Source organism: Lepidochelys kempii, chromosome 4, assembly GCF_965140285.1.
Source record: "Lepidochelys kempii isolate rLepKem1 chromosome 4, rLepKem1.hap1, whole genome shotgun sequence".
Classification (NCBI taxonomy): Eukaryota; Metazoa; Chordata; order Testudines; family Cheloniidae; genus Lepidochelys; species Lepidochelys kempii.
Genome location: NC_136383.1, coordinates 142,096,239 through 142,643,151, shown reverse-complemented (window position 1 = coordinate 142,643,151; position 546,913 = coordinate 142,096,239). Strand labels below are relative to the sequence as shown.

Below are 546,913 nucleotides of genomic sequence, written 5' to 3'. Positions count from 1 at the left end.
GGCTCCCTGCCTGCCGTGGCTCCGTGTAGCTCCCAGAAGCAGCTGCATGTCCCCCTTCCGGCTCTGATGCATAGGGGCAGCCAGGGGGCTCCACATGCTACCCCTGCTCCAAGCACCGTCTCTGCAGCTCCCAATGGCCAGGAACCGCAGCCAATGGGAGCTGCTGGGGTGGCACCTGCAGAAAGGACAGCACGCCAAGCCACCTGGCCGCGCCTCCTTGTAAGAGCTGGAGAGGGGACATGCCACTGCTTCTGGGAGCTGCTTGAGGTAAGTGCTGCCCGGAGCCTGCACCCCGACCCCCTCCTGCACCCCAACCTCCTGCCCTGATCCTCCTCCCACCCTCTGAAACCCTCGGTACCAACCTAGAGCACCCTCCTTCACCCCAAGCCCTTCAGCCCCACACCAGAGCTCACACACCCAGCCAGAGCTCTTACCCCCCTCACCCCGGACCCCAACCCCCTTCCCTGCCCCGAGTCCCCTCCTATAGTCTAACCCCCTTGGCTCCACCCCTAAGCCCAGAGCCCTCATTCCTGGCCTCACCCCAGAGCCCACACTCCCCGCCAGAGCCCTCAGCCTCTCCCATACCCCAACCCCCTGAGCCAGCCCGGTGAAAATGAGCAAGTGAGTGAGGTTGGGGAGAGCGAGTGACAGGAGGGGGGGGTGGAGTGAGCAAGTGTGGGGCCTCAGAGAAGGGGCAGGGCCTCAGAGGAAGGGCGGGTCACAGGTGTTCACTTTTGTGCAAGTAGAAAATTAGCAACCCTAATGCTATCAACAGCAGCTCAGTCTAGCTCTGACTCGCTTCACTAGACCCAGCTATGGTCCTAAACACAAGGGGAAGTAGGTGCGGTGCTACTCCAAAGGTCATGGACCCCTGGGGAGACAACTGCAGTCAGTTGTGGAGGCCGGGTGCTACCCTAACACAGGGAGGGAAGCATTAGAAACCCTTGATGTGCTAGGACAAAGTCTGAGTGCATCCAGGCTGCCCACAGTTGAGGCTTCTGAGAAAGCATCCAGCTCCTGGCTACTCATATGATGCTGTGACACGAGGAAAGTGGGTGGAGGAGCTGCCAGCTTCAAATCATTTCTGCTGCAGAAAGAAAAACATAAATCTCACTCTGTAAAACCTGGTGTTAGCCCTTCTTCCCCCTTACACTCCAAGACATGTTCCTCAAGTAAAGCAGCTGGCTACCTTCAGCATGACCCTAAGTTCCTTGGTGCAGGGTCGGCGTCTCCTTTCTCTCTGCAAAGCACCCAGACCACATGTTCAGAGAGAATCATGGCTGCTGGCCCCATGAACAACTGCACCAGTGGGCTGCTAACTTTTTTGGCATCTTTGGAACAGGTTATTTCTCCCCCAGACTGAGCAGAAATTAGTTGAAGTGGGAGGAGGCAGAAGCCACTTCCTACCATATTTTAATTTTAACTAGGGCTGAAGTAGCTTTAAATAGAAGACAGGAAACCAGACTACGTATATGCAACTCAGGACCGTGCTCCCAGGCTCAGAGTTTAGCAGAGTTCTCCTGCGTACAAAGACAGAAACAGCTCTTACAACCATACAAAGGGAAACCAATGCCTTCTCTAAATGAGCACTGAGACCTGATGGAAAAATCTGCAGAGCAACACTCCTGCCACTGATATAGAGTCATAGACTCCAAGGTCAGAAGGGATCATTACTATCATCTTCTGACCTCCTGTATAACAGGTCAGAGACCTGACCCAAAATAATGCCTAGAGCAGATCTTTAAGAAAAACAGCCAGTCTCAATGTAAAAATTGTTAAATGATGGAGAATCCACCTACACCCTTGGTAAATTGTTTCCATGGTTAAATACCCTTACTGTAAAATTACACCTCATTGCCAGGCTGAATTTGTCTAACTTCAACTTCCAGCCATTGGATTGCATTATACATTTCTCTGTTAGATAGAAGAGTCCATTACTAAATATTGTTCCCCATGTAAAAAGAAAAGGAGTACTTGTGGCACCTTAAAGACTAACCAATTTATTTGAGCATGAGCTTTCGTGAGCTACAGCTCCCTTCATCGGATGCATACTGTGGAAACTGCAGAAGACATTATATACACACAGAGACCATGAAACAATACCTCCTCCCACCCCACTCTCCTGCTGGTAATAGCTTATCTAAAGTGATCATCAAGTTGGGCCATTTCCAGCACAAATCCAGGTTTTCTCACCCTCCGCCCCCCCCCTCCCAAACTCACTCTCCTGCTGGTAATAGCAAAACAAATAACAAAATAGTGAGTTTGTGGGGGGGGGGGGGTGGAGGGTGAGAAAACCTGGATTTCTGCTGGAAATGGCCCAACTTGATGATCACTTTAGATAAGCTATTACCAGCAGGAGAGTGGGGTGGGAGGAGGTATTGTTTCATGGTCTCTGTGTATATAATGTCTTCTGCAGTTTCCACAGTATGCATCCGATGAAGTGAGCTGTAGCTCACGAAAGCTCATGCTCAAATAAATTGGTTAGTCTTTAAGGTGCCACAAGTACTCCTTTTCTTTTTGCGAATACAGACTAACACGGCTGTTACTCTGAACTCTGTTCCCCATGTAGATACTTCTAGACTGGGATCAAGTCATCTCTTAACTTTCTCTCTGTTAAGCTAAATAGATTGAGCTCCTTGAATTTTTCACTATAAGACAGGTGTTCTAATCCTTTAATCATTCTCATTGCTCTTCTCTGAACCCTCTCCAATTTATCAACAGCCTTCTTGAAATGTGGACAGCAGAACTGGATGCAATATTGCAGCAGTGGTCCCATCAGTGCTAAATACAGAGGTAAAATAACCTCTCTGTTCCTACTCTCTACTCCCATTTATGCATTCCAGGCTCACATTAGCTCTTTTGGCTACAGTGCCGCACTGGGAGGTTATGGTCAGCTGATTATCCACCATGACCCCAAATCTTTTTCAGAGTCACTGGTTCCCAGGAACGAATCCCCCATCCTGTATGTATGGCCTGCATTCTTTGTTTCTAGATGTACACATTTATATTTAGCCATATTAAAATACAGTGTTTGCTTGTGCACGGCTTACCAAGCGAGCCAGCTTGCTCTGTCCAGTGACCCATCCACTCCATTATTTACCACTCCCCCAAGCGTTGCATCATTCTCTCATAATGAAGATGGGACTTGGCCAAGGTACCGCAGGCCCCTGATGTAACAAAGAGTACAGGGAAAAGGGCCAGCTGTCCCTCCACTCAGCAGAGTCCAGGGGCTTCCCCCACTCCTTTCTCACCAGCCCACACCGTGCCCAGCTGCTGCACAGCTCCACAGGAGCACAGAGCAGAACCCAACTCATACTATTCTCCACCCCATCCCTTATGCAGCCAGTCAGCTTTCTTGGCATCAGCTGCCCATTGTGTTGAGGTCACACTGAGCTGCCCAGCGACGCTGGGTCCGTTTGCTGAGTGGATACTGTTAAATTGGGCCCTGAGAAGGCGCATGCCGAGTTCAGATTAAACCCTCCACTGTGTGTTACTTCGTATCAGTCAACCCTGAATCCCAGCAGTGCCTGCCAGTGTGCTGCCTCCCCCCCCCCCCCCCCGAGGTCAGTCCCTCAAATTCCTCACGGGCTCCTCTGGGCTCAGCTCCTCTCAATACCTTTGTGCCATCTGCAGATTCACACGTCCATTTTCCAGCTTGTTAATAAATATCTGAAACCCCAGTCTGCCCCCTGGGGCCCTGCTGTGACCCTTCGGCTCTGATGGAAACGGACCATCAATCCCTGCTCTGTTCTGAGCCTTCTGCTCCAGGGCAGAGCTTCGCCCTCACCCCACAGCGACTGGTCCCTCACCAGCCTCCTGTGAGAGGTTTTGTCAAGGGCCTTTTGACAGTCTAACTTACAATTTTATAATGCTATTTCATTATCATTTCAACTGCCTTCCCCTGCTGGAAGTCCAACAGCTCTAACTCCCAGGACCCTCCAGTACCTTCTGTGAAGATGGAGCCAATATTTTCTCCTCTCCAGTGCAGCTGTTGCTTTAATAAGACTGCACGGACTTGCACATGCAAATGAGCATGTATGTGCCACTCACAATGTTCCAGGACAAACCTGGCCTCTTTCCTTCGCCCAGAGGTACAGCACCCCTGGGAGCCTGACACAACATCTCTCCCCCCTCTAAGAACAGGCGTATGACACAGCATCCTGCCTCAAACATGCCACACGTACAGATTCTTCCATTTTAAAATTTAAGATTTTAATATCAAAATAAAATTTTTAGAAAAATATTTTTGGGATAGGGTGCCGGGGTGCACAGCCTGCTACCGCTGTGGGCCACAGAGACAGTCTGAAGGGAGCTGAGGAGCATTTCAGCAGCAAAAGGCCCCCGTGGAGACCCACATGCCCAGGAATCGCATGATCCCAGAGTCATCATGTCCAGATACCATGGTGATGGGTGCACTAGAGATAACAGCTCTGTCCTCCCCTGCCAAAATGTTACGTGGTAAAGGAGCCAATCCCAGCACATAGGTACCAGTCAAATGTTTCTCCCCATCACCGACCATAGCGTCCTCCAGGGAAAGTCTCCTGGGAATCTCCCAACCTCCTGCTTGGCACAGAAGGATGAGCGGCCACCAGCTAGCTCACAAGGCAGAGGGTGACAGGCCCCGGGCCCATCCTGCAGAGACCCAGAGAAGACAGCACCCTGCATGACTCCTGCCGGAGTCTGGGCCCCACGGCCCCTCAGAGGAAGGTGCACAGGAGGCTAGATCTCTCCCAGGTCTTCGTAGATGGGCATTAGAGCTTTCTCATCCACAGACAGTTCCTGCCCTGGCACCCGCAGGGGCTTCAGCACCTGGCTGTACAGCACCTCGTTGTTGTTGTTGTTGTTGTTCAAGCCAGATCTGACACCTGCTTTGTCGGGAGCCAGGTTCACGCGCCATTTGCTGGGCTCTGGGCTCCTCTCAGCGCCTTTGGGAATGAACACGGCTTGGGGCTTGGGGGCAGGGATGGGCTTGGGGCCCTTGGGCCCGGCTTTGTGCTGGAAGGCAGGTACCGAGTAGTCGTCAGTTCTGGGATTGTAGGGATACTCATACCCACCCTTGTCTTCGATGCCCTGCGTGCGCCAGGCCTCACCTGTGGGCCGCGCCTCATCATAGATGGAGGCGTTGGCAGGCACTGGGTGTGGGGCCCGCCCCTCAGGCTCATCATAGATGTGCTCCCTGCATCTCAGCAGCCTCTCAGCTTGGCTGTTCCCCCCTGGCTGCACCTGGTCATACAGGCCTGAGTACAGAGAGCCAGGTTTCCTGAGCTTTGCCTCCTCCTGGGCAGGGCCATGACCCATGGCCCCACCTCCAGGCTTGCTGTCGATGGGGTCTGAGTACAGCGGGTCCAGCCTGGCCCGGATGCCCTTCACTGCATCCATGGGCTCTGAATACAAGCTGGCTGGGTCCTCAGAAGGGGGCACAGCCCTGGGTACCTTGGGCAGTGGGGAGCGTGGGGGCGTGCTGGGGTGAGCAGGCTTGGGTGGCACCGGGGGCTCTGGGAGAGTGCGAGCCTTCAGCAGGGCTATGGTGTCCCTCTCCTCCGGAGCAGAACTGAGCTTCGCTGCCAGCCCAGCTTTGGGCACCATTGGGCCATCCCCCTCGGCAGGCAGCTCAAGGCACAGCGAGTCAGCCAGGGCGTTGCGGATCAGCACCACACCGGGGCAGTCCAAATCCAGGGAGTCGCAGCTCTGCCTGTTCTCCTCTACCTGGGCTTTCTGCTCCCGAATGGAGGCCTCCACTAACCGGAAGATCTCGTTCCCCTGCTTGGTCTCAAATGTGAAGTTCCCAGGGCCAGACTCACAGCGCCTGCCAGCTTCGAAGGAGAACATCACCTGCCGGGGAGAGGTAGAGGGTCAGTGTCCCACCCAGCCCCCAAGAGCCTCCCAGCAGCCCTAAGCCCATGCATGCTGCAGCCCAGGCTGCAGGCACTTAGGCGAAGGGTCAGAGCAGGGCAGATCTCTGGCGTACACAAGAACAGCTCTGTCATCCTCCCCCTGGACTCACATCCTATTCCTGAACCTCAGCCGAGGCTCTAGGGGCAGGTGAACTAGCGTTTGCCCTTCCTGGGGCTCAGTCATCATTCAGAAGAGAGAGCAAGGCACCAGTTCTACTCTCCACCCCATAGCTGCCAAGCCACCCCCGCCTCAAACCCATCTGCCAACTCACCCCTTCCCTGCTGCCCCTAAGAGAGACACCACAGCATGGAGGCACCATCAATCAGGCCCTGTGTAAATCACTTTCTCTCTTCCCCCGCCCCCTCTAAATTCATGGTAGCATCCCAGGGGTTTGAACTTCATGGGAGATGCATGGCCACCCACTGCCCCTAACTGCTGCAATTCTTCCAGCAGCAAGGAGGCAGAAGCAGGTATCCCAGGTCCCATCTCCCTGCTGAGGCCATGGCTGCTTGTGGGGGGGTTAATGAGCTGGTCCCATCCCAGAAAGGGGTGAGATGGCAGTCTGGTCCTACCCTGCGAAGTCAGGGAGGGCAGAAGGGTGGGTGTGTGTCTGTCTGTCTGGAGCCAGCTGCCCAGCCCAGCCAGGGGCAGGGTCTGGCTGGCTCCACACTGAGCTTCAGCCCAGCCTGCTGCTACTTCCTGTCTGTCCAGCTGGCAGGACAAGAGGGCTGTGCTGACAACGTACAACAATTAGCCAGCTCAAACCACAGCAGCGCCTGGCACACCCAGGGGAAACACTGCAGTGCCAACTGATGAGGAGCTGAGACCAGAGAGTCCTGCCCCAGCAGGGGACTGGAGTGAGAATGGGATCTATGGCTCCCACCCCAATCCTCTCATGAGGGGGCCCTGCCCCAGTACCTGCTTGTACTCCAAGCAGCAGATCCACACTTCCCAGCCAGCACTGCAGTGTCTCCCCTGTGTCTGCCAGGGGGCTCTATGGGGCGGGGCAGGGCAGGCCAGGCCAGGGCTCGTAACTGCTATGCATTATCAACCCTGTCCCTGTCTTATAACAGCCAGTGAGGAAGTGAACCCCCTGGGCAACCATATTAGCCCACTACCATAAACTTTCCAACAGTGCAGCAGCAGAAGTGGGTATCCCTGCTCCGTCTCCCTGCTGTTGGCAAAATTCCCGAACTGGCTAATCTCACAACTTTCCTGCAGTCTGTGAAATCGTGGTTCACACAGGGCCTTAGCCATGGGGTCTCCTGAGTGGACCCTGTGACACTGCACTCCATATTCTTCATAGTGATATTATGATATGATTATGGCATAATTCTGATGTATTTTATGCAAGATAGGTCATGTGAAATATTGAAAATGTTATGATTTACTGAATATGATTATCCTATTTGTATGGATGTATCATTTTTGTATCTGAAGTTAGGAATATTGTCTATGTATCTATTACAAATGTGTTTACACATGGGGAACACCCACTAGGCAAGACTGTCAATCTAGATGGCTGGCTGGGAAGGGCCCATTCAAGTTAATGAACAATTTGGGAGAACAATAGGCCTTAGAAGGACTTTATTTCCGGAGGGGGGGTGGGCGGGTTGGGGGGGAGAGGTATCTTCCTGAGGCTGCTACAAATGGCCTCCGAGCAATGGCTCCTGCGGCACTCCAGAGACATGTAACTAGGTCACCTGGTGCTGGACTCCATCTTGGAATACCAGTGTTTTTCCACTGACCAGGTGTGTGAACCAAGCTTTGAGACAAAGGGTTCCCACCATATGCAAAAGCTATTTAAGGCAGGGGAGTGACATCATCAGGGTTCTTCACTGACTCTCTGCCTAAAGAGACTCTTGGAAACACTGAGGAACAAAGACTTAACTGGGTGGAAGAAGTGCTGGACACAGGCTAAAGGAATTTTTAGCCTGTGAAAGGAACACTTGGAGTTTTTAATCTGTAAGCAAGTGCAACTGGCCCCTTAAGAATCTCTGTAGCCTGTCTGAATCATCACTTAGGGTCAGAATTTGTTACTCATATGCAATCTCTTTAGTATATTAAGCTTAGTTTGTGTGTTTTGTTTGTTCGCTAGGTAATCTGCTTTGATTTGTTTGCTATCCCTTATAATCACTTAAAATCTATCTTTTGTAGTTGTTAAACTTATTTTTGCTTTGTCTTCTAAAACCAGTGTCTGAGAGTCATAACCTGGGGCAGAAGCCTGTTCCATACCCTTCTCCACACTGAGGAAGGGGGCGGATTTCATGAGCTTACGCTGAACAGATCTCTGTGCAGCGCAAGACGGTATAATTTTGGGTTTACACTCTGGGGGGGGGGGAGTGCACTTGAGCAGCTGGGCAGTTCCTTGACTGAAGCCTCCCCAGGCAGAGCTGATTACAGCAGCTGGGTGTACCCCTATCTGTATGTGTGCTGAAGCCTGGGAGAAGGCTTAGCAGGCTGATCACAGTGGTACAGTGTAAAGGGAGCCCAGGCTGGTGGGTCAGGGGGGCTCAGTGGTACTCCAGTTCCAGATGGCACCCCATGGGGAACCCAGCACAGACCCCCACCCCCTCTCTGCGGCACCACTACGGTCTGGGCCAGCTCGGTGCATCCCCTAGCAAGCCAGCATGCCATGGGAGTGGCACCATTTCAGTACCACACCGAGAGCTGATCCCCTGCAAGACGAGAGGCATCTGCTGAATGAGGTTTTGCAGCTTGGAATCAGCCCGTTTCCCCCTGAGCACACTCATGTTATGCCGGTTCTGTCCCCCAGCCTTGCCCTCTGGCTCATGCCCAGCGTCTCCCAGGCCTGGAGGAGAAGCTGCTCAGATGCTTCCACACAGAGGCTCCACTCAGCAGAGACACAGTCTCCAGTTCGCTCTGGTTGTTCCAGTGGAAACAGCAGCAGCTCATATCAGCTACAGGCTGCAGCACAAGTTCTATCAGCAGCTTCTCTCAGGCAACCACTTCCTCCCCCACCCCGAGGACGCAGAGCCAGGAGCTGCGTGAAGTGTGGGGACAGCCGCACGATGGACCCAGACACACTACAGTCACCTGGGCCGGGGAGGGGAGGGCAGTGACCGTCACAGCACGGGCCCCAGGAGGCAGGAACACCCCCAGCGCAGCCAACCCTCAGCAAATGTTAACCAGGTCCCTTGGCCACTGCTGGCCCCTGCGCCTTCCTGCCAGGCTGCACATAGGGAGCCGCACCAGGTCAGGCCTTGGCACTGCAGCACGCCAGCCCTTTAGTGCCAGACGGCTTGTGGGCTGGGGAGCAGAACACCCTTTCGCTAAGGGAATGGTATTAAGCCAGACAGAGCCCAGGCACTCACCCCGGGTCCTGCCCCACCCACCTTGTCTCGGCCATATCTCCTGAGCAGCCTGTAAGGCCAGGTGTAGAGAGTTTCTTGTGTCCGGGGCTCCTTGAGGATCAAGCTGTCCTGCTCAGCTTTGAGCAGATAGGCCCCTTGCAGCGCACACCTTTCCGCCGCCTCCGTCCTCTGCACCGTCACCCAGAAATCGTTCACTGCCGAGAAAGCCAGTCACTCACAGGGACAGGGCAGGAGAGCCAGCACTCCTGACTCCCAAGGACAGGACAGGGAAATCAGGGACACTCCCAGGACCACAGACAGCACAGGGTGAAGACAGGAAATCCAAGGCCGGCCCCACTTTCCCCTGCACCAAGGGGAGAGTGGGAAAACTAAAATATGCACCGCCCCCAAGAGAGGAGGCCGGCGACACCTGGCCCCTGGGACGGGGGCAGGGAGGGAGGGAGGGGGGGAAGGGAGAGGCCAGCTAGGACAGAGCGGGGGGGAGGGGGCAGCAACACCCAGCCCCCGGGACAGAGATGGGAGCAGGCCAGCAACACACACGGGTCCCCCTATGAGGAGTGCAGCTCAGGGTGAAGCACTGCGGGGAGGAGGGAGGCATCCCAGCTCCAGATGCAGCCCAGTGGGACAGGTCCCGACACCTGCCTGAAGGATGAGACTATCCCAAAGGCCAGGGCAGCTTCATGCCAGGCAGGGAGGGCTGCAACCTCCCCCAGCAGGACCATGCTGGAAACAAACCCAGGATGACCCAGGAGGCAGCCAGCGCCACCAGAGAGGAGCCAAGTGCAGGGCAGACCCTACCGTCCTCCCGCGAGTAGTAAATCGAGTTCACCGCCATCTCCAGGGCTGGCGCCCCCCCATCACACTCCTTGCTGCTCCCAGCCCGGGCTCCATTTGTAGAGTTCCCCTGCAACGCAAAAGAGGCATCAGCACCCAGAACCATACTCCCAGCCGGCCCCCCTGCCCCCTACGGGCCGCCTCGCGGCCGGCCCCCTTACAGGCCACCTTGCAGCCACCTCACCCCCCCTTCCCCCCAAGAGCCACCGTCCGGCCTCCCCACAGTCCGCCTCACAGCCAGCCCCTCCCCACCCCACGTCACAGCCAGCCCCACTCCCACCCCACAGCCAGCTTCACCAGCCCTCCCTCCCCCACAAAGGGCTGCCTCGCAGCCAGCCCCCCATCCCTACCCCATACAGGCCACCTCGCAGCCATCGAACCCTCTGCCCCCATGGGCCGCCTCACAGCCAGCCCGCATCCGTACCCCACAGGCCGCCTTGCAGCCACTTCCTCCCCACGGGCCGCCTCACAGCCGGTCCCCCCTCATGGGCTGCCTCACTGCCAGCTTCTGCTCCCCACGGGTCGCCTCACAACCAGTCCCTCCTCCCCACCCCACGGATCGCCTCACAGACCCCCACCTTCGCCCACATGGGCCACCGCACAGCCGGCACCCCTGCCCCACATGGGCTGCCTCACAGCCAGCCCCCAACCCCCCAGACTGCCTCACAGCCAGCCCACTCTGCCCCCGCATCAGCTGCCTCCCACCCATGGTTCACCTCCCACCCATGGTTCACCTCCCACCCAGCCTCACTACTCCAGTCCCACCACATACTCAGCACCCCTGGTTCACCTCAAAGCTCCCCAGGCCGGCCCTGAGGAGGGGGTCAGGTCCCAACCCAAGCACAGGGGCTAGAGCTTTTCCATACACCCAGCCTCCCATCCCACGCAAGTCAGCAGCAAAGAGGAGGAATCTGGGCCAAGGCTAATTGGAAGCAGAGTGGGATGGAAGAGGCTGCTCCCTGCAGGGCTCTCGCAGAGACCCAGCCATGCAGCAGGACGTGGGGGAGGTTTGGGTATCATGTGTCACCCAGATCATGAGCCGAACATTAACAAAGACTTTTCCCCCGGCCACGTCCCAGCGCATCCCACAGTGCTGACAGCACCGACCGGGCCTCCATCGGGCTCAGGGGAGGGCACAGCAGCAACACTGCCCTGGTGGCACTAAAATGTGACCTCCTGGCTTTGGACGCAGTCATGTTGGATCTTGCCTGTACCTCTCTTCGGCTTCCGACACAGCCGCCCCGAGGGGCTTCCGAGCAGCCTGAGTGAACCAGCTGGTGGAGATGCTGTCCACTGTACTCGTGCCTGTCACCACTCTCCAGCAGAGCTCAGCACAACCATAGGCAACGGCTTCTCTTCCCCCAGGCCAAATGCAAGTGCAGGCTCCGGAGCAACGTGTTCAGGTGGTTTCTTGAGGGACTATATTCAGGGCAAGCTGAGCTCGCTCTCCGTGGCTCAGCACGAGGGACCCCATCACAAGTGTGAAATGGAAACTCCAAGCGGGCTCACAAACCACCCTGACGTTGCCCGGTTTCTGCCCACGCAGAGAGACATTCCCAGCACCACTGCAAACAGTCCCTGCCACTCACAGAGGGGAAGCAAGCATTTCTAGATTTAACAGATGGAGAACTGAAAGTGCAGGTCACATGCTAGTGGCAGAGCCCCACTTTGCCGGAGGGGCTCTTGTCAGGGGTTTGCACAGGGGCACGGCTGTGGGTGTCATCACACAAGCACCGAGAAACCCTGCGCACCATGGTGACAGGCACAGGGACTGCACTAAGGGGGTGGCTCGTTCCAGTGTTAACACTAACGCACAGTGACCAACTGTACAAGCCAGGCTTCGGACCTGTGCTGAACCCTACTGCTCCAGGCTGTGGCACACGGGATTAGACCGCCGAGCGTATGATATTCCGGGGAGCCAGGCTGCTGCAGTGTCTGCGGATCAATATCACTCCTAGGGCTTGATTCACAGGGATAAAGGCTAGATGGGTCCATTAGATCATCTCGTCTGACCTCCTGTGTATCACTGGCCATTACATGTCACCCAGTTACCCAGCCTTCTGCTGAGCCCAGTCACCTGCGCTTGGCTAATTCATCTTCCAGAAAGGCCTCCAGTCGGGATTTCAAAACATGCCTTGCAGACTTAAGGAGCTCAACCTGTTTAGCTTAAATCTCTCATGGTGAGGCATTTTCTCGAGCTCTCAAATACTTTTTGTGGCTTTTCTCTGTAACCTCTCCAATTTTTCAACCTTCTTTTTAATAATGGTTTCAGAGTAGCAGCCGTGTTAGTCTGTATTCGCAAAAAGAAAATGAGTACGAAAGCTTATGCTCAAATAAATTGGTTAGTCTCTAAGGTGCCACAAGTCCTCCTTTCTTGTTTTTGTTTTTTAATACTGGATGCTGTGTTCCCACACTGGCCTCTCCAGTGCTGTCTCCCTGCTCCCCTCCTTCACATACACAGATCCCATCAGCCGGTTGGCCACAGCAGTGCACTGGGAACTCATGTTCTGTGCTTGTTCACGCTGACTCCTAAACCCTTTTCAGAGAGGCTGCTTCCCAGGATGCAGTCCCCCAACCCAGAAGTGACTGTAAATCCCTGTGTGAGCAGAGTAAGGAGGTGAAGTAGCGCTGCTCTGTGATAATAAACACACACAATGTGATAAGCAGGCTACTGGAAGAGGACTGTGTTTAGTTACATGGGGCACTGTAAGCACAACTGGCAGTGAGGAAGAAGAATGGCGGCTCAGGATAATAGCCCTCACGTGAGAGAGAGTTCAAGGTACAATACGCGACCCATTAACTTCTAAGGTTTTTCCTCCGCCCTGCCCAACCTCAAAGCTGGTTTTGTCCACAAGGGCCAAAGCTGGGAACCCAGACAAACACAAAAGGGCTGCAGCAGGGTTTAAAAAGGGTGTCTCCCTCTCTGGGGGGCAAGGAGAGAAGGATGCTGGGGGGAACGAGAGGGAGATGGGGACGCCATGGGCTGTCTGGAGATCATAGGCCTGTCTAGCTCACCATTGCAAGATGGCCAGGATTTAGATAAGATACACACATGCAGATTGTTGTTTTAAAACCCCCTTTTTCTCTAATGTTCTGTTCCTAAGCAGGCTATCTGGTCTCGGTATTCACCACTGGTCACAGATCCCCGAAGGGAGAGTCGCAGGTGCTGCACCCAGCCAGACCTACTGAGTAAGCAGAATTAATAGACCAGGCCTTGGGCTGCAGTAGCATGCGTAGGAGAGGGAGACCTGCTGAATTTCACTCCAGGAGCAGTGACGGCACAAGGCCTGACATCTGAGGGCACGCCCTGAGAGACCACCCAGGGGACAGAGGAGCAGCTGCCAGCGTTCAGGGCACAGTTATGGCTGTCCAGGCAGCAGTGGAGAGGTTTGTTTTGCTGGCCTACAGGGAGGGGTCAGGACTACAGGAGTCACTTCAGCCTGGGGCCTTGGCTTCCATTTTTTCCAAGGGCAAGGCAGGGTGCCGTGGGGAGGCTGCTGTAAATGCCACGCTGCAGCCTTAGCTTGGCACTAGAGACTAGTTCTGGCTGCACCTTTGGGTTGCGAAGAGATTGAAGGGGGAGCAGAAAATGGAGCCTGCGGGAGCTCCAGGCACTGGGGGGCTGCACGGCAGAGCGTACAGAGGGGCATCCAGGTGGGCAGCTTGGCCCAAACCTCCATGGAATGGGCACCTCGCTAGCACTTCCCCACCATGCAGGCAGGATAGTCTATCCCAGCATGATGTTCCCTGGGACATGGGGCTCCCCAATGACCCACATCCCAAAACACTGCTGGCTCCCTCCCCAGCACAGCAAGGTCTCTGCCACTACCAGCCACTGAGGGTGGGGAGATCAGAGAGGAAACCTCCAGAGGTGCCTGAGTCTCCCCCAGCAGGCGCTCGCTGGACACCACCCACAACAGGATGCCATCCAGCACCCGTGCCACCAGGCTCACATGGCTGTGGCCAGAGGCAGCACAGGCCTGGTCCCCATGGACGTGGGGCAGAACACGTTGAGGGTCCCCTCTCCATGGGTTGGGGGTGTTCCCATCATGGCATACAGTCCTGATGGGTGGACAATGGGTGTGCTCCCAGAAAAGAGAGGTCTGAGTGGCAGGACCCCCCAAACACACAGATGGGAGCAGAGGGGAACAGGCCAGCCCCCCTCATCTGGCGGCACTCACCGAAAAGGCGATCTCACACAGCTTCTCCACCCACTCAGCGCTCTGCTCCTTCTCTGCAGCAAACAGGTAGCTTCTGTCGCTGGTCTCCAAGCGGAAAACAGCCGTGCTGTCCTTGGGACCGCTCTCTGGTACGGGCGCCACGCTAACACAGTCCGCCAGGCGGATGATCTTCTTGTCCAGCCGCTTGGTGCTGAGTTTCTCGGCTGGAGCTCCTGGGTCCTTGCAGTCAAAAAATTCCAGGCGGGCGACCCCGTGTTGGCTGGCTGGGTACAGCACAAACCAGTTCTTCTTCCATCTCTGCAAAGGCAGCACAGCAGGGTCAGTACAATGGCCTCTGCCCCCCACACCCAGCCCCAAAAGTCTGTGACCTGCCTGTATGGGGTAAGGACTCCCCCACTCTTGGTGTAGCTCTGACTGGGAGAGCAGCTCGCACTCAAGCCATGGGGAGATTCCAGCCTGACGCAGAACCTGAGGTCCGCGGGGAGCACAGCAGGCTTCGATCCCAAGACCCTCTGGGCTGCCAGGGACAGGGAGCCAGGGGCTGACCCGCACTCCTCCCGGCTGCCAGGAGCTGCAGGCACCAGCATTTCCCCAGTTCCACCGTCCCCAAAGTGACCAGCCACAGACCTGCATGGGGCGGGTGCCGGAGGCCTCAACTCTGTGGTGGCTTCTTCAGAGAGACCAGATAAGGGCCCAAGAGCCGGACCGGGGCAGTGGGGGAGGAGCAGGCGGGGCACTGAACTGGGGAGACTTGGGGGGGACTGTCCAAGCAGAGTTGAGCGAAGGGGGAATCTCTCTCCGCACATGGCAAGTGGCAGTGCTGAGGCCCGGGCCTGGACTGCGTGCGCTGGGTCAGCCAGGTCCAAGCCACAGGAACTATGGTTAGCACACGCAGCAGCTGAGGGCGGCCTGCGGAGGCTCAGCAGGAACTTGGCCTGCTGGATCCAGCTTCCCCCTCGCAGACCTGCCCACCCCACACACGCAGCCTGCTCAGCGACAAGGGCTATGCACGCGGCCTGCAGCGGGCTCCAATTCCAGCAGTGCCAGGTGTGCCCGGCCCGGAGAGCTCACCCCGTGGTGACACGCTCCCTGCCCGGTCCAGGCCCTCTGGGCACAGCAGCCTCCAGGAGGTTGGCAGAGTGGCACCAGCTGCACCGGCTCCAGGGTCTGGACCTTTGGGGATGGTCAGCATTTCCCCTCTCTCCAGAGGGCCACCCTGATCCGGACCCTTTCTAGCCTCTAACTGACTCACAGAGAAGGAGCTCCAGCTCCCCAACCAACCCCAAGCTGGGGCAGGGAGGAATACACCCCAGGCAACCACTGCCCTCAGCCCTCCCTGCACAGGAGCCCCCAGTCATGCCCCCATCCCCAGCCTGCAGATGGGGCAGGATCTCAGGGCTTCTTCGGCTCATTGTGTCACTGTACCCTGCCCCACAGCCCACGCTCCCTGCCCTCCTCCCTGCACTCCCAGCCCCCTCCTATCCCTGCTGCTGACTCTCAGGAAAGGAAGAGGAAGTATCTGTGTCCTCACTTGCTTCCTGCCAAACTTCCCCAAATCATCAGGCACCCAGCATGAGAACCGGGGGAGGGACAGGGGAGAATGAAACCCACACAAGCCGCCAGAGTCCCCCATCGGCACCATGAACGCATAGTCACAGCTTCAGACACCTAGCCTGGGGAGGGACAAGGGGTCACCTATCCCTCGGGGGCTGGGGCAGGTGCTGCATGGTCTTAGCACAGAGAGGTGTCCTGGACCAGGAAGCTAGTTATACCACAGGCTGCTGTCTCCTGTTGCCCCTCAGGCCCCATATTTCTGCATCCAGGGGCTAGCTTCTGCTGCCTCCAACAGACCCTGCCCCCCATAGGCTCTGCTCCAGCAAGTTGAGCCAACAGCCCCTATCACGGCCTCTGCAACAGATGGGGCGTCAGACAGGCAGAACATTCTTGGGGGGGGTCCCCCATTGGTACAACCTGCAACCCTTTGCTCCTATGGGGCCAGAGTTTATTGCCCTTCAAGAACAGGGCACAAAACCAACAGGATCTACTGACCCTTGCTCCTACATAGCCCACGGCTGATGATTTTAGAGACCTCTCATCTCCCCCCTTCGTCGCCTCTTTTCCAAGCTGAACAGTCCCAGGCTTCTTCATCTCTCCTCCTACGGAAGCTGCTCCATCCCCCTCATTATTTTTGTTGCCCTTCTCTCTACTTCTTCCAGTACCTTTTTTGAGATGGGGTGACCAGAACTAAATGCAATATTCAAGGTGTGGTAGTACCATGGCTTTATATAGTGCCATTATGATATTTTCTGTCTTATTAGTTATCCTTTTCCTAATGTTCCTAACATTGTTAGCTTTTTTGACTGCCGCGGCACATTGAGAGGATGTTTTCAGAGAACTATCCACAACGACTCCAAGATCTCTTTCTTAAGTAATAATAGCTAATTTAGATCCCCCCCCAAACTTGTTATGTATCATTGAAATGTTTTCCAAGGTGCATTACTTTGCATTTATCAACATTGAATTTCATCTGCCATTGTGTTGCCCAGTCACCCAGTTTTGTGAGATCCCTTTGTAGCTCTTCCCAGTCAGCTTTGGACTTAACTATTTTGAGTAGTTTTGCCACCTCGCTATTTACCCCTTTTTCCAGATCATTGACGAATATGTTGACTAGGACTGGTCCCAGTACAGACCCTGAGGGACACCACTATCTACCTCTCTCCATTCTGAAAACTGACCATTTATTCCTACCCTTTGTTTCCTATCTTTTAACGAGTTACTGATCCATAAGAGGACCATCCTTCTTATCCCAGGACTCTTTACTTTGGTTAAGAACCTTTGGTGAAGGACCTTGTCAGAGGCTTTCTGAGAGTCCAAGAACACTATATCCACTCTAAGGTGCCACAAGTACTCCTGTCCTTTTTGCGGATACAGATTAACACGTCTGCTACTCTGAAAACTATATCCACTGGATCATGCTCATCAACGTCCTTGTTGACTCCCTTAAGGAATTCTAATAGATTGGTGAGACCTGATTTCCCTTTACAAAAGCCATGTTGAATCTTCCCCAACATAATGTCATTATCTATACGTCCCATAATTCTGTTCTTCACTATAGTTTCAACCAATTTGCCTGATACTGAACCTTATAGGCCTGTAATTGCCGGGATCATATCTGGATCCTTTTTTAAAAATTGGTATTTCATTAGCTGTCTTCCAGAAGCTGATTTAATCAATAAGTTACACACCACAGTTAGTAGTTCTGCAATTTCACATTTGAGGTCTTGGATGATACCATCTGGTCCTGGTGACTTATTAGTAATTCATCAATTTGTTCTAAAACCTTCTCTAATGACACCTCAGTCTTGGACAGTTCCTCAGATTTGTCACCAAACAAGAATGGCTCAGGTGTGAAGATCTCCCCCACATCCTCTGCAGCAAAGACCAAAGCAAAGAATTCATTTAGCTTCTCCACAATGGCCTTGTCTCCGTTGTGTGCTCCCAACTTGATGATCACTTTAGATAAGCTATTACCAGCAGGAGAGTGGGGTGGGAGGAGGTATTGTTTCATGGTCTCTGTGTATATAATGTCTTCTGCAGTTTCCACGGTATGCATCCGATGAAGTGAGCTGTAGCTCACGAAAGCTTATGCTCAAATAAATTGGTTAGTCTCTAAGGTGCCACAAGTACTCCTTTTCTTTTTGCGAATACAGACTAACGCGGCTGTTACTCTGAAACTTGATCATTCAGTGGCCACAGTGACTGGATAGGCTTCCTGCTTCTGATGTACTTAAAAACAAAACTTTTTTTTTTAAATGTTAAGTCCACCACTAATTGCTGAGTGGTGCACAGGACAGGGGAAGGGCTTTCTTTATTCCTGACAACCCACAATCCCAGGAGCAATATAGAGAGGACACGGCAAACCAGCCACTCCAAGATCCCAGTGAGGGAATACCACTGCCATGAGTAGAGAGATGGGACAGGGACAGACATCACAGAGCGATCGCAGGACACTCAGCACCCTGGATAGATGGTCCAGCCGGGGCCTGCAGGCTAAGCTATGTAACTGGGTGATGGTCACTGACAACATAAGAACGGTCCTACTGCAGGGGTTGCCAAGCTGTGGCTCCGGAGCCACATGGGCTCTTCAGAAGTTAAAATGCGGCTCCTTGTACAGGCTCCGACTCCGGGGCTGGATCTACAGGCACCAGCTTTCCAGTGTGCCGGGGGGTGCTACTGCTCAACCCCTGGCTCTGCCACAGGCCCTGCCCCCACTCCACCCCTTCCCGCCCCCTCCCCTGAGCCTGCCGTGCCCTCGCTCCTCCCCCTACCCCCCAGAGACTCCTGCATGCCATGAAACAGCTGATCAGGAGGTGAGGGAAGGGAAGGATGGGGCAGGGCTGCCAGTGGGCAGGAGGGGCTGGCAGCGAGGGAGCTGATGGGGGGCTGCTGATGTATTACTGTGGCTCTTTGGCAACGTACATTGGTAAATTCTGGCTCCTTCACAGGCTCAAGTTGGCCACCCCTGCCCTATTGGGTCAGAGCAAAGGTCCATCTAGCCCAGTAACTTGTCTTCCGACAGTGGACAGTGCCAGGTGCCCCAGAGGGAATGAACAGAACAGGTAATCATCAAGTGATCCATCCCCTGTCACACATTCCCAGCTTCTGGCAAACAGAGGCTAGGGACACCATTCCTGCCCATCCTGGCCAATAGCCATTGATGGACCTATCCTCTATGAGTTTATCTAGTTCTTTTTTTAACCCTGTTATAGTCTTGGCCTTCACAACATCCTCTGGCAAGGAGTTCCACAGGGTGACTGTGAGTTGTGTGAAGAAATACTTCCTTTTATTTGTTTTAAACCTGCTGCCTATTAATTTCATTTGATGACCCCTAGTTCTTGTGTTATGAGAAGTAGTAAACAACACTTCCTTATGTACCTTCTCTATACCAGTCATGATTTTATAGACCTCAATCATATCTCCCCTTAGCTGTCTCTTTTCCAAGCTGAGAAATCCCAGTCTTATTAATCTCTCCTCATACAGAAGCTGTTCCATACCCCTAATCATTTTTGTTTCCCTTTTCTGAACCTTTTCCAGTTCCAATATATCTTTTTTGAAATGCAGCAACCACATCCGCACCCAGTATTCAAGATATGGGCATATCATGTTGCCTCTATATAAATCCATGGTATTTTCTCTCCTATTATCTCTCCCTTTCTTAATGATTCCCAACATTCGTTTCACTTTTTTGACCGCCGCTGCACATTGAGTGGATGATTTCAGAGAACTATCCACAGTGACTTCAAGGTCTCTTTCTTGAGTGGTAACAGCTAATTTAGACCCCATCATTGAATATGTATAGTTGGGATTATGTTTTCCAATGTGCATTACTTTGCATTTATCAACATTAAATTTCATCTGCCATTTTGTTGCCCAGTCGCCCAGTTTTGAGAGCTCCTTTTGTAGCTCTTCGCAGTCTGCCTGGGTCTTAACTATCTTTAGTAATTTGGTATCATCTGCAAATTTTGCCACCTCGCTATTACCCCCTTTTCCAGATCATTTATGAATATGTTGAATAGGACTAGTCCCAGAACAGACCCTTCGGAGACACAGCTATTTACCTCTCTCCATTCTGAAAACTGACCATTTATACCTACCCTTTGTTTCCTATCTTTTAATCAGTTACCAATCCATAAGAGCACCTTCCCTCTTATCCCATAGCAGCTTTCTTTGCTTAAGAGCCTTTGGTGAGGAGCCTTGTCAAAGGCTTTCTGAAAATCTAAGTACACTATGTCCACTGGACCCCCTTGGTCCACATGCTTGTTATACAAAGGCTTGTTATACTTTCTCTGCACCAGAGGGGAATGCTCTGGGGTGGCTGGGAAGTAGGAGGGCCAGCAGCCCCAGGAAGGGTGTGGGGCTGGAGTCACATGGGGGTGCTGAGGCAGGTGTCTGCCCCAGGGTGAGAGTGGGGGACACAGAGGCAGGTGTCTGGGGCCCAGCAGGTACCAAGGGTCCCCTGTCTCAGTGAGCGGAGACAGCACCAGAGCCATGGCCACCCCGCAGTGACCCGGGGGAAGGGGGAGTAACATCCTTTTCCCCCCTCTCTGGGGCAGCCCTCAAACTCCATCCCCAGGTCCCCCTACAGACACCCTAGCACCAGCAGGCCCTGCCCCTCCACAGGGGCCTGGCTGGGACAGGGCAGGGCTAGATCCCCGCCCAGCCCAGCCCCACAGAGGAACTGGAGCCCAGGGAGGCTGCTGCTGGGGGAGAGCCCCTCCGCCCCCCACCACTTCACCCCACAGAGCGGCAGCCCCGCACACGGTGCAGGGGTGAGAGCTGCAGGAGGCCCCTGAGCCCCCGGCCTCCGCTCCCAGCTCTGGAGGTGGCGGTTGAAGACAAGGGGGAGGGCTGCGGCAGGCGGGGTTCCCTAAGGCTTAGAGCCCGGGGGGGGGGCTCCTGGGCTCTATTCCCGGGGGGGGGGCTCTATTCCCGGGGGGGGGGCTCTATTCCCGGGGGGGGGGCTCTATTCCCGGGGGGGGGGGCTCTATTCCCGGGGGGGGGGGCTCTATTCCCGGGGGGGGCGCTCTATTCCCGGGGGGGGCGCTCTATTCCCGGGGGGGGCTCTATTCCCGGGGGGCACCCCAAACTTCCGGGCTCCACAGCCAGCCGCGGGAGGGGCGCCCGGGCCCCCCCGCGGGCGGAGGGTCGGACCCGCGCAGCCCGGCTGGAGCGACCCCCCCGCGGCGCCCCAGGCTCTGCCCCGAGCCCCGGATCCCAGCTCCCCGCCCAGCCCGGGCTGCCGACCTTAGCCCCGAACTTGTGGCCCTGCTGCACGTAGAGCCGCCCCTCCTTGGCCGCGGGGTCCATCGGGCGGCCCGGGCCCGGCTCGCTCCGGCCGCGGCTTCCTGCTGCACTGCGCGGCCTGCGGGGCCGCGGGGCCTGCGCCCGGCGGGGCGGGGCGGGGCCAGCCGCGGGGTGGGGCGGGGCCTGGGGCGGGGCGGGGCCGCGGGGTCTGCGCCCGGCGGGGCGGGGCCTGCCTCGGGGTGGGGCGGGGCCTGCCGCGGGGCGGGGCGGGGCCAGCCGGCGGGGCGGGGCGGGGCCTGCTGCGGGGCGGGGCGGGGCCTGCCTCGGGGCGGGGCCGCGGGGTCTGCGCCCGGCGGGGCGGGGCGGGGCCAGCCGCGGGGCGGGGCCGCGGGGTCTGCGCCCGGCGGGCCGGGGCGGGGCCAGCCGGCGGGGCGGGGCCTGCCTCGGGGCGGGGCGGGGCCAGCCGGCGGGGCGGGGCCTGCCTCGGGGCGGGGCGGGGCCAGCCGGCGGGGCGGGGCCGCGGGGTCTGCGCCCGGCGGGGCGGGGCCTGCCTCGGGGCGGGGCGGGGCCAGCCGGCGGGGCGGGGCGGGGCCTGCTGCGGGGCGGGGCCTGCCTCGGGGCGGGGGCCGCGGGGTCTGCGCCCGGCGGGGCGGGGCGGGGCCTGCCTCGGGGTGGGGCGGGGCCTGCCTCGGGGCGGGGCGGGGCGGGGCGGGGCCAGCCGGCGGGGCGGGGCCGCGGGGTCTGCGCCCGGCGGGGCGGGGCCTGCCTCGGGGCGGGGCGGGGCGGGGCCTGCCGCGGGGCGGGGCGGGGCGGGGCCAGCCGGCGGGGCCAGCCGGCGGGGCGGGGCCCCCAGCGGGGGGTGCTGCGACGGGCGGACCCTACAGCCAAGGCCGAGACAGCCCGGAGGCGCGGGGCGCGCTGTCCCGGTGAGCCCGCTGCCCATCCCCCTGGTATCTGAGCGCCTGCCGCATCCACAGCAAAGCCCCCAGCGGCCTGCGGGGGTCCCGCGCCGCTCCCGTTCCGGGCTCAGAGCTCGGCTGCGGGAAGGGGGTGATCGGTCGATGTTATTAAACTCACTTTTTAAAAAGTTGATTTTCCCCGGGAAGCAGCTGCAGACACGTGGACGGGGCGGGGCCTTTGGGGTGTCCATGCTCCCAGTGCCCTTGCTACTGTGCTGGGGCCTTTTCAAAAAGAAACTACGGGCCAGTCCGCTCGCCTGCACCTCTGGGCAGTCATGGAAAAGCCGCTGGGACCGTGCGTCCAGATTTGGCCGGGACTCTCCCTTTCTTCAGCCCTGGCCTGCCTGTCCCGACTTTTTTCGCAAAAATGGGCATTTGAGCAAACAGACAAATGGCCACTTTTGTAAAACATAAAAGGGGTGCGGTGCGGGAGGGCCCGCGGCGATGCCAGTCCCTTGGGGGCGGGGGGGAGCGGCAGGGCTCATGCGGGGGCAGGCAGGGTCCCAGCGACCCCCACCTCGGGTAGGAATTGTGCGGGGCGGCGCAGGCCAGCCCTGTCTGGTGTTCCCTTTTTCCCTCTCGGAAATAGGGGGACTTAGTGTGTGAAGAAGGAAAGGGGGCTGCAGAGTTAGCTTCCATAAAAGGATGTTGCTTGTAATTAAGTCTTGTCACTCAAGCTGGGTGCAGGTTTGGGGTCAGGTCGCTTTTGGCTGATGAAGCTGCCTGCCAGCTGTAATATTTTTGTAAGAGAGACAAGGTGAGGGAGGGAATATACTTTATTGGACCAACTTCTGCTGCGGAGAGAGACAAGTGTTCACGCTCTACACAGAGCTCTGATTCAGGGCTGTGGGGCTCCAAAGCTCCTCTCTCTCACTAGCAGAAGTTGGTCCAATAAAAGACATCACCTCCCCGACCTGGTCTCACTAATACCCTGGAGGGACACAGCTACTGTGCACATTTTTGTAGGGCATTTGACTTAGGTGTCAACAGGCCAGCTACCAACTAAGTGCCCCCATGAAGTCAGAGGTCATGCTGCAAGTGGCCTGCCTCAGTTTCCCCTCCTCAGTAACTCACAACAGGCTTTTACAAGTCCAATAACAACAGCCCTCCATGGGTTTTGGTTTATTAAATTACTAAACATTCCCAGGGCAGTTCTCAAGCCCAGCCATTTACCTCTGTCTCCCGTCACTCCCATCCTTTCCTGCCTATAGTCTCCCTCCCCAAGTGTCAGTACTGGGAGAGAAGCCCATGCCACTCGTCCACCAGCATTTCAGTTTGCCACTCCAAGCCCCACTTGTCTTTGGCTAGCTCATCTCGTTCTTGTAGGGCCTGTGCTTGTCCTCCTTCAAAGCACCAAGTTCCTGATGGTACCTCTCCTGCCAGGCAAGCAAAACACTAAGGTCTTCTCCTGTCAATACTGTGGTTAGCCCCTTTCCACAACCAGCAGGCCCGTCCCGCCAGTCCCTAGCCATGTTCACCCTTGGGGCATGCCCCTCCAGGGCCAGTTCTCCTTGTCTAAGTGTCCTTTTCTCACACCCCAATAGCAGTGTGCTCGCTAGCAGGAGAGGCTGCTGTGTCCATCAGGCTCTTGCCTGAGGGGCCGACATGCTTCCTCAAGCATGCAAGCAACTGCTCCTCCTTGAATTCACACCCGTTGGGCACAGCATTCCCTTTTCACACCTCCTCTTTTGCAAGGCCCTGGACCTCATTAGGACAAGTCTTTACAACATGTCCTGTCATCTGTTGTGTTCATTGAAATGGACTGTAGGGGCCCAAAAAGTCAACGGTGTTAATATGACCCCGTCACTGTCCAACATTAAACAAGTTCAGTGTTTGCCACGCAGAGGCCTCAGCCTGCTTAGTCCCAGGGCAAACGCCCCATTAAATATCCTTTGAATCTTTTATTACAGATACAGAAAAGGAAAAACAGTTAAAGCCTTTGAATTATAACTAAGGCTACGATTTTGTCATGGAGGTCATGAAAGTCATGGAATCCGTGACTTCCAAAGACCTCCGTGACTTCAGGCAGCTGGGAGCTGCAGGGTCCCGCCACCTCCTGTAGTGGCAGGGAGCGGTGAGGTACGGCCCCCAAGCTCTGAGCTGCCATGGGCAGCAGGGGTACTCCGCAGCTCACAGCTGCTGTGGGCAGGGGGAAATCCCCACAGCTCCCTGCCATGGACGCCTGAAGCTCACCACCACCACCATGGAAGGGGATCCTTGCAGCTCCCCTGCCCGTGGCAGCAGGGCGATCTCCACAGCTCCAAGCCTTGGGTGGAGGGGGACCCTGCAGCTCTGACTACCAGCCACATGTTGTGTGCCCCTTGTGGGGACGCTCAACCTGCCCCCATGCTCCTCTCCTTTTCCCTTTATATGTTCACAGTTCTTAACTCAGCAGCCCCCTTCTAGCATGCCCCACTGCTCGCCACTTAAGACACCTGGGGGGAACCTTCTATCTCCACACTGCCCTTGTACTGTCTGTTTCCCAAACCCACGCCACTGCTCCCACTGCCTGCTGGGCACCCTGCTCTTCCGTGTCCAGGCCTCCCACATCTTATACTGCAGGTGCTTCCTCCTCTGCTGGCACCAGTGATCTCCTGGCTGTCACTGCTGAGCACTGCGCTCCCTGCTGACGTTGCAGGGGCTGCAGAAGGAATGCTGGAACCCCTGCTACGGCTCAGCCAGTGGCCGGACCACAGCCTCCATTTCTCTTTCCCTTGATCATCACAACTCCCTCCTGGGTGGTAGAGGGATCTCTGCTCCTGCCAAATGCCACCTATCACCAGGCAGCTGCCTCCTGCACACTCCCTTCTGGCCAGAGGTCGCTCTGCAAGGGGCCTGCCTCAATGCACAAAAGGCTTGTACAAGCCAATAACAGCAGCCCTCCTTAGAGACTGGGTTATTAAAGTCACAGATATCCATCCATTTACCTCCTTGTCAGGTCACTCCCAGGCCTTTGCTGCCAAATATTGGATGGGTTCTGAGCTACACTGGCAGCTTTATAAACTCCAGTTCTTGTAGTCAGTGAATTAACGGTCGGCTCACTCTCCTGTCAGGTGTCTGCTGGAGCCCAGAGATACCGCCATCCCCAGCGGCCCTCAATGCAGACGTGCTCCCCTGCCTCCCTGAGGTCCACCCATCCCCATGTAGCCCCAAGCAGCAGCCCCCCCATTCCCATGGAGTGCTGAACTGTAATATACTGCAAAAAGAAAAGGAGTACTTATGGCACCTGTGACGGAGCAAGGCCAGATGGCTATAGAAAACTAGTGGGAGATAGATATATTAGCGCCAGGCTAAACAAATCCCTGGTACCAGGTTAAGTGAAATGGCAGCTGCTCCAGGTCAATTAAGACACCTGGGGCCAATTAAGAACTTTCAGAAGGCAGGGAGAAGGCCAGGTTGATTGGGACACCTGAAGCCAATCAGGGGCTGCCTGAAACTAGTTAAAAGCCTCCCAGTTAGTCAGGTGGGGGTGCATGTCAGGAGCTGTGGGAGGAAGTTGCGCTGTTGGAGAGGCTGAGCAGTACACACCATGTCAGGCACAAGGAAGGAGGCCCTGAGGTAAGGGTGAAGTGGAGCTTGAGGAAGTGAGGGTTGTTGTGGGGGAAGTAGCCCAGGGAATTGTACATTTCATGTTTCTAAAAGGTCACCTACCATAGCTGATACTATTAGGGTCCCTGGGCTGGAGCCTGGAGTAGAAGGTGGGCCCGGGCTCCCCCACCACCACCTTTGCCCCCTGATTAATCACTGAGACTGGGAGACAACAGAGACTGTGCAAGGAAGGATAACTTGTCCTCACCTCCCTTGCTGGCTTATGATGAAAATGGCTCAGTAGACTGTGACCCTTGTCTCTAGAGAGAGAAGGGTTACGTGGAGGGTCATAGTGAGCCTCTGAGGCTAGCGAAATCCGCCAGGAAACGTGGGACCCATGGAGGCAAAGACAGAGCTTTGTCACAACTGGTGTTAGCTGTGGGATTTCGTTCACAGCGTGGCGGAAGAAAGGTTTAAAAAAAAAGTGCACTGGGGTTTTGGAATTTTTTTTTTTGGTTTTTGTTTGTTTGCTTTGTACCACAATGGAGGAGGTGGTCAGAGCTCTGCTACAAGCCACAGCAGCCCAGCAGGAGGCCACCCAGGTTCAGGCAATGGCGCGACAGGAGTCTATGCGGCTACAGCAGGAAACCAATCAATTATTGATGAGCCAGGCGACCCAAGATCGTGCCCTCTTGAGAGAGGTGGCGGACCAGCTGAAGATCTTCACCACCCAGTCCCGGAGGTCTGACGGGACGCGAACCCTGAGGGCCACTGGTTGTCTGCCAAAGATGACGTCAGGAGATGACGTAGAGGCATATCTCCTCTCATTCAAAAGGACTGCTCAGCGTGAGGCGTGGCCCCAGGAGCAGTGGGCCAGCATTCTCGCCCCTTTTTTGTGTGCAGAGGCCCAGAAGGCCGACTTTGACTTGCCTGCCACGGATGCCACTGACTATACCCGTCTGAAGGCAGAGATCCTAGCACGATCAGGGGTAACGGCAGCGGTACGGGCCCAGAGGTTCCATGAGTGGAAATACCAGGAGAACAAACCCCCGAGGTCCCAGCTATTCGACCTCATACACCTCGCACAGAAGTGGTTACAGCCCAAGGTGTGCAGGCCGGAGGAGATTTTGGAGACCCTGGTCATCGACAATTACATGCGGGAACTGCCGCCAGATCTCCGCAAATGGGTAGGCCAGAATGATCCGTCCACATACGACGAGATGATCACACTGGTATAAAGACGGATGACAGCCAGGGAACTGACCCGACTACCCAAGGAAGGCCCCTTTCGAAGCAAGCACCTGACCCCAACCCTGGAAGACTGGGCAGCCAAACCCCGGGGAGTCCTAGGTGGAAGAAGTGGGGGGCGAAAACCAGCGGGGACCCCAGAAGGAAGGGATTGGCCTGAGTGGGGGGAACCCCAGGACTAAACCCCCTAACCCCCAGGATAGGGGAGTGATTAAAAGCAATTATAGATGTTATGCATGTGGGGAGTGGGGACACATAGCAGCACAGTGTCCCAGCACCGAGGAGCCTATGCAATGTAACTTGGGGGATTGGGAGGTCCCATGCTCCCTTATCCACTTCGCGGGGGTCGCATTAGCCCCGCATAATTACACCAGGCCAGTGAGGATAAATGGCGCAGAGACGACAGCGCTTGTGGACTCTGGGAGTGCTATCACCCTCATATCGGGTAAGCTGGTAAAAAAGTCAGCTGCTACAAGCCAAACGCGTAGCAGTGACATGCATGCCTGGGGCCATGAGCCATTACCCCACCATCCCAGTGGAGATAGAGGTTCAGGGAAACCCCATTGAGGTGACCGTGGGCTTAGTTCCTAAACTTCCATATCCTGTAGTCATTGGGAGGGACTATCCAGGGTTTGATAATTTACTCCCCCCGGAGAGGCTGGAGGGAGGTGGGGACCCTGAGGACAGCGACTCATCACTGCGGGAATGTCAACCCCCAGTGTTCACTGAGATTTCTCAGGATCTGTTCTCAGCCCCCCGAAAGACCCGGAAGACAAAAAAGAGAGGAAGGCTGCGAAGGCCTTGGGATCCTGCAGAGGTTCTTCTGGCCAGGAGTACATGAAGATGTCCAGCGATACTGCACCTCTTGTCCGGAGTGTCAGTTACATAGCCCTCACCCGCATTTGCGGGCTCCTTTGATACCTCTTCCAATAATAGAGGTTCCTTTTGAACGGATAGCCATGGATCTGGTAGGGTCCCTAGAGAAGACAGCTCGGAGCCACCAACATGTGCTTGTTGTACTGGACTATGCAACCCGGTACCCGGAAGCTGTTCCCCTGCGCAACACAGCTTCCAAGACAATAGCTAAGGAGCTAGTACAGATCTTTGCCCAGGTTGGGCTACCCAAGGAGATATTGACTGATCAAGGGACACCTTTCATGTCCAAGTTGATGAAAGATCTCTGTTCACTGCTCCATGTACAAGCCCTACGGACTTCTGTATACCACCCGCAAACAGATGGCCTTGTGGAAAGGTTCAATAGGACCTTCACGGCCATGATCAGGAAAGTGGTGAGCCGGGATGGGAAAGATTGGGATACCCTATTGCCTTACGTCATGTTCGCCGTCTGGGAGGTTCCGCAAGCCTCCACGGCTTTCTCTCCATTCGAACTACTATATGGGCGCCACCCTCGGGGCACATTGGATATAGCCAAAGAAGCCTGGGAAGAGGAGCCAAATCCCGGAAGGAACATAGTTGGGCATGTTTTACTGCAGATGAGAGATCAGACAGGCTGAGTTACGCCCATTGTACGGGAGCACTTGGAGAGAGCACAGGAGACCCAACGAACCCATTATAACCACCAAGCGAAGCTTCGACGGTTCCACCCAGGGGATCGGGTGATGATACTGGTGCCCACAGCAGAAAGTAAACTGTTGGCCCAGTGGCAGGGACCCTACGAAATAATCGAAGCCGTGGGAGAGCTGAACTATAAGGTGCGGCAGACAGGCAGCTGGAAATCGGAGCAAATTTACCACATCAATCTTCTAAAACCTTGGCACGATGGAGAGGCATGCTTAGTCATGCAGGAGACCCTTCCCCAGGAGGATAACTTACACGAGCGAGTGAGGATATCATCCGACTTGACGCCGATACAAAAGATCGAGGCAGCCGACATGATTAATCGCAACAGAGATGTGTTCTCTACAAAACGAGGGCGGACGACTGAGACCTATCACCATATCCGCATGATCCCTGGAGCCAAGGTAACATTGAGACCCTACCGAGTCCCAGCAGCCAAAGGGGAAGAAATCAAGGCCGAAGTAAAGAAAATGTTAGAATTAGGGGTTATTGAAGAATCTTACGGTCAGTGGGCCAGTCCCGTTGTTCTAGTGCCTAAACCTGACGGTACCACGAGACTTGGCAATGACTTTCGCCGACTGAATGAAACATCCCAGTTTGACGCATACCCCCTACCGCGCATCGACGGACTGGGTGACCGGCTGGGTCGTGCCCGATTCTTGACTACACTGGATCTGACCGAAGGGTACTGGCAGATTCCTCTGACCAAAGAAGCTAAAGAAAAGACAGCATTCTCCACCCCGGATGGGCTATTCCAGTACACCGTCCTCCCTTTTGGGCTCCATGGGGCCCAGCCACATCCCAGCGCCTCATGGATAAGCTGCTGCGCCCCCATACTAGTTATGCAGCTGCATACCTAGATGATGTCATCATCCATACGCCAGACTGGGGAACCCGCTTGGAGTCACTTGAGGCAGTACCGCGCACCTTAAGGCGGGCTGGCCCCACTGCTAATCCCGCCAAATGCGCCCTAGGGTGTAGCCAGACAGCCGCCCCCCCCCCCTCAGACCAGCATTGCTGGAAACACAGGAGGAAGCAGGAACAGGGCACTTAACATATATTCCAGCACAGCCTTTGAAGCTGTGAAAGCACAGGTGTGCTGCTACAATGTGCCTCTGGGAACAGATACAACAATTAAGCTCACAGCAAGCAGAGGCCCTGTGACAGACATGGCTCTTAGCCCCTACTAAATAGCGTGATGCACACACACCAACATCCTAGGTGGGAAAATATTTACCCTGATAAAAGAAATGTCCAGTAGTCGAAACTTATTGTTTCTCTCCCTTGCAAGTGTAAACTACTCTTGCGAAAGCTGGCGTCACCCTGACAGACCAGCCCCAATTTGGCATAAGAAAGGAGAAAGAGAATAAAGGAGTACAGAGGTATAAGTAGGGGACCTACAGCACCATGATTTTTGAGTGCTTTTCACTATCTATCTGCTGGTCAGATAAGTGACAGCCTCCCAAGGCTTCTGCAGCTAAGAGGGTCCCTACGCCTTGTCCCTTATTCGTCTTTCCGCGGAATTGAGTGACCGATCCTGGCTTGGCACCGCTGGAATCGAGAGATGCAAGGAGGGTAAGAAGCACCCACACCTGATCTCCTACCGTTAGTGTACACATATTTTGAAATAGAGCTCTATACTTTGTTTTCTTTCTTTGGGATTGTGGCTTCAGTTTTGTAATTTGTTTGTGTATGTAACATCTCTACATTTAAATAAGTAGGCACTAGCAATTTTGTAACCACATGATTAGAATCTAGCTTAATAAATTTTGGTAACCATTTGTGCATAAGCCTGACTTGTTTTCTCTGGTTTACTGTAAAGCAGCCAACACAATTAAAGAACCTCAGCCGTTTTGGCTCTAAAGCCTGGCCATTAGGTGAGAGTACTAAGAGCCTAGCGTTGAGTTGTGCCGCCTCCACGGGGCAAACTCTTGGGGCACCTGTCAGTCAATCCTGGCTGCCCGCTGCGAAGGAGCTCTGAGCTCTAGCAGTTAAAGTCACGGGTGTGGAGAGGCTCTTAGTGCTGCCATTGGGGCACCTGTCAGTCAGTATTGACTGCCCGCTGCGAAGGAGCTCTGAGCTCTAGCAGTTAAAGTCACGGGTGGTTAGGACCTTGGGGCATCCGTCAGCCTAGCCCGGGCTGCCCGCCGCGAAGGGACAGTGCGTCCTAGCGGTTAAAGTCATGGATGGTATAAACGGGCATAGCTGGCACCTCACCAAACATCCTTGGCCGTCGGCTAACAGAAATTGGCGTCACGAACAGGATTGTGATATAGGCTGCACTACAGTAACACAATGAAACCAGTCATGATAAACACCACAGAATTCCCTGAGCTAGAGAAAAGTTTGACCCAAGAGGGATGGGGAAATCCTCTGTGGAGCAAAGAACTGCTGGAGAAATATTGGGGAAAACCAGCAGAGATCTGGCAGCATTTCTGTAACTGGAGAACTGCCTGCAAGATGAAGAAAGGAAAAGGTGCTTGTATATGGCTGCTTACTAACATTTGGCAAGCTGCCTGTAAGGATTATCATAGTCTGGCAATAGAATTTAATAGGCTACAACAGGAAAGGGACACACTGCGCAAGGAATGCCAGAATTTAGATACCAGAGTAAGAACACTGAATAGGGATATGGAACATCTTCAGAAAAGATTACTTCCCTTAATTGAGAAAGAAGGGATAGAACGAAGGGAAAAGCTGGAGACTAAAACACGCAGTATCAACCGGGCTAAAGTTGAGACTGCTCTCTGGCTAGACCCTGAGGAATGGGATGGAGACATTTGGGATTCAGCAGATGAGTCCCCCTCCTCTGAGGAGGAAGGTCCCTCTGTAAAATTAAGACCAGCTATCACACATCACAAATCAGAAGAACATGAGGAAAATTTGAGTGGGGCAGAGCTGGATGAAGAAGGGGATGACAATTATCCATCCACCTCTTCAAAAACAAAGAAGGGAGGTAAAAAGGGAAAAGGGAGTAAAGCTCCAACACACTTTACCAAAATTACCACCCGCCAATATACTCCCATGGAGTTAAAAACAATCCCGGGAGATTTTGCTAAAAAGCCTGAGGAAGGTATAATAGAGTGGCTGGTCCGCCTCTGGGACACTGGGGGTGGATATATACGCCTGACAGCCCAAGAAACTGAGCGCCTTAACTTAGGTGCAGGAATATTCCTGGAACACTCAGAGGGGAACACCCCTAAAACACTTTGGTCTCTGGCTTGTCGATGGGCAAGAGGAATTTACCCAGCAGACTGAGATGAACCCACAGTAATGCATTGGACCAACATAGATGAAGTAAAAACAGCTCTATTAACTGTGGCTGTCATTAGCATGCTTGGCCAAAACCCTCAAGAGTTAGTCTATGAAAGCCCATGGGAGGGTCAGGTAGATGTAGATGATCTCAGACCCCTGCTTAAGGGAGTTCCGAGTAACCATAGGGCTATGGCACTGTCCCTTAGATCAGAAGCTGCAGCACATAACAGTACCTTTCGGGCACTGCTAAACCTTCTGGTGTCATACTTTAGAGAATTCGGAGACATCAGAGCACTGACAGGCAAAGCTAAGATGCGTTCCCTTCAGGGAAACAATAGGGCACCATCTAAAGGACATAAAAACAAGCGAGAGCCAACCCAGGAGGAAAAGGAGCTTAGAGCCAAGTTGTGGAGACAATGTCTGGCTTTAGGTTATCCCAGAGATGTGATAAACGGACTGCCCACAGAGCGGCTAAAATTATTCACCACCTTTAAAAGAGCTGACTGGGAGACAACTAATGCTACTCCCAGTGCACCTCTGCAGCTCTCTCCTCTTTCCCCACCTGCAGACACCCGGTATACTCCATTGCTGCAGCAACTGCAAGAGTTACCAGAGCAGGGAAACTAGCTTGCGGGGGTCAATCTCCTCTCCTAATAAACCAGCTTAAATCCAAAGAGGAGAAAACAACAGCAAAAGACCCCCGGATACATGTAACTGTAAATGACAAACACATTATTCCTTTCTTAATGGACACAGGGGCTCAAAGGTCCATGATTAAGCGAGAAAGCTTTCAGGGCTTGCCACCTACTGGCGGAAAGCAGGTACTTGTTACAGGGGTAAATGGCAGTACCATAACTTACCCATTAGTTAAGATAAAACTGGATATCCCCTTGCAACCCCACCATCAGCCCCGAAAATATGAGGTGATTTTGGGCAATGCCAACATACTGGGCATGGACGTGTTAAGAGGAAAGAAGGGAAGGATTAATGGGGAAAGATGGGCTTTTGGAGTCAGTTCTGTTCCTCATGCCACCCACCTGGAAGAGGAAAGCCCTCCCCACTATTCTGTAAACTTACTTAGCAGTGCGCCTGCTCTCCCGCCCTCAACAGTAACAAACACAACGCAGTATAATGTCCCAGCTGAGGCCATAAGCCCTGTTACTGACCTGATCAAAGATTTGGAACAGCGAGGAATGTTAATTCGTACCCACTCTCGCTTTAATTCTCCTGTGTGGCCCATCAAGAAACCAAATGGCAAATGGAGACTCACTATAGACTATAGGAAGCTAAACAGTAACACTGGACCATTAACTGCAGCAGTCCCTAGCATAACAGATATTGTAAACACCATACAAACCTGGGATAAACCCTGGCTAGCAGTATTAGATGTAAAGGACATGTTCTTCATGGTCCCTTTGCAACCAGCTGACCAGGAAAGATTTGCTTTTACTTGGAAAGGTGTACAATACACTTTTACCCGAATGCCACAAGGGTTTAAACACTCACCCACTATTTGCCATGGGGCACTGGCAAAGGTCCTAGATGACCTTATACTGCCACCCAATGTACAAACTGTGCAATACATTGATGACATCTTAATAGGTGGGAAAACCTCAGAAGAGGTACAGGAGGCTATGAATCAAATGAAAGGAGCACTAGAAGCCCTTAATTTAGAGCTACCAGCTGAGAAATGCCAAGGTCCCTCCCAAGAGATAAAATTCTTAGGTACTCTATGGATGGGAAGTAGGAGGTCTGTGCCTAATGACACTGTGCAAGAGCTAAATCAGGCACCCTCCCCTGAAAGTAAAGATCAATTGAGACAGATTTTGGGAACCCTGGGGTTTTGGAGAAAACATGTACCTGGCTTTGCCATTATAGCCAGACCATTGTACAATTTGTTAAAGAAAAGTGCTGCCTGGGAATGGGCTCCTGCCCATGAGGAAGCCCTCAGACAACTGATAGGGGAGATACACACCTATCAGGCTCTGGGTCCCATACATCCTGAAGCCCTATTCCATTTGTACCTAACTGTGGGAGCCACTGGAATGTCTTATGCTCTCTGGCAAGAAAGTGACACTGCTCCCAGACGACCAATTCAGTTTGGTTCCAAGTCATGGCAAGGGTCACAGGCTAACTACACGCCTTATGAGAAGGTGCTTCTGGCAGCTTATACAGCCTTGAGAGAAACTGAGGAATTAACTCAGGATAAGGACATCACAATTCACACTCCTCTTCCAATCATTAAACCTATATTGGAAGGGAAAGAGTTACCACCTGGTGTAGCACAAAAGATGACTATCCAAAGATGGGCACTTTACATACACCACAGGGTAGGGAGTGCAGACACTGCACAAAACCCCACTATGATTCAGGAATCCCTATGGAAAGTAGGAATGCCTGATGAATACCGCCTACCTCCACAGCAGTCTCCCATTAAGGATGCTGCCCCATTTGATCCTTCTAAGCCTGAGGGAGTATGGTTCACTGATGGCAGTGCCAGGCTGGTTAAAGGAAAATGGAAGGGAAAAGCTGCAGCAGTGCCTGCAGACACCTCTGCAGCACCCCTAACTGCTGGAATTGATGGGTCAGCACAACTTGCAGAATTGGCTGCAATTAAACTGGCCTGTGAAGCAGGAGCCACCGCAGTATATACGGACTCCTATGCAGTATGGGCAGGTGCCACTCAGTGGATCACTAACTGGAAAAATAACCACTGGGAAATAGGAGGTAAACCAGTCTGGGGACTGGAATACTGGAAGTGGTTATATCAGCATGCCCTGCAAGAACCCCTGGCTATAGGACATGTCTCAACTCATCAGAGGAATAATACCCCAGCTGTACAGTTAAACAATTTAGCCGATGCAGCTGCCCAGCTCTTTACCACACAAGTAGAATGGGAACGCTTATATTCATGGTTACATGATAATTTAGGACACACGGGAAGTGATGAGTTAGTGCGGCAAGCACATATCAGGGGGTGGCCTATCACCCACAGACAGGCTAGAGACCTGGTGCAAGCCTGCGCTATTTGTGCTGAGACTAGAAAACATATAGTAGAAGGACAAAGGTTTGCCAGGCTAAGAGATGGAAAAACACTATGGGCAACCTGGCAGGTCGACTATGTCGGACCACTGCCCACTACAAGGCAGAGGTGGAAATACATCTTGACTGGGGTAGAAATTGTTTCAGGGATTGGTTTTGCATATCCAACCCAATTGGCAACAGGGTTGTCCACAGTTATGGGACTAAACCGCTTAACAGCAATTGTCCCAATGCCTCAAGAAATCCAATCAGATAATGGTTCGCATTTTAAGAATAAACTTGTAAGGGAATGGACCCTTAACCATGGAGTCCAATGGACCTTCCACCTTCCATATCGACCTCAATCTAATGGCATTGTCGAGCGCTAGAATGGGTTGCTAAAGAATCTCTTGAAGCCTACTGATGGCACATGGGGAGACAGACTGGACGAAGTGGTGCAGAGATTAAACAACAGACAGACTCCTACAGGAAGTCCAATCAGCAGGGGATTCTTCCCTACAGGGAAAGCTATCTCCCCTGCCAGAACACCACTGCACAGTTCCAAGTATGCTCCCGGAGATACTGTTGTGATTAAACACCCAGCCCTGGGAACCTTTACCTGCGTTTTGCATGCCTATAAAGAGAAAGGTGTATGGAGTGCCTTAAATGCTGATAAAAGGCTAATAACCATTACAGAGGCTTGGATCGCATCCAAGACCGGCTGACCATGTGATTTATTGCAGGAATGGTCCCATGGTTCCGAGCAACCTGCCAGCTAACCTGTCAGCAAAATGGACCATGCAGCAGACCTGTTTGATCACTAGAGACTACTATGGACTGTTGATATATTTGCCTTTACTTATAATAGCAGGTGTAATTTTTGCTTTTGGTTTTAAAATAAGTTTTTTAGCTACAACACGACCCACCAGAGATATGTTCCTGCAAGCCCTCATGATCCTTCTGTTGGCTCCAGTCACCTTGGCAATACCAGAACATCCTCTTCGGGGAGCAATCCAAACCATCGCCTCAACTGCTGGTGCTACAAATTGCTGGATGTGCACCTTGCTGGATTCAACCAATGGACTGGGACTTGAATTGGTACCACTACATGCAGTGGCTGAGAATGGACAAACCTCATGGATGCAATGGTTCGCTCAACACTTGGGATTCTCCCTCTCCCCGTTTTTACATTCGGTTGTGAAAACTGTTTTAACCATTTTAATTATTGTAATTGTTTTTTGTGTAACTTTATGTATTATGAAGCGTTTGATTCAAACTGCTCTTTCCTCCACGCAAATCAGATACCTAGAGCTAAAAAGGGATCCTACCCAATTCCGCGAACCCTCATCCTCTAATTTGGTTGTTGGGTATTTCTAGATTTCCCCAAGGAGGGCAAGAGGTGCTGGCATCACCGCCACCTTGCAATCTGGGATGTAGTGTGGTGCATCAGGGGGTGGAATGTAGCCAGACAGCCCCCCCCCCCTCAGACCAGCATTGCTGGAAACATAGGAGGAAGCAGGAACAGGGCACTTAACATATATTCCAGCACAGTCTTTGAAGCTGTGAAAGCACAGGTGTGCTGCTACAATGTGCCTCTGGGAACAGATACAACAATTAAGCTCACAGCAGGCAGAGGCCCTGTGACAGACATGGCTCTTAGCCCCTACTAAATAGCGTGATGCACACACACCAACATCCTAGGTGGGAAAATATTTACCCTGATAAAAGAAATGTCCAGTAGTCGAAACTTATTGTTTCTCTCCCTTGCAAGTGTAAACTACTCTTGCGAAAGCTGGCGTCACCCTGACAGACCAGCCCCAATTTGGCATAAGAAAGGAGAAAGAGAATAAAGGAGTACAGAGGTATAAGTAGGGGACCTACAGCACCATGATTTTTGAGTGCTTTTCACTATCTATCTGCTGGTCAGATAAGTGACAGCCTCCCAAGGCTTCTGCAGCTAAGAGGGTCCCTACGTCTTGTCCCTTATTCGTCTTTCCACGGAATTGAGTGACCGATCCTGGCTTGGCACCGCTGGAATCGAGAGATGCAAGGAGGGTAAGAAGCACCCACACCTGATCTCCTACCGTTAGTGTACACATATTTTGAAATAGAGCTCTATACTTTGTTTTCTTTCTTTGGGATTGTGGCTTCAGTTTTGTAATTTGTTTGTGTATGTAACATCTCTACATTTAAATAAGTAGGCACTAGCAATTTTGTAACCACATGATTAGAATCTAGCTTAATAAATTTTGGTAACCATTTGTGCATAAGCCTGACTTGTTTTCTCTGGTTTACTGTAAAGCAGCCAACACAATTAAAGAACCTCAGCCGTTTTGGCTCTAAAGCCTGGCCATTAGGTGAGAGTACTAAGAGCCTAGCGTTGAGTTGTGCCGCCTCCACGGGGCAAACTCTTGGGGCACCTGTCAGTCAATCCTGGCTGCCCGCTGCGAAGGAGCTCTGAGCTCTAGCAGTTAAAGTCACGGGTGTGGAGAGGCTCTTAGTGCTGCCATTGGGGCACCTGTCAGTCAGTATTGACTGCCCGCTGCGAAGGAGCTCTGAGCTCTAGCAGTTAAAGTCACGGGTGGTTAGGACCTTGGGGCATCCGTCAGCCTAGCCCGGGCTGCCCGCCGCGAAGGGACAGTGCGTCCTAGCGGTTAAAGTCATGGATGGTATAAACGGGCATAGCTGGCACCTCACCAAACATCCTCGGCCGTCGGCTAACAGGGGGCTAGCAGAGGCTAGGTACCTGGGATATATTGTGGGAAGGGGCATAGTGAAGCCCCAAACAAATAAGCTAGAGGCAATTCAAAACTGGCCCCGGCTGACTCGAAAGAAGCAGGTCTGTGCGTTCCTAGGCGTGGTAGGCTACTACCGACAGTTTATTCCCCACTTTGCCACTAGGGCAAGTCCCCTAACGGACCTGGTGAAGGCCTGAGGTCCAGACATGGTAAAGTGGACTGACGCAGCAGAGGGGGCATTTACAGACCTTCGGACGGCCCTCTGTAATGACCCCGTACTCACAGCCCTGGACTTTAACAGGGAATTTATTTTACAAACAGACGCTTCCAAGGTGGGCGTGGGAGCAGTTCTGTCAGAAATGGTGGGATAAGAGGAACACCCGATCCTCTACCTAAGCAGAAAGCTTCTCCCAAGAGAACAGAAATATGCAGTAGTCGAGAGAGAATGCCTTGCTGTCAAATGGGCTATGGAGACACTGCGTTATTACCTCTTAGGCCGGCGATTTACTCTTGTGACGGACCATGCACCCCTCCAGCGGATGCAGCGGAATAAGGAAAAGAATGCAAGGGTCACCAGGTGGGTCTTATCCCTCCAACCATTCCAGTTCCGCATACGGCACAGGGCTGGATGCCACCATGGCAACGCTGATGATCTGTCACGAGCATACTGCCTGGCGTCCCAAGTTGCCCAACTCTATGGTGTTGAGCAGAGGGGGGAGATATGTGACAGGGCAAGGCCAGATGGCTATAGAAAACTAGTGGGAGATAGATATATTAGCTCCAGGCTAAACAAATCCCTGGTACCAGGTTAAGTGAAATGGCAGCTGCTCCAGGTCAATTAAGACACCTGGGGCCAATTAAGAACTTTCAGAAGGCAGGGAGAAGGCTAGGTTGATTGGGACACCTGAAGCCAATCAGGGGCTGCCTGAAACTAGTTAAAAGCCTCCCAGTTAGTCAGGTGGGGGTGCATGTCAGGAGCTGTGGGAGGAAGTTGCGCTGTTGGAGAGACTGAGCAGTACACACCATGTCAGGCACAAGGAAGAGGCCCTGAGGTAAGGGTGAAGTGGAGCTTGAGGAAGTGAGGGCAGCTGTGGGGGAAGTAGCCCAGGGAATTGTACATGTCATGTTTCTGAAAGGTCAGCTACCACAACTGATACTATTAGGGTCCCTGGGCTGGAGCCCAGAGTAGAAGGTGGGCCCAGACTCCCCCACTACCACCTTTTCCCCCTGATTAATCACTGAGACTAGGAGACCTCAGAGACTGTGCAAGGAAGGATAACTTCTCCACACCTCCCTTGCTGGCTTATGATGAAAATGCCTCAGTAGACTGTGACTCTTGTCTCTAGAGAAAGAAGGGTTACGTGGAGGGTCACAGTGAGCCTCTGAGGCTAGCGAAATCCGCCAGGAAATGCGGGACCCACGGAGGCAAGGACAGAGTTTTGTCACACACCTTAGAGACTAACAAATTTATTTGAGCATAAACTTTCGTGAGCTACAGCTCACTTCATCGGATGCTTATGCTCAAATAAATTTGTTAGTCTCTAAGGTGCCACAAGTACTCCTTTTCTTTTTGCGAATACAGACTAACACGGCTGCTACTCTGAAATCTGTAATATACTGTGCAGACACGAGGTGGCACTTTGTGTCAGAGACCTTGTTGGAGTGACCCCGAGCCCTACCTAACAGAGGTTACAGGGTCCCAGGAGGGACCCAGCTGGGATGCAGGGAGCCATGACCAGCCTATGGCTGCTACAGGGACATGGCATGGGCTGTAGGGATGGGAGCTCGGGATCTCTCAGTCTAAGGTAGTGTCTCATCCCCCAGTGTTACGAATTACACCTGGTAGGACACGCACACAACTGCTGCGAATTATACCTTGTAGGACACGCACACAAATGCTGCGAATTATACCTGATAGGACACACACACCAATGCTACGAATTACACCTGATAGGACACGCACAGTTCGAATCTAGGCTGAGGCACAGAAACAAAGTCCACAACTGCAGAGTTCCCAAAAGACACTAAGTTTATTACGCTCGAGCGTGGTGCCCCCCTGCTAGCCAGGGGGGGACCACGAATACAGATTATACAAAGGTTATATACTTTTTAGCAAAGCATGTTGCTCTCGTGCATTGGAAACCTTAGCCAATAAACAAACCCTTGTCTTATCTACCACCTATCCCTGCTTGGTGCATTCCTCGTGCTATACCAGTATGTTAATTACACAGCATGGTCCTAAAGCCATGCATCAGTAACTTTTATTATCAGAATGGGAGGCCTCACATCAAGGCCAAAAGACAGGGAGTTAGAGACTGACAAAAACCAGATACTGGGAGTCAAGGCAGGCTGGAGACAAAAAGGAGGATTTTCACAGGGATTCAGTATCTAAGGATCACTCCTCCTGGTGTATGATGTGCTGGCATTTAAACAATGGTGGGCCCCAAACCAAAATGGAGTCACATGTGCTAACTTTTCCTTAACACCCAGGAAAGGCTCCGTGCTGGGATGTGGCATGCGGCTCCCTCCCTCTCGCAGCTGGGCAGCTTGTGCAGGCAGGGTGACCGGATGTCCCAATTTTACAGGGACAGTCCTGATATTTGGGGCTTTTATATAGGCGCCTATTATCCCCCACCCCCTGTCCTGATTATTTACACTTGCCGTCTGGTCACCCTAGGTGCAGGTGCAGCACCCAGGGGCTCTGCAGAGCTGCTGCAAGCCTGAGAGTACTGGAAGAGCAGCTGGGCTGCCTCTGTGCAGGGTGGCAGGCAGGTGGCTCCCGCCTATGTGCTGGTGCATCTCTCTGGCCTGCTAGTGCAGGGCTGGTCTTGTAGCTGCAGGCGCAGCCCCGAGCCTCCTGCCCGTCACACCCAGGGCCCCAGGCAGTGGCCAAGGCACCAGTCTCAGCTAGACCCACACCCCTTGTGGGCAGCAGCACCTCCCCTCCACACCTCCATACAACCCCTCAGAGGGGAGCTCGCCCCTCCTGTGCCCCCTCACAAACACAACCCCCCAGAGGGGAGACAATAGCAAAAAGCAAGGGAAGGGAAAACCAAATGCAGACACAGATGGGGCTACCACCACCCCAGCCTCCACTGCACCCCTAGTCATCCATGGATTCTGGTGCCCAGCCTTGCACACCAGCCCCTGCTCACCCAGGACAGCGGCTGGCACCCGTCATAGAATCCTAGAATATCAGAGTTGGAAGGGACCTCAGGAGGTCATCTAGTCCAACCCCCTGCTCAAAAGCAGGACCAATCCCCAATTAAATCATCCCAGCAGATGGCGCACACATGCACACGCGTGCACACAAGCACTAATGCAGAGCTAGCACACGCATGCACACGCGTGCACACGGACACTATATGCAGAGCTAGCGCACGCATGCACACACGTGCACACGGGCACTATATGTAGAGCTAGCGCACGCATCCACACGCGTGCACATGGGCACTATATGCAGAGCTGGCACACGTGTTCACACGCGTGCACACGGGCACTAATGCAGAGCTGGCGCACGCATGCACAGGCGCACTAATGCAGAGCTGGCGCACGCATGCACACGCGTGCACACGGGCACTATATGCAGAGCTAGCGCACGCATGCACATGCGTGCACACAGGCACTATATGCAGAGCTGGCACACGCGTTCACACGCATGCACACGGGCACTATATGCAGAGCTGGCACACGCATGCACACGCGTGCACATGGGCATTATATGCAGAGCTGGCGCACGCATGCACACGCGTGCACACGGGCACTATATGCAGAACTGGAGCACACATGCACACGCGTGCACACGGGCACTATATGCAGAGCTAGCGCACGCATGCACACGCGTGCACACGGGCACTATATGCAGAGCTGGCGCACACATGCACACGCGTCCACACGGGCACTATATGCAGAACTGGAGCACACATGCACACGCGTGCACACGGGCACTATATGCAGAGCTAGCGCACGCATGCACACGCGTGCACACGGGCACTAATGCAGAGCTGGTGCACGCATGCACACGCGTGCACACGGGGACTATATGCAGAGCTGGCGCACCCATGCACATGCGTGCACACAGGCACTATATGCAGAGCTGGCGCACCCATGCACACGCGTGCACACAGGCACTATATGCAGAACTGGAGCACACATGCACACACGTGCACACGGGCACTAATGCAGAGCTGGTGCACGCATGCACACGCGTGCACACGGGCACTATATGCAGAACTGGAGCACACATGCACACGCGTGCACACGGGCACTAATGCAGAGCTGGTGCACGCATGCACACGCGTGCACACGGGGACTATATGCAGAGCTGGCGCACCCATGCACACGCGTGCACACAGGCACTATATGCAGAACTGGAGCACACATGCACACACGTGCACACGGGCACTATATGCAGAGCTGGCACACGCGTTCACACGCGTGCACACGGGCACTATATGCAGAGCTGGCGCAGACATGCACACGCGTGCACACAAGCACTAATGCAGAGCTAGCACACGCATGCACACGGGCACTATATGCAGAGCTAGCGCACGCATGCACACGCGTGCACACGGGCACTATATGCAGAGCTAGCGCACGCATCCACACGCGTGCACATGGGCACTATATGCAGAGCTGGCACACGTGTTCACACGCGTGCACACGGGCACTAATGCAGAGCTGGCGCACGCATGCACACGCACACTAATGCAGAGCTAGCACACGCATGCACACGCGTGCACACGGGCACTATATGCAGAGCTGGCACACACATGCACACGCGTGCACATGGGCACTATATGCAGAGCTGGCGCACGCATCCACACGCGTGCACACGGGCACTAATGCAGAGCTGGCACACACATCCACACGCGTGCACACGGGCACTATATGCAGAGCTGGCGCACGCATCCACACGCGTGCACACGGGCACTAATGCAGAGCTGGCACACACATCCACACGCGTGCACATGGGCACTATATGCAGAGCTGGCGCACGCATGCACACAAACACTATACACAGACCTTGCAGTGTTGCTATCCCCAGTCGTGTTCAAAAGGTCATTGCTTAGGCTGGAATTCTCCATGCGGGGTACCTGCCTGTTTTTAAGTTAAAAGTTTCAGCAAATGCAGTTCAGCCGCTCCAGATAACACAGTTAGGAGAATATGCTGTTTTGCTGATGTTAAAACACCCATAGTCCATTTAAGTGAAGTTCTAGCCTCCATGCTTTGGCTCAAGGCTTGATATTTGGCCAGGGGGTCTCCCTGATCTCAGGGATCTGCCTTTTGCCAGCCCCTCAACATCTGCTCAAGTTACAAGCATCTAAAAAGTCTCAGTCTTCTCACACTCAGTGCAGACTTGTTAGTGTTTGGCAGCTGAATATTTCTCTGTTGCTCTTCCTGATCTCAAGGGGCTCAAGTGGATATGTTGTTTAAACAACTGCAAACAAACAGTGACTATTAATGGAATGATGTCAGATTGGAGGGAGGTCTCAAGTGAGGCTCCAGAGAAATCCGTTCTGGGTCCGGTGTTATTTTACATTATAGCATGGGAGGTGATGGCACTGGTCAGGCCTCAGCTGGAGTACGGTGTCCAGTTTTGGTCACCAACGTATAGAAAGGATGAAGAGAAACTGGAAAGGATCCAGAGCAACAGAAACAATCAAAGGGATGGAATTGAAGTCGTATGAGCAAAGGCTGAAGGAACTGGATATTTTAGTTTGAAAAAGAGGAGATTAAGGGGGGACATGATAACAGTCTTCAAATACTTGAATGGCTGCCATAAAAAGATGGAGAAAAGTTGTTCTCTCTTGCCAGAGAGGGCAGGACAAGAGGTGACGGGTTCAAACTCCAGCCCAGCAGATTTAGATTAAATCTCAGGAAAAACTTCTTCACTGTAAGAGCAGCAGGACAGTGGAACAGACGCCTAGGGAGGTGGTGGGAGCTCCTTCACTGGAGGTTTTCAAAAGGAGGCTGGAGCCACCTATCTGGGATGGTTTAGACACAACAAATCCTGCATCTCGGCAGGGGGTTTGATTAGATGACCCCTGCTGTCCCTTCTAGCCCTATGGTTCTGTGAGGAAGAAGAAGGACAGGCTAGGCCCAGTACTCAAAGAGGAGGGAAAGACAATAGCAGAAAATGCAGCAATGGCTGAAGAGTTAAATGCCTTTTTTGTTTCAGTTTCCACCAAACAGGTTAGCAGTTATCATACAACTAACATAGTGAACATCAGTGTAAATGGGGTAGGACCTGAGGCTAAAATAGGAAAAGAACAAGTTAAGAATTACTGAAGGCAGGTCTACACTTAAAACACTGCATCGGTACAGCTGTTGCGCTTAAGTGAAGATGCGCCTATGCCGATGGGAGAGCTTCTGCCCTTAGCGTCATTAATCTATCTCCCAGAGAGGCGGTAGCTATGTCGATGGGAGAAGTGTGGATTTTTCACATCCCTGAGCAACATAGTTATCCCAGTACAGGTCTGTAGTGTAGACCTGGCAATAGAAAAGTTAGATGTCTTCAAGTTGGCAGGTACCGATGAACTACACCCTGGAATACTTAAGGAACTGGCTGAAGAGATCTCTGAGCCATTAGTGATTATCTCTAAGAACTCACAGACGACGGGAGAGAGCCCAGAGGCCTTGAAAGGGGCAAATATAGTGCCAATCTATAAAAAGGGGAATAAGGACAACCCAGGGAATTACAGATCAGTCAGCTCAACTTCGCTACCTGGAAAAGCCAGTAAAACAGAAGGTTTATTGGACGACAGGAACACAGTCCCAAACAGAGCTTGTAGGTACACACAGGACCCCTCAGTCAAGTCTTTCTGGGAGGCAGGGAGCTTAGACTCCAGCCTTGGGGTTCCCTGCTTTTCACCAGCCAGCCCAAACTGGAAACAAACCCCACTCCAGCCGTCTCTCTCCCCTTCCCCCCAGCTCCTCCTCTCGCCTTTGTCCAGTTTCCCGGGGAAAGGTGTCACCTGGCTTCAACCCCCCTCCTGGCTCAGGTTACAGGCTCAGGTATCCTTCCTCAAGTAAAGTCACTCCCTGCTATCCCATCCCCCGGTGCAGACAGTCCCAGTAAAACCAGACGACATTCCCAGGTCAATCTGCCCCTCTCCCTGCTGCCTCACACAGTTGTCTTACCTTTGTAATGTGATGGATGTGCCCTCTCTCTCCCAGCCACAACAGCTCCCGAACTGGGGCTGGGAAGGAGCGGGGTCTCTTCCTCTCTCCCCCGCCACAGCAGCCACACAGCTGGGGAGGAGGGGGATCTCTCCCCAGCAGCCACAGCCCTGGAGCTGGGGAAAGTCGCCTCTTTCTCTGGCCGCCACAGCCCTGCACGTCCCAAATTCTCCCCACCCCCTCTTCTCACCCCACTGCCCCTCCCACCTACCCTCCTATTTTCCCCAAGGCCACCACTCACCTTACATGTGCATCTTCTCCAGGGTCCAGGCACCTAATTAGTGGAGCCCCGCCTGCACGGCTCCACTAATTAGGTGGGTGGCCCTTTACTCTCTTGTGTGTGGTCGCCCAGACGCGCACCTCAGAGGGAACGATCCACAGACCACCATTCAGGTGGTCCACGGACCACAGTTTGAGAACCTCTGGTCTAGGTAATACTGAATCCTGTCTCAGAGCGGGGGACGAGACTAAATGACCTCTCAAGGTCCCTTCCAGTCCTACATTTCTATCTTGCATTAGGCCATTCAAAGTGAAGTGGGCAGCTGACACCTCCGCAGGCACAGAACAAAGGAGTGTTAGCGTGTTACAGATTGTGGTAATGAGCCATAAATGGTCTAGTTATTATATAGTCCTGCCTTGAGTGCAGGGGACTGGACTCGATGACCTGCTACGGTCCCATCCTCCCCTACATTTCTATGATTCTCTGAGATCTGGTGTCTTCATTGAGTCTGTGATTTTCAGTGTCTAGCAAAGTTATAAATTTAAGCTTAGGCTTATTTTTAGAAGGTGCTGTGCAGGAGTCCTTTGAGGACAAGGACTGAGTGGTCAAATAAGGAGTGATCATAAGAATGGCCTTGCTGGGTCTCACCAAGGGTCTATCCAGCCCAGTGTCCTGTCTTCCAATCGTGGCCAATGCCAGGTGCCCCAGAGGGAATGAACAGAACAGGGAATCACCAAGTGATCCATCCCCTATTGCCCATTCCCAGCTTCTGGCAAACAGGCTAGGGACACCCAGAGTATGGGGTTGCATCCCTGACCACCTTGGCTAATAGCCATTGATGGACCTATCCTCCATGAATTTATCGAGTTCTTTTTTGAACCCTGTTATAGTCTTGGCCTTCACTACATCCTCTGGCAAAGAGTTCCACAGGTTGACTGTGCATTGTGTGAAGAAATACTTCCTTTTGTTTGTTTTAAACCTGCTGCCATTAATTTCATTTGGTGACCCCTAGTGCTTGTGTTATGAGAAGGAGTAAATAACACTCCCTTATTAACTTTCTCCACACCAGTCATGGTTTTATAGACCTCAGTCATATCCCCCCCCTTAGTCATTTCTTTTCCGAGCTGAAAAATCCCAGTCTTATTAATCTCTTCTCATATGGAAGCTGTTCCATACCCCTAATCATTTGTGTTGCCCTTTTCTGAAGCTTTTCCAATTCCATATATGTTTTTAGAGATGGGGCAACCAGATCTGCACACAGTATTCAAGGTGTGGGCATACCATGGATTTATAGAGGCAACATGATATTTTCTGTCTTACTGTCTATCCCTTTCTTAATGATTTCCAACATTCTGTTTGTATTTTTGACTGCTGCTGCACATGGAGTGGATGTTTTCAGAGAAGTATCCATGACTAACAGCTAATTTAGACCCCATAATTTTGTATTTATAGTTGGGATTGTGTTCTCCAGTGTACATTAATATGTATTTATCAACATTCCATTTCATCTGCCATTTTGTTGCCCAGTCACCCAGTTTTGTGAGATCCCTTTGTAGTTCTTCGCAGTCAGCTTTGGACTTAACTATCTTGAGTAGTTTTGTATCATCTGCAAATTTTGCCACCTCACTGTTCACCCTTTTTCCAGGTCATTTATGAATATGTTGAACAGTACTGGTCCCATTACAGACCCCTGGGGGACACCACTATTTACCTCTCTCCATTCTGAAAACTGACAATTTATTTTTGTCCTTTGTTTCCAATTTTTTATCCAGTTACTGATCCATGAAAGGACCTTCCCTCTTATCCCATGATAGCTTACTTTGCTTAAGAGCCTATGGTGAGGGACCTTGTCAAAGGCTTTCTTGTCCACATGCTTGTTGATCCCCTCAAAGAATTCTAATAAGAACGGCCATACTGGGTCAGACCAAAGGTCCATCTAGCCCAGTCTCCTGTCTTCTGACAGTCACCAGTGCCAGGTGCCCCAGAGGGAATGAGCAGAACAGGTAATCATCCAGTGATCCATCCCCTGTTACTCATTCCCAGCTTCTGGCAAACAGAGGCTAGGGAGACCATCTCTGTCCATCCTGGCTAATAGCCATTAATGGACCTAACCTCCATGAACTTATCTAGTTCTTTTTTGAACCCTGTTATAGTCTTGGCCTTCACAACAGCCTCTGGCAAGTGGTGAGGCATGATTTCTCTTTACAAAAAACATGTTGACTCTTCGTCCTACAAATAGTGTTTATCTATGTGTCTGATAATTCTGTTCTTTACTATAATTTCAAGCAGTTTGCCTGGTATTGAAGTTAGGTTTAGCAGCCTATAATATTCAGGATCTCCTCTGGATTGCAGAGCCATTAGCCATTATCTTTGAAAACTCATGGCGATCGGGGGAGGTCCCGGACGACTGGAAAAAGGCTAATGTAGTGCCCATCATTAAAAAAGGGAAGAAGGAGGATCCTGGGAACTACAGGCCAGTCAGCCTCACCTCAGTCCCTGGAAAAATCATGGAGCAGGTCCTCAAGGAATCAATTCTGAAGCACTTGGAGGAGAGGAAAGTGATCAGGAACAGTCAGCATTGATTCACCAAGGGCAAGTCATGCCTGACTAATCTAATTGCCTTCTATGATAAGATAACTGCCTCTGTGGATGTTGGGAAAGCGGTGGACGTGTTGTTCCTTGACTTTAGCAAAGCTTTTGACATGGTCTCCCACAGTATTCTTGCCAGCAAGTTCAAGAAGTATGGATTGGATGAATGGACGATAAGGTGGATAGAAAGCTGGCTAGATTGTTGGGCTCCATGGGTAGTGATCAATGGCTCCATGTCTAGTTGGCAGCCGGTATCAAGTGGAGTGCCCCAAGGGTCAGTCCTCGGGCCAGTTTTGTTCAATATCTTCATAAATGATCTGGAGGATGGTGTGGATTGCACCCTTAGGAAGTTTGCAGATGATACTCAACTGGGAGGAGAGGTAGATACGCTGGAGGGTAGGGATAGGATACAGAGGGCCCTAGACAAATTAGAGGATTGGGGCAAAAGAAATCTGATGAGGTTCAACAAGGACAAGTGCGGAGTCCTGCATTTAGGACGGAAGAATCCCATGCACCGCTACAGACTAGGGACCGAATGGCTAGGCAGCAGTTCTGCAGAAAAGGACCTAGGGGTTACAGTGGACGAGAAGCTGGATATGCGTCAACAGTGTGCCCTTGTTGCCAAGAAGGCTAATGGCATTTTGGGCTTTATAAGTAGGGGCACTGCCAGCAGATCGAGGGACGTGATCGTTCCCCTCTATTCGGCATTGGTGAGGCCTCATCTGGAGTACTGTGTCCAGTTTTGAGCCCTCCACTATAAGAAGGATGTGAAAAAATTGGAAAGAGTCCAGCGGAGGGCAACAAAAATGATTAGGGGACAGGAACACATGACTTATGAGGAGAGGCTGAGGGAACTGGGATTGTTTAGTCTGCGGAAGAGAAGAATGAGCTGGAATTTGATAGCTGCTTTCAACTACCTGAAAGGGGGTTCCAAAGAGGATGGCTCTAGACTGTTCTCAGTGGTAGCAGATGACAGAACAAGGAGTAATGGTCTCAGGTTGCAGCGAGGGAGGTTTAGGTTGGATATGAGGAAAAAAATTTTCACTAGGAGGGTGGTGAAACACTGGAATGCGTTACCTAGGGAGGTGGTGGAATCTCCTTCCTTAGAAGTTTTTAAGGTCAGGCTTGACAAAACCCTGGCTGAGATGATTTAGTTGGGGATTGGTCCTGCTTTGAGCAGGGGGTTGGACTAGATGACCTCCAGAGGTCCCTTCCAACCCTGATATTTTTTGAGTCTATGTGTGTGCCTCAGTTTCCCTGTGTATTGCACCAATGCGTAGGTGGTAGGAATAAGGATGTGTGACTTTTGCTGAAACCCTCAGGGACAGGCGAGGCGGCTCCAGCTGCCTGCACATAAGTGATGGATGGTGCCCTTCATAACCTGAGACCCAGGAGGGGGATGCAACCAGGTGACACTTTACTTGGGGAAGTGAGACTCTCAGGGTTCCTTCCCCACTCTGAACTCTAGGTATAGATGTGGGGACCTGCATGAAAGACCCCCTAAGCTTATTCTTACCAGCTTAGGTTAAAAACTTCCCAAGATACAAACTTTGCCTTGGCCTTGAACAGTATGCTGCCACCACCAAGTGTTTTAAACAAAGACGAGGGAAAGAGCCCACTTGGAGACATCTTCCCCCAAAATATCCCCCCAAGCCCTACACCCCCTTTCCTGGGGAAGGCTTGAGAATAAGGCCTCACCAATTTGTACAGGTGAACACAGACCCAAACCCTTGGATCTTAAGAACAATGAAAAATCAATCAGGTTCTTAAAAGAATAATTTTAATTAAAGAAAAGGTAAAAGAATCACCTCTGTAAAATCAGGATGGAAAATACTTTACAGGGTATTCAGATTCCAAACACAGAGGATCCCCCTCTGGGCAAAACCTTGAAGTTACAAAAAACAGGAATAAACCTCCCTCTTAACATAGGGAAAATTTGCATAAAACAAAAGATAAACTAATCCGCCTTGCCTGGCTTACCTCTACGGGTTGCAATATTGGAGACTTGGATTAGGATGGGTTGGAGAAGATGGATTTCTGTCTGGCCTCTCTCAGTCCCAAGAGAGAACAAACATGTAAACAAAGAGCACAAACAAAAGCCTCCCCCTGCCACCCCAAGGTTTGAAAGTATCTTGTTCCCTTATTGGTCTTTTTGGTCAGGTGCCAGCCAGGTTAGCTGAGCTTCTTAACCCTTTACAGGTAACAGAATGTTGCTCTGGCCAGGAGGGATTTTATTGCACTGTACACAGAAAGGTGGCTACCCTTCCCTTTATTTATGACACGCCTCCCAAATCACAGATAGGGTGAAACACTGGCTGTGATTTCTTCCTGGAGCTCTAGGAGAAAACAGAGTTAATAAGACATATACACGTCTAAATATACTACCAACTGTATATAGACTAACAATATTTTTCACATCTCAAGGACGATTTTAACCAGTTGACTCTGGGAAACTTTCATGGGAGAGTGCATCAGCCATTTTGTTAGAAGCTCCCGAGATGTGTTGGATGTCAAAATCAAAATCTTGGAGAGGTAAACTCCACTGAATAAGTTTTTTGTTATTTCCCTTGGCAGTATGAAGCCAATATAGCGCAGCATGGTCGGTTTGCGGGTGGAAACGCCGTCCCCAAACATATGGGTGTAGCTTTTCCAGAGCGTAGTGTGACAGGGTCAGGCCAGATGGCTACAGGAGAGTGATAGAAGGCAGATATATTAGCCCCAGGCTAAGTAGGTCCCTTTTCCCTGGGTAAGGTAACAGGGAAGGTTCCAGAACAATCAGGAACTTTCTGGAGACAATTAAGACAGACAGGCTGATTAGAACTCCTGCAGCCAATCAAGAAGCTGCTAGAATCAATTAAGGCAGGCTAATCAGGGCACCTGGGTTTAAAAAGGAGCCCACTTCAGTTTGTGGTGCACATGTGAGGAGCTGGGAGCAAGAGGCACTAGGAGCTGCGAGTGAGAACATGGACTGTTGAGGGACTGAGGGGTACAAGCATTATCAGACACCAGAAGGAAGGTCCTATGGTGAGGATAAAGAAGGTGTTGGGAGGAGGCCATGGGGAAGTAGCCCAGGTAGTTGTAGCTGTCGCACAGCTGTTCCAGGAGGCACTCTAGACAGCTGCAATCCACAGGGCCCTGGGCTGGAACCCGGAGTAGAGGGCGGACCCGGGTTCCCCCCAAACCTCCCAACTCCTGGTCAGACACAGGAGGAGTTGACCTGGACTGTGGGTTCATGAAAACAGCCAAACTGAGGGCTGCCGTGAAGCTCCAAGGCGAGCAAATCCGCCAATAAGCGCAAGACCCACCAAGATAGAAGAGGAACTTTGTCACAGTAGACAATGGCGTAACATTCCTTTTCACTGATTGACCAGTGGCTTTCCCTCTCAGACAGCTTCTTGCTCAGGAACACGACAGGATGGAACTCTTGATTCGGTCCTTCCTGCATTAAGACTGCTCCCACACCACGCTCGGACGCATCTGTGGTTACTAGGAACGGTTTGTCAAAGTCTGGGGCCCTTAGCACAGGGTCAGACATGAGGGTCACTTTAAGCTGGTTAAAGGCCTTCTGATACTCTTCAGTCCACTGAACGGCATTTGGCTGTTTCTTTTTGGTTAGGTCTGTCAGTGGGGCGGCGATTTGGCTGTATTGCGGTACAAATCGCCTGTAATATTCGGCCAAGCCTAAGAAGGATTGAACCTGTTTCTTTGATTTTGGGACAGTCCACTTTTGGATAGCATCCACTTTGGCCTGTCGGGGGTTGATAGTTCCTTGACCCACCTGGTGTCCAGGGTAAGTCACTCTGTTGAGGCCTATTTGACACTTCTTAGCCTTAACAGTTAGCCCTGCCTCCCTTATGCGCTCGAAGACTTTTTGTAGATGTTCCAGGTGTTCTGCCCAGGAATCCGAAAATATGGCCACAGCATCAAGGTAGGCGACTGCATATTCTCCCAATCCTGCTAGGAGACCATCTACAAGTCTTTGGAAGGTGGCGGGTGCATTCCACAGCCCGAAAGGGAGCACATTAAATTCCTACAGCCTGACATGTGTGATGAAGGCTGACCTTTCCTTGGCGGATTCATCTAGCGGTACCTGCCAGTACCCCTTGGTTAAGTCCAAGGTAGAGATGAACTGGGCCCGTCCCAGTTTCTCCAATAGTTCATCTGTGCGTGGCATTGGATAGTTGTCTGGGCGAGTTACAGCATTTAGCTTACGGTAGTCCACGCAAAAGCGTATTTCCCCATCTGGTTTGGGAACTAGAACCACTGGAGATGCCCATGCACTGCCAGATGGGCGGATTACACCCATCTGTAACATATCCTGGATCTCCCGTTCTATAGCAGTTTTAGCTTGAGGAGACACCCGGTAAGGTTGGACCCTAATTGGGTGAGCATTCCCTGTGTCAATGGAGTGGTATGCCCGTTCAGTCAGTCCTGGGGTTGCTGAGAACATCGGCGCATAGCTAGTGCACAGCTCCTTGATCTGCTTGCGCTGCATACGCCCAAGGGTCATGGAGAGGTTCACCTCTTCCACACCACCAGCACATTTCCCTTCGTAGTAGACACCTTCAGGCCACTCAGCGTCGTCTCCTCCCTGGGCTGTAAACTGACAAACCTTTAATTCTCTGGAGTAAAAGGGCTTTAGAGAATTAATAGGGTACACTTTAGGCTTTTGGTTGAAGGTGAGGAATGCTATGAGATAATTAACAGCTCCCAGGCGCTCCTGGACCGTGAATGGCCCTTCCCACGATGCTTCCATTTTATGGGCCTGGAGCGCCTTTAAGACCATGACCTGGTCCCCTACTTTGAAGGAAAGCTCTCTGGCATGTTTATCATACCAGGCTTTTTGCTCTTTTTGAGCATCCTTTAGGTTTTCTTTAGCAAGGGCTAAAGAGGTTCAGAGGGTGGTTTGTAGGTTGGTTACAAAGTCCAGAATGTTAGTTCCTTGAGAAGGTGTAAACTCCTTCCATTGCTGCTTCACCAACTGTAATGGCCCCTTAACCTCGCGGCCATATATAAGTTCAAATGGTGAAAACCCTAAATTGGGATGTGGTACAGCTCTGTAGGCAAAGAGCAACTGCTGCAACACTAGGTCCCAATCATTGGAGTGCTCATTTATGAATTTACGTATCATGGCCCCCAAAGTTCCATTAAACTTCTCCACCAGGCCATTTGTTTGATGATGGTAAGGGGTGGCAACCAAGCGATTTACCCCATGAGCTTCCCAAAGGCTTTCCATAGTTCCTGCCAGGAAATTAGTTCCTGCATCTGTAAGGATGTCGGAGGGCCAACCTACCCTGGCAAAAATGTCTGTTAGTTCCTGGCACACACTTTTAGCCCTGGTGTTGCTTAGAGCCATCGGGTGGCAAAATCCATGAAAGTCAGTATGTACTGCTTTCGTCTGGGTGTCTTTTTCAGAAAAGGACCCAGAATATCCACAGCTACTCGCTGAAATGGAACTTCAATGATGGGGAGTGGCTGAAGAGGGGCTTTGACCTGGTCTTGGGGTTTTCCCACTCTTTGGCACACCTCACAAGATCAGACATAGGCAGAAACATTCTTGCCCATCCCTTCCAGTGGAATGACCTCCCCAAACGGTCTTTGGTCCTGTTCACCCCAGCATGGCCACTAGGATGATCGTGGGCTAAGCTCAAGAGCTTTCCCTGTACTTAGTTGGAACTACCAACTGTCTCTGAGGATGTCAGTTTTCCTGGTGCCCACCAGAAAGAGTTTCCTTGTATAAAAGTCCTCTTTCTACAACAAACCGGGATCAATTAGAAGAGCTGAGAGGCGGTGGGTTGCTCCGTGCTACCGTCCAAGCTCTCTGGAGGCATTCATCTGCTTCCTGTTCGGCCTGGAACTGTTCCCCTGATGCTGGAGACATCAGTTCCTCACTGGATGGTGGACCTGGGCTTGGTGCCTCTGGAAGCGATGCAGGTGATGGGGCTGTTTCCGTGGATGGTGAACCGCTCTCCGCGGGTGCACTGTGGGGTATTTCAGGCTCTGGCTGAGTCTCTTGTGCAGGATCATCTGCTGCTGCTGCCAGGGCGGGCTCGGTGGTGCCCTCTGGTGTAGGAGCTGTAGACGGGTTTGCAAGAGCTGGACTCAGGGCTGGCAGTGGTTCTGGTGCTGGTTGCTTCGCCAGTTCCGGTTTTGGGACTGGCTTTGGTGGGGGTCTCTGGGACTGGATCCACTACAGCCGTTGCAGTCGTTGGCAGGGGATCCAGTTCCACCACCTCCATCTGGGTCTCTGGTAACATAGACGGGGCCGTGGTGGAAGGCGCAGGAACAGGGATAGGTGTGGAAGCTGGCTTAGTCTGGCTGCGGGTGTCCATTCCCACCCTCTTGGCCAGCTTTACCTGGTTGGCCAAGTCTTCCCCCAGCAGCATGGGGATGGGATAATCATCATAGACTGCAAAAGTCCACGTTCCTGACCAGCCCTTGTACTGGACAGGCAACTTGACTGTAGGCAAATCAAAAGAGTTGGATTTGAAGGGTTGAATCATCACTTGGGCCTCTGGGTTGATTCAGTTTGGTCCACTAAGGATTGATGGATAGCTGACACCTGCGCTCCAGTGTCCCTCCACGCGGTGACCTTCTTCCCGTCCACACTCACAGTTTCCCTTTGCTCTGAGGGTACCTGGGAGGCATCGGGGCCTGAGGACCTTTGGTGTGACCCTGGTGCAATGTGCTGTAATCTGTTGGGGTTCTTGGGGCAGTTGCCCTTCACATGCCCCAGCTCATTACAGTTAAAACATCGCCCAGCTGACGGGTCACTGGGGCGAGGCAGGTTGCTGGAGAATGGTGTGGCGGGACGATAAAGTGTCTGGGGTTTTCCTTGGGATGTAGGTGGGGCCTTGGGTGGCCCCCAGTGATAAGATTTTGTTTCAGGTTGCCCCTTCTGATATTCGCCCCCACTGCTACTAGGTTTTTTTTTTTTCTGCCACCTCCACCCATTTGGCTCCAATCTCCCCCACCACGATTACAGTTTTGGGCTTCCCATCTAGGATGTACCTTTCTATTTCCTCAGGAACACCCTCTAAGAACTGCTCCATTTGCATTAGGAAGGGCAACTCTTCTGGAGATTTAACACTTGCTCCTGATATCCAGGCATCCCTATGTTTCACAATGTGGTAGACATGTCGGGTAAATGACATGTCTGGTTTCCAGCTTAGGGCTCTGAACCGCCGACAGGAATGCTTGGGTGTTAGCCCCATTCTGACTCTCGCCTGTGTTTTAAAAAGTTCATAACTGTTCATGTGTTCCTTAGGTATTTCAGCCGCCACCTCTGCTAAGGGTCCACTGAGCTGCGGCCTCAGCTCCACCATGTATTGGTCTGTAGAGATGCTGCACCCAAGGCAGGCCGTTTCTAAGTTTTCTAAGGAGGCCTCGGTATCATGATTTAGTTGGGGATTGGTCCTGCTTTGGGCAGGGGGTTGGACTAGATGACCTCCTGAGGTCCCTTCCAACCCTGATATTCTATGATTCTATGATCTTCGCCTGCCTTGTAGATGGGGAACTTTGTGGGATGGGAAGCGGTACCTGGAAAAGGATTGCTAGGGTTGGTCGGTATATTCTGCTGAGCCCTTGCCTTCTCCATCTCCAGTGCATGCTTCCTCTCTTTTTCTTTCTCCTCCATAGCTCTCTTGTGGGCAGCTTCCTCTGCCTCCACCCTGGCTTTTTCTGCCTCCATATCCAAGCGCCTTAAGGACATCTGTCTATCATGCTCTTTTTGTTTCTCTTCAGCTTCAAATCTGGCCAGCTCTAGTTTATTAGCTGCTTCACTGATAGTCATTTTCCTGCTTTCTTGTGCTTAACTCTAGCTATACCAGAGAGTTGGGGGTGGGGGGGGAAATGTGTGAATTTCTTTGCAGGAGGTTAACTACCCTGCCTTTAGGTAGAGAAAACTCCAGCTCAAAAAAGAAAAATCCCTTTGTAAAAAAACTAACACCTCTGTCTCCAGGCAAATAGACAGAAAACCCTCTAGCTGCTCTCAGCTTAAAAAAAAAAACCTCTTCAGGTCCGTGCTTTTGGTTCAAAATGATCCCACCGCTCTTGCACCATGTCAGGGTTCCTTCCCCACTCTGAACTCTACGGTACAAATGTGGGGACCTGCATGAAAGACCCCCTAAGCTTATTCTTACCAGCTTAGGTTAAAAACTTCCCTAAGGTATAAACTTTGCTTTGGCTTTGAACAGTATGCTGCCACCACCAAACGTTTTAAACAAAGAACAGGGAAAGAGCCCACTTGGAGACATCTTTCCCCAAAATATCCCCCCAAGCCCTACAGGCTTGATAATAATCCTCACCAATTTGTACAGGTGAACACAGACTCAAACCCTTGGATCTTAAGAACAATGAAAAATCAATCAGGTTCTTAAAAGAATAATTTTAATTAAAGAAAAGGTAAAAGAATCACCTCTGTAAAATCAGGATGGAAAATACTTTACAGGGTATTCATATTCCAAACACAGAGGATCCCCCTCTGGGCAAAACCTTAAAGTTACAGAAAACAGGAATAAACCTCCCTTTTAACACAGGGAAAATTCACATCAAACAAAAGATACACTAATCTGCCTTGCCTGGCTTACCTCTACGGGTTGCAATATTGGAGACTTGGATTAGGATGGGTTGGAGAAGATGGATTTCTGTCTGTCCTTTCTCAGTTCCAAGAGAGAACAAACATGTAAATAAAGAGCACAAATAAAAGCCTTCCCCCCCCCCCCCCAAGATTTGAAAGTATCTTGTTGCCTTATTGGTCTTTTGGGTCAGATGCCAGCCAGGTTAGCTGAGCTTCTTAACCCTTTACAGGTAACAGGATGTTGTCTCTGGCCAGCAGGGATTTTATAGCACTGTATACAGAAAAGTGGTTAGCCTTCCCTTTATTTATGACAGAGACAAAGACCAGGAGGAGGGGCAATGGCAAGTTGGAGGTCGGGTCGCTGGAAACTGGGCAGTCTCCTGTTTGGGACTCAGAGGGGGGAGTCCAGGGCATCCAGCCTAGGGTCCCCCCAAGGTGGACTTGGCTGAAAGTCACTGATTTCTGTGCTAACAAACTCTGTTCTACGCTGTATTCCTGTCAACTAATAAACCTTCTGTGTTACACACTGGCTGAGAGTCACGGCTGACTGCTGAGTTGGGGTGAAGGAACCTCTGGCTTCCCCAGAGGTCCCGTCCACCAAGGGGAAATGCACGGTGTGAATAGGGATGCTGAATGCTCCAAGGTCAGATCAGGAAGGCCATAGCCAAGAAGGCTTTTTGTCCTGGACAGTGTGCCCTAAGGGGAGCCATGCTACCCCAAAGTCCTGGCTGGCTTCATACAGAGCAGTTCCAGAGCATTGGACCTGTGACTCTGTCATAGAGGGAATGAACAGAACTGGGCAATTACTGAGTGATCCATCATCTGTCATCCATTGATTGGCTCATTTCACCTACGCAGTAGTTATTGGGGCATTTAGTGCACTGGATGAGGAACACCAAGTTCTAATAGGCATGTGTAGGACGGTAGCGAGGCGGTGTGGTTCCCCGCCGCCCCGGAGAGAGATGAGTCCCTCCAGACACCAGAGTGAGCGGAGCCAGGGAGATCTGAGCCCACCCCCCAGAGGGTCAGGTGTGGCTCCAGAAGTATAAAGGCCTGACCCCAGAGCTCACTAGGAGAGCAGCTGCTGGGGAGGCCAGATACCTCTGGCCTAGCTTGTGATTGGGAAACCCCAGCGGTAAATGTGAGGACGGACCTGACGTGCCCCGCGCCAGCTACCGGGAGGAGTTGCTGAGTCTACGCCTGGCCAGCTATCCTGAGGAACCCATGGTCATGGACTCTCACGAGGACACCATCCCAACCCAGGTACCCTACGAGGGGGAGTCCGGAAGTAGCCTGGGGGCAGCCGACCCTAGTCTGGCTGCAGCACTGCCAGAGCCCTTGTCAGTGTGTTGCGGCTGGGATCCCCACTGACCCAGCAGCGGGCCTTCTGCTGCTGCTACTAGGGCCATGGGCTGGGAGGGCCTGCGTCCCCCGTGCCTCTTCCAGGTGGCAGTCTCCCCCTCTCCCAGGCCCTTAGGAGCCAAGGACCTGGGCTTACTGAGCACCTGACTCACCATTGCTCCGCCCTGACCTAGGGCCTGGGCCTGCTGTGTTTATTTTGGCCTTCACAAATTCCCCACAAGATATCTTCCCCAAACTTAGTGAGGTGTTGTGTTTCCCCACCACCCCGGAGAGAGACAAGCCCCGGCTAGCCTCTCTGCAAGGACCCATAGATCTTGAAAGGTGTGGTGTGGGTGGATTGATCGTCCTAGCAGTGGAGATGTGTCTGCTGGTTTTGCATCTGTTGTTATGGCAGGTTCTGGTGCTGCTTTCCTGGTCCGTGGGGAGCTCGCTTCTGATGATCAGCTTGGTGAGGCTGGGGGGTTGTTTGATGGCCAGAAGAGGGGGTTTGGGAAAGATTTCTTGCAGGATGGGGTCCCCATTGAGTATGGGTTGTAACTGTGTTACTCCTATTTGAGATTGGTCCTGGGTCCCACAGCATCACTCTGGGAGCTCATGTTCAGCTGTTTATTTATCCACAGTGACCTCCAAGTCCTTTTCAGTCACTGCTTTGCAGGATAGAGTCCCCCATCCTGTCCCCCAATCTTGATCTGCAGCCCCCTGCTATCCCAGCCCTGGGATCCCTGCCCCAGCTCTGCTGGTGCCCCCAATCCTGACCTGCCACAGCCCCCCTGCTGTCCCAGCCCTGGGCTCTCCCTCCCCTCGCGTTCTAGTAATGAATCACAGGGCTGTGGCAACCTGCCAACATGTGCTAGGAATGGGCCCTGGCACCCTGGGAACATAGCCTCGTCTCTCTTCATTGCTTCTGTGACTGACCCTGTTGCAAGGAATGACAGTGAGTTTCATTGTTACTTACATAGCACCACAGAGCAGGGATTTTCAGAATGAAGAGAGACTGACTCCCTCACCCAGACAAACTGGTACAAACGTTAGAAAACCCCCGGGGGGAGAAGCATCTAAACTAGGGTGAGGGGACAGAGCTGGGGTGAGGGCAATGGGAGCCCTGTTGTTATCTGCCCTGCACTCTAGGGCACCCCACCTTTACCCTTCCATGGGTTAATTTAGGCATCCCCATCCTTTCCCAGTTCCTGGGGCTCAGAGCATAATCTTCTGCGGGGCCTTTTACCAGTGCAAGAGCCTTACCTGGTAATATCCTTAACTTCTAGTTATTAACCATCACCTAAACAGAATGCACACTCTAAGCAGACAATGCGTGCCATTCCCCTAAGGCAGACAAACTTTTCCTGCTGGCCAGGCAAGATCAGGTCAACCAGGGCTCCAGCTTCTGCACAATATAGTTGGAAGGATGTTGAGGTCTGGCAGCTCTGTTCTTTGGGCTGTGTCCTGGAATTGATTCCAAATAACTTCCTTTTGGACCCCAGTTTATATAGTGAAACTTGAGTCTTGCTTAGCTGTACTGTAACCAGTCATTGTAAACTAATGTCCTACAAAACTGTATTTTTCATCCATCCTAGCCCATTACAAAACACTACTTTGCCCAATCACACCCACCACCTTAGTTGATTTAATTATGTAACAGACAAACCAAGAACCAGAGAGACCATACAGACAAACCAGAGAGAAGTGGGGACCATAAAGGCAAAACAATAAGGAAGTAGGGATTTCACACTCACAGCTGTTGATATGTGGTTCCTTGCCAGACAGAATGGAAAACAAAATTTTCTTTAAAGGTCTTAAGCTCTGTTTCTTTGTCCGGTGACAGTGGGTGCTCTCAGGACAGGAGCGTCTCATAGATTCATAGATACTAAGGGTCAGAAGGGATCATTATGATCATCTAGTCTGACCTGCACAACGCAGGCCACAGAATTTCACCCACCCACTCCTGCGAAAAACCTCTCACCTATGTCTGAGCTATTGAAGTCCTCAAATTGTGGTTTAAAGACTTCAAGGAGCAGAGAATCCTCCAGCAAGTGACCCGTGCCCCATGCTACAGAGGAAGGCGAAAACCTCCAGGGCCTCTTCCAATCTGCCCTAGAGGAAAATTCCTTCCCGACCCCAAATATGGCGATCAGCTAAACCCTGAGCATATGGGCAAGATTCACCTGCCAGATACTACAGAAAATTCTTTCTGGGTAACTCAGATCCCACCCCATCTAACCTCCCGTCACAGGCCATTAGGCCTATTTACCATGAATATTTAATTACCAAAATCATGTTATCCCATCATACCATCTCCTCCATAAACTTATCGAGTTTAATCTTAAAGCCAGATAGATCTTTTGCCCCCACTGCTTCCCTTGGAAGGCTTGGTCCCTTGGTCCCAAAACTGATACTTGAGGAACTCCACTGGTAACCTCCCTCCAGCCTGACAGTTCACCTTTCAGTTGGACCCGCTGTAGTCTCCCCTTTAACCAATTCCTTATCCACCTTTCAATCTTCATATTGATCCCCTTCTTTTCCAATTTAACTAATAATTTCCCCATGTGGCACAGTATCAAATGCCTTACTGAAATCTAGGTAAATTAGATCCACTGCGTTTCCTTTGTCTAAAAAATCTGTTACTTTCTCAAAGAAGGAGATCAGGTTGGTTTGGCACAATCTACCTTTTGTAAAACCATGTTGTATTTTGTCCCATTTACCACTGACCTCAATGTCCTTAACTACTTTCTCCTTCAGAATTTTTTCCAAGACCTTGCACGCTACAGATGTCAAACTAACAGCCGTGTTAGTCTGTATTCGCAAAAAGAAAAGGAGTACTTGTGGCAGGAGTACTTAGAGACTAACCAATTTATTTGAGCATAAGCTTTTGTGAGCTACAGCTCACTTCATTGGATGCATAAGTGGAAAATACAGCGAGGAGATTTATATACACACAGACCATGGAAAAAATACACATTGTAAGGAGAGTGATCACTGGAGATGAGCTGTTACCAGCAGGAGAGTGGGGTGGGGGGAGAGAAAACCTTTTGTAGTGATAATCAAGGTGGGCCACTTCCAGCACATTTCCAGGAGTTAACAAGAACGTTTGAGGAATATAGGGGGAGGAGGAATAAACAAGGGGAAATAGTTTTACTTAGTATAATGACTCAACCACTCCCAGTCTCTATTCAAGCCTAAGTTAATTGTATCCAATTTGCAAATTAATTCCAATTCAGCAGTCTCTCGTTGGAGTCTGTTTTCGAAGTTTTTTTGTTGAAGGATACTCACTTTGAGATCAGAAATCGAGTGACCAGAGAGATTGAAGTGTTCTCCGACTGGTTTATGAATATTATAATTCTTGACATCTGATTTGTGTCCATTTATTCTTTTATGTAGAGACTGTCCAGTTTGACCAATGTACGTGGCAGAGGGGCATTGCTGGCACATGATGGCATATATCACATTTGTAGACGTGCAGGTGAACGAGCCTCTGATAGTGTGGCTGATGTGATTAGGCCCTATGATGGTGTCCCCTGAATAGATATGTTGGCACAGTTGGCAACGGGGTTTGTTGCAAGGATAGGTTCCTGGGTTAGTGGTTCTGTTGTGTGGTTGCTGGTGAGTATTTGCTTCAGGTTGGGGGGCTGTGATCATAGAAGATCATAGAAGATTAGGGTTGAAAGAGACCTCAGGAGGTCATCTAGTCCAACCCCCTGCTCAAAGCAGGACCAACACCAACTAAATGATTCCAGCCACGGCTTTGTCAAGCCAGGCCTTAAAAACCTCTAAGGATGGAGATTCCACCACCTCCCTAGGTAATCCATTCCAGTGCTTCACCACCCTCCTAGTGAAAAGTTTTTCCTAATATCCAACCTACACCTCCCCCACTGCAATTTGAGACCATTGCTCCTTGTTTTGTCATCTGCCACCACTGAGAACAGCCAGGCAAACTCCATCCTTTTTGGAACCCCGCTTCAGGTAGTTGAAGGCTGCTATCAAATCCCCCCTCACTCTTCTTTTCTGTAGACTAAACAAGCCCAGTTCCCTCAGCCTCTCCTCGTAAGTCATGGGCCCCAGCCCCCTGATCACTTTCATTGCCCTCCACTGGACTCTCTCCAATTTGTCCATAGAATCTCTCACACTGAAGACAATGCTTGTTGACAGTCCTATAATAAACTATAAAAAGATTTTATTAAGAAAAAAATGAGTTATTTACAAGATTAAAGTGGTAAACATGATGGGGTATACCAGGCTCAGAAGCTCCCTGCTGGAGACCTCAGGGTCCTACCACACCCCATTTCAGAAAGGGGCGGAGGAGTTGAGTCCTCCAAGCAGCCAAGAGAGGCTGCATGGGAAGCAGTCAATTGGAGAAAGGCTGCAAGAAGCAGCCAGTCAGGGTCCAGGAGGGCCATATAAAAGGAGCTGCAAAGCTAGAGAAAGATAGTTTTGGTTTTTTGTGTGCTGGAGTAACAGGAGTGCAGATGGTGCTCCTGGTTGGCCCAAGGGATCTGTAATACCATAGACAGGGACTGGGGGAGAAAGAAGGAGCTTTTGGCTGGCTGCTGGGAGTGAGTACAAGACTTCAACCCTACGGTAAGGGTGAAGCATATGTGAGTGAAGGTGCTGTGGCTTTGGGGAAGTGACCCAGGGAACTGTAGTAGCATTGGGAGTGGTCAAAAGGACACAGTAGCATGTGGCTGCTAGTCATAGGGTCCCTGGACTGGGACCTGGAGTACTGGGTGGGTCTGGGTCTCCCCCACTGGCTGCAGGTGGAGTGGATCCACTTCCTGAGAAAGGAGTTGAACCTAACCCTAGAGAGGGGAATGAAGATTCTGAAGAGGGTCAGCAATTTACTGAATATTGAACTAGGATATGTCTCTGTCTGTAGGCAAGGACTGGCTTGTCTCCCAAGATTTGTGAGAGTGTTGGTCATCCTTCAGGATAGGTTGTAGATCCTTGATAACACGTTGGGGGGGTTTTAGTTGGGGGCTGAAGGTGACAGATAGTGGCGTTCTGTTATTTTCTTTGTTGGGCCTGTCCTGTAGTAGGTGACTTCTGGGTACTCTTCTGGCTCTGTCAATCTGTTTCTTCACTTCAGCAGGTCGGTATTGTAGTTGTAAGAATGCTTGATAGAGATCTTGTAGGTGTTTGTCTCTGTCTGAGGGGTTGGAGCAAATGCGGTTGTATCGTAGAGCTTGGCTGTAGACAATGGACCATGTGGTGTGGTCTGGGTGAAAGCTGGAGGCGTGTAGGTTTCCGGTATAGGGTGGTGTTTATGTGACCATTGCTTATTAGCACTGTAGTGTCCAGGAAGTGGATCTCTTATGTGGACTGGTCCAGGCTACATAGTGTGCTTCTGCCAACATGCACGGCCTGAAATTGTGGAAAAGCAGCATCACTTGCCCCATAACCTCAGCTGTGCAGAACACAATGCCATCCACAGCCTCAGAAACAACTCTGACATCATAATCAAAAAGGCTGACAAAGGAGGTGCTGTTGTCGTCATGAATAGGTCGGAATATGAACAAGAGGCTGCTTGGCAGCTCTCCAACACCACTTTCTACAAGCCATTACGCTCTGATCCCACTGAAGGTTACCAAAGGAAACAACAGCATTTGCTCAAACTCCCTGGAAAAAGCACAAGAACAAATCTGCACAGACACACCCCTGGAACCCCGACCTGGGGTATTCTATCTGCTACCAAAGATCCATAAACCTGGAAATCCTGGGCGCCCCATCATCTCAGGCATTGGCACCCTGACAGCAGGATTGTCTGGCTATGTAGACTCCCTCCTCAGGCCCTACACTACCAGCACTCCCAGCTATCTTCGAGACACCACTGACTTCCTGAGGAAACTACAATCCATCGGTGATCTTCCTGATAACACCATCCTAGCCACTATGGATGTAGAAGCCCTCTACACCAACATTCCACACAAAGATGGACTACAAGCCATCAGGAACACTATCCCCGATAATGTCACGGCTAACCTGGTGGCTGAACTTTGTGACTTTGTCCTCACCCACAACTATTTCACATTTGGGGACAATGCATACCTTCAAATCAGTGGCACTGCTGTAGGTACCTGCATGGCCCACAGTATGCCAACATTTTTATGGCTGACTTAGGGGACGAGAGCTGAGGAAGTGTTGCTCTAACGCCCCTACTCTACTTGCACTACATTGATGACATCTTCATCATCTGGACCCATGGAAAAGAAGCCCTTGAGGAATTCCACCAAGATTTCAACAATTTTCATCCCACCATCAACCTCATCAACTATATAAATCTCCTCACTGTATTTTCCACTGAATGCATCGGATGAAGTGAGCTGTAGCTCACGAAAGCTCATGCTCAAATAAATTTGTTAGTCTCTAAAGTGCCACAAGTACTCCTTTTCTTTTAACAGGCCTGTAGTTACCTGGATCTCTTTTTTTTTTTTTTCTCTTTCTTAAAAATAGGAACTGTGTGCAATTCTCCAGTCATACAGTACAACCCCTGAGTTTACAGATTCATTAAAAATTCTTGCTAATGGGCTTGCAATTTCGGGTGTCAATTCCTTTAATATTCTTGGATGAAGATTATCTGGGCCCCCCAATTTAGTCCCATTAAGCTGTTTGAGTTTCGCTTCTACCTCAGATAGGGTAATATCTACCTCCATATCCTCATTCCCATTTGTCATGCTACCATTATCCCTAAAATCCTCTTTAGCCTTATTAAAGACTGAGGAAAAGTATTTGTTTGTTGTTTGATATTGGGCCATGCCTAGATTATCCTTGATCCCTGCCACTCCACCAAGAGATATTACATGGACCGTGAGGCTGTGATTTTCTGCATCTTAGCTCAGGCTGCTGCCCTGCTGTGGCTGCTGTTGCTTACTGTAGAAAAAGGCCCTCATCCTTAGACGGTGGCACTTGGGGGGCAGCTCTCAGTAGCAACCCTTCACCTAGCATAGTGAGGCCTGAGCCCTCCCCCCTCATCTGGGAGGGGCCCTTGTTACCTGATGCTCCTGGGGTGAGAGGGCCCGGGCAAGACGGGGGCGCTTCGACCCTACAGTGATGAGGGACAATCAAACTGCAGCAGAAGCTGAAGTGCAGAAGCCCCCAGACCCATCACAGGGGAATTCCATAGGCAGTGCCTGCCCGGGGTGGGGTCTGTGGGGCTCTTGCCCCCCCCCCAACACGCCCGGCCCCTGCCCAGGGTGGGGTCTGTGGGGCTGCTGCCCCCCCCCCAACACGCCCGGCCCCTGCCCGGGGTGGGGTCTGTGGGGCTGCTGCCCCCCCCCCCAACATGCCCGGCCCCTGCCCGGGGTGGGGTCTGTGGGGCTGCTGCCCCCCCCCCCAACACGCCCGGCCCCTGCCCGGGGTGGGGTCTGTGGGGCTGCTGCCCCCCCCCCAACATGCCCGGCCCCTGCCCGGGGTGGGGTCTGTGGGGCTGCTGCCCCCCCCCCAACACCCCCGCCCCCGCCCGGGGTCCGACCTGCGCCCTCCCGCTGCCGCCCGCTGGCGATGGGGTTTGACGCCGGCTCCCGCAGCGCCCAGAGGCCGCGGTGCGGGGCGGAGCGGGCGGGGCGCGGCCGGGCCGGTCCCTCCCGGGGGCCCCGCGCTGGCCGGCAGCCGCTCTCCGCAGGGCTCCGGGGGCGGAGAGAGGGGCCGAGCTGGCCCCACCCAGCAGCGAGCGCAGGCCCCGCGGAGCAGCCCCGCAGCCTTTCGCCCTCAGCGCCGGCCGGCCGGGACAGGGGCGCCAGGTAACCCCCCGCCGGGGGAGCGCAGCGCAGCGCAGCGGCCCGGGCTCCCCGTTAGCCAGTCGCTGCCGTCTCTGTGCTGGTGCCCATCGCCGCGGTGTCGGACCCCACAGCCCCCGGGCGGGCTGAGCCCCGGGCCGAGCTCTCGGGCGGGGAAGGGGAAGGGGAAGGGGGGGCCCTGCTGGGTTTGTTTCCCTCGGTCCTGAAGCTTGGCCCGTTTTACTGGAGAGGTTGCGGAGGGGGAGGGTTGTGTCCGGGGGTCGGTGGACAGTGTGGGGGGGTTGGGTTGTGTGTTGAGGGGGCTGTGGACTGCGTGTGTGCCGTTGTGTACTGGGTGAGGGCTGTGCGGCACACTTGTGCATTGTGTGTGGGGGGGCGCGGACAGAGTTGTGTAGCAGGGGAGTTGTGCGGCTGGGAGAGGGGCTGCGCAGCGGCGGGTGCGGGGGCTGCGGGCTGTGCGTTGCGGGGGATGTAGAAGGCTTGGGGCTCGGCAGTTAGGGTCACCGAGGGTGTGTGCGGGAGGAGAGCAGTGTACAGTGCGGTGTGGTTGTGTTGCTGGGCGCTGCGTGCTCTGCTGGGCTTGCTCAGGGTTTGCAGCACAACGGCTTGTTTGTTGAGTGTGGTGCAGTGTAGGGTTGTGTAGCTGTCCTGCCTTGGGCTGGCTGCTCGGGCTCCTGGCGGCCAGCGGCTTGTTTGCTGAGCTGTAATTTACAGCCCTCCGAAGGGGACGCGGAATTTCCACAGACGCTGGAATTTGCGGCAGCTCCTGGAGGAGCCTGTGTGGGGAGGGGAGGGTGGACCCAGGGCGGGCTCCTTTTATCCTCCGGGGGAGTCTGCCTCTGGGTGGGTTCAGACCTCCCCTGCAGCAGCGTTTAGTAAGGCGAGCGGTGGCTAGTGGGGCAGGGTCGTTGCCCCTGGGGAAGCCAAATGGAGCAGCCGGTGCCCCGGTGGCACTTGGCAGGGCTGTGCCCGGCGGCCGTCTGGGGCTGGCTGGCAGCAGCTCACTGTGGAGGTTGCAGACGGCTGCAGCTGTCCAAGTGGCTGCATGTTAGGTCTAGGTCACTTTCTGCAAACAGGCTGCCTGTTGCTGTTTTCTGAGCCCCAAGCGGACCCCAAAGAACCCGCCCCAGCCAGGCAAGGGCTGTGCTGGCATCCCCCACGCCAGCCGCGCCCTGGCCATCCCTCCTCCCTGGCTCTGGTACCCGTGGGGGCACTGGGGCCTGCAGGGGCAGAGGTACGCTGGCTGTACTGAACTCCCCAGCCTCTGGGGGCGGCAACAGCTTTGGGAAAGGAGCAGAAATCGGCAGCTTTAATGACTGGTGGCCTCCCATCCCCTGGCTGCCTCATCGCTGGGCTCTGCGCCTCCCAGTGAAAGGCAGAGCTCACAGCGCAGGCCGGGGTTGTGCTCCAGCCCCTCTGCTGAGCCAGGGGCCAGAGTGAGAGAGACTTTGTGCTGGGGAGGAGGTTACAGTACCAAGCAAGGAGGAATGGACTAGTGGGTTAGAGCAGCAGAGCTGGGAGCCAGGGTTCTATCCCCGGCTCTGAAACGGGAGTGGGGTCTAGTGGTGAGAGCAGCGGGGCTGGGAGCCAGGACTCCTGGGTTCTAGCCTCATGGCTGGGTGAGTCCTGCCTTGGAGCTGCAGCTGCCTCTGCCTATCCATCAGCGCTTGTGGGTCACAGTCTCCTCTGCCCTCCCCCTGCTTTTCCTTGGGGCTGAGCTCCATAGGGCTGCATGGTTGTTACCTAGTCACACCCGCTGCAGCCATTGCAGCGCAGGGAAGCGGTTCTCCTTGGAATGGGTCACAGGCTCCTGGGCTGGGATTGCTTTTGCCTGGGGCTGCAGCCAGCGCCTAGATGGGTATTCTTGCCCTGATCAGCAGGGTGCCCCAGTGCACCCAGCGAGGGAGATGCTGCAGGGAGTACTGGTGTGAGCAGGGCTGGAAAAGGGGCTGTGCCCCAGGCTCGGCCAGCATGTGTGAGTGAGGGGCTCTTGCAAGGGAGCTCAGGCACAGAGCTGAGCTTTGGAGCATAGTGGTCTCCTCTCCTGTGGCAGTGAGTTCCAGAAACCAGGGCAGGCTCCCAGGACGGTTCTGTCACCTGTTCTCACAAGCCCCTGGCTGTCCCCCATGCGGCAACCAGTTCGTTGTCCTGGTGATGTGGTTGTCATCATGGCCACAGGCATCTCTTGGGGACCCAGGTATCTTGGGGGCTTGGCAGCAGGCCAGAGGCCCAGAACCAGGCTCTGTATGCAGTGGGGAGCCCAGGCAGAGAGCAGGACCCTGGGGGACATGCTCCTGGAGCCCCGTGTGCTTGTTTCACCAGATGGAGCTTTCTCAGGCTAGGGGGCCTTGTGATTGGCTAAGAGATTTCTGAGCCTGGGGTCAGGCTGTGCCCCACAGGACAGGGCCCAGTTCTGCAGTAGCTAGAGGAGGGAGCATATGCTGCTCTGGCTGTTTAGCCACCAATAGCCGAGAGATGCCCAGAAAAGCCCAGGTCAGCTTTGTTTCCACAGTCTGGAGGGGACTGAATTAATCTTTCGGACAGGGTAAGGATCAGAAGTGAGGCAGTTTTACTATGAGTACCAGGCTAGACCCTGGCAGCCAGACATCCCTGTGTTAACGCCAGGGCAGCGGCTTGTGTCCTGTCCCATTCCAGGGCTGTGGGCTTGGCCCCGTCCCCAGCACAAGCTAGGGAGCCCCCAGAAATACCCTGTTTCCACAGGATTGCCTTGGCCGCACTTCCTCCCCTGCACTACCTCTGTGGTGCCAGGCCCCACTCCTCGTGTGCACACAGACTCGTGTCTGTAGTGGGCAGAACAGTGCCCCTGGCTCTGACTGGCACCGGGGTTACCAAAATCCGTGTCCCAGAGGCCCAGCTGCAGCACTGGGCGCTGTTCAGCTCCCCAGAGAGGAGGGAGGTGGAGGCTGAGATAGCACGGGTGCCCCCTGGCCCTGGCGTTACTCAGAGCACAGACATGGCTGTAGGTCACTCTTTCCCCCCAGTCAGCAGGAGAGACCAGAACTGTTTGAGCACCTGACCCAGCTGCAGCCCCTTTGCGGAGGCTGGGCTGTCTGGGGCCACAAGCCCATCGTGGACACGTGGAATGGAGAAGGGTGGCTGAGTTGAACCATAGGCAGGGCTTCTGCACAGGTAGGACTCTGCTGGGGCCTTTACGTGGCCCCCAGGTAGTGGGCAGCCTGGCCCCTGGAGAGGGACTGATGGAGCCCCTAAGGATTCTCCAGCTGTGGCTTTTTCTCTTAGCAGCCTTGCCCAAGCTGTATCTGGCCTGCGTGTCTGGGCTTGGGGCACTGGAGTTTGTCTTTGCCCATGGTAGGGCCGCAGCCCTTCCTGGTGCCACCTGGGAATGTCACCACCATTGGTTCCCCCAATGCATCTGGCTCCATCCCTGCCCCAGGCTCTGTATTAGCAAGGAGCGTTTCCTGGAAGCCAGGTCACCTGCCAGGCCCACAAGCTACATCACTGGCAGCACCAATGCCTCCAGACAGTCAGTGGGGACTTCCTTGCTTTCTGCTGTGTCATTTCAGGAGGGAGCTGTTGGGCTCTGGAATGTGAACTTGCAGACAAGGCCAAGTCACCCTTTAGCCTACCCTTGGATTGAGCTGCTTCAGGGTCTTGCTGCAGGGCTGGTTTGCCAGGCCTCACATTGTTCCTGGAGCTCTTCTCTCATCCCTTGCCTAATGGTCCACATCCCTTCTGGAGCGCACACTGACCACAGCAGAGGGTGGGCCAGGGACCAAGGGCCACAGGCTTGGTGCAGGGGAAGGAGGGCCACTTGGAGCATGGGGCGGGGTGGGTGTCCCAGCGGAGGGGAGGGAGAAAGGGAGACAAGCAACAGGAAGAGGAGGCAGGGTTCAGCCATGGCCTGGATGAGCAGGTGAGGGAGGGCAGAGCTCCAGGGGTGCTGTCAGCAGAGATGACAGAGCAGAGCAGGCCACGTCCTTGCTGAGCTCTGCAGAGCTTGGCCCCGGCTGCCCAGGGACACTCCCCAATGCTAGTGCTGGTGGAAGACTCCCTGAGCCCCGAGGTGAGGGGACAACCGCGGGGAGGGTCTGAGAAGGGGCCAGCATGGAGGTGGGCAGGTGTGGGAGGATTGCTGAGTCCCCATCCTTGCCCCCCTCTCCCGGATTCTGCAAGGCCTCTCATTCCTCTAGCTGGCAGTGTTAACTCCTTCCTGCCCCCGCTCCTGCGAGGAGGTGGCCTTGGCCCATTCATTGGCACTGTCAGTAAATTCCTGAGGTTTCCTGAGCAGTCACAGGGAGCTGGGCTCTCTCTTAACTGCCTCCCTGCTGTTTGCTTAAGGCCTGTCAGTCCTTCCGAGCCCTTTCCCCAAGGTCTCTGAGGCCCATTCATGCTGGGGAGGCAGGCACGTCTGGCTCGGTGCGGGGTGGATCAAATGTCCTGCTCTGGGTAGGGACCCCTCGCACACAACCCCAGTTAGAGGAAACCTTGTCTCTGGCCAGAGTGCGCAACCCAGGCTCCCGAGCCGCTGGAGTGGCCAGTCGGGATCACACGAGGCTCCTGTACGACAGCTCCTGTCACCAGCTGCTGCAGCCCTTGAGAGCCCCTCCTGAGCAGCCTGCCCCAGGCTGGAGGCTCCAGCTGACTGCGCTGGCCAGCTTGCGCCGTGGAGGGTTACAGCCTGGCTGAATTTTTGGTGCTCTCCAGTGTAACTCTGTGTGGCTCCATTGTCCCTGCAAATGTCTGAGCCTCGTGACTCCTGAAGAGACCTTGGCCTCAGTGATACTTTGTGGCAGTGAGTTCCACAGGCTAATTATATGTTGGGTGAAATATGTTTCCTTTGCATTGTGAATGTGCTGCCTGGCAGTGTCGGGGATGTCCCCTCATGAGGTGAGTAGCCCAGTGCTCCGCCCACCTCTCCACCTCAGCCAGCGTGTCGGACCCCTCTGCCCTGCCCCTCTCAGAAACACCCTCTTCTCCCCCGACCTTGACAGAACTTGGCTGAGTGCAGGGAGGAGCCTCCCACAGCCAGGGGGGCCCCGAGAAGAGGCATGAAACGCCCGTTCCATTCTCAGGTTATCTAACCCGCTGGTGCCAGAGTGCTGGCGCCCCTTCCTGGCATCCCCCGACCTCCCAGCCCTGCAGAATCCAGCCCCTGGCCACTGCTCAGGTCTTGCCTCTTCTCTCTCCTTGTGCCCTCCCTACCCTGGCGGACTCCCAGCAGAGCTCTCAGGGTGGCTGGGTTGTTTGGGCTGCTGCACGTGCCATGTGATGGGGGGCTGCCTGTTCTGCTGTGCCACATTGGGCTCCCCGCCCAATATCCTGGAGCCTACGGGAAGGGGCAGTGGGCTGGGACTCGGGAGTCCCGTGTGGCTGCTGTCCGGGTTTCTGTGCAGTGCCTTGCACTGAGCGAGGCCTCAGATCCTGCGCATGGGCAGTCGCGGCTCAGCCTGTCGTACCGATGAGGCACCAAGAGGCTGCACAAAGGCGCTTTTGGCAGAGCTGGAGCCAGGGTGCAGCTCTCAGCTGCTTGGCCACACTGCTTGGCTGCCTCTGCTCTAACCATGGGGCAATGCTACCCTCCCTGAGCCAGGATTAGAACCTGGGAGTCCTGCTCTGTAGCAGAGGTGTGTGACTGACTGGCAAAGTGTGTCATGTCCCCCTCTGTGGCTGCTCCCCTAGGGATCAATAGTTATTCCTCCACGTCATGTGACAGAGGCCTATCCTGGGGTCCTTAGGGTCTCAGGAGCAAATCCAGCAGGCCATCAGTGGGTGGGTGTAGGATGAGGGTGTTGTGAAAACTAGAATTTGTGTCTCTGGTTTTTCCTTGCTGGTTTGCTGAATTCACCTAGAGAGAAAACGTCCTTCAGACAGGGCGAGAGTTGCAGCCCGTTCCCCAGAGAGAGAAAACACCCCTTGAATGGTTTTATATTTTCTTCCAAATCATGGATAAAGATATTGAAAAGCATCAGGTCAAGAACAGATCCCTGTTAAGACCCCCACAGAAACACCCTCATTGGATGACTATTCTCCATTCACAGTTACATTTTTAGCTCTAGCAGTTAACCGGTTTATCCATTTACTATGGACTACAGTGATTTTGTGAAGTGCTGATCTTTTTATCAGAATGTCACGTGGGATAAAGTCAAATGCCTTCTAGAAGTCTGTCTATTATGACAACACATTTCTTTTATCAGTCCAATGTGGGATCTCATTAAAATCAATAACACGTTTGTTTGACAAGACCCATTTTCCATAAACCCCTGGTGACTGGCATTACGTGTGCTGCTATCTTCTAATTCTTGACTCGTTGCCTCCCATCTCAGCCTGTCCATGACTTTTATTCTGGACCAATGTCTGGCCATCTGGCCTGTAGTAACCCAGGTCATCCCATGTACCCCTTTAAAATACTGGCACACCATGAGCTCTGTTCCACAGAATTTCCCCTTGTTCCCAGCCAAGTTGAAAAATATCTAATGATTCAGAGAGCTCCTGGGCCAATGCTTTTCATACACTGCGGGTGCAAGTTATCCGGTTCTGCCAATGCAAAGCTGTTTATTTGTAGCAGCTGCTGTTTAACACACTCCCTTGTTACTGACGGACTGGAGAGCATTTCATTATCTCCAAGATGTGGAAACCTCACTTTGCTTCTTTCCAAACACAGAACTGAAACATCTGCTGTCTCTCCATCATGCTGGACTATGTTTCTGTTCCTGTCTCACTTCAGAGCTCTGCCCTTGCTCATGGGGGAAGAAGGAGGAGAGCTAGCTGTGAACAGGGGATGGCGTGGGGAAGAGAGGGAGAGTCCCAGGCTAGGGGGGTCCCAGTGGTTCCAACTGCTCCCTGCCCCAATCCGGGGTGCTGCAGTGGGTGCTTCAGCCCCTCCGAGTCCCACTCTTGTCTCCGTGAGTTTACATGGTGTTGAAACCCCGCCCCCCCCCAATATTTCCATTGTGTGTGAGCTAGTCCCTCTGCTCCCCTGTTTTTGTAGCCCCTTTGGCTGAGGTCTCATGCTGGAAGGTTTGAATGTTTGGGCCCAACATGCCCCAGACTCCCTGCCTTCCATTCTCGAAAGGGTCAATAAAACTCAAGTGCCCTCTGCTGAGAAAGAGAGAGAAAGGTCAATAAAACCCACTGCTCTGTGTCCCCTCTCCCTTTGGGCAGCTCAGACTGTGAGCTCTGCAGTACTGGGACTGTGCTGCCAAGGTCCCAGCTGCTGGGAAGTAGCCAGTCACAAAGCCCAGAACAGACTGAGTCCATTAATGGCTTTGGAGATCTGGACCAAGGGGGCTCTCTGGGGACGAGCACAGGCCTGATGTGTACAAAGCAGCCTAGCCGGTGATGCAGGGAATGTCAGTGCTCCAGGTGCGGGGGAGCAGTGCCCGGGTCTTCATTCAGCAGGAAGGGCTGGCATGTCTTGGCAAGCTGCAGGTGAATGATGGCGTTTTTAGTCCTGATCCTGCGGGGTCAGCGAGATGCAGTGATGATCTGACCTGGTGAAGGGGCAGATGCCTTCCATGGGGGCGGACTGCGACCTGGCCAGCTCTGCAAAGCCTTTTCCTGCTGCGTGCCCATAAACAATTTCCCAGCTGGGTTTGGTTCTGTTCTTGCAAACCCAATCTGGCCATTGAGGTTTTGGGAACCAGCCATGTCCCGTCTGATCAGAGTCTGCCATTCAGTGTGCCCTGTGCCCCTCATGCCTGCACTATGCTCAGAAACAACTGCCCAGTGCCAGGGACCCCTCTCCTCCCCTGTGCTGGGGCTCTGCATCCCCTATTCCCTCTCCCGCCCATTCCAGGGGCTCTCTGCCATCCCTAACTTTCCTCCTTTTTATTCAATTTCTCTCTAACACGGTACACTGCATTGGGGGGTGGGCAGAGCTGACTGGGTGGTGGTTATGCTGGGAGGTGTCGATGGTGCCATCAACTGGTTCCTTGATCTGCAGACAATTACACAGGTGGCTGAAGCTGCCAGCTCTGCTGATCACATGCCGGGGCTCTGTGTCCCCCCAATTTTCACCTTCTGGTTTTCCTACTTGTCATCAAAATCAATAGGATTCTTGTATTGATCAGATGCTGCCTTCTGAAGTTATTGTATAATATCCAAATGATGAAATGCCATCAAGTTGAATGTAAGGATAAACATTTTAAAATCAGCAGGCCTGGATAACTTGCACGCAAGAGTCCTAAAAGAATTGGCTGAGGTGATCTCTGACCAGGTGATGTTAATTTTTAATAAATTATGGAATACTGGGGAAATTCCAGGAGTCAGGAAAAGTGCTAATGTTGTGCAAATGTTCAGTAAAGGCAGACAGGATGACCCAAGAACTATAGGCTGGTTAGCCTGATATCAGTCCTGGGCAAAATAATGGAAAAGCAGATACAAGATTCAGTTAGATAATGAAAAATTAAAGAATAGGAATATAATTAATGCCACTCAGCCTAGTTTTGTGGGTCAAACAAACTTGATTCGTACAGGGGCCATAGTGGACAAGCAAAGCAATATGAGCTCCCGGTGCAATACTGTGGGTGAAAGGGCTAATGTGATGCTTGGATGTATGACAGGGGAGTCATGAGTAGGAGCACCAAGGTGAGTTTCCCTCTGTATATGGCAGTGGTGAGGCAGGTACTTGGAATATAGCTCCCATTCTGGTTCCCACCTTTTAAAAAGGATGTTGAAAAACTGGAGAGGGTGCAGAGAAGAGCTCAATCCACTCAGCTTAGCAAAAGGAAGATTGCAAGGTGACGTGAGTACAGGGTGTGAGGACTTGATGGGGAGAACATGCTGGGCACGGAAAGGACTGCTGAAGCCAGTGAAGAAAGGTGGAACGAGAACCATTGTCTGGAAGCTGAAGCCAGCAAAACTCCTCTTAGAAGTTAGGAAGATAGTTGTCAAGTGAGGGTGATTAATCGTTGGAACAAACTCCCAAGGGAAGTGATGGCGTCTCCATCTCACAGAGTCATTGGTTCATAGATAGCAAGGCCAGAAGGGTCCACTGTGGTCATCTGGTCTGTTCTCCTTCCTAGCACAGGACATGGGACTTCCCGAAATTAATTCCTGTTTGAACTAGAGCAGATCTTTTAAAAACCCCACCCAATGGAGATTTAAAATCTCCCAGGGATGGAGAATCCGCCACGACCCACAAGAAGTTCTTACAATCATTCATTACCTTCGCTGTTTTAAAAAAATTGTCTTATACAGAGATTGAGGTTTTCTAGCATCAACTTCCAGCGACTGGGCATTGTTACATCTTTGTTTGCTAGACTGAAGAGCCCTCTATTATCAAATTTCTGTTTCTCACGTAGGCATTTGTAGACTGATGAAGTCACCCTGAACCTTCTCTTTGTTGAGCTGAATAGATTGAGCTCCTTGAGTCTGTCACTATAAGGCAGGCTTTCCAATCCTTTAGTCATTGTTGTGGCTCTTCTCTGATGCCGCTCCAATTTGTCAACAGCCTTCTTCAATTGTGGGCACCAGAACTGGGCACAAGAGTCCAGCAGCGGCCGCCCCAGTGCCAGATACAGAGGGGGAAATCACTTCTCTTCTCCTACGTGATAGTCTCCTGTTTATGCATCCAAGGTGCCCTCAGTGCTGCCCACTGGGGCTCATACGCCCTGCCCTGGTGCTGCCCTAGGCAAGGATCCCTGCCCTCTCCATGGCTCTGCCACCCTGGCCCCTCCATGCCCCTTCCTCTGCTTCCTCAAGCATGTCAGGGCCCAAGTGGCAGGCAGGCACCCAGCTCAGTTTGACCTCAGCAACGTTCCTATTGATTAGTGGCTTGAAAGCAGAGAAAAGCAGGAAATAAAGGCCAGTTCCAAACCAGCTGCCCCACCTGGCCCTGGGTAGCTGGGCACTGACTGGCATGTATCCAGCAAGGAGAAGTGGCTTGGCCTGGCCTCGCAGCGTGGGCCCAGTGGGAGGCAGCTGCAGCAGCAGGTCAGGCTGCTGGGAGCGTCTCTCCACGGTGCTTGGAGGCACCAGCCCGCGGCATCATGGCTGAGATGGGGCGGATGGTCCCAGACAGAAGGTTGGGAACCCACCGGGGGCCTTGGCAGCAGCCTGGCACCATGTCCTCCCGGGCAGCCGGTGGCAGACTGGACAGTGTAGTGCGGCGAGTGGCACTCTGGGTCTGGGTGGGGCTCTGGGTCGGCTGTGAGGCTCGAGGGGATCGGGCACCTTGGATGAGGTCTCACGGGGTGGTGGGCAGGGTTGTGGCACCACTTACCTGCATTTAGGAATTTGTGGAGTTTCCTGGCAGACAGCGATGTTGGGGAACCCCATGGCGACCTGGCTGGCAGGAGGGGGAGCTGCCTTGGGGACGGGGCCTTTAGTGGCTGGTTCCCAGGGCAGGTACTGTGTCTCTCCATGTTCCCAGGGAGTGCCCAGCACGCTCGGTGGCCTGGTAGCTACCGGCGAGTGGGAGGAGGTGGTGCTGACCCGCCAGGAGGCTCTGCAGGGGCCGCGTCATTGAGGAAATTCTCCAGCCAAGTGTGGAGCTGCAGCTGGGACTGAGGCTGGGTGGCAGGTCTCAGGCTGTGGGGCACCGGGGTTGTTCGAAGCGCCCCCAGGGGGCAGTGCCAGAAGGAGGAGCCCCTGCCTCAGGGCGCACAGCCTATGGCCATATCTATGCTACAGATTATGTCGGAGTAACACTTGTCGCTTGGGGGGTGAATAACCACCGCCTCCCCACCCGCAGCCACATAAGTCCCATCGACAGAAGCGTCCGGATGCACAGTGCTGTGCGGGCAGGAGAGCGTCTCCTGCCGGCCGCCGTAGCTCCTGCGGCTCGCGGAGGTGGTTTTATGCCGACAGACGCGCGCTCTCCCGTCGCACAGAGGGTCTTCCCTGGGCAGCGCAGTGCTGTACGTCCAGGTGTGCCCTAAGGCCGGCCGGGACCGGCCCTACCCTAGGCGCTGCAGGGGGGCAGAAGGAGCTGCCTGGGGCCGGATTGTTTCTGTGACCCCATGTGGGGCCTGTCTGCTGAGGGGCAGAGTGGATGGGCGTGGGGAGGGCCCAGGGCCTGCTGCAGGGGTGAGAGGAGCCGGCATTATTGGCAGGGCGGGACGCTGGGTCCCAGTGTGGGCCAGGTGGACACTCATAGAGGACGTGACATTCAGCCACTCGGCAGGGTAAAGGGCAGCTGGCGACAGGCAGGGCGGGTGAGCGGCCATGGCAGGGCGGTGGGGGAGGTGGGAACCAGGGAAGGGACCTAGTGTGGGCCTGGGCAGGGCTGGCAGGGGCAGAGAGGAAGGGCAGGGGAACATCACCCAGACAACCTCCGCCCTGTGCTGGGCCTCCACCCACAGACGTAGTTCCTCCCACATGGGCTCCCTTCACCCCCACTGCAGGGCTCCTCCCCGCCTTCAGCCCACTGCCTGGGCTCCCCTTTACCCCGCTCCCCCCCAGCTGCGTGGGCAAGGGCACTTGGGTCTCTCTCCACTGACTCCTGGCATCAGAGTCTCTGCTGTTCCGTGGGGCTGTGCACCAGTCCACGAGCATGGGGGCCTATTTGACCCCATCCCCCCTTTTTTTTTCAGGCCCGTCTCAGCCATGAGAAGCAGCAGTGCCTGGGCATGGCAGGAGTTGCTGGCCCTGCTCTGCAGCGTCTGGCTCTGGGTGGGTGCTGCCCAGCGCACCGGGCCCACGCCCACAGCGCAGAGCCAGGGCCCCAAGCTGAAGTTCCGCCTGGCTGGGTACCCCCGCAAGCACAACGAGGGGCGCATCGAGGTCTTCTACAATGAGGAGTGGGGCACCATCTGCGACGATGACTTCACGCTGGCCAACGCCCACGTGCTATGCCGCCACCTTGGCTTCGTGGCCGCCACAGGCTGGGCCCACAGCGCCAAATACGGCAAAGGCGTTGGTGAGGGGCGTGGCTGGCATGGCCCAGACTGCCAGGGCCAGCGTGTGGGGGGGTGGGGAGGTTGCACGTGGTGGGGCTGTGTGTGCGCAGGGGGACTGTGTGTGTCACTGAGCTTATGGGGGAGTGTGTGTGCAGTGGGGCTGGTGTGTGTGCGATGGGGTTGTGTGCTGTGTCTGCGCAGTGGGGCTGTGTGTGTGTGTACAGTGTGGCTGGGGCTGTGTGTGTGCAGGCAGGCTGCACAGGTGCGTATGTGTGTATACGTCTATGTGCGTGCAGGAGGCTGTGTGTGTGCGGGGGGCTGTGCGTGTGCTGTGTCTGCGCAGTGGGGCTGTGTGTGTGTGTACAGTGTGGCTGGGGCTGTGTGTGTGCAGGCAGGCTGCACAGGTGCGTATGTGTGTATACGTCTATGTGCGTGCAGGAGGCTGTGTGTGTGCGGGGGGCTGTGCGTGTGCTGTGTCTGCGCAGTGGGGCTGTGTGTGTGTGTACAGTGTGGCTGGGGCTGTGTGTGTGCAGGCAGGCTGCACAGGTGCGTATGTGTGTATACGTCTATGTGCGTGCTGGGGGCTGGGTGTGAGTAGTGCAGTTGGATGTGCGTGCAGGGGGCTGTGTGTGCGGGGGGCTGTGCGTGTGCTGTGTCTGCACGCAGTGGGCTGGGGGCTGTGTGTGTGTGCAGGGGGCTGTGCTTGTGCAGTGAGGCTGTGTGTGTGCGGGGGGCTGTGCGTGTGCTGTGTGTGTGTGCAGTGGGGCTGGGTGCGTGTCTGCACGCTGGGGGCTGGGGGCTGGGGGCTTGTGCAGTGGGGCTGGGTGTGTGCAGGGGGCTGTGCGTGTGCAGGGGGCTGTGTGTGAGTAGTGCAGTTGGATGTGCGTGCAGGGGGCTGTGTGTGTGCAGGGGGCTGTGCGTGTGCTGTGTGTGTGCAGTGGGGCTGGGTGTGTGTCTGCACGCTGGGGGCTGGGGGCTGTGTGTGTGCAGTGGGGCTGGGTGTGCGGGGGGCTGGGTGTGAGTAGTGCAGTTGGATGTGCGTGCAGTGGGGCTGGGTGCGTGTCTGCACGCTGGGGGCTGGGGGCTGGGGGCTTGTGCAGTGGGGCTGGGTGTGTGCAGGGGGCTGTGCGTGTGCAGGGGGCTGTGTGTGCGGGGGGCTGTGCGTGTGCTGTGTCTGCACGCAGTGGGCTGGGGGCTGTGTGTGTGTGCAGGGGGCTGTGCTTGTGCTGTGTGTGTGTGCAGTGAGGCTGTGTGTGTGCGGGGGGCTGTGCGTGTGCTGTGTGTGTGTGCAGTGGGGCTGGGTGCGTGTCTGCACGCTGGGGGCTGGGGGCTGGGGGCTTGTGCAGTGGGGCTGGGTGTGTGCAGGGGGCTGTGCGTGTGCAGGGGGCTGTGTGTGAGTAGTGCAGTTGGATGTGCGTGCAGTGAGGCTGGGTGTGTGCGGGGGGCTGTGCGTGTGCTGTGTGTGTGCAGTGGGGCTGGGTGCGTGTCTGCACGCAGTGGGCTGGGGGCTGGGGGCTTGTGCAGTGGGGCTGGGTGTGTGTTGCTGTAGATTTGCACACACAGTGGTGGGGGGTGGTGCATGTGAAGTTTTTGCAGGTGGGGAAACCCCAGGCTGCAACCCCTATCCCTGGGAGCTCCCCAGGAAATCACCTTTTGGGGGGTGAGGTTCACATTTCTTCTGACTTCTTTTTGAGTTGCATTGCCCTGCCCCACACTGCCACATATGCCCCAAAGACACCCCCACACCTTATATACACCCCCTCCAGCCTGGCCCCGGCCCTGCCCATGACCCCTCCCTGGCCTGGTGCTTCTGCAGGGCGGGTCTGGCTGGACAACGTGAACTGCGGGGGCAGCGAGAAGAGCATCGTGGACTGCAGGTCACGAGGCTGGGGGAACAGTGATTGCAGCCACGAGGAGGACGCGGGTGTGATCTGCAAGGACGAGCGCATCCCGGGCTACGTGGACTCCAACATCATCGAGGTGAGTAGCTGCAGCCCTGGGGTCCGGGCCCCACGCGGTGGGGCTGCTACCACCTCCCTCCCTGGGTCCCACACACTGGGGCTGCCCTGCCCTGCCCTAGCTCTCGCTCCTGCCCAGGCTCCATCTCCTGGGTTCTCCTGAGCCTGGCGCGGTCTCTGCATCCCCGTCATTGGGGCTGGGCAGGCCGGGCAGGTTGGTGTGGGTAAGTTGGCGCGGGGCTGGAGCTGGGGCGGGGCAGGCTTGGAGGGCTGGGTAGGCTGGGTGAGCCGGGCAGGCTGGTGCCGGGAGGGCTGGGCATGCTGGTGCTAGACAGGTGGGGCAGGCTGGCGTGGGGCTAGGTGTGCCAGGCAGGCCGGTGCTGACCAGGCTGGCTCGGGGGTGGGATGGCTGGGCAGGCTGGTGCTGGACCAGGTGGGCTGGAGAAGCTGGCACTGGGCCGGGTGTTGGGACCTGTCCGGTGGAGCTCAGCACCCTGACCGGGCTCTCCCCTGCCAGGCCGAGCAGAACCAGGTGGAGGAGCTCAGGCTGCGGCCTGTGGTCTCTGGCGCCAGGAAGCGGCTGCCGGTGACAGAGGGCGTGGTGGAGGTGCGCTACAAGGAGGGCTGGGCACAGATCTGCGACGAGGGCTGGAACCACAAGAACAGCCGCGTGGTCTGCGGGATGATGGGCTTCCCAGCCGAGAAGAAGGTCAACAGAAACTTCTACAAGTGAGTGAGGGGGCTCGAGGAGAGCCACACCGATGGGGTGGGCCTGGCACTACCCGGTGGGACCTGCATGGGTGCCAAGGAGGGGTAGTCCTGTGGGGCTAGGGAGGGGAGCTGGGGCAGGGCCGTGGGGGGTGGGAGGCATGGCGGGGCAGCCCTCAGGGAGCTGGGGCAAGGCACGGGGAGCTGGGTAAGGCTTGGGGGCCCCATGGTGGGGCAGCCCTGGTGATGGCTGGGTCAGTGCCACCAACTCTCATGATTCTGTTGTGACTCTCACGATGTTTGGTGTTTTTCCTAAATCCCCAGCTGCTGGAGTCAGGTGACTGTGAGGGCGCTGTATACCGTGTGACTAAGCTGGTCAGTTGGGTGGGACGCGGAGGTGGAACCTGATGGCTCAGACACAGGACGAGGGCACGGACCCTGCATGGGCCTTGTTACAAATTCCCAGCCTTTGGGGCACCGACCCTGGGTCCGTGCCTGCATCCGGCGAGCCCTGGAGTGCTCCCATATTGCCAGCCACATCCAGCCTGGCCCAGCCCTTGTCCCCGGAAGTGTCTGCCCAGCCCTCGTGGTGCCTGGGTGGCCCGAGGTGCTCAGACCTGGCCGGGAGCCTGGGCAGAGAGAGGCTGGGTCTGGTCCAGGAGGCTGTAGGTACCCAGCCCTGCAGGGATCTAGCACCGTGGAGCTGAGCGCCGGTGGCCTTCCTCATGCCCTCCCAGGCCCCACGCTGGCCGACCGCCCCAGCCTGGCTCTGCCATGGCTCCCAGGGAGCTGCAAGCCTTGTGGGCTGTAGCCCTGGGCATCTGCCAGCCCCTCACCATCCTCTGACTGGCGGGTCACCATTTCCTTTCTACAGGCCATTAAAGCGAGCAACCAAGATAAAGAGCCGGAGCCCAGGGCTGGGTGCAAGGTAACAGGGTAGGGCCAGGTCCACATCCTGGGGCCGAGTCTCCCCAGCAGGTCTGGGGCTGCCGAGTCCCTCTGGATGGTAGAAGCTGCCCCTGCCTTGGCCAGTCTCTTCTGCCATCAGGGCTGGATTCTGGGCTGGGCCCTGGGAATCCAGCTGGAGCCATGAACTTCACCCTGGGACTCAAAGGCTGTCTTAGGCAGGCGGGCTGAGCCTCTCACTGCACAGCTCCTGCAGGGCCTTTGCATTTCAGTGGGTGAGGTTCATTTGGCCATGGATGGGATGTGAGGCCTGGTCGGGGTCTGACCCACCCCTGCATGGAGCTGGGGCTTCTGCTTGAGTTCTGCGTCCTCCAAGAGAAATGGCTCTTTCTCCAGGGCCTAGCATTGCATAGGGTCCTCACGCCAGCCCTTCAAAGGGCCGGGCAGGGAGGGGGCTGTGCCCAGGTGGGGTCTGATCTGGTCCCTGGACTGGGAGCGCCATGCCCACTACCGGCTGGCAGGGGCACCGTTCTCAGGGGGACACGCTGGGGATCCCTATATGGGTGCCATTGCCACAGAGATGGGACTGTTGGTCGTCACCCCCCCTCCCCCCAGCAGTGGGTTCAGTGGCCATCAAGGTCAGCCCAGGGCCCTGGAGCGGAGCTCTCTCTCCTGGAGGTGGACGGAAGGGCTGGTGGACATGGGCCATTTTCTGAAGAAAATGCCAGTGGGGCAGCTGAGCTGGCTGTGAGTCCCCCCGCTCCCCACCCGATTGTGCCCACACCGAAGCCATGGACCTGGCAGACTCGTCTGTGGCAGCAGGGCCTGGAGACTATAGTGGGAGCAGCCCAACATGGTAGCATTTAATTTCAGGAAGGGGGACTACACAAAAATGAGGAAGTTACTTAAACAGAAATTAAAAGTACGGCACCAACAGTGAAATCCCTGCAAGCTGCATGGAAACTTCCTAAAGACACCATAATAGAAGCTCAATTTAAACGTATACCCCAAATTAAAAAACATAGAGAACGAAAAAGTGCCACCGTGGCTAAACAACAAAGTAAAAAAAGCAGTCAGAGGCAAGAAGGCATCCTTTAAACAGTGGAAGTTAAATCCTAGTGAGGAAAATAGAAGGGAGCATAAACTCTGGCAAGTGAAGTATAAAAATACAAGTAGGAAGGCCAAAAAACAATTTGAAGAACAGCTACCCAGAGACTCCAAAAGTAATAGCAAAAAAACATGTAAGTTCATCAGAAGCAGGAAGCTGCCAAACAACCAGTGGGGCCACTGGACGATCGAGATGCTAAAAGAGCACTCAAAGACGATAAGGCCATTGTGGAGAAACTACATTAATTCTTTCCATTGGTCTTCACAGCTGAGGATGTGAGGGAGATTCCCAAACCTGAGCCATTCTTTTTAGGTCACAAATCTGAGGAACTGTCCCAGATTGAGGTGTCATTAGAGGAGGTTTTGGAACAAATTGATAAATTAAACAGAAATAAGTTGCCAGGACCAGATGGTCCAAGAATTTTGAAGGAACTCAAATGTGAAATTGCAGAACTACTAAGTGTTGTTTGTAACCTAACATTTAAATCAGCTTCTGTACCAAATGACTGGAGGACAGCTAATAGGACACCAATTTTTAAAAAGGGCTCCAGAGGTGACCCTGGCAACTACAGGCCAGTAAGCCTTGCTTCAGTACTGGGCAAATTGGTTGAAACTATCATAAAGAACAAAATTGTCAGACACACAGATGAACATAATTTATTGGGGAAGAGTTAACATGGTTTTTGTAAAGGGAAATCATGCCTCACCAATCTACTAGAATTCTTTGAGAACAAGCATGCGGACAAAGGAGATCCAGTGGATATAGTGTATTTAGATTTTTAGAAAGCCTTTGACAAGGTCCCTCACCAAAGATTCTTAAGCAAAATAAGCAGTCATGGAATAAGAGGGAAGGTTCTCTCATGGATTGGTAACTGGTTAAAAGATAGGAAACAATGGGTAGGAATAAATGGTCAGTTTTCAGAATGGAGAGAGGTAAATAGCGGTGTCCCCCAGGGATCTGTATTGGGCCCAGGCCTATTTAACATATTAATAAACAGTCTGGAAAAAGGGGTAAACAGTGAGGTGGCAAAATTTGCAGATGATACAAAACTCTCAAGATAGTTACGTCCCAGGCAGACTGCGAAGAGCTACAAAAGGATCTTTCAAAACTGGGTGACTGGGCAACAAAATGGCAGATGAAATATAATGTTGATAATTGCAAAGTGATGCCCATTGGAAAGCATAATCCCAACTATACATACACAATCATGGGGTCTAAATTAGCTGTTATCACTCAAGAAAGAGATCTTGGAGTTGTTGAGTGGATGATTTCAGAGAACTATCCACAATGTGCAGCAGCAGTCAAAAAAGTGAACAGAATGTTGGGAAACATCAAGAAAGGGATCGATAATAAGACAGAAAATATCATGTTGCCTCTCTATAAATCCATGGTATGCCCACATCTTGAATACTGCCTGCAGACATGGTCGCCCCATCTCAAAAAGGATATGTTGGAATTGGAAAAGGTTCAGAAAAGGGCAACAAAAATGATGGTATGGAACAGCTTCCATATGAGGAGAAATTAATAAGACTGGGACTTTTTATTTCGGAAAAGAGACAACTAAGGGGGACCATGATAGAGGGTGTGGAGAAAGTAGATAAGGAAGTGTTATTTACTCCTTCTCATAACAGAAGAACTAGGGGTCAGCAAATGAAATTAATAGGCAGCAGGTGTGAAACACACAAAAGGAAGTATTTCTTCACACAAGGCACAGTCACCTGTGGAACTTTTTCCCAGAGGATGTTGTGAAGGCCAAGACTATAACAGGGTTCAAAAAGAACTAGATAAGTTCATGGAGGACAGGTCCATCAATGGCTATCAGCTGGGAATGGGTGACAGGGGATAGATCACTTGTTGATTACCTGCTCTGTTCATTCCCTCTGGGGCACCTGGCATTGGCCACGGTTGGAAGACAGGACACTGGGCTGGATGGACCCTTGGTCTGACCCAGTCTGGCTGTTCTTATGCTGTACGCACACAGTGGCAGTCCCTGCCCTGAGATCTGGGTCTGGTCTGACCCTTCCCAGCACTGGCTGAGGGACAGAAGCCAAGGTTAGCAACTGCTCTGCGGCCAGAGCTACCCTGCATTGTTCCAGGTCAGAGCTCAGGTCCTGGAGACCCTGGGGGCAGTTGAGGGACCAGAGAGGAGCTGGGCACGCACTGAATTCTCTGTTGTTCTCCCCGCTAGAGAAGGGGACTGGGGAGTGCATGGGGCTGCCCAGGTCTCTGTGGGTTGGGCTGGTGGCTGTACTCCCTTTGGGGCCCTGCCCAGCCCGTTGGCATTGCCTGGAGGTATGAAGGAGCGGGGGCTTGAGACAAGTTCTCACCTGCCAGTGCTCCCGTATTGCAGGGGACCATCCTCAATCCGCTGCTTTTGGCCTCTTTCCATACCCGCCCTAGCTCCAGGTTGGCAGCAGAACCCTGCCAGTGATGAGGTGGAGCAGAGGGGGCCTAGAGGGGGAGGAGGATGGGGTGGAGTGCATGAGGGGATGGAGGTGTACCTAGGGGGAATGGATGCATGGTTACATAGGGGGAGGGGTGGGTGGCAGGGTGCATACAGGAATGGATGGAGAAATACATGTGGGGATGGCTGGCTGGGTGCACTGAGGGGGATACACTGGACAGGATAGAGGGGTAGCACAGGACAGACTGGAGACCAGGGTTTGGGGCAGTGTTTGCACGGGTGGTGACAGCGATGCTGCCTGTTACAGCTCTGTTTGGAGCAAGGGTGTTGAATTACGGCCAGCGCAGGAGCGAGCAGAGAGTCTGAATTCCAGCTTTCCTTCCCGACCCAGACACGCCGAGCACTTCAACTATGCTGGGGCAGGCTGATGCTGCATCAGGAGGAGTGGGGCTCCTGGCAGGGCTAGGCACAGTGCCTTGGGGGAGACAGCCTGTAAACTAACAGTTTACAGCCTGTAAACTAACTAGTGATCAATGGCTCCATGTCTAGTTGGCAGCCGGTATCAAGTGGAGTGCCCCAAGGGTCGGTCCTGGGGCCGGTTTTATTCAATATCTTCATAAATGATCTGGAAGATGGTGTGGATTGCACTCTCAGCAAATTTGCGGATGATACTAAACTGGGAGGAGTGGTAGATACGCTGGAGGGGAGGGATAGGATACAGAAGGACCTAGACCAATTGGAAGATTGGGCCAAAAGGAATCTGATGAGGTTCAATAAGGATAAGTGCAGGGTCCTGCACTTAGGACGGAAGAACCCAATGCACAGCTACAGACTAGGGACCGAATGGCTAGGCAGCAGTTCTGCAGAAAAGGACCTAGGGGTGACAGTGGACGAGAAGCTGGATATGAGTCAGCAGTGTGCCCTTGTTGCCAAGAAGGCCAATGGCATTTTGGGATGTATAAGTAGGGGCATAGCGAGCAGATCGAGGGACGTGATCGTTCCCCTCTATTCGACATTGGTGAGGCCTCATCTGGAGTACTGTGTCCAGTTTTGGGCCCCACACTTCAAGAAGGATGTGGATAAATTGGAGAGAGTCCAGCGAAGGGCAACAAAAATGATTAGGGGACTGGAACACATGAGTTATGAGGAGAGGCTGAGGGAGCTGGGATTGTTTAGCCTGCAGAAGAGAAGAATGAGGGGGGATTTGATAGCTGCTTTCAACTACCTGAAAGGGGGTTCCAAAGAGGATGGCTCTAGACTGTTCTCAATGGTAGCAGATGACAGAACGAGGAGTAATGGTCTCAAGTTGCAGTGGGGGAGGTTTAGATTGGATATTAGGAAAAACTTTTTCACTAAGAGGGTGGTGAAACACTGGAATGCGTTACCTAGGGAGGTGGTAGAATCTCCTTCCTTAGAGGTTTTTAAGGTCAGGCTTGACAAAGCCCTGGCTGGGATGATTTAACTGGGAATTGGTCCTGCTTTGAGCAGGGGGTTGGACTAGATGACCTTCTGGGGTCCCTTCCAACCCTGATATTCTATGATTCTATGATTCTAAACCTGCCTGGCCCCCTGCAGCTAGGTCCCCACCCAGGGCACCTGCCTGCCAGCCAGCCCCTGCCTGTCTGTGGCATTACACGGGAGAGGGTGAGGTTGTGAGCAGTGCAGGGCGCTCATCCCCAGGGGTCGCCTGGGTGGGGAGCATGCAGCATGCATGTCATGGCCATAGGGCACCGGCCGCCATGCATGCTGCATTCCAGGGAGCATGTGCTTGCCTGTGGGATGTGGTGGCTGGCGTGACACAGGACATGGCTGCGTCACGCCTGTCATGGGCCGTCAGGTGGGAAATGAAGTCACTCCAGTGGGTGACTGATTTCTGGCCATGAGGTGGGAGAAGCTATCGCTGGCAGCAGCTGCCCTCCTGCTGTGAGCCCTGCCTGAGGCCTGGTGGAATGGGTGGCCCCTGGGCCCTGTCCAGGTGGCTCTGGTGCCCACAGGTCTGGATCTGGCCAGGGCCCTGGAGGCAGCTGGGCAGCCCCGTTCCACCTGGCTGGCGTTGGCAGGCAGAGCCAGGGCAGGACGTTGGTTGCAGGCCTGGCCTCCGAACTCCTTGACTGTTGTTTTCTGTTTTCCAGGCTGGTCTCCAAAGCTCGCCCCAAACACAAGCACAGGGAGGACTTTGGGGGCCCCAAGAGGTAAATGGGTACCCAGCACCAAAGGGTCCCAGAGTCCAAAGGCCTGTGGCCTGCTCTGGGGTTCCCTGGTGAAGAAGGAGTGTGGGCCTCACTGGCTGGGGCCGTGGGGGGGCGTGCTGCAAGGGACTGGGCCATGGAGTGACAGTCTCTCTCTTCCCTGCTGATTGGCGTTAGGGTCATGGATGGTGAGAGTCTCTGAGCTGGGCTCGGCGCCTGGCACCCCACTGCCCCTCCTATGCCAGGCACTCACGCTCTGCTCTCTGCCTGGCAGGTTGTACCTGGAACGGCAGCAGCTCAGCTACCGGCTTCACTCGGTGGCCTGCACAGGGAACGAGGTACACATCTCCATGTGCCCCTTTGAATTCTACAAGGGCAACGCCACTGCGGCTTGCAAGGGCGGGATGCCTGCAGTGGTGAGCTGCAAACCAGGGCCCCTCTTCACCACGGGCAGTGCCCCGAAGAAGAAGAAGCAGGGGCAGCAGCAGGGCCAGGTAAGCGCTCTCCGTGGGTTCAGCATGGGGCACGCAGATTGTTTTGCTCCACCCACTGGGTATCAGGCAGTGATGCCAGCAGCTGGAATAGGGGGCACCCAGTGTCAGTCACTGGGCTGGGGCAGCCTATCTCCCAGGGCCTAGTGGGGGCAGCAGGAGCCCTAAGGTGCCCCTTGGTTCTGGGCCTGGCAGAGGGCAAGAGCGTTGGCTGTCCCGTGACATGTCTACCACGCTCTCGCAGCAGCGCGTCCGGCTGAAGGGCGGAGCCAAGGCCGGGGAAGGCCGGGTAGAGGTGCTGAAGAACAGCGAGTGGGGCACCGTCTGCGATGACCGCTGGAACCTGCTGACAGCCAGCGTGGTGTGCCGTGAGCTGGGGTTCGGCAGTGCCAAGGAGGCTCTGACAGGAGCACGCATGGGCCAAGGTGAGCTGGGTGGTGAGGGGAGAAGGTCTGGGGCAGCCCTGTGCATATGTGGGAGCATGTCAGAGCATGCCGGGGAGCCCATCAGGGCATGAATGTGGGCACGTCTGCCCTCTGGGCGCTTGTTTGAGCCCCTGAGCCTGTTGCTCTGCAGGGGAGAGAACCTGGCTCGAGGGGGCTCTCCCCGCATTGGGGTGAGCCTGGTGCTGAGCAGCTTCAGCTCTCAGTGAGCGCTCTGCAGTCTGGGTGCCCTCGCGCCCTGCCCCTGCCCTTTCTCTGCCAGCCTCTCCAAGGGGACTCCAGCCAGGCAAGCTGCAAGGGCTGGGAGAAATTCAGCCTCCAAGGGAGAGCCCAGCCCCTGCAAGGCCAGCGAAATGCCTGACGCCAGCCCCATAGGAACCGATCAGGTCTGAGGAGACCCCGATATGTGTCCAACAGGAGGGAGGGTTGGGGCGAGGAGTGCTCCTAGGACTAGGGTAGGTATGGGGATTTCCTGGGGCACTGTCTGCCTGCCTCCCCATCACCCTGGCCCCTCTGCTCCCTGGCAGGGATGGGTCCCATCCACATGAACGAGGTGCAGTGCACAGGCTCGGAGAAGTCGCTATGGAACTGCCCTTATAAGAACATCACGGCGGAGGACTGCAAGCACTCCGAGGATGCCGGGGTCCGCTGCAACATCCCCTACATGGGCTACGAGACCATGGTCAGCACCGCACCCTGTGCAGGGGGGCAGCCCCCAAGGGCTGTGGGGAGGGGCCTGGCTTAGAGGCTCACTGAGCGTGGGGAGCCCAGGATCTGCTGCTCTGCCAGAGCCCCAGGTCCCTGCCCATCTGCTAGCAGAGTGGGGGCCATCTCTCCTGGCAGGGCTCACAGGTCCCAGCCCTCTGCCAGCAGTTCCTCCCTCATGTTCCACGTCACACTGAGAGCTCCTGGGCATGGAGGGGGCAGGAAAGGTGGCCCTAACACCATTTGTATGCCACCTCCGAGACACAGGTAAAGTGGGCATTGCCGCCCCCCAACAAACAGGGTGCTCGTGCCGACTAGAGCCAGGCGTTACTGCAGTGGTGTGGAGCCATGGGACCCAAATGGGAACCCCGCACGTGCACAGCGCTGTCTGACTGCCCACAGGGAAACCCGGCATGGTAACGCTTTTCACGGGCAACCCACGAGACCCTGGGGTAGCCCCCTGCTCGGGGTGTGTGTGTGTCATGTGCCAGCTGGGGTAGCCCCCTGCTGTGGGGGGCCATGTGCCAGCTGGGGTAGCCCCTGCGAGGGGATGGGGGGCACATGCCAGCTAGGTTTTACCACCCAGAACATATGGCAGAGACCCCAGTGCTGCCATGGTTCTTGCTGGTCCCATCCTAGGTGCCAGCTGGTGAGGCTGAAGGGAGACGATACCCAGGCTGGGATGTGGGAGGACTGGTCATACGCTCACCGCTGGGCACTTTGTGGAGCAGTCGGGCATGGGAGGGGACCCTCAGCGCAGTCCCTGTTCCATTTCCTGTGCTCCCCAGTGGGTTGCTTCCCCATTCCATGGGTCCCAGTAGTGTCCTGGTGCCCCTGCCCCCAGGCGTCTCTCTCCCATGTGGGTTGGTGCTGGCCAGGGGCTGTGATGATGGGAGGTGTCTCACACGCCCAGGGTCTGTTCGATTCACAGCCTGCACTGGAGTTGTTTCTCTGCCCCTGGGCGTGGCACCCCGCAGTGCTACCCCAGGTCTGGGGAGGAGAGGAGCACCCGCCCACGGAGAGGGGAGTCCTGAGCCCCCGTCAGGATACTGCTGCTTTGCACTGCATGCTCCCTGCATGCTCATGGGGCCTGGGCACCGAGGAAGCTGGGGGCACACAGCTCCCCCCTCGGCACGCTCCCACCTTGTTCCCCTTGAACAAGGAGCTGCATGTGCTGCGGGTCTCTGCTGATTTCACTCCCCGTCTCCAGGCCCCCAGCACGAGCCTGGGCGAGGATGTCGGCGCCTGCCCGGCAGCTGGACAGGGCTGGAGTCACGTGGCGCGAGCTCTGCCCTGGTTCTGCCGCACTGGCCAGTGGTGGGTTGGGAGGGGCAGCTTGGGCACATGTGCCCCCTGGAGATGAAGTGACTGCAAATCAAAACAGCAGATGGGAGGGGCCGTCTGGGCTGCAGGGGGATCAGGGCTGGGGTGGCAGGATTGGCTCCCCAGGCCAGCTCTGCAAGGGCACTCCCTGGGCAGACAGGACCGGGTGCTGCCCGGGCTGCACCTGCTCTGAGATACAAGGTTCAGGCTGTAGGGGCTGCCCCACTGGCCCCTTCCCCAGCGCCAGTCCAGGCCCCAACCCCGTGGGAAGAGCCAGCTCGTGGCTGTGTGGGAGGCTGCTGAGGGATGTGGGGCATCTGTAGCTCTGCAAGTGGAGCCCTCAGGGACCCAGCTGGGCCCTGCCACCAGCCCCTCCCATGGCTCCCCGCTAACCAGGCCTTGTCACCTTCTCTCTGCAGATTCGCCTGAGCGGGGGCCGGAGCCGCTTCGAGGGGCGGGTTGAGCTGGCGCTGGGCACTGGGAGCAATGGGCGCCCCGCCTGGGGCCTGATCTGTGGCGATGGCTGGGGAACCCTGGAGGCCATGGTGGCTTGTCGCCAGCTGGGCCTGGGATTCGCTAACCATGGCTTACAAGTAGGTGTTAGTGCTGGCTTGGCTAACCGCGTCACGCAGGGCCCAGGACTCCTCCGTGGCAGGGCGAGGACAGCATGCTGGGTTCACAGGCTGGCTGGCTGTGGGGCGGGGCTGCATGCTCACGGCCCACAGGGCTTCTTCACAGATCCGCATAGTAGGAGGAAGGACCCCAACCGAGGGCCGCGTGGAGGTGAAGCGAGGCAGTAAGTGGGGAACGGTCTGCAGTGAGGGCTGGACCACCAAGGAAGCCATGGTGGCATGTCGCCAGCTCGGCCTGGGCTACTCCTTGCATGCAGTGACGGTAGGTGCTGAAGGGGCCCAGGCCTCAGGGCCAGTGCCCGCTCCACTGGGAGTGTGGGGAGCAGGGGTTGCCCACCGGGACCGGCTCAGGACTTGCTCGCAGGGCCCAGGCAGTGGGGGAAGGGATGCTTGGGGGCTTGGTCTCTGGGAGCTTCTGGAGGGGTTAAACTCACAGATGGCATTTGGGCCCGTGCCAAGCAGGCAGGAAGGTACGCACAGGTCCCACCGCGGGTGGGGAGGGGGAATGGCACGGACACGGCACACACAAGTGTGGGGTGGGAATGGGGCACGCCCGGGGCTCGGTGCCTGGCTTGCTGTGCAGAGGGGCAGGGGGCACACGGGTCTCTGACCAGCCCGGCGTCTCTCCCAGGAGACGTGGTACTGGGATGCCAGCAACGTGACGGAGATGGTGCTGAGCGGCGTGAGGTGCGCTGGCCACGAGATGGCGCTGAGCCACTGCCAGCACCACGGCAACAGCCTCAACTGCAAGAAGATGGGCACCCACTTCGCCGCCGGGGTCATCTGCTCCGAGAGTGAGCTGGAGCGGGGGGGCGGGAGCTCTCGTCACCCTGGCCCGGCTACTAGCAATCCCTCTGAGCCAGTGGTTGTGCCTCGCAATGCGTTATGTGGGCCGCAGGTTGAGAACCACAGTCCCCTGTGCCCAGCGTGGGGCCAGGAGTGGAGCCCTGAGCGTCGGCCGGGCAGCCAGAACCCAAATCCTGCTGCCATGCAGGGCTGGGCAGCAGCCGGCACCCCCAGCACCGGGCCAGGAGCGGAGCGCCCGGGGGGCCAGCAGCCAGGACCTGACAAGGGGGGCCAGGAGTGGAACCCAACGTAAAACCTGGGGCAAACCCCTAGTTCCAAGAGACCCTCCCCACAGCCTGCCCCCAGACCCACTCTCCCGCCCACTGGGGCACTCACCAGCCCCCTGCTGGTGCAGGTTGCAAGACCCTGTCTCCCCGTCAGCTAGCTCCATCCCCTGCCAGACCAGATCAGCAACTTTTGAACTTTGTTTAGCACAGCTGGGCGCTACCTGGTGGCATCCCCTTGTTGAGAACTGCTGCTCTGAGCCACCCTTTCAGCCCTGGCCCTGTGCTCTGATTGGCTGCTCTCAGGCCCCCTGCTTTGATTGGCTCAGACCTCATCATCATCCCTGCACTTAAACCAAATATGGCCTTGACCTCCTCTGTCCCCCCGCCCAGCACTGAGCAGGCCCCCCGTGTCCCCCAGAAAGGAGCAGGTGCCCCCGCATCCTCTGGCCCCCAGAACTGAGCGGGTCTCTTTCCCCCCAGCTGCCTCGGACCTGCTGCTGCATGCCCCGCTGGTCCAGGAGACGGCCTACATCGAGGACCGGCCCCTGCACATGCTGTACTGTGCGGCGGAGGAGAACTGCCTCTCCAGCACCGCCCGCAATGCCAACTGGCCCTACGGGCACCGCCGGCTGCTACGCTTCTCCTCCCAGATCCACAACCACGGCCGTGCCGACTTCCGCCCCAAGGCCGGGCGCCACTCCTGGGTCTGGCACGAATGCCATAGGTAAATGGGGGGCTCGCCATGGCACAGGCATGCAGGGGCATGGGCCAGGGCCAAGCTGGGAGGGAACCTCAATTGGGCCTATATGGGAACAATGAAGGCCAAGGTCCCAGGGGAGGCCGAGGTCCCAGGGGAGGCTGGGCCGGGACCAGGGGAGGCCGAGGGGGGAGGAGGCTGGGCAGAGCCTGAGGGAGGCCAGGGTGGTGTGGGGTGCTGCGCTCTGGGGAGTCAATGGGCCATGCTGGTGTCTTGCCCGTGGCTGCTAGCCAACTGCTCAGTCACTGCCTGTCTGCCACAGAGTGAGGTGCTGTGGGAGTGGCAGTCCTGGGGCTGGACCCCGCCATGCTCAGTCTCTGGGCCAGCCTGTGTGTCGGGGGTGGGGTTGGGGGGAGCCTTGCAGTTACTGAAGGAGGTGGAAGTGAGGGGTAGCACCTTGCCACCGCGTGACTCTTTGACCTAACATCGGCCCCAGGAAGTCCTGGCTCCAGGCCTTGAGGGGTAGCTGAGTGCCCAGGTCGTCCTGTCCAAGCCATGGCCAGTCTCCTCTTTGCTCCATGGAGTTCAGTCCCGCTCTGGGGGGTCTCCCAGCCTGGCAGGGGAGCTCTCGGGGGAAGGACCATGGGAGAAGGCTGGGGGTGGGGAGGAGGCTGGGCTTGGAGATGGGAGGGGGAACCCTGGGGGAGGCTGCTGTAGGGCAGGTTATGGGAGCCCTGAGGGAGGGGGATCTGTGGGCTCCAGCGGCACAGAACTCGCATGGAGACATAGTGGGGCTGTGAGCACTAACGTAGGGGGACCAGGGTCCCTGTGATCGCCCATTCTGGGGTCTTTTCCTTGCTCCCCTCTCGTTCTGCATGACAATGCAATTGCAGCAGGTGCTGGAGCGGGGCCAGGGCTCTGTGCAGGGCTGCATGGGAAAGTGCTTGGAGGTATGACTGGGGCCCCACTGGGGGTATGTGTCTGAGCAGCCTCCCAGTGCCTCTCTGGGACAGACAGATAGATACATGCCCTGCCTCCCCTCCCACTCCATGCCTCTCTCCGGGCTGCCCCTTCCCCAGGGCCACGTCCCCAGGATATTCCCAATATGCCGCCCTCATGCATATCTCTGGGCCGTTCTCCCTCCTCCACCCTCCCAGGCCTCCCCCTGGCTCGCACCCCACCCACTGTGTCTGTCTCTGGGCTCCCCCCTCCCCCCCGCTGCAGCACACCTCTGGGATCCCCCCGTCTCCGCCCCGCCCACTGTGGGTGCAGTGCCTTTGGTTTGTGTCTCTTTCCAGGCACTATCACAGCATGGACATCTTCACCCACTACGACCTCCTGACCCCCAACGGCAGCAAGGTGGCCGAGGGCCACAAGGCCAGCTTCTGCCTGGAGGACACAGAGTGCCAGGAAGGTGGGTGCAGCGTCTTGGCACTGCCAAGAGTCGTGCTGGAAGCGAGGGGAGAGCCCAGGGGTGGGGCTGTGTCTGCCCACTGATCTCTCCTTCCTCTGGGGCTGCCCCATGGGGAGCTGCTGCCTGTCTCGGGCTGGGCTCGCTGTGGGGCGGAGGGAGGGCCAGGGTTAGTGACCTCACCCCCGTTCCAGACGTGGCCAAGCGATATGAATGTGCTAACTTCGGAGAGCAGGGCATCACCGTGGGCTGCTGGGACCTGTACAGGCACGACATCGACTGCCAGTGGATCGACATCACCGATGTCCGGCCCGGCAACTACATCCTGCAGGTACGTGGGGCAGAGGCTGCTCCGCCCTCCCCATGTGTGTGTGGGCAGCTGCCGGGTACCTGGAGCCCCAGCTGCTGCCGGCTCTTCTCTGCCTCCCGCTTCCTAGCCCGTCAGAGCTTGCTTTCCAGAGCGTGTGTGAGTGGGGTGTGTGTGGTCGCGTGGAGTGGCTGTGTGCCTGAGTGGGATCGGGTGTGCACCTGGCGGGAGGGAAGGGGTGGCGTCTGGGCTGGGACGGGCCAGTCTCGGAGGGATGAGTTTATTGGTAGGTGCTGTCCTAGAGCTGAGGTTGCATTTAGTTTGTGGCACGATGGGGCCATGGGCTCTGCTCATGTGGCAGTGAGTTCCACAGTCCAGGGATGGCCTCCAGGACGGTTCTGTCTCCCACTCTCCCCACCTTGGGCTGCCAGGGTCAGTGTCCTGGTGATGTAGCAGTCAGAGAGGTGTTTCTCAGGGAGGGATCCCCAGGGCGTGGCTAGCAGCCCAGAGGCCTGGAGCTGGATTCTGTACTCAGGGGTGAGGCTGTTCAGAGCCGGGCCCTGTGGGGAATGTGGGCCCTGTGCTGCTGGGTGTGTACCAGATGGAGCTTTCTCAGGCCAGGAGCTTTGTGTATAGCTGGGCCAGCTGCTGAATGTGTGTGTGCGTGTGCGGGGGGAGGGACACACATCATAGGGAATTAGGATTTAAATTGCAGCTGCTTAATCACATATTTAAAATCCTGGCTAACGAAACCTCAGCATGGGGCAAGAACTGGGGCGGCTGCCGTTCTAGCCAGAGAGGGACACGGGTACATGGAGCCCTGGCCGGAGGGGACGGAGGAAGGGACACGGGTGTGGCGGCCAGGCAGTCCCTCAGCCCCAGGTTGGTGCCCTTGGCAGGTGGTGATTAACCCCAACTACGAGGTGGCCGAGAGCGACTTCACCAACAACGCCATGAAGTGCAACTGCAAATACGACGGACATCGCATCTGGGTGCACAACTGCCACATCGGTGCGGGGCCGCGCCAGAGCCCTGGGAGAAAGGGGGCAGCCTCACCCGGCACAACGGGGGGCAGGGCAGCAGAAAGCGGTGGGGGTGGTGCAGGCAGGCGGGGAGGCACCGGTGTTGGGCACCTCGGGTGATGTGGGGGGTAGGTTTGGGGGGAGGGGAGGTGACATTAGCGGCGGGTGCAGGGCAGGCTGGTGCTGAGGGCGGTGAGGGGTAGGTTTGGGAGAGTGGGAAGAGGGGGGTGTTGAGGGCATGGTGGTGGGATAGGTTTGGGGATGGTGGGGACTGGGGGGCCCACTGGCTGGGGGTATGGGGCAGGGAGATGGGTGGGAGGGGAGGTGGCACTGGGTGCAGGGCAGGCTGGTGCGGAGGGCAGCGTGGAGTAGGTTTTGGGGAGGTGGCATTAGCTACGGGGGCTGGGCAGCGCTGTGAAGTAGGTTTTGAGGGGGTGATGGGGACCGCGGGTGGCAGGGGGGCATTGGTGGCAGGGCAGCATTGGTGGCAGGGTAATGCTAGGGGCAGGGAGATGGGGAGGTGGGATTGGCTTTGGGGGCTGGGCTGGGGCAGGGGTCTGCTGGGGGTGTCTTCCCTCACTGGCGCCTACATCTCACCTCGTACTTCAGGTGACGCCTTCAGCGAAGAGGCCAACAAGCGGTTTGAACAGTATCCAGGACAGCTCAACAACCAGATTGTATAGTGACCCGCTGTCCCCTCCCACGCCCCCCGGAGACGGCCATCTCCCCCACCGCTCCCCCACATGCCGGGTGCTCCAAGGAGGAAGCAGTTTGTCCCGGGCTGGCAGAGTCACGTCCCCAGCTGGCTTGCGGGGCTTCGCGGTGCGAGAATCTGTGCCCAGCAGCAGCTGCTCCATGCCAGGTGCAGCCTCTGTCCCGGCCTGGCCGGGGAGTCCTCAGGTGTCTCTGAATCTCGGGCAGGATTTTCTTGGGCTGAGGTGGCCACCAAGTTCTTGTCTGGCTGTGCAGGGCCTGATAGGAGGTAGGCGCTGGGCACTGCACCCCATGGCACCCAGCCCTGCTCAGGGAGAACTGTGGACTTCTACCACCGGGCAGTATGGGGGCTTCCCCACCTCCTTGTGGGGCTGAGGTGCAGCATGACACCAAGCAGGGCAGGGTTAGAGCCGGGGCCAAATCTAGCAGCTTCCTCTCCCTGGGAGGGTTGGAGAAGTGTGTGGATGGCCACCTGGTGCCTCCAGCTCTTGCCCCCCATCCTCTCCTCCCACCGCTGCCATGCTCATCCTGCCCCTCCGCCCCACTGGCCTTGACCAGCACCCACAGCCCCAAGCCATTCTCCTGCCCGGCTGACACAGGAACCTCATGGAGGAGCAAGCAACGGCTCCAGGCACCTTACACAGCATCCCTAAGCCTATGCCACCTGCAGGGCTGGCCGGGTCTGGGCCCTGTCACGTCTTTCTCTGTACAGTAGCTTGTCTATGTACTTGAAGAGCTAAACCATGTCAGGCAGCCCTCGGCCCTGCTTCCCCGACTGTGGCAGGGATGCCCCCATTTCTTAGTTGTCATTTTATTTTCTATATAAAAGTGACGGTCTGTTTCCCTGCGTGCTACTGGCTGGTTTTTCCCGAGCTACAGGCAGGGGCTTCCTGCCTGGCCAAGGGGAGAGCCTGGCCTTGAGACAAACCAGGGCAGCATAGGCCTGCTGCTCATGCCCACAGCTCCCAGCAAGGGTAGGTGGCCGCATGGAGAACATGGGGATGGGGGCTCAGCTGCCGTGCACATGCCAGCCCCAGCCCCAGCAGTGAAGAGCAGAATGGCTTTGCCCTGTCCCTGTCAGGGACGCCTCAGGAGGGGGAGCCCAGTGCTCCCTGGGCCACAGGCTGGGCAGCTGCTCCTGCAAAGGGTGGGGTAGGGCTTGCTGCCCCACAGCCTGGGGGTGTGGGAATGCCACCCAATGAACCTGAGGCAAACCCCAGGAGGGCCAATGCCCTGAGGGCTTGAGCATGGCTGGAGCCACTGAAAGAGGCAGCTGCAGGGGACCTCTGCCTGCGAGCTGGGATGTGGGGGGTCAGCTGCTAGGAGATAAAGGAAGCCCAGGCTGGGGGGCAGAGCTGGGCCTGGCCCCAGGGAGTGGGGTTTGTTGGTGCAACAGGAGGGGCAGACCGCAGAGCTTGCGGGGGGTGGCGGAAGGAGAGAATGGGGTGCCTGGGGCCAAACTGCCCTGGACCAATGCCCAAAATGATTCCAACACAAGCCCCTGGCTCCAGCAGTTTGCCTGTGGCCCCACCAGACACGGCTTGGCAGCCCCAGAACTGCTGAACCCTCCCCCTGGACAAGGCGTGGCAGCAGGAGCAGCTGGGGCCTGGAGCCAGCCCTCTGCCCCCAAATGCATGGGGCTGTTGCTGGCTGGGCCCAGCCTGCAAGGAGGCGCTGGGGCCAGCTCACAGCTGTCAGTGGGCCCCTCATGCACCACTGAGGCAATGGCCCAGCCTGGCCTTGCTGCAGCAGGACTGCAGGCAGGCTGAGCCTCAGGGCCATGAGATGCAGGCGCATGGCAGCCCAGCACCTGGACCCCAAGGCACCAGAACTCACCTGGGCAGGGCATCTGGTGTGCATGGCCCAGCATCCTGCACCCAGGCCTAGGCACCCATGTCCCAAATGGGCATGATCAGGGCAGGAAGCCTGAGAAGTAGCAGCAGGTGCCACTGCAGAGGCCCAGGGCCGGCCCAGGGCCAGCAAGAATCAGAGGCAAGTTGGTTGGGCTAGGAGAGCAGGGCCCCGAGGTGGGTATCCCAGGTGCCACCACTGAAGCTGGACTGAGGAGGAAGCCAGGTCAGACTAGTGGAGATCACTCACACAGGAGAGGTGAGGGCAACATAAGCAACTGCATGGGGAGCTGCCTGGGCTGGGCGAAGGTGCTGGCTCCTGGCTTTGGAAAGAGCCCTGGCATGGCTGCTACCACAGCTCTTCCCCCCCCCCCCCCCCCGCAAGCAAGTGCCCCTCCTCCCTGGTTGGGGTTTGGTGTAGAACAAATTCCACAGGAGGGGCCAGGGCCAGGACTGGCTGTGAAAGGAGGCCTCTATGCTGGGCTGTTTTTCCTCAGTCTGGGAGCGAGCCGCCGTACTTCAGAGCTGCCTCCCCACCCAGTACTGAGCTCCTTTCATACGTTAAAGCAGCCACATGGCAGGGCAGCCCAGAGCCCCAGCCCAGCCATACAGCTGCTCTCCTGCTGGCAGCATTTCCCTGCCCTGGGCCCAGCTGGCTGCTCCCTGGCGCAGGAAATTCCAGGAACTGGGGAAGAGCATGGAGCTGCTGGTTCCCAGAACGCCACGCTGGGAGCTCCCTGCTGCAGGGCGCAGGGACAGGAACAAACAGCCCAGCCAGCAGCAGCAGGGCAGTGAGAGGCAAGCAGGTCCCTGCTCCCCAGCCAGTGCATGCAGGAGACCAAGGCAATCCTGTGGCTGTTGCTAGGTCAGGCAGGGAGTCTCAGCCGCACAGCTAAGGAGAGCACATCCAGGGGGCCTGCCCCAGCAGCCCCTGTGCCACCCTCCCTGAGCCCTGAGGGAAGCAGCAGCCTGGGAGTGAGTGGCGCAGGTCTCCCTTTGTGAGGAGCTGGGAGGGGAGCACTCCAGCCACCAGTGATCAGGCAGCTGGCCTTGAGGCTCCAAGGGACAGGTCTAGGCCCAAGGGAAGAGCTGGCCAGGACTGACACACACATCCCCTTCCTGGCAGAAGCCAGGGCTCAGTTCAGACCCGGTACTGCAGCCCCTCTCACCATGACCTGAGAGCAGCAGAGCCTGGAGACCCATGCAGCGACTGGAAGTGATCCGAGCAGAACACTGCCTGCCGAGTCCCAGAGCATGAACTCCCCTCGCCCCCCCAGAGCAGCAGCAGCCGTAAGCAGTGCTGGGGCAGGCTCAGCCTGGGTGCAAGAAGTGCTGACATCAGCCCTGGCACTTCCCCCTGGCCCCACGCCACAGCCACGCGGCCCTAATTCTGTGACGACGGGAGCCCCTGCAGCTCAGGAGGGAGATGCCATGTCCCTGAGCAGCAGTCAGACCACAAACCCCACCGTGATCCCCGAGTGGGGCCAGAGCCCAGCCTGCCCTCCTCAGTGCATGACTAAAGCAAGCGGATCAGTGGCTGGGGGCCTGCATCTCCAGGATGCCCTTGGCAAAACTCCGTCACCTGCCCTTGTCCGGCTCTGACTGCAAGAGGAGAGCCCCCACCCTGCCAGAGCCGGGGGTACCCATCCCAGGAGTGGCCCTAGCTGCAGCTGGATGCAGGTTCCCAGCCTCAGGAGGGAAGCAAGGGCCATGGCTGAGTGTTCCCCAAGAGAGGTTTAATGTGGATGAGGGAAGCAGACAGCAGCCGCCCTGCCATAAGCCAGTTCCAGGACCAGCCCTGCTGGCTGGGGCGTTTCAGGCTCTTGCGAAGGCCCTGAGTCTCCTCTGTGCTGCCCTGTCTGGAAGCACAGGACCTCCTGCCTGTCACCTCGAGCCTCTCACTCGGTTTGTGTGCTTCAAGCTAAGGCCCAGTGCCCAGGCCAAGTCCATTGCGCCCCCTGCCAGCTGGGCAGCTCTCTACTCCGTGACCTCAGGGCTGACGTTCACCAGCAGCACGTCATGGCCTCGCCGCACCAGCAGGGTCAGGCTGTTCTGCATCCGCACAGCCTCGTAGATGTCCTCTGCGCGCCGCACCGCCTGCCCATTGATCTCCTGCACAACATCACCCGCCTTCAGGCCCGCCCTGTCGAGAGAGCAGACATCAGCATGCTGGGGGTCCGGCAATGATGTATGCAGACACTCTCCCCCCCCCAGAGCCCTACCCCAGGCAGATAGGGATGTGGAAGTCTGGCCCTGCCTAGAGCAGCTGGCTGGCTCTGGGTTGTGGCTCCCCTGGGAAAGCTGCAGTGTACTGAGGTGAGTGCAGCCCTCCCAGCCCGGACAGGTTAATCTCGTCAGGAACACACTGGCTGCTGGTGCAAGCTGCCTGGGGGCAGGGGATGTGCACCGAGTCCACAGTGAGCACCCTGCTTTCTGGCCCCCAACCCCCCACAGCAGCTAGCGTCAGGACCTTCCTTGTAAGCAGCACTTACTGATGGGCTGGGGAGCCAATGATCACCTTGTGGATCAGGACCCCATAAGAGACATCAGGGAAGCTGGAGTCTCGCAGCTTCAGCTCGGCCAGGATACTGCAGAGAGAGAGAGAGAGAGAGAGAGAGAGCGTGCGCATCACTGAAACACCACCCAGCCAGAGGGCCCTGGCGAGGGGCTGAGGACACCATGTCCCAGCACTGCAGCAGCCTCACCGGGCAATCAGCTCCTCATGGGGAACAGAGCACGAAGCCACCAGGTGGGACTTTGCCTGGCCCTACGACCTGAGAGAGACCCCAGCAGCCAAGCCTGCCTCGCCCCCAGCCACACCGAGGGGACAAGGAAGCAGAGCCGCTGCCCATCCCCATGTGCCCCTGACACACAGCAGTCCTCCAAGGACAAGGCAGCCGGAAAAGAAAGTGGGAGATGCCAGACAGGACCAGAGCCAGCCTGCACCCAGCCCAGTTGCCCATCCCTGAGAAAGGCCAGCAGTAGACGCTCCAGCAGCAGCCCTGCCATAGGGGGGCCAGGTCAACCTGCCCCAGGAAAGTCCCCTCCTGACCTGGCAGCAGGCAGGTTCTAGCTCTGCCACACATGTGCTATTCTAGCTGGGCCATTGTCTCCTGCCCCTCTCCAGGACTCAGCCCTGCTCCCCCAGAAAAAGCAGACTCGCCAGCACACGGGCGCCATCTCCTGGACACCAAGAAATGCAGTTTAAGAAATCAACCACCACCATTAACCCCGATTCAAGGAGACACGGGTGGCATCTCCCCTTCCAGCACCCCAAGAAGGGGATGTAAAAGACCAAGGGCACCAAGCAGTAGGATCCCCAGGCCTACCTGGAAGCAGGACTCAAGAGCAGAGCATAAGCTCATAGCAAAGGCAGCAGTACCTGTCCCCGTTCCCAGAGAGTGCTCGGGGGAAGATGCCTGCTGGTTCATGCCATGGCATTCTTTTGTTGGACCACCGCACTACTAACCCCACTAACAGACTGAGCTCCGAGAGTCAACTAAAGATACATCCCAAGGCCCAGCCAGCCAGAGACCCACAAAGTCCCTTATGCAGCTGAGCCTGAAAGCTCCAGCCAGCCAAGACACTTCAAGGCTCAGTGGATGCCCTTCAGTGCACTGCCAGGGGCTGCCTGACTAGGACATCCCGGAGCACATCATAAAGCAGCGTGTAGGGAATGCAGAACTCTGGCCACCTGCCATGGAACACAAGAGCTAACTTTTGTTACTGTTGCCTGGCGATTTCCCATTACCCCAAATGGGCCATTTGCATTCCTCCGGAATGACACAACTTCTCCATAATTGCTGCGCAAGACCATGCTGGCCTGCGGTGACACAGTAAATTTCAAGATGCCTGGTGTTGGGCAGAGATGAGAATAGCTCTCTCTGTCCAACTCAGCTAAGAGACGGCTGGGAAGGCGTGATGGGAGACTGAATCTCCCTGGAAACTCATCTGCCAGGGCGAGGGCTGGGCGACTGCAGCGAGCACAAGTAAACTAATTGGCCTGGGGTGAGGTGGGACCCACGGGGGCTTTTCCAACTGCAGAGTGATTCTCTGTCTGGGTTCCTGGAGTTGGGGGGTGACAGGTTCCCCTCTCCAGCTTGCTTTCCTGAGAGACTCTGGCCCCCAGGAAAGCTCTGGAAGCATCACCCGGCCCCAGACTCAGGACACATACCTGGGGGTCAGTGTTAGCATCATCACCCCAATGTAGCGGCGCTTCATCTCCGTGCTGCCAAACCAGGAGCCTGTAAGAGGAAAGGAAACCAGGTCTAGAACGCGCAGGAAGGGACCTGTGTGAGCATGCTCCCTCACCCTTCACAGCACAAGGCCAGTCCAGCTGGGTCACTGCTCAATCACCTTACAACACAGGGAGGGGCTCCAGCCCAGGAGAAAACCATGCTCTGCCCCCAGGCTGCCAGTTCCATCCCACGCATCCACCCCCTACAGGGCAAGTATCACGTGGGGAAACAGCGGCTGGGAGAGCAGGGACACCCCAGATCATTGCCAACATCCTAACTGCAGCTGCTCTGCCATTCGGACCCACCACGCACAGACTGGGGCTGCCGTTGTGTAGAGAGCCCAGATTCTGGTCAAGGCCCTGAGTAGATCCCCAGAGCACCCTGCCAACCCATAGGCAGAGAGAGGCCCAAAGTCAGAGTTTAAGGCCAGAAGCGACCCTCAGATCAATCTAATCTGACCTCCTGTACATCACAGGCCACTGAATTTCACCCAGGAAGCCCTGCATTGAGCCCAAGAGCTTGTAATTACGAATGGCTACTGAGCCAGACCAACGATCCATCGAGCTCAGTATCCTGGGTTCTGACAGTGTCTGGTGCCAGACGCTTCGAAGGGAATGAACAGAACAGGGCAATTAGCAAGTGACACATCCCCTGTCATCCAGTCCCAGCTTCAGGCAGCCAGAGGCTAGGGACACCCAAAGCATGCGGCTGCGTCCCTGACCATCTTGGCTAATAGCCATTGATGGACCTATCCTCCAGGAACTTCTCTCTTTTCTGAACCCTGTTATACTTTTGGCCTTCACAAAATCCAGTGGCAGCAAGTTCCACAGGTTGACTATGTGCTGTGTGAAGAAGGTACTTTATATTTGTTTTAAATCTGCTGCCAATTAATTTCATTGGGTGATTCCTGATTCTTGTGTTATGTGAAGGGGTATGTAACACTTCCTTATTCACCTTCTCCACACCAGCCATGATTTTATGATCTCTATCACATCCCCCTCAGTCTCATCTTTTCTAAGATGAACAGTCCCAGCCTCTTTAATCTCTCATATGGAAGCAGTTTCCATACCCGTATGTTGACCTTCTCTGGGCCTTTTCCAATTCTAATATATTATTTTTTAGATGGGGCAACCAGAACTGCATGCAAGCTGTGGGCGTACCATGGATTTATATAGAGGCAACATGGTATTTTCTGTCTGTATTTACTGTCTGTCCCTTTCCTAACCGTTCTATCACCATTCGCTTTTTTGACTGTCGCTGCACATTGAGCGGATGTTTTCAGAGAACTATCCACAGCGACTCCCAAGATTTCTCTTTAATGGTAACAGCTAATTTAGACCCCATCGTTTTATATGTATAGTTGGGATTGTTTTCCAAGGTGCATTAACTTTGCATTTATCAACTCTGAATTTCATCTGCCACTTTATTGCACAGTCACCCAGTTTTGTGAGATTTTAAGTTTGTAACTCTTCAGTCTGCTCTGGACCCATCTTGAGTAATTTTGTATCATCTGAAAGCTTTGCCACCTCACTGTTCATCCCTTTTTCCAGATCATTTACGAATATGTTGAATAGGTCTGAGCCCAGTACAGACCCCTGGGGAACACCACTATTTACCTCTCTCCATTCTGAAAACTCACCATTTATTCCCATCCTTTGTTTCCTATCGTTTAACCAGTTACTGATCCATGAGAGGACCTTCCCGCTTATCCCATGACAGCTTACTTTGCTTAAGAGCCTTTGGTGAGGGAACTTGTCAAAGGCTTTCTAAAAAGCCAAGTACACTATATCCACTGGATCATCCCTTGTCCGCATGCTTGTTGACCCCCTCAAAGAATTCTAATAGATTGTGGAGTCATGATTTCCCTTTACAAAATCTGGTGACTTTTCCCCAACAAATTGTGTTAATCTCTGTGTCCGATAATTCTGTTCTTTACTACAAAAAGAAAAGGAGTACTTGTGGCACCTTAGAGACTAACCAATTTATTTGAGCATGAGCTTTCGTGAGCGACAGCTCACTTCATCAGATGTTTACCGTGGAAACTGCAGCAGACTTTATATACACACAGAAATCATGAAACAATACCTCCTCCCACCCCACTGTCCTGCTGGTAATAGCTTATCTAAAGTGATCAACAGGTGGGCCATTTCCAGCAGTTTCATCCAGTTTGCCTGGTACTGAAGTTAGGCTTAATGGCCTGTAATTCCAGGATCGCCTCTGGAGTCTTTTAAAAATATTAGTATCACGATGGTAATCCTCCAAACATCTGGTACAGAAGCTGATTTAAGCAACAGGTTAGATACCCCAATTAACAGTTTTGCAATTTTGTATTTCAATTTATTCAGAACTCTTGGGTGAATTTTGTCCTGGTGACTTATTACTGTTTAATTGATCAGTTTGTTCCAAAACCTCCTCTATTGATACCTCAATCTGGGACAGTTCCTCAGATTTGTCATCTAAAAAGAATGTCTCAAGTGTTGGAATCTCCCTCTCATCCTCAGCCATGCAGACCAATACAAAGAGTTCATTTAGCTGTTCGGCAATGGCTTTATCATCCTTGAGTGCTCCTTAAGCACTTTGATTGTCCAGTGGCCCCACTGATTGTTTGGCAGACGTCCTGCTTTTGATAGGCTTAAATTTTTTGCTGTTTTTGAGTATTTGCTAGTTGCTCTACAAATTCTTTTTAGGTCTGCCTAATTGTACTTTGTGTTTGTCAAAGGCATCTTCCAGAAAGGCATCGCATCTGGATTTAAAGAGATCAAGTGATGGAGAATCCACTGCTTCCCTTGGGACTTTTTTTTAAATCTGAATTTGTCTGGCTTCAAATTCCAGGCCCCGGTTCCTGTTCTGCCTGTCTCTGCTAGATTAAAGAGCCTGTTAGTGCCCGGTATTTGCTCCCTGTGTACGTGCCTAGCCACTAATCAGGTCACCTGTATTTCATAGAATCATAGAGTATCAGGGTTGGAAGGGACCTCAGGAGGTCATCTAGTCCAATCCCCTGCTCAAAGCAGGACCAATCCCCAATTAAATCATCCCAGCCAGGGCTTTGTCAAGCCTGACCTTAAAAACCTCTAAGGAAGGAGATTCTACCACCTCCCTAGGTAACGCATTCCAGTGTTTCACCACCCTCTTAGTGAAAAAGTTTTTCCTAATATCCAATCTAAACCTCCCCCACTGCAACTTGAGACCATTACTCCTCGTTCTGTCATCTGCTACCATTGAGAACAGTCTAGAGCCATCCTCTTTGGAACCCCCTTTCAGGTAGTTGAAAGCAGCTATCAAATCCCCCCTCATTCTTCTCTTCTGCAGGCTAAACAATCCCAGCTCCCACAGCCTCTCCTCATAACTCATGTGTTCTAGACCCCTAATCATTTTTGTTGCCCTTCGCTGGACTCTCTCCAATTTATCCACATCCTTCTTGTAGTGTGGGGCCCAAAACTGGACACAGTACTCCAGATGAGGCCTCACCAATGTCGAATAGAGGGGAACGATCACGTCCCTCGATCTGCTCGCTATGCCCCTACTTATACATCCCAAAATGCCATTGGCCTTCTTGGCAACAAGGGCACACTGCTGACTCATATCCAGCTTCTCGTCCACTGTCACCCCTAGGTCCTTTTCCGCAGAACTGCTGCCTAGCCATTCGGTCCCTAGTCTGTAGCTGTGCATGGGATTCTTCCATCCTAAGTGCAGGGCCCTGCACTTATCCTTATTGAACCTCATCAGATTTCTTTTGGCCCAATCCTCCAATTTGTCTAGGTCCCTCTGTATCCTATCCCTGCCCTCTGGCGTATCTACCACTCCTCCCAGTTTAGTATCATCCGCATATTTGCTGAGAGTGCAATCCACACCATCCTCCAGATCATTTATGAAGATATTGAACAAAACCGGCCCCAGGACCAACCCCTGGGGCACTCCACTTGACACCGGCTGCCAACTAGACATGGAGCCATTGATCACTACCCGTTGAGCCCGACAACCTAGCCAACTTTCTACCCACCTTATAGTGCATTCATCCAGCCCATACTACTTTAACTTGCTGACAAGAATACTGTGGGAGACCGTGTCAAAAGCTTTGCTAAAATCAAGAAACAATACATCCGCTGCTTTCCCTTCATCCACAGAACCAGTAATCTCATCATAGAAGGCGATTAGATTGGTCAGGCATGACCTTCCCTTGGTGAATCCATGCTGACTGTTCCTGATCACTTTCCTCTCATGTAAGTGCTTCAGGATTGATTCTTTGAGGACCTGCTCCATGATTTTTCCGGGGACTGAGGTGAGGCTGACTGGCCTGTAGTTCCCAGGATCCTCCTTCTTCCCTTTTTTAAAGATTGGCACTACATTAGCCTTTTTCCAGTCATCTGGGACTTCCCCCGTTCACCACGAGTTTTCAAAGATAATGGCCAATGGCTCTGCAATCACAGCCGCCAATTCCTTTAGCACTCTCGGATGCAACTCGTCCGGCCCCATGGACTTGTGCACGTCCAGCTTTTCTAAATAGTCCCTAACCACCTCTTTCTCCACAGAGGGCTGGCCATCTACTCCCCAGGTTGTGATGCCCAGCGCAGCAGTCTGGGAGCTGACCTTGTTCGTGAAGACAGAGGCAAAAAAAGCACTGAGTACATTAGCTTTTTCCACATCCTCTGTTACTAGGTTGCCTCCCTCATTCAGTAAGGGGCCCACACTTTCCTTGGCTTTCTTCTTGTTGCTAACATACCTGAAGAAACCCTTCTTGTTACTCTTAACATCTCTTGCTAGCTGCAGCTCCAGGTGCGATTTGGCCCTCCTGATTTCATTCCTACATGCCCAAGCAATATTTTTATACTCTTCCCTAGTCATTTGTCCAACCTTCCACTTCTTGTAAGCTTCTTTTTTATGTTTAAGATCCGCTAGGATTTCACTGTTAAGCCAAGCTGGTTTATTGCTTTTATAAAGAGCTCAGTTTGTTTAAGTCTCTTGCTGCAGGGCATGTTCTCCAGCCCTCAAACCATCCGTGGCTCTACTCTGCACCAGCTCCAATTTTTTGATGTCCTGTTTAAAATGTAGGCACCAGAACTGAATGCAACATTTCAGTATTGGTCCCAGCAGCCCTTCTGGAGCTCTGAGGTGCCAGTTATCCAGTCTGCTGCTTTGAAAGTGGTTCTCCCTAGCAGTTGCTGTTTAACATCCTCCTCACTGGTGAGTTAAATCTTGGAGGAGTTGCACCCAGACAGTGTCTCTTTCCTGTTGTACCCCATAGGCCCCAGGGAGCAGATGGGCACTCATGGCCTCTTACCGCTCAGTCCCCTCATACCAGGATAGGAGAGCTCCCTGGCCCCTTTGCAGTTAGGGACGCAGCTGCTAAAGCCTGAACCGCAGAACTGCACTGCCTTCCCTCAAAAGACAGATGGGCCCCGGCTCCCTTCTCCAGAACCCAGCTGTGCTCAGGCACCTCTGCCTGGCTCCATCCCTTCTAGCCGCCCTGCTACCATAGCTGAGAAGAGGAGAACCAGCCTGCAGTGGAGGGGGGCTGGGGACAGCCCAGGGAAACTATGTCTCTGCCTGGAAGGGTCCCTCAAGGGGACAGGCTTTTCCCTTGGACTCTGACATGCCGGGGACAGGTTGAGACCCGGTCCTCTGCCAGGGATAGATGAATGACAGCCCCAGCAAGAAGTCTGGAGTGGGTGCTCCTATCCCCCACGCCCCCCAGCTCTGCTCCACTCCCTCTGCCTGTATCTCCCCTGCACCAGCACACTCACTTTTGCGCTGTTCCCCTTTCTGCAAGAATTCCCGCAGCCGGTCCGATGGGATGGCGAAGGAGATACCTGAAGTCACCTTCATTGTGTTCACCCCAATCACTTCGCCGTCCTGCCGGGAGACAATCACCATACAAGCCAAGTAGAGTACCAGCCATCCCTCCTGACCCACAGTTTGCCCCCTTGCAAGGAGAAGAAGGACATGGCACTAGGCAGGACTCAAGCCCAGCCCATCCAGGCTTCCACCAATTTGCTCCCAACACACACTTGGCTGGGGGTGGGTCAGGCAGTGGTACTCTCACAGGGGCGAGCAAGTCGCACTGGCTGTGGGGGCCACGTAGCCCTTCTTCTGTGCCTTATAAGTACCAGACCCCAGACCAGTTACCCCCAGTTTTAGACTGTGGCTCGGTTCAGGTCAGAGTCCCCTGGGCTGTGGGCAGGGCCTGGGAGATGAGCATCTTGGGTCAAGCTCCTGCCTCACCTGTCCCACCAAGGGTCTGATTCAATGCTCCCAGTGGAATATGAAGGGTCCCGGCTGCCTCATCTCTGTACTCCCTGCTGGCAGCATGAGGTGGGCACCCCCCTTCCACAGAGCAAATGAGACAGGGCTGGAGCACCCAGCCCAAACGGGCACCACATTCCCTCCCAGAAATGGCTAACGCCCAAATGGCAGCACTTACCAGGTTGACGAGGGGGCCCCCTGAGTTCCCGAACTGCAGCAGGAGAGAGAGGGGGAGAGTCAGGCCCCAGCAGCGACATTCCCACCAGAACACAGCCCCTGGGGAAAACAACCCAGATCCCCTGCCTCGCACCCCCTCCTGCTTTCCAGCTCATCCTACAAGATGCCCTCTGAAACCTCAGTACATGCAGGCCCCCTTCCCTGGCTCCACCCACCACCCCAAACAGCAGTATGGTGGCTTCAGCCAGGCCCCCCACTGCCCTCCCCAGCCCCCGATTGCCCTGCCCCCCACTCCCCTTACATCTATGGCGGCGTCGGTCTGGATGTACTCCATGTTGGAATCGGCCAGGCCCAGCTCCTGGCTGCCCCGCTGGGCAGAGCTGACGATGCCAGAGGTGATGGTGTTCTGTAGAGCAAAAGGGCTGCCCATAGCCACAACAAACTCACCTTGGCGCACCTCTGAGGAGCGGCCCAGGGGCAGCGTGGGCAGAGGCTGCTGTGGGGGGAGAGAAAGACAGGTCAGCGCAGGGGGCATTGGAGCAGGCTGAGAACTCCTAGCCTTGTGGGCAGATGAGGCCAAGAAAAGGCTGCGCGCCCCTAGCTGCGCACCTGGCTCCCCACACACCTTGGGGTTGATTTTGATAGTGGCAATATCTGCCACCTGGTCAACCTCCCGGACCACAGCATCGTAGAGCTCCCCGCTAGCCAGCTTCACCCGCAGCCGCCGCCGATTCGCCACCACGTGGGCGTTGGTCACGATGAGGCCATCCGGGGACACCACAAAGCCAGAGCCGTTAGAGATGGGCACTTCCCGGCCCGAGAAGGGATGCCTGCGGGACAAGAGCCAGAGGCAGCTGTGGGGAGAGCCAGGGTCAGCGCGGGGGGAGGCACCCACCTCCATAATCGGCAACCCCTTTACTGGAGACACAGGCCCCCTTCCTGCCCATCGGCCACCTCTCCCGTGGCCAGGGCGCCCGCCTCTGCCTCCTTCTGACCAGAGCACCCAGCGGGGCCAGGCCCCTGCTACCAATCAGGACCACTACCTGGGAGGGCCGGGGGCGGGGACACGGGCGGTACCTGCCCAGGATCTCGATGAAGACCAGCATGGGGGCGGGGGGTCCGGAGAAGGGCAGGCCAGGGGGTGAAGGGTCGGGGGGTGGCCGGCGCTGGGTGTGGGCCGGGCGGGGCCAGTACCTGCCCAGGATCTCGATGTAGACCAGCGTGGGGGCAGGGGCCGGGGGGGGGAAGGGCCGGGGGGGGTCGGCGCTGGGGGCCGGAGAGGGAAGGGTCGGGGGGGGGCCGGTACCTGCCCAGGATCTCGATGTAGACCAGCGCGGGGGCGGGGGCCAGAGGGGGAAGGGTCAGGGGGGCCGGCGCTGGGGGGAAGGGCCGGGGGGGGTCGGGGGGGCCGGCGCTGGGGGGAAGGGCCGGGGGGGTCGGGGGGGCCGGCGCTGGGGGGGGCCGGCGCTGGGGGCCGGAGGGGGAAGGGTCGGGGGGGCTGGAGGGGACCGGTACCTGCCCAGGATCTCGATGTAGACCAGCGCGGGGGCGGGGGCCGGAGGGGGAAGGGCCGGGGGGGGTCGGGGGGGCCGGCGCTGGGGCCGGGGGGTCCGGAGGGGGAAGGGTCGGGGGGACCCAGGGGGGGCCGGTACCTGCCCAGGATCTCGATGTAGACCAGCGCGGGGGCGGGGTCCGGAGGGGGAAGGGTCGGGGGGGCAGGCGCTGGGGGCGGAGTCCGGAGGGGGAAGGGCCGGGGGGGGGCGGCGCTGGGGGCCGGAGGGGGAAGGGTCGGGGGGGGGGGCCGGCGCTGGGGGCCGGAGGGGGAAGGGTCGGGGGGGCCGAGGGGGGGCCGGTACCTGCCCAGGATCTCGATGTAGACCAGCGCAGGGGCGGGGGGTCCGGAGGGGGAAGGGCCGGGAGGGGTCGGGGGGGCCGGCGCTGGGGGCCGGAGGGGGAAGGGTCGGGGGGGGCCGGCGCTGGGGGCCGGAGGGGGAAGGGCGGGGAGGGTCGGGGGGGCCGGAGGGGGAAGGGTCGGGGGGGGGCCGGTACCTGCCCAGGATCTCGATGTAGACCAGCGCGGGGGTGGGGTCCGGAGGGGGAAGGGCCGGGAGGGGTCGGGGGGGCCGGCGCTGGGGTCGGGAGGGGGAAGGGCCGGGGGGGGTCGGGGGGGCCGGCGCTGGGGGCGGGGGGGCCGGAGGGGGAAGGGCCGGGTGGGATCGGGGGGGGCCGGCGCTGGGGTCCGGAGGGGGAAGGGCCGGGGGGGGCCGGCGCTGGGGTCCGGAGGGGGAAGGGCCGGGGGGGGCCGGCGCTGGGGGGCCGGAGGGGGAAGGGCCGGGTGGGGTCGGGGGGGCCGGCGCTGGGGGCCGGAGGGGGAAGGGCCGGGGGGGGCCGGTACCTGCCCAGGATCTCGATGTAGACCAGCGCGGGGGTGGGGTCCGGAGGGGGAAGGGTCGGGAGGGTCGGGGGGGCCGGCGCTGGGGGGCCGGAGGGGGAAGGGCCGGGTGGGATCGGGGGGGCCGGCGCTGGGGGCCGGAGGGGGAAGGGCCGGGGGGGGCCGGCGCTGGGGTCCGGAGGGGGAAGGGCCGGGGGGGGGCCGGCGCTGGGGGGCCGGAGGGGGAAGGGCCGGGTGGGGTCGGGGGGGCCGGCGCTGGGGGCCGGAGGGGGAAGGGCCGGGGGGGGCCGGTACCTGCCCAGGATCTCGATGTAGACCAGCGCGGGGGTGGGGTCCGGAGGGGGAAGGGTCGGGAGGGTCGGGGGGGCCGGCGCTGGGGGGCCGGAGGGGGAAGGGTCGGGAGGGTCGGGGGGGCCGGCGCTGGGGGGCCGGAGGGGGAAGGGCCGGGTGGGATCGGGGGGGCCGGCGCTGGGGGCCGGAGGGGGAAGGGCCGGGGGGGGCCGGCGCTGGGGGCCGGAGGGGGAAGGGTCGGGAGGGTCGGGGGGGCCGGAGGGGGAAGGGTCGGGGGGGCCGGCGCTGGGGGGCCGGAGGGGGAAGGGCCGGGTGGGATCGGGGGGGCCGGCGCTGGGGGCCGGAGGGGGAAGGGCCGGGGGGGCCCGGGGGGGGCCGGTACCTGCCCAGGATCTCGATGTAGACCAGCGCGGGGGCGGTTTTCTGCACCACGTCGGCGATGAAGTTGAAGGCGGCGCGGGCGGAGCCGGGGGGCCGGGCGGAGCCGGGGGGCGGCGCGGGCGGGGCCGGCACCGCGGCGCGCACCGGGGGCAGCAGCGCGGGCGGGTCCCGGCCTCGGGCCCGGAGCAGCAGCAGCAGCAGCGCCCCGGCCCCGGCCCCCGCCAGCGCCCAGCGGGCCCGGCCTCCGGGAGGCGGCGGCGGCTCCTCGCGGTCCGGGCAGGGAGCGGCCGCCAGGCCCCGCGTCGGCCCCGAGACCCGCGTGGGCGCCAGCAGGGCCCGGCCCCGCCAGGCCGCTCGCACGCCGAGCGCCCGGGCCGCCGCCATTCTGCGCGCGCCGAGCCGGGGGCAGGCCGGGAGACGGAGTCCCGCGCGGGGCAGGCCGGGAGCGAGGCGCGCCGAGCCGGGGGCAGGCCGGGAGACGGAGTCCCGCGCGGGGCAGGCCGGGAGCGAGGCGCGCCGAGCCCGGGGCAGGCCGGGAGACGGAGTCCCGCGCGGGGCAGGCCGGGAGCGAGGCGCGCGGAGCCCGGGGCAGGCCGGGAGACGGAGGCCCGCGCGGGGCAGGCCGGGAGCGAGGCGCGCCGAGCCCGGGGCAGGCCGGGAGACGGAGGCCCGCGCGGGGCAGGCCGGGAGCGAGGCGCGCCGAGCCCGGGGCAGGCCGGGAGACGGAGGCCCGCGCGGGGCAGGCCGGGAGCGAGGCGCGCCGAGCCCGGGGCAGGCCGGGAGACGGAGTCCCGCGCGGGGCAGGCCGGGAGCGAGGCGCGCCGAGCCCGGGGCAGGCCGGGAGACGGAGTCCCGCGCGGGGCAGGCCGGGAGCGAGGCGCGCCGAGCCCGGGGCAGGCCGGGAGACGGAGTCCCGCGCGGGGCAGGCCGGGAGCGAGGCGCGCCGAGCCCGGGGCAGGCCGGGAGACGGAGGCCCGCGCGGGGCAGGCCGGGAGCGAGGCGCGCCGAGCCCGGGGCAGGCCGGGAGACGGAGGCCCGCGCGGGGCAGGCCGGGAGCGAGGCGCGCCGAGCCCGGGGCAGGCCGGGAGACGGAGTCCCGCGCGGGGCAGGCCGGGAGACGGAGGCCCGCGCGGGGCAGGCCGGGAGCGAGGCGCGCCGAGCCCGGGGCAGGCCGGGAGACGGAGGCCCGCGCGGGGCAGGCCGGGAGCGCGGTTCCGACCGGACGTGGCTCCCCTTTCCCAGGCGGCCCCGCGCGGAGAGCGGCCGCCGAGGGTAAGATGATGGCGGCTCCTGGGTCTCGTTGAGGCGGCTCGGGACCGGGATGGATCCTCCGGCCTCGGGTCCTGAGCGGCTCTTCGACGCGCACCGGTGAGGGCCCGGCCGGTGAGGGGGGGTCTCGCTCTCTGGGCGGGGGGTTCGGGCGGGGGGGGAGGGGAGGGGGTCTCGCTCTCTGGGCGGGGGGGGAGGGGAGGGGGTCTCGCTCTCTGGGCGGGGGGTTCGGGGGGGGAGGGGAGGGGGTCTCGCTCTCTGGGCGGGGGGGGAGGGGAGGGGGTCTCGCTCTCTGGGCGGGGGGGGAGGGGAGGGGGTCTCGCTCTCTGGGCGGGGGGGGAGGGGAGGGGGTCTCGCTCTCTGGGCGGGGGGGAGGGGAGGGGGTCTCGCTCTCTGGGCGGGGGGGGAGGGGAGGGGGTTTCGCTCTCTGGGGGGGGGGGGAGGGGAGGGGGGGGAGGGGAGGGGGTCTCGCTCTCTGGGCGGGGGGAGGGGAGGGGGTCTCGCTCTCTGGGCGGGGGGTTCGGGCGGGGGGGAGGGGAGGGGGTCTCGCTCTCTGGGCGGGGGGGGGCCTGGCCTGCGTGGGCTGTTATCAGACTCTGAGCTGAGCCCTCTTTCCCTGTCAGGTTTCCCAGCGATGGCTTCCTGCTGCTGGCTCTGCTGCTCTACGCCCCTGTGGGGCTCTGTCTGCTCCTCCTGCGCCTCTTCATCGGCATCCATGTCTTCCTGGTCAGCTGTGCCCTGCCTGACAGCCTGCTCCGGAGGTTAGGGTGGGTGTGGGGCTGCCTGGGGAGAGTTGGGGCCCTTTTCAGCCTCCCACCCCAAAAATCCAGCAAATAGCCATCTCTGACTTGTCTGCAAAGCCATCCTATGGAGCCCCCAGTTCTCCATGGAGTTGGAGCTGCCTCTCTCTGGTCCACTGGGGCTTGCTGTTAGGGGTGTAAGTTGGAATTGTGGCTGCTCTGTCCTGGTGCTTTTTGTGCTTAGCAGACCCTTCATCCCCAGTCCCGAACAAGGAGGCTCCTTTGCTGGTGACTATAGGGCCTGAGCCCCATGACACATGTGGGCTGACAACAGGTTTCTTTTGCCCAAGTGACAGACTGCAGGGGCTGAAAGCAGCCAGCAGCCTGCTCTCCCCACACAGTTCTGCTAGTTGGTGCCCCTGCTATCCCAGCCCTAAGCTTCCTCCCACCCACCGTGTCCTCCCACATGGCACAATTCTGGTGCTCCTCAGTCTTAATCCCAAGGCGCCTGTACAGCCCTTGCTAGTCTCGTCTTTATTCACTGGTCATTTAAACCAGTTCTGGTCACAATAGGTTTGGGTGTTTCTGTTCCTGTTGTTAGGTTTATCGTGCGTGTGATGTGCTCAGTGCTGGGTCTGTTTGTGCGGCAAAGTGACCCCCATCTCCGGGATGCCAATGTCAGGGTTTATATTGCCAACCACGTGACGCACTTCGACCACAGTGTCATCAGCCTACTGACCTCGTGCAATACAGTGAGTCATGTAGGGGTCTGGGGCTGCGCCCTTAAGCGCTTCTCCCTGGAGAAGCACTTAGTGACCTGTTCAGGGATTGGGCACTGGCTCCTGGGTCTGTCTTTATGAATGAATAATTGAATAAGCCTTGAGGTTCTCTTTAGGCTCGTGTGTTATGCTGTTGGGTTCTGATTGGCTCAAATTAAGGAGGGGCCGGGAACCGGGCTGCCCAAGCGAGCATGTAGCCTCTGTCTCCCCTTCCTGGCTCTTTAAATAGACATGAGCGGAAGCACAGTTGGGTTTGGGGCTTTCCCAGGGTGCTGGCTGTTTCCTGTGGTTGCAGAGGGCTGCCTGCATCTGTCCAGGAAGCACTGAGCGATGCTTTGTGATGAGGGTCTAGCCAAATAGCACTGTCAAGCAATTAAAAAAATTAATTACGGATAATAACACTGTTAAACAAGTTTCAGAGTAACAGCTGTGTTAGTCTGTATTCACAAAAAGAAAAGGAGTACTTGTGGCACCTTAGAGACTAACCAATTTATTTGAGCATAAGCTTGCGTGAGCTGAGCTGTAGCTCATGAAAGCTTATGCTCAAATAAATTGGTTAGTCTCTAAGGTGCCGCAAGTACTCCTTTTCTTACTGTTAAACAACAATAGAATACCATTTATTTAAATATTTTTGGATGTTCTCTACGTTTTCAAATACATTGATTTCAATTACAACACAGAATACAAAATGTACACTGCTCACTTTATATTAATTTTTGATTACAATTATTTACACTGTAAAAAACCAAAATAGTATTTTTCTGTTGACCTAATACAAGTAGTGTAGTGCAATCTCTTAATCATGAAAGTTGAATGTACAAATGTAGAATTATATTTAAAAAAAAAACAAAAAAAATAACCTGCATTCAGAAATAAAACAATGTAAAATTTTAGAGCCTGCAAGTCCACTCAGTCCTACTTCTTGTTCAGCCAGTTGTTCAGACAAAGAAGTTTGTTTACATTTGCAGGAGAGAATGCTGCCTGATTCTTCTTTACAATGTCACCTGAAAGAGATGGCACTGTTGTAGCTGGCATTGCAAGATATTTACGTGCCAGATGTGCTAAAGATTCATATGTCCCTTCATGCTTCAGCCACCATTCCAGGGAACATGCATCCATGCTAATGAGTTCTGCTCGATAACCATCCAAAGCAGTGCGCACCGACACGTTCATTTTCATCACCTGAGTCAGATGCCACCAGCAGAAGATAGATTTTCTTTTTTGGTGTTTCAGGGTCTGTAGTTTCCGTATTGGAGTGTTGCTCTTTTAAAACTTCTGAAAGCATGCTCCACGCCTCGTCCCTCTCAGATTTTGGAAGGCACTTCGGATTCTTAAACCTTTGGTCCAGTGCTGTAGCTATCTTTAGATATCTTACATTGTACCTTCTTTGCGTTTTGTGAAATCTGCAGTGAAGGTGTTCTTAAAACGAACAACATGCTGGGTCATCATCCAAGATTGCTATAACATGAAATATATAGTGGAATGTGGGAACAATACAGAACAGGGGACATATGATTCTTCCCCAAGGGGTTCAGTCACAAATTTAATTAACACATTTTTTTAACAAGCATCATCATCATGGAAGCATATCCTCTGGAATGGTGGCCGAAGCATGAAGGGGCATACCAATTTTTACATATCTGGCACGTAAATACTTTGCAATACCAGCCACAAAAATGCCATGCAAATGCCTGTTCTCACTTTCTGGTGACACTGTAAATAAGAAGAGGGCAGCATTATCTCCTGTAAATGTGAACAAACTTGTTTGTCTTAGCAGTTGGCTGAACAAGTAGTAGTACTGGGTGGACTTGTAGGCTCTGAAGTTTTACTTTGTTTTGGTTTTAAGTGCAGTTATGTAACAACAAGAAAATCTACATTTGTAAGTTGACAGGTTTCAGAGTAACAGCCGTGTTAGTCTGTATTCGCAAAAAGAAAAGGAGTACTTGTGGCACCTTATTGACTAACCAATTTATTTGAGCATGAGTTTTCGTGAGCTACAGCTCACTTCATCGGATGCATACCGTGGAAGCTGCAGCAGATATTATATACACACAGAGATCATGAAACAATACCTCCTCCCACCCCACTGTCCTGCTGGTAATAGCTTATCTAAAGTGATCATCAAGATGGACCATTTCCAGCACAAATCCAGGTTTTCTCACCCCCCCACCCCCATACACACACAAACTCACTCTCCTGCTAGTAATAGCTCATCCAAAGTGACCACTCTCCCTACAATTTGCATGGGACAGCCCCGCAACCTGAAGCAAATACTCACCAACAACCACATACCACACAACAGAACCACTAACCCAGGAACTTATCCTTGCAACAAAGCCCGTTGCCAACTGTGCCCACATATCTATTCAGGGGACACCATCACAGGGCCTAATAACATCAGCCACACTATCAGAGGCTCGTTCACCTGCACATCCACCAGTGTGATATATGCCATCATGTGCCAGCAATGCCCCTCTGCCATTTACATTGGTCAAACTGGACAGTCTCTACGTAAAAGAAAACTACAGGCCAGTCAGCCTCACCTCAGTCCCTGGAAAAATCATGGAGCAGGTCCTCAAAGAATCAATCCTGAAGCACTTGCATGAGAGGATAGTGATCAGGAACAGCCAGCATGGATTCACCAAGGGAAGGTCATGCCTGACTAATCTAATCGCCTTTTATGATGAGATTACTGGTTCTGTGGATGAAGGGAAAGCAGTGGATGTATTGTTTCTTGACTTTAGCAAAGCTTTTGACACCCGGTCTCCCACAGTATTCTTGTCAGCAAGTTAAGGAAGTATGGGCTGGATGAATGCACTATAAGGTGGGTAGAAAGCTGGCTAGATTGTCGGGCTCAACGGGTAGTGATCAATGGCTCCATGTCTAGTTGGCAGCCGGTGTCAAGTGGAGTGCCCCAAGGGTCGGTCCTGGGGCCGGTTTTATTCAATATCTTCATAAATGATCTGGAGGATGGTGTGGATTGCACTCTCAGCAAATTTGCGGATGATACTAAACTGGGAGGAGTGGTAGATACGCTGGAGGGTAGGGATAGGATACAGAAGGACCTAGACAAATTGGAGGATTGGGCCAAAAGGAATCTGATGAGGTTCAATAAGGATAAGTGCAGGGTCCTGCACTTAGGACGGAAGAACCCAATGCACAGCTACAGACTAGGGACCGAATGGCTAGGCAGCAGTTCTGCGGAAAAGGACCTAGGGGTGACAGTGGACGAGAAGCTGGATATGAGTCAGCAGTGTGCCCTTGTTGCCAAGAAGGCCAATGGCATTTTGGGATGTATAAAGTAGGGGCATAGCGAGCAGATCGAGGGACGTGATCGTTCCCCTCTATTCGACGTTGGTGAGGCCTCATCTGGAGTACTGTGTCCAGTTTTGGGCCCCACACTTCAAGAAGGATGTGGATAAATTGGAGAGAGTCCAGCGAAGGGCAACAAAAATGATGAGGGGACTGGAACACATGAGTTATGAGGAGAGGCTGAGGGAGCTGGGATTGTTTAGCCTGCAGAAGAGAAGAATGAGGGGGGATTTGATAGCTGCTTTCAACTACCTGAAAGGGGGTTCCAAAGAGGATGGCTCTAGACTGTTCTCAATGGTAGCAGATGACAGAACGAGGAGTAATGGTCTCAAGTTGCAGTGGGGGAGGTTTAGATTGGATATTAGGAAAAACTTTTTCACTAAGAGGGTGGTGAAACACTGGAATGCGTTACCTAGGGAGGTGGTAGAATCTCCTTCCTCAGAGGTTTTTAAGGTCAGGCTTGACAAAGCCCTGGCTGGGATGATTTAACTGGGAATTGGTCCTGCTTTGAGCAGGGGGTTGGACTAGATGACCTTCTGGGGTCCCTTCCAACCCTGAGATTCTATGATTCTATGAAATGGACACAAATCAGATGTCAAGAATTATAACATTCATAAACCAGTCGGAGAACACTTCAATCTCTCTGGTCACGCAATCACAGACATGAAGGTCGCTATCTTAAAACAAAAAAACTTCAAATCCAGACTCCAGCGAGAAACTGCTGAATTGGAATTCATTTGCAAATTGGACACTATTAATTTAGGCTTAAATAGAGACTGGGAGTGGCTAAGTCATTATGCAAGGTAGCCTATTTCCCCTTGTTTTTTCCTACCCCTCCTCCCCCAGACGTTCTGATTAAACTTGGAGAGTGGTCAGTTTGGATGAGCTATTGCCAGCAGGAGAGTGAGTTTGTGTGTGTGTGTGTGTGTGTCCCCCGGGGAGGGGGGGGGAAAGGGGGCGGGGTGAGAGAGCCTGGATTTGTGCTGGACATGGCCCACCTTGATTACCATGCACGTTTGTAAGTTGCACTTTCATGACAAAGAGATTGCACTACAGTATGAAGTGAATTGAAAAATACTATTTTTTTTGTTTATCATTTTTACGTGTTAATATTCATAATAAAAATAATATACCTTTTGATTTCAGTTACATCTCAGAATACATTATATATGAAAATGTAGAAAAACATCCAAAATATTTAATAAATTTCAATTGGTATTCTGTTGTTTAATAGTGCGATTAAAACTGCGATTAATCGTGATTAATTTTTTAAATTAGAATTATTAATTTTTTTAGTTAATCGCATGAGTTAACTGCGATTAATCGATAGTGCTAATAAACACTCTCCCCTGAGGGGACTTGTACTTTGTGCAGTCCTAAAGGGCAACACACTTTGGGTTGGGAGGGTGACAAATCTTGTAACCAAGGCCCCTCTTCTCCCATTCACAGCTGGGGGTTGTTCGGAGGACACTCAGCTGCTGTTGCAGTGTCTGGGGAGGGAAGAGGCTCTCACGTAGCCAGGACCCAAATCAACCAGCAGGCTGGAGTCTTAGCAGGGAGACTGGGTGGGGGTCACTAATTTGCCCTTGCTCTTCTCTTGCAGCCTGCACTGAATGGCACGCCGGGTTTCATCTGTTGGTCACGGGGATTCATGGAGCTGGGGGCGGTGGGGAGCCGGGCAGAGCTGGTGGATTCCCTGAAGGTGTATTCGTCCCATGGGGGGAATCCACCTCTGCTGCTGTTCCCAGAGGAGGCAGCCACTAATGGCCGAGTCGGCCTTCTTCGCTTCAGGTAGCGGTGGTGGGGGATGTTCCTGGGGACAGGACAGCTTTATCCCATCTCTGTGGCCTTTGTTAATCGCTGGGATGTTTTCTTTTCAGCTCCTGGCCATTCTCAATCCTGGACATGATTCAGCCGGTGGCTCTGCAAGTTCAGAGGCCCTTAATTGCTGTGGTGAGTCCTGAGGTATGGGGCAAAGAGCCCCTAGCCCATAATGGATGTGTACAGCTTAGGGGGGGTCATGGCTAGAGGGTTACTATTGCCCTTACTTTGCACCCTGTGGCCTACTGCTGAGCTTTGGGGTTCTTTCCCGTCGTGTCAAACTTCTCGGTGGCCATGTGAGGCAGGTGTTCTGCTTCCTCCCAGGGAATTTCACTGACATCAGCTTTGCCTCTCACACATCTCTTAAGTAATCTATCAACCTGCCTAGGCAAGGCTTTTTTCTGGGTCCCATCACTGGTATCTCAGCACCCCACCAATCTTGACACACTTATTCTCACAATACCCCACAAGATCAGGAAGCGCAATTGTCCCCTGAGGGACTTGGTGACTCGCCCCCAGGCACACAGGGAGCTAGCTCAGGTCTGCCAAGGCCTAGGCTTGCACACGAAGCACATCACAGTTCTCCTCTCGGATGCTCGTGTTAATATGTTGACAGTGACGCCGTTCAGTGGGTTGCAACCAAAACGTTTTCAGCTCCCTTGAAGCTGTGACTTTGGGCTTGAGTTGAGGGAAACTGATTGAACAGATAGAGGCAGCGATAAAATGGTGGGGTGAGGGACAGGAAGGAGTTGCTCTGTAATGGGCAGATGTGGATGGATGGTTATACAGCTGTCACATGGAGCCAGAGCTAGCATCCTCTCTTAGGCAAGCAAGGACACCCTTCTCCATGGATATTTGCTCAGGCTGAAATCTGGGGTCTGGGTCAGTCACAAGTGCAGATTCCCTCTCTGAGCAGCTGGGTCAGGTGAGGCCTACGAAGCAGGTAGGGACTGCACCTGGAAAGTGTGTTGTCAGAGCAGTTTGTCTGCCCTGATACCCATTAGACCCACAACTGAGAGTAGAAAATAAGGAAAGCAAAGGGACAGACACCAAGAAATAATAGACAAAAGGCCCCCACCCTACATAAGTCTCTTTCATCCAGGGATTGTCCCTGGCTGTCAGAATAACCAAGGAAGTTCCAGGAGTTCTAGCCACACAATGCCAGGCTGTGAGAACCAAAGGTTAATTGAGGGGAGCTGTTTAGGGACTAACATTTGCCAGCTATTATCCATGCAGTGCTCAAAAGGTCTGAGACCTGTGGTGCTGATTGAAAGAAATGTGACTCCGTATCAGTTTTAAAATATTATTAAAACTATTAAACAAAATCCAGAAAATATCAGCTCAGCTTAGCTTCTGTTAATACTGCTAAACTAATCTACAAATAAAACAGTGTAACTATCAAATCAACCAGGTACTTTCAATACAGTATTTCAACTACATCACCAGACTAGTTGCATCACCAGATTAATACAACAAATAATCCACCTTTATAAAGCCTAGGAAGGAATCTGTGGAGGCAGCTGTCCATTTGTTCATAAACCCCAAGTAAGGAATTTTACCAGTTAATCAAATTTATAATTTGGGAGTGTTAAATATTTTAATACTGAAACCAAATGATCAAATGTTTAAACCACAGTTTCAGAGCCAAATACAAAGCTACTTCCTTGGCTTTCAGTTCTTGTGTTGTGGCACTAAGCCCCTCCTACCCCACCTTCCAACAGACAGTTTATAACAGATTCCAACGAAACTCTGACGAGCAGAAGTTTGACCAGTGTTATGTGCCAAAAGTCACACCTGGCAGTAATTTTTTTAGGGCTTCTAAACACAGACTGTAGGATACACTTTGATGGGTGTCTAAGACTTTAAAACTGAGGACCATTGTGGCTTCCCCCAGTGGACTCAGACACCCTGTGACAGCTTAAAATTAGGGAATGTAAAGGTTGGGACACCTCCCATTTAATACAAACAAAAGAGAAAATGGAAATTCTTGACAGATGCTGCTGGAACATAGCTTCTTGCTAGTGGGGGTCTCCTTTGAGTGCAGGGAGAGGCTTGTCTCTGTCTAGTGTGGCCTCTTGATTGATGTGACATAAGTCACAATATTCAGTGATTTGCATACCACAAAGACTGTAAATCTGATCCTCCAAAATATCAAAAAGAGACAATATGGGACTACTCGGTGGGGAAAATGACATGATTTTACTGGAGTGAAAAAGTCTTGAGATGACTTTGTCACCGGTGTATGGAAAATTTGACCAAAAAATAAAAAAAAAGTCTTTGATTGAAGAGTCCTAGTAACAACCAGCCACTCAGCATTCATCCATTAGCAACATTAAAAATAAGTTGGACATCTTTTGGTCAAATTTTTTATTACTCTCTCAATCAACAATTTAATAATCTATATATGTAGGAATTAAGTTGTAAATCAAGCCCTTTATCTTTGAAAGTTTCATCTTGATAGAGAAGTAACTTTAAAATCATAGCATCATAGAATATCAGGGTTGGAAGGGACCTCAGGAGGTCATCTAGTCCAACCCCCTGCTCAAAAGCAGGACCCATACCCAATTAAATCATCCCAGCCAGGGCTTTGTCAAGCCTGACCTTAAAAACTCCTAAGGAAGGAGATTCCACCACCTCCCTAGGCAACGCATTCCAGTGTTTCACCACCCTCCTAGTGAAAAAGTTTTTCCTAATATCCAACCTAAACCTCCCCCACTGCAACTTGAGACCATTACTCCTTGTCCTGTCCTCTTCCACCACTAAGAATAGTCTAGAACCATCCTCTGTGGAACTACCTCTCAGGTAGTTGAAAGCAGCTATCAAATCCCCCCTCATTCTTCTCTTCTGCAGACTAAACAATCCCTGTTTCCTCAGCCTCTCCTCATAAGTCATGTGTTCCAGACCCCTAATAATTTTTGTTGCCCTTCGCTGGACTCTCTCCAATTTATCCACATCCTTCTTGTAGTGTGGGGCCCAAAACTGGACACAGTACTCCAGATGAGGCCTCACCAATGTCGAATAGAGGGGAACGATCACGTCCCTCGATCTGCTCGCTATGCCCCTACTTATACATCTCAAAATGCCATTGGCCTTCTTGGCAACAAGGGCACACTGCTGGCTCATATCCAGCTTCTCGTCCACTGTCACCCTGAGGTCCTTTTCCGCAGAACTACTGCCTAGCCATTCGGTCCCTAGTCTGTAGCTGTGCATTGGGTTCTTCCATCCTAAGCGCAGGACCCTGCACTTATCCTTATTGAACCTCATCAGATTTCTTTTGGCCCAGTTCTCCAATTTGTCTAGGTCCCTCTGTATCCTATCCCTGCCCTCCGGCGTATCTACCACTCCTCCCAGTTTAGTATCATCCGCATATTTGCTGAGAGTGCAATCCACACCATCCTCCAGATCATTTATGAAGATATTGAACAAAACCGGCCCCAGGACCGACCCCTGGGGCACTCCACTTGATACCGGCTGCCAACTAGACATGGAGCCATTGATCACTACCCGTTGAGCCCGACAATCTAGCCAACTTTCTACCCACCTTATAGTGCATTCATCCAGCCCATACTTCCTTAACTTGCTGACAAGAATACTGTGGGAGACCGGGTGTCAAAAGCTTTGCTAAAGTCAAGATACAATACATCCACTGCTTTCCCTTCATCCACAGAACCAGTAATCTCATCATAGAAGGCGATTAGATTAGTCAGGCATGACCTTCCCTTGGTGAATCCATGCTGACTGTTCCTGATCACTTTCCTCTCATGTAAGTGCTTCAGGATTGATTCTTTGAGGACCTGCTCCATGATTTTTCCGGAGACTGAAGTGAGGCTTACTGGCCTGTAGTTCCCAGGATCATCCTCCTTCCCTTTTTTAAAGATTGGCACGACATTAGCCTTTTTCCAGTCATCCGGGACTTCCCCCGTTCGCCACGAGTTTTCAAAGATAATGGCCAATGGCTCTGCAATCACAGCCGCCAGTTCCTTTAGCACTCTTGGATGCAACTCATCCGGCCCCATGGACTTGTGCACGTCCAGTTTTTCTAAATAGTCCCTAACCACCTCTTTCTCCACAGAGGGCTGGCCATCTATTCCCCATGTTGTGATGCCCAGCACAGCAGTCTGGGAGCTGACCTTGTTCGTGAAGACAGAGGCAAAAAAAGCATTGAGTACATTAGCTTTTTCCACATCCTCTGTCACTAGGTTGCCTCCCTCATTCATTAAGGGGCCCACACTTTCCTTGGCTTTCTTCTTGTTGCCAACATACCTGAAGAAACCCTTCTTGTTACTCTTAACATCTCTCGCTAGCTGCAGCTCCAGGTGCGATTTGGCCCTCCTAATTTCATTCGTACATGCCCAAGCAATATTTTTATACTCTTCCCTGGTCATATGTCCAACCTTCCACTTCTTGTAAGCTTCTTTTTTATGCTTAAGATCTGCTAGGTTTTCAATCTCTCAGTGAAATCAGTTTAAGAAATAAAAATAGGTTGTATGGGAATTCAGACTTATTTTTCTCACAAGGTCTTGACAGGTCTGGAAAATCTTCAGGTTTTGTCTGGTCCAGGTGCTCCTTAGCTATGAATTGTCTGTGTAATAGGCATCCTAGTGCCCAAAACAGATCCAAGCTAGGTCGCCGAGTCCAACATGCTTCCTTACTATGATTCTGGCCAAGAGAGTAGGGCCTTCCTGTGAGTCCAGAAAATTGTTCATGGTCCATAGGCCTGAAGCAATTACCAGTCTTTCATCTGAGAGCATGTTCTCCTTCTCAGTTACAGGGGGCCGGGGGGGACACCTGTCTGCTCTGATGTAGGAGGGGGGCGAGTCCTGGAGCTATGTAATCAGTTGGTGCTAGTCGTCTGTAGGTCTCCCTGTCTCAGTCCCTCTTAGTTCTGCCTGGTGAGAAAGCATCCTGCCTGGATTTGCCTCAGAGCAGGTCTTTGCTGTGCTCCTCTTCCTTCCTTTGGGCATGTCCATGGCTGCCCCTGTCTCGCTGGCTGTGTGCGGCTCTGTCCCCAGCCGTAGTCTCACTGTGCTCTCTTCTCCAGAGTGTGGCCGACTCCTCCTGGATCACAGAGCTGTTCTGGACCTTCTTTGTTCCCTTCACAGTTTATCAAGTAAGGTACTATCTCTCGCTCTCCTTTGAGGAGGGGGGTGGGGCAGGGTCCTGCTGTGTTTACCTCACTCAGCTCTGCCGAGAGACCCTGCTGTATCCACTCCTGCCACTGCCAGTGTCAGTGCTGCTGGCCCTGGGCCTTGGTCCTAGGCTGTTCAGCCGGGTGCCGAGGGCCAGCTTGTCTGCTCTCCAGGTTCCTGATGTGGGAGGAGCCTCTTTCTGGGCTCCTGGTTCCTGAGTGGGGTTTGTCCCCTGTCAGAGGGAGAGGGATCCAGTACTGGTGAGGGGTGCCTTGGTCTCCCCGGGCCCTTTTCCCCACCTTTCTCTGCTGTATTTCCCTTGTCAGCTCCTGCCTCCTCTGCGCTTCCGTGGTTCCCTGCAGCTGGCTCAGCCTTTCCCTCAAGTCGATCCCTCTCCCTGCTGGGAGGCTTCTCCTGACCCTCCCCTTCTTCCCTCGTTTGAGCAATGCAGGCTGGGCCCCTCTCCCTGTGAATCCCAGGGCTTAAGCCATTCTCCTTCCACCCTCGGCTGGCAGAGTGGCTCAGCATGTCTGTATTACAGCGTGCAGCTCAGTTTGGGGTATCGGTGAGCAAAATCTCCCCAGCTGCTTGCCAGAGCGCAGCGTCTTGAGGGCACAGTCCCTGAACAGGGCCACTTGCTGGGCTCTTCTCCTATGTCCCCTTCTCCCTCATTGTGGCAGTGCGAGCTAAAGAGGAGGAGAGCCGGATCTGTGGGGGATCTCTCCTTCCCTAGTCTGAGGAAAGGGCCTCTGTTGAGTCCCTCCCAGAAGGGAGCCTGGGGACAGGCTGTGTCCTTTTCCCCCAGGCTGTGATGCACATAGTAGTTTTCCTGCCCACACCTTGTGTCTGACCCAGGTGCCTCTGCATTCTTGCTGCCCTCACTGGGGCAGCAGCTCCTCCCAGTCTGGGTCTGGGAACCACATTAACAGGCCACTGACACCCCTTTTCCGAACCCTTAACGCAGAGACTAAATTGAATGGGCCCAATTCCTCCCCTGATAGTGCCCCGCCCCCCCCCCCCCGCCCACTTCCCTCTTCTGCCACACCTCTTGTTCACATTGCTACCCCCGGGGCGTGATCCTGTTGCTGGGCATGGGGAGCTCGGTTTCACAGTGGACTCAGGGAAGGGCCCTGGTGCCCAGGCTCTCAGCCATGCCAGGAGCAGTCAGCCCAGTGCCTTTGTCTCCCATCAGGTGGATGCCGCCTGTCTTCAGACAAGCTGATGAGCTGAATGAGGAGTTTGCGCTCCGAGTTCAAGAGGTAGGAGGGGCCTGGGGGAGGGAGAGCTGGGGCTGCTGCATTTGCAGGGCGTCCTAGAGGAGGGTTGGGACTGGATCAGTGGATGTGAGCCGTGCCTGTTTTGGGGACAGAGAGCATCTTCAGGGAGGGGCCAGGGTGTGTCTGGATGGAGTGGGTATCTCTGGGCCCATATTTGTTACCCCCCAATTTGCCATATCCTTCCATGGCCTGCTATTTATTTGCCCCTCCACAGCTCAAGGGGGAGCTAACTTCAGTGGCCAGGGCAGGCTGGCTAATGGGAATGAGGATATAGAAATGGAATTTACCACAGCCGAGGGGAAAGCAAAGCTCAGAGCTTAGTGTGCTGACGCTGGGGAAGACCAGGTCATCTCCATCCCAGAGCACGGAGAGAGCTGGCAGGTGACACTGCTATGGTGGTAGCAAGGATTTCTAATAATCTGTCAAATGCAGGGTGGTGCTGTCTGGCACCAATAGCCAACAAAGTGCCAGTATTTGTTTGTGGCGATCTCCCTGTTACCCGCGCGCTCTAGGACACCCTACCTTTACCCTTCCGTGGGCTCAAGGCATAACCCAGTTAATTTAGGCACCTCTCCCTTTCCCAGTTCCTACAGCTCTGGGTGAAAGGCACCTACCCTTTCCCATTTCCTAGGGCTCGGCATAGTCTTCTGTAGGTTTGCAGGCCTTTTACCAGCGAAAGCTCCTTACACAATAATACAGTAATATCCTTAAACTCTATTTATTAACAGTTACCAAAAGAGAATACACGTTATAAGCATACAATGCTTGCCACTCTCAATAAGGCAGGCAAATTTTTCCTGGTTGCCAGTCAGGATCAGGTTGTCCAGGGCAGTGGTTCTCAACCAGGGGTACGTGTACCCTTGGGGGTACACAGGTCTTCCAGGGGATACATCAACTCTTCTAGATATGTGCCTTGTTTTACAACAGGCTTCCATAAAAGCACTAGCGAAGTCAATACAAACTAAAATTTCATACAGAAAAAATGAGAGAGTCAGCAATTTTTCAATAATAGTGTGCTGTGACACTTTTTTGTATTTTAATGTCTGATTTTGTAGGCAAGTAGTTAAGTTAGGTGAAACTTGGGGGGTACGCAAGACAAATGCAACTCCTGAGAGGGGTACAGTAGTCTGGAAAGCTTGAGAACTACTGGTCCAGGGATGCCAGCTTCTGCACAGTATAGTTGGTAGGGTCTTGAGGTCTGGCACCTCTGATCTTGGGCTGTATCTGAATTAGGTTCCAAAGAATTTCCTTTTGGACCCCAGTTAGTTAAACTTGAGTCCTGGTTAGCGATACCTTAACCAATCATTTTAAACTAAAGTACTACAAAATAATTTTTTGACCAATCCTAACATATTGAGAAACAATTGTTTAACCAATCGTACCCCATCACCTTAGTTGATTTAAATCTTGCAAAATTAGTCACGAGACAGACAGAAACAATCAAAGAACCAGACAGAGTCCCTACAGATAAACAGTAGAGAAGTGGGGACCATAAAGGCATAACAATAAAGAAGTAGGGATTTCGCTATCACAACTGTTGATAAGTGATTCCTTGTCAGACAGAATGCAAAACAAATTTTTTTTTTAAAACATCTTAAGATCTGTTTCTTTATCTGGTGGTGATGGACAGGACAGGAGCGCTGCCTTCTTAACTGCCCCAAAATTCATTGTTTTAATGTAATTTAGATGGAATGGGAGCATGTGACTTTCTGCTTTTTAGCTCCTGTCCTAATGTGGCTGCAGAAAATGGCCTCAGACTTTACACCTGGGAACGTACCAATCCCCGGATCTTGTTTCCCTGGGTGTGTGACTCTGCTGACTCTCCCCTGTGTGTTTTCTGTAGCTCTTGGCTGTGGAACTGGGTGTGATTTCTACGCGACTCACTGCAGCGGATAAAGCCGAGCATATGAAGAGGCTGAGACACACCCCGCCTCACCACCTTGCCCCAGGTGTGTGTCTGCCCTCCTTGCTGTGGAGCACGTGCCTGGGCTCTGGCAGAGCCACTGTGCTTCCCACTTTCTCCCTTGGTAGCTGCCCCAGTTCTGCTGTTAAAGCTTCACACCTGGGGGAGGGAAAAGGACATGGTCCTCCAGTGCCAGCCCCCGCCCTGGGGAAGCAGGAGGCACTCCTGGGAAAGGGTGTTACCCCAGCCTGCCTGCTCCAGACTGGGATAAGGGCAGACCTGGTGAGAGGGGGGGTCCCCTCATTGAGGCTGTAGGAGCTAGAGACGCCAGTGGGTCATCTCTCCCCTGGCCAGCCTAGCTTGGGGCCCTGCACTCTCCTCTTGGCTGCCCATTAATACCCTCTGTTCTTACTCCTGCAGCCTCAAGCCAGTCCTTGGTTGCCAGGCCCAGGGCATCTCCCAGCCTGGCTGGTGTCGGGCCTCTTGCTGACGAGGATGTGCGGATCACGGAGATGGCCCAGCGGGTCAAGGAAGTGCTCCCACATGTGTCTCTGGGAACCATCAGGAGAGACCTGGGTAAGCGTGTACCTGGGACCTTCGTGCAGACCTTGTGGGGCAGAGGCTGGTTGCTGCCCTTCGTATCCTTCTGTCACAGAGCTCCCCAGCACCCGGCGTGAAGGCCTGGGGACTGCTGTGCTGTGGGGCTTGTTGGGACATGGAGAACCCCTGCACAGGTATCTTAGCTTCAGCAGCAGCTCCCCTTCTAACTGAGCCCCTGTGTCCCCACAGCCCAGACCAACTGCGTGGACACTACCATCGCCAACCTCCTGGAGGGCCGGGTGCCCCTCCTCCCTGAGGACAAGGAGCCGGAGACCGGCCTGCTTGCTCCGTCTACGTCCCAGACTTCAGCGGCTTCCAGCCCTCAGTGCCCTGCAGCTTCATCCTCCTCCAAGGTGCCTGCTGGCGGGACATCGAGAGGGGGACCGGGGAGGCTGAATCCGCTGGCCACAGGCCCTCTCAGGGCTGCGCGGGGGCCTGCCCCCAAGAGCTGGTGGCTGGGGTTCGAGAGAGCTGGGATTGCTGAGAAAGCAGACAAGTCAGGGCCAGGAACAGGGCTGATGGGCTGCCTCTCCCTCGCTAGACCAAACTCATGGCCTGAGTGTGTGGAGAGCTGGGCACTGTGGGCTGGTTTGGCTGTGGTCACCCAAGCTCCAGCCTGTGATACTAATGGGACTGGAGTCTTCTGCAGCCTCTAGCACAGACTCTCTTAGTGAGAGGTGCGGGCACTGAGGTCAGGATAAGGTGGGTGGGGACGGGCGGGCGCTGGGCTACTTGGCAACTTGCCTGGCCATGCAGTGTGGCTGCTCCCTGAATGCTCTCTTCCCCCAGCCGTCTATGAAGCTCTTTGCGAAGTCCCCTGTGGAGAGGCATTTGTCCCTGCAGGAGCGGAAACATGTGCTGTATGCCTATGCCAGGAGGTGAGTCCCTTCTGTGTCTCAGGACCCCTGCCTCTGCCGTGGTCACAGCAAGGGTGGTTGGCATTTCCGGGGCTGTATCTGTATGCTGTGCCCTGCTCTGGGCAAGGGTGCTGATGCCCAGCTGAACTCTGCCTCCCAGCACGGGACGGTGGGTAGTGGCACAGAGCTGTGCACAAAGCAGGCAGGGAAACGTGGCTGGATTTGGCTCCTTTTCCAGCATGTGACCCTCTCGTGGTTCTGGGGCAGCTCTCCCCAGTTTGTTACCACCCCGGAGCCATGGGTCGTCTCCCTGGGCTGGACATAAGGTTAGAATCATAGAATATCAGGGTTGGAAGGGACCTCAGGAGGTCATCTATTCCAACTCCCTGCTCAAAGCAGGACCAATCCCCAATTTTTGCCCCAGATCCCTAAATGGCCCCCTCAAGGATTGAACTCCCAACCCTGGGTTTAGCAGGCCAGTGCTCAAACCACTAAGCTATCCATCCCCCCCTGCTGTCCACTCCCTGCTATATTCAATCAGTAAATTAAAGGATAGGCATATAATTAATGCCAGTCCATGTGGTTTTATGGCAAATGGGGCTTGTCAAGCCTGATTTAATTCTTTGGGATGACGAGTGTGGTTGATAAAGGTAACTGCACCTGTAATGTGCCTAGACTTTAAGGCATTTGACTTAGTACTGCACAACATTCTCATGAGAAAATTAGCACCCAGTGTGTGGCAAAATGGGCTAATGAGGTCCTGGGGAATACAAACCTGGGGAGCCCTGAGTATGCATAGGAGTAGAGTGGGGATTCTCCTGTCCATGCGGCATTGGTGCAGCCAGTGCGGAAACACAGCCCCAGCTCTGTGGCAACGTTTTAAACAAGGGTGTTGGAAAACTGGAGACGATACGGAAAGGAGCCAGGGTAACGGTTGGCGGGTGGAGAAAATGCCTGGCAGCCAGAGACTTACAAGCTCATTCTGCTTCGCTCAGTGAAAAGGAGACAGGGAGGTGACTTGATTTCACTGGGAGAAGATCCTGGGGACTAAAGGCTCTTTAATCTAGCCAAGAGAGGTAGAACAAGACCCACACTGGAAGTCAAAGCCAGACCTATTCCAATTAGAATTAGGGCCCGTGCGGGTGATTAACAGTTGGAACAAACTCCTGGGGCAGTGGTGGATTCTCCATCTCTCAGGGATGAGAGAAAGCAGGTGCAGATAGAGCTGAGGGATGAGGCTTTCCCTGTGGAGAATTTGACTCATTGGTACAACGGGGCTTCTCCAGTTCTTTCAGAGCATGTATCCGAGCACTTTCCTCAGAGCGCACCCAGAGCTAATGACCATGTTGTTTTGCTTGCAGAGCTAGAGTGCAGTGTGACCTGGGCTGACATGAACCTCTGCCTTCTGTCCCCTGGGAGTACTGGCGTTACAACACCAGGCTCGTGGGGGAAGCGGAGGGATTCCACATAGGCAGGCCAAAGAGCCCAAGGTTTTAAGGAGGATTGCCGTGGGAGCCAAACCTTTGGGTACATCTGGGTCTGCCTTTCTGGAACATGCACTTCAGCCCGCACTAGTTCTTCAGTGTGTGTCAGCATGGAGCCTGTTGTGGTTGAGCATGGTCCTCACGCACACCGGACCGGAGGCTTTTCGGATTAGCTGTGTCTGCCCCAGCTGGCATGAGCCCTCTGCTGCCTCGCTTTCCCATACGATGCATGAAAGGTGGGGCAGCCATGACCCTCAGTTCCCTCTTACCGCCCATGGCACTGACATGGAACCTGTAGTTCTCAGCTCAAGCTAAACTTTATTAAAATTTCCAAAATCCTCAATCACTTCTGATCGACTGTTTGTCAGCCATGAATCGATCCCACCATTGGGACTGAATTCCAGTGGTCAGACCAGACCATACAGGCTCCTTATAGTGGACTCTGCCCTGTGGGCTTCCAGCCTTGTCCATCCTGCACTGGACTCGTTTCCCTGAAGGACGGACGCAGTGTGTGCCTCTTACCTGAGGGAATTGAGTATTCACTGTGCTTGGCCTTCTCTGCCAGACTGTGTGAGCTATGAGCCAGTCTACGTGTGAGGTGGAGCAGTCCCTGAAGGTCTTGTCAGAGCCCTAGGAAACAAGTTCCAGCAGCAGCAGCAAGGCATCTTGGGCAGACGCAGGCAGTGCCGCAGGGAGCACTGAGAACCCAGCGCTGAGGAAGGATCTGTCCAGGCACAGGCATTGAGGCCAGCCTCAGTGTCCATGTTGAAGCTGGCGCCGGCATCTCTGGGGTCAAAGTCAGGGAGCAAGAGGGACTGCTCTGAGCAGCGAGGCAGAAATGAAGAAGGAGCTGGGTGTCCTCCCATAAGGATAGACTGCAAAGCCTCCAAGCCCCATGCGAGATCAAGGGCTAGGGAGATGGAGGTTCTGCCAGCACAGAGCCTGGCTCTGGAGAAGCACCTGAGCCACCCAGAGGGTCCTGTGGCATGTTGTTTTGGCCCTGTGGGGTGCTGGGGGCCCACCGTGGCCAGCATCAAGAAGCCAGTCTCCACCATTGAGGAAAAGGAAGAGATCTCTCTCCCTCCCTCCCCCCAGCAGGCCATTGACACTTGAATACCAGGAACAGCCAACTCCAGGGACAGGGCAGCGTGACACCCCATCTCAGCACTGAAGATCTCTCCCGTTATCACCAGTGTTGTCAGCACTGGTTCCGGCACTGGATGACTTTAAATTGTTCCGGGAGCTCCTTGTGAGTGTTGCTGAGACCCTTGGCAGGTTGGAGAAATCTCACAAGCTGTTTGAGCCCCTCTTGGCTTCTGGTCCAGCAGGATCACCTTCCCAGCCAACAGGAGGGACTGCTGGACCCAGCTAATGGGCTGTGGCTGGCGTCTGCTACAGGGAAGCTAATGGTGAAGTGAGTTGAGACGAAGTTCCAGGTACCGGCCTCTATGGGATTTGAGTTCTCGTACACTCAGTTGACCCAGCCTCCTTTGTCGTATTGCTAGGCAAGAGAAGTTGAGGTTGAGCTGAAGCACAAGGACTCCAGATGTCTCGCCCTGCTTGGGAAGAAGTCATACTCCAGCTTTGCTGCAGCTGCGCGTGGCTAACTGTCAGGCCCTGATGGCGAAGTACAACTTCCTGACATGGGACAGAGCAGAACTCAAGGATGTAAACCAGCTGGTGGTGATTCTTCTGACACCATGGCCAGGTCATTGGGCACCACAGTGACCATAGACAGTGCACCGCGGCTCCAGGCTGTGATTGAGGATGTACCCTGTGAAGACTCCAGGCTGCTGAGCGAGCAGGGGGCCAGCCCTCTTCATTCACTGAAGGACTCAAAAGCCACCTTGTACTCTCTGAGGACTTGCACCCCTCCATTCAACAGGCTGTAGCATCCCCAGCCTCAGCAGCACACACTGTCTTGCCACCCCATACAGTCGGAATGTCATGCCAAGTAGCTCCCAAGTTACAACATGGGCATCAACCTTCCTTTTCCTTGACAGTGCATCTGCTCCTTCACACGTCAACGGATCAACAAGACAGTCGAGAGCTGCACTGAACCCGCTCTAGAGAACACAACCTTCAGAAGCCACCTAGCCGCATTCCACCTGGCATCATCTGCCATCACATCAGATAAATGGATGTTACAGATCTTTGCCTGGGGCCACCCCATCCCACTTCCATGAGAGCTTGCTACAAGCGGAACAAGCCTTGTTGCTACATCTAGAAGCCATGGCAGAGGTCCAACAAAGATTGGGAGAAGATGCTTCTGCTCCTGGTATTTCCTCACTCCAAAGAAGAGAGGTTGTCTTCCAATCCTGGACCTGAGGACGCTGACTGAACACGTACCCATCCTGACCCTGAGACAGTGTAACACCTGCCTCCATCATCTCTCTCCAAGCTCAAGACTGGTTCATAGCTCTTGATTTGCAGGGTGTATACCCAGCCCACAGGAAATACCTCAGATTCACAATGGGGCCTGACCGTTATCAGTGCAGGGTTCTGACCTTCAGACTCTCTGGTGTTGAGTGTGAGCCAAAGGCCTTGCTGTAGCGGCATCATGTTTAAGAAGACAGGGAATCCATTTCTGTCCATACCTGGACAACTGGCTGGTCATGGGCAGATCCCAGCAGGAGACTGGAACAGCCTTACAATACAACCTTTCCCTGTTTCATAGATTCATAGATATTTAGGTCAGAAGGGACCATTATGATCATCTAGTCTGACCTCCTGCACAATGCAGGCCACAGAATTTCACCCACCACTCCTAAAAAAGACCTCACACCTATATCTGTGCTATTGAAGTCCTCAAATTGTAGTTTGAAGACCTCAAGGAGCAGAGAATCCTCCAGCAAGTGACCCGTGCCCCATGCTACAGAGGAAGGCGAAAAACCTCCAGGGCCTTCCAATCTGCCCTGGAGGAAAATTCCTTCCCGACCCCAAATATGGCGATCAGCTAAACCCTGAGCATATGGGCAAGATTCATCAGCCAGATACTACAGAAAATTCTTTCCCGGGTAACTTGGATCTTACCCCATCTAAAAACCCATCACAGGCCATTGGGCCTATTTACCATGAATATTTAATTACCAAAACCATGTTATCCCATCATACCATCTCCTCCATAAACTTATCGAGTTTAATCTTAAAGCAAGATAGATCTTTTGCCCCCACTACTTCCCTCGGAAGGCTATTCCAAAACTTCACTCCTCTGATGGTTAGAAACCTTCGTCTAATTTCTAATCTAAATTTCCTAGTGGCCAGTTTATATCCATTTGTTCTTGTGTCCACATTGGTATTGAGTTTAAATAATTCCTCTCCCTCTCTGGTATTTATCCCTCTGATATATTTATAGAGAGCAATCATATCTCCCCTCAACCTTCTTTTAGTTAGGCTAAACAAGCCAAGCTCCCTGAGTCTCCTTTCATAAGACAAGTTTTCCATTCCTCGGATCATCCTCGTAGCCCTTCTCTGTACCTGTTCCAGTTTGAATTCATCCTTCTTAAACATGGGAGACCAGAACTGCACACAGTATTCCAGGTGAGGTCTCACCAGTGCCTTATATAACGGTACTAAAACCTCCTTATCCCTACTGGAAATACCTCTCCTGATGCATCCCAAGACGACATTAGCTTTTTTCACAGCCATATCACATTGGCAGCTCATAGTCAACCTATGATCAACCAATACTCCAAGGTCCTTTTCCTCCTCCGTTACTTCTAGTTGATGCGTCCCTAGCTTATAACTAAAATTCTTGTTATTAATCCCTAAATGCATGACCTTACACTTCTCACTATTAAATTTCATCCTATTCCTATTACTCCAGTTTACAAGGTCATCCAGATCCTCCTGTAGGGTATCCCTGTCCTTCTCTAAATTAGCAATACCTCCCAGCTTTGTATCATCTGCAAACTTTATTAGCACACTCCCACTTTTTGTGCCCAGGTCAGTAATAAAAAGATTAAATAAGATTGGTCCCAAAACTGATCCTTGAGGAACTCCACTGGTAACCTCCCTCCAACTTGACAGTTCACCTTTCAGTAGGACCCGTTGTAGTCTCCCCTTTAACCAATTCCCTATCCACCTTTCAATTTTCCTATTGATGCCCATCTTATCCAATTTAACTAATAATTCCCCATGTGGCACAGTATCAAACGCCTTACTAAAATCTAAATAAATTAGATCCACTGCGTTTCCTTTATCTAAAAAATCTGTTACTCTCTCAAAGAAGGAAATCAGGTTGGTTTGGCACGATCTACCTTTTGTAAAACCATGTTGTATTTTGTCCCATTTACCATTAACTTCAATGTCCTTAACTACCTTCTCCTTCAAAATTTTTTCCAAGACCTTGCATACTACAGATGTCAAACTAACAGGCCTATAATTACTTGGATCACTTTTTTTCCCTTTCTTAAAAATAGGAACTATGTTAGCAATTCTCCAATCATATGGTACAACCCCTGAATTTACAGATTCATTAAAAATTCTTGCTAATGGGCTTGCAATTTCGTGTGCCAATTCTTTTAATATTCTTGGATGAAGATTATCTGGGCCCCCCGATTTAGCCCCATTAAGCTGTTTGAGTTTCGCTTCTACCTCAGATATGGTGATGTCTACCTCCATATCCTCATTCCCATTTATCATGCTACCATTATCCCTAAGATCCTCTTTAGTCTTATTAAAGACTGAGGCAAAGTATTTGTTTAGATATTGGGCCATGCCTAGATTATCCTTGACCTCCACTCTCTCAGCTAGGACTCCTTGTCTCACCCTGTCGCAGACAATAGAGTTCACAGGAGCTCCTACTGATTCTGGATCAGCCCGGGCCTACCTGCTGGAGGATGGATTCTACTTTTTTCAGTCAGAAGTAAATGATCTACGGGCAAGACCGACAGTGCATGTGGGTCTGGGACTCTCAGGCCGCATGCCAACACGCGCATACGTGATGCCACTTGCCAGACTCCACCTATGGTCATCACAGGTGTGACTGAGGTCCATGTATTCCCCATCCAGACATCAGGAACGAGTGGGTATAGTTTCTCAGAGTCCTGGGGGAGCTCGCCTGGCGGCTAGACCTGGGGAGCGTGAGAAAAGGGGTGGCGTTCTCTGGCTACTCCCTGACAACTCTTATCATGGACACGTCAGGGACAGGCTGCAGTGCTCACAGATGCAAGGCACATGGTCTCACAATGACCTAAACCTACCTGTGACTGTCCTGGAGCTGAGGGTCTATATAGCGTTCCTGCTTGTTCTGCCGAACTCCACCATGCAAATCCTGACAGCACATCTGGGCAGTGATCGATCAACGTGGGCCGACCCCACTGGCTGTCCGTTCCAGGAGTCAGCAGCGACCTGGCTGACTTTCTGAGCAGACCAGGGGGGCCAACCACGAGTGGTCACTGCAGAAGTCCATCCTAGACTCCCACCATACACTTCTTGGCCACAGAGCACAACAGCAAGGGTCTGAACTTCTGCTCCAGGAAAGGCCTGAGCCCAGGTTCCCTGCTGGATGCCTTTCTCCTCTGATGCAAGATCAGACAGGACACAGCTATAGTCATCCCGATAGCCCCTTACTGGCCAAAAGAGTTTTGGCTCTGACCTGTTACAGGTGTCCGGGGTGCCCTCCTCCTCTTCCCCCAATACTCCTCCCGGCTTGTATCAGTATAATAGCTCAGAACCAAGATCAGAGATGCACTGAGAGGGCCTGGATGCCTGCTGGCTGAGCCCTACTGAACTTGCAGTCGCTGCTAGGATATTTTTATGCAAAGCAAGAAACCTTCCACCAGGAAAGCTTATTCCTCAAAATGGAAGAAATTCTCCAGATGGGCAACTCACTGTCGTGTTGACCAGGTGAAGCTCTTGGGCCAAATTCTTGTACTATATTCTGCTCCTGAAACATGAAGCGTTCATATTTAACTCTCACCTTGCTGCAATATCTGTGCATCACACCTTGGTACAGTTGTATTCTGACTTCTCCCACCCTATGGCATCAGAATTCCTCCAGGGGCCTTTTCCATGCTTGCCCTTCAGTCAGAGACCTGACTCCCTTGTGGGACCTGTTGTGATTATAGGGCCTAAAAACTTACCCTAATTATAAGCTCAGTTGTAAAAAAAAAAGTATGTGAAAGTTCCTAAGACATCACAATAACCTGTAACATTTTGCCTGGGAATTAACCATGGAAAGCAGATCAAGTTATTTTCAATAGAGAATATTATAAACAGGTGCAAGAAAACCAGACAGACTGAATTAGTCCAAACCAAAAAACAAGTCTTGCTGATGAGAATCAGGGACTGTGTGAGGTTGGACTCCATAAATCAGAAAATGTGGGTCTGGAAATTAATGGACCAAAGTTGGTGTGGCAGATATTAGGCCTGTTTGGTGGACAAAATAACGAGAGGATGAACTATGCCTCCTTCTTTACTCCTTTTTGGGGTTCTTAAAAAGAGACTGAAAAATCTCAGCAGCTCTCCCCTTGGCCCAGCATAGCTTGGCTCATTTTCCCCGAGCCCAAGACAGAGGGAGTAGAATCATAGAATATCAGGGTTGGAAGGGACCCCTGAAGGTCATCTAGTCCAACCCCCTGCTCGAAGCAGGACCAATTCCCAGTTAAATCATCCCAGCCAGGGCTTTGTCAAGCCTGACCTTAAAAACCTCTAAGGAAGGAGATTCTACCACCTCCCGAGGTAACACATTCCAGTGTTTCACCACCCTCTTAGTGAAAAAGTTTTTCCTAATATCCAATCTAAACCTCCCCCACTGCAACTTGAGACCATTACTCCTCGTTCTGTCATCTGCTACCATTGAGAACAGTCTAGAGCCATCCTCTTTGGAACCCCCTTTCAGGTAGTTGAAAGCAGCTATCAAATCCCCCCTCATTCTTCTCTTCTGCAGACTAAACAATCCCAGCTCCCTCAGCCTCTCCTCATAACTCATGTGTTCCAGACCCCTAATCATTTTTGTTGCTCTTCGCTGTACTCTCTCCAATTTATCCACATCCTTCTTGTAGTGTGGGGCCCAAAACTGGACACAGTACTCCAGATGAGGCCTCACCAATGTCGAATAGAGGGGAACGATCACGTCCCTCGATCTACTCGCTATGCCCCTACTTATACATCCCAAAATGCCATTGGCCTTCTTGGCAACAAGGGCACACTGCTGACTCATATCCAGCTTCTCGTCCACTGTCACCCCTAGGTCCTTTTCCGCAGAACTGCTGCCTAGCCATTCGGTCCCTAGTCTGTAGCGGTGCATTGGATTCTTCCATCCTAAGTGCAGGACCCTGCACTTGTCCTTATTGAACCTCATCAGATTTCTTTTGGCCCAATCCTCCAATTTGTCTAGGTCCTTCTGTATCCTATCCCTCCCCTCCAGCGTATCTACCACTCCTCCCAGTTTAGTATCATCCGCAAATTTGCTGAGAGTGCAATCCACACCATCCTCCAGATCATTTATGAAGATATTGAACAAAACCGGCCCCAGGACCGACCCGTGGGGCACTCCACTTGACACCGGCTGCCAACTAGACATGGAGCCATTGATCACTACCCGTTGAGCCCGACAATCTAGCCAGCTTTCTACCCACCTTATAGTGCATTCATCCAGCCCATACTTCCTTAACTTGCTGACAAGAATACTGTGGGAGACCGGGTGTCAAAAGCTTTGCTAAAGTCAAGAAACAATACATCCACTGCTTTCCCTTCATCCACAGAACCTGTAATCTCATCATAAAAGGCGATTAGATTAGTCAGGCATGACCTTCCTTGGTGAATCCATGCTGGCTGTTCCTGATCACTTTCCTCTCATGCAAGTGCTTCAGGATTGATTCTTTGAGGACCTGCTCCATGATTTTTCCAGGGACTGAGGTGAGGCTGACTGGCCTGTAGTTCCCAGGATCCTCCTTCTTCCCTTTTTTAAAGATTGGCTCTACATTAGCCTTTTTCCAGTCATCCGGGACTTCCCCGGTTCGCCACAAGTTTTCAAAGATAATGGCCAATGGCTCTGCAATCACAGCCGCCAATTCCTTCAGCACTCTCGGATGCAACTCGTCCGGCCCCATGGACTTGTGCACGTCCAGCTTTTCTAAATAGTCCCTAACCACCTCTATCTCCATAGAGGGCTGGCCATCTCTTCCCCATTTTGTGATGCCCAGCGCAGCAGTCTGGGAGCTGACCTTGTTAGTGAAGACAGAGGCAAAAAAAGCATTGAGTACATTAGCTTTTTCCACATCCTCCGTCACTAGGTTGCCTCCCTCATTCAGTAAGGGGCCCACACTGTCCTTGGCTTTCTTCTTGTTGCCAACATACCTGAAGAAACCCTTCTTGTTACTCTTGATATCTCTCTCTAGCTGCAGCTCCAGGTGCGATTTGGCCCTCCTGATATCATTCCTACATGCCCGAGCAATATTTTTATACTCTTCCCTGGTCATATGTCCAACCTTCCACTTCTTGTAAGCTTCTTTTTTATGTTTAAGATCCGCTAGGATTTCACCATTAAGCCAAGCTGGTCGCCTGCCATATTTACTATTCTTTCGACTCATCGGGATGGTTTGTCCCTGTAACCTCAACAGGGATTCCTTGAAATACAGCCAGCTCTCCTGGACTCCTTTCCCCTTCATGTTAGTCCCCCAGGGGATCCTGGCCATCCGTTCCCTGAGGGAGTCGAAGTCTGCTTTCCTGAAGTCCAGGGTCCGTATCCTGCTGCTTACCTTTCTTCCCTGCGTCAGGATCCTGAACTCAACCAACTCATGGTCACTGCCTCCCAGATTCCCATCCACTTTTGCTTCCCCCACTAATTCTACCCGGTTTGTGAGCAGCAGGTCAAGAAAAGCGCCCCCCCTAGTTGGCTCCTCTAGCACTTGCGCCAGGAAATTGTCCCCTACGCTTTCCAAAAACTTCCTGGATTGTCTATGCACCGCTGTATTGCTCTCCCAGCAGATATCAGGAAAATTAAAGTCACCCATGAGAATCAGGGCATGCGATCTAGTAGCTTCCGTGAGCTGCCGGAAGAAAGCCTCATCCACCTCATCCCCCTGGTCCGGTGGTCTATAGCAGACTCCCACCACTACATCACTCTTGTTGCTCACACTTCTAAACTTAATCCAGAGACACTCAGGTTTTTCTACAGTTTCGTACCGGAGCTCTGAGCAGTCATACTGCTCCCTTACATACAGTGCTACTCCCCCACCTTTTCTGCTCTGCCTGTCCTTCCTGAAGAGTTTATAACCATCCATGACAGTACTCCAGTCATGTGAGTTATCCCACCAAGTCTCTGTTATTCCAATCACGTCATAGTTCCTTGACATCACCAGGACCCCCAGTTCTCCCTGCTTGTTTCCAAGGCTTTGTGCATTTGTATATAAGCACTTGAGTAGACCAGACCAAAGGATTTTCCTTTCACGAGGAAGGCCATCAGGCCTTGCTCATAAGGCTGTGAGAGTGCTGAGAACCGTCACGACATCCAGTCCTCTGCCATTGGTGGGGCGTCCTCATTGCCAGCACTGCAGAGGCATGTAAGATCTTGTTCTTCGAGTGCTTGCTTGTGTCCATTCCACATTAGGGGTGTGTGCTCACCACATGCACCAGTGCCGGAAGTTTTTCCCTCAGCAGTGTCCGTAGGGGACTGGCTCTGGCGCCCTCTAGAGTGGCACCCGCATGGTGCTGTATAAGGGATGCCGCTGGCTCCCCCCACCCTCAGTTCCTTCTTGCTGCCAGTGATGGTGCACGGAACGTTCACTTCTCTTACTAGCGTTGCTTAGGCTTCGTTCGTACGAACTAGAGTTCTTGTAAAGTGAGTGTGCATAGTTAGTAGTTGTTAGCCCTTAGCTGTAGTTAGTTTTGCTAGTCCTGTTAGGGGCTTAGCCGGGGGATGGGGCATGCCCCGCTCCCCAGGCTTTAAGCCCTGCGATGGCTGCAAACAGCCCATGCCCGTGAGCGATCCGCATAGTACCTGTCTCAGGTGCCTTGGTGAAGGGCACGTAAGTGATAAGTGTTGAATCGGCAAGTCCTTTAAACCTAGGACTAAGAAAGACGGTGAGATCAGACTCCTGATGCTCCTGGTGCCGCCCACACCGGCCCGGCAGTGCCCAGACTCAGGGTAAGCCTGCCTTGGGACCTTTCCGCCCGCCCTCGCCCCAGGCAGGAACGTCGGGACCAGCCCTTCGCATCACTGAAACACTGTTACAGATCCCGGGAACGATTGGAGGACCGGAGCTGTGGGCCCTGCCAGCGATCCCCAAGATGGGTGTCACCGTATTCGGGGAGATCCTCCCAACACCCGGCCTGTGATCCCTCCAGGTCCCGCTCCTCGTCCCGGTACCGGTCTTGCAGCGTGAGGCGTGGATTGCCGCTCCCTTACGGATACTGCTGAGGGAAAAACTTCCGGAGCCAGTGCCTGGGGTGAGCGCACACCCCTAATATGGAATGGACATGAGGAACATATCTCAAAGAACACAGTTACAGAACAGGTAACTGTCTTTTCTGTCTCCCTTCCCCATGATTTCTATCCTTCTAGCCCCACGCTGTCAGCTTTTCATCAAATGCTGCATCAGCTGCACTGCATCAGCACAGGAGATGAGACAGCCCTGCCCCGGCGAAGGAGATGATGTCCCTGATCAGAAAGTGAACCAGGGGCCAAATGACCTGCCAGCCAAAGTGTCCGTGTCGAACCACCCAGCAGTGCAGTGTTCCAGAAGGTGAACCAAAGCTATATTTCCCCACCTGTCTATGCACCACCTTGTGCCTGTCTGTCAAAAACATGAGTGGTGACTGCCCTTCACACCTCAGGGCTTAGTGTAGTTAACCCTTTCCTTTGCCTTAAGGAGAGGTTGTTGGGGAAAACCAGACTGTTGTTTTGCCTCCAAGAGGCATGAGTATGTTTTGGTTTGGATAATCGCTCGGTTCCACTCTGTGCCGGTGCTTGTTTTCATTTCTTGTTCTTGTGTGTGATCAATACACATTCAGCTGTAGACCAAGTGCCTTTGGGTGTCTGTCAAGGAACCAGGTAAACCGGGAAACCTTTGTCAGTTTTAATGTTGGACAGAGAGGGTTTAGAACACCTTGAGATCAATACAGCAGACCTGAGTGTTGTGCTGAGCCCATGGAGCCTCCCCGGAGCCCCCACTGGAGTGCTCCCTCCACCACCTGACTACCAAGATGATCTGGCCATCGCCTCAGCTTGGAAGGTCAGCAAGAGCCAAGCCCTTCCACATCCTTCCATAGGGACATGGTGGTGCTGAAACTGTGCCCCAGGTTCCACCCTATGCTGGTCTCAGAATTCCACCTAACCCAGTCCGTTACTACCTGTTGTCTTCCTGGTGCTCCCAGCATGTGGACAGAAGCTGCATGCTTTGGACATTGCCAGAGTTGTGCTGTTACCCAGCAGCTCAGGCCTTTCAGGTTGCCTTGTTATGGCCGCATCACAGAGCATCTCCAAGTGGAACACACCATGCACAGACTCTTCCACCAGATGGCAAGGCACTCTCCATCAGGCTCGGGCAGCAGCTTCTGGACCGCTGCACTCTGAGAGCTGCAAGGCAGCTACCTGGAGTAACTCACGGACTTGGGTTAAACACTGTGCGCTTGCTAAGGCAGCCGGCCACAGGCCAAATTCCAGAGAGCAGAGCTGCCGTCTGTGTGACTGGCTCATTCGCATCAGGCAGGGAGGATGCTGGTTGCCAGCTACCCGCAGAGGGATCCACGCTGACACAGACCTGAAAAGCTGAGAGCGGTTACTTACCCCCCAGGAAGTGGTTCCTCATGACCCATTCCTGCTCTCGCCGTCCTCAGCCATCTGGGCTTTGGAGTGCGAGTGGGCATTAGGAGGGTCGTGGCCACATCTCGAGGAACCACAGTGCTGCAGGGTAAGTGCCTGGTCTCTGCGCTTTAGTCAGACGCAAGTGATGGGGCTCAGGGTGGGGTCATGGGGCATGTCCTCTACAGAAGGTTACAGCAGATGAGCCACCGGTCCCATCTAGCCTTCAGGGGGCCCAGAGTAGAGGGTGGAGGGGTCACCCTCAGCCATGGAGGCACTGCCCCCTCCCTCTGTTGCATGTTGCTGGGACTGGGTTATTCCCCCAAGCCGAGTTTGGTGGTTTCTGCCTGTGTCTGAACCCAGGTCCTCTGGGCTCTTGCCGGGGAGGCAGCTCCCCCCAATTCGATGTCATCTGAGTAGAACCCAGGAGTTCTGGCTTCCAGTTCTGATGTGAATAGTAGGCCACTCTAGCTGCCATCATTGGGGCGATCCACTCCCTCACCGCACCCCTCTGCTGCCTGACTAATGGACTCTTCCTGCCCCACAGGAGATACACAGAGAAATACGGGATGCCGCGGGGCGATGGGAGCCACTGAGGTGGCCCCTCACCCTCCTGCCTGTGGCGTGCACAGGGCTCGGGCCCATTGGGAGCGTGACCTCAGCATGGCCGTTTTGCATGATTCACAGCACTGCAGTGGGATCCCCTCCGAACCAGCACGCTTGAGATGCAGCGGGGCCTTCGCGGCGTGTGCCATCCCAGGCAGGCGGTGCTCAGCTGCCCATGGTGGAGCAGTAAGTGCCTGTGTATCCCCGCATCACACCCGACCTGCCTCCAGCTAGCCAGACAGGGCTGGAGAGCTGGAACCGGGATGCCCTGCACCCACCCCCATGTGGGACTGGACTCAACATCAGCCTGGCCCTGCCTTCTCCACTTGGGCTGTTGTGTTAAACTGGGAGAAGGGGGATTCTTCTCAGCTACAAAAAATAAATCTGACTCTTATTATGGGCAGGTTGGAGGGCTTGAGATCACTGGGGGGGCAGGGGGAAGGGAGGGGAGAGTGGCTCCTCTTCCAGGCCAAGCTTTAACCGATGGGGCCCAGTGTTCTGGGCCTGAAGCTGGCCGGGCCTGAGATGTGCCACAGGGCTGAGCACGGGGAGCTCCCTGGACCCCCCCCAGACAGCTGCGGGTGTCTTAGCACCGCCAGCTGCAGGCCCCAGTTATTTTGTAGTGTGTCTATCCATGTACTGAGTCCTCTGGCCTTCCCACCGTGGTGCCCGTACCACCTCAGCCGGGCTTGAGCTCATGCCTCAGCTTCCAGGCCTCTCACTCGGCGCTGTCAGATGGTCAGAGGTACCGGGGAGTGCTGGACAGCCTGGTTTGGGGGTGACTCCCAACAGCTGGAGAAAGTTTCCTGCAGGGCATGCTCTGGGGGGAATCTCCGCAGGCAGGGGACAGAAGCGATGCCCGAAGGAGAGCGCTCCCCTGTGCCTCCCTCATGTGCACCTTGGCGGGGGCGGGGGGCAGGTTCCATGCTCTTAAAACTCTGTGAAGAAAGGGGTCAGTCTGTTCTCTGCCTGGCACCTGAGCTCTGCCCTGCAGAGCAGCTCCTCCCCCAGCTGCTCAGGGGCTCTCAGACCCTCCTGGAGCAGGAGAGTGGGGGCTGGCGCATAGACACGTTACTGGAGCCTAACTCCATCCTCTGGGTGAAGTGAGTGGCCCGTCCCCTCCTCTTCCTGCAGCTGGCCATTGCGCTCCAAAGGCACCAGCTCCCCCCACTTTTGAATAATTGGCTGCAAATGAAAACTGGGGGCGAGTGACACTTGTTCCCTAAGCCTGCTGCTGCCCAAGCCCAGCTCTGCTGGCCTCTGGGAGGGCAGCTGCTTTGAATGGGATCCAGGGGGTTCTCCCACTGCAGGGCAGGGTCAGTGATCTCGGCTGCAAAGGGGCGCAGGCCCATCTTGGTGCTGGGGCACTGACTTTCCACTGTGGACAGGTGGTGCAGGGGGAGGTAATTTAGGGCTGTTAACCAGCAGTGGGCATAGTGCTAGGACAGAAAGGAGAAAGCCGTGCTCCACCTGAAGGCCTGCCCCCTGCACTGCCCTCGTGTGAGGGCTGGGCCTGATACCACACACGGAGCAGCGAGTGTCACACACGTAGCCCCCAGGGTCCCAGCCAGCTGTGGGGGGGAGTCTGCAAAGGCAATCCGGTTCTGAGAGGGGAGCCAGGACTCCTGGGTTCTGGGAACGGTGTGGGGTCTAGTAGTTAGAGCAGTGCGGGGAGGGCTGGGCCTTCCCCTCCTTGTGTCTCAGATGGTCTGACTGGGCCTCTGGGGGGACATCTGGCCATAGCAGGATTCTGGGTGTTTGCTGTAGTTTTGCCTGTGTTCACAGCCCCCAATGCCTCCAAATGGGAGGCTGCAAGAGCTGTATAGGGAATTGCTGGGCCTGGGTGTGGGAGCAGATCCCCCCTGGCGCTCTATGGCTACCCCCAGGAAGTCTGGACTCCAGCTGGCCTGAGCTCCTGGGGTGGTCCCTGGCCCACTTGCGCTTTGGGGACATGACAGCGAATCTTGTGCCCCTGCCCAGCTGGCCTCAGGGACGCCGTGCCTTTCTGAGCCAGGCATCGTTCCCAGGGCTGCTGGGCTTGGGCCCCCCACCCCCAAGCCCCTACCTCCAGGGTAGCACCCCACCCCCCTCCGCCTGCCTTGCCCTCTACAGCACACCCCTCCAATCACCCCTTCCCCTCCAGTGCACCCTTGCCCCCACGGCCTTTTAGTCCAGAGGTGGGCAAACTATGGCCTATGGGCCACATCTGGGCAACATCCGGCCCACGGGACTGTCCTGTTGCTGCCTGCCTGCCACTCTGAGCAGCATGGTAAGGGGGTGAGGGGAGGGAGGGGTTGGATAAGGGGCAGGAGGTCCTGGGGGGTAGGCAGGGGGGGTTGGATGGGGTGGAGGTTCAGAGTGGGGATGGTGGGCAGGAGACAGGGAGCAGGAGCGGTTGGCTAGGGGGTGGGTTCCCAGGACACGGCAATCAGGGGATAAGGATTTGGGGGGGGGAGTGGGGTTCTGAGGGGGCAGTCAGAGGTGGGAAGTGAGAGGGGGCAGGGCCAGGCTGTCTGGGGAGGCACAGCCTTCCCTACCTGGCCCTCCATACTGTTTTGCACCCTGATGTGGCCCCTCGGGCCAAAAAATTTACAACACCCCCTCCCCCTTTTAGTCTGTTTTGTTCTTAGGAATTTGCCCTCACTCTCCCCCGCCGCTAGCCTGAGGTCAGGGGCTGGGCATGGACGTGCAGAGGCGAGGGCTGGAGGCTTTAGTCTCTTTATTGGCAGGCATCCTATGGCCCCAAGAACACAAAACCCAGCAGTGCGGAGGGGATGCGCTGGGAAAGCAGCGGGGCCTGGCTAGCTTGGGGTGGGCGAGGAGCTGCTCTGAGGAACGTGGGCAGATCACAAATCCTGGGGCTGCCCCCACCCCGAGGGCGGCTAGGCTGGTGCGGCGCCCATGGTGGGGACACACAGGGTCGTCTGGCTTCCTCTCGTCATGCTGCAGCCTGGTGGGGGGGCCCGAGTGCAGCAGCAGCAGCCCGGCTCCTGCCACTGCCCCACTCTGGGGCCGGGGTCAGCAGCCGGCCCCCACGGTGCTGAACAGTCGCGGATGCTCACACCAAATGCCAGGCCTGTGGCCTAGGCCTCAGTGTTGAGTCCAATGCCAGGGGGGGCACCCTACAGTCAGGGGTGCAGGGGGCCTGCCGGGCCTAGGCGATGGGAAATGGCCTTAGATGACCTGAGCTGTGATTGCTGCAGAAGGGCCCCAGTGGCGATGCAGGCAGCTGACTGCATCGCAGCTCGAGGGGGGTCGCAACAGCCGGGAGCAGCTCTATTCCAGTGCTGCTCTGTGACCAGCCGGGGGTGGGGGGGCGTACAGGTGCTCAGGGGCCGTCCACCTCCAGCCCCACCCCAGGGGTCAGGACCTGTTCGAACTGTCCTGTAACAAGGGGCTGACTCACTGGGGATTGTTCTTGCCCAATGAAGGCACTAAGAGTCTATCAAACACTAACGGGGCTGCAACTGGGGGAGCAGAGCCCCCGTTCTCCCAGCCTCACAGCACACAGACAGGCTGTAGAATTAAATAGGGGCAATTCAAAGGAAATATTTTCCCCAGGCAGCATGGCATTCACCTGTGGCACTCACTGCCCCAGGATGGCTATGGGGCTGGGCCTTTACACAGAGAACGAGACTATCCAGAGCACAAATAGTTCGTGGGAAAAGGAGAGTCTGGGAAGAGAGCCAGAGCCCTGCTTCAGGGCTGCAGCTGCCCTCTAACTCCTGGGGCTGGGGCAGCCTGTCATGGGCAGATTTGCTGGCTGCAATGTTTCCTACACCTTCTTCAGAGGGAGCAGATGGGCCGCAGGCCTGCCCTAGGCTGGTGCCTCCTGTAAGAGGCAAGCTGAGCAATCTGGGGCTTCTGCAGCTCCAAGCACACAGGGACCGGGGGGGGGGCGTGTGTGGGATGCTCAGGCTGCCATAGGGAAGATGAATGAGCCTGGACCAGGGCTCAGCCAGTGCGTGCTGGGAGCAGGACAAGAGCATGGAGGGTACAGAGCGGTGGCAGCCAGACCAAGCAGCCAGCAAATGCCTTCATCAGCAAAGTCATCCTCCTGGTCATGGCCAGTGGGGCAGCTCAGGTCTGGGTCATGCGCTTGGATTTGGGGGGGGGTGGGGGCGGTGATTTCAGTCCTTTACTTCCATCCACTGTCAGCTGCTAAAACAAAAAGGAACAAGTGTTAGTGAGTGGCTCTGGGGGGCTGGGTCCCGCACCCCAGGTGGGTCTGGGGGGAGCTGGGCCCTGCCCTCCAACATGGCTCTGGGGAGATCCTACACCCCAGGCCCTGCCCAGTACCTTCCCACTGTTGGGCCCGGTGCTCTGGTCCATGAAGGTCTCGTACACGCTGGTGCTGATTTTGCGGGGCAGCGGGGGGGCCTTGCTGGCGCTCTTCACCTGCCCTGCGAAGCCCCGGGGGGGCCCTGCCGCCCCTGCACACAGAGAGGAGGGGACAGGCTGAGCCCTTCCTGGCCATGCGCAGCTGGAGCAAAGCGGCGCTACCCCGTGCCCTTGTGGTGCCAGCTCCATGGCTGGGCATGTGGGGGCCGTGAAGGAGTCAGCAGCCCCCACGGGGGCCGGGCCGGGCAGGGACCAGCCGCTCCCCGTACGGCCTCTGGGTTTCGGACTGTCTGGCCACACGGCTCCTGTCCTCGGTTCGTGTTGGCCCCGCAGGTAGGAGAGCAGCACAGGGCACTGGGCCGGCGCCCATGCCCGGCCTGTCCTCCCCTTCCCCCCAGCCTGAAGGCATAAAATAGGCCCTCAGGCCCTTTGCCCGGGCCAAATCCCAGAGTTAAAGGGGGGCAGGGGAGGGCGGGGCGAGGGCTCCACGTGGCCAGGGCACGCTCAAGACCCCCAGGCCCTGTATGGCGAGTGACCGGCCAGTGTCCTTGTGGGCCCCAGCCGCTCCCTCAGTGCTGGAGCTGCAGCTGGCGGGAGGTCGCAGGCCAGCTGTTCCCCAGCGGGCAGCCCTGCCAGGAGCCCCAGCTACAGAGCGGCACCGGGCACCACGTGGCGCCGAGCCAGGGCACTGCTCCCACAAGCCGCAGTGGTGCCTGGGCCCCAGCAGAGTGAGCGCTCGTGGGACAGCTGCCCCAGTGCCCCTGAACAGACGTCCCACAGGCAGGGCCCCGGCGAGTGGAGGCTTAGTGCACAGAGGTGACCAGCCCCGGCAGCACAGATGAGGCCTCAGTGCTGATGACCAGGGTCGCACAGCAGAGGAAGCGGCTCACCAGGGCACTGACGCGGGGCTGGGGCTACACAGAGGGGTCCCCCCAGAGACTCTCCATGGTTAGTCTGCAGCCTCCGCCATGGCGTACTCGGACAGAGACGCCTTCACAAGGCCCTGCTCAAGCCTGGACAACAGGGACCTTCACCCAGACAATCGTGGCACTCCGGCTGCCAGGGTGGGGCGGCCCCAGCAACTCTGGTGTCCACAAGAATCCGATTTGCATATCTGGGGCAAATCCGCCCCACTGGGACCAGGACCAACGCAGACAATCACCGAGCTGCTGTCTATGGCTCAACAGAGCGGGCGTGGCCCGGACACCCCCCACTCTGCCCCCCAAGCTCCCCTGGTGCCTCTCAGCCCCGTCCCACAGCCCCCTTCAATCCCAGCCCTGGTTGTCTGTACCTGCCGCGCTGGGGGAGGGGAAGGGGGGCCCACACCTGCCACACTGCAGGGCCTGTACCTGTTGCCTTGCGGGGGGCAGTGCTGGCATCTCTCTCCGGGGGTGGCTGTTTTCCCTCGGCTCCAGCCAGGCAGCTCTCAGTCATGTTCCGGGAGAGTCTCCACTTCTCCTGGGGGAGCAAGGGGCAGCAGCTCAGGTCCCCAGCCCTGGGCTCCAGGTCCTGGGTCAGCAGCCACCAGCCCGCTCCCAGGTAGCTAAAGGGCCAGAAGCGGCCGAGCTGGGGCCAGCCGGGGAGAGCCAGGACACGGCACTGGGGCACAGGGGTTACTGGCGCAAGCTGAGTAGGGGACTCACATGAATCCTCTAGCTTGTTCCCCCTTCACAGATGGGGAAACTGAGGCACGGAGGGGCTGGGCCTCACCCAGCAGCTGAGCTGGGAATAGACTCCAAGGCTCTGTGTGGCAGGCCAGGCCACACAGGCTGCTCTCACCTAGGCAGGCCTCACCTAGGCATATCCCAGCCCCACTGTGCTCTGGCCCCTGCCCAGGGCAACGGGGGCACCGCAGCTCACAGTGTGCGAGGGTGCAGGCCCGTCAGGGGGCACGGGCTGGGGCGGTGCCAGAAAGGGGACATGGCTCACGCTGGGGGCAGCTTTACCTTGGGCTCCGGGGGCTCCAAGATGGACTGGCGCTGCTCCTGCCGCCGGTACCCAAAGAAGGTGCTGCCCCGATTCTCCCGGCGCTCGCTCTTCCGCTCCTCGGCCTCGGGGGGATGCTCAGGAGCACAGAGCACCGACTTCCTGGAGGGAGGGGGCTCTGTGCTGCAGACACCCCAGGGGAGCCTTGTGAGAGCAGGGTGGGGGGCAGCCATGGGGGGGGGGACAGGTGGTGGCAGTGTAGAGTGGAAAGGGGAGGTTGAGTGGGGAAGGGAGGGAAGGAACGGGGAGGAGAGGGGCAGCGAGGCAGGGTGGGGCTGGGGGAGGGGCAGCAAGGCATTGGGTGGGGGTGGGGCAAGGCAGCGTGGGGCTATGGGGAGAGGAGGGCAGTGGCTAGAGGGAGATCAGGCAGAATCGGGGTGGGAAGGGGAAGGGAGGGCGGTGGCTGGGGGGGATGGGCAGCGAGGCAGAGTCGGGCTGTGGGGGAGGGCAGTCCCGGGGGGGGGGGGGGCAGTGAGGCAGGGGGGCAGCCAGTGGCTGTAGACAGAGGGCAGAGCAGGGCTGCTCCCTGGCTCCAGGACTCACCTGTCTCGAAGCTGGTGGCTGGGCTGTTCTGTCTCCGGGCCCCACACCTTGGAGTGGGGGCGGCCTCCGCGCCTCTCCTCCAGGAAGGGCTGCGAGCACAGGGAGCCGGGGGGGGGGGGGGGGGCAGGGCTGAGCTTCTCTCCCCAGCTCCAGCCAGGCCTGTAGCCCTCTCCCCCATGGGGCAGCTCTGCCCCCCCCCACCCCCAGGCAGCATGGGCACTGGAGTGCTGGGGCCACAGAGAGAGCCCAGAGGGGGGCGGGGGCTTCACGGGGGGCGGGGGGGGGGCTGGGACTGGCTCAGCGCTGACACGGGCCTGTGGCCAGGGAGGCTGAGCAGGGGCGCAGGGAGTGAGACGGGGCCGCTTGCCCAGAGGCAGGTGCTAAACCCAGGGTTGGGAGTTCAATCCTTGAGGGGGGCCATTTAGGGATCTGGGGCAAAAATTGGGGATTGGTCCTGCTTTGAGCAGGGGGTTGGACTTGATGACCTCCTGAGGTCCCTTCCAACTACGATTCTATGTGAATGGTCCTCTGCGAGGAGCGGAGGAAGAAGGGAGCCCCAGGGACCCTGGCCCCAGGTGGGCGGCACAGACAGGTCACTAGGAGCCGCAGGCAAAGAGCAATCACCACCCTGCCCTGCCGCTGGCTGCCCGAGGAGCATGAGAAGGCGTCAGACTGGACTGGCCCAGAGGCCCGTCCTGGAGACTGGCCAGCAGCAGCCCTGCTACAGGGAGAGCAGGTTAACCTGCCCCTCCCCACCCCCCAGCCAGAGGCTGGGCTCATGCCCGTGGTTCTAGCCCTGCCACACTCGGGTTACTCAGTATTTACTGTGCCAGCTGTGGATGGTCTTGTTCAAAGGGGCTGGTCCCACGCTGGACCCTGCTGAGCTCTGGGGCTCAGCAACAGCTTGTGGCCATGAATTCCACAGGCTATGAAACACTGGTTACTTTTTCCAATTTTCCTGCTGAGTTCCACGGACTGCCTCCCACATCCATGCGCTGGGAGACAGGGAACACGGGGCTCTGCTGCCCCTTCTCCATCCCTAGCCTCAGCCATCCCCACGCATCTGTCTGCTCTCGAAGGGAACAACCCCGCAGCCTGGGCAGTCCCTCAGAGGAGACCTTCTCCAGGGTCCGACTGCCCTCGTCGGCCATCTGTGAGCCCTGCTCTGTGCTGTCCTGCGGGAGCCGGGGGCCAGGGACCATGCCCCCTGTCTATAGGGCAACATTGGACTGTTCCCTGCATTATTCCCCTGCCTGTCCAGCAGCTCGGCAACTCGTTTGCTTTTCTGGCATAAGCTGCCCATTGTGTTGAGGTCACACTGAGCTGCCCAGCGACGCTGGGTCTGTTTGTTGAGTGGATACTGTTAAATTGGGCCTGCCAGTGTGCTTCCCGGGGTCAGTCCCTCAAATTCCTCACGGGCTCCTCTGGGCTCAGCTCCTCTCAATACCTTTGTGCCATCTGCAGATTCACACGTCCCTTTTCCAGCTTGTTAATAAATATCTGAAACCCCAGTCTGCCCCCTGGGGCCCTGCTGTGACCCTTCGGCTCTGATGGAAACGGACCATCAATCCCTGCTCTGTTCTGAGCCTTCTGCTCCAGGGCAGAGCTTCGCCCTCACCCCACAGCGACTGGTCCCTCACCAGCCTCCTGTGAGAGGCTTTGCCAAGGGCATTCGAAGGGCACTTGCTGGGAGACGGCCAGGTACAGAGATGCCGAAAGATCTTGCTCTGCGGCTGCCGAGCCCCTCTTGGAGTGAGATCCAGGAGTTTTATTGTTTGGCTGCTGGCACCTTCCCTGGTGCAGGACTCCGGCTCATGGGCTTGCGGGCACCCAGCCCACCCAGCGCCAGTTAACAGCAAGTCACAACCTGGCTGATTTGGGTGTGGGGAGGGGCTTTGCTGGCAGCTCAGCTGCTGCATGAAACTGCTCCCAGCTCCTGGACGGGCCTTTTATGTTCGCCTTTGGCTGCTCAGCCCTGCTCCAGCCCTGGGGTGCCAACACCACCCCATTCCCTGGCAGGCCCCTGTCCCCCTCCCTGGGACACAGAGAAACCATTCGGCTTCTCAGCAACGTCCACTTCTTTAGCACCCCCACCCTAATGGGCAGCCCTGCTGACCCCGCCCCCCGGCCGCCTGGCAGCCCCGCTGACCCCGCCCCCGCCTGCCCCCCGCTCTCGCCCACCCCATGCCCACCCAGCACTCACCAGCTCCCGCAGGCCATACTGGCTCTCCACCTTGGCTCGCAGCTGTGTGAAGCACTGCTCCATGCGCTCGTGGAAGGGCCTGAGGTCCTCAGTCACCTTCCTGCCGTGGATCCGGATCCCCTCTGCCAAGAGCGGAATCTGCCGGGACACAGGCCCAGTGCCAGCAGCCGCAGGACGTCACGGGCCTTGGCTCACACACCCAGCCGCAACAGCGCTTGGGGGCGGGGGGGGGGGCGAACTTTTGGCCCAAGGGCCACATCGAGGGTGCGAAACAGTATGGAGGGCTGGGTAGGGAAGGCTGTGCCCCCCCAAACAGGCTGGCCCAGCCCCTATCCGGCCCTCTCCCACTTCCCGCCCCCTGACTGCCCCCCTCAGAACCCCCGACCCATCCAACCCCCCCCGCTCCTTGTCCCCTAACCACCCCCGGGACCCCACCCCCATCCAACCCCACTGCTCCCTGTCCCCTGACTGCCCCAACCCCAATCCACACCCCTGCCCCCAGACAGGCTCCCCGGGACTCCCACGCCTACCCAACCCCCATTCCCCATCCCCTGACCACCACCCCCGAACCTCTGCCCCATCCAAACCCCCCCGCCCCCTGACTGTCCCCCTGGGACCCTCTGACCCTTATTTCCCACCCACCCCCCCATGCTACTCAGAGCAGCAAGAGCTGGCAGCCACGCTGCCCGGCAGAAGCATCGGGCCAGAGTGCTCGCGGCCCAGCGTGCTGAGGCTGCAGGGGAGGAGAGACAGTGGGGGAGGGGCAGGGGGTAGCCTCCCTGGCTGGGAGCTCAGGGGCCGGGCAGGACGGTCCCGTGGGCCGAATGTGGCCCACAGGCCGTAGTTTGCCCACTTCTGCGCTACAGGGAGAAGGGTCCCTAGATGGAGGACTGGGAGGCAATGGGAGCAGGGCAGCTGAGGGCGTCAGTGCCCGGTGCCAGAATGGGCAGCAGCATGCCCAGAGCAAAGGGCTCAGGAGAAGATCCCCCATCTGGGGAACTCTAAGGATGCTCCAATGTTCTCCCTGGAGCAGCTGCTGAGGGGGCTCCTGGCTGCAGGAGGCTGGGACAGAAACACCCGCAGGAAGCCCTGGGACGCTGGGAGCCCTGCACCACGAGGGGAGCTACCTGCCAGGCGATCAGATCCTGCAGCTTCTCAATACTGGACCGGTCCTCAGGGTGCTCAGTCAGGTAGGCCTCCTGGAAAAATGCCTGCAACAGCAAACCCGCCTCAGCTCCTACCCCGGCCTGGCTCAGCACGTGGCCTCAGCCCCCGGCAGGGTGGAGCTGAGCATGGAACAGACACAACGTTTCACTCCCGACCCACACCTCTGGCTGTGTGAGCCCTAGGCTCCCTCTTCTGCTCTCTGCCGGTGCCCCTCACTCCCGACCTGCAGCCCCTGCTACTCCAGCCCTAACCACCAAGCTCTGCTGGTGCCCTCACTCCCGACCCACAGTCTCCATCTATCCATAAAAAGTATAGACTGAATGAATGGACTACAAGGTGGATCGAAAGCTGTCTAGATCGTTGGGCTCAAGGGGTAGTGATCAACAGCTCGATGTCTAGTTGGCAGCCGGTATCAAGCGGAGTACCCCAAGGGTCGGTCCTGGGGCCGGTTTTGTTCAACATCATTAATGATCTGGCTGATGGGATCAATTGCACCCTCAGCAAGTTTGCAGAGGCCACTAAGCTTGAGGGACAGATAGATACACTGCAGGGTATGGATAGGGTCCAGAGTGACCTAGACAAATTGGAGGATTGGGCCAAAAGAAATCTGATGAGGTTCAACAAGGATAAGTGCAGGGTCCTGCATTTAGGACAGAAGAATCCAATGCACCGCTACAGACTAGGAACCGAATGGCTCGGCAGCAGTTCTGCGGAAAAGGACCTAGGGGTGACAGTGGACGAGAAGCTGGATATGAGTCAACAGTGTGCCCTTGTCGCCAAGAAGGCCAATGGCACATTGGGCTGCATTAGTCGGAGCATCGCCAGCAGATCGAGGGACGTGATTATTCTCCTCTATTCAGCACTGACGAGGCCACATCTGCAGTACTGTGTCCAGTTTTGGGCCCCCCCACTACAGAAAGGATGTGGACAAATTGGAGAGAGTCCAGCGGAGGGCAACAAAAATGACTGGGGGCTGGGGCACGACTTATGAGGAGAGGATGAGGGAACTGGGATTATTTAGTCTGCAGAAGAGAAAAGTGAGGGGGGATTTAATAGCTGCCTTCAACTACTTGAAGGGGGTTCCAAAGAGGATGAAGCTCGGCTGTTCTCAGTGGTGGCAGATGACAGAACAAGGAGTAATGGTCTCAAGTTGCAGTGGGGGAGGTCTAGGTTGGTGTGACGAAGCGGGACTGTTCTTAATGTTTCCTCTGAATAGTGTGGGGGTGCCTCAGTTTCCCCTAGGCAGTTCTTAAGTATCTAGAGGGTGGGATAAGGGTGTATGATCGTTGCAGAGCCCTAGAGGGCAGGTGTGTGCAGGGGTCTGGACACAGGGAATGGCCAACACCCTGTTTCCTGGCAAGTAATGGCCTGGGCCCTTCCCCCCTGCAAGGTGAGAGCTACAGGGTTGGAGAACAAAGGAATCAGGTGCCCTCCTGGCCCGGGAAAGGAACAAAGCCCAGAGGAGGAGGGGCTGGAGAGAGTTTCAGTTTGGGGCTGACTGGGGACATGGAGTGAAGGGCAGACGTGGTTGTCTGGCTCACTGCCCCCAAAATGGACCCAGCTGAGGGGTCCTGTTCTCTGCACCTACAAGCTCTGTTTTAGGCCATGTTCCTGTCGTCTAATAAACCTCTGTGTTACTGGCTGGCTGAGAGTCACGTCTGACTGCGGAGTTGCGGGGCAGGACCCTCTGGCTTCCCCAGGACTCCACCTGGGCGGACTCGCTGTGGGAAGCGCATGGAGGGGCAAAGGATGCTGAATGCTCCCAGATCAGACCCAGGAAGGTGGAGCCGTGTGAGCTGTGTGTCCTGCAGACAGTCTGCACACAGAAAGGAGACTTCCCCGGAGTCCTGACTGGCTTCATGGGGAGCAGTTCCAGAGCATCGCCCAGGGACTCCGTGACAACTGGTGGCAGCGGTGGGATGTACTGCACCCCGTGGATGGCGCTTCCTGCAGTAAGTGACTGGGGAGCAGTAAAACGAAGGGGGATTGATGAGGACCAGGCGTGCTGAAGGCTCAGAGAGGAGTGGTTTCGGGGGGCGGTTAACTCCTGGGAGTGTGTGACCAGCGAGAAGGACTGTGCAGTAACAGGGGTCCCCCAGGGGATTGCAGCGAGCAGTCCCAGGGGCAGAGGAGTCTGCAGCTCGACCCTGGCAAAGAGCTGGTGACCTTGAGAAGGGCTGGCACACTAGGGGTTCTCCCTGGAAACTGCGGGGAGCTGAGAGCATTCAGGCCTGTGAGTCCACAACAACTGGGGAAGAGCGGAGTGATGGCCTGTCACCGTCTCCTTAAGAAGGACATTGTAACCCTGTGCAGAAAGAGAGGGTTGCGCATTGGAAAGTTCACCAAAGCAGAGTTCATCGTGCAGCTGGAGGAGGATGACCGCTCTCAGGGACAGATTCCTGACCCCCAGTGGGGCTATAGCAGGATCTGGGAGCAGCTGGAGTGGGAGCCAGGCATCCCCAAGACTCCTGTCCCCGACCAGACAGGGGTCTTCACGATTGGGTTCTCCATTGGGGTATTGGAGGCGGACGGGATTGGAGCTGAGTGCAAGAGAGCAAGAGGACTGTGAGAGACAGCGAGAGCCCGAGAAAGAGCTGCAGAAGCAGCAGCAGCATGAACTGGCGATGGGGGAGCGGAGAGGCCTAGGGGACCCCCCAGGGGTGAGTGGGGACAGACCCCGGGCGGCCAGTTCCGCAGGGAACCTCGAGATTAAATTGCTGCCCCTGGTTAAGGAGGGGGGGATGTGGATGCCACCTCACTGCCTTTGAGCAGGCTGGCGATTTGAACCAGGGGGACCCTGCGGAAAAGCCCCGGTGTCTAGCTCCCTTGCTGGGTCCCAAGGCCACAGACTCCGTCAGCCAGATGGGTGGGGAGGTGGACAGGCTCCCACTCCTGACCCCAACCTCTATGTCTGTGTGGAGTCTCCTGGGCTCAGGCCCCTCGGACCTCCAGTGGGAGTGGAAGGTGATGGTCAATGGGGAGGTTTCAGAGTAACAGCCGTGTTAGTCTGTATTCGCAAAAAGAAAAGGAGTACTTGTGGCACCTTAGAGACTAACCAATTTATTTGAGCATGAGCTTTCGTGAGCTACAGCTGACTGCATCAGATGCATACCGTGGAAACTGCAGCAGACATTATATACGCACAGAGACCATGAAACAATACCCCCTCCCACCCCACTGTCCTGCTGGTAATAGCTTATCTAAAGTGATCATCAGGTTGGGCCATTTCCAGCACAAATCCTCTGGCCCTCTGGTGAGACCCTGGGACAGAGAGAACTGGTGTCAGGCCCTGGGTGGTGCAGCCTCAGATGCTGAGGGGCTGGGTGAGCTGGGTGAGGGTCCCAGGAATGAAGCCCCTTGCCCTGCTTATGGCCCAGATCCCTGTGCAGACCCAGGAGGGGTGGGGCTGGCTGGCCGTTGGGGTGCTCGAGGACCCAAGCTGCGAGACCCTGTTGTGGAGTGACTGTGTCTCTTTGGGACAGGATCCAGGCCCTGCTCCTGTAACTGCCCAGGGTTTGAATTTGAATCCAGGGAACCAGTCGCTGGAGAGGGGGCTCACGCTGGCTCTGATGCAGTGAGGAAAGCAGCGAGCTCGCTGCCTACCCCCACTGGGATAGCAAGGGCAGCGCTGAGCACAGTGGGAGCTGAGACCCCAGCTGAGTGGGGGGAGACACAGGCAGGGCAGGGGATCTGTGGGGAGTGGCAAGGTGCTTGGTAAGGAAAGTCTGGATGAGCCTAGGCAGCCTTGTGAGCTGAGGGCTGTGTCTAGTCAGCAGGGTGGGAAGGCGAGGAGAGTGGAAGCTGAGTGTCCCTGGACCTTACCTGTTAGCTGGGTGGAGAATTGCAACAGGGAAGGAAATGTGTCTGTGTCTGTCAGGGGTATTGACTTGCCTGTGGAGGGAGCTACCCTGATCTCCAAGCAGTTGTCTGTGACCAGCCTTGTGTGCTGGGACCAGGGGAATGAGATCCCAAGCTGTGTGTCTGGGAAAGGAGAATGTGTCTCTGGCTCTTCTCTGTCTGTGGAGCAGACAGAAGGGGCCTTTCAGCCTGTGATGGTTGAGGGTCGTGAAGTTGTCTCAGAGCTGATTCTGGATTCAGCTAAAGCCCAGGAAGGGAAGGGCCCTAAGTTTGTGTCTGCTCGGGAGAATGGCGCTGTAACTAGATCGCATCCAGTTAGGGTCTATGTAAAATCCCAGAGCCCAGACAATTCTGGTGCTTGTATTTTGCCTGTTGCTAGTGTGTTGTTGGAAAGGGTGGAGCAACTCTGTCTAATCAGGGTGAGATCCTAGCCAGGGCACAAGGAGAGCATGAAGGTGATTTGATTATGTTACCTACTGAGGGTGTGGAAACCTGTCGCAAGAAGGAAAAGATTCCTGAACTTGTGTGTGGCAAAGCGAAGGAGACTGCTTCTGACCTTTTATCTAGAATGTCTGTAAGTTTGCCTGAAAGGGGATTGTGTAGGAATCCGCCTGATGGGCCAGATGTAAGGGAGACCCAGAAAGAGTTGCACATTAGGAAAAACTATTTCACTAGGAGGATGGTGAAGCACTGGAATGGGTTACCATCTGTCACGGAGTTCCTGGGGGATGCTCTGGAACTGCTCCCTACGAAGCCAGTCAGGACTCCGGGGAAGTCTCCTTTCTCTGAGCAGCCTGTCTCCAGGACACACAGCTCACCCAGCTTCCACCTTCCTGGGTCTGACCTCAGAGCATTTCAGCCTCCTCTGCCCCTCCGTGCGCTTCCCCCAGTGAGTCCGCCCAGGCGGGGTCCTGGGGAAGCCAGAGGGTCCTGCCCCGCAACTCCGCAGTCAGACGGGACTCTCAGCCGGCCAGTAAAACAGCGGTTTATTAGACGACAGGGACATGGTCTAACACAGAGCTTGTAGGTGCAGAGAACAGGACCCCTCAGCTGGGTCCATTTTGGGAGGCAGTGAGCCAGACAACCACGTCTACACTTCACTCCATGTCCCAGCCAGCCTCAAACTGAAACTCCCTCCAGCCCCTCCTCCTCTGGGCTTTGTTCCTTTCCCTGGCCAGGTCACCTGATTCTTTCGTTCTCCAACCCTTTAGCTCTCACCTTGCAGAGGGGATGGGCCCAGGCCATCAGTTGCCAGGAAACAGGGTGTCGGCCATTCTCTGTGTCCAGACCCCTGCACACACCTGCCCTCTAGGGCTCTGCAATGATCATACACCCTTATCCCACCCCCTAGATTCTTAAGAACTGCCTAGGGGACACTGAGGCACCCCCACACTATTCAGAGGAACCATTAAGAACAGCCCCACTTCGTCACACCATCCTTTTTAAGGTCAGGCTTGACAAATCTAATCGCCTTTTATGATGAGATTACTGGTTCTGTGGATGAAGGGAAAGCAGTGGATGTATTGTTTCTTGACTTTAGCAAAGCTTTTGACACCCGGTCTCCCACAGTATTCTTGTCAGCAAGTTAAGGAAGTATGGGCTGGATGAATGCACTACAAGGTGGGTAGAAAGCTGGCTAGATTGTCGGGCTCAACGGGTAGTGATCAATGGCTCCATATCTAGTTGGCAGCCGGTATCAAGTGGAGTACCCCAAGGGTCGGTCCTGGGGCCGGTTTTGTTCAATATCTTCATAAATGATCTGGAGGATGGTGTGGATTGCACTCTCAGCAAATTTGCGGATGATACTAAACTGGGAGGAGTGGTAGATACGCTGGTGGGGAGGGATAGGATACAGAAAGACCTAGACAAATTGGAGGATTGGGCCAAAAGAAATCTGATGAGGTTCAATAAGGATAAGTGCAGGGTCCTGCACTTAGGACGGAAGAACCCAATGCACAGCTACAGACTAGGGACCGAATGGCTAGGCAGCAGTTCTGCAGAAAAGGACCTAGGGGTGACAGTGGACGAGAAGCTGGATATGAGTCAGCAGTGTGCCCTTGTTGCCAAGAAGGCCAATGGCATTTTGGGATGTATAAGTAGGGGCATAGCGAGCAGATCGAGGGACATGATCGTCCCCCTCTATTCGACATTGGTGAGGCCTCATCTGGAGTACTGTGTCCAGTTTTGGGCCCCACACTACAAGAAGGATGTGGATAAATTGGAGAGAGTCCAGCGAAGGGCAACAAAAATGATTAGGGGTCTGGAACACATGACTTATGAGGAGAGGCTGAGGGAACTGGGATTGTTTAGTCTGCAGAAGAGAAGAATGAGGGGGGATTTGATAGCTGCTTTCAACTACCTGAAAGGGGGTTCCAAAGAGGATGGCTCTAGACTGTTCTCAATGGTAGCAGATGACAGAACGAGGAGTAATGGTCTCAAGTTGCAGTGGGGGAGGTTTAGATTGGATATTAGGAAAAACTTTTTCACTAAGAGGGTGGTGAAACACTGGAATGCGTTACCTCGGGAGGTGGTAGAATCTCCTTCCTTAGAGGTTTTTAAGGTCAGGCTTGACAAAGCCCTGGCTGGGATGATTTAACTGGGAATTGGTCCTGCTTTGAGCAGGGGGTTGGACTAGATGACCTTCTGGGGTCCCTTCCAACCCTGATATTCTATGATTCTATGATTAAGCCCTGGCTGGGATGATTTAGTTGGGGATTGGTCCTGCTTTGAGCAGGGGGTTGGACTAGATGACCTCCTGAGGTCCCTTCCAACCCTGATATTCTATGATTCTATGAGCCGTGGGCTCCCTCCTCTGCTCCCTGCCCCCCAGCTCTGCTGGTGCCCCTCAATCCCAACCCGCAGCCCCTGCTACCCCAGCAATGGGCTCCCCACTAGCTCTGCCGATGCCCCTCACTCCTGACTTGCAGGCCCCAGCTATGTGAGCCATGGGCTCCCTCCTCTGCTTAGGGTTGCAAACTTTCTAATTGCACAAAACTGAACACCCTTGCTCTGCCTCACCCACTCCATCCCCCCTCCCTCCATCGCTTGCTCTCTCTCACCCTCACTCACTTTCACCTGGCTGGGGCAGGGATTGAGGTGTGGGAGGGGGTGCAGGCTCTGGACTGTGGGGTGGGTCTGAGGGGTTTGGAGCACAGGAGAGGGCTCCAGCCTGGGGCAGGGGGTTGGGGTGTGGGAGGCAGTGAGGACTTCGGCTGGGGGTGCGTGCTCTGGGGTGGAGCCAGAAATGAGGGATTATGCGTTCAGGAGGGAGCTCAGGCTTTCTTCCCCTAGGCCCTACACAAATCCCCACCTGCCGCCCCAGCCCTGTCTCACCTGCTGATGCTCCTCACTCCCAACCTGCAGCCTCTGCTGCCCCAGCCCTGGGCTCCCCATAGACGATAACTCCTCTGTGACATTTTACAGTGCTCATTGCATGACACCAGCTCAGTGGAGGCAGGTGGTGAGGCCCCCTTGTTTGGGGTCAGCCCTGCAGAGCAGCAGGACTGCTCTCTGCCCCCCCGCCCCCCCCGAGCCCCCCAGCTCTCACCGTCTCATACTTGGCGAAGCCACCCATGACGGCCGGGTCCACGATGCCGTTGAGCAGCATGGAGAGCGGGTTGACCGGCAGGCTGGGCTCGCTGTGGTGCCGGTTGATTTCGGTCAGGATTTTCTCATTGGTTTTCTTCATGGTCTCAATGGCATTTTCCAGGGGGCTGATGATGGTCTGGGCCAGGGGAGGGGGGATGTTTAGTGGCTGCAGAGGTCTGGGGGGCCCCCTGGCTTGCCACAATCCCGCCTGAGAACAGGCCACGCTGGGCAGGCTGTGATCCCCCACAGGGACCCTACTGCAAACCTCGCCTGCCTGTGTCCAAGCTGCTCCGGGGGTCATGTCACCAGTTGACACTCCCAACACGCAGGGCGTCTCCAGACTCAGTGAGAGGAGGGATGGGGAGGCCAAGTCCTGGCTCTGCTGCATCCACACCCTGTGTCTGGGGACTTCTGGGCAAGCCAGGCTTTCTTCCCCTAGGCCCTACGCAAGCCGGGCAGGGGCCACCTCTCCCCGCACTAGCGCTGGAGTTCACCAGGCAGCCAGACGGGACTGGCCAGAGAACACTGAATCCAGCTTTAACCAGGTGTGACAAAGAGGGAATGTGGGCCTCAGTTTCCCCCAGACCTTGCATGGCTCCCCAGCGTGGGGTGGGGGGTTAAGTTTGCTCTCAGGACAGACCAAGAGTAAGGAACTGGCTGAAACTGAGCCAGAGCACCAGGGGTCGGAGAGACAATGCCAGCTCCAGTGACTCCCGGGTCTCCTGCCTCTCATCCCGGAGCTGAGCAGAGACCCCAGCCGAGAATGAAGGCCGGGGTGGGGGGACTAAACATCAGAGGAGGGCACCCCCCGCCCGGGGCTTGGCTCGGCACACCCCCGCTTCCCTCCTCCCTCAGCTCCTCCCGTGCAAGGGCCTCACCCTGGTGGTCGCTGTGACCATAAACCAGCGCAGGATGCCAGGCAGCGGATAGGCTGTCACGAAGGTCGTTCTCTCAATCCACATGGTCTGGGGGCGGTGGGGGGGTGTCAGAGCTCAGTCATCACATGGGCCTGGGCTGAGGGAAGCTGAACAGCTCCTCCCACCTGGGAACCCCCCCAACCCCCCAGAGCACAGGGCTCCCCTCAACGCTCCCCTGGACCCCGCAGAGCACAGGACTCCCCTTGACGCTCTCTCACCTTCCCAGAGCACAGGGCCCCCACCGCTCCCCTGCCCCCCAGAGCACAGGGCCCCTCCCCTCAATACTCCCTTGCCCCCCCCAGAGTACAGGGCCCATCCCCCCTATGCTCCCTCGCCCCCCCCCCCAGAGCACAGGGCTCCCACTGATGCTGCCCCAGCCCCCCATACTCCCTCATTGCTCACTCCCACCCTGGCACACTGGCACCCCACCAATGCCCCCTAAGCATGGGGCTCCCCCAGGAATGGGCTCACCGCAAACTCGTTGTCAGGGTCCTTCGGGCCTTTTCTGAAGGGCCGCGAGTAGCTGAACTGCTGGATGTTGTTGGCTTTATAGAAACTGCAGGGGGAAGGCGGGGTCAGCATGGGGAGGGGCGGGGGCACTCCCTGCATGTAGCGCATGCTGTCCCAGGACCTGCATCAACTTCCCCACCACCCCCAGCACCCATCCTGGCCCCCTGGGGAATTGCCCCCCATGCCCGGGGAAAACCCCTCCCACCCCCCTCCTGGGGAACCACCTCCCCATGCCTGGGGACTCAAGCCCCCAAGCATCCTTCCTGGCACCAAGGCTGTACTGGGGGGGCACTGGCATGCCCTCCTTGGGGGTTCTGGGCCCTGGGCACTCACTTGACGATCTGCTCGGGGACATTCCTGCCCCTGAATCGGTCCCTGGCCTCCTCCACGGGCTGCACGGTGAAGCACTGGATATCTTGGCCGAGTGAAGGAGCAGCCAGAGCACGGATCTGTCCCAGGCTGAGCCCTGCTGGGGAGGCCCACAGGACCCCTGCGCCCAACACACCCAGCAAGACCCATGCTGGGACTCCTGCACAATGGAAGCCCCACGGTGGGGCACACTCTGGCCTACGCGGGGTGCGCTCGCGGGAGGGGAGGGCCTATGCGGGGTGCGCTTGGGGCGGGGGACACACTCTGCCAGACTCCAGTGCCCGTGTAACACCAACAGACCCCGGTTGTTGGCAGGCGGGATCGAACCAGGGACCTCTGGAGCTTAGTGCATGAGCTTCTACCCCATGAGCTAAGAGCCACCTGGCTCTTGGCTAAGGCTCTAGCAGCCACAGTTTTTCTCTCTCTAAGTGGTTTTGGGGCCACTAGACGGGACAGAATCCCACACCCAGGAGGTGGGTGCGTTGCACCAGGACACCAGACAGCTGGGCCTTGGCCGCAGAACCGGGACAGCCCCGTCCCCTCCCTAGATACAGGGAGGATACACTGGCCCGGCGAGTCGGTGACATCCTGCTCCGGCGGTGACGTGGTCTGCAGCTTCTCAGCGTAGGGGAAGGGGGTCAACAGCCGCATTTCAAAGTCCTCCCGGCGCTCATACTCCTTGCCTCGGTAAATGAAAACCTTGTTCTGGGGGGTGGGGGGAAAGGTCAGTGTCCCTGTCCTCCTGTCCCATGAGGGCTGTGCCTGCCTGGCTCAGCCCTGCTGAAATGGCCTGGCCTAGCGTGGGTGGGGGGCACCAGCTGGTGCTGGTGGGGGACGTGGGGCCAGCTTGGCCCATTGCAGGTGGGGGAGGAATCAACTGGCGCTGGCAGGGAGTCGGGGGCCCGGCCTGGCTCCTCCCCCACTACCTCACCCTCCTCCCCACACCCTGCTCTGCCATTGCCCCTTGGCCCCTCCCCTACTATCCCAGCCCTTCCCGCTGTCAGACCCTATTGGAGTCTCTCTCAGGGAAGTCGTGGCAGGGTCCCCAGGCTGCGGGGTCTCAGGCTGTGGGGGACTTTCCAGAGGAGAATCCCTGGGGCAGCAGGGGGAGAGGAGCAGGGCGGGGTCTGGGGCTTGGCCATCAGCAGGGGGCCCTCGCCCAAGGCTGTCAAAGGGGCCGACACCGACCTGGCATCTGGGGCCCAGGAGCACATGCCAGTGCTCAGCTGTGGGCTGGCAGAGGGTGGGATGCTGGCCTGGCTGGGTGGTTGGCTGTGATGGGCCCCAGGAGAGGCAGGGGTTCTCTTACCCGCAGGAACGTGGGGAAGCCCTGCCCGTAGTAGCCCACGGCGAAGTAGTCTGGGCTGGGCCGCAGCACCTTCAAGATGTTCTCATAGAACTTTGCCTCCCGCTGCTACAAGACACAGGATGGGGCCCGACCCCCCTTAGACTGTGTTTCACCCCAAAGCCACTACCCAAGAGGAGCCAGATTGGAGACCGGCTCTGCCAACTCCCCAGAACTGTCCCCTCCTATCCCAGTCCTGCTGCTGCCCCTCAATCCCAGCCGGCAGCCCCCTGCTAGCGCAGCCATGGGCTCCCCCAAGCTCTGTCGGTGCCCCTCACTCCCGACCTGCAGCCCCCTGCTTCCCAGCCCTGGGCTCCCAGTCCCTGCGAGCTGACAGCGTCCCTGCCTGCAGCCCACCTTGCACACCCAGTTCCGAGGCGCAGCGCCCCCGGGGACTCACCAGGATGTCACTCAGCATTTCGTACTCAAAGACCTCACTCTCGTACTGCTCGGCCAGCTCCTTGCAGATGTGAATCGCCTCCTCCCACATCTGCTGGGAGACGGGGGGCAGAGTCAGGGGCTACCTACGGGGCTGGGAGTGTTTCTTACACAGCTCTGCTCTGGGCATTGCCTCCAGCACCCACTGATCCGCTGCTGGGACACAGGGGTCAATGCCTGGGCAGGTTCTGCCCCCACTCTGCCAGGCCAAGGGGGCCACCAGCTGTGCTGTGGGACCGGCCCTGGGAGAGGTTGTGATGAGCCCATCTGGAGAGGCCAGGCCCAGGCTGTGGGGGAGAGTGTGGCATGGGATGCTGGGCATCCCTGCCACAGGGATCGGGCCTTGGCAGCGGATGGCAGCTGCATGGCCGCAGTAGGGGCAGTTGGGCCTAGACAGGCCTGGAGTGACCTCGCGGTGCGGTTCGTCCCCCGGGCAGGGCTGCGGCTGGACTGGGCCCACTAGAGCCATGGGCTGGCAGCTGCTGCAGTCTCACCAGCATCCTGCAGGGGGCACTCCCGCACCAGGGCTGAGCTGGGACCCAGCTCACCTGAGTGGCTGCCCATGTTCTGGGAGGCCCCACCTGGAGGGGGGCAGTGCCCAGACCCCCAGGGGACGAGGAGAACTGGTGAAACTATCAGAGCTCCTGGGGCCAGTGCTGGAGAGGGGTACGGGCCGCAGGGAGAGGGGGTAGGGGGCCGTGGGGAGGGGCTGCAGGGATGGGGGTACAGGCCATGGGGAGGGAGGTATGGGCCCATGGAGAAGGGGGTACAGGCTGCAGGGAAGGGGTATGGGCCCATGGGGAAGGGGGTATGGGCTGCACAGAAGGGGTACAGGCCATAGGAAGAGGGGTACAGAGGGGGAGTCTCCCTGGGTCACACCCCCCTGCACTCACCTTGCCCTGGTCGAAGTAGTGGATGATCTGGTTGTAGAGAGCCTCCTTCAGCTGGCGCTGGGTGTGCAGGCTCTGGCTATGGGAGCCCTGCATGGGGGCTGTGTTTGGCTCATCTGACCACTGTGGAGAGGCACACAGACCCCGCGTTGCCACAGACCCATTGCCCCCCCCCACATGGCATGCAGCAGCAGGAGATGGGCTCCCCCTGACTCCCCCAGGGCTCTGGGTCCAATACTCCGCCTCCCCTACCCAGGGCTCTGGGTCTGGTACCCTGACTCTGTCCCCCCAGCACCCAGAGGGCTTCCCCCATTCCCAGAACCCCAAGCAGCCACAGGGTCCCCGTCCCCCGAGAAGCTGTGTGCAGCAGCAGGGTCCCCGTCCCCCACATACCCTGAGGAGCCACGTATGCAGCAGCAGGATCCCCCCCACCCCCACCTGGAGGAGCTGGCCATGCAGAAGAGGTTCCTCACCTCATGCAGTGACTGCGGCTCTCTGATAAGCCTATCCCGGCAGGGGCTTCACATCAGGGCGCAGGCACCCCCGAGCCCGTGGGTGGCAATTCCCAGCTCAGTGTCCATTGGACCCATGCCTGCTCCCTCGGCCTCCTCGTGCCAGACCTGGAGGCTGCACAGGGGTGCGCAGGAGAACCGCTCTCAGTTCCTTCCCTGCCTAAATGCCCCTGGGGACAGCCCGAAGCAGAGGGCACAGAGGGGGACTGGCGTGCCCACAGGGCCACATCTCTAAGAAAATGTGAGTAACCTCCTCTTCTTCCAGCAGCATCCCTATAGGGGGTGTGATGACGCGCTTTGCCACACGCTGGAGAGCGTCTCCTGCTGGCCGCTCTGGGGACTAGCTCTACGAGGCTAACGCCCCTTCCTGCAGGTCTGCCGGTCTCTCCACTGCTCTCCTGATCTGCAGCCCCTCTCTCACTCCAGCAGCTGCCCTGCCTCTTTGGGACTTGGCCCTCGGCCAGCTCACTCGCGGTTCCCCTTCCAGGGGGGTCTCCCCACAGTCCCAAGCAATGTGCCCATTCGCTGCCCAGGAGCCACTCTCTCCGCAGCTGGCAGGGGAACCCGGGCCCCTCTGCTCCAGGTTCGGCTCAGGGACCCTCAAATCAGCAGCCAAGGTGAGTTCCTGCCCAGGCCTTTCTGCCACTTTCCCTGAGCCTTTTCTACCTGGCTGACTTCCTCCCCCTCTGTGTTCACCAGCCTCCCAACTCCCCCCTCCCCAGACAGTAACTGCAGGTTCCAAACACCCCTCCCTTCTCCCAGCCCCCCTGCTTCCAATTCCCTGTCTTCATACACCCAGCACAGCTGGTTCCTCCTCAGCGCGCTCCCTCCCTCTGTCTGGGGATTGCTTAGCCCCCTTTCTCAATCTGCACAGCATGCCACTTCGGGGCCTCCCGAGCAATATCCCAAGGGGAGGAGGGAGCTTTGGAGTCCAGAACTGAAGATAGCCCAGCAGAACCGAGTGCTGGTGGCACGGATCAGGACATAATGCACTGAAGCCCACAGAGCAGCCCTGCAGAGCTCAGATACTGGCATGTTCTGCAGCAGTGCTGGAGCGGTTGCCCGTGATCCGGGTGAATGTGCTCGCAGCACCCCTTAGGGGTGAACGCTTGCAGCATCCTCACAAGTGCTAACACACCCGGACAGCCATCTCGATAGCCTGAGCAGAGAGCGAGGAGCCCTTCAATCTACCCCAAAGGAGACGGACAGCCTAGGAGACTCGCTTGGTCCTGTCTCAGTAGAAAGCCAACGCCCTTCTAACCTCCAGGGTATGAATACAGGCTTCCTGCAGAGCACCATGTGGCTTCAGAAAAACCCTGGTGGACCAATGGATTGGTCAGGATGGAACCTTGACAGAAGCTTAGGTAAGAACTTAGCGTGTGACGTGAAGACACTTTGTCCTTGAAGAACAGCATAAAGACAGAATCTGCTACCAAATCACCAGTCTCCCCGACCCTTAGTGATGGCCACTAAGAAAGCTGCCTTCATAGACAAATGGAACAGAGGACAGGTTGGAATACGTTGTGGAGAACTTGGGTGTCAAGCTCCCATCTGTAGTGCTGTGGTGCTCCCAATACCTGGGAAGTAGACTGCTGAGATCTGGCTCTGATGAGCGAGGCACCAGTTCCACAGCTTCAGCGCACAGGGCGGGGGTCTTGCTGCTTATTGATACAGAACACATGATGCATTGTCTGTCATGGCCCTGACAGGGGCAGCATTCTGGACAGCCCTGAGCTCCAACAGATCGATGTGCAGTCTAGTTTCCTGAGCTGTCCATCGGCCCAGAGTCAAAGGGCACTGAGGTGGGTCCCCAGCCCACAGCGATGTGTCTGGTGTTAAAGTCCGGAGACGGATCCCTGCACAGACACTGGGCTGATCCTTCCACCAGCCAAGGGAGACATCCACTTGTGCAGGAGCCGTCGACTGTCTGTCCAGGGTGCCTCTGACTGGAGAACAGGTCGTTCTGAGCCAACCCTGGAAGCAGCAGAGGCAAAGGTGCAATGGTGCAAGCTGCCACGTGCCCCAGAAGCTGACGACCATTCCTTATTGTGGTCCAAAGGTGGCCTGGAATTGCCCATCCCAGACCTGACAAGCTGCCCCTGTCTAAGGGAAGGTAGGCCCCGGCTTGTCAACGAGTCCAAATACGCCCCTGTAAACTATCTGCCATATCATAGTTAATGGGACTATTTGACATTCAGCTGCAGACCCAACCCCTGGAACAGAGCGAGGGCTGGTGGGTGCCAGGTAGCACTGCTTCGCAGGAATGGCCCTGGAGTAGGCAGCCACTGAAATCTGGGGAGACTACAATTGCTTCTTGTTGGAGGTAAGCAGCCACTCCTGCCAGGCCCTCTGAGAACACCCTGGGCTGAGGAAAGGCCGCAGGGAATCACTGGGTATTGGAAATGATCCTGGCCTACGGTCAAGTGAAGCTATTTCCTGTGCAATGGGTGTATTGCTATATGGAAATAGGAATCTTGCATGTCAACAGCTGAAAACCAATCCCCCTCCTCCAGTGAAGGAATTATAGCTGCCAGAGTCACCTGAACATCCGAAATCTCAGCAACTTGTCTCGAAGTCTTAGATCGGTCTCTGCCCTCCATCCCTCTTTGGCACAAGGAAATACTTGGGAGTAAAATCCTTTGCTCTTGTGAGGAGGCAGGACCAGGGCTAGTGCTCCTCATGAGAGAGATTTCACTTTTTGTCTCAGTAAAAGCCTGTGAGAGGGTCTCTGAAGACGGATGGGGAAGGGGGCTGGGAGGGAAGGAGCAATGTAAAATGGATCTCACAGCCTCATATTCTGGCCTCTATGACCCACTGGTCTGTGGTGATCCACCTCCAAGCATGTTGGAAATAGGGAAAACAATCTCTAAAGGGGGAAGATGGGCCAAAGGTCACAGCCATAAAACCAGAGATCTGGGAGGACTCAAACCCTCGACGAACCCATCAAAACTGTTGCTTTGAAAAGGACTGGGGGGGTCCTGGAGGGTGGTCGGGCAGCCCTGTTTCTGTGAGATCTCTGAGTTGTCCCGGGAGAGTTTGGTGGATCTGTGGAACCTGGAAAACAAGCAGGATGTGATCTCTGGGCAGTCTGTGACCTACTAAACCTTCTCCTATTTGTAGGTGTGTGTACATGCCCAGGGATTGCAGAGTAGCCCTAGAGTCCTTTAGTGCATGCAAGGACTCACCCGTGGGCTCCCAGAACAGTTTACGACCATCCAAGGGAGATTCTCCACAGTGTTCTGTACTTCCTAACAATCTGGTGCCATTGCCATGGAGAGTGTCCACAGCATCTAAGGATGCTCGAAACACAGTTCTGGCCACCAACTGACCCTCGGAGATGATGGCCTGGAATTGCTCCCTGTGTCCTTGTGGCAGCTGTTCAATAAAAGCCATCAATCTGTTATCTTTTGTAAAGTTACAGCTGGCCATGACCACCTGATAGCTTGCCATTCTAAATAGCAGGGCTGCTGATGAATTAGCCTTTCGCCCAATGGGTGCTTGTCATACAGTGCAGACTTAGGCCAGGTCTACACCACCACATACTTCGGTAGAACTGACATGTGAATAAGCCACCCCCAGAGTGATGTAAGTTACACTGGCCCTTAGGACAGTGCTACGTTGGTGGGAGAGCTTCTCCCGCCAACGTAACTAGGCTTCTCACAGAGGAGGAGCTCTCTCCCATCAGCACAGAGCATCTTCACCAGACACGCTGCAGCGGTGCAGTTGTGCTGACATAGCGGTTCTAGTGTAGACTGGCCCTTAGAGAAGTGCTGTCTACCCCGCTCCTTTACTGCATCCTCCACCAGCGAGTTAGGAAGAGGGTGTGAGAACAAAAAGAATGCTTGAGGGGAACAGCACCTTATCCACCTGGTAACATATGGGTGGAACAGTGACAGGTGTCTGCTGCACCAGCATAACCGGATCCAAGAGCACCTCGTTGATGGGTAACACCACCGTCGGGGGTGTTCCCAGGGGTGAAAGTAACTTAAAGGACTTACCGGTACTCCACAGTCCTGAGAAGGGGGCGTGTCCTCAACCGGAAGAAGTGGGACCTTTAAATACCCGGGCCCTTTAAATCAAGATTTAAAGGCCCCGGGGCTCCAGCTGCAGAGGCGTCTGGGAGCCCTGGGGCTCAGGGGCAATTTAAAGGGCCTGGGTCTCCAGCCACTGCTACTGCAATGGAGCTCCGGGCCCTTTAAATCGCCAACGGAGCCCCAGGAGCTCCCGGCTGCTGCCGCTAGCCCGGGACTTGGGTGGAGATTTAAAGGGCCTGGGGCTCTGGCTGCTGCAGGGGCCCTGGGCCCTTTAAATCACTTGCCTGGGGAAGCCGGTCCGGTCCGGCTCAGCACAGCATGCTGGCTCTTGCCGGTACACTGTACTGGACCGTACCAGCTTACTTTCACCTCTAAGTGTTGCTGACTGCAGGATATCCATCAAAGGGGAGGTTTGCGCTGCAAATCCTTAACCTCTTTGGGTGGAATTTGAAGGGCATCAGTTGCCCTCTTTAGGAGGTCTTGATTTCTGGGAATTTCATCGGCCACGGCTGGTGGCAGAGGCATAACTTCCTCATCCGGAGACAAGGATGAAATAGGTGTTTGAGAGGTGGCCTCCTTCTCCACCTTAGCTTCCTGCTCCTCAAACATCTCCTGTGATGGGGCTGCTTGAATAACTTGGACTCCCTATGAGACAGTACCAGAGGTCTGGCAGGTTGTTGCTGATAAGCAGCCCGAAGGCCCAGTATGGCCACTGGGAGCCCATATGGAAGTGAGGGGATGCAAGGTTGGTTCCACCACTCTTAATAATGAGCCTGTGACGTTATAGACATGAACTGTGACTGTATAGATCATTGTTGCAACCAAGGTCCTATAGTTGCATGAAATCTTGTACAAAGGAGGTTACGTAAGGTGTCCATGAAAAGGTTATGAGTTTCTGGTTATGAGTATGCTATCTGTATGCATGTGTCATTTTTGTATTTAAAGTTATAAATACTGGCTCTATACTGTCTGTATTTCAAACTTGTGATATGCTTCTGGGTGACACCCCAGACAATTTGGCATCTGCACTATCTAGCCTGCTTGATGGCCCATTAAGGACCATCAGCTATACAACTGACTCATTGAGAGAAGGCAGATGCACCTTGTGACTCAGCAAGGTATGCAGGGACCTGCCTATGGACAGAACTCTAATGTTTTTCCATGCCATGTGGTGGGCAGCTTGTTTTTAGAACAAAGGAAGCACAGGCCGCATGGCAAGAGACTATAACAGGCAGCTGCATCTCCTCCATCTTGTCTTCAGTCCTGCTTCTTACCTCTGGAGGAACCTTGCTACAAACTGAAGCTCTGAATAAAGGACTGAATGACCCATCCCAGCTGGGGATGTTCTCCAGAAACTTGATTTGACCCTGCAGTTTATTCCATCACTGCTACAAACCTGAACCAAGAACTTTGCCATTACTGTATGCAATTGATTCCATTGAACCAATTCTAGCTCTCATCTATATTTCTTTCTTTTTATGAATAAACCTTTAGATTTTAGAGTCTAAAGGAGAGGTGGCCAACCTGAGCCTAAGAAGGAGCCAGAATTTACCAGTGTACGTTGCCAAAGAGCCACAGTAATACATCAGCAGCCCCCCATCAGCTCCCTCGCTGCCAGCCCCTCCTGCCCACTGGCAGCCCTGCCCCATCCTTCCCTTCCCTCACCTCCTGATCAGCTGTTTCATGGCATGCAGGAGTCTCTGGGGAGGTAGGGGAAGGAGCGAGGGCACGGCAGGCTCAGGGGAGGGGGCGGGAAGGGGTGGAGTGGGGGCAGGGCCTGTGGCAGAGCCAGGGGTTGAGCAGTGAGCACCCCCCGGCACACTGGAAAGCTGGTGCCTGTAGATCCAGCCCTGGAGTCGGTGCCTGTACAAGGAGCCGCATTTTAACTTCTGAAAAGCCCATGTGGCTCCGGAGCCACAGCTTGGCCAACCCTGTTCTAAAGGATTGGCAACAGCGTGATTTGTGGGTAAGATCTGACTTGTATATTGACCTGGGTCTGGGGCTTGGTCCTTTGGGATCGAGGGAACCTTTGTTCTGTTACTGGGTATTGGTTTTCATAACCATTTGTCCCCATAACAAGTGGCCCTGGTGGTGATACTGGGAAATTCGAGTGTCTAAGGGAATTGCTTTTGTGACTTCTGGTTAGCCAGTGCAGTAAAACCAAAGTCCTCTCTGGCTGGCTGGTTTGGTGTGCCTTAATAGTAAAGGAACTGCAGCTTTGGGGTGTAACTGCCCTGCCCTGAGCAATTTGTCCTGAATTGATACTCTCAGTTCTGTCCCACCAAATGCCACATTGTTACAGAGCCCGATCTTCCCCGTGACTCTCCCCGAATGGGTTCCTGAAGGGATATGCTGGAGGCCCCTGAAAGGAAAGAGAGGAGACTGAGTCTCCTTCATCCTCGTCCATCTCATCCAGTGGAGGAGCAACTGCCGAAAACGGTGGAGAGTCCTGTGGTACCAGGGACAGTGGTCCAGAGAGCAGGGTCTCGGTACTGAGATGCACTTGGTAACCATGAGGTGCAGGGACCCTGGTTCATCCGTTATCAAGAGGTAGGGACCAGTACCGACACAGTAGCCGAGGAGATGGCCTCAAAGCTGACAGTACCATCGAGGGCGGGCACACTGGTGTTGATGGACATGGGATCTGATGCTGTTGCTTGCTTGGTGCCGAGGGTGTCATAGGTACCGATGGCGAGGCTCAGCTTGACTGCTTGGGCTTGCCCTCCTTGCTGGCAGAGCGTACCGAGGCCCTGCCAGAGCTCGGTCTCCTTTGAGCTCGGGCACTCTGCAGCTGTACCGGAGGCAGAGTCCTTCCACTCGATCGTGCTGAGGCACGAGGTCAAGGCTCCGGAGAGCATGGATCTTGCTGGGGACCTGGACTTTTTCAGAGCTGGCTCCTCAGGGTGAAAGTCCGCGTTCCTCTTTTTAGAGGCCTTCCCTGAAGCCCCCAAACCCTTCCTTCTCTTAGGGGAAGCCTGCGCCAAGGCAGATGGGCACTGGGTCTGTCTGGAGAGAGGTGTACAGGGGGCTCTCCTGACCTGACTCAGATGCTGGCAGACAGGAGCGTTTCATCATGAACAGTCCGAGTTTCATCTTCCTGTTCTTCCTTGAGGGCCAGGTAGAAGCTGCACTTCTGGGGGACGTGGGGCTCCCGCACACAATGGACATGCTTGGCATGGCTGTTGTTCCAGGCATGGCCTCGTGAGCCAGGAATGTCCTGCCAGGGAAACCAGACTCCCAGCAGGAGAAGTGAGGAGAAAAAAACAACCTCATGGCTACTTAGCTAACAAACGCTAACTGTACTGAACTGTGCCATCCTAGTCCCAGAGAGAAGCACAGAAGCCCAGGCACATTTGGGATCCATCTCTGGCCAAAGCGGTTGAGAAGGAACAGAGGCCAGTTCTCCTGCGTACTCCCACATAGCCTCGCTGTCTGGCACAAGGAGGCCTAGGATGCACACGGGGGCTGAACGGATGCTGCGAGCTGAGACTCTCCCTGAAATGGAGCAGCCGCTGGGACAGGTCTCTCGAAGAGAAAGCAGGGTGCCCCCCGGCCCAGTACCATGAGGAGCCACACGCACAGCAGCAGGGTCCCCCCATGCCCTGAGGAGCCGCGCGTGCAGCAGCAGGTCCCCTCCCCCTGTACCTTGAGGAGCCGCGCGTGCAGCAGCAGGGTGTAGGCCGCCTCGGTGTAGTTTTCGTAGCTGACGTGCAGGTCCTTGAGCTTGTACAGGTACCTGGAAGCGAAGACAGCCAGGGGTTAGCACTCTCTGTGGTTCCACTGCGGGGTGGTGCCCGTGCTGGGCCACCGGGGAGGCTTGGCTAACCTGGGCCCACGTCCCCGGCCCGCTCACACCGCAGTGGGGCTGATACTAGGCTATACCCAGGGTGGGGGAAATGGCAGCAGCCTCACCTTGCCCTGATGGCTGCACAGCATAGCACAGGGCTCTGCACCCCTGCAGCTTCTCCCAGGCTTTCCCCGGGCCAGGTGGTGCCTGGTGTACTGGTCTGCGCACTGCCCAGAGACTTCAGGGCTGCCCAGAGCTGATCCCACAGCCCCTGGTGTCACATGGGCTCCAGGAAAAGCCAGAGCCACTCTCCCTCCATCTCCTCCCCAGCGGGGCAGGGCCAAGCTGTGCAGAGGGGCCGGGGGAAGCTCCAGGGTAATTAGCCCAAAGAGCATTTTCACGGTGGGGAGCCTTTGTCCTCAGGGCTCCGGCTCACCTGGGTTTGGAAATGCCGCCTGCCATCCCCAAGAGCCCCGGTGCCAGGCCAAGCCTCCCAGGGTGGGTTGTTCTGGGACCTGGCTCAGAGAGAGCCCTCAGCTCCTGCAGAGCATGGGGCATCGCTAAACAGCATCAGCTCCCAAAGTTCAGGCAGATCCAGGGCAACCGCTGCCTCCTCCCAGTGTAGATCTTCCCACAGAGCACCTGGAAGTGGCCCAGTCTCCTCCTGACCCTGCTGCCTGGGACAGAGCTGCTGGCCTCAGCAAAGGAAAGAGAAGGTTACTCACCCTGTGCCACCACTGAGGTTCTTCAAGATGTGTGTCCCTGGGGTGCATCCCTGCGCCTTTGCTCAGAGAGGTTTAGTGGCAGTACCCATATGGGTCGTGCATGTGTGGTGTTTGCCTCACGATGCCATTAGCACCTCCTCTAGCGCGCACGGCCGGGACCCCACAGTTCTGTCTCTACCGCAGAGTCCTGTATCGAACTCCCAAGTAGAGGAGTGGAGGGAGCGTAGTGGAGACATCTCGAAGAATCTCAGTTACTGCACAAGGTGACTGACCTTCTCTTCTGCTTTGAGTGCTGTCGCTGTGGGTGCACCACTCCAGGTGACTGTAGAGCATAGCCCTCCTTAGGACAGAAGGAGCTTGGAGTTGGTTGGTTAATTGAGGATGGCACTGCTAGGCCTAGCCAGGTGCCTGCTTCTGGACCCTGTGTAACTGCGTAGTGTTTCACAAAGGTGCGTTTGGAGGCCCAGGTAGCAGCTTTACATATGCCTATGAGAGGGACATTGTGCAGAAATGCTACTGATGATGCTATTGATCTGGTAGAGTGTGATCTGGTTCCCACTGGTGTTTGTATACCCTTTAGTTGGCAACCAGATATCCATTTTGAGTCTCTCTGGGAGGATATGGGGTTTCCTTTGGACCATTCCGTGGTGGAGATGAAGAGTTTGGGGGATTTGGTTCTGTCTAGATAGAATGCTAAAGCTCATCTAATGTCCAAGGTGTGCATGACAGCTGCAAGTGCGTTCTCACGGGGTTTGGGAAAGAATGCTGGGAGATGTCTTGGTTGATTTATATAGAAGGACGGTATCATCTTAGGAACGAATTTTGGATGGGTCCTTAATGTGACTTTGTGTTTAAAAAAAAAATAGTATATGGGGGGTCTGCCATGAGAGCCCCTATTTCTCCCACGCATCGAGCCGATGTGATTGCTATTAAAAATGCAAACTTTATGGATAGTGTGCTGGGGAACAGGTCACCAAGGGTTCGAATGGTGTTCTAGTGAGACCTTTTAAAACTAAAAAGAAAAGGAGTACTTGTGGCACCTTAGAGACTAACCAATTTATTTGAGCATGAGCTTTCGTGAGCCACAGCTCACTTCATCGGATGCATCCGATGAAGTGAGCTGTGGCTCACGAAAGCTCATGCTCAAATAAATTGGTTAGTCTCTAAGGTGCCACAAGTACTCCTTTTCTTTTTGCGAATACAGACTAACACGGCTGTTACTCTGAAACCTTTTAAAACTAAGTTTAGGTCCCAAGATAGTGTAGGTGGACGCACTTCTGGGTAGATTGTTTCTATGCCCCTGAGAAATCATTTAGTGATTGGATGTGCAAATATTGTTGTGTCATCGATTTTTTGGTGAAAGGCAGTGATAACTGCGAGGTGCACTTTGGTCAAACTTATGGATAGGCCAGTGTTTTTTAACTTGAGAATGGAATCTAGTATCAGTGGAAGAGGTGCTGACACCGGTGAGATTTATTTGGTGTTGCACCACTCAGTGAATCTCTTCCATTTCTGTAGGTAAGCCGTATGAGTAGTAGATTTCCTATTGTGTAATAGTACTTGTTTTACTTGTTCCGAACACCCTGATTCATCCTGAGTGAACCATGGAGGAGCCATGCTTTCAGGTGGAGCATCTCTAGGTTTGGATGGAGAATCTGACCCTCGTGCTGTGTTAGAAGGTCCGTGTGAAGCAGGAGAGTGATTGGAGCACATGCTGCCATCCGTGTTACGAAGGGATACCAGGTCTGTCTTGGCCATGTGAGGGCTATCAGGATGACTCTCGCTTTGTCTGTCTTTATTTTCTGTATCACCTTCAATAATGGAGGTAGGGGTGGGAATGCGTATGGGAGAGATGCGTTCCATGTGATTAGGAATGCATCCCCCATCGATCATGTTCCCAAACCTGCTCTCAAGCAGAATCGCGGGCATTTGCAGTTTTGGGCTGTCGCAAAGCGATCTATCACTGGGTGCCCCCATTGTTGGAGTATGTTCTCTAATATCTCCTTGTTCATCTCCCATTCATGATCATGGGTAAATTGTCTGCTGTGGTGTTCTGGGATCCAGGCAGAGATGTTGATATTGTGATGGATGCACCAGTTCCATAATTTTATGGCTTTGGTGCCTAGTGATCGGGCCCCTCCCTGTCTGTTTATGTAGAACATGCATGCAATGTTGTTGGTCATTACTCTTATGTTCTGGTTCCTTAGTAGCGGTAGGAAATATAGACAAGCATTGCGAACTGCACGGAGCTCCAACAGATTTATGTGTAGCCATGTTTTGTTGGGGGACCACTGTCCCTGAATTGTGTGTTATAACATGTGGGCTCCCCACCCTATGGGAGGCATCTGTTGTGAGCATTTGGGATGGTGGCTCCTGTGTGAACAGGATTCCTGACCACACATTGTTGGGTTGTGTCCACCATTCTAGGGATTCCTTGACTTTGAGTGGCACTGTGAATCGTCTGTTTAGGCCATGTTTGTGGGGCCCGTAGATGGTTCATAGCCATCCCTGAAGGCATTGCATATGTAATTGTGCATGTTTCACCATGCATGTGTATGCTGCCATGTGACCTAGAAGTTGGAGGCAGATGTGGGCTGATATATATGGGCTGCTCATTACTACAGATATGAGGTTGGATACTGTGTTGAATCTAGGGAGGCTTTTGCTTCCATTGAGTCGAGGTAAGCACTGATAAATTCTAGTTGTTGGACGGGCTCTAGGGTTGACTTGTTCTTGTTTATTTGTAGGCCTAGACTCTGGAAGAAGTCTATTGTCTGTCGGGTAGTCTGGATGGCGTCTATTCGACTGTGCGATTTTAGAAGGCAGTCGTTCAGGTAAGGGAATATTATTATTCCTCATTTTCTTAGGTGTGCCGCTGCCACCGTGAGAATTTTGGAAAAGATTTGAGGTGCCGTTGATAGATCAAAGGGTCAGACTTTGCATTGGTAGTGGTTCGTGTAAATCTGCTAGGATAAATCTGTGAGCGGATTGTAACATGAAAATAAGCATCTTCCAGGGCAAGGGCTGAAAACCAGTCCCCCTGTTCCAGTGCTGGTGTTATTGTTGCTAAGGTGACCATCTTGAACTTTTGTTTTCTCACAAACTTGTTCGGTAGTCTGAGATCCACGATAAGTCGCCATCTCCCGTTTTTCTTCTGTGTTACAAAATAGTGGGAATAGAAACCCTTCCCCTGTGCTGAGTGGGAACTACTTCCACTGCACTTAGTTGTAGATAGTGATCTATCTTGTCGTAGTAGGTGCTCATGAGAGGGGTCTCTGAAGAGGGAGGGGGATGGGGAGTGGGTGGGGGTGTATAGAAACTAAGAGGATGGCGTAGCCCGTGTGGGTGACTTCTAGGGCCCATTTGTCCATGGTGATGGAAGATCATCTCAGTTAGAAGGGGAGTAGACGGTCTCCAGATGGATGGATGGATGATGTCAGCACTGTAGCATGGGGGAGGTCCTTCAGACCCTCAATCAAGGCTTCAAATTTTCTGGTTGGATGGAGTTTGGGGCGCTGCATCTTTGGAGTCTTTGTCTCTGTCTTTGTTGTTCGTATGATCACTGATGTTGTTGTGGATATGGTGAGTATCTGTTCCTCTGGTACGACTGATACCTATTTTGTCCTCCTTTTTGTGGATGGTATGTAAATGCCTATAGGGATCGAAGAGTCACCTGTGAATCTTTCATGATGTGCAGCACTTGATTGGCTGCAAAGAGCTTTTCACCATCAAATGGGAGGGCTTCGTCTGTAGATTGTATTTCTTGGGGTAACCCTGAAGAGTTCAACCACGACGCCCATCGCATGACCACAGCAGTAGCAGTAGATCTAGTAGCTGTGTCTGCTACATCTAGGGATGCCTGCAGGTCTGTCCTCGCTACCCTTCTGAGACCAGTGATTTAAATTGGTCTCTTTTTACTCAGGTATATCATTAATAAAGTCCAAAAATTTTGCACAGTTTCTGTGGTTATACCTGGCTAGTAGTGCCACACAGTTTGCCACCTAAATTGGAGAGTGGAGGAAGAATATACTTTGCGGCCAAATAAGTCCGACCTCTTACTGCCCTTATCAGTTGTGCTGTTGTTTCCCTCTCTGGCTGGCTGCCTCCACAACCAGTAGTTGGGAGCTGGATGGGTGAATAAAAATTCAGTTCCCTTTGAGGGGATGTAGTACTTTTTGTGAGCCCTCTTGCAGGTAAGTGGTATGGTGGTTGGATGGTGAAGATGTCTGCAAAATGTCCAGTAATACATGTTGGGCTTCCAGTAGTTCTTCGAGAGGAATTTTTAGTTCATCATCCACCCTTTTGAACAAGTCCTGAAAGTGGTTGCTGTCATCGGCGGTGGTTGGGGATGGGGGCATTATTGCCTCATCTGGAGAGGAGGATGTGTTATTAATGTTTGGCGAAGTGTCATGTGCAAGACACTCTTCTTGTTCTTCTACGGGATCCTCCCTTGGATCAGTTGTTAAAGTCTCCGACGGTGTCATAAATATCAAGGGAAGGGTAAACACCTTTAAAATCCCTCCTGGCCAGAGGAAAAGCCCTTTCACCTGTAAAGGGTTAAGAAGCTAGGATAACCTCGCTGGCACCTGACCACAATGACCAGTGAGGAGACAAGATACTTTCAAAGCTGGAAGGTGGGGGGAGGGGGAAGAGAAACAAAGGGTCTGGGTCTGTCTGTGTGATGCTTTTGCTGGGGACAGAACAGGAATGGAGTCTTAGAATTTAGTAAGTAATCTAGCTAGATATGTGTTAGATTATGATTTCTTTAAATGGCTGAGAAAATAAGCTGTGCTGAATGGAATATATATTCCTGTCTTTGGATCTTTTTGTAACTTAAGGTTTTGCCTAGAGGGATTCTCTACGTTTTGAATCTGGTTACCCTGGAAGGTATTTACCATCCTGATTTTACAAAGGTGATTCTTTTTACTTTTTCTTCTATTAAAATTATTCTAGTAAGAAACTGAATGCTTTTTTCATTGTTCTTAAGATCCAAGGGTTTGGATCTGTGGTCACCTATGCAAATTGGTGAGGATTTTTATCAAACCTTCCCCAGGAAGGGGGGTGCAAGGTTTCGGTGAGGATTTTGGGGGGGAAAGACGTTTCCAAACGACTCTTTCCCAATAATAAACCCGGTAAGACGTTTGGTGGTGGCAGCGAAAGTCCAAGGGCAAAAGGTAAAATAGTTTGTACCTTGGGGAAGTTTTAACCTAAGCTGGTAAAAGTAAGCTTAGGAGGTTTTCATGCAGGTCTTCACATCTGTACCCTAGAGTTCAGAGTGGGGAAGGAACCTTGACAGATGGTGAAGGTGGAAATCTAATGCCTTTCCTATGTGGGCTGGGGGGTCTGCTGAAGTGTCTTCTGTAAGACCCCTATGGGTCCCAATATGGCCAGTTCATGGGGAAAGGCATGGGTGGTCCCATCCATGGATGCCAATACCATGGTTGTATTTCGTGCCCCTATGTGGGCCTTGATCGTAGTGGTCCAGCTATCATAGGTGTTCTGTTCGGGGAGGACTAGTGAGGTGAGAACATCCCTTTTTCCTTGTTGTCCTCTTCACTTGAGATTGGAGGGGCTATCAAAGATAATGGTTGCTCCGGTACCACGCGCACCGGGGAGCCCTCGACATCCAGAAGTGGGGACTCCAGTATGATATAAATAGATCTTTCTGGCGCAGAAAATGGTGTAGCACCAGGAGCTTCAGTGCCAATGAGGTCGGTGCCGATTGTGTTGATGATGTAGCAGTCGGTGCCAATGCTGTTGTGGTCTTTGTTGGCGCCATTGTAATAGTAACAGTGGGAGGCGGCATAGTCGGCAGAATGGCTGTCGGTGCTGTCTCCTTCAGCGTCATCAATGGTGCCTTGATGGAGGACGTAGGCTTAGAGCCCCTCGACTCTGCACAGGAGCACTGTGTTTCGGCAGAGGCCACTGCACAGGTGGTGCTGGAGGTTCCCGGAGAGTTTTAAGTGCTGATCAGCTGTGTGGTCGACACCAAGGAGAGCAATCTGGTGGGAGACCATTTCCTTTTGTTCTGCTCTCTGTGAGGTAATGAGGATGCTTGTTTTCTTGCCATTTTTTTTTTTTTTTTTTTTGAGGAATGGGTCTCAGGAGACCTTGCCATTAAAATGCCTTTCTGTGAGCAGCCTGTCTTCAGGACACACAGCTCACACAGCTTCCACCTTCCAGGGGTCTGACCTCGGAGCATTCAGCATCCTCTGCCCTTCCGTACGCTTCCCACAGCGAGTCCGCCCAGGCGGGGTCCTGGGGAAGCCAGAGGGTCCTGCCCCCCAACTCCGCAGTCAGACGGGACTCTCAGCCAGCCAGTAAAACAGAGGTTTATTAGACGACAGGAACATGGTCTAAAACAGAGCTTGTAGGTGCAGAGAACTGGATCCCTCAGCTGGGTCCATTTTGGGGGGCAGTGAGCCAGACAACCACGTCTGCCCTTCACTCCATGTCCCAGCCAGCCCCAAACTGAAACTCCCTCCAGCCTCTCCTCCTCCAGGCTTTCCCCTTTCCCGGGCCAGGAGGTCACCTGATTCCTTTGTTCTCCAGCCCTTTAGCTCTCACCTTGCAGGGGGGAAGGGCCCAGGTCATCAGTTGCCAGGAAACAGGGTGTTGGCCATTCTCTGTGTCCAGACCTCTGCACACTCCTGCCCTCTAGGGCTCTGCAATGATCCTACACCCTTACCCCACCACCTAGAAACTTAAGAACTGCATAGGGGAAACTGAGGCACCCCCACACTATTCAGAGGAAACATTAAGAACAGTCCCACTTCGTCACACCAACGGACACACTCAATGTGTCCGTTGCTTGGGGGAGATGCACATACCCCAGAAATGTGTCCATTGTAATAACTCAAATCCTGGGCTCATAGAGACCTGAGGCTAAAACTCATCTTGATGGAGAAATCACTATGGAACACCTCTGATCAGGGGCAGGAAACTCCTTCCCAGCAGAGATCATCAAAAGGAGACTTCCCCAGAGTCCTGACTGGCTTCATGGGGAGCAGTTCCAGAGCATCGCCCAGGGACTCTGTGACAATTGGATACCGGCATCACTTCTCTGCAAGTTGTGCAGCGTTTGAAAACTGGTGAATCCGGCATTTTTGTCAGTTCACAATATCTATCCTAACTATCCTAAGGGAGAAAAGAATTAAACTATTCTTTTTTTTTTTTTTTAGGAAGAAAAGGAGTAAGTAATTTACTAAAAAATGAAACTTATACTTCCTATCCTATTTTAAACTATCTAAGAGAGTACTACCTAAGTGTAATGGGATGGCTAAAGGCTCCGTCCCAGGCTGGGGATGGTTGAGAAGGAAATGAGGGGTCCTAGGTGCACGCACTAGGTGAGGTGCTAACGGCGCCATGAGGCAAACACTGTGCAGGTCGGCTACGAAAACTCTCTGAGCAAAGGCACAGGGATGCACCATCACCTGAAGTGGAACACCCACAGAGACACCACTCAAGGAAGAAGCAGTGCCTGGGCCCTGCACAGCCAGACAGCAGAGAGCTAGACCTAGTCCATGAACCTCGGGGAGTCTGCCTGGCTCTGGGAGCCCGTCCTGTCCCTTCCTGGCACCATCCTCAGGGAGGGTATTAACTTCCAGCCAGTGGCTCCTGTGCAAATCAACCCACAGCAGCTGCACAGGGGCCCTGAGGGCCTCTTTCTAACTGCTGAACCTTTGTTCCAGGGCATGATGCACCTAGGGGGCTGCAGGGCAGGTACTGAGAAGAACCATCTTATTCTGCTTGTGAGTGAAGCCCATTGGAGTGGAGGCCACAGGACGCTGTGGTGGAGATGGGATGGGCCCCGCCTGGGCATATAGGGACAGAATCCTGGGGTTCTCACAGACCCCCGGGGCACATAGCTCTCACGGACCCGTGGGACACACGGCTCTCTTGGATCCCCGGGGCACACGGCTCTCACCTGATGTACATGGCCTGGCGGTCAATCTCCTTGTAGAAGTTCTGGGGAAGGAAGAGCAGAAGGAGGAAGGTGACTGGCGGAGGAGGTACTAAAGAGCTCTGGGCTAGATCCACAGAGGGACATCAGTGCTTGTGTGTAGGCACCTGCTACCTCGTGGGATCTGCAGCCCAGAAGAATCATAGAATCATAGAATCATAGAATCTCAGGGTTGGAAGGGACCCCAGAAGGTCATCTAGTCCAACCCCCTGCTCAAAGCAGGACCAATTCCCAGTTAAATCATCCCAGCCAGGGCTTTGTCAAGCCTGACCTTAAAAACCTCTAAGGAAGGAGATTCTACCACCTCCCTAGGTAACGCATTCCAGTGTTTCACCACCCTCTTAGTGAAAAAGTTTTTCCTAATATCCAATCTAAACCTCCCCCACTGCAACTTGAGACCATTACTCCTCGTTCTGTCATCTGCTACCATTGAGAACAGTCTAGAGCCATCCTCTTTGGAACCCCCTTTCAGGTAGTTGAAAGCAGCTATCAAATCCCCCCTCATTCTTCTCTTCTGCAGGCTAAACAATCCCAGCTCCCTCAGCCTCTCCTCATAAGTCATGTGTTCCAGTCCCCTAATCATTTTTGTTGCTCTTCGCTGGACTCTCTCCAATTTATCCACATCCTTCTTGAAGTGTGGGGCCCAAAACTGGACACAGTACTCCAGATGAGGCCTCACCAATGTCGAATAGAGGGGAACGATCACGTCCCTCGATCTGCTCGCTATGCCCCTACTTAGAAGAGGGTGCCCAGCTCCCCACACAATGGATGGGGAGAGCCAGGCCCCTGAGAGTGGGTCCCACAGAAGCCAGTGATAGGTGGGGAGCTGCCGGAACTAGCCAATGGGAGATACTGACCAGAAGGGTGGGGTCTCAGTCCTGCCCTTCTAAGGGCCGTAGGCGCCAACCTCCCCCAACCTGGCACTCACAGCACTGACCTCTGGCTGCAGAGTAGCGCCTAGGCCAGGCCAGTTGGTTCCAGCACTCCCCCAGCTTTGGGAGCCCCAGGTTCAAGTCCCCCTCTGCCAGACATAGAGCAGGGATTTGAACATGGGTCACCCCTACCCACAGGGCTGTGGGGTGTCTGGGCGGGGTTCCCAGTCTCTCCTGCTGAAGCCACTGCACCGTGTAAATGTCCCTGCTACCAGCCATGTCAGGGACCAGTTCTCAGGGCTCGGGTACAGCAGGTGATGCCTGGGGGAGCAAGGGAGGGGCCCTAGCAGACTTGTGTGGGAGGGGGCTGCAATAGCCTTGAGGCTCGAAAGGGAATGGGAAGTCCATCCCCACATGTGCTCCAAGGAAGGGGGGGCTGGTGCCTGAGAGACAGGATGCGTCTCTGTCTTCCCCAGATGAGCCATGTCCGGTCCCCCCATAGGCCTGAGGGCAGCAGCGGAGAAGCCTCCCTTGTCACCATGCGTCCCATCTGGCCACACAGCCTCATGCACCATAGGGCACGGCAGGCCCATCGCGCTGCCCAGTGGGGCGCGTGAGCTGCCCGGGGAGACGCTGGGCTCCCCAGTGGGGCGTGCGACCTGCCCGGGGAGACGCTGGGCTTCCCAGTGGGGCGTGCGACCTGCCCAGGGAGACGCTGGGCTGCCCAGTGGGGCGCGCGGCCAAGGACCCACCAGCAGGTTGACGGTGCAACTCATACTGTAGGTCTTGTTCTCGTCGTTCATGACAGCGCGATAGTCCAGCAGCCGCTCCAGGAGGCCCGTGACCAGGGCCACGAAGTTCTCACTGGGCTTTGCCAGCTCAGGGTGATTCCTGCAGCAGCTGAGGAGGCTGGGGAAGAAAAGAAGGATTCACAACCCTGTTCCCCTCTGCTCTGGCCTGGAGCCTGATGCAGGCCGGGCCCATTCCACACAGCAACAAAAAGGGGTTATCTTGCTCGTGGCAAATGACAGCTCCTCCAGCCCTGGTCTCTCCCAGCAGGGGGCGCTGTGGGAAGCGGGGCAGGAGTTGGGGGGCGGGGGAGCTCCCGGCTCCTCCAGCCCCGGCCTCTCCCAGCAGGGGGCGCTGTGGGAAGCGGGGCAGGAGCTGGGCGGGGGGGGAGCTCCCGGCTCCTCCAGCCCCGGCCTCTCCCAGCAGGGGGCGCTGTGGGAAGCGGGGCAGGAGCTGGGCGGGGGAGGAGCTCCAGGCTCCTCCAGCCCCGGCCTCTCCCAGCAGGGGGCGCTGTGGGAAGCGGGGCAGGAGTTGGGGGGCGGGGGAGCTCCCGGCTCCTCCAGCCCCGGCCTCTCCCAGCAGGGGGCGCTGTGGGAAGCGGGGCAGGAGCTGGGCGGGGGGGAGCTCCAGGCTCCTCCAGCCCCGGCCTCTCCCAGCAGGGGGCGCTGTGGGGCCGGAGCGCTTACTGTGCGGGGCTCCAGTTTGTCAGCGGGGTGAGGGGCGAGGGACGGAGCTCCCGGGGTGCCTGTGGGGCAGAGCTGGCAGTGACAGACTCGACCCTGGTCCCAGCACGCCGGCTGGCAGCTGCTGAGGGTGATTCCAGGACACAGCAGTGGGGGCACGTGGGGAGGGTGCGCACGGCTGTAGGAGGGGCCAGACAGGGGCAGGTGTGAGGGGAAGCAGGGGCCAGGCTGGGCAGAGACTCACATGCTCTGGAACAGCTGCTTGTACTGCTCGTCCCCACGGCCTCCCTCCACTTCGCTGTCCAGCTTGTGCAGGATCTCGTCCTCGAACTGCGGAGAGGGGCAGCGTGAGCTGGGCTGGGACACTGCCGAGCTCTGGGCGCCCCGGGGGCTGCAGCAGCAGAGATGCTGGCAATGAAGAAGCCCCTGCCCGGGGCCTGGTTCAATCCTGATCTAGACCCTTGCGGTGCCTCCTGGCCTGTGGGTCTAGAGCCCTTTCCCAGGGCTCCTGCCCGTCGCCTTCTCAGCATCCCCAGCCATGCCCCATGAGAGCCTTGGGGGCGCAGGGCCACTGCCCTGGGGAGCTCCCTATCCTGCCCCTCAGCTGCAGCCACAGCACAGGCTGCCCCGGGAGGCTGGGCCAGGAGACTCTGGGCAGGGCCTGTGGTGATAACGGGGCTGACAGATTTCCCCACATTATGAGCTCAGCTGTGAGAGGCGGGTGGTAGCGGAGCACGTCCTGGCCTAGCTGAGCTTGAGTCCCTCCCAGCCACAGTTCTCTGACAAGTGTGGCCACAAGTAGAGCAAGCGCTGGTGGGAAAAGGGGCGGCCCAGGCCGAACGAGTCCCAAGGAAAAGGCCTGATCTAACCCCAGGGCTCCAGAGAACAAGTGAGGGATTCAGTGACCCAAAACCAGTGTGTCGCCAACAAGGACAAAACACGGAGGAGCTGGGCTGGGCTGGGCTGCTCCGCCCCTCCCTCCCTCCCTCCCTCGCTCTGGGGGTCCTGAAACAAAAGCCCTGGGGCGGGGGAGAGTGGGGAGACAACCATGGGGACCCCCTCAGCCTGGCTATGGAGCAGTGCGCTGGGGTGGCATGTAAGTCTCTACTGAGGCCAGCCCAGGACAGTACCTACAGATGGGCTGTTTAGGGGGAGGGGCTCGGGTGCAGCTGGAGTCCCCAGGCAGGGAGGGCAAGGGGTGCTCTGGAGAGGGGCTTGGCCCAGCGAACCCGGGAAGGGAGGGCGAGGGTCTCGCTCGGGGGGAGGGGCTCGGCCCGTGGCCCCGGGAAGGGAGGGCGAGGGTCACGCTCGGGGGGAGGGGCTCGGCCCGTGGCCCCGGGAAGGGAGGGCGAGGGTCACGCTCGGGGGGAGGGGCTCGGCCCGTGGCCCCGGGAAGGGAGGGCGAGGGGTGCGCCAGGGCTGAGAGGCTCAGTGTCGAGGGCCTGGGACCAGGCGCAGGGGCTGAAGGGAGCTGTGTTCCTGTCAGGGCCAGCTGGGTCATGGCAAAGGGGGAAGGTGACAGGCCCTGTGCCTCGTCTCTCCAGCTGGCCTCTGGCCCTGGTGCTCTCTTTTCCCAGAGCCGTCCCCCACTGCCCCTGTCATACCGACACAGACCCCCGTGGGAGGGGCTCACCACCGCAGCATGCCTCCTAGCCCAGGGCTGCTCTCATCCTTTGCCTTGTGACTACGCGCGCCCACTCCTTGCACCCTGCTGGCCCCAGTCTCCCTGGGGCCCAGTACGCACCATGCTGAAGGTCTTGGTCAGCTGGTACTCGCACAGCATCATGTCGAAGAAGATGGGGATGGTGGATTTGCGCAGCTCCAGCTCGGGCACCAGCGTCATCTCCAGGATGGGGCCCACCATGCCAGGGATAAACTGAATCTTGTGATGGCCTGAGGCAGGGGGGCAGGAAGGGACTGGTGGGAAGGGTATTGCTCTCCCAGGACCCCTCCCCTCTCCCCATGGCGGGAGAGCCCGCTCCTTCCTGCTGTGGGCAGCAGCCCAGGGGCAGGATCTCCTTGGAGATGTGGCGGTATCACCCTGCCTGCCCAGCCCTGTGGGACACTGGCAGAATTTATTACACGCCTTTCCGAGGCACCCAGATCAGGCCTAGCAACGAGCTGGGTCCTGCCCCAGAGAGAGCAGCATCCAGGAGCATGATGATCGGCAATGGGTATAAGGGACAGACAGACGGGGAGCGGGGCTGCGTCGCAAGGGCCTTCTCAGCTGCACACCCATGTGGGACCAGCTCAAGACGGGAGATCGGATTCAGTCCCTCTCTGTAGTACCCCCTGCTGCTCCAGTCTTGCTCCCCACACCATGCAGCTCTACTGATGCCCCTCAGTCCTGCCCCACAGCCCCTTGGCTATTCCAGCTCCTGGCTGTTTCTGTTTGGCTGGCTTGCAGAGAAAAATGCAAAGACCCAGGAGCCCCAGCTGTGCGCTCTGTCTGCCAGAGCTCAGTATTGCTCTAGCTGCCAAACCGAAAGGTAGGGAATTATTCTCACAGGCCAATACTGGAATGTCCCAAAGAGGACGAGACGTATGACTGTTCTCCCCTAGTACAGACCTAGCAGGTCCTTCATGCCCCTTGGTACCTGGACTGCATGTGTCAGAACAGAGATAAGGGGTACGCCAGGGACCGGAAAGCCAAGGCGGAAAGCTGATTGGCTACTCCTTGTATTGGCTGATGTAACTTTTACTTGTAAACAGGCAGGGCACACAGAGATGGCTTTCGAGGTTAACGTCTGTGTAAGGTGAATGTCACATCACTGCATGGGGCAACTTCCCAGAGTGCTGTGCTGTATCACCGGTGTATAGCAATAACCTGGACATTGGGTTTCTGCTTTCTGGAGTATGTTTCATAACGAACCAAAGAGCCGTCATGCAAATGACTACGACCCTGCCCTCAGGCTCAGCCGTGCCTGGCCCCATCCCAGAGCTGCCCTGCCCAAGGCTCAAGCCCTTCCCACCCTGGCAAGACAGCAGCTGCCTCCAGCTGCCCTGCACCAGCCTCACCTAGGTTGTACCACATGTCCCGGATGGCAGCTCCAATTGTGGCTCTCATGTCTCCGTACCTGATGCGATAAGGAGAGGGCATTATTCCCTCCAGCCCCTGTGCCGCCCGGACCATTCGAGGTGTCAATAAGGGCAGACAGGGGCTTCAGGGCTGGGAATCCAGCACCAAATCCACCCCCCTTCCCATCCTCGATGGAGGCTCCAGACGCAGCCAGTCTAGAGCATCACCGGAGAGCAGGGAATCCCCTGCCTGGTTACATGACAAAGTCAGGAGGCACCTCCAACCATTGAGGCCAGCAGAGGAGCCCAGGCTGTGGCCATGGAAGATGGACTCCACAAGGTCCCATAACCCGCAGGGCCCAGTGGAGATAGGCAGGTGACTCACTTGGCAAGGATGGTCGTGCGCTTAGCCTGGGAGAAGTTCTCCAGCTGCAGGGAATCCTGGGTGAGGAAGGCAACTGCCAGGTGGAAATAATTGTTCCAAAGCTGTAAAGAAAAGATGGGCTCAAAGGTAGCTACAGAGATATCAGATGCATCGGGGGCTGGGACCCAGAGGTGAGGGAGTGGGGCAAGGCCAGGGAGTGGGGAGAAGGAGGGGAGTGAGATGGGAGGAGGCATAGATTCATAGATTCCGAGGGCAGAAGGGACAATTGTGATCACATAGTCTGACACCTTCCTCCTCCCTCCCCTTCCCCCATACAGCACAGCCCAGAGACCTGCTCCACAATAATTTCTAGAGCAGAGCTTTTAGAACCAGGGTGGGCAAACTTTCTGGCCCGAGGGCCACATCGGGAAATAGAAATTGTACGGCGGGCCATGAATGCTCACGAAATTGGGGTTGGGTTCAGGAAGGTGGTGGAGTAGCCCTGTATGTAAGGGAGCAGTATGACTGCTCAGAGCTCCAGTACGAAACTGCAGAAAAACCCGAGTGTCTCTGGATTAAGTTTAGAAGTGTGTGCAACAAGAGTGATGTAGTGGTGGGAGTCTGCTATAGACCACCGGACCAGGGGGATGAGGTAGATGAGGCTTTCTTCCGGCAGTTCACGGAAGCTACTAGATCGCATGCCCTGATTCTCATGGGTGACTTTAATTTTCCTGATATCTGCTGGGAGAGCAATACAGCGGTGCATAGACAATCCAGGAAGTTTTTGGAAAGCGTAGGGGATAATTTCCTGATGCAAGTGCTAGAGGAGCCAACTAGGGGGGGCGCTTTTCTTGACCTGCTGCTCACAAACCGTGTAGAATTAGTGGGGGAAGCAAAAGTGGATGGGAATCTGGGAGGCAGTGACCATGAGTTGGTCGAGTTCAGGATCCTGACGCAGGGAAGAAAGGTAAGCAGCAGGATACGGACCCTGGACTTCAGGAAAGCAGACTTCGACTCCCTCAGGGAACGGATGGCCAGGATCCCCTGGGGGACTAACTTGAAGGGGAAAGGAGTCCAGGAGAGCTGGCTGTATTTCAAGGAATCCCTGTTGAGGTTACAGGGACAAACCATCCCGATGAGTCGAAAGAATAGTAAATATGGCAGGCGACCAGCTTGGCTTAATGGTGAAATCCTAGCGGATCTTAAACATAAAAAAGAAGCTTACAAGAAGTGGAAGGTTGGACATATGACCAGGGAAGAGTATAAAAATATTGCTCGGGCATGTAGGAATGTTATCAGGAGGGCCAAATCGCACCTGGAGCTGCAGCTAGCCAGAGATGTTAAGAGTAACAAGAAGGGTTTCTTCAGGTATGTTGGCAACAAGAAGAAAGCCAAGGAATGTGTGGGCCCCTTACTGAATGAAGGAGGCAACCTAGTGACAGAGGATGTGGAAAAAGCTAATGTGCTCAATGCTTTTTTTGCCTCTGTTTTCACTAACAAGGTCAGCTCCCAGACTGCTGCGCTGGGCATCACAAAATGGGGAAGAGATGGCCAGCCCTCTGTGGAGATAGAGGTGGTTAGGGACTATTTAGAAAAGCTGGACGTGCACAAGTCCATGGGGCCGGACGAGTTGCATCCGAGAGTGCTGAAGTAATTGGCGGCTGTGATTGCAGAGCCATTGGCCATTATCTTTGAAAACTCGTGGCGAACCGGGGAAGTCCCGGATGACTGGAAAAAGGCTAATGTAGTGCCAATCTTTAAAAAGGGGAAGAAGGAGGATCCTGGGAACTACAGGCCAGTCAGCCTCACTTCAGTCCCTGGAAAAATCATGGAGAAGGTCCTCAAAGAATCAATCCTGAAGCACTTGCATGAGAGGAAAGTGATCAGGAACAGCCAGCATGGATTCACCAAGGGAAGGTCATGCCTGACTAATCTAATCGCCTTTTATGATGAGATTACTGGTTCTGTGGATGAAGGGAAAGCAGTGGATGTATTGTTTCTTGACTTTAGCAAAGCTTTTGACACGGTCTCCCACAGTATTCTTGTCAGCAAGTTAAGGAAGTATGGGCTGGATGAATGCACTACAAGGTGGGTAGAAAGCTGGCTAGATTGTCGGGCTCAACGGGTAGTGATCAATGGCTCCATGTCTAGTTGGCAGCCGGTATCAAGTGGAGTACCCCAAGGGTCGGTCCTGGGGCCGGTTTTGTTCAATATCTTCATAAATGATCAGGAGGATGGTGTGGATTGCACTCTCAGCAAATTTGCGGATGATACTAAACTGGGAGGAGTGGTAGATACGCTGGAGGGCAGGGATAGGATACAGAGGGACCTAGACAAATTGGAGGATTGGGCCAAAAGAAATCTGATGAGGTTCAATAAGGATAAGTGCAGGGTCCTGCACTTAGGACGGAAGAATCCAATGCACCGCTACAGACTAGGGGCGGAATGGCTAGGCAGCAGTTCTACGGAAAAGGACCTAGGGGTGACAGTGGACGAGAAGCCGGATATGAGTCAGCAGTGTGCCCTTGTTGCCAAGAAGGCCAATGGCATTTTGGGATGTATAAGTAGGGGCATAGCGAGCAGATCGAGGGACGTGATCATCCCCCTCTATTCGACATTGGTGAGGCCTCATCTGGAGTACTGTGTCCAGTTTTGGGCCCCACACTTCAAGAAGGATGTGGATAAATTGGAGAGAGTCCAGCGAAGGGCAACAAAAATGATTAGGGGACTGGAACACATGACTTATGAGGAGAGGCTGAGGGAGCTGGGATTGTTTAGCCTGCAGAAGAGAAGAATGAGGGGGGATTTGATAGCTGCTTTCAACTACCTGAAAGGGGGTTCCAAAGAGGATGGCTCTAGACTGTTCTCAATGGTAGCAGATGACAGAACGAGGAGTAATGGTCTCAAGTTGCAGTGGGGGAGGTTTAGATTGGATATTAGGAAAAACTTTTTCACTAAGAGGGTGGTGAAACACTGGAATGCGTTACCTAGGGAGGTGGTAGAATCTCCTTCCTTAGAGGTTTTTAAGGTCAGGCTTGACAAAGCCCTGGCTGGGATGATTTAACTGGGAATTGGTCCTGCTTTGAGCAGGGGGTTGGACTAGATGACCTTCTGGGGTCCCTTCCAACCCTGATATTCTATGATTCTATGATTCTATGATTCTAAGGGGTGAGGGCTCTGGCTGGGGGTGCAGGCTCTGGGGTGGGGCTGGGGATGAGGAGTTTGGGGTGCAGGAGGGTGCTCTGGGCTGGGACCGAAGGGTTTGGAGGGGGATCAGGGCTGGGGCAGGGGTGTGGGAAGGAGTGCAGGTTCCGGCTGGAGGTGCAGGCTCTGGGGTGGGGCTGGGGATGAGAGATTTGGGGTGCAGGAGGGCGCTCCGTGCTGTGATCGAGGGGTCTGGAGAGACTTGGGTAGGGGGTTGGGGCATGGGGAGAGGCTCAGGGGTGCAGGCTCAGAGCAGCGCTTACCTCAAGCGGCTCCCAGAAGCAGTGGCATGTCCCTTCTCTGGCTCCTAAGCATGGAGTGGCCTGCGCCCCTCGGAGCGGGGACATGCTGCAGCTTCCGAGAGTCGTGTGGTGTGGTCCCTGACCCGGCTCCCCAGTGGGAGCTCGTGGGCCAGCTTAAAACGGCTTGCAGGCCGTAGTTTGCCCACCCCTGTTTTAGAAGAACATCCAATCTGGAATGAAAAATTGCCAGGAATGGTGAATCCACAAAGACCCTGGGTGAATTTGTTGGTGTATATCTATATCTAGATCAATCTACATTGTGATTCATATATCTATGTAATATGTTTAGGTCATTGAGGCCTGGTATGAATGATGCATGCTTGACATGAATGTGTGTGTCGCAAATTAGCAAACAAAGCGAGGACTTAAGGTCAAAGACTATTAGAACTATTTGTGCAAAAACAATCTTATGTTCTGTGGCAAATTGCTGGTACGATTTTGATGGGTCCCACGCTTCCTCTTCTTGGGGGGGAGGGGTGTTCAGGGCACAGTTTCCTGCTCCTGAACTAGGGTATCTACTGTCCCACTAGTAACCCAGAGAAGGGGAGTGGAGAGGGAGGGACCTGGGCCCACCCTCTACTCCAGGTCCCAGCCCAGGGGCCCTAGGGATAGTGGTAAATCACTTGAACTAGTGCTTCCTTCCCCTGGGCTACTTCCCTCTCCTGCTCATCAGCTTGTGGGGCTTCCTGCCCTCTCTCTCTGCAGAAGCCGGGTGTCTCTTTACCTAGGGTCTTGGCCTTCTAGCCAGCCACGGCACTTCTCCAAACTCTCCTCTACTTCAACTCCTCCAAATTGCTCTCTGCTTCAACTCCAAACCACTCTGCTCCACCTCCTTCCCCTGGCTGATTGAAGCAGGGTTTTTTTTTCAGGTGACTAGCTTTAGGTGCTCTAATTGGCTTCAGGTGCTTTTAATTAATCTACAGAAACCTTTCTTCCCTCTACAGGGAATAAGGCTTCTCCTCAGCCTGGGACTTACATCTCTCCCCTGGATCACTCTCCTGCTACCTTCTGGCCATGCTGTATCACAGTTCTGAGAAAAATACTGAAAATCATCAGAAAAGGAAACAACGCCAGGTGGACTGATATAAAATTGTACCAGAATTAGAGGAAATGGCACGTCTGGGACCATGGCGGCCCGCCCAGGATTGTCTCTTTGGAATTGTGTGGGTAGAAGGCCTCGTAAGCAAAGGCAAAGAACCGATGATGCAACAGAATGGACTATAAATGGTGCCTATGATTTATGCAAATCAGAGCTGTTTATTGATCCAGAGTCCCAAGTGGATATAGATGCGGTTTTGCTGGCTCCCCACATCTTATGATCTTATCCTGACAGAGAAGGCCGTCCCTAGCCATTTGGGTGCCCTACACAGCCCCTGCACGACACGCCCCAGGGTCTGGGAGGCAGGAGCTGTGGGTGGGTACTTTTGGGGGCCCCACAGACCCAGAGTGGCCCGGGGGATTAGCGGCCTGGGGGGCCGGGAGCAGCCTGCTCCACTTCCCTTGCCCCCAACCCAGTCGTGTTGCTCAGGGGAGGAGGCTTGGGGGAAGGGACCCCCACCCCCACACTCACCGGCAGCAGCGGGAAGCGGAGCAGCCCGGCCCCAGCCCACTCTACTCCGCCAGCTCCCAGCCGTGTCACTCCGCTTCCCACCGCCAATTTTTGTGTCATCTGCAAACTTCAGTGATGATTTTGTTTTCTTCCACGTCATTAATAAAAACATTAAATAGCGTAGGGTCAAGAACCGATCCCTGTGGGACCCCATTGGAACCAGACCTCCTTGATTATGATTCTCCATTTACTATTACATTTTGAGATTTACCAGTTAGCCAGCTTTTAATCCATTTAATGTGTGCCATGTTAATTTCATATCGGTCTAGTTTTTTGATCAAAATGTTGTAGGGTACCAAATCATAGAATCATAGACTATCAGGGTTGGAAGGGACCTCAGGAGGTCATCTAGTTCAACCCCCTGCTCGAAGCAGGACCAATCCCCAATTAAATCATCCCAGCCAGGGCTTTGTCAAGCCTGACCTTAAAAACTTCTAAGGAAGGAGATTCTACCACCTCCCTAGGTAACGCATTCCAGTGTTTCGCCACCCTCCTAGTGAAAAAGTTTTTCCTAATATCCAACCTAAACCTCCCCCACTGCAACTTGAGACCATTACTCCTTGTCCTGTCCTCTTCTACCACTGAGAATAGTCTAGAACCATCCTCTTTGGAACCACCTCTCAGGTAGTTGAAAGCAGCTATCAAATCCCCCCTCATTCTTCTCTTCTGCAGACTAAACAATCCCAGTTCCCTCAGCCTCTCCTCGTAAGTCATGTGTTCCAGACCCCTAATCATTTTTGTTGCCCTTCGCTGGACTATCTCCAATTTATCCACAACCTTCTTGTAGTGTGGGGCCCAAAAGTGGACACAGTACTCCAGATGAGGCCTCACGAATGTCGAATTGAGGGGAACGATCACATCCCTCGATCTGCTGGCTATGCCCCTACTTATACAGCCCAAAATGCCATTGGCCTTCTTGGCAACAAGGGCACACTGCTGACTCATATCCAGCTTCTCGTCCACTGTCACCCCTACGTCCTTTTCCGCAGAACTGCTGCCGAGCCATTCGGCTGCTAGTCTGTAGCGGTGCATGGGATTCTTCCGTCCTAAGTGCAGGACCCTGCACTTATCCTTGTTGATAAGTCATCAACAGATTTCTTTTGGCCCATTCCTCCAATTTGTCTAGGTCCCCCTGTACCCTATCCCTACCTGCCACCGTATCTACCACTCCTCCTGGTTTAGTATCATCCGCAAATTTGCTGAGAGTGCAATCCACACCATCCTCCAGATCATTTATGAAGATATTGAACAAAACCGGCCCCAGGACCGACCCTTGGGGCACTCCACTTGATACCGGCTGCCAACTAGACATGGAGCCATTGATCACTACCCGTTGAGCCCGACAATCTAGCCAACTTTCTACCCACCTTATAGTGCATTCATCCAGCCCATACTTCTTTAACTTGCTAACAAGAATACTGTGGGAGACCGTGTCAAAAGCTTTGCTAAAGTCAAGAAACAATACATCCACTGCTTTCCCTTCACCCACAGAACCAGTAATCTCATCATAGAAGGCGATTAGATTAGTCAGGCATGACCTTCCCTTGGTGAATTCATGCTGACTGTTCCTGATCACTTTCCTCTCGTGTAAGTGCTTCAGGATAGATTCCTTGAGGACCAGCTCCATGATTTTTCCAGGGACCGAGGTGAGGCTGACTGGCCCGTAGTTCCCCGGATCCTCCTTCTTCCCTTTTTTAAAGATGGGCACTACATTAGCCTTTTTCCAGTCATCCGGGACTTCCCCCGTTCGCAACGAGTTTTCAAAGATAATGGCCAGTGGCTCTGCAATCACAGCCGCCAATTCCTTTAGCTCTCTCGGATGCAACGCATCCTGCCCCATGGACTTGTGCACGTCCAGCTTTTATAAATAGTCCCGAACCTTCTTTCTCCACAGAGGGCTGGTCACCTACTTCCCATGCTGTGTTGCCCAGCGCAGCAGTCTGGGAGCCGACCTTGTTCGTGAAGACAGAGGCAAAGAAAGCATTGAGTACATTAGCTTTTTCCACATCCTCTGTCACTTGGTTGCCTCCCTCATTCAGTAAGGGGCCCACACTTTCCTTGGCTTTCTTCTTGTTGCCAACATACCTGAAGAAACCCTTCTTCAATCAAATCAAGCACCTCACAGATGTCTATGTGTAGTACAGCAACACTGTTACCTTTATCAACCATACTTGTCATCTCCTCAAAAAAATAGCAAGTTTGACAGGATCTATTTTCCATAAACCGAGGTGATTGGCATTAATTACATCACTGTCCTTAGCTCTTTATTAATCGAGACCCAGCCACTCCATTGTCTTACACAGGACAGATGTCATCCTGACAGGCCAGTAATTAACCAGGTCATCCTGCTTTCCCTTTTTAACATTGGCACAACGTTAGCTCTCTTCCGTCCCCTGGAACTTTCCCAGTGCTCCAAGACTCACTGAAAATCTTTTTGCGAATACAGACTAACATGGCTGCTACTCTGAAACCTGTCATTATGCATTTAGCCGTATGGAGAGGAAATCCATCAACTGCATGAAAAAACTTGTACAGATACAGACAGACATCATCTTCCTCTCCAAATACAAACAGATGGACATTGTACCCAAAGGACTGAAGGTAAAAAATCCATTACAATCTACACACCACACAGACTGTGCTGACAGCTTGTGCCACATGCTCTCAAAGAAACTGCGGAATCACCTGATCAACATCCTCTACAGCAAACAGGGAAAGATTAAGAATGAGCTCTCAAAACTGGATACTATCATAAAAAGCCAACCTTCCACACAAACTTCCTCGTGGCTGGACTTTACTAAAAATAGACAAGCCATTTACAACACACACTTTGCTTCTCTACAAAAGAAAAAGGACACTAAACTTTCTAAACTACTACATGCCACAAGGGGCCACAGCAATGGTTCCCTCAACCCACCCAGCAATATTGTTAATCTATCCAACTATACTCTTAGCCCAGCAGAAGAAGCTGTCCTATCTTGGGGCCTCTCCTTCTGCCCCTCCACCCCCACGAACATGATACACTTCTGTGGTGACCTAGAATCCTATTTTCGACGTCTCCAACCGAAGGAATATTTCCAAAACTCCTCTGAACAACATACTAATCCACAGAGACCTTCCTACCAACACTACAAAAAGAAGGATTCTCGGTGGACTCCTCCTGAAGGTCGAAACAGCAGACTGGACTTCTACATAGAGTGCTTCCGCTGACGTGCACGGGCTGAAATTGTGGAAAAGCAGCATCATTTGCCCCATAACCTCAACCGTGCAGAGCACAATGCCATCCACAGCCTCAGAAACAACTCTGACATCATAATCAAAAAGGCTGACAAAGGAGGTGCTGTTGTCATCATGAATAGGTCAGAATATGAACAAGAGGCTGCTCGGCAGCTCTCCAACACTATTTTCTACAAGCCATTACCCTCTGATCCCACTGAGAGTTACCAAAAGAAACTACAGCATTTGCTCAAGAAACTCCCTGAAAAAGCACAAGATCAAATCCGCACAGACACACCCCTGGAACCCCGACCTGGGATTTTCTATCTACTACCCAAGATCCATAAACCTGGAAATCCTGGGCGCTCCATCATCTCAGGCATTGGCACCCTGACAGCAGGATTGTCTGGCTATGTAGACTCCCTCCTCAGGCCCTACACTACCAGCACTCCCAGCTACCTTCGAGACACCACTGACTTCCTGAGGAAACTACAATCCATCGGTGATCTTCCTGATAACACCATCCTGGCCACTATGGATGTAGAAGCCCTCTACACCAACATTCCACACAAAGATGGACTACAAGCCATCAGGAACACTATCCCCGATAATGTCACGGCAAACCTGGTGGCTGAACTTTGTGACTTTGTCCTCACTCACAACTATTTCACATTTGGGGACGATGTATACCTTCAAATCAGCGGCACTGCTATGGGTACCCGCATGGCCCCACAGTATGCCAACATTTTTATGGCTGACTTAGAACAACGCTTCCTCAGCTCTCGTTCCCTAACGCCCCTACTCTACTTGCACTATATTGATGACATCTTCATCATCTGGACCAATGGAAAAGAAGCTCTTGAGGAATTCCACCATGATTTCAACAATTTCCATCCCATCATCAACCTCAGCCTGGACCAGTCCACACAAGAAATCCACTTCCTGGACACTACGGTGCTAATAAGCGATGGTCACATAAACACCACCCTATACCGGAAACCTACTGACTGCTATTCCTACCTGCATGCCTCCAACTTTCACCCAGACCACACCACACGGTCCATTGTCTACAGCCAAGCTCTAGGATACAACCGCATTTGCTCTAACCCCTCAGACAGAGACAAACACCTACAAGATCTCTATCAAGCATTCTTACAACTACAATACCCACCTGCTGAAGTGAAGAAACAGATTGACAGAGCCAGAAGAGTACCCAGAAGTCACCTACTACAGGACAGGCCTAGCAAAGAAAATAACAGAATGCCACTATCTGTCACCTTCAGCCCCCAACTAAAACCTCTCCAACGCATTATCAAGGATCTACAACCCATCCTGAAGGATGACCCATCACTCTCACAAATCTTGGGAGACAGGCCAGTCTTTGCCTACAGACAGCCCCCCAACCTGAAGCAAATACTCACCAGCAACTACATACCACACAACAGAACCACTAACCCAGGAACCTATCCTTGCAACAAAGCCCGTTGCCAACTGTGCCCACATATCTATTCAGGGGACACCATCATAGGGCCTAATCACATCAGCAACACTATCAGAGGCTCGTTCACCTGCACATCTACCAATGTGATATATGCCATCATGTGCCAGCAATGCCCCTCTGCCATGTACATTGGTCAAACTGGACAGTCTCTACGTAAAAGAATAAATGGACACAAATCAGATGTCAAGAATTATAACATTTATAAACCAGTCGGAGAACACTTCAATCTCTCTGGTCATGCGATTACAGACATGAAAGTTGCGATATTACAACAGAAAAACTTCAAAACCAGACTCCAGCGAGAAACTGCTGAATTGGAATTCATTTGCAAATTGGATACAATTAACTTAGGCTTGAATTGAGACTGGGAGTGGCTAAGTCATTATGCAAGGTAAGCTATTTCCCCTTGTTTTTTCCTCCCCCCCCGCCCCCGTTCCTCAGACATTCTTGTTAAACCCTGGATTTATCCTGGAAATGGCCCACCTTGATTATCATACACATTGTAAAGAGAGTGATCACTTTAGATAAACTATTACCAGCAGGAGAGTGGGGTGGGGGGAGAGAAAACCTGGATTTGTGCTGGAAATGGCCCACCTGGATTATCATACACACCGATGAAGTGAGCTGTAGCTCACGAAAGCTTATGCTCAGATAAATTGGTTAGTCTCTAAGGTGCCACAAGTACTCCTTTTCTTTTTTTGAAAATCAACCATCCAGTGAGCTCCTCAGCCAGCTCTTTTAAAACTCTGGATGCAAGTCAGCTGGACCTGCTGATTTAAAAATGTCTCACTGTAGTAGCTTCTGTTTAACATCTTCCAAAGAGATGAGTGGAATGGAAAGAGCATCACCATATGAGGAGGCTGCATCGTCTAGTTTTTTCCCCAAATACAGAACAGAAATATTTATTGAACACTCCTGCCTTTTCTGCACAATTACTGAGAATTTGGAATCGCTGTCGGCACACTGAAAAAAGAAAAGGAGTACTTGTGGCACCTTTGCGAATACAGACTAACACGGCTGTTACTCTGAAACCTGTCGGCACACTGGCGCTGACAATGTTGGCCTGCGGGTCTCTGGACAAGCGTATGCGTTGCACTGCATGTTGGCCATTGACTCCCTTGGGGAGTGAATCAAGCCCGTGGGCAATGTCAGACCACACAGCGAACCCTACCCTGAACCGGCTCAGCTCGGCTCGACCTGCAGCCTGACTCCACACCCTCAGCCAGGCTGGTGTCACTCAGGGAGGTGATGTCTATTATGCCTCTCAGAGGTTTGGCAATAAGGCCTGTTCTCCGTTCCAGTCTGGTCACTGTCAAGAAGGGTTCTGAGATTCCAGGGCCCCAAAGTCTGCCTAGGAATCTCAGTCTGGTTCTGACCGCTGAGTTGGATGCCCAGCTGGAGCAGCAGCTGGACAGGTACGACGAGGGCTGGCTGTGTTTTGGTCTCCTTTTCAGTCCCCTGTCTCCGCACTGGGGAGAGCAGCATGTGCCTAAAAAGGTCGGTTCTGTCTCCTCAGGAGGACAAGAGCTCCAGATCTGTGCTGGTGTGTGGAGAATGACCACCCCCCTAATGCCACCTGCTGTGACTAAAGACTGCGGGACGCATCCTCTGCCTGTCCCCGGCCCCAGGGCCCATGTACTCTGGGGAGCTGATTGGGTTAAACAAGGTGACCGCGGAACAAGCTGCAGGATGAACGGTCTGTGCAAAGCGTTTCCCACTCTCTTGCCCAAGCAGCTGGTGCCGGGCTGGTGCAATCGATGCTCCAGGCATGGCAGCTGACAGGGCTGTGGAATTTGTATTGAGAGTTGTCCTTCTCCTAGATGTGCTGAAGAGCCTCATCTGCCCATGGCTGTAGTGATTGGCCAGTGACTGCACATTTAATACTGGATGCCCCATATGCCATCACAAGGCTTCTTCGCGATCCTCTCCATTGCAGGGGCACCATTTATGGAGGGTGAGGGGGGCTCCCCCCATTTCTTACCAGAGGTCTGCTTGCCCAGCCCCCGGCAGAGCTCTTAACTGCAGTGCAGCCTCAGTGTGGACTGCGATGAGTTCTGTGCTGTTCCTGGTTTGCGCCCCTGGGGCAGGGAGTCAGGATTTTGTTTACAAACAGTGGCAGGGTGATTAAGATAAGAAGGGGCTGGTGGTTCAATTAAATTATGGATCTGGAAGTCATTAGATGAAACTGTAAAACAGGAATCCCTCTGTGTGGAGGGTGGGGGTGTTGAAGCATAGCAGAAATACAGCCAAGGTTACATTCAGAAGAGAGACGGGTACCCAGAAATCACCTACTACAGGACAGGCCCAACAAGGAAAATAACAGAACACCACTGGCCATCACGTACAGACCCCAGCTCAAACCTCTCCAGCACATTATCAACGATCTACAACCTATCCGGGAAAATGATCCCTCACTCTCACAGACCTTGGGAGGCAGGCCAGTCCTCGCTTACAGACAGCCCCCCAACCTGAAGCAAATACTCACCAGCAACTACACACCACAGAAACACTAACCCAGGAACCAATCCCCATAGCAAACCTCATTCCCTGCTCTGTCCCCATATCTACTCTAGCGACACCACCAGAGGACCCAGCCACGTCAGCCACACCATCAGAGGCTCATTCACTTGCACATCTACCAATGTGATCTATGCCATCATGTGCCAGCAATGCCCCTCTGCCATGTACATTGGCCAAACTGGACAGTCCCTTTGTAAAAGAATAAATGGACACAAATCGGAGATCAGGAGTGGTAACCTACAAAAGCCAGTAGGAGAACACATCAATCATCCTGGACATTCTATAACAGATTTAAAAGTAGCTATACTTGACCAAAAAACCTTCAGAAACAGACTTCAAAGAGAAACAGCAGAACTAAAATTCATTTGCAAATTTAACACCATTAATTTGGGCTTGAATAGGGACTGGGAGTGGCTGGCTCATTACAGAAGCAGCTTTGCCTCTCCTGGAACTGACACCTCCTCATCTGTTATTGGGAGTGGTCTACATCCCCCCTGATCGAATTGGCCCTGTCTCACTGGTTCTCCACATGTGACGTAACTTCCTTCACCCCATGTGTCAGTGTATAATGCCTGCATCTGTAATTTTCACTCCATGCATCTGAAGAAGTGGTGTTTTACCCAGGAAAGCTTATGCCCAAATAAATCAGTTAGTCTTTAAGGTGCCTGTGACGAAGTGGGACTGTTCTTAATGTTTCCTCTGAATCCTGTAGGGGTGCCTCAGTTTCCCCTATGCAGTTCTTAAGTATCTAGGTGGTGGGATAAGGGGGTGTAATTGTTGCAGAGCAAAGGGCCAGGGTACATAAATGGCCGACACTCTGTCTCCTGGCAACTGATGGCCGGGGCCCTTCCCCCCTGCAAGGTGAGAGCTAAAGGTCTGGAGAACAAAGGAATCCGGTGACCTCCTGGCCCGGGAAAGGGACAAAGCCCAGAGGAGGAGGGGCTGGAGGGGGAGTCAGTTTGGGGCTGGCTGGGGACATGGAGTGAAGTGAAGTTGTGGTTGTCTGGCTCACTGCCCCCCAAAATGGACCTGGCTGAGGAGTCCTGTTCTCTGCACCTACAAGCTCTGTTTTAGACCATGTTCCTGTCGTCTAATAAACCTTCTGTGTTACTGGCTGGCTGAGAGTCCCATCTGACTGCGGAGTTGTGGGGCAGGACCCTCTGGCTTCCCTAGGACCCCGCCTGGGTGGACTCGCTATGGGAAGCGCATGGAGGGCCAGAGGATGCTGAATGCTCCGAGTCAGATCCAGGAAGGTGGAAGCCGGGTGAGCTGTGTATCCTGCAGACAGGCTGCTCCCAGAAAGGAGACTTCCCCAGAGTCCTGTCTGGCTTCGTAGGGAGCAGTTCCAGAGCATCGCCCGGGGACTCCGTGAGAGTGCCACCAGACTCCTTGTTGTTTTTGTGGATACCGACTAACACGGCTACACCCTGATATTCAGAAGAGAGGGAGATTTGGGGGATAGGTGAAAAGAAGGGCCCAAAACCCCAGGGCAGGGCAAACTGCGAATAGAGAAGTTCCCACTTCCCTGTGGCACGTCTGTGGCCCCATCACCATACTATGAGGGCCTCACAAGGTCTAACCTAATGGTCTCCAACCTTTTTATGCACAAGATCACTTTTTGAATTGAAGATCAACCCTGAGATCACACCAGCCTAAGGAGGTCAGGGGTGCATTGTTCCCTTTGGGTGTGCAGCCTTCCCCAGGTGTCCAATTCAAATGAACTGACCGAGGGGAGCTCATGGCATGAGGCAGGGTTCCCAAGGCTCCAGGGCTCGATGTCAGGAGGTGAAGAAGCCAAGGGGCTCACTCTAGGGAGAGAGTGTAACCCTGGGGGGTTATCACTCTGAAGGGGTCTTCTGAAGGACTATTCCAGAGCTGTGAGAGCAGCAGACCTATGCATCCATGACACAAGCATGACATGAAGGACTTCTACGAAGGTCTCCGGGCTGTGCAAGGGCTCAAAATTCAGCACCACAGCCCCTGTCCTCACAGATGGGAAGTGGCTGCTCACAGACAAGGGTGATATTCTCTCTCACTGCGCACAGCACTTGCTAGTCTCCTGACCTGTCAATCCACTCTGTGACAAAGCCATTGATTCACTCCTGCAGTGCCCTGTCTGCGGCCCCTTCATTCCACGAGGTTAAAAAGCAGCTGTCCAGGGGCAAGTCTCCAGCTTGCCGGCCTTCCACCTGATGTGTACAAATGTGGAGGTGCCCCCCGGGCAGGAAACCCACCAGCCTTTTCAAGGCTCTGTGCCCAGGGGTGTAAGGATGCGTTCAGAGCCCAGCTCTCCCAAAGGGAGGGAAGCATACCTAGCTGTGACAGCCATTGTGGAACCGCACCGCTGTCTGCAGCAGGGAATATCCTTGCTCTACAGGCTCGTCTCTCAGCCAGTGGACTCAGTGTGGCTTTGGTGCTGGCCATGGCACAATGACCATGATTTCTGCAGCCCAACCAGTGCCAGAGAAGGCACCTGTACATGGTGTTTGCTGACCTGACCAAGGCCTACAACATGGTCAATCGCCAGGGCCTGTGGAAACACCTTCATGAATCCAGCTGCCCAGAGATGATGATTGCTGTAATCTGCTCACTTCATGGGGGCATGATGGCCCGGGGATGGAGTGGGTGACTCATCAGAAGCCTTCCCAATGGCTCCAGCCCTCTTTGCCTTTGTCTTTTCAGCCACTCTCTTGTTCGCAGTCCAGGACTTTGACAGAGGCGCACACATCTGGATGGGAGCGTGCGGTGACTCAGGGCCCGCACCAACAGCTACTAAGAGAGCTCCTGTTTGCTGATCACTGTCCCTTCACTGTGCACATGCTCGAGGACATGACGCTACTGAGGGCCACTCTGCCTATGACACAAAATGCTTCGGTTTCACACTGCGCCTGACAGAGACGGAGTCATGGAACTGCCAGCATCACGAGCACCTTGATCCCATGGCCACAACTGACAACACTCGCTCTGCTCAGTCAGGCAGTTCTGCCCCCTGGTCAGCACACTTTCCAGCAAGGCCATGCTGGGTGAGGGGATCACTCGGTGCCTGGCAAAGGCCACGCTGGCATCCGGCAGGCTCACCCACAGGCTCTGGAGAGAGTGTGGAGTCTGCCTCAGAACCCAGATACAAAGCTACCGCGCTGTTGGACTCACTCCTCTCTGGCTGCAAGACATGGACGCTGTACCAACGCCACATCGACTGGCTGGAGAGCTTCCACCTTCGCTGCCCAAGATCCTTCGGCAACCTCAGGTGGCAGGACAGAATCCCAACACTGAACTCCTGGCGAGGCGCCAAATCCCTGGCCTTGAGTGCACGCTCATCAGGGCTCAGCTTTGCTGGGTCAGACTTGTGGTCTGCATGGAGGCTTCCCGAACGTGGTGCTCTGCAGCCAACTGAGCATGGAAACCTGCTCTAAGGGTCAACCCATCCTCAGATATAAAGACACCTTCAAGGCCAACCTCAAAGCATGTAGGATAGATCTTAAAACCTGGCAACTCATTGCGCTTGAGAGACCTAAAGGGAAAGGTCTGTGCCATGAGACCATGTCCACTTTTGAAGAGTGATGTGTGAGGTCAATGCAGAAGAAGAGAGCACATCATGAGGCCAACACCTCAAACCCTCCCCACAACGATTACGCTCGCAAGACATGCAACCGCATTTGCAAATCCAGGATTGGACTCGCTTCCCACGTGAGACATAGGCGCCGACTCCAGCGAGCTGCATCCCTGCTCCTCTGCCTACCTCCCAAGCGCTTCCTGCCCCGCCGCTGCCAAACAGCTGTTTGGTGGCGCTTTGGACTGTCCACGAGGGACGAGGAGGAGCAGGGATGTGGTGCACTCAGGGGAGGAGGCAGACAAGAGGCGGGGCAGGGGCGCGGACTTGGGGGAAGGGGGTGGAATGGGGCGGGGACTTGGGGGAAGGGATGGAATGGGGGCGGGGTGAGGGCAGTGTAGGGGAGGGAAGAGGCAGGGCCAGGGGCGGGGGGATGGTCGAGCACTCACTGGGCAAAGGGGAAGTCGGCGCCTATGATGTGAGAAGCCACAAAATCAAATCAATCTACAACTTAGGTCAGCACTAGCTGAATACTCATCCATGAGCAATGGGAGAATGCATCCATCCATTGATAATTCTACCATTTCCATCTAGTAATTGACAAATGGTCGAGTTCAGGATCCTGACACAGGGAAGAAAGGAGAGCAGCAGAATACGGACCCTGGACTTCAGAAAAGCAGACTTTGACAACCTCAGGGAACTGATGGGCAGGATCCCCTGGGAGAATAATATGAGGGGGAAAGGAGTCCAGGAGAGCTGGCTGTATTTTAAAGAATCCTTAGTGAGGTTACAGGGACAAACCATCCCGATGTGTAGAAAGAATAGTAAATATGGCAGGTGACCAGCTTGGCTTAGTCTTAGTCTTTTCACTTGGCAAAGTGAAATCCTTGCTGATCTTAAACACAGAAAGGAAGCTTCCAAGAAGTGGAAGCTTGGACAAATGACCAGGGCAGAGTATAAAAATATTGCTCAGGCATGCAGGAGTTAAATCAGGAAGGCCAAATCACACCTGGAGCTGCAGCTAGCGAGAAATGTTAAGAGTAACAAGAAGGGTTTCTTCAGGTATGTTGGCAACAAGAAGAAAGTCAAGGAAAGTGCGGGCCCCTTACTGAATGAGGGAGGCAACCTAGTGACAGAGGATGTGGAAAAGCTAATGTACTCAATGCTTTTTTTGCCTCTGTCTTCACGAACAAGGTCAGCTCCCAGACTACTGCACTGGGCAGCACAGCATGGGGAGGAGGTGACCAGACTTCTGTGGAGAAAGAAGTGGTTCGGGACTATTTAGAGAAGCTGGATGAGCACAAGCCCATGGGGCCAGATGCGTTGCATCTGAGAGGGCTAAAGGAGTTGGCGGATGTGATTGCAGAGCCATTGGCCATTATCTCTGAAAACTCATGGCGACTGGGGGAGGTCCCAGACGACTGGAAAAAGGCTAATGTAGTGCCCATCTTTAAAAAAGGGAAGAAGGACGATCCTGGGAACTACAGGTCAGTCAGCCTCACCTCAGTCCCTGGAAAAATCATGGAGCTGGTCCTCAAGGAATCTATCTTGAAGCACTTACACGAGAGGAAAGTGATCAGGAACAGTCAGCATAGATTCACCAAGGGCAAGTCATGCCTGACTAATCTAATTGCCTTCTATGATGAGACAACTGACTCTGTGGATGAGGGGAAAGCAGTGGACGTGTTGTTCCTTGACTTTAGCAAAGCTTTTGACACGGTCTCCCACAGTATTCTTGTCAGCAAGTTAAAGAAGTATGGGCTGGATGAATGGACTATAAGGTGGATAGAAAGCTGGCTAGATCGTTGGGCTCAACGGGTAATGATCAATGGCTCCATGTCTAGTTGGCAGCCGGTATCAAGCGGAGTGCCCCGAGGGTCAGTCCTCGGGCCGGTTTTGTTCAATTCATTAATGGTCTGGAGGACAGTATGGATTGCACCCTTAGCAAGTTTGCAGATGACACTAAACTGGGAGGAGATGTAGATATGCTGGAGGGCAGGGATAGGATACAGAGGGACCTAGACAAATTAGAGGATTGAGCCAAAAGAAATCTGATGAGGTTCAACAAGGACAAGTGCAGAGTCCTGCACTTAGGACTGAAGAATCCCATGCACCGCTTCAGACTAGGGACCAAATGGCTCGGCAGCAGTTCTGCGGAAAAGGACCTAGGGGTTACAGTGGATGAGAAGCTGGACATGAGTCAACAGTGTGCCCTTGTTGCCAAGAAGGCTAATGGCATTTTGGGCTGTATAAGTAGGGGCATTGCCAGCAGATCGAGGGACGTGATCGTTCCCCTCTATTCGACACTGGTGAGGCCTCATCTGGAGTACTGTGTCCAGTTTTGGGCCCCACACTACAAGAAGGATGTGGAAAAATTGGAAAGCGTCCAGGGGAGGGCAACAAAAATGATTACGGGACTGGAACACATGACTTATGAGGAGAGGCTGAGGGAACTGGGATTGTTTAGTCTGTGGAAGAGACAAATAAGGGGGGATTTGATAGCTGCTTTCAACTACCTGAAAGAGGGTTCCATAGAGGATGGCTCTAGACTGTTCTCAGTGGTAGCAGATGACAGAACGAGGAGTAATGGTCTCAAATTTCAGAGGGGGAGGTCTAGGTTGAATATTAGGAAAAACATTTTCACTAGGAGGGTGGTGAAACACTGGAATGCGTTACCTAGGGAGGTGGTGGAATCTCCTTCCTTAGAAGTTTTTAAGGTCAGGCTTGACAAAGCCCTGGCTTGGATGATTTAGTTGGGGTTGGTCCTGCTTTGAGCAGGGGGTTGGACTAGATGATCTCCTGAGGTCCCTTCCAACCCTGATATTCTATGATTCTATGAAATACTTTGTTGGGATTTTTCTGTTCCTAATGTACTTTAAAAACTCCTCATTGTCTTTAACTCTGCTGGCCAAAGATTTCTCCTTGTGTCCCTTGGCTTCCCTTATCAATTGTATACAATTCCTAACTTCCCCATTCTTCTATTTATTATTATATATGTTTGAGCTGTCTTCACCTCCCCTCTAAACCAGGTTGTTTTTCAATCAGCACAGCCTTCTTCCTCAGTTGTGGAACTGTGGCTGTTTGGCCATCAAGTAAGTTCTTAGATAATTCGCAATTATCATTCACATTTTTATGATTAAATGCTTACTGCCAGCTGATCTGGCTCATAATCATATTCAGCTTAGTGAAACTGGCACTATTAAAGCACCAAATACATCTATTACTGGTCTGGACTTTATTCCGCTTGCACATTATAAATGTGATCACATCATGATCATGTGTTCCAAAGCTACCATTAATTTTTGGTGCTTTGATCAGTTCCTTTTTGCCAGGACAAGGGCTCATAAAGAATTCCCTAGTGCTGGTTGAAAGACATTTTGACTTAGGAGGGCGAAGAGGCCACATACCAGAGGTGTATGTGCGGGGGACGGCAGGGGTCAGGATCCAGGGACATGCGGGGGTGGGAGGAGGCTAGAGACCAGAGATGAACGGGGGCAGGAACCAGGGACAAGGGGGAGGCTAGAGAACAGAGATATAGGTGGTGTAGGGACCGGAGATGTAGAAGGAGCAGAAACCAGAGATGAAGGGGAGGCAGGAACCAGGGCAGGGGCTGACCGCATCTCACCTGAAACACTAGAAACCTGCCGGGGGGTGACAAGACCAATCTGAAGCCGGCCCAGAAATGCTCCCCCAGACCTTATCACAGGCTCCACGGGAGCAGCCCCAGGTAAAGCATTAGCAAAAATGCTGGCAAAGGCCTGATGCCTCCCCTGCAGCCCCGGCTCTCACAGGCCCCACTCAGCGCTGGGCAAGGCCCACGGAAGCAGGCCGAGGCCCTCCCAGCCCCTCCGCTCACCTGCAGTTCCAAGCTGCTGCTGCTCAGGAACATCTGGGTCAATGTGTCAGCAAACTGGTTGATGGCTTGGAGGAACTCCCTGCAGGGAGAGCGACAAAGGCAGTGAGCGGCCCTGCCTGGAATGGTCTGTTGTGCCCTCAGCTCTTGCATGTGAGTGGGACAGGGCTGCTGAGCACTGACGCTACGTGCAGCTGGGCAGGGAGGCTGCCGCAAGGGTGCAGGCTCTCAGCCCCATGCTGAGAGATTTAATTGGGGATCAGTCCTGCTTTGAGCAGGGGGTTGGACTAGATGACCTCCTGAGGTCCCTTCCAACCCTGATATTCTATGATTCTATGAAGCGTTACCAAACCTCACAGGTATCTGGTGAGTCTCACACTGGTTGGTGTTTTTCTCCAAGCCCCAGCTCCTGGAGCCCTGGGATTACAGCGGGAGCTGTATAGCATACAGTGTTTTTAAAAATCTGCATCTAGCCTCTGCAGTGGCTGAGAACAGCTGGAGAAGGTGCCATCAGGAGCAGGCAAAGGACTGGCCAGCGCTGGTGTTTGGCTGAACCCCCGCAGCTCCCCAGCTCCGGAGTTTGGGGGGTTGACTCGTGATTATTGATTGGTCGGTCGGGGTGGACAAGACCAGTGGGGAGCATGTCTGGCGGGATTCCTGTGAGTGAAGGTGCTGCACCCCTGGCTCAGGGAGGCAGCCCAAAGAGCTCCGAACAGCTGGGCTGTCAGAAATTGGAGCCATCAGCCTGCCTGTCAGAGGCCGGAAGAGGCCCCACTGTGAGGGGTATTACAAAGCCCTGCCCCCGGGCGAGGAGGCAGCTGTCTGACCGGTTGGCCTGCTGTCTGCGCTGGCTCCTCTGTGAACCTTGCTCAGAGCAGCCCATGCAGGCGACCTCGACCCCCGCCCCCCCCCCGTGTGCACACCCCAACTCATGCCCATGCCTGCATCACCCATACAGGCATGCACCCACCATGCAACGGCATGCCCATACCTCGCCCCCCAGAACAGAGAACCTCACACACAGACACGCACACACACAGCCAGCACATCTGCCCCCAGGGTGGGCACGCACATCCGCCCACCCAGCCCCCATCCCCTCCCCTCTTCTCTCACCTTCCACACCCTGTCCACAGCCACCTCCCCAATCCTGTCACTGATCCACAAGGTCTGTGCCATGCCTCAGCTTTTCAACAGTCCCTTGGGGGAACCCTTCAGTGGGGCAGCCCCCCAAGGGTTCCACTCTCCCTTTGGGGCAGGCTCTGCAGCCTCCCTGGCTCCTAGACTGAGCGTCTGGGTGCCAGCAGCCCTCCTGCTGCCCCCCGAGAGCTCTGCCCGGCCTTCCCAGCTGAGAGAGACTCCTTGGCAGAGGCGTGTCCATGCTGCAGGACTCGTGCCCCCAGCCAGGATTCACAGTGACTCCCCAACAGCGTTTCCCAAACAGAGCCGGGTTCATGAGTCACCTGGCCCCAGCGTGGGCAGCCCTTGAGTCAGCGCAGAGACAGAGCGGGTAACGCAGCGTATGGCCTGGGCAGCCCAGAGCAATTCACCAGCCCAGCTGCTGGGACTCCATTGCCAGGCTGGCTCTGACCCCCTCAGTCAGTTCTCAGGTCAGAGAGCGCCAAGCTCCTTCCAGAGCCCGTGCTTAGCCCCCCCACTTACCCCCTCCCACCCATGCTTACCCCCCTGCCCACGCTTAGCTCTCTCCACTTAACCCTCCCCCCCATGCTTAGCCCCCCCACTTACCCCCTCCCACCCACGCTTACCCCCCTGCCCACGCTTAGCCCTCTCCACTTAACCCCTCCCCCCATGTTTAGCCCCCCCCACTTACCCCCTCTCACCCACGCTTACCCCCCACTTACCCCCTCCTACCCACGCTTAGCCCCCCCACTTAGCCCCTCCCACCGACGATTAGCCCCCCCATGCTTACACCCCCACTTACCCCTCCCACCCACGCTTAGCCCCCCTTATCCCCTCCCCCCCACGCTTAGACCCCCCACTTACTCCCTCCCACCCACGCTTAGCCCCACCCATGCTTAGACCTCCCCACTTACCCCCTCCCACCCATGCTTACCCCACACACACTTAGCCCCCCCACTGATCCTCTCCCACCTCTCAGGCCTTTGTTCTCGGCTGGGGTCTCTGCTCAGCTCTGGGCTGAGAGGCAGGAGACCCGGGAGTCACTGGAGCTGGCATTGTCTCTCGGACCCCCTGGTGCTCTGGCTCAGTTTCAGCCAGTTCCTTACTCTTGGTCTGTCCTGAGAGCAAACTTAACCCCCCACCCCACGCTGGGGAGCCATGCAAGGTCTGGGGGAAACTGAGGCACACAGAGTCATAAAAACATTACAAAAATTCCTCTGTCACTGCAAACCCCCTTAAACCATGTTCCTGGCACCTCCTCCTGGATATCAGGCTATCAATTCCCCTAGGGTACCGTACCCCCCACAGCCCTGCCCCCAAAGATATACAGCCCGCTCCCCCCACAGACCCTGCCCCCACAGATGCACAGCCCCCGCGTACCCCCCACAGCCCTGCCCCCAAAGATATACAGCCCGCTCCCCCCACAGACCCTGCCCCCACAGATGCACAGCCCCCGCGTACCTCCCACAGCCCTGCCCCATAGATACAAAGCCCCCTCCCCCCACAGTACCGTCCCCCCGTCCTGTCTATCCCGGGGCTGCGCCGGGCACAGAACTTGCATCCTCAGCAGGTGCAGCGCTCGCAGGGCGCTGGGGGGTTTAAATCAAGGGTGTGACACACAGCGCTGCCTAGCGGCGGAGTGGTATAACACAGTATAGAATTTCATTGCACCTCCCCTGGCCCCCACCCCACAGATACAGAGCCCCCTCCCTCCCACCTTCCCCTCAGCCCCTCCTCCACAGATACAGAGCCCCCTCGCCCCATACCTACCCCACAGCCCCTCCCCCACAGTACAATACCTCCACCCCACAGATACACAGCCTCCTCCCCCACAATACCTACCCCACAGCCCCCTCCCCATGATACCCCTCCCTCACAGTATGATACCCCCACCCCACAGATACAAGGCCCCCTCCCCTACCATCCCCCCCACAGCCCTCATCCCACAGATACACACCTCTCTCCTCCACAGTGTCGCACCCCTATGGTCCCTGCCACACAGATGCATGCTCCCTTCCCCCCACAATCCCTTATCCCTTCAGGGATTCTGCCCGTGAACTCCATTACACCAAACATCACCCCACACCCATCATAACCCAAAGACCCACCTCAACCCCATGTCTCCCATCTCCCTCCCCAGCCTGGCAGAGGGCGGCTGAACTGAAGGCAGGTCCCTTCCTGCCTTTGGGGAGAGCCCTGGGCATCCCAACAGAGCTACGATGTCTCTACCCCGGCTACTCAATGGGCCCTGGCCTGGCTAGAGCACTCTGTAGGCAGAGGCTCCCCCAGCCCCAGCGCCTGTTCCCTGCCTATGCCAGGCCCAGCCCCCCTCTGGGGCAGCTGAGCCTAGTGTGCCCCCGGCATCCCGCAGGTTGGAGCAAGCAGCCCCCACCCCAGCTCAGCTTCACTTGGGTGCAGAGGCCCTGTAGGTGCCGGGCAGACTCAGCCCTTTGTGGGGACAGGGATGTTTTACCGGGACATGTAGGGCCTGTCTGCACTCAGGACGCTACAAGGGCCCAACGGCAGCGCTCCAGAGTAAACACTCGTGCCAGCCGCGTAGTCCAGCCGCCTCCCCGAGATGGGGCAGCTGGGCCGTGGGAAGAATTCTTCCGTCAACCGAGCGCTGGCCGTACCGGGCCAGGGGGCTGAACTACACTGCTGGGGAGCGAGGGGAGGGTCACACCCCTGAGGTCGACCCCATGTTTCAGCTCAGACCAGCCCTACATTTGCCACCTTTGAGGCCTGGGCGTGTTTCAGGTAGAAGCTGCAGCACCAGCCCCAGACTCAGCTGCAGGCAGGAGCCAGGCTGAGCGGAGGCAGCGGCTGGGCCAGGGGGCCTCCGACAGGTGAGCAGGGGGACCCGGAAAACAAGACGTGTCCATTCCGTTGTAGGTCTGTGCGCTCCCCGAGCACAGCTGCCAGAATCTTTTCCCTTAGTATCGGCTCCAGCACCCGAACAGCGGCACAATGCGTGGGGAACGTGTGAACCCACACGGGCTGCTGCTCTGCAGACTTGTGCTAGGAAAGCAGCGGAAGCAGCTTGAGGCCTTGTGGAGCGAGCCATTAGATTAGCTGGGGGCAAGATGTTCATGAGTTCGTAACACGCCCGCATACATGAAGGAATCCACAATGAGACTCTGGGCAGAGAGCGGGGGACCTTTCATTCTTTCCATATTGCACCAGCTGAGCAGATCTGCAGAACGGTGTGGTGCATTGTGGGTAGCCAGCTAGAGCCCGCCGAACACCCAGTGAAAGAGGTGCTGTCCCTCTCCATTCGCATGGGGCATAGCGGGGACACCGGCAGGAAGATTGCTGGACTGCAATGGGATTGTGAGACCATCTTTGGAAGGAACGACGGTGTGGTTGCAACTGGCCTTTGTCCTTGAGAAAAGGCCGAATGTGGAGGCTCCGATGTGAGAGCCTGGATCTCTGAAGTGATAGTCACCAGGAAGGCCACTTTCCAGGAAAGCAGTAACAACAAATATGTTGTAATGGTTCGAATGGGGACCCTGTAAGTTTGGACAGGACAAGGTTCAGGTCCCAGGAGGGGCGGGGTGGAGCGATCTCTCACCTGGCGGTACACCCTCTTCAGGTCTTTGAAAAACCGGGTGACCATGTCATGAGAGAAGATGGATTGGTTGTCCACCTTGGGATGGAAGGCAGAGATGGCCGCTAGGTGGCCTTGACTGAAGAGAGCGCTAGGTCTGGTTGTTTCAGTAGGAGCAGGTACTCTAAGATAAGCTGCAGAGATGACGGTGACAGTGGTATTTGCTGTTGGGAGCACCATATGGAAAATCACTTCCATTTTGCAAGATAGGTGGCCCAGGTGGAGGGCTTTCTCCTGCTCAGTAGGACCTTGCAGACCTGCTCCAAGAAAGCCTGCTCTCCCGGATTTAGACCTGGAGCTTCCAGGCTGTCTGATGAAGAGAGGTGAGATTCGAGTGCAGCAACCAACCACGGTCCAGGGAGATTGAGTCTGGATGCCGTGGAAGTTGGAGTGGCGCCTCCACGGACGTGCCAAGGAGAGTGGTAAACCAGTGCTGCCTGAGCTCTGCAGGAATCAGCAGGATGACCTGCGCTCGGTCTCGCTTGATCTTCATCAGAACCTTATGAATCAGTGGGGTAGCAGGAAATGCGCAGTAAAGGCGTCTTGTCCATGGCAACAGGAATGCGCCTGTGAGGGACTCCGGGCTGTGACCTCACAGGGAGCAGAGCTGATGTAATTTCCTGCTGTCACAGGTGGCAAATAGGTCTACAAGGCCGGGGGAGTCCTTCACCATCGGAAGATGTCCCTCACCATATCCAGCTGATGTGTCGGTTGCTAGGGACAAAGATAGCTGAGGTCTTGAGAAGGGTCTCCCTGCACATACCGTGTGGCTATCCAGCCACATCAGCGAGCTGAGGTCCTGGGTTGGAATTGTGCGCACTGAGTCCAGGTGATGGTGAGAGGGGGAGTAGACCGTGGCTAGCCAGGCTGGGAGAGGTCTGAGACATAGTCTCGCATGTTGCACTACTTATGTGCATGACACCATCTGGCCCAGTAGGCTCAGACACTTCCGTATGCAATTGGATGAGCTCAAAGGGATCTTATCATGGCTGTTATTGAGTGGAACTGGTCTTCCGGAAGTGTAGCTCTCGCTTGCATGGAATCGGGAACCGCCCTGATGAATCTCTATCCTTTGGGTGGACTTCTTACCTTCAGGAGGAGGCACAATGCATTGAAGGTCAATTGGATGAGACGGATGTCGGCTTCCACTTGAGCTCTGGAGTGGCCTTTGACTAGCCAGTCATTGAGAGACGGAAAGAAGGGAACTCCCTTTTTTCTGAAACACATTGCTACCAGTTCCATACCCTTGGTGAAAACTCACAGAGTGGCTGGTAATGGCCTTGGTTCACTACAAACCTTAGGAGATGTGAGGCCTCATTGGTGAGGCCTCATCTGGAGTACTGTGTCCAGTTTTGGGCCCCACACTTCAAGAAGGATGTGGATAAATTGGAGAGAGTCCAGCGAAGGGCAACAAAAATGATTAGGGGACTGGAACACATGAGTTATGAGGAGAGGCTGAGGGAGCTGGGATTGTTTAGCCTGCAGAAGAGAAGAATGAGGGGGGATTTGATAGCTGCTTTCAACCGTTTCCTCTCACCTGAACTGGAACCTCTTCCATGGGTCCCACCCGAAGGAGGAACTGGGCTTCTTGTTCCAACAGATGCTTGTGAGAATGGTCCCTGAAGAGAGATGGAGGGCTGGAGGGGTGGACAGGAATTGGATGGTGTAACCCAGTTTTACTGTGCTGAGAACCCAGCTGTCTGACGTGATCTGGGTCCAGGCATCCAGGAAGTGTGAGAGGTGGTAGGAGAACAAGGGGGTAGCTAGATCCGATGCAGGGGGGCTGGAATGCCGACCTTGAGCATCTCGTCAAATGAGTGCTTCAATGACCCCGGGTGAGAGGGACCCGACAAGGAGGTTGGGGGAGAAGGTCTGTGCCTGAATCTGTCATTCTTTCTCCTGGGCTCATCCTGCCTAGGTGGCTGACAGAATGAACGGCCCGTCTGCTGTGGCCTGTGCTGCTTCCTTGACCCTGCCGGTGCATAAAGTCCCAAGGATTTCAGGGTTGCTTTCGAGTCCTTGAGGTCAAGTCTGTCGTCCGTTTGCTCTGAGAGGAGCGCTGATCCCTGGAATGGAAGGTCCTGAATAGTCTGTGGCGCGTCGTGAGGGAGCCCTGAGGCTGCTGTCAGGAGCTCTGGTGCACTGTTACCACTGTGGCCATTGATCTGGCCAGAGTCAGCTGCGTCCAGGGCCACCTGCAGGGAGGCACAAACCACGGTTTTCCCCTTCTCGATCAGGGAGGAAAACTCCTGTCTGGAGTCCTGTGGGAGAAGGTCCTTGAATTTTTGATCAAGCTGAGCTCCCATATATTAACATCACAACGACTCAGCAAGGCTTGCTGGTTCGCTGGATGGATCTGAAGGCCCCTGTAGAATAAGCCTGCAGTCCGAACAGGTCCCATTTCTTTGAGTCCTTTGCCTTGGGCATAGGAGCCGTCTGTCCCTGGCGAGCCCTTTCGCTGGCAGGGGTCCCAGGGGAGGGGGAGAAACGAGGGATCAATATCGCAGGGCTGGTACGAGATACTTGCGCTCTGTGTGCTTTGCTGGGGTCTGCCGCAGGGCCTTAATTGGGTCCATGATGGCTTTATTTAGCAGCTCGGCCGTGTGCTGCCTCGTTGACCATGTTAGAGGCTGCCTGCTTCAAAGAGTGCTGGCAAGCCCTGTAGTGGCCCTGTGGTGGGGAGCCCCCTGGGGTTACTAATGCCTCATCCCGAGAGCGGGATGAGGAGGCTGAAACGGGCTGGGGATCCTCCGCTGGTTCCTGCAGGAAGCTGCTGGGCTTCTCCCGTGGCTCGGTGCCATGCTCTGTAACAGAGTCCGGATCTGTAGCCCCACTGCGCAGTGCCAGGGGCGCCCTGACCTCCGAGACAACAGAGTACGAGTGTCTGGACGGGATGCCCTGTGGTGGGAGAAACCCCCAAGGGCTCCAAAAGGGGCACTGCATGGCTGCGGTCCCCATGGACCCAATGGCCAAATGCCGGGAGGCACCGGGGCAGGAGAGGAACGACCTGGAGAACAGCAAGGAGGGAATTACGAGCCCATCTTGGAGTCTGACGAAGACGCCAAGCTGTGGTGCAGAGACCAGGGCGGTGCCGTGTCGCTCGGTGCCGGAGAGGGTCACTGGGGTGGTCTCGAGGCTGACAACATGCTGGACAATGGCCCCGGCATTGGGTGAGGTTCTGGTGCTGGCTCCCTGCTACTTGGTGGCACTGGCGGTGCCAAGTCTTGACCCTCTGGGGATCCTGGTACCGGAAGGGTGGAAAGGTCCCTGGCCGCTGCAAACGCCTCAGGAACTGGCCGCTGCGTTTGCTCTGGGCTGCTCCCTTGCAGGTGTCTGAGGGGCTTGATGCAGCACCAGAAGACGCGGTGCTGGGGAGGAAGAGCGGCCGGCGGGTCTCACCCTCTCTTCTTTTGCCCTCAGTACCGGGGACCTGCTCTCGTCTTGGTGTCTGTGGGGCTTCTTCTTGGGCACCGGGGGAAATGAATGGGGCACTGGGCACCCCCCCACACAGTGCCCAGCCCCCTTGTGGCACCCAGCCTCCCGCAGCGCCCAGATCCCCGAGGTGCCCAGCCTGCCCCCCTGCACAGCGCCCAGCTCCCCACCCCGCGGTGCCCAGCCCCCTTGTGGCACGCAGCCCCCCCACGGTGCCCAGCTCCCTGCAGCCCCCAGCCCCTCCCCCCGCAGTGCCCAGGCCCCCCGCAGCACCCAGCTAGGGTTGCCAACTTTCTACTCGCACAAAACTGGACACCCTTGCCCTGCCCCTCCTCCAAGGCTCTGCTCCCGCTCACCCCGCCCCCCTGTCGCTCGCTCTCCCCACCCTCACTCACTTGCTCATTTTCATCGGACTGGCTCAGGGGGTTGGGGTGAGGGAGGGGCTGAGGGCTCTGGGGTGGGGCCAGAAATTAGGTGTTTGGGTGTAGGAGGGGGCTCCGGGCCAGGAGGCGGAGCTGAGGGGTTTGGAGGATGGGGGGCGGGGGCTCCGGGCCGGGAGGTGGAGCTGAGGGGTTCGGAGGACGGGGGGTGGGGGCTCCGGGCCGGGAGGCGGAGCTGAGGGGTTCGGAGGACAGGAGGGGGCTCCGGGCTGCGGCAGGGGGTTGGTGTGTGGGAGGGGGTACAGACTCTGGGCTGGGATTGCGGGTTCCAGGGTGGGGCCAGAAATGAAGGATTCAGGGTGTGGGAGGGAGCTCTGGGCAGGGACAGGGCTTTGGTGTGGGGGGGGAGGGCTCTGGCTGGGTGTGTGGGCTCTGGGGTGGGGCCCCAGGACTCCCGCCCCCAGCAAACAGAGCGGGAGCAAAATATAAAAGCCTATCTTCAATCAACTCCCCCGTAACACTCCAGGGCCCCCCCAACCCACTCCCCTGTTAAATGTCTCTATGGCCATGGCCCCCCCCAGTCCACCCCCTTGTAAAATGCCCCCTTGGCTATGGCCCCCCCAATCCACCCCCCTCTTAAACATTCCTGTGGCCCCAGCCCCGGCCCCCCTAACTCACCCCCCATTAAATGACCCCATGGTCCCGGCCCCCTAACTTGTCCCTTGTTAAATGCCTCTGCGGTGATGGTCCCCCAAACCTGCCCTCCCATTAGATGCCGCCATGGCCACAGCCCCCCCACACCCCATAGGCCTAGGTTACCGAGCTTTCACCCCAGAGACACACAACGCCTCTTCTGTGTAAGGCGTGTCACTGAGCTGCCCCTCTGGCACGGCACCGCCCAGGGACTGGACAGAACAATGCCGATAACGTGCCACGACACCCCCAGCCCAGCTCCTGGCTAAACACCCCCCTGGTGCCCCCACCTCCCGCAAACACCCCCCAGCCATCAGTGCTTCCCTGTCCCACACAGCCCCCAGCACCTCCCCAACCGGCCACCCAGCTCCTTCGCCTTTCCACCCCTGCTGAGCTGGAGCTTCCGGGATCCCCCTGGCCTGGCTGCCGGGGGATGTGCCCTGTGGGTGCTTGTGGGAGAGGAGCCCCGCAGCCCCTCAGTCTCTGGACAGGCAGGTCTAGTCTCCGCACGTTCCTTCCCACCAGCCCAGCCTTGCGGCTGGGCCCTGCTCACCGGTTCTGCACCATGTTCATCACCATCCAGTCGGAAGGATACACAGTCTTGCCAATCAGATCCTTGAACAGGATGAAGGTCTCCATGAGGTAGTCCTGCCAAGCAAGGAGGCCCTGTTAGGACCCAGGATGCTGCCAGTTGCCTGCAGGCCCTGGGGGCGCCCGGGGGTGAGGGTGCCCAGCCCGGGCAGGGCGAGCTGGCTGAGGAAGGAGGTGAGGCTGACAGCGGGGGAAGCAGTGAGAGGATGGGGCACCCGGCAGGTGAGGGAAGGTTTGCCCATCTCTTCAGGGCTCTCATAGGGCCCCAAGAGCAAAGTGTCTCCTCCCTGGCCTGGGACCAGGCTGTGCCAGCTCCGCCCCCATGCACCAGCCTGTCTCTAACTGGCATCGCCACCACGGCCTCTGGCCTGAAGCTGCAGCTGAGTCTGGCGGCACTGGCTCCTGGCTCCCTCCCAGGGCCACAGTGCGAGCCCAAGGACAGGAGACTGGCCCAGGCCCGGGGGACACTGGCCCTCCTCACCCGCTGTCCGGTGGCAGGGGCGCAGACATGCCTCCTGGCTTTGGGGCTGCTAGGCAGTGAGCTCAGCTCAGCCCTCCCTTGCCACGACCCTCCCCAGCCAACAGCAGGGGATCAGACCAGCTGCCCCTTGGCAGGGCACCAGAAAGGGTGGGGTGGACAGGACACAGTTTCCCCCACCCTCACACACTGGGTAAAAACTTGGCCCCAGTTGGTCCCTCGGAGCCAGCACGGAGCGAGTGGGCAGGTCTCTTCCCTCTGCCCACGGAGAAGAGGAAAAGCAGCAGAGGCAGTCGGGCTGGGGGGTGCCAAGGACACAGAGCTGGCAGTGGGGGAGCCGTGGGGGAGAGGGTTCTGAGGAGCTGGGGGGCACGATGGGGGGTGTCGAGGCTCTGGCTCTGGGGTGCAATGGGGGAGGGGGTGCTGAGGAGCTGGCTCACAGGTGCCATGGGGGAGGGGGCGCCGAGGTGCTGGCTGTGGGGGTGCCGTGGGGGAGGAGGCGCCGAGGAGCTCGCAGTGGGGATCCCGCTGAGGGAGGGGGACGCTGAGGTGCTGGCTCACAGGTGCCATGGGGGAGGGGGCACCGAGGTGCTGGGTGTGGGGTGCCGTGGGGGAGGAGGCGCCGAGGTGCTGGCTGTGGGGGTGCCGTGGGGGAGGGGGCACCGAGGAGCTCACAGTGGGGATCCCGTTGAGGGAGGGGGACGCTGAGGTGCTGGCTCACAGGTGCCGTGGGGGAGGGGGACGCTGAGGTGCTGGTTGTGGGGTGCCATGGGGGAGGGGGCACCAAGGAGCTGGCAATGGGGGTACTGTGGGGGAGGGGGCACCGAGGAGCTCGCAGTGGGGATCCTGCTGGGGGAGGGGGGGCGCCGAGGTGCTGGCTGTGGGGTGCCGTGGGGGAGGGGCACCGAGGAGCTCGCAGTGGGGATCCCGCTGGGGGAGGGGGACGCTGAGGTGCTGGCTCACAGGTACCGTGGGGGAGGGGACGCCGAAGTGCTGGCTGTGGGGTGCCGTGGCGGAGGGGGACGCCGAGGTGCTGGCTCACAGGTACCGTGGGGGAGGGGCGCCGAGGTGCTGGCGGTGGGGTGCCGTGGGGGCAGGGGGGCGCCGAGGTGCTGGCGGTGGGGTGCCGTGGGGGAGGGGGGCGCCGAGGTGCTGGCTGTGGGGTGCCGTGGGGGAGGGGGGCGCCGAGGTGCTGGCTGTGGGGTGCCGTGGCGGAGGGGGACGCTGAGGTGCTGGCTCACAGGTACCGTGGGGGAGGGGGCGCCGAGGTGCTGGCTGTGGGGTGCCGTGGGGGAGGGGGGGCGCCGAGGTGCTGGCTGTGGGGTGCCGTGGGGGAGGGGCGCCGAGGTGCTGGCGGTGGGGGTGCCGTGGGGGAGGGGGGGCGCCGAGGTGCTGGCTCACAGGTACCGTGGGGGAGGGGGCGCCGAGGTGCTGGCTGTGGGGTGCCGTGGGGGAGGGGGGCGCCGAGGTGCTGGCTGTGGGGTGCCGTGGGGGAGGGGCGCCGAGGTGCTGGCGGTGGGGTGCCGTGGGGGAGGGGGGCGCCGAGGTGCTGGCTGTGGGGTGCCGTGGGGGAGGGGCGCCGAGGTGCTGGCGGTGGGGTGCCGTGGGGGAGGGGGGCGCTGAGGTGCTGGCTGTGGGGTGCCGTGGGGGAGGGGACGCCGAGGTGCTGGCTGTGGGGTGCCGTGGCGGAGGGGGACGCTGAGGTGCTGGCTCACAGGTACCGTGGGGGAGGGGGCGCCGAGGTGCTGGCTGTGGGGTGCCGTGGGGGAGGGGGGCGCCGAGGTGCTGGCTGTGGGGTGCCGTGGGGGAGGGGCGCCGAGGTGCTGGCGGTGGGGTGCCGTGGGGGAGGGGGGCGCCGAGGTGCTGGCTGTGGGGTGCCGTGGGGGAGGGGGGCGCCGAGGTGGTGGCTGTGGGGTGCCGTGGCGGAGGGGGACGCCGAGGTGCTGGCTGTGGGGTGCCGTGGCGGAGGGGGATGCTGAGGTGCTGGCTGTGGGGTGCCGTGGCGGAGGGGGATGCTGAGGTGCTGGCTGTGGGGTGCCGTGGGGGAGGGGCGCCGAGGTGCTGGCTGTGGGGTGCCGTGGGGGAGGGGCGCCGAGGTGCTGGCTGTGGGGTGCCGAGGTGCTGGCTGTGGGGTGCCGCGGGGGAGGGGCGCCGAGGTGCTGCCTGTGGGGTGCCGTGGGGGAGGGGGGCGCCGAGGTGCTGGCTCTGGGGTGCCGTGGGGGAGGGGGGCGCCGAGGTGCTGGCTGTGGGGTGCCGCGGGGGAGGGGCGCCGAGGTGCTGCCTGTGGGGTGCCGTGGGGGAGGGGGGCGCCGAGGTGCTGGCTCTGGGGTGCCGTGGGGGAGGGGCACCGAGGAGCTCGCAGTGGGGATCCCGCTGGGGGAGGGGGACGCTGAGGTGCTGGCTCACAGGAGCCGTGGGGGAGGGGGGCGCCGAGGTGCTGGCTGTGGGGTGCCGTGGGGGAGGGGGGCCGAGGTGCTGGCTGTGGGGTGCCGTGGGGGAGGGGGGCGCCGAGGTGCTGGCTGTGGGGTGCCGTGGGGGAGGGGGGCGCCGAGGTGCTGGCTGTGGGGTGCCGTGGGGGAGGGGCGCCGAGGTGCTGGCTGTGGGGTGCCGTGGGGGAGGGGACGCTGAGGTGCTGGCTCACAGGTACCGTGGGGGAGGGGGCGCCGAGGTGCTGGCTGTGGGGTGCCGTGGGGGAGGGGGGCCGAGGTGCTGGCTGTGGGGTGCCGTGGGGGAGGGGGCGCCGAGGTGCTGGCTGTGGGGTGCCGTGGCGGAGGGGGACGCCGAGCTGCTGGCTGTGGGGTGCCGTGGGGGAGGGGCGCCGAGGTGCTGGCTGTGGGGTGCCGTGGGGGAGGGGCGCCGAGGTGCTGGCTGTGGGGTGCCGTGGGGGAGGGGGGCGCCGAGGTGCTGGCTGTGGGGTGCCGTGGCGGAGGGGGGCGCCGAGGTGCTGGCTGTGGGGTGCCGTGGGGGAGGGGCTGTGGGGTGCCGTGGCGGAGGGGGACGCTGAGGTGCTGGCTCACAGGTACCGTGGGGGAGGGGGCGCCGAGGTGCTGGCTGTGGGGTGCCGTGGGGGAGGGGCTGTGGGGTGCCGTGGGGGAGGGACGCTGAGGTGCTGGCTGTGGGGTGCCGTGGCGGAGGGGGGCGCCGAGGTGCTGGCTGTGGGGTGCCGTGGGGGAGGGGCTGTGGGGTGCCGTGGCGGAGGGGGACGCTGAGGTGCTGGCTCACAGGTACCGTGGGGGAGGGGGCGCCGAGGTGCTGGCTGTGGGGTGCCGTGGGGGAGGGGCGCCGAGGTGCTGGCTGTGGGGTGCCGTGGGGGAGCGGCGCGCCGAGGTGCTGGCTCACAGCTGCCGTGGGGGAGGGGCGCCGAGGTGCTGGCTCACAGGAGCCGTGGGGGAGGGGGACGCCGAGGTGCTGGCTGTGGGGTGCCGTGGGGGAGGGGGGCGCCGAGGTGCTGGCTGTGGGGTGCCGTGGCGGAGGGGGGCGCCGAGGTGCTGGCTGTGGGGTGCCGTGGCGGAGGGGGGCGCCGAGGTGCTGGCTGTGGGGTGCCGTGGGGGAGGGGGGCCGAGGTGCTGGCTGTGGGGTGCCGTGGGGGAGGGGGGCCGAGGTGCTGGCTGTGGGGTGCCGTGGGGGAGGGGGGGTGCCGAGGTGCTGGCTGTGGGGTGCCGTGGGGGAGGGGTGCCGAGGTGCTGGCTGTGGGGTGCCGTGGGGGAGGGGGGTGCCGAGGTGCTGGCTCACAGGTGCCGTGGGGGAGGGGCGCCGAGGTGCTGGCTGTGGGGTGCCGTGGGGGAGGGGGGCGCCGAGGTGCTGGCTGTGGGGTGCCGTGGGGGAGGGGCGCCGAGGTGCTGGCTCACAGGAGCCATGGGGGAGGGGCGCCGAGGTGCTGGCTGTGGGGTGCCGTGGGGGAGGGGGACGCCGAGGTGCTGGCTGTGGGGTGCCGTGGGGGAGGGGGGCGCCGAGGTGCTGGCTGTGGGGTGCTGTGGGGGAGGGGCGCCGAGGTGCTGGCTGTGGGGTGCCGTGGGGGAGGGGCGCCGAGGTGCTGGCTCACAGGAGCCGTGGGGGAGGGGCGCCGAGGTGCTGGCTGTGGGGTGCCGTGGGGGAGGGGGACGCCGAGGTGCTGGCTGTGGGGTGCCGTGGGGGAGGGGTGCCGAGGTGCTGGCTGTGGGGTGCCGTGGGGGAGGGGGGCGCCGAGGTGCTGGCTGTGGGGTGCCGTGGGGGAGGGGGGCGCCGAGGTGCTGGCTGTGGGGTGCCGTGGGGGAGGGGTCGCCGAGGTGCTGGCTGTGGGGTGCCGTGGGGGAGGGGGGCGCCGAGGTGCTGGCTGTGGGGTGCCGTGGGGGAGGGGGACGCCGAGGTGCTGGCTGTGGGGTGCCGTGGGGGAGGGGGGCGCCGAGGTGCTGGCTCACAGGAGCCGTGGGGGAGGGGGGCGCCGAGGTGCTGGCTGTGGGGTGCCGTGGGGGAGGGGGGCGCCGAGGTGCTGGCTGTGGGGTGCCGTGGGGGAGGGGGGCGCCGAGGTGCTGGCTGTGGGGTGCCGTGGGGGAGGGGGGCGCCGAGGTGCTGGCTGTGGGGTGCCGTGGGGGAGGGACGCCGAGGTGCTGGCTGTGGGGTGCCGTGGGGGAGGGACGCCGAGGTGCTGGCTGTGGGGTGCCGTGGGGGAGGGGGCGCCGAGGTGCTGGCTCACAGGAGCCGTGGGGGAGGGGGGCGCCGAGGTGCTGGCTGTGGGGTGCCGTGGGGGAGGGGGGCGCCGAGGTGCTGGCTGTGGGGTGCCGTGGGGGAGGGGCGCCGAGGTGCTGGCTGTGGGGTGCCGTGGGGGAGGGGCGCCGAGGTGCTGGCTGTGGGGTGCCGTGGGGGAGGGGCGCCGAGGTGCTGGCTGTGGGGTGCCGTGGGGGAGGGGGGCGCCGAGGTGCTGGCTGTGGGGTGCCGTGGGGGAGGGGGGCGCCGAGGTGCTGGCTGTGGGGTGCCGTGGGGGAGGGGGGCGCCGAGGTAGCCTGGGGAACAGCACTGCCAGGCCTCTTACGACTGCGCAGCCTGCGGAGCCCCGACCAGGACCCCGAACTCCGCCACTGTCTCCTAGCAACGTCTGGGGCGGGCTGGCTCCATCCGGGCGTCTGGCTGGAGCGAGGACCCAGCCTGGCTGCTCGGGGGCGCTAGCGAGGGGGGAGGCGAGCACAGAAAAGTACCATCCACTCCTCCCCCCCCGCCCCGAGCTATTCGGCTTTGTGGCACAGGCTCAGATCTGGCCAGGCCCATGTACCGCCCCCACTGACCCACCTGACACCAGCCTCTAAGCGCCCCCCCCCCCGGGTGTCTGTCCCAGTCTCCTCCCTTCGATCCCCCTCCCGGCCCGGCTCCGCAGCCCCAACCCCATTCCATCCCCTCTGCCAGTTTCATCCCTTTGCCATCGGCTGCAGAGCTGCTCCTGGAGCTAATGCCCGAGCCGATGCCAACCAGTATTGCTCTGGGAGCTGCTGGACTTCGCCCCCCGTGGGGCCTACGTGGCACCCTCCCATCGAGGCACCAAGGCGAGGCATCACTGCCAGTGAGCCAGGCCAGCACCTCTCCCTGCAGCCTGGCTTGCGGGCGGCCTGCCAGCTGGGCACTGCGGGTGTGGGAGACCCCTGCCCGCAGCCCATGGGAAGGGACCGGCCTGGGCCACGCAGAAGGGATGCAGAGCAGCTGGGGAGTGTCTGGGACAGGACGGGGCAGGGGCTGTCCGGCCCGGGGGCGGGGGAGCAGCTGCTACGTCAGTACCACAATGAGCGACAGCCCCCTGGTTGCTGCCGGACTGAGCCCTGGAGAGCACAGGCTGAGCGGGCGACTCACCACCAAGTCGGGCCGGGCAGAGAAGGCCTGGATGTAGGAGCTGTAATGGGCCTCGTCCATCTGGTTCAGGATGGCTGCCATGCAGGCCACATAGTGACTCTGAGGAGAGACAGCCCCAGGGAATCAACAAGACAGATGCTGACCCAGGCCTTGCAGTGCAGTGAACCGAGCGATTGCTCGCTGGGATCCCCCAGCCTGACCTCGGCCTCCGCCCGCCCATAGAATCACAGGACTGGAAAGGACCTCAAGAGGCCATCTAGTCCAGTCTCCTGCACTCATGGCAGGACTAAGTATTATCTAGACCATCCCTGACAGGGGTTTGTCCAACCTGCTCTTAAACATCTCCAACGATGGAGATTCCACAACCTCCCTGGGCAATTTATTCCCATGCTGAACCACCCTGACAGTTAGGAAGTTTTTCCTAATGTCCAACCTAAACCTCCCTTGCTGCAATTTAAGCCCATTGCTTCTTGTCCTCTCCTCAAAAAGAAAAGGAGTACTTGTGCACCTTAGAGACTAACCAATTTATTTGAGCATAAGCTTTCGTGAGCTACAGCTCACTTCATCAGATGCATACTGTGGAAAGTGTAGAAGATCTTTTTATACACACAAAGCATGAAAAAATACCTCCTCCCACCCCACTCTCCTGCTGGTAATAGCTTATCTAAAGTGACCACTCTCCTTACAATGTGTATGATAATCAAGTTGGGCCATTTCCAGCACAAATCCAGGTATTCTCACCCCCACACACACACACAAACTCACTCTCCTGCTGGTAATAGCTTATCTAAAGTGACCACTCTCCTTACAATGTGTATGATAATCAAGGTGGGCCATTTCCAACACAAATCCAGGTCTTCTCACCCCCCCCCCCACCCACACACACACAAACTCACTCTCCTGAGGGATGACCCAACACTCTCACAAATCTTGGGAGACAGGCCAGTCCTTGCCTACAGACAGCCCCCCAACCTGAAGCAAATACTCTCCAGCAACCACATACCACACAACAGAACCACTAACCCAGGAACCTATCCTTGCAACAAAGCCCGTTGCCAACTGTGCCCATACATCTATTCAGGGGAAACCATCACAGGGCCTAATCACATCAGCCACACTATCAGAGGCTCGTTCACCTGCACATCCACCAATGTAATCTATGCCATCATGTGCCAGCAATGCCCCTCTGCCATGTACATTGGTCAAACTGGACAGACTCTACGTAAAAGAGTAAATGGACACAAATCAGATGTCAAGAATTATAACATTCATAAACCAGTCGGAGAACACTTCAATCTCTCTGGTCACGCGATTATAGACATGAAAGTCGCTATTTTACAACAAAAAAACTTCAAATCCAGACTCCAGCGAGAAACTGCTGAATTGGAATTCATTTGCAAATTGGAAACAATTAACTTAGGCTTGAATAGAGACTGGGAGTGGCTTAGTCGTTATGCAAGGTAGCCTATTTCCCCTTGTTTTTTCCTAATCCCCCCCACCCCCCGACCTTCTTGTTAAACCCTGGATTTGTGCTGGAAATGGCCCACCTTGATTATTATGCACAATGTAAGGAGAGTGGTCACTTTGGATAAGCTATTACCAGCAGGAGAGTGAGTTTGTGTGTGTGTGGGGGGGGTGTGTGTGAGAAAACCTGGATTTGTGTTGGAAATAGCCCACCTTGATTATCATACACATTGTAAGGATAGTGATCACTTTAGATAAGCTATTACCAGCAGGAGAGTGGGGTGGGAGAAGGTATTTTTTCATGCTTTGTGTGTATATAATAAGATCTTCTACACTTTCCACAGTATGCATCCGATGAAGTGAGCTGTAGCTCACGAAAGCTCATGCTCAAATAAATTGGTTAGTCTCTAAGGTGCCACAAGTACTCCTTTTTGCGAATACAGACTAACACGGCTGTTACTCTGAAACCTGTGCTATCCTCAGAGGTTAAGAACAATTTTTTTCTCTCCTCCTTGTAACAACCTTTTACATACTTGAAAACTGTTATGTCCCCTCTCGGTCTTCTCTTCTCCAGACAAAACAAACCCAATTTTTTCAAACTTCCCTCATAGGTCATGTTCTCCAGGCCTTTAATCATTTTTGTTGCTCTTCTCTGGATTATCTCCAGTTTGTCCACATCTTTCCTGAAATGTGGCACCCAGAACTGGACACAATACTCCAGTTGAGGCCTAATCAGCGTGGAGTAGAGCGGAAGAATTACTTCTCGTGTCTTGCTTACAACATGCGTGCTAATACATCCCGGAATGATGTTTGTTTTTTTTGCAACAGCGTTACACTGTTGACTCATATTTAGCTTGTGATCCACTGTGACCCCCAGATCCCTTTCCGCAGCACTCTTTCCTAGGCAGTCATTTCCTGGGCTGTCGATTAATCGCAATTAACTCACATGATTAACTCAAAAAAATTAATCACGATTAATCGCACTGTTAAACAATAGAATAAAAATGGAAATTTATTAAATATTTTTTGATGTTTTCTACATTTTCAAATATATTGATTTCTATTACAACACAGAATACAAAGTGTACAGAGCTCACTTGATATTATTGTTTTTGATTACAAATATTTGCACTTTAAAAATGATAAACAAAAGAAATAGTATTTTTCAGTTCACCTCATACAAGATTGTGGCGCAATCTCTTTACTGTGAAAGTGTAACTTACAAATGTAGATATTTATTACATAACTGCACTCAAAAACAAAACAATGTAAAACTTTAGAGCCTACAAGTCCACTCAGTCCTACTTCTTGGTCAGTTAATCGCTAAGACAAACAAGTTTCTTTACATTTACGGGAGATAATGCTGCTGCCTGCTTCTTATTTACCATGTCACCTGAAAGTGAGAACAGGCATTCATGTGGTACTTTTGTAGCCGGCATTGCAAGGTATTTACGTGCCAGATATGCTAAACATTTGTTTGCCCCTTCATGCTTCAGCCACCCTTCTAGGGGACATGCTTCCATGCTGATGATGCTCGTAATGCGTTCGTTAAATTTGTGACTGAACTCCTTGGGGGAGAATTGTACGTCTCCTGTTCTGTTTTACCCACATTCTGTCCTATATTTCATGCCAGAGCAGTCTCAGATGATGACCCAGCACATGTTCATTTTAAGAACACTGTCACAGCAGATTTGTCAAAATGCAAAGAAGGTACCAATGTGAGATTTCTAAAAATAGCTAAAGCATTTGACCTAAGGTTTAAGAATCCGAAGCGCTTGTGACGTTATTGACACAAACTGGGACAGTATAGATTATTGTTGCAACCAAGATCCTATACAGGCACCAAATCTTGTATAAAGGGGGTCAAATAAGGTGTCTAAGACAAGGTTATGGTTGGCTGGTTATGATTATGCTATCTGTCTGCATGTATCATTTTTGTATGTAAAGTTATAAGTATTGGCTCTATACTGTCTGTAGTTCAAACTTGTGCTATGCTTCTGGATGACACCCCAGACAATTTGGCATCTGCACTATCTAGCCTGCTTGATGGCCCATTAAGGACCATCAGCTATACAACTGACCCATTGAGAGAAGGCAGATACACCTTGGGACTCAGCCAAGTATGCAGGGACCAGCCTATGGACAGAACTCTAATGTTTTTCTGTGCCATGTGCTGGGTAGCTTGCCTTTGGAACAAAGAAAGCAGATGCCACATGGCAAGAGACTATAAAAGACTGCTGCAGCTTCTCCATCTTGTCTTCAATCCTGCTGCTGACCTCTGGAGGAACTGTGCTTGAAACGGAAGCTCTGAACAAAGGACTGAATGACCCATCCCAGCTGGGGATGTTCTCCAGAGACTTGATTTGAACCTGCAGTTCATTCCATCACTGCTACAAGCCTGAACCAAGAACTTTGCCATTACTGTATGTAATTGATTCCATTTAACCAGTTTTAGCTCTCATCTATATTTCTTTCTTTTTATGAATAAGTCTTTAGATTTTCGATTCTAAAGGATTGGCAACAGCGTGATTTGTGGGTAAGGTCTGATTTGTATATTGACCTGGGTCTGGGGCTTGGTCCTTTGGGATCGAGAGAACCCTTTTTCTTTTGCTGGGGCATTGGATTTCATAACCATTCATCCCCATAACAAGTGGCACTGGTGGTGATACTGGGAAACTGGAGTGTCTAAGGAAATTGCTTGTATGACTTATGGTTAGCCAGTGGGGTAAAACCAAAGTCCTCTCTGGCTGGCGGGTTGGTGTGCCTTAGAAGTGTAGAAACCCCAGCCTTGGGCTGTAACTGCCCTGCTCTAAGCAATTTGTCCTGAACTGGTACTTTAAGTTGTGTCCTGCCAGAGGCAGCATCGTTACAGTGCCATCCAAAATCTGAGAGGGACGAGATGTGGAGCATGCTTTCAGAAGTCTTAAAAGAGCAACATTCCGACGGGGAAACTACAGAACCAAAAACCACCAAAAATAAAATCAATCTTCTGCTGGCATCTGACACAGATGATGAAAATGAACATGCGTCAGTCTGCTTTGCTTTGGATCGTTATAGAGCGGAGTCCATCATCAGCATGGACGCATGTCCTCTGGAATGGTGGTTGAAGTATGAAGGCACATATGAATCCTTAGCGGATCTGGCACATAAATATCTTGCGATACCGGCTACAACAGTGCCATGCAAACACCTGTTCTCACTTTCAGGTGACACTGTAAACAAGAAGCAGGCAACATTATCTCCTGCAAATTGTAACCAGACTTGTTTGTCTGACTGATGGGCTGAAGTAGGACTGAGTGGACTTGTAGGTTTTACATTGTTTTATTTTTGAATGCAGTTATTTTTTGTACATAATTCTACATTTGTAAGTTCAACTTTCATGATAAAGAGATTGCACTACAGTACTTGTATTAGGTGAATTGTAAAATACTATTTCTTTTGTTTTTTACAGTGCAAATATTTGTAATTAAAAATACATATAAAGTGAGCATACATACATATACACTTTGTATTCTGTGTTGTAATTGAAAACAAAACATTTGAAAATGTAGAAAACATCCAAAACTATTTAAATAAATGGTATACTATTATAGTTTAACAACACGATTAATTGAAATTAATTTTTTTAATCGCTTGATAGCCCTAGTCATTTCCCATTTTGTAAGCGTTCAACTGATGGTTCCTTCCTAAGTGCAGTGCTTTGCATTTGTCCTTACTGAATTTCATCCTATTTACTTCAGATCATTTCTCCAGTTTGTCAAGATTGTTTTGAATTCTAATCCTGACCTTCAAAGCACTTGCAATCCCTCCCAGCTTGGTATCATCCACAAACTTTATAAGTGTACTCTCTATGCCATTATCAAAATCATTGATGAAGATATTGAACAGAACCGGGCCCAGAACTGATCCCTGCGGGACCCCACTCATTAGGCCCTTCCAGCATGACTGCAAACTACTGATAACTACTCTCTGGGAATGGTTTTCCAACCAATTTTGCACCCACCTTATAGTAGCTCCATCTAGGTTGCATTTCCCTAGTTTGTTTATGAGAAGGTCATGTGAGAAAGTATCAAAAACTTTACTAAAGTCAAGATATACCACCTCTACCACTTCCCCCCATCCACAAGGCTTGTTACCCTGTCAAAGAAAGCTATCAGGGTGGTTTGATGCAATTTGTTTTTGACAAATGCATTCTGACTGTTACTTATCACCTTATCTTCCAGATGTTTGCAAACTGATTGCTTAATTGTTTGCTCCATTATCTTTCCGGGTACAGAAGTTAAGATGACTGATCTGTAATTCCTGGGCTGTCCTTATTTCCCTTTTTAGAGATGGGCACTATATTTACCCTTTTCCACTCTTCTGGAATCTCTCCCATCTTCCATGACTTCTCAAAGATAATCGCTGATGGCTCAGATATCTCCTCAGTCAGCTCCTTGAGTATTCTAGGGTGCATTTCATCAGACCCTGGTGACCTGAAGACCTCTAACTTGTCTAAGTAATTTTTAACTTGTTCTTTCCCTATCTGAGCCTCTTCTGAGCCTACCTCACTTTCACTGGCAGTCACCACATTAGACGTCCAATCACCACCAACCTGCTTGGTAAAAACCGAAGCAAACAAGTCATTAAGCACCTCCGCCATTTCCACACTTTCTGTTACTATTTTTTCCCCCTCATGAGTAACAGACCTACCCTGTCCTTGGTCTTCCTTTTGCTTCTAATGTAGTTGTAGAATGTCTTGTTACCATTTTGTGTCTCAAGATAGTTTGATCTCGTTTCATCCCATGTTCCCCTCGGCACCCCCATCGGCCCCCAGCCCAGCTGATGCATGCCCCAGCCCAGCCCATGCACCCCCCCAGCAACCCTGCTGACCCCCAGCCCACACACCCCCAGCTCATGCACCCCCTAGCCCAACCCAGCCCATGCACCCCCCAGCCGAGCCTAGCCTCAGCCCACCCACATCCCCCCCAGCACCCCTGCCATCCCCCAGCCCAGCCCATGCACCCCTTAGCATCCCTGCCTGCCCCCAGCCCAGCCTGTGCTCCCATTCAGAGTCCCTAGCTAGACCTCTCCCAGCCACTTGTCTGAAGCCCAGGCTGCAGGAGCTCTCAGGGGAGCACAGTGGGTCTCAACTCTTGCCAGATGATACCAGGCTCAGCCTGTCCCAGTCCCTTCCTCCTCCTCCACAAGAGATAACCCCAGCCCCATTGACACAGCACAACGCAGCCTGACTCACCAAGTATCCCTGCAGCTGGCCCTGGTGACATGGAGGCGCAGGTGGCTGGGCTGAGGGCTACGGGGGCCCGGAGATGTGGGGCACGTGGCCCCAGTGCCAGCTGCTCCTGCCTCAGTCTTTGAATGCTGCCTCTCCCGCCCTCAGGCCTGGCAGCACCTCAGCATCACAGCCCCGCCCGCCCAGTAATGAAATGAAAGAGCGAATCCCATAGGACAAGGCCTGGGCCACCCAGCTCCTGCTCCATGCACTGCCTGGCTGTCTGCAGAAGGTGCAGCGCATCAGAAGGGATGCATAGGCAGCCGTGCTGCAGACAGGGCAGAGGCAGAGTTGTAGGTGGGGAAGGAGTTCCCTCCCGGGCCCAGTCACACGTCTCTGCACAAAAACCAGCCGTGGCTCCTGGGGCTCAGCTCCTGGGACAAGCACCAAGTGCTAATCTCTTGTTAGCTAGCCCAGGATCTTTAGCAGGCTCACACAGACGCCCTGGACTGGCCCAGCATGCAGCCCTCCCCACGCCTTGCTAGGCACCACCGACTCTCCAGGACGGTGAACAGTGAGGTAGCAACATTTGCAGATGATACAAAACTACTCAAGACAGTTAAGTCCAAAGCTGACTGTGAAGAGCTACAAAGTCTCACAAAACTGGGTGGCTGGGCAACAAAATGGCAGATGAAATTCAATGTTGATAAATTCAAAATGATGCACATTGGAAAACACTGGGAAGAGGCATTGGCCTGCTAAACCCAGGGTTGTGAGTTCAATCCTTGAGGGAGCCATTTAAGGATCTGGGGCAAAAACTGGGGATTGGTCCTGCTTTGAGCAGGGGGTTGGACTAGATGACCTCCTGAGGTCCCTTCCGACCCTGATATTCTATGATTCTTTACATATACAATGATGGGCTCTAAATTAGCTGTTACCACTCAAGAAAGAGATCTTGGAGTCATTGTGGATAGTTCTCTGAAAACATCCATTTAGTGTGCAGCAGCAGTCAAAAAAGAGAACAGAATCTTGGGAATCATTAAGAAAGGGATCGATAATAAGACAGAAAATATCATATAAATCCATGGTACGCCCACACCTTGAATACTGCCTGCAGATGTGGTCGTCCCATCTCAAAAGAGATATATTGGAATTGGAAAAGGTTCAGAAAAGGGCAACAAAAATTATTAGGGGTATGGAACAGCTTCCGTATGAGGAGAGATTAATAAGACTGGGACTTTTCAGCTTGGAAAAGAGACATCTAAGGGGGGATATGATTGAGGTCTATATTATCAAGACTAGTGTGGAGAAAGTAGATAAGGAAGGTTAATTACTCTCCCTCATAACACAAGCACTAGGGGTCACCAAATGAAATGAATAGGCATCAGGTGTGAAACACACAAAAGGAAGTATTTCTTACCACAACACACAGTCAACCTGTGGAACTCTTTGCCAGAGGATGTTGTGAAGGCCAAGACTATAACAGGGTTCAAAAAAGAACTAGATAAGTTCATGGAGGATTGGTCCATCAATGACTATTAGCCAGGATGGGCAGGAATGGTGACCCTAGCCTCTGTTTGCCAGCTGGGAATGGGCGACTGGGGATGCATCACTTGATGACTCCCTGTTCTGTTCACTCCCTCTGGGGCCCCTGGCATTGGCCACTGTCAGCAGAGAGGACACTGGGCTGGAGGGACCCTTGGTCTGACCCAGTCTGGCCACTCACGGGTTCTGCGCAGAGTAGCAGGGAGAAAAGAGGGGGAAGGAGAAGTGGCTCTACCCAGGCCCAGATTGGGTCCCAGTCGTAGCAGCCATACTAGAGAACATGCCCCAGTGCAGGAGGGGACTGAGACAGCTTCCTGGGGCTGCCCACTGATGGAGGTTTTAAAGATTTTAAAGAATCCTTATTGAGGTTACAGGGACAAACTATCCCGATGTGTAGAAAGAATAGTAAATATGGCAGGTGACCAGCTTGGCATAACAGTGAAATCTTTGCTGATCTTAAATACAAAAAAGAAGCTTACAAGAAGTGGAAGGTTAGACAAATGACCAGGGAAGAGTATAAAAATATTGCTCAGGCATGCAGGAGTGAAATCAGGAAGGCCAAATCACACCTGGAGTTGCAGCTAGCAAGAGATGTTAAGAGTAACAAGAAGGGTTTCTTCAGGTATGTTGGCAACAAGAAGAAAGTCAAGGAAAGTGCAGGCCCCTTACTGAATGAGGGAGACAACCTAGTGACAGAGGATGTGGAAAAAGCTAATGTACTCAATGCTTTTTTTGCCTCTGTCTTCACGAACAAGGTCAGCTCCCAGACTACTGCACTGGGCAGCACAGCATGGGGAGGAGGTGACCAGCCCTCTGTGGAGAAAGAAGGTTCGGGACTATTTAGAAAAGCTGGACGTGCACAAGTCCATGGGGCCAGATGCGTTGCATCCGAGAGGGCTAAAGGAGTTGGCGGATGTGATTGCAGAGCCATTGGCCATTATCTTTGAAAACTCATGGTGATCGGGGGAAGTCCCGGACGACTGGAAAAAGGCTAATGTAGTGCCCATCTTTAAAAAGGGAAGAAGGAGGATCCAGGGATCTACAGGCCAGTCAGCCTCACCTCAGTCCTTGGAAAAATCATAGAGCAGGTCCTCAAGGAATCAATTCTGAAGCACTTAGAGAAGAGGAAAGTGATCAGGAACAGTCAGCATGGATTCACCAAGGGCAAGTCATGCCTGACTAATCAAATTGCCTTCTATGATGAGATTACTGGTTCTGTGGATGAAGGGAAAGCAGTGGACGTGTTGTTCCTTGACTTTAGCAAAGCTTTTGACACAGTCTCCCACAGTATTCTTGCCGGCAAGTTAAAGAAGTATGGGCTGGATGAATGCACTATAAGGTGGGTAGAAAGTTGGCTAGATTGTCGGGCTCAATGGGTAGTGATCAATGGCTCCATGTCTAGTTGGCAGCCGGTGTCAAGTGGAGTGCCCCAAGGGTCGGTCCTGGGGCCGGTTTTGTTCAATATCTTCATAAATGATCTGGAGGATGGTGTGGATTGCACCCTCAGCAAGTTTGCAGACGACACTAAACTGGGAGGAGAGGTAGATACGCTGGAGGGTAAGGAAAGGATACAGAGGGACCTAGACAAATTGGAGGATTGGGCCAAAAGAAATCTGATGAGGTTCAGCAAGGACAAGTGCAGAGTCCTGCACTTAGGACGGAAGAATCCCATGCACCGCTACAGACTAGGCAACAGTTCTGCAGAAAAGGACCTAGGGGTTACAGTGGACGAGAAGCTGGATATGAGTCAAAAGTGTACCCTTGTTGCCAAGAAGGCCAATGGCATTTTGGGATGTATAAGTTGGGGCATTGCCAGCAGATCGAGGGACATGATCGTTCCCCTCTATTCGACACTGGTGTGGCCTCATCTGGAGTAGTGTGTCCAGTTTTGGGCCCCACACTACAAGAAGGATGTGAAAAAATTGGAAAGAGTCCAGCAGAGGGCAACAAAAATGATTAGGGGACTGGAACACATGACTTATGAGGAGAGGCTGAAGGAACTGGGATTGTTTAGTCTGTGGAAGAGAAGAATGAGGTGGGACTCATGGAGCAGGTCCTCAAAGAATCAATCCTGAAGCACTTGCATGAGAGGAAAGTGATCAGGAACAGCCAGCATGGATTCACCAAGGGAAGGTCATGCCTGACTAATCTAATCGCCTTTTATGATGAGATTACTGGTTCTGTGGATGAAGGGAAAGCAGTGGATGTATTGTTTCTTGACTTTAGCAAAGCTTTTGACACGGTCTCCCACAGTATTCTTGTCAGCAAGTTAAGGAAGTATGGGCTGGATGAATGCACTATAAGGTGGGTAGAAAGCTGGCTAGATTGTCAGGCTCAACGGGTAGTGATCAATGGCTCCATATCTAGTTGGCAGCCGGTATCAAGTGGAGTACCCCAAGGGTCGGTCCTGGGGCCGGTTTTGTTCAATATCTTCATAAATGATCTGGAGGATGGTGTGGATTGCACTCTCAGCAAATTTGCGGATGATACTAAACTGGGAGGAGTGGTAGATATGCTGGAGGGGAGGGATAGGATACAGAAAGACCTAGACAAATTGGAGGATTGGGCCAAAAGAAATCTGATGAGGTTCAATAAGGATAAGTGCAGGGTCCTGCACTTAGGACGGAAGAACCCAATGCACAGCTACAGACTAGGGACCGAATGGCTAGGCGGCAGTTCTGCGGAAAAGGACCTAGGGGTGACAGTGGACAAGAAGCTGGATATGAGTCAGCAGTGTGCCCTTGTTGCCAAGAAGGCCAATGGCATTTTGGGATGTATAAGTAGGGGCATAGCGAGCAGATCGAAGGACGTGATCGTTCCCCTCTATTCGACATTGGTGAGGCCTCATCTGGAGTACTGTGTCCAGTTTTGGGCCCCACACTTCAAGAAGGATGTGGATAAATTGGAGAGAGTCCAGTGAAGGGCAACAAAAATGATTAGGGGACTGGAACACATGAGTTATGAGGAGAGGCTGAGGGAGCTGGGATTGTTTAGCCTGCAGAAGAGAAGAATGAGGGGGGATTTGATAGCTGCTTTCAACTACCTGAAAGGGGGTTCCAAAGAGGATGGCTCTAGACTGTTCTCAGTGGTAGCTGATGACAGAACAAAGAGTAATGGTCTCAAGTTGCAGTGGGGGAGATTTAGGTTGGATATTAGGAAAAGCATTTTCACTAGGAGGGTGGTGAAACACTGGAAAGCATTTTCACTAGGGAGGTAGTGGAATCTCCTTCCTTAGAAGTTTTTAAGGTCAGGCTTGACAAAGCCCTGGCTGGGATGATTTAGTTGGGGATTGGTCCTGCTTTGAGCAGGGGGTTGGACTAGATGACCTCCTGAGGTCCCTTCCAACCCTAATATTCTATGATTCTATGAGGTCCTAGCAGTACTGGGAGATCTAAGTACAGGGAGGTCCTCCCCCTGGGATCTGAAGCTGGCCACAGGGCTTGCTCCATCATCAGCAGTTTAAATTTGATCTTCCTGTTTTTTGGGGGATCTACCCTTGAAGGAAGTGAATATCTCGCACTTACTAGGGATATTGGTATCACCCAGACAGCACAGACAGTGGGAATGCCCATCGCTGACTGGAATAGCCACATGATAAGAGAGTCACCTTTAGCATCCCGGCGAGTGAAAGAAAGAAAGAATGAAAGAAAAGGGAACAGCTGATCCAACAACTACAAACACTATATACTAACCAACTTCTGAATACTAGCAGAGAACAGGCCCAGCTGTAGGTCCCATCTCAGGCTGAAGGCTATTGAGAAGGAGCTGAGGGCAATTCACCCACGCAGCCCCATATAGCCTTGGTGCGGGTGTGGGGGACATGTGCAAGCTGGAACCGGCACTGCGACCAAAAATCTCTGATCAAAGGCACAGGGCGCAGATGAACCTGAAGTGGAGCACCCACAGGGACACTCTTGAAGAACTGCTAGTTTTTAATCCATTTAATGTGTGACATAATTAATTTTATATTGTTCTAGGTTTTTAATCAAAATGTCTTATGGTATCAAGTCAAATGCCTTACGGAAGTCTAAATACATTACATCACCACTATTACTTTTATCAGCCAAACTTCTAATCTCATAAAAAAAATCAAGTCAGTTTGATAGAATCTACCTTCTAAAAGCCCATGTTAATTACATTAGCCTCCCTTAGTTCTTTATTAATTGACTTCAGTAGCAGCTGTGCCCCTGTCTTGTCTGTGATCGGTGTCAAACTGACAGGCTTATAATTTACCTGGGTCATCCCAGTTACTCTTTTTAAAAATTGCACATTAGCTTTGTTCCAGTCTTCTGGAACTTCCCCAGTGCTCCAAGATTTATTGAAAATCAACATTAACAGTCCAGTGAGCTCCTCATGCACACAAGTTATCTGGACATACTGATTTTAAAATGTCTAACTTTAGTAGCTTCTGTTTAACATCCCTGAGTGATACTAATGGAATGGAAAGAGTGTTATCACCATCTGATGAGACTGCATCATCTGTTCTTCCCCAAATATTGAACAGAAATATTTATTGAACTCTTCTGCTTTTTCCACATTATTATTGACAATTCGACGATTCCCATCTAGTGGTTCATCTACAGACCAATACCACTTTTTTGTTCCTAATATATTTAAAAAACTCCTTCTTATTGTCCTTAACTCTGCTGGCCATAAAGTTCGCCTTGTGTCCTTTGCCTTCCCTTATCAATTGATACAGTGTCTAACTTCTGATTAATATTCACTACTATCAACTTCCCCTTTTTATCTATTTAATCAATCATCTATCTACCTAAACTGCCTTCTCTTCCCCTCTAATCCAGGTTGTTTTTTTAAGCAGCACAGCCTTCTTCCTCAATTGTGGGGCTGTGGGTTAAAACTGGGAAACTGGGGCATGCTGCTCCCCTTTGGGGCAGAGGAGCTGGGATTCCTGTGAGCAGCCAGTGTCAGGGGCTGGATATCACAGGGGAAGGCTTCAAAGGGAGTCAGGGACTGGGGTGCACCTGCACTGCGAAGTCAGGGCTGATCTACCCCAGAGGACAGTGCTTGAGTGGCTCACAGGCTGGTAGTGTTAGGGATCTGGCACCCAGCCACCCTGGGCAAGGCCCCTGGCACTCTATACCTCAAAGTAACTCCCTGGAACCCCCATAGTCCCCACTGCAATAGGATTATGATGTTTTGTACAAAGGGTGCCTTGTGAGGTATCATTTGGTGAGTCTGGATTGGCTGAACACTAATAACCTGGTGGCTAGTATGTGCTCTCATGGTACGTGAAGTTATGAAGTATTGCTGTATGTGTTACAGTTACAACAAGGGAACGTAAGAACGGCCACACTGGGTCAGACCAATGGTCCATCTCGCCCAGTGTCCTGTCTCCGCAGTGGCCAATGCCAGGTGCCCCAGAGGGAACATAATCATCAAGTGATCCATCTCGAAGGCAGCACATACACAATGGAGGCTGCTTGACCATAAGGACTGCCTGATCCCCACGTCACAGCAGGATCTTTCTAGCAGCTGGGAGAAGGTATAAAAAGAGAGACAGTGACACCATTTGGCCTCTCTCTTCCCCTAGCCCCCTGCCATCTCAACATCTGGAGGGAAACATGGAAGACAAAGACTTAGAACTGGGGAGTTTGGTCTCAGGCTGAAAAGGGGTCCAGTCTGTGTATTGAGGATCTGTAACCTGCTTGTACCAGCTGTCAAGGTGAGAAAAACTGTTTGATTCAACTCTTGCTTAGACTAAAAGTTTTTGAATTTAGAATGCGCGTTTCTATTTTTATTTCTCAAGGTAACTAACTTGGACTTTGTGCCTACCACTTACAATCTCTCTGTCGTTAATAAACTTATTTTAATGCTCTATCCTTACCAGTGAGTTTGTCTAAAGTGCTTGGGGAATCTGCTTAGATTACAAAGACTGGTGCATGTCCACTTTCCTTTGACGTAGTGGCGAACTAGGTAATGAACTTACACAGGCCAGGCTTCTGACCAGTGCAGTTCTGGGATGCAAGGCTGGGCAGCTGGGAGAATTGGCTGGGGCCTCCTTGCTGATGGTCCATGAGTAAGGCTGAGAGTCTGTCATGGAGGTCACAGATTCCGTAACTTTCTGGGGCCTCCGTGACTTCTGCAGCAACCGGTGAGGCTGGCTCCGGGGCTCCCCGAACAGCTCAGGCAGCCCCTGGGCCAGCTGCACCACTGTCCCCCCCGCCCCAACACACACACAGAGCAGTAGTTTGGGTGTGTGAGGGAGCTCAGGGCTGGAGCAGGGGGTTGGGATGGTGCTTACCTCATGGAGGGGGGGTGGGGGGAAGGGCTTGAAGCAGCCGGAATGGCCCTGCAGCTCCTAGGCAGAGGGGGCAGGGGGCTCTGCATGCTGCCCCTGTCTGCTCGCCCCTGCAGCTCCCATTGGCTGCAGTTTCTGGCTAATGGGAGCTGCGAAGCCAGTGCTCATGGAAGGGCAGCATGCAGAGCCCCCGGCCTTCCCTCTCCCTAGGAGCTGCAGAGACATGCCGGCTGCTTCCAGGGAGCCATGTGGAGTCGGGTAGGGAGCCTGCCAGCCCAGCCAACCCTGCGCCCCAGCATCAGAGGGGGTCCCGGGCCACACGCTACGGCCTGCCCCCCCCAACACCAGAGGGGGTCCCAGGATGCCCCCCGCAGCACCCCCGGTCCAAGTTTTAGTTAGAGGTATATAGTACAAGTCATAGACAGGCCACAGGCCGTGAATTTTTGTTTACTGTCTGTGACCTGTCCATTACTTTTACTAAAAATACCCATGACTAAAACGTAGCCTTATCCATGAGTGGCTGGGAAATCATCCAGGTACCTCAGCTGGGTGTGTCCCTGCCTGTGGCTGGCTGTGTAAGTGCAGGGCCTGTCAGAGGTCTGTAACTTGATGCAGCATCACAGTGTGAGAGACAGCCCAGGCTGGTGGGTTTGGAGGGCTCAGCAGTCCCACAGCCCAGGTTTCACCCTGGGGACCCCGTCACCGCTACCCCTCGCTAGAGGCAGTGGGGAACAAGGTGACCCACAATCCTGGGTACCCCAAGAACTGTCACAAGCCCCAGGCAGCAGCCCCATGCTCCGAGGCGCAGCGTTAGCGCTTCTGGCACTGGATGGCTTGGGACATGGCTAATGTGCGACAGAGCCTTTCCCCGGTAGGGCACCACTTCGAACAGCGGGCTTCTCTCACCACGGTCGTCAGGCCAGCACCACCACAGAGTTAAATAGGCACAGCTTTTTAGAGCCAAGGTTTATGGTTAGCTCAGCAAGTAATTTACATTAAAACCACACCCACAGCTGAACTAGCAATGGGAGCTGGGCAACGTGACCCTTGGAAAGCCCAGCTGACTGTACCCAGAGGATGATCCTCAGGAGACCCCATGCCACACTTGGGTTTCCTTGGAGGTGCACACGAGGGAGCGCTTGAGAGAAAGTCACCTTCCCTGCTGCTGCACAGAGCAGCCCATCCATGGCCAAACTCCACTTTCCTCCTTCCTCCTTCCCAATGGCAGAGCTGCCACAGTCACACCAGAGAGCATAGCAGATCTGAGCTCCCCATCCCAGGCCCTGCTCCACACGATCTCCTCAGACAACAGAACTAGATGCTACAGTGCCAGTGATGGGTACCAAGGGACGCTGGACACAGAGTGAGCGCTGCCCAGTGTGCCTGCCCCACAGGCATTAAGCACATCTCACCGCAGGAATGGCTCAGCCCTCACTCACACCAGCCTAAGTTCTGGTGAACATCCCTCCCCCAGTTGTGCACCAGGCCCCAGCCCCAGCCTGCTCTCTCCCAGCCAGGAGAACGTGTCCCTGGGTTCTACACTGCTTGTCTGATGTGGGGGAATGAGGATGGGTGCCGTGCTCCCGTTCAACCTGCCCCCACCTCTGAGTGACAGCCTGGCTCCAAGGCTTTGCAGTCTTGCCCAGGCAAATCCCCCGCGACCCTGTGAAATGCTCTAACGCATCAGCTGTGATGAGGGTCCCATTTGATTTATTTAACTGACACTTGACAATGTCTGGAACCTGCCACCCCTGCCCAGCAAGCACTTGGCAGCCCTGTCTCCAGGGGCAGAGGCAGAGAAGCGTTCTCTAGGTAAAGCCACACACACACACAACAACCCAGTACAGTCAACACAGCTCCGCCGGGCAGGGGAAATGGAGCCACGTGAGGGATGGGAACAGAGTTATGGCAGTTTCTGATCCAGGGACGGGCTCACGCTGCAAAGGCTCAAAGGGAAGGTTCCCTGCCAATGAAAACTGACCCATCTGTCCTCAGACCCACTTGCATACCAACCACTGTGTGCATGAACGTGCACCCCCTTTTGCCTTCAGCTATTCTTGGCTGCTGGGGCCCACTGCACCCAAGTGTGAGAACTGCCCACAATGCTGGAGGGCTTGAAGCCCCCTTCCCCTCCCACACCCTATACCCCACATTTCATCCAGCTCGATAGGGAAACACCATGAAAATGGGGCCTCGCCAGCCACCAGGAGACACTGGCCAGCGGGGATGGAGAGGTAGCTAGGAGGCCTTTCCCATCTAAGGGACACTAGTTCCAATCTAGCCCCAGGCTGAGAGGGGGCTTGGGGATGGAATATTTCATTGCTAGGTCTAATCTAGGGGTTCTCAAACTTCACTGCACCAAGACCCGCTTCTGACAACAAAAATTACTACACGACCGCGGGAGGGGGACCAAAGCCCAAGCCTGCCTGAGCCCCACTGCCCTGGACAGGGGGCCAAAGCCAAAGCCTGAGCCCCACCACCCAGGGTTGGGGGTCCAAAGCCGAAGCCCAAGGGCTTCAGCCCCCCAGGCGGGGCGCCTGTAACCTTTGCCCTGCCACGCAGGGCTGAAGCCCTCTGGCTTTGGCTACTGCCAGTGCGGCTCAGGCTTCAACTTTGCCCCGGACCCCAGGAAGTCTAAGACCAGCTGTGGCGACCCTACTAAAACAGGGTCCCGAGCCACAGTTTGAGAACTGCTGGAAATCTGACCTCAGGTCAGCAGTGCTGGAATGGTGCTGCCATCTGGTGACTACTTGTGATTTTGGTGAAGTGGAGTGTGTACAGGATGACCCAGAAGGCAGGTGACACATCACAAACGGCATTAAGTGGCCCCTCATTAGCAGTCTCAGCAGAGAGAGCAGGGAGTGACTGAGCGCCGGAGACCAAGCTCCAGAAGACAGTCCCTCCAGGGCACAGCTAAGGCTGGGGAGCAGCGTGCTGGGGGCTCCTTGCCCTGCCAGTGAAGGGTCCTGTTCTATGGAGCAGGGTCTGTTCCACACAGCACCTTTCCCCAGTGCTCCGTTCAGTGGCTAGAACTACTGCGTAGCAGGTGCAGTGAATCCAAGGACACAGGGAGGCTTGAAAAACATGCCAAGGACCCAGAAACTGATCCAGCTAAACAGTAAGTGAATAAAAATCAATCCCATTAGCATAAAAGTGAAAGAGTGAACACGACAAGCCAGGAGCGGTGTCCCCGACTGGCCCACAGCTGTGTCAGCAGCACCTGCACAAAGACACCGCAGAGCCTCGCTAGGGCAAACTGCAGCGAGAGTCCTGCATTGGCACAAGGGTCATTACCTGCCCCTCGTGATCCATAGTCCTTCAGCCCTAGCAGGCATGACTTGCCTGCAGAGTTTGAAATGAATGTCTCCCGGCTGCACACAAGCTGTTGGCTCAGCCCAGGCAGCGTCCAGTCCGTACCCAGGACTTTGCTTGGGAGTGCACAGCAAGGGGCCTGTCTGAGACAGTGAGCATGCGACACAGGGCAGACTGGAAATGTGCCACAAATGGAAACTCGCATCTCATCTATCCTACCCGCCTGCAAGCGCAGGCGAAGGAGAGACCCGACAGTATTGTTACTAATCAGCAACGCATGGACAGAGACTGTCTTGGCCTGTGGCTCCGAATGGAACTGCCCCAGCACAAGGAGCAGCCCGCTGACCTGGGGCTCCTTGAGAAGGGAATGCCAAGTGCCATGGTGTTGCAGGCAGGGCATCCCACTCCCCTTTCCCCAGTGAGTCCAGCGCATGCAGCTTGTCCCCTCTGGACGGAGCAGCCAGCAGAGCTGGGTGAGACTGGAGGTTACACGGAAAGTTGGGGCTTGGCAGGAATGTGACAGGATGGACACTTCTAAAGCAAGCTGATCTCTTCAGGGATTTGATGAGATTAGTTCAGTCACGTGAAAACAGCTGTTCTAGCAGCGGTTGGAATTAGATTCAGGTGAATTCACTGCGCTGCTTGTTACACCTTGTACCAGTGAAACTGTATTTCCCTTTAAATTACGTTACTGGGAAGGGAAGCCGCCAGACCCTGCCATACATATGGATATGGTTCGGCTAGGAAATGCGGGAGCTGTGCGCGCACTGGCTATAGATCTCCCAGCAAAGCGCCAGCCCGCCCAGCAGCAGAACCCACTCCCACAGCCCCGGAGGGGGATTTTAGTGGTGCAGATAAAGACTTTTCATTGCAACTTTCCCTAGCACAGGGGTTCTCAGACTGGGGGTCGGGACCCTTTGGGGGTCACGAGGTTATTACATGGGGGATCGCGAGCTGTCAGCCTCCACCCCAACCCCCGCTTTGCCTCCAGCATTTATAATGGTGTTAAATATAAACAAAGTGTTCTTAATGTATCGGGGGGGGGGGGGAGTCGCCCTCAGAGGCTTGGTATGTGAAAGGGGTCACCAGGACAAACTCTGAGAACCCCTCCCCGAGCAGGATTGCAGCAGGCAGATGAGCTGCCCCGTTGTCACATGACTGGCTAGGTTACCTGGGATGTCACAACCCCACCACCCAGCAGTGAGCTGTTTGCAGCTGCCTGAAATCCAACTGCACCAGCAACAAACCAGCAACCAAGCGCAGTGATTGTGGACGTCTCCAGCCGATGGATCTTACAAGAAATAAACTTGCAGGGGGCTCAGGGCTCCTGGTGGTGGGAAGATGGGGTTCAGGGGCATGAAGGAAATGGTCTCCTCTCCAGCCTCGACAAAGGCCATCCTGCCCCACACTCACGTCTGTTCCAAATGCTGCTGCACAGATACATGACCTAGCTCATAGCTCTGACTCAGTTCCCCCTCCCCTGGTTCTCCCTTCAGCATCACATCAGACACAAACCCCTCATCTCCACATCCACGGCCTGTCCCACCCCACCACCCGATCATCTCCCAGACACCACTGGGCCAACTCCGCCTTCGCCCTGCCAATGGGACAGCAGACACTGGGCACTTGCAGCAGTTCACACCTTTGCACTTTCTGCCTGGCTGCCCTTACACGCAGGGCGAGCTCCCCTTAAGCTCTGCAAGGCAACCTCATCCATCTAGCTCCCTCTGCCGCCAGGCCTACAATAACCACCCAGCTTCACCAAGACCATTTTCCGTCTCCCTGCCACTTTGCCATCTGTCTGTTGCACCCCTGCTCTCCCATCTCACACGTGGCCAGTGAGCTCCTGGGGCAGGGACTGTCCCCGTTACATGCTTGCACAACACCTAGTATGATGGAGCCCTGGCCTCTTGGCACTACTGTAAAACCAATAACCACAGCAATCAGGCATGTGGAGAAGGAAAAGGAGAAAGAGGGTTTTTTGGGGGAGGGGGGAAGAGAGAATGCAGAGCATGGGGAAGATGTGGCTTCGACCCACTTTTGCCATAATACCTACAAGAAACCAACCAGTGAGTGACTGCTGAGCTGGGGGAATGGCTGGAGAGTAGAGGCTGAAGCTATAAACATACCAACACACACCAAAGCAAAGGTCTGCGTGTGCTTAACGATTGGGGGTGTTGCCCTCTTAGACACAGGGCTTCCGCTGGCACTGGTCATCTTGTCCTTGAGCTCTTCCAGGGGAGAAGCATTGCGCTCTGTGTCTGTGCTCCCCCAGCAGCGGGAACTCAATCCTCCCCGGCCTCAAGGCACTGCTGTCAGACAGGTCATAATCCTGAGGGACGGGGAGGGGGCTGAACGAGGCAGCTGGGAGTCAGGGCAAAGAAGAGAGAGTCACAGGCAGAAGTGTGGGAGGAGGGGGTGTTTCAGGCCTTGTCAGGAATTGTCACATCTGAATCTAATACATATGGGGACTGCAAACCACTCCGAGTAGCTGTGAGCAGGGCCCTGCATGCTGCTGCCCCGGGATCCGGACATGCCAGGCTGCGCAGCGCCAAGCTCTGGATCAAACTCCCACAGCCATGGTAAGTGGCTCCCCCTGCAGGCACTGTTATGGCCCTGGCTGTGTGGCAGCCACCAACCCAGCCGGACCCAGGGCTGGATGTGCCAAGTCTCCTTGGCAGGGTTATTCTGTCCAGACTTGGAGGCAGGAGGAGCCTTCACCACACATAAGAACCACCCAGCTCTGCCGCCAGCAGGGGCTCTTTTCCAAGGCCAGATCTGCGTACCCCCAACCCCCACCACAGGCCCTATCCTGCTGCAAATGTAACATGGACAGACCCCAGTTGTCAGCGGGCAGGATTGAACCTGGGGCCTCTGGAGCTTAGTGCATGAGCTTCTACCGCATGAGTTAAAAGCCATATGGCGGCTGTAGAGCAGACTCATAATCTTTCTCTTTAAGTGGTCTCAGTGCCACTAGATGGGACAGCGCCCCTGTGACGAAGCGGGACTGTTCTTAATGTTTCCTTTGAACATTGTGGGGGTGCCTCAGTTTCCCCTAGGCAGTTCTTAAGTATCTAGGGGGTTGGGTAAGGGTGTATGATCCTTGCAGAGCCCTAGAGAGCAGGGGTGTGCAGGGATCTGGACAGAGAATGGCCGACACCCTGTTTCCTGGCAACTGATGGCCTGGGCCCTTCCCCCCTGCAAGGTGAGAGCTAAAGGGTTGGAGAACAAAGGAATCAGGTGACCTCCTGGCCCAGGAAAGGGACAAAGCCCGGAGGGGGGGGGGGGCTGGAGGGAGTTTCAGTTTGGGGCTGGCTGGAGACATTGAGTGAAGGGCAGACGTGGTTGTCTGGCTCACTGCCCCCCAAAATGGACCCAGCTGAGGGGTCCTGTTCTCTGCACCTGCAAGCTCTGTGTTAGACCATGTTCCTGTCGTCTAATAAACCTCTGTTTTACTGACTGGCTGAGAGTCCCGTCTGACTGTGGAGTTGTGGGGCAGGACCCTCTGGCTTCCCCAGGACCCTGACTGGGCAGAATCGCTGTGGGAAGCGCACAGAGGGACAGAGGATGCTGAATGCTCCGAGGTCAGACCCAGGAAGGTGGAAGCTGTGTGAGCTGTTTGCCCTGCAGACAGGCTGCTCACAGAAAGGAGACTTCCCCAGAGTCCTGCCTGGCTTCGTAGGGAGCGGTTCCAGAGCATCCCGGGGACGCCGTGACAGCCCCACACCTAGGAGATGTGTGGGTTACACATGCACACAGCCAGCCTACCTCACAGACCCCACTACTCAGCCCTTCAGAGCTTTGCAGGCCAGACGGGACCTCCTCTGTAAACACAGGCCAGAGAACAGGGCCAGTTTCCTCTGTCCTGATTGCACTAAATTTTGTTTGGCGAAAGCACCTCCCAGACAGGCCTCCAGTCTTGGTTTCAAGACACCAAGAAGAGGGAGAATCCGCCCTTCCCTTGGGAGCTGGTTCCAACAGTTACTCACCCTGGGTGAGAACAATTTGCCTGACCTCTTCCTGTGTGTCTGGTGTCATGGAGTGTGATAGAGTCCGGGCCCTACACCCCTCTCCCTGGGATTCACCGTGACTCTCAGTCAGCCAGTAAAACGGAAGGAATAGGAACACAGCATAAAACAGAGCTTGTGGGTACAACCAGGACCCCTCAGTCAAGTCCTTCTGGGGGGCAGGGAGCTTAGACCCCAGCCCTGGGGTTCCCTGCGTTCCACCCCCAGCCCCAAACTGAAACCAGCGCCCCCCATCAGGCTCTCTCCTGCAGCCGGGGTCCAGTTCCCCGGGCAGAGGTGTTACCCCCCCACCCCCTCCTGGCTCAGGTTTCCGGCTCTCAGGTCTCCCGTCCCCAGTGAAACCCCCTGCCACATTCCCAGGTCAACCCTCCCTGCTGCCTCACACCTGGTTCAGCTTCTAGCCACGGTCTGGTTTCACCTCCCCCTCTTAAAGGGCCCTTAGGGCCCGGGAGCTTCTCCCAGCCAAGGTGCTAATGCCCCATGGCCAAGCCACCCTCCGTCCATCCCCTTTGTGCGGCGCTAAGCGGAGCCAGTTCCCGAGACTCCTGCCGTGGGCTTTCTCCAGCCCCCCAGTCACTTCCCCGCTCCAGCTTTTCAACATCCCTTTCCAAGTGCTGCCCGAGAGCTGGGCGCCTGCTTCAGCCCCGCACAGGAGCCCCCGTTACTGCCCCGGCCTCGCCCCGACTCCCCCGCGGTCACTCCCGCTCCGAACCCGGGGCTCGCCTGCCGTGCCCGCCCCCGCTACCCAAAACCAAGCCCAAGCCCAGCACACGCCCCCTGCCCCCGCCCCGGGCTCGCCTGCCCCCGGCCGCCCAGGATCCCCACCGGCCCGGGCTGCCCCGACTCCGCCGCCCCGCTGATGACACATCACTTGGCACCGACCTGCCTCCCGGCTCCGCCCCCTCCGGCGGCTCCTCCCCGGCCCGGCCCGGCCCGGCCCGGCCCGGCCGCCAGCGCAGCCCGGCTCGCGGCCCTGGAGCTGCCGCTGCCCAGCCCGGGCGCAGGAGCTGCCCGTCCCCGAGCTGCCGCGGCGCCTGGGCTCGGCCGCCCGCTCCGCTCCGCCCCGCCGCGGGGCCAGGTGAGGGGCCGTGAGCGGCCGCGCTGCGAGCGGGGAGACGGCGCCGTGGGCGCGGGGACCTGGGGGCGCAGGGCACGGGGGGAGAGCAGGGCGCGGGGACCTGGGGGCGCAGGGCGCGGGGGAAGAGCAGGGCGCGGGGACCTGGGGGCGCAGGGCACGGGGGGAGAGCAGGGCGCGGGGACCTGGGGGCGCAGGGCACGGGGGGAGAGCAGGGCGCGGGGACCTGGGGGCGCAGGGCACGGGGGGAGAGCAGGGCGCGGGGACCTGGGGGCGCAGGGCGCGGGGAGAGCAGGGCGCGGGGACCTGGGGGCGCAGGGCACGGGGGGAGAGCAGGGCGCGGGGACCTGGGGGCGCAGGGCACGGGGGGAGAGCAGGGCGCGGGGACCTGGGGGCGCAGGGCACCGGGGGAGAGCAGGGCGCGGGGACCTGGGGGCGCAGGGCACGGGGGGAGAGCAGGGCGCGGGGACCTGGGGGCGCAGGGCACGGGGGTAGAGCAGGGCGCGGGGACATGGGGGCGCAGGGCACGGGGGGAGAGCAGGGCGCGGGGACCTGGGGGCGCAGGGCACGGGGGGAGAGCAGGGCGCGGGGACCTGGGGGCGCAGGGCACGGGGGAAGAGCAGGGCGCGGGGACCTGGGGGCGCGGGGAGAGCAGGGCGCGGGGACATGGGGGTGCAGGGCACGGGGGGAGAGCAGGGCGCGGGGACATGGGGGTGCAGGGCACGGGGGGAGAGCAGGGCGCGGGGACATGGGGGCGCAGGGCACGGGGGGAGAGCAGGGCGCGGGGACCTGGGGGCGCAGGGCGCGGGGAGAGCAGGGCGCGGGGACCTGGGGGCGCAGGGCACGGGGGGAGAGCAGGGCGCGGGGACCTGGGGGCGCAGGGCACGGGGGGAGAGCAGGGCGCGGGGACCTGGGGGCGCAGGGCGCGGGGAGAGCAGGGCGCGGGGACCTGGGGGCGCAGGGCGCGGGGAGAGCAGGGCGCGGGGACCTGGGGGCGCAGGGCACGGGGGGAGAGCAGGGCGCGGGGACATGGGGGCGCAGGGCACGGGGGGAGAGCAGGGCGCGGGGACCTGGGGGCGCAGGGCACGGGGGGAGAGCAGGGCGCGGGGACCTGGGGGCGCAGGGCACGGGGGGAGAGCAGGGCGCGGGGACCTGGGGGCGCAGGGCACGGGGGAAGAGCAGGGCGCGGGGACCTGGGGGCGCGGGGAGAGCAGGGCGCGGGGACATGGGGGCGCAGGGCACGGGGGGAGAGCAGGGCGCGGGGACCTGGGGGCGCAGGGCACGGGGGGAGAGCAGGGCGCGGGGACCTGGGGGCGCAGGGCACGGGGGGAGAGGAGGGCGCGGGGACCTGGGGGCGCAGGGCGCGGGGAGAGCAGGGCGCGGGGACATGGGGGCGCAGGGCACGGGGGGAGAGCAGGGCGCGGGGACCTGGGGGCGCGGGGAGAGCAGGGCGCGGGGACATGGGGGCGCAGGGCACGGGGGGAGAGCAGGGCGCGGGGACCTGGGGGCGCAGGGCACGGGGGGAGAGCAGGGCGCGGGGACCTGGGGGCGCAGGGCACGGGGGGAGAGGAGGGCGCGGGGACCTGGGGGCGCAGGGCGCGGGGAGAGCAGGGCGCGGGGACATGGGGGCGCAGGGCACGGGGGGAGAGCAGGGCGCGGGGACCTGGGGGCGCAGGGCACGGGGGGAGAGCAGGGCGCGGGGACATGGGGGCGCAGGGCACGGGGGGAGAGCAGGGCGCGGGGACCTGGGGGCGCAGGGCACGGGGGGAGAGCAGGGCGCGGGGACCTGGGGGCGCAGGGCACGGGGGGAGAGCAGGGCGCGGGGACCTGGGGGCGCAGGGCACGGGGGAAGAGCAGGGCGCGGGGACCTGGGGGCGCAGGGCGCGGGGAGAGCAGGGCGCGGGGACATGGGGGTGCAGGGCACGGGGGGAGAGCAGGGCGCGGGGACCTGGGGGCGCAGGGCACGGGGGGAGAGCAGGGCGCGGGGACCTGGGGGCGCAGGGCATGGGGGGAGAGCAGGGCGCGGGGACCTGGGGGCGCAGGGCGCGGGGAGAGCAGGGCGCGGGGACATGGGGGCGCAGGGCACGGGGGGAGAGCAGGGCGCGGGGACCTGGGGGCGCAGGGCACGGGGGGAGAGCAGGGCGCGGGGACCTGGGGGCGCAGGGCACGGGGACCTGGGGGCGCAGGGCACGGGGGGAGAGCAGGGCGCGGGGACCTGGGGGCGCAGGGCGCGGGGAGAGCAGGGCGCGGGGACCTGGGGGCGCAGGGCACGGGGGGAGAGCAGGGCGCGGGGACATGGGGGCGCAGGGCACGGGGGGAGAGCAGGGCGCGGGGACCTGGGGGCGCAGGGCACGGGGGTAGAGCAGGGCGCGGGGACATGGGGGCGCAGGGCACGGGGGGGAGAGCAGGGCGCGGGGACATGGGGGCGCAGGGCACGGGGGGGAGAGCAGGGCGCAGGGCACGGGGGGGAGAGCAGGGCGCGGGGACATGGGGGCGCAGGGCACGGGGGGGAGAGCAGGGTGCGGGGACATGGGGGCGCAGGGCACGGGGGGGAGAGCAGGGCGCGGGGACATGGCGCAGGGCATGGGGGGAGAGCAGGGCGCGGGGACATGGAGGTGCAGGGCACGGGGGGGAGAGTAGGGCGCGGGGACATGGGGGTGCAGGGCACGGCGGGGAGAGCGGGGCGCGGGGACATGGGGGTGCAAGGCACGGGGGGGAGAGCGGGGTGCGGGGACATGGGGGTGCAGGGCACGGCGGGGAGAGCGGGGTGCAGGGCACGGGGGGAGAGCAGGACGGGGGGAGAGCAGGGCGCGGGGACATGGAGGCGCAGGGCACGGGGGGAGAGCAGGGCGCGGGGACATGGGGGCGCAGGGCACGGGGGGAGAGCAGGGCGCGGGGACATGGGGGCGCAGGGCACGGGGGGAGAGCAGGGCGCGGGGACATGGGGGCGCAGGGCACGGGGGGAGAGCAGGGCGCGGGGACCTGGGGGCGCAGGGCACGGGGGGAGAGCAGGGCACGGGGACATGGGGGCGCAGGGCACGGGGGGAGAGCAGGGCGCGGGGACATGGGGGCACAGGGCCCGGGGGAGCCCGGGGGGAGAGCAGGGCACGCGGGGGTGAAGGAGCACAGGGGGAGCACAGGGACATGGGGCTGCAGGTATGGGGAGCCCAGGGGGAGCGCAGGGCATGGAGGGAGCCCAGGGGGAGTGCAGGGCATGGGGGGGACCCTGGGGGGGCACAAGGCACGGGGGGAGTGAAGGGGCACAGGGGGAGCACAGGAACATGGGGCTGCAGGTATGGGGAGCGCGGGGGGTAGCACACGGACAGGGGGAGCCCAGGCTGCGCAGGGCACGGGGAGCGTACAGGATCATGGGGCTGCAGGCATGGGCAGCCCGGGGGGAGCGCAGGGCATGGGGGGGAGCCCAGGGGAGCCCAGGGCATGGGGGGAGCCTGGGGGTGGGGGAGCCCAGGGCACGGGGGAGCATACAGGACAGGGGGCTGTGTGGGAGGAAGGGACACAGGACTCCGGGGCATGGGGAGTGGGTGAGTCACATGGCATTAGGAGCTGGGGGCCATGAGAAGCCTGGGGGGACCCCAGGGACAGGGGGCTGCGGGGCAGGGGGAGTGCAGGGTATGGGGAGTCCGGGGACCCGGGTCTGTAGGGGGAGCTAAAGGGTATTAGGAGCCAGGGGGCATGGGGAGCCTGGGGCTGGTGTTGCGGTGTCCTAGGGACAACAGGTCCACAGGACCCAGTTTCTGAGCCACGGGTCCCTTGAATCAAGATGGGTGGAGCCTGGGTGCCAGGTTTTTGCCCTCTGAGGGGCACTGGCTCTGTCCGCACTGCCTGGTCAGTGCCCTGGGGGGTGGCTCAGAAAGCTGCAGTCATGGAACCAGCTCCAGCTCAGTGCCAGGCCTTATGTACTCCCATTGGGGTCACAGGGGCTGGGTGGGGGAGCAAGGATGGGTGAGCAGTGCTGGGGAAACCACTGGTGGCCAGGGTGGTCACACGAGGCTGGTGAGGGTCACTGGGGCTGGAAGGGCCTGGGTGGGGTAGTTGGCTGGGTGAGGAGTTTGCTGAGCTCTGACCTACACTCCCTGTTTTCAAAGGGTACGTGAGGTGCCCAGCCTTGTGAGGTCTGGGACCCTCGAGCTGTAGGACCCCATCCGCTCCCAGGCACTGGGGCAGGGTTGGCTCCTTTCCATCTGCTGCTAGTGTTTGGCCGATGGGGCTCCCAGCACTTCTCCGGGGGAGTCTCTCCCCCTCCCCATTGCTCTGGTTGAGGGAGCAGCAGAGTAAACAGATTCCAAAAGGGGAACCTGCTGGGAGCATCTCTAGCCCTTGCTGACTTGACACCCCTCTGCATGTCCGTCCCCCCCCCCGTCGCCCCTCCTTTGGAGTGGGCTGGAAGGAGCCATGTGCTAGCAGAAGGGGCAGAGGCTGCCCCACACTGAATGAACCTGGCCCTGGTAGCTCGGCTGCCTTGGCTATTCCCTGTTCAGTCTGGCCTCTGGGGAATAGCACGGGCTCAGTACCACCTTCTGGGGGTGCTGCAAACCCCTGGCTTTGTCCTGTTGTCATGTCAGGGAGGTAGCCAGGAAACACTGGTTCTGGGGAGTGCCTGCCCTTTCCTTCCTTGGAGTGAGGGCATGGTGTCTGCAGCCCAGTCTAGACAGGAGACGTAGCCCCTGGCTGGAGGAGCTGGAGGCTCCAGGAAGAAATAAATCTGCCCCAGCTTCTCGGACTAGTGACTTTTGCTGTTGGAAAGACCAAAGTTCCCTGGATAGCTCGTGTCCGCGCCCTCTGCTCAGGCTGCCCTTTCTCGCTGCCTCAGCCTGTTTCAGCCTCCATCTCTGCTCAAAGAAAAGGAGGACTTGTGGCACCTTAGAGACTAACAAATTTATCTGAGCATAAGCTTTCGTGAGCTATAGCTCACTTCATCGGATGCATCTCTGCTCAGTCACTAACGTGTGGGAGATCCAGGGAGAGCGTGCCAGTCCAGAGAGCAACCACCTCCCTCTCTGCTGTCCCTCTTCAGGAGACATGTCCATCAGCTGAGACCCACGTGTGCTTCTGTCTCACCCTGGTCCTGGGCCTGTCACTTTCTGAGCTGTGCATTCCTGACCCGTGGGTCTGAGGTTAGATGCCATTTCTGCTAGCGGGTGTTTCCGGCAGCTTTTTCTGCTGTGTCCTGGTTGGGGCCTTTGTGCCTGAGAACTAGGAACAGAGCAGGGCCTCAGAAGCGATTGAAGTGGTTGGTTTCCAGGGACCTCTCTACCATCCCTGCCCCCACTACCAACCTTGGCAAAGAGTGCCAGAGGCAGGGAATCCTCAGGAGAGGCTCTGGGGAGGTGACACTGATGCTAAGAGCAGGGACTGTCAAGACCCTGAGGAAAGAGAGGGCGCAATGGTGCCATTTTCTTCCTTTCATGGGTCAGGTGGGGATAAGTGACAGAGGGTATGTGTAACCAGCATGGACTGGCCTACCCAGCTGGCCTGAATGCCGCTAGCGTGGGTAACAACAGTGCAGCATGGGATTGTGTGCCTCGGGGCCATGCCAGGCTTTCCTGCTTGCGCTGACGCACACACTGCATTGTCTTCACTACTGCTGTTCCCAGTGCTAGCCGGGTAATTCAGCCTGTGCCCAGCTTGTTCTGTGGAGAGATACCCTAACCAATCCAAAGAAGCCAGGCAGCAGGAACTGGGCTCGCCTTGTGAGTGTCACCAGCCAGGGAACACAAAACCCTTGGTGCCAAAGTGAGAACCGTCTCTTGGGGAGCACACATGCTCTCCTGGAACCAAATGCTCCAACCCAAGCTGCTGTCCCCCTTGGCATGTTCTGAAGAAGTGAGAGTGAGTCTCCTTGGAGAGCCGCACTTAGCCCAAGTAACCTCTCTTTGCCTTCAAGGACTGCTAGCAGAGATCCCCTCTCCATAGCACTACCCTGAGGGGTGGGTCTCAGGGGAACTGTGATGCTGGTCCCCTGAATTGCATTCTTTAGCTCAGGAAGTATATCCTAGGCAGCCACCAGACATAACTGAGAGACTACTCATTTTGAGGCGTGCTTTAGATCTAGTGGGATGTGTTCTAAATCTGTCACGTACACCTCCAAGGTTGTAACAGGTTTGAATGCAGAACCTCATTGAGTCAGATATCTCTGAGCAGAGGTCATCTTCCTCACGGATTACTATAATTATTTAGGATTTACACTATGGTAATACTCAGAGGCCACAAATAATCTAGGACAGTGTTTCTGAACTTTTTTGATACCAGGCACTGGCTTGCTGCCTTCCTAAACTGTGTCAGGGAGATCTCAGGGACCAGCGCTGGCTCACGGACCGGTCATTGAGAAACACTGATCTAGGGGATTTACTTCTCTCTAGAAAATAATGGAGGACCCTTTTTCATATCTAAACAACGTATCCTGGCTTCCCTGCTAATGAATATGGTTTAGGGAAGCACACAGGTAAAATGAGGGATTGATTATGAGATGGGATTCTCTTTAGGGTCAGGTTTCAGAGTGGTAGCTGTGTTACTCTGTATCAGCAAAAAAAAAAGAGGAGGACTTGTGGCACCTTAGAGACTAACAAATTTATTTGGGCATCAGCTTTCGTGGGCTAAAACCTTGTGTAAAAGCTTATGCCCAAATACATTTGTGAGTCTCTAAGGTGTCACAAGTACTCCCCATTTTCTTTAGGGCCAGGAATTGTGCAGTCAGCATAGAGTCATCTTATCCTTATGGGGGAGGATCAGCCACTCTGGCCTGGGGCTCAAAGACAACCCTGGCTGAAGTGATTACTATGAGGAATGTAGTCTTCAGGGACAGGCGATGTCCCAAAAAGATGGCAGTGCCTGGTGGTGAGAAAGTGTGGGTCATTCGTCCAGAAAGCACGTAACTCCAGGATCTGTTAGTAGGAATGTGGTAAGTGGATATGGTTGCCAGATTCATTTTGACTGTGTTTAAGGTCACCTCAGATTTCCTCAATGACGGCAAATAGTCTAGGCCAGCAGATACGTGTGCTGGAGTTGTCTGTTTGCGAAGTGCCCAGGGACAGAACTTTTTCCAGTCTGGTGCAGCAGTTTGCCTTGTGGACAGTCCATGGCTCTCTGATAAGGTTGGCTGCTCGTTGAGGCACACGCCCAGTCCCAGTCTGTCAGGTTTTGCCACCAGGCAGTCTCCTAGTTCTAGAGATTTTGGCTTCGGATGGGCAATGTGACCCTGTTTCTGGGAGAGGTAATCCAGACAAGCAGGGCTATGGAGGGGTTGTGCTGTCTGGGAGATGTGAATACCAGTAGTGATGAACCTGTTTTATGGCTCGCAGTAGCCCTCAGGCCATGGCCTGTTTTATTTTTCTGATTATTGCTCTGGAAATTGGAAGCATGGGAGGGACCCTGTAGAACTGCTATGCTCCAGGCCAGGCTGGCGCGCTGGATCACTCCCCAGAGTCTGTTCTCTCCCTGGAACAGAACTGTTGCCATTGGTGATATGTCTTGTGTAGATAGGTCTGTCTGAGGTTGTTCCCCAAGTTGTTGGGGAAGCACTTGTGCTGGAACCTGCCACTTCTGTCTAGGAGACAGACAGCCACCAGTGAGGAGGTCATCATTAGATCACATTTCGCAAACTGGACTGTTTCTTGACATCTAGAAGACATCAAAGACTGAACAGAGCTCCCCCTCCAACAGTGGCTGTAGTCTGTGTATGAGATGCTGAACTACTTCTGCATTGATGTGAGGAAGAAAAGCCTTGGCATACAAACTGCTCCTAATTCCCACCCACTGATATGTCACCCCTCCTCTGCCACAGACTTCCGGTGTGGCCTTGGGCAAGTTGTTTAGCTTCTCTGTACCTCAGTTCCCCATCTGTAAAATGGGGATACTAGTAATTCCCGACCTCACAGGGGTGTTGTGTGGATAAATACATAAAGGATTATGGAGCTCTCCCATTTAGCAGAAATGGGGGCTATGTAAATACCTAAGACAGACAGATAGTTGGGCCTCTGTAGGCTTCCACAGGCCTTGTATTGTCGGGTGATGAGAGTAAGGTTCCTAGCCTGATACTACCACTGCAGATAGAGTTGGAAGATAGAAGGGCAATGTAACCACGACACATGATCGCTGGCCTGAAGAATTAACTAACTGGAGATATCTCAAGTTGAGTCTGGATAATAGATTATAAGGGTACAGGACACCATGAACCCCATAAGTTTCCAGAAGAGGTGTAGAGTGTGTGTGTTTTTTATTAAAGACCTGAAGAGGTGAATTCATAGATTCATTTATTCCATGACCAGAAGGGAACATGGAGATCATCTAATCTGACCTGAATAACACAGGCCATGAAGTTTTCCCAAAATAATTCCCAGAGCAGATCTTTTAGAAAAACATCCAATCTTGATTTTAAAATGGCCAGTGATCAAGAATCCATCATGACCCTTGGTAAGTTGTTCCAGTGGGTAATTACCCTTCCTGTTAAAAATTTACACTTTATTTCCAGTCTGAATTTGTCTAGCTTCAACTTCCAGCCATTGGATCATCTTATACCTTTCTTTGGAAGATTGAAGAAATACTTGTTCCCCATGTAGGTACTTACAGACTGTGATCAAGTCACCCCTGAACCTTGGTCTGCATCCTTTGTTCCTAGATGTAGATGCTTACATTGAGCTGTACTAAAACGCTGCCAGAATTGTTTGCATTAGTCCTGTGGCAGATGTGCTGAACTTACAATTGAATTGGTGGTGTCTCCTATGAGGGCTGTTGGCTCCACTGATGTGAACGGAGACTCTTCTAGTCCCAGGGAGTGGAGAGGGAGCTAGCTGTCTGTCTGCAGAACTCCTCAGAGAGTCACCTAAATAAAGATACATGTGGATCCCTTGGCTGCTTATATGAGGTGCTGCGATGGTTAGACACTTAATGACCAATAAGAAAGGCCAAAAGGGAGACTCTTGTACTGGTAAAGATCTTCTGCTGTGCAGAATCCAAGGTCCTTGCTGTGAGCTGGCCTGGTGATGATGTGCAAGCATGTGTCCTTCCAGCACAGAGTCTTCTCAGAGCCAGGATGTGATGAAGCTTCCTCATTGACTACTTCTGTTGTGGGCTTGATTTCTGTGTCATAAGCACCTGTGCTTCATCGGACCATTGACCCTCCATCACCATCTCCTCTGCCTTCTTTTCAGAATTCAGGGGAAGATTTGAGTCCAGGGAGAAGTTGTATGCCGCTAGCAGAGCCTGACAGTTAGCTATTCTCATCTGCAGAACTACAGAACGGTACAGTTTCCTCCCCAGTAAATCTAGTCTGGCTTCGTATGTCTCGAGGCGTAGATTTACAGGTTTGCTCTAGTTCTCCTTTCTCCTGAGCTGCAGACACTGCAAGGGAATTAGGAAGTGGATGCCTGAAGAAAACCCCCGAAGTCTGTTTGATGGACAGCTGGAATTTGTCTGCCTTTTCAGAGGTACAGGGCCCGGTGTTGGGCTGGGGAGTCCTTCGGTGGTTCCTTAAGTTCTTCATGGATAATGACCTCCATTCAGGGTCTGTGCTGAGACTCAAACATGTCAGATAATCACTGGGGCAGTTCTCCTCCTCCGAGGTCCCCAGAAGGCCTTGAAAATTCTTGGAGTCTGGGGGCGCCAGGGAAGAGGAGGCGGTCTGCACTGCTTCCTCAGGTGGTGATGAGGAAAGGCAGGAAGTTGGCCGTTTCTTTGTCATCAGACACCTTACTCACAGTAATTTGGGAGGATACAGACATCCCTAGATGCTATTTGTGGAGCTGGGGTCTGTCTCTTAGGAGGATGATCCCCAGAGTCCCTAACAAGGGAGGTTGCAGATGTGGAAACAATGTCGTCTGGTTTTTCTGTTGGATTGACCAGAACCAGCAGATCAGCTCCACAGGAATAAGGTGGCATGTTACAGGCCATGTTATTGGTGTCCATGGAGGAGCTGTCCATGCACCAGACAAGGTAGCCATTGATCTTGAGGAATCAGACACTGGATATAACCCAAGTTGGATGGCAGCTGCAGGGATCCTGAGGGCTACAGGACTGATCAACAGACTCCACCCTTGATGGCAGAGGTTGATTCAGGGGCTTTCAGGTCCCAGGCCTTGATTCTGAAGCTAAACTCTTCTAAGACATCATTTGGGGGGGTGGGGGGAAGGGGAGAGGAGAAGAAAAGAGAAGGGGGTATATGCCTAAGGCCATGTCTACACTACCCACCGGATCGGCGGGTAGCGATCGATCCCCGATCGCTCTGCTGTCGACTCCGGAATTCCACCAGGGTGAGAGGCGGAAGCGGAGTCGACTGGGGAGCAGCCACCGTCGATCCCGTGCTGCGAGGACATGAAGTAAGTGATTCTAAGTAAGTCAATCTAAGATACGTCAACTTCTGCTACACCAGAACTGTACACGTTATCACATTTGCACCAGTGCCAAATACAGGGGGAATATAATATCCCTATTCCTACTTGAGATTCCCCTGTTCACGCATCCAATGCTCACACTAGCCCTTTTGGCCACAGTGTCACACTGGGACCTCATGTTCAGTTGATTATCCACCTGATGTCCCAAAGTTATTTTCAGAGTCGCGGCTTCCTAGCATAGAATCCCCCATCATGTCAGTATGGCCTGCACCCTTTGTTTCTGCATTTGGCCATATTAACACACACTGTTTAGTTGTGCCCATCTTAGATTACTCTCTATAGTGACCTGTCCTCTTCACTGCTTGCTTCACCCCTCCCCGCCAATCTTTGTGTCATCTGCAGACTTCATCAGAGATGAGTTTTTCTTCCAGGTTATTGATAAAAATATTAAATAGCACAGGGCCAAGAACTGATCCTTGTGGAACTACACTAGAAACATACCTGCTCGATGATGATTCTCTATTGACGGTTACATTTTGAGACCTATCAGTTAACCAGTTTTTAATCAATGTAATTTGTGCCATGTTGATTTTGTATCATTCTAGTTTCTTAATCAAAGTACCAAGTCTAAGTGTAGTACATCAGCACTATTACCTTAAACAACCAAACTTGTAATCTCATCAAAACAAGATCCCAAGTCAGTCAGGATCTGTCTTCCATATACCTGTGCTTATTGTCATTAGTTATATTACCTTCCTTCCTTTATCATCTGAGTCCTATATCTGCTATTCCAGTATTGTGTCCTGGATCAACGTCGGGCTGACAGACCTATAAGCACCTAGCTTTCACCAGTCCTCTGAAGCCTAGGGAGGAGGTTGGGCTTCAGAGCATGAGCTCCAGCCCGAGCTGCAACTTCAGTGCTCTGTGTACACAGCTATTGCTCGTGCGAGCCCCACTAGCCCATGTCTATTGACCCCGGGCTGTGGGGCTCACTCCCACTCGCTCCAGAATGCTGTGTAGACGTACCTCATCAGGGAAGTATGCACAGCTTCAATGGTCACTGCTCTTGAGGGGTGATGACTACAATACAGAGGGCTCCCTGTGTACTCTGTGCAGACAGAACTCAAAGGAGAAGCATCAGCTACACCATAGTACAGACAAGGGCAGGTCCTGTGAAAACTTCCCGACACCTAACTCTGCCAGCGCTCCTTGACCCCGCTGCTAGCCCTGCCCTCAATTCCCACATTGTGCATCACTGACCAATTCTGTGGGGCATTTGTGATATCGATAAGTGCCTACTACTGGTTGCAATGACTTCCTCCATCTCCTGTCACTTGTGTCCCAATACTGACGTGACATGAGTTGGGGGAGGGGGGGTGTCACTGCAATCAGTGCTACCCTCATCTCTCGTCCATGCTCCTGTCATATCCTGTCTGATGCTCAGCCTGAGTTCTGTGGAGCATGGACTGTACTTTGTACAGTGCACAGCACAATAGGTCTCTGATCTCTGACTGGGGTTCCTAGGAGTTACCACAATGCATACAATAAATACTAGGGTCCCCAGTCTCTTACAGGGAGAGAACAAAGCCATTACCAGAGTGACAGATTGCTGAGTTGGCACTCCCCTCCCAATGTACTACCTACAGCCCCTTGCCCCAACCCAAGTCAAGCACTCAAGTTAGCAAATGCCAGTGGATCGCACTGGACTGGGACTCAGAAGACCTGGCTTAGTGTCCACGGGCCTGCTGGGTGCCCTTGGGGGAGTTGGTAGAGCCCAAGGTCTGGTTTGACCTGTCCATGGCAGGCACCTGCCATGGCTTAAGCTCAGGCAGAGACTTAGAAAATGGCCTCCGAGAGTGAATGGGGCCTCCCTGGCAGGGGGTCCATGCACTGGATGGAGCCATCAGTTTATTATGGCAAGAATCATAGTGACCCTTCCCCCTGCAGCTACTCCCCCATCCTATTTGGCATCCCCAGGACAGCATGGCCCGAGTCCCGCAGCCTTGTCCCACTGAGGGCACACGCCCAGTGCTTCCTGCCAGCTGTGCTGTGCTCAGAAATGCACAGGGAAGCTCGGGGTTGCCTTTGGGAGGTGGGGTCTGTGTATAAACCCTGAGTGAGTGCTCTCAGGGCAGCCAGTGTGTGCAATGTTCCCCTTTCCTTCCCCAGAGCGGGGTGGGGGTGGTTCTCACTGTACTAGGCAGCACTGCCTGAACCCCTCCTGCCTGCTGTACTGGACTCTGGCTGGCTCCTGCTGCGGCTCCCACCCTGCAGCTCTCGGGAACAGCAGCGCGCTGGGTGCTGTAGAAGGAGGTTGCAGCTCACTCAGTCCCTTGAGTAATGACTCTCTCCAGCCTGTTGCTGTCCATACTAACTAGGTGTCCCATCTATTGTGTCTTCATTTTGTTCTGCCTTACAAGCATCTCCCTACGTCTGGGCACGGCTCCAAGAGCAGGAAGGAAATTGCCCTGCGACTGGGCGTCTGGCTGGGTGGCGCGTTGAGCAGAATGCTGAGCAGAAAGCTGCAGCATCAGGCACTGGGTGGCAGGCTGGTTGTGAGCACCACCCTCCACCACTCCAGAAGGGGATGCCCCAAGGCGGGAGGGATCAGGCAGCTCCCTCCCAGCTCTGGTTTGGTTTTGCTAAGCTCTGAGCTGTGCAGCTTGCTGCTCGCTGCGGGAGGGGTCGGGAATCCAGCTCACTCAGCAGCTGGGAACTTTGCTTGTTCTCAGCACCTGCTAACTCTTGGCCACTCTGCTGAGTCGTCAGCTTGGTTACAGCAAGAACGAGCTGCAAGGGATGTGGCCGCAGCAATGCCGGCTGTGCAGAGTTCCCAGAATGAGGCACTGTGGGGGGCAGGACAGGGCGTGCTCTAGGGAGCAGGGCCTGAATGCGGGCTGCAGGGGGTGTTCCCTTCTATACCAGGCCCAGCCTTGCACACATGCTGTAGGGAGCAAGGCAGCAGCACTGGAAGGGTGCGGAGGGAGGGGTGTGGGGCGCGGGGGGATTTTGGAGTTGCTCTGCTCCTCGCCCACTCAGCAGGTACCTCTGGATATTCACAGACCTTGGACATCAGGGACACTTTGTGTATGTCTACACTGCCCATGTTACAGCACGGCTGTGGTGACGTGGGCAGTGTAGTCATGCTTTATTGCCCGGGGAGAGCTCTCTTGGAGATAAAAAATAACCACCCCGAAAGAGCGGAGGTAGCTGTCTATACTGGTGCTTTTCAGTGCTAAAACGTTTCTCGCTCAGGGGGTGTTTTTTCACACCCCTGAACGACTAAAGTTTTAACGCTGAAAGTGGCAGTGTAAACACAGCTTAAATTGCAAGGCCAAGGAGCATTGCTCCCGGCGTGTTAGTGGCTCTAACTGTCCCTGCAGCTCCAAAGCAGTTCCTCTCCTTGAGTTCTTCTCTGAAATGAGCTGTTAGACTCTTCCACATCCCTTGAGCTGCCTGGAGGGTGGCAGGGGGCAACTCAAGCAAGGCTGCTGAGCATGTGCTGTGCTGTTCTGCATGCAGGAGGGAGTGGGGAAACCCAGCTGGGGCAGACGGGAGGCAGGAATGGAAGGAGAGCGGAGATGACTGGAGTTGGTATAGGGTACAGCAGGAGATGTATGCCTGAGTGTGATTTGGGATCAAGGGGTGGTGGAGTGCGGGTGTGCATGGAGTGCGGGTCTCACACAGTCGGGGTAGTGGGAATGGATGCGTGTGTTCTCACTGCAGAGCTGATGTGGCAGGGAAGACGTGTCGGTGCCCACACTCAGAAGCATGTGTGCGAGTGAGTGCAGCATTATGAAACAGACCTTAGGGCACTCTCCTGCCCTGGGCTGGGCTAGTAGCTGTATCTACCATTGCTTACAGAAATAGAACCGAGGGCCCTGCAGTGGCCAGTGACTCCAATTGCCTCTGACACGAGGAGCGATAGGGGCCTAAACTCAACTGCAGTGCCTGAAGGGAGGGAAGGGGAAGGGTTCTGTGCCATGTCATTTAGATACAATGCACGGCAAACCTAGAGCCTCCAGGTGGCAGGCGGGGGTCTCTGAGTAAAATCCCAACTCAGCTGAGTTGGAAAAGTCCCTGCTCCTCCAGACGAGATTGCTTTATGGACTGTCCCGGGCACCCACACCTGGAGTAGTGGGGGGAATAAAGGGCGGCTGCAGGCAGAGCGCCCGGGTCTGGAGTAGCCGGGGGGAATGAGGGGTGGCTGCAGGCAGAGCGCCCGGGTCTGGAGTAACCAGGGGGAATGAGGGGCGGCTGCAGGCGGAGCGCCCCGGCCTGGAGTAGCGGGGGGACTGAAGTTCAGGATTGAGGACCATCAGCCTTGCTTTGTGTGGGGGAGCCAAGGGTTGGAATGGGGAGAGGGAGCAGCAGGTTGAGACTGAGGGGAATCAGCAGAATTGATGGGGGGGAGGGTGCCCTTGAATGGAAGAGCAAGGGCTGGACACCTTCCACTCAGAAAAGCAACATGCAGGGACTTGTAGTTCCCACAGGTTGCCTCTTTGTATTCGAAATGGGAACAGATGCAGCCCTTGGACTCCTGCTGAACTGCCAGCAGTGCCCTCCGTGGAGCAGCAGGAAGGCTGCTGGCTCAGGGCTGATGCACATTCTCTCACTGGCCCATTCACCATGTTTGGTGTAAGCTGGCTCCCTGCACCCAGGACCCCGGCCTGTCACTGCCCTGTGTGGAGCTGGCTCCCTGGCACAGCCTGTCTGCCCTGCACCGAGCTCGGTGCACTTAGCCCCACTGTGGCAGAGCTATTTTTAACAGTTTCTTCTGCTTGAATTGAGCTGTGAACTTGTACTGTGTTTATGCTACAGGGGCTTCCTTTTCCCCTTTTGCTGAAGAGGCAGCGCGGGAGATCAGAACCTGTCTCTCTGGGTTTGTGATCTTGCCTGAGCTGAGAGGGAGGGCTCGAAAGGGGCCAGCAACTCTGTGCGGAGACAGCCATGTGTGCTAGAAACTTTGCTGCCCTTGGGAGGGAACGTGAGAGGAGACCGTGCCGTGCTGCAGCTCCTGTGCTGGCTCCATGCTCACACAGTCTCTCTCTGTCTCTGCAGGTCCAAGGGAGCGTAAGGGCCATGAGCTGGGCCTGGACCTGCTGCCATCCTGCCCCCAGGGGGGCCAACCCTGGGGGTGACTAAGAAGGAAAAGCAGCCAGGAGAATGGACTCCTGGTGCCCCAGACCAGGCTCAGGGCCAGCTATGCTGGGGCACTTTGTCGGAAGCTTTAGGGGCAAAGGACAGAGGCAGGACGGCCAGGACAGCATGCCAAGAAGCCTCAATGCTGCATCTCCTCTTCAGCTTTCCTCCTGGTCACCAGTCCATCAGCGAGACCCACAGGCAGCAGAGGATGAAACCAGCTGCCCCCCTGCCCAAGCCATGGGCAGCCCTTAGCACGGGTCTCCTGCCGCAGCTCTGACAGGCGGAGGAGATGCTCCCTCCGCCAGGTTGCAGCGCGTGTACTGCAGCTTCCCAAGCAGCAGGACGGAGGAGCATGGGCGTGGAGCCTCGGGCCTGAGGGCGGGGCGGCACGAGATGGTCAGTAAGGAGACCAGCCCCTGCCTGGCTTGGAGCAGTGAGGGCAGCCCGGAGAAAGCCATGACAGTACGCTCGGTGCTGCTCAACCGCGACTCGCCCGACATCGAGACCCGCCTCAAGCGCCGACGCAGCCGCACCCAGCAGGTGCGCTTCAAGGACCTGGTAGACGGTAACCCTGGGGAGGAGGTGAGCCCCCCCCAGGAGCCAGCAGCCACACCCGACACCAACACCCCATGTGCCTCTACGCCCCCCCGGGACTCCCCGGAGCTGGTGGCAAACTATGTCTCGGACGCCCAGTGGAGCTGGCACCAGGCCAAGCCGCACTCACTGACGCTGCCTGTGCCCAGCAAGGTGTGTCTGAGCACGGCCATCCAGACGTCCCCCCGCCTCCAGCAGCAATGCCCAGCCTCCCGCGTCCGCAGCAAGAGCACCTGCGACTTCGCCCAGGAGGAGGTGCTGGCCACCGCCTGGGAGCCCAGCAAGAGCCAGACAGGCTGCAGGGGCCCAGCCAGGGCACCCGCCTCTGCCAGAGCCAGCAGGGATCTCCCCCAGTGCACCCTCACCAGCCTTTCCGCACACAACCACCTCCCTGCCTCCCCCCTCGCCCAGCACACCAGCAGAAAGGGGCAGCCAGGCCCCGCTCCACATGCCACTTTGTGCCACGGGCTGACTCCACCGCCCAGGGCTCCTTGCCCACCTTATCCAGGGACCATCAGGTGTACCGCTGCCAACTATACCTCCCAGCAAAAGGGCTGCCCCCCAGTGCCCAGCCCCAGCCTCTGCTTCTCCCAGCCCCCTGCATACACCAGGAACTGTGGGAGCCCTAAGGATAGCCACGGTGCCCCTGCTCCGTGGCCCCTGCGCCCTCCCTCTGTGCCATGTGGACAGCCTGGGCCACCTGCAGAGCCACAGCCTTGGAGCAGGAGCCAGTCTGAGCAGGACCTGCCATGCCAGCCTGCTCATAACTGCATGACCGGCAGCCATGGGCTCGGCCAACCAGCTCAGTGTCCCTCCCAAGGAGACCCCGCCGCTGCCCTGCAACAACGCCACAGCTCGTCCTGGGGCAGCCCCTGCTGCCTCCCTTCAAACCACAGCCCCAGCACAGTCCTGCCACCACCAAACCAGCCCAGTTCTACAGCCACCATGCTGAAGAAGACACCAGCCACCCTCAGCCACCAGGCTCCCAGCAGTGGACAGTCCCAACCTGTGGCTGCAAGGCCCAGTGTCTGCAGCCGGCTAAAGGCCATCCAGACTGAGTGTGGCCTCATGAACTTGGAGGAGCCTCAGCAACTGATCTCCACATCCAGCCAGGGGCACCCCCCAAGGACACAGCAATTCACCCGGACTCCTGAGGTCCCCTGGAGCAACGAGCCGCTGGGCGAGCCCTGTCTGACAGCCGAGCAGCTGGAGACTCTGCACCAGGTTCAGGACCTTCTGCAATTGGTGGCTGCAGCCAAAGGGCAAGTGGGTTTGTCCAAGGGGGATGAGCATTTCCTAACATCTCGGGGACATGTGAGCGTGGGACCCGGGCAAATGGGGGACCTACAGTCACAGCTGCAGTCCCTGGAAGGGGTGCTGGAGACTAGCCAACAAACCATCAAGGTGCTGCTGGATGTCATCCAGGACCTGGAGAAGAAGGAGGCCCAGCGGGATGGGTGAGCAGCAGGGTGCAGGTGGGCTGCCAGGGAGGGTGCAATGCTGTGGGGGAAGACAAGGTGCACGGGCTCACCACCATAGGTTTGGCTCGATCAAATGAGGTGTCAGGTCAGGAAAGGATAACACGACTCCAGGGAACTACTGTCCAAACAGCACTGACAAAATGCCAGCCCGCTGACCCCCACCTGTCCATGATGCACCAGCCCCACGCTTGCCTGCTCTCAGCCCTCCCCATGCCAACACACACCTGCCCTCCCCCTTCCCCTACACGTCACGGGTAGTCCAGTCTGCCAGCCAGGGTAAAGCACAGGGATGAGTGTGTGTCATGGGAGCTGAGATTCACAAACTCCTCTCAGACAGGGGCCACCAGACGTCCCTTAGATGGGAACTGCTGTCAATCCCTCCTGAGCCAGGTAGGATTCAAACCGGTGCCCTCCAGGAGAAAGGCTCCAGAGCTCATTAGCACTATCCTGAAGCAGCCAGGCCCCATACATACTATTGCTACCCCTTGGCAAATGAGGCTGCTGTCTGGAAAGATCAGTTCAAGTGCAGACTTTTCTGCAGCTCACACAGGCAGCGTCTTCTCCTCTCTGCATACACAGGCAATGCCTCCCACCAGTGCGCTCAGTTGCTAGCAAACCCACTGCACAATTAAATGTCCTCCCTTCTTAGAGGGACAGTTCCCATTAAACAAAATACAAACCCTAAAACTACACCAGTAAAACAAATATTAACACACCATCCAAATTTACCTCTGTCAAGGTTCCTTACCCACTCTGAACTCTACGGTACAGATGTAGGGACCTGCATGCAAGACCCCCTAAGCTTATTCTTACCAGCTTAGGTTAAAACTTCCCCAATGTACAAACTTTGCCTTGTCCTTGAACTGTATGCTGCCACCACCAAGCATTTTAAACAAAGAACAGAGAAAGAGCCCACTTGGAGACGTCTTTCCCCAAAATATCCCCCCAAGCTCTACACTCCCTTTCCTGGGGAAGGCTTGATAAGAATCCTCACCAATTTGTACAGGTGAACACAGACCCAAACCCTTGGATCTTAAGAACAATGGAAAATCAATCTGGTTCCTAGAAGACAAGTTTCAGAGTAACAGCCGTGTTAGTCTGTATTCGCAAAAAGAAAAGGAGTACTTGTGGCACCTTAGAGACTAACCAATTTATTTGAGCATAAGCTTTCGTGAGCTACAGCTCACTTCATCAGATGCATACTGTGGAAAGTGTAGAAGATCTTTTTATATACACACAAAGCATGAAAAAATACCTCCTCCCACCCCACTCTCCTGCTGGTAATAGCTTATCTAAAGTGATCACTCTCCTTACAATGTGTATGATAATCAAGTTGGGCCATTTCCAGCACAAATCCAGGGTTTAACAAGAACGTCTTGGGGGGGGGGGGTAGGAAAAAACAAGGGGAAATAGGTTACCTTGCATAATGACTTAGCCACTCCCAGTCTCTATTCAAGCCTAAGTTAATTGTATCCAATTGTATCTACAACCTATCCTGAAGGATGACCCAACACTCTCACAAATCTTGGGAGACCGGCCAGTCCTTGCCTACAGACAGCCCCTCAACCTGAAGCAAATACTCTCCAGCAACCACATACCACACAACAGAACCACTAACCCAGGAACCTATCCTTGCAACAAAGCCCGTTGCCAACTGTGCCCACATATCTATTCAGGGGACACCATCATAGGGCCTAATAACATCAGCCACACTATCAGAGGCTCGTTCACCTGCACATCCACCAATGTGATCTATGCCATCATGTGCCAGCAATGCCCCTCTGCCATGTACATTGGTCAAACTGGACAGTCTCTACGTAAAAGAATAAATGGACACAAATCAGATGTCAAGAATTATAACATTCATAAACCAGTCGGAGAACACTTCAATCTCTCTGGTCACGCGATTACAGACATGAAAGTTGCGATATTACAACAAAAAAACTTCAAATCCAGACTCCAGCGAGAAACTGTTGAATTGGAATTCATTTGCAAATTGGATACAATTAACTTTGGCTTGAATAGAGACTGGGAGTGGCTAAGTCATTATGCAAGGTAACCTATTTCCCCTTGTTTTTTCCTACCCTCCTCTCCCCCCCCCCCCCCAGACGTTCTTGTTAAACCCTGGATTTGTGCTGGAAATGGCCCACCTTGATTATCATACACATTGTAAGGAGAGTGATCACTTTAGATAAGCTATTACCAGCAGGAGAGTGTGGTGGGAGGAGGTATTTTTTCATGCTTTGTGTGTATATAAAAAGATCTTCTACACTTTCCACGGTATGCATCTGATGAAGTGAGCTGTAGCTCACAAAAGCTTATGCTCAAATAAATTGGTTAGTCTCTAAGGTGCCACAAGTACTCCTTTTTTGTGGATAAATTGGAGAGAGTCCAGCGAAGGGCAACAAAAATGATTAGGGGTCTGGAACACATGAGTTATGAGGAGAGGCTGAGGGAGCTGGGATTGTTTAGCCTGCAGAAGAGAAGAATGAGGGGGGATTTGATAGCTGCTTTCAACTACCTGAAAGGGGGTTCCAAAGAGGATGGCTCTAGACTGTTCTCAATGGTAGCAGATGACAGAACGAGGAGTAATGGTCTCAAGTTGCAGTGGGGGAGGTTTAGATTGGATATTAGGAAAAACTTTTTCACTAAGAGGGTGGTGAAACACTGGAATGCGTTACCTAGGGAGGTGGTAGAATCTCCTTCCTTAGAGGTTTTTAAGGTCAGGCTTGACAAAGCCCTGGCTGGGATGATTTAACTGGGAATTGGTCCTGCTTCGAGCAGGGGGTTGGACTAGATGACCTTCTGGGGTCCCTTCCAACCCTGATATTCTATGATTCTATGATTCTATGATTCTTTTCGTTCTTAGAAGAAGAATTTTAATTAAAGAAAAGGTAAAAGAATCACCTCTGTAAAATCAGGGTGGTAAATACCTTACAGGGTAATCAGATTAAAAACATAGAGCATCCCTCTAGGCAAAACCTTAAGATGCAAAGAGACAAAACCAGGAATATACATTCCATCCAGCACAGCTTATTTTATCAGCCATTCAACAGAAGGAAATTTAAAGCATTTCTAGCTAGATTACTTACTAACAGTTGTAAGGCTGCATTCCTGATCTGTTCCTGGCAAAAGCATCACACAGACAGACGAACCCTTTGTTCCCCCACCTCCAGATTTGAAAGTATCTTGTCTCCTCATTGGTCATTTTGGTCAGGTGCCAGCGAGGTTATCTTAGCTTCTTAACCCTTTATAGGTGAAAGGGTTTTGCCTCTGGCCAGGATGGATTTTATAGCCCTGTATACAGAAAGGTGCTTACCCTTCCCTTTATATTTATGACAACCTCTCTGTAGGATGGTTTGCAATATAAGATAACAATATTAATTGCAGAGTCCTCACACTGTGAGAGTCATTAACAGAGTTTGAACCCATGAGTTGTAGATCCACACACAGACTTCCACAGCTATGGGAAGTGAGGGGTGAGGAAAGCTTGCTAATATCCTGTGTGTGGGTCAGCCCATCGAGAAAGACATGACCCATTTTGTCCCAAGCACACAACTGTTTGGGAGCTAGCGGTGGGATGCTGCGTATCAGGGTTACTGGTTTCTGTTCTTAGCACTGGGGACACAGTATGATGTAGTGGTTGTAGATATCACAGCCAAACATAACACTTCAGGCTGAGTTGTCTGCAAGGACTGAATTCAAGGCTTGGCTCTAAAAGCACAGCCAACTCCATTAACATGGAAGTAGTAATAGACTCAGGTTATGTTCACACTACAAAACCCCCTCCTCAACAGTGAGTCTCAGAGCCCAGGTCAACTGATGCGGGCTTGGCCTGTGGCCCTGAAAATAGCAGTGTAAACATTTGGGCTTGGGCTGGAGCCTGGCTCGGGGGCCTCACCCCCTTTCACGGGGTTTCAGAGCCTGGGCTACAGCCAAAACCTGAATGTCTGAGCTGCTATTTTAGCCCCATAGCGTGAGCCCTGCCAGCACCAGTTCGTTGATCCGGGCACTGAGATTTGCTGCCACAGGTGTGGCTTGTTTCTTTTTGCAGTGTAGACCTACCCTCAGAATCCTCCATATGTGGTGTACCACCAGAGAGTGACACCAAGCCTCATTGCATCAGTGGGGTTACACATGCACATAATTTGGCACATTGCTTCAGAAAGGCCGCAGGGCAAAGTGGATGAGGTTTGGGTCTATCATATTAAGCACATGGATTCTAGTCCTAGGCCTACCTGTAGAGACCTGTTGGAACCTCCTAGTTATTTGTAAAACAGGTAAATGCTAGCTGCCTTCTTCTAAGGTGGTGGTGTGAGCCCTGGGTTACTAGTGGTTGGGAAGGGCAAAAAAATATTTGCACCAGTGGAAGAGCTGGGATTAGAACTCATGTTCTCCTGGTTTACAGCTCAGTATGCCTTGTCTTCCCTAAGTTTCGGGCATGTGTGTATCCTGCCACTTTCCCTTTCCTGTACAACGTGGATTGGCAGAGACGACCGCAAGACTCAGCAGGCAATTCGGACTGCTCTCGCCAGAAAAAGGAAGATGCAGCAACTGTGAGAGCACAGACTGACTCCCCAAGGCACCCCAGTTGGGGGTCCAGGCCTCCCTGCTGTGTGCGGTCAGGTCTCTCCGAACAAAGCACTCAGTATTCGTGTCTGTTCATTTCACTGATTCTGCTGTTCCTGAGAATGGGGACGTGGGAGCAGCACCAGTGCCCCTGACCCATGCCTTGACTTGTTCCTTGACTTTAGCAAATCTTTTGACATGGTCTCCCACAGTATTCTTGCCAGCAAGTTGAAGTATGGGCTGGATGAATGAACGATGAGGTGGATAGAAAGCTGGCTAGATCGTCGGGCTCAACGTGTAGTGATCAATGGCTCCATGTCTAATTGGCAGCCGGTATCAAGTGGAGTGCCCCAAGGGTCGGTCCTCAGGCTGGTTTTGATCAATATCTTCATTAGTGATCTGGAGGATGGTGTGGATTGCACCCTCAGCAAGTTTGCAGAGGACACTAAACTGGGAGGAGAGGTAGAAACGCTGGAGGGTAGGGATAGCATACAGAGGGACCTAGACAAATTGGAGGATTGGGCCAAAAGAAATCTGATGAGGTTCAACCAGGAGAAGTGCGGAGTCCTGCATTTAGGACGGAAGAATCCAATGCACCGCTACAGACTAGGGACCGAATGGCTTGGCAGCAGTTCTACAGAAAAGGACCTCGAAGTTACAGTGGACGAGAAGCTGGATATGAGTCAACAGTGTGCCCTTGTTGCCAAGAAGGCCAATGGCATTTTGGGCTGTATAAGTAGGGGCATTGCCAGCAGATCGAGGGACGTGATCGTTCCCCTCTATTTGACGCTGGTGAGGCCTCGTCTGGAGTACTGTGTCCAGTTTTGGGCCCCATACTACAAGAAGGATGTGGAAAAATTGGAAAGAGTCCAGCGGAGGGCAACAAAAATGATGAGGGGACTGGAACACATGAGTTGTGAGGAGAGGCCGAGGGAACTGGGATTGTTTAGTCTGCAGAAGAGACGAACGAGGGGGAATTTGATACCTGCTTTCAACTCCCTGAAAGCGGGTTCCAAAGAGGATGGATCTAGACTCTTCTCAGTGGTAGCAGATGACAGAACGACGAGTAATGGTCTCAAGTTGCAGTGGGGGAGGTTTAGGTTGGATATTAGGAAAAACTTTTTCACTAGGAGGGTGGTGAAACACTGGAATGCGTTACCTAGGGAGGTGGTGGAATCTCCTTCCTTAGAAGTTTTTCAGGTCAGGCTTGACAAGGCCCTGGCTGGGATGATTTAGTTGGGGATTGGTCCTGCTTTGAGCAGGGGGTTGGACTAGATGACCTCCTGAGGTCCCTTCCAACCCTGATATTCTATGATTCTATGCCAGACATGGGGACATAGTGTGAGTCTGCTCCTATCTGGATACCAGAACATCCACCTCTACCAATGTGCCTGAAGCCTGGCTAGTTCTGGTGTCTGCATTTCAAAAAGAATGTTAAAATTTGGAAGGGAGCCAGAGAAGAGCTACAATGATTCGAAGTCTGACAAACCGGCCTTCATAGTGAGAGGCTTAAGAAGCTCAATCTATGCAGTTTATCCAAGAGAAGGATAAGAGAGGATGTAATCACAATCAGTTACTACCTGCATGGGGAGCAGAGGGCTCGTTAATCTAGCAGACAAAGGCAGAATGAGATCAGTGGCTGAATTCTGAAGCTAGACCAATTCAGGCTAGAAATAAGGAGGAGTTTTTTCTAAGGGTTTGTTGCTATAAGATGGCTATGTAGTTGCGGCATAGCGCTAGGAGAGAGCTTTCCCAGCGCTGTAAAAAACCCACCCCCGTGGGGAGTGGCTCCCAGTGCTGGGGCACTGTCTACACTGCTACTTTACAGCGCTGAAACCTTCCTAGGCAGTCACTGCCTATTTTGTATTTGTGCAATTGATTGTTCCTTCCTAAGTGGAGTACTTTGCATTTGTCCTGATTGAATTTAATCCTATCTATTTGTGACCATTTCTCCAGTTTGTCCAGATCATTTTGAATTCTAATCTTATCCTCCAGCCCCTCCCAGCTTGGTATCACCATCCCCAGACTTGATAAGTGTGGTCTCCATGCCATTGTCCAAATCATTGATCAAGATATTGACTAGAATCAGACCCAGAACATATCCCTATGGAACCCTACTCAGTATGCCATTCCAACTTGACAGTGAACCACTGATAACTACTCTCCAGGAACAGTTTTCCAACCTTTTGTGTACCCACCTTATTGTTGGTTTGTCTAAGATCTATGTCTCTAGTTTGTTTATGAGAAGATCATGTGAGACTATCAAAAGCCTTTGTAAAGTTGAGATATATCCCATATACTGCTTCCCCTCATCCACAAGGCTTCTTGGTTTGACATGACTTGTTCTTGACAAATCCATTTTGACTGTTACTTATCACCTTATTATCTTTGAGGTGCTTACAAACTGATTGTTTGATTATTTGCTCCATTACCTTTATGGGCATTGAATTTAAGATGACTGGTCTATAATTCTCTGGGTTGTCCTTATTCCCCTTTTTATAGACAAGTACTATATTTGCCCTTTTCCAGTCCTCTGGGATCTCTCCTGTCCTCCACGAGTTCTCAAAGATAATTGCTAATGGCTCAGAGATCTCTTCAGCCAGTTCCTTAAATATTCTAGGATGTATTTCCCCAGACCCTGCCGACTTGAAAACATTTAACTTGTATAAGCAATTCTTAACTTGTTCTTTCCCTATTTTAGCCTCAGGTCCTATCCCATTTACACTGATGTTCACTATATTAGTCATGTGATCACTGCTAGCCTTTTGGCATTTAACATGAATCTGGATACTGTGTGCCGTACTGGCCATCTCACCTCACCTGGTGTACTGCGGAATTAGTGGGGGCTCAGAGATGAAGGAGCAACAAGAATGATTTGAGTTTTGGACAAATTCTCCCATGAGGGTCTGACCAGCCTGGTATTGTTCCCTTAGAGAGGAGATGCATTAGAGGAGACTGGTCTATAAAGTACTGAATGGGCTGGAGATGGGTGGTGGAAGCAGGAGCTCCTGTTCTCCCTGGTTCACAGCACACGGACAGTCAATGAAACTGAATGAGGGAAATTCAAACCGATCAAAGGAAATACTTTCACACACAGTGTAATTATTTTTTGGAACTCTCTGCCACAGGATGGTGTTAGGGTCAAGATCTTATCAAGATTTAAAGAGGGGCTGGGCATCTGCGTGGAGAACAGAGGAATGTACTCGTGTGTGTGAATAGTTGATGCTCAGAAGCAAGTCCTGAAAAGGACTGGCTCCAGCCCTGAGGCAGGGCTTATCACCTCGTGGGCTGGATGAGATCTCAGCTGGAGCAGATGAGCCCACTTCTGCCTACTGCAAGGTTTCTTACACCTTCCGCAGAGACAAATGGTCCTGGCCCCTGTCAGACATGGGAGACTGGGCTAGATGGGTCATGGGGCTGACCCAGGCTGGCTGTCTTTATCTGTCCATCCAGCTTGATCCTTCTAATGGTTTCCTCATCCCACAAACGCTACATTATACCAACAAGGGGCTCTGTCTCCACGCTTCTCACACTGTCAGCTATGCAGGGCGCAGGTACAAAGTGTGTGGTGTTTGGGGTGGGATTCACCCCAGGCTTTCTAGAGGCCACAGCCTTCCCAGAGAGCTCAGCGTGCAAAGGACCACCGAATTCTCTGCTAAGCTGCCATGAGGAGGAGCTCCAGCAGGGTGATCATGTAGGGCTGGCACATGGCAGGGGGATCAGGCCTTCTACTGCTCCTACTACCCTGATCTGCAATCTTGTGAGAAGCACAAAGTCCGTTCTGAGTCTGGGAAGGGTCCCAACCCAGCTTGGCCCTGCACTGAAAATTAAATGATACAAAAATGGGGGGAGTGGTAAATAGTGAAGAGGACAGGTCACTGCTAGAGAGCGAGCTAGATCCCTTGACAACCTGGATGTGAATAAAAAATATGCATTCTAATATGGCTGTATGAGAATGTGTACATCTAGCAACAAAGAACGTAGCCACACTTACAGGATGGGGGACTCTATCCTGGGAGCAGGGACTCTATAAATATCACATGGGGAACAAATATTTAATAAGGGGCTCCTCAGTCCAGCAGAGAAATGTATAACCCGATCCAATGGCTGAACATAGACAAATTCAGGCTGGAAATAAGGTGGAAACTTTTACCAGTGAGAGTAATTAACCTTCGGAACAATTTACTGAGGGTCGAGATGGATTCTCCATCACTGGCAATCTCTCAGTCAAGATTGGCTGTTTTTCTAAAAGCTCTGCTATGGGAATTATTGTGGGGCCGGTCTCTGGCCTGTGCTGTACGCGGGGTCAGACTAGATGATCACAATGGTCCCTTCTGGCCTGGGGAATCTATTGAAACCATCTAGTATCAGTGGCCAGGCAGTGAGCTTATCCTAACCCTCTGCTCACGATGGCATTACCTCCCAGAGATGGGTCAGAGCCACTGTCTCTATTGTGCTGAGGAGAAAGCAGCGGCATGCAGGGTTCCCTCGGAGAATGAGAGGTGGAACCCAGGAGTCCTGGGTTCCTAGAACCCAGCCTTCCTCTCCCATAGCCAAGATCCTGGAAGCTTCCCTGCCCTCCTCTCCAAAAGCTGTGAGTGGTGCTGCCACCCCACCCACAACTCTGCTGTCTGTGGTCCGGATGCTCAGCCCCTCTTCATTAGCCACTCCGTCACGATGCTCTCCATGCCCCTTCTCTCTTTCTTGCCAGTTGCAGTTCTCCAGGACGTTTTCTGATCACCCTGGCCCATTGGCTCCTGCTGCGTTGCCTCACTGACATCACTGTCCTACCTATGGCAATGGAGTGATGTCACAGACCCCTGGGGAGTTCTTACAGGGAGGGGTCTGAGAGACACTGGGAACAGCAACCCCAGGGCTCCTTGCTCATGGGGTTTCTGCTCTGTTGTAGGAGATGCTCATACCGGACAGGGCAGGATATTGCCAACTGTGGGACCTGCCGGGACTGCGCCTGCATCATCTACAGGTAAGAGCCACCTCGCCAACCCCAGTGTGCTTGACCCCTGTCTCTGCCCCAGGCCCCTCCTCCACTCCACCCCTTCCCCCAAGGCCCCACCCCTGCCCCGCCTCTTTCTGCACCCACTCCATCCCCACCCTGCCTCTTCCTACCTAGTTCCATCCCTCCCCCAAACACGCCACATCCTCGCTCCTCCCCCCTCCCTCCCAGCCTCCTGCACACCACGAAACAGCTGATCGCAGCAGGTGGGAGGCATGGGGCGAGAGGAGGAGGCGCTGATCTCCAGAGCCACCGGCAGACAGGAAGCACAGGGAGGGTAAGGGAAGCTGATGGGGGGCTGCCGGTGGGTGCTTAGCATCCACCATTTTTTCCCTGTGCGTGCTCCAGCCCCGGAGCACCCACAGAGTCGGTGCCTATGAAAGTAGGGGCTGAGGAGCAATGTGCAAACAGACACAACCTAACGGTTCCTCAACAGGCCCCTATGCCCCGGGGAGTCCTGGCCTGCAAGCTCCTCCCTGTGTGAGACATGGGTGAAGGACAGAGGTGCTGATGTATCCCAGGAGGGTCATTGCAGGCCTGATGCACCCAGATGGAAGAGTCCAGTGCGAGGAAATCTTGTCAGCCATAGCTGGGTCACTGGGGAATCCTAGAATGTCAGGGTTGGAAGGGACCACAGGAGGTCATCTAGTCCAACCCCCTGCTCAAAGCAGGACCAATCCCCAACTAAATCATCCCAGCCAGGGCTTTGTCAAGCTGGGTCTTAAAAACCTCAAAGGAAGGAGATTCCACGACCTCCCTAGGTAACGCATTCCAGCGCTTCACCACCCTCCTAGTGAAAAAGTTTTTCCTAATATCCAACCTAAACCTCTCCCACTGCAACTTGAGACCATTACTCCTTGTTCTGTCATCTGCTACCACTGAGAACAGTCTTGCTCCATCCTCTTTGGAACCCCCTTTCAGGGAGTTGAAAGCAGCTACCAAATCCCCCCTCATTCTTCTCTTCCGCAGACTAAACAATCCCAGTTCCCTCGGCCTCTCCTCATAAGTCATGTGCTCCAGCCCCTAATCATTTTTGTTGCCCTCCACTGGACGTTTTCCAATTTTTCCACATCCTTCTTATAGTGTGGGGCCCAAAGCTGGACACAGTACTCCAGATGAGGCCTCACCAATGCTGAATAGAGGGGAACAATCATGTCCCTTGATCTGCTGGCAATGCTCCTACTTATACAGCCCAAAATGCTGTTAGCCTTCTTGGCAACAAGGGCACACTGTTGACTCATATCCAGCTTCTTGTCCACTGTAACCCCTAGGTCCTTTTCTGCAGAACTGCTGCCTAGCCACTCAGTCCCTAGTCTGTAGCAAGTATCAGGGGGTAGCTGTTAGTCTGTATCCACAAAAACAACAAGGAGTCAGGTGGCACCTTAAAGACTAACAGATTTATTTGGGCATAAGCTTTCCTGGGTAAAACACCACTTCTTCAGATGCATGGAGTGAAAATTACAGATGCAGGCATTATATAATGACACATGAAGGGAAGGGAGTTATGTCACATGTGAAGAACCAGTGAGACAGGGCCAATTCGATCAGGGTGGATGTAGTCCACTCCCAATAACAGATGAGGAGGTGTCAATTCCAGGAGAGGCAAAGCTGCTTTTGTAATGAGCCAGCCACTCCCAGTACCAATGCAAGCCCAAATTAATGGTGTTAAATTTGCAAATGAATTTTAGTTCTGCTGTTTCTCTTTGAAGTCTGTTTCTGAAGGTTTTTTGGTCAAGTATAGCTACTTTTAAATCTGTTATAGAATGTCCAGGATGATTGATGTGTTCTCCTACTGGCTTTTGTAGGTTACCACTCCTGATGTCCGATTTGTGTCCATTTATTCTTTTACGAAGGGACTGTCCAGTTTGGCCAATGTACATGGCAGAGGGGCATTGCTGGCACATGATGGCATATATAACAGCAGTAGACGTGCAGGTGAATGAGCCGCTGATGTGGTTGGGTCCTCTGATGGTGTCGCTAGAGTAGATATGGGGACAGAGTAGGGAATGAGGTTTGCTACGGGGATTGGTTCCTGGGTTAGCGTTTCTGTAGTGTGTAGTTGCTGGTGAGTATTTGCTTCAGGTTGGGGGGCTGTCTGTAAGCGAGCAGGACTCTGCACTTGTCCTTGTTGAACTTCATCAGATTTCTTTTGGCCCAATCCTCTAATTTGTCTAGGGCCCTCTGTATCCTATCCCTACCCTCCAGCGTATCTACCTCTCCTCCCAGCTTAGTGTCATCTGCAAACTTGCTGAGGGTGCAATCCGCACCATCCTCCAGATCATTTATGAAGATATTGAAGAAAATCGGCCTCAGACCCAACCCGTGGGGCACTCCACTTGATACCGGCTGCCAACTAGACATGGAGCCATTGATCACTACCCATTGAGCCGGACAATTTAGCCAGCTTTCTATCCACCTTATTGTCCATTCATCCAGTCCATACTTCAGCTTGCTGGCAAGAATACTGTGGGAGACCGTGTCAAAAGCTCATGTTCAGCTTTGTTTGCTGCACAATATAAACCATGCTCTACATCTCAAAGTGGGCCAGGCACACAGGATGGGTGCACACTTAGTGCACATACTCCAGAACTTTCAGCTGTGCCTTTGTGCCCGGGGAGCTGTGCAGGGTGAGGCAAGGCCTGACACAGCAGGGGTAAGGCTATGGGCTGAGATTGAGGAGCATCGGCAGAGCTACAGTGGGATCAAATATTTGCTAACAGGCTCTTTTGTCTAGCAGACAAAGGTAAATATGATCCAGTGTCTGGAAGTTGAAGCTCGACAAATTCAGATAGGAAACTGAAACATTGCAATTAAAACAGCCCTGCAGCCCAAGCCCCAGGAGTCCGAGTCAGCAGGCATGGGAAATCCAGTGGCTGGAATGCTTGGAAGCGAGAAAAATTCAAAGTACACTAAGGCACATGTTTACGTGAGGGTAACTGGAACAACTTAGCCAGGGATATGGTGGATTCTCTCTTGCTTGGAGTCTTTAAATCAAGATTCGATGGCTCTCTTGCTACAGGATATGCTCCAGCTCAATGAACTGCTCTGGCCTGTGTTATGCAGGTCAGACTGGTTGATTATGATAGTTCCTGCTGGCTTTAAAATCTATGTCCTGTGCGTGAGGGGAGCCCATGGCTGGAATAGGGGGGCTCTGAGGGGTGAGATCGAGGGGTGCCAGTGGAGCTGCATGTCTGTTTGGGGAGCTCCCTAAGCCTCTTTCCCCTTTCACTGGCCAGCAGTCTGTGCCCCTCCCATCTGACTGAGCTAAAGAGCCTTTGCTGGAAAGTGAGACTGTTGGTGAATGTCATGTGAAAGCCCTGCATGAGGAGTGACAGCCCCTTGCAAACTGTCACCTACTGCTGAGCCCCATCAGCCTGTGCTGCTTCTCTGCTATGGCAGGCACTCCCCCCGCCCCTCCAGACATGCCTCCTCCTTGGGTAATGGCTCCTAGCGGGTGGAGTGTGGGATCCCAGGGGCCCAGCTCTTAGTCCTCTGTGCCTGGGGGCAAGGGAGTGCCTGTCTCCGTCTCCCTCTTTCCCCAGGTCCAAATCAGTCCATGGCAAAGAAGCCACAAAGCCCTGAGCAAGCGGAAGGGGGAGGGAAGGGAATGGGACAGCTGCTACTTGGTCTGTGAATGAGGGAGGGCTGGGGGACACTGTCCCCATTACCCTGTGGGAGGAGGGGTACTCTCAGCTGTTCACTGTGTATGTCAGGCTGGGTGTCCCTGTGTGTGTGGCTAAGGCTCTTTCCACGTCTGTGCACCCTGCTCTCTCTGTGCATGTGCTCATTTGATCATGGGGGGAGGGATAGCTCAGTGGTTTGAGCATTGGCCTGCTAAACCCAGGGTTGTGAGTTCAATCCTTGAGGGGGCCATTTAGGGATCTGGGGCAAAAATTGGGAATTGGTCCTGCTTTGAGCAGGGGGTTGGACTAGATGACCTCCTGAGGTCCCTTCCAACCCTGATATTCTATGATTCTATGATAATGACGCTTGTTCGGTTTGTGTCACTGAAGGCTGAATGGCACTCTGATGGGTGGGTCTCTGAGCAATGCTGTGTGCTCATGTGGGTGCATCTCTGCCTGTGTGTATGCCTCTGCCCCCACCTCTCTTTGCATACAGGACGCTGTCTCCCCTCCATAGCTGTGGGCGGGCGTCTCTCCCTGCTGCAGTGTGCATCTCTCTCTTTGGAGGTGCCTTGTTGTGCATCTCTTGCTCTGTGCTTGCTTACACGAGAGCTGACAGCAAATTCCTCCTGTATAGCTAGTGGGGGATTTCAGTGCTAACGGGGATTGACAGGTCTGTCTCCGTGGGCACTGTGACTGGGAGGGATGTCACAGCTGAGGGAGGCGGATTGTATAACTCTTGTCTCTGACTGTGGACTCCCTCTGGGCTTAGCTGCCATCCACATGATGAACAAAGTGCTCTAGTCAGACCCACACAGGCACAAGGCAACAGACACTAGAAACAGCGTCATGCCTGGACCCTGTGACCTTTTCCAGACGCTGAGAGCCTGGTTCTGTTGCAAGGAATGTTGGGCGACTGAGACTGTACAGAGGAGACATCAGGGTAAGGTGCAGGCTGGGTAAGTGGAGATCAGTGCAATAGCTGAGGGTTAATGGTGGAGTCCCTGCCTGCTCTGCCAACAAGTCAGTGCTCCTACTGCAGCTGAGGGAGACGGGCATTCCCTCTGGCCACTACAGAGCTCCGTTCCTCAAGCCCCTGGCGTACAGTGGGAAAGGCTCATTCTGTTATGGACAGGTTTCAGAGTAACAGCCGTGTTAGTCTGTATTCGCAAAAAGAAAAGGAGGACTTGTGGCACCTTAGAGACTAACCAATTTATTTGAGCATAAGCTCACGAAAGTTTATGCTCAAATAAATTGGTTAGTCTCTAAGGTGCCACAAGTCCTCCTTTTCTGTTATTATTGGCATCACTTAGATCAAGGTCCCACGGTGCTAGGCGCAGCACAGATTGCCCCTGCCCTGAGGAGCTCACAGTCACGTAGAAAAGACACGCACAGGAACAGGGCTAAGGCTCCTTGAGGCCCAGAGAGAGAATGCCTTCCCCACAGTCACATGGGGGAACAGAATGCAGGTCTCCTGCTAACAGCAGCCATTCTTCTATTGCCTGTAGATAGAACAAAATGGCTCTGATCCGCTGTGAGACAGCAAGATTCAATTCCTTAAGGGGAAGAGCATCCGGGGGCAGCTTTTGGGGTGGATCAGCCAGAGTATGGGGTGTGCAAACCTCCCTTCAATCATTAGGACATACATTAACCCTTTACACACCGCTCCCGCAGCCTTCTTTACATCGGGGCCTAGTGACACCAGGAATGTGCTGCCCCAGGGGCCATAAGGCCAGAGGAAGAATTCCTTCTCGCTCCATTCTTATTTGACTCCCCAAAGGAGCAGGGCAGGGACCTGGCTTCTCTCACTGTGGCAAGTTTCCATCCTGCCCTGGAGTACAGAAGGGATGTTAGGCAGAGGTCTACTGCCTAAAAGCCCGCATTCCTGCTTCCCCAGCCAGCTGATATGAGGAGGGGAGGTACCATGTTACCTCAGTCCCCAGCACCTACCAAAGCAGTGAGTAGATGCTCTCTTTTTCATGCCTAATTTCTCTGATTTTTCAGCCTCACTCGAGCTCCCTTGTTATAAACAGGTGTTTAGCGGGAGGGCTGGTGGAGCCATGTTTGACTGTGAGAGGGCCTCGTTTCTGAGTCGGGCTGGAAGATATGATAGGCTGAAAGGGGCTCAGGCTCAGCACTGAAGCCTTCTTCCACCACTCTCCTAGTGAAAAAGTTTTTCCTAATATCCAACCTAAACCTCCCCCACTGCAACTTGAGACCATTACTCCTCGTTCTGTCATCCACTACCACTGAGAACAGTCTAGATCCATGCTCTGGTGCTTTCCTTTTAGATTGAGCGAGGGAGTACAGCTTCCTGGGCACAGTGCATGGCCCAGGTAAGCCTTTGCTGATGGGCGAGGGTTTGCTGGGGTGGAGTGGTGGTTCGACGGACCCTGATCACACATTCATATAGAATAACTGTCTGTTATAACTGTGCATCCCCTCAAAGGCTAGAGTTGCTTTCTAGCTCTGGTGCGTGCTGCTGTGGCTAACCCCAGAGTTGTGGGTGAGTGATCCTTGGGGATAGTCTGGACAGTCAGAAAAGTTTCTGAAGCACTTTGGGACCCAGTGGGAGAAAAGTTGTTCTATAAATGACTTAATTAGTTAATGTACGTCAGGATCTTTGAGGACAGACTGCTGACTGTTACTCTCATGTAAGCTCATTAGTGCTCCATGGGGCTGAAATCATTCCCATCTGACATCAGCTCAGCGGCTGGTGGGAAATGTGTTGATGTCTCAGGCCAGTACAGGTGTCCACATCATAAAAGCCCCTAGCCCAGCTTGTTAACAGTCTCAGCCGAGACTGAGGCCTGAAGGGGCATGGACACTAAACTCCCCTGGCAAGGTGGATCCGGGCAGGGCAGGGGTAGCTTGTGGAAAGAGGACTCCACTACTGATTGTCCTTGAATTATTATTGTATGAAATAGGAAAAGGAGGACTTGTGGCACCTTAGAGATGAACCAATTTATTTGAACATAAGCTTTCATGAGCTACAGCTCACTTCGTTAGATGCATCCGACGAAGTGAGCTGCAGCTCACGAAAGCTTATGCTCAAATAAATTGGTTCATCTCTAAGGTGCCACAAGTCCTCCTGTTCTTTTTGCGGATACAGACTAACACGGCTGCTGCTCTGAAACCTATTGTATGAAATGTTTCTTAATATTTTCTTCTTTGTTCTGTGTCTTCCACAGCGTCGAACATGATTTTCGGCAGCAGGAAGGCCGCTTCCAGAGGGTGCTGAGCAGCATTGAGAGTGAGTCAAGGCAAAGCTCCCCCACGATAGCCCGGGCCACCACACCGACTTGGCAAGAGCTGTCCCCGATGCCGAAGCTGCCTGCAAAACTGGACTCCAAAAAATCCAGGCGCAAATGTTTCTGGTTCCTGTGACCCATGGTGCTGCCTGAGGGGGGGGATGCAAAGGCCACATCACCAAGGCAAGAGGACATGCGTGAGGTCCCCACTGCCAAAGAGACGTTCTATTGCTGACACACCAAGCACTCTGTTCCTTTCTCTCCCTCTCTCTGAGTCTAGGGTTTGGGTAGCACCAGCTTTTGTATTATTACCTCTCCCCTGTTTGACATACTAAGGCCCCTGTGTAAATAACAGGCAGGAGGCGGAACACCACTGCACTTAATGAGAAATCAATAAACTCTAGGGAGACGCTATTTTCACTACACAGGCTCTTGCCAGCAAGTTTTTGTTCTTAAAAAGGCAGTGATTGGCTCCTGCTGTTTGGAGTATTTGGGGGTGCAATTAACAAAGAAGGCATGGAGATAACACTCCCTCCATGCACCCAGGGTGTCACTGCCATCATGGTAAACATGCTGAAAGCTGCTGGAGTTTTGTCTACACTAGGGCTCCCTTCAGTGTAGCTGAACAGCTGGTTAACACCCCTGCCTCCATCTCTGATCTCCAAGGGCAGGCACCCCCAGCATTTCCAATCTCTGTCGCTCTGATGTCCGGCTACATCTCCCCTTTCCCTGTGTAATGAAAAGCGCATTTCTATGGCGTGGCTCCCCACAGAACAGCCAGCAGCTGCCTTTCAATCACTTCAGTGTATCAAAAGTACCTGGAGGTTTGTCACTTCCAGGCTCAGAGTTCAGTGGCGACTGTTTCAGCTGCCTAATGAGAGGCCCTGCAATTGTGTTTTACACACAGAAAAGTTGGGGGTCTGTGTTACAAGTTCTCCTCAGCATAGCACCATTCCCCTTCACCCCAATGGTCATCAAGTGTCCCACCCCAGTCTGGCTTGCTGTCCAGGTGACAGGGTAACTAAGTCCTCTGCATTCTGGGTTGAGAGCACCTTCTTATAGCCTTGATTTCTGAAATCACGAGTTGCAGGGATTAGTCAGAGAGCTGCAGCTCCTGCTGATTCACAACCACTGCCGTCAGGACATGAAGGCACGAAGTGCCTCACCAAATGCAGCACAGTGTGAAACTTTCTCCATGCTATGTGAACATCGCAAAGATCTTGCATGTGGTTACGCATGGGGGAACCCGACCTTTGAGTTTCCTGGATCAGACGGTTGGCAGGGGGATGCAGCTATTGGGAGAAAGGCCAACACTGGAAACTGGAGGAAACTGGTACATAGGCAAGTGCCAGTGAATGAGCCCTGGGTTCTCACCTGTTCAGAAATCTGAGACTCATTCACTCACTTTACATTCCTCAGAATTCTGCAGAGCCTGCTAATGAAAGAGCAGATAGTACCAGTGGGGATGTGTGCACCTGCCTGCTGTGGGCATAGCTGAGACCAGCCCAACTCATTTCACACCACCAGTTCTGATCACTTGTGACCTGCTACCTCTAATCAGAAGCACTGTGGTATTGAGTCTGGATGGGGAGGGGAAGCCAAACCTAGAAGTTATACTCTCCGTCCCACATGCAGCTGGCTCGCAGGGAAGGAAGTTGAGGGCTCCCTGGCTGCAGGATTCACTGACTAATTACAAGAAAGCAATTAGCAGCTCAAATATTCCAGCTTTTTCAAGGCTGCCCATGAGAGGAGAAATGCAATGTCAGTTTAATGAGGGTCCCAGATCAAAGAGGGCTGGAAGCAGCCAGTGGGCGACGTCAGCATGCTGAGCACGGCACAGAAAACACTTCCTAATGCTCCACACAACGTCAGCAAGATGTTGCCGTACTCAGAAAAGCCAACCTGGAGCTGCACAAAGGTCAGGAGAGTGGGAAAGAAGAGGGCTCTACAGAAATCCCATGAGGCTGAGAGCAGCACAAAGGCCTCTGAATGATACTGTCTGTGCATGACAACGGGCTGGAAGGGAGGCTGGGCCCCAAGAAGGCCTCAGAATTCAATACCCATTGAAGTCAATGGCAGCTGCTGGTCTCCTGTAGGGGGACACTTGGCTCCAGCAGCAAAGACAGAATTTATCTCATTGAAGAACATTTGAAGTCTCAGCATTTCAGGTGTCTGAGACTTGCTATGGCCAATGCACTGTTCACTGTCAACCCCAACCCCAAGCCTGGACAAGTCCTGTGAGGGAAGGATCACAAACCCAGTCAAGAAGAGACTGGGATCCATGCAAGCTCCAGGTTACACCCATCTGAAACAGACTAAGGAGCTCAGCAGAGAATTTGCATGGGTCTGCTGGAATTGATATAACACTAACCCACCCTGAGCCTTCTGCCCTTAACCCACGTCCATCTGCCCTGAACTACAACATATGTCTCGCCGTATGACCTTAACCCACCAGGAACCCTATTTATTTTGGATGGAACCATTTTTGCGCTTCTCACCCTGTGTGGCACGGATGAGGGGAAGCTTAGGTCTCTGGTGTGGGGTTAAGTAGCCAGGAAACTCCAGCTGCATGGTTCATAAGTCCCAGCACTCCGGAAGGCAAGAGCTTCCTTTGGCCTGCAGGCTTTGTGAGCATCCATGAGCAGTTTTTCTTTAGAAGCAGATGACCAGGTCACAGCTGAGAGGTTCTCAGTACCTTGTATCCCCCTCCCCGTTACGCAGCTGCTGAAAGGGTCCCATGGGTGCCTATGTTCAGGGTGCTTGTGGGCCTTGGTCAGATCGTTCACCTGGGATGTATTGGGCACCAGGACAGGATGGCAGGTCCCTGGCTGTGGCATCTAAATCAGTGAAGCTTTTAGCTTGTGCAGTTTCACAATCCCCTATAGCCAACAGAGGCTTCACAAGGAGGCAACGTCCCTAGCCAAATGATTATTCTGTTGTGCTCTGGATGAGCAGGTCAGATACCTGGGTGAGGATAGGCATTTCCTAAGGGGGGTGGGATGGGAGCTCTGAGAGGTGTACCCGTGTTGCTGGGGTCACCGGACAGGCCAGCATGGGAAACAGAGACACTCGGGTGTACCAGAGAACAGAGCCAGGGGCTGCTGGGGGACAGTGCAAACAGATGTTCCCTCATGGCATGGGGAGCTAGGGCTCTGAGGGAAGGGGGCAGAAAGTGATCACAGAGCTGTCCCTGGGCTTCTTTCCCTCATGCCCCCATCTGCTTCCCATTACACACAGGTTCAATGACGCTGACAAGGACTATGGGTCAGTTTGGCTCTGTGCTCATAAGAAGCTTCCAAACCCCTGGAGTACACACAACAGAGCTGGAAATAGCACTTGCAACAACAGGCTCTGGGAAGATGTTGACTGTTGCTCACCATAGAATCATAGAATATCAGGGTTGGAAGGGACCCCAGAAGGTCATCTAGTCCAACCCCCTGCTCGAAGCAGGACCAATTCCCAGTTAAATCATCCCAGCCAAGGCTTTGTCAAGCCTGACCTTAAAAACCTCTAAGGAAGGAGATTCTACCACCTCCCTAGGAACAGCCAGTCATGAAGCAGCCCTGCACCTCTGCGTGGAGCCAGGGAGTACACAGGCAGCATATAGCTGATAAGTCAGGCCAAGACAGCTACCAGACAGCATTTCTGAAACTCAGATGGTTCAGGTCTTGGCAAAGATTCAAGTGGAGATGGCTGGGATCAGGTCAAAGGGTTAGATTCTCTTTGTACTGAAACTGGTCTCTAACTACCTCATCCAGTGTTCCTCATTACTACTATTATAAATTATGCATGTAGCTCCATTACCACTCCTTTCTGCCCTCACTTCCCTGGGATGCCAAAATACACCACCCAAAAGCAAGGGTAACAAAAAACATAATGCTAGTGAGCTCAAATCCCACCTGATCCCCACCAAGCTTCCTTCACTCGCTTGGATCCCACACTCTAAAGGTCCTTGTCACAGACCGGAAGGTTCAGAGCTACAATCTCTCCCCCGCCGCAAAAGCGCTGGAGAGAAGGGTATGAAAGGAGATGCTATGACCAGCTGGGCCACACCCTGTCTGCCTCATTTACAACACTGACACAATGCCTGAGGGCAGAACTGGATACAGAATAGCTTAGCTAAGCAACTGTCCATAAGGCCATTACCCCCAAGGTCAGAGAGGAGCATTTAGGACTGAATCCGCAATCTATTCAGCAAGCAAAGCCACTTAAGGATGAGCAAGAGACAGTGCTGGTGATCTGGAGCTGGAAGAGCTTCCTCACCCATTGTGTCAGGCAAGCCAGTCAGAGCTCTCCTGAGAAACTGCACAGATTATGCCAGGAAAACAGCCCATCCACACTGCAGCAGTGAAGTGATTCTAGTGAAGGGAGTCTGAGCCTGCCAATTGTGAGAGACTCGCTGAAGAGGGGGATATCTCAAAATATACGCTTGAAACCCATCTCAGGATCAAACCAAAACCATTAAAGAGCAGAGCCTTGTCACTCCTTGAACCATGGGGTCAGACTGAACTAGTAACTCTCTGAGCAGGTGTCTTACTACTTGCTACAGTAGCTCCCGGAATTAAGGTGCTAACTCACAGGGATCAGTGTAACAGCAGCACAGAGTCCTGGGCATGCCTATCCAAACATCCCGCCAAGGGGCTGCCAGCAGCCTGAACATGCACAGACCTGAGCAGAGCGACCTGCTGGAGAGATCCTCAGGCAGACTCCAAACAGAGAACATAGCAGAGCCAGAGGCTCAGTGAGCCTCACAGCACCACTCTGCCATGCCCGTCACTCCAGATTCGCTGCCTCCAGCAGCACTTGTCAGTGAGAACCAAGAACGGGAGGACAACACTGTCCTCAGATCCCAGCAGGCCCCTCCACTGAGAGGCGAGCTGAGCTTCAGCCGCCATTGCTCCTCTACACTATTGGTTTACAGTCATCCCCACTGACTTCCCGCTGCCGCAAGAGCGTCACTGTCAGCAGGACACAGAGCGTAGACCCAGCGGTTTGCAGTCTGGGCAGTCCCCCTTGGGCTAAGCTGCCATGCACTAACTCCCTGTTATTCCAGTTTCCCCAGACTCGCATTCAGCCCCTGGTTTCTAACCCCTGCCCTGGCCCCTGCCCAGTGGGACTGATTTATCTCTAGCCAATTTATCAAGTTTCAGAGTAACAGCCGTGTTAGTCTGTATTCGCAGACAGACTAACACGGCTGTTACTCTGAAATCTCCCTACATAGAATCATAGAATCATAGAATATCAGGGTTGGAAGGGACCCCAGAAGGTCATCTAGTCCAACCCCCTGCTCAAAGCAGGACCAATTCCCAGTTAAATCATCCCAGCCAGGGCTTTGTCAAGCCTGACCTTAAAAACCTCTAAGGAAGGAGATTCTACCACCTCCCTAGGTAACGCATTCCAGTGTTTCACCACCCTCTTAGTGAAAAAGTTTTTCCTAATATCCAATCTAAACCTCCCCCACTGCAACTTGAGACCATTACTCCTCGTTCTGTCATCTGCTACCATTGAGAACAGTCTAGAGCCATCCTCTTTGGAACCCCCTTTCAGGTAGTTGAAAGCAGCTATCAAATCCCCCCTCATTCTTCTCTTCTGCAGGCTAAACAATCCCAGCTCCCTCAGCCTCTCCTCATAACTCATGTGTTCCAGTCCCCTAATCATTTTTGTTGCCCTTCGCTGGACTCTCTCCAATTTATCCACATCCTTCTTGAAGTGTGGGGCCCAAAACTGGACACAGTACTCCAGATGAGGCCTCACCAATGTCGAATAGAGGGGAACGATCACGTCCCTCGATCTGCTCGCTATGCCCCTACTTATACATCCCAAAATGCCATTGGCCTTCTTGGCAACAAGGGCACACTGCTGACTCATATCCAGCTTCTCGTCCACTGTCACCCCTAGGTCCTTTTCTGCAGAACTGCTGCCTAGCCATTCGGTCCCTAGTCTGTAGCTGTGCATTGGGTTCTTCCGTCCTAAGTGCAGGACCCTGCACTTATCCTTATTGAACCTCATCAGATTCCTTTTGGCCCAATCTTCCAATTGGTCTAGGTCCTTCTGTAGCCTATCCCTCCCCTCCAGCGTATCTACCACTCCTCCCAGTTTAGTATCATCCGCAAATTTGCTGAGAGTGCAATCCACACCATCCTCCAGATCATTTATGAAGATATTGAATAAAACCGGCCCCAGGACCGACCCCTGGGGCACTCCACTTGATACCGGCTGCCAACTAGACATGGAGCCATTGATCACTACCCGTTGAGCCCGACAATTTAGCCAGCTTTCTACCCACCTTATGGTGCATTCATCCAGCCCATACTTCCTTAACTTGCTGACAAGAATACTATGGGAGACCGTGTCAAAAGCTTTGCTAAAGTCAAGAAACAATACATCCACTGCTTTCCCTTCATCCACAGAACCAGTAATCTCATCATAAAAGGCGATTAGATTAGTCAGGCATGACCTTCCCTTGGTGAATCCATGCTGGCTGTTCCTGATCACTTTCCTCTCATGCAAGTGCTTCAGGATTGATTCTTTGAGGACCTGCTCCATGATTTTTCCAGGGACTGAGGTGAGGCTGACTGGCCTGTAGTTCCCAGGATCTTCCTTCTTCCCTTTTTTAAAGATTGGCACTACATTAGCCTTTTTCCAGTCATCCGGGACTTCCCCGGTTCGCCACGAGTTTTCAAAGATAAGTTTGAAAACCCCACAATGTGCATGATACAAGAGTATCATAGAGTTTACAATGTGCATGATAATCAAGGTGGGCCATTTCCAGCACAAATACAGGTTTTCTCACCCCCCCACCCCCATACACACACAAACTCACTCTCCTGCTGGTAATAGCTCATCCAAAGTGACCACTCTCCTTACAATGTGCATGATAATCAAGGTGGGCCATTTCCAGCATAAATCCAAGTTTAACCAGAACGTCGGGGGGGGGGGGGCAGGGGGGTAGAAAAAAACAAGGGGAAATAGGCTACCTTGCATAATGACTTAGCCACTCCCAGTCTCTATTTAAGCCTAAATTAATAGTATCCAATTTGCAAATGAATTCCAATTCAGCAGTTTCTCGCTGGAGTCTGGATTTGAAGTTTTTTTGTTGTAAGATAGCGACCTTCATGTCTGTGATTGCGTGACCAGAGAGATTGAAGTGTTCTCCGACTGGTTTATGAATGTTATAATTCTTGACATCTGATTTGTGTCCATTTATTCTTTTACGTAGAGATTGTCCAGTTTGACCAATGTACATGGCAGAAGGGCATTGCTGGCACATGATGGCATATATCACATTGGTGGATGTGCAGGTGAACGAGCCTCTGATAGTGTGGCTGATGTTATTAGGCCCTTTGATGGTGTCCCCTGAATAGATATGTGGGCACAGTTGGCAACCGGCTTTGTTGCAAGGATAAGTTCCTGGGTTAGTGGTTCTGTTGTGTGGTATGTGGTTGTTGGTGAGTATTTGCTTCAGGTTGGGGGGCTGTCTGTAGGCAAGGACTGGCCTGTCTCCCAAGATTTGTGAGAGTGTTGGGTCATCCTTCAGGATAGGTTGTAGATCCTTAATAATGCGTTGGAGGGGTTTTAGTTGGGGGCTGAAGGTGACGGCTAGTGGTGTTCTGTTATTTTCTTTGTTAGGCCTATCCTGTAGTAGGTGACTTCTGGGAACTCTTCTGGCTCTATCAATCTGTTTCTTCACTTCCGCAGGTGGGTATTGTAGTTGTAAGAATGCTTGATAGAGATCTTGTAGGTGTGTGTCTCTGTCTGAGGGGTTGGAGCAAATGAAGTTGTATCGCAGAGCTTGGCTGTAGACGATGGATCGTGTGGTGTGGTCAGGGTGAAAGCTGGAGGCATGTAGGTAGGAATAGCAGTCAGTAGGTTTCCGCTATAGGGTGGTGTTTATGTGACCATTGTTTATTAGCACTGTAGTGTCCAGGAAGTGGATCTCTTGTGTGGACTGGACCAGACTGAGGTTGATGGTGGGATGGAAATTGTTGAAATCATGGTGGAATTCCTCAAGGGCTTCTTTTCCATGGGTCCAGATGATGCAGATGTCATCAATGTAGCGCAAGTAGAGTAGGGGCGTTAGGGGACGAGAGCTGAGGAAGCGTTGTTCTAAGTCAGCCATAAAAATGTTGGCATACTGTGGGGCCATGCGGGTACCCATAGCAGTGCCGCTGATCTGAAGGTATACATTTATCAAGTTCTTTCTTCATTTTGAACCCCTCCCCCACCTGCTGGCACATCAGATCTGCTCCCCACATCAAGGCACTGGCTAACCAAGTGAGCCATGGGGCCATCTTGCCTCGTAGCTCCTCACCTACTTGATTAGGCCATTTCACCAAATAGTCCAGCCGGGCCCTAACTCTGATGCACCAGTTGAGCAGCGCTGTGCTCCAGGGTACGTCTATGCAGCCCATGAAAGCAAGGCTCTCATTCAGCCCAGGTCAACGGACGCGGGCTAGCGGGGCTGCAAGCAGTGCTCTGAAATAGCTGAGCCGATAACCATCTGAGGCTGCGGCTCAGGCTGGAGCCTGGACTCTGAAGCCTAGGAAGCGGGGGTGGGCCTCAGAGCCTGAGCCACTGGATAGACATACCCAGGATTCTGCAAAGCACTCCCTACTCAGCTATTTCTAGAGCATGAGCCCCAGGAGCCCAAGTCTGTTGCCCAACGCTGGGAGGCTTGCACCCACTGGCTGTGTGGACAGAGACTCTATGACCAGCTGATGCCCTGAACCCTGAGATTTAATCCGCTCTGCATTCTTGGCATGCAGAACTCCAAACCGGACAGTCTCTACGCAAAAAAATAAATGGATACAAATCAGACATCAAGAATTGTAACATTCAAAAACCAGCAGGAGAACACTTCAATCTCCCTGGACACTCAACAACAGACATAAAAGTGGCAATTCTTCAACAACAAAACTTCAAAAACAGACTCCAACGAGAAACTGCAGAACTGGAATTAATTTGCAAACTGGACACCATCAAATTAGGTCTGAATACAGACTGGGAGTGCATGGGTCACTACAAAAACTAATTTCCCTCTCCTGATACCCACATCTTCTTGTCAACTGTTTGAAATTGGCCACCTTGATTGCATTGGCTTCATTAGCACTACGAAAGTGATTTTCCCTCCCTTGGTATTCACCCCTTTTGAATAGGCCACTTCCACCTTAACTGAATTGGCTTGTTAGCACTGACCCCTCTCTTGGTAAGGCAACTCCCATCTTTTCATGTGCTGTGTATTTATACTTGTCTACTGTATTTTCCACTCCATGCATCTGATGAAATGGGTTTTAGCCCACAAAAGCTTATGCCCAAATAAATTTGTTAGTCTCTAAGGTGCCACAAGGACTCCTCGTTGTTTTTACAGACTAACACGGCTACCACTCTGAAGCAGAACTCCAATGGTGATTCAGGCCCAGCAAGTAAACCTTGTTCCTGGAAGGAGCCCAGCTCCCTTCACCTGTCCTCAGAACTCACATTCTTCAACCTCGAGATGTCCCTACGGCCCCACCTCCACAGAAGGAACCTCCCACTACGAGATGAGGCCCAGCCGTCTGCCAGCACCCCATGAGGGTCGACCCAGGACTCCACCCTGCCACAGTATCTGCTCCTACCATGAATTCCCCATGTGCCGTGTTCGGTCTTGGGCTGAAGGATTTTCCAGGGGTTCTGTGTAACACCGAGAGCCTCATCCTGATCAAGCTGCTGCAGGATGAATAGCACCAATAGCAGGGGACTCTCATGAGAAGCTCTTACCACCCCACCTCTTAGCACCCCAGCACACTCTTTTACACTCACCAGGGCCCGTTCAGGGGCCAGGCTCACTCCAAGATGCCTGCAGCCCCCCAGAACCGCACAGAGCAAGCAGTGGTACTCACTCTTAGGTCGTGCTCCTGGTCGAGGACAATCACCCTGCGATTGACAGTGCGCAGCAGCTGCTCCAGAATCATCTGCACATGCCCCTTCACCTTCCTCTGAAAGGCAAGACACACGTCATGTCCAGAGTCCGGGCAGCCCTGCCCTGGTCTCACTCCTGGGATCACCATGCAGGAGACAGAAAGGGAGGTCACCTGGCAGTTATACTCCTTTGCATGGTGAGTACTCAGAGTGCCCCAGGGGCTGTGTCAAACGCAGCTTTGGCACTGTAAAAGGGACCTCCCCCAGCAATGGCAGCAGCCGACAGACAGCACAAGAGGAATCATGCAGGTGGCCCCACTCACAGCTGGGAGGGGCTGCTCAAAGGGCAACTCAGCCTGCATTTGAGAGCTGGGACTAAAGCACGGAATTCTCTCTCCACACCTTAGAAACAGATGGCTGCTCGCTCCTAAGCTACTGGCTGACCTCGTGCACCCACATAAGAACATAAAAGAGTGGCCAGACTGGGTCAGACCAATGGTCCATCTAGCCCAGGGGTGGCCAACCTGTGGCTCCAGAGCCACATGGGCTCTTCAGAAGTTAATAGGTGGCTCCTTGTCTAGGCACCGACTCCGGGGCTGGATCTACAGGCACCAACTTTCCAGTGTGCCGGGGAGCGCTCACTGCTCAGCCCCTGGCTCTGCCACAGGCCCTGCCCCCACTCCACCCCTTCCTGCCCCCTCCCCTGAGCCTGCTGTGCCCTCGCTGCTTCACATCTGCCACCACTGAGAACAGCCAAGCTCCATCCTCTTTCGAACCCCCCTTCAGGTAGTTGAAGGCTGCTATGAAATCCCCCCTCACTTTAAATAACCCCAGTTAGGATGGAAGAATCCCATACACTGCCACAGGCTGGGGATCAACTGGCTAAGCAGCAGTTCTGCGGAAAAGGACCTGGGGGTGACAGTGGACGAGAAGCTGGATAGGAGTCAACAGTGTGCCCTTGTTGCCAAGAAGGCTAATGGCATATTGGGCTGCATTAGTAGGAGCATTGCCAGCGTATCAAGGGAAGTGATTATTTCTCTCCATTTGGCACTGGTGAGGCCACATCTGGAGTATTGCTGTTCTCAGTGGAGGAGGAGGCTGTTCTCAGTGGGGGCAGATGACAGAACGAGGAGTAATGGTCTCCAGTTGCAGTGGGGGAGGTCTAGGTTGGATATGAGGAAACACTATTTCACTAGGAGGGTGGTGAAGCACTGGAATGTGTTCCCTAGGGAGGTGGTGGAATCTCCTTCCTTAAAGGTTTTTAAGGCCTGGCTTGACAAAGCCCTGGCTGGGATGATTGAGTTGGGGTTGGTCCTGCTTTGAGCTGGGGGTTGGACTAGATGACCTCCTGAGGTCTCTTCCAACCCGAAGATTCTGTGATTCTATGACATGTGACAGGTTTCAGAGTAACAGCCGTGTTAGTCTGTATTTGCAAAAAGAAAAGGAGTACTTGTGGCACCTTAGAGACTAACCAATTTATTTGAGCATAAGCTTTCGTGAGCTACAGCTCACTTCATCGGATGCATGAAGATGCATCATCGGATACTTCATCGGATGCATGTGAAGTACTCCAAATTCTTGACACACAGAAAATGACAATGTTGCCTCCCAGTCTATCTGATAAATATCTGTGAATTATGATTTATTCAGAGATATTGTATCAAGAAGGTTTCAAATAATCCCAGAGTAATATTGCCTAAAATTTAGAAACATCAAAAAACATGATAAAATAAGTCATGGGAAATAAATTTATAAAATGTGTGATCATTTAAGGAAATGGATGAGATATAAAGAGGCAGAGGACTATGAAAATCTGCTATACCTATTTAGCCAAGAGAAGTTCTTTGATGCCTGGGGCTGGCTGAAGTAAGAGCTGCAGTGTGGGATAAATCCCCAGCGACTAAAAGATGCAGCCCATGCAGCTGATCTATTTGTGCAAGCGAGGCCATTTGTGAAGCGCAGGTCTGAGGAATGGGAAACACCCAGCGTAAAGGGGGGGGGGTCCCGCTTTGTCCCAGGTGAGGGGTTGGGTCTGAGCCCCTACCACTCCGGAAATGGTTGCCTCAAGGTTTCCGGCCCAGAGTGATGGCCTGAGAAGGCGTTATTTGTGTAAATCAACTCAACAGCTGAGGAAGCAGTGTGCTTTGTATGTGGAATCCAGGCAGGGATGCCTGCGGTGATCACAGGTAATTGTCTGTTCTGCACTGTGACACTACATCCCATATTCTCCATAGAGATATTCCTATGATATGAATATGGCATAACTAAGATGTGCTTTAGGCAAGATGGGTCATGTGATGTATCATTGGAAAGGTTCTGATTTACTGAATGTGATTATCCCATTTGTATGTATGTTTCATTTCTGTATCTGAAGTTAGGAATACTGACTATGTAACAATTACAAGTGCAGGTTTCAGAGTAGCATCCAGTGAAGTGAGCTGTAGCTCACGAAAGCTTATGCTCAAATAAATTTGTTAGTCTCTAAGGTGCCACAAGTCCTCCTTTTCTTTTTGCAATTACAAGTGCGTTTATACCTGGGGAATGCCCACCAGACAGAATGCAATAAGCCTGAATGGGCCATTAGGGAGAACAATAGGACTTTGAAGATGCTAATCTACCACCTTCCTGAGAAGCTCTTCCTGGGATGCTGCAAACAATATTTGACTCCTGGCTGCTTTGACACTGCAGGGTCATGTGATCCTGTCACCTGGTACTGGACTCCATCTTGGACCCCTAGTATTTTTCCTCTGATAAGGGTGGGGGATAAAGCTGGGAAACAAAGGATTCCCACCATATGTAAATCCTATTTAAGGCAGGGAAGTGAGTTAATCAGGGGTCATTCCTCACTGAATCCCTGTCCAGGATGACTGCTGGAAACAGATGATCTAAGAAACAAAGACAAAGGTGGTGGGGAAGGACTGAACCTGGGCTGGAAAAGGTGTCTGGTCTGTGAAAGAAATACCTAGAGTTTTAAGCTGCAAGCAAAAGCAGCTTGTCTTCAAGAACCTCTGTAATCTGCCATAAAGCAACATTTAGGGTGAAAAGAAAAGGAGTACTTGTGGCACCTTAGAGACTAACCAATTTATTTGAGCATAAGGTTTCGTGAGCTACAGCTCACTTCATCGGATGCATACTGTGGAAAATACAGAAGATGCTTTTATACACACAAACCATGAAAAAATGGGTGTTTACCACTACAAAAGGTTTTCTCTCCCCCCACCCCACTCTCCTGTTGGTAATAGCTTATCTAAAGTGATCACTCTCCTTTCAATGTGTATGATAATCAAGGTGGGCCATTTCCAGCACAAATCCAGGTTTTCTGCTCCCCCACCCCTTTTTTCCACACACACAGACCAACCCACTCTCCTGTTGGTAATAAACTGGTTACTCTCTAAGGTGCCACAAGTACTCCTTTTCTTTTTGCGAATACAGACTAACACGGCTGTTACTCTGAAACCTGTCATTTAGGGTGAGAAACTACCACTTTTAACCAGTTTCTTTAGTGTATTAAGCTTAGTTTGCGTGTTTGTTTTTATTTGCTCAGTGATCTGCTTTGATCTATTTGCTATCCCTTATCACTTAAAATCTATCTTTTGTAGTTAATGAACTTGTTTTTGTTTTCTCTAAACCCCGTTTGTGAAATCTATAACTGGGGGGTGCAAAAAGCTGTGCATATCTTCCTCCACACTGATGGAGGGAGTGAATTTCATGAGTTTAAATTGTACAGTTTTCTGTGCAGTGCAAGCCAATACAATTTTGGGTTTACACTCCAGAGGGGGTGTGCATTTGAGTGCTGGGCAATTCCCTAGCCAAGTCTTCCCATGCAGAGCTGATTTCAGTGTCTGTGTCTTTCTGCAGCTGGGTGTGTCCCTACCTGTGTGTGTGCTGGAGGAGGCTTGAGGGCCTGACTCAGCAGGACAGTGTAAGAGAGCCCAGGCTGGTGGAACAGGCAGGCTCAGTTGTACCCCAGTACACCAGGTGGCACCCTGGAGTGGGGGGGTAACCCATCACATGCCCTCCTGGAGGTGGACAGAGTTTATTAAAGAGGCCAGTGTAAATGGCAGAATGTTCCAAGAGTGGAAGCACACAGTGCCCAGATTATACTTGGTAGGAAAGATCTGACTAAAGAATCAGATATGCTTGCAGGGGAGAGATATGAAACCACTTGTACCTTTGGCTCATGCCTAACTAGACTGGGAAGGTTTAAAAGATGCTTGGAAGGTGGGGCTCTCCATAAGATACCCGTGGATGTGTTGGTGGGAGAATGATATTATTTCACTGTCTAGGGCTGATAATATTGGGAATCCCTCTTGCTGTGGCTATGTCCTGGCTTGCAGACACACCCCCAGCAGAGGGGAGGTGAAAACTCCACACCCTTAGCATCAGAGATTAGCTATATGTCTACGAGGAGTTGGAAGAACAACCATGCCGCATCAGACCAATCGTCCATCTAGCCCAGTATCTTTTTTTTGAGATGGGGCCACTAGAGCTGCAGGCAGTATTCAAGCTGTGGGCGTGCCACGGATTCATAGAGTGGCACTGTGCATTACCTCTCTTATCTTTATTGGTTCCTAATGGCTCCTAACCATTAGTTTAAAAAAAAAAGAAAGAAAAAAAAGCTGCCCTGCACGTTGAGCCAATGTTTTGAGAGAACCAGTCGTGCTGATTCATTAGAACGGCCAGGCTGGGTCAGACTGAGAGTCCATCCACCCCTGGAGTCCTGTCTGCCGACCACGGCCAGTGCCGGAGCCCCTGAGGGAGTGAACAGAGCAGGGACTCACCAAGGGATCCATCCCGTCGCCCATGCCCAGCATCTGGCAAACAGAGGCCAGGGACCCCATCCCTGCCCATCCCGGCTAATAGCCATTGATGGACCTGTCCTCCATGAACTTATCTAGTTCTTTTTTTAACCCTGTTATAGTCTTGGCCTTCACAACATCCTCTGGCAAGGTGCTCCACAGGTTGACTGCGCGTTGTGTGAAGAAATACTTCCTGCTGCTTATTAATTTCATTTAGTGACCCCTAGTGCTTGTGTTATGAGAAGGAGTAAACAACACTTCTTTATTCACTTTCTCTACACCAGTCATGATTTTAATAGATCTCAATCATATCTCCCCTTAGCCGTCTCTTTTCCGAGCTGAAAAGTCCCAGTCTGATTAATCTCTCCTCATATGGAAGCCGTTCCAGACCCCAATCATTTTTGTTGCCCTTTTCTGAACCTTTTCCAATTCCAATATATCTTTTTTGAGATGGGGTCCGCACATCCACACACAGTATTCAAGATATGGGCGTACCATGGATTTATATAGAGGCAACATGATATTTTCTGTCCTATTATCTATCCCTTTCTTAATTATTCCCAGCATTCTGTTCACTTTTTTGACTGCCGCTGCACATTGAGTGGATGTTTTCAGAGAACTATCCACAATGACTCCTAGATCTCTTTCTTGAGTGGTAACAGCTAATTTAGACCCCATCTTTTTTATGCATAGTTGGGAATTACTTTTTTCAATAAAAAAGTGGCACCTTAGAGACTAACCAATTTATTTGAGCATAAGCTTTCGTGAGCTACAGCTCACTTCATCGGATGCATACTGTGGAAAGTGTAGATCTTTGCAGTTCATTGTATTACAAATGCAGATGTTTACACAGCACTGTGAGATTGTATGGAACTTCTTTAGTAGAATGACAAGATTAATGCAATTTCTGGAAGTTCAAAGGTCTTTCTGGAACAATAGGTATGAAGTGAATTTCCTTAGGAAATACCTTGAGGTGAGGGGAATGCAAATCCTCCCCCTCTGAAGCCAATCTTTCGAAGATATGCCCCGAGGAGAGAGACCCTTTCTATACTAACTACTTGCTTCTGGAAACTCCAGTTCAAGGAGCCCTGAAGTGTATAAAAAGGAAACTGAAGATGTCATGCGTGTTCTTGTTTCAAGCTGAAGATCTGATTAACTTGTAACCACAAGGTGTCCCTAAGGTGAGGTATTAAAAGTCTGCACTTGACCATTTTCCATGGTTCCTAACTTCTGATTAATATTTATTAACAACTAATACCCCATCTTGTGCTTTATCTGTTAGGACACTGATCCATAAGCAAATTAAAGATGTATTATTCTTCCCACAGGATTCCAAGAAATCCGATAAGTTTAGAAAATGAAGGTCTGATTGCCCTGAACAAAGCCAATCATAGTACACATCTGAACTTCTCAGTCATACAGTTCTGCTGATGCACCAGACATCCAACCCCCAGACCCACTATTACAGTCCCGGTCTCCCCACCCCATTGCTTGGCAGGAGCCCCATCTCCACCACCTCTCAAACTCAAGGTGACAGCAAATGAAAGGCTGGGGGCTGAAGTGAGAAGCAGGTGGGCTTCTCCCAGGTGCTCAGGCTGCCCCTACTCTTCCTCTCTCCTACTGTATTTCAAAACTTCCCAGAGGAGTGCTCACCAGCTCAGAGTCCTCCCTGTGCTGTCTCTCTTCTCCACTCAGACGTGTCAGCCGTTCTTCTGCTCTCTGGAACCAACAATATCAAACAAATTCATCCTTACAATCAAGCTAAGAGTCATTATCATTGGCTCATTTCACCATACAACCTTCGGGCAGGGCTGTGCTTCCCTTGTATACCTTTCCCTCTCTGGGATGCATTTCCAAAATGTGGCATGGCACCTGCTGCCTTTCAGAGAGGAAATCTGTCCTACTCCTAGGAGTGTTGATACAGCTCTCTGCTTCATACTGGAAGGAGATGGGTAAGACCCTCCCACAGGATTTTGGCATGGCTGAGCTGACAGGGGCTGCTCTGTTAAAAGGGACATTATACTCAGGCCTCTTCTGCCAATCCCCACTGAGTAGCCAATGCTGGCATCCTTCAGAAGGTGGATGTCTCAACCAGCTCCACTCTGCTCATCTCTGCATCTGCCAGGGGAATAGTTGTATTAGAGGAAAGTTGGGGCTCAGAGTGTCCAGGCCTTGTCCCCTCACTTCACCTTATAAAGGAGCTCCTTGAGCAAAGGACTGTACCATGTACCTTGAAGTGATGTATTATGGGAGCCTCATAAAGTTGCAATTGAATGGGCAGGAACTGGAGGGTTCAGAGGGTGTGGTCTAATCAGAGCAGCTTTTGGCTAATTTTCAAAGGTAAACTGATCAGAAGCAAGTCTGATGGATGAGGGGCACTCCTGGTGCTTGTGCGTGGCAGCTGGTGAACATTACGCTGCCCGAGTAGCAAACAGCGGTGGTGCTGATGTAGGCAGGGCTCAGATATTGCAGTGCCGAGTGCGAGAGGCAGCTCTCTCTCTGAGTGTGGACCTTAAAGACAGCGGCTCCAATTGACCCTCACAGGGGAGCTAGTCTGGAGCTCATTCCTTCTCAGAGGACACTCTGAGCTCTATTCCTGGCTCTGCCACAGCCTCCATGTGACACCTTGGGCAAGTCACTTCATTTCTCTGGGCCTAGTGCTAATAGCCCTTTGTTCCTCTCCACCTTTGTCTGTCTTGCCTATTTAGATTGTCAGCTCTCCATGTCACAGACTGTCTCCTGTTATGTATCTATACAGCAGCCAGCCAATGGGTGACCTCAGCTGGAGCTTTGAGACTCTACAAACAAATTTTAAAAAATGTAATAATTCCATTTGCTCTGTCCTGTAACTCACATGGGCTGGGCAACTTCCCCTAGGTCTAATACATGGGGAGAAGGGTCAGTCCACTGGGAGGGAGATAAATTGACAAAGTTTTAAAGGGGTTTCCCACCAGGGCTCCATGATGCTTTGGACCTTCTATTTTCCCATGGGGTGGGGAGACCCCATGGGGAGGGTTTGCAGGTATGGTCAGGAATTATAGGGCTTCTCTAGGGCTTGCAGGGGACTATGGTATTAGGCACCCAACACTGCAGTGGGGGCCGTGGCTTGGTCCATCAAATCATGATGGTTTGACTCAGGTATAATTGCTGTGGTTTCATCTCTGAAGGCTTTGGCAGCTCCATCTTGTTTAATGGGAAAGTGCCTGGGACAGTTGGCTAGTCCCAGACAACCCCTGCTATGCCCCGTGTGTCTCTTTCCCCCTAGGTCTGTAGAAGGAGGGGGAATGTCAGCCTGAGCCCCAATATTTGTCCCCACAAGGGAGCTTTGTGCTCAGCCTAGCTCAAGCCCATCTGACCATGTGAGGCCAACACCACGGCTGGACAGGGCTGACAGCTAGCACTTAGGGTAATGGGGGTTTTACCTTCTGGGCTTTGTACAGCACCTCCAGGATATTGCTGAGCAGATCAATGCAAGCCTCCTCCTCCTCTCCCTTCTCAATCAGCTCCCGGAGGATGGGGATTGTAGTATGCAGCAGCATCTCTCGACACTCTGCACAGATAGACAGAGATATTAGTTGTGGGATGGGAAGGGGGCAAACACAGACATCTCACCGTCCTGGGGAGGGAGTGGGCCAGAGAGAGGCAGACGTTCAGGCTCGGGTTGGAGCCCAGGCTCTACGACCCTTCCCCCTTGTGGGTCCCAGAGCCTGAGCCCAAAGGTCTCCATTGCAATTAAATGGCCCCCCAGCCCAAGCCCCACAAGCCCGAGCCAGCTGACATGGGCCAGCTGTGAGCGTTTAATTGCACTGTAAACATGGAGAATTCACCACCTCCCCAGGGAAGCTGTTCCAGGGTTAATTCCCCGAGTGTTAAAAACGTGCCTCTTATTTCTATTCTGAATTTGTCTGGTTTCAGCTTCCAGGTACTGGACCTTGTTCCGCCTTTGTCTGCTAGATCAGAAATCTTTGCTCATCTAAGTACTTGCAGGCCCTGACCAAGTCACCTCTTGTGCTACTTCTGTCTTGGATAAACTAAATAGCCTGAGCTGCTTCAGACACTTATCAACAGTCGTGGCTGTGAAACCTTCATTTCTTTATTGTTTTGTCCTTATGGCCCCCATTTCTCTACTGTTTGTCTGTATGGTCTCTGTCTGGCTCTGAGATTGTTTCTGTCTCTTGCATAACTAATCTTGCTTGGTGTAAATCAATTAAGGTGGTGGGGTATGATAGGATTGGTTAGAAAATTGTTTAGTAATAACTTAGTACAATGATTGGTTAAGGTACAGCTAGGCAAGACTCAAGTTTCACTGTGTAAACTGGGGTCCAAAAGGAATTTCTAAGGAACCAACTCCAGGACACAGCCCCGAGAGCAGAGCTGCCAGACCTCAACACTCTGCCAATGACACCGTGCAGAAACTGGAGTTCCCCAGATGACCTGATCCTGACTGGCCATCAAGAAAAGTTCATATGTCTTCTTGGGAGTGTTGAGCATTGTATGCTTAGCGTGTGCCTTCTGTTTTGGTGATTGTTAATAAATAGAGGTTAAGTAGGACATTACTTTGTACGGCTCTTCCACTGGTAAAAGACCCCGCAGACCCGCAGAGAGTAAGATTACTCCTTGAGCCCAGGGAAGGGTAAACGTGCGTGCCCTATAGCATAAGGTTATCGCCTGAGCTCTAGGGACTGGCTAAAGGTGGGTGCCCCTAGAGTATGTGAGTAACAGAGAATTTTGTACACCTTGTCCTAGCAGTGACAATTCAGGCCATACACTGATGCTAACCATGTTTGCAACTTCCTGAGTTGCAGTCTGGCATGTTACACTACACAAGTACATGCGGCCATGTGACCCAGCAGCCTGAGGCACTCACGTGCAGTTGTGAGCTGGTAAGCTTTCATTAAGTACTAGGTGTTGAATGGTTTTCAACCTGTTTTGTGGTAGAAAAGCTCTGGCCTTTTTGAGTCAAGGATTGCTCCAATGAATTCTGTTGTCTGTACAGATTTTCAGTATTGATTTTTCTTGGGTCACTAAGAGCCCTAGAGCTTTGAATATGGACAGAGCAGTGGATACGCTGGGCAGATTCTGACCCGCCTCTGGTCCGCCAGTCATCTAGGTATGGGAAGACATGGATGCCTATATTTTTTTTAAAAGATGAGCTGCTACCAGCACTGTGCACTTTGTGAATACCCAAGGAGCAGCTGCCAGGCTGAATGGAAGCCCTGAGAACTGTCAGCCATTCACCACAAATCTGAGAAACTTCTGATGGTTGGGTCATATTGCAACATGGAAGTAAACGTCACTCAAGTCGAGGGCAGCATACCAGTCTCCTTGTTCCAGGGAAGGGATAATTGAGGCTAGGGTAACCATGCAAAATTTTATTTTCTTCAGGAATTTGTTCAGTTCTGTTAGATCTCATATGGGCCTGAGACCTCCTTTTATCTTGGGGATCGGGAAATAACAGGAATAGTAGCCTTTTCCCCCCAAGGTCCAATGGTACTTCCTCTGTGGCCCCTTTCTAAAGAAGAAACTGGATCTCCCGCTGAAGGGTCATCTTGTGAGAGTGGTCCCTGAAGAGGGACGGGGAGAAGGGGGGAGAAGTACATTGGATGGCATACCCCTGTCCTACTGTGCTTAAGACCCACTGGTCTGATGTTCTATGGATCCAGGCACTTAGCAAGCAGGACAGACAACTGGTAAACAAAAAAGGAGGACCTGATGGAAGTGAGGAGTATATTGTCCTCAACAACCTCAACTGGTATATTGTCCTCAACAACCCCATCAAAATGCCCACTTGGAAGGTGTGTCTTGATGGGATGAGCTCACTGATGTTGAAGAGGAGGGAAGTGGAGGTTGCCTTCTACAGCTCCTTCCCTTTTTTCTTGGCTGAAAGGGCTGTAGTTAACAAAAATGCTTTCTTTTCGTCACTGGAGTGTAGATTCCAAGGGACTTCAGAGAAGGGCCTACAAGTGAAAGGTCCTGTATGGTTTGTTGGACTTCTGCAGGTAGTCCAGAGGACTGAAACTACAGTAGGAAGAAAGCCTGAGACATAAGCCCTTGTATCAGAGGCCTGGTATGAGGCTGGAGGCCTGAACTAAAGTAGTGGTCAAAACTTTGCTGCCATAAAGCAAAGTTAACTTGTGAGCAAGAGGCAGGCCCTGCTCACAGAATCTGGCAAGAACAGGGCTGATATTGCTGAAACACACATTCCTAAGTAGCGCTAGGTATAAGAAATATACATGCAAACACATTCCAGAAGGATGGGACAAGAACACTCCGATACCAGCACATTCCCCAAAGATAACAGGAACACACTGACCCATCCTAAAGATAAGGTCAGGATGACAGCATGATGAAGAGATGTTTTGATCAAACCAAAAAGTACAAGGCCATGAGTGGCATCCTAATATATCAGAGGTTAGCACCCTGATACGTCAGGGGCAGTATGTAACTTGTTTGTATCGGTGTATAAAAAGATATCTCAGAGGGAGTGTCTTTGGCCAGCCAAGCTGGGAATGGAAAGTCCCACCATTCACTCAAGTATCAGGGGGTAGCCCGTGTTAGTCTGTAACCACAAAAATAACAAGGAGTCTGGTGGCATCTTAAAGACTAACAGATTTATTTGGGCATAAGCTTTCGTGGGCTAGAACCCACTTCATTGGATGCCACCATTCACTGAGCTGCATTCATTGTTTTAGTATCCTCATAGAGTCTGCCAAGTTCTATTACCATGCTTTGTCGACAATAAAACTGGCCTGGCACCTTTGTACCTTAATGGATCCTGTGGTCATTGGGCAGTTATCTCAAGCCGTTGTGGTGAACAGGCATGCAAGGACATGGGTGTGTGCTGAGGAAAGTTCTCTGTGCTGGTTCCCTACTGGACAGAATCCACCTCCAGGTCTCCTGCCAACTGTTCAAAGCCCTCCATGGGACTGGCTCCAGCTCCCAGAATTTTCCTCTTCTTCCACAACCATGACCTCCAACAGCAGCCATGTTCCACCACAATAATAAACAGTCTGCTAGTGGGGGTGGAGTGGGAGACAGAATTCCACAGAAGTCAGCCCCAGATTATGGAATTTACACTTGCAAGTGGTAAGAACGAGCACCTGTGAGTTGGTCACCCAAAGTGCAGAAGTGCCTGCATGTACAGGCACTGCCCACCTCAGCATGCTAGCACGTCCAGAACCCTGGCACACATGCATGTGCTCTCATGCCTGGCTCCTTACTAGAGAGGGTTCAGTGCAGAGTCTGTACTGGAGTGTGTGACAAAGTGGGAATTTTCTGTAATATTTTTATGAATCCTATGCGTGCCTCGGTTTCCCTCTGTACCTTAGAATCATAGAAGATTAGGGTTGGAAGAGACCTCAGGAGGTCATCTAGTCCAACCCCCAGCTCAAAGCAGGACCAACCCCAACTCAATCATCCCAGCCAGGGCTTTGACAAAACCTGAACTCCTTACTAGAGAGGGTCCAGCGATACTGCACCTCTTGTCCGGAGTGTCAGTTACATAGCCCTCACCCGCATTTGCGGGATCCTTTGATACCTCTTCCAATAATAGAGGTTCCTTTTGAACAGATAGCCATGGATCTGGTAGGGTCCCTAGAGAAGACAGCTCAGGGACACCAACATGTACTTGTTGTACTGGACTATGCAACCCGGTACCCGGAAGCTGTTCCCCTGCACAACACAGCTTCCAAGACAATAGCTAAGGAGCTAGTACAGATCTTTGCCCGGGTTGGGCTACCCAAGGAGATATTGACTGATCAAGGGACACCTTTCATGTCCAAGTTGATGAAAGATCTCTGTTCACTGCTCCATGTACAAGCCCTATGGACTTCTGTATACCACCCGCAAACAGATGGCCTTGTGAAAAGGTTCACAGAATCATAGAATCACAGAATATCAGGGTTGGAAGGGACCTCAGGAGGTCATCTAGTCCAACCCCCTGCTCAAAGCAGGACCAATCCCCAATTAAATCATCCCAGCCAGGGCTTTGTCAAGCCTGACCTTAAAAACCTCAAAGGATGGAGATTCCACCACCTTCCTAGGTAACCATTCCAGTGCTTCACCACCCTCCTAGCAAAATAGTGTTTCCTAATATCCAACCTAGACCTCCCCCACTACCTTGCATTGGTACCGGGGGTTAAAAACTGTTCACACTGCACCTGGAACAGTGCAGGAGACATGATGGCACCTAACTGTCTGGGTGGAATGACTGGATTGTTAAAAAACTGGTTGAAACTGACCTAGCTGAACAGGAGATCCAGAGAGACAATGAGACCACCCACAACAACTGAACAATTGACATCTGGCAGCAGGATACCCAGAAGGTGTATCATGTGAACTAAGCTAAGAACAAAGGGGAGAAGGTGTCAAGGTGGCTGGAATAATGACTGCCCTTTGGAGGGCCTCAGCTACTTTCACTCAGAGTTAAGGACAAAGAGAGGGAGATGGGATGAAATAGGGTCCATAGCAGTTTGGCTATGGAAACACAGAAACCGTCCTTTCTGTGTTCTGACCTAAGGACTTTCAGATTCCATAGGCCAGGTGCCTAATAAGTTGTTACCTTGTTTTGGAAAGGCTGCCTGGCGACAACTAGAAAGACTCAGAGCATTGCGCCCTGAAGGGGCACGGGACAAGCTTCCCACAGGAGTCTGGTTTGGCTGGGTTTGCTGCCGGGAGCCATGGAGAGAGAGGGATTGCAGGTGCCCAAAGGCCCAGTCTTGGAGACCATGGGCCTGCCCTGTGAATTGTGTGGGTTCTCGAAGCCTGGCACACTAACAGGGTCACTGCCAAGGGACTGTTTACATGCTGGGCATAGATCAGGCCCTGTGGATCCATGATAGGGGGCTTCCCTTGATGTCCCCCACTTACCATAAGACTGGAAGATCTTGCTGTTGACTATGTCAGTCAGGGACTGCAGCTTCTGCTTCAGCAGGTGCAGAGGGGGCAGGTTCCCAATGAAATCCCGCAGTAAGCACCTAAAGCCCAGATACAAGGGGACTCGGTTAGGTGATAATATGTAAAATCTCCAGAACAGGGATGGGATAGGGAAAATCCCAGGGATCTTCAAGCTACAAGGGTTTCTTTCTTCCTGCTGGGTGTATTCTCCAGCCCAACTCACTCAGCCACTTTCCTGCTCTGGCCACTCACTGCACCAGCAGCTGTCTCTGTTTTGAGGAAGAATTCAAAATGGATGACAGGTCATTTATTGACTGCACCTCTTCTCACAGGTGGGATTCGGCAAATTAGTGGGTAGGGCTGCTAAGAGTGTATAAATCTGAGCCTGACAGCTGACAGGCAGGTTGGATCAGGGAAGCAATGGGGTATGTAGGCTTTGGGAGGGTGGTAGACGTGCATTTTGGTCACACCTGCTAGAGATAAGGTTGCAAGGCGGCTTCCCGTATGAAAGCCCCCCTCCAACGCCTGCGTGCTTGTACATTTCTAAACGGGTCTCTCCTCCCATCTCTTACGGAGGGCAGGTTTTAAGACCGGCAATGGCAGTCCTTTCTTTGTGCCTTAAAATAAGCTAGACCATTATAACAGAAAACTGACAGAGCCAAGAAATTACAGAAAGATGTTCTCTCTTGTGGCTTTTCTTGTTAAATGTGGAGCTTAAAATTATGTTTTTGGTTGTTATTAAATGTTGTACCAAAAAATGCCACCCGCTGAAGAAAATGTTACTGTAGAACATCCCGGACTGTCACCTGTGGAAGAGAACGTTACTAGGAAAAGAAGTACTTCCTGACTTTCTGGAAATTTTAACTATTTAGCTTTAAATCGCAGTTAAACTCTGAAAAATGAAATATGTAAAAATGGCAGAAGCTTGTTCAACAACTCTGTTCCTGGTAAGTATTCAGAGTCTGATCTGCTGACTTCAGTGATGGAAATCAGTTTCTGCTGCTTTTTACTGCTATTAATCCTGCAGAGCCAAAACAGACAAGAAGAGAGGGAGCTGTTCCTCCTTGGGTATCAGCCAAAGGGCTGTATGTCAAGTTCCAGTCAGTGGCAGCTGCACAAGACCACTGAAGATGCCTGGGCTGCATAGGTATTCCTAATGGCAGCATCTGGCCCGTGGAGCTTTTTAACTGATGATTATATGCAAGACAGATAAACCCCAGGGAAAGTTCGCAGAGCAGGGACTGAGAAAACAGGTTTATGTACCATTTGAGCACACTTAAAATTTTCACAGTCTCTCTTTTTTAATCAACCAATCTCACTTGGATTCAGCAACCACCTTTTTGAAATAGCCCCCACTCTCCTACCACAACTTCTGCCTATTGCATTCCCCATCTGGATGCAGCATTTCCATTCCCCACCCAGCAAACAGTGCAATAGCCACTCACTGGGAGGCCCTTTCCTGGGAGAATCACCTGTCTTCACAGTCACCTTATTTCCTTTGCTCCAGTTCAGAATTATTTATGTTGTTTCAATTCCACCAGTCCTTTGTCCTCCACGTTTGGCCCTGTGCCCACGCTCATTGATCCTGCAGTGTTAATTTACTGACATCACCTTTAAATACACATCAGTGGAATGTGATGTCACAAATGCAGGATGAGGGCATCACTGCAGGACTACTGGAAGGTGAGCCTGGGTGGCAGGGGGAGGAAACAGACATACAGGACACCCTTTACAAATACACATGCCACTCCGTGGAGAGAGAGTGACTGAGCTTGGTGCATTGGCTGAAAGAAGGAGAAAAGTGTCACTTACCCCAGCACAGAGGAGTCGAAGATCCCAAACACATCTTCCAGGATCGAAGGCAGGTACTTCAGAGCAGCTCCCTGGAAGCAGAAATCAGCAAGAAGAGCTAACTAGCTACTGGGCTATGTTTTATTAACAGACTTTAGAAGGACACATTTACTAGAAATCTTACTGCTCTGAGTGGAATTCATATTGTGCAAAGATCCAGCAGCAAGCCTCTGCACTATTTAGACCCTATTTAAAGGCCCCTTGAATTTCATCCTGCCTCCAAACATAAGACTAAGGCGGAGGCACAAAGAAGTTTCTCTCTGATTCAGTATACTTCATGTAAATGAACCCACAACATTACTACCATAAACAGTAGCTCCATGAGCTCTCCTTCCCCAAATGGAGAAATTTTGCTGAGACCATTTACTCTTACTAGATCAACACTAATCAGAATCAGAAAAAACTGACCATGATAATTCAAACATATCATTGTAGACAGGAATAACTGTTTCAGGTCTTTACTTTAAAACAGAGAAAGAAATTTCATAAAGAAAATTGGATTCTCCCTTATATTTGTAGAAGCACAGTCCATCCCACAGAGAGACCCCAGGCTCTGGGGCTCCCACAATAATATGACTTGCTACCACCATATTCCCAAATGGAACAAAGTTTTCTCATATTCCATAAAGGAGGGGCTGGGACTTCTCTCTAGAGTCTGGGTGAATGTCCTTTTCAGATGTCCCTCAGCAAACCTACACAGCAACCAGAAAGTCACTTTCCATTGTGAGACAGAATTTCTGTCTCTTCCTCTGTTCCGTTAAAAGTACAACCTTGGTTAGAGGTGCAGGTGGATCCTCCACTAGCATCATATTCAGATCCATTTTGCAGTCTACGAGTCACTTCAGATTTTTTTTCCCCAATGGTTCTCTAGCCCATCCCACGAGTGTCCTTCAGGTCTGATCTGCAGCCATGGCTCTGGTGTTTCCTCTGGTGGTTCAACCTCCATATAGTCTTCAATGTTCTGCACAGCTTCTGCCAGCACACACAGCCATTGCTGCTGCACACACATCTGCAGCCTCCCAAGTCTACTAGTAAATCCACCAGCTCTCGCACTGTCCAAGATTCTTACCACAACCATTGATCAGTAGGTCAACTGTTATCACAAGGAAAAGCGCTCTCCTAAAACTACTGGTCCCATGTCTCGGAGATCTCCAACTGGTCCAGGATGGCAGCTTTGGCAGCCTCATAGCTGGTGCCAGTGTCCTCATTCAGGGCCAAATACGCAATCTTTTACTCCGTGAGCAGCAGCAGCCGCCACCCTCCCGTCAAAGGTGACCTGGTGGGCCTGAGGGTTCCCTCCTGGACAGAGAAAGGTTGATATCCACAAGTAACCTGGGTTGTGTCTCTGGAACATCTGTTCCTGGAACTGTCTCTGCAATTCCTGCTGCTCTTTTATAGATTCCTAGATTCCAGTCCCAGAAGGGACTACTGTTATCAGAGAAATCTGCTGCTTGCCAGGAGCTAGGATTCATGATGTGACGGAGAGACTGCTGAGACTCATCAAGCCCTCGGATCGCTACCCCTTCCTGCTTCTCCACGTGGGCACCCATGATACTGCTAAGAATGACCTTGAGCGGATCACTGCAGACTACGTGGCTCTGGGAAGAAGGATAAAGGAGTTTGAGGAACAAGTGATGTTCTCGTCCATCCTCCCCGTAGAAGGAAAAGGCCTGGGTAGAGACCGTCGAATCGTGGAAGTCAACGAATGGCTATGCAGGTGGTGTCGGAGAGAAGGCTTTGGATTCTTTGACCATGGGATGGTGTTCCAAGAAGGAGGAGTGCTAGGCAGAGACAGGCTCCACCTAACAAAGAGAGGGAAGAGCATCTTCGCAAGCAGGCTGGCTAACCTAGCGAGGAGGGCTTTAAACTAGGTTCCCCGGGGGAAGGAGACCAAAGCCCTGAGGTAAGTGGGGACGTGGGACACCGGGAGGAAGCATGAGCAGGAGAACGCGAAAGGGGAGGGCTCCTGCCTCATACAAAGAAAGCAGGACAAACAGCGAGTTATCTCAAGTGCCTATACAGAAATGCAAGAAGCCTGGGAAACAAGCAGGGAGAACTGGAAGTCCTGGCACAGTCAAGGAATTAGGAATTGGAATAACAGAGAGTTGGTGGGATAACTCACATGACTGGAGTACTGTCATGGATGGATATAAACTGTTCAGGAAGGACAGACAGGGCAGAAAAGGTGGGGGAGTTGCACTGTATGTAAGAGAGCAGTATGACTGCTCAGAGCTCCGGTATGAAACTGCAGAAAAACCTGAGTGTCTCTGGATTAAGTATAGAAATGTGAGCAACAAGGGTGATGTCGTGGTGGGAGTCTGCTACAGACCACTGGATCAGGGGGATGAGGTAGACGAGGCTTTCTTCCGGCAACTCATGGAAGTTACTAGATCGCAGGCCCTGGTTCTCATGGGAGACTTCAATCACCCTGATATCTGCTGGGAGAGCAATACAGCAGTGCATGGACAATCCAGGAAGTTTTTGGAAAGTGTAGGGGACAATTTCCTGGTGCAAGTGCTGGAGGAACCAACTAGGGGCAGAGCTCTTCTTGACCTGCTGCTCACAAACCGGGAAGAATTAGTAGGGGAAGCAAAAGTGGATGGGAACCTGGTGGGCAGTGACCATGAGATGGTTGAGTTCAGGATCCTGACACAGGGAAGAAAGGAGAGCAGCAGAATACGGACCCTGGACTTCAGAAAAGCAGACTGACTCCCTCAGGGAACTGATGGGCAGGATCCCCTGGGAGAATAACATGAGGGGGAAAGAAGTCCAGGACAGCTGGCTGTATTTTAAAGAATCCTTATTGAGGTTACAGGGACAAACCATCCCGATGTGTAGAAAGAATAGTAAATATGGCAGGTGACCAGCTTGGCTTAACAGTGAAATCTTTGCTGATCTTAAACACAAAAAAGAAGCTTACAAGAAGTGGAAGCTTTGACAAATGACCAGGGAAGAGTATAAAAATATTGCTCAGGCATGCAGGAGTGAAATCAGGAAGGCCAAATCACACCTGGAGTTGCAGCTAGCAAGAGATGTTAAGAGTAACAAGAAGGGTTTCTTCAGGTATGTTAGCAACAAGAAGAAAGCCAAGGAAAGTGTGGGCCCCTTACTGAATGAGGGAGGCAACCTAGTGACAGAGGATGTGAAAAAAGCTAATGTACTCAATGCTTTTTTTGCCTCTGTCTTCACGAACAAGGTCAGCTCCCAGACTGCTGCACTGGGCAGCACAGCACGGGGAGGAGGTGACCACCCCTCTATGAAGAAAGAAGTGTTTTGGGACTATTTAGAAAAGCTGGACGAGCACAAGTCCATGGGGCCGGATGTGCTGCATCCGAGAGTGCTAAAGAAGTTGGCGGATGTGATTGGAGAGCCATTGGCCATTATCTTTGAAAACTCATGGCGATCAGGGGAGGTCCCAGACTACTGGAAAAAGGCTAATGTAGTGCCCATCTTTAAAAAAGGGTAGAAGGAGGATCCTGGGAACTACAGGCCAGTCAGCCTCACTTCAGTCCCTGGAAAAATCATGGAGCAGGTCCTGAAGGAATCAATTACAAAAGACCCTGTAAACCTTCAAAAGATTAATCCTGGAACCTGGAGGATATGGGTGTGTGCCCGGAGATGGAGGCAATGGGTGTGTGCCTGGAGCCCGGAGGCAATGGGTGCCTAAATTGACAGGGTTGCGCCTGAGCCCTAGGAACAGGGTATGGGTGGGTGCCCTAGAGTGTAAGGTTACGCCTGAGCCCACGGAAGGGTGAGGGTGGGTGCCTAAATTAAGAGGGTTACGCCTTGAGCCCTAGGAACTAGGTAAAGGTGGGTGCCCTAGAGTGTGCAAATGTCAAAAAATTTTGTGCAGGTACCAGTGTGGGTGGTAAATATCGTCACACATGATGGAATTTAGAGGTTTTTTTAGTTTGCTCTAGAAAACAATATGAAATTACACACACACACTTTAAAAGAACATTGAGATTGCAAAGTCAAGCACTCAGAAGTTCAGAGTGGTTGATTTCTCAGACTGCAGTGGTTGATACGGGCTGGGTCTCCTGAATGGGTACAGCATCCAGAAGATTATTACCAATGCTATTAGAAGGAAAGACCCAAGGAGCACAACTGCAATTTAGCACAAGCCGCTTTGCTAACAAATCCACATACAATCCCACAAACATTGCAATATCACAGCACATAGAGACATAGTACCAAGTATTTAGCCCCGTGACAGGCATCACTCACATCTCCTGGTGTCAAGGTTCCTTCCCCACTCTGAACTCTAGGGTACAGATGTGGGGACCTGCATGAAAAACCCCTAAGCTTATTTTTACCAGCTTAGGTTAAAACTTTCCCAAGGTACAAACTATTTTACCTTTTGCCCTTGGACTTTACTGCTGCCACCACCAAGTGTCTAACATATATATATATATAACAGGGAAAGATATATAACAGGGAAAGAGCCCGCTTGGAAACGTCTTTCCCCGCAAAATCCTCCCCAAACCCTACACCCCCTTTCCTAGGGAAGGCTTGATAAAAATCCTCACCAATTTGCATAGGTGAACACAGACCCAAACCCTTGGATCTTAAGAAGAATGAAAAAGCAATCAGGTTCTTAAAAGAAAAATTTTAATTGAAGAAAAAAAGTTAAAGAATCACCTCTGTAAAATCAGGATGGTAAATACCTTCCAGGGTAATCAGATTCAAAACACAGAGAATCCCTCTAGGCAAAACTTTAAGTTACAAAAAGACACTAAAACAGGAATATACATTCCATTCAGCACAGCTATTTTATCAGCCATTTAAACAAAACAGAATCTAACGCATCTCTAGCTAGATTACTTACTAAGTTCTAAGACTCCATTCCTTTTCTGTTCCTGGCAAAAGCATCACACAGACCGAGAGAGAGGTTTTGTTTCTCCCCCCTCCAGCTTTGAAAATATCTTGTCTCCTCATTGGTCATTTTGGTCAGGTGCCAGCGAGGTTATTCTAGCTTCTTAACCCTTTACAGGTGAAAGGGTTTTTCCTCTGGCCAGGAGGGATTTTAAAGGTGTTTACCCTTCCCTTTATATTTATGACACCTGGTGTGGAACCCCAGAATGTCAGTCATTATCTTCCTCAGTGGTTGTCAGGATACAGCTTTCATAATTCCCCACTGGGATTCGTACGTACTTATGAAGGTTTCAACCCCTTTTCCTTATCTATACTTCCACACACCCCTACATTTGGAATGCCCCATCTTTCATAGGCTAGCTTGTTAGCTCCCCTTGTACTCATTAACATTTATGTCACTCAATCACTAAAACTTACTGTTCGCACACTGCTGACACCCTAGGTCTGCAAAAATCCCCAAAATATTCTAACTGGCTTTAACTAGTACATTGCAATATATATTTCCTAAATACCAGCAATTTAACAACACTGACTTAATGCAGCATTCTACCTTATGACACCTTGTAATATATGGACATTGCTGTCTTGTGACAACTTCTGACCTAGGGTCACTTACTGGTTAGTTCTTTATGCCAAGTTTATCTTTAGTCTTGAGGCCTTGTTCGGCTAAGCTATGAAGGCCCTATCTTACAACATTAATACTTATTTCTAGGGCTGTTGATTAATTGTTGTTAACTCACACGATTAACTCAAATAAATTAATCGCGATTAAAAATTTAATCACGATTAATCACACTGTTAAACAATAGAATACCAATTGAAATGTATTAAATATATTTGGATGTTTTTCAACATTTTCATATATATTGATTTCTATTACAACACAGAATACAAAGTGTACAGAGCTCACTTGATATTATTGTTTTTGATTATAAATATTTGCACTTTAAAAATGATAAGCAAAAGAAATAGTATTTTTCAGTTCACCTCATACGAGTACTGTGGCGCAATCTCTTTATCGTGAAAGTGTAACTTACAAATGTAGATATTTTATTACATAACTGCATTCAAAAACAAAACAATGTAAAACTTTAGAGCCTACAAGTCCACTCAGTCCTACTTCTTGGTCAGCTAATCGCTAAGACAAACGAGTTTCTTTACATTTATGGGAGATAATGCTGTCTGCTTCTTATTTACGTCACCTGAAAGTGAGAACAGGCATTCGCGTGGCACTTTTGTAGCCGGCATTGCAAGGTATTTATGTGCCAGATATGCTAAACATTCATATGCCCCTTAATGCTTCGGCTACCATTCTAGAGGACATGCTTCCATGCTGATGATGCTCGTTAAACAATAATGCCTTTGTTAAATTTGTGACTGAACTCCGTGGGGGAGAAGTGTATGTCTCGTGTTTTGTTTTACCTGCATTCTGACATATATTTCATGTTATAGGAATCTCGGATTATGACCCAGAACATTTTCATTTTAAGAACACTTTCACAGCAGATTTGACAATACACAAAGAAGGTCCCAATGTGAGATTTCTAAAAATAGCTACAGCATTTGACCTAAGGTTTAAGAATCTGAAGTGCCATCCAAAATCTGAGAGGGAGGAGATGTGGAACATGCTTTCGGAAGTCTTAAAAGAGTAAAACTCCGATGGGGAAACTACAGAACCCGAACCAGCAAAAAAGAAAATCAACCTTCTGGTGGCATCTGACTCGGATGATGAAAATGAACATGTGTTGGTCCGCTCTGCTTTGGATCATTATTGAGCAGAACCCGTCATCAGCATGGACGCATGTCCTCTGGAATGGTGGTTGAAGTATGAAGGCACATATGAATCTTTAGCGGATCTGGCATGTAAATATCTTGCGATGCCGGCTAAAACAGTGCCATGCAAACACCTGTTCTCACTTTCAGGTGACATTGTAAACAAGAAGCAGGCAGCATTATCTCCTGCAAATTGTAACCAAACTTATTTGTCTGAGCTACTGGCTGAAGTAGGACTGAGAGGACTTGTAGGTTTTACATTGTTTTATTTTTGAATGCAGTTATATTTTGTACATAATTCTACATTTGTAAGTTCAACGTTCTTGATAAAGAGATTGCACTACAGTACTTGTATTAGGTGAATTGAAAAATACTATTTCTTTTGTTTTTTACAGTGCAAATATTTGCAATTAAAAATAAATATAAAGTGAACACTATACACTTTGTATTCTGTGTTGTAATTGAATAATGTAGCGGAAGTCAACGTACTTAGATCTGCTTACCGCGGGGTCCACACTATGCTGTGTCAACAGGAGACGCTCTCCCGTTGACTCCCCTTGTGCTACTCATTCAGGTGGAGTACAGGAGTCAACAGGAGAATGATCTGCAGTCGATTTAGTGGGTCGTCACTAGACTCACTAAATCGACCGCTGATGCATCGATCACGACGCGTCAATCCCCAGTAAGTGTAGACAAGCCTTAAGAAACTAAAACTGAAGGGAAAGAAAAATGAAACTTTTTTTTTTAAATAACTGGCTAAGTAAAGTCTAATCAAACTATCTAAGAGCTAATAAGCTAAAACTACAATGTAAATGATTTTCTCTTCTAGAGATTTTCGAAGAGGCAGCACGGCCACTGAGCTGCGTCTGCAGCCGAGGACGTAGAGAAGGAACGGAGGAGTTCCGGTCATGCGCGCGCTACAAGAGACACCAACAACACCGCGAGACAGCTGCTGCACGCGCACAACCCGACCGAGCACTGCTACCTAAAATCTCTGATCTCTGGCGCAGGGACACACCGACACCTAAAGTGGAGCACCCACACGGACACTACTCGAAGAAGAATCTTAAATTTCATGAAACAAGGAACAGCTGCATCATCCCTCAAATTATTTATTTTTATTAGACTGGTTTATATAGCACTATTTAACTCCTGTATGAAAACCAACACAAACGCACTATATGGTCAAGTAACAACAACAACAAACAATTCTCAAAGACTTCCAGAAGTGGAAAAGGCCAAATGCAAACAAGAGCAGGTTTTGAATTTTTTATCTCTGTACACTTTGGAATCTGCTCTCCCCTTGGTTTGGAGAAAGTGAATAAGGAAGTGTTATTTACTCCTTCCCATAACAAAAGAACCTTGGTCAACCAATGAAATTAACAGGGAGCAGGTTTAAAACAAAGATAAGGAAGTATTTCTTCAGACAACACACAGACAATCTGTGGAACTTGTTGCCAGGGGATGTTGAGAAGGCTGAAAGTATAATTGGGTTAAAAAAAGAAGTTAGATAGGTTCATGGAGGATAGGTTCATCAATGGCTATTAGCCAAGATGGTTAGGGATGCAACCCCATACTCCAGATGTCCCAAACATCTGACTGCTAGAAGCTTATTTTGATCAGTATCCCAACAAGTGATTTATGTGCTTGACTGGCCTGGTCTACACTTATAAAGTTTTACTGGCATAATTATGTTGGTAAGAGGAGTGATTTTGGGGTCTGTGTACACTACACAGCTTTTAGAAACACGGCCGTGTTGCTAAAAGACAGGCAGTGTAAATGCTGTTTGTCGGCACTTTTGCTGACAAAATATTTGCACCCCCTACGAGCGAGGTTCGTGTTGTTGACAGGAGAGCGGCTTTTTTAAGCATCTGTGAATGATAAAAGTTTTGTCGTTCAGTTGGCAGTGTAGACAAAGCTTTTGATGACATAGTTATGCCAGTAAAATTCCTTGTGTAGACACTATTATACTGGTATAAAGTACTTCACCAGATTAGAATAAACCTTACTCGTATAAGCACTTTTATACTCGGATAACTACGTCTACACCAGGGTAGTTTTGCTGGAAAACTTTTAAGTGTGGACAAGACCTAAAATGGGATGAGACAGTTTCAACACTGGGGAAAGAGGAGGAGGCCCTTTTGCCTTACAGTTTATACTTAAGGTATATTAAAAGACAATGACAGAGCTAATAGCCTTAATGGCTCTAGTCTGCTCTCCTGGGGAAGCACCCAAATCAGTCTGAACACAGTGGGTCAGACTGAGGCTTTGCCTACACTACAAATGCTTTGCCAGTACAGCTATACCATAAAAGCAACACTGGCAGAGCCCATAGGCACCGACTCCGTGGGTGCTTCCTTTAAAAAAGGGAAGAAGGAAGATCCTGGGAACTACAGGCCAGTCAGCCTCACCTCAGTCCCTGGAAAAATCATGGAGCAGGTCCTCAAAGAATCAATCCTGAAGCACTTGCATGAGAGGAAAGTGATCAGGAACAGCCAGCATGGATTCACCAAGGGAAGGTCATGCCTGACTAATCTAATCGCCTTTTATGATGAGATTACTGGTTCTGTGGATGAAGGGAAAGCAGTGGATGTATTGTTTCTTGACTTTAGCAAAGCTTTTGACACGGTCTCCCATAGTATTCTTGTCACCAAGTTAAGGAAGTATGGGCTGGATGAATGCACTATAAGGTGGGTAGAAAGCTGGCTAGATTGTCGGGCTCAACGGGTAGTGATCAATGGCTCCATGTCTAGTTGGCAGCCGGTATCAAGTGGAGTGCCCCAAGGGTCGGTCCTGGGGCCGGTTTTATTCAATATCTTCATAAATGATCTGGAGGATGGTGTGGATTGCACTCTCAGCAAATTTGCGGATGATACTAAACTGGGAGGAGTGGTAGATACGCTGGAGGGGAGGGATAGGATACAGAAGGACCTAGACCAATTGGAAGATTGGGCCAAAAGGAATCTGATGAGGTTCAATAAGGATAAGTGCAGGGTCCTGCACTTAGGACGGAAGAACCCAATGCACAGCTACAGACTAGGGACCGAATGGCTAGGCAGCAGTTCTGCAGAAAAGGACCTAGGGGTGACAGTGGACGAGAAGCTGGATATGAGTCAGCAGTGTGCCCTTGTTGCCAAGAAGGCCAATGGCATTTTGGGATGTATAAGTAGGGGCATAGCGAGCAGATCGAGGGACGTGATCGTTCCCCTCTATTCGACATTGGTGAGGCCTCATCTGGAGTATTGTGTCCAGTTTTGGGCCCCACACTTCAAGAAGGATGTGGATAAATTGGAGAGAGTCCAGCGAAGGGCAACAAAAATGATTAGGGGACTGGAACACATGAGTTATGAGGAGAGGCTGAGGGAGCTGGGATTGTTTAGCCTGCAGAAGAGAAGAATGAGGGGGGATTTGATAGCTGCTTTCAACTACCTGAAAGGGGGTTCCAAAGAGGATGGCTCTAGACTGTTCTCAATGGTAGCAGATGACAGAACGAGGAGTAATGGTCTCAAGTTGCAGTGGGGGAGGTTTAGATTGGATATTAGGAAAAACTTTTTCACTAAGAGGGTGGTGAAACACTGGAATGCGTTACCTAGGGAGGTGGTAGAATCTCCTTCCTTAGAGGTTTTTAAGGTCAGGCTTGACAAAGCCCTGGCTGGGATTATTTAACTGGGAATTGGTCCTGCTTTGAGCAGGGGGTTGGACTAGATGACCTTCTGGGGTCCCTTCCAACCCTGATATTCTATGATTCTATGATTCTATGGAGCACCCACAGGGAAAAATTAGTGGGTTCTCTGCACCCACCAGCAGCCAAGCTCCCCGCCTCACCTCCACCTCTGCCTGCTCCCAGCGCACCGCGTCTCTGCTCCTCCCTCCCTCCCAGCCACCGCCAAACAGCTGTAGCAAGCTCAGAACTGCTGCCGAGCCATTCGGTCCCTAGTCTGTAGCGGTGCATGGGTTTTTTCAATATCTTCATTAATGATCATATTGAACAAAACTGGCCCCAGGACTGACCTGGAGGATGGCGTGGTTTGCACGCCAGATCTGGAGGATGGCGTGGATTGCACTCTCAGCAAGTTTGCAGATGACGCTAAACTAGGAGGAGAGGTAGATACACTGGAGGGGAGGGATAGGATACAGAGGGACCTAGACAAATTAGAGGATTGGGCCAAAAGAAATCTGATGAGGTTCAACAAGGACAAGTGCAGAGTCCTGCACTTAGGACGGAAGAATCCCATGCACCGCTACAGACTAGGGACCGAATGGCTAGGCAGCAGTTCTGCAGAAAAGGACCTAGGGGTGACAGTGGACAAGAAGCTGGATATGAGTCAGCAGTGTGCCCTTGTTGCCAAGAAGGCCAATGGCCTTTTGGGATGTATAAGTAGGGGCATTGCCAGCAGATCGAGGGACGTGATCGTTCCCCTCTATTCGACATTGGTGAGGCCTCATCTGGAGTACTGTGTCCAGTTTTGGGCCCCACACTACAAGAAGGATGTGGAAAAATTGGAAAGAGTCCAGCAGAGGGCAACAAAAATGTTTAGGAGACTGGAACACATGACTTATGAGGAGAGGCTGAGGGAACTGGGATTGTTTAGTCTGTGGAAGAGAAGAATGAGGGGGGATTTGATAGCTGCTTTCAACTACCTGAAAGGGGGTTCCAAAGAGGATGGCTCTAGACTGTTCTCAGTGGTAGCAGATGACAGAACGAGGAGTAATGGTCTCAAGTTAGAGTGGGGGAGGTTTAGGCTGAATATTAGGAAAACCTTTTTCACTAGAAAAAAGAAAAGGAGTACTTGTGGCACCTTAGAGACTAACCAATTTATTTGAGCATGAGCTTTCGTGAGCTACAGCTCACTTCATCGGATGCATACCGTGGAAAGTGCAGTAGACATCATATACACACAGAGACCATGAAACAATACCACCCCCGCCCCACTCTCCTGCTGGTAATAGCTTATCTAAAGTGATCATCAAGTTGGGCCATTTCCAGCAGTGGGGTGGGAGGGGGTATTGTTTCATGGTCTCTGTGTGTATATAATGTCTACTGCAGTTTCCACGGTATGCATCCGATGAAGTGAGCTGTAGCTCACGAAAGCTCATGCTCAAATAAATTGGTTAGTCTCTAAAGTGCCACAAGTACTCCTTTTCTTTTTGCAAAGACAGACTAACATGGCTGTCTTTTTCACTAGGAGGGTGGTAAAGCACTGGAACGCGTTATCTAGGAATGTGGTGGAATCTCCTTCCTTTGAGGTTTTTAAGGTCAGGTTTGACAAAGCCCGGGTTAACAATCTCAAATGCTGCCAAGGGGCGACCTGTGCATACCAATAGTGGGGGGGCAGAGTGAGGGCAGATGGCTTCAGCAGTGTTACTGAGTACAAGCCAAGCAGCAAATCGGGGGTGGGGGTGGGGGAAGAGACCCTGCATGCCCCGCAAATGTCCCCCACAAGAGATCTAATGAGATAAGAATTTATGTCTGCTCTCTGTCCACTGGGTGCAGGAGATTATCCACCACTAAAACTGTCTCCATCCCAAGTCCTGGCCTAAACCAGACTTTGGCAGATCTAGGATTCTGTCTTCAATTCATTGTGTCTATGGAAGGAAGAGTTGAGTTTTACCCTTGGATATGCAGTAGAGAGAGCTGTACCCGTTTTCCTCCCACTGGGAGTAAACTGCTCTGGGCTGACTGCCAAGAAGGTCCCTTGCCACACTTTGTCTCTTTCTCTCTTTTTTTGGAGAGAATGCAGGGTGGGGAGTACTGCCCTGTCTCAACACTTCCTGCATAATATCAAAGCCAGAGCTGACTCAGACAAGAAATGGATTCTGTTTTCTTCTCTCTAATTAATCTTCACAAAGTGTAAATGAGTCGGTTTCATTTTTTCTTTTCAGCTCCCTTCGTCAGATAATGTTCTGCCCTATGATGTTAATTACATGGGGAGTTGGAGAATGCTGACACCCACTACGGTTAAAAATAACGGATCAGCATTCAGCAATACAGGTTGGGAGCTATAATCCCTGCGGGGGTGCTCCCTGCTTGGACAGGGATGGAGCATGCTGGGACCTGCATTCTCTGCAGGGAGGCTCCTCCACTTGGAGTGGGACACAGCACTGCAGACGGGGATCTGCAGTTTCTGGCCTGCACTTTAGCTGCCCTTGCTTTATTGTCACTATCATTACTTATTATTGGTATTACTGTAGCGCCCCAAAGCCCCAGTCATGGCCCAGAGTCCCACTGGGCCAGGCCCTGTGCAAACACAGACCAAAAATGTGGCCCCTGCCCCAAAGACCTTACATATCTAAGTATAAGACAAGAGATAACAGACCACAGACAAGCAGGGCTGGAAGGGACCTCAAAGTCATCATGTCCAGCCCACAGTGCTGTGGCAGGGCCAAGTAAACTCAGACAATCCCTGACAGAGGTTTGTCCAACCTGTTTTTTAAAAACTCCAGTGATGGGGATTCCACAACCTACCTTGAACGCCCATTGCAGAACTTAACTATCCTTATAGTTAGAAAGCTTTTCCTTACATCTAACCTAAATCTCCCTTGCTGCAGAGTAAGCCCATTGCTTCTTGCCCTGCCTTCGGTGAACAAGGAGAAAAACTGATCCCTGTCCTCTCTATAACGCCCTTAACAGACTGTGATCAAGTCCCCCTCAGTCGTCTTTTCTCCAGACTAAATATGCCCAGTTTTTTTAACCTTTTCTCACAGGTCAGGTTTTCTAAACCTTTTATCATTTGTGTTAGAATCATAGAATCATAGAATATCAGGGTTGGAAGGGACCCCAGAAGGTCATCTAGTCCTACCCCTAGCTCAAAGCAGGACCAACCCCAACTAAATCATCCCAGCCAGGGCTTTGTCAAGCCTGGCCTTAACAACCTCTAAGGAAGGAGATTCCACCACCTCCCTAGGGAACCCATTCCAGTGCTTCACCACCCTCCTAGTGAAATAGTGTTTCCTAATATCCAACCTAAACCTCCCCCACTGCAACTTGAGACCATTACTCCTCGTTCTGTCATCTGCTACCACTGAGAAGAGTCTAGATTCATCGTCTTTGGAACCCCCTTCCAGGGAGTTGAAGGCTGCTATCAAATCCCGCCTCATTCTTCTCTTCTGCAGACTAAATAACCCCAGTTCCCTCAGCCTCTCCTTCTAAGTCATGTGCCCCAGCCCCCTAATCCTTTTCGTTGCCCTTCACTGGACTTGCTCCAATTTGTCCACATCCTTTCTGTAGTGCCGGACACAAAACTGAACGCAGTACTCCAGATGTGGCCTCACTAGTGCCGAATAGAGGGGAATAATCACTTCCCTTGAGACTTCTTGGCAACAAGGGCACACTGTTGACTCATATCCAGCTTTTCGTCCACTGTAATCCCCAGGTCCTTTTCTGCAGAACTGCTGCTGTTGCTTTCCTCTGGACTCTCTTCAATTTGTCCACATCTTTCCTAGAGTGTGGCACCCAGAGCTGGACACAGTACTGCAGCTGAGGCCTCACCAGTGCCCAGTATAGAGGGACAATTACTTCCTGTGTCCTACACACAACACTCCTGTAAATATACCCTGAATGATACTAGCCTTTTTCATACCTGCATCACATTGCTGACTCATATTCATGATCCGTTATAACCCCTAGATCCTTTTCAGCAGTATGACCACCTAGCCAGTTATTTCCAGTCTCTTCCCATTTTGTAGTGGTGCAATTGATTTTTCCTTTCTACTTGTAGTACTTTGCACTTATCTTTACTGAATTTCATCTTGTTGAATTTAGACCAATTCTCCAATTTGTCATAGTCATTTTTAATTAAAATCCTGTCCTCCAAAGTGTTTGCAACCCCTCCCATCTTGGTGTCATCTACAAATTTTAGAAGCATACTCTCCACTCCTTTATCCAAGTCATTAATGAAAATATTGAATAGTACCAGACCCAGGACTGACCCCTGCATGACCCCATGACATACGTCCTCCCAGTTTGATAGAAACCATTGATAACTTCTCTTTTAGTATAGTGTTTCAACCAGTTTTGCACCCATTTTATGGTAATTTCATCTAGACCGCATTTCTCTAGTTTACTTATGAGAATGGTACATGGGACTGTGTCAGAAGCCTTACTAAAATCAGGATATATCACATCTAATACTTCCCCCCATCCACTAGGCCAGTAACCCTGTCAAAGAGGGCCGCAGACTGACAGACGAGGGAGTACATAAGAACAGCCATACTGTATCAGACCAATGATCCATCCAGCCCATTATCCTGTCTTCTGACAGTGGCCAATGTCGGGTGCTTCAGAGGGAATGAACAGAACAGGTAATCATCAAGTGATCCATCCCCTGTCGCCCATTCCCAGCTTCTGGCAAACAGAGGCTAGGGACACCATCCCTGTCCTTCCTGGCTAATACCCAGTCTTATTAATCTCTCCTCATATAGAAGCCGTTCCATACCCCTAATAATTTTTGTTGCCCTTTTCTGAACCTTTTCCAATTCCAATATATCTTTTTTTGAGATGGGGTGACCACATCTGCATGCAGTATTCAAGGTTTTGGGTGTACCATGGATTTATATAGAGGCAATATGATATTTTGTGTCTTATTATCTATCCCTTTCCTAATGATTCCCAACGTTCTGTTTGCTTTTTTGACTGCCGCTGCACACTGAGTGGATGTTTTCCAGGTGTGAAAGTAAGTTAGAGGACTTACTGGTACGCCGGAGTCCTGCGCAGGGGGCGTAGCCTTGACCGGAAGAGGCGTGGCTTTAACAGGAAGAGGCAGGGCCTTAAATCCCCAGGCCCTTTAAATCTTGATTTAAAGGGCCAGGGCTCCAGCTACGGTAGTGGCGGCTGGGAGCCCCGGGCCCTTTAAATCACCCCCGAGCTACCAGCTGCAGAGGCGGCTGGGAACCCCGGGGCTCGGGGGCAATTTAAAGAGCCCAGGGCTCCAGCTGCCGCTACCGCAGCAGAGCCCCAGGCCCTTTAAATCACTGAGGAGCCCTGGGGGCTCCTGGCTGCCACTGCTACCCTGGGGCTCTGGGCTCTGGCAGAGCTTTAAAGGGCCTGGGGCTCCACTGTGGTAGCAGCTGCTGGAGCCCCGAGCCCTTTAAATCCCCCCTGAGCCCTGGTGCCCGAGCCCTGGGCTAGTGGCGGCCAGGCTCCATCGGGGATTTAAAGGGCCGGGGCGGTAGCTGGAGCTCCGGGACCCTTTAAATCCCCGCCAGAGCCCTGCCGCCGCTACCCCAGGGCTCGGGCAGCAGGGCTCAAGCGGAGATTTAAAGGGCTTGGGGCTCCAGCAGCTGCTATTGCCCCGGCCCTTTAAATCCACTCCGGAGCCCCCGCCGTTGCTACCCTAGGGCTTTGGCAGGAGGGCTCAGGGAGGGATTTAAAGGGCTTGGGGCTCCGGCAGCCGCTACCGCCCCAGCCCTTTAAATCCCTGCCAGAGCCCCGCTGCCGCTACCCCAGGGCTTTGGCAGCAGGGCTCAGGTGGAGATTTAAAGGGCCGGGGTGGTAGCGGTGGCTGGAGCTCCAGGGCCCTTTAAATTCCCACCGCAGCCCCGCCACCGCTGCCCCAGGGCTTTAAATTGCCGTCTGGGAAAGCCAGTCCCAGTACAGCGCACCGGCTCTTACCAGTACGCCGTTCTGGGGCGTACCAGCTTACTTTTACCTCTGATGTTTTCAGAGAACTATCCACAATGACTCCAAGATCTCTTTCCTGACTTGTAACAGCTAATTTAGATCCCATCACTTGTCTCATTGTACAAGGAAACAATGAGATAAAGTTGGTCAGCATGATAGGCTGTAGTCTCAGCACACCAGCAGCCAAACCATTGTCAAGTTTTTTGTAGGTATCACGGCAAAGAAGAATGTTAAGGAAGGATTTCAAGAAGGATAATAAGGTAGCTTTGAAGCTGTTTATGGAGAGCTTCTCCCAATCATGAGGGGAAGCACAAGAGAGAGCACAAAAGGGCTTGTTTGAAAACGTAACAGCTGGATGATGGAGGCTGGTACCACTGGCCAATCCAAAGTGGGAGTCAACACCTCAATAGTACATGAGAGATAACAGGTACGGTGGGGATAGGCTAGGAAGGGTCTTGAAATTTAAGACCAGAAGCTTTCGTTTAGTGTGACAGAGAAGGAGTAGCCAATGGAGGCGCTGTGTAACTCCCTCCCTCTCTACTAGACATGGCACTGTGCCGACAGGGAAGGATTCTGATGCAGTAATACTTAATGGCACCAATTCTGCTCGATGCAGGTCCCCTCACTCCATCTAACCATGTGTAACAGTGTGGCAAATTCTAGCACCCTGCAGAAACGCACAGGAATTGCTAGACTGGATCTGCTCAGTGGCCAGTCTAGTTCTGTATGGTGTCTGACAGAGGGCAGCAACAGATGCTTCAGAGAATGAGGCACACACATGAATGCACACACACAAACACACTCCCATATACTTGCCCTCTCCAGAACCGTGCTGGGGTTTCAGCTGTAGGGACAAAAAGGGCCAGGTCTCCCCTGGCCTCCTCACCTGGGACAGCAGGGTTGTACCCTCCAGGGTGGATTTCATCAGCAGATTGACAGACAGGAAGAATTGCTGCAAAGATGCCTGGAATTCTGCTTTTTCTTTCCCTTCGTAGAGTCTGAGGCAAAACAAACAGAATAAATATCAGGCCCCTCTTCCTCCCTTGTTCACTGAGGTGACCTTTTTAGTTGATGACATAAGAAAGGATATATCCAAGGAGGCAATAATTCTTCCTACATGGCCTATTCAGACTTCATAAGAACACAGGAATGGCCATACTGGACAGACCAATGGTCCATTTAACCCTTGACAAGGTCCCTCACCAAAGGCTCTTACGCAAAGTTAGCTGCCATGGGATAAGAAGGAAGGTCCTATCATGGATTGGTAACTGGTTAAAAGATAGGAAACAAAGGGTAGGTATAAAGGGTCAGTTTTCAGAATGGAGAGAGGTAAATAGTGGTGTCCCCGAGGGGTCTGTTCTGGAACCAGTCCTATTCAACATATTTATCAATGATCTGGAAAAAGGGGTAAACAGTGAGGTGGCAAAATTTGCAGATGATACAAAATTACTAAAGATAGTTAAGACCGAGGCAGACTGCAAAGAGCTATAAAAGGATCTCTCAAAACTGGTTTCAGAGTAGCAGCCGTGTTAGTCTGTATCCGCAAAAAGAAAAGGAGTACTTGTGGCACCTTAGAGACTAACAAATTTATTTGAGCATAAGCTTTGATGGGCTACAGCTCACTTCATCGGACGCATAGAATGGAACATATAGTAAGAAGATAGATTATATATATATATATATATATATATATATATATATATATATACAGAGAAGGTGGAAGTTGCCGTACAAACTGTAAGAGGCTAATGAATTAAAAGGAGCTGTTATCAGCAGGAGAAAAAAACTTTTGTAGTGATAATCAAGATGGCCCATTTAGACAGTTGACAAGAAGATGTGAGGATACTTAACATGGGGAAATAGATTCAATATGTGTAATGACCCAGCCCCTCCCAGTCTCCATTCAAAGCCAAGTTAATGGTATCTAGTTTGCATATTAATTCAAGCTCAGCAGTTTCTCGTTGGAGTCTGTTTTTGAAGCTTTTCTGTTGCAAAATTGCCACCCTTAAGTCTTTTACTGAGTGGTCAGAGAGGTTGAAGTGTTTTTGAATGTTATGATTCCCGATGTCAGATTTGTGTCCACTTATTCTTTTGAGTAGAGACTGTCTGGTTTGGCCAATGTACATGGCAGAGGGGCATTGCTGGCACAGGATGGCATATATCACATTGGTAGATGTGTAGGTAAACAAGCCCCTGATGGGCGTGGTTGATGTGATTAGGTCCTATGATGGTGTCACTTGAATAAATATGTTGACAGAGTTGACATCGGGCTTTGTTGCAAGGATAGTTTCCTGGGTTAGTGTTTTTGTTGTGTGGTGTGTGGTTGCTGGAGAGTATTTGCTTCAGGCTAGGGGGCTGTGTGTAAGAATGCTTGAAAGAGATCTTGGAGTCATTGTGGATAGTTCTCTGAAAACATTCACTCAATGTGAAGTGGCAGTCAAAAAAGCAAACAGAATGTTGGGAATAATTAAAAAAGGAATAGATAATAGGACAGAAAATATAATGTTGCCTCTATATAGATCCATAATACGCCCACATCTTGAATACTGTGTGCAGATGTGGTCGCCCCGTCTCAAAAAAGATATATTGGAATTGGAAAAGGTTCAGAAAAGGGCAACAAAAATTATTAGGGGTATGGAATGGCTTCTATATGAGGAGAAATTAATAAGAATGGGACTTTTCAGCTTGGAAAAGAGACGGCTAAGGGGAGATATGATTGAGGTCTATAAAATCATGACTCGTGTAGAGAAAGTAGATAAGGAAGTGTTGTTTACTACTTCTCATAACACAAGAACTAGGGGTCACCAAATGAAATTAATAGGCAGAATGTTTAAAACACACAAAAGGAAGTATTTCTTCACAGAACCCACAGTCAACCTGTGGAACTCCTTGCCAGAGGATGTTGTAAAGGCCAAGGTTATAACAGGGGTCAAAAAAGAACTAGATAAGTTCATGGAGGATAGGTCCATCAATAGCTATTAGCCAGGATGGGCAGGAATGGCGTCCATAGCCTCTGTCTGCCAGAAGCTGGGAATGGGTGACAGGGGATGGATCACTTGGTGATGCCCTGTTCTGTTCATTCTCTCTGGGGTACCTGGCACTGGCCACTGTCGGAAGACAGGATACTGGGCTAGATGGACCTTTGGTCTGACCCAGTAGGGCCATTCTTATGTTCTTAGTATCCTGTCTTCTGACAGTGGCTGGTGCCAGATGCTTCAGAGAGAGTGAACAGAACACGGCAATTTATCATCCAGTCCCAGCTTCTGGCAGTCAGAGGTTTAGGGACATCCCGTGCATGGGTTTGCATCTCAGACCCTCTTGGCTAATAGCCATTGATGTACCTGTCCTCCATTAACTTATTTAATTATTTTTTGAAACCAGTTACACTTTTAGCCTTTACAACACCCTCTGGTACAGTTCCACAGACTGACTGTGCATTGTGTGAAAAAATACTTCATTATATTTGTTTTAAACCTGCTGCCTATTAATTTCACTAGGTGACTCCTGGTTTGTGTGTTATGTGAAGGGATAAATAATACGTCCCTAATCACTTTCTCCACAGGGTTTGTGATTTTATAGACCTTTATCATACCCCCCACACCCCCAGTCGTCTCTTTTCTAAGCTGAACAGTTCCAGTCTTTTTCATCTCTCCCCCTACAGAAGCTGTTCCAGACCCCTCAGCATTTTTGTTGCCCCTCTCTGTACTTTTTCCAGTTCTAATGTATCTTTTTTGAGATGGGGCAACCAGAACTGCACGCAGTGCTCAAGGTGTGGGCATACCATGGATTTATATATTGGCATTATAATATTTTCTGTCTTACCATCTACCCCTTTTCTAATGGTTCCTACCATTGTTAGCTATTTGTGACTGCTGCTGCATATTGAGCAGATGTTTTCAGAGGACTTATCCTCTGAATACGGCTGTCCAACCAGTTGTACACCCACCTTATAGTAGGTTCGTCTAGGTTATATTTCTCTAATTTGCTTATGAGAAGGTTCATAAGGCTTTTGATACTATCTCACATAAAGTCAAGATGTATCCCGTCTACTGCTTCCCTCATTCACAAGGCTTGTTACCCTGTCAAAGAAGGACATTAGACTGGTTTGACATGATTTGTTCTTGACAAATCCATGTTGATTGTTACTTAGCACGTTATTATCTTCTAGATGCTTACATATTGATTGTTTGAATATTTGTTCCATTATCTTTCTGGGTACTAAAGTTAAGATGATTTAATTATCAATTAGATAAATTATGAAAGACTGTAACTTAATTACAACCTAATTTCTTCAAATTATAGCCTGTACATAAGATTTCAATTAATTATAGCTATATGGAAAGTAAAGAGTCTGTGTTATTCTGTTGTTAAGATCATTGACACACCAGAAAGACTAACAGATGCTACATTTCTTAAAGAATCACGGTTTAATTAATTTTGACTCAATCTAATTAATGGCTTTATTTGTAAACTCTCTTAAAACTGAAAGAGTATATGCTGTAAGTTTGGGTATACACTGTATTTTTCATGTATAACAAAGACATTGACTCCCTGCTATAAGAGCAAAATGTAACTCATCCTTAACTATGGAGTCCTGACTAAAGAATGCATCCGATGAAGTGAGCTGTAGCTCACGAAAGCTTATGCTCAAATAAATTTGTTAGTCGCTAAGGTGCCACAAGTCCTCCTTTTCTTTTTGCGAATACAGACTAACACAGCTGCTACTCTGAAACCTATAATACCATGGTGATCATGGAAGGGACCGTGGGAGCATTTGCCAGATCAAATGGTAATGCTCCAAATGCTATCTATATACAAAGCAAGGAATGTTGTGGGATGGTAAAATGGGAATGTGAAAATGAACCTCCTTTAGGAACTTGTTCAGATGTTTCAGGCAGAGCCCTCCTTCCTTGCTCCTTAATTCTCAAAGCTAGGATGGAGATAGAACTGTTCTTGATGGAGAATGCAGGGATTATATAGTTCCAAAATGAAGTGGAGGATGAATGGTTTCCTACCTGTCTTGGTGTTTCCTTGGGGTATTCAAGATTGGGGATGGGCAAAACAGAGCCTGTGGTTCTTGCACAGCTCCATAAAGTACTCCTTCTGGACAATGACCAGTAACCTTATTTTGTCCAAAGGTCTATGTAGCCAAGTGTTCCTGACACCAGTCTGGAGGTCTAACTCTGCATGGGTAGGAGCCATGTAGATTGTTCTGAGATAACTGTTCTGACTTTGTCTCAGCACCCTGGACTTGCTCTAGTTACGCCTTGCAAAGTGGTATTCTCTCCTCTTCTACTTCAGGGACCATTTCAACTTTCCATTTGACCTTTATTCTTTTCTGTTGTATCTGTCAGGGACCAGGATTCTACCTTGACTTTTCTGAAGATTCTGACTGATCAGTCTCAGTTTTCAGAAAAGTTTCTCACTGTAGCACTGAGAACAAACTGAGAACTGATTTGCCTGGGTATCTGCTCTCAGTGAGCAAAGCTCCATACACCAGTGTGAAACAAATATAGATTCCACTATCTTTTCAGAGAGACGGTGCATAAGCTGTGAGATGTTTAGGTTGGGAGGGGTACCAACTGTAGTGCAGCCCACCCTTTTTAGCACTGCTTGACCAAAACACAAGGAGGCCCTTAGGGTGTAAGATGACACCTCATAATTACCGCCCCCCCCAGTTCTGATGCTGCCTGAGAGCTTTCATGCCCAGGGGAGGGGGGTTAAGGTGACCCTGCCCAGACTTGGCTGCCTGTAAAGGGCCTGTAGAGTGAGAAGCCCACTCTTTCAGATGAACATCTCTCTCAGTTGGAAACACTGAATCTCCAACCAGGGAATATAGACACATTTAGTAGTGACACCAGGTTGAATCTGAATTGGTGCACACTAAAGAACCTTTTGGTCTTATAAAATGGAGGCTGGGGGGCTAGAATTAAGTAAATGGTGGTCCAAGGGGGCCCTTAGCACCTGCTTGTTCTTCCACATCTGGGCTGCTCTCCATCTTGTCATTCCATAGTCAACTGCTGACAAGAGGAGGAGGTGAGGAAGCATTGCAACCTGCAGCACCAGCTGGGCACAACAGACTGGTTATTAGGGTATGACAATCTGCTGAAGCAGCTGGGGATGACAGGCAGGTATCTTCACAGGTTTTTAGGAGTGGCTAGAATTTCCCAGTCCTCTCTTATATCTTCCCAAGGAGTATGAGGAGGATACACTTACCTTGAGAAGCCCACACCATCTGAGCACAGTTTCACAGCACTGTGTCTCAAAGAGTCTACCTTCTGCTTGTTCTAATATACATTATTATTTTGATCCTCTAACTCTGTGCCTCCTCCCCTGACAAGGAAGATGTGTGTGTGCGTGCGTCAGGGGGAGCAGAGGAGTTACAGAAATCTCACAAGTCTCACAAAGCATGCCATGTGAGGTCCCTAATGAAAGCCAGTGTCATGCTAGCCATTAATATCATTGTGAAATGTATGTAAAGCTACTATGTAAGGAGTTACGTATATATACTGAAAATATGTTTTAAAATCTATATCAATGTATTAGTTATCAGCAATCATAAACAAACTTAGGTTTCTCTCAGACAAGAGATGTTTATTCCTTTCTCTCTGTCAGGATGTAAATTAAGCATTGTAAGCTAACACAACAGATGTCCATTTACATACAAAGAGATGTGAAATCAACAGGAAAGGAGCACACAGGAAAACAAAAAACCATGGGAGGCTATCCTGTCTATGAGTCAAGACAATGAACAACAGGGGTATATTTAACAGGCAAAGAAGACACCCCTTCATCCTGTACCTAGTACATAAATGGACCGTGCATTTGCATTCATGAAAATAGGATCTCAAGTTTGACTGAAAATGCTGCAGAGGACTTTGGGTGAAATCAACTTCTTTAGACAGGAGGTTAACCTGTTAGTGAAGTTTACTCTTCTGAAAGCATATTATGATTTTGTTTTATATGTAACCATTTGTTTCCAATATTCTTACTCGCTATTATTTGAATCTTAAATCATAGAATCATAGAATATCAGGGTTGGAAGGGACCCCAGAAGGTCATCTAGTCCAACCCCCTGCTCGAAGCAGGACCAGTTCCCAGTTAAATCATCCCAGCCAGGGCTTTGTCAAGCCTGACCTTAAAAACCTCTAAGGAAGGAGATTCTACCACCTCCCTAGGTAACGCATTCCAGTGTTTCACCACCCTCTTAGTGAAAAAGTTTTTCCTAATATCCAATCTAAACCTCCCCCACTGCAACTTGAGACCATTACTCCTCGTTCTGTCATCTGCTACCATTGAGAACAGTCTAGAGCCATCCTCTTTGGAACCCCCTTTCAGGTAGTTGAAAGCAGCTATCAAATCCCCCCTCATTCTTCTCTTCTGCAGGCTAAACAATCCCAGCTCCCTCAGCCTCTCCTCATAACTCATGTGTTCCAGACCCCTAATCATTTTTGTTGCCCTTCGCTGGACTCTCTCCAATTTATCCACATCCTTCTTGTAGTGTGGGGCCCAAAACTGGACACAGTACTCCAGATGAGGCCTCACCAATGTCGAATAGAGGGGAACAATCACGTCCCTCGATCTGCTCGCTATGCCCCTACTTATACATCCCAAAATGCCATTGGCCTTCTTGGCAACAAGGGCACACTGCTGACTCATATCCAGCTTCTCGTCCACTGTCACCCCTAGGTCCTTTTCCGCAGAACTGCTGCCGAGCCATTCGGTCCCTAGTCTGTAGCTGTGCATTGGGTTCTTCCGTTCTAAGTGCAGGACCCTGCACTTATCCTTATTGAACCTCATCAGATTTCTTTTGGCCCAATCCTCCAATTTGTCTAGGTCCTTCTGTATCCTATCCCTCCCCTCCAGCGTATCTACCACTCCTCCCAGTTTAGTATCATCCGCAAATTTGCTGAGAGTGCAATCCACACCATCCTCCAGATCATTTATGAAGATATTGAACAAAACCGGCCCCAGGACTGACCCTTGGGGCACTCCACTTGATACCGGCTGCCAACTAGACATGAATCTTTGATAATAAACTTATTTGTGTTTTCACTATAAATCTATCTCAGTGCTGTTATGTTAAGTAAAGTACTGACCTTGAGTTGAATCATACAAACTGGTGTGTTCTGTTCCTTTGGGAGCAGTGGACCTGGTAATTCTGTGAGTAGCCAGTATCAGGGGCTGGATATCACAGGGGAAGACTTCAAAGGGACTCGGGGACTGGGTGCACCTATTGTTAATCTGCAAGGCAAAGTCAGGGCTGGCCTACCCCAGAGGAGAGAGCTTGAATAGCTAACTGGCTGATGGCGTTAGGGAGCTGACACCCAGCTGAGCACCAGCAAGACTTCTTCAAGCTGGAGGAAGGGGGGTGACCCACAGCCTTGGCTACCCCAAGAACCATCATGCTGCCATGCTGCGTGCCACAAGGGTGAGCAGGAGAAGCAGGTGCTGGTGGATGTATTTATTTCTCCTTTGAGTAACTGGCCCATGAGCCTACTTCAGAGGAAAAGTGAAACTGGGGTCAGGGATTGCTCCAGAAATATTTCAGATGATTAGGGTTCTCCCTGACTTCTTTGAGGGCAAACTTATTGGCTCCCCTCCTGTTCAGGGACACCTTCAGGGTCTCTCAAGGAAAGGACTGAGGTTTGAGAATGGTCTCCCCAGAAGCTCTAACCCTCTCTATCGTACAGAGTCCGCATGGGACAAATAGGTCTGCATTTCCCTGGGAACTTCTGAGAGGCCTGTTATAGGATGGCAGCAGGGAGAGGGGACTGGGCCTAAGGCCACTTACCATACTCTGGCATTGTCAATGCTGCATCCAGTGTTCTCCATCTATGGTCTGAGGGGAGGGACAGAGGGAAGGGAAGAGGGCAGCTGAGCAGAGCAGGATGGTGGCTGCTAGTGCCCACGTTAGGGATTTCGGCATAAGGTTAATAGGCAGCAGGTTTAAAACAAACAAAATGAAGTATTCCTTCACACAACACACAGTCAACCTGTGGAACTCTTTGCCAGAGGATGTTGTGAAGGCCAAGACTATAACAGGATTCAAAAAAGAACTAGATAAATTCATGGAGGATAGGTCCAACAATGGCTATTAGCCAGGATGGGCAGGGATGGTACCCCTAGTCTCTGTTTGCCAGAAGCTGGGAATGGGCGACAGGGGATGGATCACTTGATGATTCCCTGTTCTGTTCATTCCCTCTGGGGCACCTGGCATTGGCCACTGTCGGAAGACAGGATACTGTGGACCTTTGGTCTGACCTAGTATGGCCGTTCTTACGAGGTAACCCTACCTGGACGGGACTGTTAAGGGGACACTGCATTGTCCACACAGAGAAGGCCAAGCTCCCTGTCCAGACATTCAATGAAGGGGGAGAAGTCGGAGACACAGACTTTCCCTTTTGCCTTTGGCATTCTTGGCCTACCTCTCTGCCTGAAGAGACACTGGCTGCCACAACAACTTAGAAGGGGAAAGAAAGCTGAGGGGAAAATGTCCCCAAGCAACTCTAGAACACAGCCGCAAATTAGACAGACAAATTCTTGAGCCAAACTGTTAGTTTGAAATGTGAAATAATTTCCCTCAGAAATTTTCCGCATGAGGAAAGCTGCCCACCTGTCACTGGGGAGTAGAGCAAACCTGGCAGAATTTCTGGGGATAGAACATTTTCCTGATGCTAGTGGCAGACAGGTCTGGTTCTTCCCCCAAGCTGCAAGAAGGCTGAAGTACCCCTTGTACCAGATCCATGAATTATTGCACAATGAAGAATTAAACAAATTTCCCACATTGCATCGGATACTTTCAAACAACAAATTAATAGGAGGAAATTGAATTAATCAGCTTAATAAGTAACTGAACATTAGTCTCCACTCTAACAATGATTAAACTGCTATCAGACACCATCCTTTGCAGACTCTGTATAGGGTGATTACTCACACAACACTGAATTTCAACTGTTTAACCATGACACAGCAACACAACAGTTTAGGGCAGGAGGTCAAAAAATACTGTATCCAACTGAAAATAAAAGGGGACTTCAGGAAAGCAAAATGTAATTACATGGGTTAGAATTTGACTAGAATACCATAGTTAACACTGTGACACCTACAAAAAGAGCCAGAGAATTTTAGTGAGCATGAATGAAAATTATCTCTGCTTTACATCCAAAAGGTGGCACCACAAGAGCGCAGAGCACCCAGCAGAGCACCCAGAGCTAGGTCACTGGTGTCAGTATTAACTCAGCCGTAGAGAAAGCACCCCTCCAGCACACTGCTCCCTGCCATCATTACTCCAGCACCACTTCCTACAACACCTTGAGTTTTCCCTGTAGGTCTCACGTCCAAGTACTGAGCTGGCCCAGACCTGCTGAGCTTGTACTGTGGCCTGGCTGCTGGAGAAGCACTGGAAAGTGAGTGCAAATAATCAGTGACACTTACTGGGCAAAGAGGTGTCTGGAGCGGACAATGAATTTGAAGATATACTCCAAGGCTTTGAAGGTGCGTAAGAGCGAATCACAGGGCTCCCCTCGGCTGGCTGAGTCCACATACTGCGTCAGCACTGAGATCAGCTTCCTGCACGGTGAAGACAGAGATGTGGGAAGTGGGGCCTGAAGGTTAATATGCCTCTTAAATCTAACCCTTCCTACCACAGAGCCTGGTCTGAGGAGAACTCCAGATATACTGGAGAGTTCAGGGCCCATGCAGAGTCACACCCAGGTTTTCAAATTCCAGACCCCTGGCGGGCACAATAGTGAAGAGAAAGGGGAGCTTCCTGCACTGCAGAGTTCTCCCTCCAGGTTCTCCTGACACCTACAGCTCCATGGCATCCCACTGCACCTCGGGTTTCTGATCTGCTGGCTCCATGGCCGGGAGTGGATGGGAGGAGACAGGAATGAGGGCCCTATGTGTGTGGAGGCAGGTTCACGACCTGATACTTACTTGTAGGCCAGTGTGGCGCTGAAGTGCTGCTGGATATAGGCCTCCAGAACAGCATTGAAGTGTTGGAACTTCCTGTCAGCAATGAGCCCCACAATGAAAACCTGTGGAAGAAAATCCAAGCAGGTGTCAGCGGCAGCTTGGCACCAGGTCAAAGAACTCCTTGAGAGTGGGACTGGGGGTATTGGCTTAGCAGGAGAACCAGTCCCTAGGAGGGGGGTTTAATATCACTAGAGACAGTCCCTGACCCCTGGGTACAAAGGGAAGGTGTTCATATCAGAGCCTGACCTAAACCTTTCCTTTCTGTCCAGAATAGTAAAGATCACAGAGATAGCAGCAAACATGAAATGAGGTGCAAGGAGCCAACGCGCCTGTCATGGGATGTCCGCACCACGCTGACATGCAAGGGGTTAACAGAGCACGAGGGAGGCTGCGTAGATAGCAGCCAGTAGGAGAGGGGCTGTGAGAAACAGCCAATCAGGCCCAGCTGGTCTATATAAAAGGGAGCTGCAGGGCAGAGCAGGCTCAGTGGCTGCTGGGAGCCTGGGGATTAAGGACTGTGTCCCTGAAGGGCTGAGAATGGTAAGCCCCTTGGACAGGACAGTGGCTGGCTCCTGGGACTGAGCAGCTGAGTTCCCTTAGGTGAGGGCAAAGAAGGTTCTGTGGCCATGGGGAAGGGGCCCAGGGAGACATAGCAGCAGTGAAAGGAATTTGAGGTGCAGCTGGAGGCTGCTAGCTACAGGGTCCCTGGGCTGGGACCCAGAGTAGTGGGTGGAAGCGGATCCCCCTCCACTTGCCACTGGGGAAGTGGCTGGACTGTTCAATAGAGATATCTCACCCAGAAGGGGAAAACGACCCAGATATTGGGCTGAGTCGAGAAGAGGATGCAGCAATCCTGGGAACTGAGAGAGGAGCTATAGGCGGGAGCAGAGACAGAGTGTTGGTGTGCAGACCACGGGCGTCAGCCTGGAGTTCATTGCCAGGAGGGGGTGCCAGTTGGGTGCTGAGGGCTGCTCCCCATGACAGTACCCCTGAACCTAATCACTGCAAGGCATTTTACTTATGAGGAAAGGCTGAAAGAAATGGGTATGATTAATCTAGAGAAGAGGAGAGAGAGGACTGACGGGTGACATATTTCTTCAAATATGTGAAAAAATTGTACAAAGAGGACTATGATTGAATGGTTACTTACCTGTTTGTAACTGCTGTTCTTCGAGATATGGGTGCAGATGTGTATTCCACACAGGTGTGTGGATGCACATTGTGCCAGAGACAGAAATCTTTGGCAGCAGCATCCCTCAGGGTGGTGCGTGCACCCTACAACTCTTCATGTCCACTCTCTAGGTGACATTAGGGTGGTGATACCCTAACCCCCCTATTCCTTTGCACTGGAAGAGCGGCCTAAGACTCCTATGCAGAGGGAACAGAGGGTGGGTTGTGGAATACACATCTACATCCCCATCTCAAAAAACAGGTTGTCATGAATATAGGGGAAAGGGTAGCAACCTTTATGTATGCTTGGCAGCTGTATTGGATTGCCTTACCTGTAAAGGATTAAGCAGTTCAAATAACCTAGTTGGCACCTGACCAGAAGGACCAATGAAGAAACAAGATACTTTCAAATCTGGGCGGGGGGAAGGATTTGTTTTGTTGTTCTGTGGGTTGTTCCCTCTCCAGACGGAGGGAGAAGCCGAGCAGGTACAATATCTCTTGAAACATATACCTGGAATAATCCATATAAAACTACAGAAACTGTGAGTAGGGCAAGGAAATGCGTTAGGTTATCTTTTGTTTTGGCTTGTGAATTTTCCTATGCTACAGAGGTAGTTTCAGTCCTGTTTTTGTAACTGTGAAGCTGAGCACAGAGGGGAACCCTCTGTTTTAAATCTTTTTATTATCCTGTAAAGTTACCTTCCATCCTGATCTTGCAGGTGTGATTCTTTTACTTTTTTTCTTTATAATAAAGTTCTTCTTTTAAGAACCTTATTGATTTCAGTGTCCTGAAGACAAAGGGTCTGGTCTGTGCTCACATTACTAAAGCAACTGGCTGGTATATTATTCTCAAACCTCCCCAGGAAAGGGGGTGAAGGGGCTTGGGGGGGGTATTTTGGGGGACAGGGATTCCAAGTGACCCTTCCCTGAATATTTTGTGTAAATCACTTGGTGGTGGCAGCAATACCAGTCTAAGGAATTAGTGCCTTAGAGAAGTTTTAACCTAAGGTGGTAAAATATAAGCTTGGGGGTCTTTCATGTGGGTCCCCACATCTGTACCCCAAAGTTCAGAGTATGTGTGGGGGAACCCTGACACAGGTAAATAACTGGTCTGTCTTCACTGAGTGGATGCAGATGTGTATTCCACTCAGATGACTCATAAGCAGTGTTGTAGATGGTGGGTTCAGTCTATTTCAATAGTGACTTCAGCACTTTCCAAAGTTCGCATCTGACCTGGAAACAGTCGTGATGGCATAGTGATGAGTAAAGGTATGTACAGGAGACCAAGTATCCACCCTACAAATGTCCTGAATGGGAACATTGTTCAGAAATGCTACAGATCTCGCTTGCACCTTCACTGAGTGGGCGGAGAGCATCGGAGCAGGAGGAGAGCTAGCTACAGAATACGCAGTAGTAATAAATGAAATGACCCATCTGGAGATTGTTTGAACTGAGACTGCTTGACCCTTCATTTCATCCGCATAACAAACAAAAAGCCTAGAAGACTGTCTAACAAGCTGGGTTCTGTCCAAGTAAAAGCCAATGCTTTCCTCATATCTAAAGACCTACGAATGGCCAGACTGGGTCAGTCCAATGATCCATCTAGCCCAGTATTCTATCTTCTGACCATTTCTGGTGCCAGATGATTCAGAGGGAATGAACAAAACAAGGCAATTATCGAGTGATCCATCTCCTGTTAAGTCCCAGCTTCTAGCAGTCTGAGGGTTAGGGTTGTGTCCTACATGATCTTTGCTAATAACTTCATAGAGGATTGGTTCATCAATAGCTATCTAATTTTTTTGAACCCAGTTACGCTTTTGGCCTTCACATAATCTCCTGCAATGTGTTCACAGATGGACTGTGCTGTGGAAAGAAATACTTCCTTTTGATTGTTTTAAATCTGCTGCCTATTAATTTCAGTAAGTTACCCCTGGTTCTTCTGTTATGTGAAGGTGTAAATAACTCTTTCTTATTCACTTTCTCCACACCAGTCATGATTTTATAGATCTCTCTCATATTCCCCCTTAGTCATAGGCGGCGAGTCCTATGGGCCCATGGTGCCTGGGCACCAGGAATATTCCTGGCCCAGCTCCAGCAATGTTGGGGCCGGGTCTCCCCCTTGGCCCCGCTTTCCGCCCCTGGGCCCCACGCGTCCCCCGGGCCATTTAAAACAGCCCGGGCCCCTCAGTCACCACTGGCAGCGGAACTGAGCGACTTCCTCCCTACAGCACCTGGGCTAGGTGGGTCTGTGTCCCAGCCCAAGTGCCCCTGCAGCCAATGGGAAGCTGCAGAGGCAGTGCCTGGGGGTAGCAGCACATGGAGACTCCCAGCCTGCCCTGCCTAGGAGCCCCAGGTAAGCGCTGCACCCCCTGTTCGGCACCCAAATTCCCTCCCAGAGCCTGCACCCCCTCCCTCTGGCCCCCAAACTCCTTCCCAGCGCCTGCACCCCTCATCCCCTCCTGCACCCCAGCCCCTGTCCCAGCCCGGAGCCTGCGCACAGCACCCAAACTCCATCCCAGAGCCTGTACCCCCACCCCCTTCCCGCACATCCTCTCCTGCCCCCAAACTCCTTCCCAGAGCCTGCACCCCCACCCCCTTCCCACACATCCTCTCCTGCCCCCAAACTCCTTCCCAGAGCCTGCACCCCCTCCCTCTGGCCCCCAAACTCTCTCCAGAGCCTGACCCCAGCTCTCTGCACCCCTCCAAACTGCCTCCCAGAGTCCAACCTCTCTCGCATCCTGCACCTCAATCCCCTTCCCCAGCTCAGGGCCTGCATCCCAGACCTCCTCCCCCAACCCAAACTCTCTCCCAGAGCCTTAAGCAGTGGGGCAGAGTTTGGGGGGGTGGGTTCTGGGCACCACCAAAATTTCTACAAACCTGCCACCCCTGCCCCAGTCATCTCTTTTCTAAGCAGAACAGTCCCAGTCTTTCTAATCTCTCCTCATATGGAAGCTGTTCCATACCCCTCAGCATTTTGGTTGTCCTTTTTTGTTCTTTTTCCAAATCTGATATATCTTTTTTGGAGTGGTGTAACCAGAATTGCATGCAGTATTCAAAGTGTGCATCTGCCATACATTTACATTATATTTTCTGTCTTATTATTTATCCCTTTCCTAGTGGTTTCTAACACTCTTTTCGGGTTTTTGACTGCTGCTGCACACTGAGCAGATGTTTTCAGAGAACTATCCACAATGACTCCAAGTGGTAACAGCTAATTAAATGTCTGAAAACATTCAGTCAGTGTGCAGCTACAGTATAAAAATCATGGTACACCCACACCTTGAATACTGTTTGTAGTTCTGGTTGCCCTATCTCAACAATGGTATTGGAATTGGAAGAAGTACAGAGAAGGGCAACAAAAATGCTGAGGGGGATGGAACAGCTTCCTTAGGAGGACAGTAAAAAGACTGAGGCTGCTCAGTTTGGAAGAGGCGACTACGGGGGATATGAGAGAGGTCTATAAAATCATGACTAGTGTGAAGAAAGTGCATGCAACACAAGAACCAGGGGTCACCCAATGAAATTAATAAGCAGCATGTTTAAAAGAAACATAAGGAAATACTTTACACAATGCACAGGCAACCTGTGGAACTTGTTGCCAGGGGATGCTGTGAAGGTCAAAATTGTACCTGGGTTTAAAAAAGAGCTAAGTAAGTTCATGTACGATACAGCCATCAATGGCTGTTAGCCAAGATGGTCAGTGATGCAATTCCATGGTCTGGGTGTCCCTACACCTCTGACTGCATGACAAGGGATGGGACTGCATGACAAGCTGGTCCTGCATGACAAGGGATGGATCACTCAATAATTGCTTCAGAGGGACTGAATAGACCAGGGCATCTGGCACCTGCCACTGTCAGAAAACAGGATGTTGGGCCAGATGGTCTATTGGTTTGCACCCAGTATGGACGTTCTGACAATGTCCCTCTGCATTAGACTCAATGGCCACCACATGGATGGTTCTGGTGTTATGGTGCCGTAAAATCTCGTCTCAGTATCAGGGAGACGGGGTGGATGGCTCGGCGCCACTCTGTGTAACCAGTGAATCTTGGTGCTGCTCAGAACCTCCCTTTGAGGAAGAAGACTCTTTTGGACGTAGAGAAGAAACGGTTACTCACCTTCTCGTAACTGTTCTTCGAGATGTGTTGCTCACCTCCATTCCAATTAGGTGTGTACACACCACATGCACAGTTCGCTGGAAGGTTTTTCCCTTAGCAGCATCTGTCGGGTCAGCTCTGGAGCCCCCTGGAGTTGCGCCTTCATGGTGCCGCATATAGGGCCCCGCCGCCTCTCCGGTTCCTTCTTGCCGGATACTCCGACAGAGGAGAAGGAGGGTGGGTTTGAAATGGATGTGAGCAACGCATCTCAAAGAACAACAGTTACAAGAAGGTGAGTAACTGTTGCGGTTTAAATGTAAGACAGGACATGGCTTTAAGCAAGCAAGCAGGCTGGTTTGTTGACGGGATTGCTTTTTGTTAGCTTTTTTAAAATTTTTTTGTGTATTATATATTTGATTGTAAAAGGCATTAACAAAGGAAATAATATGATTTTGATTAATATTTTTATTTATTAGTTTTTATTTATTACAATTTTTGTTTTTAGGCTTTGAGCCGAGTTTAAGGAAGCTTTCCACAGTTCATGTCCTCTGGGCGACTTTCCATGGTCCATGCCCTTGGACGGAGCTGTGTGCGCACTGCTCCTACACAACAGTCAGTGTGCCCTGAATGTTTCCAGGTGCATGAACTCTACATGAACCCTTCAAGTAACTGTTTCTTCTTCTTCGAGTGCTTGCTCATTGATTCAAATTAGGTGACTCCCAAGCCTTATGTAGGAGGTGGGGTCAGAGTTCATGGAATCGCTGACTGAAGCACTGCCCTGCCGAACACTGTATTGTCCCTGGCATGCTGGGTGATCGCATAATGAAAAGTGAAGGTGTGGACAGAGGACCATGTAGCTGCTCTACATATCTCCTGGATCGGTACCTGGGCCAGGAAGCCCGCCGAAGGTGCCTGAGCTCTAGTAGAGTGCACAGTCAGAGCAGGGGCGGGGACCTTTGCGAGATCGTAACAAACCCAGATACAGGACATGATCCAAAATGATATCCTTTGCATGGACACTGGGAGGCCTTTCATCCTATCTGCCACCGCAACAAACAGCTGGTTTGACTTGTGGAACAGCTTAGTTCAATATAAAATGCCAGTGCACGCCGCACATCCAGGGAGCGGAGACTCTGCTCACAGCTATTTGCATGGGGTTTCGGGAAAAAGATTGGAAGCAATTTGCCTTGGTTGGTGTGGAAATTCAAGACCACCTTCGGGAGGAAGGTCAGGTGAGATCGCAGTTGCACTTTATCTTTGTAAAATATGGTGTATATGAAGGCTTGGATGTGAGAGCCTTGAGCTCAGACACCCTTCTGGCTGATGCTATTGCAAACCAAAAAGGCCACCGTATAGGAGAGGTAGAGAAGTAAGCATGTCACTAGGGGCTCAAACGGGTGCCCCATCAGCCTCAAGAGTATCAAGTTAAGCTCTCAAGTGGGAGTGGGCCGCCGAATAGGAAGATATAATATGTCCAACCCCTTGAGGAACCGCCACACCATTTGGTTATTGAAGATGGAGTGGCCACGCTCTCTAGTGGAAAAGCTGAGATGGCAGCCCGGTGAACCTTTATCAAGAGTGAGACAAGCACTGTTTCAACTTTAGGAGATAGTCCAAGTTAAAGGGCACCAACAATTGTGTCGGAGGGATATGGCTCTGCGAGCACCAAATCGCGAATCTTTTCCACTTGGCCAGGTAAGTAGCTCTGGCCGAAAGTTTTCTGCTACCCAGAAGAACCTCCCTAGTGGGGACTGAGCAAGTGAGCTCTAGCGGGTTCAACCATGCAGCTTCCAGGCCGCGAGGTGGAGAGACTCGAGATTGGGGTGCTGAAGCTTTCCGTGATGTTGAGTGAGGTCCAGAACCAGAGGTAGAGTGATAGCTCCATAGCATGGTGTACCAATGCTGACATGGCCAGGCTGGTGCCACCAGGATCACTGGGGTTCTGTTGCCCTGGATTTTGAGGATGACTTGTGAATCAGCGGTATGGAGGGAACGCGTATTTAGTGGGGTGGTTAGCCCACTCCGGCTCAGAAGGGGTTAAAAACCAGCCCTTGCAGAGGGCCAGGGTTGAGAGAAAAGCCTAGGCTGATTGGGGAAACAGCCACAGATGGGGCTATGCCCCAATCAGGTCACAGCTGGCCCTATAAAAGGGCTGTGAGCCAGGAACTCAGGAAGTCATAGAATAGAATCATAGAATCATAGAATATCAGGGTTGGAAGGGACCCCAGAAGGTCATCTAGTCCAACCCCCTGCTCAAAGCAGGACCAATTCCCAGTTAAATCATCCCAGCCAGGGCTTTGTCAAGCCTGACCTTAAAAACCTCTAAGGAAGGAGATTCTACCACCTCCCTAGGTAACGCATTCCAGTGTTTCACCACCCTCTTAGTGAAAAAGTTTTTCCTAATATCCAATCTAAACCTCCCCCACTGCAACTTGAGACCATTACTCCTCGTTCTGTCATCTGCTACCATTGAGAACAGTCTAGAGCCATCCTCTTTGGAACCCCCTTTCAGGTAGTTGAAAGCAGCTATCAAATCCCCCCTCATTCTTCTCTTCTGCAGGCTAAACAATCCCAGCTCCCTCAGCCTCTCCTCATAAGTCATGTGTTCCAGTCCCCTAATCATTTTTGTTGCCCTTCGCTGGACTCTCTCCAATTTATCCACATCCTTCTTGAAGTGTGGGGCCCAAAACTGGACACAGTACTCCAGATGAGGCCTCACCAATGTTGAATAGAGGGGAACGATCACGTCCCTCGATCTGCTCGCTATGCCCCTACTTATACATCCCAAAATGCCATTGGCCTTCTTGGCAACAAGGGCACACTGCTGACTCATATCCAGCTTCTCGTCCACTGTCACCCCTAGGTCCTTTTCTGCAGAACTGCTGCCTAGCCATTCGGTCCCTAGTCTGTAGCTGTGCATTGGGTTCTTCCGTCCTAAGTGCAGGACCCTGCACTTATCCTTATTGAACCTCATCAGATTCCTTTTGGCCCAATCTTCCAATTGGTCTAGGTCCTTCTGTATCCTATCCCTCCCCTCCAGCGTATCTACCACTCCTCCCAGTTTAGTATCATCCGCAAATTTGCTGAGAGTGCAATCCACACCATCCTCCAGATCATTTATGAAGATATTGAATAAAACCGGCCCCAGGACCGACCCTTGGGGCACTCCACTTGATACCGGCTGCCAACTAGACATGGAGCCATTGATCACTACCCGTTGAGCCCGACAATTTAGCCAGCTTTCTACCCACCTTATAGTGCATTCATCCAGCCCATACTTCCTTAACTTGGTGACAAGAATACTATGGGAGACCGGGTGTCAAAAGCTTTGCTAAAGTCAAGAAACAATACATCCACTGCTTTCCCTTCATCCACAGAACCAGTAATCTCATCATAAAAGGCGATTAGATTAGTCAGGCATGACCTTCCCTTGGTGAATCCATGCTGGCTGTTCCTGATCACTTTCCTCTCATGCAAGTGCTTCAGGATTGATTCTTTGAGGACCTGCTCCATGATTTTTCCAGGGACTGAGGTGAGGCTGACTGGCCTGTAGTTCCCAGGATCTTCCTTCTCTCTCTCTCTCTCTCGCTGTCTTTTGAGAGAGGAAGGACTGGCTGCCTGGGAGATAAGGGTACCTGGAGTGGAGCAGGGCTGGGGAAAGGCCAGAGAAGCTGGGGAGCTCCAGCCTGGAGAAACCCCTGGCTGCAGGCCTTGCTAAAGGCCAGGAAAGGTACTGGGGCTACAGAAGCGTAGGCTGGGAATAACAGAGGCAGCTGGTCCAACCCCCTTGCTGATGAGTGGTTTAGCAACTGCAGTCTGCCCCAGAGAGCAGGGGCTAGAGGGTGACGGCAGTAGCCACTGAGGCAAGGAGGGGATAGAGGGTTGGGGGTTCCCTGGGGAGGGGAGACCCAGAGTGTGGGAGCACTGCCAGGGGGCAGCACCCCAAGGTAAAGGGGCACTGGGGTCCAGGAGGGATATGGGGGGCCAGTGGCAGGCAAGACACCAGCCTGCAGAGGGCGCTCCAGGCTGGAAGAGCTAATTCCCGAGACAACCAGCAGGAGGAGCTGCACTGGTGAGTCATCGCCTCACTACAGCGTAAAACAGGCAGTCCTTCCATGGAAACAGAAACGTGTCTGCCATCGAATCCAGGCTGTGGTTCAGGAAGGACCAGAATTGTAGGCACTTCCTGTTGGCCACTGTGGCAAACAGATCGATCTGGGGAACTCCCCTCTGCTAGAAGATACTGCTTATTACATCCGGGCAGATAGACCACTCGTGATAGTCTGCTAGTTCATTCTGAGACCCTGGAAGACAGGATGCTTCCAAAAATATGGAGTGTGCTATGCAGAACTCTCAGCTTGAGGGCTTCCTGACACAGGGGAGAGGAGTGTGTGCCCCTGTTCGCTGATATAAAACATTGCTGTTGTATTGTCTGTCAGGACTGATATGCACATGCCCTCCAGGAGAGGCCAAAAGACCCGACATGCCTGTCGGACAGCCCTGAGCTCTCTCACATTGATGTGAAGCAAGAGTTCCTCCGGAGACCAGAGGCCCTGAGTTCTGTTCTCTCCAAGGTGTACTCCTGTCATAAATATAAAGGGAAGGGTAATCACCTTTCTGTATACAGTGCTATAAAATCCCTCCTGGCCAGAGGCAAAACTCTTTCACCTGTAAAGGGTTAAGAAGCTAAGATAACCTCACTGGCACCTGACCCAAAATGACCAATAAGGGGACAAGATACTTTCAAATCGGGGGGGGGGGTGGGGGGGGGGGAGGAGAGAGGGAAACAAAGGGTTCTCTCTGTGTGATGCTTTTGCCGGGAACAGATCAGAAATGTAAGCCTTCCAACTCCTGTTAAGTTAGTAAGTAAGCTAGCTAGAAAATGCATTAGATTTTCTTTTGTTTAATGGCTGGTAAAATAAGCTGTGCTGGAGGGAATGTATATTCCTGTTTTTGTGTCTTTTTGTAACTTAAGGTTTTGCCTAGAGGGATTCTCTATATTTTGAATCTGATTACCCTGTAAGGTATTGCATCCTGATTTTACAGAGGTGATTCTTTTACCTTTTCTTTAATTAAAATTCTTTTAAGAACCTGATTGATTTTTCATTGTTCTTAAGATCCAAGGGTTTGGGACTGTGTTCACCTGTATCAACTGGTGAGGATTTTTATCAAGCCTTCCCCAGGAAAGGGGGTGTAGGGCTTGGGGGATATTTTGGAGGAAGATGTCTCCAAGTGGTCTCTTTCCCTGTTCTTTGTTTAAAACGCTTGGTGGTGGCAGCATACTGTTCAAGGACAAGGCAAAGTTTGTACCTTAGGGAAGTTTTTAACCTAAGCTGGTAAGAATAATCTTAGGGGGTCTTTGATGCAGGTCCCCACATCCGTACTCTAGAATTCAGAGTGGGGAAGGAACCTTGAGAGCTCCCCACCCCATGGTTTAGAGAACACAACTCCTGTGCACACCAAGTGCAGGTCAAGCCACCAGTGAAGAGACTTGAGGACCCCCAGTGAAAGGGTAACCACAACATCTAGGCTGTGCCTGATCGGTCGATACACCAATGCTAGCCAAGCTTGGAAAGGTCTGAGCCTTGCACATTGCACTACATATGTGCAAGATGCCATGTGACCTAGGAGTTTAAAGCAACTCCTTACTGTGGTTATAGGGAACGATCTGAGGTCCTATATGATGTCGTGAATGGCCTGGAAATGCAACTGAGATATAGAATCCTAGAATATCAGGGTTGGAAGGGACCTCAGGAGGTCATCTAGTTCAACACCCTGCTCAAAGCAAGACCAATCCCGAACTAAATCATCCCAGCCAGGGCTTTGTCAAGCCTGACCTTAAAAACTCCTAAGGAAGGAGATTCCACCACCTCTCTAGGTAACGCATTCCAGTGTTTCACCACCCTCTTAGTGAAAAAGTTTTTCCTAATATCCAACCTAAACCTCCCCCACTGCAACTTGACACCATTACTCCTCATTCCATCATCTGCTACCACTGAGAACAGTCTAGAGCCATCCTCGTTGGAACCCCTTTCAGGTAGTTGAAAGCAGCTATCAAATCCCCCCTCATTCTTCTCTTCCACAGACTAAACAATCCCAGTTCCCTCAGCCTCTCCTCATAACTCATGTGTTCCAGACCCCTAATCATTTTTGTTGCCCTCCGCTGGACTCTCTCCAATTTTTCCACATCCTTCTTGTAGTGTGGGGCCTAAAACTGGACACAGTACTCCAGATGAGGCCTCACCAATGTCAAATAGAGAAGAATGATCACGTCCCTCGATCTGCTGGCAATGCCCCTACTTATACATCCCAAAATGCCGTTGGCCTTCTTGGCAACAAGGGCACACTGTTGACTCATATCCAGCTTCTCCTCCACTGTAACCCCTAGGTCCTTTTCTGCAGAACTGCTGCCTAGCCACTCGGTCCCTAGTCTGTAGCGGTGCATGGGATTCTTCCGTCCTAAGTGCAGGACTCTGCACTTGTCCTTGTTGAACCTCATCAGATTTCTTTTGGCCCAATTTTCTAATTTGTCTAGGACCCTCTGTATCCTATCCCTACCCTCCAGCGTATCTACCTGTCCTCCCAGTTTAGTGTCATCTGCAGACTTGCTGAGAGTGCAATCCACACCATCCTCCAGATCTTTAATGAAGATATTGAACAAAACCAGCCCCAGGACTGACCCTTGGGGCACTCCACTTGATACCGGCTGCCAACTAGACATGGAGCCATTGATCACTACCCGTTGAACCCGACAATCTAGCCAGCTTTCTATCCACCTTATTGTCTATTCATCCAGCCCATACTTTAACTTACTGGCAACAATACTGTGGGAGACCCTTGACTTTAGCAAAGCTTTTGACACTAACAACACATCGACTGCTTTTCCCTCATCCACAGAGCCAGTTATCTCATAAGAACACTCTGGCCTGTCTAGAGTCTAGCACTGCCCCTATGAACTCTATTCTGAGTAGGGGTGAGCATTGACTTCGAGTGTTTCAAAGGAGGCCTAGTGCGCTGAAGGTGGATCTTATGAGGGTGACCTATTGATACACTTGTGTTCTGGACTAGCCCTTGACTAGCCAGCAGTCAAGGTACAGAAATACCTGAACCCTGCCTGTTCCATGGAAAAGCAGCCACAACCGACATACATTTGGTGAACATCCAAGGTGCTGATGATAGGCCGAACAGTAATACTGTGAATTGGTAGTGGGAACTCCTGACTGCGAACCTTAAGAAGCACCTGTGGGGCAGGATTATGGAAATGTGGAAGTATGCGTCCTTGAAGTAAAGGGCAGCATACCAATCTCCTGGATCCAGGGATGGGATGATAGTGGTCTAAGAGACCATACAAAACTTTACAAAAAGAGAAGGAGTACTTGTGGCACCTTTAGAGACTAACCAATTTATTTGAGCATGAGCTTTCGTGAGCTACAGCTCACTTCATCGGATGCATACCGTGGAAACTGCAGCAGACTTTATATACACACAGAGAACATGAAACAATACCTCCTCCCACCCCACTGTCCTGCTGGTAATAGCTTATCTAAAGTGATCATCAAGTTGGGCCATTTCCAGCACAAATCCAGGTTCTCTCACCCTCCACCCCCCCACACACAAACTCACTCTCCTGCTGGCAATAGCTCATCCAAACTGACTACTCTCCAAGTTTAAATCCAAGTTTAACCAGAACGTCTGGGGGGGGCAGGGGGGTAGGAAAAAACAAGGGGAAATAGGCTACCTTGCATAATGACTTAGCCACTCCCAGTCTCTATTTAAGCCTAAATTAATAGTATCCAATTTGCAAATGAATTCCAATTCAGCAGTTTCTCGCTGGAGTCTGGATTTGAAGTTTTTTTGTTTTAAGATAGCGACCTTCATGTCTGTGATTGCGTGACCAGAGAGATTGAAGTGTTCAATCCGACTGGTTTATGAATGTTATAATTCTTGACATCTGATTTGTGTCCATTTATTCTTTTACGTAGAGACTGTCCAGTTTGACCAATGTACATGGCAGAGGGGCATTGCTGGCACATGATGTCATATATCACATTGGTGGATGTGCAGGTGAACGAGCCTCTGATAGTGTGGCTGATGTGATTAGGCCCTGTGATGGTGTCCCCTGAATAGATATGTGGGCACAGTTGGCAACGGGCTTTGTTGCAAGGATAAGTTCCTGGGTTAGTGGTTCTGTTGTGTGGTATGTGGTTGTTGGTGAGTATTTGCTTCAGGTTGCGGGGCTGTCTGTAGGCAAGGACTGGCCTGTCTCCCAAGATTTGTGAGAGTGTTGGGTCATCCTTTAGGATAGGTTGTAGATCCTTAATACGTTGGAGGGGTTTTAGTTGGGGGCTGAAGGTGACGGCTAGTGGCGTTCTGTTATTTTCTTTGTTAGGCCTGTCCTGTAGTAGGTAACTTCTGGGAACTCTTCTGGCTCTATCAATCTGTTTCTTTACTTCCGCAGGTGGGTATTGTAGTTGTAAGAAAGCTTTATAGAGATCTTGTAGGTGTTTGTCTCTGTCTGAGGGGTTGGAGCAAATGCGGTTGTATCGCAGAGCTTGGCTGTAGACGATGGATCGTGTGGTGTGGTCAAGGTGAAAGCTGGAGGCATGTAGGTAGGAATAGCGGTCAGTAGGTTTCCGGTATAGGGTGGTGTTTGTGACCATTGTTTATTAGCACTGTAGTGTCCAGGAAGTGGATCTCTTGTGTGGACTGGACCAGGCTGAGGTTGATGGTGGGATGGAAGTTGTTGAAATCATGGTGGAACTTCCATCTTCCATCAAGACGTTCTGGTTAAACTTGGATTTAAACTTGGAAAGTGGTCAGTTTGGATGAGCTATTGCCAGCAGGAGAGTGAGTTTGTGTGTGTGGGGGGTGGAGGGTGAGAGAACCTGGATTTGTGCTGGAAATGGCCCAACTTGATGATCGCTTTAGATAAGCTATTACCGGCAGGACAGTGGGGTGGGAGGAGGTATTGTTTCATGTTCTCTGTGTGTATATAAAGTCTGCTGCAGTTTCCACGGTATGCATCCGATGAAGTGAGCTGTAGCTCACGAAAGCTCATGCTCAAATAAATTGGTTAGTCTCTAAGGTGCCACAAGTACTCCTTTTCTTTTTGCGAATACAGACTAACACGGCTGTTACTCTGAAACCATACAAAACTTTAGTTTCTTCATGAACCTGTTGAGATTGTGCGAGTCCAAAATGGGTCTGAGGCCCCCTTTTGCTTTTCACATTAGGAAATACCGGGAGTAAAACCCCTTTCCCCTGAGCTCCAGATCTTACACCTGATGGGACCTCCCCTAAGCACTTTAGACAAGCTGAGTGTGGGTCACCCTTGGGCATAGGCTTCTGGCAAACCCCACACAGCTTAAACCCCTGGGTCCGAGGCATGCCCTGGGCTCAGGAGAGGGATGGGGAAATGGGGTACTGGGGGTTGTTTTCCTCTCCCAAGTCCAAATATATAACTTTTTTTAACTATCTTTAACTATTTACAGAAAACTATGCTAGAGGATCGCTTGTTGAACATGAGAGAGGGAACGCTCTGACTGTCAATGGCGGCAAGAAGGAACTGGAGAGGTGGTGGGGCCCTATATGCGGTGCCATGGAGGTGTGACTCCAGGGGGCTCCAGAGCCAACCCGACGGATACTGCTAAGGGAAAAACCTTCCAGCGAACTGTGTATGTAGCGTGCACACACCTAATTGGAATGGATATGAGCAAGCACTCGAAGAACAACCTCTTTCCATCTTTTAGGTTGTCTTGTGGGGAACCCCAGGAGAGGACAAACAACCCCCCCTTCTTAGAGGGGAGTCAGAGTCCAACAATCTATCCTGGGCTTCCGCAAGGTTGGTGGACAAATGAGGATGGACAGAGCTATCTGGCACTGGTTTTGTTGCCAAAGCAAGCCTCATGGCTTGTTCAAGGAGGTCCTGCTGGAAACACAGATCCCTGGCAATCTCTACTCACTTTTTCAAGGTGTGGCAGATGTTACCTCTCCTTGATGTGTCCCTCACTGAGGCACAAGAAACACGTGTGGAGGTCACTATTACAACTAGTAACCCCATACAAAAGGCAATGTTTGAAGCCTGTAAAGTCCTGCATGCCCTCAGTGCTCTGCATTCCACTAAGCCCAAGTAGTAACTATTAAATAAACTGAAAAACTTTAAATAAAACCTAACCACAGGTACAAACTGCTACTTATTACAAACTATTTTCAGGAAGAAGCTAAACTAGCTATGAGCAGCAAAACAAAGTAAGAACTACATGGGGAATTCTGACTCTGGCCACTAGAAGGAACTGAGGGGGACTAGGGTGGTGTTGCCCTTATACCTTCAAGAGCTGCCACGAGGAGGTATAGGGCGCATGTGTTGCCATGATGGGTATGACACTGGCAGACCAGGTGCCAGCTTATGCCAAGGTCCCCATGCCTGTATGAAAAACTGACAAATATATACCTTGAATCAGTCTGGCTCATCTGTGTGTTAGTATTGTTAAAATCAGTATTAGAAATATAAGAATGTGTTAAGACTTGATTGAATGCTTCTGAATTGCTGCCTGCATTCATATGATATCAGATACAAATGTTATAAATCAGAAGGTTTCAGAGGAACAGCCGTGTTAGTCTGTATTCGCAAAAAGAAAAGGAGTACTTGTGGCACCTTAGAGACTAACCAATTTATTTGAGCATGAGCTTTCGTGAGCTACAGCTCACTTCATCAGATGTTTACCGTGGAAACTGCAGCAGACTTTATATACACACAGAAATCATGAAACAATACCTCCTCCCACCCCACTGTCCTGCTGGTAATAGCTTATCTAAAGTGATCAACAGGTGGGCCATTTCCAGCACAAAACCTGGATTTGTGCTGGAAATGGCCCACCTGTTGATCACTTTAGATAAGCTATTACCAGCAGGACAGTGGGGTGGGAGGAGGTATTGTTTCATGATTTCTGTGTGTATATAAAGTCTGCTGCAGTTTCCACGGTAAACATCTGATGAAGTGAGCTGTAGCTCACGAAAGCTCATGCTCAAATAAATTGGTTAGTCTCTAAGGTGCCACAAGTACTCCTTTTCTTTTTATAAATCAGAAGGTAATACTTGAGTGGTTCTGTTGGGAGCCTCTGTAGCTGTGTAAATCACGAGATAGGAGAGAGACATTAACTTGTGTGAAGTGCTGGTCTCCAGCAGAAGGTGTTACCTCCTGCCCAACAGAGAAGGTCCATCGACACCAGACAGACTATTATGGAACATTAAAGAGAAGAAAAGACATTTTGTTGTTCTGCCCTCCCCACGCCATGAAGATGAGTCATGCAAGTGAATTCCTCCTGTTAGCTGAGTTGTCAGTTCAGAGTACAAGGGAGGAGAGAGATGAAAAACCCCTACCGAGAAGGAACTATATCTATGTGCTGCTTGGACTCTAGGGGGCAAGGTTTCTGGGCATAAGCAAGGGATCCCCAGCTGCTTAGTCTGGATTAGCCCTAAAGAACATATAGAGCTTTCTTATTACAGAAGCTTCTATTACCTTTTGAAAAGTAAGATTGGAAATAATTTGTGTGCATATATATTTACTTGCTTTAATCCTGTAAATAACTCTATTTCCTTTTCCTATATAATAAATCTTAATAGAGTTTATTATAGGACTGGCTACAAGCATTGTCTTTCGTGTGAGATCTAAGGTGCAACTGACCTGTGGTAAGTGACTGGTCCTTTTTGACTGGAAGTAACCTGAGTATTGCTATGACTCTCGGTGTAAGGGACCACCCACCTCAAAGGCAGGTGAGACCGTTTGGAATGCCTAATGGGACTGTCTGTCACCCCGTGGTTAGGCTGTTATAGTGCCTGAGGAGTTTATAATTGGTTGGTGAAATTTAAGGATAAAGCCCATAACCAATTTGGGATTTGTGACCTGGTTCCCTGCAAAAAGAACAGGAGGACTTGTGGCACCTTAGAGACTAGCAAATTTATTTGAGCATAAGCTTTCATGAGCTACAGATCGGAGGCATGCAGTGGAAAATACAGTGGGGAGATTTTATATACACAGAGAACATGAAATAATGGGTGTTACCATACAGAGTGAATTTGTGTGGAGGGTGAGAGAACCTGGATTTGTGCTGGAAATGGCCCACCTGATGATCACTTTAGATAAGCTATTACCAGCAGGACAGTGGGGTGGGAGGAGGTATTGTTTCATATTCTCTGTGTATATATAAAGTCTGCTGCAGTTTCCACGGTATGCATCCGATGAAGTGAGCTGTAGCTCACGAAAGCTCATGCTCAAATAAATTGGTTAGTCTCTATGGTGCCACAAGTACTCCTTTTCTTTTTGCGAATACAGACTAACACGGCTGTTACTCTGAAACTGTAATGAGAGTGATCAGGTAAGGTGAGCTATTACCAGTCTCTGTGGGTTAGTATGCTGTTCAGAGGTGTGTTGGAGATATTCCTTGAGTTGGAGACATCAAAAATAGGATTCTAGTCTGCCCTGAGGTTGGTACTCACATCTTGTCAAACTGCCTGCAGTAACTCAATAGGTAGTGCGGCAAAAGCTTCTCGCTCTGGTACACTGCGTACACACATACCTGAATGGAATACACATTGGCATCCATTCAAAAAAGAACAATTGTTCTCCAGGTCCACCAAGAGTAGGACAAGAAGTAATTGGCTTAGTTTGCAGCAAGGAAGATTTAGGTTAGACATTAAGAATCTTTCTAACTCTAAAGATAGATAAGCAATGGAACAGATTATCTAGGGAGGCTGTGGAATCCCTGTTGTTGGAGGTTTTTAGGAGCAGGTTAGACAAACATCTTAATTCTGCCTCAGCGGGGGTGGGGGGGCTAGAGCAGTGGTTCTCAACCAGGGGTACATGTATCCCTGGGGGTACACAGAGGTCTTCCAGGGGACACATCAACTCATCTAAATATTTGCCTGCAGCAGACAACATAAAAAGCACTAGCCAAGTCAGTACAAACTAAAATTTCATTCAGGGGCTTGTTTATACTGTTCTATATACTATACACTGAAATGTAAGTACAATATTTATATTCCAATTCATTTTATAATTATATGGTAAAAATGAGAAAGTCAGCAAGTTTTCAGTACTAGTGTGCTGTGACACTCTTGTATTTTTATGTCTGATTTTGTAGGCAAGTAGTTTTTTAAATGAGATGAAACTTGAGGTGCGCAAGACAAATCAGACTCCTAAAAGGGATACAGTAGTCTAGAAAGGTTGAGAGCCACTGGACTAGATGACCTCTTGTCTAGGGCTGGAAGGGACCTCTTCTATTCTATGATTTACAGATAGTGTGCGCACAGAGCTCATTTCCCCCCACTGCTCACACCGGCCACATCAGCTGGGAACACCGCAGTCATTCTGCCCTGGGACTCTTACTGTTCAGAACCTTGTTGCTATGGCAGTGGAGTCAGTCCTGACTCAGGAGTAAGCACCTCCTTCTGAGTCACTCGAACTACTGGCTGGAGCACAGCTGCCCTAGCACTGCACTAAGGCATTAGGGCAAGTATTAACTTGGAAGGGAAAATGCTTCCCTACTGAATTACACCACTCTGTGCAACATGACACACCTTAGTGCCGCTCTGGGGCATTGGAGTCAGCACTCACTCTGCAGGGAGAGCAACCTCTACAACCAAACTCAACCTTGCTGGTCCCGTGAGATCTAAAAGGATCCGAGGCCATTGCTAGATGGCTCCAGGATGTTACATGATCTGATCAGGAATGGCAAATCCTGTGCTAGATATCTCAAGAGTTTCCTCCGTCTTTTCTCCCAGTCTGTGATCTCGCCTGCTTTTGAGGAATTTCTTTTGGACATCACTGGTGGTTCCTCTGCTGGGTCAGAACTGGCCACTGCCGAGGAGAATAAAGTGCACTGCCTCCCATTGGTGTAGAGATGGGAGAATGAGCTAATGAGAGGGTAAACAACTGAATGAGTTTGGCAGTACGTAGATCAATTGGTGGGAGCATAGAGGGGTGCAGGGTCTGGCCTGGCCCCACCCATGTTCAGGGCTGGGCAGGGGGAAACAGGAACCTACTTACTAGAGCATCAAAGATGAGCGTATCATAGACATCGGTGGCTGAATTCTCCATCATAATTGAGAACAAGGCATCCAGGGTGTCCTGAAGGAACTGGGGGAGACACAAGAAGAACAGGAGCCTGAGTGATAACCCCTAGTATGATCCCTGACCCATCCCAAATGCCACCTCACCCCAAATGAAAGGAAAGCAGAGGTTGGTTACTTGTACAGTAACTTGAGTTCTTTGAGATGTTTTGCCCCTGTGGCTGTTCCACCATAGGATGAGTGCAGGCCTGTGTGCTTTTCACTGGAGACAGTACAGCAGTGTCTGTGGGCCCAAGTCTTCACACAGTAGCTCCTTGTGTTGCCATACAAGGGCATATAGCAGGGGTGGCCAAGCTGTGGCTCCGGAGCCATATGGGCTCTTCAGAAGTTAATACGTGGCACCTTATACCGGCACTGACTCCAGGGCCGGAGCTACAGGCCCCAACTTTCCAATGTGCCTGGGGTGCTCACTGCTCAACCCCTGGCTCTGCCACAGGCCCTGCCCCCACTCCACCCCTTCCCTGAGTCTGCCGTGCCCTCGCTCCTCCCCCCACCCCTCCGAGCCTCCTGCACGCCAGAAAACAGTTCATTGGGAGGTATAAGGAGGGAGGGGGAGGAGCTGATCGATGGGGCTGCAGTGAGCAGGAGGTGCTGGGAGTTTGTGGGGGGGAAGGGGAGCAGGGGAGCTGATGTGGGGGGCTGTTGACATATTACTGTGGCTCTTTGGCAATGTACATTGGTAAATTCTGTCTCCTTCTCAGGCTCAGGTTGGCCACCCTTGGCATATAGGGAAGCATGGCCCTGTCACCACTCAATTCCTTCTCAATTGCAAAGTCAGAGTTTCTGCAGCAGAGAGGGAGAAGGGAGGGAGGTGGAGCACCCATAGGGTCAAAACATCTCAAAGAACTCAAGTTACTGTACAGGTAAGTAACCTCTCCTTCTTTGAGTATATGTCTCTATGGTGCTCCACCATAGGAGATACCCAAGCAGTACCTCAACATGGAGGTGGACGCTGAGGAAGCAGATCCAAGGCAGTTTGGAGGACTGCGTCACCAAACATGTCAGCTCCAGAAGCAGGCAAGAGAGTGTAATGCTTGGCAAAGGTATGGACAGAGGACCAAGTTGCAGTCCTGCAGAGTTCAACTATGGGAACATCTTTCACGAGGGCTATAGATGTGGACTGAGCCCTAGTGGAGTGTACTGTCGTATTCCAGGAGTCTCACAGCACATTAAGATGCAACCCAAGACCCACTTTGTCAGTCTTCATGTGGAAATAGACTGTCACGTCATCCTCTCTGCAAAAGATACGAATAATCTGGGAGAGGTAGAAGCCGGGAGCCCTCCTAAGATCCAATGTATAAAGGCTGGTTTCCTCCTTGGAGGCATGAGGCTTTGGACAGAACACTGGTAGACAGATTTCCTGATTAATATGGTATTCCAAAGAGGCCTTAGGGAGGAAGCTAGAATGGGGACTGTTGTGATGACCTTTACCTACTTTCACCAGTTCACCTTACAATTAAAGTAAATGTGTAGGCCCAGTTAGCACAACACATAGTGTAACTTCATCTCTGTAGAAAGTAGCAAATGGTGGGTCTGCCATGAGAGCACCCAGTTCTTCCACTTGTCTAGCCGAAGTGATGGCTATATGGAATGAAATATTGGGGGAGAGGTGGAGGAGAGAGCAGGTAGCCATAGTTTCAAAAGGGGATTTCCACAGGGCACTGAGAACCACATTAAAGTCCCACTGGGGCCCCCAGTTCTGTACAGGAGGCAACAAGTTGTATGAGCCCATAAGGAATCTTGTTGTAGGAGGATGGGCAAAAACTGATAAGCCCTTGATGGGCAAGTGGAAGACCACAATACTGGCCAAATGTAGATTCATAGATATTAAGGTCAGAAGGGACCATTATGATCATCTAGTCCGACCCCCTGCACAACGCAGGCCACAGAATCTCACCCACCCACTCCTGCGATAAACCTCTCACCTATGGCTAAACTACTGAAGTCCTCAAATCATGGTTTAAAGACTTCAAGGAGCAGAGAATCCTCCAGCAACTCATTGATAAACCCAGTGTCTTTAAATCTAACAAGTCATCTAGGATCTTGTAGAGCAGAGCTCTTGATGCTTGAGAAGAGGACTGAAGAGAACACCTGGAAGCATTTCCACTTCTGAATGTAAGTTTTTTGCAAGTAGTAGGTGTGACAAAGTAGAGACTGTTCTTAACGTTTCCTCTAAATACTGTAGGGGTACCTCAGTTTCCCCTATGCATTTCTTAAGTCTCTAGGTGGTGGGATAAGGGGGTGTAATTGTTGCAGAGCAAAGGGCCAGTGTACATAAATGTCTGACACTCTGTCTCCTGGCAACTGATGGCCTGGGCCATTCCCCCCCTGCAAGGTGAAAGCTAAAGGATTAGAGAACAAAGGAATCCAGTGACCTGGGAAAGGGACAAAGCCCAGAGGAGGAGGGGCTGGAGACTGAGTCAGTTTGGGGCTGGCTGGGGACGTGGAGTGAAGTGCAGACACGGTTGTCTGGCTCACTGCCCCCCAAAATGGACCCAGCTGAGGGGTCTTGTTCTCTGTACCTAAAAGCTCTGTTTTAGACAGTGTTCCTCTCATCTAATAAACCTCTGTTGTACTGGCTGGCTGAGAGTCACGTCTGATTGTGAAGTTGGGGGGGCAGGACCCTCTGGCTTCCCCAGGACCCCACCTAGGTGGACTCACTGTGGGAAGTGCACGGAGGGACAGAGGATGCTGAATGCTCTGAGGTCAGACCCAGGAAGGTGGAAGCCGTGTGAGCTTTTTGCCCTGAAGACAGTCTGCTCACAGAGAGGAGACTTCACCAGAGTCCTGACTGGCTTCATAGGGAGCAGTTCCAGAGCATCGCCCGGGTACTCCGTGACAGTAGGTTTCTAGCTAAATAGGAGAACTGACTGGACAGGTTAGCTCCATGCCAAGAACCATCTAGGAACCATGCTCTCAGGTTTAAGGATAAGGAATTGGGATGGACCAGCGTCCCTGAGCTCTGTAGCAGGAGATCCTTCCTGAAGGGAAGACAGAGAAGCATTGCAACAGAGAGTTGAAGGAGGTTTTGAGTACTTGTCTTGGCCAGGACAGTGCTATGAAAATAACCCTCACTCGTTCATGTCGCAGTTTGAACAAGGTCTTGAAGATCAGAGGTAGAGATGGGTAAGCATATATCAGGGTACAGGCCAAGGTCTTATCAGGGCATCTCCTAACGAGCTGCAGCTGTACCTTCTCTTGGAGCAGAAGAGGAGACATTTTGTGTTGATTGGGGTAACAAAGAGATCTGCTTCTGGGAGAAGCCCAGGTTTGGCAGATGCTGAGGAAGACAGAATCGTTGAGCTACCATTTGTGGTTCTGATGGAAGTTCCTGCTGATGAAGTCTGCAACTGTATTCTGGAGGCCTGGTAGATAAACTGCTGAGATTTCTATCTGATGGGAAACGCACCAGTTCCAGAGTTTTAGCAATTCTATATATAAGGACTGAGATCTTGCACCATCCTGCCGATTGATACAGTACATTGCTGCCCTGTTGTCCAGCATTACCCTGACGGAGTGACCCTGTACACTGTGAAGGAAGTATTGGCAAGCATATCCAATCACTTCTAGCTCTAGGAAGTTGATGTGGAGTGTGGCCTCATGTATAGACCACTTCCCCTGGGCTGTGGCCCTTTGGCGTTGAGCCCCCCTTTGCAAAAGTGAGGCATCTATTGTGAGGATCTCCGAGGGTGGGGAATCTGAGAATGGAGTTCCCACACAGACCTTCACTGGGAACTCCTTCCACCACCTGACAGAGTCCAGAACTTTTGGAGATACGGTGATGCATTTGGAGAGACTGTCTGTTTGGGATGTACGCAGTCCTAGCCATGTCAGAAGACTCCTGAGACACATGAGCCATGATGAATATGGAGGCATATATGTGGCCCAAGAGTTGTAAGCAGGTCCTTGTAATTATCTGTGGGCTGCACTGTACTACTGAAATCAGACTGGACATAGTAGAGAACCACTCCTTGGGCAAGCAGGCGCTGGCAATTAGGGAGTCTAGAGTAGCTCTGTTGAAGTCAATCTTCTGGACCGGAGTCAGTGTAGGCTTCTTCATATTGACACAGAAACCCAGGGACTGAAATAGGGCCAGTGCCTTGGAGGTTGCCAACTGAACCTCTAGAGTGGACCAACCCCTGAGGAGCCAGTTGTCCAAGTATGGGAATGCTGTGATGCCCCACTAATGTAGGCAGGCAAGTACCAATAAGAGGACCTTTGTAAAGAGGCTTGGGGCTGTAGAGAGTCCAAAGGGGAGGACTCCATACTGGTAATGATCTGAGCATATTATAAAACATGGGAAATGCTTGTGGGATGGGTGGATAGTTACATGAAAGTAGGTGTCCTATAGGCCAAAGGCGATGAAACAATTTCCTGGATCTAGGGATGGAATTATGATGGAATGGGCTTACATTGCAAGAAGCAATGATCTTAAACTGCAGCAAGGGCGGTTTAGGTTGGACATTTTGAAAAGCTTCCTAACTGTCAGAGTGGTTAAGCACTGGAATAAATTGCCTAGGGAGGTTGTGGAATCTCCATCATTGGGGATTTTTAAGAGCAGGTTGGACAAACACCTGTCAGGGATGATATAGATGATACTTAGTCCTGCCTTGAGTGCAGGGGACTGGACTAGATGGCCTCTCAAGGTCCCTTCCAGTTCTATGATTCTATGGCTAGCATCACCATTCTGAAGTGCTGAAAAAGGACATGGATGTTCAAGTTTCTGAGATCAAGGATTGGTCTCCATCCTAACCTTCTTTGAGGACTAGGAAATAGTTGGACTTGAACCCTCTTCCAACAAACTTGGGTAGAACTGGTTCAATCATCCCCAAGAGCAGGAGAGATTGTACCTCCTGCCTTAAGAACTCCTTGGGAGAATCACAGACTCATAGAATTGAAAAAGAAGGTGGTGAAACAAAAATTCCAAATGATGTAAGAAAAGCCACCACCAACAATCCCCCAGTCCTCCAAAAAGAAGAGCCCAGGAAGACTGTTCCTACAGCCCTCAGGATGAGAGCTCTCCTGGCTTTTCCTTTTAACTGGGAATTGGTCCTGCTTTGAGCAGGGGGTTGGACTAGATGACCTTCTGGGGTCCCTTCCAACCCTGATATTCTATGATTCTATGATTCTATGAGACTCAGAATTATGAAGAATACTGAAAGTCCTATTACCGAATATAGCAGAGTTATTATGCTTCTCACTCTTACTATAGGAAATTTCATAGGCATTTTAACTGGATGACTGCTTATCATGCCAACTCTGTCTATCTTCAGAAACTGCTGAAGAGTGATTGGTAACGGGAGAGCAATCTTCACCACAAAAGGACTGATATTTACCAAGAGCTACCATCTAAATTGACTTAAAATAAACAGACATCTGTTTAGACTGAAGTAAAAATTTTGAGACCCTTGAGAGGCCATCTAGTCCAGACCCCTGCACTCAAGGCAGGACTAAGTATTATCTAGACCATTCCTGACAGTTGTCTGTCCAACCTGCTCTTAAAAGTCTCCAATGATGGGGATTCCAAAACCTCCCTAGGCAATTTATTCCAGTGTTTAACCACCTGACAGTTAGGAAGTTTTTCCTAATGTCCAACCTAAACCGCCCTTGCTGCAATTTGAGCCCATTGCTTCTTGTCCTATCCTCAGTGGATAAGGAGCACAATTTTATCACCCTCTTCTTTATGGCAACCTTTTACATACTTGAAAACTGTTATCATGTCCCCTCTCAGTCTTCTCTTCTCCAGACTAAACAAACCCCATTTTTTCAATCTTTCCTCATAGGTCACATTTTCTAGATCTTTAATAATTTGTGTTGCTTTTCTCTGGACTTTCTCCAATTTGTTCACATCTTTCCTGAAATGTGGCACCCAGAATTGGACACATTACTCCAGTTGAGACCTAATCAGCGTGGAGTAGAGCAGAAAAATTACTACTTGTGTCTTGCTTACAACACTCCTGATGATACATCCTGGAATGATGTTTGCTTTTTTTGCAACAGCGTTACACTGTTGACTCATATTTAGCTTGTGATCCACCCCCAGATCCCTTTCTGCAGTACTCCTTCCTAGGCAGTCATTTCCCATTTCGTATGCATGCAACTGATGGCTCCCTTCCTAAGTGCAGCACTTTGCATTTGTCCTTATTGAATTTTGTCTTATTTACTTCAGACCATTTCTCCAGTTTGTCAAGATCATTTTGAATTCTAATCCAGTCCTCCAAAGCACTTGCAACCCCTCCCAGCTTGGTATCCTCCACAAACTTGATAAGTGTACACTCTATGCCATTATCTAAATCATTGATTAAGATATTGAACAGAACAAGACCCAGAACCTACCCCTGCGGGACCCCACTTGATATGCTCTTCCAGCATGACTGTGAACCACTGATAACTAATCTCTGCCAATGGTTTCCTAATCAGTTATGCATCCACCTTAGAGTAGCTCCATCTAGGTTGCATTTCTCTAGTTTGTTTGAGAACATTATGCTAGACAGTATGAAAAGCCTTACCAAAGTTAAGCTATAACACATTTATTGCTTTCCCCCTCTCCACAAGGCTTGTTACCCTGTCAAAGAAAGCTATCCGGTTGGTCTGACATGATTTGTTCTTGACAAATCCATCCTGTCTGTTACTTATCACCTTATAAGGGTCCTTAGAGAGGGACAGGGACGGATAAATAAAGTGGAAGTGGATGCAATAACCCACACTGACCACCTCTAATTTGTCTGAGGTGATCTGCTCCCAGGCAGGTGGGAAGTGTAACAGTCAGTTTCCAAAAGAGGGATGGACAGTAGAGTTGTACAGTAGAGGATCCTGAGGAAAAAGTTGCTCAACGCCTTCAACCAAGGCGTCCAAACAATCTCTTATACAGGGGTGTAGACTGGGTAGTTGTAAAGGGAGGTGGTTCACTTTTCTGAGGTTTGAATTTCCTCAAAGGCTCCAAAGGGCTAGGAAAGGCCTGGTGTGCATAATGCTGGAACATTGTGGAGTTTAAGTTCTGCTAAAATGTCTCTTTATTGCAGGCACATAAATTCCCAGTGACTGTAGCATTGCTCTTGAATCTGTAAGGATATAGAGTGAGGAGCTTTGGCCGTTCAAAGGCAAAGTCTTCAGTTGCATCAGCAGCACGGAGAACAGTCCACAAGGAGGCTTTTGCAATCAACTAACCCTCAGAGACAGGGGATTGAAATTGGTCTTTTTGTGGCAAGTGTTCAGTAAAGTGTGTGAACTTAGAATAATTTCTAGACTCACCATCAAGGCCTGGTGGTTTCCAATTCAGAATTGAAGAGCTACAGATGAATAGCTCCTCCTGCCCTGTAGGTCTAATCATTTGGACTCTTTGCCCAAAGGAAAGGGTCTAGAATGAGCCTGGCTTTAGTAACGCTTTTCATTGACCAAGTCCACAGCTAGGGAATTAGGGGCAGGACGGTGGAAGACGTGATCCATTCCTTTAACTTGAATATTTTTTATATGCCCACTGGCAGGTGGGCTGAGTGGTGGCAGGTGTTTGCCACAGAGCATGTGCAGGCAATAACAGTGCCTCATTAATTGGTAGGGCAAACTTTCCCTGGGGCGGGGTGATGTTTAAAATGTCTACCGGGGGTGCTGGGAGTCTTGTACCTCTTTTCATGGAATCCAGATGGAGTCTGCCAGGTGTTTCTGGAAAGGTCCTGGAAAGCCTTAAAGTCATCAACATCAGAGGGCAGTGGTGGCATTACTACCTCATATGGGGAGGAAGAGGACCTGGCTGAAGTAGGGGAGTTTTCTTCAGTCTCTGACTCTTATTCCTCTTGTGCTTTTCTCAGTACCAAAGAAGTACGTGGTACCTGAGGATAGTCTTGGCGCCTGTGCATAATGCGGTACCGGTGCGTGTTGGGGTTTGTTTCTAGCTGGCACCCTGTAAAACTGTTCACTGAATTGCTCCCTGGGGTTCCAGTACTCCTCAGTCCACTGAGGAGTGGGTTAGGGGAAGGGTCCCCAAGCGTATTCATATCCCCGATTTTGAGCGTGTTTGGTGGGCTCTGGAAGATCTTCATCCGTAAATGGACTCAGGAGAGTGTGATGCAGAGCCCTGCACCAAGACCTCAGAGTCAGAAGTATCCTCTCCTGGGTTAAGATGGGGAGCCTCAGGCATCAATGCCAGTACCAAGGATTGGAAGCCCAATCAAGAGACATGTTGCAGCTGGCGGGGCAGTACCAGAGAAGGAACTCTAGTAGACCTCCTTAGTAGGGGAGACTCTGGCTCGTCTGAGACTAGAAGGTCCTCCAGGGAAAGGGATCTGGAGGGTGGTGGAGGGCTATGATAGCCTATGTTCAAAGCCTGCGTCAGTACCAGAGCAGGAAACATGGATCAGGGAGGAGATGGTGAATGTGATACCAGAGAGGTTAACAAAGGGTCTTTTCTGACCTTGGAACTGTAAGAAGGCAACGGTAACAGTGCCCAGGGAGTAGTCCTGTATACAGCACAGTGCTGAGAGGTGTCAGAAGGAACCAAGATAGAAGCTACCCTGAGAGTAGAAGACTTCTCCACACACCACTTCTTATGCAGTACTGAGTCTCAGTAACAGTTGCAGACAGAGTTTCCCAGGTGTGAGATTTCTTTCATTTATCTGGAAAGTGAAAGAGGCTTTTTCCCCCTCAAAGGCTTAGTCTCTGGGGCTGCTAACTGGTTTCCAATAGTCACCAAAGTGGCCTGAAATGTTCAGGCCGATGTACCGGGGAGACGGGAGCAGACCCCTCAGGAACTAGGGATTGTACCATTAGGAGGAATGTCCCCCTAGCCTCTCTGTCCTTTCTAGACCTGCCTTTAAACACTGAGCAGACCTTGCACTTGAATGGGATGTGGGTATCTCCAAGACACTGGTGACAGCTAGAGTGCCTGTTTCTGCAGGTAAAAAAACCTGTGGCAGGCCTGGCAAGGCTTAAATGACAGGTGGGGTTTTCAGCATGACCTGGCATGCCAAAGCATTAACTAAAGTCCTGAAAAAAGGAGTAACCCTCCTTTGAAAGCACAATTGTGCTGAAATAAAATTAAAATGACAAAAATAACCAAAGTAAATAACTAACAAAGAACATTTCACAATAAGTGAGAGAGGCTGGAGGCTGCAAAATGCTCCATCTCGAGCTGCAGGTGAGTGGCAGCAGGTCCACAGCTCCCTACATGCCTCATAAGGGAGAACGAGGAGCTGCTTGGCACAGGCTTGGGCCCGCAGACACTGCTTTACAGTCTCCAGTCAAGAGTGCATGGGCGTGCGCGCATCCTACGGTGGAGCACCCACAGAGACATATATTTGAAGAAGAACAGAAACAGACTCCTCAGTCCCTGCGCAATATTGGTGCTTATAATCTGTTCCCCTCAGTTTTCTCTAGTACGGTGCTTCTGGCCTAGGAGATAAACAATTTTTTTTAAATTAAAAAATTCAGATTTTATTTAAATCAGATTTCTTTTATTTAAAATAAATAAGTTTATTTTTTATTTAAAATTAAATTTTAAATTGACAACCTATGTTAGGGCCTAGATTTATTATAATGTATTAAAATAATTTAAATTAAATACAAAAAAAGAATATTAAGCAGTACGTGTTTGCTCTCAAGTTTTAAAGTAAGTCAAAGCATTGAACTGGTGGAAGTGACTCACTCAGAACTCAAACTAGAGTTTGTTGAAGGGCTGCACTAGCTTTTGATAGCAGTAGCCTCTTCTGCAAGTGCAGAGAATATTTTCTTTTTTTCCGTTTATTCAACTAGTCCCATTTAATGGCCAGTTCATTCAAAGTTAAGAAAACAACTGGGAATGGAAAAAGCAGGAACGCTTATTTTCCTCTTCCAATCTATGTATAAAAAGTAGGTATGAGAGGATGAAATCTAAAAGTCCTAAAATCTTGAAGGACGTTGTGACCAGAAATAATCAGTTCAATTCATTAACTTTTATAAATCAGTCTTAAATGCAAAACATGTTTTGATAAGCTTTTCAGTATACTTTTTTCCAGTTTTCAGCAAATTCCAGGTAGTTTTAATTAAAAATTGTGTGTGCATTTTAATGAATTTGAATTTCCATTTCAAATAGAGCTTGATACAAATCACAAGTAAAAAATTACTCATCAAGTAAATAAGAAATGCATCATTCAACATTTTCTAATACATTTTCTAATAAAAATGAAGAAGCTGAATAAATGTAAGTTAAGCTATATAATAGCTTAAATTAATGTGTATAGATACAGTGCATCTTCCTGGTTAGCAAAAAGAAGCACCCAATTGAGTGTGAAGACTACATTTGGCAGAAAATCAACATATTTAATGGTTTCCAACCAATGAGAATGAACCTTTCTTTAGGAACATTACAAATGCAAAACATGGTTAAAATAGATGACTTGAAAAGGTTTCCTGCTTGCTGATTTAAATCATGATTAAAATAGGTCATTTAAATCACTTTGATTTAAATCAGTTAACCCACCCTATCCCAGCCCTTCCCTGGAAGACAATTTTCCAGCCTTATCCATCTCCCTGACAGGAGGGTTCTCCTCATACTTGGCCTAAATTCCCTCTTTTCTTTGTTTCATTTGATCCCTCCTCATTCCACCATGGTTCATGACCCTCAGATATCCAGACACTACGCATATCTGCTACCATTTGCCAATGAAAGGCAAGTTAGAAGCATCATGGCAGCATTTCACTGGCCGTTCATGACCTGCAGGAAGGCTGTGCAGGATGTCTATACAAACCCACACTGGAGAGTAAGAAGTTATGGAACAGCCCTGACCAGACACCCCTGCAAAGCCTGCAAAAGCTGGAGGCTGGGCTGTAAAGAGGGGAGCAGAGCAGCTCAGAGACAGGCAGTGGAACGGAGCAGGTGGCTGCTCTGAGGGGAAGTTACTGCCCAGGAGCTCATTGCCTGGCACTTGACAACACAGACCTGTGCAAACCCGTAGGGGAGAAGCAGGAGTCAGAGTGTGCGGGTCAGAGACTTGGCTGGAGTGAGTTACTCTGGTAAGCTGAAGGAGACTGGGGTAGGAAGTGTTTCAGGGGGTGGGGGAGCGGAGGGGGAAGCAGCTTGGCACCCCAAGATGTAGGGTGTAGCCGCCCACCACTGGGCCCTGGTCTGGAGCCCAGTGGAGAGGGTGGGCCCAGGCTCCCCTACCCCCTCTGAGAGGCAATACAACAGGAGCCTTCACCTTCAGTGAAAGGCTGACTGGGAAAGACTGTGACTGGTCAACGGCCTAGCCCTCAAGCCTCTGTGCTAAGGGGAGGACTGGAAACCCTTGGGGCAGGGACGCCAAAGGACAGGGCTGAGCTTCAATGGGGAGATGTCCTGCCAGTGCTCACGTGACCACTAGGCAGCACTGTCAGTTGTTGTGCACCTTCTGCAGTGTGGTTTCTGAGAGCTACCAAAATCTGCAGCCTTTCCCAGATTAACCCCCTCCTGTCAGTGTAACACGCCACACATCCCAGTTGTTGTGGCTCCCTGGTCTCTTCCCATATCTGCCTCCCTCTGCCGGTGCTGCACCCAGCCCAGTGGGCCCTGATTCCCCGTTAGGCCCCTTGGATGTCACTACAGCATGAGCAACTACTCAGCCCGTGACCCCTCAATATTTCTGTGGCTCTTCTCTGAGCTCCAGACAGTTTGTCAGTAACTATCTCTCTGGCAATAAGGTGCCCAGAGCTCAGCATCAGATCCCAGGTGGGGTTTTCCAGAGCTAGAGAGAAAAGGACAACCCTTCCCTGTTCCAGGCTGGAGCCGACTACACACACCACTCAGTGTGGCACGGGCCTATATCCTCACTGCTATATCTTCAGCTCCCTTGCCCACTCTTCCCCTGGCCTGCTCACCAGGCTTTGCCTGCTGAATCTGCACTTTCCAGTTCTCTCTTTCTAAGGGGGGTGGAAAGCGGCAGCTGTTTAGAATGGGGATATGGGATGTTCTTCCTGTGGGACAAAGAGGGCTGGCCCAGGAGAAGCTCTGCCAAGGCTGCCAAGGACCCTTCTTACCTTGATGACTTCTCCTCCATCCACCTTCATTAGCTTCTGGAGGTTTCCAGCCAGGAGGTTGGGCTTCGACCGCCACTTCAACAGCCCCAGCAGGTCAACTGCATGGAAACAAACTCATTCAGTCAGTCAGTCCTTATTTTCTATCGACCTAGGCACTGACTGAGCCCTTTAGCTGCACCTCCAAGTCAGCCAACCCTCCCTGTCCCCCAACCAGCTTCCCCCACTTCCACTGCCCAAGTCAGCATGAAGAGATTCAGAACTGAATCCTCTGCTGAAACAGAAAATGCTCCCTATGAGGAAAGGGGCTGAATGACCCTGGCAGGAGTGACTGTGGCATGATTCTACACTCACTCCCACCAGTCAGGAGTAATTCCACTGAAGTCAATGGAGTGCCAGTGATGTGAGTGAAAGGAGAACTGGTCCCTGCTGGCTTTCACAGCTTCAATGCTATGTTAATATGAGATGTGGCATTTAATTTCTGCATATGTTACATGGGGAAAGAAAGAAAGCAAAAAAACAAAAGAAAAATCAAAAGTGGCCTGGTGGATTCCTTGAGTGACAGAGTCTCCTGAACGAGTGCAACTCCTGCTCCAATTCCCATCTGCTCACAGCTCAGAGGGAGCCAGGGTCAGCCTGCATGTCAATCAATTTATGCTATGGTCAGATAGGCCTATGGCTGCCCTGACAATATGAGTGCTTACACATCTATCTCTGCTTCCCTCCTCTCTTCTTGCACTGAGCTAAAGCTTCACACTTGGTCACAGAGTCCTAAGTAGAGACTGCCTGAAAAGCTATGACCTCAACTGCAATCACACAAAAGCACCACACATTCTAGGACAGGACCACTGTGAAAACTGAACAGAAAGTCTCCACTAGCTTCTGGGTCCTGTTGGGTCACTATGTTCTGTGGCCACATTCTGGAAGCAAACATCCAGACATACACCTTTCAACCGGCCAGTTTGAAAGATTAAAAATACTGACCTGTCAGGAATCAGGGCCTGCAGCAGAGCCAGTCTCCAGGTGGCCTCATCAGTATAGCTGGCCTGCAGCAGGCTGCCTGATTGGTCACACCATATAATTAGCTGAAGGGGACAGTGGCCCAGTTTTTAAGCCAGCAGCAGCAGCAGCTACCTGGCTGCTCAATGCTCATGCCTAACGCTGTGCCTGCTCCTCTCTTACCTTGTTCCCGCTGCTCCTGCCTTGCCTCTGTCCTGCTGCTGCCTTGCCTCTGTCCTGCTGCTGCCTTGAACCCCTTTTTGCCTGCCACCTGCTTGCTCCAGTTCCTGCTCTCCGGTTTGATTAATGATTCTGGCTTGTGGCTGCTGACTCCAGCTTGACCCTGGGCTCTGATATCCTGTTCCTGACCTCCTGCTTGAGCCTTGGCTCCAGCTTCTGACTACTGACCAGAGTCCCTGGCTCTGACCCTTGTCCCTGGCTCGGATGCTTGGGTCCCAAAGCCTGCTCCAACCATTCGGTCTGATACCTGCTCTGACCACTAAGCTAGACCACCCTCATCCCAGTCACCTGAGAGATTGAACAGCCCTAAAAAATTATGACCAGGGGTCCTTGGAGCAAGCATGGACCCCATTAAGGCCCCAGCAGAACTGGTGGATGCTGTCCAGAATGTGCAGGAGCAAGTAATTGTCCTGTAATCACAGAATTTGGCTTTGCAGGTGCCGTTGCTCTGTTGGCTCCCCCAACTCCACCCCCACCCCAGAGCCGAAGATTCTCCTGCCTGACAAATTTGATGGCACACGGGACACGTTTTGGGTGTTTGCAAACCAACATCAGCTCCTGTTCTTACTATGCCCTCAATCATTCCAAATGGACCAGACCTGTGTGGGGCTCATCTTAAGCTTGTTGACTGGGGAGGCCTTGGCCTGGGCTTCTCCCCTCCTGGAACAGTCCAGCCCCGTTTTGTGACAATTAGGGGAATTCATTCAAGCCACATCCATTATCTCTGATGATCCCAACTGTATATGGACCACTGAGACAACGCTTCAGGCCTTACAGCAGGGAAATAGACCCGTTACCAAATATGCCACTTCATTTCATTGTTTGGTTTCTGATGTCGGGTGGAATGAGGCAGCATAGCACCAGCATTTCCACCTGGGATTAAATTATATAAAAGACAAGCTCACGCAGGCGGAGCCTCTGCCTCGTTTGAACTATCTGATTGACTTGTGCATCTGAATCGACAATTGCCTCATGAAGCGGCACCACAAGCGTACCTCAGTTTTCCAGTTCATGACATCCCAGCCATGGGGTTCTTCTCTGGTACCCAGAAGTCACCTACTACAGGACAGGCCTAACAAAGAAAATAACAGAACGCCACCAGCCGTCATCTTCAGCCCCCAACTAAAACCTCTCCAACGCATTATCAAGGATCTACAACCTATCCTGAAGGACGACCCACCACTCTCACAAATCTTGGGAGACAGGCCAATTCTTGCCTACAGACAGCCCCCCAACCTGAAGCAAATACTCACCAGCAACCACACACCACACAACAGAACCACTAACCCAGGAACCTATCCTTGCAGCAAAACCTGTTGCCAACTGTGCCCACATATCTATTCAAGAGACACCATCATAGGGCCTAATCACATCAGTCACACTATCAGAGGCTCGTTCACCTGCACATCTACCAATGTAATCTATGCCATCATGTGCCAGCAATGCCCCTCTGCCATGTACATTGGGCAAACTGGACAGTCTCTACGTAAAAGAATAAATGGACACAAATCAGATGTCAAGAATTATAATACTCATAAACCAGTCGGAGAACACTTCAATCTCTCCGGTCACTCGATTTCTGATTTCAAAGTGAGTATCCTTCAACAAAAAAACTTTGAAAACAGACTCCAACAAGAGACTGCAGAATTGGAATTAATTTGCAAATTCGATACAATTAACTTAGGCTTGAATAGAGATTGGGAGTAGAGTGGTTGAGTCATTATACTAAGTAAAACTATTTCCCCTTGTTTATTCCTTCCCCCTTCCCCCCTTCCCCCCCTCCCCCACTGTTCCTCAGACGTTCTTTTTAACTCATGGAAATGTGCTGGAAATGGCCTACTTTGATTATCATTTCAAAAGGTTTTCTCTCCCCCCACCCCACTCTCCTGCTGGTAATAGCTCATCTTAAGTGATCACTCTCCTTACAATGTGTATTTTTTCATGGTCTGTGTGTATATAAAATCTCCTCACTGTACTTCCCACTTTATGCATCCAATAAAGTGAGCTGTAGCTCACGAAAGCTTATGCTCAAATAAATTGGTTAGTCTCTAAGGTGCCACAAGTACTCCTTTTCTTTTTGCGAATACAGACTAACACGGCTGCTACTTTGAAACTTCTCTGGCATCAAAGTTCTAGCAAGCCAACCACGTTTGTCCACAAGTCTCTGAATCTGAGAAACACTGATGTCCAGCATTAGGCTTGTGCTTATATTGTGGGAAACGCAGACATCTTGCCTTGACGTGTCTGGTGAAGACTTGGGCAGAACTGGGACCAGGAAACACCAGGTCCCGTACTCCAAGGAATCAATCCAGACAGAGCTGGTCTTCTCTTTCCTTCAGTAGTTAATAGCACCCATGGGCCACAGTGGGCAGAGCAGGACCCCCAAGTCAGTTTCTGATGCAACTCCAAATACATCTATAATTCAACTGCTGATAAGCTCAGAAATTCACCTAGAGACCCAAGCCAAGTCAGGGGCCTCAGGTAATGTTAAGGACTTGAACCTTGCCATGGCTCATGCAGTTCCCACCAGATCTGATCGAGACTGTAGATGGGTCTCTTCTCTCCACAGAACAGTAACCCACCAGACCTTGGCACTAATGGTTATCAACCTTCGGCGCATCAGGAAACACTACAATTTGGACTATGCTGGGCCCCCATGTGCGGTCATCCTAGGCATGTCCTGGCTAAACACCCATGACCCCCACATTCATTGGCAGGAAACCCTACACTTTAGCTCCCACTATGCCGATTATCCTGTCTCCCAGGATCTGAGAACCAGACCAGTGTGCTCTGTGGTTCATGTCACACACTGCAAGACCCTGATCATCAAAGAACAAGACCGCTAGGACCCTGATCGTCCCCTACAGCTCCATTTGCTGTGGCCGAGATCCCCCACAAATATTGTGACTTTGCCAGTGTTTTTTGAGAAGAGGAAGGCAGACATCCTGCCCTCACATGGGACTTATGATTGCCTGATCAATCTCTAGCCTAAAGCCAAGATCCCATTTGGTCAGATATATGCCCTCTTTGAACCTGAACTTCAGGCTATCCACATATACTTGTAGGAGAACATTCAGAAGGGTGTCATCCACCTGTCCACCTCCCCAGAGGGCTCTCCAAACTTTATTGTCAAGAAGAAGGATGACTCTTTGCAGCTATGTATTGACTATGTGGCCCCGAACAAACTAACTGTATGAAACCACTTCCACTTATAAATGAGCTCTTAGACTGACTATGGGCAGCCCGTACTTTCATGAAGTTAGACATGAGTGGGGCCTATAACATGGTGCACGCGCATGAGGGAGATGAGTGGAAAACCATCTTTCACACTCTATATGGCTTCTACAAATACCTATTCATGCCGTTCAGCCTAAGCAATGCTCCAGCAACATAGGAGCATACGTGGGATGATCTTCGTTCAGTACCACCCCTCCCGCCCCTTCTAAAATACTAATTAGGTAAAAATTTGTAACCACACGTCCCCTGGGCGTGCTTGTAAGACATGTGACTCCTTCGAGGGAAAAGGGTGCAAGAATCAAGCAAAGTAAATTACCGTTGGGGGGATTCCTTAATTGACGCTTGGAAAAGCAACGCTGCTGGACAGAGCAGCCAAACCTCTGCTCCGTGGGCTCGAGTAGGACTGTGAACCAGAGGGGTTGTCTCAAGGCAGCCGAGGCCTGGCCTCGAGGGAATCCGAGACAGACCAGAGGGCTGAAAAGACCAGACCAGGAGGAAAGAAGCCGTCTATAAAATTGGTAACCACCTTCTCTGTTTGCCAAGCAGGAACTGTGTGATGCTAGCACAGGGCCTGTTTGTGTATGTTTGTGAAAGAGAGACTTGTTAAGAGGAATGTATAGCTCTTAATGTATAGCACTTATATCTAACATAAAGGAGTTATGTGCTTAATATAACCCTTTGCCACTTATGTAATTCCTTCTCAATAAACTGCTTTGTACTGAAGACAATTACTGTGGACCTTTTTCACTGGTATGGCAGTAATCTGCTCCACCGGGAGCCAGTAAAGATCCATTTCAGGGGTAGTAGCACCCCGTGTTGTTAACAGTGATTGTCATGGTCGGAGTTCTCTGTTGAAATGGGACTCCTGAACAGACGTTCTTTGGTTGTGTCCACCATTTTAGGGAGTCTTTGCCCCTGCGTGGCATTGTAACACATCTGTTTAAGTTGTGCCTGTGCAGGATGTACACTGTTCGAAGCCAGGCCTGTAGGCATCTCATGTGAAATCTGGTGTGTTTGATAACAAATGCTGTTGCTGACATGTGCCCCAAGAGCTGTAAATCTGTTCTGGCTGATGTTTATGGGCTGCTGATCAATGTCTAAATTAAATTGACTAGCGTGATGAAGCATTGCTGAGATAGCGTTGCTGCTGCTGTTGAACAGTTGGGACAGGCGCCTATGAATTCCAATTTCTGGACGGGAATCGGTGTAGACTTTTGCACATTTATCTATAACCCTAGGCTCGTGAAAACGGTTACCATACTCTGTGTGGCGTTTATTGCTTCTTGTTGTCTTGGTGCCTAACGGAAGTTACTAGATCGCAGGCCCTGGTGCTCATGGGAGACTTCAATCACCCTGATATCTGCTGGGAGAGCAATACAGCGGTGCACGGACAATCCAGGAAGTTTTTGGAAAGTGTAGGGGACAATTTCCTGGTGCAAGTGCTGGAGGAACCAACTAGGGGCAGAGCTCTTCTTGACCTGCTGCTCACAAACCGGGAAGAATTAGTAGGGGAAGCAAAAGTGGATGGGAACCTGGGCAGCAGTGACCATGAGATGGTCGAGTTCAGGATCCTGACACAGGGAAGAAAGGAGAGCAGCAGAATACGGACCCTGGACTTCAGAAAAGCAGACTGTGACTCCCTCAGGGAACTGATGGGCAGGATCCCCTGGGAGAATAACATGAGGGGGAAAGGAGTTCAGGAGAGCTGGCTGTATTTTAAAGCATGTATTTTAAGGTCAGGTTTGACAAAGCCCTGGCTGGGATGATTTAGTTGGGGATTGGTCCTGCTTTGAGCAGGGGCTTGGACTAGATGACCTCCTGAGGTCCCTCCCAACCCTGATATTCTATGATTCTATGAATCCTTATTGAGGTTACAGGAACAAACCATCCCGATGTGTAGAAAGAATAGTAAATATGGCAGGCGACCAGCTTGGCTTCACAGTGAAATCCTTGCTGATCTTAAACACAAAAAGGAAGCTTACAAGAGTGGAAGATTGGACAAATGACCAGGGAAGAGTATAAAAATATTGCTCGGGCATGCAGGAGTGAAATCAGGAAGGCCAAATCACACCTGGAGTTGCAGCTAGCAAGAGATGTTAAGAGTAACAAGAAGGGTTTCTTCAGGTATGTTGGCAACAAGAAGAAAGTCAAGGAAAGTGCGGGCCCCTTACTGAATGAGGGAGACAACCTAGTGACAGAGGATGTGGAAAAAGCTAATGTACTCAATGCTTTTTTTGCCTCTGTCTTCACGAACAAAGTCAGCTCACAGACTACTGCACTGGGTAGCACAGCATGGGGAGGAGGTGACCAGCCCTCTGTGAAGAAAGAAGTGGTTTGGGACTATTTAAAAAAGCTGGATGAGCACAAGTCCATGGGGCCGGATGCGCTGCATCCGAGAGTACTAAAGGAGTTGGCGGGTGGGATTGCAGAGCAATTGGCCATTATCTTTGAAAACTCATGGTGATTGGGAGAGGTCCCAGACTACTGGAAAAAGGCTAATGTAGTGCCCATCTTTAAAAAAGGGAAGAAGGAGGATCTGGGGAACTACAGGCCAGTCAGCCTCACCTCAGTCCCTGGAAAAATCATGGAGCTGGTCCTCAAGGAATCAATTCTGAAGCACTTAGAGGAGAGGAAAGTGATCAGGAACAGTCAGCATGGATTCACCAAGGGCAAGTCGTGCCTGACTAATCTAATTGCCTTCTATGACGAGATAACTGGCTCTGTGGATGTGGGGAAAGCAGTGGACGTGTTGTTCCTTGACTTTAGCAAAGCTTTTGACATGGTGTCCCACGGTATTCTTGCCAGCAAGTTAAAGAACTATGGGCTGGATGAATGGACTATGAGGTGAATAGAAAGCTGGCTGGATTGTCGAGCTCAACGGGTAGTGATCAATGGCTCCATGTCTAGTTGGCAGCTGGTATCAAGTGGAGTGCCCCAAGGGTCGGTCCTGGGGCTGGTTTTGTTCAATATCTTCATTAATGATCTGGAGGATGGTGTGGATTGCACCCTCAGCAAGTTTGCAGATGACACTAAACTGTGAGGAGAGGTAGATACACTGGAGGGTAGGGATAGGATACAGAGGGCCCTAGACAAATTAGAGGATTGGGCCAAAAGAAATCTGATGAGGTTCAACAAGGACAAGTGCAGAATCCTGCACTTAGGATGGAAGAATCCAATGCACCGCTACAGACTAGGGACCGAATGGCTAGGCAACAGTTCTGCAGAAAAGGACCTAGGGGTTACAGTGGAGGAGAAGCTGGATATGAGTCAACAGTGTGCCCTTGCTGCCAAGAAGGCCAATGGCATTTTGGGCTGTATAAGTAGGGGCATTGCCAGCAGATTGAAGGAACATAATCGTTCCCCTCTATTTGACATTGGTGAGGCCTCATCTGGAGTACTGTGTCCAGTTTTGGGCCCCACACTACAAGAAGGATGTGGAAAAATTGGAAAACGTCCAGTGGAGGGTAACAAAAATGATTAGGGGACTGGAACACATGACTTATGAGGAGAGGCTGAGGGAACTGGGATTGTTTAGTCTGTGGAAGAGAAGAATGAGGGGGGATTTGATAGCTGCTTTCAACTCCCTGAAAGGGAGTTCCAAAGAGGATGGCTCTAGACTGTTCTCAGTGGTAGCAGAGGACAGAACGAGGAGTAATGGTGTCAAGTTGCAGTGGGGGAGGTTTAGGTTGGATATTAGGAAAAACTTTTTCACTAGGAGGGTGGTGAAACACTGGAATGCGTTACCTAGAGAGGTGGTGGAATCTCCTTCCTTAGAAGTTTTTAAGGTTAGGCTTGACAAAGCCCTGGTGGGATGATTTAGTTGGGGATTGGTCCTGCTTTGAGCAGGGGGTTGGACTAGATGACCTCCTGAGGTCCCTTCCAACCCTGATATTCTATGATTCTATGATTCTATGAGGTAATCATCCAAGGTAATCATGACTCCATGTCTGTGGAGGTGTGCCACCATGACAGCTGGAACTTTGGAGAAAACCCTTGGGGTGGTGGACAAGCCAAAGGCTAGTACTTTGTTTTGGAAGTGTTGTTTCCCTAGGGTGGACCTCAAGAGTATTCTGTGTGATGGGTGGATGGTAATGTGGAAATACGCCTCCTGCAGGTCGAGGGACAAAAGCCAGTCCCTCTTTTCTAACACTGGAATTATGGTTGATACTGTCACCATCTTGAAATGTTGGGTTTTTACAAATTTGTTGAGTTTCCTTAGATCCAATATGGGTCTCCATCCGCCTGTCTTTTTCTGCGTGAGAAAATAATTTGAACAGAGCCTTTTCCCTCTGTGCTTAGTTGGTACAGGTTCCACTGTACCTAGATAAATAAGGTTATTTACTTCCTGTTGCAACAGTGACTCGTGAGAGGGGTCCCTGAAGAGGGATGGGGAGGGCAGGTGGGTGAGATGAAGATAAAGGGGATGGAGTAACCAGTTTGGATCATTTCTAAAACTCATCTGTCTGTCGAGATGCTGCACCAAACTAGGTGAAAAGGTGACAATCTCTGAATAGTCGGGAGGTAGAGTCTGTTTCTAGCATTAGAATAAGTGGTTGTCTCGTGCCCTCAACCACACCTTAAAAATTGCTGTCTAGTTTTGGATTGTTGGAACGTTGAAGGTTTGTTTTTTGGCTGTCAACATCTGGTTTGCCTTTGCTTGCGGCATTGTTCATACTGTCTATTTTGTGTGTATGGTGGTGATTGGAATCTCTGGATATAAAACCTGCCCTGTTTCTTTTTATTTGCAGGTGTGTAGATACCCAGGGATTTCAAGGTTACCCTTGAGTCTTTAAGGGTGTGGAAAGATTCATCCGTTTTGGCTGCAAATAATTTTGGGTCTTCGAAGGGTAAGTCCTCAACTGTTGCCTGGACCTCCCTGGGGGACCCCGAGAGATAGAGCCAGGATCCCCGGCACATAACCACAGATGTTGCGATAGATCATGCTGCCATGTCTGCGGAGTCAAGAGAGGCCTGCAAGGCCATCCTGGTGATGAGATGTCCTTCAGCTATATTCGCTTTAAATTGTTCTTTTTTATCATCAGGCAAATTGTTAATAAATTCTGACATTTTCGAAAAGATGGTGTGCATGTGTTTCACCAGGAGAGCTGCACAATTAGCTATGTGGAACTGAAGTGTTGCAGAGGAATAGGCCTAGCAGCCTACGAAATCCAACCTCTTCCAATCTTTGTTGTATGGGGTTATTCCAGAGTTGTGTTGTTTTCCCCTCTCGTTTACAGCCTCCACCACTAGTGAATTGGTGTAGGGTGAGTAAATAAAAACTCAGCCCCTTTAGATGGCACATAATATTTTTTGTCCTATTTTTTGCATGATGTGGGAGCTGTTGCTGGTGTCTGCCAGATGGTTTTTGCAGGCCCCATAATAGCATCATCAATCAGTAAAGCTATCTTTGCTGATGGAAATGACTGGAGTATGTCCAGTAGCTTATGCTGAGATTCAGGTACCTGTTTTAAAGAAATGTCTAACGATTCTGCTACCTGAAAGGCCTTAAAATCATCCCCAGTGGTGGCGGCATTATGGTTTCGTCTGGTGACGAAGATGAGAGGTGTGCAGGTGGTGAGGCTTCCTGATCAGATATGTCCTCAGTTTCCTCCGTCACTTCCTCTTGTGTTTCTGAGGATGCTGGGATAGGTGGTAATAGGGATTGTGCGGCTCTCAATCTTGGTGGGCAAGGAGGCCTGCAGTGGTGGGCCCTGTACCTTGCCCACAGATTCCAGTAAGGCCAGTTCAGTGGGAAAGGCACGTGGGGTGGTGCCTATGGGTGCCATTACCAAGCACGTGCCTCTGAAGATGGGTGACATGCTGGTAGCTGAGATGGTCCAGATTGCAGTGAGGAGTGACGAGGAGTATATATCACTGCATCATCCTCCTCTTCACCATCACTGGAGGGATGGGGAGCTGATCCAGATGGAGTATTCAAGTGGCTCAGTACTAATCTGGATGGAGTACCTTCGGTACCGAGTAGAGGGAATTCAGGTGTTGAAGAGATTATTAGGTCTGCATGTCTTGTGAATTGTTGTGGAACCGTGGACTTTGGTACTGGGGATGGCATTACTGGCGGCCCAGGAATGTGAACTGTAGTCGCTGGTGTCAAGGGCTTTGAGCTGAGCGGCATAGGTACAGCAGGTGGCACCACTGCGCCGCTTGGTTCCGAGTTTCTTTCGGCTCTGCGGATGCCGAGGTGGAGGGTTTCACTTTGCTCTGTGAGCATCCGTTCGAGCTTGCCCTCATAAGGTTTATCACTCTCCAGTAGGGCGTCAAGACATCTAAAGAGGACACTCCTCGAAAAAGAAGCTTTGTTCCTACTATTAAAATTTAACGATGCTTGGTTTCAGAAGGCTGTCTGGATATTGTACTCACCACTGGTCAGACTCTTGAAGGGAAGAAACTGCACCGGTGTATATACACAGTGGATGCACCCTTACCTTTGCTCTGAGTACATGCATTCCAGGTCCTAGGGGGCAAAAAGAACCCTCCTAGGCCTGTCTTAGGGTAAATAGGGTTCTGAGGCTAACTCTTTTTGTTGCTATGAGAAAACCAATTATATGTCCTGATACTGACAGTTTTCCTATCTCTTTAAGCCAAAGTTTACTTCAGTTAATGTAAGATGGTATGGGATACTTAACGTAAGTGAACAGGATTATCACAGGCCAATTTGGGCTATATAACTGCTATATTAATGCTTAATAATATGCATACTTAAATGCTTGGAATATATATTGTGGGTAGTATTATTAACATAATATATATGTATGCTAGTCAGCGTATATTAGTCAACAGTAACCTCCAACCTGTTATGCATCATCCACTCTGTTACTTAGTGAACCCATCAAGTCTTAGACCTTGACCAGGATCAGACCTCTGCAGCCTTCACATTCCAGAATGGGATCCTATAACATGAGGGACAAATCTATGTGCCTGAAGGGATCACTCTGCTTCGAATCCTAAAATTCTGCCATCATGCTCCCCTAGCAGGCCACTTTGGCCATTCAAAGATTCAAGACCTGGTTTCCAGGAAGTTTTGGTGGCCAGCAATATGTGCCTCTGTTGCGTCCTGTGTAGATTCCTGTGATCTTTGCACCCGGACTAAGATTGCCTCATTCAAGACTGCTGGGTCTCGTCCAGCCCCTACTCACTTTGCCCTGGACTTGGGCCATCCTTCCCATGGACTTTATCATAGATTTACCACCTTCCCAAGGCCACAGTACTATTCTAGTGGTGGCTGACCACTTAACCAAGCTGGCACATTTTGGTCCATGCCAGGTGCTTCTGCTCAGGAGACAGTTTGTCTGTTTATGAACAACATCTTTTGTCTCCCCGGCTTGCCTATAGGCATGGTATCTGACCAAGAAGTCCAGTTTATTTCCCACTTCTGGCAAGAATTTCTATGCCATCTGAGTATTGACACCCTAACCTCAATGGCCTTTTATACAAGCACCAAGAGTCAGGCAGAGTGGGTCAATCAAGTCCTTGAACAGTACCTACGTTACTTTCTAAACTTATCATCAAGATAATTGGCTGTCCCTGATTCCTCACCTCACGCCAAGTTTACTTTTACATCAATGCTAGAAATGCCTCCAGCAAGCAAGACTCTTTTTGTTGCTAACTATACTTTCCATCATTGTGCTCACACAGAGATCCTCGCCGAATTGTCAATGCTTGCCACTAACAAAATCATTGTCCACAACCAACAGGTAAACCAAGAACTCCAGGGCAGTTAAAAATCGCCAAGACAACTTATGAATGGTATACCAACCAGTCCCGCCAGCCAATACCTGGTTTTGGGGTAGGGGATAAGGAGTGGTTGTCTGCCTGGAATCTGTGATCAACTTGCCTCTCTGCAAAGCTGGACTATCCGTACACAAGGTCTTTCCAAATCACAAAACAGATTCACCCTGTTATGTTCAAGTTCAAGTTACAGCTACAAGATTCCCTCAAGATTTACACTGTTTTTACATCTCCCTTCTAAAAATTATTATTCAAGAATCCCTTCCCACTGCATACTCCTCTTCCACCTATAACTGTTTGGGGCCAAGAAAAATAAGTGGTTCGATATATTCTAGCTCAGGAGTGGGCAAACTTTTTTGGCCCGAGGGCCACATCTGGGTATGGAAATTGTATGGTGGGCCATGAATGCTCATGAAATTGGGGTTGGGGTTCAGGAAGGGGTCAGGGCTCTGGCTGGGGGTGCGGGCTCTGGGGTGGGGCCTGAAATGAGGAGTTCAGGGTGTGGGAGGGGCCTTTGGGCTGGGGCAGGGGGTTGGGGTGTGGGGGGGTTGAGGGCTCTGGGGTGGGGCTGGGGATGAGGGGTTTGGGGTGTAGGAAAATGCTCCAGGTTGGGACAGAGGGGTTCAGAAGACAGGAGGGGGATCAGGGCTTGGGCAGGGGGTTGGGGCACAGGAGGGGCTCAGGGCAGTGCTTACTTCAAGCAGCTCCTGGAAGCAGCGGCACGTTCTCCCCTCTGGCTCCTATGCGGAGGCACAGCCAGGCAGCTCTGCATGCTGCCCCATTCTCAGGCGGCAATGGGAGCTGCGGAGGCGGCACTTGGGGTGGGGGCAGCGCACAGAGCCTCTGGCTGCCCCTACATGTAGGAGCCGGAGGGGGGACATGCCACTGCTTCCAGAGCCGCACAGAGCCATGGCACAAGCACACAGAGTGGCTCCTGACTCCACTCCCCAGCGGGAGCTCGAGGGACGGATTAAATCGGCTGGCAGGCCAGATGTGGCCACGGGCCATAGTTTGCCCACCCCTGTTCTAGACTCTTGCTGGGTATCTAATTGACTGGGACAGGTATGTCTCAGACAAATGTTTCACAAACTCAAATAACTGAGGAGAAGCTTTCATAGAATCATATAGAATCATAGAATATCGGGGTTGGAAGGGACCTCAGGAGGTCATCTAGTCCAACCCCCTGCTCAAAGCAGGACCAATCCCCAATTTTTGCCCCAGATCCCTAAATGGCCCCCTCAAGGATTGAACTCACAACCCTGGGTTTAGCAGGCCAATGCTCAAACCACTGAGCTATCCCTCCCCCTGAGAACCTGCAGAACACATCCATGCCCAAGATCTCCTGCAAGCCTTTCACCACATGTACCCCAAGAAACCAGGCCCCAAGGCCCCTAGACGGCACCCTCGATGGGGAGGGGGGCACTGTGAGGGCCTGCAGCAGAGCTAGTCTCCAGGCAGCCTCAACAGTACAGCTGGCCTGTAGCAGGCTGCCTGACTGGCCACATCACCTGATTGGCTGGAGGGTCTAGCAGGCCAGCTCTTAAGCCATCAGCTGCAGCTAACTGGCTTCTCAATGCTCATGCCCAACATTGTGCCTGCTCTTGTGTTACCTTGTTCCCGCTGCTCCTGCCTTGCACCCAGCCTTGCCTCTGTCCTGCCCTTGCCTTGAACCCTTCTTTCCCTGCTACCCTGCTTACTCCAGTTCCTGACCTCTGGATTGACCTGTGGCTCTGGCTTGACCCCTTGCAGTTTCCCAAGCATTTTCCTCACAGGCAAGAGGCTGCCCATGCATGCTGATACATGTGTGTTTATACCCTGTAACTAACAGCTGTATCCTAAAGGATCTCCTGAAGGGGGCTGATGGGCTGTGCAGCTGTGTGCAGGGTGGACAAACATATACAGATGTGTAGGAAGTGAATACAGCTTATTTAAAAGTATGGCAATGTCACACTGGCATGTTGTGATGTGCACGCTGGCATACCGCAGAAGTGTCACACTGAAGTTTGTGGTGTGCAATTCTGCTGAAAGCAGGGGAAAACTCCTACATACCATTCTGGGTTAGTTTGGTGGAGCAGACGAGGGTGGAGATTTGGAAGCTGTCCCGGGAAGATATGCCCATACCAGCCATGCCACCGCTCACTCGGAATGAGGAACCAGAAAGGGTCTTTGACTCTAATAGACTTCTCATAAAAGGCAGATTCAGGTAAGAGCTGGAGTCCTCCAATTTCCTGATGTCACCCTAAAATCCAAAGTGTGTCATCAGAATGGGCAGGACATAAAAGATTCAACCTGTATGACTCAGCATTTTTTGATAAATTTGGTTGATAGCAGTAACTGTGTTGACGTAAAAAGAAAAGGAGTACTTGTGGCACCTTAGAGACTAACCAATATACTTAGACTTCGTAAAAAGAAAAGGAGTACTTGTGGCACCTTAGAGACTAACAAATGTATTTGAGCATAAGCTTTCGTGAGCTACAGCTCACTTTATTGGATGAATGCAGTGGAAAATACAGTGGGGAGATTCATATACATAGAGAACATGAAACAATGGGTGTTACCATACACACTGTAACGAGAGTGATCACTTAAGGTGAGCTATTACCAGCAGGAGAGCGGGGGGGGGGGGGGGGGGAAGAGCGGGGGGGGGGGAACCTTTTGTAGTGATAATCAAGGTGGGCCATTTCACTACAAAAGGTTTTTTCCCTGGGTAAGGTAACAGGGGCAGTTTTTTTGTTTTTTTTTTTTTGAAACAGAAAGAAAGTTTATTGGTAACGCTTACAAAATTACCAAAGGAAACAAAACAACTATGCAACAAAACAACGCAATCAGAAGGTATAACACAGCAGCTTTCAGGAGGGAGAAGTGTTCAGGCTAGCCTGGGCCCAGAGCGGGGGGGCTTCCTCGACACTCGTGGTCTTCCACCCTCCTGAGTTACCTGGTGGCCTAGAGCGGGGGGGCTTCCTCGACACTCGTGGTCTTCCACCCCCTCGAGTTACCCAGTGCCGCGCCCAGTGTCACCGATCCTCCCTCTCCTGAGAGTGCCCAGTAAGATGGGCACGGCTGCGGGGTGGGCGGTTTGGGGGGGGGTAGACACCCACGTATTATAGGACCCCTCCTAGATGACAGGAATGATGGTATCCACAGCGGCAACGGCTGGGGCTGGCGTCTCTCGCTCTTCCCCTCAATCAAAGGGTCAGACGGAGGGAACCGGACGGGTCACCGAGCAGAGAACCCCAGACAGCGCCCACCGCTCCTTGAAGGCGTCAAGGGAGTCAGTGGACGCCGCCCAGAGGAACTCCGCCCGAATACGTGAATGTACTGAGGATTGGAAAACGGCCCCACAATCGCAGGACGTTTCATGGGCCAACCTCCTCTCTCTGGTTTTATAAATGGCTGTTTTAGCCAAAGCTAGGAGGAGGTTGACCAGAAGATCCCGCGACTTTGTGGGGCCACGGATGGGAAGTGTATAGATAAAAAGGTGGGGGGAAAAATGAAGCCAGAAGCGTAATATAATATTTGTGAGGAGCCGGAAAAGGGGCTGCAATCTGGCACACTCTAAATACACGTGCGCCAGGGTTTCCCTCACATTACAGAAAGGACAAGTGTCCGGAATGGGGGTAAACTGTGTCAGAAACATAACAGGGGCAGTTGTTTTTTTTTTTTTGAAACAGAAAGAAAGTTTATTGGTAACGCTTACAGAATTACCAAAGGAAACAAAACAACTATACAACAAAACAACACAATCAGAAGGTATAACACAGCAGCTTTCAGGAGGGAGAAGTGTTCAGGCTAGCCTGGGCCCAGAGCGGGGGGGGCTTCCTCGACACTCGTGGTCTTCCACCCCCTCGAGTTACCCAGTGCCACGCCCAGTGTCACCGATCCTCCCTCTCCTGAGAGTGCCCGGTAAGATGGGCACGGCTGCGGGGTGGGCAGTTTAGGGAGGGGGGGGTAGACACCCATGTATTATAGGACCCCTCCTAGATGACAGGGATGATGGTATCCACAGCGGCAACGGCTGGGGTTGGCGTCTCTCGCTCTTCCCCTCAATCAAAGGGTCAGACGGAGGGAACCGGACGGGTCACCGAGCAGAGAACCCCAGACAGCGCCCACCGCTCCTCGAAGGCTTCAAGGGAGTCGGTGGACGCCGCCCAGAGGAACTCCGCCCGAATACGTGAATGTACTGAGGATTGGAAAACGGCCCCACAATCGCAGGACGTTTCATGGGCCAACCTCCTCTCTCTGGTTTTATAAATGGCTGTTTTAGCCAAAGCTAGGAGGAGGTTGACCAGAAGATTCCGCGACTTTGTGGGGCCACGGATGGGAAGTGTATAGATAAAAAGGTGGGGGGAAAAATGAAGCCAGAAGCGTAATATAATATTTGTGAGGAGCCGGAAAAGGGGCTGCAATCTGGCACACTCTAAATACACGTGCGCCAGGGTTTCCCTCACATTACAGAAAGGACAAGTGTCCGGAATGGGGGTAAACCATGTCAGAAACATAACAGGGGCAGTTCCAGAACAATCAGGAACTTGCTGGAACCAATTAAGGCACACAGGCTAATTAGGACACCTGGAGCCAATTAAGAAGCTGCTAGAATCAATTAAGGCAGGCTAATCAGTGCACCTGGTTTTAAAAGGACCTCACTTCAATCAGTGAGGGGCGTGCAAGGAGCTGAGAGTGAGAGGGTGTGCTGCTGGAGGACTGAGGAGTACAAATGCTATCTGGCATCAGGAGGAAGGTCCTGTGGTGAGGATAAAGAAGGTGTAGGGAGGAGGCCATGGGGAAGTAGCCCAGGGAGTTGTAGCTGTCATACAGGTGTTACACAAAACACTGTAGACAGCTGTGATCCACATGGCCCTGGGCTGGAAACCGGAGTAGAGGGCGGGCCTGTGTTCCTCCCATAGCCCCAACTCCCTGTTGGGTACAGGAGGAGTTGACCTGGACTGTGTGTCCCACCAGAGGAGAAAGTCCCTGACCTGTCCCCCGAGCCACTAGATGGACCAGCAGAGACTGTGGGGATTGTTCTCCTTCCTTTTCCCCATGCTGGCCAGTGATGAGGTTAGCTGAGTGAATGGCAGGTTTGAGCCACTAGCAAAAGTGGCCAAACTGAGGGCTGCCGTGAATCTCTGAGGCAAGCAAATCTGCCAATAAGTGCAGGACCCACCAAGGCAGAGGAGGAACTTTGTCACAGTTTCTTAATGTATTAGGCTTAGACTTGTATGTTTTGTTTTATTTTGCTTGGTAACTAACTTTGTTCTGCCTCTTATTACTTGAAATCACTTAAATGTCTTAGTGATCAATGTCTCCATGTCTAGTTGGCAGCCGGTGTCAAGTGGAGTGCCCCAGGGGTCGGTCCTGGGGCCGGTTTTGTTCAATATCTTCATAAATGATCTGGAGGATAGTGTGGATTGCACTCTCAGCAAATTTGCGGATGATACTAAACTGGGAGGAGTGGTAGACACGCTGGAGGGCAGGGATAGCATACAGAGGGACCTAGACAAATTGGAGGATTGGGCCAAAAGAAATCTGATGAGGTTCAATAAGGATAAGTGCAGGGTCCTGCACTTAGGACGGAAGAACCCAATGCACAGCTACAGACTAGGGACCGAATGGCTAGGCAGCAGTTCTGCGGAAAAGGACCTAGGGGTGACAGTGGACGAGAAGCTGGATATGAGTCAGCAGTGTGCCCTTGTTGCCAAGAAGGCCAATGGCATTTTGGGATGTATAAGTAGGGGCATAGCGAGCAGATCGAGGGATGTGATCGTCCCCCTCTATTCGACATTGGTGAGGCCTCATCTGGAGTACTGTGTCCAGTTTTGGGCCCCACACTACAAGAAGGATGAGAGGTGGTTCCAGAGAGGATGGTTCTAGACTATTCTCAGTGGTAGAAGAGGACAGGACAAGGAGTAATGGTCTCAAGTTGCAGTAGGGGAGGTTTAGGTTGGATATTAGGAAAAACTTTTTCACTAGGAGGGTGGTGAAACATTGGAATGCGTGGCCTAGGGAGGTGGTGGAATCTCCTTCCTTAGAAGTTTTTAAGGTCAGGCTTGACAAAGCCCTGGCTGGGATGATTTAATTGGGGATGGGTCCTGCTTTTGAGCAGGGGGTTGGACTAGATGACCTACTGAGGTCCCTTCCAACCCTGATATTCTATGATTCTATGAAATCCTACTTTTTATACTTAATAAGATCACTTTTGTTTATTAGTAAACCCAGAGTAAGTGATTAATACCTGTGGGAGCAAACAGCTGTGCATATCTCTTTATCAGTGTTATAGAGGGTGGACAATTTATGAGTTTACCCTGTATAAGCTTTATACAGAGTAAAATGGATGTATTTGGGGTTTGGATCCCATTGGGAACTGGGTGTCTGGGTGCTGGAGTTAGGTGACCTGCTGAGCAGTTTTTGGTTAAAGTTTGCAGCTCTGGGGGCGTGGACCAGACCTGGGTCTGTGTTGCAGCAGGCTAGTGTGTCTGGCTCAACAAGGCAGGGTTCTGGAGTCCCAAGCTGGCAGGGAAAACAGGCTCAGAGGTAATCTCAACATGTCAGGTGACAGTCCCAAGGGGGTCTCTGTGACCAAACCCATCACAGTAATCATAAATAGGGAACTGTAATTGAGTGATGGTATTTCTGGTGGAGCCATACATGGATATATTCTTGGTCTGATGCTATTTAATATCTTTATCAGTGATCTAGAAGCAAATATAAAATCATTGCTAGCAAAATTTGTAGATGAGACAAAAATTAGAGGAGTAGTAAATAATGATGGGGTCTGGTCACCTATACAGGCTGACCTGGGTAGTTTGATAAGGAAGTTCATTTTAAAAACATGAGTTTTAACATAGCCAAAGGCAAGGTCATACATCTAAAAACAATGTAGGTCACACTTATAAGATGGGGGAATGTGTCCTGGAATGCAGCTACAATTAAAAGGACTTAGGGGTCATGGCAGAAAATAAATAAAATATGATCCTTGGGTGTGTAAGCAAAGGAATATCAAATAGGAGCAGGGAGTGGTATTAGTGAGGCCATTACTGGAGTTCTGGGTTCAGTTCTTGTGTCCACACTTCAAAAAGGATGTTGAAAAATTGGAAAGGGTTCAGTAAAGAACCCTCAAATGACTCAAGTTCTGGAAAGCCTGCCATCTAGTGAGAAGCATAAGAAGTTAGATATATTTAGTTTATCCAAATGAAGGTTAAGAGGCAACTAGATTACCATCTACAAGTGCCAATGCAGGGAAGAGATTGTGATGGACATGGAGCCACTCTAATAATTTATGAATACTGTATGATCTATATTGGGTTTGTAACAAGGTGGGCTTCCCCTTTAAAGGCTAGAGGCCTGGGGCCATCCAGCCCTGTTTGATTATCATATCCAGCCAGGAAGGGGTCAGGTGATCCCTATAAACGAAGGAGAGCTCAGCTGGAGGACCATTGCAAGAGGGAGGTTTGCTCTTGTGACTGGCCCTGGAGCAGAGAGAGAGGGGAGAACACAGAGGACCAGAGCAAAAGGCCCCTGGGTCCTTGCAGCCTGCATAGATTGTGAGTTTTGTACTGTTATTTTGAATTAACAAAATGGTGTCCTAGAAGAAGGGCCTGAAAGATTTAGGCATGGCAGTGAGTCCTTTGTGGTCTCAGGAGACAGGCCAGCAGCTTTCATGTGATGGAGAATGCGAGCAGGCAATTAGCCCTTGGAACTGAGGGGGCATTAGCTCTGAAGGTTCTACCTTGACCTCCTGTGGAGTCTACTGAACTGGTTTGGACAAGCAGGGCCAAAAGTGGGGACTGAAAAGGACAAAGGAGCAAAAAGAGATTCTCTCTTCCCAGAGGAGAGGTAGCTGCTGAGATGCTGTTCAAACTCACACAGGCAGTCTAGGCCTGTCTAGGTTACCAGCAGGAGATGGTGAGCTGGTAGGTAAGACAGACATGCGTATAGACTGTTGTTTTAAAATCTTTTCCTCTAAATGCTTTACTCCTACTATTAAAATTAAACAATGCTTGGTTTCAGAAGGCTGTCTGGGTACTGTACTCACCACGGGTCAAACTCCCAAAGGGAAGAACTGCACCAGTGTGTATGCATAGTGGATGCATAGTGTGTATGCACGGTGTAGCCCAAGGCCAGGTCTAAAAATGGGAGAATTGTATGAGTCCACCCCAGAGGTAAAGGTAGGAGACCTGACAACTGAGGGGTTGCCCTCAGAGAGGCTGCGAAGGGGACAGAGGTGCAGTTAGAGCTGCAACAGTGACTGATTTCTGACAGCAGATAGCTCGTTAGTCTCACAGTATGAGGCAGAACAAGATCTCATGGTTGGAAGCTGAAGCTGGACAAATTCAGACTAAAATAAGACACAAGTTTCAACGGTGATGGTAAATAACAGTTGGAACAATTTACCCAGGGACGTGGTGGATTCTCCATCACTTGGAGTTTCTAAATCAAGACTGGAAAGATCTGCTCTAGCGTGACAGAAGTTCTGTGCCTTATGCAGAGTTTACTGGGTGAAGGTCTGTGGCCTGTGTTACCCAGGAGGTCTGACTAGATGACCATAATGGTCCCTTCAGAGCTTAAAATCTATTAATCTAATCCACCCAAGAAAAAATTGCCTGAAATACAGCCTCTCAACGGGAAGGAGAATTTGGGGAAGCAGGAACAGCCAAGGAAGACAGAGGCACGGCGCAGCAAATTAGACAGGAGTTTGCAATGACATGATATTGAAATCAGTGCAGCTTTGTGGTGCAGAGGCATCATGTCATGGAGCAGAAGCAGGGAGGCAACAGCCTTGCAGAAAATAACCTATATCATAGAAATGTAGGGCTGGAAGGGACCTCGAGAGGTCATTTAGTCCAGCCCCATAGGCTGCGGCAGGAGCAAGTACACCTAGATAGGTGTTTGTCTAACCTGTTCTTTAAAACCTCCATTGGAAACCTCTTCCAGTGTTATCCTTATAGTTAGAAAGTTTTTCCTAATGTCTAACTTAAATCTCCCTTGCTGCAGATTAAGTCAATTATTTTTTGTCCTTCCTTCGGCAGACAGAGAGAACTGATCCCCGTCCTCTTTATAACAGCCCTTAATATAGCTGAAGACTGTGATCAGGTCCCCCCTCAGGCTTCATTTTTCAACACTAAACATGCCTGGTTTTTTTTTTTTTTTTTCAACCTTTCCTCGTCGGTCAGGTTTCCTGAACCTTTTATCATTTTTATTGCTCTCCTTTGGACTCTCTCCGATTTGTCTACATCTTTCTTAAAGTGTGGCATCTGGAATTGGACACAGTATTCCTGCTGAAGCCTCACTCGTGCCAAGTAGAGCAAAACAATTACCTCCAGTGTCTTACATACAACACCCCTGTTAATACACCCCAGAATGATATTAGCCTTTTTCACAACTGCATTACATTGCTGACATATATTCAATTTTTGATCCACTATAACCCCCAGATCCTTTTCAGCAGTACTACTGCTTAGCCAGTTATTCCCCATTTTGTAGCTGTGCCTTTAATTTTTCCTTAAGTGTACTACTTTGTACTTGTCTTTACCAAATTTCATCTTGTATATTTCAGCCCCATTCTCCAATTTTAAGTCATTTTGAATTCTAACCCTGTACTCTGAAGTGCTTGCAACCCCTCCCAGCTTCGTGTCATTTGCAAATTTTATAAGCACACTCTCCACTTCATTATCCAAGTCACTGATGAAAATATTGACTCGTAACAGACCCATCATAGGCCCCTCTGGAACTCGACTATACATCTCCTCACTTTACAGTGAACCATTGATAACTGCTCTTCGTGCATCGTCTTTCAACCAGTTTTGCACCCACCTTACAGTAATTTAATCTAGACCACACTTCCCTAATTTGCTTATGAGAATGTCAAGCCTTACTGAAATCAAGTACATCAAATCTACTGCTTCCCCCCATCCATTAGGCCAATAATCCTGTCAAAGAAGGGAAAAAACGGTTACTCACCTTCTTGTAACTGTTGTTCTTCAAGATGTGTTGTTCACATCCATTCCAATCAGGTGTGCGTGCACCGTGTGCATGGTTGCCGGAAAGTTTTCCCCCCAGCAGCTCCCGTTAGGTCAGCTATGGAGCCCCCTGGAGTGGCAGCTTCTTGGCGCTCAATATATGACCCTGCTGGCCCGACCTCTCTTTCAGTTCCTACTTGCCGGCTACTTCAACAGAGGGGACAGAGGGTGGGCTTTGAAATGGACGTGAATAACACATCTCAAAAAACAAGTTACAAGAAGGTGAGTAACAGTTTTCTTCTTTTTCGAGTGCTTGTTCACATCAATTCCAACCAGGTGACTCCCAAAGAGGTGCGCACCTGGCCCTGTGGTGATGAGGGCTGGGATGGCTTATGCCTGCCATTCCTACCTCGCCATCTAGAAAAGTCTTGTCTAGGGTAAGGTGGTTAGGAAGTTGAGGGGGTTGAGGCTTAAAATGTTTCCACTGCATAGCTTGGGTGTGCATCCCCAGCGACATCAGTGTCGCCCTTGAATCCTTTAGGCTGTGTAGCCTGGAGTCTGTTTGCTCCACGAATAATCCTGCCCCATCAAAGGGCAGGTCCTGTAGAGTCTGTTGGACCTTGCGGGGGGGGTAGACCCAAAACTTGAAGCCATGAGGTCCTCCTCATGGCTATGCTGCAGGACAAGGTACACGCCTGTAAAGAGGTCTGTGCCACTGCCTTGCCCTCCTCCATAGTGGCCCCAAACTTGTCCCTGGACTCCGATGGGATTAGCCCCTTAAATTTGAGCATGGAGTTCCATGAGTTAAAATTATATCGGCTCAAGACTGCCTGCTGGTTAGCAATCCTGAACTGTAGGTCCCCCTGGAGTAGACCATTCTACTAAAAAGGTCAAGTTTTTTAGAGTCCTTGGACTAAGGCATGGGCCCCTGCTGTCTCTGCCTTTCATGTTCATTAACCGCAGACACCACCAAGGAGCAGGGCTGCAGGTGGGTGTACAAATACTCGTAACCCTTGGAGGGAGCAAAGTATTTGCGTTCCACCCCTTTGGCTGTCGGGGGGGATAGAGGCCGGGGTCTGCCATACAGTTTTGGTGTTGTTTTGAATAGTCTTAATGAGTGGCAATGCCACTCGGGATGGACCCTCTGGGGCCAAAATGTCCACCATTGGGTCCTCCTGTTCCACCACCTCCTCGGTTTGTAAGCCCATATTGCACACCACCCTGCGGAGCAGGTCCTGGTGGGCGGGACTGTCTATGGGTGCTGGTCCTGAGACCGAAGTTCCCACTACTGCCTTGTCTGGGGAGGAGAACAAGGACGCAGGTGGGGGAACCAGGTCATCCTGGCCTGTTAGTCCATGGGGACCTTCTGACCAACCTGCTGCTCCAGGTCAGTGACCACTGGTTCCACCGAAGGGGTGGGGATATGTGCCAGTGAAGGTCCTGTAGCTGGAGTCTCTTCCGCACCTCTGGGCATGGGCCGGCTGGCTGAGGCCGTCAGCATCCAAGACTCGGATGCTACAGACTGGAAGCCCTTGGATAAGGTACCCTGGGACTGGTGATATGCCCAGGGGGTCCAAAAAGGCCATTGCGCCGGTCCTTGCCATTGAGGCGGCCATGGCATTGAACCTGCATCAGGCCGTCGATGCGCTGACCAGTGCTGGCTCCATTGTGAGTATCTAGACCCCACGTCTGATTCTGAGAACGATGACTGGGATCTGGAAGGCCATGGCAGTGCCAATCAGAGTAGGCCGGGTGAGCGGTGCCGCGAGGAAGGGGAACGGTGCTGGGATCTGAAGCAGTGCCAAGACCTTGATCGATACTGAGCGGATCAGCGGCACGATGATGATCGGTGCGAGGAGCGGGACCTCTGATGATCCAGAGACCGGTGCCGCGAGTATGACCGGTGCCGCGAGCAAGAGCAGTGCTGGGACTCGGAGTGGTGCTGGGAATCAGGCCGGTGCCCCCTTTCCAGTGCCGATGATCAGTGACCTAGAGACGCAGGCAGGTTCTTTGTCGGCTTGCCACGGGACGGTACCGCCCCTGGCAGCGCCGAGGGCTTGTTGCAGAGAGTTGAGGACTGCAGTGCCATCATGGCAATGAGGTCCCATGCAGCCTCAAAGGTGTCCAGGGTAGACGGTAGCCCCATCTCTTCCACCACATGGATTGGGGAGTCCAACGGCCCCAGGCTCAATGGTACTCCTTGAGGGTCTGAAGTTCCTGGTGCCGACTCCACGGGTCTTGGGGCTGGGTACTCCTCTCTGGGACGTGCCCCACTGGCTGAGACCATAGGGGTGGGGTTCATAGAAGATCCGCCTCTATCCTGCTGGGCGTGCCTCTTCTGTGGCGCTGGAGAGTGGAACCGGTGCCGGGCAGTTCCCACAGTCTTAGGCACAGGGGGATCAGTGGTGCCGCAAGTCTCTGTGCTTGGAGACCTTCCGCAATGCTGATTCTGCCACCGATGCAGGTGCACTCCACACCAAGGAGCTCAGTGCTAGGTCCTGCTGTGCTGAGGTGGACTGCGATTTGAGAGCCACTTCCATAAGGAGCTGTTTCAATCTGAAGTCCTGCTCCCTTTTGGTCCTGGGTTGAAAACCCTTGCAAATCCTGCACCTATTGGCTTGGTGAGCCTCCCCCAGACACTTTAAACAAGCATCGTGGGGGTCTCCTGTTGGCATGAGCTTATTGCAGGACTTGCAGGGCTTGAACCCTGGGGACTAAGGCATGTCATGAGACCCCAAGGGGAAAAAAGTCAGGGTGGAGGGGGAACCCCCACTCCCAACAGAACTACTACTAACTAATAAACAAGAAAATATAGTGTCCATCTATAAAAAGGGAAATAAGGACAAGCCAGGAAACTACAGATCAGTCAGCTTTACTTCTGTACCAGGAAAGATAATGGAGCAAATAATTAAGCAATCAATTTCATAGAATCTCATTTAGTCCAACCCCCTGCTCAAAGCAGGACCAATCCCCAATTTTTGCCCCAGATCCCTAAATGGCCCCCTCAAGGATTGAACTCTCAACCTTGGGTTTAGCAGGCCAATGCTCAAACCACTGAGCTATCCCTCCTCCCTTGGCTATTGGGACTCTCTCCTCAGACCCTATGCTACCAGCACTCCGAGCTATCTTTGAGACACCACCAACTTCCTGAGGAAACTACAATGCATTGGTGATCTTCCTGGAAACACCATCCTGGCCACCGTGGATGTAGAAGCTCTTTACACCAATATTCCACAAGAGGAGACTACAAGCCTTCAGGAACAGTATCCCTGATGAGGCCATGGCACACCAGGTGGCTGAGCTTTGTGACTTTGTCCTCACCCACAACCATTTCAGATTTGAGGATAACTTATACTTTCAAGTCAGCAACACTGCTATGGGTACCCGCATAGCCCCACAGTATGCCAACATTTTTATGGCTGACTTAGAACGACACTTCCTCAGCTCTGATCCTCTAGCGCCCCTCCTCTACTTACGCTACATTGATGACATCTTCAGTATGAACCCACGGGAAGGAGGCCCTTGAGGAATTCCACCATGATTTCAACAATTTTCACCCCATCAACCTTAGCCTGGACCAGTCCACGCAAGAGATCCACTTCCTGGACACTACAGTGCAAATAAGTGATGGTCACATAAACACCACCCTATACCACAAACCTACTGACCGCTATACTTATCTACATGCCTCCAGCTTCCATCTAGGACACATCACACGATCCATTATCTTCAGCCAAGGCCTAAGATACAACCAAATTTACTCCAATCCCTCAGAAAAACACCTACAAGATCTTTATCAAGCATTCCTAAAACTACAAAACCCAGGTGGGGAAGTGAGGAAACAGATTGACAGAATGAGACAGGTACCCAGAAGTCACCTACTACAGGACAGGCCCAACAAGGAAAACAACAGCACACCACTGGCCATCATGTACAGCCCCCAGCTAAAATGTCTCCAGCACATTATCCACGATCTACAGCCTATCCTGGAAAATGATCCCTCACTCTCACAGACCTTGGGAGGCAGGCCAGTCCTCGTTTAAAGACAGCCCCCCCCAACCTGAAGAAAATACTCGCCAGCAACTACATACCACATCACAGAAACACTAACCCTGGAACCCATCCCTGTAATAAACCCCGTTGCCTACTCTGTCCCCATATCTACTCTAGCAACACCATCAGAGGACCCAACCACATGAGCCACACCATCAGGGGCTCACTCACCTGCACATCTACTAATGTGATATATGCCATAATGTGCCAGCAATGCCCCTCTGCCAGGTGCATTGGCCAAACCGGACAGTCTCTACATAAAAGAATAAATGGTCACAAATCAGACATCAGGAATGGTAACCTACAAAAGCCAGTAGGAGAACACTTCAATCTCCCTGGACATTCAATAACAGGTTTAAAAGTAGCCATCCTTCAACAAAAAAACTTCAAAAACAGACTTCAAAGAGAAACTGCAGAGCTAGAATTCATTTGCAAATGTAACACCATTAATTTGGGTTTGAATTTGCACACATCTAGAAGATAATAAGGTGATAAGTAACAGCCAGCACAGATGTGTCAAGAACAAATCATGTCAAATCAACCTGATAGCTGTCTTTGACAGGTTAACAAGCCTTGTGGATGGGGGGGAAGCACAGAGGTGGTATATCTTGACTTTAGTAAAGCTTTTGATACTGTCTCACATGACCTTCTCATAAACAAACTAGGGAAATGCAACCTAGATGGAGATACTATAAGGTGGGTGCAAAACTGATTGGAAAACTGTTCCCAGAGAGTAATCAGTCATGCCGGAAGGGCATAATGAGTGGGGTCCCGCGGGGAACAGTTCTGGGTCAGGTTCTATTCAATATCTTCATCAATTATTTAGATAATGGCATACAGAGTACACTTATAAAGTATGCAATGATACCAAGCTGGCAGGGGTTGCAAGTGCCTTGGAGGACAGGATTAAAATTCAAAATGATCTGGACAAACTGGAGAAATGGTCTGAAGTAAATAGGATGAAATTCAATAAGGACTAATGCAAAGTACTCCATTTAAGAAGGAACAATCAGTTGCACACATACAAAATGGGAAATGACTGCCTAGGAAGGAGTACTGCAGAAAGGGATCCGGCGGTCACAGTGGACCACAAGCTAAATATGAATCAACAGTGTAATGCTGTTGCAAAAAAAAAGTGAACATCATTCTGGGATGTATTAGCAGGAGAGTTGTAAGCAAGACACGAGAAAAAACAGTTACCCACCTCTTGTTCTTCGAGATGTGTTGCTCATGTCCATTCCAATAGATGTGTTCGCGCGCTGCGTGCACGATCGTGGGAAGGTTTTTCCCTAGCGGTACCCGTCGGGTCAGCTGTGGAGCCCCCTGGAGTGATGCCTTCTTGGCAGTGTATATAGGTCCCTGCCGAGCCGCTGCTTACTCAGTTCCTTCTTGCCGGAATATTCTAACAGAGGGGAGGCAGGTGGGATTTGGAATGGACATGAGCAATACATCTTGAAGAACAACAATTACAAGAGGACAGGTAACCGTTTTTTCTTCTTCGAGTGATTGCTCATGTGCATTCCAATAGGTGACTCCCAAGCAGTTTCCCCGGAGGCAGGGTCAGAGTTCACCTGGTTGCTGAATGCAGGACTGCCATGCCAAAGGCTGCATCATCCCTTGCCTATTGGGTGATGGGGTAGTGCGACGAGAAGGTGTGGCTGGAAGACCACATTGCTGCCTTGCACATATCCTGGATAGGGACCTGTGCAAGGAATGCTGCGGACAAATCCTGTGCTCTTGTGGAGTGTGCTGTTAGCGGAGGGGCTGGAATCTTAGCTAGGTCGTAGCACGTTCTGATGCAGGACGTGATCCATGATGAAATGCGCTGGGACAAGATGGGAAGCCCTTTCATTCTCTCTACGATTGCAATAAAGAGCTGTGGTGACTTACAAAATGGCTTTGTGCACTCAATGTAGAATGCTTGGGCACGCCTGATGTCCAGAGAATGGAGCATTTGCTCCCTATTACTGGCATGTGGCTTAGGGAAGAACACAGGTAAAAATATGTCCTGGTTCACATGAAACTGGGAGACTACCTTTGGTAGAAACACCGGGTGAAGGCTTAGCTGCACCTTGTCTTTATACAAGACCGTATAGGGACGCTCGGAAGTCAGCGCTTTGAGCTCGGAGACCCTTCTGGCCGATGTTATGGCCACCAGAAAGGCCACCTTCCAGGAAAGGTAGGAGAGATGGCAGGTTGCCATGGGCTCAAAAGGGAGCCTCATGAGCGTGGACAGAACCAGGTTGAGGTCCCATTGGGGAACGGGCTGCCACACCTGGGGATAAAGCCTGTCCAAACTCTTGAGAAACCGGCCCACCATGGGATTTCTGAAGACTGATCTACCCGCTGGCCCCCGGGTAGAAGGCGGAAATGGCAGCCAGGTGAACTCTGATAGATGATATTGCCAACCCCTGCTGCTTGAGGTACAGTAGGTAGCCCAAAACAAGAGGAATTGATGCGTGCTGTGGAGGGCTGCCCATCTGCAGAGACCAAATGGAAAACCGCCTCCACTTTGCCAGGTACGTGGCACGAGTGGAGGGTTTCCTACTTCCTGGCAGAACTTCCCTGAGTCCAAACACTGAAGCTTGAGTGGGTTCAACCATGGAGCTTCCACGCTGTGAAGTGGAGGGACTCCAGATTGGGGTGTTGTAAATGGCCATGGTCCTGTGTGATGAGGGTCAGGCACCTGGGAACAGCTACTGGTCTGTCCAACAGTGTTCAACAGCATGCTGAACTGGTGCTGGCGGGGCCACATTGGCACTATGAGGATCAAGGAAGCCCTGTCCTGGAGAGCCTTGAGGAGGACTTTATGTATAAGCGGGAAGGGCGGGAACGCAGGTGACCCGTCCGTGAAAGGCATCCGCGATGGAGCCTGGGCTGTAGTTCAGAAATGAGCAGAACCACTGGCATTTCCTGTTGCTCCGCATTGTGAACAGGTCTATGTGGGAAGAGCCCCACCTTTGGAAAATCGAGTGCATGATGTCCGGCCTGAGGAAGCATTCGTGATCGTGAAACAAGCTGCTGAGGCAGTCAGCTAGCTCGTTTTGCACTCCTAGAAGATATGACGCCTCTAGGTGTATTGAGTGGGCAATGCAAAAGTTGCACAGCCTGAGGGCTTCCTGACACAGGGGAGAGGAGCGAGCACCACTCTGTTTGTTTATATAGAACAACACTGTGGTGTTGTCTTTCAACACCGACGCACATGTGCCCTGCAGGCAGGCCTGGAACGCTTGGCACGCCAGACGAACCACCCTCAGCTCCCTTATGTTGATATGCAGCCTGGTCTGCGTGGGACCATTAGCCTTGGGTTCTGATATTGCTCAGGTGTGCTCCCCAACCAAGCGCCGAGGCATCCGTGACCAGTGATAGCGTAGGTTGGGATTTGGCAAAGGGTACTCCCGCACAGACCACTTGTGGCTGCAGCCACCATTGGAGAGACTCGAGAATGTGAGGGGGGAGGGTGACTAATCTGTCCAGTGGGTCCCTGCTGAGCCTGTGTACCTGAACTCCTGTGTACCTGCGGCAACCACTCCTGGAGAGGCTGAAGGCACAATCTGGCATACTGGACCATGTATGTGTAGGTCGCCATATGCCCTAGCAGTTTCATGCAATTTCTGGCTGTCGTTGTGGGGAGTCGATAATGTGGGAGGAGAGGTAGATATGCTGGAGGGTAGGGATAGGATACAGAGGGACCTAGACAAATTAGAGGATTGGGCCAAAAGAAATCTGATGAGGTTCAACAAGGACAAGTGCAGAGTCCTGCACTTAGGTTGGAAGAATCCCATGCACCGCTCCAGACTAGGGACCAAATGGCTCAGCAGCAGTTCTGCAGAAAAGGACCTAGGGGTGACAGTGGACGAGAAGCTGGATAGGAGTCAACAGTGTGTCCTTGTTGCCAAGAAGGCCAATGGCATTTTGGGTTGTATAAGTAGGGGCATTGCCAGCAGATCAAGGGATGTGATCGTTCCCCTCTATTCGACATTGGTGAGGCCTCATCTGGAGTACTGTGTCCAGTTTTGGGCCCCACACTACAAGAAGGATGTGGAAAAATTGGAAAACGTCCAGCGGAGGGCAACAAAAATGATTAGGGGACTGGAACACATGACTTATGAGGAGAGGCTGAGGGAACTGGGATTGTTTAGTCTGTGGAAGAGAAGAATGAGGGGGGATTTGATAGCTGCTTTCAACTACCTGAGAGGGGGTTCCAAAGGGGATGGATCTTGTTAGGATATAGATATTCAGGCCTGTCTGTAAAGGCCTGTACTCTAAGAATTTAGATGTATTCTTATCACTTGGCTAGTTATAGAGGTATAAAAGAAAGAATCAAAATCACTGTCTGCCAGTGTAAGGTCCTCTTACTGTGACAGTCTGAGGCCCTGTTCTTAGGCTAAGGTCTTTGGCTAAGCAACAAAGGCTGCCATAAGCTGTGAAGCAATCGGTCAGTTCCTCACATTCCAAACTAGTCACATTGAAATAATGTACTATTGGGCTGTTAGGAATACAATCCTGTCCTGATAATGCCTATCGCCTCCAGAAAAAGGGAAGTGCCTAGAAGATGTAAAAGGAAACTTAATTTGACAGCATCCTGTCGGGCAAGAACTCACTTATCCATAGCTGGGATGTGAAATCCTCATTTCTGTGTTTGTTCTATCACTGTAGTCCCCATTTCCCCATTGTTTGTCTGTATAATCTCTGTCTGGTTCTATGATTGTTCCTGTCTGCTGTATAATTAATTTTGCTGGGTGTAAACTAATTTAAGGTGGTGGGATATAATTGGTTACATAATCATGTTACAATATGTTAGGATTGGTTAGTTAAATTTCAGGAAAATGATTGGTTAAAGTATAGCTAAGCAGAACTCAAGTTTTACTATATAGTCTGCAGTCAATCAGGAAGTGTGTGAGTGTGTGTGGGGGAAATGGGAACAGGGAATGTGGGTGGGGAAATTGGAATCATATTTGGCTAAGGGCAGGAATGGGAACAGGGACACAGGTGTAAGGCTCTGTGGTGTCAGAGCTGGGAAGGGGGACACTAAGGAAGGAAACTGGAATCATGCTTGCTGGAAGTTCACCCCAATAAACATCGAATTGTTTGCATGTTTGGACTTCGGGTATTGTTGCTCTCTGTTCATGCGAGAAGGACCAGGGAAGTAAGTGGGTGAAGGAATAAGCCCCCTAACAGATCTAGGTTTCAGAGTAACAGCCATGTTAGTCTGTATTCGCAAAAAGAAAAGGAGTACTTGTGGCACCTTAGAGACTAGCCAATTTATTTGAGCATAAGCTTTCGTGAGCTACAGCTCACTTCATCGGATGCTGAGCTGTAGCTCACGAAAGCTTATGCTCAAATAAATTGGCTAGTCTCTAAGGTGCCACAAGTACTCCTTTTCTTCTAACAGATCTAGACTGTTCTCAGTGGTGGCAGATGACAGAACGAGGAGTAATGGTCTCAAGTTGCAGTGGGGGAGGTCTAGGTTGGATATTAGGAAACACTATTTCACTAGGAGGGTGGTGAAGCACTGGAATGGGTTACCAAGGGAGGTGGTGGAATCTCCATCTTTAGGAGGTTTTTAAGGCCAGGCTTGAAAAAGCCCTGGCTGGGATGATTTAGTTGGGGATTGGTCCTGCTTTGAGCAGGGGGTTGGACTAGATGACCTCCTGAGGTCCCTTCCAACCCTGATATTCTAGGATTCTATGAATCTATGAATGTCCCTGAGTGCTTGGAAGTGTGGCTCGGGCAGGAACATATTGGCTTGCATGGAGTCCAAGAGAGCCCCTATGAATTCCATTCTCTGCGTTGGGGATACTGTGGATTTGAGTATGTTCAGTACAAGGCCCAGCTTGAGGAAGGTGGCATGAGCCAGAGACACATGCTCCGCAGTCTGTGCTTGCAACTTGGTCTTGATGAGCCAGTCATCCAGGTACGAGAAAACTTGCACCTGACGTTTGCAGGAGAAGGCTGCCACGACCACCACTTGGTGATTACACTTGGTGAATACCTGCGGGGCCGCCAAAAGCCCAAACGGGAGCACCCTGAACTGGTAGTGCTGGCCGCTGACCACAAAGTGAAGAAACCTTCTGTGGGCCAGGATAATGGAGATACGAAAGTATGGATCTTTCAAGTAGAGGGTGGCGTACCAGTCCCCTGGATCCAGAGAAGCAATGATGGAGGCCAGGGAGAGCATGCAAAACTTCCCTTTCCTTATGAATGCGATGAGATCTCGCAGATCCAGGATAGGCCGGAGCCCATCCTTGGCCTTGGGTTCTACTCCCGCTATTTCCTCATCCCCCTTGCCCCTGAACTCCTGAGGAACCTCCTCTATTGCCCCAAAAGCAAGGAGCAATTGCACCTCCTGCAGAAGGAGTTGTTCACGAGAAGGGTCCCTGAAGAGGGACGGGGAAGGAGGGTGGGAGGGAACCGTGCTAAAGACCCAGCGATCTGACATGATCTGGGACCACGCACAGTGGAAGCAGGAGAGTCAATTCACAAAGGGGCGATAAGGATCAGAGTTCGATACTGATGCTCTGTCCTTGGGCACATCTTCAAAAGTTTGGCTTTGGGCCTGGGAGATGTTTGGAAGATCCCTGGCCTTGGCCTGAGGTGGACTGTGATGGGCGCCTCCTATTATTCCTGCCCCATCTCCTGGAGGAGTCTCGCCTCAGGGACACAGAGTAGAAGTGGGACAGGGGCTGAGGCTTAAATGGCTTTCTTTGGGGTGCAGGGGTGTGGATCCCCAAAGACTCTAGAGTCACCCACAGGTCCTTAAGACTGTGCAAGCGAGAGTCCAAATTTTGGGCAAACAAGCCCGCACAGTCAAAGGGCAGGTCCTGGATAGTCTTCTGGACCTCTGGTTGTATCCGACTCCTCTGTGACCTCCTCCGCCTGGAGGTTTAGGTTTAGAGCCACCCTTCTAAGAAGGTCCTGGTGTCCCCTGGCGTCCATTGCTGGGGGAGGGGGGGTTGCCCACCACTGCCTCTTCCAAAGAGGAGGAGGAGAAGGCCCGTGGGACCAGGCCTTCCAAAGAGGAGGAGGAGAAGGCCCGTGGGACTAGGCCTTCCAAAGAGGAGGAGGAGGAGGAGGAGAAGGCCCATGGGACCAGGCCTTCCAAAGAGGAGGAGGAGGAGGAGGAGGAGGAGGCCCATGGGACCAGGCCTTCCAAAGAGGAGGAGGAGGAGAAGGCCCGTGGGACCAGGTCTTCCTGCCCTTCTGGCTTCCTAGAGGCTGGGTGGGGTGTGTCAGTCCCTCCCGTGCCTGAAGGTGGCTCCAGTACAATTGGTGGTGCTGGTTTGGGCGCTGCCCCTGAGTGTGAAGACTCTGAATCCTTGTCCCGTGCGGGGTTCTCTGGAGTCCTCGGGGTGTGCCAAGCCACCGACATTGCTGGGGGGGGCAGGCACAGGGTGCAGACGCCACCAATGCGGCCCTGGAGCCCTGAGCCTGATGATAGGCCCAAGGAGTCCAAAAGGGCCTTTGTACTGGGTCCTGCCATTGAGGTGGCCAGGATACCGCCAGTGCCAAAGAGTCCACGACTCTGCGGTGCCGGAACCAGTGCCAGGATCATGAGAAGTACCAGCTGTGTCAGGAGACAGAAGACTCAGCCTCCAACTCGGAAGAGTACTCTGAGCCCGACCATGGGAGGGCAGAGCCTGACGGTGCCAGGGAGCAGAACCGGGGTGATGGGGAGCGGTGCCGTAATATCGTGGGCCATGAAGGCACCACTCCAGGGGGCTCCATAGTCAACCCGATGGGACCTGCTGGGGAAAAAACTTTCCAGCAACTGCACACATGGTGCGCGCACACCTGATTGGAATTGACGTGAACAAGCACTCAAAGAAGAACTGGGTTGGTTTGGTATGATTTGTTCTTGTTAAATCTATGTTGGTGGCTACTTATAATGCTGTTATCCTCTAGGACAGTGCTTACTTATTGATCAATAATTTTTCCAGTATCATTTCAGTTATATGAATATTCATATGGTAATAGTCCCTCTACATGGCTCTGCTCTATTTATTTATTATTTGTATTGCAGTAGTATCTAGGAGCCTCAATCAGGGATCAAAGCCCTGTTGTGCAAGAAACAGAACACAGTGAGGTTCAGTTATGGGCACACTGCATTTCCAGAAAAATACCAAAAAGTATATCAGAAAAGAAAGAAAAGTGATCACAGATAAGAGGGGCTGCATTATGTACAGAGATTAAGGGCACCATGACACGGTGCATAAACCTCACACCAGCATAGAAAGGGATAAGGAGCTACTTTGGGCTGGAGTTGCCCCACACCACCGCACCTGCAAGACATGCCACGAATGGAGGAGGGGCTTAAAAGGAGGAAGTACCACTCAGTGGTGGGCAGTCCTGGGAAGGGAGCAGGTTGTAGAGCCTCCCCAGCTCCCATGAAGAGGCCCATGGGAAGGGTGACAGGTCCACCATTGGAAACATTTATAACTAGGCTGGATGAAGCACTAGAAAATATATTATAGGGAATGATCCTGAGCTGATCTCTGGAGCACAGGCTAAATGGCACCTTTAGGGTTTCCCATCTCTGATTAATACCAGCACAGTGAAAGGAGGGAAGCAAAGACAGAGAACATAATAATAACCATATTAGGTCAGACCAAGGTCCATCTAGCCCAGTATCCTGTCTTACAACAGTGGCCAGTTCCAGGTGCTTCAGAGGGAACAAACATAGCAGGACAATGATTGAGTGATCCATCCCCGTCATCCTGTCCCAGCTTCCGTCAGTCAGACATTTAGGGACACCTGGATCATGCAGTTGCGTCCCTGACCATCTTGGCGAATAGCCATTGATGGACCTATCCTCCATGAATTTATCTAATTTTTTTAATGCAGTTAAAATTTTGACAATGAGGTCCACAGGTTGACTCTGCATTGCATAAAGAAGTACTTCCTTATGTTTGTTTTTGTGACGAAGTGGGCCTGTTCTTAATGTTTCCTCCGAATATTGTGGGGGTGCCTCAGTTTCCCCTATGCAGTTCTTAAGTATCTAGGGGGTGGGGTAAGGGTGTATGATCATTGCAGAGCCCTAGAGGGCCGGTGTGTGCAGGAGTCTGGACACAGAGAATGGCCGACACCCTGTTTCCTGGCAACTGATGGCCTGGGCCCTTCCCCCCTGCGAGGTGAGAGCTAAAGGGTTGGAGAACAAAGGAATCAGGTGACCACCTGGCCCGGGAAAGGAACAAAGCCCAGAGGAGGAGGGGCTGGAGGGAGTTTCAGTTTGGGGCTGGCTGGGACATGGAGTGAAGTGCAGACGTGGTTGTCTGGCTCACTGCCCCCCAGAATGGACCCAGCTGAGGGGTCCCGTTCTCTGCACCTGCAAGCTCTCTTTTAGACCATGTTCCTGTCGTCTAATAAACCTTCTGTTTTACTGGCTGGCTGAGAGTCACGTCTGACTGCGAAGTTGGGGTGCAGGACCCTCTGGCTTCCCCAGGAGCCCTGCCTGAGCGGACTCGCTGGGGGGAAGCACACGGTGGGGCAGAGGATGCTGAATGCTCCGAGGTCAGACCCAGGAAGGTGTGAGCTGTGTGTCCTGAAGACAGGCTGCTCACAGAAAGGCGACTACCCCAGAGTCCTGACTGGCTTCATGGGGAGCAGTTCCAGAGCATCGCCCGGGGACTCCGTGACAACTGGTGGCAGCGGTGGGATGTACTGCACCCCGTGGATGGCGCTTCCTGCAGTAAGTGACTGGGGAGCAGTAACACGAAGGGGGATTGCCGAGGACCAGGCCTGCTGAAGGCTCGGAGAGGAGCGGTTTCGGGGGGCGGTTAACCCCTGGGAGTGTGTGACCAGCGAGAAGGACTGTGCAGTAACAGGGTTCCCCTGGGGATTGCAGCGAGCAGTCCAAGGGGCGGAGGAGTCTGCAGCTCGACCCTGGCAAAGAGGTGGTGACCTCGAGAAGGGCTGGCACACTAGGGGTTCTCCCTGGAAACCGTGGGGAGCTGAGAACACACGGGCCTGTGAGTCCACAACACCTTGGGAGGAGCGGAGTGATGGCCTGTCCCCGTCTCCTTAAGAAGGACATTGTAACCCTGTGCAGAAAGAGAGGGTTGAGTGTTGGAAAGTTCACCAAAGCAGAGTTAATCGCGCAGCTGGAGGAGGATGACCGCTCTAAGGAACAGATTCCTGACCCCCAATGGGGCTATAGCAGGATCTGGGAGCAGCTGGAGTGGGAGCCAGGCATCCCCAAGACTCCTGTCCCCGACCAGACGGGGGTCTTCCATCCGGGGATCGGAGATGGACGGGATTGGCGCTGAGTCCGAGGGAGCAAGAGGACTGTGGGAGACAGCGAGAGCCCGAGAAAGAGCTGCAGAAGCAGCAGCAGCATGAACTGGCGGTGGGGGAGCGGAGAGGCCTAGGGGACCTCCCCGGGGTGAGTGGGGATAGACCCCGGGGGGCCAGTTCCGCAGGGAACCTCGAGACTAAATTGCTGCCCCTGGTTAAGGAGGGGGGGATGTGGATGCCCACCTCACTGCCTTTGAGCAGGCTGGCGATTTGAACCAAGGGGACCCTGCGGAAAAGCCCCGGTGTCTAGCTCCCTTGCTGGGTCCCAAGGCCACAGACTCCATCAGCCAGATGGGTGGGGAGGTGGACACGCTCCCACTCCTGACCCCAACCTATATGTCTGTGTGGAGTTTCCTGGGGCCAGGCCCCTCGGACCCCCAGTGGGAGCGGAAGGTGATGGTCAATGGGGAGACATTCCTGGGGTGGCAAGATCCTGGGACAGAGAGAACTGGTGTCAGGCCCTGGGTGGTGCAGCCTCAGATGCTGAGGGGCTGTGTGAGCTGGGTGAGGGTCCCAGGGACAAAGCCCCTCGCCTTCCCTATGGTCCAGATCCCTGTGCAGACCCAGGAGGGGTGGGGCTGGCTGGTCGTTGGGGTGCCCCAGGACACCAGCTGCGAGACCCTGTTGTGGGGTGACTGTGTCTCTTTGGGACAGGATCCAGGCCGTTCCTGTAACTGCCAAGGGTTTGAATTTGAATCCAGGGAACCAATCGGCGGAGAGGGAAATGGTCAGTGAAAATGCAGATGACCTGGCTGGCAGCAGGGAGGAGCTGCTAGGCTCAGGATACCTGCCTGCCTGTAACCAGACCCCTGGGGCTGGGTGAGACAGAGAGATGCTCCCTGCCCCCTTGCACACCAGAGAGGGGGCTCAGGCTGGCTCTGATGCATTGAGGAAAGCAGTGGCCTGCCCCACTGGGACAGCAAGGGCAGCGCTGAGCACAGTGGGAGCTGAGACCCCAGCTGAGTGGGGGGAGACACAGGCAGGGCACGGGATCTGTGGGGAGTGGCAAGGTGCTTGGTAAGGAAAGTTTGGATGAGCCTAGGCAGCCTTGTGATCTGATGGCTGTGTCCAGTCAGCAGGGTGGGAAGGCGAGGAGAGTGGAAGATGAGAGTCCCTGGACCTTACCTGTTAGCTGGGTGGAGAATTGGGACAGTGAAGGAAATGGGTCTCTGTCTGTCAGGGGTATTGACTTGCCTATGGAGGGAGCTACCCTGATCTCCAAGCAGTTGTCTGTGACCAGCCTTGTGTGCTGGGACAAAGGGAATGAGATCCCAACCTGTGTGTCTGGTAAAGGAGAAAGTGTGTCCGGCTCTTCTTTGTCTGTGGAGCAGACAGAAGGGGCCTTTCAGCCTGTGATGGTTGAGGGTCGTGCAGTTGTCTCAGAGCTGGTTCTGGATTCAGCTAAAGCCCAGGAAGGGAAGGGTCCTAAGTTTCTGTCTGCTCGGGAGAATGGCCCTGTAACTAGGTCGCATCCAGTTAGGGTCTATGTAAAATCCCAGAGACCAGACAATTCTGGTGCTTGTATTTTGCCTGTTGCTAGTGTGTTGTTGGAAAGGGTGGAGCAACTCTGTCTAATCAGGGTGAGATCCTAGCCAGGGCACAAGGAGAGCATGAAGGTGTGTGATTGTGTTACCTACTGAGGGTGTGGAAACCTGTAGCAAGAAGGAAAAGATTCCTGAACTTGTGTGTGGCAAAGGGAAGGAGAATGCTTCTAACCTTTTATCTAGGAAGTCTGTAAGTTTGCCTCAAAGGGGATTGTGTAGGAATCCGCCTGATGGGCCAGAGGTGATTCTGGATGTAAGGGAGACCCAGAAAGAGTCTGTTGTTGCTCAGGAAAGTGTTCCCCTAGAGCAAGCCCTAGGTAAAGAGGGTAAGAGCAGAATTTCTGGGAGGGGTGAATTGTTGCATAGAGAAGCCCTAGGGAAAGGAATCCTCATGGAGTCTTTGCAAGCAGTTTACTGCAACTGAAGGGTGTGAAAATGATTTAATCAAGAAAGTTTCAGTTCCTAACAGCCAGAAATTTTCTGTTGTGAATGGATCCACTGACTTTCCTGTTGAAAGATCCAGTGTGGAGAGCTTTGAGAAGGTCTCAGATGGAGTGAAAGCTGTTAAGAAAGGTACACCGTCCTATAACCAAGTGGCTGTGTTTGGCCAGCTTGTTGGGGAGACAAGGTTGTGGAGAAAGGGATGTCTCCATGCTAGTTCTGTAAGTGAACAGTATGTGGCCCAGGTCAAGATGTGGGCCCTTAACCAAGAGAGCCCGAATTGCAGCCCTCCAGACTGGAGCACTCGGAGAAAACCCAATCCCAGTTTGACCCCCTGGGGTTTTGGGGTGGCCAAAGGGCATGGGCTGCAGAAACCTTCCCACATGCAGCCTGCTAGTGCTATCGACCACCCCCGACCTAAGGGAGGGCGTGAAACTGGAAGGGCCTGGTGTAACTCCTACCAAGGAATGGGAGAGATGCTGGGGCATCCATGGGAACGTTGGTGGCTTCGAACTTCCCCAGGTCACCGGGTAAAGTGACCCCGCTCAGTTCGATCTCGAAGGGGGGAGAGATGTGACGAAGTGGGCCTGTTCTTAATGTTTCCTCCGAATATTGTGGGGGTGCCTCAGTTTCCCCTATGCAGTTCTTAAGTATCTAGGGGGTGGGGTAAGGGTGTATGATCATTGCAGAGCCCTAGAGGGCCGGTGTGTGCAGGAGTCTGGACACAGAGAATGGCCGACACCCTGTTTCCTGGCAACTGATGGCCTGGGCCCTTCCCCCCTGCGAGGTGAGAGCTAAAGGGTTGGAGAACAAAGGAATCAGGTGACCACCTGGCCCGGGAAAGGAACAAAGCCCAGAGGAGGAGGGGCTGGAGGGAGTTTCAGTTTGGGGCTGGCTGGGACATGGAGTGAAGTGCAGACGTGGTTGTCTGGCTCACTGCCCCCCAGAATGGACCCAGCTGAGGGGTCCCGTTCTCTGCACCTGCAAGCTCTCTTTTAGACCATGTTCCTGTCGTCTAATAAACCTTCTGTTTTACTGGCTGGCTGAGAGTCACGTCTGACTGCGAAGTTGGGGTGCAGGACCCTCTGGCTTCCCCAGGAGCCCTGCCTGAGCGGACTCGCTGGGGGGAAGCACACGGTGGGGCAGAGGATGCTGAATGCTCCGAGGTCAGACCCAGGAAGGTGTGAGCTGTGTGTCCTGAAGACAGGCTGCTCACAGAAAGGCGACTACCCCAGAGTCCTGACTGGCTTCATGGGGAGCAGTTCCAGAGCATCGCCCGGGGACTCCGTGACAGTTTTAAACCTGCTGCCTCTTAATTTCATTGGGTGACCCCTTGTTCTTGTGTTATGTAAAGGGGTAAATAACGCTTCCTTATTCACTTTCTCCATGCCATTCATGATTTTATAGACCTCTATCATATCCCCCCTTAGTCATCTCTCTTCTAAGATGAAAAGTTCCAGTCTTTTTAATCTCTCCTCATATGGAAGCTGTTCCATATCCCTCATCATTTTTGTTGTCCTTCTTTGTACCTTTTCCAATTCTAATATATCTTTTTTGAGGTAGAGCAACTAGAACTGCAGGTAGTATTCAAGGTGTGGGCATGCCATGTAATTTTATACTGCCATGACGATATTTTCTGTCTTATTATCTATCCCTTTCCTGATGGTTCCTAACATTCTGTTACTTTTTTTGACTGCTGCTGCACATTGACTGGATATTTTCAGAAAACTATTCATGATGACTCCAAGATCTCTTTCTTGAGGGATAACAGCTAATTTAAACCCCATCATTTTTTATGCATAGTTGGGATTACTTTTTCCAGTGTGCATTTCTTTGCACTTATCAACACTGAATATCATCTGCCATTTTGTTGTCCAGTCAACCAATTTTGTGAGTCCCTTTGTAACTCTTCACAGTCAGTTTTGGACTTAACTATCTTGAGTAATATTGTATCATCTTTAATCTTTGCCACCTCACTGATCACTCCCTTTTCCAGATCATATAATAAGTTGAAGGGCACAGGTCCCAATTCAGATCCTTGGAAGACCCCAGTATTTACCTCTTTCCATTGTGAAAAACGGCCATTTATTCCTATCCTTTGTTTCCTATCTTTTAACCAGTTACCAATCCATGAGAGGACCTTCCCTCTTATCCCATGACTGCTTACTTTGTTTAAGAACCTTTGTTGAGGGACCTTGACAAAGTCTTTCTGAAAGTCCAAGTACACTATATCCACTGGATCACCTTTATCCACATGCTTGTTGACCCCTCTCAAATCATAGAATCATAGAATCATAGAATATCAGGGTTGGAAGGGACCCCAGAAGGTCATCTAGTCCAAACCCCTGCTCAAAGCAGGACCAATTCCCAGTTAAATCATCCCAGCCAGGGCTTTGTCAAGCCTGACCTTAAAAACCTCTAAGGAAGGAGATTCTACCACCTCCCTAGGTAACGCATTCCAGTGTTTCACCACCCTCTTAGTGAAAAAGTTTTTCCTAATATCCAATCTAAACCTCCCCCATTCTTATAGATTGGTGAGGCACGATTTCCCTTTACAAAAGCCATGTTGACTCTTCCCCAGCATAGTGTGTGTTTCTATAAGTCTGATAATTTTGTTCTTTTCTATAGAGGAAAGGTATGTTATTCATAGAATCCTTTATACAGACCTTAATTAGGTGGCCCTCAATTCCTACAGCAGAGCAAAACTGAATTATTGTGCACGCTCCCAGAACCCTGTGCTAACTCGCTACTGAAGTATGGGTCGTGGCTCCTGATTTCACATCATATCCTCAACTGCTGTGGCAGAGAAGTGCTGAATTATGCAGCCAAATTAACTAATTTCTTAATCAAAACCCTTCATTTCTATTGAAGGCAACCCAAAAATACGCCAGAAAATGAAGCTACAACTTATAGACATGACTGCTCTGCATCGTAGCAGAAGGACTGCAATTGGCATGTACAGGGCCACTGCAAAAGAGCAGAATGGAGGTTGGAGAAAGCAGAGAAAATGGAAAACAGCTGGGGGGAAATGGAGCCTTAGAGGATCAGAGGGTAGAAGGGACAATGGGAAGTCCTGGGAAGCATCTGGAAGGGCTGTGTTAGGGGGGCAGTGAGTACCTGCTGCCGATAGACTAAAATGCTTGCACACATAAAGAATAGACTCCCTAAGCTCCCATGCCCGGCATAAATAGTCCAGAGGGAGAACATGCATCTTCTTTGTGGTCTCCTTTATTCTGAACAAATAGATTTGCCTGGCCCACCAATACCTTATATAGAATGAGGTCATGTTCACCGTCATGCAGGGTTGTACCATCAGGTCTCATCAGCTTCACAAAGGCCATGGAGAAAATTCTTTCACTTTTGTCCTTAGCTAGGAGACACAAAACCACAAAGTCAGGGGACGTCTATTCAGGGAGAACAAACGATTATTTACTGTAACTGTGTTTCTTCAAATGTGATGCAGATGGGTGTTCCAGTTAGGTGTGCGCATGCAAGGCAGGCCTTAGGGGTGGGTGACCTGGGCAACTGCCCAGGGTGCTATGGTGAAGGGGGCATCGTGGGACTCAGGCCAGGAGGGGGGCTCTGGGCTGGGTTCTGGATGGAAGTGCCCCACCCTAGCTGTGACATGGGGCTACCCCTTGGGGATTTCCCCATTTTGCCTACACAGATATAACCCCATACAAAGGGGCCTGAGAGGGACTCCCTGTCTACCCCCAACCCCCATACACAGAGGGGGTGGTTGGAAGGGCACCCCCCACAATCATGAGAAGGAGGGACTAGCTCACATACACAGAGGGTGTTTGTTGGTGTGCATCCCCCAACATACAAGGAGCTTTATGTCTCCAGAATCAGGGATTGGCTTTAAATACAAAATTGTTTAAAATAAATAAAAAGTGGGATCCTTAATTGGCTGCTAGTTTTTGAGCATGCAAGGTTAATTTGTGCTCTTTGGGTGTAAGCAGCATGATGATGCCATCTTTAATTGCATGGCCCCATGCTATTCTTTTCCCACAGGTCACCCACCTCATTCCCTGTTTAGGCTAGCTAGATAATTGTTTGATTTGTTTCAAACATTTCAGAAAGAAAAATGAGAAAGGAAAAAATATTCATTCTAAATACATTCTTTATCATCAGGAATTACCACGTTAAACCAGTACCAAAACAGAAAATCTGTACCTGCATGTGGAAGAATCTTTATTTGCTTGCTAGTTTACAGGGATAGTGGTATGGCCGTTAATTATCTAGCATATGGCACAGAATTAGTCTACTGCTATTCACATTTTCATCAAGTTAGAATGTTATTAATACTTTTTATACCTAAAGAAATAGTTAAATACATTTTACCAAGATGCCATTCTTTTACTGTATCTCACTTTTAAAATAGTAGACAACCATAACTTTATAAGATAAACAGAAACAGCATTTAAAAACATTTTATAAAATTTAAACCACAAAGAGGAACTAGTAATAAATAATTGCATATATAGACATTACTAAGATTACCCCAAAATCAAAGCTTTTTTACTGTGAAGTTAAAGGCAGGGCATGGGAGTTTGGAGCAACACATACCTGTAATAAACTGTTTACTAATTCTAGATATTGTTAATTGCATGTGGATCAGGAAATACACTTAAACTCAAAGAAAAGGCACCAAAATACAAGGTCACCCACGGTTCCATTTTCCCTGTGCACATGCCAGATAATTTTGCCTAGCAGTATCCACAGGGAGGCGGCGTTCACGTCTTGGTGCCATAGCCCCTCCCTTGGCTAGATGAGATGGTGCCACCCCAACTCCCATCAGTCCCTTCACACTGAACATCAAGAGCTCAGACTCCGATGCAGAAGGGATGGAGAACGGGTTGTGGAATACATGTCTGCATCACATCTTGAGGAACCACAGTTACAGTAAGTAACAGTTTCTTCTTCTTTGAGTAGATGCAGCCATGTATTCCACTTAGGTGGGGCCCAGAGTCCACTTAAACAAGGACTGGAGGACTGCTCTACCAAAGTTGACAACTGCTCTGGATGCCGCAGTAATGGCATAATCGTTGTAAAGCGTATGCACGGACAACCAAGTGGTAATCCTGCAAATGTCCAATACTGAAATGTCACTTAAAAATACCATCAACACAGCCTGTGCCCTTGTAGAGTAAGCTTGCACCCTTTGAGAGGGTGTAGCTCACACTATTTTGTATGCAGTCTTGAGGCAGGAAGTTATCCACCTAGAGATCATCTGTGAAGAGACTATTTGCTCCTTCAGCTAGTCTGCTCAAATGGAGGTCCCATCAGAGCCACTAACACACTATTCTTCCTAGCATATGTGCAACGTGCCTCAGGGGGCACGTGACCAGGATTCATCACAGAATTTGGTCCACTGGTTGGATCGTTAGCTTCCCCGGCTCAGGGCGGGTACTGATGGGGAGTGCGATGTGAATGCTGATCCATGTGCCCCAAGACAGTACTGAGGTCCCACAAAGGAACTGGTTCTCTACGGGTGGGTGGAAAGGACTCCTTTCAAGAACCTTGCCACCATGGTGTTCGAAAATACTGATCTCCTTTTGGTGAGTGGATGAAACACTGACATTACAGCCAGGTGGACCTTCAATTAACTGAATGAAACAAGTACTCCATGATGTCCTGAATCCAAGTTAACATTGGTTGAACCCCACAAGCCAATCACAACACCAAAAAATTTTTCCATTTAGCCAAATAGGCCAGTCTGGTGGAAGGTTTCCTACTATTGAATAAAACCTGTCCAACAGCCTCCAAACATTGTTCCTGCTCCTCATTTAACCATGGAGCAGCCATGCGGTGATATAGAGAGAGCTGAGTGCTGGATGCTGACTGTGATGCTGAGTATGGAGGTCAGGATGAAGAGAAAGAGATATGGAAGGCTGCATTGAAAACCCCAGAAGGTCAGAGAAACAGCATTGCCTCGGCCATGCTGCAGCAATGAGGATGACTATGGCATGGTCCAATCTGAGTTTGAAGATTACCTGTGGGATGATTGGAATCAAAAGGAAATCATACAGGAGTGCTGATTCCCAACCTACGTGAAAGGTATTGGTCAGGGAGCCTGGAGTGAGGCCCCCTTAAGAGCAAAACAGATTGATCATAGGAATGCCCCACATTCCAAAGATGGACTGCAGGACACTGGACTTCAGACAACACTTGTCACTTAGGGAGAAATTCCTACTGAGGTGATCCACAAGTTGCTTCTGGGCCCCAGGTAAATGATTGACTACCAGAGTAACATCTCTCCGATGCAAAACTGCCAAAGCCTGATTGCTTCCCAACACAGCACCCTCGAGTGTGCTTCTCTTTGTCTGTTCACATAGAATCATAGAATATCAAAGTTGGAAGGGACCGCAGGAGGTCATCTAGTCCAACCCCCTGCTCAAAGCAGGACCAATCCCCAACTAAATAATCCCAGCCAGGGCTTTGTCAAGCCTGACCTTAAAAACTTCTAAGGAAGGAGATTCTACCACCTCTCTAGGTAACGCATTCCAGTGCTTCACCACCCTCCTACTGAAAAAGTTTTTCCTAATATCCAACCTAAACCTCCCCCACTGCAACTTGACACCATTACTCCTCATTCTGTCATCTGCTACCACTGAGAACAGTCTTGCTCCATCCTCTTTGGAACCCCCTTTCAGGTAGTTGAAAGCAGCTATCAAATCCCCCCTCATTCTTCTCTTCCGCAGACTAAACAATCCCAGTTCCCTCAGCCTCTCCTCATAACTCATGTGTTCCAGTCCCCTAATCAATTTTGTTGCCCTCTGCTGGATGTTTTCCAATTTTTTCACATCCTTCTTGTAGTGTGGGGCTGTAGCGAGGCGGTGTGGCTCCCGGACGCCCCGGAGAGGGTCGAGCCCCTCCAGACACCAGAGTGGGCGGAGCCAGGAAGCTCTGAGCCCGCCCCTCAGAGAGACAGGTGGTGACCCAGAAGTAGAAAGGCGAGCCCTCAGAGCTCACTAGAGGACCAGCTGCTGGGGAGGCCAGACGTAGCCAGCCTAGCCCGCGACCGAGAAAACCCCACAGCCCCAGGTCCATGCCAAGACTGGCTGGCACTGCCCTGCGCCCACCCACCTGGGGCGTTGCCGGCCCTGCCCTGTCCTGCGCCTGCCCGCCCACCCGGGGCGTTGCCGGCCCTGCCCTGCACCCGCCGCCCGCCTGGGGCATTGCCGGCCGTGCCCGCCCGCCCGCCCTGCCGCTTGTCCACTGCTCCGAGGAACCCATGGTGCTGGACCCCCCGGAGAACACTGCCGGGACCCAGGTACCAGAAGGAGGGGAGTTAGGAAGTAGCGCGGGGACAGCCGACCCTAGTCTGTCTGTAACTTTGCCAGAACCCATGTCAGTGTGTTGCGGTCAGGATCCCCACTGACCCGGCAGCCAGTCGTTTGCCGCTGCTAGGGGCCCTGGGCTGGGATGCGGTGGAGTGGGTGGGCCTGTGTCCCCTCTGCCATCCAACTAGTGGGTGGCCGTCTCCCCATCTTCCAGGTCCTTGGAGGACTGGGCTAATTCACACATGCTGTGTTGCTCAGCCCCTGCCAGAGGGCCTGAGCTATTGACTGTTTGTTCCCCCTGCCCTGACCCAGGGCCTGGCCTGCTAACAGTGGGCTATTTGCTCAGCCCTGCCTGAGGGCCTGAGCTACTGACTATTTGGTGCCCCGCCCTGACCCAGGGCCTGGGCCTACGGTGCTCTGTCCAGTTACTGCAAGGGCTGCCGAGGAAGACTCTGGTGGCCAGACAAATTCCCCAAGTTAACTGTGCGTAGCGATGTGGCTCCCCGCCACCCCGGATAGGGTTGAGCCCTGGCATAGCCCCTTTACAGAGGCCCAAAACTGGACACAGTACTCCATATGAGGCCTCACCAATGTCAAATAGAGGGGAACGATCACATCCCTCGATCTGCTGGCAATGCCCCTACTTATACAGCCCAAAATGCCATTGACCTTCTTGGCAACAAGGGCACACTGTTGACTCATCTCCAGCTTCTCGTCTACTGTAACCCCTTGGTCCTTTTCTGCAGAACTGCTGCCTAGCCATTCGGTCCCTAGTCTGTAGCGGTGCATGGGATTCTTCCATCCTAAGTGCAGGACTCTGCACTTGTCCTTGTTGAACCTCATCAGATTTCTTTTGGCCCAATCCTCTAATTAGTCTTGGGCCCTCTGTATCCTATCCCTACCCTCCAGCGTATCTACCTCTCCTCCCAGTTTAGTGTCATCTGCAAACTTGCTGAGGGTGCAATCCACACCATCCTCCAGATCATTAATGAAGATATTGAACGTAACCGGCCCCAGGACCGACCCTTGGGGCACTCCACTTGATACCGGCTGCCAACTAGACATGGAGCCATTGATCACTACCTGTTGAGCCCGACAATCTAGCCAGCTTTCTATCCACCTTATAGTCCATTCATCCAGCCCATACTTCTTTAACTTGCTGGCAAGAATACTGTGGGAGACGGTGTCAAAAGCTTTGCTAAAGTCAAGGAACAACACGTCCACTGCTTTCCCCACATCCACAGAGCCAGTTATCTCATCATAGAAGGCAATTAGATTAGTCAGGCATGACTTGCCCTTGGTGAATCCATGCTGACTGTTCCTGATCACTTTCCTCTCCTTTAAGTGCTTCAGAATTGATTCCTTGAGGACCTGCTCCATGATTTTTCCAGGGACTGAGGTGAGGCTGACTGGCCTGTAGTTCCCCGGATCCTCCTTCTTCCCTTTTTTAAAGATGGGCACTACATTAGCCTTTTTCCAGTCGTCCGGGACCTCCCCCGATCGCCATGAGTTTTCAAAGATAATGGCCAATGGCTCTGCAATCACATCCGCCAACTCCTTTAGCACTCTCGGATGCAGCACATCCGGCCCCATGGAGTTGTGCTCGTCCAGCTTTTTTAAATAGTCCCGAACCACTTCTTTCTCCACAGAGGGCTGGTCACCTCCTCCCCATGCTGTGCTGCCCAGTGCAGTAGTCTGGGAGCTGACCTTGTTCGTGAAGACAGAGGCAAAAAGAGCATTGAGTACATTAGCTTTTTCCACATCCTCTGTCACTAGGTTGCCTCCCTCATTCAGTAAGGGGCCCGCACTTTCCTTGACTTTCTTCTTGTTGCTAACATACCTGAAGAAACCCTTCTTGTTTCTCTGAACATCTCTTGCTAGCTGCAACTCCAGGTGTGATTTGGCCTTCCTGATTTCACTCCTGCATGCCTGAGCAATATTTTTATACTCTTCCCTGGTCATTTGTCCAAGCTTCCACTTCTTGTAAGCTTCTTTTCTGTGTTTAAGATCAGCAAGGATTTCACTGTGAAGCCAAGCTGGTCACCTGCCGTATTTACTATTCTTTCTACACATCGGGATGGTTTGTCCCTGTAACCTCAATAAGGATTCTTTAAGATACAGCCAGCTCTCCTTGACTCCTTCTGCTGAATTGGAATTAATTTGCAAACTAGATACAATTTAACTTAGGCTTGAATAGAGACTGGAAGTGGATGGGTCATTACACAAAGTAAAACTATTTCCCCATGTTTATTCCCCCCCCCCCCCCCGCCCTCAGATGTTCCTGTTAACTGCTGGAAATGGCCCACCTTGATTATCACTACAAAAGGTTTTCTTCCCCTCCCCCCCGCCACTCTCCTGCTGATAATAGCTCATCTTAAGTGATCACTCTCCTTACAGTGTGTATGATAACACCCATTTTTTCATGTTCTGTGTGTATATAAATCTCCTCACTGTATTTTCCACTGAATGCATCCGATGAAGTGAGCTGTAGCTCACGAAAGCTCATGCTCAAATAAATTGGTTAGTTTCTAAGGTGCCACTAGTACTCCTTTTTGCGAATACAGACTAATACGGCTGCTACTCTGAAACCTTCCCCCCTCATGTTATTCTCCCAGGGGATCCTACCCGTCAGTTTCCTGAGGGAGTCAGTCTGCTTTTCTGAAGTCCAGGGTCCGTATTCTGCTGCTCTCCTTTCTTCCCTGTGTCAGGATCCTGAACTCGACCATCTCATGGTCACTGCCCCCCAGGTTCCCATCCACTTTTGCTTCCCCTACTAATTCTTCCCGGTTTGTGAGCAGCAGGTCAAGAAGAGCTCTGCTCCTAGTTGGTTCCTCCAGCACTTGCACCAGGAAATTGTCCCCTACACTTTCCCAAAACTTCTGGATTGTCTGTGCACCGCTGTATTGCTCTCCCAGCAGATATCAGGGTGATTGAAGTCTCCCATGAGCACCAGGGCCTGCAATCTAGTAACTTCCATGAGTTGCCCGAAGAAAACCTCGTCCACCTCATCCCCCTGGTCCGGTGGTCTATAGCAGACTCCCACCATGACATCACCCTTGTTGCTCACGCTTCTAAACAGGTTTTTCTGCAGTTTCATACTGGACCTCTGAGCAGTCATACTGCTCTCTTACATACAATGCAACTCCCCCACCTTTTCTGCCCTGCCTGTCCTTCCTGAACAGTTTATATCCATCCATGACAGTACTCCAGTCATGCGAGTTATCCCACCAAGTCTCTGTTATTCAAATCACAACCTAATTCCTTGACTGTGCCAGGACTTCCAGTTCTCCCTGCTTGTTTCCCAGGCTTCTTGCATTTGTGTATAGGCACCTGAGATAACGTGAGATTTGGGGGGAGGGATAGCTCAGTGGTTTGAGCATTGGCCTGCTAAACCCAGGGTTGTGAGTTCAATCCTTGAGGGGACCATTTAGGGCTTTGGGACAAAAATTGGGGATTGGTCCTGCTTTGAGCTGGGGGTTGGACTAGATGACCTCCTGAGGTCCCTTCTAATCCTGATATTCTATGATTCTATGATAGCTAACTGATTGTCCCTCTTTCTCAATATGAGGCAGGAGCCCTCCCCTCTCACGCTCTCCTGTAGGAGAACACTTCAATCTCGCTGGACTCACAATAGCAGATTTAAAGGTAGCCATCCTGCAGCAAAAAACTTCAGGACCAGACTTCAAAGAGAAACTGAGGAGCTTCAGTTCATTTGCAAATTTGACACTATGAGCTCAGGATTAAACAAAGACTGTGAATGGCTCGCCAACTACAAAAGCAGTTTCTCATCCCTTGGTGTTCACACCTCAACTGCTAGAAGAGGGCCTCATCCTCCCTGATTGAACTAACCTCGTTATCCCTAGCCTGATTCTTGCTTGCATATTTATACCTGCCTCTGGAAATTTCCACTACATGCATCCTACGAAGTGGATATTCACCCACAAAAGTTTATGCTCCAATACGTCTGTTAGTCTATAAGGTGCCACAGGACTCTTTGCTGCTTTTACAGATCCAGACTAACACGGCTACCCCTCTGAAGCGTGACATACATTGTAATTGGCCTGAAGCTCCAGAATGTTGACATGAAAAAAACAGAGCTTCCTTTTGGACCACAGATCCTGAACTCTCAGCAACCCCAGCCTCCCAAGGAGACATCGGTGACAATGGTCCTGGTCAATGGGGACCAAGCAAAGGGAACTCCTGGGCATACATTACCCTGAACTGTCTACCACCATAAGTAGTCCAGGATCAATGGAGGGAGCCAGACCCATCAGTCCAAAGTCCAATAAACCCATCAGTCCAATAAACTGTCCTCAGCCACATCTGGAGAGGGTGAAAACGCAAACTCTACCACCTGTGTGCAAGCAGCCATGTGATCCAACAGACTTAGGCACACTCAAGCTGTAGACACAGACGAAGAATTGCCTGAAAACCATCTGTCGGCAGAAGAGCTCTCGAACTTGTAGAATCTATTAAGCCCCAAAGAACTAAGTTCTTGAAGTGGGGACCAACATTGACTTCTCTGTTGGGAATGAGACCCAGGTAATTGAGTAAGCGTAGTGTGAAATGTACGCGAGACTGAACTTCTTCCCTGGACTTGCCCTTCAGTAACCAATTGCCCAGGTACAGGAAGATATGAATTTCCCCTTTCATGAGGTAGGCTATCACTATAACCATACAGAGAGAAGGCCAAAGGGGATTACTGCATACTGATAATGTTGGTGTGCCACTATGAACTGGAGAAACCGTCTGTGGCTCGGAAGAATCAGCCCCTGAAAGGAAGTGTCCTGAAGGTCCAGAGCAGCAAACCAGTCATTTTGATTTAATGTGGGAGGATTGTGATCCCCTGGAATATCGTGTATCTGATACATTTGTTGAGGTTGTGGAGACCAAGCCTAGGTCTCACCCCTCCTTTGGATTGGGGAACCAGAAAGTACCGGAAATAAAACCCTTCGCCCTGATGCCAGGGGCAGCGAGTTATATGGGCTTGTGGTGTCCATGCTCCAGGAATATTCATGGTTTGGGGGCCTGGCTCCACCAATGTTTGGGGCTGGGTCTCTTCCGCTCGCCTCCCCTGCCGCCACCATCACCAACAGCGCAGCGAGGCTAAACTGGCTCCGCGCCACTCCTGGAAGCAGCTGGAACGGGTCTACGGCACGCTGCCCCCGCCTCAAGTGCCAACTCCACAGCTCCCATTGGCCAGGAACTGCGGCCAATGGGAGCTGCGGGGGCGGTGCCTGTGGGCAGCGGCACGCTGAGACCTCCCGGCCCCCCCGCCTAGGAGCCGCTGCCAGAGGGGTGTGCAGGTTGCTTTCAGGAGCCACCCAATGTAAGCACTGCACTCCGCACCCTCTCCCACACCCCAACCCCCTGCCCTAGCCCAGAGCCTGCCCCCCGCAACCAAAGTCCCTCCCAGAGCCTGCACCTCAAACCCCTCCCACACCCAAAGTCCCTCCCAGAGCCTTAGGCAGCTGTGTGGGGGCAAGACTTGGACCCGTTCTGGGCACCACCAAAAATTATACAAACCTGCTGCCCCTGCTGAGGGAGCTCCTCTACAGTGCCTAATGCTAGTAGAGACTGAACCTGCTCGAGGAGCAGTGTCTTGTGAGAAGGGTCCCTGAAGAGAGACAGGGTAGTGGGTGAGGAGGAGGGACAGAAAGGAAAAGGATGGCATAACCCAATCTGAAGGTGCTCAGGACCCAGCTGTCAGTGGTAATTGAGCCTCAATTAGCATGAAAACGAGCTGAAGGCGGGGACGGGGATATAGAAGTCACAACTGCAATGCTGCCCTGGACGTATAAGTCAAAACCAGTGCTTGGTAATAACATACGAACATAAGAACGGCCAGATTGGGTGAGACCAAAGGTCCATCTAGCCCAGTATCCTGTCTTCCAACACTGGCCAATGCCAGGTGCTTGAGAAGGAATGAACAGAGCAGGTAATCATCAAGTGATCCATCCTCTGTCGCCCATTCCCAGCTTCTGGGTAAATGCCAGGGGAGGACAAGTCAACTGGCTGAACCCGGAACCCAAAGGCCTTTCTCAGGTAGTCTCACTGCCTCAGGGAAGGGAAGGACTGCCCAAAGGAGCGTTGTGGGCAGTACTGTTGATGCTGCTGTCAAAATGGTGTCTCCGCACCTCTGGAGTATATACTCCCAGAGAGCTCTTGAGTATTTAAACAAGTGCAAGGTTTCAGCAGTCTTATCTGAAAAAAGCACTCAGCCACCAAAGGGTAGCTCCTCAAGAGTCTGCAGCACATTGGGAGCAATGGCCGAATTTTGCAGCCAAGACACCCTTTTCATGGTTACTACTGAGGCCATAACTCTGGCCCTGGGGTGGGCAAACTTTTTGGCCCGAGGGCCACATTGGGGTTGCAAAGCTATATGGAGGGCCGGGTAAGGAAGGCTGTGCCTCCCCAACAGCCTAGCCCCCGCCCCCTATCTGCCCCCTCCCACTTCCCGCCCCCTGACTGCCCCCCTCAGAATCCCCAACCCGTCCCCCGCAACTTGTCCTCTGACCACCCCCTTCTGGGACTCCTGCCCCTAACTGCCCCCCGGGATCCCACCCCCTATCCAACCCCCCCTTCTCCCTGTCCCCTGACTGCCCCAACCCCTGTCCACACCCCTGACAGGCCCCCTGAGACTCCCACGCCTATCCAACCCCCTCTGTTCCCCATCCCCGGACTGCCCCCCGCCAAAACCTCTGCCCCATCCAACCGCTCCCTGCTCCCTGTCCCCTGACTCCCCTCCCTGTCCCTGTCCCCCAGAACTCCTGCCCCATCCATCCCCCCCTGCCCCCTGACTGCCTCGACCCCATCCACACCCCTGCCCCCTGACAGGCCCCGCCCCGGGACTCCCACGCCTATCCTATCCTGAAACATAAGCCCATGTATCAGAGGCCTGGTATGAGGCCTGAGGGCTACAGAAGAGTGATCCCTATTGGGATCCAGGAAGTGGGCAGGCAAAGCCCGCCCACTGCTAAAGGATCCCCCGCCCCAGCCTAAGAGGGGGATCCACAGGACCTGGACACCAAATAAATACGGGGGACAACTAATGAAATAACAGGGACAGGAGTGTGGTCAAAGAGTCAAACAAAGGGAACCAGACAGGGACACCGAGCAGAGAACCCCAGACAGCGCCCACCGCTCCTCGAAGGCATCAAGAGAGTCAGTGGATACAGAAGAGTGATAGAAGGCAGATATATTAGTCCCAGATTAAGTAGATCACTGTTCCCTGGGTAAGGTAACGGGCAGTATTTTTGAAACAGAAAAGAAGTTTATTGGTAACACTTACAAGAATTACCAAAGGAAACAAAACAACTATGCAACAAAACAACGCAATCAGAAGGTATAACACAGCAGCTTTCAGGAGGGAGAAGTGTTCAGGCTAGCCTGGGCCCAGAGCAGGGGGGCTTACTCGACACTCGTGGTCTTCCACCCTCCTGAGTTACCTGGTGGCCTAGAGCGGGGGGGGCTTCCTTGACACTCGTGGTCTTCCACCCCCTCGAGTTACCTAGTGCCGCGCCTAGTGTCACCGATCCTCCCTCTCCTGAGAGTGCCCGGTAAGATGGGCATGGCTGCGGGGTGGGCGGTTTAGGGGTGGGGGGGGTAGACACCCATGTATTATAGGACCCCTCCTAGATGACAGGAATGATGGTATCCACAGCGGCAACGGCTGGGGCTGGTGTCTCTCGCTCTTCCCCTCAATCAAAGGGTCAGACGGAGGGAACCGGACGGGGACACCGAGCAGAGAACCCCGGACAGCGCCCACCGCTCCTTGAAGGTGTCAAGGGAGTCAGTGGATACAGAAGAGTGATAGAAGGCAGATATATTAGTCCCAGATTAAGTAGATCGCTGTTCCCTGGGTAAGGTAACGGGCCGTTTTTTTTTTTTTTTTTTTTTTTTGAAACAGAAAGAAAGTTTATTGGTAATGCTTACAGAATTACCAAAGGAAACAAAACAACTATGCAACAAAACAACGCAAACAGAAGGTATAACACAGCAGCTTTCAGGAGGGAGAAGTGTTCAGGCTAGTCTGGGCCCAGAGCGGGGGGGCTTCCTCGACACTCGTGGTCTTCCACCCCCGTGAGTTACCTAGTGCCGCGCCCAGTGTCACCGATCCTCCCTCTCCTGAGAGTGCCTGGTAAGATGGGCACAGCTGCGGGGTGGGCGGTTTAGGGGTGGGGGGGGTAGACACCCATGTATTATAGGACCCCTCCTAGATGACAGGAATGATGGTATCCACAGCGGCAACGGCTGGGGCTGGCGTCTCTCGCTCTTCCCCTCAACCAAAGGGTCAGACGGACGGAACCGGATGGGGACACCGAGCAGAGAACCCCGGACAGCACCCACCGCTCCTTGAAGGTGTCAAGGGAGTCAGTGGATACAGAAGAGTGATAGAAGGCAGATATATTAGTCCCGGATTAAGTAGATTAAGGCAAACAAATCCACTAATAAACGCAGGACCAACCAAGGCAGAGGAGGAACTTTATCACACCAGTAGTTTGTAAGTATTTTCCTTCAGAAACTCTGCCCAAGGTTGCAGCCACATGCTACAGAAGGTCCTGGTAGGCCTTGAAATCCTCAGGCACCAAGGTAGAAGAGGAGCCTGGTAACACTGAATTGTCAGGGGATGACAATGAAGTGGGCAGCTGTGATAGGGATGGGTCCTGCCCCTGAATTGTTGGACCTGGGTGGAACAACTTCGGAGGCCCCGAGAGGGGAAGCAAACCGATGCCTCAGCTTGCAGTGGATCCACAACCACAGCCACCGATGTGCCCAGTGATCTTGCTCTGGAACAGGATGAGGAGTGTGACTTCCAAGACCACGGAGCATCCCATAGAGTCCAGTGAGGCCACTGGGGATACAGGTAGGGCATTGGTGGCCAGTAGGCCTCAGGCCAGGGGCCCCTGTCCTGACTACCAGTCTCAATAGCAATGTTGCTCTGAGAATGGTCCTCAACACATATCAGGTGATGGTGAGTGGGAGGAGGACCCTGACTTGGATCCTGAGAAGCCCCAGGTCTCTGGGGACAGTGGTGGAGCTAGCTCCGATGGCACAAGCAATTGGTCCAACTCATTTGCTACCCAGCAAGAAAGAGGTCCTGGTGCCGATGATGAGACCAGAGCCAAACGCATCATAGTTGCATCCAGTGCCGGGAGCCGTGCCAGTACTGAGGTCAGCAGCAGTGCTGAGGCAGCAGACAGAGCCGGCATCAAAAATGGGATCTTCCACCAAGACCATGTCCGTGCCGAGGAATCCAGAACCAACAGACAGAGTAGATCTGCTGCCAACTGGTAAGCCACTGGCCTGGAGAGAGCTGGAGCTGGCATCATTGTCGTCAGTGCCAGACTCAACAGACCTCCCAGGGCTGGAACCAGAGCCAACAGCACAGGTGCGTGCACCTCTCTAGGCAGCACCAGGCCGCGATTTGAAGGACCTGCTCCATCCGACATGCTGGAAGTAGCATGAGGCCGGTCCATACTCCTCTTAGAGGAAGAGGAAGAATCTCCACAAGACCTGGAGTGGTACCGATTGGTCTTATGAGATCTTTTCTTCAGTGCACTTGAGGAGGCGAATGGCTCCCCTGTCTCCTGGGAGAGACACTAGCCCTGGAGCGTGGAACTGAACCTGAGGGCGACTGCTGATCTGATTCAAGACTCGGTACGGAAACAGTCCTCACGGCCTGCTTGAGGAGGTGCTGCTTCAGGCAAAGGTCTCTAGCCACCTGAGTCCTTCTAGAACGATTTACAAATCAAACTCTCGCCCAAACAGAGCAAACACCTTGTGGGGGGATCACTAATGGGTATCGCCCCCCCCGCACTTCCCTCTACACACACAATGGACAGTGTTTGAACCCTGGCGAGGGCATTATCCAGGACAACTGACTTACTAATACTAACAAGGGTACTAACTAGCTATACAACTATGAAAACTATATACATAGAAAACTCTCAGTAACTGAGAAGGGACTGTGAGGGGAAACCACACAGGGCTCGGACTCCAGCCATGAGCAGTGAGAAGGAACGGAGGGGAGTCAGACCACTGCCGCCTCATATAGCCAGAGGAGGGGCAACAGTCACAAGGCATGAAGGCTGCCCCAGCCCCATGAGTGCTGCTAGGCAAAATTCTCCCGCTCTGGTGCACTGTGCGTGTACACACCTGCGTGGAATACACGGCTGCATCTAGTCAAAGAACTCTGAGGGCGAGAATCACTGTGGAGGAGGGACAGGTCAGGCCACACAGAAGCAGTTGGGGGCTGCATAGCAGTTGCAGTGCTTCCTCCCTGCAGCTGGGAAGCCTTGCAAAGCTGTCCCAGCGAAAAACCACGTGCTACTGCCCACCCTGTGCTACCATATGATTTTTTCAGCCTTGCAGACTGACTCTAGAGGAGAGGCCCTAGCCCTTGCCTGGACCACTAACAGAACAAGATTAGAAGCAGAAGGAAAACTTACAGTCACTGGAAGAGCGGTGCCTGAAGGTGAATCTCAGATGGGTCCTGTGGACATCCTCAATGGGAACAGCAATCTAGGAGAGAAGAGTCAGCATTAGCACAGGAGGGAATAGGCCCAGTCATAGGTGCATCAGAGGACCTAAGCTTTGATAGAGCCAAAGGTCAACCATGGATTAAGATGCTCAATCCAGAACCCCACTCTGCTTTTAACTAGTAAAGTGTAGAGATCTGAACATGTGTCTGTCTGTGCACGTCCATCTGTGTGCGCGCGGCTGTGCATACATGTGTGTGCCTGTGTCCATATCTGGATGTGTCTGTGCATGCATGTCCACACATGGCATCTTTGTGTAAATCTGTATGCCTGTGTGCACATCCACCTATAACGATATGTAGCCATACCCCCATTCATGAGTGGGGCTGAATTCCTAGAGAATGCAAGCCAGGTTTCACTGAGGACAGCAGGCTGGGGCAAGACATAGGGAGTTCAGTCAGTGCTGTGAAATGCCTATGGAGTGCAGAGCTGATCTATGCAGCTTCTGTTACTCCCCTCGCTCTCAAGACTTCAGGGCCTTGAGAAAAGGAGCTCCCACGGACACAATGGATGCTTGTCTCTATGAATGTGGGATTTGCTCTTGTGTCACAGCTCCCTCTATGGACTGAGCTGTATGATCACCCCTGTTCTCCAGACAGTGGATCATTAAGCAATATTCAGTCTCAGAGCTGACCTCTTCCCTCCTCTGTTTGCATGGGATGCTATGAACTTTGCTCATTGGGGAAGGATTTCTCTGGGCAGAGGAGACTCCCTCAGGCTGTTCATTCTCCTTGCACAAGAGAAATATGAGAACTGTAATTTTTAGCAGTCGGATGTTCTTCACAGCTCTGCCTAGCCTCTGTGTGAGTCAGGAGGAGACAGGCAGAGTCTGGTCAGAGCAGACCGCACACGTGGTACCAGCCAGCTCAGGTTGCAGGTTTCATATCCAAGATCCCAATCACAGCTGATCCCCTCCCCAACCACCTCCAAAGCATGGGGAAGTTCAAACAGACCTTCATTGTCTCCATCCACCGCTGTTGCCGCTGCTGGTAATAGACCACAGAACAATATTCACTTGAAGGCTTGTCACCAGCACCCGGGAAAATCACATTCTGGGAAGTGGACAGCCAGGGGAGAGTCAGTTAGTGATGAGCTTTTATGATTACTAGGCAAACAGTTTTCCTGCATCCAAGCAATTCAGAGCTGCAGCATTTCTGCCACAGATATGGAAATCAACCATTAAGAACAGAAATACTGCATGCTGACCAATAGGCCAACCAGCTCCAGCCTATCGTACCCCATTCCCCTGGCTGCACCAACCTGTCATAGCATGCTAAGCTCCATGACTGCCAGCCCATTCTAGCCTTTAGCATCCCATCTGATGGCTTCTAACTGCCCACCCACAGCATGGTCTCCTTCCCACCCACCGGCTGTGCAATCCTGTACAAACAGGCAGCCCCACTGCCCTCACTGTTCTGTCAGCCTGGCACGCATAGTCCTTGTTATAGCTGTGCCACTCTGCACTGAATTACCATTGCCTGTCCTGGGCCACACTTCCCAGTGAGAGCCTGTGATGGGGCATCCATCCCACACTAACTAGTAAGGGGTTAATAGAGCCCTAGGGAGTCTGTGCAGAAAGCAGCCAAAAGGAAAGGGGCTGTGAGGAGCAGCAAATCAGGACCCAGCAGGCCCATATAAGAAGAGCCGGGCAGAGAAGCGTCAGTGGCTCCCTGGAGCTTGAGGAGGGAAGACTGTGCCTTGAGTAGGCTGTGCCTCAAGTAGGCTGCAACCCTGTAGCACCTTGGACAGAGCAGTGTAGGCAGGAACCCGGGGAAAAGAGAAGGCGCTCCAGCCAGGCTGCTGAGACTGAGGAGGGTGCTGTGGTCCTGGGGAAGCGGCCCGGGGAATTGCAGTGATAGTAATGGCAAAGGAATGCAGTACGGGACTGCGGTTCAGAGGATCCCTGGGCTGGGATCTGGAGTAGTGGAGGGGCCTGGGTCCTCCCCATTCACCACTGGGGAAGTGGCAGGACAACTGACTGCAGATACCACTGGGGAAGTGGCTGGACTACTGAGGAGCTAAACCTTCCCGGAAGGGGGAACATGGATAATGACACAGTCAGAGGGCCAAGCCCCAAAGAGGACGCTGCAGTTCCTGACACTTGTGAGAGAGGCTGCAGGGAAGGAGGAATGGGGTGCAGACTGCAGATGGGGAAGTCTGCCTCGAGTTAATCCCCAGAATGACAAGGAGGAGGCACCAGTCCACTGGTGAGTGATACACACCATGACAGAGCCCCACAGCTGAGAGAGAATGGGGCTACAGTGAGGCTGTCCTGCTAGGCTGGAATGCCATCTCTAACTGCAGACCTGGCTCCAGTCTTCCAAGGTCTTCTAAACGACCCTCCAGAGAGCTTTCAAGATTCAAGTCTTGTTGTAACATGGGAAAATCATTATCACAGATAGAGAAAGAGAGACTGGGGTGGGAGAAGAGATTGCATCTCTGGATTATTAACAAGCCTACATCCAATGTATCAGCTGAGAGTTTAATTAGAAATAAAAGCAAACGTCTGGGGAATGAGTAAGGACAAGAGTCAATGTACTGTCAGGAGCAACTCCAGGGCTTGGCCTGAGCAAGCACAATCTCCTTCCCTTACCTGTGCACTTCCTTGTGCTCCTCTCCTAAATGAGCCTTTCCTGGAGCTGCCAAGCCACATTTCACTTCTGCAGCACCCAAAGCCTCTCCCTCTACTCTGGCATTTGGAGTCTCTAACACACATGTTGTGGGGACAGGACCATGCACATCCAAGGAGCATCTGAGGACAGGCTGGAGGGCCTTGAATGGCTCTGACAAGCCCTACAAGAAGCTGATTCTCCTCTTTCCCTTCTCACAGCCTTTTTGGCTCTAGTTTTAGAGGTGAATTAGCAAGGCACCAGCTGCATTCACCAGCTTAAAACAGGATTTAGTCATCAAAAATCTACAATATAAAGACCAAACTACAAATCTTCAACTCAAATATTATTTCCATTTTAACATATGGATGTGAAAGCTGGAAACCCACTAAAGGTACAGACAGATGTCTAAAATGCCTCCAAAAGCAAATGCCTCTGGAAAATACTAGGTATCAGATGGATTGAATTTATAAACAAATGCTGAGATTTTTCAGAAAGTTCAGCAACCCCTTAACGCCAAAGTTATTCAGAAATGAAGCTGGAAATATCTGAGGTGTGTTAAGAATGAAACCAAAGCATCTGCCATGGAAGGTATGTCATTGGGCCGCTGAAGGACCATATAACGGGGACCAATCAAAAGAATCCCTCTGTCAAACAGTTCTTAGAGAGGGAAAACGCATGGGACTTAACAACACAGAGAATATGCAAAGAGTAGCTCAAGACAGACAGTGATGGCAGAGCCTGGTTCCTGTTCTAAGCAATGTTTGACAATGCAGAATGGATTCAAATTTAGAGGCAAAGCCCATTTTGAAGGTCCATTTCAAGAGCCTCAGTCCCCTCAGGAGTGATCTGCCAAGAACACCCCAACCACCTACAGTGAAGGAGCTGGCAAAGACTTTCTAGGTGGTAATTGCCTCTGAGCACTACTGCAAAACTGCTTCCAGACAGGTCTGTGTGCCTGGTCTGTGTAGTTCAGATCCAGATCCAGCACTTTCCCATTGGCTTGGTTCTACATTGCACTTCTGAAGTCCCTGGAGTTAACCCAAGGATGCCTGGCACCTCCTGAGTCATCTCCAAAGGAGGGAGGAGTCAAGTAGCGCTGGCACAGTCAGATTTAATCCCACAAGATTTGGGTTTTCCCCTTTCCCTGCACCCACTACCACATGGCTCTCACTACTCTACAGCCAGTATGGGGCACACTCACCTGCATCACGCTCCCAGTCTCATCACAGACACACACTGTCACCTCCACGTTCTTCTGCGTCTTCTTGTTCCCCTTGTCAAACTCACCCTGCACCAATGTGAGGTAAATGTCGTTCCTGATGTCCCCTGGGGAGAGCCACACACAGCGAGATTGCAGTGAGGTCAGGCCTGAGCTGCTACCAGTGGCCCCAGGAGCCTTCAATGCTCTCCTACCTCAAAGCACACAGGACTATTCATAGGGATGGGCCAATGCTTTGGTTAAAATGAAAACACACACACACACACCCTCTACAGTTCCACAGATTCCTCAAATTTAGAGCCAAGAAGCCCCACTAAGTCCCGCCCAGCCCACTCCCAGTCATTGAGACCAGCAAAAATGGCTTCCTACTACACATTTACTAGTGTTTTGATATGGTCCCTTCATTTCCTCCCTTACACCTACCCCTTTTAATAGAGGAGTGGCTGGCAGGCCAGCTGCACTCAAATTCCTAGTGTAGGTCTCTCTATAAGGACAGGCAGTCTGATTTCCCCTCTCCACCTGCTTGGCCATTCTTCAACTGCAGGAATCAGAATAACCTCTGCGTTGTGCATACCCAGTGCTTCTGGGGTGTCCAAGATGAAGGCCTTTCAAATGTTAAAGGGCTAGCAGCAGTAGGCCCATGAAGAGTAATTCTGGTTCCACTGCAGTAACTGCCAGTCATGATCTGATCTGGCTTCTCTTCCATTTGGCAAATCCCACTTCAGTTGCCTGTTCAGTCTAGCAGGTGTTGGGATGCTTTGGAGGAACCCAACTTCCATCTGAGAAGAAAGGGGAATAAGGCATCCCCCATTCACTCTCTCTCTCTCTCTCTCTCACACACACTGATAGCACTCAAACACTGCAGTGACAGATTGCAATGATTTGGGGGATCTGTCTGTACAACCACACAACTGTTATGCTAAAAAGTAACTACATCCTGGGGGAAACCAGTTTTACCTTACCTCGCTGAAGGGAGGGGAGAAGTAGAGGGTGGACATTTACTAAAAGGCAGAACAAAGTGAGGTGTAGGGTGGGGAGGCATATAAACAGGAACTTAGAGAGAAACACACAGGAAGCCTGGGCAGAAGGAAGACAGGCCATGGACTAGCCAAGGTCAAAAGAGGTATGATAACCTAGAGAAGAAGACTCTTTTTTTAGGACAAGCCATGCACTGGAGCAGAAGGATTTTGGTCCCCAACCCAAAGAATGCTCTGGAGTGGTGTGGAAACTAAGGCAGGGGAATGCATGTAGGGTTTATTATTTTTGTATGGACCTGTATATTTCTCATATGATTACATAAAGACCATCTGTGTGTTAGAACCTGTGTGAAGTCTGGCTGTAGGTGTTATATGCTATGCTTACCACATGGCCCTGAGAGAATTAAACTGTAACCCAAAAGGCTCATGTCTTTGGGGGGATTCTGAGAGAGGGTGTTTTCAGTAGGATTCTGAGAGAGGATGTGTTTAAGCTACAGGGCAGCAGGAATCAACACTGGTTTCAGAGGGCTAGGCTGCTGGACCATGTGGTCACAGCTTTTGAGGGAGTGCTAGACAGAGGGTTTGCACTCTCAGAGTTTGCCTAGGAACCCCCAAGACTGGCATAGTGCCTGGGCTCTGTCACACTCTGGAAGCTTAAAACACTTGAGGATCCAAGAGATGGGATTCCCCTCCCAAGAATATGGTGGGTGGCCAGCAGAGAGAGCCTGACCAGATCTGTAACACAGGCGCACTAGATGAACAAAGAGTCAGGCTATTGATCCTGCTCCCCCATGCAGGTGGTAGGCAAAAGCCCTTGCTCTGGGGAGGCAAATCCAGGAGGATGTTGTGATGATGAAGTGGGAATTTTTTGTAATATTTTTATGATGTCCATGTGTGCCTCAGTTTCCCCTATGCTTTGCATTGTTACCTGGGGAAGTGGGGCTGGAGGGGCGGGAGAATGATTAAGCTTGCTCTCAGGGCAGACTAAGACGATCCCTCACTCTCACAGATTCTTGGGAGACAGGCCAGTCGTCGCTTACAGACAGCTCCCCAACCTGAAGCAAATACTCACCAGCAACCACACACCACACAACAAAAACACTAACCCAGGAACCTATCCTTGCAACAAAGCCTGTTGCCAACTGTGTCCACATATCTATTCAAGGGACACCATCATAGAACCTAATCACATCAGCCACACTATCAGAGGCTCGTTCACCTGCACATCTACCAATGTGATCTATGCCATCATGTGCCAGCAATGCCCCTCTGCCATGTACATCGGCCAAACCGGACAGTCTCTATGCAAAAGAATAAATGGACACAAATCAGATGTCAAGAATTCTAACATTCAAAAACCAGTCAGAGAACACTTCAACCTCCCTGGACACTCCATTACAGACCTAAAAGTCGCAATTATTCAACAAAAAAACTTCAAAAACAGCCTCCAACGAGAAACAGCAGAACTGGAATTAATCTGCAAACTGGACACCATTAAATTAGGCTTGAATAAAGACTGGGAGTGGATGAGTCTATACACTAACTAAAAACTATTTCCCCATGCTAGTTTTCCCCCTACTGTTATTCTCACCTTCTTGTCAACTGTTTGAAATTGGCTATCCTGATTATCACTACAAAAAAACATTTTTTTCTCCTGCTGATAATAGCCCACTTTAATTGATTGGTCTCATTAAGAGTTGGTATGGCAACCCCCATTTTTTCATGTTCTCTGTGTGTGTGTGTGTGTGTATATATATATATACACAAAGCATAAGGTTTCGTGGGCTAAAGCCCACTTCCTCAGGTGCATGCAGTGGAAAATACAGTAGGTATATCTTCCTACTGTATTTTCCACTGCATGCTCTGTATACATGCATGCCACTGCATGCCATCTGAGGAAGTGGGCTTTAGCCCACGAAAGCTTATGCTCAAATAAATTTGTTAGCCTCTAAGGCAGAGGTGGGCAAACTACGGCCCGCGGGCCACATCCGGCCCAGCCTTTGAGTTCCCAGCTGGGGAGGCTAGCCCCTGGCCCCTCCCCTGCTGTCCCCCCTCCCCTGCAGCCATGCCACCGCGTGGGCAGCAGTGAGCTCCTGCCGCTCTGAGCAGCATGGTAATGGGACGGTGGCGGCATGTGCACAGTGGTGCAGACATTGGGTAGGGGATCCCGGGGGGCAGTCAGGGACAGGGAGCGGTTGGATGGGGCAGAGGTTCTGGGGCGGGGCAGTCAGAGGTCGGGGAACAGGGGGGTTGGATAGGGCGTGGGAGTCCTGGGGGGCCGGTCAGGGGGCCGGGGGGGGAATAGGGGCCAGGGGGCAGTCAGAGGACAGGGAGCGGGGGGTGCAGGTTTGGGGTGGGAAGTCCTGGGACAAGGAGCAGAGGGGGTTGAATGGGTTGGTGGTTCTGCGGGGGGGCAGTCAGGGGGCAGGAAGTGGGAGGGAGCGGATAGGGGGTGGGGGCCAGCCTTCCCTATCTGGCCCTCCATACAGTTTCACACCCCGACGTGGCCCTTGGGCCAAAAAGTTTGCCCACCCCTGCTCTAAGTTGCCACAAGTACTCCTCATTCTTTCTGCTGATACAGACTAACACAGCTATCACTCTGAGACGTAGGTGTGTGTATCACCTAGCTGTTGGAGCAGACTGAATGGGTCATTAAAAGGACTGGCCTAGGCCAAACCATATCTGTGGAAAATGTGAGAAGAAAATGGAAAACCCCAGTGGCCAGAACACTGACACCTAGCTTTCAACAACCCAAAGAAAGGAGCTTTTCTCTGCCTCTCAGCAGGGATTGTGAACTCAGCCTGCCCCTGCCTGGAGAACTAAGGACTGAGAGGTGATCAACAGCGCATAAAGTAAAAAGAAAAGGAGTACTTGTGGCAGCTTAGAGACTAACCAATTTATTTGAGCGTAAGCTTTCGTGAGCTACAGCTCACTTCATCCGATGAAGTGAGCTGTAGCTCACGAAAGCTTGTGCTCAAATAAATTGGTTAGTCTCTAAGGTGCCACAAGTACTCCTTTTCTTTTTGCGAATACAGACTAACACGGCTGTTACTCTGAAACCAGCGAATAAAGTGTGGCTCTGGAAGAAGCTGCTGCTCTCTACTGGGACCCACTAAGAAGATCAGAGAGAGAGAGACAGAGGCTGAATATGGAGTTCACTACAGCTTGGCTGGTGAATTGTGGCTTGACCAGACTGCATGATGCTTTAACCTTTATGTCTCTGTGCTAACCTAAGGACTGTGTCCACTTGACTAATAAATCCTACTCTGTTTTGAAAATGCTGTTTGGGTGTCCCTATAAATACTTGCTGGGGTGCATGCATCTCTGAAGAGTGGCCAAGAGTCTATCTCAGCTGGACTTGCTGAGCAGTGCTCACAGTGAGAAGCAGGAGTGCTGGAAGCCAGAGGCTCAGTCTTGGAGGGGGTGAGGCTGTGTGGCCTATCATTAAGGAAGAGTGGGTCCCCTTGAGGGGCTGGCACACTAAAAGGGTTCCTCCAAGATACTGCTTAAAAGCTGGAGCATGGATTAATGACCAATGCCACAAGGACTTTGGGAGACAGTAGCTGAGGATGAATCAGGATAAATTTACTAACCTTAGCCTGAGGTGCCTTCTTCACTCACCTGGCATGATAATTTCTGGGAAGCCTAACTTGCGGACCACAACTGTGCTGCGGTCCACCAAGTGAGGATGATCTTTCCGCACCTGATTCAGGTCTCCCCACAGCATTTTCAGAGACACCCAGAACCCTGGAAAGGAAGGAGAGAAAAGGGATGTGAATGTACTTTGACCAAATAGAGTCCAGTGGGTAGCTCAACCAAATGCTCAGCCCACACCCCAGTGTAGATGTCTATCCCCATCTCTGCACAGACAGGTCCATTTCACAGTCTTAGGACATGCTATTCAGGGCCCCATGTTAGAAAGTGGCTTCCATGGTGTTAAACTCAGAAAAGTTGTCTCCATCGAAGGCGTGTAGCTCCCACTTATCAAGTGGTGTGAAGTTTCGGGGTCCTGTTAGGCTCTTCACTAAACTTGGATGACCTGGTAGCACCAATTTCCAAAAATGCCTTCTCTCCCTCCAGCTCATTAGGAAACTTCGTCCCTTCCTCCCAGACAAGGACTTTGCAACAGTGATCCATGCATTTGTCTCCGCCAGGCTGGTTTACTATAATCAGAAGCTGAATGTGACAATGATACGCAGGTTCTATCTTGTGCAGAATTTAGCTATCCACCTTCTCCACACTCAGTCTGCTGTGAGCACGTCAATTCTGTGCTCAAGTCCTTCCCAGTCAGACAAAGCAGATCACAAAGCCAGGACAAAGTATGTGAGAACTGGGGACAAAGCATTTTCTGCCAAAGGGATCCAGCTATTGAACAATATTCCACAGAAGATCAGATGCATCATTAGTCTGACCATTTAGGAAATGTTGCAAAGCCTTTGTGTATGAAGTCTGAGAGTCATGTACAGTGGACAGGCTTCAGTGGTATAACAAAGCCCCAGAGGGCCCTGATGCAGGAATAGGGTAGGGTTCCTCTTCCCAATTCCAAAATCTACAATTTTGCTTACCCACATCATCACAGCCCCCAACCTACCCCACTTACCCCACCTCCAATCCTTTACCCACTGCCTCCATGAACTTCTTGCTGGCCCCTCTCCTCCCCCACCCTGTCCCTGATGCCCCACTCCTATCCTGGGCTAGGATGTCTCCTCCCAATCCAAGCTCCCAGTGACTCCCCTTGCTTATATCATCTGCACTGCACTCACACAACACAGGTTGAATCTGAACGACGAGCGGCATTGCAACCGGGCACATGGGGTCTCAGCACCACTCAGGTTTGGCCCAGCCTCTCCTCTGTCATAACGAAGGTGCGGTTGAGGCAACCCTGAGTGGTGCTGTGACCTCGTGCACCAAGATGCAACACCATTCACTCAAATTTAGCCCAACCACCCCTCCATCATTTGGCCCAGCTGCACCTCTGTCCAATGGAGCGGTGGTGGGGTCCAATTTGAGTGAGTGGCATTGCAACCCCATGTGCCAGGTGAAGTGCCAGAGCATTGCTATATCTGGTTAGGCCCCCCTAACCTCGTGGGCCCATGAGCAGTCTTGCACTATTCTTACACCACTGAACAGCTTTCTCAAAGACCTCTTTTAAAAAAAAATATATATTTTTTTTTACTCTGTAAAAGGAGAAGTGCCAGAGACTCCATTCATTGCACTGGGCACTTCACTGTTACAACTGATTTAAGTGGGAGGTGTTCAGATAGTATGGTGATGGGCAGCAGGATAAAACCCTGATAGGATAGATAGGCCACCCAGCTATGGGAGGAGGAGGCGTAAGGCCCTTACCTTGTCCTTTGTGGTTGATTTCCTTCCCCTCCACCGCTTTCTTTACCATGTTGTGAAGGAAATCATTCTCAGCAGCTACCCTGAAACACAACAAGAGCACATAGGGAGTGGGGCTCAGCTCCGTCCAGCTAGGGAAGGGGACTGTGGGGAATTCCCATGCTTCCCCGCTCTGCAGAAAGGGATCTGGGAACAGGAGCATGCGAGTGCAGAAATGGTTACTTTGTTTACTTGTACAGTAAGTGTGATTCTGTGAGATACGTTGTGCACATATATCTTCCACAGCAGCGGTATGTGCACCCAGTGCACTTGAGCCAGAGATACCTGGTCAGCACCCATTCTGATGGCACATGCACACAGCATGTTCTCATGCCTCCAACAGTGGGCATGAAGAGCAGAGTCGCCCTGGCCCCCTCTCAGTTCTTTCATACCAGAATCCAGCTGACATTAGACCAGGGGTTCTCAGACTAGGGGTCAGGACCCCTTAGGCAGTCACGAGGTTATTACATGAGGGGGTCGCGAGCTGTCAGCCTCCACCCCAAACCCCGCTTTGCCTCCAGCATTTATAATGGTGTTAAATATATAAAACATGTTTTTAATTTATAAGGGGGGGGGGTCGCATGCAGAGGATTGTTATGTAAAGGGGTCACCAGTACAAAAGTTTGAGAAGCACTGTGTTAGACTCCCAAGTAGTGGGGATGGAGCGAGGATCATGGAATACATATGTGTACAACACATCTCAAAGAACAAGTTACTGTGCAAGTAAGTAATTGTTTCTTCTTCGAATGCTTGTGCACATCTGTATTTTACTCTAGGTGGTTCTCAAGCAGTAGTCCAGTGGTAATGGAAACTTGGAAGTCACTTAAACATGGATTGAAGAACAGTCTCTAAGGTGCCACAAGTACTCCTTTTCTTTTTGTGAATACTGACTAACACGGCTGCTACTCTGAAACCAGACTTTCCAAAGTTGGCATCTGCTCTGGATGCTTCCAGAATTGCATAGTGCTGTGTGATCATGTGATCAGAGGATCACATTGCCATTCTGCAAATGGCCATAATAGGGATATTACTGAGGAAGGCCACTGAAGTGGCTTGGGCTCATGTAGAATAAGCAGTACCTCTTTCTGGAGTGACGTTTGCAAAGCTGTAACAAATCCGTATGCATAAAGAAATCCAGTTAGATATCCTCTGGGCAGTATCTGCTCTCCTCTTCATCCTCTCAGCATATGGGAGAGGATCTAAAAAGTTTAGTCCTGTCAATGTAAATGATAGGGCCATGCAGACATCCAAAGTATGAAGCCTCCCATCATCCTTATGGATGTGTGTGTGGCTTGGGAAAGAAGATTGGTTGGTGGAATTCTGATTCAGATGGAATTCTGATACCACTGTGGACAGAAATTTTGGACACGGTTGCAAGGAAACTTTGTCCTTATAGAAAACTATATATGGGGGACCCATCCAAAGAGCCTGCAGCTCTCTAACTCTCCTAGCAAATGTTATCAATGATGTAATCATATCATATAAAACACTTTATCTTGGGAGGATGTTAAACAACAGCTATTAAAGTTAGACGTTTTTAAAATCAGCAGATCCAGATAGGTTGCATTCAAGAGCCTTAAAAGAGCTGCCAAGGAGTTCACTGGACCGTTAATGTTGATTTTCAATAAGTTTTGGAACACTGGGGAAGTTCCAGAAGATTGGAAGAAAGCTAATGTTATGCCAATATTTTAAAAGGGTAAATGGAATGACCCGGGTAATTATAGGCCCTATCCCTACCCTCTAGCATATCTACCTCTCCCCATAGCTTAGCGTCGTCTGCGAGGAGCTGTGCCAGTTAGAGTAGCTGGAGGCATAGTGTTAGATATTGTCATCAGTAGCAGGTGCAACTCTGGTAATGAAATGAGTACTGGTTCTCCTAACTGCCATCCACCCAGATACAAGGAGAGAACTGGGGAGTCTGGGAGGGAGGTGGTCTATCAACGCATGTGGTGTTGATGGTACCAAAAAAGTGTTACCAAGAAGACTGGCACCAGATAGGATGTCAAAGCAGTCATTAGTACCAGGCCTGCCAGTGGAGCACAGATGCTGCACAGTGCAGGTGTAGATGGTACCAAAGTTACCAATATCGAAGCAGAAGGTGGCAGTATGGAGCATTTTGAGGTAGGCAGCTTAATGTCAAATAAAGATAAATTCTTGGCCGGTACTGGAGCTGCATGTTAGTGGTCTAATGGATGCTACAGATGTCCCCCTTGGACTTTGAGTTCCCCTTTTTCTTAATGACATTTAGGGATTTAGAAGATGGCCCTGGAGATGGTGCCTGGTGTTCTCTTCTATTTCTCAAAAAGAAAAGGAGTACTTGTGGCACCTTCTATTTCTGTCGTTTGTGGGGATATATTCCACACTCAGGTCAAGTCTTTGGTATCAGCATAGCTGCTGGAGATAAAGAGGCTGCCGGGGCACTCCTGTACGACTCATAATACGGGGGTTTGGTACTAAAACAACCACAACCCAAGTATGGGTGCATGGATTTTTCCATCAGGTAATTCAGAGCCTAATCTCTATTTCTCCTTGGTTCTTCTTGTGAAGGACCTATATATGGAGCACCTCAACAGGATGTGTCCTTCTCCCAAACAAACTAAATACCACCTATGTCCATTTAAAAACATCAGCCTGACATGATGGGTAGTGTTTAAACCCTGGTGATTTTTTAGCATATGTGCTGAGAAAACAAACAATTTGGTACTGAAATACTACCCAGGGGACAGAATAAGATCTCTCACAAAAACAAAGAAAAAAAAAGAAACATCATTAAAAAAAATCACTATCTAAATACTAACTACTATGCAAACTACTTTATCAACTATATACAAAGGCTGATAAAAGTTAAAAACAGTGTGTGACACTTTTTAGGGTTAGCCAAGGGGTCTGGGGTGAATCACTGCCACCCGCTTACGGCATGAGGGAGTCTTGTCTGTGGCAACCAGGGCAAGTTCTCCCAAAGCTACCAGCTGCAGGCACCACAAGCCCTGCACTCCAAGCTAGCTCAAGCTTCACTCTTTCCTACTGCCAGCTAGCAATTTATACACCCCGCCTTGTTATACTCAAATGCCCCGATCCTCATCTTCTGGACACCCGCCATGTATGTGACGCTGTTGCAAAAAAGCAAATGCAATTTTGGGTTGCATTACCAGATATATAGCATGCAAGTCACGGGAGATGATAGTTCCACTCCACTCAGCACTGGTCAGGCCTCAGCTGGAGTACTGTGCCCAATTTTGGTCACTGCGGTATAGAACGGCTGAAGAGAAACTGGAAAGGATCCAGAATCAAGCAACAAAAACAATCAAAGGGATGGAATTGAAGTCGTATGAGCAAAGGCTGAAGGAACTGGATATTTTAGTTTGAAAAAGAGGAGATTAAGGGGGGACATGATAACAGTCTTCAAATACTTGAAAGCCTGCCAAAAAAAATGGAGAAAAGTTGTTCTCTCTTGCCAGAGAGGGCAGGACAAGAGGCGACAGGTTCAAACTCCAGCACAGCAGATTTATATTAAATCTCAGGAAAAACTTCCTAACTGCAAGAACAGTAGGACAGTGGAACAGATGCCTAGGGAAGTCGTGGAATCTCCTGCACTGGAGACTTTCAAAAGGAGGCTGGAGAGCCATCTGTCTGGGATGGGTCAGACACCATGGGCGGCAAGTTCTATGGACCCGTGGTGCCCGGGCACCAGGAATATTCCTGTCCCAGAGGCCCAGCTCCAGCAGAGTCAACAGTGTGCCCTTGAGTCAGCAGTGTGCCCTTGTTGCCAAGAAGACCAAGGGCATTTTGGGCTGTATAAGTAGGGGCATAGCCAGCAGATCGAGGGACGTGATCATTCCCCTCTATTCGACATTGGTGAGGCCTCATCTGAAGTACTGTGTCCAGTTTTGGGCCCCCCACTACAAGAAGGATGTGGAGAAATTGGAAAGAGTCCAGCGAAGGGCAACAAAAATTATTAGGGGTCTGGAACACATGACTTATGAGGAGAGGCTGAGGGAACTGGGATTGTTTAGTCTACGGAAGAGAAGAATGAGGGGGGATTTGATAGCTGCTTTCAACTACCTGAAAGGTGGATCCAAAGAGGATGGATCTAGACTATTCTCAGTGAGAGCAGATGACAGGACAAGGAGTAATGGTCTCAAGTTGCAGTGGGGGATATTTAGGTTGGATATTAGGAAAAACTTTTTCACTAGGAGGGTGGTAAAACACTGGAATGCGTTACCTAGGGAGGTGGTGGAATCCCCTTCCTTAGAAGTTTTTAAGGTCAGGCTTGACAAAGCCCTGGCTGGGATGATTTAGTTGGGGATTGGTCCTGCTCTGGGCAGGTGGTTGGACTAGATGACTTCCAGAGGTCCCTTCGAACTCTGATATTCTATGATTCTAAGTTTCCCACCTCCCCCCGCGCGTCCCCCGGCCCCACCTGCTGCCCCTGAGAGATTTGAAACCCGCCGCCACCCAGCAGCGCAGCGGGGCTGAGCGGCTTCCTGCGTGCTCACTCCACAGGTCCTTGCAGCCCGTGTGAGGGGGTTGTGCCGCTACGTGCTGCCCCCGCCCCAAATGCCCCTGTGGCCAATGGGAAGCTGCAGGGGCAGTGCCTGGAGACAGCCGCGTGAGGAAACCCCCCCCCGGCCTGCCCCGCCTAGGCGCCTCTGCTGGAGGGGGTGCCCCAGGTAAGCATCGAACCCCCCACCACATCCATTTCGAGAGCCTGCACCCCTCACCCCCTCCTGCTCCCCACACCCCCCAACTCCCTCTTGCACTTCCACCCCTCCCCTGCACCTACTTTTGTCCCCAAACTCCCCCAGAGCCTGCACACCCACCCCCTACTGCACCCCCGCCGCCTGCCCAGAGCCTGCACCCAGCACCCAAACTCATTCCCAGAGCCTGCACTCCAGACCCCCTCCCCCACCCAAATTCCCTCCCAGAGCCTGACCTTTCACTCCTTCTGCACCCAAATTCCCTTCCAGAGCCTGCACCCTGCACCCCTCCTGCACCCCAATCCCCTGCCCCAGTCCAGAGCCTGTACCCAAACTCCATCCCAGAGCCTGCACCCCAGACCCCGTCCCCCACCAAACTCCCTCCCAGAGCCCGACCCCTCACACCCCCTGCACCCAAACTCCCTCTCAGAGCCTGCATCCCCACCCCCTCGTGCACCCCAATCGCCTGAACCCCAAACTCCCTCCCAGGGCCTTAGGCAGGTGTGTATGGGGAGTTGGGGGTGGGGGGTTCTGGGCACCCCAAAATTTCTACAAACCTGCCGCCCCTGTCAGACACAACAAATCCTGCTTCTCGCCAGGGGGTTAGACTAGATGACCCTTTGGTCCCTTCTAACCCTATGGTTCTATGATTCTACACCTATCGGCTGTCTCTGTGGAAGCAGCACACTCCAGTTTACTGGCTTCACCTCAATTCAACTCTCTCCTGAGCTCTGCGGCGAACAGCAGAGAGGCTAACAGAGGGAGTTTGCCTGAGATCTGTCTGAGAGGAGGTACGCTAAGGGCTGCATTAGGGGGGCTGTGTTGGTGAGTATCTGAGTGTCTGTTGTGGGGACAATTTGACCGTGTGCTTGCTTGATTGTTTGAAAAGTGTGAATTGGGAGTGCTTTGTTCCAGGTGAGCCTTGAGTGGGCCTCACTGTTATAAAAAGCCAGTCAGCCAGCTGAGTGGCGAACAGCAGAGAGACTAACAGAGGGAGTTTGCCTGGGGAGAGCCCACTGAGGCTTACATCTTGCTGGCTTCTCTGAGTAGTTACTACAACTCCTGAGGAAGCTCGTAGAAGGAAGGTAATATGGATGGCGAGCGTTCAGCTGTTGTGACCTGCACAGGTTGTGCCATGTTTGTCTTTCTTCCACAGGACAGAAGCGACTTTGTCTGTACAAAGTGCAAGCTGGTCTCCATATTGGAAGAGAAGGTTCAAGGTCTGGAGAAACAGGTATCGACCCTGTGTTGCATAAGAGAAACTGAAGATTTCCTGGACAGACATCAGGATATGCTTCTACGGACACAACGTTCTGAAGATTCAGAGCAGGCTGCATAGCAGGGACAGAAGGACGGTGAAGAAATTTGGCAGCATGTGACCTCCAGAAGAAGAAAGGGGAGCATCCATGTGTAAGGGGACTGTTGCCCCCTTACTAACATTCAGTGGGGGTGTTTTGGTTGGCTAGCTCCCAGTACTAAAAAGGGGGAAGGGTCGATGGGGAATCAGGACCCTGAGACTGACAGCAACCAGGAACAATGGGGAGAGGCCAATGCTCCAGGTCAGCCGGAATGACAGGGCGAGCAGGCTAATCAGAGAGTCAGGAGGCCAGGGAGGTCCCGTCCTCCGTGTGAGCTGGATTTGCCTGGGTCAGACGAGTCGGGCCGAGCTAAGGAGAAAGCAGGGGCCTGAGCTGAGCTGGGGAACAGAGCTGGGCAAGATCCAGAGGGACCAGAAAAGCAGCCCAGAGAGAGCAGACCCTGTCCTGGGAGCAGAGCTGCAGCCCCAAAGCCAGAGGCACAGCCCAGAGAGAGCAGACTTGCCCTGGGAGCAGAGCTGCAGCAACCAGAGCTGGAGGGGCCAGAAAAGCAGCCCAGGAAGCAGGTCAGTGCTGGGAGCAGAGTCACAGAAGCAGCCTGCAGAGCAGACCTGTCCTGGGAGCAGAGCTGCAGCAACCAGAGCCAGAGGGGCCAGAGAAGCAGCCCAGGGAGCTGGAGGCAGAGCAGCAGCCGTGCAGAGACAGAGTGGTGTAGCTGAGGCTGGAGCAGTCTGGAGCTGGGTGTGGTGAGCAGCTGGGAAGAGCGAGGGGGACCCTGGGCAGCGGGCCCAGCACAGGGAGACGCCTCAGCCAAGGGGCTCTGCAGGCCAGGCTTGGATCGTAACCCCGACAGGGCGGGGGCGACACTGGGAAGAAGGGTCCTACCACTTAGACCCTGAGAGCGTGAGGCCACCAGCAGAGCAAGTGTCCAACCCACAGCATCCCTGCAGCACAGCCAGGGCCTGAGAAGAAGGCCTGGGACTTACAAAAAACAGACTATGAACTGCCCTGACGTTCCAGAGACGCCGTTTGTGATGTTCCCTGCCACAGAGCGGGGTGATGTGTTTCCTTTAACCTTTCCCATTTTTTCTTATTCTTTTTAAAATTAATTGTTGATTAAATAATTTGCATTTGCTTTAATTTGTATGTAATGGGTCAGTGGGTCAGAGAAGTGCCCAGTGCAGAGAGAGTACCCCGGAGTGGGGACACCCTAGCCCCTGTCCTAGGTGACCACAGCAGGGTTGGGGGTCGAGCCCCCCAGAAATCCTGGGCCCAGCCTTGTTGGGGTTACGAGGACTCTGCCAGACAGGAGAGTGGAAGGGGAGTCCTCGAGGGCAGGGAGGCCACTGGGTAAAGGGAGTGGGAGCGAGGACTCAGATCCTTTCGCTAGCCCACTTCACCGGGGTCATGCAGAAGCCAGGAAAGTTCCCCACAAGAGCGGGACTATTCCCCTGCTTACACATGTACCAGCAATGCAGATACAGGTAGGCAACCATTTTCATGTTCTCTCCACAGGTACTAATGTGGAGAGTGGACTAGATGAGGGAAGGGAACAGAAGGAGACTCCGCCGATTGGAAGGCATGAGATGCACTGTCCTAGGGATGGGGGTTCCATGACCACCGCTCCCAAGAGAAGGAGGCGGGTGGTGGTGGTTGGAGACTCTCTTCTCAGGGGGACAGAGTCATCTATATGCCGCCCCGACCAGGAAAACCAAGAAGTCTGCTGCTTGCCAGGAGCTAGGATTCACGATGTGACGGAGAGACTGCCGAGACTCATCAAGCCCTTGAATCGCTACCCCTTCCTGCTTCTCCACGTGGGCACCAATGATACTGCCAAGAATGACCTTGAGACTACGTGGCTCTGGGAAGAAGGATAAAGGAGTTTGAGGCGCAAGTGGTGTTTTTATCCATCCTCCCCGTGGAAGGAAAAGGCCTAGGTAGAGACCGTCAAATCGTGGAAATCAACAAATGGCTATGCAGGTGGTGTCGGAGAGAAGGCTTTGGATTCTTTGACCATGGGATGGTGTTCCAAGAAGGAGGAGTGCTAGGCAGAGATGGGCTCCACCTAACAAAGAGAGGGAAGAGCATCTTTGCAAGCAGGCTGGCTAACCTAGTGAGGAGAACTTTAAACTAGGTTCACTGGGGGAAGGAGACCAAAGCCCTAAGGTAAGTGGGGATGTGGGATACTGGGAGGAAGCACGAGCAGGAGAGCGCAAGAGGGGAGGGCTCCTGCCTCATACTGAGAAAGAGGGACGATAAGCGAGTTATCTCAAGTGCCTATACAGAAATGCAAGAAGCCTGGGAAACAAGCAGAGAGAACTGGAAGTCCTGGCACAATCAAGGAATTAGGATGTGATTGCAATAACAGAGACTTGGTGGGATAACTCACATGACTGGAGTACTGTCATGGATGGTTATAAACTGTTCAGGAAGAACAGGCAGGGCAGAAAAGGTGGGGGAGTTGCACTGTATGTAAGAGAGCAGTATGACTGCTCAGAGCTCAAGTATGAAACTGCAGAAAAACCTGAGAGTCTCTGGATTAAGTTTAGAAGCATGAGCAACAAGGGTGATGTCGTGGTGGGAGTCTGCTATAGACCACTGGACCAGGGGGATGAGGCGGATGCGGCTTTCTTTAGGCAACTAACGGAAGTTATTAGATCGCAGGCCCTGATTCTCATGGGAGACTTCAATCACCCTGATATCTGCTGGGAGAGCAATACAGCGGTGCACAGACAATCCAGGAAGTTTTGGGAAAGCGTAGGGGAGAATTTCCTGGTGCAAGTGCTGGAGGAACCAACTAGAGGCAGAGCTCTTCTTGACCTCCTGCTCACAAACCGGGAAGAATTAGTAGGGGAAGCAAAAGTGGATAGGAACCTGGGAGGCAGTGACCATGAGATGGTCGAGTTCAGGATCCTGACATAGGGAAGAAAGGAGAGCAGCAGAATATGGACCCTGGACTTCAGAAAAGCAGACTTTGACTCCCTCAGGGAACTGATGGGTAGGATCCCCTGGGAGAATAACATGAGGAGGAAAGGTTTCAGAGGAGAGCTGGCTATATTTTAAAGATTCCTTTTTGAGGTTACAGGGACAAACCATCCCGATCTGTAGAAAGAATAGTAAATACGGCAGGTGACCAGCTTAACAGTGAAATCCTTTTTGATCTTAAACACGAAAAAGAAGCTTACAAGAAGTGGAAGCTTGGACAAATGACCAGGGAAGAGTATAAAAATATTGCTCAGGCATGCAGGAGTGAAATCAGGAAGGCCAAATCACACCTGGAGTTGCAGCTAGCAAGAGATGTTCAGAGAAACAAGAAGGGTTTCTTCAGGTATGTTAGCAACAAGAAGAAAGTCAAGGAAAGTGCGGGCCCCTTACTGAATGAGGGAGGCAACCTAGTGACAGAGGATGTGGAAAAAGCTAATGTACTCAATGCTTTTTTTGCCTCTGTCTTCACGAACAAGGTCAGCTCCCAGACTAGTGCACTGGGCAGCACAGCATGGGGAGGAGGTGACCAGCCCTCTGTGGAGAAAGAAGTGGTTCGGGACTATTTTAAAAAGCTGGACGAGCATAAGCCCATGGGGCCAGATGTGCTGCATCTGAGAGTGCTAAATGAGTTGGCGGATGCGATTGCAGAGCCATTGGCCATTATCTTTGAAAACTCATGGCGATCGGGGGAGGTCCTGGACGAGTGGAAAAAGGCTAATGTAGTGCCCATCTTTAAAAAAGGGAAGAAGGAGGATCCTGGGACCTACAGGCCAGTCAGCCTCACCTCAGTCCCTGGAAAAATCATGGAGCAGGTCCTCAAGGAATCAATTCTGAAGCATTTAGAGGAGAGGAAAGTGATCAGGAACAGTCAGCATGGATTCACCAAGGGCAAGTCATGCCCGACTAATCTAATTGCCTTCTATGATGAGATAACTGGCTCTGTGGATGAGGGGAAAGCAGTGGACGTGTTGTTCCTTGACTTTAGCAAAGCTTTTGACACGGTCTCCCACAGTATTCTTGCCAGCAAGTTAAAGAAGTATGGGCTGGATGAATGGACTATAAGGTGGATAGAAAGCTGTCTAGATCATCGGGCTCAACGGGTAGTGATCAATGGCTCCATGTCTAGTTGGCAGCCGGTATCAAGTGGAGTGCCCCAAGGGTCGGTCCTGGGGCCGGTTTTGTTCAATATAGAGTCATAGAATATCAGGGTTGAAAGGGACCTCAGGAGGTCATCTAGTCCAACCCCCTGCTCAAAGCAGGACCAATCCCCAATTTTTGCCCAGATCCCTAAATGGGCCCCTCAAGGATTGAACTCACAACCCTGGGTTTAGCAGGCCAATGCTCAAACCACTGAGCTATCCCTCCCCCCATATCTTCATTAATGATCTGGAGGATAGTGTGGATTGCACCTCAGCAAGTTTGCAGATGACACTAAACTGGAAGGAGAGGTAGATACACTGGAGGGTAGGGATAGGATACAGAGGGCCCAAGACAAATTAGAGGATTGGACCAAAAGAAATCTGATGAGGTTCAACAAGGACAAATGCAGAGTCCTGCACTTAGGACGGAAGAATCCCATGCACCGCTACAGACTTGGGACCGAGTGGCTAGGCAGCAGTTCTGCAGAAAAGGACCTAGGGGTTACAGTGGACGAGAAGCTGGGTATGAGTCAACAGTGTGCCCTTGTTGCCAAGAAGGCCAATGGCATTTTGGGCTGTATAAGTAGGGGCATTGCCAGCAGATCAAGGGACGTGATCGTTCCCCTTTATTTGACATGGGTGAGGCCTCATCTGGAGTACTGTGTCCAGTTTTGGGCCCCACACTACAAGATGGATGTGAAAAAATTGGAAAACATCCAGCAGAGGGCAACAAAAATTATTAGGGGACTGGAACACATGACTTATGAGGAGAGGCTGAGGGAACTGGGATTGTTTAGTCTGTGGAAGAGAAGAATGAGGGGGGATTTGATAACTGCTTTCAACACCCTGAAAGGGGGTTCCAAAGAGGATGGATCTAGATTGTTCTCAGTGGTAGCAGATGACAGAACGAGGAGTAATGGTCTCAAGTTGCAGTGGGGAAGGTTTAGGTTGGATATTAGGAAAAACTTTTTCACTAGGAGGGTGGTGAAGCACTGGAATGCATTACTTAGGGAGGTGGTGGAATCTCCTTCCTTAGAAGTTTTTAAGATCACGTTTGACAAAGCCCTGGCTGGGATGATTTAGTTGGGGAATGGTCCTGCTTTGAGCAGGGGGTTGGACTAGATGACCTCCTGAGGTCCCTTCCAACCCTGATATTCTATAATTCTGTGACATGTCTATAGTAAAACCAAACTGAAGTTTATATAACATAGCTTGAGTTAAAGATTCAAATATAAGCAAGTAAAATGATTTGGAAACATCAGATTACAGGTAAAAGAAAAACATAAAACTCAATCTACAGCCTATACTTATTAACAAATCCCCTTTTTGTCTTATAAGGTATTTCTCACCCAGTGGTCAGTCCGAGCAGCTTTTCTTCAGTCCAGAGAGCTGGGATTCACTTTTCATGAGACACTCTTGCTGGCAGAGTGCCTCTTTGTAATGGATTATACCTTGTACCCTTTCTTCTTCTATACAGTCCCAAACTTTTTGTCTTTTTTCGTAATCAGGGTGTTACATTAACTTGAGCTCAGCCCTGAGGGTCCTCTATTCAAAGTTTTTCATGGGGTTCTTTTGTAAGTGCTCAGAAGTGCATCTGGTCCAGACTGTAAACACAAGGCTGGGTTGAAAGATGGCGATTGTTCTCACTCTTGCTTGAGTTAGCTCTGAGACCCATCCCGCTTTACTGCCAATACTTTTGGAACATAATGTTCTACATTTTACATATCTCTTAAAACATTTCTTGTACGAACAACTGACAATCACCATGATGATCAGCTAGTTCTTAGCTTTTGACAGAGATCACACATAACCCCCCCTTTGGTGAAGTATTGAGAAGCTGGTCAGATACAGGTGTAATGCACCTTCTGGGCATGCTTATGTCACACAGTGGAGCTCACAGTAAGCCTCACAGCCCAAGGCGTTGAAAAGAAACTGAGAGGGGGTTGGGCAGCCCCACCTTTTATGGCCTAGGTTGGAGGGATGAGTACATACAAGGCACAGACAGTTCCCAGCGTCCCCAGACAATGCTATTTATGAAAAATATCTGTCTTGAGTGCGCTGGGTGTGCACAGGCATAGGACGGAAAATATATATGCACAAGCACTTGAAGAACAACACAGGAATAGCTAGATTGGATCGGGCCTGTGATCCATCTAGCCCCATCTCTGTCAGCCGCCAGCACCAGCAGTTTCAGAAGAAGGTATAAGAAACCTTAATAGATGTGCAATAATATGCCCCCAACATTACATCTCCTCCTAGCCCCTTTTTTTTAGAGATTGGCTTAAACCCTGAAGCACGAGGTTTAATATGTCTTACAAAATTGGTGTATTAACCCTGGATATTCTTGTTATCCATATAAATGTCCAATTCCTGTTTGAATCTTGCTAAATTCTTGGCTACAGTGACATTTGTGGCAATAAGTTCCACAATCTAATTATCCTGAAGTCAAAAGTAAGAAAGATATTTCCTTTGATCACTTTTGAATTTCTCACCTTTTAAGCTATTTTAGTATACCCTTGTTCCTATGCTCAGTTTCTCTTGGCCATGGGCAGTGTTTCCTTCCCACCCTTCTACCCACCTGAGAGATGGAGACTGTCAGTTGACACAGAAATGCTCCCCTTTTTGCAGCTGAGTTCTTTTCTAGTGAATGGAAAGTCCTGTCTGTCTTAACACCAGCCTTCATCCCCAACCCTTGCAGCCCCGCTCCCTTTCTGCTCACAAGTGCTGGCTTTACTCACAGGTGCACAGGAATGAAGTACTGCTTGTCCTCATCACTCTCACATTTTCCCTTGATGATATCTGTAATGTCCATCACTGTAAGAGACAAGGGACAGGAGTCTATGGTCACAAGGTCCTTTGGACAACCCCGAACCAACCCTTTGGACAACCCTGAACCAACCATCCATCTCCAACTCATCCTGAGCTTTCATGGGAAAAGAGCAACCAGAGACAGCCAGACATTACTGAGCACCTCTAATCTGTGTTTAGAGTGACTGTCATTGCCAGTAGGTGGGAGGAACATGATAACCACATAAAACAGGGGTTCTCAAACTGGGGGTCGGGACCCCTCAGGGGTCACGAGGTTATTATATGGGGAGTCGCGAGCTGTCAGCCTCCACTTCAAACCCTGCTTTGCCTCCAGCATTTATAATGGAGTTAAATATATAAACAAGTGTTTTTAATTTATAAGGGGGGGTTGCACTCAGAGGTTTGCTATGTGAAAAGGGTAACCAGTACAAAAGTTTGAGAACCACTGACATAAAAGAACGTGCAAACAACCACATTCTCAGATGGAGGGGATGTCAGGCTGAGAAATGCAGGGAGGAGGTGGTAGAAGAAGGAATGGAAAGAAATGAAGAGGGGAAATTTTGGCTGAATCCCAGGAAAAGGCTCCTGGCAGGGAGATAACTCCTCACTTAGATTTGAGACTCAGGAAGAGGTCAAGGAGCCTCAATGATGGGAACATTTAGAACTAGGACTGGCTCATGCATTAGAAAACAACCAACAGACTGCACTTGCCCCTAAAGGATGAAGGAGGCTTTTCCATGTCTGATTTCTCTCAGTTTCTCTATTAATCATAGATTTTCAGGCCAGGCAGGACCATTCAATCCTTGAGGGGGCCATTTAGGGATCTGGGGCAAAAATTGGGGATTGGTCCTGCTTTAAGCAGGGGGTTGGACTAGATGACCTCCTGAGGTCCCTTCCAACCCTGATATTCTATGATTCTATGATTTGATCATCCAAACTGACCTCCTGCATAACACAGGCTGGACGATTTTAATCAATTCCTTCACTGTCCCTAAAAGAGGAGCTGCAAGACTTCAATAATGGAACCAGAACTACTGCCCAGTTTCACTGCAGCTTTCCTGAGGTCTTGTTTAGACTAAAAAAGGTGTTCTTCTCGATCAAGTCAACTCAATACAGCTAGTACTGTAATACTGAAAAATCTACCTACCATCAGTGCAGACACACTACAACTTTTTGCCTGATTATATCAGGATGAGTCATACCTATGGACCTCTTTCCTCAGTGACTCACCACATATAGCCTTCCACTTCCGGAAATGCTATACTTCTAGTAATTCACTATCATCCCCTTCTGCCTGCTCCCAAATGCTATCCCCTCAGCAATTCACCCCAGGTATCCCTGTTCCCCCAACACTATCCCCAGCAAGTCACCACAGATATCACTCATCCCTCCAGCACTATCCCCACAGAATCCCTCTACCCCGCAGTGTTTTCCCAATGCTGCCAATACTAGTGAATTTTTTATAAGTGACAGCATTTTATCTGGTTTCAGAGGAACAGCCGTGTTAGTCTGTATTCGCAAAAAGAAAAGGAGTACTTGTGGCACCTTAGAGACTAACCAATTTATTTGAGCATGAGCTTTCGTGAGCTACAGCTCACTTCATCAGATGTTTACCGTGGAAACTGCAGCAGACTTTATATACACACAGAAATCATGAAACAATACCTCCTCCCACCCCACTGTCCTGCTGGTAATAGCTTATCTAAAGTGATCAACAGGTGGGCCATTTCCAGCACAAATCCAGGTTTTCTCACCCTCCACCCCCCCACACAAATTCACTCTCCTGCTGGTGCTAGCCCATCCAAAGTGACAACTCTTTACATAATCAAGTCGGGCTATTTCCTGCATAGATCAAGGTTTTCTCACATCCCCCCCACCCCCATACACACACAAACTCACTCTCCTGCTGGTAATAGCTCATCTAAGCTGAAGCCAGTCTTACAATGATGCAAGAAGCTCAAGCCCTCTAGTGAATTTGAGCCCTGACAGGGGAAAGCCACCCCCTCTGATTAGCTGCCTGTCCAACTTACCCACTGTGGGAAAGTGGGAATTTCCATAATATTTTTATGATGCCTATGTGTGCCTCAGTTTCCCCTATATTTCACATGGCTACCCAGCGTAGGGGCGACAAGGACTATTTGCTCTCAGGGCAGCCTAAGAGACATAGGTATGAATGTCGCCTAGCTGTTTGAGACTGAATGACTCATTAAAAAGGACTGGCCAAGGCAGACTCCATATCACTGGAGAATCTGATAAGACAATGGCAAATCCGGTCACCAGGATATTGACACCTAGCAATCAATGACCCAACAGAACATGGATTGGGGGCTTGGCTGGGGGCTCTTATCTAACCAGAATGGTCTATGCTTTAACCTTCATTTCTCTATGCTCACCTAAGGACTGCTGATGCTGTGTGTCAGGTGACAAATAAACTTGACTGTTTTGACAATGCTGTGTGAGTGTCACTGCAAATGCTTGCTGAGGTGTATTAACCCCTGAAGAGTATACAAGTCTTTACCAGGAGTCTGTCTCGGCTGGACCTGATGAACAGAGTTCACGGTTCAAAGCAGGAGTGCTGAAAGCCCACAGGTTCAGTCAAGGAGGCTGTGAGGTAGCTTGGCCTGCCCTGGAAGAAGATCAGGGGTCTGGCACACTGAAGGGGTTCCGTCCCTCCAAGAAACTGTTCCAAAGCTGGGGGCATAGCACTGATCCTGTGAACCAGTGACACCCAGTTCAGGGGGCTAAGTATCCAATCAGAGCAGCTACAGAAAGAACTTCTCTTTCCCCCACACCCCCTCATCAGTCCAAAGCCATTCTCACAAGAGGGGAACAGGGAGCTAAAAAGACCAGCAACTCAGGGCAGCTTCACTCCCTTCCCCCACTCCCTGCTTGTGAGCAACGGGGATGGGATGGGATGACATTTCTGCTCCTCCCTGCTCCCTCCAGCACCTTGCCTGGGAAGGAGGAGGGATGAAGATAAAGCACACCTCAAGCTTCCCCCCAGCCTGGAAGTGGGAGATAGGACCCAACTGCCGCTCCTTCAGGCCTTGGGGAGGGGGGTGAAGAACACCAGGAAGAGCAGAGAAGAGGCCGGGGGGTATGAACCGATGGAAGGGCAGAAATGAGGGGGGCACTATGGGACAGGATTGATCCAAAAGTTGAGAACCAAATTAATTCTGGGCAGGTAATGGGCAGATGTGCAGGTGAAAGCTTCTGCCATGGGAGCCAAAGTCACCGTACCCAATAAATTCGGGAGAGTGGGAAACACTAACTGTCACATTCTCACACACACACACTGGGGATCACACATGCACGCGCATACACACACAGACGGGATGGGCAAGGGAAGTTCAAATATCAAAAGACAGACATAAATTTTTTAATCTCGTGATTTTTTGGGTCAGTATTATAATTTTGGGGACCAATTCCTGATATTTGATCTACTGCTGTCCCCTCAGCAGCTCACCACAGATATTGACACACATATACATTGTGATGGGGTGTCAGCCCCACGCTGGCCCATAAGGTGTTAATAGAGCCCGTGGGAGTCTGCGCAGGAGGCAGCCAATCAGAGCTGGGCTGGCCCATATAAGAAAGGCTGCAGAACAGAGCAGCTGCAGTCATTCCCTGGAGCTTGAGGAGGGAGGTAGATTGGCTGTCTTACAGGTAGATGAAAGCTAGCACCTGGGACAAAGCAGAGCTGGGCAGGATCGGGGGAGTGCGAGCGCCTGGCTGGCTGCTAAGACTTGCATGCTTAAGCCCGGAGGTGAGGGTGAAGAAGGTGCTAGGGCTGTGGGGAAGTGGCCCAGAGAAATAGACTGAGAGGTTGGAGGGGACACAGCGTGTGGCTGCCATCTACTGGGTCCCTGGGCCTGGACCCAGAGTAGTGGGTGGGCTCAGGTCTCTTCCCCCGCCTCTACCTACACACACGCACTTCCTTGCCACCGAGGAAGTGATCAGACAATTGGCTGTGGCTGTTACTGAAGGAAGTGGCTGGACAGTAGACTCCAGTACCCCCAGAAGGGGGGAGAACTGAGTGTGACACTGTCCCGGGGTCCCCGGGCGATGCTCTGGAACTGCTCCCCATGAAGCCAGTCAGGACTCTGGGAAAGTCTCCTTTCTGGGAGCAGCCTGTCTGCAGGACACAAAGCTTCCACCTTCCTGGGTCTGACCTCGGAGCCTTCGGCGTCCTCTGCCCCTCCATGCACTTCCCACAGCGAGTCTGCCCAGGCAGGATCCTGGGGAAGCCAGAGGGTCCTGCCCCCCAACTCCGCAGTCAGACGGGACTCTCAGCCAGCCAGTAACACAGAGGTTTATTAGACGACAGGAACATGGTCTAAAACCAAGCTAGTAGGTGCAGAGAACCGGACCCCTCAGCTGGGTCCATTTTGGGGGGCAGGGAGCCAGACAACCACGTCTGCCCTTCACTCCTCGTCCCCAGCCAGCCCCAAACTGAAACTCCCTCTAGCCCCTCCTCCTCTGGGCTTTGTCCCTTTCCTGGGCCAGGAGGGCACCTGATTCCTTTGTTCTCCAACTCTTTAGCTCTCACCTTGCCCAGGCCATCAGTTGCCAGGAAACAGGGTGTCAGCCATTCTCTGTGTCAAGACTCCTGCACACACCTGCCCTCTAGGGCTCTGCAATGATCATATACCCTTACCCCACCCCCTAGAGACTTAAGAACTGCCTAGGGGAAACTGAGGCACCCCCACACTATTCAGAGGAAACATTAAGAACAGTCCCACTTCGTCACAGACACAGTATGCCCTGAAGAGGATGCTGTGGTCCTTGGGATGACACAGGTCCAGGAGTAGAGGTGACAGCAGGTGAGACACCACCAGAAGAGGGTACGGAGCTAATTCCCAAGACAGCCAGCAGGAGGTGCCACAGTGGTGAGTTGCACCCCGTCACACACACAAAACACTATCCACTTAGCAACGAACACTGATATCCCCCTGCCTCTTCCCCCAAGGCTATACCCTCAGTGAATCACCACAGATACCCCTCCAGCCCTGCACACAATCTCACCAGTAAATCAGATATCCCTCCACTCCCCAACTGCTACTCCCTCTGCGACTCATCACAAATATCCCTCCATCAACCACCATAGCCGCAGCACTCTACCTTCAGCGAGATATCCCTCTGACCCAATGCTATGCCCTCAGTTACTGACCTCCGATATCCGTCTGCCCCCTCAAACAATATCAGCTCACCACAGATATTGCTCAGTCCCTCATAACTCTCACAGACATTCCTATGCCTCGCCTCTGGTGCTGTGTCCTCCGCAACTCAGCATAGATCTCCCTCCATCCTGTCAACAACTTACCAAAGACATCCTTCAGACCTCAGCACCTATCACCTGTGTGACTCACTTCAGATATCCCTCTACCTCCTCTCCCAGTGCTGTCATGTTTCACAGCATATACAGAGTAAACAGTGTGTTGGCTAGTACATAAATATACATCATATTCATATGTATTATCTGCACTATATAAGTATGCCTTAAGCACCAATAACATTAAGCACAAATATTGTCACAGTGATGTAGCCTAAATTGGCCTATACCATAATCCTGTTCACTTATGCTAAGTATCCTATAACTCCTTACATTTGCTGATGTAAGCATTTGGCACAAGCAGATAGGAAACTTGTCAAATTCAAGATACATTTGTTCCATGTTTTAGTACAAGCTAGGGATGTACCTTCATGGATCAGTGCCTGGAATGCTAGTACCTACAACAAAGATAAGGAAGAAACAGAACAGCTAGTTAGAGAACTGGAACAAACTGATTAGTTGGATTTTAATGACTTGTACAGAAATGTGTAACTTGTAAAATCATATATAATACCAGCTGAAACGTGTAACTTGGGGAGCACACCTGCTGCATAAGGTGAATATAACACTGCTGCACAGGACTGCTCTTCAGAGACTGGGTTTGGATATAACCTTTTTCCTGTACCATATTAATAAACTTGACTGACATTGGTTATTTGATCTGCTGAGTATAATTCATAATGAACCAAAGTGTGGTCAAGCAATTTACTATTCTATTTATCATCAACAGAGAAGTTAGACAGAAAAATGAAATTCTCTTACTGGAAGATTACAGTTACACTGCTTTATTTCTTAGAATTCAGAATGATAACACACAAGAATCCAAAACCAGAGAGAGACAAAGCAGGCTGCTCCGAAAACCAGGCACAGCTCACCCCAGTTTGTTCCAGGCTGGCTGGCTGCAAATTGACTGCTGCTTGGTAGGCCCAGATAGTGCACAGGAACTCCTCCTCGCCCCACCCCCCAAAAGTGATAGTTTGCAGTTCGAACGCAGCCAGTCCTCAATACACAATGCTATTCCCTTGGCAAGTAAACATAGCTATCCCTCCGCCCCCAGCACTATTCCTCTCAGCCATTCACCACAGATAACCCCTTCTCTGATACTATTTCTCTATCTCTCTAACAGTTATCCTTCCACCAGTATTGCCAATCTCAAGAGATCAAAAATCATGAGTCAGATTCCCTTGAGAGAAAAATCATGAGCCAGACCCTTGAAAACCATGAAATTGGCTCTAAAAATCATGATTTTTTAAAAAATCAAATTATTTTTTTTAGTCCATCTTTTGTCTTTTTAACTCCCTTCTATTCTTCTACCAACATGTGTGTACTAATTTCAGGTTCAAAATTCAATTTATAATGCACATAAAAATGTATGCCTCTCCCTGGCTGCTCAGATGGAAAGTCCGCTTACCCACTCCTCACCCCTAAGATAGGGGACCTGCAATCCATTCTCTCTTACTGTATTGACCTGGGAGCAACACTTCTTTGCCTCCTGCTACTCCAGGACTTTTCTACCCGGGACACAGCAGCACCAATTCCGCAATGCTCCATTCCCCTGCATCCTGCTGCCCCAGGGTCCTCTCTCCACTACAGGGCCATATGTCAAGGCTGAGTTCAGTGGCAGGGCAAGTCTGTGACTTCACTCCAGAGGCTCTGCCCATACCCCCTGCCCTGAAAATTGCAGGGTTGGAGGACTTGATCACATCCAGGCAGGGGGAGCTGTCATCCAATCCCTTCATCTCCCACCACTATCTTCTGCACCTTCTCAGCCTGCTTCCTGCCCCCTACATCCCCCTGTAGCCCCTACATAGGCGCTCTGCTCTCCTCATTCTCCCCACCTTTCACAGGGTCTCTGCTGCTCCTCACAGTGCCTGTGTCCTGTCTAGCCCACTGAACCGCTGAGTGTCAGCCATCATACCTGTGGGCAAGGCTTCAGTTTCATTGCAAACAGTGGGAGGTTGCAGCCAGTTTTATCAAGGGCAGCCTCACTTCCACCAGAAGAGAGACTATAGGGAACTGGAGGTATCTTCCTAGCGTCAAGCCCATAGACACTATTGGGAGGTGGTGGCCATTTTTAACTCTGGGAAAATTTGTGAGTTAGCACCTTTCATTGTTTGCTGTTTGCATGGAGCAGATAAGGAAAAACCCCCAGAATGCTAGTTGTGATATAATCCCGAGAGCTGACAATGCTACTCCACCCCCAGCGCTATTCCCTCAGCCACTCCCCCCGGATATCCCTCCTCCGCCCACCGCTATCCCCTCAGCCACTCCCCACAGATACCCCTCCGCCCACCGCTATCCCCCTCCGCCCACCGCTATCCCCCTCAGCCACTCCCCACAGATATCCCTCCGCCCACCGCTATCCCCCTCAGCCACTCCCCCCGATATCCCTCCACCCACCGCTATCCCCTCACCCACTCCCCCCGATATCCCTCCGCCCACCGCTATCCCCTCAGCCACTCCCCCCGATATCCCTCCGCCCACCGCTATCCCCTCAGCCACTCCCCCCGATATCCCTCCGCCCACCGCTATCCCCTCAGCCACTCCCCCCGATATCCCTCCACCCACCGCTATCCCCTCAGCCACTCCCCCCGATATCCCTCTGCCCACCGCTATCCCCTCAGCCACTCTCCACAGATACCCCTCCGCCCACCGCTATCCCCCTCAGCCACTCCCCACAGATATCCCTCCTCTGTCCGCCGCTATCCTCTCTGCCACTCCCTGCAGATATCCCTCCTCCCAGTGCTATCCCCTCAGCCACTCCCCACAGATATCCCTCCGCTATCCCCTCTGCCACTCCCCACAGATATCCCTCCTCCGCCCACCGCTATCCCCCTCAGCCACTCCCCACAGATATCCCTCTGCCCACCGCTATCCCCTCAGCCACTCCCCACAGATATCCCTCCGCCCACCGCTTTCCCCTCAGCCACTCCCCACGGATATCCCTCCGCCCACCGCTTTCGCCTCAGCCACTCCCCACAGATATCCCTCCTCCGCCCACCGCTATCCCCCTCAGCCACTCCCCACAGATATCCCTCCGCCCACCACGATCCCCCTCAGCCACTCCCCACAGATATCCCTCCGCCCACCGCTATCCCCTCAGCCACTCCCCACAGATATCCCTCTGCCCACCGCTTTCCCCTCAGCCACTCCCCACAGATATCCCTCCGCCCACCGCTTTCCCCTCAGCCACTCCCCACAGATATCCCTCTGCCCACCGCTATCCCCTCAGCCACTCCCCACAGATATCCCTCCATCCAGCACTTTCCCCTCAGCCACTCCCCACGGATATCCCTCCGCCCACCGCTTTCCCCTCAGCCACTCCCCACGGATATCCCTCCTCTGCCCACCGCTATCCCCTCAGCCACTTCCCACAGCTATCCCTCCGCCCAGCACTATCCCCTCGGCCACTCCCCACAGATATCCCTCTGCCCCAGCACTGTCCCCTCAGCTGGTCCCCACAGATGAATCAGTGTTGCCAACTCTTTAGATATGTGGTACACATTGTGGAGCCCCTGCCCCACAGGTGTACTTTGTGGAATCCCAGCGTCACATACAAACAGAGCCACTTCTCAGCCCCCTGCTTGTGAGGAAAGCTTGAGGGGGCCATGAGAGTGCCCCGAACAGCTCGCAGCTCAGAGGAAAATGCACAGACCCTGGACTTGCAATTCTAAGATCTCTTGACTTTTTTCAGCCACCCTCAGGATAGTGTGGGGGCCTGATATGTACATTTAAATGCTTGGGGGTGGGAGACACGGCCTGCTCCTCGGGCTCCGCGACCCCCCTGCGGTGTTCCCAGCACTGGCCAGCGCTCTCCTCTTGTGTGGCCCCCACCAAGGAGTGTGCAGGGGTGTGGGGAGAGGGCATTTGTGCCTCCCCATCCGCCCTGCAGACATGAGAACAGAGTTGGCCTTTCCCTCCTGACAGTGATTGGGGGGCAGAGGGATATCTGTGGAGAGCAACACAGAGGATAGCACTGGGCGGAGGGATATCTGTGGGGAGCAACACGAGGGATAGCTCTGGGTGGAGGGATATCTGTGGGGAGCAACACGAGGGATAGCGCTGGGTGGAGGGATATCTGTGGGGAGCGACACGAGGGATAGCGCTGGGCGGAGGGATATCTGTGGGGAGCGACACGAGGGATAGCGCTGGGCGGAGGGATATCTGTGGGGAGCGACACAAGGGATTGCGCTAAGAGGAGGGATATCTGTGGGGAGCGACACGAGGGATTGCGCTGGGCGGAGGGATATCTGTGGGGAGCGACACGAGGGATAGCGCTGGGCGGAGGGATATCTGTGGGGAGCGACACAAAGGATTGCGCTAAGAGGAGGGATATCTGCGGGGAGCGACACGAGAGATAGCTCTGGGTGGAGGGTTATCTGTGGGGAGCGACACGAGGGATAGCTCTGGGTGGAGGGATATCTGTGGGGAGCGACACAAAGGATTGCGCTAAGAGGAGGGATATCTGTGGGGAGCGACACGAGAGATAGCTCTGGGTGGAGGGTTATCTGTGGGGAGCGACACGAGGGATAGCTCTGGGTGGAGGGATATCTGTGGGGAGCGACACGAGGGATTGCGCTAAGAGGAGGGATATCTGTGGGGAGCGACACAAGGGATTGCGCTAAGAGGAGGGATATCTGTGGGGAGCGACACGAGGGATAGCTCTGGGTGGAGGGATATCTGTGGGGAGCGACACGAGGGATAGCTCTGCGTGGAGGGATATCTGTGGGGAGCGACACGAGGGATAGCGCTGGGCAGAGGGATATCTGTGGGGAGCGACACGAGGGATAGCGCTGAGAGGAGGGATATCTGTGGGGAGCGACACGAGGGATAGCGCTGAGAGGAGGGATATCTGTGGGGAGCGACACGAGGGATTGCGCTGGGCGGAGGGATATCTGTGGGGAGCGACACGAGGGATAGCTCTGGGTGGAGGGATATCTGTGGGGAGCGACACGAGGGATAGCACTGGGCGGAGGGATATCTGTGGGGAGCGACACGAGGGATAGCGCTGGGTGGAGGGATATCTGTGGGGAGCGACACGAGGGATAGCGCTGGGTGGAGGGATATCTGTGCGGAGCGACATGAGGGATAACGCTGAGAGGAGGGATATCTGTGGGGAGCGACACAAGGGTTTGCGCTAAGAGGAGGGATATCTGTGGGGAGCGACACGAGGGATAGCGCTGGGCGGAGGGATAGCGCTGGGTGGAGGGATATCTGTGGGGAGCGACACAAGGGATTGCGCTGGGCGGAGGGATATCTGTGGGGAGCGACACGAGGGATAGCTCTGGGTGGAGGGATATCTGTGGGGAGCGACACGAGGGATAGCGCTGGGTGGAGGGATATCTGTGCGGAGCGACACGAGGGATAGCGCTGGGTGGAGGGATATCTGTGGGGAGCGACACGAGGGATAGCGCTGGGTGGAGGGATATCTGTGCGGAGCGACACAAGGGATAACGCTGAGAGGAGGGATATCTGTGGGGAGCGACACAAGGGTTTGCGCTAAGAGGAGGGATATCTGTGGGGAGCGACACGAGGGATAGCGCTGGGCGGAGGGATATCTGTGGGGAGCGACACGAGGGATAGCGCTGGGTGGAGGGATAGCGCTGGGTGGAGGGATATCTGTGGGGAGCGACACAAGGGATTGCGCTGGGCGGAGGGATATCTGTGGGGAGCGACACGAGGGATAGCTCTGGGTGGAGGGATATCTGTGGGGAGCGACACGAGGGATAGCGCTGGGTGGAGGGATATCTGTGCGGAGCGACACGAGGGATAGCTCTGGGTGGAGGGATATCTGTGGGGAGCGACACGAGGGATTCCGCTGAGAGGAGGGATATCTGTGGGGAGCGACACGAGGGACAGCACTGGCCGGAGGGATATCTGTGGGGAGTAGCTGAGGGGATAGCGCTGGGTGGAGGGATATCTGTGGGGAGTGGCTGAGGGGATAGCGCTGGGCAGAGGGATATCTGTGGTGAGCGACAAGAGGGATAGCGCTGAGAGGAGCGATATCTGTGGGGAGCGACACGAGGGATAGCACTGAGAGGAGGGATATCTGTGGGGAGCGACACGAGGGATTGCGCTGGGTGGAGGGATATCTGTGGGGAGCGACACGAGGGATAGTGCTGAGAGGAGGGATATCTATGGGGAGCGACACGAGGGATTGCGCTGGGTGGAGGGATATCTGTGGGGAGCGACACGAGGGATAGTGCTGAGAGGAGGGATATCTATGGGGAGCGACACGAGGGATAGCGCTGGCCGGAGGGATATCTGTGGGGAGTAGCTGAGGGGATAGCGCTGGGTGGAGGGATATCTGTGGGGAGCGACACGAGGAATTCCACTGACAGGAGGGATATCTGTGGGGAGCGACACGAGGGATTGCTCTTTGTGGAGGGATATCTGTGGGGACCGGCTCGTCTAACCATCTTCTCCAGCAATCTCTCTGCTCCCACATCTCTGCAGCCAGAGACGGGGGAATAAAGGGGCCTCCAAGCTCACACCAATTCCCACCGGGAGGGTGGCCAGTAGGGAAGGGGAGAACAGCCCCCACTGCTGGCTGGATATCTGGCCCCAGTGAGAAGCAAACAAAGCAGCAGCTGGCCTTAGCATCCATCCTCCTACTCAGAGGGTGGGCTCCTGGCCAGCTGAGAAGGAGCAAGATGTTGTTTGGACCCTCAGAGCCAGGAATCTTTCTTTCCTAGTTCCACAGCCATGTAGGGCCAGGAGCAGCCAGAGGCCCTTGGGATGGGTTGAAGAAAACTCTCCCATTCCAACTCTGCACCCATTTCCCCCAGGATCTGCCTCATCTTCCCTCTCTCAGCTGGGGTCCCTCGTGTTCAAATTGCCTTCTCGATCCACATCCACCTGGTGCCCTCTCCCCTTTAAACCCTCCTCTGTGGCATTCCTCCTTTAGCAGGAAGCAGCTCTCACTGCTCTGACAACAGGAGTTCAAAATCAGGGTGCTTTGCATATTTTTTCTTTTATATGTAACCCACACATCTCCTAGGTGTGGTGCTCTGTGCCATTTAGTGGCATCGAGACCACGTAGAGAGAAATTAATGAGTCTGCTCTATAGCCTTAGCTATAGAGGGATACCGGGAGGAAGCACAGGCAGGAATGTCTGCGAGGGGAGGGCTCCTGCCTCATACTGGGAATGAGGGGCGATCAACAGGTTATCTCAAGTGCTTATATACAAATGCACAAAGCCTTGGAAACAAGCAGGGAGAACTGGAGGTCCTGGTGATGTCAAGGAACTATGACGTGATTGGAATAACAGAGACTTGGTGGGATAACTCACATGACTGGAGTACTGTCATGGATGGATATAAGCTGTTCAGGAAGGACAGGCAGGGCAGAAAAGGTGGGGGAGTAGCACTGTATGTAAGGGAGCAGTATGACTGCTCAGAGCTCCGGTACGAAACTGTAGAAAAACCTGAGTGTCTCTGGATTAAGTTTAGAAGTGTGTGCAACAAGAGTGATGTAGTGGTGGGAGTCTGCTATAGACCACCGGACCAGGGGGATGAGGTAGATGAGGCTTTCTTCCGGCAGCTCACGGAAGCTACTAGATCGCATGCCCTGATTCTCATGGGTGACTTTAATTTTCCTGATATCTGCTGGGAGAGCAATACAGCGGTGCATAGACAATCCAGGAAGTTTTTGGAAAGCGTAGGGGACAATTTCCTGGCGCAAGTGCTAGAGGAGCCAACTGGGGGGGTGCTTTTCTTGACCTGCTGCTCACAAACCAGGTAGAATTAGTGGGGGAAGCAAAAGTGGATGGGAATCTGGGAGGCAGTGACCATGAGTTGGTTGAGTTCAGGATCCTGACGCAGGGAAGAAAGGTAAGCAGCAGGATACGGACCCTGGACTTCAGGAAAGCAGACTTCGACTCCCTCAGGGAACGGATGGCCAGGATCCCCTGGGGGACTAACTTGAAGGGGAAAGGAGTCCAGGAGAGCTGGCTGTATTTCAAGGAATCCCTGTTGAGGTTACAGGGACAAACCATCCTGATGAGTCGAAAGAATAGTAAATATGGCAGGCGACCAGCTTGGCTTAATAGTGAAATCCTAGCGGATCTTAAACATAAAAAAGAAGCTTACAAGCAGTGTAAGGTTGGACATATGACCAGGGAAGAGTATAAAAATATTGCTCGGGCATGTAGGAAGGATATCAGGAGGGCCAAATCGCACCTGGAGCTGCAGCTAGCCAGAGATGTTAAGAGTAACAAGAAGGGTTTCTTCAGGTATGTTGGCAACAAGAAGAAAGCCAAGGAAAGTGTGGGCCCCTTACTGAATGAGGGAGGCAACCTAGTGACAGAGGATGTGGAAAAAGCTAATGTACTCAATGCTTTTTTTGCCTCTGTCTTCACTAACAAGGTCAGCTCCCAGACTGCTGCGCTAGGCATCACAAAATGGGGAAGAGATGGCCAGCCCTCTGTGGAGATAGAGGCGGTTAGGGACTATTTAGAAAAGCTGGACGTGCACAAGTCCATGGGGCCGGACGAGTTGCATCCGAGAGTGCTGAAGGAATTGGCGGCTGTGATTGCAGAGCCATTGGCCATTATCTTTGAAAACTCGTGGCGAACCGGGGAAGTCCCGGATGACTGGAAAAAGGCTAATGTAGTGCCAATCTTTAAAAAAGGGAAGAAGGAGGATCCTGGGATCTACAGGCCAGTCAGCCTCACCTCAGTCCCTGGAAAAATCATGGAGCAGGTCCTCAAAGAATCAATCCTGATGCACTTGCATGAGAGGAAAGTGATCAGGAACAGCCAGCATGGATTCACCAAGGGAAGGTCATGCCTGACTAATCTAATTGCCTTTTATGATGAGATTACTGGTTCTGTGGATGAAGGGAAAGCAGTGGATGTATTGTTTCTTGACTTTAGCAAAGCTTTTGACACCTGGTCTCCCACAGTATTCTTGTCAGCAAGTTAAGGAAGTATGGGCTGGATGAATGCACTATAAGGTGGGTAGAAAGCTGGCTAGATTGTCGGGCTCAACGGGTAGTGATCAATGGCTCCATGTCTAGTTGGCAGCCGGTATCAAGTGGAGTGCCCCAAGGGTCGGTCCTGGGGCTGGTTTTGTTCAATATCTTCATAAATGATCTGGAGGATGGTGTGGATTGCACTCTCAGCAAATTTGCGGATGATACTAAACTGGGAGGAGTGGTAGATACGCTGGAGGGGAGGGATAGGATACAGAAGGACCTAGACAAATTGGAGGATTGGGCCAAAAGAAATCTGATGAGGTTCAATAAGGATAAGTGCAGGGTCCTGCACTTAGGACGGAAGAACCCAATGCACAGCTACAGACTAGGGACCGAATGGCTAGGCAGCAGTTCTGCAGAAAAGGACCTAGGGGTGACAGTGGACGAGAAGCTGGATATGAGTCAGCAGTGTGCCCTTGTTGCCAAGAAGGCCAATGGCATTTTGGGATGTATAAGTAGGGGCATAGTGAGCAGATCGAGGGACGTGATCGTTCCCCTCTATTCAACATTGGTGAGGCCTCATCTGGAGTACTGTGTCCAGTTTTGGGCCCCACACTACAAGAAGGATGTGGATAAATTGGAGAGAGTCCAGCGAAGGGCAACAAAAATGATTAGGGGTCTAGAACACATGACTTATGAGGAGAAGCTGAGGGAGCTGGGATTGTTTAGCCTGCAGAAGAGAAGAATGAGGGGGGATTTGATAGCTGCTTTCAACTATCTGAAAGGGGGTTCCAAAGAGGATGGCTCTAGACTGTTCTCAATGGTAGCAGATGACAGAACGAGGAGTAATGGTCTCAAGTTGCAGTGGGGGAGGTTTAGATTGGATATTAGGAAAAACTTTTTCACTAAGAGGGTGGTGAAACACTGGAATGCGTTACCTAGGGAGGTGGTAGAATCTCCTTCCTTAGAGGTTTTTAAGGTCAGGCTTGACAAAGCCCTGGCTGGGATGATTTAACTGGGAATTGGTCCTGCTTCGAGCAGGGGGTTGGACTAGATGACCTTCAGGGGTCCCTTCCAACCCTGATATTCTATGATTCTATGATTCTATGCATATGGTTTTTAGCTCACGCAGTAGAGGCTCATGCACTAAGCTCCAGAGGTCTCAGGTTCAATCCCGCCCACCAACAAACAGGGTCTGTGGTGTTACAAGTGGTTTTGAATCTTTAAAGCCACATTTGCTGAACAGCGAATCCTACATTTTTTTTCTCAGGAACCAGCCTGTGGCGTGCAATAGCACCTGGGTACAGTGAGAGCCCCCCCACCCATACTGCCTCCTGCCCAATGCGCTCCCTATAGATGACCGTCTCAGCTGATAGATATGAAGAGATGGATGCTGTTGCAGACCCACAGACCTCCACTGAATGATCTCTGAGCTCGGCTGACAAGCTGCATGGGGCTGAATTTCCTGTTTCAATCCATTTCAGGGGGCTTCCGCCCCCTTGGGGGCACATGGATTTCAGCACCTTCAGCTACAGGCTCTACAGAGCATAAATGCGTAGGAGCCAGTATAACACACAGCAGCACAGACCCGCTTCCCAGGGATACACTCAGCTCAGAGCCCAATTTGCTACCCTTGTGTTAAATATTCACTTGGTGTGCTTGAGGTCCCAGCTTGCACTAATTAGCCTATCAAAAATCAATCATTTCCAACAACTCCATTTGTTGAGGATCAATATCCCAGGCTCGGAACATTTATCAAAGGCAGAGTGAGAGAAAGGAGCGTGTGGAATGTCCTCACTTCTATCACTATCCTCTGATATGACTGATGACTTGCTTCCTCTCCTTTTCTTCCTCCACACAGTGGCTGTGCCTGCTGCCATCTGCCAGGACAGAGACACTATTGTCCTCTGATCACTAACAATGAGAGGGAAGAGTTCCCCTCTCTCTGACCCTGGGAGAACCCCCCAGTCCCTGCTCTCAGCCCCAGGTCCCTAAGGCCCAGGACAGTGACAAACAGAGGGAGCTGAAGCAGCCCCTGAGCCATGGAGGGGCCAGAAAGAGACAGAAAGTACCAAGTCTGTCTGGCTCAGCTCAGAGATAACCTAGGGGGATGTGACAAAAGCCCACACATGTGAGGGGTGTGAGCCCACTGAGGGAGGTGTGTTAGGTGTGTGTTACTAAGCAGACTGAGAGCAAACTGCAAAAGGGGAATTTCAGCTGCAGCTCAGAGAAACACCCTGCAGAGAGACAGCTGTGGCCTGTGTTACGCTAGAGATCAGATGGTCACAGTGGTCCCTTCTGGCTTTACAATCCTGAGACAAAAGCTGCACCTGTCAATCAGTCTCCTGGGGCAGGGCTGAGCCCCAGCTCTGGAACACTTGTAACCAGCCTGACAAAGCCTTAGGAAAGTAGGGCTCTGGGGAGAGGTTCTGCTCTGCCCTAAGGGATGGGTTGGGTGTGAGTGGATGGGACTGGCCACTCCCCACTTTCAGCTGTAAATAAGGGGGCCAAATCTGGCAGTGAGCAGGGATGCTGGCCCAGGTGAGGGCCGGGGCAGGGTCATGGGCTGACAGGCTAACACTGCTGCCGTGCAGCCCCCACCTCAGGCCAGGGACACAGGCCAAGCCAGCTGGAGCCCTTTGGCTGAGCGGCCAGTGGAGGGACAGGACTGCTGGGGCCAAGGAATGAATGGATCCAGGGCTCACACTCACCCGAGACGCCAAAAGGCCGTCTGAGGCCGGTGCTCAGTTTCCGCGTGTAGGTCTCCTTCAGGTCCATGCGCCCCACCCGCACAATCTGACACACCAGGAAGAACCTCTCTCGTTTCAAGTCCTTGCTGCCCAGGTCCTGTGGGGGAGAGAGAAGCTCAGAGAAAGGCCCAACAGAGCGCAAAGGCCTGGCCAGGGGGTCTGATGCCACATGGGGCAGGCTAGTCCTCAGCCTGGGGGCGCCATGTCAGCGCTGGGGGGGATGGATGGCACTAGGGGGCCTAGCTCAAACAGTGCTCACAATCCCCCCCACCCCGGCCTTTCAGAATCTCCGAGAGTGCACTGCTTCTGGGGGCTGTGCTGGGAATGTGGGATAGGTCGCCAGAGGGCACTTAGCGGGGCTCTAGTGAGTCAAAGGGACACTCTGAGATGTGGTCCTTCAGCCTGTGCACAAGCCTTGCAGCTCGATGAGGCCAAAGGGCACAAGGCAACGGTGACTGAACAGAGCGAGTTCCTCCCAGGACACTGCCTGTGAGCATGGTGGGCTCAGCCCAGCTTGACCTGCAGGAAATGAGCAGGCCCCACTCAGCCGCTCCTGATTTGTTCATGTAGGAGACAGCTGTAACTCTAGTGTCCGGACCTATGCCTGCAGCTGGACCGCACCTGGGCCAAGTGCAGAGAGGGTGGGATGGATCAGCTCCAGCAGAAGAGCATGGTGGGGCGGGAGGTGACTTCATGCTGTTAATCAGCTTCATTTACATATAGACTTCCCCTTTCTCTGGCCCAGCTGCCTTGGCCCCTTCCTGGGGTCAGTCTCAGTGCAGCTTGTGCCGTGATGAGAATACAGCTCGGGAGAGGTCTACACTTAAAATGCTACTGTGGAGCAGCTGCAGCATTTCAGCGTGGACACTGCCTATACCGATGGGAGGGGTTCTTCCGCTGGCATAGGTAATCCACCTCCCCGAGAGGCGGTAGCCTTCTTCCATCGACCTAGTGCTGTCTGCACTGGGGGTTAGGTCAGTTTAACGGAGCCGCTCTGGGGTGTGGATTTTTCACACCCCTGCAAGACATAGCTATACGGATGTAAGTGCCTAGTGTAGACCAGGCCTTAGTCAGTAGGCGCCACATCCCCTCTGTTCCCCTTCCTGGGGCCTGCGAGAAATCAAGGCCAGCCGCGGCCATGGAGATGGGTGTACAAGAAAGCCTGGGGGGAGAGCGGCGGTTAGGGGCCCTGGTGTCTGAGTGTCACAGAAGAAATGGGCCACAGGAAGGATTTAAAGGAGTAGATGGTGGAACCAGGAGCTAGGGTGAGCACCCGCTGCTTATTTTCAGATGGACTGAAATTTATTAAAATTGATCATAGAGACCATTTTAAACATTCAGTTGACGTGTATGATAATTGCAGGTGTATACTGAAGGACAGAAGAAATGTAGACGTGAGAGAGAAATACATGGCATGCTGGGTTACCCCTCATTTGTCATGTGGTTACACTAGCAGAGCACTGGGACCAGGGGCCATTCAACGGGGAGCGGGGGGAGGAGCTGGGAGCACTGGGTCCAGGGCTGGGAGCCAGGGTGGGGGAAGGTCAGGGAGGGGCATGGTGGCCCAGCTGTGGTGGAGTGGGGGACGGGCATGGTGGCCAGCTGTGGTGCGATGGAGGAGGGGCAAAGGGCCCAGCTGTGGTGAGGTTGGGAAGGGGCATGGTGGCCCAGGTGGAGTGGGGGGGCATGGTGTTTTGCCATCCATCTCGGGACTGCTGGGCTACTGGTCCTGTGGGGGCAGGCTCTGTGTCCCTGTCTCTGTGCAGCCCCCTGCACGACGGGGCTCGATCCTGGCTCAGGCATCTGGGTGCAAGAGGCATGCTGTCAGGCAGGGCAAGAGGGCACCTGTGCTCACCGTGAAGATGGCTTTCAGGTTGTTGAGCAACTCGATGTCCTGCGGGACCCCTGTGCTGGCCCAGCGGATCAGATAGTTCTCGCTGCAAAGAGAACCCGAGAGCGTCAGGAGACTCGCCACTGCAGGACACAGCCAGGAGCCCGGGATCCAGCTCTGTCCAGCCTCTCAAGGGGTGGTGCTGCCCTGAGCTGGGTGGGCGGGCCTGTGGCCCTAGGCCTCCAGCTCACAGACAGGAAGGGACAGCCACCGAGCACAGGGTCTGTGAACAGGAGTGGCTAGGCCCAGTCAGCACCCTGGGGGTAAGATGGGGGCAGCAGACACAGGCTCTGCCGGCTCCCACGCAGGGCCCTGTTCAGTGCTCAAGCCCAGTGAAAGAGAGACGGTGAGGGCCAAGTTTTATCCCCTTCACCACGTGTCCTGTCCTCTCCCATCCAGCACGCCCTATACAGCACCGGAGGCCCAAGCACCCTGTTATTCAAACAGCCCTGTGGGAAGCTGCCTATCCTAACAGCACCCCTCACCTGAATGCAGGCACCGGGGATCATCCCATCTGGGCCGTGGGCCTTGGAGATGCGACTGACTCCGAGTGCAAAGCATGCGCTCAGCAAGCTTCCTTCCGGAGGAGCATGGCATGTGGTGGGACAGGATGCAGACGCTTGGCAGGCGCCACACAGCCCTGAAGCAGAGCTCTACATGGGGCAAGGCCCAAGAACAAACCCCCGTTTAACAGCCAAGCCTATGGCTCTGGGCCAAGCACTGCAGGGAGCTGCCAAGGCTCCTCCCTCTCTCTGGGGTGGGACCTGACTCCTTTGGAAACAACTCAGGCCTCTCTGTAAGCCCGGGTCACGCGGCGCAGCTCAGGCATGGGCAGCCAGGGGCGGGGCAGGGAAACACCCTGCCCTGAGGCTGGATCTGAGCCAGCACCCCTGGAGGGGACAGGCCCCATGTCCTATTCCTCACCCCCATCTCCCAGCCTATCCCTGCCGTGGGGCCAGATCGGAACTAGAGGGGAAAGGACCCGGGTCTCATTCCCCATGCCCCCACCACCCAGCCAATCCCTCCATCCTGGGGCCAGATTGGAGCCAGCACCCCCATTCCCAACCCATCAGAGCCAGCCCCTCTGCAAGCACTGCACATTCCCATCAGCTCTTTTCACACTTTTCCTGGTTTGCTCATTACACTGCTCTCAAGGGACCCATTGTCCCGCTCCCTGCAATCACGCTTTGCTAGTCCTGCAGCTGCTCCCTGGGTGGCTGGCTGGTGCAAGCTGTCCTGGACAGAGGCGGATTACTGTTTTGTGGGGCTCTGGGTCAGAATAAGTGGGGACCCCCTACCCCCTCTCCTGCGCTCCTGCTGGGGAAATGGGGTTGGGCGCGGGGGTTTGCCCCACTCCTTGGCAGGAGCAGGTCAGGGCATGGGGGTGCCCATTTTTCTGGAGTGCCCCCGATTGGCTGGGGCCCCTAATCCTCCACAGCCACCTCTTTCTTCAGCGTGCAGCCCTGGCTCAGCTACCTAGCACTGGCTCAGCCTGGCCTTCCCCAAGCACTGCTCTATCTCTGCCCTCTCTCCTCTGTCTTTCAGCTGCACCCCCCTTGTGCCTCCCCAGAATCCAGCCTGGGGGAGAAACCCACAGCTGCAGGGTGTGACAGGTGGCCACCCCAAGGCTTTTCGCTCTCACTCCTGTCTGAAGGGCATTTGCTTTCTGAGTGAATTCAGGAAACCACTTTCACACCAATCCCTTTCCATCACATGGATGCACAAAAGCAGAGCCACTGCAGAGCCCAAACTCTGGTCCTTGACTCCCAGCACCCATCTGTAATTTGAGCTACGTGTGACTATGAGTTTTGACGGGGACCTGCCACTAGAGGGGGCAGTGTGAGACACACTTGGCCAGTGAGCACAGAACAAACTGCTCCACCACAGCAGAGACCTGGAGAGCAAGACTGACTGGTCCTGGGAATGAGGGCTAGAGGGTAAAAAGCAGATCACAGAGTCCTTACCCTGGGCACATTCAATACAAAGGCAGTGAGTTCAGGAGGTAAGGCAAGGGACAGGAGACACAGAGTAACATTAACTGGTCACAGAGTAACAGCCGTGTTAGTCTGTCTTCGCAAAAAGAAAAGGAGTACTTGTGGCACCTTAGAGACTAACCAATTTATTTGAGCATGAGCTTTCGTGAGCTACAGCTCACTTCATCGGATGCACGGTATGCATCCAATGAAGTGAGCTGTAGCTCACGAAAGCTCATGCTCAAATAAATTGGTTAGTCTCTAAGGTGCCACAAGTACTCCTTTTCTTTTTATTAACGGGTCAGTTTTCATCACAGAGGAAGGTTAACAGGTCCCTGTGGGCAAAAACACTCCCATGGGATGGCAATTCCCCACTTGTACATCTACCGTCAACCTGGGCAGCTCCAGGAGACCTTGGCTCCCCGGGCAGCCGACACCAGACGAGCCCACAAGGTGTCAGCACAGCCAGGAGGGAGGTTATTGCATTTGCGGGGTGTATTTGGAACGGAATGGAGAGGAAGGGAGAGACAGAGACAGAGACAGGCTGCATCAGGAAGGAACAGCTTCCCCGAGGTGAAGGCTGTCTCCCCTCCCTACAGAGAAAGAAACAGCAGCCCCGGGACCACTGGGTGCCCCCCTGTGCCTCAGGTTAGGACAGCAACATATTGAGTCCCCTTGGGTCTCATGCCATATGAAGCCTCAGGCACTCAGCAGGGGGCCAAAAGCCCTGGCCTCAGCAGGAGTTCCCTGGCCCAGGGCAGGGTGTGTCCTCCTGCCAGGCCAACCCTCCCTGAACAGTGGGTGTCTATCCCCCTCAGGGGGAGAGGAGCAGTTATCACCAGTTGGTCGGTCACTGGGAGGGGGCATGAGCAATCAGTGGGGGTGGGGTCAGTTATCACTGGTCAGTCAGTGGGGGGTGGGGGTCAGTTATCACTGGTCAGTAGGGTTGACCAGCGTCCAGTTTGCAACTGGAACTCCCAGACGAAAAAGGACCCTGGTGGCTCTGGTCAACACCGCTGACCGGGCCATTAAAAGTCTGCAGTACAGCAGTCGGCGATACAGTGGGGCTAAGGCAAGCTTCCTGCCTGCTGTGGCTCCGTGCAGCTCCTGGCAGCGGCCAGCATGTCCCTGCGGCCCCTAGGCACAGGGGCAATCAGGAAAGCTCCACGCACTGCCCCCGCCCGCAGTGCCGGCTCCGCAGCTCCCATTGGCCAGGAACCACAGCCAATGAAAACTGCAAGAGCTGCGCTTGCAGGTGCTGGCAGCACACAGAGCCCCCTGGTCCCTCCATCTAAGGGCCACAGGGACACACTGGCCAATTCTGGGAGCTGCATGGAGCCAGGGCAGGCAGGCAGCCACCTCAGGTAAGTGCCGCCCAGCTGGAGCCCACACCCCGATCCCCCTTCTGCACCCCAACTCTCTGTCCCAGGTTGGAACCCCCTCCTGCACCCTAACTCCCTCCCAGAGCCCACACCCGAACCCCCAGCCCTGCACCCCCTCCCACATCTTAACTCCCTCCCAGAGCCCACACCCCTAACCCCCTCCCACACCCAACCCCCTGCCCCAGCCCTGAGCCCCTTCCTGTACCCTGAACGCCTCATTTCTGGCCCCACCCCAGAACCCGCACCCCCAGTCAAAGCCTCACCCCGTCCTGCACCCCAACCCCCTGCCCTAGCCCAGTGAAAGTGAGTGAGGGTGGGGGAGAGTGAGTGAGGGCAGGAAGGAGGATGGAGTCGGTGGGGGCAGGACCTCAGAGAATGGGCATGGTCTCAAGAAAGGGGCGGGGAAGGAGTGTTTGGTTTTGTGCGATTAGAAAGTTGGCAACCCCTACTGGTCAGTCAGTGGAGGGCGGGGTCAGTTATCACTGGTCAGTGGGGTGAGGAATTACATGTGGTTATCACCAGTTGGTTGGGGAGGGTAGGGGCGGTTATCACTGGTCAGTCAGTGCGGGGTAGTTATCACGGGCAGTGGGGTGGGGAGTTACAGGTGATTATCACGGGTCGGTTGTGGGGAATAGGGGCGGTTATCACTGGTCAGTCAGTGTGGGGTGGGGTCAGTTATCACTGGTCAGTCAGTGGGGGGCAGTGGTTAGTACCGGTCAGTTGGGGAGGGCGGGAGGAGAGGAGTGGTTATCACCAGGCAATCAGCATGGGAAGTAGATTCACAGACTCCAAGGCCAGAAGGGGCCACTGGGATCCTCTGGTCTGGCCCCTGTATAGCTACTGCCCCATAATAATCCCCAAGCAGATCTTTTGGAAAAACAGCCAATCTTCATAGAAAATTGTCAGGGATGGAGAATCCACCAAGACCCTGGGTAAATTGTTCCAATGGTTAATTACTCTCACTGTCAAAAATATATGCCTTATTTCCAGCCTGAATTTGTCTAGCTTCATCTTCCAGCCCTTGGATCAGGTTAGACCTTTGTCTGCTGGATTGAAGAGCTGAGCCCCTTATTAAATATTTGTTCCCCATGTAGGCGGGGATCAAGTTACTCCGTAACCTGCTCTTTTTTCAGCTAAACAGATTGAGCTGCTTGAGTCTCTCGCTATCAGGCAGGATTTCTAATTCTTTCATCATTCTTGTGCCTCTCCAATTTATCAACATCCTTCTTGAATTTCAGGCACCAGAACTGGGCACAGGATTCCAGCAGCGGTCGCCCCAGTGCTAGATACAGAGGGAAAATCACCTCTCTGCTGCTACTCAAGATTCCCCAGTTTACGTGGATCCCAGGATAGCATTCACCTTCTGGCCAAAGTGCCAAGTGGAAGCTCATGTTCAGCTGATTGCCCACCTCCAAATTTTTGTCTGAGTCACTGCTCCCCAGGACAGAGCCCCCACCCAGTATGCCTGACCTGCCTCCTTTGTTCCTAGCAGTATTCGTTCACATTTAGCTGTATTAAAATATATATTGTTTGCTTGCACCCAGTTTACCAAGTGATCTAGATCACTCTAAATCAGTAACCTGTAGGAGCAGGTGTCACTGGTTGGTCAGTGGTGGGAAGGGGAGGGGTGGTTATCACCAGCCGGTCAGTGGGCAGGGATGGGGGAGAGGAGACAAGTCATCAGCCAGTGAGGTAAGCCCATCTGGTAAGCCATCTGGGCCCACACGGCTCAGGACAGTGGCTCTGCTTTTGTTCCAGGTCTGGTTTGGAAACTGCTGAGCTCCATGGTGCCAGGCGCTGGGATCCCTGACCCAGGAGCAGGTCACTTGGCAACTCCCCGCAGGCCAAGGCTCAGGAGTCAGTCAGGTCCCATCAGAGCAGCAGCCCTGGCCCAGGGCTCTCCTGGTGAGGCCCCCAGAGTAGGGTGTAAGCCCTGTGTCCCTCCCTTGGGGCAGGTACCTGATCATCTTCTGCTGGCCGGGGTCATAGAGCGCTGTGAAGAGCTGTGCCTCCTCCCCGATGTTGCAGACGAAATTGCGGACGCAGAGGTAGAGGTTGTGGGAGGGCGAGGCCAGGCGGGCATTGCAGCCCTGCTCGCTGTACTGGGAGCACTGCGGGGAGACGGGCAGAGGTCAAGGCCAAAGGGACTCCCACCTGCCTGGCCCCTCCCTACCCTGGCTCCTGCCTGGGCTCTAGCTGGGAGCAGGCCCAGAGCAGTGGGCAGCAGGATAGCCTGAAGCTCAGAGCAGGGGCCTGGGTGGTGCAGGGAGACCCCCAACCTGGCAGGGGGCTGGAACTCCCCATCTCTGTGTATGGACTCCCATGGGCAGTGCCTCTCAGCTGGGAAGGGCCAGCACACCTGTTAGCATGGTGTGGGGCAGAGTCCGGGAAGAAGGACCGGGCGAGGGGGCCAGGGACGGGCACTCACCGTCTCTTCCTGGATGCGCTTACTGATCATACTCGTGGCCTGTCTGTGAGCCTGGAAGAGGCTGATGACGCTGGTTCTGTCCGGGTCCAGGATGTTCCCGTTCTCGTCACGCACAACCAGGTCTAGCTCCAGGATCCTGCAGAGCACAGGCCGGGGCATGAACACAACTCCAGGCGCAGGTCAGGGACCCGGACTCCCTGAGGCCTCTGGCCCAGCCCAGCCACACACAGAGCATCACCCAGCCACCCTGCCATGAAGCAAATGCCCCCCCCACCCCCCTGGTCACTGGCCGTGGATCCAGCCTGCATGCCCAGCAGGTGCCCACCTTGGGGTGGGAAGGGGCCGGCACAGGTCTCACCCAGGACTGCAGCAGGGTTCATGCCAGGGGTTGCCATGGGTGACCCCCAACCCTCTCACTGTTCCTGATTCACGCACTGCGGGGCATTCTCTGCCCCCTGGGCCCTTGCTTACACTATGCTGCTTGCACGCTTGTGTGCCTTGCACACCTGGGCTGTCTCCATCCCCATGCTCTCACTTTCTCTAGTGCACCCACGGCACGTACTAGTGCCCATCCCTGGTCCCTCTCCAGCCCCACCCAACCCCACCTACAGCTCCTCTCCAACCCCAACTCCCTGCCTACAGCCCCCCCATCCCCATCCCAGCCCCACCCTTCCCTGCCCCCTGCAGGCTCTCACTTGTTCCCGTAGTCGATCTTGCTGGTCACCTCCTTCTTGAGCTCCAGGAGTTCATCCTTGGGGAGTGTCCCAGAGAGCAGCTGCGAGCGCCTCTCCATCAGCTCACACATCATCCTCCTGACCTGCCCGTACCGCTCTTTCTGGCCCATCTGCAGGGTGTCACGGGGGCAAGAGTCATGGCCGGTCCCAGAGAGCTGATCACCCACAGCCCTTGCAGTGCAGAGCCCAATCCATCCGGCCCCTCTTCCCTGACTCCTGCTGACCCCATCCCAGAAAGACCCACCCCCCGTGATTCCCACAGCCCCCATCCCTGACCCCTCACAGCCCCTGCAGCCCCCATCCCAAAGAGCGACCCCCACTCCCTGCAGCTCCCACAGCCCCCATCCTAAAGGTTGGCACTTGCCCTGTGTGACGAAGTGGGACTGTTCTTAATGTTTCCTCTGAATAGTGTGGAGGTGCCTCAGTTTCCCCTAGGCAGTTCTTAAGTATCTAGGGGGTGGGATAAGGGTGTAGGATCATTGCAGAGCCCTAGAGGGCATGTGTGTGCGGGGGTCTGGACATAGAGAATGGCCGACACCCTATTTCCTGGCAACTGATGGCCTGGGCCCTTCCCCCCCTGCAAGGTGAGAGCTAAAGGGTTAGAGAACAAAGGAATCCAGTGACCTCCTGGCCCGGGAAAGGGACAGAGCCCAGAGGAGGGGGGGCTGGAGGGAGTTTCAGTTTGGAGCTGGCTGGAGACATAGAGTGAAGGGCTGATGTGGTTGTCTGGCTCACTGCCCCCCAAAATGGACCCAGCTGAGGGGTCCTGTTCTCTGCACCTGCAAGCTCTGTGTTAGACCATGTTCCTGTCGTCTAATAAACCTCTGTTTTACTGGCTGGCTGAGAGTCACGTCTGACTGCGAAGTTGGGGGGTAGGACCCTCTGGCTTCCCCAGGAGCCCCACCTGAGCGGACTTGCTGTGGGAAGCGCACGGAGGGACAGAGGATGCTGAATGCTCCGAGGTCAGACCCAGGAAGGTGGAAGCTGTGTGAGCTTTGTGTCCTGCAGACAGGCTGCTCACAGAAAGGAGACTTCCCCAGAGTCCTGACTGGCTTCATGGGGAGCAGTTCCAGAGCATCGCCCAGGGACTCTGTGACACCCTGTGCACCCCACCCCCCCGCCCATCCCCTCCCCTGGCTGAGGGCTGGTGGCCCATCTCCAGAGGGTGGACCGGTCCCCATGGCTTCCCTACTGCTGGGCCACAGGCTCTTACCACATAGAGCTGCTTCCAGATGGTGGCCCATTCCCGCAGCGTGGTTGTGATCTCCTGCACCATCGGCATCTCCGCAGACACAATGTTCTCCTCCGCCCTGGCCAGAGAGCTGGTGAGGCCAAGCCCTGCACATGGCGAGGAGGCTCAGCCCCACCCCTGCCCGTTGAATGCGGGTCCCTGAGCTGAACAGCCCCAGTTCCCGCCTGCCCCGCAGTTCTGCCACAGGCTGCGGCAGCACCAGCCATCAGCCTCAGGGAGCCCCACTGAGACCCTGCATCGCCCTCCCTGTACCCAGCCGCCATTTGAGGGGGTTGCCCGCCCTGGCCAGGGGTCCACTGGGCTGCGAGAGCCCTGGCCTGGCAGGTTATAAGGAGAGCGAATCCTGGAGCTGCAGGCTGGTTACTGCAAGCAGGGGATGGGGGAGAGCTGAGAACCAGGCCAGGCACAGACTTGGGGTGCTGGGCTGCTTGCCCCACTTCATGCCAGGGGAGGGGCACGGCCGAATGCTGGGACTGGGAGGGCAGGACGTCTGGCCAAACACAGGGACAGGCTGGGGGAGGCAGAAGGGTCCACCCGAGCACTGGAATGGGGGAGGAGGTGACAGGGCCCAGCCGAGCACAGGGGAGGGGTACTGGGATGGGGGGTCGATGATAGGGCCCAGCTGAGCACTGGGACAGGTGTGTGTGTGGAGGGGTGACAGGGCCCAGCCGAGCACCGGGATGGGGGGGCATGGGGATGGGGGCGCAGTGACAGGGCCCGGCTGAGCCTTGAGGGGGGAGAGGATGCAGGACCCAGCCATGCACGGGGACGTGGGTGGTGACAGGGCCCGGCTAAGCACTGGGATGGGAGGGGTGCAGTGCCCGACTGAGCACTGGGATAGAGGGGTGGTGATAGGGCCCAGGCAAGCACTGGGACGGGGAAGGGGCAGGGCCCGAATGAGCACTGGGATGCGGGGCCCTGGCTGAGCACTGGGACAGGGGGGCAAGACCCAGCCGAGCGCTGGATGAGGAGCAGGACCTGGCTTAGCACTGGGATGGGGGCTGGGAGGCAGGACTCAGCTGAGCACTGGGACAGGGTAGGGGGGCACGACACAGCTAAGCACTGGGACAGGATGCGGGCAAGGCCCAGCTTAGCACTGAGATGGGAGGGGGGTAGGACCCAGCCGAGCTCTGGGACGGGAAGGGGGTAGGACCCAGCTGTGACGAAGTGAGACTGTTTTTAACGTTTCCTCTGAATAGTGTAGGGGTGCCTCCGTTTCCCCTGTGCAGTTCTTACGTATCTAGAGGGTGGGGTAAGGGTGTATGATCGTTGCAGAGCCCTAGAGGACAGGTGTGTGCAGGGGTCTGGACACAGACAATCGCCGACACCCTGTTTCCTGGCAACTGATGGCCTGGGCCCTTCCCCCCTGCAAGGTGAGATCTAAAGGGTTGGAGAACAAAGGAATCAGGTGCCCTCCTGGCCCGGGAAAGGGACAAAGCCCAGAGGAGGAGGGGCTGGAGGGAGTTTCAGTTTGGGGCTGGCTGGAGACATGGAGTGAGGGGCAGACGTGGTTGTCTGGTTCCCAGCCCCCCAAAATGGTCCCAGCTGAGGGGTCCTGTTCTCTGCACCTGCAAGCTCTGTGTTAGACCATGTTCCTGTCATCTAATAAACCTCTGTTTTACTGGCTGGCTGAGAGTCCCGTCTGACTGCGGAGTTGGGGGGCAGGACCCTCTGGCTTCCCCAGGAGCACCACCTGAGTGGACTTGCTGTGGGAAGCGCACGGAGGGACAGAGGATGCTGAATGCTCCGAGGTCAGACCCAGGAAGGTGGAAGCCGGGTGAGCTGTGTGTCCTGCAGTCAGGCTGCTCACAGAGAGGAGACTTCCCCAGAGTCCTGACTGGCTTCATGGGGAGCTGTTCCAGAGCATCGCCCGGGGACGCCGTGACACCAGCTGAGCACTGGGACAGGGCAGGGGCAGGACCCAGCCGAGCACTGGGACAGGGCGGGGTGTGGTGACGGGCCCACTGAGGTGCAGATCAGGGAGGACCCAGCCCCGTGACCAGTAAAACATTTGCTGACTCAGCCCAGAGCCCCTCCCTGCCCCCCCTGGTACCTACCCCTTCTGCTTCACGTGGGCGCCCTTCAGGTGGATCAGTGCGACAGGAAATATGCCCTGGGGAGAGGAGACATCGTCAGCACAGCGACCCCGATCTGGGCGGCAGAGCCAGTGGGAGGGGTGTCGGCCCCAATGCGGCAGGAGCCCTCCGACCCAGTCGGATATGGGTCCACGCAGGGCCAGGTCCTTGATGGGGCCAGAGCAGGGGTCAGGGGGGCAGCTCGGAGCCCCCAAAGCAGGTTAAAGTCACTCCACGCAAGGCCCGGCGACTTCCTGCAGGGGGCGCCATGCGGCGAGTGCATGAGCTCCGCCTCTGGCCGCGCACTGCATCCCCAGTGCCCCCCAGCAGCTCTGGGGCCCGGTCCTGAGACAAGGGAGAAGACGAGTGCCCTGGCCCCTACCACCGCGGTGAGCCGCCGACTTACCCAGGTGGCTCTGTTCCGGAGCGAGTACCCTCTGTACCAGCCTGCAAATGGAACAACAGAGAGTGAGACGCCCAGGGGCCTCTGAACAGAGAGCTCTGCTCCCAGCAGGGGGCGCTGTGGGAGGGGGGCAGGAGCCCTGGCTGTGGGGGGGAGCTCCTGGTTACTCCAGCCCCGGCCTGTCCCCGCAGGGGGCGCTGTGGGAGGGGGGCAGGAGCCCTGGCTGTGGGGGGGAGCTCCTGGTTACTCCAGCCCCGGCCTGTCCCCGCAGGGGGCGCTGTGGGAGGGGGGCAGGAGCCCTGGCTGTGGGGGGGAGCTCCTGGTTACTCCAGCCCCGGCCTGTCCCCGCAGGGGGCGCTGTGGGAGGGGGGCAGAAGCCCTGGCTGTGGGGGGGAGCTCCTGGTTACTCCAGCCCCGGCCTGTCCCAGCAGGGGGCGCTGTGGGGAGCAGGGCAGGAGCTGGGTGGGGGGGAGCTCCTGGTTACTCCGGCCCCAGCCTGTCCCCGCAGGGGGCGCTGTGGGAGGGGGGCAGGAGCCCTGGCTGTGGGGGGGAGCTCCTGGTTACTCCGGCCCCAGCCTGTCCCCGCAGGAGCGGTGGCTAGGGGGACTGGTGTGGCGGGACTGGCTGCTGAGGGGGGTATTGCTGGAGGCTGGCTGCTATTGTTGTGTATTATTTGTATTCTTAATGGGCCTTGGAACCAAACTCAGAACAGAGACAGGCCCTGCCCAAGGAGCTGACGTCCTGTGTCCAACAAGAGACGAGCGGAGACCGACCGCCAGGGCAGCACAAGAGAACAACCAGACCATGGCCAGCAGACAGGCAGCGGTCTCAGCACACCAGCCCCCGAATCACTCTCAGGTATGTTTGTCGGCATGGCGGCAAAGCAGAGCGCCCAGGCGGTTTGAAGCCGGACAATGAGTTAGTTTTGCAGAGGTTTGCGGGGAGCTCCTCCCAGTGTCGGGGCAGGGGAGAAGGCACCAAGGGGCTTGTTTGAACCTGTAACAAGTGGGTGCTGGAGGCTGGTGTCACAGGCTGATCGGAGGTGAGCGCAGACAGGAAGCGTGGGGATGGGTCGTGCCGTGAAAGCGAAGACGAGCAGCTCATGTTGGATCCAGTGAAGAAGGGGGAGCCAGAGGAGGGTGCCGTGGGCACAGTGGTGGGCTAGGAGCTGCATGGCTTTGAGCAGGGCGGGATGGACGGTCAGAGCCTGGGGGAGTGTGGGCGCTGTGGGGAGGGATACGAACGGCCCTGTGCCCTGTCTTGCAGACGCTCTGCAAAAGAACCAGCCAGATTTACACACAGCTGCATGTGAGGACCTGGCTAGTGGCCGGGGTGAAGACAATGTCCCAGTTACAGGCCTGAGTGACAGAGCAGTATGGTGGTGTTGTCCAAGCGGGGAGGGCTTGGGGGAAGACTAGGAGCCGGAGCTGGCAGCTAGGCAGTTCCGAGGAGGCGTCGGAGAGACAGGCCCGAATTGTCCTTTGGCTTGAAGGAGACAGTCTGGAGCGGAGGAAGATCAGTGTGTCGGGCACAGAAAGGGTTGCTGACTCTGTGGTTGCAGATGGGGTTACCCAGAGCCCACGTGCAGAGGGAGAAGAGAAGGGGACCCCCCCACAGAAAGCGGGAAGGGGACGAGGGGTTCTGCTGAAGGATACACTGAAGGGAGCTGAGAGAGGAAGAAAGAGGACCAGGTGAGGACAGAGTTCCAGAAGCCGAGGGAGGACATGATTTCAAGAAGAGTGTGGCTGATGATTTCACAGACGATGAGAGGTCCAAGAGGTTTTTCCTGGGGTCTGTGGAGCCAGTTACCCCAGTCTCAGTGCCTGGCCCTACTTACCCTCCAAGGCCTGTAGGATGTGTACTGTGTCCCCGATCTGCAGCGGCAGGTGATGCTCGTTCGTGCCCGAAAAGTTCCACAAAGCTGCAAAACAACAGCCAGGGGAGTTAGGGGGTGGTGAGAGGGGGCAGCTCTGGACCCCAGCCCCCTGCAGGTGGCTCTGCCCTCTCACTGCCTCACCCAGCCCAGCTCATCCATCTCCGGGTCTAGGGGAAACCTGGCACGCTCACTCTCTGAGCTCGGCCTCTCAGTGCCTTGCGGACAACTTGCCTCAGCTGTTCCCCAGCACTGGGTGGGCCCGCCCTTTGCTCCTGGTGTTCCCCCGTTGTCACAACCACTGCTACTGGGATGCTAGGCTGCCCCAGCCCCCAGTCGCCCCTGACAGTGAGAGGCACAATGTGCCCCCCTTCATCTCTGCTCTGGCACAAGACTGTCTCTAACCCCGCCCGTGCCAGGCCCCATGCTGCCAGGGTGCCTTGGCGGCTGGCACCATCTCCCAGCCTGTACTCAGTGGGCAGGGCAGGGCAGTCACGGGAGAGGTGACTGGCTGGGGCTGGGGGGCGGGAGAGACCCCTCTATGACACTGCACAGATGAGCGCCCTGGGGGGGTCCTGCTCACTCTGAGCCCCGAGGTCCTAGCGTAGCCAGTCTCGGGGCTCCCAAGGAGTCTGAGTTCAGCAGTCCCAGGATGGAGGGTGTAGATGGAGCTGGAGGCAGGTTGGGTCTGGGAGCTGCCACAAGGCTGGGGGAAGATCTGCAGGGGACATGGGCATGAGCAGCGAGGATAGGCTGGGGATGAGCACAGCAGGATCCAGCTTCCTTCGAGGGGTGGGAATTTCACTGCACCCAGGGCCATGGCTGTCAAGCACCCGAAGGGATGCTCCCGTCTGGGGGCACCCTCTATTGGCACCAGAGTCCCACCCCCAGCTGCCACCCACCCTCCATCCCACGACCCCTGCAGTGTTCAGCAGCCAACAGCACAGGCCACCAGTACCCGCCACCGCTCAGTGGCCCCCCCGCAACTGGCAGCTGCACACCCGCCCTATGCTCGGGGCAGGGTGTATTGACAAGCCAAACTTAAATATGCACAATTCTAAACATGCAAATTAGCTGACTAAGTAATTTGTATAAAATGTCACACAAAGAGCTGTGCAGGTTTCAGAGTAACAGCCGTGTTAGTCTGTATTCGCAAAAAGAACAGGAGTACTTGTGGCACCTTAGAGACTAACCAATTTATTTGAGCATGAGCTTTCGTGAGCTACAGCTCACTTCATCGGATGCATACTGTGGAAAGTGTAGAAGATCTTTTTATACACATAAAGCATAAAAAAATACCTCCTCCCATCCCACTCTCCTGCTGGTAATAGCTTATCTAAGGTGATCACTCTCCTTACAATGTGTATGATAATCAAGGTGGGCCATTTCCAGCACAAATCCAGGGTTTAACAAGAACGTCTGGGGGGGGGGGGCATAAGGAAAAAACAAGGGGAAATAGGTTACCTTGCATAATGACTTAGCCACTCCCAGTCTCTATTCAAGCCTAAGTTAATTGTATCCAATTTGCAAATGAATTCCAATTCAACAGTTTCTCGCTGGAGTCTGGATTTGAAGTTTTTTTGTTGTAATATAGCAACTTTCATGTCTGTAATCGCGTGACCAGAGAGATTGAAGTGTTCTCCGACTGGTTTATGAATGTTATAATTCTTGACATCTGATTTGTGTCCATTTATTCTTTTACGTAGAGACTATCCAGTTTGACCAATGTACATGGCAGAGGGGCATTGCTGGCACATGATGGCATATATCACATTGGTGGATGTGCAGGTGAACGAGCCTCTGATAGTGTGGCTGATGTGATTTGGCCCTGTGAAACTGTTGAATTGGAATTCATTTGCAAATTGGATACAATTAACTTAGGCTTGAATAGAGACTGGGAGTGGCTAAGTCATTATGCAAGGTAACCTATTTCCCCTTGTTTTTTCCTACCCCCCCCCCCAGACATTCTTGTTAAACCCTGGATTTGTGCTGGAAATGGCCCACCTTGATTATCATACACATTGTAAGGAGAGTGGTCACTTTAGATAAGCTATTACCAGTAGGAGAGTGGGTTTGTGTGTGTGCGGGGGGGTGGGGGTGGGGGTGAGAAAACCTGGATTTATTCTGGAAATGGCCCAACTTGATTATCATACACCATACATACATATTGTATGGAGAGGTTTCAGAGTAGCAGCCGTGTTAGTCTGTATTCGCAAAAAGAAAAGGAGGACTTGTGGCACCTTAGAGACTAACCAATTTATTTGAGCATGAGCTTTCATGAGCTACAGCTCACTTCATCGGATGCATACCGTGGAAACTGCAGCAGACTTTATATATACACAGAGAATATGAAACAATACCTCCTCCCACCCCACTGTCCTGCTGGTAATAGCTTATCTAAAGTGATCATCAAGTTGGGCCATTTCCAGCACAAATCCAGGTTTTCTCACCCTCCACCCCCCCCACACAAACTCACTCTCCTGCTGGTAATAGCTCATCCAAACTGACCACTCTCCAAGTTTAAATCCAAGTTAAACCAGAACATCTTGGGGGGGGAGGGCAGGTAGGAAAAAACAAGAGGACACAGGCTACCTTGCATAATGACTTATCCACTCCCAGTCTCTATTTAAGCCTAAATTAATAGTATCCAATTTGCAAATGAATTCCAATTCAGCAGTTTCTCGCTGGAGTCTGGATTTGAAGTTTTTTTGTTTTAAGATAGCGACCTTCATGTCTGTGATTGCGTGACCAGAGAGATTGAAGTGTTCTCCGACTGGTTTATGAATGTTATAATTCTTGACATCTGATTTGTGTCCATTTATTCTTTTACGTAGAGACTATCCAGTTTGACCAATGTACATGGCAGAGGGGCATTGCTGGCACATGATGGCATATATCACATTGGTGGATGTGCAGGTGAACGAGCCTCTGATAGTGTGGCTGATGTTATTAGGCCCTGTGATGGTGTCCCCTGAATAGATATGTGGGCACAGTTGGCAACGGGGCTTGTTGCAGGCTTTGGTTCCTGGGTTTGTGTTTTTGTGGTGTGGTGTGTAGTTGCTGGTGAGTATTTGCTTCAGGTTGGGGGGCTGTCTGTAGGCAAGGACTGGCCTGTCTCCCAAGATTTGTGAGAGTGTTGGGTCATCCTTCAGGATAGGTTGTAGATCCTTAATAATGCGTTGGAGGGGTTTTAGTTGGGGGCTGAAGGTGACGGCTAGTGGCGTTCTGTTATTTTCTTTGTTAGGCCTGTCCTGTAGTAGGTAACTTCTGGGAACTCTTCTGGCTCTATCAATCTGTTTCTTTACTTCTGCAGGTGGGTATTGTAGTTGTAAGAAAGCTTGACAGAGATCTTGCAGGTGTTTGTCTCTGTCTGAGGGGTTGGAGCAAATGCGGTTGTATCGCAGAGCTTGGCTGTAGACGATGGATCGTGTGGTGCGGTCAGGGTGAAAGCTGGAGGGATGCAGGTAGGAATAGCGGTAGGAATAAGGAGAGTGATCACCTTAGATAAGCTATTACCAGCAGGAGAGTGGGGTGGGAGGAGGTATTTTTTCATGCTTTATGTGTATAAAAAAATCTTCTACACTTTCCACAGTATGCATCCGATGAAGTGAGCTGTAGCTCACGAAAGCTCATGCTCAAATAAATGGGTTAGTCTCTAAGGTGCCACAAGTACTCCTTTTCTTTTTTTAAAGAGCTGTACAAAACTTCAGCTTCCAGGTTCAAGGTCTCAGGCCTTATCTCCAACATGAGCCCTGGGCCCAGCATCTCTGGAAGATCCCAGGGAGGAGGCTGCCAGGGCCTCTGGGACCCGCCAGCACCAGGGTAAAGCCGGGTGTGCTGGAACCCCAGGTGTGTCATGGGCGGGTGCCAGGCTGCGGAATGAGCCCCCAGGAACTAAGGGCCAGCCCAGCCCTCCCCGCCTGCTGCATCCAGCAGAGAACTCTGACATCAACACAGGCCCGCATTGGTATTTCTCAAAAAACCCCTCCCAAAACAGACCTGCTACTCTGAGGGGAGAGAGGAACAGAACGGACAGGAGACAGACAGGGGAGACATGGATAATGAAGGGCTGAGACGCCCTGGGGATGAGCCGCGTGGGATCCTAAGCAGAAAGAAAAGAACACTCAGCAGCTGCACCCCAAGGGGCTAGGGTCCACCCACTGCTGTGCTGTGACGAAGCGGGACTGTTCTTAGTGTTTCCTCTGAATACTGTAGGGGTGCCTCAGTTTCTCCTATGCATTTCTTAAGTCTCTAGGTGGTGGGATAAGGCAGAGTGTGTGATTGTTTCAGAGCAAAGGGCCAGTGTACATAAATGGCCGACAGTCTGTCTCCTGGTAACTGATGGCCTGGCCCTTCCCCCCCTGCAAGGTGAAAGCTAAAGGGAACAAAGGAATTAGGTGACCTCCTGGCCCCGGAAAGGGACAAAGCCCAGAGGAGGAGGGGCTGGAGGGGGAGTGGGTTGGGGCTGGCTGGGGATGTGGAGTGAAGTGCGGACATGGTTGTCCAGTGTTGTGAGTCCACAACAACTTGGGAAGAGTGGAGCGATGGCCTGTCACCGTCTCCTGAAGAAGGACATCGTAACCCTGTGCAGAAAGAGAGGGTTCTGCATTGGAAAGTTCACCAAAGCACAGTTCATCGTGCAGCTGGAGGAGGATGACCACTCTAAGGGACAGATTCCTGACCCCAAATGGGGCTATAGCAGGATCTGGGAGCAGCTGGAGTGGGAGCCAGACATCCCCAAGACTCCTGTCCCCGACCAGACGGGGGTCTTCACGATCGGGTTCCCCATCCGGGGATCGGAGACAGACGGGATTGGAGCTGAGTCCAAGAGAGCAAGAGGACCGTGGGAGACAGCGAGAGCCCGAGAAAGAGCTGCAGAAGCAGCAGCAGCATGAACTGGCGGTGGGGGAGCGGAGAGGCCTAGGGGACCTCCCCGGGGTGAGTGGGGATAGATCCCGGGGGTCCAGTTCCGCAGGGAACCTCGAGACTAAATTGCTGCCCCTGGTTAAGGAGGGGGGGCGGGGGTGTGGATGCCACCTCACTGCCTTTGAGCAGGCTGGCAATTTGAACCAGGGGGATCCTGCAGAAAAGCCCCAGTGTCTAGCTCCCTTGCTGGGTCCCAAGGCCATAGACTCCGTCAGCCAGATGGGTGGGGAGGTGGACAGGCTCCCATTCCTGGTCCCAACCTCTATGTCTGTGTGGAGTCTCCTGGGGTCAGGCCCCTCGAACCCCCAGTGGGAGCGGAAGGTGATGGTCAATGGGGAGACATTCCTGGGGTGGCGAGATCCTGGGGCAGAGAGAACTGTTGTCAAGCCCTGGATGGTGCAGCCTCAGGTGCTGAGGGGCTGTATGAGCTGGGTGAGGGTCCCAGGGATGAAGCCCCTCGCCCTGCCTATGGCCCAGATCCCTGTGCAGACCCAGGAAGGGTGGAGCTGGCTGGTCATTGGGGTTCTCCAGGATACCAGCTGCGAGACCTTTTTGTGGGGTGACTGTGTCTCTTTGGGACAGGATCCAGGCCCTGCTCCGGTAACTGCCAAGGGTTTGAATTTGAATCCAGGGAAGCAATCGGTGGAGAGGGAAATGGTCAGTGAAAATGCAGATGACCGGGCTGGCAGCAGGGAGGAGCTGCTAGGCTCAGGCTACCTGCCTGCCTGTAACCAGACCCCTGGGGCTCCCCGCCCCCCTTGCACACCGGAGAAGGGGCTCACGCTGGCTCTGATGCAGTGAGGAAAGCAGGGAGCTCGCTGCCTACCCCCACTGGGACAGCAAGGGCAGTGCTGAGCACAGTGGGAGCTGAGACCCCAGCTGAGTGGGGGGAGACACAGGCAGGGCAGGGGATCTGTGGGGAGTGGCAAGGTGCTTGGTAAGGCTTTTTTTCACTAAGAGGGTGGTGAAACACTGGAATGCGTTACCTAGGGAGGTGGTAGAATCTCCTTCCTTAGAGGTTTTTAAGGTCAGGCTTGACAAAGCCCTGGCTGGGATGATTTAACTGGGAATTGGTCCTGCTTTGAGCAGGGGGTTGGACTAGATGACCTTCTGGGGTCCCTTCCAACCCTGATATTCTATGATTCTATGATTCTATGAAAGTCTGGATGAGCCTAGGCAGCCTTGTGAGCTGATGGCTGTGTCTAGTCAGCAGGTGGGAAGGCGAGGAGAGTGGAAGATGAGAGTCCCTGGACCTTACCTGTTAGCTGGGTGGAGAAGTGTGACAGGGAAGGAAATGTGTCTGTGTCTGTCAGGGGTATTGACTTGCCTATGGAGGGAGCTACCCTGATCTCCAAGCAGTTGTCTGTGACCAGCCTTGTGTGCTGGGACAAGGGGAAAGAGATCCCACAGTGTGTCTGGGAAAGGAGAAAGTGTGTGTGACGAAGTGGGCCTGTTCTTAATGTTTCCTCCGAATAGTGTGGGGGTGCCTCAGTTTCCCCTATGCAGTTCTTAAGTCTCTAGGTGGTGGGGTAAGGGTGTATGATCATTGCAGAGCCCTAGAGGGCAGGTGTGTGCAGGGGTCTGGACACAGAGAATGGCCAACACCCTGTTTCTTGGCCACTGATGGCCTGGGCCCTTCCCCTCTGCGAGGTGAGAGCTAAAGGGTTGGAGAACAAAGGAATCAGGTGACCACCTGGCCCGGGAAAGGAACAAAGCCCAGAGGAGGAGGGGCTGGAGGGAGTTTCAGTTTGGGGCTGGCTGGGACATGGAGTGAAGTGCAGACGTGGTTGTCTGGCTCACGGCCCCCCAAAATGGACCCAGCTGAGGGGTCCCGTTCTCTGCACCTGCAAGCTCTGTTTTAGACCATGTTCCTGTCGTCTAATAAACCTTCTGTTTTACTGGCTGGCTGAGAGTCACGTCTGACTGCGAAGTTGGGGTGCAGGACCCTCTGGCTTCCCCAGGAGCCCCGCCTGAGCGGACTCGCTGGGGGGAAGCACACGGAGGGGCAGAGGATGCTGAATGCTCCGAGGTCAGACCCAGGAAGGTGGAAGCTGTGTGAGCTGTGTGTCCTGAAGACAGGCTGCTCACAGAAAGGCGACTACCCCAGAGTCCTGACTGGCTTCATGGGGAGCAGTTCCAGAGCATCGCCCAGGGACCCCGTGACAACTGGTGGCAGCGGTGGGATGTACTGCACCCCGTGGATGGCGCTTCCTGCAGTAAGTGACTGGGGAGCAGTAACACGAAGGGGGATTGCCGAGGACCAGGCCTGCTGAAGGCTCAGAGAGGAGCGGTTTCGGGGGGCGGTTAACCCCTGGGAGTGTGTGACCAGCGAGAAGGACTGTGCAGTAATGGGGTCCCCCTGGGGACTGCAGTGAGCAGTCTCAGGGGCGGAGGAGCCTGCAGCTTGGCCCGGGGAGAGAGAAGGACTTTTGCAGTAACAGGGTTCCCCTGGGGATTGCAGCGAGCAGTCCAAGGGGCGGAGGAGTCTGCAGCTCGACCCTGGCAAAGAGGTGGTGACTTCGAGAAGGGCTGGCACACTAGGGGTTCTCCCTGGAAACCGTGGGGAGCTGAGAACACACGGGCCTGTGAGTCCACAACAACTTGGGAGGAGCGGAGTGATGGTCTGTCCCCGTCTCCTTAAGAAGGACATTGTAACCCTGTGCAAAAAGAGAGGGTTGAGCGTTGGAAAGTTCACCAAAGCAGAGTTAATTGTGCAGCTGGAGGAGGATGACCGCTCTATGGAACAGATTCCTGACCCCAACTGGGGCTATAGCAGGATCTGGGAGCAGCTGGAGTGGGAGCCAGGCATCGCCAAGACTCCTGTCCCCGACCAGATGGGGGTCTTCACGATCGGGTTCCCCATCGGGGGATCGAGACGGACGGGATTGGAGCTGAGTCCGAGGGAGCAAGAGGACTGTGAGAGACAGCGAGAGCCCGAGAAAGAGCTGCAGAAGCAGCAGCAGCATGAACTGGCGGTGGTGGGGTGGAGAGGCCTAGGGGACCTCCCCGGGGTGAGTGGGGATAGACCCCGGGGGGCCAGTTCCGCAGGGAACCTCGAGACTAAATTGCTGCCCCTAGTTAAGGGGGGGGGGTGTGGATGCCACCTCACTGCCTTTGAGCAGGCTGGCGATTTGAACCAGGGGGACCCTGCGGAAAAGCCCCGGTGTCTAGCTCCCTTGCTGGGTCCTAAGGCCACAGACTCCATCAGCCAGATGGGTGGGGAGGTGGACACGCTCCCACTCCTGACCCCAACCTATATGTCTGTGTGGAGTTTCCTTGGGCCAGGCCCCTCAGACCCCCAGTGGGAGCAGAAGGTGATGGTGAATGGGGAGACATTCCTGGGGTGGCGAGATCCTGGGACAGAGAGAACTGGTGTCAGACCCTGGGTGGTGCAGCCTCAGATGCTGAGGGGCTGTGTGAGCTGTGTGAGGGTCCCAGGGACGAAGCCCCTCGCCTTCCCTATGGTCCAGATCCCTGTGCAGACCCAGGAGGAGTGGGGCTGGCTGGTCGTTGGGGTGCCCCAGGACACCAGCTGCGAGACCCTGTTATGGGGTGACTGTGTCTCTTTGGGACAGGATCCAGGCCCTGTTCCTGTAACTGCCAAGGGTTTGAATTTGAATCCAGGGAACCAATCGGCGGAGAGGGAAATGGTCAGTGAAAATGCAGATGACCTGGCTGGCAGCAGGGAGGAGCCGCTAGGCTCAGGATACCTGCCTGCCTGTAACCAGACCCCTGGGGCTGGGTGGGACAGAGAGATGCTCCCTGCCCCCTTGCACACCAGAGCGGGGACTCTCCCTGGCTCTGATGCATTGAGGAAAGCAGTGGCCTGCCCCACTGGGACAGCCAGGGCAGCGCTGAGCACAGTGGGAGCTGAGACCCCAGCAGAGTGGGGGGAGACACAGGCAGGGCAGGGGATCTGTGGGGAGTGGCAAGGTGCTTGGTAAGGAAAGTTTGGATGAGCCTAGGCAGCCTTGTGATCTGATGGCTGTGTCCAGTCAGCAGGGTGGGAAGGCGAGGAGAGTGGAAGATGAGAGTCCCTGGACCTTACCTGTTAGCTGGGTGGAGAATTGGGACAGTGAAGGAAATGGGTCTCTGTCTGTCAGGGGTATTGACTTGCCTATGGAGGGAGCTACCCTGATCTCCAAGCAGTTGTCTGTGACCAGCCTTGTGTGCTGGGACAAAGGGAAAGAGATCCCAACCTGGGTGTCTGGTAAAGGAGAAAGTGTGTCCGGCTCTTCTTGGTCTGTGGAGCTAACAGAACGGGCCTTTCAGCCTGTGATGGTTGAGGGTCGTGCAGTTGTCTCAGAGCTGGTTCTGGATTCAGCTAAAGCCCAGGAAGGGAAGGGTCCTAAGTTTCTGTCTGCTCGGGAGAATGGCCCTGTAACTAGGTCGCATCCAGTTAGGGTCTATGTAAAATCCCAGAGACCAGACAATTCTGGTGCTTGTATTTTGCCTGTTGCTAGTGTGTTGTTGGAAAGGGTGGAGCAACTCTGTCTAATCAGGGTGAGATCCTAGCCAGGGCACAAGGAGAGCATGAAGGTGTGTGATTGTGTTACCTACTGAGGGTGTGGAAACCTGTAGCAAGAAGGAAAAGATTCCTGAACCTGTGTGTGGCAAAGGGAAGGAGAAGGCTTCTAACCTTTTATCTAGGAAGTCTGTCAGTTTGCCTCAAAGGGGATTATGTAGGAATCCTCCTGATGGGCCAGAAATGATTCTGGATGTAAGGGAGACCCAGAAAGAGTCTGTTGTTGCTCAGGAAAGTGTTCCCCTAGAGCAAGCCCTAGGTAAAGAGGGTAAGAGCAGAATTTCTGGGAGGGGTGAATTGTTGCATAGAAAAGCCCTTGGGAAAGGAATCCTCATGGAGTCTTTGCAAGCAGTTTACTGCAACTGAAGGGTGTGAAAATGATTTAATCAAGAAAGTTTCAGTTCCTAACAGCCAGAAATTTTCTGTTGTGAATGGATCCACTGACTTTCCTGTTGAAAGATCCAGTGTGGAGAGCTTTGAGAAGGTCTCAGATGAAGTGAAAGCTGTTAAGAAAGGTATACCGTCCTATAAGCAAGTGGCTGTGTTTGGCCAGCTTGTTGGGGAGACAAGGTTGTGGAGAAAGGGATGTCTCCATGCTAGTTCTGTAAGTGAACAGTATGTGGCCCAGGTCAAGATGGGGGCTCTTAACCAAGAGAGCCCGAATTGCAGCCCTCCAGACTGGAGCACTCGGAGAAAACCCAATCCCAGTTTGACCCCCTGGGGTTTTGCGGTGGCCAAAGGGCATGGGCTGCAGAAACCTTCCCACATGCAGCCTGCTAGTGCTATCGACCACCCCCGACCTAAGGGAGGGCGTGAAACTGGAAGGGCCTGGTGTAACTCCTACCAAGGAATGGGAGAGATGCTGGGGCATCCATGGGAACATTGGTGGCTTCGAACTTCCCCAGGTCACCGGGTAAAGTGACCCCGCTCAGTTTGATCTCGAAGGGGGGAGAGATGTGACGAAGTGGGCCTGTTCTTAATGTTTCCTCCGAATAGTGTGGGGGTGCCTCAGTTTCCCCTATGCAGTTCTTAAGTCTCTAGGTGGTGGGGTAAGGGTGTATGATCATTGCAGAGCCCTAGAGGGCAGGTGTGTGCAGGGGTCTGGACACAGAGAATGGCCAACACCCTGTTTCTTGGCCACTGATGGCCTGGGCCCTTCCCCCCTGCGAGGTGAGAGCTAAAGGGTTGGAGAACAAAGGAATCAGGTGACCACCTGGCCCGGGAAAGGAACAAAGCCCAGAGGAGGAGGGGCTGGAGGGAGTTTCAGTTTGGGGCTGGCTGGGACATGGAGTGAAGTGCAGACGTGGTTGTCTGGCTCACGGCCCCCCAAAATGGACCCAGCTGAGGGGTCCCGTTCTCTGCACCTGCAAGCTCTGTTTTAGACCATGTTCCTGTCGTCTAATAAACCTTCTGTTTTACTGGCTGGCTGAGAGTCACGTCTGACTGCGAAGTTGGGGTGCAGGACCCTCTGGCTTCCCCAGGAGCCCCGCCTGAGCGGACTCGCTGGGGGGAAGCACACGGAGGGGCAGAGGATGCTGAATGCTCCGAGGTCAGACCCAGGAAGGTGGAAGCTGTGTGAGCTGTGTGTCCTGAAGACAGGCTGCTCACAGAAAGGCGACTACCCCAGAGTCCTGACTGGCTTCATGGGGAGCAGTTCCAGAGCATCGCCCAGGGACCCCGTGACAGTGTGTCCGGCTCTTCGTTGTCTGTGGAGCAGACAGAAGGGGCCTTTCAGCCTGTGATGGTTGAGGGTCGTGCAGTTGTCTCAGAGCTGGTTCTGGATTCAGCTAAAGCCCAGGAAGGGAAGGGTCCTAAGTTTGTGTCTGCTCTGGAGAATGGCGCTGTAACTAGGTCGCATCCAGTTAGTGTCTATGTAGAATCCCAGAGCCCAGACAATTCTGGTGCTTGTATTTTGCCTGTTGCTAGTGTGTTGATGGGAAAGGGTGGAGCAACTCTGTCTAATCAGGGTGAGATCCTAGCCAGGGCACAAGGAGAGCAGGAAGGTGATGGGATTGTGTTACCTACTGAGGGTGTGGAAACCTGTCGCAAGAAGGAAAAGATTCCTGAACTTGTGTGTGGCAAAGGGAAGGAGAATGCTTCTAACCTTTTATCTAGGAAGTCTGTAAGTTTGCCTGAAAGGGGATTGTGTAGGAATCCGTCGGATGGGCCAGAGGTGATTCTGGATGTGAGGGAGACCCAGAAAGAGTCTGTTGTTGCTCAGGAAAGTGTTCCTCTAGAGCAAGCCCTCGGTAAAGAGGGTAAGAGCAGAATTTCTGTGGGGGTGAATTGTTGCATAGAAAAGCCCTAGGGAAAGGAATCCTCATGGAGTCTTTGCAAGCAGTTTACTGCAACTGAAGGGTGTGAAAGTGATTTAATCAAGAAAGTTTCAGTTCCTAACAGCCAGAAATTTTCTGTTGTGAATGGATCCACTAACTTTCCTGTTGAAAGATCCAGTGTGGATAGCTTTGAGAAGGTCTCAGGTGGAGTGAAAGCTGTTAAGAAAGTTAAACAGTCCTCTAACCAAGTGGCTGTGTTTGGCCAGCTTGTTGGGGAGAAGACCTAATCCCAGTTTGACCCCCTGGGGTTGTGGGGTGGCCAAAGGGCACGGGCCGCATAAACCTTCCCACATGTGGTCTGCGAGTGCTATTGACCACCCCCAACCTAAGGGAGGGCGTGAAACTGGAAGAGCCTGCTGTAACTCCTACCAAGGAATGGGAGAGATGCTGGGGCATCCATGGGAACGTTTGTCACGGAGTCCCTGGGCGATGCTCTGGAACTGCTCCCCATGAAGCCAGTCAGGACACTGGGGCAGTCGCCTTTCTGGGAGCAGCCTGTCTGCAGGACACACAGCTCACACAGCTTCCACCTTCCTGGGTCTGACCTCGGAGCATTCAGCATCCTCTGCCCCTCCGTGCGCTTCCCGCAGCGAGTCCGCTCAGGTGGGGCTCCTGGGGAAGCCAGAGGGTCCGGCACCCCAACTTCGCAGTCAGACGTGACTCTCAGCCATCCAGTAAAACAGAAGGTTTATTAGACGACAGGAACATGGTCTAAAACAGAGCTTGCAGGTGCAGAGAACGGGACCCCTCAGCTGGGTCCATTTTGGGGGCAGTGAGCCAGACAACCACGTCTGCACTTCACTCCATGTCCCAGCCAGCCCCAAACTGAAACTCCCTCCAGCCCCTCCTCCTCTGGGCTTTGTCCCTTTCCGGGCCAGGTGGTCACCTGATTCCTTTGTTCTCCAACCCTTTAGCTCTCACCTGGCAGGGGGGAAGGGCCCAGGCCATCAGTTGCCAGGAAACAGGGTGTCGGCCATTCTCTGTGTCCAGACTCCTGCACACACCGGCCCTCTAGGGCTCTGCAATGATCATACACCCTTACCCCACCACCTAGATACTTAAGAACTGCCTAGGGGAAACTGAGGCACCCCCACACTATTCAGAGGAAACATTAAGAAGAGTCCCACTTCGTCACAAGGGGAAACTGAGGCACCCCCACAATATTCGAAGGAAACATTAAGAACAGGCCCACTTCGTCACATCTCTCCCCCCTTCGAGATCGAACTGAGCGGGGTCACTTTACCCGGTGACCTGGGAAAGTTCGAAGCCACCAATGTTCCCATGGATGCCCCAGCATCTCTCCCATTCCTTGGTAGGAGTTACACCAGGCCCTTCCAGTTTCACGCCCTCCCTTAGGTCGGGGGTGGTCGATAGCACTAGCAGGCTGCATGTGGGAAGGTTTCTGCAGCCCATGCCCTTTGGCCACCCCAAAACCCCAGGGGGTCAAACTGGGATCGGGTCTCCTCCCAGAGCTCCAGTCTGGAGGGCTGCAATTCGGGCTCTCTTGGTTAAGGGCCCCCATCTTGACCTGGGCCACATACTGTTCACTTACAGAACTAGCATGGAGACATTCCTTTCTCCACAACCTTGTCTCCCCAACAAGCTGGCCAAACACAGCCACTTGGTTATAGGACGGTTTAACTTTCTTAACAGCTTTCACTCCATCTGAGACCTTCTCAAAGCTATCCACACTGGGTCTTTCAACAGGAAAGTCAGTGGATCCATTCACAACAGAAAATTTCTGGCTGTTAGGAACTGAAACTTTCTTGATTAAATCATTTTCACACCCTTCAGTTGCAGTAAACTGCTTGCAAAGACTCCATGAGGATTCCTTTCCCTAGGGCTTTTCTATGCAACAATTCACCCCTCCCAGAAATTCTGCTCTTACCCTCTTTACCTAGGGCTTGCTCTAGGGGAACACTTTCCTGAGCAACAACAGACTCTTTCTGGGTCTCCCTTACATCCAGAATCACCTCTGGCCCATCAGGCGGATTCCTACACAATCCCCTTTCAGGCAAACTTACAGACTTCCTAGATAAAAGGTTAGAAGCAGTCTCCTTCCCTTTGCCACACACAAGTTCAGGAATCTTTTCCTTCTAGCTACAGGTTTCCACACCCTCAGTAGGTAACACAATCACACACCTTCATGCTCTCCTTGTGCCCTGGCTAGGATCTCACCCTGATTAGACAGAGTTGCTCCACCCTTTCCCAACAACACACTAGCAACAGGCAAAATACAAGCACCAGAATTGTCTGGTCTCGGGGATTTTACATAGACCCTAACTGGATGCGACCTAGTTACAGGGCCATTCTCCCGAGCAGACACAAACTTAGGACCCTTCCCTTCCTGGGCTTTAGCTGAATCCAGAACCAGCTCTGAGACAACTGCACGACCCTCAACCATCACAGGCTGAAAGGCCCCTTCTGTCTGCTCCCCAGACCAAGAAGAGCCGGACACACTTTCTCCTTTACCAGACACACAGGTTGGGATCTCATTCCCTTTGTCCCAGCACACAAGGCTGGTCACAGACAACTGCTTGGAGATCAGGGTAGCTCCCTCCATAGGCAAGTCAATACCCCTGACAGACAGAGACCCATTTCCTTCACTGTCCCAATTCTCCACCCAGCTAACAGGTAAGGTCCAGGGACTCTCATCTTCCACTCTCCTCGCCTTCCCACCCTGCTGACTGGACACAGCCATCAGATCACAAGGCTGCCTAGGCTCATCCAAACTTTCCTTACCAAGCACCTTGCCACTCCCCACAGATCCCCTGCCCTGCCTGTGTCTCCCCCCACTCTGCTGGGGTCTCAGCTCCCACTGTGCTCAGCGCTGCCCTGGCTGTCCCAGTGGGGCAGGCCACTGCTTTCCTCAATGCATCAGAGCCAGGGAGAGTCCCCGCTCTGGTGTGCAAGGGGGCAGGGAGCATCTCTCTGTCCCACCCAGCCCCAGGGGTCTGGTTACAGGCAGGCAGGTATCCTGAGCCTAGCGGCTCCTCCCTGCTGCCAGCCAGGTCATCTGCATTTTCACTGACCATTTCCCTCTCCGCCGATTGGTTCCCTGGATTCAAATTCAAACCCTTGGCAGTTACAGGAACAGGGCCTGGATCGTGTCCCAAAGAGACACAGTCACCCCACAACAGGGTCTCGCAGCTGGTGTCCTGGGGCACCCCAACGACCAGCCAGCCCCACTCCTCCTGGGTCTGCACAGGGATCTGGGCCATAGGCAGGGCGAGGGGCTTCGTCCCTGGGACCCTCACCCAGCTCACACAGCCCCTCAGCATCTGAGGCTGCACCACCCAGGGCCTGACACCAGTTCTCTCCGTCCCATGATCTCGCCACCCCAGGAATGTCTCCCCATTGACCATCACCTTCCGCTCCCACTGGGGGTCCGAGGGGCCTGGCCCCAGGAAACTCCACACAGACATATAGGTTGGGGTCAGGAGTGGGAGCCTGTCCACCTCCCCACCCATCTGGCTGACGGAGTCTATGGCCTTGGGACCCAGCAAGGGAGCTAGACACTGGGGCTTTTCCGCAGGGTCCCCTTGGTTCAAATCGCCAGCCTGCTCAAAGGCAGTGAGGTGGGCATCCACCCCCACCCCTCCTTAACTAGGGGCAGCAATTTAGTCTCGAGGTTCCCTGTGGAACTGGCCCCCCGGGGTCTATCCCCACTCACCCCGGGGAGGTCCCCTAGGCCTCTCCACCCCACCACCGCCAGTTCATGCTGCTGCTGCTTCTGCAGCTCTTTCTCGGGCTCTCGCTGTCTCCCACAGTCCTCTTGCTCTCTCGGACTCAGCTCCAATCCCGTCCGTCTTGATCCCCCGATGGGGAACCCGATCGTGAAGACCCTCGTCTGGTCGGGGACAGGAGTCTTGGGGATGCCTGGCTCCCACTCCAGCTGCTGCCAGATCCTGCGATAGCCCCATTTGGGGTCAGGAATCTGTTCCTTAGAGCGGTCATCCTCCTCCAGCTGCACAATTAACTCTGCTTTGGTGAACTTTCCAACGCTCAACCCTCTCTTTTTGCACAGGGTTACAATGTCCTTCTTAAGGAGACGGGGACAGGCCATCACTCCGCTCCTCCCAAGTTGTTGTGGACTCACAGGCCCGTGTGTTCTCAGCTCCCCACGGTTTCCAGGGAGAACCCCTAGTGTGCCAGCCCTTCTCGAGGTCACCACCTCTTTGCCAGGGTCGAGCTGCAGACTCCTCCGCCCCTTGGACTGCTCGCTGCAATCCCCAGGGGAACCCTGTTACTGCAAAAGTCCTTCTCTCTCCCCGCGCCAAGCTGCAGGCTCCTCCGCCCCTGAGACTGCTCACTGCAGTCCCCAGGGGGACCCCATTACTACACACTCCTTCTCGCTGGTCACACACTCCCAGGGGTTAACCGCCCCCCGAAACCGCTCCTCTCTAAGCCTTCAGCAGGCCTGGTCCTCGGCGATCCCCCTTCGTGTTACTGCTCCCCAGTCACTTACTGCAGGAAGCGCCATCCACGGGGTGCAGTACATCCCACCGCTGCCACCAGTTGTCACGGAGTCCCTGGGCGATGCTCTGGAACTGCTCCCCATGAAGCCAGTCAGGACTCTGGGGCAGTCGCCTTTCTGGGAGCAGCCTGTCTGCAGGACACACAGCTCACACAGCTTCCACCTTCCTGGGTCTGACCTCGGAGCATTCAGCATCCTCTGCCCCTCCGTGCGCTTCCCGCAGCGAGTCCGCTCAGGTGGGGCTCCTGGGGAAGCCAGAGGGTCCGGCACCCCAACTTCGCATTCAGACGTGACTCTCAGCCATCCAGTAAAACAGAAGGTTTATTAGACGACAGGAACATGGTCTAAAACAGAGCTTGCAGGTGCAGAGAACGGGACCCCTCAGCTGGGTCCATTTTGGGGGCAGTGAGCCAGACAACCACATCTGCCCTTCACTCCATGTCCCAGCCAGCCCCAAACTGAAACTCCCTCCAGCCCCTCCTCCTCTGGGCTTTGTCCCTTTCCGGGCCAGGTGGTCACCTGATTCCTTTGTTCTCCAACCCTTTAGCTCTCACCTGGCAGGGGGGAAGGGCCCAGGCCATCAGTTGCCAGGAAACAGGGTGTCGGCCATTCTCTGTGTCCAGACTCCTGCACACACCGGCCCTCTAGGGCTCTGCAATGATCATACACCCTTACCCCACCACCTAGATACTTAAGAACTGCCTAGGGGAAACTGAGGCACCCCCACACTATTCAGAGGAAACATTAAGAAGAGTCCCACTTCGTCACAAGGGGAAACTGAGGCACCCCCACAATATTCGGAGGAAACATTAAGAACAGGCCCACTTCGTCACATCGTTCGTGGCTTCGAACTTCTCCAGGTCACTGGCTAAAGTGACCCCGCTCCATTCGGTCTCGAAGAGGGGAGAGATGTGATGAAGCGGGACTGTTCTTAATGTTTTGTCTGAATAGTGTGGGGTGCCTCAGTTTCCCCTATGCAGTTCTTAAGTATCTAGGGGGTGGGATAAGGGTGCATGATCCTTGCAGAGCCCTAGAGGGCAGGGGTGTGCAGGGGTCTGGACACAGAGAATGGCCGACATCCTGTTTCCTGGCAACTGATGACCTGGGCCCTTCTCCCCTGCAAGGTGAGAGCTAAAGCGTTGGAGAACAAAGGAATCAGGTGATCTCCTGGCCGGGAAAGGGACAAAGCCCAGAGGAGGAGGGGCTGGAGGGAGTTTCAGTTTGGGTCTGTCTGGGACATGGAGTGAGGGGCAGACAGGGTTGTCTGGCTCACTGCCCCCCAAAATGGACCCAGCTGAGGGGTCCTGTTCTCTGCACCTACAAGTTCTGTGTTAGACCATGTTCCTGTCGTCTAATAAACCTTCTGTTTTACAGGCTGGCTGAGAGTCCCGTCTGACTGCGGAGTTGCGGGGCAGGACCCTCTGGCTTCCCCAGGAGCCCCACCTGAGTGGACTCGCTGGGGGAAGTGCACGGAGGGGCAGAGGATGCTGAATGCTCCGAGGTCAGACCCAGGAAGGTGGAAGCCGGGTGAGCTTCTTGCCCTGGGGACCGTCTGCTCAGAGAGAGGAGGCTCCCCCAGAGTCCTGACTGGCTTCATGGGGAGCAGTTCCAGAGCATCGCCCAGGGACTCCGTGACTGCAGGTCAGAGCATTGCCCGGGGAGTCTGTGACATATGCACAGCCCCACAGCCCTGTGGCCCATCATCGTGGCATTCAGACCCCTTGCTGACTCCAACCTATATTTCCCCACCCCGTGCAGTGACAGGGCCAGGATCAGCCCGCACTGCTGGGTGGGCCTGACATCTGGCCCCACTGATGGGTGCTGAACCCTGGTTAGGCTGCTCAGCAAGTCCTTCCAGCAGCCCAGAATGAAACCTGGAGCTCCTGAGTCGCAAGCCAGCCCCTCGGAACTGGGCTGTCCTGCCTCCCAGCCAGGCGAGCGGGGCCCTGAGCCCAGTACAAGCCACCTGGGACACTGAGTCTGGCTCAGCCTCTGGGACCCTGCATGAGTGCAGCAGGCAGGGGTAACGCCCGGGGGACAGTTCAGCTGCAGGGGGCAGCCGCGGAAACAGTTCCACTAACTCATCTGCTGAGAGGCAGCTAGTGAGAAAAGCAGGAACAGAAAATACCGCAGAGGAAAGTGACAGCAGGAGCCTGCAACGCAAGGCTTCCTGCCGCAGGCAGGGCTCTGCGAGAGGGAGGTCTATGCAGAGAGTGCAGGAGCCCCGGGCTCTATTCCGGGCTCTGGTCCCTCCCCTCCCCCCTGCGCCCATCTGGGTTAGAGCGCAGGAGCCCCGGGCTCTATTCCTGGCTCTGGTCCCCTCCCCCTCCCCGCCCATCTGGGTTAGAGCGCAGGAGCCCTGGGCTCTATTCCAGGCTCTGGTCCCTCCCCTCCCCCCCCCGCCCATCTGGGTTAGAGCGCAGGAGCCCCGGGCTCTATTCCTGGCTCTGGTCCCTCCCCCCCCCGCCTATCTGGGTTAGAGCGCAGGAGCTCTGGGCTCTATTCCGGGCTCTATTCCTGGCTCTGGTCCCCTCCGCCCCCCCCGCCCATCTGGGTTAGAGCGCAGGAGCCCTGGGCTCTATTCCTGGCTCTGGTCCCCCCCCCCCCCCGCCCATCTGGGTTAGAGCGCAGGAGCCCAGGGCTCTATTCCTGGCTCTGGTCCCTCCCCCCCCCGCCCATCTGGGTTAGAGCGCAGGAGCTCTGGGCTCTATTCCGGGCTCTATTCCTGGCTCTGGTCCCTCGCCTCCCCCCCCGCCCATCTGGGTTAGATGGCAGGAGCCCCGGGCTCTATTCCTGGCTCCGGAACAGGCTACCATCATAATGCAAGTGTGAGAATATGAGGCGAGATTTGGCTCTCTGGCTGCCCCAGACACATGGACTCACACCGACAAGGCCTCGCACCGTACCCCGCCCACACTCCTCAGAACCCACTGACTGCCCCTGAGGAGCAGTATGGCCCCCATGCCCAGCACATGTTATTGGTGGGGAGCTCAGGAGCTGCACGGAGGGTGCAGGAGGGTCTTGGGGGGCTGCGCGGAGGATGCATGGGGGTGTCGTGGGGCTGCACGGAAGGTGCAGGGGGGTCTCGGGGGCTGAGCGGAGGGTGCAGGGGGGTGTCGTGGGGCTGCGCAGAGGGTGCAGGGGGCTGCTGCCCTGCTTCTGGGCCTGGAGGGAAAGCAGGTGAGAAGGAGCCATGGAGAAGCAGCGACGGACTCAACCAGCAACACCTGTGAATGGGGAGCAGCTGCTCACCCCCAGGGCACCCCCGGGGCACTGCACCCACAGTTCTGCAGTGCGTGACCTCCCGCCAGGGCACTTGCTGGTGCGCGGGTCCCTCATGGCACCATCTCTGTCCCTCCAGGGACGCTGCAGTCGTAGGCCAGGGTTCAGTGTCTGGACCGCAGTGGCTCCGGGGGCTGGGCAGAGGCAGCGGGAAGGGGAAGAGGTTCAAGCAGCCGTCCTCAGCAGGAGACCCCCCCTTGGTGCAGGGCATTGCCTTGGGGGCGGGGGGGGGCAGCGGTGCTGCCCAGTGCATTGCGGGCTGGCTGCAGCTCTGGCAGGCCCTGGCTCGCTGTGTGCCATGTTTCAGAGTAACAGCCGTGTTAGTCTGTATTCGCAAAAAGAAAAGGAGTACTTGTGGCACCTTAGAGACTAACCAATTTATTTGAGCATGAGCTTTCGTGAGCTACAGCTCACTTCATCGGATGCATACCGTGGAAACTGCAGCAGACATTATATATACACAGAGACCATGAAACAATACCTCCTCCCACCCCACAGTCCTGCTGGTAATAGCTTATCTAAAGTGATCATCAGGCTGGCCATTTCCAGCACAAATCCAGGTTTTCTCACCCTCCACCCCCCCACACAAATTCACTGTCCTGCTGGTGATAGCTATTTGTGCTGGAAATGGCCCAACCTGATGATCACTTTAGATAAGCTATTACCAGCAGGACAGTGGGTTGGGAGGAGGTATTGTTTCATGGTCTCTGTGTATATAATGTCTTCTGCAGTTTCCACAGTATGCATCCGATGAAGTGAGCTGTAGCTCACGAAAGCTCATGCTCAAATAAATTGGTTAGTCTCTAAGGTGCCACAAGTAATCCTTTTCTGTGTGCCATGTGTGACCGGCCGGAGGCAGGGACTGAGCCCGGGTTCCCTGCAGGGGGATGGGGGGAAAGGCCGGTGCGTGTGGCGCCGGGCCACGAGTAGAACTCATCCTCGCACGCGAGCCAGCCTTTCCAGGCCACGGGGACCACTGCGACTCTCTAGTGTGAGCGGGGCTGGCCCAGGCAGAGCCCGGCCCCACGAGAACCCGGGAGCGGGTCTGCTAGCAAAGCAGCCAGTCCGGACAGAAAACCTGCCGGGGACGGAGAATCCACCTCGGCCCTGGGGACATTGCCCCAGGTCTCAGTTCCCCTCAGCGTTCAACATTTACCCCTTATCACCAGTCACCGCCCTTGGGCTGTGTTCGACCGCGCGCTGCCTTGGGCGCCTGCAGGGGCAGCGTGGGGGGCTGGAGCCAAGGCCTGTCCCGAGCTCACAGCCCCAGGCACAAGCGCGCCCAGTGTGGGTCTGTAGCACTCCCAGGCCCCAGCCCCAGAGCAGGCACCTCCAAGGGGCAAATGAACATGGCCCTGGGGAGCAGGAGACGCAAGGACACCCCCCTACCACCACCACTCAACCCCCCCTAGTGCCCCACCACCACCACCTAGACCAGACACCGCTCAGCCCCCCCAGCCCAGACACTGCTCAGCCCCCTCAGCCCAGATACCACTCAGCCCCCTCAGCCCAGATACCACTCAGCCCCCCGGCCCAGATACCTCTCAGACCCTGCCCCCCCAGCCCAGACACTGCTCAGCCCCCTCAGCCCAGATACCTCTCAGACCCTGCCCCCCCAGCCCAGACACTGCTCAGCCCCCTCAGCCCAGATACCTCTCAGACCCTGCCCCCCCAGCCCAGACACTGCTCAGCCCCCTCAGCCCAGATACCTCTCAGACCCTGCCCCCCCAGCCCAGACACTGCTCAGCCCCCTCAGCCCAGATACCTCTCAGACCCTGCCCCCCCAGCCCAGACACTGCTCAGCCCCCTCAGCCCAGATACCTCTCAGCCCCCTCAGCCCAGATACCTCTCAGCCCCTGCCCCCCCAGCCCAGACACTGCTCAGCCCCCTCAGCCCAGATACCTCTCAGACCCTGTCCCCCCAGCCCAGACACTGCTCAGCCCCCTCAGCCCAGATACCACTCAGCCCCCTCAGCCCAGATACCTCTCAGACCCTGCCCCCCCAGCCCAGACACTGCTCAGCCCCCTCAGCCCAGATACCTCTCAGCCCCCTCAGCCCAGATACCTCTCAGACCCTGCCCCCCCAGCCCAGACACTGCTCAGCCCCCTCAGCCCAGATACCTCTCAGACCCTGCCCCCCCAACCCAGACACTGCTCAGCCCCCCAACCCAGACACCGCTCAGCCCCCTCAGCCCAGACACCGCTCAGCCCCCCCAGCCCAGACACCGCTCAGCCCCCCGGCCCAGACACCGCTCAGCCCCCCGGCCCAGACACCGCTCAGACCCTGCCCCCTCAGCCCAGACACCGCTCAGCCCCCTCAGCCCAGACACCGCTCAGCCCCCTCAGCCCAGACACCGCTCAGACCCTGCCCCCCCAGCCCAGACACTGCTCAGCCCCCTCAGCCCAGATACCTCTCAGACCCTGCCCCCCAACCCAGACACCGCTCAGCCCCCTCAGCCCAGACACTGCTCAGCCCCCCAGCCCAGACACCTCTCAGCCCCCTCAGCCCAGACACCTCTCAGACCCTGTCCCCCCAGCCCAGACACCGCTCAGCCCCCTCAGCCCAGACACTGCTCAGCCCCCTCAGCCCAGACACCGCTCAGACCCTGCCCCCCCATCCCAGACACTGCTCAGCCCCCCAGCCCAGATACCACTCAGCCCCCCATCCCAGACACTGCTCAGCCCCCCAACCAAGACACCGCTTAGCCCCCCAGCCCAGACACCTCTCAGACCCTGCCCCCCCAGCCCAGACACTGCTCAGCCCCCTCAGCCCAGATACCATTCAGCCTCTGCCCCCCCCAACCCAGACACCGCTCAGCGCCCCCAGCCCAGACACTGCTCAGCCCCCTCAGCCCAGACACCTCTCAGACCCTGCCCCCCCATCCCAGACACTGCTCAGCCCCCTCAGCCCAGATACCACTCAGCCCCCCATCCCAGACACTGCTCAGCCCCCTCAGCCCAGACACCTCTCAGACCCTGCCCCCCATCCCAGACACTGCTCAGCCCCCTCAGCCCAGATACCATTCAGCCTCTGCCCCCCCAACCCAGACACCGCTCAGCCCCCCCAGCCCAGACACTGCTCAGCCCCCTCAGCCCAGACACCTCTCAGACCCTGCCCCCCCATCCCAGACACTGCTCAGCCCCCCAGCCCAGATACCACTCAGCCCCCCATCCCAGACACTGCTCAGCCCCCCAACCAAGACACCGCTTAGCCCCCCAACCCAGACACCTCTCAGACCCTGCCCCCCCAACCCAGACACTGCTCAGCCCCCTCAGCCCAGATACCACTCAGCCCCCCATCCCAGACACTGCTCAGCCCCCTCAGCCCAGACACCTCTCAGACCCTGCCCCCCCATCCCAGACACCGCTCAGCCCCCCAGCCCAGACACTGCTCAGCCCCCTCAGCCCAGATACCATTCAGCCTCTGCCCCCCCCAACCCAGACACCGCTTAGCCCCCCAGCCCAGACACCTCTCAGACCCTGCCCCCCCATCCCAGACACTGCTCAGCCCCCTCAGTCCAGATACCACTCAGCCTCTGCCCCCCCAACCCAGACACCGCTCAGCCCCCCAGCCCAGACACTGCTCAGCCCCCCCAGCCCAGACACCTCTCAGCCTCTGCCCCGCAACCCAGACACCGCTCAGCCCCCTCAGCCCAGATACCTCTCAGACCCTGCCCCCCCAGCCCAGACACTGCTCAGCCCCCTCATCCCAGACACCGCTCAGCCCCCTCAGCCCAGACACCGCTCAGCCTCTGCCCCCAACCCAGACACTGCTCAGCCCCCCAGCCCAGATACCTCTCAGACCCTGCCCCCCCAGCCCAGACACTGCTCAGCCCCCTCAGCCCAGACACCTCTCAGCCTCTGCCCCCCAACCCAGACACCGCTCAGCCCCCTCAGCCCAGACACCACTCAGCCCCTGCCCCCGCAGCCCAGATACCTCTCAGCTTCTGCCCTCCCAGCTCCCACCACCACCTAGACCAGACACCGCTCAGCCCCCTCAGCCCAGATACCACTCAGCCCCTGCCCCCCCAACCCAGACACCGCTCAGCTTCTGCCCCCCCCAGCTCCCACCACCACCTAGACCAGACACCACTCAGCCCCCCAAGCCCAGACACCCCTCAGCCTCTGCCCCCCAACCCGGACACTGCTCAGGCCCCCCCCCCAGCCCTGACACCCCTCAGCCCCCCATCCCAGACACTGCTCAGGCTCTGCCCCCCAGCTCCCACCACCACCTAGACCTGACACCGCTCAGCCCCCCCTGCCCAGACACCACTCAGCCCCCCTGAGCCCCAACCAGCACAGGTACCTGGGCCCCACTCAGCCCCTCAGCCCAGGGGCTGACCTCTGAACATGGGGCCCTGTGCTCCGGCTCACAGGACCTGGAGGCCAGAGCTGCCCAGACAGGGCTCAGAGCAATAAAATCTGCAGCCCCACCCTGCAGCTGGGCATCCCTGCCCCGCTCGGCTCTGACAGGCTCTTTGGTGGCCCAGTGGGCCAGTCACCCCCACCAGGGCGGCCCGGGGAGCGCCACTCACCAACTCCATACTTCTCCTTCTTGGTGGGCTGCCAGGGGGCCATTGCAGCCAGCCCAACCCAGCGATGCGCCTGTCCCCGCGCGGTGTGGCAGCCAGTTCCTCCTGCTGAGCTGCCAGGGTCACGTGCGTCTCACCGGCTTGTGCAAACCTTCCTGGGCCACTTCCTCTCAGCAAAGCTGGGCTCTGCACAGAGCCTGCAACCGGCCCCCTTCTCCCCAGCCAGCTCTGAGAGCGCCCAATCGGAGACCCAAGGGCTGCGGGGTACCAGCGAGAGACGCCCCAGCCCCAAGTGCCAACAGGGCACCTAGAGGCTCACACTGGGGTCTTCCCCTGTTCGGCCCACAGAGCCAGCCCAGCACAGGGAGAGGGAGCTGGGCTCTGTCCAAGGAAAATTGCTGCTGAAGTTTTCTGTTTTCCCTGGAGTCTCTCTCGCTCTGGGGCTGACGCATGAGGATGCCCCCAGTGAGGTTCCGGTACCGGCAGCTGGCCTGGCTGCTCCTCTGCCTCCTCCTCTGTCTGCAGACCCCTCAGCCCAAGCTGCCCTGCACACCCGTCCCACAGCTCCGCCGGCCTCCTCTCACAGCACGCCGGGCAGAGAGGCCTGTTTGGAGAGCGGCATGGCGTGAGGGTTTCATGGTGCTGGCAGGGGGGTCACGTGCTCAGAGCCTCCAGATACTAAACCAACAGGCCCACGTGCCCAGCTCTCTTGGGCAACACTGCTGGATGGGTAGAGTGCAGCAGCTCCCATGCGGGAGAATCATAGACTATCCGGGTTGGAAGGGACCGCAGGAGGTCACCTAGTCCAACCCCCACTAAATCATGCTCCGCTGTATGGGGCTGGGCACACTCTCCGCCTGGTCTCAGCAGGGCTCTGACTCCTGGGGGCTGAGGTCCCTTCCCACGGGCACCTGGGAAGGGTTCCTGCCTCCATCTGATGCTGTTACTAGCCATTGCCATTCTGCACAGTGGGATCCTCCTCAATCCCACACTGGGCCACCCCTCAGCAGCTGGTGGGAGATCTGGTACAGGAGGAGTGGAATGAGTGACAAGGGGAATGGAACTGTGTGATTCTGAAACCCACATTCCCTGCCCTGCTCAACCAGCCAGCAGTCAATCATCCCCTAGCCCCAGGGGCTGGTACCCCGTAGGGAGGAAAGGGCCCAGGGCCCATTCCCACACCCTGGGCCAGCCAATCCCCTGCCCTGTGGCCCAAGGTAATAGGAGTCACTTGTGAGCAAAGTTATGCGCGTGCTTAAGTTGTTGTAGAGATTGTTCTGTGGGCGCACGTGCATAGGGGTGAGTGGGGGGTGCTATATTCATGTAGAGGAATAAAGGGGCCCATAGAGTCAAAGGGGTTCACATGACCCTGGCACTGTCCAGCATTAAACAACTTTAAACAAGTCTTGGGGTTCAGCATACAACCACCTCATCCTGTTTAGTCCATGGCAATCGTTCCCACACTGGGGTTCATGAACCCCTGGGGGTCGCAGAACGTTACAGGGCGTTCACCAGAAAAATTTCACTCATGGCGGCCGGAGGACCCCGGGCATTGTTGGCAGCAGGTGGGACCCGGTTGTAGGGCAGACGGCCCGAGCCCCAGGGAGAGCAGGGCCGGGCAGCTGGGGCTGGCAGCCAAAGCCCTGGCCCCATCAGTGGGGGAGCCAGCCGCCTGAACCCAGTGCTCCGTGTGGGGCTGGCAGCCCGAGCCCCAGGGAGAGCAGGGCCGGGCAGTTGGGGCTGGCAGCCAAAGCCCTGGCCCCATCAGCGGGGGAGCCAGCCGCCTGAACCCAGTGCTCCGTGTGGGGCTGGCAGCCCGAGCCCCAGGGAGAGCAGGACCGGGCAGTTGGGGCTGGCAGCCTGTTACGGAGTTCCCGGGCAATGCTCTAGAACTGCTCCCTACGAAGCCAGGCAGGACTTTGGTGAAGTTTCCTCTCTGTGAGCAGACTGTTTTTAGGGCAAACAGCTTGCACAGCTTCCACCTTCCTGGGTCTGACCTTGGAGCATTTAGCATTCTTTGCCCCTTTGTGCGCTTTCCACAGCGAGTTTGCCCAGGTGGGGTCCTGGGGAAGCCAGAGGGTCCTGCCCCCCAACTCCGCAGTCAGACGTGACTCTCAGCCAGCCAGTAAAACAGAAGGTTTATTAGACAACAGAACATGGTCTAAAACAGAGCTTGTAGGTACAGAGAACAGGACCCCTTAGCCGGGTTCATTTTGGGGGGCCGTGAGCCAGACAACCACGTCTGCCCTTCACTTCATGTCCCAGCCAGCCCCAAACTGAAACTCCCTCCAGCCCCTCCTCCTCTGGGCTTTGTCTCTTTCCCGGGCCAGGAGGTCACCTGATTCCTTTGTTCTCCAACCCTTTAGCTCTCACCTTGCTGGGGGGAAGGCCCAGGCCATCAGTTGCCAGGAGACAGAGTGTTGGCCATTTATGTACACTGGTCCTTTGCTCTGCAGCAATTACACCCCCTTATCCCACCACCTAGAGACTTAAGAAATGCATAGGGGAAACTGAGGTACCCCTACAGTATTTAGAGGAAACATTAAGAACAGTCCCACTTCGTCACACAGCCCGAGCCCTGTCCCCATCAGCGGGAGAGCTGGCAGCCCGAACCCCAGTGCTCTGCGTGGGGCTCGCAGCCCAAGCCCCAGGGAGAGTGGGGCCGGGCAGTTGGAGCTGGCAACCCAAGCCCCGGTGGTCAGCGGGACCTGCAGTCCGAGCTCAGTGGAGCTCAGTTGACCGGGGCAGTCAATGGGGTCCAGCAGCAGGAGCCCTGCGGAGTGCGAAGAAAATTTAAACTTAAATCCCTGGAAATATTCATTTTTAGGAGGGGGTTCATGAGATTCCACAATTTAGTGAAAGGGGATCGTGGGCTGTTAAAGTTTGGGAACCACTGGTCCATGGCAAACATGCCATTAAACATCCTTTTAACCTTGAATGAATGATACAGAAAAGAAGCAAAAATAATCAAAGCTTTTGAAATATAAAGTATTGAGTAAGACTTTCATTTTAATGTAAGCAGGGTCAGCATGAGCTTCCCCCTGACATCTAGTGATGAGCTGGGGAAGAGGACTTCAGGAGCCAACACACCCACTCTGCCTAGGTGCACAGTATGATGGGGCTGCTTTGCCCAAATGATCACTTTTGGCAGGTGTTGGGTTGCAAGTCTCTTTGTTATTGGGGGCAGCAGTAATAAAGGATTGTTATCCTTGTTGTGTGAATCCAGGGCAGCATAACTGTATCTGGCGTGCCCTGACTGAGGGGCTTACCCTCCACTGAACGGTGCCTGCTAAGCAGGGGGCAGGGGTGCTGAGCCCAGTAGAGATGCCAGAGGGTAGGATTAGGTGTTTCTCTCGTGGTGTGGGTCCTGCCTGAAGGTCCTAGACACCACATGACCCTCCCTCTCCCCACTGTGTGATCACAGAGCTGACTAAGGTTATATCTACACTAGCACTTTGTTAGTATACCTTATATTGCTCGGGGTGTGAAAAACCACACCCTTCAGTGACCTACGTTTCACCGACAGAAGCACTGGTGTGGACAGCACGATGTGAGCAGGAGATGCTCGTTGGGGGTGGTTTAAGGATGCTGACAGGAGAGCGCTCTCCCGCCAACGTAGAGCAGCTGCATGGGAGACCTTACAGCGGTGCTGCTGTCAACTCGCTAGTGCAGACAGAGCTTAAGCCTCAGTTGAAAGTCTCGTGTTGTGGCTCACAAGAGATGAAATCAGTGATAACAAGGCCGAAGCATGAGGACTGTGAAGAGATAGTGTCTCTGGTGGTGCCGTAGCAACCAAGCAAGGTACTAACAAACTTCAACAGGGCTTTATTTTTAAAGTGGAAACCTCTTTGCCAAGCTGCTGCTGCACCCTTGATAGCTCTCACTCCCCTCCTCAACTTCCCCCCCCCTTCCTATTTCCTGTCCTTTCAGACTCCCAGCAGCCAGTGCTCGCAGTTCTAATAATTACAAGCAGCATCTAAACACCACATTCCCTCCTCTCTTAAGAAACTCTCCCAATTAAAATAAACATTGGTGTTCTAGCCACAGGAACAAATAGGAAATAAGACACTATACTGTTGGCAGAAATATGACACTGAAAACACTGCAGATGCTACATAACACAGTCTCTAGTCCAGACAGGTGGTCGTCTGGGTCTGACAGGCCGTCCCTCAAGCCCTGGTTCCAGGTCAATGTCTTCTCGTGTTGGTACTATGGTGAAGTCACCCAATGCAGACTGGGCGTTGACATAATCTCCTCTTGGTGCATAGGCAGGTGCCAGAGAAGAAGCATTCCATACCCACCCATCAGAAAGTCGATAGGTGAAAGGTCACTTCTTCTGTATGATTTTAAGAGGAGCTGTGAATTTAGGGTCCCCTTTGCATAAAATTCCAGGTTTTTCTATTCTAACGAAGGAACCGCACTCAAACTTTGGTTCCTTAGCACCCCACCGCTTGTCTGCGAAAGACTTAGACTTCGTTTGGTTCTGTTCAAATGTTTTTTTCACATCATCCTTGGTTGAGGCATCAGGTCAGGCCTTTAACAATCCAGCAATGTTCAGTTTAGTGTTCATCTGTTTCCCATGCAGTAACTCTGCAGGTGATCTTTGCGTTGTGGCATGTCGTGTAGCCCGGTATGCTTGCAAGAAATCAGTAGTGAAGGGTATCCGCAATCACCCTTCCAGTTTAGCCGTTTACAAACTCTCTTTCAAACTTCTGTTAAACTGTTCGATTTCCCCATTGGCTTGAGGGTAGTATAGGGATGACCTTCTGTGTAAAAATGTTCCTCTCTGCTAGAAAAGTTTCAAACTCCAGGGAAGTAAATTGACTACCATTATCTGAAACCAGTTCTTTGGGGTTACCTTCCCTGCTAAAAACTGAAGAGAGGAACTTAATTACTGTAGCAGAAGAGATTTGCAATGTAAACGCTACCTCAGGCCATTTACTGAAATAGTCTATTAAAGTGATGGCATAAGGGCAGTCAATTGGAGCAGTATCAAAGGGTCCTACAACATCAATTGCCACTTTTTCCCCATGCAGATTCAGGAAGAGGAACAGGCTGTAATGGAGGGGTACATGTCATTGCTCTCTTATCATGCATTTGGCAAGTGACATGGGATTTTATGAGTGCTTCAGTTTGAGAGTCCATCCCTGGCCACCAATACAGATCCCCTAGTCGTTGTTTGGTTCGGACAATTCCTTGATGAGTATCGTGTGCCAGGTGTATGAGTTTTGACTGTAATTCTTCTGGCACAAGTAGCCAGTGTGTACCTCGTAGCACACAGCCATCAAGCAAAGAAAGTTCATCCCGAACTCTAAAATAAGGCAGCAAAACTGGGTCAAGGTTTTTAGGGTGACTGGGCCATCTCTTTGTCAGAAATTCCCATAGTTTTTGTTGAATTGGACACGCTGAACAAGCAGCTTGAAATTGTTCTCTTGTAACTGCAGTGAGAGCGCTTGTAATAAGCGCAACCACGACATCCTCATCCTCCGGTGGACCATCTGGTGAAGGCAAAGGCAGGCGAGAAAGGCCATCGGCGACCACGTTTTGGTTTCTAGGCTTATATTCCAGTTCATAATTGAAGGAGAGTAGTCTTGCAGACCATCGAGCAATACGATATCCTGCTCTTCCCAGTCCTTTCATGGTGAGCGATGTCGTCAAAGGGCTGTGGTCTGTGCGCAACTTGCACGTGCGGCCCCACGGGTAAGTTCTCCATTTTTCAGTAGCCCAGATACAAACAAGTGCTTCTTTTTCAACTGTAGAATATTTCCTCTCAGCATTACTTAGTGTCCTTGAAGCAAATGCAACAGTCCTCTCTGTGTTCTCCTCATGCAGTTGTGTGAGGACAGCCCCAAGTCCGTAATCAGAAGCATCAGTAGTTACAAGTGAGGGCAATGCAGGACTGAACAGTGCAAGTACTGGACTATGTACAATCAAGTCTTTCACCGTTTCGAAACTAGCTTGTGCCTCCATTGTCCACGCTAAGGTTGAACTTCTCCGTAGTAATTCTCGTAACGGTTCAATGACAGAAGCATAATTGGGAATGAATTTTGCATACCAGGAGGTAAGACCCAAGAAGGAACATAAGGTTTGCAAATCTGTTGGAGGAGGAGTATTTGAAATTGCCAGGATATGATCTGGATCAGGTTTTAGTCCAGCCTGTGAAACTGTATGCCCCAGAAAGGAGAGTTCAGTTTGTCTAAACTTGCATTTGGACCTATTGAGCGTGAGGCCTGCTTTGCTGATGCAGTTTAGTACAGACTGCAGGTTATTTGATAGCTGCTTTCAACTACCTGAAAGGGGGTTCCAAAGAGGATGGCTCTAGACTGTTCTCAATGGTAGCAGATGACAGAACGAGGAGTAATGGTCTCAAGTTGCAGTGGGGGAGGTTTAGATTGGATATTAGGAAAAACTTTTTCACTAAGAGGGTGGTGAAACACTGGAATGCGTTACCTAGGGAGGTGGTAGAATCTCCTTCCTTAGAGGTTTTTAAGGTCAGGCTTGACAAAGCCCTGGCTGGGATGATTTAACTGGGAATTGGTCCTGCTTCGAGCAGGGGGTTGGACTAGATGACCTTCTGGGGTCCCTTCCAACCCTGATATTCTATGATTCTATGATTCTATTGTCATGCTCCTCTGAAGTATTTCCAAACACAATAATATCATCCAGATAGCACTGAACTCCATGTTGATTCTTCAGAATCAATGTGTAATAGAGCTGGACCTCACCCGGTGGCGCCTTCTGCTGGTTGTCCTTGGGAATTAGCTCATCAGCCTCTAGAGCGCCCTCTGCTGTCTGGTGATCCGCCTATCACTGGCCCCCATGTCCCTCCCGGACCCGGTGCCCTTTTGTCTGGAGTGCTGCCCCTCTAGCAGCAACCCCTCAGTCTCGGGATCTCCCCACCCAGGGGAACCCTCACCCACTACCGCCACCTCGCCTCAGTCTTGGCTACTGCCAGTCACCACTTAGACCTGTTCCCCGGGGGCAGACTGCAGTGTGTCAGCCACTCATCAAAGGCGAGGGGGTTTGGACCTGCTGCCACTGTCTACCTGTGGGCAACCCCAGTACCTAATAGGTCTTAATCTAGTCCTCACAGCCTGGGGGTTTCCTGGCCGGAACTCCCCTGCTCCCAAGGCCTTTCCCCCTCAGCCCTGCTCCAATCTAGGTATTCCCTCAGGTCCCTGCAGCCAGGCCCTTCCCTCTCTGAACATGGAGAGAGACTCTAGCTAAGCTTCAGCCTATCAGCCCCTTTATAGGCCCAGCTGTGGCCTGATTGGGGCATGGCCCAGCTGCAGCCATTTCCCCAATTAGCCTAGCTTTTCTTGCCCTCAGCCCTGGCTCTCTCCCAGGGCTGTCTTTTAAGCCCCACAGGGCAGGAGCGGGTAACAACCCCGCTACACAATGACATCATTTTTTGAAAGGCACTTGGGGCAGATGAGAGCCCGTATGGAACACGTTAAAACGAAATAGTCCCTCATGTGTAATAAATGCTGTGAGGTCTCTGCTATCTTCATGCAACACAACCTGGTGGTATGCGCTCTGCAAATCAAGAATAGAAAACATCTTTGCTCCGGGGAGTTCTGCAAATACTTCTTCTGTGTGAGGAAGAGGATGGCTGTCAATCACAATAGCTTTATTTGGCTCCCTTAAGTCCACACAAAGGCGAATGCCTCCACCCTTCTTCTGCGTCACTACTATATGTGAAACCCATTCCGAGGAGTCAATCTCTTCAATAATGTCCTTTTGAACAAGTTTTCTAAGTTCCTCTGAAACAGCTTCCCTGACTGAAAATGGTAAGCGCCATAACTTCTGTCGTACAGGCATCACATTATTCCACATTTTAACTTTACGCAGAAACCCATAAGCACAGCTGAATTTCTCCTCAACCTGGTGTTGGGTCCCAGCTGAAACTGGTGTGTGTACCGCAAGAGTGCTTTGCTGAAGAAGATCAATTCGTCCTTTAGCTACCCTGAGATTTAAAGCAGCCAAGAAATCTCTGCCAAGGTTAGGAGTGCCTTTGTGGACAATGTAGAACTCTGCAGTTACACAGCAATCACCAAAAGTAACTATTGCTGGCAGGCAGCCATGTACTGGAATATGGTTTTTCAAACAGCACACCAAGTGACGTTTGGGTTGAGTAAGAGGCATATCTTTAAAGTAATGCAAATCGATGGAATCCGGTAGTATATAGATACTGCTGAGCCAGTGTCCATTAGCTGAAAAGAGTGTGATTTGCCTGAGGGTATGACGGAAACGTTTACAGTGCACTTTATTTGTTCTGGAATATGTGCAGTCGTGATTTTGTCCACGCTCAGCACAGTAACATCTGGTATTGTAACTGCATGCACCTGTTGATTGAACTGGCTGCTGCAACATACTTTAGCAAAATGCCCAATCTTTTTGCAATGATTGCACTGAGCTACTTTTGCCGGACATCCTGTGCAGCTTGCAAGGTGTTGTGGGGATCCAAAGTGAAAGCAAGCTTTTACTGTATTTTGAATTTGCTGATCTGGTGGTTTTTCATTAGTTTTCCTCTTGTAATTGTTTGTCTGCAGTGATAGTGAACTTTTCTGCGAAGGAGTCACAGCCGGGACTCAGAGTAGCAGCCATGTTAGTCTGTATCTGCAAAAAGGAAAGGAGTACTTGTGGCACCTTAGAGACTAACAAAAGCTTATGCTCAAATAAATTTGTTAGTCTCTAAGGTGCCAAAAGTACTCCATTTCTTTTTACAGCCTGGACTGTGCCTTCTGTATCCATGCTCATTATTTTGGCTTCAGCTATAGCTGACTCAATCTGAGTAGCAATGGTTATTGCTTTCTCTAGTGTAAGTTGTGGTTCTAGAAGTAAGCGTTCTCTTACATGAAGCATGGTTGTTTTCTCAATGAGCTGGTCTCTAATCATCTCATCTGCCATATTCCCAAAGTCACAAGTTACAATCAGACTCCTCAGGGAAGCAATATACTGCATTATAGTCTCCCCTGGTTTCTGCACATGCTGGCAAAATCTGTAGCAATTAGCACTTTTGGCACAAAAACGTTCTTTAATGTAGTCTCATATTTAGCATCTGCAAGGGGAAAAGTGTAAAATATATGCTACCCTTCTGCTCCAAGGCAGTGGATTAGCAGAGCACGCTTTCTTACTTCACAAATCTCTGTAGCACTGATTGCAAGCAAATAAGTCTCAAACATATGGATCCAGGCAGTAAAAGCAATTGGAGGCTCACCTGGGCTTTGCAGAAAGGGTGCAGGTGGGTTCAGAGCCAGAAGATCCATCCTCGTCGCCAAAATGTTGTAGCAACCAAGCAAGGTACTAACAAACTTCAACAGGGCTTTATTTTTAAAGTGGAAACCTCTTTACCAAGCTGCTGCTGCACCCTCAGTAGCTCTCTCCCAGCCTCTCAACTCCTCCCCCTCCTTCCTGTTTCCTGTCCTTTCAGACTCCCAGCAGCCAGTGCTCCCAGTTCCAGTAATTACAAGCAGCATCTAACACCACTGGAGGCGGGGCCTGCCCAGTGGCACTAGCAGGGAGGCTCCTGAACTGACAGCTGAGATTGCTAAGAGCTCTGTTAAGTGCTGGGACCTCCAGAGACTCCAGAGGTGGAGTGAGTGGCAGCAGAGTGAGCCAAGGTGCCTCCCCCAAGGTGGGAGGTGAAGTCACATGAATGCACCTCTGAACTCTGGGTCGTCACTACCCAAGGACAGTAATTGAGAGTGGGGTGCAGTGGAGGAAGAGTGGAGCGGCAAATTGCAGGAACTTCTGTTTGTTGGACTTTCTCACCGCAAGCCGAGAACCTGAGTCAAGGGACATTGCCCGACGTGCTCCGGGGTGGGCCTTTTGTTCATGGTCACATGCTTCTGAATCCTGCTTGCAGCGTTTTCCCTAATTAAGGATGGGTTACTTTCCACTTTTTATTAAAAGTTTCTTTTCTACACACACTCTCTGCTTGCGAGAGGGGAAGTATTGCCTCTTAAAGGCACCCAGGGATGGTGTGTAATTGTCCCAGGTCGTTGGGTGGGGGTGTAACCCACACACCTCCTGGGTGTGGGGTTCTGGCCCATCTAGTGGCACCGAGACCATTAGGGAGAGAGAGAGTTAAATGAGTCTGCTCTACAGCCTTAGCTAACAGGCAGTTGGCGTTGAGCTCATGCAGTAGAGGCTTATGCACTAAGCTCCAGAGGTCCCATGTTTGATCCTTCCTGCTGATGACCAGGGCCTGTCGGTGTTACAGAGGCTCAAGCTGGTTCTGTGTTGTATTATTAAAAGAGAACTCCTAGAAATTGAACCCAGCCCTTGTAACTGCAGACTCCACCTGGCAGAAGGGTGACATTAACTACAGCCTTGTTCCCATCCCTTTATCTGGGGCCATCTTGACTACCCCTTGTCTGACAGTCTGTTAGGGGTAGTCAGGATGGTCCCAGCTGTCTTTTGTGGGAACAGAGCCAAGGTTGGTTGAGCTGGCAGGGAGCAGTGGATGTTGAGGCTGCAGTCCGATCCCGTTTCCTAGAAGACAAAACAAGACAAACACATGCAGCACAGGGAGACAAGAACAGCTAAGAGTGAAAATACTGACGTCTGTCTTTGGCATCGATTCTTGCTTGCACCCTCACTGCTGGAACAAGGCAGGCCCAGCTCTGTGACCGCTGCACCCTGTATTCACACTCTACACACCGCTGTAATAATCTTTGTACAAAATGTGCCGTGTGAGGTATCATTTGAAAACTAGTAACTCAGTGGTCAGTAATGTCATGGGGAAAATGTGTCTAGCAGCATTGTATGTAAAGTTCTCAACCCAAGCTGAAATCATAACTGAAATGTGGTAACCAACAAGTCCAGAGAGGGGTAGACCTGCTCCTCAAAGATAGACAAGTTGACGCCTCTAGCCAGGTATCATCAAAGCTAATGGGCAATCACGGGTCAAGTGGCCATTCTTCGGCAAGGAAGGGGGCAGGAACAGATCAATCTGCATTTTAGCAACAACATGGAACCTCTTTCATGGCGAGACTCCATGTCTCTGTCCTCAAGCAGGAAGGAACGTTATCTAGGGGTGACCCTCAGGAAAATGCATTTCAAAGGGAGACTGAACTATAAACGTGTGGGGCAAAAACATCCCAGTATATACATCATCTAAGAAGACAAAGGAACCAGTCCTTTGGCTTTGGGGGGATCCTGACCTGAGAATTTGGTCACTCTGTGGCTGGGAACATGTGGTGAGGATTTTACCTTGAACCAAGTCCAGCTTGTTAAGTTTTATCTACTAGGAAGATTTTTATCTTTGTTTCTCTTTTACCTATTTCTGACTTTAATGCCTTACACTTGTACTCACTTAAAACCTACCTCTTTGGAGTTAATTAACCTTGTTTTGTTTTTAATCTAAACTAACCCAGTGTTGTGTTTGAAGTGAGCTGTTTGGGTAACTCCAGTTAAAGCAGCGAACTGTTGGATACTGACCCCTTACAGGGGCAACAGCTCTATACTGTCTGAGCTGCCCCAGAGAGGGCTGGACGGTGAAGAACACAGCTTGTTGGGAAATTCCGGGACTGGGAGTGTGTTGGGGTCACCCTGCAGGCAGTAACCAAGGCTGCTAGAAGCCAGAAGGTGGTTGGTGTGTTGCTGAAGGGCTGCTGGAGTCAGAGCCACTGGACCAGGGCTGTGGCTATACCCAGATGCTCAGGGTGGGACCTGCATGCTGCGGGCTGTCTGTGGATGGCCCAGGCTGGGAGCTACAACACCACAGCATTGTGAGGCACCCCAGGTTGCAGGGCAGGAGTGACACAGCCCCTCACTGATCTGGATTGCACAAGTACACGGGCTGATCTGCCACTCTGGGTCCTGGCAAACTCTCTAGGGCATCGCCTTGAGCTGCATGTCTGGTCACATGCTAACAGGCATGTTACACAATGTGCAGTCTTTGCTGGCTAAGCCAGGATCTGATTAGACAGAAGGAAGAGAGAGAGGAAATAAGGTGGGGAAGGAAAAGAACACACTGGGGGTGGGAGTCACAAAGTCTCCCATCCCAGATGGTGTTCAGGAGTTAGCCAGAGCTGGTGATGTCATCTGGGTCCCTCTCTCTGGCCCTGTATGGTCAGGACAGTTCTCTAGCTTAGGACAAAGATGGTCCAGGGTTCTAGGAGATGGTGGGGTGGCAGCCACAACAGTGAAGCTCGCTCCTTCCCCTTCTCTCATCTGTCTGTCAGCCGGCGTCGCAGTCGCCAGCTTCCCCCTCCACCCCCCGTCTCCTTCTTTGGAACCTGAAAAGGGAAGTGGAGGGTGGAATCAATTAAGCGATTCCGAGGCCAGCAGGGACTGCTGTGATCATCTAGTCTGACCCCCTGCATATCACAGGCCAGGGACCAGCCCCACAATAACACCTAGAGCAGAGCTGTGAGACAAACAGCCAGGCTGGGATGAAAAATTGCCAGTGATGGAGAATCTACCATGACCCTTGGTAAATGATTCCAGTCGTTAATTCCCCTCCCTGTCAAAAACATACACCTTATTTCCAGTCTGAATTTGTCTAGCTTCATCTTCCAGCCCTTGGATCAGGTTAGACCTTTCTCGCCTGGATTGAAGAGCCCATTATTAAATATTTGTTCCCCACGTAGGTACCTATAGACGGGTGTGACGGGTCACAGAAACTCCCTCAAGACTGTCACTAGATGTGCCAGGAGACCACTGAGAACAAACCCCACTGCAAGAAAAGCTTCCCTCCACTCCCGTCTTGCTGAGCTAGACACACCAGTCAGTTCCAGCACAGACCAAGAAGTTGGGCCACTCCCCCTGCAGTTCACAGAAACTGAGCTTCACTTGGTCCGGGGGCTTCTCAGTTAACAGGGACTTTCCCAGCACCCAGTGTTCAGTCTTTCTGGGACCCTAAACCCGGAATAAATCCATTTTACTTTGTATAAAGCTTATACAGGATAAACTCATAAATTGTTCACCCTCTATAACACTGATAGAGAAATATGCACAGCTGTTTGCTCCCCCAGGTATTAATCACTTACTCTGGGTTCATTAATAAACAAAAGTGATTTTATTAAGTGTAAAAAGTAGGAGTTAAGTGGCTTCAAGTAATAACAGGCAGAACAAAGTAAGTTACCAAGCGAAATAAAACAAAACACGCAAGGGTAACGTAATACACTAAGGATCTAGTTACAAATACTAATTTCTCACCCTAGATGTTATCTCAGGTACAATCCTTTTCAGACCAATGTTATAGTTTATGGCCTGGGTCCAGCAATCACTCACACCCTCATAGTTACAGTCCTTTGTTCCAGTTTCTTTCAGGCATCTTTTTGGGGTGGAGAGGCCGTCTCTTGAGCCAGCTGAAGACAAATTGGAGAGGCTTCCAGGGCCTTTTATATTCTCTCTCTTGTGGGCGGAAACCCCTTTGTCCTTCAGGGCAAAATCACAGCGACAAGATGGAGTTTGTAGCCACCTGGGCAAGTCACATGTCCATGAATGATTCAGCTTTTTTGCAGGCCGACACCATTGTTTACATGTTAGTTTGAACATTCCCAGGAAAGCTCAGATGTGGATTGGCATCTCCCAAAGTCCATTATAGTTAAGTACTCCCAATTACTTGAATCATCCCTTCACAATATGTTGGCCAAACCTCCCTTATGTGTTTCCTATAGCAAACAGTTCAAATACAAGCATAGAGCCAACGCTCATAGCTTCTGATATAAAAATGATACATGCCTACAAATAGGATGAATATATTCAGTAGATCATAACCTTTGCAAAGATATGTCACATGGCATATCTAGGTTCTGTCATATTTACACTCATAAGCATATTTCCATGAACATATGGAGTGCAACCTCGCAACGGGGATCAAGTCACCCCTTAACCAGCTCTTTGTTCAGCTACATAGATTGAGCTCCTTGAGTCTCTCACTATAAGGCAGGTTTTCTTTAATCATCCTCCTGGCTTTTCTCTGACCCCTTTCCAACTTATCAACAGCCTTCTTGAATTGTGGGCACCAGACCTGGGCACTGCATCCCAGCAGCGGTCGCACCAGTGGCAAATACAGAGGGAAAATCACCTCTCCACTGCTCATGAGAACATAAGAATGGCCTTACTGGGTCAGACCAAAGGTCCATCAAGTCCAGTATCCTGTCCTCTGACAGTGGCCAGTACCAGGTGCCCCAGAGGGAATGAACAGAACAAGGAATCATAAAGTGATCCATCCCCTGTCGCCCATTCCCAGCTTCTGGCAAACAGAGGCTAGGGACACCATTCCTGCCCATCCTGACTAATAGCCATTGATGGACCTATCTAGCTCCCTTTTGAACCCTGTTATAGTCTTGACCTTCACAACATCCTCTGGCAAGGAGTTGCAGAGGCTGACAGTGCGTTGTGTGAAAAAATACTTTCTTGTGTTTGTTTTAAACCTGCTGCATATTCATTTCATTTGGTGGCCCCTTGTTCTTGTGTTATGAGAAGGAGTAAATAACTCGTCCTTATTTACTTTCTCCACACCAGTCATGAGTTTATAGACCTCTATCACATCCCCCCTTAGTCGCCTCTTTTCCAAGCTGAAAAGTCCCAGTCTGATTAATCTCTCCTCATATGGAAGCTGTTCCATACCCCTAATCATTTTTGTTGCCCTTTTTTGAACCTTTTCCAATTCCAACATATCCTTTTTGAGATGGGGCGACCACATCTGCAGGCAGTATTCAAGGTGTGGGCATAGCATGGATTTATAGAGAGGCAAGATGATATTTTCTGTCTTATTATCGATCCCTTTCTTGATGATTCCCAACATTCTGTTCGCTTTTGTGACGGCCGCTGCACATTGCGTGGATGATTTCAGAGAACTATCCACAGTGACTCCTAGATCTTTCTTGAGTGGTAACAGCTAATTTAGACCCCCTCATTGTATATGTGTAGTTAGGATGATGTTTTCCAGTGTGCCTTACTTTGTATTTATCAACATTAAATTTCATCTGCCATTTTGTTGCCTAGCGACTCAGGTTGGTGAGGTCCCTTTGTAGCTCTTCGCAGTCAGTCTGCTCCTCAGGGTTCCTGTTCATGCTGCCCAGGGTCGCATTAGTTCTTTGGCCACAGTGTCGCACTGGGAGCTCATGGTCAGCTGATTGGCCACCACAATCTTCCAATCTTTGTCAGAGTCGCTGCTTGCCAGGATAGAGCCCCCAGCCTGTACACCTGGCCTGCAGTCTCTGTTCCTAGTTTTATACATGTACATTTAACTGTATTAAAATGCATAGTTTTTGCTTGTGCCCAGATTACCAAGTGAGCCAGATCATTGTGTTGCAGGGACCTGTCCTCTTCATTAGTTACTACCCCCCAATTTTTGTTTCCTCTGCAGAAGTTATCAGTGAGGATTTTATGTTCTCTTCCAGTCATTGATACAAATGTTAAATAACTCATCTCCTTGTTATTTCGTCCACAAATTAGACCTAATCTCCAACAAACCAATTGTGGTCCACTGATTTCCAGTCTCACCCTTTTTGTTCACCAGCCATGATCTTGACACAGCTTGTCCGTTCCATCAGGAGGCCTGTTTGTTTGAACTAATTCAGTCTCTCCCTTTTGCACCTTTCCCCATCGACGTTTCCTGCTTCAGATTGGTGGGACCCCTTGTGAACTGGCACTCATGTCTTACAGTGAGCTCACTGAGATGAGGTGGGGATTTTCCCATGTTATGTTGTATGTGGGTCTTACTGTTGAGCCTATGTGAGTTTTACATAAATACTGTGTGTGCCTCAGTTTCCCTCTGTGCTGCACCAATACCTCGGTGGTGGGAATAGGGGTGTGTGACTTTGGCTGAGACCTCAGGGGCAGGTGACGCTGCTCCAGCTGCCTGCATGTATGGTGCCCTTCGCAACCTGAGACCCAGGAGGGGGATGCAGCCAGGTGACGTCCAGGTAATTCTTTGCCCAGGAAGCGAGACAAAGACAAGGAGGAGGAGCAACGGGGGTGTAACGATGCTGGTTCTGGCGGGACCCAACTGAGAGTGCCAATTCAGGACAAACTGCTTAAAGCAGGGCAGTTACAGCCCAAGGCTGGGGTTTCTGTGGACACCAAGGAAAACCAAACCAGCCAAACAGAGAAGACTTTGGTTTTACCCCACTGGCTAACCACAGGTCACACAAGCAATTCTCTTAGACACCCCAGTTTCCCAATATCCCCACCAGTGCCACTCATTGTGGGGACAAATGGTTATGAAAACCAAATACCCCAGTAAAAGAAAAAAGGTTCTCTCAATCCCAAAGGACCAAGCCCCAGACCCAGGTCAATATACAAGTCAGATCTTACCCACAAATCACGCTGTTGCCAATCCTTTGGAATCTAAAATCTAAAGGTTTATTCATAAAAGGAAAAAGATAGAGATGAGAGCTAGAATGGGTTAAATGGAATCAATGACACACAGTGATGGCCAGGTTCTTGGGTCAGGCTTGTAGCAGTGATGGAATAAACGGCAGGTTCAAATCCCGTCTCTGGAGAACATCCCCAGCTGGGAGGGGTCCTTCAGTCCTTGGGTCAAAGCTTCCGTGTAGCCAAGTCCCTCCAGAGGTAGGAAGCAGGACTGAAGACCAGATGGAGGAGCTGCCGCAGCTTTTTATAGTCTCTTGCCATGTGGTCTCTTTCTTTGTCCCAAAGACAAGCTGCCCATCCCATGGCCTGGAAACACCTCAGAGTTCTGTCCGTAGGCAGGTCCCTGCACATCTGGCTGAGTCCCCAGGCGTGTCTGCCTTCTCTCAATGGGTCAGTTGTGTCGCTGATGGTCCTTCATGGGCCACCCAGCAGGCTAGGCAGAGCTAACACCAACTTGTCTGGGGTGTCCCCCAGAAGCACAGCACAAGTTTGAACTACAGACAGTATAGAGCCAATATTCATAACTTTAACTACAAAAATGATACCCACAGATAGACAGCATAATCCTAACCAGCAAACCATAACCTTGTCTGAGACACCTTATTTGACCCCCTTTATACAAGATTTGGTGCCATTACAGGACCTTGGTTGCAACAATGTTATATATGATCCCAGTTCAAGTCAATAACATCACAGGGGATGTTTTAGGTTGGATCGCTGGAAGCTGGCAGTCTGCTTGGGGAGACTGGAAGAGGGGGAGTCCAGGGCGTCTGGCCCAGGACTCCCCAAGATGGACTTGGCTGAAAGTCACTGATTTCTGTGCTAAGAAGTTCTATTCTATGCTGTGTTCCTATTGACTAATAAACCTCTGTTTTACTGGCTGGCTGAGAGTCACGTCTGACTGCGGAGTTGGGGTACATGGCCCCCTGGCTTCCCCAGGAGCCCCTCCTGGGAGGACTTGCTGCGGAAGTGCACGGTGTGGAAAGAGATGCTGAATGCTCCCAGGTCAGACCCAGGAAGGTCAAAGCTGTGTAATCTTCTTGCCCTGGAGACAGTCTGCTCAGAGGGAGGAAGCTCCCCCGGAGTCCTGGCTGGCTTCGTATGGAGCAGTTCCAGAGCATCGCCTCAGTGACTCCGTGACAACTGATGGTAGCAGTGGGATAAACAGCACCCCATGGACTGAGCATCCTGCAGTAAATGACTGGGGAGCAGTAGAACGAAGGGGGATTAGCAGGCGTGCTGAAGTCTCCGAGAGGTGGGGTTCCAGGAGGCGGAGGAGTCTACGGCTTAACCCCAGAGAGAGTGGACCCCCGGGAAGGAAGCGGTTCCTCCCAGGGATCGTGGGGAGCTGAGAGAGCACAGGTCTGTGAGGCCGTGATCACTTGGGAACAGCGTGGAGATGGCCTATCACCATCCCCTTAAGAAGGACATTGTAGAGCTGTGCAGAGAGAGGGCTGGGCATTGGAAAGCTCCCTAAGGCACAGCTGATTGCTCAGTTGGAAGAGGAGGATCGCTCTAAGGAGCTGGTTTCTGACCCAGCTGGGGGCGAGAGAGGCTGGGAGCAGCCAGGCAGCCCTAGGGCTCCCATCGATACCTGACCCAGCTGGGGCCAGAAGAGAGGCTAGGAGCAGCCAGGTATCCCAGAGACCCGTGTCCCCTTCGGTGGATCTGATACAGATGGAATTGGAGCTGAGATCAAAGGGGTCGGAGGACCATGAGAGACAGGGAAGGCATGAGGCAGAACAGCAGGAGAGATAGCAGCAGCAGGAACTGGCGATGGCTGAGCTGAGAGGCAGAAGGATCCGCCCAGGGGTGAGTGGGGATGGACCCCGGGGTGCCAATCCTGCAGGGAACCTCAACACTAAATTGCTGCCCCGGGTTCAGGAGCGGGAGATATAGAGGCCTGTCTCATGGCCTTTGGGAAGGCTGGCAATTGGAACCAGGCTGGCCCTGCGGAAAGGCTCCGTGTCTAGCCCCCCTTCTGGGTCCCAAGGACATAGAGCTGTTTAGCCAGATCAGGGGGTTGTGGGGGGCAGACTGGCTCTCACTCCCGGCCCCAGCATATGTGTTGGCATGGACTCTCCTGGGCTCAGGCCCCGCGGACCCCCAGTGGGAGCAGGAGGTGATGGTCAATGGGGAGACATTCCTGGGATGGCAAGACCCTGGCAACAGAGAGAACTGTTGTCAGTTCCCAGGTGGTGCAGCCTCACCAGATGCTGAGGGGCTGTGTGACCTGGTGACGGTCCCAGGGATGAAGCCTCTTGCCCTGCCTATGGCCCAGATCCCTGTGCAGACCCAGGAGGGGTGGGGCTGGCTGGTAGTTGGGGTTCTCCAGGATATCGGCTGTGAGACCCTGTTGTGGGGTGACTGTGTCTCTTTGGGACAGGATCCAGGCCCTGCTCCTGTAACGGCCAAGGGTTTGAATTTGAATCCAGGGACCCAATCGGTGGAGAGGGAAATGGTCAGTGAAAATGCAGATGACCTGGCTGGCAGGGGGGAGGAGCTGCTAGGCTCAGGCTACCTGCCTGCCTGTAACCAGCCCCCTGGGGCTGAGTGGGACAGAGAGTTGCTCCCTGCCCCCCTGCACATGAGGGAGGGGGTTCACGCTGGCTCTGATGCTGTGAGCAAAGCAGCGGGCTCCTTGTCTGCCCTCACTGGGACATCGGGGCAAAGCTGAGCCCAGGGGGATCGGAGACCCCAGCTGAGTGTGGAGAACCACAGCCAGGGCAGGACAGCTGCCAACCAGGGCTGCCTTGTCCAGAGTGCAAAAGGCCTGGGACAAGGGTAAAGCAGCCTTGGGGCACCTGCCTGCCATAGAGGAGCCTTTTCAGAAGGTGGCCCTGGACTTGGTGGGGGATGGATGGGAGGGGAAGGCCTCCCCCGATGGAGAATCAGTGCTGGAGCATGGACTGACTTTCCGGGAACAGCTCACTGAGCTCCTGGGTCCGGCCAGGGAGAACCTAGCCAGGGCCCAAGGGAGGCAGAAGGTCTGGTACAACCGCTCAGCCTATGGCACCAGCGACCAGGTGAGGAAGAATAAGCTGCAAGCTGCCTGGGACGGGCCCTTCAAGGTCATCCAGCAGCTGAATGAGAACAATGTGGTGGAACTGCCCAACCGGGCTCACAGCCACCAGGGGGACCAGGTCAACGTGATGGAGCCGTACTGAGACAGGGAGAGGCTGGTCCTGGCCGTGTGTGGCCAGGGGGAGAAGGGGGAAGAGACCCTGGTGGGTCTCTTCCCTGAGACAGGAGCCTGGCTCTTGCTGGAATCAATTCCCCTCTCTGTCCGGCCAAGGCCAAGTGGGAGGAGGGCCATTTGGCCTTGGCCTCAAGCTCAAAGAGGGCCTCAGATTTAGACACTTGTTAATTTTTTGGCATTTGATAAGTTTTGCAACTTGTTTTTATGCGCATCCCTATCGGGCCAAAATGTTGTAGTAGAAGGATTTTATGTTTGTATTTTGTATAATTTAGAATGAAGGATATAATAATGTAGCATGTATTAAATGTATTGATGTAGGGTTTGACCATATCCTGCCAGCCACCCTTTTTGAACAGCAGAAAGGAACGGCCTAATGGGCCGTTGGTAGAAACGTATCAAACAGGCGGCCTGTGTCTGAACTGATGTTAAGGCAGGAACAGACCAAAGCAGTCCTTATAGCTGATTCTGGTCACCTTTTGTTTTAGGAGAAGTTTTCATTATAGTATTTACTATAAGGTCTTGTTTCTTATCTGCATTGCAAACGAAGTTGTGTAGGGTTCTTTTGTAGTCCCTTTAGTAACCATATAACCCTTTCTAAAATGTTATCCTGTCTGAAATTCTCTGTAAAATTGTTTGGAGTGAATAAAGGATGTGTGCATGGGTAAGGATGAGTGTGAAAGCCATCACAAATGTCCAGATGGTCAAGAAGAAGTGAGAGACTCGGAGAGACAGCAGGAAATAATCAGAAAACTTCCACTGTAGCTGATGCTAAACAAGTTAGCAGCACTGACAACTTCAGAGGTGAGGCAAACACCCCTGAAGGCGAGACAACAAATAAGAGAGAACAGTGGAAAACCCCAAGATTAATACCACTTAAGGACTAACAATTACAGAATGACATTGCAAAATGCATACACTAAAGTGGGAATTTACAAATATAAAGCTGGGGCGTTTTGCCATAAGACTCTGGGTTCAGTCCTGCAAAGCCTCGGAGCATCGGATCACGACCGACGGAGCCCATCTTCTCACCCGTGCTCAGTCTAACTGGCCATTAGATTGACTCGAGCTACGACAGACTGGTAACTATAAGACCATCTGCAGGACCTCTGTGTGTGTGATCCCTCACTCCCACAGATCTTGGGAGACAGACCAGTCCTCGCGTACAGACAGCCCCCCCAACCTGAAGCAAATACTCTCCAGCAACCACACACCACACAACAAAAACACTAACCCAGGAACCTATCCTTGAAACAAAGCCCAATGCCAACTGTGTCCACATATTTATTCAAGAGACACCATCATAGGACCTAATCACATCAACCACGCCCATCAGGGGCTTGGTTACCTACACATCTACCAATGTGATATATGCCATCCTGTGCCAGCAATGCCCCTCTGCCATGTACATTGGCCAAACCGGACAGTCTCTACGCAAAAGAATAAATGGACACAAATCTGACATCAGGAATCATAACATTCAAAAACACTTCAACCTCTCTGGCCACTCAGTAAAAGACTTAAGGGTGGCAATTTTGCAACAGAAAAGCTTCAAAAACAGACTCCAGCGAGAAACTGTTGAGCTTGAATTAATATGCAAACTAGATACCATTAACTTGGGTTTGAATAGAGACTGGGAGTGGCTGGGTCATTACACATATTGAATCTATTTCCCCAAGTTACGTATCCTCACACCTTCTTGTCAACTGTCTACATGGGCCATTTTGATTGTCACTACAAAAGTTTTTTTCTCCTGCTGATAACAGCTCATCTTAATTCATTAGCCTCTTACAGTTTGTACGGCAACTTCCACCTTCTCTGTACATATATATATATAATCTATCTTCTTACTATATGTTCCATTCTATGCGTCCGATGAAGTGGGCTGTAGCCCATCAAAGCTTATGCTCAAATAAATTTGTTAGTCTCTAAGGTGCCACAAGTACTCCTGTTCTTTTTGTGTTTGTGTGTGTGTGTGTGTGATTGAATGTATATGCTAACTTGTATTTTCAATAAACGTGGTGTATTGTCTTTTCCCCTGAAAAAGATCCTGTGTGCTGTTTATAAGCATAACAATGTGACACACACTCTCAGCTTAGAGCTGCAGATTTAAGCAAAGAAGAGATGTGATTTGGTAAAAGACATAATTTTTTTGTTAACTGATACAGATTTTATCATATTAAAGAGTTAAAAATGTTCATAAATATTAATAAAAATATATCGGTTCTGATGGCACAAGATTAGACGGTAATGAACGTATCCTCTCAGATCAGCTGATTATATAAACAAACCACGATTAGATTTTTCCTCAATAATTAGTGCATTTGCACAGAAAAAGGCTAGAAAAGCATTTGTTAAATAAAAAAATATTCAAATTATGTCTCACACTTATTTTGTTTTCATGTGTTGTCATTTTTAGTTTTTATTATAGCTAGGGGCCTCAAAAGCTGGAAGGGGCCCGGGCCTCTCTGGACCTCTGAGAGGGCCTGTGACCAGCTAACCCCTGCTCAGCAGGCAGGGATCAGAGAGATGCTGCATTCGTACCAACAGTTAAACCCTGGATTTGTGCTGGAAATGGCCCACCTTGATTATCATACACATTGTAAGGAGAGTGGTCACTTTAGATAAGCTATTACCAGCAGGAGAGTGGGTTTGTGTGTGTGTGTGTTGGGGGGGGGGGTGAGAAAACCTGGATTTGTGCTGGAAATGGCCCAACTTGATTATCATACACATTGTAAGGAGAATGATCACTTTAGATAAGCTATTACCAGCAGGAGAGTGGGGTGGGGGGAGGTATTTTTTCATGCTTTGTGTGTATAAAAAGATCTTCTACACTTTCCACAGTATGCATCCGATGAAGTGAGCTGCAGCTCACGAAAGCTTATGCTCAAATAAATTGGTTAGTCTCTAAGGTGCCCCAAGTACTCCTTTTCTTTGTACCAACGGCTGTTTTCCAACCAGCCTCAGCTCACTAACCGAGCTGTCCACTGGGTGGAGCCAGAAGCCAGCCTCCCATCAGGTGTTCTCCACTCAGAGTAACGGGAAACACAGCACAGGTCCTGGAGGGACAGGTCAGAGACATGCTGGCTTTAGGGGCGATCCAGCCACCCACCAGCCCCATGGTGCTGGTCCCCAGGAAAGACGGGTCAATCCATTTCTATGTGGCCTATCAGAAGCTCAATGCCATCATCATGTCTGGTTCCTGCCCATACCTAGGCCTGATGAGATCCTACACAAGTTGCAGGGGGACTTGTTACCCCATGACCAGCGATCTCACCAAAGGCTACTGGCAGGTGTCTTTGGATCCAGATGTCAGGTTTAAACCTGCTTTTGTCACCCTTTTGGGGCTGTACAAATCCCTGGTCCTACCTTTCAGACTCAAGGAGGTGCCAGTCACCTGCCAGTGCCACGTGGATCACTTACAGGAGGGGGACGGAGAATTGTACCCTAGCGGCCATTGATGATATTTGTGTCATTAGCCAGACCTGGGAGGACCACGTGTCCCAGGTGAAGAGGGGGCTGGGTTGCCTCCGGGATGCAGGGCTGACAGTTAAAACTGGGACGTGCAAGGTGGGGATGGCAGAGGTGTCGTACCTGGGCTGCAAGGTGGGGAGCGGCTGCCTAAAGTCAGAGCTGGCCAAGGTGGGGGCGATCAGAGACTGGCCTGCTCCCTAGACCAGTTCTGTTCTACGCTGTGTTCCTGTCGACTAATAAACCTTCTGTTTAGAGGGCCCTGCACCCCAGCTCTGCAGTTAGACGTGACTCTCAGCCCGTGTAAAACGGAACTTATTAGCACAAAAATCAGTGACTTTCAGCCAAATCCATCTTGGGGAGTCCTGGCCCAGAAGCCCTGGCCTCCCCCTCTTCCAGTCCCCCCAAGCGACTGCCGACTTCCTGCAACCAAACCTCAGACACCCCCATTGCTCCTCCTCCTTGTCTTTGTCTCGCCTTCCCAGGCAAAGAGTCACTTGGTCGTCACCTGGTTAAATCCCCTTCCTGGGTCTCAGGTTACGAGGGGGACCAGTCACAGCATAGGTGCAGGGAGTTGGAGAAGCTTCACCTGCCCCTGAGGTCTCAGCCAAAGCCACACACCCCTGTTCCCACCCCCGAGGTATTGGTGCAGCACACAGGGAAACTGAGGCACACACAGTATTCATGTAAAAGTCACATAGGCTCAACAGTAAGACTCACATACAACATAACAAGGGAAAATCCCCACTTCGTCACACTCACACCCAGGGAAAATTCATACTTATCACAAGGGAGATGCCGTGCTCCAAGGAGGACACTCCAGAGCAGCACCCGCTGAGGAAGGAGCCGTTCTTTGTGTGAGAAGTGGCACAGACAGGTCTGAGGAGCTGACCACAAGCACTAGTGCTACGGGTGTGAAAAGGCCCAAGTGCACGTGACTGGTTCTGGGAGCCGCGGGTGGAACCAGCAGCCTGGCTAAGCTGCGGAGAGCATTCCAGTGACCTGGGGTCAGGGAGCCCATTGTAGAGGGCAGGGAGAGGGGACATGGGGAACCAGAGAAAAAGAGGAGAAATTGGTATGCAAATAAGGTAATGCATATTCATCAAATGTCTCACAGGATCTTCTCATAAACAAACTAGGGAAACGTAGCCTAGGCAAACCTACTATAAGATTGGTGCGTCACTGTTCGGAAAAACATACTCGGGGTAGTCATTAATGGTTCACAATCAAGCTGAAAGGGCATATTGAGTAAACACCTGCAGGTATCTGCCCTAGGCCCAGTTCTGGTCCATATCTTCATCAATTATTTAGATCAGCGGTTCTCAAACTGTGGGTCGGGACCCCAAAGTGGGTTTGGGTTACCAGAGCTGGCTTAGACTTGCTGGGGCTCAGGGCTAAAGCCTGAGCCCCCACTGCTGGGGCTGAAGCCAAAGCCCGAGGGATTCAGCCCTGGGCAGTGGGGCTCAGGTTACAGGCCCTCTGGCCATGGCTGAAGCCCTTGGGCTTCGGCTTTGACCCCTACCCTGCCCAGGGCAGTGGGGCTTAGGCTTTTGCTTTGACTCCAGCTCCCCACCTGGGGCAGTGGGAATCAGGCAGACTCAGGCTTTGTTCCCCCCTCCTGGGGTTGTGCAGTAATTTTTGTTTTCAGAAGGAGGTCGCAGTGCAATGAAGTTTGAGAAGCGCAGATCTAGATAATGGCATGGTGAGCACATTTATAAAGTTTGTGGACTATACCAAGCTGGGAGGGGTTGCAAACGCTTTGGAGGAAAGGATTGCAATTCAAAATAATCTGGGCAAACTGGAGAAATGGTCTGAAATAAACAGGATGAAATTCAATAAGGACAAAGCACTGCACTTACGCAGGAACAATCAACTGCACAAATATAAAATGGACAATGGCTGCCTAGGAAGCAGTACTGCCAAAAAGCATCTGGGGTTACAGTAGATCACAAACTAAATATGAGTCAACAGTGTAATGTAGTTGCAAAAAAAAAAAGTGAACATCATTCTGGCATTCTGGGCTGTATTAGCAGAGCTGCTCACGAAAGCTCATGCTCAAATAAATTGGTTAGTCTCTAAGGTGCCACAAGTACTCCTTTTCTTTTTGCGAATACAGACTAACACGGCTGTTCCTCTGAAACACACAAGCAGTAATTCTTCCGCTCTACTCAGCACTGATTAGGCCTCATCTGGAGTATTGTGTCCAGTTCTGGGCGCCACATTTCAGTAAAGATGGGGACAAACTGGAGAAAGTCCAGAGAAGAGCAACAAAATGACTAAAGGTCCAGAGAACATGAGCTGTGACGGAAGATTGAAAACATTGGCGTTGTTTAGTCTGGAGAAGAGAAGACTGAGCGGGGACCTGATACCAGTTTTCAAGTATGTAAAAGGAGGAGGAAGAAAATTTGTTCTCCTTAACCTCAGAGGACAGGACAAGAAGCAATGGGCTGAAACTGCAGCAGGGGCGGTTTAGGTTGGAGATTAGGAAAAACTCCCTCCTCGCTCTCAGGGTGGTTATGCCTGGAACAAGCGGCCCAGGGAGGTGGTGGAATCTCTGGCCCTGGAGGTGTTTCAGAGCAGGTCAGACAAACCCGTCAGGGATGGTCCAGGAGTCCTGCCTCAGTGCAGGGGGCTGGACTAGACAACCTGGCGAGGGCCCCTATGGTTCAGGACTGTGCAAAGCAGTGACAGTCTATCCCAGCCTAAGCATGCTCTCCCGGGCCCTGCCCTGCAGCCCGAGCCTGCCTTCCTCCATTACTGCAGGGCCACCGGGTGGGCAAGGTGATGAGCAGGCCTGGATGGGCCCGGTGGCTGCGGCTGTCCCAGTGGGCCCACGTGGAGGAGGAGGAGGGCAAAGGCTTGGCCCTGGACTGTGAGGGGGACCTGGAGGTGGCGCCTGGCAGAGCCCTAAGTGACTCTGCTTGAGGATGCTGGAGGCTGCATCGAATGTCTCATTCCAGCCAACAGGACTCCTGCTTCCCCAGCCACAGAGCAGGGCATGAAGCGGGGGCTGGGCTGGGACAGGAACATGCTGGCCCAGCTGAGCAAGGCGTGCTGGGCTGGCGGGCTGGCTGGGGGGGTCACAGGGCAGGGCAGGGCAGGGCTGGCGGGGGGTCACAGGGCAGGGCTGGCGGGCTGGGGGGGCACTGGGCAGGGCTGGCTGGCTGGGGGGGTCACAGGGCAGGGCTGGCTGGCTGGGGGGGTCACAGGGCTGGCTGGGGGGTCAAGGGCAGGGCTGGCTGGGGGGGTCACAGGGCAGGGCTAGCTGGCTGGGGGTCACAGGGCAGGGCTGGCTGGGGGGGCACTGGGCAGGGCGGGCTGGCTGGGGGGGTTACAGGGCTGGCTGACTGGGGGGGCACTGGGCAGGGCGGGCTGGCTGGGGGGGTTACAGGGCTGGCTGACTGGGGGGGCACTGGGCAGGGCGGGCTGGCTGGGGGGGTTACAGGGCTGGCTGGCTGGGGGGGCACTGGGCAGGGCTGGCTGGGGGGGTCACAGGGCAGGGCTGGTGGGCTGGGGGGGTTACAGGGCTGGGGGGGTCACAGGGCAGGGCTGGCTGGCTGGGGGTCACAGGGCAGGGCTGGCTGGGGGGGCACTGGGCAGGGCGGGCTGCCTGGGGGGGTTACAGGGCAGGGTGGGACTGGCTGGGGGAGTTACAGGGCTGGCTCGGGGGGTTGCGGGGCAGGGTGGGACTGGCTGGGGGGGTCACAGGGCAGGGCTGTCTCGGGGGGTTACAGGGCTGTCTCGGGGGGTTGCAGGGCAGGGTGGGACTGGCTGGGGGAGTTACAGGGCTGGTTGGCTGGGGGGCACTGGGCAGGGCGGGCTGGCTGGGGGGGCACTGGGCAGGGCTGGCTGGGGGGGTCACAGGGCAGGGTGGGACTGGCTGGGGGAGTTACAGGGCAGGGCTGGCTCAGGGGGTTGCGGGGCAGGGTGGGACTGGCTGGGGGGGTCACAGGGCAGGGCTGGCTCGGGGGGTTGCGGGGCGGGCTGGCTGGGGGGGTCACAGGGCAGGGTGGGACTGGCTGGGGGAGTTACAGGGCAGGGCTGGCTCGGGGGGTTGCGGGGCAGGGTGGGACTGGCTGGGGGGGTCACAGGGCAGGGCTGGCTCGGGGGGTTGCGGGGCGGGCTGGCTGGGGGGGTCACAGGGCAGGGTGGGACTGGCTGGGGGAGTTGCAGGGCTGGCTGGGGGGCACTGGGCAGGGCGGGCTGGCTCGGGGGGTTGCGGGGCGGGCTGGCTGGGGGGGTCACAGGGCAGGGTGGGACTGGCTGGGGGAGTTACAGGGCAGGGCTGGCTCGGGGGGTTGCAGGGCAGGGTGGGACTGGCTGGGGGAGTTACAGGGCAGGGCTGGCTCGGGGGGTTGCAGGGCAGGGTGGGACTGGCTGGGGGAGTTACAGGGCTGGCTGGCTGGGGGGCACTGGGCAGGGCGGGCTGGCTCGGGGGGCACTGGGCAGGGCTGGCTGGGGGGGTCACAGGGCAGGGTGGGACTGGCTGGGGGAGTTGCAGGGCTGGCTGGCTGGGGGGCACTGGGCAGGGCGGGCTGGCTGGGGGGGCACTGGGCAGGGCTGGCTCGGGGGGTTGCAGGGCAGGGTGGGACTGGCTGGGGGAGTTACAGGGCTGGCTGGCTGGGGGGCACTGGGCAGGGCGGGCTGGGGGGGTCACAGGGCAGGGTGGGACTGGCTGGGGGAGTTACAGGGCTGGCTGGGGGGGTCACAGGGCAGGGCTGGCTCGGGGGGTTGCGGGGCGGGCTGGCTGGGGGGGTCACAGGGCAGGGTGGGACTGGCTGGGGGAGTTACAGGGCAGGGCTGGCTCGGGGGGTCGCGGGGCAGGGTGGGGCTGGCTGGGGGGTCACAGGGCAGGGCTGGGGGGGACCGACAGGCTGATCACTGCCGCGGACAGAGGGAGGCTGGCGTGCTGGGAGCTAGTCCGGCCGGCGGAACTCCCGGCTGCGGTGTGTCCGTGCCCCGCCCCCTCGGGAGGCCCCGCCCCGCGGGCACCTGGCCCCGCCCCCAGCGCCGCGCCGCGCAGAGCCGTGGCCGGGGCGACAGGCGCTGCGGGGGCGGGGCCTGGCGCTGCGGGGCGGGGCTCGGGGGACAGCAGGGCCCGGGGCGGGGCCATGGGGGAAGACGGCACAGGGGGCGGGGCCGAAGCCACTCGGGCCCCATCTGATTGGCTGCCACGGCGTAGCACGTGACTCGTGCCTGGCGCCGCGTGACAGCCTCCGGGGCGGGGCCTGGAGCCGGCTACAGGTGAGCGGGGGCGGCAGCGCCCGGGGTACGCGGCGGGGCCGGGGGCCGCTGGGGGGCCGGGGCTCCGCCCCCGGGGCACGGCACGGCGGGGTGGCGCTCACGGCGGGTGAGGCCGGGGGTGCCGCATCCCGTCGGACCGGTTCCCCGGACGCCTGGGTTCCGCGGGGGGCTGAGGGGGGGCGTCTCCTGCAGCCCCGCCCTGCGCTTGGCCGCCGGCCGGGTCCCGCCCCCCGGCTGGGTCGGGGTCGGGGTCGGGGTCCGGGTCCGGGCGCGGTGCCGGATACCCCGGGCCCTGCCCTGGGGTGCGGCGTGTCCTGCCCCGGGGGTTGGTGCCGCGGCCCGGGGCGGTGCCTGCTGCCTTGGCCGCCCTCCAGCGCCGCGCACGCCCCGGGGAGCGGGGCTGTTTGTGGCTCTCCCACCACCTGGCGCTCCCGGCCGGTCTCCAGGACACGAGCCCTGCTCCCTGGGGCCCGGCGGGAGTCCCAGGCCCCTGCCCCAGAGCCTGCTGGGGGGCTGGCCACAGACGAGCTGCAGCAGGTGGTTCCCCGGGGCGATTCAGCCTCCCCTGGATCTCCTGGGAAGCCGGGCGGGCATCGGCGCAGCGAGCAGGCCCCGCCAGGCTGCGGGGGGCTGGCCGGGGAAGCCGTGACGCACCCCGCGAGCCACCTGAGCTTTGACCAAAGGACTCATGTGAGCCGCGGAGAGGCGACTTTCCCTCTGTCTGGACTGGGGCGGCCGCTGCTGGACTCCTGTGCCCAGGTCTGGTGCCCACAGTTCAGGCTGTTGATAAACTGGAGAGGGTCCGAGAAGAGCTGGGAATAGAAAACCTGCCTTGTAGTGAGAGACTCAGGGAGCTTGAGCTGTTCAGCATAACACAGAGAAGGCTCACAGGTGACTTGATCCCGGTCTGTAGGTACCTGCGTGGGGAACAGGTATTTCGTGATGGGCTGCTCAGTCCAGCAGAGATGGGTCAAACACAGGGCAGTGGCTAGAAGTTGAAATAGGACGAATTCAGACTGGCAATTAGGGGTACGTTGTTAATGGTGACAGGAATTAACCACAGGAACCATACCCAAGGGCCGAGGTGGATTCTCCATCCCTGACAGTTTTCAGTCCAGACTGGCTGCTTTGCTAGCAGATCCACTCCAGGTGTTACTGTGGGGCAGCCCCTGGCCGTGTTACATAGGAGGCCAGACTAGATGGCCCCGATGGGCCCTGCTGGCCTCAGGATTTCTGACTGCCCCCCAGCCGGTGGGAGTGGAGCTGGGGCAGTGGGGATGGGGTGTCTCCCCACCCTGCTAACCAGTTTCTCCCCTAGGGCCCAGTGGCTGCTCTGACTCCTGCCCTTTTCTCTTGCAGGTCCCTGGCTCCATCTGCCCCACAGTAACGCCGCCATGGAGACTAGCGATGGCTTCACCTCCCCGCTGCGGCCGAATGGCCTTGACTCCCCGCTGGAGGAGGAGGAGGAGGAGGAGGGCGAAGGCTTGGCCCTGGACTGCGAGGGGGACCTGGAGGTGAACCCATACGACGGGCTGCCTTTCTCCTCCCGCTACTATGAGCTGCTGCAGCGGCGGCGAGACCTGCCTGTTTGGGCCGCCAAGTACAGCTTCATGGAGCACCTGGAGAGCAGCAGCGGCATCGTCTTGGTGTCCGGGGGGCCCGGGACCGGCAAGAGCACCCAGGTGCGAGGGGGGCATGGGGAGGGCAAGGCCAGGGCAGGAGTGCCCTTGCTGGGAAAAGCACCTACGCAATAATCCCCTTGCGTGTGGTGGGCTTGGGCTGGCTCGGGGAGCAGCCGGTGCTGCAGGGAGAGGGTGGGGGGCTGCCGCCTCGCAGTCAGGGCAGTGCTAGGGGGCCTGTGCTGCTGGCTTGCCGGTGAGACACGGCCTGGGCTCCTTGGAGTGCGCTGCCCTGGTGTCCGGAGGCTCTCCTGGGGGCAGGATTACAGAGCTAAATGGCTTGGCAGCTGCTGCTGGCCGTGGCTGCGTCCAGGGCTGGCTCCAGCGTTTTTGCCGCCCCAAGCGGCAAAAAAAAAGCAAACCAAAAAACCTCGCCGCCGAACACGGAGGCAGAGTGATGGAGCGGCCACCGTACTGCTGCCGGCGACCCAAGAAGAGTCGCGTCCCCGCCGCCGAATGGCCCCCGAGCGCGAAACACACTCTGATGGAGCGGCTGCTGGATTGCCGCCGCGGGCGGATTGCCGCCCCAGAGCCCGACCTCCTGCCGCCCCTTTACATTGGCTGCCCCAGGCACCTGCTTGGTTCGCTGGTGCCTGGAGCCGGCCCTGGCTGCGTCCCATAGTCTAGGGTGCCGTGACTACAAGTGCCACGGGAGGGGGGCCAGTGACTCCTCATTTAACCTCTGAGGCAGGGTCCATTGTACTCCTGACTGCGGCTCCTGTCTGTTTGCAAAGCCCCCTTGGGGCAGCACGTGAGGAGGTCAGGGTGATGGGAGGCTGGGCTCTCCCTGTTGGATGCCCTGGGATTTGGCTTTCAGTCATGCACGGCGCTGGCCGGGAGTCAGCTGGGTCTGTGCTGGGAGCTGCAGGGTTGCCAGGGACTTCTGAGGGGGGTGGGTGAGCCTGGAAGAGTGGTATTGAGGGCCCCAGACACCCGGACTTGTTGGTCTGTGATGCTGGCGCACCGAGCGCCCCCGTCGGGACCCAGTTCTCTGGCTGCTGTCCTGGCATTAAACACACACAGCCCCTGCCCCAGGCAGCTCTCACATGCAGCAGGGCAGACAGACTGACGGGGCTCGCTTGTCTGTGGAGTCCCAGGCTGCCAGTACCTGACAATCAGCCATCTTGGTGCCAAACCTCCAAGCTGCAGGGCCTGCAGGCAGCTGGGTTCCTTGGCCCTCTGCCCCTTGTGTGTGTCTCTTCCGCCCCAGCAGGGAAGCTATAGCCGCTACAGTCAGGACTTTGACCTGGGGGAGGGTTGGTTTTCAAGCAGTGTGTGTCTGTGGAGCTCTGTAGGCCCCAGCCAGGCCATGGGCCTGGAGACGGAGGCAGGAGATGTTTGCGTTCCCATGGAATCTCCCAGGACACTGTTAATTGCCGGCGACCTCTCCTGGTGCGCACCCAGGGGATGTCCAGGCTTCCCAGCATGAAGCTGGAGCCTGGCTGGTGTGGAGGATGGGCAAGGGGTGGCTCTGCCTGGGAGCTGTGCCTGCAAGCGAATCGGGCCGAAGGGGGGCGTGAGAGGCGTTTGGAGGGGGCTGGGTGCTTCCCTTATCTCTGTGATTGGTATCTGGCCCCACGACTGCGATCTCAGCTCTGCGCAGCCAGTGAAGCACCCCATGGGGCAGGGCAGCCCTGCTGCACTGCGGAGACTCTCACTCAAGGTCTCTCTGGGAATTGAATCCAGGTGGCAGCCTTGTGCCAGAACCGGTGGGCTGCCCTCTCCATCTGTACACTAGATTTCTGCCCCTGTGCTTTGCCCAGGCTGCCCCTGGGGGTCCATGGGATGCTGCAGGGAGCAGGGGCCTCTCCAGGTTCGCAATCAGCTGCCCTGAATCTCTGAAGACTTTGCCCCTTGGCTGTGCGGCCCACACGTGTTTGGGTGTGGCAGGGTGGAGGGGACTAGCCCCTGGCTGAGCTGTCAGGAAGGGAGCCATGGGGCTTGGCTCAACTCCCCATGGATGGCATAGCTGGGTGCCTGCTGCCAACCTCTGTGCCCAGGAGCATCTGTGCCTGCCTCAGTGTCTGGGTGAGGCAGCTCTGCTGGGATCTCCTGACCCCCTGCCAGTGGGACAGATTGGTTCCACCCCTGGCGAGCCGTGTGGGCACCCGCAGCCACGCGCGTGGCTCTAGGCTGGGGGGCGAGGCCATTGTGTCCACAGGGAACGCAGCTTGGCCCCACCCACCTGGCTGAGCTGCAGAGTGAATGTGCGAGTCTTCGGGTGGGAGGGAGCCACTGTACCCAGTGTTGGGGGGGGTTCTGGCTCCCTTGGGGTGACCTGTGCTCACAACAGTGGCTGCCTGGGGCCCCTTGCCCGCTCTCCTCCTTGCAGATCCCTCAGTGGTGTGCGGAGTACGCCCTCTCCCAGCAGTTCACGCATGGCCTGGTGGCCTGTAGCCAGCCCCACGGCCTCGCCGCCCTCAGCCTCTCGCTGTGTGTGGCTGACGAGATGGATCTGAACCTGGGCCACGAGGTTGGCTACTGCGTCCCCCATGAGGACTGCTGCACTCCAGAGACCCTGCTCAGGTGAGGCTGGGCGCTGCGCCCATAGGGCACTGGGACCTGGTCGTGGGACTGGGGCTGCCCCTCCCTCCCCAATCCAGTCTCCCTCTCGCCTGCCGGCCGCCTGGTACCCTGATCCGCCCCTGTCACGGAGTCCCTGGGCGATGCTCTGGAACTGCTCCCCATGAAGCCAGTCAGGAATCTGGGGCAGTTGCCTTCCTGTGAGCAGCCTGTCTTCAGGACACACAGCTCACCCGGCTTCCACCTTCCTGGGTCTGACCTCGGAGCATTCAGCATCCTCTGCCCCTCCGTGCGCTTCCCACAGCGAGTCCACTCAGGTGGGGCTTCTGGGGAAGCCAGAGGGTCCTGCCCCCCAACTCCGCAGTCAGACATGACTCTCAGCCAGCCAGTAAAACAGAAGGTTTATTAGACGACAGGAACATGGTCTAACACAGAGCTTGCAGGTGCAGAGAATGGGACCCCTCAGCTGGGTCCATTTTGGGGGGCAGTGAGCCAGACAACCACGTCTGCACTTCACTCCATGTCCCCAGCCAGCCCCAAACTGAAACTCCGTCCAGCCCCTCCTCCTCTGGGCTTTGTTCCTTTCCCGGGCCAGGAGGTCACTGGATTCCTTTGTTCTCCAACCCTTTAGCTCTCACCTTGCAGGGGGGAGGGGCCCAGGCTGCCAGTTGCCAGGAAACAGGGTGTCGGCCATTCTTTGTGTCCAGACCCCTGCACACACCTGCCCTCTAGGGCTCTGCAATGATCATACACCCTTACCCCACCACCCAGACACTCAAGAACTGTATAGGGGAAACTGAGGCACGTCCACACTATTCAGAGGAAACGTTAAGAACAGTCCCACTTCGTCACATCTCTCCCCCCTTCGAGATCGAACTGAGCGGAGTTACTTTAGCTGGTGACCTGGGGAAGTTCAAAGCCACCAACGTTCCCATGGATGCTCCAGCATCTCTTCCATTCCTTGGTAGGAGTTACATCATGCCCTTCCAGTTTCACGCCCTCCCTTAGGTAAGGGGTGGTCGATAGCACTGGCAGGCCGCATGTGGGAAGGTTTATGCGGCCCATGCCCTTTGGCCACCCAAAAACCCCAGGGGGTCAAACTGGGATTGGGTCTTCTCCCCAACAAGCTGGCCAAATACAGCCACTTGGTTAGAGGACTGTTTAACTTTCTTAACAGCTTTCACTCCATCTGAGACCATCTCAGAGCTATCCACACTGGATCTTTCAACAGGAAAGTCAGTGGATCCATTCACAACAGAAAATTTCTGGCTGTTAGGAACTGAAACTTTCTTGATTAAATCACTTTCACACCCTTTAGTTGCAGTAAACTGCTTGCAAAGACTCCATGAGGATTCCTTTCCCTAGGGCTTTTCTATGCAACAATTCACCCCTCACAGAAATTCTGCTCTTACCCTCTTTACCTAGGGCTTGCTCTAGAGGAACACTTTTCTGAGCAACAACAGACTCTTTCTGGGTCTCCCTTACATCCAGAATCACCTCTGGCCCATCCGGCAGATTCCTACACAATCCCCTTTCAGGCAAACTCACAGACTTCCTAGACAAAAGGTCAGAAGCAGTCTCCTTCCCTTTGCCACACACAAGTTCAGCACTCTTTTCCTTCTTGCGACAGGTTTCCACACCCTCAGTAGGTAACACAATCACATCACCTTCATGCTCTCCTTGTGCCCTGGCTAGGATCTCACCCTGATTAGACAGAGTTGCTCCACCCTTTCCCAACAACACACTAGCAACAGGCAAAATACAAGCACCAGAATTGTCTGGTCTCTGGGATTTTACATAGACACTAACTGGATGCGACCTAGTTACGGCGCCATTCTCCAGAGCAGACACAAACTTAGGACCCTTCCCTTCCTGGGCTTTAGCTGAATCCAGAACCAACTCTGAGACAACTGCACGACCCTCAACCATCACAGGCTGAAAGGCCCCTTCTGTCTGCTCCACAGACAAAGAAGAGCCGGACACACTTTCTCCTTTCCCAGACACACAGCTTGGGATCTCATTCCCCTGGTCCCAGCACACAAGGCTTGTCACAGACAAATGCTTGGAGATCAGGGTAGCTCCCTCCATAGGCAAGTCAATACTCCTGACAGACACAGGCACATTTCCTTCCCTGTCACACTTCTCCACCCAGCTAACAGGTAAGGTCCAGGGACTCTCATCTTCCACTCTCCTCGCCTTCCCACACTGCTGACTAGACAAAGCCATCAGGTCACAAGGCTGCCTAGGCTCATCCAGACTTTCCTTACCAAGCACCTTGCCGCTCCCAACAGATGCCCTGCCTGTGTCTCCCCACCTCAGCTGGGGTCTCAGCTCCCACTGTGCTCAGCGCTGCCCTTGCTGTCTCAGTGGGGGTAGGCAGCGAGTTTGCTGCTTTCCTCACTGCATCAGAGCCAGCCTGAGCCCCCTCTCCGGTGTGCAAGGGGGTGGGGAGCCCCAGAGGTCTGGTTGCAGGCAGGTAGCTTGAGCCTAGCAGCTCTCCCCACTGCCAGCCAGGTCATCTGCATTTTCACTGGCCATTTCCCTCTCCGCTGATTGGTTCCCTGGATTCAAATTCAAACCCTTGGCAGTTACCAGAGCAGGGCCTGGATCCTGTCCCAAAGAGAGACAGTCACCCCACAACAGGGTCTCGAAGCCGGTTTCCCGGAGAACCCCAACAACCAGCCAGCCCCACCCCTCCTGGGTCTGCACAGGGATCTGGGCCATAGGCAGGGCGAGGGGCTTTGTCCCTGGGACTCTCACCCAGTTCACACAGCCCCTTGGCATCTGAGGCTGCACCACCCAGGGCCTGACAACAGTTCTCTCTGTCCCAGGATCTCGCCAGCCCAGGAATGTCTCCCCATTGACCATCACCTCCCGCTCCCACTGGGGGTCCGAGGGGCCTGGCCCCAGGAGACTCCACACAGACATATAGGTTGGGGTCAGGAGTGGGAGCCTGTCCACCTCCCCACCCATCTGGCTGACGGAGTCTGTGGCCTTGGGACCCAGCAAGGGAGCTAGACACCGGGGCTTTTCCGCAGGGTCTCCCTGGTTCAAATCGCCAGCCTGCTCAAAGGCAGTGAGGTGGCATCCACATCCCACCCGCCCCCCTTAACCAGGGGCAGCAATTTAGTCTCGAGGTTCCCTGCGGAACTGGCCCCCCGGGGTCTATCCCCACTCACCCCTGGGGGGTCCCCTAGGCCTCTCCGCTCCCCCACCGCCAGTTCATGCTGCTGCTGCTTCTGCAGCTCTTTCTCGGGCTCTCGCTGTCTCTCACAGTCCTCTTGCTCTCTTGGACTCAGCTCCAATCCCGTCCGTCTCCAATCCCCGGATGGGGAACCTGATCGTGAAGACCCCCGTCTGGTTGGGGACAGGAGTCTTGGGGATGTCTGGCTCCCATTCCAGCTGCTCCCAGATCCTGCTATAGCCCCATTTGGGTCAGGAATCTGTTCCTTAGAGCGGTCATCCTCCTCCAGCTGCACGATGAACTGTGCTTTGGTGAACTTTCCAATGTGCAACCCTCTCTTTCTGCACAGGGTTACAATGTCCTTCTTAAGGAGACGGTGACAGACCATCACTCAAACTGTTTCCAAGATGTTGTGGACTCATAGGCCTGCGTGCTCTCAGCTCCCCATGGTTTCCAGGGAGAACCCCTAGTGTGCCAGCCCTTCTCGAAGTCACCCCCTCTTTGCCAGGGTCAAGCTGCAGACTCCTCCGCCCCTGGGACTGCTCGCTGCAATCCCCTGGGGGACCCTGTTACTGCAAAAGTCCTTCTCTCTGGTCACACACTCCCAGGGGTTAACCGCCCCCTGAAACCGTCTCTCTCTGAATCTTCAGCACGCCTGGTCCCCGTCAATCCCACCTCTGCCACCAGTTGTCACGGAGTCCCTGGGCGATGCTCTGGAACTGCTCCCTACGAAGCCAGTCAGGACCCCCGGGGAAGTCTCCTTTCTGTGAGCAGACTGTCTGCAGGACACAAAGCTCACACAGCTTCCACCTTCCTGGGTCTGACCTCAGAGCATTCAGCCTCCTCTGCCCCTCCGTGCGCTTCCCACAGCGAGTCCGCTCAGGCGGGGCTCCTGGGAAAGCCAGAGGGTCCTGCCCCCCCAACTCCGCAGTCAGACGTGACTCTCGCCAGCCAGTAAAACAGAGGTTTATTAAACGTCAGGAACATGGTCTAACACAGAGCTTGTAGGTGCAGAGAACAGGACCCCTCAGCTGGGTGCATTTTGGGGGGCAGTGAGCCAGACAACCACGTCTGCACTTCACTCCATGTCCCAGCCAGCCCCAAACTGAAACTCCCTCCAGCCCCTCCTCCTCTGGGCTTTGTCCCTTTATCAGGCCAGGAAGGCACCGGATTCCTTTGTTCTCCAACCCTTTAGCTCTCACCTTGCAGGGGGGAAGGGCCCAGGCCATCAGTGGCCAGGAAACAGGGTGTCAGCCATTCTCTGTGTCCAGACTCCTGCACTCACCTGCCCTCTAGGGCTCTGCAACGATCATACCCCCTTACCCCACCACCCAGACACTCAAGAACTGTATAGGGGAAACTGAGGCACCCCCACACTATTCAGAGGAAACATTAAGAACAGTCCCGCTTTGTCACAGCCCCCGCTGGCTCGTCAGGGTGCTCAGCCTGGAGCAACGGCATACGAGGGCGGAGCTGGAGTGCAGGGCCCAGCAGCAGGCAGCTAGGCCACTCCACCAGCCTCCTTCCTGGGGAGAGGTGGAGGCCAGCTCTGTCCCACGTTCCCCACAGCAGGAGCCTGGTGCTCCATGCTGGGACGAGACAGACCAGAGGCGGGCCTGTGCCCGGCCCTGTGTGTCCAGGTTTCCACCCCTCTCGGGCAGGGTGGGGCCCGGGCAGGGCAGGGCCCAGCCAGGACCCTGTTTAAGGAAGGGCTCCAGGGTTGGAGGGGCGAGGAGGAGGCCGCGGTGCAAGAGTCAGGCTGTGGGCGTCAGGTGGGGGCTTTGGCAGTGAAGGGGTTAGGGCAGGTGCCTCTGCCCAGCGCTCTCTTGGGTTGGGCCTGGCACCTCTCCGCTCAAGGGATGAGGACACGGTTCTTTCCTGAGAGAGCTGAGAGTGGGGAAGGGGAGCCTCCCAAATCCCCTCCAAGTCCCCCCCAGCTTTGCCGGTGCCCCTCAGTCCCAACCTGCAGCCCCTGCTAGCCCAGCCCTGGGCTCCCCCAGCTCTGCCGGTGCCCCTCAATCCCAACCTGCAGCCCCTCACTGTCCCAGCCGGGCTCCCCCTTCCTTGGGCTGCCTCTGACCCGGGTGCTTGGTGCTGGCAGGTTCTGCTCGGATGAGATGCTGCTGCGGGAGATGATGTCGGACCCCCTGCTGCGCCAGTACGGGGTCATTGTGCTGGACGAGGTGCAGGAGCGCACGGTGCCCACAGACGTGTTGCTCGGGCTGCTGAAGGACGTGCTTCGCCAGCGACCCGAGCTCAAGGTGGTGGTGACGACGGTGCCAGCCCTGGAGGAGCGGCTGCGGGCCTTCTGCGGGGACCCTCCCGTGGTGCGGGTGCCAGGACCCAGCCCTCCCGGCCAGCTGGTGTACAGGGATCCACCGGCTCGGGGCCACGTCTCTGCCGCGTGCCAGGCGGTATTGGACATTCACCGGCGCCAGGAACCCGGCGATGTGCTGCTCTTCCTGGCCAGTGAGCAGGTGGAGACTGGGGGGCTGCTGGGACCCCTCCCTGGCGGGGTGCTTGCGGGAGAAGGGAAGGGGGTGTTGGGACTCGCTTTGGGGTGTTGTCCTGGGGACATGCCTTGCAGCAAAGGGGGTGTCCTGTCACTAACGACGCCTGCTCCCCACCCTGCAGGAGATCAGCGAGTGCTGCGAGGCCATCCGCACCGAGGCTGTGGCCCTGAACCCTGGGCTGGGCCCGCTGCTGGCCCTGCCCTTGCACCCAGGGGTGGGGCGGGCAGCCCAGAAGGTCTATGAGGTGCTGGAGCAGGGCAGCGGGCCCCAGGGCCGGCGCGTGATCATCACCCACTGGCTTGCAGATTCGTCCTTCTCCCTGGGGACTGTGCGCTACGTCATCGACACGGGTCTGGAGCTGCGCAGTGTGAGTACGGAGCAGGGTGCATGGCTCTGCCTGGCCCAGCCCAGCCCCTTTTCCAGGGCAGGCGTGGCCCTGCTCAGAGCCAGCTCTGCACAACTTCTTGGGCAGGACTGCCCCTCCTGCCAATTTCCACATGAAAATAAGTAGGGCCCTACCAAATTCAGGGTCCATTTTTGTCAATTTCATGGCCATAGGATTTTTTAAAAGTTAGATTTCAAGATTTCAGCTATTGAAATCATGGTGTTGTAATTGTAGGGGTCCTGACCCATAAAGGAGGGGTGTGTGTGTGTATGGGGGGGGTCCGCAAGGTTATTGTGTGTTGGGGGTGGTACTTGCTACCCTCACTTCTGCTCTGCTGCCTCAATAAGCAGCCGCCCAGCTGCTCCGGCCGCCCAGCTCCGAAGGCAGCATTGCAGAAGTGAGGGTGGCAGTACCATGACCCCCCCACCCCAAAATAACCTTGTGACCCCCCTGCAACTCCCTTTTGGGTCAGGACCCCCATTTTGAGAAACGCTGGTCTCCCTCTGTGAAATCTGTGTAGTATAGGGCTGGGAGCTTGTATTAATGGTGGGATGGGCAGGGCCGGACCCCTGCCTGTTGCATAGGAGAGCAGCCTGCGCAGCAGTTGTCGACAGACTCACAACAACGGCCAGACTGGTCAGACCAAAGGTCCATCCAGCCCAGTGTCCTGTCTTCCGACAGTGGCCAGTGTCAGGTGCCCCAAAGGGAATGAACAGAACAGGGAATCATCAAGTGATCCATCCCATCGCCCGTTCCCAGAGCCTGGGGTTGTGTCGCTGACCATCTTGTCTAATAGCCATTGATGGACCTGTGCTTCATGAACTTCTCTCATTCTTTTAGAACACAGTTACAGTTTTGGCCTTCAACATCCCCTGCCAAGGATTTCCACAGGTTGACTGTGCACTGTGTGAAGAAATACTTCCTTTTGTTTGTTTTAAACCTGTTGCCATTAATTTAATTGAGTGACCCATAGTGCTTCTGTTCTGCGAAGGAGTAAATACCACTCCTAGTCACTTTCTCCCTACCCGTCACGACTGTATAGCCCTCCATCATAGCCCCGCTTCGTCGCTTCTTTTCCAAGTCTGAACAGTTCCAGTCTTTTTACTCTCCTCTTACAGAAGCTGTTCCATCCCCCTCAGCATTTTTGTTGCCCTTCTCTGAACTTCTTCCTATTCCTAAAGATCTTTTTAGAGATGGGGTAATGAGAACTGCATGCAGTATTCAAGGTCTGGACATACTATGATTTATATAGAGGCACTGACATTTTCTCTTGTCTTATATAATGATTTCCAACGCTCTGTTAGCTTTTCTGATGGCCGCTGCACATCGAGTGCATGTTTCATGGAACTATCCACAGTGACTCCCAAGATCTTTCTTGAGTGGCAACACCAAATTTAGCCCCCATCATTTTGTATGTATAGTTAGGATTATGTTTTCCAGTGTGCCTTACTTTGCATTTATCAACATTGAATTTCACCTGCCATTTTGTTGCCCAGTCACCCAGTTTAGTGAGATCCTTTTGTAGCTCTTCACAGTCTGCTTTGGACTTAACTATCTTGAGTAGTTTTGTATCATCTGAAAATTTTGCCACTTCACTGTTTACCCCTTTTTCCAGATCATTTGTGAATATGCTGAACACCATTTATTCCTAGCGTTTGTTTCTTGTCTTTTAACTGGTTACCAATCCATGAGAGGACTTTCCCTCTTATCCCGTGACAGCTTACTTTGTTTAAGAGCCTTTGGTGAGGGACCTTGTGTCACGGAGTCACTGGGGTGATGCTCTGGAACTACTCCATACGAAGCCACCCAGGACTCTGTGGGAGCCTCCTCTCTCTGAGCAGACGCTTACACAGCTTTGCCCTTCCTGGGTCTGACCTGGGAGCATTCAGCATTTTATTTAATCTCCGTCCACACCGTGCACTTCCCACAGCGAGTCCACCCAGGCGGGGTCTTGGGGAAGCCTGAGGGTCCTGCCCCCCAACTCCGCAGTCAGACGTGACTCTCAGCCAGCCGGGAAAACAGGTTTATTTGGCGACAGGAACACAATGTAGGGAAGAACTTGTTAGCACAGAAATCAGTAACTTTCAGCCAAGTCCATCTTGTGGGGCGGGGATCCCAGAGCCAGGGCTCTTGTCCTCCCCCTGTGCCCCAAGCCAGCTGAGACTGACCCCCTTCCAGCTGCCTGGCCCCTGCCCTGTCTGTTGCTCCTCCTCCTGTCTTTGTCTTGCATCCTGGGCCAAGAGGCACTTGGTCGCATCCCCCTTCTGGGTCTCAGGTTATGAAAGGGCGGCCATAGCATCCATGCAGGCAGCTGGAGCAGCCCCCACAAAAGTCACATACCCTTATTCCCATCACCTAGACACTGGTGCAATACACAGAGAAACTGAGGCACACACAGCATTCATGTAAAACAGTAAGACTCCCATAGAACATAACAAGGGAAAATCCCCACTTCGTCACACCTTGTCAAAGGCTTTCTGAAAGTTCAAGTACACTATATCCACTGGATCTCTTTCGTGCACATGCTTGTTGACCCCTCAAAGAATTCTAGTAGGTTGGTGAGGTATGATTTCCCCTTACAAAAACCATGTTGACTCTTCCACAACATACTGTGTTCATCTATGTGTCTGATAATTCTGTTCTTTACTATAATTTCAACCAGTTTGCCCAGTACTGAATTTAGGCTTACCGTCCTATAATTGCCAGGATCACTTCTGCTGCCTTTTTCAAAAATTCGTGTCACATTAGCTATCCTCCAGTCATCTGGTACAGAAGCTGATTTAAGCACTAGCTTACAATCTACAGTTCTGCAATTTCATCTTTGAGTGGTGAAATCCGAACTCTTGAGTGATACCATCTGGCCCTGGTGACTTATTACTGTTTAATTCATCTATTTGTTCCAGAACCTCCTCGAATGACACCTCCAGTCTGGGACAGTTCCTCAGATTTGTCATCTAAAAAGAATGGCTCAGGTTTGGGAACCTCCCTCACGTCCTCAGCCATGAAGGCTGAAGGAAAGATTTTATGTAGTTTCTTCACAATGGCCTTATCATCCCTGAGTGCTCCTTTAGCACCTCCATCGTCCCGTGCCCCACTGGTTGTTTGGCAGCTTCCTGCTTCTGACATTCTTAAAAAAATCTTTGCTGTTAGTTTTTGTGTCTCTTGCTAGTTGCTTTTCACATTATTATTATTATTATTTTTTGGCTGCCTAATGATACTTTTAGGCTGTCTACACTAGCGCTTACCGCAGTATAACTTTTGTTGCTCAGGGTGTGAATAAGGCACCCCTGAGTGACTTAAGTTACGTCTACCTAGTGCTGTCCACACCGGTGCTTATGTCAGCGGGTGAGCTTCTCCTGCCCATGTAGCTACCGCTGCTCGCGGGGCTGGAGTAGTTACCCTGACAGGAGAGCTCCCTCCTTTCTGCTTAGAGCGGCTACGTTAGAGAGCTTACCGCCACGAGCGGCTGAAAATGCTCCAGTGGAGCCGGAGCCGGAGCCGTACGCTTGACTTGCCAGAGTTCATGCTCCTTTTTTGTTTTCCTCAGTGGGCTTTAACCTCCAGTTGTGAAAGGATGCCCGTTTGCCTCGAGCCACCTCTTACTCTGTGGCTTTTTTTGGATCCTCTTACTGTTCGTTGTTGTTTATACATTTTAATTTGAGCCTCTATTACAGAGTTTAAAAGAGTTTCCATGCAGCTTGTGGGCATTTCACTCTTGTGACTGTTGCTTTTTATTTCCATTTAACTAACTTCCTCATGTTTGTGCTGTTCCCCTTTTTGAAATTAAATGTCACTGTGGTGAGTTTCTTTGGTATTTTCCCCCTACACGGTTGCTAAATTGATTTTGTTATGGTCACTATTAGTGAGCAGTCCAGCTGTATTCACTTCTTGGACCAGACCCTGTGCACTGCTTAGGGCTAAATCAGGAATTTTCTCTCCACTTGAGGGTTCCAGGACCAGCTGCTCCAAGAAACAGTCATTTGTGTCTAAAAACTTTATCTCTGCGTCCTGAGGTAACACGTATCCAGTTAACATGGGGAGAGTTGAAACCCACCTTCGTTGTGTTTTCTACCTTTTGGGTAACCTCTCTCATCACCCCGAGCATTTCACAGTCACCTGGTCGTACATCCCTACGGCTACATTCTTATTATTCAAGCCAGGAATTTCTAGTCACAGAGATTCTGTGGGACAGTTTGATCCATTTAAGACTTTTACTCTGTTTGACTCTCTGCTTTCTGTCACGTAGAGTGCCACTCCCCCACGTCTCACTGGTACTCCGGTATTACCTGCCCCACTGATTATCCCCATTTTCCAGCCGTCCGCGCTGCATGTTACAGCAGCGTTCTCGTGTAAGGCCGGGCCCTCAGCTTCACCAGCTCAGCTTTCACGTCTCTGGCATTTCAGTCGAAGCCCCGGGACAGTTTGTCAGTATTCAGCTGCATTCCCTCATGTGTGTTGCTAAATGGGACTCTTCCATTTGACTGGTCCTCGCGAGCTCAGGCCTGTATTTTACCAATTTCTTTCCTATCCTATGTTCTAGGATCTAAAGTTCCCCCTCTAATGAATTCACCCCTACGAGATGCCTCTGTCCGAGCCATGTCCTCTGCACCTGTTGCCTTTCCCCAGCTGTTAGTTTAAAAAAATTCCCTACGACCTTTTTAATGTGACGTGCCAGAAGTCTAGGGCCAGTTTGGTTTAGGTGGAGCCCATCCCTCCTGTATCAGCCCCTCCTTTCCCAAAGGTTCCCCAGTTTCTAATGAACCTGAACCCCATTATCTAATCCATGCAGCTCTGCCTGTCTGCCTGGCCCTGCGTGTGGAACAAGAGCCATCTCAGAGAATGCTACCACGGAGGTCCTGGATTTCAGTCTCTTACCTAGCAGCCTAAATTTGGCCTCCAGGACCTCTCTCTTATCCTTCCCAATGTTACTGACACATATATGTACCACGGCCACTAGCTCCTCCCCAGCACTACACAGACATCTGTCCAGATGTCTCCTCTGAACTGCGGCCTTTGCACCTAGAGAGGAAAGGCCCCACATCCCAGTCCCCTGCCCCGGGGCCAGGTTGGAGCTGGTGCTCCCTAGAGAGGAAAGGCCCCACATCCCAGTCCTCTGAGCCAGCCAGTCCCCACCCTGGGGCTGGGTCGGATAGGGTTGCCAACCCTCCAGGTTTGGCCTGGGCTCTCCCGGAATCAGCCTCTACCTCCCGGTGACCACTGAAACCAATCCAGGAGATCTGAATAGGCTGTTTTAAGAAAATGATGTCATGTTGGGGGGGAAACTCTCCCGGAATAGCTTCCGTCAGAGCTGGTAACCCTAGGGCCAGAGGCAGGGCCCCCGAGAGGGGAAGGGCCCGAGTCCTGCCTGCTCCTGCCCTGCCCAGCCGGGGGGCTGGCTGCAGTCCCGGAAATCTCCCCGGGGTGGCTGGGCTGACGTGGACCTCTGCTGCTGAGATGTGGCACGGCAGCTCTGCGGAGCAAACCCTGCCAAGCAGCCAGGAGGACTCGCTGGGGCGGGGGCTGATTTCTGCCTCCGGTTGGCGAATGGGGGACACAAGCCCAGCGCCGGGTGGTGAGCAGAGCCCACTGCTGGCCAGGGAGTATCAGGCCGGCCTGCCCCTCACAGCCCTTGTCCCTGCAGGTTTACAATCCCCGGATCCGCGCAGAGTCCCAGGTGCTGCGGCCCATCAGCAAGAGCCAGGCGGAGTCACGGAGGCAGCGGGCCGCAGGCAGCCCCCCAGGTGAGCGCCCGAGCCCGCAGGCTGTCCCCCCAGGTGAGCGCCCGGGCCCGAGCCCGCAGGCTGTCCCCCCAGGTGAGTGCCCGGGCCCGGGCCCGAGCCCGCAGGCTGTCCCCCCAGGTGAGCGCCCGGGCCCGCAGGCTGTCCCCCCAGGTGAGCGCCCGGGCCCAAGGCAGCATGTGTTATGGACGCTCTGGGAACTGTCAAATCCATGCAGCTTTGGCTCCAGTTTGCTGCGCTCCCCCCAGCCCCGTGCCTCTTCCCCAATGCCAACCCCGCATTCAGTCCAGCTCGCCCCCTGCACCCCACCTCATGGCAGCTCCCCTATCGTCTGGCAGGCATCTGCGTGCGCCTCTACTCCGAAGCCTTCTATGAGCAGTTCCTCCCGGCCGCCCCCGCCCCCCACGTGAGCGAGGCCAACCTGAGCCGTCTGGTGCTGCTGCTCAAGAGACTCGACATCGCTGACATGGGCCAGTGCGACTTCCTTGACCGGCCAGGTACAGCCCAGGGGCTGTGGGTCGGGAGTGAAGGGTGTCTGCAGGACTGGGGCTGGAACTGAAGGGGTGGGAGATGCAGGGGAAAACCTGGGGCTGCTCTATGTGACCCATTAACAATTGAGGAGAAGGGTAAATGGGCTGTTAACGGGGTTCCCAGCTGGCCCCGTGCCAGGAGGAGCTGCTGCCCCAGCACGGACAGCGACTGAGCTTGGAGGGGCTGGAAACTGCAACAGGAGACTTGGCCTAGGGACCCCCAGCTCCGCCGTGGGCAGGGGCAGTTGGCGGGCTGGGGCTGGGAGGATCTGGCACCAGGAGAGATGGCGTGCACGCAGGAGGGCCAGAGCTGCTGGGGGAACCCCACCCCTCCGCCACCCCTCCGTCCCAGAAGAATGGTCTCATCCTGGAGGGGAGGGGGACGGAGCTGGCAGGCCTGGCGTGGGGGTGGATAGCTGCTGGTGCTGCGGAGGGGTGAGCCCTGCGGGAAGCGTGTTTGGCATGTTGGGGGGGGCCCCAGGGTGGCTTTGGCATTGGGGCTGCGGCATCGGCACCTCCCCTGCCTCCCAGCTGACTTCCTGCCCCCAACCAGCCCCTGAGTCGCTGATGCAGGCCCTGGAGGACCTGGATTACCTGGCCGCGCTGGATGACGATGGGAACCTCTCGGAGGTGGGGATCATCATGTCGGAGTTCCCCCTGGACCCCCAGCTGGCCAAGGCGCTCATTGCCTCCTGCGAGTTCGACTGCGTCCACGAGATGCTCACCATGGCCGCCATGCTCACGGGTAGGGGGCCACGTACGGGCGCCGAGCCCCCCTGCGGCTCCAGCCGGCGGCGGTGTGCCCCATGAGAGGGAGCAGCCCCAGGCCCCCAGCTGGGGTTTGCGCTCCGAGTCAGGCCTGGCCGTGCTGTCTGTCTGTCTCCTTCCTTTCTGTGGCTGAGAGAGGTTCTCTCTCCAAAAGGCCTAGTCCCCAACCAGCTCCCCTCAGCACTGCGGGGAGCCACGGGCTGCAGGCCACACAGCCTCCTGGGCCATCCAGAGCCATGCTGGGGACTGTGGGGGCAGCCGCAGGGAGAGCCCTGCCGGGCACTCGGGTAACCCTTTCCCGCCTGCTTCTCCCCAGCCTCACCCTGCTTCGTGACCCCAGTGGCGCGCTCCGAGGAGGCTGCGGCCGTGCGCCGGCAAGCCCTGCTGCACCCCGACGGGGACCACTTCACCCTCATCAATGTCTTCAATGCCTTCCAGCAGCGTGAGTGCCGCTCTGCATGCAGAGGGGGTCTCCCCAGTGTCTGCTGCTGCCGCCGCGTCCTGGCATCGCCCACCACTTGCACGGCTGGCCATATCCCATGCCCAGGTCCTGCTGTGCTGGGGCTGCACAGATGGGCATGGGCCCTGCCCGGGCAGGGCGACAAGGTGCACTGGGGGCAGGTCGCGGTCCCAGGGCACTCGATAGGCCTGTCTCCCTGGTCCCAAGCCGCGAGTGGTGCCGGGCGTCGCTGCGGGGCTGGGTGTGACAGGCGTGGGCGATGGAGGTGGCGTGGCCGCTGGGAGAGGGCAGGGCAAGAGCCTGGCGGAGGGAAGGGGCAGGCCCCCAGCTCACGCCCCTTTCCCACAGATGAGCTGGATGAGGGCTGGTGCCGTCAGCACGGGGTGAGCAGCTCGGGGCTGCGGCTGGCGGGCGTCGTGCGGGCCGAGCTGCTGGAGGTGTTGCAGCGAATCGAGCTGCCCGTCTCTCCCCCAGCCTTCGGCACGGATGACAACGTGCTCAACCTCAAGAGGGCGCTCATCTCTGGCTACTTCCTCAAGGTGGGGGGGCCCCCAGAGCAAGGGGCCCCGTGGGGGAGGTGGCTGCCAGGGTCCCTGCGGGGAAGGGGGGGCCCTGCATGTGTGGCCCAGGCTGCCCCGGGCCTCTGCAGGGGGTGGGGAGCCCTACGTGGGGGAGGGAAGGGGGTGGGGGCACTGCCCCGGCTGCCGTAGGCTCCGCTTTGTCGGGCCCCGCTGACCCCTCTGTTCCCTGCAGGTGGCCCGGGACATCGACGGCTCCGGGAACTACCTGATGCTGACACACAAGCATGTGGCCCACCTGCCCCCGCACTGCTGCTACCTGGTGCGGAGGCCCCTGCCCCGCCCACCCCCCTGGGTCCTGTACCACGAGTTCACCATCTCGCAGGACAACTGCCTCAGCGTGGTGTCTGAGATCCAGCCCCAGATGTAAGGGTGGGCGGGGGGGTGCTGTGGGGGAGAGGGGAGGGGAGTGCCCCTGTGGGGGGGGAAGGCAGCCTGGGCGGGGGCGGGCGGGGGCGGGAGGAGCCCGCAGCCTCATCCGTGGCCGGCTGCAGGGCAGGCCCTGGCGGTGTGGGCAGGGTAACACCCCGCCTGGGGCAGGGCCTGGCACCTTCTCTGGGCCTCTCCAGCCTCATGCCCCGTGGTGCTGCCCGGGCCCTGGGGCAAGGGCCAGGCCAGGCCGGCGCTGATCTGCTCTCTCCCCGCAGGCTGGTAGAGCTGGCGCCCCAGTACTACCTGAGTAACCTGCCGCCCAGCGAGAGCCGCGACCTGCTCATGGAGCTGAGGGAGAAGCTGCTTGGTGCCGCGGAGCCCCTGGGCCAGCTGGAGCCAGCGCTGGCCGGGGCAGAGGCCGGGGAGGGCGAGGGCAAGGATGTGTGCGCACTCCAGTGAGTGGGCGCCAGGGGCTGGCTGGGCTCCGCTGCTGTGACAATGGGGGGTACAGGGAGCCCCAGGAGGGGGTGCAGGGTCCTTCCCCTTGGCCGTGGTGCCCCCCCAGTCGCCCCGTGCTGCTGTACCTGCGGGGTGCTCTGCCGTGCGCTCGAGTCGGCTCCTGCAGGGCTACCGGCCCTCCCAGCTCATGGTGCAGGAGGGCTGCCCCCCATCTTCTCTCTGAGCCACCTTGCCCCAGGCACCCCCTCCTGCCTGCTGGTGTGTTACTTGGGGCCTTCTCTGCCATGGGGCACAGTCTCACCCCGGGGCTGGAACAAACTGTCCTGCCCCACACACTCCATGGCGTGGGGCCAGGCGCCACATGTGGGCCGGGGCGCAGGGGCCCATGTCCTGATTGTATAAAGCTTTTCTGTGACCTTTGTTCCCAGCCTGGTGTCCGTTGCTCTGAGCCGGGGGGTCAGTGCCCACCCCTGGGCTGCGTCCCCTTCCTGGCACTGTACCTAGTCAGCCAGCTCTGCAGGCCCTGGGTCTCGTCCCCAGGGTGCTGGGGGTGCAGCCTTTCCCACCTGCGTGGGCCTGGGGCTGCACATTCAGGGCCAGCACAGGCCCCTCTGCCCACTCACCCAGGTGCTCGGGATGCTCCGCTCTCCGGTTGCTGTGCCCCCTCCTCAGAGGTGGGACTGTGGGGCCCAGCTCCCCTGCTCCCAGAACCCCTACTGCCCCTCAGCCTGCCCTGTCATGTAGATGAACCCACCCCCCAGGACTCTTTCCCCCCACCCCCACTGAGCCTGTTGCTTTCCCTTGGCCTGCTCCAGCCCCCTTCTCGTCGCTCTTCGTGGCCTGAGAAATACACAGCTCCTTACAGATACTAGCCCCCGCTTCCGCGACCTCTCCCCAGCCTTCTGCAGCAGCTCCCTGTGCTGGACAGGGGTAGACGCGTGAGAGCGGAAACAGCCCTGTGCCCTTCGTAACCCGCAGCCCCGGGGCTCCCTGCTCAGCCTGGCCAGGGGAGCAGCTGTCTATCCCCAGCCAGGTCTCGGCGAGCAGCGTGACAATGCATGGGCTTCACGCTGGGCTCCCCTCTAGCGTTAGCCCCAGTCCCCGAACCCCTGG

At 53.2% G+C, this 546,913-nt stretch overlaps 7 protein-coding genes across 28 annotated transcripts; 4 read left to right on the top strand and 3 right to left on the bottom strand.

Annotated features, from left to right (window-relative positions):
• Positions 1–4,187: 4,187 nt before the first annotated feature.
• On the bottom strand, positions 4,188–21,167 carry DOK1 (docking protein 1). 2 transcript variants are annotated; one of them, XM_073343165.1, is made up of 5 exons: positions 21,050–21,167; positions 14,246–14,542; positions 10,029–10,134; positions 9,252–9,424; positions 4,188–5,832 (listed from the first exon to the last, which is right to left on the bottom strand). In XM_073343165.1, the coding sequence occupies exons 1-5, from the start codon at positions 21,110–21,112 to the stop codon at positions 4,720–4,722; spliced, it is 1,752 nt and encodes a 583-aa protein (XP_073199266.1). In that variant the 5' UTR covers positions 21,113–21,167; the 3' UTR covers positions 4,188–4,719. The 2 variants fall into 2 exon arrangements, with proteins under 2 accessions (XP_073199266.1, XP_073199265.1); XM_073343164.1 differs by lacking the exon at positions 21,050–21,167 and having other exon boundaries at positions 14,246–16,459.
• A 43,628-nt stretch (positions 21,168–64,795) lies between these two features.
• On the top strand, positions 64,796–95,785 carry LOXL3 (lysyl oxidase like 3). 3 transcript variants are annotated; one of them, XM_073343162.1, is made up of 14 exons: positions 64,796–65,034; positions 76,548–76,873; positions 78,670–78,833; positions 79,329–79,540; positions 86,401–86,620; positions 86,862–87,042; positions 87,588–87,742; positions 89,508–89,681; positions 90,352–90,514; positions 91,274–91,517; positions 92,789–92,904; positions 93,096–93,232; positions 94,108–94,219; positions 94,840–95,004. In XM_073343162.1, the coding sequence occupies exons 1-14, from the start codon at positions 64,796–64,798 to the stop codon at positions 94,911–94,913; spliced, it is 2,517 nt and encodes an 838-aa protein (XP_073199263.1). In that variant the 3' UTR covers positions 94,914–95,004. The 3 variants fall into 3 exon arrangements, with proteins under 3 accessions (XP_073199263.1, XP_073199262.1, XP_073199261.1); XM_073343161.1 differs by lacking the exon at positions 94,108–94,219 and having other exon boundaries at positions 86,865–87,042; positions 94,840–95,785; XM_073343160.1 differs by lacking the exon at positions 94,108–94,219 and having other exon boundaries at positions 94,840–95,785.
• Positions 95,786–98,509: 2,724 nt separating this feature from the next.
• HTRA2 (HtrA serine peptidase 2) lies at positions 98,510–110,922 on the bottom strand. Its single transcript, XM_073343154.2, has 8 exons — positions 110,515–110,922; positions 108,075–108,279; positions 107,751–107,945; positions 107,451–107,483; positions 106,774–106,882; positions 100,969–101,038; positions 99,287–99,382; positions 98,510–98,937 (listed from the first exon to the last, which is right to left on the bottom strand). The coding sequence occupies exons 1-8, from the start codon at positions 110,895–110,897 to the stop codon at positions 98,772–98,774; spliced, it is 1,257 nt and encodes a 418-aa protein (XP_073199255.1). The 5' UTR covers positions 110,898–110,922; the 3' UTR covers positions 98,510–98,771.
• A 742-nt stretch (positions 110,923–111,664) lies between these two features.
• AUP1 (AUP1 lipid droplet regulating VLDL assembly factor) lies at positions 111,665–142,440 on the top strand. Of its 6 annotated transcripts, none has more exons than XM_073343155.2 (12): positions 111,665–111,881; positions 112,406–112,549; positions 113,124–113,274; positions 118,217–118,404; positions 118,494–118,566; positions 123,476–123,549; positions 124,756–124,822; positions 126,684–126,789; positions 127,164–127,319; positions 127,533–127,696; positions 128,133–128,221; positions 129,562–132,554. In XM_073343155.2, exons 1-12 carry the CDS (start codon positions 111,835–111,837, stop codon positions 129,587–129,589), a joined length of 1,287 nt encoding a protein of 428 aa, XP_073199256.1. In that variant the 5' UTR covers positions 111,665–111,834; the 3' UTR covers positions 129,590–132,554. The 6 variants fall into 6 exon arrangements, with proteins under 6 accessions (XP_073199256.1, XP_073199257.2, XP_078708781.1 ...); XM_078852655.1 differs by lacking the exon at positions 129,562–132,554 and adding an exon at positions 141,981–142,440 and having other exon boundaries at positions 111,667–111,881; XM_078852656.1 differs by lacking the exon at positions 129,562–132,554 and adding an exon at positions 141,981–142,440 and having other exon boundaries at positions 111,668–111,881; positions 112,406–112,543.
• A 2,282-nt stretch (positions 142,441–144,722) lies between these two features.
• Positions 144,723–498,471, bottom strand: LOC140911001 (dedicator of cytokinesis protein 2). 2 transcript variants are annotated; one of them, XM_078852647.1, is made up of 53 exons: positions 498,366–498,471; positions 474,250–474,333; positions 472,416–472,456; positions 471,992–472,047; positions 469,896–469,992; positions 468,644–468,792; positions 467,949–468,084; positions 467,480–467,631; positions 462,130–462,211; positions 460,236–460,371; positions 443,207–443,282; positions 430,296–430,375; positions 428,571–428,696; positions 423,955–424,079; positions 421,095–421,193; positions 420,052–420,124; positions 405,581–405,684; positions 378,077–378,266; positions 363,809–363,906; positions 351,744–351,833; positions 332,394–332,494; positions 331,893–332,027; positions 322,342–322,453; positions 305,150–305,220; positions 303,311–303,417; positions 297,865–297,992; positions 296,096–296,161; positions 289,625–289,720; positions 222,829–222,927; positions 216,499–216,593; positions 206,700–206,778; positions 186,963–187,063; positions 186,578–186,636; positions 185,304–185,452; positions 183,804–183,889; positions 182,840–182,996; positions 181,180–181,220; positions 172,386–172,476; positions 164,198–164,317; positions 163,267–163,356; positions 162,831–162,935; positions 162,085–162,226; positions 161,486–161,567; positions 161,114–161,198; positions 160,604–160,690; positions 159,685–159,861; positions 152,240–152,323; positions 151,113–151,250; positions 148,910–148,998; positions 148,327–148,489; positions 147,730–147,838; positions 146,339–146,472; positions 144,723–146,200 (listed from the first exon to the last, which is right to left on the bottom strand). In XM_078852647.1, exons 1-53 carry the CDS (start codon positions 498,406–498,408, stop codon positions 146,120–146,122), a joined length of 5,496 nt encoding a protein of 1,831 aa, XP_078708773.1. In that variant the 5' UTR covers positions 498,409–498,471; the 3' UTR covers positions 144,723–146,119. The 2 variants fall into 2 exon arrangements, with proteins under 2 accessions (XP_078708773.1, XP_078708774.1); XM_078852648.1 differs by having other exon boundaries at positions 144,723–146,197.
• On the top strand, positions 245,577–280,171 carry LOC144930529 (uncharacterized). 9 transcript variants are annotated; one of them, XM_078852652.1, is made up of 5 exons: positions 245,577–245,726; positions 261,131–263,265; positions 272,768–272,842; positions 274,678–274,807; positions 279,687–279,784. In XM_078852652.1, exons 2-5 carry the CDS (start codon positions 261,608–261,610, stop codon positions 279,696–279,698), a joined length of 1,875 nt encoding a protein of 624 aa, XP_078708778.1. In that variant the 5' UTR covers positions 245,577–245,726; positions 261,131–261,607; the 3' UTR covers positions 279,699–279,784. The 9 variants fall into 9 exon arrangements, 6 of the variants coding, with proteins under 6 accessions (XP_078708778.1, XP_078708777.1, XP_078708775.1 ...); XM_078852651.1 differs by lacking the exon at positions 279,687–279,784 and adding an exon at positions 277,268–277,297; XR_013635741.1 differs by lacking the exon at positions 274,678–274,807 and adding an exon at positions 277,372–277,438 and having other exon boundaries at positions 245,579–245,726; positions 279,687–279,744.
• Positions 498,472–526,522: 28,051 nt separating the features above from the next.
• On the top strand, positions 526,523–546,221 carry DQX1 (DEAQ-box RNA dependent ATPase 1). 5 transcript variants are annotated; one of them, XM_073343143.1, is made up of 12 exons: positions 526,523–526,611; positions 527,971–528,293; positions 530,623–530,816; positions 536,099–536,474; positions 536,632–536,877; positions 542,537–542,636; positions 542,972–543,130; positions 543,717–543,908; positions 544,248–544,373; positions 544,740–544,930; positions 545,145–545,335; positions 545,617–546,221. In XM_073343143.1, the coding sequence occupies exons 2-12, from the start codon at positions 528,006–528,008 to the stop codon at positions 545,798–545,800; spliced, it is 2,247 nt and encodes a 748-aa protein (XP_073199244.1). In that variant the 5' UTR covers positions 526,523–526,611; positions 527,971–528,005; the 3' UTR covers positions 545,801–546,221. The 5 variants fall into 5 exon arrangements, with proteins under 5 accessions (XP_073199244.1, XP_073199245.1, XP_073199246.1 ...); XM_073343144.1 differs by lacking the exon at positions 526,523–526,611 and adding an exon at positions 526,623–526,636; XM_073343145.1 differs by lacking the exon at positions 526,523–526,611 and adding an exon at positions 526,645–526,717.
• The last annotated feature ends 692 nt before the right edge of the window (positions 546,222–546,913 follow it).

Coding starts and splice junctions, on each gene's coding strand:
- DOK1 (XM_073343164.1), bottom strand. CDS start 14,878: ATGCAGGTCTGTGGCTGGTCACTTTGGGGACGGTGGAACTGGGGAAAT. Junction 9,425..10,028: donor TTACTACTCGCGGGAGGACG/GTAGGGTCTGCC, acceptor CTTTCTCGGCAG/TGAACGATTTCTGGGTGACG. Junction 5,833..9,251: donor GGAGATATGGCCGAGACAAG/GTGGGTGGGGCA, acceptor TCTCCCCGGCAG/GTGATGTTCTCCTTCGAAGC.
- LOXL3 (XM_073343160.1), top strand. CDS start 64,796: ATGGGGTTTGACGCCGGCTCCCGCAGCGCCCAGAGGCCGCGGTGCGGG. Junction 78,834..79,328: donor TGGACTCCAACATCATCGAG/GTGAGTAGCTGC, acceptor CTCCCCTGCCAG/GCCGAGCAGAACCAGGTGGA. Junction 87,043..87,587: donor AGGAGCACGCATGGGCCAAG/GTGAGCTGGGTG, acceptor GCTCCCTGGCAG/GGATGGGTCCCATCCACATG.
- HTRA2 (XM_073343154.2), bottom strand. CDS start 110,897: ATGGCGGCGGCCCGGGCGCTCGGCGTGCGAGCGGCCTGGCGGGGCCGG. Junction 107,484..107,750: donor AGACCGACGCCGCCATAGAT/GTAAGGGGAGTG, acceptor CTCCTGCTGCAG/TTCGGGAACTCAGGGGGCCC. Junction 101,039..106,773: donor GAAAGGGGAACAGCGCAAAA/GTGAGTGTGCTG, acceptor TTCCTCTTACAG/GCTCCTGGTTTGGCAGCACG.
- AUP1 (XM_078852655.1), top strand. CDS start 111,835: ATGGATCCTCCGGCCTCGGGTCCTGAGCGGCTCTTCGACGCGCACCG. Junction 124,823..126,683: donor TTGCGCTCCGAGTTCAAGAG/GTAGGAGGGGCC, acceptor TGTTTTCTGTAG/CTCTTGGCTGTGGAACTGGG. Junction 127,697..128,132: donor CAGCTTCATCCTCCTCCAAG/GTGCCTGCTGGC, acceptor CTCTTCCCCCAG/CCGTCTATGAAGCTCTTTGC.
- LOC144930529 (XM_078852649.1), top strand. CDS start 261,608: ATGGTCAGTAAGGAGACCAGCCCCTGCCTGGCTTGGAGCAGTGAGGGC. Junction 263,266..267,722: donor AAGGAGGCCCAGCGGGATGG/GTGAGCAGCAGG, acceptor GTCTTCCCTAAG/TTTCGGGCATGTGTGTATCC. Junction 267,846..279,686: donor AAAAGGAAGATGCAGCAACT/GTGAGAGCACAG, acceptor TGTCTTCCACAG/CGTCGAACATGATTTTCGGC.
- LOC140911001 (XM_078852647.1), bottom strand. CDS start 498,408: ATGGCCCCCTGGCAGCCCACCAAGAAGGAGAAGTATGGAGTTG. Junction 467,632..467,948: donor AGCGCATCCAGGAAGAGACG/GTGAGTGCCCGT, acceptor GTCTCCCCGCAG/TGCTCCCAGTACAGCGAGCA. Junction 172,477..181,179: donor CGCCAGGCCATGTACATCAG/GTGAGAGCCGTG, acceptor CTTCGCTTCCAG/GTACCTGTACAAGCTCAAGG.
- DQX1 (XM_073343143.1), top strand. CDS start 528,006: ATGGAGACTAGCGATGGCTTCACCTCCCCGCTGCGGCCGAATGGCCTT. Junction 528,294..530,622: donor GGACCGGCAAGAGCACCCAG/GTGCGAGGGGGG, acceptor TCCTCCTTGCAG/ATCCCTCAGTGGTGTGCGGA. Junction 543,909..544,247: donor CATGGCCGCCATGCTCACGG/GTAGGGGGCCAC, acceptor GCTTCTCCCCAG/CCTCACCCTGCTTCGTGACC.